The sequence below is a fragment of the Schistocerca americana genome, chromosome 6 (genome assembly GCF_021461395.2).
Source record: "Schistocerca americana isolate TAMUIC-IGC-003095 chromosome 6, iqSchAmer2.1, whole genome shotgun sequence".
In the NCBI taxonomy this organism is placed as follows: Eukaryota; Metazoa; Arthropoda; class Insecta; order Orthoptera; family Acrididae; genus Schistocerca; species Schistocerca americana.
Window position 1 is genome coordinate 382,885,043 of NC_060124.1, and position 476,039 is coordinate 383,361,081.

The window sequence follows — 476,039 nt, forward strand, 5'->3', positions numbered from 1 at the left end:
GTGGCATTATCGATTTGGGCGCTACCTGCCGTATTCTCAGACGCACCGTGTATGTACACTGATCAGCCATAAAATTATGACCACCTACCTAACAGCTGGTGCGTCCACCTTTTTAATGGATAACAGCAGCGACGCATTATGGCTTGAAAGCAATGAGTTCTCGGTAGGTCGCTGGAGGGAACTGGCACCACATCTGCAGAACACAACTCACCTAATTCCCAATTCCCGTAAATTACGAGGAGGGGGGCAACGAGCTCTGACGCCATGTTCAGTCACAGCCCAGATGCGTTCGTTCGTGTTCAGGTCTGACGACTTGAGGGGTGGGGGAGTGTGGGGGGGGGGGGGGGGGGGCACAGCACACCAATTGGGACTCCCCACTGTGTTCTTCGAACTATTCCAACAGACTCCTGATCTTGTGACTTGGCACATTATATTGTTGAAAAATGCCACTTTCGTCGGGAAACGTGACCGCCACGGAGGAGTGTACATGGTCTGCAAGCAGTATACGATACTCTTTGGTAATCGTGGAGCCTTGCAGAAGCTCCATTGGACCCACGGTTGCCCACGTGAGTGGAGCCGCTGCCAGTTTTATCCATACCGCAGTACAGGTGTCAAGGAGCTGTTCCCCTGGAAGACGACGGATTCGCGCCCTCCCATCTGCATGGTGAAGCAGGGATCGGGATTCACCGGACCATGCAAAACTCTGCCACTTCACCAGCGTCCAATTCCGATGGTCACGTGCCCATTTCAGTCGTAAATGCCGATGTCGTGATGTTAACATTGGCACATACATGGGTCGTCGACTGCGGAGGCACATTGTTAGGAGTGTGTTAAGACACACATTTACTGTGCCCATCATTAAAGTCTGACGCTAGTTTCCCTACTGCTCGCCCTGTATCCTGTTTTACCAGTCTGCTCAGCCTACGACGTCCGACATCTGAATGAGAGGTGGCCTCACAACCCCACGACGTCTGGAGGTGGTTTAAGTGTTGAAGACATTCAGCAAAGCACTCCTCGAACAACCGACAAGTCGTGCCGAGCCTCGGGGCCATCACAAACTCAGATAGATCGAGCGTCTTCCCCATTCCACAAACAGATAGCTCGCTCCCTGATACCACATGCGCCGAACATGTGACTGACTAGCAGTCATTCCTCGCTAAATGACGCTGCTATTGCCTGGACGGGTTTATATCGATATCAGGTCGGTGATCATAATGTTCTGGTTGATGCGTGTATACATCTAATGGATGTGAGGGATGTTTTCTGCGGGATCACAGCATGGTATCATCAACGACCAGCAATATCATGCGAAACCCCCAGCAGACTACGTGTGTGGTGAATCGTTTTGCATGTACTCGAATCAGTTATGCAGACTTTTTTTTTCACATGTCATGTTATCTCAAAAACGAGGTTTTGGAAGTAATTAACCGGTTCTTGAGTAGATTAAAATCACTGTGTGCGCATTTTCGTTTGGCACAAAGGAATAAAAAAGTTAAGCGTAGTATCACGTGAATATGGCAATGAGACATTAATGCTGCGTTTTTCTCCCTCAAATAATCAGTAGTTTGATGAGCCAGTGAACAGCATTGTCAGATTAAGAATGATTAGACGTTTTTGATTTCATCGGTGACTTGTGGCAAACAGATCGTTGTGTACTATTCAGCATAAACCGTTCTTCGATCTTCTAAGGCAATCGTCCTGCATGTCCAGTGGAAACAAACAAAACAGGAGATCATCATCTTGGAAGTGCTCAACGAACGAACCACTTTTTCTGGTTTGCGACCATGTTGGAGCATCTAAGTAATTGACTGCTGCTTATTTTTCTTCATTCAAAGGGGTAATAACTGGAAGACCTTGGACACGGCCAACCGATTCGGCTCATATTTGGCATGTCACTTGTGAACAGCGTGAAATGAAAACTCTGAGATACTTTGACACAATACCTTTCCCTCACCCCGCTCCCCCCCCCCCCCTTTCCTTTTTTTTTAGGAAACTATCCATACGTTTCGTGACTTGCAATAGATTCAAAACTGACGGAATCGAAAAGTAATTGAAAACAGAGTTTTTCGTCATCATATGTATTATAATTCATCTGCCCTTGCCGATTCGTTTTATGCAACCCTCACAATCTCTGTATCAGGAATGGTTTTCACAAAGGCACAGTCGTGTAAACAATATAGATTCTCTCTCAGAGCTTTGGGCGACTGTTAGCGAACGGATTCATACTGTAAAAAGTACGAGTGAGGACTGGCCATGAGTTACACCATATTTTGGGACCAACATATACCTTACTCCTGCTATACTTACCGAGCTGCCTCCAATCTTTCTTTGTGTAATTAGCGGCGTAGTCCGTTTATAGTACATAATTGTTCGTGAATGGTTCAAAAAGTTGCTTTACAAAGTGTGTTTCAGCATGGGAAACAACAAAATGAAAAGGAGACATCCAAAGGGGAAGCGTGGATGTAAAATCTTTGCAGTATATAACCTCTGAACCACTTACCATTTACAAAAGATTAAATACTATAAAGGGAATAAATTAAGAGTCATCCAAAACCTGTATGACTACATCACTAATTACAGGAAGAAAGACTGGAGACGGATCAGAATAGCAGAAGTAAGGTATATTCAAAAATACAGTGTAACTCATGGTCAGTCCTCATTTTTATTTTTTACATTATGATTCCGTTTGTTAACAGTTGCCCAGAGCTCCGAGGTTAAATTCATATCGATTAGGTGGTTATAGCCAGTATGGACGCAATTCCTGAAACAGACATAGTTCGGGTTGTGTAAAAAGGATCGGTTAGGGTAGCTGAATCACGCTGTGTATAGGTTCCGAGAACACATATTTTCCTGCAAATCGGGAAAGGAAACTCCGGAGTAACGGGCAAAAACTATGGCTGGGGAGCAGAAGTCTGTGTTCGATTCCCAGAAGCATTCCACAGATTTTGTTTGTTTGTTAGTCTTTCATACAGAAACTGGTAGGAATAGAAGGCTTAGTAGGCAAGAAAATCAGTAAGGAGTAATAACAACGCAGGCAAATATACTTAAAAAAAGGGTTAGTGAAGAATTATGCTCATATAAAGTTTCAACTTCTCTTACGACTGCGTATAAGGATTTTGCATTTTCTCAGTCGACACTAGGGTGTTTTTGAACGTCTCTCAAGTTGAGCGGAATTCACCGGGGACGGACGTTTTTACAGATAAGTGTTCAAGTGGAATCAAATGTACTGCAGGCTTCGATACTGTTAAAGGATGCCACTATCTCGCAGTATTCCACATGGTGCTCCTTATCAATCTTGTGATCTATGGGTCACTCTTGACAGGACGCTCAGCTTCAAAGAACACTTACTGAAATCTGCCACTAAGATGAAGTCAAGAAATAGCATCTTGCAGAAACTTCGTGGCACGGCATGAGGATCCTCAGCTCCAACGTCTGCTTTTGGACTGGTATACCTTGTGGCAGAATATTGCGCGGCAGTCTGGATCAATAGCCCATACACCAGACTTGTCGATACGCCCCTCAGCCACACTATGCGCACCATCACAGGAACTACCGGAAATACTTCAAATTTCTGGCTGCCTATTCTCAGCCATATAACTCCCCAATTTTTGCACCTTGAAGCTGCTCTCAAGCGGGAGTTTACAAAAATGGCTGTGATCCTTACCTCCCTATATATCAGGACATTCCTCGCTCAATAAAAACAGACTTCGCTCCCATTACCCACCTCTACAAGATGTAAAATCTCTGATGGACAACGAAGCTCCAATAGCAGATCGATGAACAGAAATATTGCAGAACAACACTACCCCGGAACATCTGAATATGCCTTGCATCTAGACTAGGTCACCAGAATTTGAAGAACATCGCAAGATCTCCTCAGCACTCTATACAACAAGGACAAATAGCGGAAGATGTGCTGACTCATTATACAAATGTGGATTAACAGCATCGCCCAGCTGTGACTGTGCTGTAGAACGACAAGTTGTTCGGCACATCATACGTGCATTCCCAACTCGATCCTTTCCTGGCGATCTGGTGGAGCTACTGTTAGCAACTAAGGCATCATTTGTTTATGTTCAGCTGTTGGACATAACCAGTGACTTTCGTTGCCTTTTAAATATTGTAAATTTAATCAACATATAATCATGACATCCTATCCTAAGTGATACATATCTGTGTATGTATTGTTAAAAGAATACTTCCTTGTGTGATGTTTTGTTAGCCATATACACTCCTGGAAATTGAAATAAGAACACCGTGAATTCATTGTCCCAAGAAGGGGAAACTTTATTGACACATTCCTGGGGTCAGATACATCACATGATCACACTGACAGAACCACAGGCACATAGACACAGGCAACAGAGCATGCACAATGTCGGCACTAGTACAGTGTATATCCACCTTTCGCAGGAATGCAGGCTGCTATTCTCCCATGGAGACGATCGTAGAGATGCTGGATGTAGTCCTGTGGAACGGCTTGCCATGCCATTTCCACCTGGCGCCTCAGTTGGACCAGCGTTCGTGCTGGACGTGCAGACCGCGTGAGACGACGCTTCATCCAGTCCCAAACATGCTCAATGGGGGACAGATCCGGAGATCTTGCTGGCCAGGGTAGTTCACTTACACCTTCTAGAGCACGTTGGGTGGCACGGGATACATGCGGACGTGCATTGTCCTGTTGGAACAGCAAGTTCCCTTGCCGGTCTAGGAATGGTAGAACGATGGGTTCGATGACGGTTTGGATGTACCGTGCACTATTCAGTGCCCCCTCGATGATCACCAGTGGTGTACGGCCAGTGTAGGAGATCGCTCCCCACACCATGATGCCGGGTGTTGGCCCTGTGTGCCTCGGTCGTATGCAGTCCTGATTGTGGCGCTCACCTGCACGGCGCCAAACACGCATACGACCATCATTGGCACCAAGGCAGAAGCGACTCTCATCGCTGAAGACGACACGTCTCCATTCGTCCCTCCATTCACGCCTGTCGCGACACCACTGGAGGCGGGCTGCACGATGTTGGGGCGTGAGCGGAAGACGGCCTAACGGTGTGCGGGACCGTAGCCCAGCTTCATGGAGACGGTTGCGAATGGTCCTCGCCGATACCCCAGGAGCAACAGTGTCCCTAATTTGCTGGGAAGTGGCGGTGCGGTCCCCTACGGCACTGCGTAGGATCCTACGGTCTTGGGGTGCATCCGTGCGTCGCTGCGGTCCGGTCCCAGGTCGACGGGCACGTGCACCTTCCGCCGACCACTGGCGACAACATCGATGTACTGTGGAGACCTCACGCCCCACGTGTTGAGCAATTCGGCGGTACGTCCACCCGGCCTCCCGCATGCCCACTATACGCCCTCGCTCAAAGTCCGTCAACTGCACATACGGTTCACGTCCACGCTGTCGCGGCATGCTACCAGTGTTAAAGACTGCGATGGAGCTCCGTATGCCACGGCAAACTGGCTGACACTGACGGCGGCGGTGCACAAATGCTGCGCAGCTAGCGCCATTCGACGGCCAACACCGCGGTTCCTGGTGTGTCCGCTGTGCCGCGCGTGTGATCATTGCTTGTACAGCCCTCTCGCAGTGTCCGGAGCAAGTATGGTGGGTCTGACACACCGGTGTCAATGTGTTCTTTTTTCCATTTCCAGGAGTGTATTAAACAAAATAAATCAATCTTGTTGCGCACAGCATCGATGCTTTTGGAACAAAGACCGATTCCATAGCTGAAGGAAGCACGGCCACGGGGAAACTCTGCAGATCAAGTGTAAGCAATCGTTTCTTGAAGTCCTTGATAGCCAAAAGTTGAATGAGACAATTACAAGCATTTTTTCCTTCGGCGCTTCCTGTAAACAAACTACTCGCCGAATTTTTAATCTTCCATTCTTTTTATAATAACAAATGACAAATTGTGAAATAACAGTAATGTCACATCTCAATAGCGCCATCCAGCTATTTGTAAAAAGACAAAGTATAGATACCTATATACTATATGATCAAAACTATCCGGACACCTGGCTGAAAATGACTTACAAGTTCGTGTCGCCCTCCATCGGTAATGCTGGAATTCAGAATGGTGTCGGCCAATCCTTAGCCTTGATGACAGCTTCCACACTCGCAGGCATACTTTCAATCAGGTACTGGAAGGTTTCTTGGGAAATGGCAGCCCATTCTTCACAGAATGCTGCACTGAGGAGAGGTGTCGATGTCGGTCAGTGAGGCCTGACACGAAGTTGGCTTTCCAAAGCATCCCAAAGGTTTTCAATACGATTCAGGTCAGGACTCTGTGCAGGCCAGTCCATTACAGGGATGTTACTGTCGGGTAACACTCCGCCACAGGTCGTGTATTATGTACAGGTGCTCGACCATGTCGAAAGGTGCAATCGCCATCCCCGAATTGCTTTTCAAAAGTGGGAAGTAAGCAGGTGCTTACAACATTAGTGTAGGCCTGTGCTGTGATAGTGACACGCAAAACAACAAGAGGTGCAAGCACCTTCAATGAAAAACACGACCACACCATAACACCAACGCCTCCGAATTTTACTGTTGGAACTATATACGTTGGCAGATGACGTTCACCGGGCATTCGCAATACACACACCCTGTCATCTGATCGCCACATTGTATACCGTGATTCTTCACACAACGTTTTTCCACTGTTGTTTTTCGGGGTGTCCGGATACTTTTGATCACATAGTGTATATACTGAACTGAAAGAAGCAGATACATGCTAAAATCAGAAACTAGTAATGTATACGGGTGTTACAAAAAGGTACGGCCAAACTTTCAGGAAACATTCCTCACACACAAATAAAGAAAAGATGTTATGTAGACATGTGTCCGGAAACGCTTAATTTCCATGTTAGAGCTCATTTTAGTCTCGTCAGTATGTACTGTACTTCCACGATTCACCGCCAGTTGGCCCAATTGAAGGAAGGTAATGTTGACTTCGGTGCTTGTGTTGACATGCGACTCATTACTCTACAGTACTAGCATCAAGCACATCTGTACCTAGCATCAACAGGTTAGTGTTCATCACGAACGTGGTTTTGCAGTCAGTGCAATGTTTACAAATGCGGAGTTGGCAGATGCCCATTTGATGTATGGATTAGCACGGAGCAATAGCCGTGGCGCGGTACGTTTGTATCGAGACAGATTTCCAGAACGAAGGTGTCCCGACAGGAAGACGTTCGAGGCAATTGATCGGCGTCTTAGGGAGCACGGAACATTCCAGCCTATGACTCGCGACTGGGGAAGACCTAGAACGACGAGGACACCTGCAATGGACGAGGCAATTCTTCGTGCAGTTGACGATAACCCTAATGTTAGCGTCAGAGAAGTTGCTACTCTACAAGGTAACGTTGACCACGTCGCTGTATGGAGAGTGCTACGGGAGAACCAGTTGTTTCCGTACCATGTACAGCGTGTGCAGGCACTATCAGCAGCTGATTGGCCTCCACGGGTACAATCCTCATTTCAGTGCAAATGTTCTCTTTACGGATGAGGCTTCATTGCAACGTGATCAAATAGTAAATTTTCACAATCAACATGTGTGGGCCGACGAGAATCCGCACGCAATTGTGCAATCACGTCATCAACACAGATTTTCTGTGAACGTTTGGGCAGGCATTGTTGGTGATGTCTTGATTGGGCCCCATGTTCTTCCACCTACGCTCAACGGAGCACGTTATCATGATTTCATACGGGATATTCTACCTGTGCTGCTAGAACATGTGCCTTTACAAATACGACACAACATGTGGTTCATGCACGATAGAGCTCCTGCACATTTCAGTCGAAGTGTTCGTACGCTTCTCAACAACAGATTCGGTGACCGATGGATTGATAGAGGCGGACCAATTCCATGGCCTACACGCTCTACTGACCTCAACCCTCTTGACCTTCATTTATGGGGCATTTGAAAGCTCTTGTCTACGCAACCCCGGTACCAAATGTAGAGACTCTTCGTGCTCGTATTGTGGACGGCTGTGATACAATACGCCATTCTCCAGGGCTGCATCAGCGCACCAGGGATTCCATGCGACGGAGGGTGGATGCATGTATCCTCGCTAACGGAGGACATTTTGAACATTTCCTGTAACAAAGTGTTTGACGTCACGCTGGTACGTTGTGTTGCTGTGTGTTTCCATTCCATGATTAATGTGATTTGAAGAGAAGTAATAAAATGAGCTCTAACATGGAAAGTAAGCGTTTCCGGACACATGTCCACATAACATATTTTCTTCCTTTGTGTGTGAGGAATGTTTCCTGAAAGTTTGGCCGTACCTTTCTGTAACACCCTGTATATGTTATTTGGACATCTACATCTACGTGATTACTCTGTTATTCACAATAAATTGCCTGGCAGAGGGTTCAATGAACCACCTTCAAGCAGTCTCTCTACCGTTCCACTTTCGAACGGCGCGCAGGAAAAACGAGCACTTAAATTTTTCTGTGCGAGCCCTGATTTCTCTTACTTTATTGTGGTGATCTTTTCTCCCTATGTAGGTGGGTGCCAACAGAATGTTTTCGCAATCGGAGGAGAAAACTGGTGATTGAAATTTCATGAGAAGATCCCGTCGCAACGAAAAACGCCTTTGCTTTAATGATTGCCACTCCAATTCACGTATCATGTATGTGACACTATCTCCCCTGTTTCGCGATAATAGCCCGCAGCTCGTGGTCGTGCGGTAGCGTTCTCGCTTCCCACGCCCGGGTTCCCGGGTTCGATTCCCGGCGGGGTCAGGGATTTTCTCTGCCTCGTGATGGCTGGGTGTTGTGTGATGTCCTTAGGTTAGTTAGGTTTAAGTAGTTCTAAGTTCTAGGGGACTGATGACCATAGATGTTAAGTCCCATAGCGCTCAGAGCCATTTCGCGATAATACAAAACGAGCTGCCCTTCTTTGTAATTTTTCGATGTCATTCGTCAGTGCCACCTGATGCGGATCCCACACCGCACAGCAGTACTCCAGAATAGGGCGGACAAGCGTGGTGTAAGCAGTCTCTTTAGTAGACTTGCTGCACCTTCTAAGTGTTCTGGTTTGCTCCGCCCGCAACATTATCTATGTGATCGTTCCAATTTAGGTTATTTGTAATTGTAATCCCTAGGAACTTAATTGAATTTACAGCTTTCAGATTTGTGTGACTTACCGCGTAATCGAAATTCAGCGGATTTCTTTTAGTACTCATGTGAATAACTTAACACTTTCCTTTATTCAGGGTCAATTACCACTTTTCGCACCATACAGATATATCTTACCTAAATAATTTTGCAATTCGTTTTGGTCATCTGATGACTTTACAAGACGGTAAGAAGACTTTACAAGAAGGTAAGAATAAAGAGGTAGAAAACTAAGTGAAAAACTAAAACGACTCACAGGCTGCCCAGAGTTTGGGAAATGGTCATGCTAGTTCACTACAAAATGAGTGGAACACATTAAAGAAAAACGGAAGAATGAGTTAATGCTAGAGAAACTGTGATAGTTCAAGTAAGATGTAGGGTACAGCTTCCGGTCACGTTTGATAGTGATTGGGGGAATTCTGACGAAACAACGGTACCTAATGGACATCCTGCGTCCTCGCGTGTCACCCCTCATGCAACAGTACCGTGGTGCCATTCTTGTCCGCAAATGGTACGCATTTTTATACAGTAGTAGGGGGAGTACCATGAGGAACGTCCTAAAAATCCCGACTGATTGGGGTTGAGGGTGGGGGTGGAAGAGGCAGCCTGTAAATATCACTGACTGGGTTTTTCTTTAGTCTGGAAAAGGCGGCTACTAGCGCAAATATTTCCTGGCGCAAAATTAAACTATATTACATCTTCTGCAAAAAGGGTCTCATAAATTTTCTCCCTCGGATTGATACACTATGTGATCAAAAGTATCCGGACATCTGGCTGAAAATGACTTTACAAGTTCGTGGCGCCATTCATCGATAATGCTGGAATTCAATATGGAGTTGGCCCATCCTTAGCCTCCACTCCCGCAGGCATACGTTCAGTCTGGTGCTGGAAGGTTTCTTGGGGAATGGCAGCCTATTCTTCATGGAGTTCTGTGCTGCACTGACGAGAGGTATTGATGTCGGTCGGTGAGGCCTGGCACGAAATCGACATTTCAAAACATCCCAAAGGTGTTCTATAGGATTCTGGTCAGGACTTTATGCAGGCCAATCCGTTACATGGATGTTATTGTAGTGTAACCACTCCGCGACATGCCGTGCATTATGAACAGGTGCTCGATCGTGTTGAAATATGCAATCGCCATCCCCGAATTGCTCTTCAACAGTGGGAAGCAATAAGGTGCTTAAAACATCAACGTAGGCCTGTGCTGTGATAGTGCCACGCAAAGCAACAAAGGGGGCAGCCCCTCCATGAAAAACACGACCACACCACAAAACCACCGCCTTCGAATTTTACTGTTGGCACTACACACGCTGGCAGATGAAGTTCACCGGGCATTCGCCATACATACACTCCGCCATCGGATCGCCACATTGTGTACCGTCATTCGTCACTCCACACGACGTTTTTCCACTGTTCAATTGTCCAATGTTTACGCTCCTTACACAAAGCGAGGCAACGTCTAGCATTTACCGGCGTGATGTGTGGCTTATGAGCTGCCGCTCGACCATGAAATCCAAGTTTTCACACCTCCTGCCAAACTGTCATAGTACTTGCAGTGGATGCTGATGCAGTTTGAAATTCCTGTGTGATGGTCTGGATAGATGTCTGTCTATTACACATTACGACCCTCTTCAACCGTCAGCGGTCTCTGTCAGTCAAGAGTCGAGATCGGCCTTTACGCTTTTGTGCTGTACGTGTCCCTTCACGCTTCGACTTCACTATCGCAGCGGAAACAATGGACCAAGGGATGTTTAGGAATGTGGAAATCTCGCGTACAGGCGTATGACACAAAAAATGGTTCCAATGGCTCTGAGCACTATGCGACTTAACTTCTCAGGTCATCAGTCGCCTAGAACTTAGAACTAATTAAACCTAACTAACCTAAGGACATCACACACATCCATGCCCGAGGCAGGATCCGAACCTGCGACCGTAGCGGTCGCTCGGATTCAGACTGTAGCGCCTAGAACCACACGGCCACTCCGGCCGGTGCGTATGACACAAGTGACACCTGATCACCCGACCACGTTCGAAGTCGGTGACTAATGTGATCGCTGATAGGGATTAGCTGGCAGTAGGTGGCAGCAACTAATATGAAAAACGAATGTTTTTGGGGCTGTCCGGATACTTTTGATCACGTAGTGTTGTTTCCGCGTTGCAGGGGTTAGAAATATCCCAGATTATTGAAATAGACTTTTAATGGCACAAAATTCAATGAAGATGTTAAATAAGCGCTCTATGAGTGTAATGGGATGGAAAGGCGTAGTTGGAGATTAGAAGCGTGAAGTTATGGTATGTCATATTTCTATGAGGGTATGTGAGTCGAGTGAGTGTTTGAGGTGTCAGGTGTGTTTCCTCTGGTGTATCGCAGATATATGAAATTTAGTTTTTGTAATGTGTTGTTGGAATAAACCCAAACAAATATTGCTCACCATGTCTTTCATGCGATGGTCAGTGTCAAAGGAAAGTGCCTCCCGTTACAAACAGAAGGATATTTAAAAATGGTTCAAATGGCTCTAAGCACTATGGGACTTAACACACACACACATCCATGCCCGAGGCAGGATTCGGACCTGCCACCGTAGCAGCAGCGCGGTTCCGGACTGAAGTGCCTAGAAATGCTCGGCCACAGTGGCCGGCGCAATGATACTTAAAGAGGAAGTTTACATTCTCATTCGATAGAACGATCCCCGGTTAGTTTAATGTGATATTTTTTCTTTCGATATGCATTAACAGCGACTGTAAAACAGGAAGAATAATCAGTATTCTAGCAGCGAATCGTGTGGAGCCGTGGCTCGCGTTGACTGTTATCGCCACGCAGCAGCGCTGCTCATTAGCTGTTTGAGTACTGTGGTTATTCCTCGTGTTTTCTTGACCCTGTTGATACAGATAGATTAAAAGAATCACGATCCAGACTAATTTGGGACCACTCCAGTAAAATTACGCTTTAAAAACCTTTTTATTTACAACGGGAAACAAACTGACGCTTCCTGTCGGCACTGCACTTCGCATCAAAGACATGATGAGAATAGTATTTTCTTCGGCACTGAGAAAACGAAGTTGCATATATCCGCTAAAACTCCAGTGGAAATACGCCTGACGACTCTTAAAACGGACAATAATACAAACAAGTGTGTCTTAAGTGAAGTAGAAAATGAGAGGGCTGGCAGAGTGGGCCGTAGCAAGAGTATTTCACATGGCAACTCATATCCGCAGCCCTAAGCGTACGGCGCTAGGCGTCGTTGAACAGTATCGCAGCGCCGCCGAGAGGGTGGGCACACAAACTGCCATCCGAGCCGCAACGGTAGCAGGTCTTCAGGGGAACGATTTAATACACAACTGGCCATTAAAATTGCTACACCACGAAGATGACGTGCTACAGACGCGAAATTTAACCGACAGGAAGAAGATGCTGTGATATGCAATTGATAAGCTTTTCAGAGCATTCACGCAAGCTTGGCGCCGGTGGCGATACCAACAATGTGCTGACATGAGGAAAGTTTCCAACCGATTTCTCATACACAAACAGCAGTTGACCGGCGTTGCCTGGTGAAACGTTGTTGTGAAGCCTCGTGTAAGGAGGAGAAATGCGTACCATCACGTTTCCGACTTTGTTCAAGGTCGGATTGTAGCCTATCGCGATTGCGGTTTATCGTATCGCGACATTGCTGCTCGCGTTGATCGAGATCCAATGACTGTTAGCAGAATATGGAATCGATGGTTTCAGGAGTGTAATACGGAACGCCGTGCTGGATCCCAACGGCCTCGTATCACTAGCAGTCGAGATGACAGGCATCTTATCCGCATGGCTGTAACGGATCGTGCAGCCACGTCTCGAGACCTGAGTCAACAGATGGGGATATTTCCAAGGCAACAACCATCTGCACGAACAGTTCGACGACGTTTGCAGCAGCATGGACTATTCGGTTCAGAGACAATGGCTGCGGTTACCCTTGACGCTGTATCCCAGACAGGAGCGCCTGCGATGGTGTACTCAACGACGAACCTGGGTGCAAGAATGGCAAAATGTCATTTTTTCGGATGAATCCAGGTTCTGCTTACAGCATCATGATGGTCGCATTCGTGTTTGGCGACATCGCAGTGAACGTACATTAGAAGCATGTATTCGTCATCGCTATACTGGTGTATCACGCGGCGTGATGGTATGGGGTGCAATTGGTTACACGTCTCGGTCACCTCTTGTTCGCATTGACGGAAATTGAACAGTGGACGTTACATTTCAGATGTGTTACGACCCGTGGCTCTACCCTTTATTCGATCCCTGCGAAACCCTACATTTCAACAGGATAATGCATGACCGCATGTTGCTGGTCCTGTACGGGCCTTTCTGGATACAGAAAATGTTCGACTGCTGCCCTGGCCAGCACATTCTCCAGATCTCTCACCAACTGAAAACGTCTGGTCAATGGCGGCCGAGCAACTGGCTCGTCACAATACGGCAGTCACTACTCTTGATGAACTGTGGTATCGTGTTGAAGCTGCATGGGCAGCTGTACCTGTACACTCCATCCAAGCTCTGTTTGACTCAATGCCCAGGCGTATCAAGGCCGTTATCACGGCCAGAGGTGGTTGTTCTGGGTACTGATCTTCTTAGGATCTATGCACCTAAACTGCGTGAAAATGTAATCACATGTCAGTTCTAGTATAATACATTTGTCGAATGAATACCCGTATATCATCTGCATTTCTTCTTGGTGTAACAATTTTAATGGCCAGTAGTGTACGTCTGGCGGCTCTGAAAACGGACAATAGTATAAACAAGTGTATCTGAAGTGAAATAGAAAATGAGCGGGCTGGTAGAATGGGCCATAACAAGCGTATTTCACATGGCAACGCATATCTGCAGCCCAATGTGTACGGTGCTAGGCGTCGTTGAATAGTATCGCGCTGCCAAGAGGGTAGATACACAATCTGCCATCCGAGCCGTCATGATAGCAGATCTTCGGGGGAACGATTTATTACATTTGTGACATTGAGGTAAATGAGACGTCGGGTTGACGCTTTATGACCTTTATTTGCAAACGATATAGTCGAAATAGTTATGGATGTACCACACGAGACAATACTACAAGTTTTCCTCTTCTTACTAGGATGTGAACGCGTTGCTTTTGGCTGTGCAAATGCCTGCTTGACAGGTATTGCATAGAAGGCAACCTGTGCGCGATGCGGAGTCTGGTTCGCCCTACGTCATTTCGTCATCATACGGGGATACACTTGTGTTCGTTACTGTGTGGAGGTGACAAGAAGTGGAGCGCTATTCCTGGGAGGAAAGGGCAGACATGCTCTGTGCTTAAAGGGCAGCGGATGGAAATGTCACGCTGTCCAATGTTTGTCGTTTCGGCGGTTTCCGAATTGTCCAGAGCCGGACCCACGCACGTTTACTGCCACCCATAGGTCCCTACAAGAGAGAGGTTCACTTGAGGCACGTTTTCCGTTGACACTATCGGGAAACACACCCTCATCAAGTTTGCAGCGTGATCCACGGGAAATAGGTGTAAGGCATTCCACAATTTGGGGTGTGTGGCATGAAGATGATTTGCACTCGTACTGCCTTCAGAAGGTTGACGACCTTAACTCATAGGATTTTCCAAGTCGAACTGAATTCTGCCAGAGGTTTTTGCAAAGGTGTGCCATTAAACCGCACTTACCGAACCGTGTACTTTTTATGGGTAAGGAATGCTTTCCACGAAAGGATATGTTCAACAGCCACAGTCAACACGTGTGAACAAGGGAAAATCTGCACACCGCCCTTGTTCGTGGTCACCAAGATCGCTTCGCTGTCATCATTTGGGCCGCCTTGTTAGCCGATAGTCTGGTCGGTCCATACATGTTCCCCGACGACTGAACGCAAATAGATACATAACCTTTTGACGAGAAACTCTGCCAGAGTTGTTGGAACATGTTACGCTCAACGTGCGACAGTGGATGTGGTACCAACACGATGGTGCACCTACGCACACCGCAAATGGAGTGTGAATGTATTTGGATGAACCCTTTGGTGAGAATTGGATTGTGCGCGTTGTGCTGGTGGCATGGATTGCACGTTCCCCAGACTGGACGGTCACTGATTTTTTCTTCAGGGACCACCTGAAATCTGTTGTCTACGAAACACCCACTGGGACTGATGAAGAGCTGACAGCGCTCATTATGGCAGCCCCCTAACGCAGTTTCCATTTTGTCAGGAGTGTCTGAAAGAGTCACTCCAGCGTCGTCGCACGGCACGCATTCAACCAGGAGAGCGTAATTTCGAGCACTTTGTGTAACTGTCTTCAAATAAAGATTATAAAACTTCACCCCTACTTCTCATTTACCTTGATGCCACGAATAAATAGAAAAACCGAGCGAGGTGGGGCAGTGGTTAGCAAACTGGACTCGCATTCGGGAAGACGACGGTTCAAACTCGCGTTCGGCTATCCTCATTTATGTTTTTCGGTGATTTCCTAAACCGCTTCAGGCAAGTTCCGGGATGGTTTCTTTGAAAGGGCACGGTCAATTTCCTTCCCATCCTCCCTAATCCGATGAGACCGATAACCTCGCTGTTTGGTCCCCTCCCCCAAATCAACCAGCCAACCTACATTAAAAACGTTGCCCTGCAGAGCTGCTACCATGACGGCTCGGATGCCATGTTGTGTACCCTCTTGGCGGCGCGCAACGTTGGTCAACGACACCTAGCGCCGTACGCTAGGGGATGCGGACATGGGTTGCTATGTGAAATATGCTTGTTACGAGTGATTTGAAAATTCATGTTACACACTTCTAGAGGTTTCAGAGGGGACTTAGAAGATAAGGTTTTCATAGGAACGCATGGCCGAAAATGGTTCGTTTTCATCCTACAAGGAAACAAGCTGTAAAGGTTTAACTCCTATTTACTGTGATATTACGGGTACAATAGTTGTTCGGTGAGACGACCACGAAGTTCGGTGCATACAGTGTATCTGCGCAGCAACTTCGCGTAAACTCTGTCCAGCATACATGGTGTATGTTAGCCATGATCCGTGCGACGAGACCTTCCACCTAATGAACGGGATCTCATAAGCAAGACTCTGTTGTCCCACAAGAAAAAGTCCAAAGAGGTAAAATCTGGGGTTATTGGGGGGTCGAGCATGTGGTACACCTCGACCGGTTCAATTGTCCCTGTAGACTATTTTCAGATGCTTTCGGACGCGAACTGCAACATGTAATGCCGCGTCACCATGCTGGAATCACAATTCGTGCGGAATGTCCACTGGCACATCCTCCAAAACCTCCGCCAGCACTTGTTGCAGGAACATCAAGTACCTGGCACCTGCTAAATGGGGAGAAAGGATGTACGGCCGAATCACACGACCATGGCAGGTAGCTGCCCAGTCATTGATGCTGGAGGTTTACTGGAATCTTCGTGTACACGTGGTTTTGGGGGTTTTCTAGACCCCAAATGTAGCTCTTTAACGCGTTCAAAACACCTTCCCTTTCAAAATGCGCTTCGTCGGTGAGCAAAATTCGCCTTGGAAACTAAGTAAAATCCATACAACGGTGTAAAAACCAAGTACAGAAAGAGACACATGGCATAAAATCCGCCGGGAGCATGGCGTGTACCTTCTGAGGGTGATATGGATGGTATTGCTCCTAAATGCAGAACACACCAGACACACGAATGAGACACATGCAAGTCAGATGCAATGGCTCGAATACTCTTCGATAGGTTCTCTTCAACTTGACGAAGCGCTTCCGCTTCAAGTACGACAATGCGCCGCCTTCTGGAACACCACTGTTTGTTCTATCGCTTGTGAATTTCCCATTTTCCTGCAGTCGTTGTTCTATTCTGGCAAACATGAGATGAGATGGAGTCACACGACCTCGAAAGTGCTCGTGGTATAATTGCTGAGGTTCTATTCGATTACGAAGAGCTACACTGTAAATTAACAACATGCAGGTGTGCTCTGCGAACGTGTACTCCAGCATCCTGTTACTGCAGTAGTAGTCACCTTAATGTCAACCGACGCATCGGCAGAAAGCATGAAAACAAGACAGGTGGAAACAGAGGGCATCACGTGACATCGCGTCATCGTACCATTCATGAACGTGGGTAGCCTACTGTTACAGGCGAACTACGTAAGAAACATCTAGTGCGCGAATGACTACTCCTTGTTTTCCATGTAAACTGGAAACGAACCGTTTCCGGACATGGGGTCCTATGTAAAACCTGATCTTTTAAGTCCCATCTACAACCGTATCTGTATGTGTGTGTGTGTGTGTGTGTGAGTGAGAGAGAGAGAGAGAGAGAGAGAGAGAGAGAGAGAGTTTTTATACTTATTACTTGTATTTGTAGTTCCTTCATTATACTTATTACTTGCATTTAAAGTTCTTTCCAGCAACTACACAATGTTGTTGTAACTCCTGATTTGAGGTATCGAATTGGCATGCGTCGTTTACGGCTGATACAATACCACAAAGAACATACTTGCATAGCGCACAGCCAGAGTCAACTAACACACTGAGTGATATTTTGCGGTGTTCAGCGATAGGTCGCCTCGCCAACACTGTGTCTCTTTGCGACCTGGTGATAGGTGACAGGAAGAAACGATTCTCGACACCCACACCTCTCCAACTGTTTGTGACGGCTGCGACCTATCGACTGAGTTGAGTTACAAATAGCAAAAATTTGTACGTTTATTTAAATAGTAATTCTTGAAATACATAACAAATCACAATAACTTGAACAGATCGCTCCTTAGACAATATCAATAAAGAACGTCTCTTTCTCGATAATTAACTTGAACTCAAGCGACCAACAGCTTTAACACTTACAGTTACACCACAAAAGTCTCGAAGCAGAAATAAGGTCAATCACATCAACTGTAAAATCAAGACTCACAAGCAATTTAAAAAAAGATTTTCAGAATCTGAAAGCAACTTGACGACTGTTGAAACACCATCCTAAAAAACCAGAAGATTTTTAAACTAACACAATGTTAAAAATCAAACATTTAAGAGAGCCAGTTCCCTTTGATGATGAAATCTTCCTCAAACCTGGCTACTATTAAATATCCACCTATTTTCATTACATACGCGGAGTGGCTGAATAATTAATCATCATCCATGCTTATAGTTCACATCAAAATCAGCCATTACTCAAAGGTTTAGATGTAACAGTTCACTGTTAGACACAAGACACCACAACATATTGACACCACGTCAACTTAATTTTCGCCTCTTTTGTATCGCTAACATCTTACATATTTCAGAGATATCACCCAAAGCCATAAGGTTTATAACAGCACGTAATAATTTCAGAGGAAAGGAATGAGGAGGTTCTTCGCAGAATCGGAGAGGAAAGGAATATGTGGAGAGCACTGACAAGGAGAAGGGACAGGGTGATAGGACATATGTTAAAACACGAGGAAATGATTTCCATGGTGCTAGAGAGAGCTGTAGAGAGCAAAAATTGTAGAGGAAGACAGAGACTGGAATACATCCAGCTAATAATTGAGGACGTAGTTTGCAAGTGCTACTCTGTGGTGGAGAGATTGGCACAGGAGAGGAATTCGTGGCAGGCTGCATCAAACCAATCAGAAGACTAATGACTCAAAAAAAAAATTCAAATCAGTACCCTCTGGCCGCTGAGAAAATATTCATAAATCAGTTTAGACAACAGCTGATGCCGAATAGTTGCACTCATTGACATGCAACGAAACATTCATTCACTGTGGCATGTAACCAGATTACATCTAAACAGCAAGTTACAAAAGATTCAAGCGAACTAAAGTAGTTCAGTCACTTCGGCTAAGCGAGGGCAGAATAAATTCAATCATCAGCTTACGGCGCCTGATCGCAAATTTGTCTTCCGAGCTCATGCTTAACACATTTACTCGTGGGTCACACATTACTGTATCGTGACTAAAACGTCAAAATTCTCAACCATATCTGCACATTCAACACCAGCGAGGGACACATCCCACAACGCCATGTGTTTATCCTCTGCCTGATATTACATGGGGCTGCTTCAGCTGCTAACGCCCGTCACCTCAATCGCCCCACAGTCACCCGCCCTGAACTCGATTCACAACACGGCTCGTGGCCGTGATCTGTTTCGCCAGAGGGGCCATACACCATCTCTGCAAAGCGACTCATGGACCCATAGTGGTGGCAGTCTTGTTACGTAAACAACAAATGGCAGTGCGATTCTTGGTGCAGCTGGAATCATGGTCTGTGGAGCTGCTGGATATGACAGCTGGAATCAGTTACTAATTATGGAGCTGAGTTCGAATGCTCACCAGTATGTGGCGGGAATGGTGAACCTTGTTGTGATTATCTTCACGGTCAAGTTACCAAATGGCATATTCCAACAGAATAAAGCAAGATTCGACTTTAAAGGTCATATCGAAACCTAAGACCTCCTTAAGAAATGTCCAGTCCCCTGATCTGTCATTGTTAAGGCATGTTTTCAATGCAATGGAATGCCAATGATAGAGGTATACAATAACATTTGTTTATATTTCAGTACCTTTTAAGATTTATTCGCAAAGAAATAGGATAAGGAACTGCTAAGGAATGACGGTATGCACTTGAAGTTCCCTAAGGCTATAGATACAGCAATAAGGAAAAGCTCAGTGGGTAGTACAGTTGGAGGGGAATGGGCGTCTCTAAAAAGGGCGGTCACAGAAGTTGGAAAGAAAAACATAGGTACAAAAAAGGTAATGGCGAAGAACCCATGAGTAACAAAAAAAAAAAAAAAAAAATTACTGCATTTGATCGATGAAAGAAGGAAGTACAAAAATGTTCAGAGAAATTCGGGAATACAGAAATACAAGTCGCTGAGATATGAAATAAATAGGAAGTGCAGGGAAGCTAAAAAGAAATGGCTGCATGAAAAGTGTGAAGAAATCGAAAAGGAAATTATTGCCAAAAGGACTGACTGCATGTAGGAAAGTCAAAACAATCTTCGGTGAAATTAAAAGCAGCGGTGGTAATATTACAGAGTGCAATGGAAATTCCAGTGTTAAATGCAAAGGAGAGAACGGATACGTGGAAAGAATATATTGAAGGCCACTATGAGGGGAAGATTTGTTTGATGTGATAGAAGAAGAAATAGGAGTCGATTTAGAACAGATAGGGGATTCAGTATTAGAATCAGAATTTAGAAAAGATTTGGAGGACTTAAGATAAAATAAGGCAGAAGGGATAGATAACATTCCATCAGAATTTCTAACATCAATGGGATGGTGCCAACAAAACGCTATTCACGTTGATGTGTAGAATGTATGAGTCTGGCGCCGTACCACCTGACTTTCGGAAAAATATCATCTACACAATTCCGAAAACTGCAAGAGCTCAAAAGTGCGAGAATTATCGCACATGAGCTTAACAGCTCATTCATCTAAGTTGCTGAAAAGAATAATATGCAGAAGAAGGGAAAAGAAAATTGAGGATGTGTTATATAAGAATCAGTTTGGCCTTAGAAAAGGCAAAGGCACTAGAGAGGCAATTCTGACGTTTCGGTTGATAATGGAAACAATACTAAAGAAAAATCAAGACATATTCATAGCATTTATCGACCTGGAAAAAGCATTCGACAGTGTAAAATGGTGCAATGTGTTCGGAATTCTGAGAAAAATAGGAGTGCAGTATAGGAATAGTACACAATATGTACAAGAGCCAAGTGGAACTAATAAGACTGGACGACCAAGAACAAATTGCTCGGATTAAAAAGGGCATAAGACAGGGATGTAGTCTCTCGTTCCTACTGTTCGATCCCTACATCGAAGAAGCAATGATGGAAATAAAAGGAAGGTTCAGGAGAGGGATTAAAATTCATGGTGGAAAGGATATCAGTGATACTGTTCGCTAATGACATTGCTATCCTCACTGAAAGCGAAGAAGAATTACATGATCTTCTGAATATGGACTGAGAGTAAATCGAAGAAAGGCGGAAGTAATGAGAAGTAGCAAAAATAAGAGCAGTGGGAGATCTAACATCAGGACTGGTGCTCACGACGTAGATGAAATTAAGGAATTCTGGTATATAGGCAGCTAAAAAACCAGTTGCGGTCGTAGCAAGCAGGACATCAAAAGCAGACGAGCACTGGCAAAAAGGGTATTCCGAGCCAATTGAAGTCTACTAGCATCAAACTCAGGCCTTAATTTGAGGAAGAAACTTCTGAGAATGTACCTTTGTAGCACATTATTGTGTGGTAGTGAAACATGGACAGTTGGGACACCTGAACAGAAAAGAGCTGAAACATTTGAGATGTGATGCTACAGACGAATGTTGAAAATTACGTGGACTGATAAGGTAGGGAATGAGGAGGTTCTCCACAAAATCTGAGAGCAAAGGGATATGTGGAAAACACTGACAAGGATAAGGGACAGTTTGGAAGGACATCTGTTAAGACATCACGGAATAACTTTCATGGTACTAGAGGGAACAGTAGAAGGTAAAAATTGTAGAAGAAGACACAGATTGGAATACATCCAGTAAATAATTGAGGATGTAGGTTGCAAGTGCTACTCTGAGATGGAGGTTTGGCACAGGAGAGGAATTCGTGTTGGGCAGCATCAAACGTCAGAATACTGAGGACCCACAAAAATGATATTTGTCCTACATTGTACACATGCCCTCCAACTTTTATATGCACGTTGGTACAGTTCAAAGTGGGCACCATTTGTAGCTCCATAGGTGTCGAAACAGTACACCACTCCGCCGGCCGCGGCGGCCGAGCGGCTCTAGGCGTTTCAGTCCGGAATCGCGCGACTGCTATGGTCGCAAGTTCGAATCCTGCCTCGGGCATGGATGTGTGTGATGTCCTTAGGTTAGTTAGGTTTAAGTAGTTCTAAGTTCTAGGGGACTGATGACCTCAGATGTTAAGTCCCATAGAGCTCAGAGCCATTTGAACCATTTAGTACTCCAGTCCTTGACACATGTTCATAAGCATGACAGGTGTTACCACCTTTACTGTGGCGCAGATCCGTTGTCTCATATCTGCTGGATCTCCCCTTGGTATGTTAATAATGTCTCTGAAAAACCCCAGGCACTGAAATCAGTGGTGTCGGATCAGGAGACTGAAGGGACCAGGCAATGCGATTTCCTTCCGATTCAATGCTGATGAAAAGTCTCATAGAATTGTGGTAACATCCCCATGATAGTGGAATAGGGCACCATCCTGCTGGAATATGACGTCAGGAGGCATCTGTGGAACTATATTGTTCGTCAACACATCAAGATGTGGTGCCCAGTCACTGGTGTGTGTGTGTGTGTGTGTGTGTGTGTGTGTGTGTGTGTGTGTGTGTATGTGCGCCATGCAACTCGCCACTTTTTATGAAATGGTGAGGATCATACACTCCTGGAAATGGAAAAAAGAACACATTGACACCGGTGTGTCAGACCCACCATACTTGCTCCGGACACTGCGAGAGGGCTGTACAAGCAATGATCACACGCACGGCACAGCGGACACACCAGGAACCGCGGTGTTGGCCGTCGAATGGCGCTAGCTGCGCAGCATTTGTGCACCGCCGCCGTCAGTGTCAGCCAGTTTGCCGTGCCATACGGAGCTCCATCGCAGTCTTTAACACTGGTAGCATGCCGCGACAGCGTGGACGTGAACCGTATGTGCAGTTGACGGACTTTGAGCGAGGGCGTATAATGGGCATGCGGGAGGCCGGGTGGACGTACCGCCGAATTGCTCAACACGTGGGGCGTGAGGTCTCCACAGTACATCGATGTTGTCGCCAGTGGTCGGCGGAAGGTGCACGCGCCCGTCGACCTGGGACCGGACCGCAGCGACGCACGGATGCACGCCAAGACCGTAGGATCCTACGCAGTGCCGTAGGGGACCGCACCGCCACTTCCCAGCAAACTAGGGACACTGTTGCTCCTGGGGTATCGGCGAGGACCATTCGCAACCGTCTCCATGAAGCTGGGCTACGGTCCCGCAAACCGTTAGGCCGTCTTCCGCTCACGCCCCAACATCGTGCAGCCCGCCTCCAGTGGTGTCGCGACAGGCGTGAATGGAGACGTGTCGTCTTCAGCGATGAGAGTCGCTTCTGCCTTGGTGCCAATGATGGTCGTATGCGTGTTTGGCGCCGTGCAGGTGAGCGCCACAATCAGGACTGCATACGACCGAGGCACACAGGGCCAATACCCGGCATCATGGTGTGGGGAGCGATCTCCTACACTGGCCGTACACCACTGGTGATCGTCGAGGGGACACTGAATAGTGCATGGTACATCCAAACCGTCATCGAACCCATCGTTCTACCATTCCTAGACCGGCAAGGGAACTTGCTGTTCCAACAGGACAATGCACGTCCGCATGTATCCCGTGCCACCCAACGTGCTCTAGAAGGTGTAAGTCAACTACCCTGGCCAGCAAGATCTCCGGATCTGTCCCCCATTGAGCATGTTTGGGACTGGATGAAGCGTCGTCACACGCGGTCTGCTCGTCCAGCACGAACGCTGGTCCAACTGAGGCGCCAGGTGGAAATGGCATGGCAAGCCGTTCCACAGGACTACATCCAGCATCTCTACGATCGTCTCCATGGGAGAATAGCAGCCTGCATTGCTGCGAAAGGTGGATATACACTGTACTAGTGCCGACATTGTGCATGCTCTGTTGCCTGTGTCTATGTGCCTGTGGTTCTGTCAGTGTGATCATGTGATGTATCTGACCCCAGGAATGTGTCAATAAAGTTTCCCCTTCCTGGGACAATGAATTCACGGTGTTCTTATTTCAATTTCCAGGAGTGTATCTTGGAGAGAGTCTATATCGATTGCGTATTTACCCAACAACACAAAATGTCTAATTCTTTCGTACAAGGATTTGTTTGTGTATACCTGAAGCCCAGACATCCTTTACTTTCACACCAGACTCCAGCCAGCTAGCTTCATTAACAGAAACAGTATGTGTTTCAGGTATGGGAAGTTCCTCAAGATGGCATTCGAAAGCTGTTTGCTTCCAGGTCACAAAGAATATAACCAATTTTTCTGCCAGTGATGGTCAAATTTCATGTGGATGTTAGTGATAGACGTCCATTCTGGATGAAATGAGGATATGAAGCAATGTTACTGATGAAAGTGTCGCTAAAGCAGAGTTACTAAACACAGTTTTCCGAAATTCCTTCACCAAAGAACAGAGAGTAAATATTCCAGAATTCGAATCAAGAATAACTGCCTAATATGAGGACGTAGATATTCTCGGTGTAGTGAAGCAGCTTGAATCACACAATAAAGGCCCCAGATCCAAATTGTATACCAGTTAGGTTGTTTTCAGATTATGCTGGTACAATAGCTCCATATTTAACAATCTTAGATCATACAACTGCTCGTTAGTCGAAAGATCTGCAGCTAAAAACTGTAAATTTGCACAGGTCGCACTAATGCTCGAGAAAGGAAATAGGTGCAGTCTACTGAATTACTGACCCCTATCACTAACGTCGACTTGCATTAGGATTTTGGAACGTGTACTGTGTTTTAACAATATGAATTACCTCGAAGAAACGATTTATTGACAAATAGCCAAGGCGGATCCAGAAAATATCATTCTTGTGAAACGCAACTAGTTCTTCATTCTCACGAAGTAATGAGTGCTACCGACATGGGATCTCAAAATGGTTCCATTTTTTTTTATTTCCAGAAGACTTATGACACCATTCCTCAGAAGTGACTTCTAAGCAAATTGCATGGCTACAGAATATCTTCTCAATTGTGAGACTAGATTCATGATTTCCTGTCAGAAAGTTCACAGTTCGTAGCAGTTAACAGAAAGTCAGCCGGCCGGAGTGGCCGAGCGGTTAAAGGCGCTACAGTCTGGAACCGCACGACCGCTACGATCGCAGGTTCGAATCCTGCCTCGAGCATGGATGTGTGTGATGTCCTTAGGTTAGTTAGGTTTAAGTAGTTCTAAGTTCTAGGGGACTTATGACCACAGCAGTTGAGTCCGATAGTGCTCAGAGCCATTTTGAACAGAAAGTCATCGAGTAAGACAGACATGATATCCGGCATTCCCCAAGCAAGTGTTATAGGCCCTCTGCTGTTCCTGATCTAGGCAAACGATTCTAGAGACAATCTGAGCAGCGTGTTTAGACATTCGCATATGATACTGTCATTTACCGTCTTGTAAAGTCATCAGATGATCAAAAGCAATTGCAAAATAATTTAGACAAGATATCTGTAATCTGCGAAAAGTTGCAATTGACTCCAAATAACGAAAAGTGGGAAGTCATCCACATGACTATAAGGTATCCGCTAAATTTCGGTTATACGGTAAATCACACAAATCTAAGGGCTATAAATTGAGCTAAGTAATTACGGATTACTGTTACGAACAACTTAAATTAGAACTATCATGTAGCTAGTGTTGCAGGGAAAGCGAAGCAAAAATTACAATTTCTTTGCGGAATTCTTAGAAAGAAACTGCAACAGGTTTACTAAAGAGACTGGCACACTATGCTTGTGCGTCCTCCTTCGGTGTATTGCTGCGCGGTGTGGGATCCGCATCGGATAGAAATGACGGAGGACAAGCAAGAGCTGCTCATTTTGTATTATTGCGAAATAGGGGAGAAACTGCCACGGATATGCTGAGAGAATTGGGATGGCAATCATTAAAACAGGCGTTTTCCGTTGCAGCAGGATTTCGTCATGAAATTTCACTCACCAACTTTCTCCAAAAGAAAAATATTTTGTTGGCACCGAAGAGCACAGGGAGAAATGATCGTCATAATAAAAGAGAGAGCACAGTTTGCACTTATGAAAGATTTAAGTGTTCCTTCTTCCCGTGCGCTGTCATGGATCGACAGGGAACTAACTAGTAGGTCGTTCGATGATTCCTCTGCCAGGCACTTAACTGTGCATTGCAGAGTAATCATATGGATATAGATGTTAATAGCTGTTATGCGATGAAAGTGTCTATAATTCTTCTTAAGTATCAGACTAGTGTTTCGTCGCGTAACACCCTCTATTAGTCAAATGTTATTATTAAATAATTGCTGTTAAACAACATGACGTTGTCTCCTAGGTTACTTGTCATCACTCCTGTCTTTGATTTATGATGGTTTTGCAAAACTTGGAGCTGAGCAGCTTGTCCTTACCATTTACCAGCCATACTATTTTTTTATACTTTGAACTTTCATCATTTCCAGCCAGGAGGTATATATCTGTCAAACTTTTCCCCTTCCACTTCACTCATGTACTGTCATCATCTTTCACTTTTCGTTAATAATGCGTGTATATTTGAAATATTAGCTGACATCGTGGCATTCACCTTAATCTCTTTAGGAAACCGAAAGTCTGGACAGCTTAAGAAGATCTGAACCGTACTCCACATGAACCTTTCTTCTTCTTCTTCTTCCTTCTCTTTACACTGCACTATGTTACGAAATGAATAGGTATTACAAAGTTATCGTAACAATTGTAGTTGACTCCGCACTGGAATGAACAATTTCAAAGAAAATTGTTGTAGCAGACAATATTTGGAATATACGCTGCAGACAATTGGATGTTAGTTGTCGTAGTCATCGATTAATAGTTTGGTACAAGGTACTTAGAACTGGTGAATTGGATAAGCAGCATTAAAAGATCAATAACTACAAAAAGTTTCGACAATTTTAAAGCTTATTTTGTGTAGTTTCAAAACATGTCACGCATGATGACCATCGTCACTTGGATATTGTCATACGCACGGCGGGTAATAAACGACGGCACGCTTGTTTACTATACGACAAACGTGCGCAAGCTTGGAGCCAAGCCCATCACCTCTCGTTGCGTCATGCCAGCCGACAGATGAGTAACGTGATGAGAAACTTCCCGGCAGCGCCGCCAGGGTCGCGGTTGCTCTGCCGCGCTCGCCAGTCGACCTAGCGACATGGCCACAGGCGGCAGTGCGAGAGCGGGTAAGTGCTGCCAACTGCGACAGCTTCGCGCGCCGCTCTGTTTGAATCAGTCGTGTGACTTCACTGTCGTCAGTGCTGAAGTACCAGTGCTATGGTGGTGTTACAATGCGACTAGGATTATGCCTTGTTCTACACGATTGTCGTACACATGTGTAGATAAAAGTTGCAAAGCTGTCGTCGTGTGAAAGATGACAGTGTACACAATACCAGCTACAAATATTAGCCAACATCTCCTTTTTGTGTGACAGCGGTATACAAAAATAGGTTTACGACAGACCATCTAGCTATTTCTTGGTTTTATATTAATAGATTTGTCATCCCGAAATAAGTGTGCGTACTACAGCGAGTCTGATTTGATGTATAACTAATTTGTGAGAGACTTTGCAAGTGACGCTCACCATTGACAACTGCAAAAAATCGCCAGAAATTGAAATTGCAAGCCTAAATAAGCAAAATAAATTAATTAAATAAACAAAAATGACGACCTACAAAAAAGAACAATTGTCGCTAATTGTTTCCAGTTCTTTGCACAACGGAGAACTACGGCTTGATATTAATTCGGAAATGGTTAACGCTATTAATAAGAACTTAAAAATTTGTTTGTTGGTATTACATTAAAATGTGCCGCTTGAGTACTTACAAGAAATTACGAGCGGAGTTTGATTTATAGTTATAAGAAATTACGAACGGATTTTGATTTCTAATTATAACACTTAAGTACAATACCGATACGTACCGTCGCCCTTTAAAAACTAGTCACATGTGCAAAAGTAATTATCTTATTAATAAGATAAGCTTTGTTAAATTCTTTCATACATGCAAAATAGATGTAGAATAGATTACTAATTTCCTTGTCGCTAATAGATTCTCAAACTGTGGTTCGCGGCCTTTGTAATCGGAATTCCTTGTGGTCGTTTAGCAGCATTAAGGGTTACGTCTCGTTACAATTATCGCTAGGGTTCGAAGAGGCGGGGAGGATGCTTCATTTGTGACGAGTCATCGGTGTCAGACTCTTTCGGATCTCTAGACAGTGTACTACTGCTCGGTGATGTATACAAAACCTCTGCACAAAATATGCCATTGATGTCATACAAGAAACATATCAAACCTCCTGGAAATCACATTAAAAATGTTTTTCTGTCTGTGGTATGTCGTTATTTTTCGCGTACTCTTAAACGTTATTGCGGACAATATCATCTTCACAATTACAACTATCGTCATCTCATACTTGATTGCCAGCTATTTTGAAGTTGTTACGAATATTTTAAAACGCCACTTTTTTCTGCGGAATCCCATGTCACAGACAAATTAAACATGTTGCATCCGAAATGTTTTTCTTGGGTGAAACTGTGCGCAAGCTATTAACAACCTGTGTGTTGTGATATCACTTCCAGTGCAGCAGTCGAACCAAGTGAAAAATTACAACCAGGCAATTCGTATATGAATCTGTAACACATTTACTTTAAGAAAGGATACTGTAAAGCTTGCACACTACTGTTGCCAACGACGAAGCATTAAAAGGACAAACATTTAAAAATCAATAACGTCCTCTAATTCTATGTAATTATTTTATAGAAGAACTGTTTAGCTTATCAATGATATTCCCTGAAATCATTCATTCACATATTATTGTAAGGCTAATTTTTACGGTTTCACCTACAGGACGTATCTCGCTCTTTAAAACATGATGATATGTTCCTATAGCCTTTCAACGGCTTTATGGTTGCGAGTCACATAAGAAACACCTGCAATTGTCGTGATTTATTTAGCAACACTTTGCTAACAAATTCGAACTACGTGTAGCTTTCATTTTTTTTCTCCAGTGGATTTTATGTTTATTCATGTGGAAGCACTTCCTACCATACAACACACTTATGTGCCATACAATATAAATCGCTTTTTTCACGAAGTTTAAAATAAATGGCTTCCATTAACTTCAAATGTTAAAGATACATAGTTACTCTCACGCAAAATATCTTCCCAAAAATGGCGAGAAGACTCTGCGTTCAAATACCGTGGCAGCAAGTTGCAGACAAGCGGCAGTTCGCCCGAAAGTTCATGGAACAGAATAGCTTCTCATGTGCATGACTGACTTGAAAAAATTTGTGACCGATAGAAGCCTGAATCTGTTAGTGGACGGGGAATGTTAAACAGAAACAAAACTGACATACCGTAATACCAAGGAAAATCTTCGAGGGGGCTCTATTGTCCACAGAAAAACACATCACTAGATGGCTGAGCGAATGTAGAATGATGTAATAATTCATCATTGTGAACCAAATGACAATTATCTTTTAATATGAAAGAAATCCATGTTAATTTTGCAGAAATAACCCGACAGTGTCAGATTACGTCAGTGGTGAACTTCTGGGGGCGGTAGAATCTCTTAAATATGTAGGACTAACATTACGAAACTGAACGAACCAATAGAATCAGTGCAGTAGCAGGAAAGGCTAATGGAGAACTTGTTGGTAGAAATTTGCATAATGAAGAAGGCTGTTAAGCTATTGCATACAACATTCTAGTGCGACCTGCTCTAAGAGAAAAAAACAAGAAGATTAAATGTCCCGACTAGATAACTGCAGACGTAGTACAAGCTATGATTGGAGAAGGGCCGAGGAAGGAAGAACGGTGGCCATATTTAACGAATAATCCTAGCACTAGCCTGTCACGTTTAGGGAAACTTTGGAAAACCTAATCCGACAGGACAGGATTTGATCCCTTTTCCTCCCAAATACTAATTCACTGTCTTAAATACTGCTCGTTCTCACTCCTCTGCAAGAGTTCTCGGACCCGTCTAATGTCGGTTTGAATATAGTCGTCGGAAGAATTCAGAGACCCACAACTCGGATAGTAATAGGACACTTTTTAACACCACTCCAATCAGTATATTAGTCCAGTACTCAACTGTGGCGCTACCAGGGTGAACAATGTGATTGAAAGAAACTGCAATAAGAAATTAAATTACAGTAGTGTTCCTGACAATCACATAATTTGAACCTGTTTACAATCGACTCATCAACAAATATCTTGATTGTTTGTCGGCGTGTTGTAGTAGATGCGAAGTCATGTATTGCGTACTTGTTCCATCGGCTGGAACTTTGACCTGTAAAATTGACGTCTGTTGATTTGCACTTCACAAAAACATTATAATTCGTGTGAGTACTAAAATGAAATAGACTACAAAAAAAGAAAGAAAAGTGCACCTGATCGAATGATTTTTTCCTCGAAAGTTTACTATGGTGTCAGTTTATCTTTTTTTTTAAAAAAAATTGTTTATGCAAAAAAAGTGACGAAATTCGGTTGTTGTGCAATCATCCAAACATGAAGTACTTCGACATATTTTCTGTACTTTTCGCGTTAGATTCACACCTAACGTTAATTTGTAGCTCATTTGGTGTCAGACAACTAATATAAAGGTTCTGTGTTGGAACTGTGTTGCTGGTAGTAAATGTGGATTTCACTTCTGGCAATAATATAAATGTGTGAAGAATGCGGAGTTGAGCAGTAGTCCTAAAGTGATTGCTGAGACGGTCTTCGTTTGTTTAACGGAATAGTGGGATTCTGAACGTTGGACTACGTGACGTCAGTTGTGAATAAGGCTATACATGTATGGAGATGGTCGATGGTAAATGTTAATTGTGTGAAAATTTAAGGAACGTATGAGAGGAGCCAGGGAAATATATGGGCCAAAGATTTTGGATCATGTATATGAAGTGGAGGAAAGTTAAAGGAGCGAATCGTTTTCGTGCCAGTAGTTGGAAGAGGTATTTGTTTCTTTAGAGGAATAGAGCTTTCTGTTGAAGAAATGGGGAGTAAATAAGGAATGGGAAGAATGTGTTGGGCTCTAAGGGGTACATGTAAGGATTGGCAGAAATATATTTCATCTTGTCAATCTAGTTCTGTATTATCTTGGGATCGAGGAGTCTTGAAGGTGGTGTATCTTATTGTGTGAAGACAATGAATGGGAACTGGTGGAGACGTTTCACAGGGAGCTTCATTAAGTGATGTGCTGCAGAAGCTCGTGCATTTGTGGGATGCTGCAGTTGTCAAACACGGCGGTGCTGATGCCTTACATTAACTGTGAGGAGAAGTGCTATTGGTTAGGTTGAGAAAACAGGTAGATGTGACAGTCGGGGTCTGATGAACTAGGATGTGGTTTTAGGGGCGTAGGTGGTGGTGGTGGTGGTGATGGTGGTGGTGGTGCTGGGGATTCGCATTTCATTGGACGGAGAACCAATTAACAAGCGAAGACGAGGCTGTGATGAGCTCAAATGACTCAACTAGCGAATGACTCCCAGGACGAACGACGATAGTGATGGGTGACAGTGACAGAAGCTGACGGGAAGAAAAAAATACTATCAACCGGACGCCACAGTCTTGAAAGTGGACTAGACGGAAATTACAGCCATGTGATCGACTTACAGGACGACAGCTACTTTAATTCCGCAACTGCGTGCATAATTCGAGCTCCTTAAAGCCTAGAAAAATCGTATGTTCAGATACCACACACTCTGGAATGAAATTGACTGGAATTTACTGCAAAAATGCACATTTCGTTCTGAACGGTCTGTTGTAGGACATCTACATCTGTAATCCGCAACCCATCTTACGGTAAGTGGTAGAGGATACTTCTGATACCACTATCTACCCACCCCACTCCCTACATTGTTCCTTTTTCCATTCGCAAATGACGCGTGAGAAAAATGACTATCGGTAAACCTACGTATTCGCTCTAATTTCACGGATTTCCTCGACGTGGTCGTTTCGCGAGACGTACGTAGGAGGAAGTAATATGTTGCCCTCCTCTTCCTGGAACGTATTCTCTCGGCATTTAAACAGTGAACTTGTCCGTGGCGCGCACCGCCTCTCTTACAGCGTCTGCTACAGGAGTTTGTTTGAGCGTCCCCGTAATGCTCTCCCGCCGGCTGGACGATTCCTTGATGAAACGCGCAGCTCTTCGTTGCGTCTTGTCCATCTGTTCTATTAGTCCAATCCGGTAAGGCTCCAAAACCGATGAGGAACATTGAGGAAACAGTCGAACAAGTGTTTTGTAATCCACTTTTTCGTGAATTAATTATATTTCCTTTAGATTCTTCCAGTGAATCTCAGTCTGGTATCTGCTCATCCAAATGTTTGATGTGCTCATCCCGCATTAGGTCGCTCCAGTTGGTTACCCCTAGGTATTTCAGAGCGGTTACTGTTCCCTGTGATACTTGACCAATAGTGTAATTGTACAGGAGTGGATTTCTTCGCCTATCTATGAGCAACACGTTACATTCGTTTCCGTTAAGGATCAACGAACAGCCTCTGCACCAATCTTCGTTCCTCTGCAGGTCTTCCGGCAGTTCGCCACAGTCTCCTGGTGTTGTTGCCTTCTTATAGACAACCGCATTATCTGCAAACCGCCTCATGGAGCTTCCGACGTTTTTAGGATCTGTTAATTTTTTAGTCTGTTTTTCAATACAATGTCTGTTTATAGACTTGCGAATTGCGTAGACCATGGTGACATGGAATGATTACTTAATTACATTTTCTTAGTCTCTAGCTGCCCAGCTATTCAGCCAACTACATAGTTATTTAATATGTTTTAGAATTAAATAATAATTTCACATGTTTACAGTGAAGTTTCGATACGTCTCTCTCTCGTTCTTAATAAGAATTTTTATAAAAAAAACTCCAGAATTTCAAGATCGTTAATAAAGTATTTATTTAAATGACTGGTTTCAGTAAAATAATGTTACCATCTTAGGATCTTCAACTTAACAGTTAGTATAATCTCCCCCATCTGTGCTTTGTATCGTGTCGTGTCGCAAATGTGTATAAGGATCGTAGGACACGCTGGATGTCAGAATGTCATGATTAAAAGAACTAATCATGACAAGCCGACATCAGCGTGTTCCACGATTCTTACACATACATTTCTAATATGACGCGTGATGACTGGGTGTTGTGTGTTGTCCTTAGGTTAGTTAGGTTTAAGTAGTTCTAAGTTCTAGGGGACTGATGACCATAGATTTTAAGTCCCATAGTGCTCAGAGCCATTTGAACCATCTAATATGACGCGATACAAAACGCAGATGGCGGAGATTGTATGAATCGTAAAGTTGGAGGTCCGAAAATGGTAACAAAGTTAAGTCGCATAGTGCTCAGAGCCATTTGAACCATTTTAAATAAATAGTTTACTAGCGATCTTAGCTGTTTGGAGTATTCCAGAATTGGTTATACTATAGATCGTTCCAGTTCTTGCGACGTTAGGAATGTACACGTATTTTTACTCCAAATAGCATATAAAATCATTTTTTGGTGTAACAAGAGATGTGACAGTGTTGTGCTGATGAAGTTAATAGCTGTTAATTATATGGCACCCGTAGTTATTCAGTGTAGAAAAATAAACAATAGCGCTTAGGTGTTAACACTGTGGACAAATAACCACTTCTGAATAAATGACAGCCGAGGGTTTCTTCTTCTAACAGTTGATTAGTGTGCATCTATGGAGTCAATAAAACAATGTGGTTGCTGTAGCACGGTTTCTTTATATCTTGGAGTGTGGAGATCAATGTTCGTTTCTTGAAAATATTTTGCCATGTTGGAACTGATAATTTTTGTTTTAGTGCTTCAGGAAATATTTATTGCGAGCGGGCAAATGAGAACAGTATACACCTAAACTCTCCGTAAGAATATCCTCCACGTCGGAAATTATGGAACTGTTACTAGATTGTAGAAAGGTGCTTCAACAGACTGAATCTTTCGCATGACAGTGAATGAATCTTTTCGACCGGTAAAAACGATTCTGTCTGCCGGACCGTATTCGAATATAGCCAATATCGAAAAGAACAGATGATAATTTGGTAAAACTGGAAGAAAACTTTGACTTTGTCTCTTCCATCTTCGCAACTTATAAAGCGGGAGTCAGCTGTTCATGTGAATAATGACTTCTTACCACTCAGCTTTCAATAGTGTTTGATGAAAAGTTACCGAAAGAGTAATTAAAGATAATTATATTTGGCGCTTAAGTTACCAAAAGTCGAAATTACAAACTCTTCGTATTGTCGAAGGACGCTATGAAATTTGTACTGACAGTTTCATGTTGCTCTGTAGCTGAAACTGCCTTGAAGGATATCATTGTAATCTGCGCAAGGGAAAAGCGTTGTGTGTCTTATAAAATACAAGAAATTCAGTCTATTGTTGCACTTCTGCCAGTGTAGATAGTAGTGTGGTAATGTAGCACCAATGTTAAAGCCGACTGATCCTCTGTTTTGCAATTTAAAATAAACCACTAGAGTTCCAGAGGATAAATAATTACAAAACAAGGCACCGTTAAAGAAAACATAGAATTATTTGAAAGTCGTGTATTCAAATGGTTCAAATGGCTCTGAGCACTATCGGACTTAACTTCTGAAGTCATCAGTCCTCTAGAACTTATAACTACTTAAACCTAACTAACCTAAGGACATCACACACATCCATGCCCGAGGCAGGATTCGAACCTGCGACCGTAGCAGTCGCGCGGTTCTAGACTGAAGCGCCTAGAACCGCTCGGCCACAACGACTGGCTGTGTATTCAAAGCCCAATCAAATATTTCCTGCCGTAGTTTGCGCAACGGCATTTCATTTCAGCTCTGCAGAATGTTAGGCAAAAGATTTTGCCGTGACATGCATTCAGAATTCAACTGCATCACAAAATCAGGAAATTCATCCCGCCAAAAGAGTCGAATTCGCAAATCGCTAAATGAGGTGACAATGAAGAACAGTTAGAAGAGTTCCGGCGTTTGTCATAAAACCAAAGAGAACCTTGGTAGCTATTTTTATTTCTGGCAGCTTAATTAGCCTTCCTCGAAGTCACTTTTCAGCAGAATGGTAATAGTGAAAGATAAACCATACGCGAGCTGCGCTGCCGACCGGCGTGAATCGGGTGAGTGTTAAAAACAACGAGGTGGCAATTAAATCTAAGCCTTTTCTGCCTGAAGCAAGTGTATTTCCGACAGAATTGGCAGTATTCCGTCGAAATTCGGTGTCACATGGTTTCCGATCATCATCTGAGATTAGGGCCTTTTTAGCTTCAGTAAAGGATGAGCTTGGTTTGCGGGTGTCTATCGTATCCCAGGCAGTTGTGACATGTCAAACACTGGTCAGACTGTCAGGACTGCGGAGACTGTTGTACTGAGCATAAGCGTCACACGCGTTTAGAATAGCCGAGCAAATCAGCTGTTGCTGAACACTGTGCCTTGAACCCGGTCATCCTATGGAATATAATAAGCCGAGATCCTCGTGTGCACTTTCAGTTACTGGAAAAGTGTTGCTAAGGAATCAACTGAGATGAAATTATGTAGCGACGTCAAAAACAGACGAAGGTTTCTGCTAAAATTCTGCTTGAAATTTTGCTCTCTCTCTCTCTCTGGTTAAACATCAAGGAAACAAAGTTAATTGTACTTGCTCTATAGTTGTTCGTTAATACTCACCACGAAAACTTCTGACTTTTATCGCCTTCGCTGGTGGCGCTAGTGTTTACGGTTTGTGTGTGTGTGTGTGTGTGTGTGTGTGTGTATGTGTGTGTGTGTGCGTGTGTGTGCTGTCTTCCCTTCCATAAGCTCCCCATATTGAGCCTAGGACAGCACCCTGTCGTATCTCACCCGACTGCATTCTCGTAAGTTGTGTGTAATTTTTTTTCTAAGATAGTACGTCCAGTGCAAAAGAAGTGATGACCTAGTGAAGGCATGTGCGTGTGTGGAAGTGTGTGTAATAGAATATCGCTGGTAGCTCGATCGACATGTATTGAAGTGTATTTCGCCGTCGAAGAATTTTTTCTTTCTTTTTTCAAAAATCCTGCGTTATTTGAACGCCTCATGTGTAACAAAGAAATAAAGTAAGCACGAATTTGGTTTCAAGTGGTTTCATCCTGTCCGTCACATAGCGATGGTGTATGTAAGAAAGGCTGACACAAGCCATAGAGGCGCATGTCATTTTTATTCCCTTCATTGAAGTCCACTACTGCTGTGTTTTCAGCACCGGTAACCACTTGAAAATGACCTAAGGTCTAAACTGCAATAGTGGATATTGTAATACTTAGGGTGAATCAGCTGCCCCTGTCGCCGTCGTTTTATGCAACCTGCAGTGTTATTTCTGGCCTTCAGAAACCACACGCCAGATTTTCATATTCTCTTGCTCGCTACGCACATACTATTGGTCTTACAGAAAAATGAACAGGGCATTTTTGTAGGAAATTAAATGTAATTATTGGGATACGTGATCTCTGGAGGCCACGGTTTTCGAGATATTAAGAAAAACGTACAAAAGTGACCTTCAAACATACTTCCACCCTATTACTTATCCCTGACCGATCAGGATTTCTTGCATGTTGTTCGTGGAACTGCCTGTTACCACTGTACAAAAATTTCTGACTACACGAACTGTTCTCGATATTCAACGTTTTTTTGTGTCTATTAAGCCACCAACATACTGGGCTACTTCGTCACATGATAAATTTAAACGTGCCTTTGGGGGTAATGTCAGAAAAACGACTTTGTAAATGTTACGTTAAAACAAATTACACTGACAATTCCATCCTAATTTAACCCTTACAAGAACTGAAGTTTCATAGACAGAAGGCCTGATGAATACGCCAGTGTAACTGATTACTTTATGCTGTTAAAATTCACAAAACTATTGAGGAAAAATTTACACAGATGTCAGTTTCACAGTTTGTAAGTGCTCGAGCAAGCCGGTGGCATAATAAGGCCTGTCACAGAACAAAAAATGTCGAATGTGGGAAATAACTCGTGTAGTGGCAGATTTTTGAAAAGTGGTGGAGGGAGTGCTATGAACACCATACTCGACATCCTGACCAATGTGGGCTGAGCGTGGGAGTGGGGGTGCCTTTAAAGGTCACTTTTGTAGATTTTTCTTGAGAAACTCGAAACCTACGGCCTCTAGCGTGAAAGTAATCCAGTACAAAATTTAACTAGGTTAAATTTCCTGATGTCTAATAGTGTAACGAGCGAGAGTGTATGAAATTCGCACGCGTAGAAATAGCATTGCTGGTTGCATAAAATGACGCCGCTACGAGCAATCAAATCACCCTGTATAGACCAGTCAATGGTGAATATGAAGTCATTTAAAAAGAGGCGATAAGCCCACAACAAATGGAACTGTGATGAATACAGGTACCAACTACTGAATAATGTCTTAGTATCGTGACAAATAGCACACTGCCGAAATCAGAAGAATCGGATGGTGTTAGTAAAAGTAATAAACCTTCACTGCTAGTTTAATGAGACTTATAAGGCATACAGAATCAATATATTATGCAAAAAAACACAAGTGCAGTAACAATTTTTTTTTCATCAGTCTACTGACTGGTTTGATGCGGCCCGCCACGAATTCCTTTCCTGTGCTAACCTCTTCATCTCAGAGTAGCACTTGCAACCTACGTCCTCAATTATTTGCTTGACGTATTCCAATCTCTGTCTTCCTCTACAGTTTTTGCCCTCTGCAGCTCCCTCTAGTACCATGGAAGTCATTCCCTCATGTCTTAGCAGATGTCCTATCATCCTGTCCCTTCTCCTTATCAGTGTTTTCCACATATTCCTTTCCTCTCCGATTCTGCGTAGAACCTCCTCATTCCTTACCTTATCAGTCCACCTAATTTTCATCATTCGTCTATAGCACCACATCTCAAATGCTTCGATTCTCTTCTGTTCCGGTTTTCCCCCAGTCCATGTTTCACTACCATACAATGCTGTACTCCAGACGTACATCCTCAGAAATTTCTTACTCAAATTAAGGCCGGTATTTGATATTCGTAGACTTCTCTTGGCCAGAAATGCCATTTTTGCCATAGCGAGTATGCTTTTGGTGTCCTCCTTGCTCCGTTCGTCATTGGTTATTTTACTACCTAGGTAGCAAACTTCATTGACTTCGTGACCATCAATCCTGATGTTAAGTTTCTCGCTGCTCTCATTTCTACTACTTCTCACTACCTTCGTCTTTCTCCGATTTACACTCAAACCATACTGTGTACTCATTAGACTGTTCATTCCGTTCAGCAGATCATTTAAATGTTCTTCACTTTCACTCAGGATAGCAATGTCATCAGCGAATCGTATCATTGATATCCTATCACCTTGTATTTTAATTCCACTCCTGAACCTTTCTTTTATTTCCATCATTGGTTCCTCGATGTACAGATTGAAGAGTAGGGGCGAAACGCTACAGCTTTGTCTTACACCCTTCTTAATACGAGCACTTCGCTCTTGGTCGTCCACTCTTATTATTCCCTCTTGGTTGTTGTACATATTGTATACGACCCGTCTCTCCCTATAGCTTACCCCTACTTTTTTCAGAATCTCGAACAGCTTGCACCGTTTTATATTGTCGAACGCTTTTTCCAGGTCGACAAATCCTATGAAAGTGTCTTGATTTTTCTTTAGCCTTGCTTCCATTATTAGCCGTAACGTCAGAATTGCCTCTCTCGTCCCTTTAGTTTTGCTAAAGCCAAACTGATCGTCACCTAGCGCATTCTCAATTTTCTTTTCCATTCTTCTGTATATTATTCTTGTAAGCAGCTTCGATGCATGAGCTGTTAAGCTGATTGTGCGATAATTCTCGCACTTGTCAGCTCTTGCCGTCTTTAGAATTGTGTGGATGATGCTTTTCCGAAAGTCAGATGGTACATCGCCAGACTCATATATTCTACACACCAACGTGAATAGTCCTTTTTTTGCCACTTTCCCCAATGATTTTAGAAATTCTGATGGAATGTTATCTATCCCTTCTGCCTTATTTGACCGTAAGTCCTCCAAAGCTCTTTTAAATTCCGATTCTAATACAGGATCCCCTATCTCTTCTAAATCGACTCCTGTTTCTTCTTCTATCACATCAGACAAAAACTTCACCCTCATAGAGGCTTTCAATGTATTCTTTCCACCTATCTGCTCTCTCCTCTGCATTTAACAGTGGAATTCCCGTTGCACTCTTAATGTTACCACCGTTGCTTTTAATGTCACCAAAGGTTGTTTCGACTTTCCTGTATGCTGAGTCTGTCCTTCCGACAATCATATCTTTGTCGATGTCTTCACATTTTTCCTGCAGCCATTTCGTCTTAGCTTCCCGGCACTTCCTATTTATTTCATTCCTCAGCGACTTGTATTTCTGTATTCCTGATTTTCCCGGAACATGTTTGTACTTCCTCCTTTCGTCAATCAACTGAAGTATTTCTTCTGTTACCCATGGTTTCTTCGCAGCTCCCTTCTTTGTACCTATGTTTTCCTTCCCAGCTTCTGTGATGGCCCTTTTTAGAGATGTCCATTCCTCTTCAACTGTACTGCCTACTGCGCTATTCCTTATTGCTGTATCTATAGCGTTAGAGAACTTCAAACGTATCTCGTCATTCCTTAGTGCTTCCGTATCCCACTTCTTTGCGTATTGATTCTTCCTGACTAATGTCTTGAACTTCAGCCTACTCTTCATCACTACTATATTGCGATCTGAATCTATATCTGCTCCTGGGTACGCCTTACAATCCAGTATCTGATTTCGGAATCTCTATCTGACCATGATGTAATCTAATTGAAATCTTCCCGTATCTCCCGACCTTTTCCAAGTATACCTCCTCCTCTTGTGATTCTTGAACAGGGTATTCGCTGTTACTAGCTGAAACTTGTTACAGAACTCAATTAGTCTTTCTCCTCTTTCATTCCTTGTCCCAAGCCCATATTCTCCTGTAACCTTTTCTTCTACTCCTTCCCCTACAACTGCATTCCAGTCGCCCATGACTATTAGATTTTCGTCCCCCTTTACATACTGCATTACCCTTTCAATATCCTCATACACTTTCTCTATCTGTTTATCTTCAGCTTGCGACGTGGGCATGTATACCTGAACTATCGTTGTCGGTGTTGGTCTGCTGTCGATTCTGATTAGAACAACCTGGTCACTGAACTGTTCACAGTAACACACCCTCTGCTCTATCTTCCTATTCATAACGAATCCTACACCTGCTATACCATTTTCTGCTGCTGTTGATATTACCCGATACTCATCTGACCAGAAATCCTTGTATTCCTTCCACTTCACTTCACTGACCCCTACTATATCTAGATTGAGCCTTTGCATTTCTCTTTTCAGATTTTCTAGTTTCCCTACCACGTTCAAGCTTCTGACATTCCTCGCCCCGACTCGTAGAACTTTATCCTTTCGTTGATTATTCAATCTTTTTCTCATGGTAACCTCCCCCTTGGCAGTCCCCTCCCGGAGATCCGAATGGGGGACTATTCCGGAATCTTTTGCCATTGGAGAGATCATCATGACACTTCTTCAATTACAGGCCACATGTCCTGTGGATATACGTTACGTGTCTTTAATGCAGTGGTTTCCATTGCCTTCTGCATCCTCATGTCCTTGATCATTGCTGATTCTTCCGCCTTTAGGGGCAATTTCCCACCCATAGGACAAGAGAGTGCCCTGAACCTCTATCCGCTCCTCCGCCCTCTTTGACAAGGCCGTTGGCAGAATGAGGCTGACTTCTTATGCCGGAAGTCTTCGGCCGCCAATGCTGATTATTTATCAAAATTTAGGCAGTGGCGGGGATCGAACCCGGAACCGAAGACGTTTTGATTATGAATCATAGACGCTAACCCTAGACGACGGGTACAAAAATTAAGCGCCGTCTAATAAATAGAAGATTTCAGTAGCGATATTAAGTGTGCATCCATTCACTTGGAAAAGTAGTGGTTAATGCAGTCACAGTCCAATATTTTACCTTATATTCAAAATGAGTAGATATGTCTTAAAGAAAAGCTTGTAATGATGCACAGAAATAATGGAATAACATTTATGCCGGGGCCTTGTAATATCACAGTTCTGTAATAACGTTACAGTGTTACATACAATGATACAATAACATGTATCAATGGTCTTTCAGTCTCGCCATTGAGCTTTGATGATACGCACACTGACCTTATTTGCGTCTTACGCGCAGGTTTATCAAAATTAAGTTTAGATATATAGTTAGTGTTAGCTGGTGAAATATAACCAGTTCCCATTCATTTGTCTATCTTTGTTATGTGCCAGCCTGTAAACAAGTATACCTATGACTATTTTTGGAAAAAGTAATAAAATGGACAAAGTTACAGAAAGAGAGTAACTGAGTAATAGGATGAGGTTCCAGTTTTAAACTTTAAAAAAAAAAAAAATACACCGGTTCTCGTCCGATCACCGAAGTTAAGCAACATCGGGCCCGGTTAGTACTTGGATGGGTGACCGCCTGGGAACACCGGGTGCTGTTGGCTGTATGTTATTTGACTATACTTTTACGTTAATGAAGTGAATAACCGTTGACCAGAGAAAATATTTATGTGCAGTAACATTTTATGCGCTGTGTGATCCATTATTCTTTGCTGCATTCAGTTGTTATTGCTTAACGTGGAGAGATTCTGATGTATTATCTGCCAGACAGAATCTGTATTGGTATAAAACGTATATTTTAAAGTACTACGACTAAATCATTAAATTCCAATAAACGTCCGTCATCAACTGTTATGGTGAAGGCTTTATCATACTGACTAGTACTTATTATTGTTAAAATTACATGAGCTTTCAGAGATATACGGCATGGTATTGGTGCGAGGCGGTCTCCGTCGGCGACGAACATGTAGTTACACGACGAAGTAGTTCTCCAACAACGCAACAAAGCGGCCCACTCGATATCGCGGTGTGCATAGTTCGAGCATAACCAATCAGCAGATATTTCTACGAAAATTAAACACAACAAGATCATTCAGAGACACGAAGATAATTCTCCCGCTCATGACAACGCTAACATTGCGCACTTAACATATTTTTATGACACGTTCAAGAAAATGGTTCAAATGGCTCTGAGCACTATGGGACTTAACTGCTGTGGTCATCAGTCCCCTAGCACTTAGAACTACTTAAACCTAACTAACCTAAGGACATCACACACATCCATGCCCGAGGCAGGATTCGAACCTGCGACCGTAGCGGTCACGCGGTTCCAGACTGTAGCGCCTAGAACCGCACGGACACTCCGGCGACACGTTTAAGAATACGGACTGGGAGATAATAAAGAGTATATTTTGTTTGCAGCTGAAATATTTCTTCTGTACTGCTTAAATATGTATTTGAACGTTGTTGAAAACATGATACCATATTATAATTTTGCATCCCAATGACTTCTTTTAGTGTTAAAGAAAAGCTTAAAATACCTAAGCAATCCATACCTTGCGATACTGTCGGTAACTATATTTTTGTTCAGATATTAGCGAAATATCAATACAGTTTTAGATATTGGTAATAATGACAAATATATCGAGCACTGGAAAACTTGTACGTGTGCAAAAGTTAGCTGCGAAAAGATGAAACATCGCTGAAGTCTTACCTCGTAGTAATTAGATGTGTAGGTACGTAACCATAGATAAAATACCGCTACAATTTCTAAATTCATTGACAGAAGTGGCAGCCAAACGACGATTCAGTTTGGTCTATATAATCAGACTTTCGTAAGTATCATCCACACAATAAGTAGACAGCAAGGGCAGGTAAATGAGAGAGCTATCTCGGAATCATCTTAACATCTGACAAGAATAATATACAAGAGAGTGGAAAAGTTTGGGATCTGTTAGATGAAGATCGGTTTGGCTTTAGGAAGGGCACTAGTGATGCGCTTCTCATGTTATCCTTGGTAATGGAGGGTAGACATAGAAGAAAAAAACGAGTCAGACGTGTAGACATAGAAAAAGCGTTCGACGGCGTAAAATGGTCTAAGATGTTCGAAATTCTCATCAAAATTCGTGAAAGCATTTAGAAAAGGCCTTGTAATATGCAATATGTGCAAGAAACAAAAGGAAAAAGTGAGATGGAACACAAGGAACGAAGTGCTTGGGTTAGAAACGGATAAACAATGACCAAAATAAAAGGAAGGTCAGGAGTGGCATTAAAATTCCTGGGTTTAATGATATCTGTGATAGATTTCCTGACGACAATGCTATTCTCAGTGAAAGGGAAGAAGAACTGCAAGACCAACAATTAGAATGAGTAGTTCAACGGTCTCACATTATCAACAGAGAGTAAACCAAAGAAAGGTAAACGTGGTGATGTGGATCAGAAATGAAATTAGTGACAAAATTAACATCAAAAGTGGAGAACCCGAAGTAGACCAAATGAAGCAACCCTGCTTCTTGGAAACGAAATAACATTTGTCGGACAAAGGAAGGAGAATGTAAGAAACAGACTACCACAGGCAAAGAGGGTATTTATGGCTACATGGACTGTGGAAAAACGGAAAAGAAGATAATCAAAGCGTTTGAGAAGTGGTGCTACAGAAATATGTTGACAATTAAATGAATTGATATGATGAGAAATGAGGAAGTTCTCCACAGACTCGGAGTGTAAACGTTGACGCGAATAAGGTACAAGATGACAGAACACGTTAGGACATTAAGGAATAACTTCCACAGTACCAGAGGGTACAAACCGCAGAGGAAGACAGAGTGTGGAATATACACAGAAAATAACTGAGAACGTTGGCTGCAAGTGCTACTCTGATACGAAGACTTTGGCACAGGAGAAGAATTCACGGTGGGCCTCACCGGACCAGTCAGACCCTCCAAAAAAAGTACCTTCACTTGATGACGAAATGCGCTTTGCCCCTCTGATGTTCCCTACTCTCTTTTGCCCCACATAACTCACATAGTAGTTCACGGCGCAGCACATATTTTATCAGCTGTAACTGGCGCGCATTCTGTTGACAGGTTTATGGCGTTTCGAGAAACGCATAGCTTGTGAGATGAAGTGTGAGGTCTCCGTGCTGCTCCTTCTCGCCTCAACGAGGTGGATTCACAGTTGTGCTGTAACATAACGTGCTGCTTTCTAGAGAGGAACCGTTCATATGTCTTCCTATTTTACGTTGATATGTTCACGTCCACACACGTACTACAACCATCATTCTCGATATACTGTTCTGCGTATTATAATCTTTGCCTAAAGTAAATCTTTTTGGTCTCTTCCCTTTCAGCGCCAAGTAAATCTTAGTTCTGGATGCCGTAGCAAATGCACCGTCAACATTGCCCCATCTTCTGAAAAATGCACACATCAAAAGAAGTTTTGCAACACCCCCGTTCCTAGAACTCCTGAAGATTGACGTTGACTGTGGATATTGAATCACAGACACAGTCCCTTTGACTGTTCAGAGATGTCACTAAACCCGCCCAAAGATGTAAACAGCAATGCATGAGCAGCGCATATTACACGGATGGGGTCCGACAGCCGATCAGTTCCAGTCATTCCACCAGGAAGGAGGTACTCGGCTCGTGTTGTCTGTAGTTCAACCATACCTAGATGGTCAACACCACGGTTCGATCGCGTCCGCATTGTTACTTTGTGCCAGGAACAGCTCTCAACAAGAGAAGAGTCCAGGTGTCTCGGAGTGAACCAAAGCAATGTTGTTCGAACTTGGAGGAGATAAAGAGAGACAGGAACTGTCGATGAGATGCCTCGCTCAGGCAGTCCAAAGGATACTACTGCAGTGGATGACCGCTACCTACGGACTAAGGCTCGGAGGAACCCTGGCATCAACGCCACCATGTTGAATAATGATTTTAGTGCAGCCACAGGACGTCGTGTTACGACTCAAACTGTGCGCAGGTTGCATGATGCGCAACTTCACTCCCGACGTCTATGTCGAGGTCCATCTTTGCAACCACGACACCATGCAGCGCGATACAGATGGGTCCAACAACCGCTCAGAACTGGTATCACGTTCTCTTCACCGATGAGTGACGCATACGCCTTACACCAGACAAATGTCGGAGGCAGCCCGGTCAGGCTGAACGCCTTAGACATACTGTCCAGCGAATGCAGCAAGGTGGAGGTTCCCTGATGTTTTGGGGTGGCATTATGTGGGGCCAACGTACGTCCCTGGCGATCATGGAAGGCGCCATAACGGATGTACGATACGTGAATGCCATCCTGCGAACGATAGTGCAACCATATCGGCAGCATATTGGCAAGGCATTCGTCTTCAGGGACGACAATTCGGGCACCAATCGTGCACGTCTTGTGAATAACTTCCTTCAGGATAACGACATCGCTCGTCTAGAGTGGCCAATATGGTCTCTAGACATGAACCTTATCGAACATGCCTGGGATACATTGAAAAGGGCTGTTTATGGAAGACGTGACCCACCAACCAATCTCAAAGATCTACGCCGAATTGCCGTTTAGGAGTGAGACAATCTGGACCAACAGTAACTTGATGAACTTGTGGATAGTATGCCACGACGAATACAGGCAATGCAAGAGGACGTGCCACTGGGTATAAGAGGTAGCGGTGTGTACAGCAATCAGGACCACCACCTCTCATGGTCTCGCTGTATGGTGGTACAACATGCAATGTGTGGTTTTCATGAGCCATAAAAAGGCCGGAAGTGATGTTTATGTTGATCTCTATTCTAATTTCCTGTACAGGTTTCGGAACCGAGGTAATGCAAAACTTTTTTTGATATGGGTATTATGCTTATCTATCTCGGTAGACCCTCTATTCCATACTACCGTGAGGTGAAGCAGTTATTAACGCATTGAACTCACTTTTGGTTGATTAGGGTTTAAACCCAATCCACGCATCCCGATTTAGGTTTTTTGTTATTCTCCTAAAACGATCACGGCGAATGCCGGTAATTTCGACAGCAGACGTTGCACTTCTATCGTGTTAAGGCCGGTAGCCGTGCTCTATCTTCGAGGTCTCTGCGTTGTTATCTTTCAACAAGATTAGAATGCTGCTGTTGCAACAAGTGACAGCCCTGTGTACTAAATTTTACTTCCTTCATACGTCAAAATAACCTACAAAACTAATCACGTATTTTTCCAGCTATAAAATTTGTCATTTGCTATCCTTTCTCGAGATCCAATTCTAATGGCCAGCAGTGTATATTTTTGACTTTCATTCAATTATGATGTGTTATTATGTTTGTGTGTGAATTTCAAAGTGATGCTTAGCTTGGCAACTTGCTTTAAATGTTCAGAAACGTAAAATTGTGCACTTCAAAAAAACCAAAAAACGTAGTACGCTATGACTACACATCAGTCACAGATAAAATCGATATACTCATCCAAATACCTGGGTGTAACACTTTGTAGGCTCAGGAAATGAACGATCACACAGACTCAGCCGTGGATAAAACAGGTATCACACTTTATAGTCTGCAAAGAAGATTGTTTGCAAATCACTCCCACAACCCAGCCTAGAATATTGCTCAAGTGTGTGGAATCCCTACCAAATAGGTCTAACAGGGGATATTGGACGTACACAGAGAACAGCTCGAATAGTCACAGGTTCTTTTAAATGAACACACCGCCATTTGACTGCATTGTTGTTTATTTAATTTCGACCCACGTTTCGGCTTTTTACGCCATTTTTGATTGAGTATATGTCATGAGCATCTATTGCATCAACACCTTGTAAGATGATGATTTTATATCTGGCGTTTCGTGGGGAGCGAATATTTTTCTTGATTTATGGCCAATTTTGAGCTTGATGTCTTGCAATATATGTTAATCACTTGAACTCGATCACTTAAAAATGGCATAAAAGGCCAAAAGCTGGATAGTAATAAAATAAACAACAATGCAGTCAAATGGCAACGTAAACTATCCTGAGTGTGGTATCACGCGTCAATACCGCTCCATGGGTGTCGCGAAGTTGGTAACGGAACTGCAGGTTTCTGTCTGACGCTGATAGCAGTCGCGCGGAATCTGGCGGACCCAATGGCGCGCACCTGCTGAGCCACACATCCAGCGGCTGTGGATTATGCCGCCGCAATATAGGATGGCCAGTTGCAATCACTCAACCCACTTGCACTTGGATCCTCATCGCTACGAGAACATCGTTTTTGCTTAAAACAGCGAGCCTTCTCCAAGTTGCTGTTGCAGTAGCTGGATATTAATTCTCGCTGCATTATTTGTAATGAGTCTTCGTACACTTGGAGAAACACAAGTTAAGTAAGCATTCTGTTTGTTGTGTTAACTTGTTTGCTAATCATTTTTTCTTCTGTCCAGCTTTCCTACGACAACAGTAGCTGTACCACCTTGTAGCTCAACTCTCATTACCATTATGTACGAGGTCATACACAACACCGAAAAAGTCAGCTAACAGAGTTTCAAGAACCAGCTTTAAATGATGACTCTAGAAATATACTGCAATCGTCTGCATACCACTTCACAGTTGAATGCAGAGTACAGATGTAGATGTAAACTTGATAATGAGCACACGCATGAATTTACTAGTAGTGCTTAATAAACTACTCATTTAAACTAACAGCCCACTGGAAATCATGTTCTCTAAATTTTTTTGAGGCAGTTATGCCCACTCAGACATAGTCATCAACGAAATAGGAAAATAGCCCACAGAACACTGCTCGGAGTGCGTGAAAGAGAGTGCTCAGTGATCAAACTGTTGTGCAGGAAATAAAATCGTCAGCTAGAATAGAAATCTGTATTACCAAATGGTTAACCCGATTGAAGGTTGGCTGTATTTGAGGGCTTCCAGGGACAACAAAAATTTGATTTTCAGTACTTCATATAAGTTTAAAAACTTAAAATACTCTCGTAATCTACTTTTTAAAAAGTGTAATCTTATGATATATGTCCAACACAGACAAATATTACAGTTACAAACTGTGTATATCTCTTGAGGTAGCATAACGCACAGCGCGCAAATTATCCACACTATTTTGATCCAATATTTGGAAATGAGAGCACTTAGCGAATTCCAACAAAATTTAAATATAATTTCAGACGTTTGTGAAATCTTTTCTCGCTGCTATCCCCCAAAAATGATGAAAGTTAAAAAGTTTGTCGCTTACTACATTTCTGCTGTTCCTGTAGTGGATGTTCAGCATCAGGCATGACGTTTTAATTTATTACTTCTTTACCACTGACTCTCTTCGTAACACATTTTGCAGACAGTACCCGCATATATCAGTGAATGTATCTGCAAAATTGTATTATTGTATGATGCGTCGTTCAGGAAATATGGCCTCATACATGTAGAGATGCTTGAGAAAAAAAATAGCTTTCGCTTAAAAAAGGAACTCAAATTACCCGAACTATATTCATCTAGTGTATGATAATGAGAACGATTATCAACTTACAAGAAACTTTAAACATAATCTCAAACATTTTCTAAGCTTTTCCATAAATCTTCTTAACGTTGTTCATTCTCGTACACGGACTGATCAGAAACAATCTGAAAGGTCTGTAAGGGTGTTCCAGGATAGGTTGTGCTGAGAAGTAATTAATAAGAAAAAGCTTCGATTTCTAGCGCCGATTCCGATTCAATTAGCTCTGAAGTTAGCCAACCCAGGTCGCTGAGCGCAAATTTTCTGGCAGGAAAAGTGTTGCCAAACATATTCTTCGTTTTGTTTTCTCAGACTGAACAAACGTACGTAACCTTTGCTCATGTACCTTAATTTTATCACTTCCGAAAAAGGTACATTTTCTGGTAATGAGCAAGTAGTAACTAATAGACGCACAGATATCTGAGCATTACCGCATGTAAGCGCGTGCAAGTACTTCAATTTGCGAGCGCAATTACCTGATTGGCTAACGTCAATGCCAATTAAATCGGAACCTTCGCAACATATGGAATTTTTTTCTTAACAATTATTTCTCAGCGCAAGCTATCCTCCGACACCCTTACAAGCTTTTCAGGCTGTTTCTGACTACCCTGTAGATTCTTAGAACACGGCGCGATCATGAGATCATTTCTGTCTGTTTTTTATAGCCCACCTCATTCGAAATTCACTGATATATGCGGGTACTGTCTGTTTGAAAAAGATGAAAGTAAAAAAAAAATACCGCCGTAAAAATACTCCCTCGACGAGTCGGCCATTATAATTGCGACTCCCGCGTCGCTGGGAACCTTAAGGTGGAATTTCGTCTTCTCTGCAGTCGCTCTTACATTCCCGCTTTAAATTTTATTGTTGTATTGGATGGGTTGCGAGAATGGAGGGACTTGCCATAAAAATTCCTGCGCGTAGCGACTGAGTCGTTAAACGAGGCGCCAGACACCTGTTCAGAATCATTGCCGACCGGCGCGGTATCGCATTGGGAGGTGGGTACTGTCATTCATAACACAAAACTTTTCTCACTTTATAACCTTAGTATAATAATTCTTAGATAATCGATATCAATTTCGGAAGGCTTCTGCAACTGTCTAAAACGCGGCGATAAAAATAACAGGCAACACTTGATAGTATTACTTTCAGGAACGGCTACATTGATAAACACAAGGGTCATGTTGTAATGAAATGAACTTATTTGAATTACAAGTTTTTGGCGCACTAATTATTTATTTAGTCGTGGTGACGCAAGTTACGGCGATTTTTCATTACCAAGCGTACGTGTTAGCTGGTGTATGATGATTCATATGTCATCTTGTCTTTTTGTTATGATACGATCACATTATTTATATGTCTACTTTTATATGCGTGATCTTATAAAATTATTTTTTGACAGATTTTTTGACAGCTTCGGCTTTAGCGATGTTATATGTTTACAATGAATGTTGTAAAGTTATTTTTTGACTGCCTTTTTGGATTCCACTGTAAACATACAGCATCGCTGGAGCCGAAACTGTCAAAAAAGAAGTCAAAAATAACTTTACAAGATCAAGCAAATAAAAAGCAGACATGTAAATAACGTGATCGTATCAGTACAAAAAGCAAACGACATTTACGCTCCAAAACGCCATATGAACCACGTCATACTAAAACGTACACTTGGTAATGACAGATCGTCGAAATGAGTTCTTCGTGTAACTTGTGTCACCACGGACAAATAAATAATTAGCGCAGTAAAAAACTTGTAATTCAAATAAAATATGTCGTTCTTCGACCTCATGCAGGCTGCGGACCCACAAGAAAGGAAACGAACTTAGTAGAAGATGCACTCAAATGTAGGAAAAGCAAACAAAATAATGGGACTGGCTGCGCTCGCTTCAAGCAACTAGATTGAATAAATTTCGCAATTAAGTTTTTGCAATCAGGCTGTGTTTATTAATAGAGCTACGACTAAGTAAACGTATATGCTTTTCTTACGATCGTTGTTGTTGTTGTTTTCCGTCTCAAAAGTGCTCGTCACGCTAGCCTATTCTGTGGAAGTCTCTTCATCTCAGTGTAACTGTCACATCCTGCATCCACTCGAGCCTGCCTTTTGTAGTTAAGCCTTGGTCTTCCCCTACATTATTTTCTCTACATTTTCTTCCAGTGCGAAATTAACTATTCCTTGGTGCCTCAGCATGTGTCCTATCAACCGATGCGTAGTTTTAGTCAAGTCGTACCACACATTTCGATTGAGTATGCCTTCATTAATTATCCACCTAAACTGCAGCATTCTCCTGTAAGATTCTAGCCTCTGATTATGTGAATCGTTTCTCGGGCACGTTTCAGTTCCATACAAGGCTGCATTTCAGACAAGTACCTTCAGAAAGGACTTCCTAACAAATTTGTGTTCGGTGTTCACGTAATTCTCTTTTTCACGAAAACTTTTCTTTCTATTGCCAGGCTGCTTTTGCTATCACGAGCTAGTCAGCTCCTCAAATAGTAGAATTCTTGTAATACTTTCATTGACTCATTTCCTAATGTAATTTCCTCACCACAACCTGATTTAATTCCGTTACATTCCCACAACATGGTTTAGTTTTCTTGAATTTCATCTTAAAATCCCATCCGAAGATATTATCCGTTCCATTCAACCAGTATTTCAGTTTCTTGCCGTACCTGACAGAATTACGAAGTCATCAGCAAACCTCAAAGTCGTTATTTCTTCACCATGAATAACAACGTTTCCAAATTTCTGCATGGCTTGCTTTACGGTTTTCGCAGGGGAAAGATTCAGTAAAGTGTGCTTGTGTGCCGGAGGTGGAAAGGGGGGGGGGGGGGGGGGGGAGGGCTGTTCAACATACAGGGCGGTCGGAAATTCCCGTTACAGACTTCCCGGACTTGTAGAGGGGAATGAGTACATCATATTTTGAATCGGAACCCATGTTCGGAAACGTCATCCAACGAGACCACAGAGCGTCAAAGTTATAGGCGCGGGCTTCTGTAAATGTATGTATACACGGCCTGATTCCGTGACGATGTTACAGACTTTCTAGGATGGTGGAGAACGATAAATATATTAATTTGAAGAAAGGATGCCAGTACCGGAAACAAACGAGTCGAAAGTTGTAAACGAAAACCGTTCTGATAGCTCAGACAGTGGAACACATGTACCGGTTCTTGTGTTGCGAAGACTGTAGGGTTGGTAACTTACAGTTGTGGTAGTGTGGACAAAAACGAAAAAAAAAATTCCAATAAACTTGGGCTCTTACGTGCGTACCTTAACAGCTATGAACACTTGCTCAGTAGAGCAGATGTGTTTCACATTAGCCAGGATGAACGAATGGTCATAGCTCCTCAGGTATGCAATTTAGAGCCCACGTTTATTGGACATTTTTCTCGATTTTGTCCACACTACCACCACTGAAAGTTACCATCCCTACACTCTTCACAACACAGCCGGCTTGAGTGGCCGAGCGGTTCTAGGCGCTACAGGCTGGAACCGCGCAACCGCTACGGTCGCAGGTTCGAATCCTACCTCGGGCATGGATGTGTGTGATATCCTTAGGTTAGTTAGGTTTAAGTAGTTCTAAGTTCTAGGGGACTGATGACCTCAGAAGTTAAGTCCCATAGTACTCAGAGCCATTTGAACCATTTTTTCACAACACAAGAACCGGTATATCTATTCAACTGTCAGAGGTATGAGAACGGTTTTCGTTTATAACTTTCGACTCGTTCGTTTCAGGTACAGGCATCCTGTCTTCAAATTAATATATTAATCGTTCTCCACCATCCTAGAAAGTCTGTAACATCATCACGGAATCAGGCCGTGTATACATACATTTACAGACGCCCGCGCCCATAACTTTGACGCTATGTAGTCTCGTTGGATGACATTTTCGGACATGTGTTCCTATTCAAAATACGATCTACTCACTCCCCTCTACAAGTCCTAGAAGTCTGTAACGGGAATTTCCGACTACCCTGTATATTCAAACAGAAAAAAACCGACGCACCTCGAAGGAACCATCCGAATGGGGCGGAAATCGGTAGATGTTATGTATATGTAAAGGCAAACAAATTATTGCAGTTTCAGAAAAATTGGATAATTAATTCAAGAGATTCACAGACTGAGTAGGTCCACTTCTAGCTACTAGGTAAGTAGTTATTCGGATTGACATTAGTTGATAGAGTTCTTGAATGTTCTGCTGAGGGATATTGTGCCAAATTCCATCCAAGTCTGTCAAAATCCCGAGGGGGCTGGGGACTCTGCCCGCAATACTCCAAAAGTTCTCAGTTGGTGGGAGATCCGGTGACCTTGCTAGCCAAGGTAGGGATTGGCGAGCACAAAGACAAGCAGTAGAAACCTCACAGTGAGCGCACGGGCATTATCTTGCTGAAATGTGAGCCCAGGCTGGCTCGCCATGACAAGCTACAAAACAGGGCATAGCATATTGTCACCGTACCGCTGTACTGTAAGGGTAAGGCGAATGACAAACATAGGGAACCTGATATGAGGAGAAATGGCACCGCAGACTCCTGGTTGTCTGGTCATATGGCGGGCGACAGTTAGGTTGGTATCCCGACATGGTCTGGAGCGTTTCCAAACACGCCTTCGTTTCGAACTGAGCCCTGATGACCAACGGAGACGAGGCTAGAGACGCCCCAGACAATGTTGGGATACCAACCCAACTGTCGCCCACCATATGGCCGGATAACCAGGAGCGATGATCTGCAGTGACATTTCATTTCAGAACAGGACCCATTCGATTTCCTCTGCAGCAGCCTTACAGCACAGCGGCACGTCGACGATATTTACGTCCTATTTGGTTGCCCTTCACGGCAAGCCATCCTGGACTTATATTTCAGCATGACAATGCCCTTCTGCACACGGCGAGAGTTTCTACTGCTTGTCTTCGTGCTTGACAAATTCTACATTGGCCAGAAACGTAGCCGAATCTCTCCCAAGTTGAGAGCATTATCGGAAGGGCTCTCCAACCAGCTCCGGAATTACCCTATCTAACGCGCCAGAATTCGACACTAGATCCCTTAGCAAGTCTCTCAACAATAACTGATTGTGAAAGCGACAGAGGTTGACCTAGGCGTTATTGGCTTAATTTGAAAAGCTCTTTCACCTGAATAAATCATCAAATTTTTATGAAATTGTAATCATTTGTTTGTTTGTACATTTACATCACAGTTACACTACTGGCCATTAAAATTGATGCACCACGAAGATGACGTGCTACAGACGCGGAATTTAACCGACAGGAAGAAGATGCTGTGATATGCAAATGATTAGCTTTTCAGAGCATTCATACAAGGTTGGCGCCGGTTGCGACACCTACAACGTGCTGACATGAGGAAAGTTTCCAACCGATTTCTCATGCACAAACAGCAGTTGACCGGCGTTTCCTGGTGAAACCTTGTTGTGATGCCTCGTGTAAAGAGGAGGAATGCATACCATCACGTTTCCGACTTTTATAAAGGTCGGATTGTAGCCTATCGCGATTGCGGTTTATCGTATCGCGACATTGCTGCTCGCGTTGGTCGAGATCCAATGACTATTAGCAGAATATCGAATAGGTGGGTTCAGGAGGGTAATACGAAACGCCGTGCTGGATCCCAACGCCCTCGTATCACTAGCAGTCGAGATGACAGGCATCTTATCCGCATGGCTGTAACGGATCGTGCAGCCACATCTCGATCCCTGAGTCAACAAATGGGGACGTTTGCAAGACAACAACCATCTGCACGAACAGTTCGACGACGTTTGCAGCAGCAAGGATTATCAGCTCGGAGACCATTGCTGCGGTTACCCTTTACCCTGCAACACAGATAGGAACGCCTGCGATGGTGTACGGAACGACGAACCTGGGTGCACGAATGGAAGAACGTCATTTTTTCGGATGAATCCACGTTTTGTTTACAGCAGCATGATGGTCGCATCCGTGTTTGGAGACATCGCGGTGAACGCACATTGGAAGCGTGTCGTCGTCATCGCCATACTGGCGTATCACCCGACGTGATGGTATGGGGTGCCATTGGTTACACGTCTATGTCACCTCTTGTTCGCATTGACAGCACTTTGAACACTGACCGTTACAGTTCAGATGTGTCACGACCCGCGGCTCTACCCTTCATTCGATCCCTGCGAAACCCTACATTTCAGCAGGAAAATGGACGACCGCATGTTGCAGGTCCTGTACGGGCATTTCTGCATACAGAAAATGTTCGACTGCTGCCCTGGCCAGCACATTCTCCAGATCTCTCAGCAATTGAAAACGTCTAGTCAATGGTGGCCTAGCAACTGGCTCGTCACAATACGCCAGTATGAACTGTGGTATCGTGTTGAAGCTGCATGTGCACCTGTACCTGCACACGCCCAGGCGTATCAAGGCCGTTATTACGGCCAGAGGTGGTTGTTCTGGGTACTGATTTCTCAGGATCTATGCACCCAAATTGCGTGAAAATGTAACCACATGTCAGTTCTAGTATAATATATTTGTCGCATGAATACCCGTTTATCATCTGCATTTCTTCTTGGTGTAACAATTTTAATGGCCAGTAGTGTATTTACTTCCGTCCAGTTAGGAGGTAAGGCGAACTCTAGACTGCGGTTAATTGGTACAATCCTGAAGCGAAGCAGTCCTTCAACAAAGGGAATAGCTTGCAATGTGTTAGTCCGTCCAGTCTTAGAGCATTATTCGTCTGTATGGGACCCTTACCAGTTGGGTCTAATTCAAGAGATTGAGAAAGTCCAAAGAAGAGTGGCAAGATTCGTGACTGGTACATTTATCCATCGTGAGAGAATCTCATAGAAAGTTGGAACTGGGACACACTTGCAGATAGACGGCGCGCTATACGGAAGGGGCTGCTCATATATTATTACCACCAACTTCCAAATCGCGCTATGATCACCATTCAAAGATAAGAGAAATTAGAGCTCGTACTTTGCCATTCAGAAGGTCGTTTTTCCCTCGCGCGATCCGCTAGTGGAACAGACGGGGGGGGGGGGGGGGGGGGCAGAGGTGGTGGCTGGGGGGGTGGGGTGGGGATATGACTTTGGCGCGAATTGTGCCCTCCGCCGCACACCGCTTGGTGGATAGCGGAGTATATATGTAGATTAGGATACATCTATCGTGATGCGTTGTTTTTCTTTCTTTTATTTTCTCTTTTGTCTTAGAGGTATTTGACCGCTATTACGAATGACGAAATGCCCCATTATTGTGAGAGAGGTGAGCTGATTAAGTGCGATTGTGGTAAAACTTCTCACAACTTAAGGACGTAGTTCAAAGTCGAAAACAGTTGCGCAGTATGACATCTGATAGTTCCTTATTAATGTGAACAGTCTTGTTTATGTTGTGTCGAGGTAATAATTATTTTTTTTTTCGAAATAACCTACGGATGTTTCTGCGCAATTTGCGCCGTACTTGAAGGAACTGGTATTTCGTCTCTAATGCTACCTTTGTATTCTAGACATGTATGTTATAAGAAAAATTCCGGAAAGATATGTATAAGCTCACCGGGATCAACTTTTAAGTCACCCCGTTAAAAGAGTACGCTGGTCACCTTAGCTCCGTTTTGAGAGTGTAGAACTGATACGCGGCGGTAATATTTTGACATTCTACTGCTGCCGTATGTAACGGCACTGATGTACAGTGTATGTGCCAGTTGTTTGTACCGAATCAGCGCAATAAGATGGCCCAATCCGAAGACGTGATGCAACGGCTGGAAGTGCTACCGTGTTTCGTCGTGCCCACACACACACTGTGAAAGAAGTTGCCGAATGTATCAGTGTTTCAACGCAAGACTGCCTAACGCGTGTGCAGGGAACGGTGTACCATTCGCAGCCATGTATAGCGGTATAAGAACAGTACCTGTAAAAAGATCCTAAGGAACAAGGGCATTAACCAAGTGATATGATTTATCAATAACAATCGGTTGCTGCTGTCAATGAATGTAGTTGTATCTCAACGACTTTCCTACCAAACATTGCTTAGAGAAGTGCATGCGCCAGGTACCTCCCAAGAGTCCACTGCTGGCAGGAGCACGGGAAAATTAATGAGCCTGATTTTTTTTTGTCTACCAAAGCTTTTTTTCAAACAACAATATCGTGCCCTTCCAAGTACAATAGTTCTCTTCGGCAGCTGTACACAGGAGTCATTTGTTCCCAGTCTTGGTTGTGGCGATGAGAACCTCCAACTGGTAGGGCCTAAAACATGCCGGTCACATTATTTTGAATGTTCTGCAGAGTCCCAAAACGACCTCCTTTTAAGAAATGTCAGGTGAGAAGTGAGGCTGTGAGTGTTGTGTACACAGTTCCGCATAGTCAGCGCGTACACAACTTTCCCAATAGAGCGCACCCCACTAAGCAGAACAGCGCAGGCGCAGCGCTCGTCCGTCTCCGCACTACGAGATGGCGCTGTCTTAGAGACGGACCAAATTTTGCTTCCGCCGATCCGCGTATTAATATGAACGCAGCCAATGAGATTGCTGCTAACATAGAACCTTTTCTCCTCTCAGATCACACTCGCGCAGTGATACCTGAACGCTCGAGGTATTATAATGAGTGTACAGACCTCCGATTAGTTAGTCTGCATTAGTCTGCATTAGTTTGCATTTGTCTGTAGTCATGTTTCAGTCTGCGCCTAATAAGATTATCATATTCCTGTACATAGCCATGAAGATCAATGAATAGACACTTTGTCAAGTATCAGAGATATGTGAGAATAAGAATAACGTGCCAAGACCAAAGGAACTTCAGATTGTCAATTGTAAATAGCATCCAGAATCAAGTTAAGTAATATTTATGCTTATTATTATTTTAATAAATGTGTGTGAAAATTAATCAAGTTCTGTTTAAAGTTGGTCACCGTCAATCTGCTACTCTAAGCGTGCAAGTGGCATTTCTATCGTCTGACCTAACGGGAGAAGATAACGCCACGATAAGACCACGAGACATATTGCTGACACTCGCCTACTTCGTTAGAGCGACAAGTCAAATAATCTGATGGTGTGTGTACCGAAGGTCTTACAGTACACACACCACAGTAAGACATCAGGAACGCCTTTTGAGGTCAAAAATGTCGTGATGGAAAAGACCGTGTGACATAGCGCGTTGTTATGATGCAGCATCCACTTGTCTACAACGTCCAGTCTCACTCGATTCACTCTTCTTGAGCCTTTTGAAGACTTCTCTGTAAAACACTTGGTTTACAGTTTGTCCGTTGCATTGTCTTGATATTCGAGTTGCTCATTCGAGATTTTTTCGGTCGAGCAGATGCCTCAGTGTGCCATTCCTCACTTTGCCCTTTCGTCTCAGGATCGTACTGAAAAATCCAGGATTCGTCACCTGCGATAACACGACTGAACCATTCGTGGTCATCGGCAATCCTCGCAAGAAGATCATCGCACACTTTTCTTCAGTTGACGTGCTGCTCAAATGTGAGATTTTTCGGCAGCATATTGGTGCAAACCTTTCGCATGTGCGAAACTTCGGTCGAAATTTGATGTACGGTGCAAGTGTTTAACAGGTCACCCATCATCATTATTACTGGACGCCGGTCTGATCTCACGAGAGCATGCACACGTTCGACGTTTTCGTTGGTTTTGAAGTCGGAGTTCTCCCTGACCGAGGCTCGTATTCGACGTGTTCCCGGTCTCCCGAAAATGATATCTCCCAGCGAAAAACTTGTCTTGATAAGGAATGTTACCCATAGGACTGTTACAGTTTTTGAAAGGTCACACTCGTGGATTCCCCATGTTTAACACAAAATTTGCTCTAAATTCCGTTGTTCCATTTTCGTAACACACAACAAAAACACAACTCCCTGATGCCTCTGTCAAAGATCAAGTGATGGCTGTACGGAGCTGAAACTCGCACTGAGCATCTGGAAGGGATGAACACGCTGGTCTCAACAAGCAGAACAACATGGTGTTGCTAGATTGCTCGTACTGTTGTCAGTCTCATTACGTTTTTCACACACCTCGTACAATCAGGCCGGAAGTGGTTCTGTTATTTTCTGAGAGTGCTTTTCGTACCATAACTATGATTCTGTTTGACGAACACTCAGGCAGGATATCACAACTCGAGTGGTCGCTAATTCACCTGACCTTAATATCAAAGGAAATGTGTGGAACAACGAGTGAAAGGTAGTAGTCAGCATCAAATGGTTCAAATGGCTCTGAGCACTATGGGACTTAACTTCTGAGGTCATCAGTCTCCTAGAACTTACAACTACTTAAACCTAACTAACCTAAGGAAATCACACACATCCAGGTCCGAGGCAGGATTCGAACCTGCGACAGTAGTGGTCGCGCGGCTCCAGAATGTAGCGCCTAGAACCGCTCGGCCACCCCGGCCGGCAGTAGTCAGCATCCTCGCAGATTGCTAGCTCTACAGGATCTATTCGTCATTGAGTGGCTTCAGATGGATATGGCATCCCTGAAGGAACTTGTTCACTACTTCTTGCCGAAGTGAGGCAGTTATGAAGGCTAAAAGTGTTTCACGGTATTAGCGTGAAGTCTCGTGGGGTTTACTAGTGGTTTGTGCGATGTGCTTAATTTTGTTGGTTAACTGTGGACGCCTTTCAACGCCTCATCCCGAGTTGTGGAAAAACTGCTTGTTTTTAAGTTCATCAGTCAAAGAGCTTTTTGTGGGGAATGGTGGAGCTTATCAACGCAACCCTCACCAAACAGTTCATTTAGAGGAGAAACTCTAAATCGATTTTGAGAGGGAATGGGAATGAAAACAGCTCTGGCTATTGGCCTTAGCCATGAAGGCACCCTATGAGTATATAATTCTGGGTGCATGGATTTGCATTCTTTCCTTCCGATAAAGAATGAGCTGTTGTAACTGGAGAAGATAATTTACAGATAGGTGATAATCGTGCTTTTTTATTAGCTGCAATTTCTCGCATACCTGATAGATTAACTTGTCAAAGCTGTTAATGATTTCACACGATATGACAGGAGGAAGGCTGCTGATAAGTTTTAACGTGGAACTGCTCTTTGAGTACTGATATGATTTTTTTTTTTGTTTTACACGAACCTGATTGCTGATGAACTGACAGAGCTTCCGGCTCAAAGACTCTTCGTGTGGAGCTTTAAAATTTTTTCTAGTTTTCTTCGTTAGTTTTGAGGTACCCCTGCCGTAATAACTTCAATGCTTTTCTTCCCGCCTTTCTGTTTTATTTTCCCAGGCTCTTCCACAATATAGGATTACTATAAAGGATCCATTCGTCTTCAGAGATCTGTATTTTCAAAGGTATTGCGTGCATAAATATGACTGATGCATGAGCAGAGCCGTAAACTCGCCAAGTTTGTATTTTGCACTCTACAGACTTTCTATGAGTGCCCCTCCGGTCACACGACACACGTCCAAGTGGTACTCAACTTCGTTCCATATCTAATGTACCATCATCTAATCAGTGATCTTCGAAGCAGAATTGGTGCATTCTGTCAGCTATTCCAGAGTTCTTGGCAGTGGGGGTACATAAACACGGTCTTTAATGTACTCCCAAAGAACTTAAGTGCTAGGTCAGGCGACCTGGCGGTCCAAGGCAACGCAGGAACATCGTCTTCACCACTACGCCCAGTACAGCGATGCTGAAGTTCGTCGTTTAGTTGCGACGAACGTCGATGTTCCAGTTAGAAGACGAAATTCTCCGAATCAAGAGTCAGCTGCGGAAACAAACATAACAACAATATATCATGGCAAGAGGTATCCGCCATAGCCTTCTCACAGAAGAAAAACTGTCGCTACAGCTTCGTCTGTGACACAGAAAACATTAACCTTCGGCGAATTTCGAAGGTGCACCACAATTTCATGAGGAACTTGTGCCCCGCACTCGCAAATTGTGGTGGTTAACCTTCACAAATAAATTGAAGTTTCTCCATAGCTGAACAGTAGCTTGGAGACGAAATGTGCTTCGTGCACTGTGATGCAAAATTGAAAGCACTGGCAAAAATCTTCGGGTTTTAATTATTGCACGAGCTGCAGTCGGCGCCATTTCAAACGTAACCATCGTCGCAAAATCTTCTACACCGTTTGCTGCGGTGTTTTAACTTCATAGCTTGCGCGTACCGTTACTCTTTTCCGTAATTCATTGTGAACTCGCATATTCCAGCGCGCAAAACCTCCTTCCTTGCTTTGTCGCCATTTCGTCAAGGCACTACGCTTGTAACGCCAACTGGTGGGCACAATGTAAACTCACTGAGTTTACGGTTCTTCTCATGTATCATTCATATTTGCACATGCAATAGTTTCGTAAACATAGAACTCTAAATCAAATAGATCAGTTATAGTAGCCGTGTAGTGTAAGTCTCCACGCGGCAGTCCGATCCACTAATACCGAACGAGATTTCTGTGTGGTCTTGTGGGAATACCATTCATAAATTGAACAACAATGTCGAACAAGAATGGGTAATTAATACCGAGGCAGACAAAGAAAATGCAGTTGTAATGAATTTCGTAATGGATTTCGGAAATAACATAAACCCAGTTAGGCATTTCAAAGAGAAATAAAATGGGTGAATTTTTACCTCTGTCGACTGATAACGTACATATAGCATTTCTGATGTTTATGTTCTTTCGATCATAATTACAGTATTTGAAGGTCGCAGTCGCCGAAACATGTCACTTATGTGATATATAAGAGAATGCAATAAGCAATGTACACAGTATTATACGCAAAAAGTCATAACGATCGACGCTCAGTCACAAATTTATTGCCTTTATTAGCAGCGTCATTCAATGCGTCCAGTGCAACTTTCCACCGATATTCCCATTGAAATGTGCGAATACAACGACGATGGCAACAAATGTCGGACAGTTCACCATTGTTCCTAGAACAGACTGTTTTAAGCTGGTTAGAAGGTCCATTGTCTGTGCCAGTTCGTCTTTGATATCTGCGTGACAGAGATATCCACAGACCTAAGCGTAATGTATGCTGTTATTTGATATACGGCTGTGTTAGCTGAAACACTTGTTCCTACAAATAGCGCTATTACATAGCTCTCTTAAGTTTGCGGGAAGTTTCAGTGCAAATGCTAACAACCGTTATTTTATACACTCCTGAGAACTTTTTGAGTATTGCTGTAAATGGAGTTTTGTAGCACAGGGCCTTTGAAGGTCAAACTGTAAACCACCGGAGTGTCGTAGAGGGTGTTAGAAGGAATAGGTTGAAGATACAAAGAAACCCACGTAGGGAAGCATCAACCGGAGTGACGGAATGTGGAAATCGGCAACTAGCCATCGGCTCGATTTTCTGTTCTATTCGAAGAGTGTGATCTATGAAAGCAAAGTGAAAGCAGACGAGGAATTACTTGGTGGCCTGTAAGTGATAGGATGAATTTAAATGCGTCGAGGTCGGTGTGGCGAAGGAGGGGACGAGGCGAAGGGCGGGGGAGGGGGGGGGGGGAGAGGGGAGATTAGATATATTGCCATTACTGTAATAGTGGATATCAATGTTCAAAAAGGTCAGTGACCATCACACAGGTTCAGTGTCTTAAATTAGCTCGTGATTGCATTAGTACATTATGACACCTTCAGGCCATCGTCACTACTTGTTCATGAACCTGCATGTAAAAAGTTATTGACGGTTTTACTTGCATCTTTTATGGTATATTATGGAGTTATCACAAAAGCAAAATGAGGATAATGGAATGTAGTCGAATTAAGTCGGGTGATGCTGAGGGAATTAGATTAGGAAATGAGACACTTAAAGTTGTAAAGGAGTTTTGCTATTTGGGGAGCAAAATAACTGATGATGATCGAAGTAGAGAGGATATAAAATGTAGACTGGCAATGGCAAGAAAAGCGTTTCTGAAGAAGAGAAATTTGTTAACATCGAGTATAGATTTAAGTGTCAGGAAGCCTTTTCTGAAAGTATTTGTATGGAGTGTAGCCATGTATGGAAGTGAAACATGGACGATAAATAGTTTGGACAAGAAGAGAATAGAAGCTTTCGAAATGTGGTGCTACAGAAGAATGCTGAAGATTAGATGGGTAGATCACATAACTAATGAGGAGGTATTGAATAGAATTGGGGAGGAGTTTGTGGCACAACTTGACAAGAAGAAGGGACCGGTTAGTAGGATATGTTCTGAGGCATCAAGGGATCACAAATTTAGCATTGGAGGGCAGTGTGGAGGGTAAAAATCGTAGAGGGAGACCAAGAGATGAATACACTAAGCGCCGGCCAGTGTGCCTGAGCGGTTCTAGGTGCTTCAGTCTGGAACCGCGCGACCGCTACGGTCGCAGGTTCGAATCCAGCCTCGGGCATGGATGTGTGTGATGTCCTTAGGTTAGTTAGGTTTAAGTAGTTCTAAGTTCTAGGGGACTGATGACCTCAGATGTTGAGTCCCACAGTGCTCAGAGCCATTTGAATCAATACACTAAGCAGATTCAGAAGGATGTAGGTTGCAGTAAGTACTGGGAGATGAAGAAGCTTGCACAGGATAGGGTAGCAAGGAGAGCTGCATCAAACCAGTCTCAGGACTGAAGACCACAACAACAACAATGGAGTTATCAATTTTGTCCTTTTACTGTAGTTTTAATTTTTTTCTGTCGAACTGGCGTTCAACCAGTTGAACCTATTATTCTAACAATAGTGGTTTTCTTTTTGTTTTGTAACAGTTTTTTTATGACATTACGCCCAAAGCGGTCCTTGTAAGCAATACATTAATACGCGACAAAGATGGAATCTATGAATAAAGTGCAAAGATTGGGTTGCCCACTTTTTGTTTCGCTGTCTCCATACTTTAGTAAAGACCATTGTATTTGCCGACGGTAGTGAAAGAAACCGCATTTCTTGTCCCGTCGTACCGGAGAAGCATTATTTCGTGTCTCTGGAGAGCCCAGAACGGAAATGACGTGTCGAGTTGTCAGAACGGCGAAAGGCGTCCGCGTACTTCCCTACCAACTGGCCGCGACTGACTCACGGCGTCAACTGGGCGGCAGCTCCGCTCGGTCTTCGCCGCTTACATCGTCTGTTTCCGTCGAGAGTCGTGTGTTTCCGCCGCGTGGCCACGCCCCATCCTAACTGGCGTCCTCACGCGCCAGCTGGTCTGGCGCCTTCTAATTCGATTAGCGCGCCCACAAAGCGGCGTGTGTAGCAATTAACCGACGACACACACACAGCTGCCACTTTCTGCGTCACGACTGCCCTATATGGGTTACGAGCCGCCACTACGAGCGTCGCAAAAAGCTGTAAGTTTTACGTGGAGCGCCGCAGCGCTCGCTTGCCTTCATCATTCTCTAAAGGCAGCACTTCGCCGCTGCTAGCATAGCCCTTCACGGTAGCTCATTTTGAGATGAACGCAGACTTGCGATGCCAACGGCCTTGCCGCGTTGGTAACACCTGTTCCCATCACATCACCGAAGTTAGCGCTGTCGGGCTTGGGCAGCACTTCGGTAGTCCACCGGCCGGGTCTGCTGAGAGCTGTTGGCAAGCGGGGTGCACTCAGTCTTGTGATGCTAATTGAGAAGCTGCTTGATTGAGAAGTAGCGGCTCCGTTCACGAAAACTGACAACAGCCGACAGAGGATGACAAGGCGGTCGTTGGTACAGTTGGACCTTAGGTTGTGATCACATTGGCACCGACAATGGTCATCAGACGCTGTCACCATAGGTCGCCCGATAACATAGGCCGACAGGTCGGTCATGGTGCTTCCGGTCACATTCGTCAGTTTTTGACGGGTTCGAGAAGGTTAGATTAGATTAGGTTAGAATCTAATACATGTGTGAAGCAGGATAGATTTTAACATCAAAATGGGTACCATGATACTTCTGTGCTAGGATACGAGTACTGCAGTGTGGTGTTTACTATTGAAAAGGTGCCAAATGCATGTAAATGAGATATAGGGCTGTCTTGAAAAGAGCGTGCCGAGTACTGTAAACTTCACTGCACTTTCAACACTTGTCCATTGGATTTGAGAATGGAGGTAACAAGATTTTTGGTCGCAGTATTATTTCAGATCATGTGTAGCTTTTGGTAAAGAAAATCAACTACATTACAGCGTCCTTTAGTGCACTTGCACGAAGCATAGCTCCAAAATTCGGCACAGATTAAATTAAAAAAATTGTAGTATTTGGGGTGCAAGAGTGAAAATATTAGCCATTAACTTAGTATTTATGGCACAGTAAATAGCATCCTACTTATCACACAAAAGCTTTGAAATTGCACTTCTCAGAAAGTGGAAAGATGTAATTGCGGCTCGTCCCGGCGGAGGTTCGAGTCCTCCCTCGGGCATGGGTGTGTGTGTGTTTGTCCTTAGGAAAGTTTAGGTTAAGTAGTGTGTAAGCTTAGGGACTGATGACCTCAGCAGTTAAGTCCCATAAGATTTCGCACACATGTGATTTGATTTAATTGCCAGGCGTCAAACATCAACGTGTCACTTCTAGTTTTACTTGAACCAGAACTGTATCTTTAATGTGGGTGCTTTTTTAATAGAACTAAAGTAACAATTTTATAAGCACTCGAATCTGTTTTGCTTCATTTATTTGAAGTTGTGCAGATATACGTCAATTAACCTTCAATGACTGCCATTCACCTTACGTGTGAAAGATAAACAAAGTTTAGAACAAGATACTCTGAACACCTAAAGCATTGAAAAGTGGAAACACATACACTGTGTGATCAAAAATATCCGGACACCTGACTGAAAATGACTTACAAGTTCGTGGCGCCCTCCATCGGTAATTTTGGAATTCAATATGGTGTTGGCCCACCCTTAGCCTTGATGAAGACTTCCACTCTCGCAGGAATACGTGAATGCTGGAAGGTTTCTTGGGGAATGGCAGCCAATTCTTGACGCAGTGGTGCACCGAGGAGAGATCTCGATGTCGGTCGGTAAGACCTGGTACGAAGTCGGCGTTCCAAAACACGCCAAAGGTGTTCTATAGGAATCAGGTCAAGACTCTGTGCAGGCCAGTCCATTACAGGGATGTTATTGTCGTGTAATCATTCCGCCACAGGCCGTACATTATGAACAGGTGCTCGATCGTGTTGAAAGATTCAGTCGACATCCCCGAATTGCTCTTCAACAGTGGGAAGCATGAAGGTGCTGTGCTGTGATAGTGACACGCAAAACAACAGGGGGTGCAAGCCCCCTCCATGAAAAACGCGACCACACCATAACACCACCGCCTCCGAATTTTACTGTTGGCACTACACAGGCTGGCAGATAACGTTCACCGGGCATTCGGCATACCCTCACCCTGCCATCGGATCGCCACATTATATACCGTGATTCGTCACTCCACACAACATTTTTTCAGTCGTCCAATGTTTACGCTCCTTACAACAAGCGAGGCGTCGTTTGGTATTTACCGCCGTGTGATGTGTGGCTTATGAGCAGCCGCTCGACCATGAAATCCAAGTTATCTCACCTCCCGCCTAACTGTCATAGTACTTGCATTGGATCCTAATGCAGTTTGATATTCCTGTGTGATGGTCTGGATACATGTCTGGCTATTAGACATTACGACCCTCTTCAACTGTCGGCGGACTCTGTCAGTCAACAGACATAGTCGGCCTGCACGCTTTTGCGGTGTACGTGTCCCTTCACGTTTCCACTTCACTATCAGATCGGAAACAGTGGACCTAGGGATGTGTAGGAGTGTGGAAAGCTCGCGTACACACGTGTGTCACAGGTGACACTAAATCACCTGACCACGTTCGAAGTCCGTGAGTTCCTCAGAGCGCCCCATTCTGCTCTCTCAGGGTGTCTAATGACTACTGAGGTCGCTGATATGGAGTACCTGGCAGTAGGTGGCAGGACAATGCACCTAATATGAAAATAAGAACGGCAGTAATAAGTAATAATAATTTTTATACAGTTAGTGTCCACCCACCAAAGCCCAAAAAGATCCCTTACAATACCTTAAAGAGTAGGATCTGCTATTCTTGTTACTTGAACGAATTATGTCTCGAGGCTATAATCAGCACCTTAAATTTCCCGTAAAGATTTTGCCTACTTGCTGTTTCCGATAAACCTGCCGTTCAGTGCATAGAGTCCGAACTGTATTCAGAGTATGATATTTTTCATCCTCAAGACACCACAAGTTTCTGCCTTGACTAAACTTATCAGTTTCTCACAGTCCATATGTAGTGTCGTCTCGGCCATTGTGACAAAAAAATTGAATATCACCGATTGTCCTCCGAAATATTTACGTTCAGGCGATGAGATATGCTGCATTATGACCGCACAGTTAGTGCCGGCCGGCCGAAGTGGCAGTGCGGTTAAAGGCGCTGCAGTCTGGAACCGCAAGACCGCTACGGTCGCAGGCTCGAATCCTGCCTCGGGCATGGATGTTTGTGATGTCCTTAGGTTAGTTAGGTTTAACTAGTTCTAAGTTCTATGGGACTAATGACCTCAGCAGTTAAGTCCCATAGTGCTCAGAGCCATTTGAACCAATTTGAGTTAGTGCCGTAAAGATTTGAAAAGATCGGCTGTCTTCGGCCGATGTCGGTTGTCGGCGCAACCCAGCGTTATCGTTTGCCACTGTGACCGTAGCCTTACGAGGCCTGTTCGACCGGAGTACATTCGTGATACCTGAAGCTCTTCGTATTCATTAAGACTTATCATTTTCTGTGTTTTTCCCATTAGTACGTTTTTAATAATCTGTTGGGAAACAGGACAGGATCTGAAATTCACAACGGCGTAAAAGCTTGCACACTTATGTAAAGTAAATGACACTTCCTATTCAGTTGGTAGTATATCTCTGCTGATTTTTTCCAGCGTAGCCGAATATACACTGATGATCCAAAACATTATGCCGCTGCCCGTTGCGAGAATGAATGCGTTGCGGGCACGTGACGTGGTAAAGAAAGTATGTAAGTGGAACGAAGACGTACGGGGAATCATTATAGCGGCAATATGAGCTGCAAATTGGGTGTTGTGTGATGTCCTTAGGTTAGTTAGGTTTAAGTAGTTCTAAGTTCTAGGGGACTGATGACCATAGATGTTAAGTCCCATAGTGCTCAGAGCCATTTGAACCATTTTGCAAATTGGAAACTCCAAAGTCACGAGCGACTTCGACGAAAGCTAGGTATTTAGGGACCAGCGACTAGCAATGAGCATCTCGGAAACCACAAAGCTGGTCCGCTGTTCTCGTGCTGCTGTCGTGAGCATGTGTGAAAAGTGGTGAAGGAACGGGGAAACCATCTGTAGGCGACAAGGTGTTCGATGTCCACGCCTCTTCTCAGACCGTGGATGCTGGAGGCTGGACGCTCTGTAACGCAGGATAGGTTGCGATTCTGTTGCAGGTCTGATGACACAGCACAGTGCTGGGGTTTCGGAGCACACCGTTTTCAGCGTACATTGTTGAATACGGGGCTCCGACGCAAGCGACCCATACGTATTCCACTGCAGACTCCAGTGACGACTGCAGTGGGTACGGGATCATCGAAATTAGACTGTTTTACGTAAGGCTGCGGCTTTCATGGCCGTTGTCATTGATGGTAAAAACGTTAGGCGACATTGTACATTGGTGAAGTTTGAACAGGAATATTAGGCGAACAAAAAATTCACAAGATTTGATCATCAATGGTGGAATGAATTACTTTCGTTGTTACACCAGGTAGATGTGTCCGGATAAGCCATCATCCAAGAGAACGGGTGGGTCAGTTATTATGCTGTGGGGAGCATACATCTGGTTTTGCACAGGACCTGTTTTGGTAATCGAAAGCATCACGACAGCTGTGGACTGTGTGACCATTATTGCGGCCCAACTGCATCCCTTCAAGGCTGATATCTTGCCAGACAGCGACGACATCTTCCAGCAGGATACCTGTCCTAATCACGAGGTCAGTATCGTGAGGCTGCGGCTTGATGAGCATGATAGTGAACTCAGGTCGGCCACCAAATTGTCGCGAAGGGTAGCCCAGCGGTCTGAGGCTCCCAGTCACGGTTCGCGCGGCTCCTCCCTCGGGCATGGGTGTCTGTGTGTTATCCTTAGCGTAAGTTAGTTTAAGTTAGATTAATTAGAGTATAAGCCTAGGTACCGATAACATTAGCAGTTTGGTCCCATTGAACCTTATCACAAAATTGGCCACCAAATTCAGCTGATCTGAAAGCGGTGGAGCACATCCAGCACGTTATCGGACACCATCTACGCGCCCAAAAACCACTCGCCCGCAGTTTAAGGGAATTTAGTGACGTGTGCATAGACATCTGGTGTCGCATACCTCCGGGGTTGGCGAATCCATGCCACCCAGAATCGCTGCCGTATTCAGTTTCAAAGATGGATCAGTGACAAAGCTTTGTTCGTCTCGTGAGTTTAAATCTAATTCAGTTACTCATGAATGTCCACATTGATTGAATGCTTCAACGAAGTCTGCTCCTGTTTCCATACCTGTTGGTGTGCAACTGAGCTACAGCTCCACCTCTTAACGACCACAGCTTCCCGACCAGAAGTTCCGCAATAACCATTCCCTTTCCTTAAGAATCCTTAAGAAATATTGTTGTGACAGAAACTTAAGTTGCATACACGTCTATTATAGACGGTACAGTTGGTATAGATGGTACAGTTTCACGGGATTCCTCCCCCCCACCCCTCCCTCTTCTTCATCTAAGTTCAAAACTTTACCCCTAAATCGTCTAGGATGATGGCGAAAACCTTCTGGCCTGATGCAGGTCGACAGCTTGCGTGTCCTTTCCTCTATTTATTCTTTCTAAGCATCCCACAGGCTCAATGGACCGCATCCCAAACCTTCTCACCACACAAAAACCAAAGGTCGCCACGGTATTATCCGCGGCCTGAATTATTCAATAGTGCAATACACAGAGTGCAATACATTCTCATACACTGTCTGATCAAACGTATCTGACCACCCATCAGTGGACATTAATATGAGGTATATTCACCCTTCACAACAGTTGGAACTCTGCTGAATACACTTTCCGCCAGGCGCCTGAATCTGAGGAGGGAGGGCAGGCCGTTCTTCCTCAACAGCCGAAACCAGAGAAGATATTGGTGACGGACGGTGGAGTCTGGAGCGAAGTCGACATCCTAGCTCGTCCCGAGGTGTTCTGTCGGGTTCAGGTCGGGGCTTAGGGCACTTTAGTCCATTCCAGGAATCTTATTGTGCACAAGCCATTACCTCCAAGACGCTGCTTAATGACAGGATGCATCGTCATACTGATGGTACAGTTTCACCTGTCGGTATCGTAGGGCTCAAAATGTGTAACAGGCTTGATTGCATCACAAGATCCGCCTTTCGCGGCAGCTGATAGTCGTCAATTCTGCATTACATAGGACTGTCCGAATACTTTGCAGTAGTAAAAGCCGGCCAGATGCAGACTGATCGACGTCGGAAGAAGGGCAACGAATTTTTCTCTTATGGTTCGTTCTCTGCCTAGGCGGGTAGAGAGATCGGATTCAGATTCGACCAGTTGTGGACCCCAAATAGCAGTCGGTCACGTAGTTGAGTAAAGGAGAACATATGACGCAAGGGTACTGCATTACAATCAAGAGAATCCTCCGGAAAACTTGGTCTAGAGTGAGGGATTACAGCTACTTTCGAATTATTTTTGTGACAATATATCGCAAACAAAAATACAAGAGGGTAATGCATGTTTGTACAAAGGCAGTGTAGGGGCATCAGACTACTCCTTAAAGAGAGGCGAAACCCACGTCAAGTGATTTGCACGGCAGTGCAGGTGAATCCATCACTTCAGCATCAGTAATGTCACTTTATATCGGTAACGGAACAACAGTTACACTACTGGCCATTAAAATTGCTACACCACGAAGATGACGTGCTACAGACGCGAAATTTAACCGACAGGAAGAAGATGCTGTTATATGCAAATGATTAGCTTCTCACAGCATTTACACAAGGTTTGCGCCGGTGGCGACACCTACAACGTGCTGACATGAGGAAAGTTTCCAACCGATTTCTCATACACAAACAGCAGTCGACCGGCGTTGCCTGGTGAAACGTTATTGTGATGCCTCGTGTAAGGAGGAGAAATGCGTACCATCACGTCTCCGACTTTGATAAAGGTCGGATTGTAGCCTATCGCCATTGCGGTTTATCGTATCGCGACATTGCTGCTCGCGTTGGTCGAGATCCAATGACTGTTAGCAGAATATGGAATCGATGGGTTCAGGAGGGTAATACGGAACGCCGTGCTGGATCCCAACGGCCTCGTATCACTACCAGTCGAGATGACAGGCATCTTATCCGCATGGCTGCAACAGATCGTGCAGTCACGTCTCGATTCCTGAGTCAATAGATGGGGACGTTTGCAAGACAACAATCATCTGCACGAACACTTCGACGTCGTTTGCAGCAGCATGGACTATCAGCTCGGAGACCATGGCTGCGGTTACCCTTGACGCTGCATCACAGACAGGAGCGCCCGGCATGGTGTACTCCACGACGAACCTGGGTGCACGAATGGCAAAACGTCATTTTTTCGGATGAATCCAGGTTCGGTTTACAGCATGGTCGCATCTGTGTTTGGCGACATCGCGGTGAACGCATATTGGAAGCGTGTATTCGTCATCGCCATACTGGCGTATCACTCGGCGTGATGGTATGGGGTGCCATTGGTTACACGTCTCGGTCACCTCTTGTTCGCATTGACAGCACTTTGAACAGTGGACGTTACATTTCAGATGTATTACGACCCGTGACTCCACCCTTCATTCGATCCCTGCGAAAACCTACATTTCAGCAGGATAATGCACGACCGCATGTTGCAGGTCCTGTACGGGCCTTTCTGGATACAGAAAATGTTCGACTGCTGCCCTGGCCAGCACATTCTCGAGATCTCTCACCAATTGAAAACATCTGGTCAATGGTGGCCGAGCAACTGGCTCGTCACAATGCGGCAGTCACTACTATTGATGAACTGTGGTATCGTGTTGAAGTTGCATGGACAGCTGTACCTGTTCACGCCATCCAAGCTGTGTTTGACTCAATGCCCAGGCGTATCAAGGCCGTTATTACGGCCAGAGGTGGTTGTTCTGGGTATTGATTTGTCAGGATCTATGCACCCAAACTGCGTGAAAATGTAACCGCATGTCAGTTGTAGTATAGTATATTTGTCCAATGAATACCCGTTTTTCATCTGAATTTCTTCTTGGTGTAGTAATTTTAATGGCCAGTAGTGTACAAGGAACTCATCCTGGGATCTTCGTACCAGCAGCCACTAGCGCTAAGGCAGTAGAGGTGCCACGGATCAGGTGAAGGCCCTCAGTAGGGCCACGCTCATTTCAAAATTATGCCAGTGCGGGTGCTGCGATAACTCTCGGCACCATTCCAGAAGTGCAGCTCCTGTTTAAAATTCGCTCTGTGTGGGGAGCATTGCAGATAATAGCCGCGCGAGCTGCTGGATGTGCCGAGATGTAAGTGGCCCACACTTGGTAGGGGAGGAGCGGTGCGTCCCGCCGGTTGGCTGCCAGGTCGCGTAGCCGCCGCTACCTGCCCTCTTTCCGAACACCGCGTGCGTCCAGCGTGGGTGCCAGCCACTGCCTCGCCGGCTACGCACTGTGAATGCGCAATTGTTTTCTTCCACTATGCCGCCACCAGCGGCGGATACGCCCGTGTTATTCCGGAGGGAGAGAAATCCTCTAAGATGCTAGTCTTCGCAGTCGGCCATTTCGTTGCCACACGTGTCATGGAGTACTACTGCTTCTACTCAAGCCATCCGATTGTGTGTGCTGTCCATCTCATAAATGATCAGCGGGAAAAACGATAGTTTTGAAACCTCAGTATGAGCACGAATTTCTCTAGAGAAGTTTACCATCATAGTCACGAGAAATATTTTGCAAATTTGTGGTAAGGTCTTATGGGACCAAACTGATGAGGCCGTCGGTTCCTAAGCCTACACACTACTTAATCTAACTTAAAGTAACTTACGGTAAGGACAACACACACGCCGGCCAGGGTGGCCGAGCGGTTCTAGGCACATCCATTCCCGAGGCAGGATTCGAACCTTCGACCGTAGCAGCAGTGCGGTTCCGGACTGAAGCCCCCAGAACCGCTCCGCCACAACGGCCGGCGCTAAGGGTGAGCCAACACCATATTGAATTCCAGCATTACCGATGGAGGGCGCCACGAACTTGTAAGTCATTATCAGCCATGTCTCCGGATACTTTCGATCACATGGTGTATAGATTTGTGCGGCATTCGGATGTGCTAGTGGCTCGATGTTGGACTTGAATGGAACATGGGGGCAAGCATACTTGTCATCAGCGCTCCGATCGGCAACGTCTGACCACTAAGGGGCATACCGTTGTTATGTACATTAAGCACCAGCATGTGCCATCCGAAAACAAGTAACGTACTCCCTGCAGCCTTGTCCGCCATCCCGCACTACTGGTCGGAGACTCGCAGCAGCCGTACTGGGGCGGTTCCGTCACATGCATTAACACCACAACACAAGCAACTGCGATCAGAGTGGTACCACCACCGGGAAGCATGGCCTGCCAATGAATGGCATCTCACTGTGTTCAGCGATTGATCGCTTTTGGGAAATGCCCTGGATGACTATCGTCGTTTCCATGGTGGTGCCCTGGGGAGAGATCCCAATCTTCCAACGTTTTGAAGAGGCACAGGAGTGTTAGTTCTTGCGTCATGGTGTGGGGAATCGTCGGGTATGACTTCCGGTCATGGTCGGCAGTCACTGAGGGAACTCTGACGGCACGAACATCCTGCGTGGTGTGTTACCTCTCATGCGACAGTATCATGGTGACATTTTTCAAAAAATGATTCTCGTCCACAAGTGGCACGTGTCTCTATGACGTCTGCGTGGTCAGCCACATCTACAGATGTTTCTGCAAGAGAACACACGTGGAATCATCTCGGACGTCAACTCCATTCCTATGCCAGTATCTCTTCCCAACCAAAGCAATGCATGCTTTCGTGCCAGACTCAATGCGACGTCATGCTGGCAAGGGGCTCATACTTGTCTACATACTTGACTATATTCTTTGTAAATTGGGCTCGGTATCACTGAAATAATGTGGCATACCCTCTCAATATAGGATGTTTCATTTCGTTTCGTCATTTTGTTTTGCGTAAGTCACGTCAGGAAGGATGTTTTCAGACGAAGAACAAACGTTAGGAAATGAATAGTGAAGGTGCTACAAGGTCTTGAACGAGCAATTCGTTGGAGACGTATCGGATTTTTTAACAGAACTAAAAATACAATTCTGCAAGCACTCGAATATGTTTTGCTGAATTTATTTGAAGTTGTGTAGATATACGTCAATTAACCTTGAATCACTTTCATTCATCAAACGTGGGAAAGATAAACGAAGGTTAGAACAAGATACCCTGAACACCTAAAGAACTGAAAAGTGGAAACACATACACTGTGTGATCAAAAGTATCCGGACACCTAGTTGAAAATGACTAACAAGATCGTGGCGCCCCCAATCGGTAATGCTGGAATTCAATATGGTGTTGGCTCACCCTTATCCTTGATAACACCTTCTACTCTCGAAGGAATACGTTCAGTCAGATGCTGGAAGACGTATTCGTAAACTGATCAAGACTTGCAACAAAAGCCGCTCTTAAGCATTGCACAGACAGGTGTGCAGTATTCGGCAAGTTCCATTTCCATTAAACTTCCAAAAGAATTGAAAAATTTGGGTTGTAAATCCCAAACATTCAATTCCAAGCTGAAATATTTCGTCGTGGTACATTACTTCTACTCCATACAGGACTTCATCTCAGTAGTTAAGAATTTTTCTCTGCAATCTGTTATTTATTCGTATATTATCTCACAATTTTTTCGTGTTTTTTTTAAATTCTTTTGTTTATAAATTATCTAACCAGCATTCTGTAAACTAAGTACAGACCCGTTCCATAGCCAAGCAGCTGTGACTCGCTTGGTCCTACGGAACCTGACAGATAAACAAACAAAAATAACATTCATGGTCATCTTGAAAAACAATATCCAGTCGTATTTTATGTGCTAACGGCGCAGTTTAACGCTCCTTACAGTACGTGACCTGTTGTTAAAAGTGGAGCTTTACTCGTTACAGGAATTTGAAGACATGCCTTTTATATTAGGTGCAGCTAGATGTAATGCCTGGAAAGTTAACGTCATCTTAACTGGAAATAATTTATCCTCATGGACAGAAACTTAGGATAAACTTGACCATTCAAGGCAAAGACATCTGGCCAAGACTTCGTAATAAGTGTAAGAAGATTCATCAAATAAGCACCGGTCAACTTGCTCGTGATGTGCACATTGTGTGAAGTACTGGCGGATCAGCAATTGCGCCCCTATTATAAACGAATTATTTTAAGCTCTGAGCTTAGGTCTGTCAGACCAATATGTTGTAATGCATGCACTGAGACTGAAGTCTGTACTTCGAACCACCCCTGTGAGTATAAGTTGTCCTGTAAGATTTAAGTTGTTTATGTCGATAAAACCCTAAGTGAAACGCAAGACACCAGGGTTTGGGAAGTGGAGCTTCCTGGTTTTTCTACTTCTGACGTACAATATTTAAACAACATTTACCATTTGGTATTTATTACAACAGAATTTGCTGGACAGGTATTTTCAATTTAGAGAGACGGCATACCAGCGGTCAACCCAGATACCCGCTATCTCACAGGATGAGAAATGCTCACATCAGAGAAGAACTGGAAATGAAAACCTTAATTGAGCAGATAGGACCATGTCACAAGAATGGGGGGTGACAAAGAACCAAAATTAATGTTCACTTACTATGCAGTCGGCAGCACATCTTTAGGGTGACCAAGGAAAACATGGAAAAATCAATAATTTCAACCAAAAGGCTGTAACAGGCAACCAACATCTTAGGATGCATATTTGGAAGCGCATTTTTTGTTGTGAGAGAAGTCCCACTTCTGCCTAAAGCCGAATGAAAGAAGGACGGGACAAGGTCATTAAACCCAGATCACAAGCTCTAATCGGATACGATCACGGAAGGTAAGCGATCGTGGTATCTTCATAGGAACCGTCTCGCCCTTCGTCTGTGATTTGAAGAAATCGAAAACCTATTTCTGGACCCCAGGACGCGGATTTCAATCCATCTCTTCAAGTATCCAGCATGTTAGCTGCTGCGCCCTCTGCATTAAATGGTCACACCTTCATTCACTGGTACGGAGAACATCACGACGTTAGTCCGTTCTGTTTGGCCCTGTGGTTGGGGCACTGTGAATTAAGGCTCAGGTTCGCATCCGTATTTTGTTAACACATCGTGTTTGTTGAAACAGACGTAATTTTGGTGATTCTAAGATACATCACTACTTTTCCCCTGTTATTTCGCCAAAATTGTCGCCCATTGAGAATAGGCCGTGTTGCTCTTCATTAAGCGTCCTCCCAGCCTGTTAAAGGCCACATGTACAAATGTAGAAAGACACGTGAGCGTACGTCACGACGCGATTTGAAAAGCACGTGATGCAATGCTTCGTTCCACTTCTTCCTGTGTCTGCATCTGAAGGAACTCTTGCTGCGTGGAAAGTCAACACGCGAGGGTTCCGTACAAACTTAATTCTGTATATAGATAGTTCACCCATCCCGCGAATGTAGAATCTCTACTATTTTTGCTTGTTGTCGATATGATACTTAACAGACGGACAAACCTACAGGCAGTCGGATTACAAACGACAAAAAATATTTTTTTCCTTTGATACAATCACAGATTAACTACTTTCGGATTTTTTCCTTTATTTGTACTTTTGGCAAATTTCATGATTCTAGGTCAGCTTAGTGTACACTATAGGTTTTGACGAGTGAATTCGCGGGTATCAAAATGCGTGACATGAACGGTCTTTCTTTGGACTGCGTTGAGTTAGAAGCTTAAATCTGTGCAAGGGACCATAGGTATTAGCACGCCATATAAAGGTTAACTTGATACGTCTATCCACTCCTGAGGATAAGGGGGATCAACAAAGGGACAGTATTTTCCATATGATGTAATTACAAATTAACAATTTTCTGATTTTTTTCATTTGCTTGCTTCTTGCCAAATTTATTGATTCTATATCAGCTGGAAGTACCCTATAGGTTTTGAAGAGTGAATTAGTGTCAACATATGTGACATAAGTGGGCGTGTCCTCTGACTGCATTGCCTTAGAAGCTTAAATTTCGTCGAGGAACCGTAAATCTTAGTACGTGAGATAATTTTCAAGTTGATACCTGTATTAGTTCCTGAGGAGGAGGGGTCTTAACGGTAGAATAGGCAGACAGGCAGATGGATGGCAAAGTGATCCTTAAGGGCTCCATTTCTGCCGATTGACGTAGGGAGCTCTAAAAACGTTGAGATAGAAAAAATAAAGTTTCAATTTCCTTCTTGAAAGAAGTTCAATATTACATCGTTACCAGTTATTTGATGTTCAGTGCTGTAAAAAGGTCTCCTCTAACTTTTCCATGCAATACAGTTTACAGTTATAAGCGTCCATTATGATTTTACAAGTTTTTTAACGTCAACTTTGTTCCTATTGTTCATTCTGTCGGTCAATTCTTATTTCTTGGAATTCAGCAATGAACTTTCTTCGTCCGCTGACTACCAGTTTACCTGGATGTACCGGGTGGGCGGATTAAAATTGATCCGGAAAGTACGGTGTTCCAGAGGTCTTTCCCTGAGTACAAACATGCATAAGGCAGAAAATACGACACATAGACACGTATCTTTCATCTTGAAGTACAGATAACACATTTCAAATTCTTGTGTACACACGAACAATTAATAATCTTCGATGTGTGCTTCTTTGGTTATCCGAAGGATTTCCAGGCGACATCCCAATTCCTCTCGCGCGTCGGCCAAAATTTCGTGAGGGGTGGACGTTATGACGTCAGATATTATACTGCGATGTCGTTCACTGTTCGTTGGTAAGCCTGGTCCCTGATATAATTCCAAAAGAAGAAATCCAGTGGTCTTGTGTCCGATGACCGCGGAGGCCAGTTGATGGTACCACCACGCCCCATGCACCTTCTCTCAAAAGCATCCAAACAGACACGAACATCTAAGCCCGAATGAGGTGGCGCACTATGTTGTTGGAAAATTAAGCCCGGAATGCCCTGTATCTGTGCCACAACAAAGAACTGCAACATATTAAGATAGGTATTGGCTGAGGTTGTTGTTTCACTGAAGAAAAATGACCCCATGATTCTTTTGTGCGTAAGACCACACCAGACGTTCAGTTTAGGGCTGTCTCTGACGATCGCACATCATGGGGATTCTTGGAATCCCAGATCCTAGCATTGTCTCGGTTGACGACACCTTTCAAATGAAATGTGGCTTCATCGAGGAAAGGACACATTTCAGATAGTTGTCATTTTTCGCAGTCCCAGTCTCCATTGTAACAGCAAAGTCATAACGAGCACTGTAATCCGTTGGTGGAGGGACAGTACGATTTAGACTCTGTACTCACGGAAAAGAAGTTATTTATCTAGGATGCGGCGCACTGATGTCTCCGGAATCTGCAACACACGTGAGGCTGTGCGGACTGACGTCTTGGGACTTCTCACGAATGTGTCCCTCACTGTCTAAATGTTGTGCGCACTCGGTCTAGGCCTGCCTACCTGCTCTAGGGAGATTTCAGACTCTCCCTGTTCCTTAAACTTCGTGTACATATCTCGCTGCTTTTAGCATCTGGTGGCTGTCTATGGCTTTTTCTCTGGACTGTTTTTGGTGACTGTGTCTCCTGATACCAGAGGACTCACGGAGCTTACACCTGATTTGAGTACATGTTGTTTGCAAATGGTGTCCGATTCCGCTGTAACAAAAATAGTAACAGTAAGTACGTACATTAAAACTTCACCATGTCACATGCAAATCAAGATATAAAGTATAAGTCTATGTGAAAAATTTTACTCCTTATATAAAAAAAGAAAGTTCGTAATCAACGAAAGACTTGTAGGACACCCGGTATTTCATACACCTTAAGATAGGCAACGTAACTTACATCATCTTCATCCAGGGCAGATGATGTTAGTGAGGTTGCCTATCTTAAGGTGGATGAAATATTTTTCGGGCCAGTTTTATCTGATCTCGCCTGTACGTCCCGTCCTCTTCTATCTCATTTTCATTTCGGTGGTCCGCAGCTCGTGATATTGTGTTTAGCGTCCTTGCCTCTGTATCGTAGGGGACCGGGTTCCATTCCCGGCCGGGTCGGAGATTTTCTTCTCTCGGGGACTGGATGTTTGTGTTGTCCTCATCTTTTCATCCCATCTTCAACAAAAAGACGCGGCGAAATGCCGTCACATAGAAAGGCTTGCACCAAACGGCCGCGGCCAATACTGCCATACCATCATTTCATTTCGGTCATAATTACGTCTTCCACTCCAATATGTCCCTTGATCTACTTGGTTTCCCGTCTCTTCTAGGAATTCCTAACACGTATCTCTCCATTGCTCGCTCGGCTACTCTCTGCTTTGAACGGTTCTTTCATTAACTCTCGACGTCTCACTGCCATAATTCAGAACTGGTAAGTCACATTGATTTTAAACATTCCTTTTTGGAGGCCTTTTTAAGGGCGTATTTAGTTTACGAAAGGAGATCCAAGTTATTTTTACTCTTCTCCTTATTTCTTTTCTGTCCATCCAGCATTATCTTCAACTGCTCTCGATAGAAACGCGTTAATTGGTCAAGTCGTAAAGGGTACAGCAGTCACAAATAATCTTTATTGCGGTGTGGCCATCTTCGACACTAGAGGACATATAAAGTACCAATTATAATATGATAACATGTATGTGTTATTAAATGTACAGTTTTATAAGCTTTAAATGTAAGTTAATCATAAAATGCATAATAAGAAATGTAGGTTACGACATTAAAACCATTTATGTATGCACATAGTACCAACTGGGCCAACGGCCTTGCCGCAGTTGTAACACCGGTTCCCGTTAGATGACCGAAGTTAAGCGCTGTCGGGCTGGGCTAACACTTGAGTGGGTGACCATCCGGTCTGCCAAGCGCTGTTGGCAAGCGGGGTGCACTCAGGCCTTTTGAGGCAAACTGAGAAGCTACTTGATTGAGAAGTAGCGGCTCCGGTCTCGGAAACTGACATACGGCCGGGAGAGCGGTGTGCTGACGACATGCCCCTCCATATTCGCATCCACTGATGCCTATGATCTCAGGATGACACGGCGGCCGGTCGGTAGAGTTGGGCCTTCATGGCCTGTTTGGGAGGGAGTTAGAGTTAGATAGTCCCAACTGGACTATTCATGTCAGAGGCTGAGTTCACAATGAGGCCGCTGTTTGCAGTTACCACTCAGCTGGCTTCTTTTTTTTTCTTTTTTTTTTTAAATCTTATGGGACTTAACTGCTAAGGTCATCAGTCCCAAAGCTTACACACTACTTTTTGTGGCGGCGTTCGTAGCGACAAACTATTCGCTGTAGAAACGGCTTACGAAGTCACCGCCACACTTTTAATAGAGGGCCGACCGGTCCGCTGGAACAGTGAACAGAAAGGTGAAAACCCAAACACTCTGATTAAATAAAAGTCGGTACTTATCTTTATTAACGAAGATACAGAAACACAGTAGTGAATCCCGTGTCTACAGAGATCTGTCTAGTTCGAGTCGGAGCGGCTTGGTCAGCTGACGACAAACAACAACTCTGCTGCGATGAACTCACAACTGACTAGCAAGTACACAATTCGGTGGCGAGTATACAACTGAGCGGCGAATACAGAACAGTCGTAGCGCTCGCGACTCCAGCGCTTAAGAAGCCAGAAGCCAGCGGTGGCGCGCGCAGACTTGCGGCGATTTCCTGTCTCGCTGGCGCTGCTTATGCGGACGGCGTCCGGACTTTGATGCTGCCAACCTTTTGGCAGCGGGCTCGGGTGGCATTACTGGCTAGTATATAACATTACTTAACCTAAATTATCCTAAGGACAAACACACACACCCATGCCCGAGGGAGGACTCGAACCTCCGCCGGGATCAGCCGCACAGTCCATGACTGCAACGCCTTAGACCGCTCGGCTAATCCCGCGCAGCCAGCTGGCTTCAGTACACGTCGTACCAACCTACAGCGCACTCTTTAGGTGGATGATGCGTTGTCAAAATGTGTTAACTTTATTTTACGGTTCGTATGTTTTATAATTTTAATTATTATTTTTTATTTTTTTAAAAACTTATGTACATAAAACAAACAAGGTGGTTGTAACTAAAAACTGTGACTAAAATTTTACAGTTACCCATGGCGATAATAGTGTGAACTAACCAGTGACATCGGTTATTGCTGTACACTTTACAAATGAGCGTAGTTTAAAATTACAGAACACCTTGTTCAAAATACATAAGTTACTAAAACTTTTTGTTAAAAAGTGTTACATACTAAGTGCACAAATGTGCTTATAAGTTATCATACCAGCAGGCTATGTCTACAAGACCAGAAATCTTTCTGCTTTAAAATGTCCTCTCTCATAAGTTTCTCTTAAAAATACATTATAATTTACAAAGTTTTGTGTTAAAACTAATAAAATTTCTACTGTATCATGTAATAGTATATTAAATACATTATATTTGTCTCCAGAAACTTTGTACTCTACGAAAATACGGCAGTAATGTTTTAATTAGTGGAACTGTACTCAACAAAAACCATTTCTTGTATCTTAAATTTTCCATTTTCATTCTTTCCTCCGCGACAGTCATTGAAAACTTTGAGGTCTCAGTGAAACTGTTTATCAAATGGCTCTGAGCACTATGGCACTTAAGTTCTGAGGTCATCAGTCCTCTAGAACTTAGAACTACTTAAACCTAACTAACCTAAGGACATCACACACATCCATGCCCGAGGCGGGATTCGAATCTGCGACCGTAGCGGTCGCGCGGTTCCAGACCGTAGCGCCTAGAACCGCTCGGTCACTCCAGCCGGCGAAACAGTTTATCGCTGCATTTGTTACTACACTTGCAGGAAGCCTAAAACAGTAATATAAGCTATGCTGCAGGAATTAATGCAAGTCATCACAATTATAAATGAATCCAAACGCTACATGTGAGATCACAAATAATATTTTCGACATATAAGTTGAGTGAAGTAAATGCAAACTGAATCGCCAACTTCATTATTCGATGGCTGTTTAACAGAAACTCTGTCTCTTGTCTTTCTCATTTCATAACAGTTTTCAGAAAAACGTTATTTTGCCGGTTCACGTTTGAAACATCTCGTTCCATTACCCAAATGGTTTATTGATACAAACAAAACCTTACATGCACTTTGCTTAACTGTGCAGGAACTGAATAGAGAGCACCTTAGAACTGCAGAAGGAAACACGGCTTGGCAGAAAGACCATGCTTCATTTGGTTACGACCCTTTGAAACATTTTCTCCATAGTTTGGTACTTGGCAGAAGTCTAGGTACATGCATCAGAGCAACGAGAACACATCAACACTGAAACCCCTTTTTGTGAAAAAATTGCACTTAGAATGTTAGACATTTTTACTCTTCAATTACTGGAAGAATTCAAAAAACAGTTCGAATTCAGAGTGTTGAAAAGACGCCGACTTCGAATCATAGATGTTCCGCGAACGACTTTAGCGGTAATTGTTTAGATTATTCGCGTGTACCGAAACGGATTTCTTCGATTTATCGGGACATTTTCAAGGGATTAACAACTGGTTCGATATATTGGAAAACTTGCTGGCAGACCCAGAATTGCCTAGACAGTGTCAGTACAATGGACGAAGGTGTTTCGCGCGTCTACAACTCGATTTTGTGAACGTGACCATGGAAACCCCTCGTCATACCTCTATAGACGAGTATTGTTTTTGAAATAGTCGGCACCTACATCCGTTTGCGCTTCGCAGTTGGAAACTGTCAAAAGCGCGGCCAGGTGTCAGGGAATTCCTTAATCTGATTCGACTGTAGAAGTATCTTAGTAATAAAGAATAATGTATTGTAACTTCATGCATAGTGCGGCATTTATTCACGCATCTGTTTATGATGTCATATATCTTGAACTATGTGTCGTACAATGATATATTTCTGTAAGTACATTCAGCAGCATATATGGATACTGTCCGCGAAATATCTTGCGAATAGAGCTGGTAGCAAAGAAGTGACAAATTCAAACGTCATGTATGATGTGGCTGTTTTTCACGTATCTCATTGTTTAGGACGTCATCCTGAACTATGATAGACAGGTGGTTCTTACGCTCACAGCGGTTGTTGCCTGACGGTAGGGGATACGTTTACCACTCTGAAATCGGTGTAGTGGTTTAGAGGAGATGTGGAACATACGCACATACATTTTTATAATATGTATTGATTCGATTTATGAATGTGAGAATTAGCAAGAGTCTAGTGGCGCTTGCATACACAGACTGGGCAGGTTCTCCCAGCTGCCGTACCCACACTTTGGTGTGACGATGCTTTCCCGCTGTGCTGAACAGCTGACGTACTGCGTACGCTCCCCCACATCCTCATCACGCACGGGCGGGCCGCCTGCAACCTGAGCGACTCCTGTTAAAGCAACCACTCCACCATACAACGATGCCTATGTGAATCATTATCAAGTTAACAGACGCAGCGTACTCGCTGTTTAAAAAACAGGTGTTAGATATTCCTACGGAATTGGTCAAAACTAAAAGAAATGTTCGTATATGTCCGGAAACCACTACTCTTTGAGATATGGACCGTTTTGCTTGTGACGAGTAACGTGCAGCAGTATTTGGTGGTATGGACCGTCATACTGCTGAAGTTCGTTGTGCACGTCTGAATTATAGTATGTTCCAAAAACCCGCGCACAAAAATGCGATTTTTCAGAGGATCGTATCTCGAGTTTTATTGATCACAGAGGTAAGGGGTCAAGTGCTTTGGATAGCCCCTGGCCTAGCGACCATTTGCATACCTATCGGAAAAGCGAGCGTATCGTAGCTGTCCTGCACTATAAGGTCAAAATTTAAAGTATCACGTCGAAACTGCACGCTGGACTTCCACTGGATGGCGACAGATGAATCACGTTTTATGCTCCATTGGAGTGACTACGAACATCCTGGAAGAATCTTGGGACGGTCCAGGTCGGAGGAGAGAGCATTTTGATGTGGGAAATGTTTTTGCGGCATTCCCTGGATGACTTCGTCATTCTGGAAGGCACAGTGGATTGGCACAAATATGGATCTACGCTTGGGGACCATGACCACCATTATATGCAGTTTATTTTTACAATGAACTGAATACCCCTAGCTGCATACAGGCGTTGATATACGTCAGCGGGGACGGTTAAAAATGTGTGCCCCGATCGCGACTCGAACCCGGCATCTCCTGCTTGCATGGCGGACGGTCTATCCATCTGAGCCACCGAGGACAGAGAGGACAGTGCGACTGCAGGGACTGGCACGCCTCCGGTGAGACCCACATTTTCAATTTATTGTCCCATGATACTCGTTACTTAAAATGGTTCAAATGGCTCTGAGAACTATGGGACTTAACATCTGAGTTCATCAGTCCCCTAGAACTTAGAGTTACGTTAACCGAACTAACCTAAGGACATCACACACATCCATGCCCGAGGCAGGATTCGAACCTGCGACCGTATCAGTCGTGCGGTTCCAGACTGTAGCGCCTAGAACCGCTCGGCCACACCGGCCGGCATACTCGTTACTCGCGGCTTTTTGCCGATTCCCGTAACAGTTCGGGCACTGTTTGTGCATCCGCACAGAAGAAGATGGTCAAATGGCCGGTCAGCCTTATATATATATATATATATATATATATATATATATATATATATATATATATATATATGGTGTTACAAAAAGCTACGGCCAAATTTTCGTGAAACATTCCTCACACACAAAGAAAGAAAATGTTATATGGACATGTGTCCGGAAACGCTTACTTTCCATGTTAGAGCTCATTTTATTACTTCTCTTCAAATCACATTAATCATGGAATGGAAACACGCAGCAACAGAACGTACCAGCATGACTTCAAACACTTTGTTACAGGAAATGTTCAAAATGTCCTCCGTTAGCGAGGATACATGCATCCACCCTCCGTCGCATGGAATCCCTGATGCGCTGATGCAGCCCTGGAGAATGGCGTATTGTATCACAGCCGTCCACAATACGAGCACGAAGAGTCTCTACGAACACTTCGACTGAAATGTGCAGGAGCTCCATCGTGCACGAACCACATGTTGTGTCGCACTTGTAAAGGCACATGTTCTAGCAGCACAGGTAGAGTATCCCGTATGAAATTATGACAACGTGCTCCATTGAGCGTAGGTGGAAGAAACTAAAATGCGCTCTAACATGGAAAGTAAGCGTTTCCGGACACATGTCCACTTAACATCTTTTCTTTATTTGTGTGTGAGGAATGTTTCCTGAAAGTTTGGCCGTACCTTTTTATATATGAAGATGGTATCTGTTCTTTCGGACGAGCAGATGAATGCGACTGGGTACAGAACACACAGTGTGGTTCTGTCGTTCGAAGAGCACCAGCATACGTTTAGCTACAACTCTGGCCACATAACGCCCCAGATTTAAACCAAGTTGAGAATGTGTGGAACCAACTCGATCGGGCAGCACGCACTACGGATTCTCAACCGAAAAACCCGATGCAGATGGCCACGACATTGGAGCCAGCATGGCTCCACGGCCCTGTCGGTACTTTCCACAACCTCCGTCTCTCTTCCTGCACATCTCGCAGCGATCCGCACTGTAAAATTGGGATACAATGGCTCTGAGCACTATGGGACTTAACTGCTGAGGTCATCAGTCCCCTAGAACTTAGAACTACTTAAACCTAACTAACCTAAGGACATCACACACATCCATGCGCGAGGCAGGATTCGAACCTGCGACCGTAGCGGTCGCACGGTTCCAGACTGTAGCGCCTAGAACCGCGCGGCCAACCCGGCCGGCAAAATTGGGTTGTTTAGACTTTTAACAGGTGGTCACATTAATGAAGCTTGAGAGTATATTTGATCAATTCTGATGTATCTTACGTCGTCAAGGTCCCCTTCCAAGGTGCTTTGCAACGTCTCTTAAAAAAAAAATGCAAAAGTGGTTACGTGATTAGACAGCTCCAAACGTAAGAATTCTCTGGTATAACTTAGCGAACAAGACACGTCCATATATACTGCTTCCGCAACATCCAGAAGGATAGAAAATAACGAAAATATACTGTACATATGCCTATTGGCGTGGTAGGGGTTTTGGGAGTGTACAGCGTGCGAACTGTGTACACAGAGCTGCCGCCTCCAGCAACGCCAACGGCCCTATTCCAGATAGGTATCGAGATCTGGTTTTATTATACCTGACCTGGTTACATGGTAGCATACCTGAGTATGCCATTCCACGCTGCTTCAACCTTATGCTAGGGTTCATCAGTCGTATTTCCAGGGGAGTGATATCGTGCCAGACTTTCGGCAACAAATCATCAGAGGCTTTTACTGGGCGAGGGATCTGGGGAACATGAGCGCTAGGTCAACGTCGAACAACATCTGTATCGAAGTAGGTCAGGACAGCACCGGCAACGTATGGTTTTGCGTTATCTGGTTGAATGATGCCACAAAGACGTCTAAGATAGGGTACGTCCGTTGGTCTTTTGACCCAAGCGTGTTGTATGCGCAATGACGTATCATACCATTGCGCCAGGTGCTGGACCAATATCATTATGACGAATACCACGTGGTGACGTTCGTTCCCCTCGCACCGTTCACTCACGGATATATCTATCACGGTGTTGTTTGCAGACCGGGACCCGTCTCTAAAGACGACGTGCTGCCACTCTGTCCATTGTTGGCGTTGGCCGCACTACCCCCAGCGCATCTCTCTCAGCTGCTTGCCGTGTCAAGAGAAGTCGCGTCAATGCCCGCCGGTCTGCCAGTCTGTGTCACTTCAGAAGTCGCACTCTGCGTCTCGGTACTTGTCTTGCGGCAAACAATCCCATTGTTATACCCAAGGTACGTGACGTGCCTGTGTGATCCTGCGTGGCCGACAGAACAATACGTGTGTGTCATTTGAGTGCTAGCCGCAGGGGACCGTTGAGTTTCTGCATTGTACTGAGTAGTCCCTCTTCTGCCCATCGATTCCTTACTCATGTGTCCCTCGTGGGATTCCACCTAACACGAGTAGCAATCTCACTGAACGATAAACTGCCGTCTCTTTAGGTCACGATCCTGCTAATATCCAATTCTGACACGCACTGGTGGACGTTTCTCCGTCTTACACCTTCTCACAAACCATCAACATTTAAAAGCGATTTCTGAATAATAAAGCTGATGCTTAGCCTTTCCTTATACAGGGTGGTCTGAAACGGTATGAAATGCTTGTAAGAGTTGCAGGGTAGGTTTTGCTGCGAAATTATTGTTAAGATGAAAAAAAATCGATAGATTGCGCCGTTTCCGAGTTCATTAGCACTGACGTTAGGCAATAAGGCCTTTGCGCGCTCACGTTCAGGCGACCTGCCAGAGAGGGTGCCGCCAAATATGTTCTCTGTTTGGTTTCCTAAAACCGAAGAAGAGACGGTAATAAGGACCGAAGCCAAGCTGAAGACTGAGCATTCTCTTGCTATGGCTATGAAAACAACTGACGCTGATTGTATATGGCGGGCTACTTGCTTTGTGCGCGCTACGTTCTAATTGCCTAACTTCAGTGCTAATTAATTTGGGAACGGCGCAATGTATCAATTTTTTTCGTAATAATTATTTCTCAGTGCAACCTACTCTGCAACATCCTTACAAGCTTTTCAGATTGATTGTGACTATCGCTTATATTACACACTCGTCACTACTACAATTAAAAGTTATATATGCAAACCTTTCTCGTCAGATAGTCTGTCTATTAGTGAAAACAATATCAAAGTCCCTTCAGTAGTTCCTGAGATTAGCCTTCACATACAAACACAAAAATGCGGAGGGGGCTTTAATTTGTAACATATCCAGATGTAGGGTCTACAGATACGCTGATATTGATTTTCATAAAAATATGGTAATACTTTAGGAACTTAGAAGGACACAGTCGCTTTCTAAAATAAATTAATACAGAAACATACTCGATAAAATACTAAAATAATTTTATCTCAAAATTTTAATGCAATGACAATAAATAGATAACCGCCAGTCGTCCAGTATCATGTGGTTAACTTTCTGTACTTTTGCGTCTGTGGCTGCAGTTTCCAGACGTCTTTACGTGGATCATCTTCAAGAGGAATACCACCCATTTTGAATTCAGGTGGCCATAACTGTTCAATACGAACTAGCTGACTGTATTTTAGTTGCAATAGAATATACAATCAACACTGATCGTCTGAATGAACTGTCTGTACCAAAATATCCTTTTATTTTGTATTCATAACTGTGGACTTCCGGCTGTTAGGTAGTTACCTAGTCAGTTGTTAATTGTATGTTCCATACATCATATTCACGGTAAATGTTAATTTTTAAGTGAACAAATATAGAACACATATTTTGAAGGACGAAAAAATATATATATGGCTCAATGCTGGCCACTTACAAGTTTTTCTATATAAATTTCTAATTATTTCTCTTCAGATATTCCTCTCTGGTACATAAGTAGGTTTTAAGGAGAAACATCTCTAATCTACGTTTTAAAACACTCTTGCTATCTGCCAGACTTTTGTTTCGGTGGGTACATAGGCAAAGGGTCAAGCTGCCTGTTTAAACCATTTCTGTGCCAAAGTTAAATTCGTCAAAGTGTAACGGAGACTATTTTTCGTTCTAGTGTTGCACTTGTGAATATCTATTACTGTAAAACTGTAAAACTCAGATAGGTTGTTGACAAATTCCACAAGTGAATAACGCACTGTAATGCTGTGGTTAATATTCCTAGCTGCTTAAAGAAATCCCTGAAATATGTACGCGTTTGAATCTCGTACATAATTTTAATTACATTATTTTGTGCAATGAAAACTCTTTGCCTAAGTGATGAGCTACACCACAATATTATCACTTACATTATTCAAAATATGCTAACTTACTGACTTCTGTATACCCAAAGTTGGCAATTATTTCTATGGCAAAAGTAGCCGAAGCTAAATGTTGGAGCTGGTTTATTTCATTTTCATCAAAATTCACAACGAATATCTCAGAATTTTCTCCCCTGTTTATTATTTCTTGTTGATATATGAGGTTAATAGATGTTAGATATTCTTGGCAGTTCAGAAATAAATGAGCTGTGTGTGTTTTTTTTTTTCAAATTTTATGTCTACCGGTAGCCCATTTGTGGAGAAAACAGTAACTTTCACAAAACCATAATTTACTATTTTGTCTATTCATGCCTCTCTGCTGTGGGGTCGTTTTCAAATTGCTCGTCAGTCTAGGGTCCATACTAGTAGGACTGATAGAAGAAACAGACAAGGTCCAAAGAAGAGCAGCGCATTTCTCTACATGTTCATTTGGTAAGCGTGAAAGCGTCACAGATATGCTCAGCCAACTCCAGTGGCAGACGCTGCAAGAGAGGCTTTCTGCGTCACGGTGTGCTTTGCTGTTAAAGTTCCGAAGCTTAAATTCCTAGAAGACTCAACCAATACTTTGCTTCCTCCTAGGTGAGCAAGCAGTGAAGGAAACAAAAGAAAAATTCGGAGTAGGTATTAAAATCCACGGAGAAGAAATAAAAACTTTGAGGTTCGCCGACGACATTGTAATTCTGTCAGAGACAGCAAAGGACTTGGAAGAGCAGTTGAATGGAATGGACAGTGTCTTGAAAGGAGGATATAAAACGAACATCAACAAAAGCAAAACGAGGATAATGGAATGTAGTCGAATTAAGTCGGGTGGTGCTGAGGGAATTAGATTAGGAAATGAGACACTTAAAGTAGTAAAGGGGTTTTGCTATTTGGGGAGCAAAATAACTGATGATGGTCGAAGTAGAGAGGATATAAAATGTAGACTGGCAATGGCAAGGAAAGCGTTTCTGAAGAAGAGAAATTTGTTAACACCGAGTATAGATTTAAGTGTCAGGAAGTCATTTCTGAAAGTATTTGTATGGAGTGTAGCCATGTATGGAAGTGAAACATGGGCGATAAATAGTTTGGACAAGAAGAGAATAGAAGCTTTCGAAATGTGGTGCTACAGAAGAATGCTGAAGATTAGATGGGTAGATCACATAACTAATGAGGAGGTATTGAATAGAATCGGGGAGAAGAGCAGTTTGTGACACAACTTGACAAGAAGGGACCGGTTGGTAGGACATGTTCTGAGGCGTCGATGGATTACTAATTTAGCATTGGAGGGCAGTGTGGAGGGTAAAAATCGTAGAGGGGGACCAAGAGATGAATACACCAAGCAGATTCAGAAGGACTGGGAGATGAAGAAGCTTGCACAGGACAGAGTAGCATGGAGAGCAGCATCAAACCAGTCTCAGGACTGAAGACCACAACAGCGACAATACGCATACCTAGCCATGAAGGTAATATTAGAGATTCGAGCCCACATGGAGGCTGACCGTTCGTCCCAAGAACCAATTGCGACTGGAACCGGAAAAGGGGGGAGGCAACAGAAGCACACAAAGTATCATCCGCCACACATCATAAGATGACTTGCGAAGTCTAGATGTAGGTCTAATTGTACATGCATAACATAAGACATCGAATGGACATACGTGGGTTGCAGTCATGTATTTATCACGTCGAATGATGGCAAAAGACGTAATGAGTTGGCCGACTTTAGCATTAAAGACATGACTGCAGATTTTCCTTGAACAGCACTGAAATAGCAGTTTGACATAATCCAGTACGCTCTTACACTGCTAACTGGTATGCTATCTCTGTGATATTCAAGGAACACTTGGTGTCTTGGCTTTAATTATCAGGTCCAGCCAAACTCATACGATATTTGCTATTTTGTATCTAATGAAAGCTTGACTGTAATATTATAAATTTGTCCATTTGCTAAAATTAGACAACTACAACCGAAACAGCGCTGTAGTGAATGTAAAATAAAAGGGAATTTTTATTCAGCCAAAGACAACCATGGTGGCAGACGGATTCTTTATAAATTTTCATCAGCTTTTGATGAATTTCCTTCTACGAATGATGGCCAAAAAGAAAAAGAAAAGATAAAGCTATTTTGTAGAACTGGTATTCCAGTTGATCCATATGAAAGCAATATACACAATATAGTTATTTTTTAAAAAAACTGTTTGTATAAACTCTTCTGCAGGCCGCAGGTTTTCAGCGTGCTCCCGTAGGGAGATTACGGATTAGTAGCATGAAAGTGTCCACATTAATTCACTTGCGCAGCGAAATGGGGCGCATTGAACAGAGAACGCGTTGTGCAGCTTCCCGTATAGGAACTGACAGAGATGAACGTCTTTGGCGGCTTATTTATTCTGTTGAGTTCATCGCCCTGCCAGGAGTTAGGTCATGGAGACATAACACTTGCCCATATTTGACACGAACTCGGTGAGGGCTAAACAGTGCCACTACGTGAGCGCTATCGTGACGTTGACAGAGAGCGATTTATGGTGAACCTGTTTCAAGACCTTTGTGAACCCGAACTCGCAAACACTGGAGCGAGATGGTGACACAGTAGTTGAGGCAGTGGAGCCACATTAAGGAGATGGGCCGTTGAGATGCCGTCCAGTCATCCTGGTTTAGGTTTTCCGCGGTTTGCCTAAGTCGCTCAAGGCCAAAGCCTTAGAAATGGATGTAATCGATCTCCTTCCCCATTCTTCCTCAGTCCAACCGTGAGCTCTAATGATCTCGCTGCCGACGGGACTTTAAACCCTAATCTTCCTACCTCACTCAGGATTCACGTGGCAAGGCACCTTACAAGACAACGGACTTATTTAGACCTACTCATGCTAGCTGAGATCTCGTTTACTGTCTGACTTTTACAGATACAAAATACATGTTTTTTGCTGTTTTGACTGAATTCCTCACACGATAGAAGTTTTCTGAGAATCTTCTCAAAATGATCAACTCACCACCGATGTAACTTCCGTTGACGCCACAAAATGTTACAGTAGTGCTTTGTTATGTTTTGCCTGCTCGCCAGAGAACATTACCTTTTACCTCAGATTCTACTTGCCCGGCACTGCAATTGTAAGGCTACTGAGAACCAGATTTGCTCCTCGGTAAATTTCTTTTCTTATTTTCAAAGTTAATTCGTTAGACGATAAAGATTTTGAAGTGGTTTTAATTCCAGCGCACAACGTGGTATTAGACTTTCACCTTCTGACGAGAGGAGATCAAGAACCCGATTTGTTTTTGTAAATCTTATTGAATCAATGTAAACGAAATACACTCACCTCATTTTTCTGCACAGACTCCTAATTGTGCTACATATTTTCCCCATCTAATAGGCTACTTTTTGACGTCATCGTCAAAGAATGAAGGGGATGTGAACGCAGCCAATTGTGCACGAGGCCTTCTACTGCTGCGTCGTCATCTAACCGGTGTCCTCCAAGTTTTCTTTCAGACATGGAATACACGGAGGATGTTCGAAAGTTGTCTAATGAATTTCCTCCAGTTTTTCCCTTGTTGAAGCATCATAGTAAGAACTCGTAAGTCGTGCAGAAGAATTGTCATCAGTGACGATGTCTTGAACACTTCCGTAGCCTGGTCCTACCACCGAAGCAGTTTCGGAAAGAGCTTCAGTGCATTAGAAATAGCAGCCATCCAGTTGCAGAATACAAGTTTATTAAACCGTGACCAAGATTGTGAACATGGCTGCGCTACAGCAGCTGTGCTAGCAAGAGCTTCAATGCATTAGAAATAATAGCCAACTAGCTGCAAAATACAAGTTTAATAATCACATGTTCAAAATCTTGAAATTTGTGCCTGCCTAGGTATTCAAAGTTGCATCAAAATATATGGATATTCAGCTGAAAATCGTAAAAACAAATCCTACATCTTCTCAAGAAGACGGTTTTAACCGTCGAAACCATGGTCAAGGTATAGTAAACCTATATTATAATAAATCTGTATTTTGCAACTGGTTGGCTGTTATTTCTAATGCATTGAAGCTCTTGCATGCGCACTTGCTGCAGCGCAGCCATGATCAAAATCTTGAATTTCGAAAAGGTTTATGCGCCGATCTTCTCCAGTGAGGTATTGTACGGCACGAATATTCTCCCGTGTGATGCCCTTTCACACCCGTGTTTATGGGGTACGTTTTCCACAGATACCCGTACCGCCACAAATGTTTTGTTTTATGGTACTTCTTCCTTACACGGCACATGCCGCATCTTCAAAATATCAACAGGATTGGTGCCTTCTTTAGACGTAACCTTGAAGGTTATGCACTGCGTAACGTACGTCTTGCTCGCACACGGCGACCTGACTCGAGCGGTTGCATCACGCCAACTGTGGCATCACAGCGCTATTCCAGACATCTTCACCAATGCCCTGTCAGCCGGCCGGTGTGGCCGTGCGGTTAAAGGCGCTTCAGTCTGGAACCGCGTGACCGCTACGGTCGCAGGTTCGAATCCTGCCTCGGGCATGGATGTGTGTGATGTCCTTAGGTTAGTTAGGTTTAATTAGTTCTAAGTTCTAGGCGACTGATGACCTCAGCAGTTGAGTCGCATAGTGCTCAGAGCCATTTGTCCTGTCGATGTCGCACCCATTTCCGTCCACTACTACAGCCGTTAGATTTAAATTGCGGTTCGTATTTAGTATGTCATCGTATATTAACTGAGCATACAATCAAGTACATAAACACGAGACAGGGTGAAATTGAAGTTGCTTCATATACAGGGTGATCGGAAACTGAAGAGCTTCTAAGGATGTTGCAGGGTAGATACTGCTGAGATAGCTGAGTCGGTGAGTTGGAAAAGGGCCACGTCCACTATTTTGCAAATTACATGTACTGATCTTTATATCTGTACGCGTCGCTTGGTATAACAGGAGTCATATTCCATCGACACAATCGACAGAAGTGCTCATTAGAAGAGTATTGAGTTAGAGATAGGGCCATTTCTATTTAAATAAGCGCATGGTGGACCTATTCCAATAAAAAGGAAGAAACTAGACGATGTACAAAAATTCTACATTACATACCTGACGAGCAGAAACCACTTCATCACAATATCTGCCAGTCGTCAGCGAAGTATGGAAAAGATAAAGATGAAGATAAATCCACCATAGTCTGCTTTGCTGTATTTTGCTTGTGGTTGTATTTTGGTACATTACGAATAAACCTATATCACACTCTTTTACTGCTGTAATGAATATGAATAATACAAACTTGAATAATACAATAATTCCGTCGCAGAAGGAACGCCAGTTGCCTCATCAACGTCATTATGTTCGAAAATGGGTCATCTCCAGTACATTCGACCTCGATTACTAACCTCAGTCGATGGCTAAAGTGTGTTGTAAAAGTGTATACTGTTTCAAAATATACTTTCTGGGACCTGGCCCCTATTCCAGCTCACGGACTCAACTGTCAAGAAAACAATTCGGTACATTCCGCCATTTCCGAGTTAATTAGCATTGAAGTTAGCCAATCAGACGGTTGCGTGCGTAAATTCAAACGGCCCGCCGGTGATGGTGTCGCCAAACTTGTACTTCGTTTGGTTTTCTAAAAGTGATGAGCGATACAGAAACTGGACATGGGATGGTATTAAAGATCGAACCCTAGCCAAAGGCTGAGCAATCTCGTTTGCTTTCTTCTACGCTATGACAACAACTGACACTAAATGTATCAGGCGGGCCGCTTGAATTTGCGCCGCAACTGTCTGATTGGATAACTGCAATGGTAATTAACTTGGAGACCGCGGAATTTATTTCTCAACTCAATCTGCCCTGCAACACCCTTAAAAGCTCTTCAAACTGTTTCTCACAGCCTTGTATAGGTCATGAACATACTGAAGTGTCTGAAATAAATATCTACACATTTTGTAGTCATGAATATAACATCGTCTCATTCAGAATTAAAATTTTACTAAAATTAATGAAAACAAAGATCCAAGTAATTAACAGGTTCGTTGTACATTATCGCTAAAGGATAATGAATACATAAAAGCATTTATAGGCTTTTACAGGCTTGTCAGTTCAAACAACTTACTCTAATCGAAGTTGAGCGAGGTGGCTCAGTGGCTGGACTCGGATCAAATCCGCGTTCAGCCATCCATTTTTAGATTTTTCATGATGGCCGTTGTTCGCTCGTTGCAGATGGTGCGATGGTTCCTTTGAAAAGTCACGGCCGAATTCCTTCATTCTTTACAGAATCCGAGCTTGTGCTCCGTCTCTAAAGACTTTGCTGTTGACAGGACGTTAAACATTTAATCTTCCTTCCTTTTCCGTAATTGAAGTGAGACGTTGCCAATCATTTGCAGTTTTTCGCGTAAAGTTTACACCCCCTTTGTTTTTCATGTTTTACAAGCTCTGGTAAAATATGCTAATTATCACTTCCAATTGAAAAGTAACAGCAATTCGAGGAAGGTAATTCGTTTTGTCGATAGGCGTGTGGCCTTGTATGAACATGTTAATTTCTTCAGCATGATACTGGAAATAAGAAACAGTGGGGTAACAGTTTTTCTTTGAAGTTAAAAACCTCATTATACAACGTTGATCATTCTACCTTTGTCTTAACTCCATGCCGTCGATAGTAACCAAAGTGCGAAAAGGATGTTAAAATGTGTGCAAGTTTTGAATTTGAAAAACGCTAAATGGTTCCGTTGAGGGTGTTTCTTTCGAGACTGAGATAAACTTTTGTGTGTGGTACTTAAAAAGAGCAATGAAATTACTACCCTGGAACAATCAGAATTCAGATCTAACAGAAACTGTACAGACCAAATACATAGCTGGCTGGCTCTGAGCACTATGGGACTTAACATCTATGGTCATCAGTCCCCTAGAACTTAGAACTACTTAAACCTAACTAACCTAAGGACATCACACAACACCCAGTCATCACGAGGCAGAGAAAATCCCCGACCCCGCCGGGAATCGAACCCGGGAACCCGGGCGTGGGAAGCGAGAACGCTACCGCACGACCACGAGATGCGGACAAATACATAGCTTTACCGCACATGTACCAGCTGGGTTCTAACAATGACATTAAACATCAGTGGCTTCTGTTGATCTTACAGCTGCCTATGATACAATATGGACTCCTACACAAACTCGCAGGTGTTATACCGGGGCTTCTCGCCTGCTCTCACTATTCAACCATTAACTTGCGACGGTAATATATTCTAACCACATGACTGATATTCTATAGTCAATGTACAGTATGAGAATTGCCAAGACTACACAACGAGAAAAGAGATGTCAGTGATAGGCCGGAAAGATCATAATTGTGTGGATAAAAGTGGGGCACTAGGGACATTTGAAAACGGATTTTCGGCTTTGCAGTCCAACACCGTGGCCACACAACCACGACGCCGTAATTCATACAATGCGCTCGATGTTGTACGTCTTCAGCTTGAACCTTTCAGTGTCTCTATTTTGCTTCCTTGTTCAGTACACCCTGTTCTTGTTTTCATGCTGAAACAGTGTTCAGTTTGTGACGGGTTGTCCACTGGGCATTTTACCACTAGATCTGAGAAGGGTTCGATGGGAAGTTTCCCTTGTTAGTGTGACTGCGACAATGAACACCAGACCATTCAAGACATTGCAAGAAGCTGTGGCAGACGAGTTTACCTAGAAATCTTTAAAATTTCTTTGGAGTGTCAGAGGCAGTCCTTGAATGAATTGAAAACTTCGTTATTAATTTGTAGATTTAGTTGTTTAGTTGTATTTATTTGCTAAACTTATGCAATTCATGTATGTTAGTTGCAGTTTAGTTGGTATTGTCATACGGTAAACAAATAAATTTAGAGTAAAACCTGCTGCTGCTATACTGGAATCTGAAATGAATTTTATGCTTGCTGCACTGTTCAAGGGATTGCTCCCTGTCCTGCAGCTCGTGAACGTCGTTCTAAGAGCACAGATGCGCCGAGACAATCATTAATAAGGTCACCGGCAGAACAAAGCTCTCCCGTTTGACCCGTCGTCTCGTCTTTTAACATTCATAATGAGAAGGTCGACCGCCAGAGGGGACGCTTAGGTATGCTTTACTATACATGGTGCTCAAAACCTTTAACGAGAACTCATTGGTGGTGGAGGAGCCATTACTGGGTGTTATGAGACGTGCAATGAATATGTTAGTTTTTACTAACAAAAACATCTGACACATAAAGCAACATGTTAGCCTGACGTGTCAAAAATGATGACCACCAGTCCCGTTTCATGCAGTATCACATAATCCACTGACAGAACTGAACTCAGGGCTCGAAATAATTTGTCCGACTGTTTGCATTGCTTATTACAACAAGATGGCATATTTGCTGCTCCGCAACTACTCTTCACACTTCTTCGAAGTGTGCATTTAACGACAAACATGTCGGACAAACTAATAAAGCCGGAAACCAATACATTTTGTGCAGACGTGCCCCAAAACTGGTAAATATTTAAAAGTCAGATTCCTTACACAGGACCGTACTTAGGAGGTAAAGACCACTCCATCAAAGCTGTGTTTGCCCTGCGCCACGGAATATTCTGTTACAACTAACGCGCAGAAATAGCGTTTTATAGCAGTCTTCGAAAAACTATTAAGAATGATCAATAAACTGAAAAAATTGGGTGTCAAATCTATTATTTCCATAATTCAAATCATTAAGGTAATGAACACGATTTATTGACATCGACATGAAAATCAACATTTAAAAAAAATTGGGATTCATGTCCAAACAAAACACACTATTTGTATTTTAAAAAATGTTGTAAATGTAAGCAAATGTGTTTATTAGGTAGATGCAATATAGCGAAAGGAAGCTATCAACCAAGCAAATTTTATCCGTATTTAATTCAAATATATTACTTTCAGAACACACCACAAGCTAAACAAGCAATCAATAAGTTGAATTACATCGTTTGGTGGGGAAAAAATTGAAAAAAATGGGAAAAAATGTTATATGAATCAGTAATACAAAGCATTTATTTAAATGGACCAGAATCATGGGAAATGACAGAAAAAGATAAAACTGAAGCCATGAAAATGAATTTTCTGAGAAGAAGTTGTAGACTTTCAAGGCTGGAGAAGATCCCAAATAAAGAAATCAGGAACGAAATGAAAACTCTCACGTAGAGCGTCGAAGAGATGTAAAAACAGCGTTGAGATTAGGGGACGAACGACGGCCGCAAAAGTACCTCGATACAAGGTAAATGTGCAGAATGAAAAAATGAGTTTGAGGGGGACATGCAACGAAGAAATTTGGAAGAATATTATTTAAGGATCGAGAGGCGTGGAGTCTAGATTGCGCGAAACAGCCCAAAAAAGTCGTAAACAACTCGCAAATATATCTCCACAATAATTATCCTCAAAATCAAAATTTTAAATGATGTTGTTGGCTAATTGGTCTGCGACTTCACGTCATACCAGTGAAAGTACTTACTTCTCTTAAAATATCATCTTTGAGGCTGATTCTCTCCAAAATGTTATCCTCCAGAGCCTTGAGCTTACACTTCATGAATAAAAATTTCATATTGGTGGTCACTACGTTGTCCTGAGACAAAATAAGATTAAATACTTTATTTAAAATACTAGTGTGATTCACCAAAACTTTAGAATAAGCTCAGAGTGAATACTGTTTACATCAGAAAATAACTGCAATTGTCTAGTTATCGGATAACTCGATATTAAACACCTAAAAATAATGAAAACAAGTCTTCTGGAATGTGGAAGTACATGTCATTACTGAACGCAGTCTCTGTACCAAAATAAAAAAATAACATTATGTTGTTTCGCTGAAATAAATGTTCACATATTCGATAGTGTGGCGTACATTAGTATGACACTTCATGTTCTAAACACATTGTGTTCCAGAATTACTAAAAACAAACAGAAATTGCATTTATTTCTCGAAGACATGCTGACACGGCGATGAACCGTTTCTATTTTTTATTTATTTTTATTTTTTATTTTATTAGCAGATCCTGCCATCTACTAGGAACATGCAGAAATGAAAACGAGAGATGCACTGAAAGCACGCAGTGTAAACTATATGCTACAATCAGACACAGTGAGTTTAGTTTTTTCCGTGATACATGAAAAAATAAAATCTGAATGCTGATATATTCTATATAATGCTGAGGAGGGTAAACATATTATCTAACATGCAAGTCCGATGACTGCTTTTGATGAAATTAAGTTATGTGAACGTATTTTTTTTTTTTTTTACCTCTGGTGTTTGTGATCATTTGTGACAGGTAAAACGATCTCAACTGTAGGAGTTTATGAAATGAGATATGCAAGCGCTCGCCTTTTCGCGAAATCTAACTCACTTCGATGTATCAAAGTTTCTAGCAGTTACGTAGGAATGAAAGATTAACACCGCGTAAAAGCAGGTTGTTGTCAGGTCATTCCTCGTCTTTTGTTGTAGAAGCTTTCAACAATTACGTCTTATTAAAAATCGAACATAAATCACCATCGGGAAAATGCTCCTATCGGAGCACAAAAAAGACGAATATGTTCTTGTTCATTAAAGAACTCTGACTGAAAAGTGGGGTACCAGCTGCATTGGCACTCGACTTTATTAGCGCTCTTCCTAACATCTCACTCTCACAAGATTCCCTAACTGTAACTCGGTCACACCAGTAATCCATCGCTGCAAGTCGCTCACCCCAATCCTCTCCCACTTGCCCGAGCTCATCACTCATGCAGGCCAACTCATAGTCATCATCTCTTTGTTTGTCTCTGCCATAGTCTCCCTCTCACAGCTACAGTTTCCTTCGTTCCGTCCTACTACTACAGTCTCCTATCCCTCTCACTGTCTCACTCTTGTTCTTCCTTTCCAATGCTGCTGTCTCTCCTCACTGTTATTCTCTCTTCCGCGTTGTCATTTTCATAGGCCCTGTCTCTCATTGTCATTGGCTCGCATCCATTGTCACTTTCTTCTATTTATACCTCTCCCACTGTCACTAACTCCTTCACTTTTTTCCAGCAGTGCTCTGTCACTGTCAACTACTTTCCACTGGAACGGCGCATCTCTCTTTCTCTCAAACTGCCATTGCCTCTTTCGTTCTTTTTATACCACAACCTCTGTCTACTATCTTCCAATATTTACTACTTTTCCGTCTCTTTCCCAGTGCCAGTATCTCCTTCTCTCTCAGCGTAAAAAGGCGCGAAAATGTTCGCTCGCCAGAATTTCTGGGGCATTTTTTAAAGCTGCTGAGGAACGCAGAATGAGACAGTTGGTACCCCACTTTTCAGTCACAATCTTTTAAACAGGAGCATATTCACCTTTTTTGTACTCCATAGGAGCATTTTTCCGCTGGTTCCCTTACTTTCCCTGCCACAGCAGGGCATTTCACTCGTATGAAAAGAACTTTATGGATCAGTAAAATTTCGATAGTTTACTTATATGAAATTGAAATACGCATAATTATATAATTTTCACCTTAGACTGAAGCCGGCCGGAGTGGCCGTGCGGTTCTAGGCGCTACAGTCAGGAACCGAGTGACCGCTACGGCCGTAGGTTCGAATCCTGCCTCGGGCATGGATGTGTGTGATGTTCTTACGTTAGTTAGGTTTAAGTACTTCTAAGTAGTGCTAAGTTCTAGGCGACTGATGACCTCAGAAGTTAAGTCGCATAGTACTCAGAGCCATTTGAACCATTTTTTTCACCTTGGACTGGATTTTATGTGTACAAAAATTGTTTTTTGTTTACTTACATGTCAAGTTCCGTAGTACCAAATTGAGGGGCAAATCTCCAAGGTAATGGAACGTGTCAGTACATGAAATCACAACATAAAAGTAACAACAGATAAAAATAAATGTTTATGAACCCGGAAAAAGTCAGTCCATAAGTTTAAGTAAACGCAATCAACAATACATTCTACATGTGATTCAATCATTCAATCCTACAACAACATGGGGTTCCCAGAACCCTTCTGATGATAACGGAGAGACTTTACAGCATATTTCTCCGTGCTACGTCACTTTATAAACTACGTTTTCACCTCACACCCGATTTCACATGCGTAGCTTACGTGTGTCCGCAGCTCGTGGTCTCGCGGTAGCGTTCTCGCTTCCCGAGCATGGGGTCTCCCGGGTTCGATTCCCGGCGGGGTCAGGGATTTTCACGTGCCTCGAGATGACAGGGTGTTGTTGTGTCGTCTTCATCATCATCATCATTCATCCCCATCACGGTTGGAGTAAGGCAATGGCAAACCACCTCCACTAGGACCTTGCCTAGTACAGCGGTGCGGGTCTCTCGCATCGTCCGCTACGCTCTTTCAAGGAGTATAGGACTTCATCGTCATCATCATCATTAGCTTACGTATACAAGAAGAGTAACGTTGAACGTCTGTATCTCGGAAACGGATAAAGTTATCAAGAAAGATTTCAAGCTTGTTCGATATCGGGATCTGAAGAATATATCATAAAAATCACAGCCATTTGCCTTTCATAGCCGTTGTGGAATAGGCGGCTCGGTTTTGGTACCTAAAAAACATGTTTTTCGGGTCAGGAATCGCCCATGAACAAAATGGTGTCTTCGTAAGCTCCTTAAGGCACACCATAGACCACAACTAACAAAAAGAAGAAAAAAACTATCGATTACTCCATTTTCCTAAGATGGAGGAATATTTATACTTTGACGCTGAACTGTAAGATAGTTACAGTAAGACAATCCTTCGGTTAAGATCCTATCCCAGCGGCTACAGGTAACACTTGCCCATACCCTATCGCCAATAAAACGCGAGGTACGAGACCCCGGAAAAATTCCTTTTTTATGCGTGGCGTTGTGGAACATATAAGGTAGCGCGTGCTGTCGTATTTGTATCGACCTTTTTTTTTTGCTTAGTTTCGTCACCCTCCTTATCCGTCCGCCTACGATCCGTCCCATTGTCCTGGATTCTCGAAACTTACCGTCGCCTTTGTCAATAAACCCGTGAAGCAGGAACGACTTCGTGAGAGTCTCTCTTAATTTATCTAAGTAATTCGGTGGGCTTTGTTTTCCTGCTCAATTGCCGTCATTCCTTTTTTCCGTGCCTTCCTGCTCCATTCAGTAATACGAGACGCTCGCACCATTCACTCGAAAGATTCTCACAGCTTTTGTCGTCATTGGGGCCTAAGTGCGCACGCTGGCTGTTGTGCCCCAAAGACAGCGGACTCGCTCTGCAACGTTCTACAGAAAGAACAGAATCGTGCGTTTCCTCAGGGTATCACAGGTCGACAACATTGGAGTGAACCGTATAAAAGCCGAAAAGGCACACGTAGTCCGCTGTCTAATGTTGGATCATGCCGAAATGAATGTGCTGCCTAATACTGTGCCTCATGTCTGTAAAGCGGCCTGCGCACGTTCTGTGTGTATATTACTTAACGTCTGGAATGGTGCACAATCACAGTTTCAGCTTGCCTATCTGACAGCTTCTAGAGGCTTTTTCATTGTTTCATATAATTAATCGAATTTAAAATTTTAAAATGAAGTTATAATCCATTCATTATGAAGTATACTGCCGGAAAAAAAATTCAGCACTCTCAACGAATGTGTTCAGTGGCACCTGCGTATAATAAGTGAGTACTGGTGGGTTGCAGTGTTGCAGTGTTAGTGACTCGTTTGTCACCGTCGTTGTCGATCAGACGGCGCTCTGTGCAGCCTGTGTTTTGAGTCTGCAGACGGTAACTGTGCTGTGTTTAGAGGAGATCAACGAAACATTCATTCTAGGGTACAACTGTGTCCCACCGACGAGTGCATACTCCTGGTGAACATCTTCTACCATTTGAACAGGGTCACTTCTAGGCCTCCAGCAAGTTGGATGGACGTTTCGACGGATTGATACGCATGTTGGGCACGATATATCGGTCGCATATCGCTGCTTTCAGCTGTGGTCTGTGGAGCATTCCCACACCCGTAGACCACGTTCTGGAGTCCGCGTAGTACAGGCTCACGCCAAGACAGACGCACTTTGCGAGCAGCGGTGGCAGACCGAACATCGTCCAGGGAAGAACATTTTGTACCTGTCGTGTCACCAGGAGCGATTGGGAGCCAACTGCTTACAGCGGGTCTAAGATCACGTGTGCCTCTGGAGAAGCTACCAAGCCGTCCGCTGTGTCCGGGCGGTTCTAGACGCTTCAGTCCGGAACCACGCTGCTGCTCCGGTCGTAGGTTCGAATCCTGTCTCGGGCATGGATGTGTGTGATGTCCTTCGGTTAGTAAGGTTTAAGTAGTGCTAAGTTCTAGGGGACTGATGACCTCAGATGTTAAGTCCCATATTGCTCACAGCCATTTGAACCATTTGAACAGGCACACTCGTCGTCAAAGTTCCGGGCGAACACGTCTGGCCGCCAGAGGGGAAGTTCATCCCACTCTACACAAAGCACTTCAATACCCCTTCAGATCGCCGTCTACTATCCGATGACAAGTAATGAGCTTCGAGCAACATTTTGTGTCATACCGCAGCACTGGTCAGAGACTAGCAGCATCCGGACTGGGGAATTACTGCCACCTGTGTAGGCTGCCGTTAACACCACAGCACAATGGCGTCGTATTGTGTTCGGCTGTGAATCGCTGTTCAGCACTACCCCGTAGGGCCACCGTCGGAAAGCCATCGCGTATCACTTCATGTCACGTCTGTTAGTGACAGAAGGAAGTCTGTCGGCACAACGGTACGTCAAGGACATTTGCTTCCTCGTGTGTTACCTGTCATGCAAAAGTATCGATGTCCCATTTCTCAAAAGACAACGGTCCTCCACAGATGGCACTTGTGTCTATCAACTGGCTGTGTGATCAGATCTCTTCTCGTTAAAACATGTGTGGGACCAACACGGACGTGTGCGTCCTCCCAGTGCAAGTATCCAGTACATCCAGAAAATCAAGACACGTTCATAGGGTTTGTAGACCTGAAAAAGCGTTGGGCAGCGCGAAATTGAGCAAAAAGTTCGAAATTCTGAGAAAAACAGAAGTAAGCTGTGGGGGAAAAGCCGGTAGTGTACAAGTGTACGACGGCCGCTGTGGCCGAGCGGTTCTAGGCGCTTCAGTCCGGAACTGTGCTGCTGCCATGGTCGCAGGTTCGAATCCTGTCTCGGGCATGGATGTGTGTGATGTCCTTCGGTTAGTTAGGTTTAAGTAGTGCTAAGTTCTAGGGGACTGATGACCTCAGATGTTAAGTCCCATAGTGCTCCGAGCCATTTGAACCATTTTTTTTTTTTTTTTTTTACAAGTGTACAAGAACGAACAGGTAACAACAAGGCTGGAAGACCAAGAACGAAGTGCTGGGTTGAAAAGGGTGTAAGACATCAATGCAGTTCTTAGACCCTGCTCTTCAACCAATACGTATAAGAAGCAATGAAGGAAATAAAAGGAAGTTTCAGTAATGAGATTAAAATTCAGGGTGAAACGATATCAATGATAAGTTTCCCTGATTTCGTTGTTATTCTCATTGAAGATATAGAAGAATCACAGCATCTATTGAATAGGATGACCAGTCTAATGAGTACAGAAAATAGACAGAATAAATCGAAGAAAGACGAAATTAATGAGGAACAGCAGGAATGAAATCAGCTATAAATTTAACATTAATATTGGGGACCACAAAGTAGACGATGTTAAGCAGTTCTGCTACCTTGGAAGAAAAATAACACATGACAGACGGGGGCAATGAAGAAACAAAAAGCAGATTAACACAGTCATAGAGGGAATTCCTGCCCAGCACAATTCCAAAATGGATAAAATAATGACAATTCTGCTTCTATGAAACTTCAGACTTAATCTGGGGAAGAAACTTCTAAGAATGAGCGTTTGGATTACAGTAATGTACGATGGTGAATCATGGGCTGTGGGAAATCAGGAAAAGATAAGGAGTGAGGAGGTTCTTGGGGGGGTTGGGTTATTAGGGTGAGACAGCGAGGTCCTCGGTTTCGTCGGATTAGGCAAGGATGTCGGCCGTGCCCTTTCAAAGGAACCATCCCGGCATTTGCCTGGAGCGATTTAGGGAAATCACGGGACACCTAAATCAGGATGGCCGGACGCGAGATTGAACCGTCGTCCTCCCGAATGCGAGTCCAGTGTGCTACAACTGGGCCACCTCGCAGGTGAGGAAGTTCTCCGCAGAATCGGGGAAGAAATGTAAATTAAAACACGCTGGCAAGAAAGAAGAACGGGATAATAGGACATGTGTTAAGCCATCAGGGAATACTCTCCATGGCACCAGAGGTAGCTATAGAGACTTTAGTATGTCTAACAAATAACTGAGGATTTAGGTGTAAGTGCTGCTCTGCGATGAGATGAAGAGCTTGGCACGGGAGAGGAATTCGTGGCAGGCCACATCAGACCAGTCAATAGATTGACACACACACACACACACACACACACACACACACACACAGACACACACATACACACACGCACAGACGCACGCACGCACACACAAAGGAGACCTCCCTTTAATCGTCCTTCACAGACACCATTCACGACTGTAACGTGTCAATGGAAAACCGACAGTGGTATTAAAAGTACCCTCCGTCACGCACCGTGGCTTGAGGTGCATAGACGTAGGTGTAAAGGCATCTTTCAGTAGGAAACGTTTCGTTGACTACCGGATGTGGCTACGACCTTTTAAAAGCTATTATTTCAGTGTCGATCTCCAACCTTCGTAAAAACCAGTGCCCCGCTCATAACACCTGCGATTAATCACCGTTCATTGATGACTGTGAGGGATCGCGTTACGGCCGTAAGTGGATCCGGGCCAGGCGCGTGGGCGGGCGGCGTCGTTTGAGGCGGCGGGGCAGGCTAACATGTCGGTAATGGGAGACGCGATGGCCCGATAGCGCCAGCAGCTGCAGTCGCCACAGCAACGCCCCGTACCGCGGGAGACGCCCGCTATCCGGTACCAGGCGCGCATGCGCTCAGCTGCTCTACTGTCTAGGGTAGGATAGGGGAGAGCCACGGCAGAGGCACGGCCTACAGTAGTGGAAAGCAGCATAAAGGCGGGGTTCCTCCGGCAGTAGTAATACGATATCTATAGCATACTGTATCGAATTTACTATTCAAGTACTATACACATATAAGAAAAAACAGTCATGGCGGAATTACACTACTGGGCATTAAAATTGCTACACCAAGAAGAAATGCAGATGATAAACGGGTATTCATTGGACAAATATATTGAACTGACATGTGATTACATTTTCACGCAATTTGGGTGCATAGATCCTGAGAAATCAGTACCCAGAACAACCACCTCTGGCCGCAATAACGGCCTTGATACGCGTGGGCATTGAGTCAAACATAGCTTGGATGTCGTGTACAGGTACAGCTGCCCATGCAGCTACAACACGATACCACAGTTCATCAAGAGTAGTGACTGGCGTATTGTGACGAGCCTCTTGCTTGGCCACCGTTACCGGACGTTTTCAGCTGGAGAGAGATCTGGAGAATGTGCTGGCCAGGGCAGCAGTCGAACATTTTCTGTAAAGGCCCGTACAGGACCTGCAACATGCGGTCGTGCATTATCCTGCTGAAATGTAGGGTTTCGCGGGGATCGAATAAAGGGTAGAGCCACGGGTCGTAACACATCCGAAATGTAACGTCCTCTGTTCAAAGTGCCGTCAATGCGAACAAGAGGTGACCGAGACGTGTAACCAATGGCACCCCATACCATCACGCCGGGTGATACGCCAGTATGGCGATGACGAATACACGCTTCCAGTGTGCGTTCACCGCGATGTCGCCAAACACGGATGCGTCCGTCATGATGCTATAAACAGAACCTGGATTCATCCGAAAAAATGACGTTTTGCCATTCGTGCACCCAGGTTCGTCGTTGAGTACACCATCGTAGGCGCTCCTGTCTGTGATGCAGCGTCAAGGGTAACCGCAGCCATAGTCTCCGAGCTGATAGTCCGTGCTGCTGCAAACGTCGTCGAACTGTTTCTGCAGATGGTTGTTGTCTTGCAAACATCCCCATCTCTTGACTGAGGGATCGAGACGTGGCTGCACGATCCGTTACAGCCATGCGGATAAAATGCCTGTCATCTCGACTGCCAGTGATACGAGGTCATTGGGATCCAGCACGGCGTTCCGTATTACCCTCCTGAACCCACCGATTCGCTATTCTGCTAACAGTCACTGGATTTCGATCAACGCGAGCAGCAACGTCGCGATACGATAAACCGCAATCGCGATAGGCTACAATCCGACCTTTATCAAAGTCGGAAACGTGATGGTACGCATTTCTTCTCCTTACACGAGGCATCATAACAACGTTTCACCAGGCAACGCCGGTCAACTGCTGTTTGTGTATCAGAAATCGGTTGGAAACTTTCCTCATGTCAGCACGTTGTAGGTGTCGCCACCGGCGCCAACCTTCTGTGAATTCTGTGAAAAGCTAATCATTTGCATATAACAGCATCTTATTCCTGTCGGTTGAATTTCGCGTCTGTAGCACTCATCTTCGTGGTGTAGCAATTTTAATGTCCAGTAGTGTACATAGTTTTTTTCATAACACGTGTAACAAGGCGTTTGCATTTCCTAAGTGGAAACTGTTATTAGGCACTCACTGTCCTATTGCGTTATTGCATTGTTAGTACTTTGTCCAACCTCTTTTCTTCCTAATCACCTCAAAAATTCTCTTCGTCACTGATTCTGTTAAGGTTTATTGTTCTCGCAGTGAAATTGTCACCCTCTTCTTCCGTATCGCACTTTTCAGCCCACATTGCATTTCATTGCGATAAACGCGCGTTCTAGTCATTATCTTGATGGTGAAGCTGTTTTGTCTGCGTTTGCTTTAACAATAACATGTGTTCTGAGTGGGATCCGCCTTTAGCGAAACACTATTTTGTTTTTGTCCCAGACATGTTTCACTGCAGTTGCAGTATCATCAGTGGTTTTTTATTGTTATGGCTGTTAAACATAAGAAATGTTCTTTACTGTTTAAATACATACAAATATTAGTTTCTAAATCGTAATTACAGGTTTCCTGCTACAGCAGGAAAACCGCACCATGTGGTAGGAAGGTATGAACGTACAATTTTACTGTATGTGCTCCTCAGAAACCTGTAGTTACGATTTAGAAACTAATATTTGTATGTATTTAAACAGTAAAGAACATTCCTGTATTTAACAGTCATAACAATAAAAAAAAACACTGATGGTGCTGCAACTGCAGTGGAACATGTCTGGGACAAAAACAAAATAGTGTTTTGCTGAAGACTGACCCCACTCAGAAACATATGTTACGTATGTTAAAAAATGACGAAATTCCTCCAGCTGTATTAAGGTATTGGTTTTATTGGTGACTAGTTTCGATGTTGTTACAACATCATTTCAGGTCCATGCTTGCTGACAGCAACTGTATGTGTCTAACACTAGTAGTCAGTGGTGAGATAGGCGTGTTCCATGCGGAAGGCAGGTAGTCTATCTCACCACTGACTACTAGTGTTAGACACATACAGTTGCTGTCAGCAAGCATGGACCTGAAATGATGTTGTAACAACATCGAAACTAGTCACCAATAAAACCAATACCTTAATACAGCTGGAGGAATTTCGTCATTTTTTAATATATATTATACTAGCTGACGTCCAGAATCGTCTATTTCTATTATGGATATTCGAACATATGTTACGCGTTTTAATATTTACCAATGGTTTTCCACAGGGTTCATATCGAGGCTACGTGCAAGCCGCGCAAGATATCGATATCTTTATCTTCAACCCACTTATTGGTTGTAGAAGAAACAAGTGCAGATGCATTATCTTGTTGAAACATTAGACTTTCATTCTCGAGGCCCTTGTACATTGTAATCAATTCTGTCTCTAGCATGCCGGCCAGTGTGGCCACGCTGTTAAAGGCGCTTCAGTCTGGAACCGCGCGACCGCTACGGTCGCAGGTTCGAATCCTGCCTCGGGCATGGATGTGTGTGATGTCCTTAGGTTAGTTAGGTTTAAGTAGTTCTAAGTTCTAGGGGACTGATGACCTCCGATGTTAAGTCCCATAGTGCTCAGAGCCATTTGAACAATTTTTTTTTGTCTCTAGCATATCAGTGCAGAAGTTAGAATTCATTGTAGTGTTGAGGCAAGCAATTTACCTTTAGCGAAGAACGCTGCCCAAATCTTAACACTTTCACCACAAAAATTTCTGCTCAATTTTACCTACCATTGTCTTCCTCGGATGGTGCCAATAATACTGAATTTCATCCATCCCATCTAAATTAAACTTCTTCTTATCACTGGGGATTACTTTATCCCATTCTGAATTCTATGACATATGCTTTTGAGCAAACCCCAATCTAGGCTGTTTATGTTTTGGTGTTCGAGCAGGTTTCTGCTGTCATTTCTTGAATGCAAGACGTTTGTCATTTGACATAGTGTGTCGTACACGTCTAGCGTTCCTAGCAGCTGTGAATCAGCGACAAGTTGAGAGGAGTAACGATTTTTGTCTTTGTTTTGCGCAAAGTCAACCGTTTCGATGCATCAAATAATTTTCTACGTAGCCCATATTTTACGGTCTATCCATATCGTGCGTCCAGTCCAACGAAATTATCAATCACTACTTGAACAGTTGAACTTCTTGGTGATTTGACGATTAGAAAGTCCCATTTCTATGTACGCACCGATTGTTGCTTTTTCATCTCGTGGTAACTCTTTTCCACATAGCACTGTCACAATCGTTGTTTATGTACACAACAGGTACTGTCACTATTGGTATCTGTTTCCTGTCTGCAGTAGATCCACGTATGCACCCACACCAACACGGCAAAGAGACGACTGCCTGTATACTGCGTTCTACCCTCTACCACCTGAATCGTTGAAGTCTTGTTATACAGGGTGAGTCACTAACTATTGCCACCAAGAATAATTCCGAAAGTATGATAGGAACTGAAAAGTTTGTGGGACAAAAGTTGAATGGACAACGGGGACCATAATATGACGTTGGTTTTTTGTTGCTAGGTATATTCACTTCAGAGTTATGAAGTTCAACTTTGTTTTTTTTTTTTTAATGGGACGCTATAGTTTGATACTTATATTGATAGCGGCTATTGAGACGAAGCAAATCAAAATGGTTCAAATGGCTCTGAGCACTATGGGACTTAACATCTATGGTCATCTGTCCCCTAGAACTTAGAACTACTTAAACCTAACTAACCTAAGGACATCGCACAACACCCAGGCATCACGAGGCAGAGAAAATCCCTGACCCCGCCGGGAATCGAACCCGGGAACCCGGGCGCGGGAAGCGAGAACGCTACCGCACGACCACGAGCTGCGGACTGAGACGATTCCAATTATGTGTAACAGTAAGGTCTTTGGAGATAAACGAAGGTCAAAAAGGTGGCATGAACGTCCATTTACAGAAGGTGTTCGAAGTGATGACCATTGGTATCAATGCAGGGCTGCAGTCTTCTTATCATGGATTGACTGGTATTCCTTATCACATCGGTACTTTTGCGAAACAGATATATGGTAACCCACATTATTCAATTAGAGATATTTACAGACAGATAAATACTCTCAAACTGCTTGGCAATGATATCACTCCTTAGCTTCTACATTTACATAGATACTCTGCAAGCATTTGGAGGGTCCCTTGTACCACTACTAGTTATTTCCTGTGCTATTCCACACGCAAATAGAACGGGCCCCGGCCTTTCACGTCTTCGTGATCCTTACGCCAAACGAACGTTGGCGGCAGCAGGATTCTTCTGCACTCAGCTTCAAATACCGGTTGTCTAAATGTTCTGTGAAAAGAACGTCGTCTTCACTCCAGGGATTCCAACTTCGTTTGACGAAGCATCTTCGTAATACCCGTGTGCTGATCGAGCCTACCATTAATAAATTCAAGAGCTCGCCTTTGAGTTGCTTCGATGTCTTCCTCTAATCCGACCTGGTGGGAGTTCCAAACGCTCGAGCAGTACTCAAGAATGAGTCGCACTTGTGTTCTATAACGCGGACTCCTTAACATATGAATCACACTTTCATAAAATTCCTTCGAAAAATCAAGTCGGTCATTCGCCTTCCCTCCTACCTTCTTGCATGCCCGTTCCATTTCACATCGCTTTGCAACATCACACGTAGATATTCAGTACCAATGCCGTATTCGAACATCACGAAGCTGTTTTTCCTCCTCATTTGCATTAACTTACATTTCGCTACATTTAGAGCAAGCTACAGTTCACCACATCAATGAGAAATTTGTTCGACGTTAACGTGCAGTAACCACTACTGGCGTCAGGTGGCAGCAGTGTCAGTGGATGGTATATAATGCGTGTCGTGGGGACGTGGAAAACAGTATGGTCATTGTCGTAATACGCAAACAGAGAGATTTATGTGACGGCCTTTGGCTTTCGGGCTGAGGATGGAAGCGTCTCTAAGACGGATTCTGTAAACTGTTTGCGTGCCACCCTGGTTTACGTATACCATGCATGTCAAAATGGCGCTATCCAAAGCAGGCGCCGAGGCGACTCATGCATGACGGGTGCTATATGAGGGGGGTGAAAGACAGCTGCAGAGATCTGTACGAGCGATTGGATGTGCAACTGAAACTTCCTGGCAGATTAAAACTGTGTGCCGGACCAAGACTCGAACTCGGGACCTTTGCCTTTCGTGGGCAAGTGCTCTACCAAATGAGCTACCCAAGCACGACTCACGCCCCGTCCTCACAGCTTTACTTCTGCCAGTACCCCGTCACCTAACTGCCAAACTTCCAGGAGAGCTTCAGTAAAGTTTGGAAGGTAGGAGACGGGGTACTGGCAGAAGTAAAGCTGTGAGGACGGGGCGTGAGTTGTGCTTGGGTATCTCAGTTGGTAGAGCACTTGCCCGCGAAAAGCAAAGGTCTCGAGTTCGAGTCTCGGTCCGGCTCACAGTTTTAATCTGCCAGGAAGTTTCATATCTGCGCACACTCCGCTGCAGAGTGAAAATCTCATTCTGGATTAGAAACTGTTGAGCAACTGATCGCCCAGGTGAACCAAGGGGCTACCAACAGTATCTCCTTAACGACTGTTCAGCGAACGCTGCTGCTTATGGGCCACCGCAGAAGGCCCCTGTTCCATGCGCCCCTGCTGACTACCGTTCATCGATGACGGAGACTGGAATTTCCAACCGGGCGTTCGCTGAATAACGACAGGTGGCCTTCTCAGATGAATCACAAAATGGTTCAAATGGCTCTGAGCACTATGGGACTTGACTTCTGAGGTCATCAGTCCCCTAGAACTTAGAACTACTTAAACCTAACTAACCTAAGGACATCACATGCATTCATGTCCGAGGCAGGATTCGAAACTGCTACCGTAGTGGTCGCGCGGTTTCAGACTGTAGCGCCTAGAACCGCTCGGCCACCCGATGAATCACGTCTTGTGGTCTATTGGACTTATGGCTGTTGGCGTGTATGGCCCTGCAACAAACACCGGAAAGGGCCAGACCGGAGCAGAGAGCTTTATGGTCAGTGGTATATTTTCGTGGCATTCCCTAGGTGATATCATCATTCTGGAATGCGCAATAGATCAAATCGTGGCATTCCCATGCTGATATTGTCATTCTGCAATACACAACTGGTCAAAAAAATGGTTCAAATGGCTCTGAGCACTATGGGACTCAACTGCTGTGGTTATCAGTCCCCTAGAACGTAGAACTACTTAAACCTAACTAACCTAAGGACATCACACACATCCATGCCCGAGGCAGGATTCGAACCTGCGACCGTAGCAGTCGCACACACAACTGGTCAACACAAGTACACATGTATCCTTAGGACCATGTTCACCACTACATGCAGCCGCCCGCGGTGGCCGAGCGGTTCTAGACGCTTCAGTCCATAACCGCGCGACTGCTACGGTCGCAGATTCGAATCCTGCCTCGGGCATGGATGTGTGTGATGTCCTTTGGTTAGTTAGGTTTAAGTCGTTCTAAGTTCTAGGGGACTGATGACCTCAGATGTCAAGTCCCATAGTACTCATAGCCATTTGATCCATTTGAACCACTACATGCAGTCTGTTGTTTCCTCGGTACGATTTCATCTACTAGCTGGACAGTGCAATGTATCAAACAGCTCGCAGTGTACGTGCGTGGTTCAAAGAGCACCAGGATCAGTCTGCCGTACTCCTATAGCCATCAATCTCCTCGGATTTAAGCCCAATGGGGAATCTGTGGGATCACATCGATCGGGCTGTTCGTACCGACAAATTTAACGCAACTGGAGTCGGGATGGCTCCACATCCCTACTGATATCACGCCACAAAAGGTGGTTATTCGGGGTTTTGACAGGGGTCACATTAATGTGACTGGACCACATACTATTTAGATAAACGAACAATATTCCGCAAGTCACTTACAAATGGATACCGCCACCAGTCAGATGATCCACGTGTTCATCTCAGTGTAATTGCGTCATGGCAGTCTGGTATGATAATGGCATTGAAACAGAGGATGACACGCGCAAATCTGAAATACTAAACACCTTTTCCCAAAGCTGTTTCACAGAGGAAGACCGCACTGCAGTTCCTTCTCTAAATCCTCGCACGAATGAAAAATGGCTGACATCTAAATAAGTGTCCAAGGAATAGAAAAGCAACTGAAATCACTGAACAGAGACAAGTCCACTGGACCTGACGGGATACCAATTCGATTCTACACAGAGTACGCGAAAGAACTTGCCCCCCTTCTAACAGCCGTGTACCGCAAGTCTCTAGAGGAGCTGAAGGTTCCAAATGATTGGAAAAGAGCACAGGTAGTTCCAGTTTTCGAGAAGGGTCGTCGAGCAGATGCGCAAAACTATAGGCCTATATATCTGACATCGATCTGTTGTAGAATTTTAGAACATGTTTTTTGCTCGCGTACCATGTCATTTCTCGAAACCCAGTATCTACTCTGTTGGAATCAACATGGATTCCGGAAACAGCGAGCCTGTGAGACCCAACTCGCTTTATTTGTTCATGAGACCCAGAAAATATTAGAGACAGACTCCCAGGTAGATGCCATTTTCCTTGACTTCCGGAGGGTTCCAGACTGTCGTCCGATAAACAAAGTAAGAGCCTATGGAACATCGGACCAGCTGTGTGGTTGGATTGAAGAGTTTTAAGCAAACAGAACACAGCATGTTGTTCTCAATGCAGAGATGTCTACAGACGTTAAATTAACCTCTGGCGTGCCACAGGGGAGTGTTACGGGACCATTGCTTTTCACAGTATATATAAATGACCTAATAGATAGTGTCGGAAGTTCCATGCGGCTTTTCGCGGATGATGCTTTAGTATACAGAGAAGTTGCAGCATTAGAAAATTGCAGCGAAATGCATGCAGATCTGCAGCGGATAGGCACTTGGTGCAGCGAGTGGCAACTGACCCTTAACATAGACAAATGTAACGTACTGCGAAAACATAGAAGGATCCTTTATTGTATGAATATATGATAGCGGAACAAACACAGGTAGCAGTTACTTCTCTAAAATGTGTGGGAGTATGCGTTCGGAACGATTTCAAGTGGAATGATCATATAAAATTAATTGTTGTTAAGGCGGGTGCCAGGTTGAGATTCATTGAGAGAGTCATTAGAAAATGTAGTCCATCAAAATAGCAGGTGGCTTGCGAAACACTCGTTCGACCTATACTTGAGTATTGCTCATCAGTGTGGGATCCGTACCAGGTCGGGTTGATAGAGGAGATAGAGAAGATCCAAAGAACAGCGGCGCGTTTCGTCACAGGGTTATTTGGTAACCGTGATAGCGTTACGGAGATGTTTAGCAAACTCAAGTGGCAGACTCTGCAAGAGAGGCGCTCTGCATCGCGGTGTAGCTTGCAGTCCAGGTTTCGAGAGGGTGCGTTTCTGGATGAGGTATCGAATATATTGCTTTCCCATACTTATACCTCCCGAGGAGATCACGAATGTAAAATTAGAGAGATTCGAGCGCGCACGGAGGCTTTCCGGCAGTCGTTCTTCCCGCAAACCATACGCGACTGAAACAGGCAAGGGAGGTAATGACAGTAGCACGTAAAGAGCACTCCGCCACACACCGTTGGGTAGCTTGCGGAGTATAAGTGTAAATGCAGATGTAAATCATATATGATCCAAAACTAGTTCGTAGATTATCCGGAAGAGGCGCTGCCGCAGCCCTTGTTTATCGTTGCTGATTTTCCTTCCGTCCTGGCTGAAGCTCAGTCCAACTGCGTGCTGCTTGGAGCGGGTCTCACATTTCCTAGGAGTGCCAGCAGCAGTGTCGGGTTGCTGGGCGACACGCCTGCTGTCGCTAGGCCGGAAGCCGCTGCCGCCCCCTCGGTGTGTTTTTGTGGCTAGGCGCTCATTGTGCCGAAACTGTCTGTCGCTTTGTTCTCTGACTCCCGCGGAACACATCCAGCCCTATCTCCCAGCTCGCGCTGCACTGCCTCGCGTCGCTTGGATTTTCCCGGCGACGACAGTAAGTTCCGCAATCAGCAAAGCGCGCTTTTCTATAGCGAAAATGAGCTAAAGTCCTTGCTCCTACTTTTCATCCCCCAGGCATAACGGGACTTATGTAGTCAATTATCTTATGGATTTTTAGTACAATAAACATGTATACATGCGTATAATGTAATATCAACAACAGTAGAAAATGGTATTATGGGGGTAGCATTTTTCATGAATAAGAACGTAGGGCAGAGAGTGAGCTACTGTGAACCGTTCAGCTTCTCGTCATATTCGACAGCAAACCAAAGCTGGCAACGATAGACCAGGGCCGGCCGGGGTGGCCGAGCGGTTCTAGGTGCTACAGGTTGGAGCCGCGCGACCGCTACGGTCGCAGGTTCGAATTCTGCCTCGGGCATGAATGTGTGTGATGTCCTTAGGTTAGTTAGGTTTAAATAGTTCTATGTTCTAGGGGACTGATGACCTTAGAAGTTAAGTTCCATAGCGCTCAGAGCCATTTGAACCATTTTTGATAGACCAGGTCTACGTGCTAGCGTAACAAGAAGTGGATGAAGAGACAGAAAAAGTATATGAGGACACTGAACTGCTAATTCAGTATTTAAGGGGAGGTGAAAATCTAATACTCATGGGGAACGCGGTTGTATTGCAAGGAATAGAAGAAAACGTTACTGGAGAATACGGGCTTGGCAATAGAATGAGAGAGGGGAAAGACAGAGCTCGGCAATGAATTTCAGGTGGTAACAGCGAATACTCTGTTCAAGAATCACAATAGGAGGAGGTATACTTGTAAAAGGCCGGGAGACACGGGAACATTACAGCTGGATTACATTGTAGTCGGACATAAAAATGGTTCAAATGGCTCTAAGCGCTATGGGATTTAACATCTGAGGTCATCAGTCCCCTAGACTTAGAACTACTTAAACCTAAGGACAGCATACACATCCATGCCCGAGGCAGGACACGAAACTGCGACCGTAGCGGTCGCACGGTTCCAGACTGTAGCGCCTAGAACCGTTCGGCCACACCGGCCGACGTAGTCGGACAGATAGTCTAAAATGATAGATCGTAAGGCGTACCCATCTGCAGATATTGTCTCAGATCACAATTTAGGAATGATGAAGAGAAGACTGAATTTTAACAGAATCATCCGAAACAAACAGAACGGAAGCTAGCAGGGTACTGAAATATTGAGGAAGGACGAGACTCGTTTGATATTCACTGAAGATGTGGATACGGAGACAAGGAACATCAGAGCAGGCAGCTCAGTTCAAGAGAAGTGGATATCTCTAAAAATGTCAATCATAGATACTGGATAGACAATTTTAGGTACAAGGAAGGTAACTGCGGAGAAACTTTAAATAATAGATGAAATAGGAAGGTAACTGCGGAGAAACTTTGAATAACAGATGAAATACTTCAGTTCATCGACGAATGAAGGATGTACAAAAGTGTTCAGGGAAAGACAGGAAAACAGCACTATAAATCTCTTAGAAATGAATAGCAAATGCAGGGTGGCCAAGGCAAAACGGCTTTAGTAAAATATGAAGAAATGAAAAAAATAGATCATCGGACGACAGACAGCATATGGAAAAGTCAAGAACTTAAAAGAAAGGGTGGCAACATTAAGACTGCAATGAAAATTCCACTGTTAAATGCGGAGGAGAGAGTGATAGGTGCAAAGAGCTCATTGAAGGCCTTTATGAAGGGGAGAACTTTTTTGAATGTTAGAGGAATAAACTGGACTCGATACAGATGACATACGGGATGCAGTACTAAATCAGAAACTAAAAGAAGTCTGGAACACTTGAGATCAAATAAGGCAGGTGGGATGGATACCGTCCAACGGAATTTCTCAAATCATTGGGGGAAGCGGCAACAGAGCGGCTATTGACAGTGGTGTGTAGAAATTACAGGACTGGCGACGTACCATCAGACTTTCAGAAAAAGATCATCCACACAATTCAGAAGATAGCAAGGGCAGATAAGTGCGAAAACTAGCACACAATCAGCTTAACAACTTATGTACGCTGCTAAGAAGAATAATACAGAGAAGAATGGAAAAGGAAATTGAGGTTCCGTGTAAGGTGGTGCAAGATGTTCGAAATTCTAAGGAAAACAAGAGTAAGCTCTAGCGAAAGATATGTGATGTACAATATGTTCGAGAACAAAGAGGGAACAGTAAAATCGAAATACAAATTCCACCGATTAAAAGGGCGTAAGATAGGAATGCAGTATTTCACCCCTACAGCTCAATCTAAACATCGAAGAAACAATGATGAAGATGAAGGAAAGGTTAAAGAGTGGGATTAAAATTCAGGGTGAAAGGATATCAATGATAAAATTGGCTGATGACTTTGATATCTTCAGTGATTGTGAAAAAGAATTACAGGATCTGTTGAATGGAATGAACAGTCTAATGAGTACAGAATATGGAGAGAGAGTAAACTGGAAAAACGCAAATGTAATAGGATGTAGTAAAAATGAGAAAAGCGAGAAACTTAACATCATAATAGCAGACCGTAAATCAGACGACGTTAAGGAGTTCTGCTGCCTTGGAAGCATAATTACCCAGTGGTGGACGGAGCAAGAAGGACGTCAGAAGCAGACTAGCACAGGCAAAGATGGCACTCCTGGCCAAGAGAAGTCTACTGATACCAACACTGGTCTTAATTTGAAGAAGAAATTTCTGAGAATGTGCGATTGGAGACAGCATTGTAGGTGGTGAGTCATGCGAAGTGGGAAAGCCAGAACAGAAGAGAAGCGAAGGGTTTGAGATGTGGTGCTACAGAAGAAAGCTGAAAATCAGATGGACTGATAAGATAGGGAACGAGGAGTTTCTCCGCAGAATCGGCGAAGAAGGGAATATATGGAAAACACTGAGAAGAAGAAGGGACAGAATGATAGAACATCTGTTAAGATATCAGGGAATAACCTCCATGGTACTAGAGAGAACTGTTGAGGTCAAAAACTGTAGAGCAAGGCAGAGATTGGAATACATCCAGCACATAATTGAGGACATAGGTTGCAAGTGATGCTCTGGGATGCAAAGTTAGAGCAGGAGACAAATTTGTGGCGGGCCGCATCAAACAAGCGAGAAGGTTGATGACTATATATCACGATGGTCTTCTAGTGTGTAGTCGTTTATGCTTGGCATCGTCGATGTATTGATTAACTGGTAAATTTTTATTATCAGCAGTCTTTTCGTACTCGTTCGTGCGATCATTTGTGCGTCGTAGTTCAGGGAGCTGGAATTTGGCTTACTACTAGTACCACCGTGTAGGAGGTTGATAATACAAGGTGTGATTCTGACGGTATTATTATGTAGACGTATTTTTTGTGCTGTGGACTGTTTAGTGAGATTGGGACACAATATTATGGTCAAGAGATAGCATGCGAGCTTTAAGTGCACTAGTAAATAATTTAGGAGGTAACAGTTATAGACTAATTCGAATAAAACATTCCTTATAACATTTTACCAATTCTAATTGGTTACAGAGGTACAGCTGATGACAGAGATAAGTTTTCATTTAGCATTTTGGTGTTTGTTTGTCGATGTTTGTTTTGATGTTGATAAATTGTGCTTGAATTTAGGTACGAGGTCCGTAACTGTGATTGTGTTTCGTTGAGAAATTCTACTGTATCGCTTTACCATTTCACATGTACTCATATATACAAGTACCGAGTATTCCAGTACAGTTTCTGTGTACTTGTTTTGTAAGGGCTGCTTGTGTAGAATATGGTAGACGATGTGTTAACCATGGGGTACCAGATTCAACGGTGTTTCCTCGCGTTTTCACTCAATTGCATGAATCAGGTGCATTTATGTTTCATCTGAACGTGCAAATAAAAGACGCAGACTTTCTGCACACGTCGCTGTTCGACAAACAAACATATGGCAGACATCGCATAATCACGGCCTCTATCGTAATCATTTATTACCGATTCAACACCTACGAAAAGGAAGTGAAGGTAAGTGATTTGAACTTTGTCACTGGCTAATTGCAAATCATTGAGTAATCTTATTTGTACTATTTACTGATGAAGCCACTTTCACTCGTGACCGTATACGCAACTCTGACAACCCACTCTAGTGGTCCGTCGAAAACCCACGAGTCGTTGTGGAGTAACAATTTCAAGAACGCTTCTCTATAAATGTGTGGTGTGGTTTCTACATAATCAGTTGACTGGACATGTTGTGTTACTGCATCATCTTAACATATCCCGGCTGGATGTTCGGTGTAGCGAAGCAGCTTAAAACATGTAGTAAAGGCAAGTCTTTTGTTTAAGATAGCCTATCAATTACATTCCTTTTAGAGTATGCTCATTCAATAGTCCAATACTTAGCAATCATATGCAACCGCTCGCACGACGGAAGATGCGTATCAACAGGATAGTTGCACAGGTCACTCCAATACTCAAAAAAAATAAATGGGAGTAATATGATGAATTATAGACCCATAACACTGACGTCGATTTGCAACAGGATTTTGGAGCATATACTGTATTACCCCGAAGGTAACGGTCTATTGAGACGTAGTCAGCACGGATTCAGATGTTATTGTTTTTCTGAAACACGGCTAGCTCTTTATTCGCACAAAGTAATGAATGCTATCGACAGGGGATTTCAAATTGAGTCCACATTTCTAGATTTGCAGAAGGCTTTTGATAACGTTCCTCACAAGAGACGTCTAATTAAATTGCGTGCCTGGGGAGTATCGCTTCACCTGTGCGACTGATTCGTGATTTCCTGTCAGAAGGGCGACAGTTCATAATAATTAATGGAAATTCGTTTATTTAGAAACGAACAACTTAAATTGGAAAGAACGCATAGATAATGTTGTGGAAAGCCAAATCAAAGGCTGCGTTTTATTGACAGAACACTTAGAAGATGCAGCAGGTCTACTAAAAAGCAGGCTTACACTACGCCTGTTAGTCCTCTGCTAGAGTAATGCTGTGCGTTATGGTATCCTTACGAGTAAGAATTAACGGAGGACATCGAAAAAGTCAAAAGAACGGAAGCTCGTTTCATGCTATCGCGAAATAGGGGATAAAGTGTCACGTATATGATAGCGAGTTGGGGTGGTGATCTTTACACCAAAGGTGTTTCGCGTTACAGCGAGATCTTCTCACGAAATTTCAGTCACCAAATTTCTCCTCCGAATGTGACAATATTTTACTGTCGCCAACCTATATAGGGAGAAATGATCATCGTAATAAATTAAGAGAAATCGGAGCTGGGACGGAAAGATTTTATGTCTTCATTTTTCCTACTCGCTGTTCGAGAATGTGACGGTGGAGAAATGTCTGAAGGTGGTTCGAAAAACCGTCTACCAGGCAAATAAGTGTGAATCGCAGAATAGTGACGTAGACGTAGACGGCTCGTCAGGAACAGTCACGTATGCTGGGTACTAAGATCTTTTTATCACTTTAGAGCCTTATCTGTGGGGATGACTGAAAGACGAGGTCAGTAAAGAAAAAGTAAACACGTGGGATGAATCGATCCTTTAGTTTATGAACAGTGCTGCACTCACGAAACAACGCAAGACCACCTCACACGTGGTATCGTAAAGTGAACTCGTAAGTGCGTCGACGTTGGAGGAAGGTTTGCAAAATAAAAAAAAGTGTTATTGATATTGGCTGTCTTAATAAAATTAATATTTATTCCATTTGTTAGCGATATAATTATTATTTTAATCATTTTTTGGATTTGTGAAAACCGATTTTGAACGTAATCATTTGTCTCTGCTTTTGGTTACATTCTAAAAGCAATATCTATGTAACCAATTAATATTAAACCCATGTTATAGAGAATATTTTATTCGAGTTAGTCTATATTACCACTTCCAAAAATATTTGCTGTTTCTCCTGAAGCTCACTGTATATATGTGTTTGTTTTCCGTGGTTACCTACTGCTCATGTTTCATAACAAACAGCTACCTGCCACAGCGAAGTTAGTGGCGCAATCTTAAGAAACAATACACAATCGTCTGTGATGTGTCGAAGGGGGTGTTTACATTTGTCTACAGGTGATCACTGGTTGTCGCAACAAGAGTCACTTCGCTGGAAGAAATTTATAATCGTGCACAGAAACTTATGAGAAACTGTGTCGTCGAGGGACCTGACCAAGGTTCGCGACAAAGCATTGTTACAGTGTCGAATCGCATGGGAGTAGGTCCAAGCAGTTGACATATCGTCGATGAATTGCATACACATTGTGAGGGCGGGGGTACTGTTGTAGCAGCAATTGCACCACCATCACAAAGAACGTATACAACACCCGTCCTGTCGGTGGACTGTCATCCTTGGCAGTAATGTAGTACCAACCTTCTCACAGTGTGTATTGTTCTCGGGTGAGACGTCTTTCAACCGTGATGGTGTTCTTAAGTTGTCTGGTGTGCAAATCCACGCTCACCTCACATCAGCAGCATCTCTGCTCCGCCAAATCTGTGGACTGCTACTGTACTCCTCAAAATCACTGAGAACACTGGAAGTAAGGAAATCTGTCTGTTGTCTCATTATAACTATTACAGCGGCATTGGCAACACTGAATTGTTAGAATTTAGTGCTAAGTACATTCACTGGGGTTATTGCTGTGTTCAGTACTTCTCTAAAATCAGTTGTTTAAAAATATGCTTTGTGTGGAAAAGTAGAAAGTTGAAGGAAAGTTTTCAAAAGAATCAATTTGCCTTTGATTGCCAAAATAATTTATTTATGAATTCTACAGTTACAATATCGACCACGAGCCGTTTTCAAGTGGAAAACAACAAAAATTTAGTGCTTCAGCATATGTCAAATTCTTCACGCCATTCCACTTCAGAACGGCTAAGGACCGAAATTGCAGTAGTAGATTTTCTAAATAAATAATTTGAACCCAAAGTTAACCATGATGTTTTTTAAAATATTTCATATGACTGTGAATCCCACGCAAGAAAAGCTGATTGTAAGTCACTATGCACAGTAGGCAGTTAAAATAATTACAACTGCTTAGTATTGCTCGAAAAACATGAATAACTAATGTTTAAAGATTGGCAAATTTTATTTCGATGAATTTCTTAGTAGTAAGTTAACTGCATAAACTAAAACCAACCATTTTACCTTTTAAAATGTTTCGTAGACAAATTCTGATTGCCATACTCCCGATGCCGCCTTTAGGCTTACTTCTGGAGACATGAACCACTTATTTAAAGTTGTCTTCTGACAGTTGTCTCCTCATAGCTACGTACCTGATTGACCTAACGTCCTTCATAATCTGTTTAGCACGTATAATTTTGTCTGACTTTGCAATTTTCCCTCTTTCGCGTCTTCTGGCATAAAGTTAAACGCTCAGGGAAGTATTAGCTCTGGAACCGCGCGACCGCTACGGTCGCAGGTTCGAATCCTGCCTCGGGAATGGATGTGTGTGATGTCCTTAGGTTAGTTAGGTTTAAGTAGTTCTAAGTTCTAGGTGACTGATGACCTCAGAAGTTAAGTACCATAGTGCTCAGAGCCTTTTGAACCAAGTATTAGCTCGGGTTCCACTAACATGCCGCCTTCTTTTGGTTCCTTGTCGCCATCCTTCGTCACTTGTTGTTTCCAAATACTCGTTATTTCTTACTTTTCCCCTCCAGTTACTTTATAACATTATTGTTTGGCATCACAGTTACCAGTCGCCCATCGCATCTGTGGGAATCGCAGGCATGGGGATGAGATGCATCAGTTTTTGACGCATCCTACAACGGTTAGTTTGTTTATTTCATAGTTTTGAGCGGTAAAAAGTACGAAATATCTATCTATTTATGAGCCTATAATTAATAATACGACCCTATAAAATAAAAATCTTTGCTGATTCGTGGCATGATGCCACGAGGCGGTAGGTCCGGACTGTTCAGTACTGAGGACCTTGGTTAATTTTTTTTATTTCGTCCGACACAGTTGCACTGATATACAAATTTTGCAGCAGTATATACGGTTTCGGGCTGACACAACCATTCTCAAACCATACAACTTGTTATTAACCGTAAATATTTATAAAATATGGTGCCAAAAGGCACGAATAGCTTCTGTACAGAAAGTTAAATCGTGGCAACAAGTACTCTGACTGATATCAGCCTTTTTGCCTGCTATTGCACCTGACTGACACAAACAAACTGAAAATATCTGATAAAAATTGAAAAAAAAAAATAAACAGAAAAATCGCATTCAACTTCACAAGGTTTTACTATAGTAAATGTTGAAAACCAATCTCAATTTTTTAGTCTTAAAATAGGAGTGACTGTCGCGAAACACGATTTCTTAATGTCATGAAGTCCCTTCCACCTCATGTGTTGTCAGCCCTGTCTATTTAAATAAAATACTTGTTTCATGTGAACGAGGTAGCAATGCAGAAGTGCCACGTTTGAAAGCAGCAGCAGCATATTCCTCAAACAGAGAGCGATTTTTGGAAACAATTGTGTCATAATTACTTCCCCCTACCTTGAAGAGCGCTACAGGGGATGGTCGGGCAGTGTCAGAGAACGGATTGTATCGGACGAGAGCTGTTTTCAAACTCTGGCACTAATGGTAGCACCTGTACCTGTCGCACCACTGCAGTGCGAACTACATTTAGTGTGAACCTGGTGCTTTTATTCCCGTAAGTTAAAAGGAAAGTTCTGAACCAATAAATAAGACAAGGAGTCAGCTTGAGGCAGCATCTGCAACCTCCGTTGCATTGTGTTAATACGGAGACCCTGTAAGTAGGCTGTATAGGTTTCTATGTTGGTAACGCCACGTAGTGCTCTGTATGAAAATCGCTGACTGCGCTGTGTGCAGACTGTGGCTGGTTGGACTCATTATTGGAATATTAATATTCGCTTGTGTAGTGTTGGGCAGTTGGATGTGAACAGCGCGTAGCGTTGGGCTGTTGGAGGTGAGCCGCCAGCAGTGGTGGGTGTGGAGAGAGAGAGATGCCAGAGTTTCGAGAGCGGACGATCTGGACGTGTGTCGGTCAGAAAAAGGAAATTTGTAAGACTGGATATCATGAACTGATATATATATATGAACACTATTAAGGTAAATAAATTGTTTGTTCTCTATCAAAATCTTTCATTTCCTAACTATACCTATCAGTAGTTAGTGCCCTCAGTAATTGGAATCATTTATTTAGCTGACAGTATTGGCGCTCGATGTATTGCAGTAGTTCGAGTAACGAAGATTTTTGTGACGTAAGTGACTCATTAAAGGTATAAGTTATTATTAGTCAGGGCCATTCTTTTGTAGGGATTATTGAAAGTCAGATTGCGTTGCGCTAAAAATATTGTGTGTCAGTTTAGTGATGATCAGAATAAATAAAGAGAGAAATGTCTGAATACGTTGAGTTTTGCTCAGATGTTTTAGTATCAAATAAAGTAGAAGTTTACCAGCACAGTCTTTCTTTACATTCAAAGGGGAAGTTTCATGTGGCGACCCTGCCAGGATTATGAAACTGCCAGCTAAATAAAAGATTCTGACTACTGAAGGCACTAACTACTAATAGGCATAGTTAGCAAATGAAAGAATTTGATAGAGAACAAACAATGTATTTACCTTAATAGTGTTCAGAAGTCGATCATGACATCCAGTCTTACAAATTTCCTTTTTCTGACCGGCACATGTCCAGATCGTCCACTCTCAAAACTGTGCCATCTCCCTCCCCACATCCACCGCTGCTGGCGGCTCCACGTCCAGATCGTCCACTCTCAAAACTCCGTCATCTCTCTCCCCACATCCACTACTGCTGGCGGCTCACCTCCAACAGCCCAACGCTACTTGCTGTTCACATCCAACTGCCCAACACTACACAAGCGAATATTCCAACCAGCACACAGTGCAGTCAGCGCTTTTCATACAGAGCACTACGTGGCGTTACCAACATAAAAACCTAAACAGCCTACTTACAACCCACTGAGGCGTAAATGTCGCTGGTGTTAAGGATAGCTGTTCGTTTTAGAGAAGATCAGATGTCAAATCCCGTATATACGGTGGGATTTGCCAGGCAGCAGAATTGTTAAGTAGTACCGCTAGGAGTGGTTGGCCCTTCAAACTTCATAGGAAACAGGCCACACGGGATTGGCGAGAGTTACTGCAGTATTTTTCGTTGTTGGTTCACAAGCAGGTTGGAACCAAAAGAGTTCGCCAAAGGGTGTGGAGAGCACTGAAATGTAAAGATTTCTTCGTATTCGCGACACGAGACATCTCTTGAGTGCAGCAGCGAAATAGTTACCATCAGATTCACCGGACATCTTGTGCGCCGAATCATCGAGGTTTACACCGATAAGGTAAAACATCGCGACCACGGGCCACATCAGGACTGAATGCCCCTGATGACGATGCTGGGAGGCGATGGTAAGGGAAGTATACAAATGGGTCTGAAACGATTGTTCTCCGCAACTAGGGATATGCACAAACATAAGCGACTGTGATAAACAGCAGATTGTTGTGGCCTGGCGAAGCGAAGCTGGTCTGCTGCTCGCGTGCTACTGTCGTGTGCGTCAATGAAAAACGCTTGAAAAACGACGACACCACAAGTAAGCAACACCGTGCGTCCAAGCCGCATCACAGAAGACGGAGGTCCTAGACTTGCCCGCTTTGTAAAGCGGGGCAGGCAGCCTTCTGTGGCAGAAATGGCGACAGAGTACTCTCTTGATTTAGGCCCAAGTGTTTCAGAACACACCGTTCAGTGCACAGGGTTGGACGTGGTACTCCATAGCAGACGTTCCATACATGTTCCCATGTTGATCGAACGACATCAGTTACGATTGCAATGAGCACAGAACAGACGGGACTGGACCGTGCATCAATGGAAACGTGTCGCCTGTTTGGATGAGTAACGTTTCTTGTTACACCAGGTCGTTGGTCGTGTCTGCATACGCCATAATCTAGGCGAATGGTTGTTCAAAACATGCACCACGCAAAAATAGGGACGGCGGTTGTTGCTTAAACAACCGGTTTTCGGTTATATGGGGTTTTTCCAGGCCAGTTTAACCTGACTATCAAAACCATTCAAAACGGTCGGTTTCTGAAATAATCTATTTTCGGTTTTATATTCCTATTATTCTTATTATTTTTATTCCTATTATTTCCTGCAATAAAAGTAGAAATCGAACTAAGATTGAAAAATTTTTACTCTCTCTGTTTCTAAACACACAGAATCAAAATATTAAACAGGAAAATAGAAGAAAGTTAGTCCGTCCATCGTTAGTTGCTTTTATCTAAAAGTAATAAGTGGTTAAATATCACAAAAATCAGTATTCTCCTTTTAATTCTAATTTTTTGAAACTTGGCTCAAAAATCGCGTTGTATCGGGGATTATATCACTGTTTGGTCATTACGAGTAGACAGTGCTAAAGGGGGAAAACTTATGTTGAAGAACTCTTTTTTTTTCGTACTAATTTGTCTGCTTTCAAGGGCTACAAGCAGATAAAGGCACATGTTGTTGACACAGGCAACAGATCAACTACTTTTTATTTTTATTGCGCACTATGAATGAATTGCTGTTGAGTTTTTAATTTATTATTGTTACCATAATTTCCTTCCTCTTTTGTTATTTCATACAAATGGCAGACAAATATTTATTGCTTCGTCGCTTCGTAAAAAATTTCCAGACTAGGTTTGCTGCCGGCCGGAGTGGCCGAGCGGTTCTAGGCGCTACAGTCTGGAACCGCGCGACTGCTACGGTCGCAGGTTCGAATCCTGCCTCGGGCATGGATGTTTGTGATGTCCTTAGGTTAGTTAGGCTTCAGTAGTTCTAAGTTCTAGTGGACTCATGACCTCAGAAGTTAAGTACCATAGTGCTCAGAGCCATTTGAACCATCTGAACTAGGGTTGCTGCCATTCTGAAATACGATCGACGTTCGGCGACGATAGCGAGAAACTACCGCATAGATCCCACGGGGAAAGTCTTGCACACTGCATGCACACGCGTGCCTTAAAGCCCTGCACACAGCAATAGGGACATGATTGTCTCAGCATGTGTTTGTTCCTGTCGGTATTGTTATTAAAATAGCACTGATCGCATTCCTATTTCCTATAATGACGCAATATTTCATACCAATACAAATTTTACGAATAAAAATTACTCCTTCTTATAAAAAAAACGTTTATTTAGAAACGATACATTTCATCACTTCTGCTGTGGCTAATTGATTTTTCGGTTTTTACTTGGTTTTAACCAACAGATTTCTCCAATCCCTACGGCATATAGATGTAGGCCCGTGGCGGCAGTATTATGCTACGGAGGACATTCAGCAGGTAGTAATCGAAGCCACCAGGGCAGTTGTGGACTAAGCCAACATTATTGCCGACCGCCTGCGTCCCTTGAATGCTTGATGCCTTCTCCGACGGCGATGGTACCTTCCTGTGGAATAACTGTTCTTGTCGCAAGGCCAGAATCGTGCTACGGTTGTTTGAGGAGATACTCAACCTTCGTTGATGTCTTGGCTACCAAATTCGTCTGATCTGAATCCTATCGAACCATCTGGTATGCTATTAGGCGCCATCTCCGTGTTCACAAATCACCGGCCCTTAATTTATGGGTATTGCGTAACTGTGCGGAGACATCTACTGCAACATGCCTCCGGAAATCTAGCGAATACTGGACAGACCCATACTACCCAGAATCGCATTCCAAAGGCATATGCTGCTGAGCAAGTGATTGTAATATTTTAGATCATCAGTGAACAAGACAGCCCGGTGGACACCTGAAGACGTTCATGCTTCGACGCCACCGTAATGAAGAATAATTGTTTAGGTTGGAACAGACTGCCTTATTTCCGAGCTCTTAAGGTTTACGATCGCAACTCCTGGTCGTGTGTGGGTCCTACAAAAGACCATGGCCGATTTTCTTCTTCACCCTTGTTCATTCTTGTTATTTTCCTTCTGTAACTACATTGTCTTCCTTAGGATGCTAAACCGAAATCTTACTTCATTCTTTCACAGCCCTGTATTCGATTTCTTCCAGGAAGTGGAGTGCCTGGCTACGTTACGTCTGGAGTGAACGATGACCCGTGACAGACAGCAGAAATAAACCCACGCGGTTGAAGAGATCTGTCAGCTACAAAAACACACCATCGGCTCCCTCTGAGACTATTTATTATCGTACAGAATCTGGTGGCCTGCTTCCAATATCCCGGAGAAACCTCTACCCTGACATCATAACGAAGCTCTCTATCTCAGAAGAAATGTTATGATGAAAGGCTCACGGCTAGAAAATGTACTGACTGTGTGCTGTTGGAGAAACAGCCTCTCCACTGGTTATTAGAGAATTATAAACAGCCTTGCTAATACACTCCTGGAAATTGAAATAAGAACACCGTGAATTCATTGTCCCAGGAAGGGGAAACTTTATTGACACATTCCTGGGGTCAGATACATCACATGATCACACTGACAGAACCACAGGCACATAGACACAGGCAACAGAGCATGCACAATGTCGGCACTAGTACAGTGTATATCCACCTTTCGCAGCAATGCAGGCTGCTATTCTCCCATGGAGACGATCGTAGAGATGCTGGATGTAGTCCTGTGGAACGGCTTGCCATGCCATTTCCACTTGGCGCCTCAGTTGGACCAGCGTTCGTGCTGGACGTGCAGACCACGTGAGACGACGCTTCATCCAGTCCCAAACATGCTCAATGGGGGACAGATCCGGAGATCTTGCTGGCCAGGGTAGTTGACTTACACCTTCTAGAGCACGTTGGGTGGCACGGGATACATGTGGACGTGCATTGTCCTGTTGGAACAGCAAGTTCCCTTGCCGGTCTAGGAATGGTAGAACGATGGGTTCGATGACGGTTTGGATGTACCGTGCACTATTCAGTGTCCCCTCGACGATCACCAGTGGTGTACGGCCAGTGTAGGAGATCGCTCCCCACACCATGATGCCGGGTGTTGGCCCTGTGTGCCTCGGTCGTATGCAGTCCTGATTGTGGCGCTCACCTGCACGGCGCCAAACACGCATATGACCATCATTGGCACCAAGGCAGAAGCGACTCTCATCGCTGAAGACGACACGTCTCCATTCGTCCCTCCATTCACGCCTGTCGCGACACCACTGGAGGCGGGCTGCACGATGTTGGGGCGTGAGCGGAAGACGGCCTAACGGTGTGCGGGACCGTAGCCCAGCTTCATGGAGGCGGTTGCGAATGGTCCTCGCCGATACCCCAGGAGCAACAGTGTCCCTAATTTGCTGGGAAGTGGCGGTGCGGTCCCCTACGGCACTGCGTAGGATCCTACGGTCTTGGCGTGCATCCGTGCGTCGCTGCGGTCCGGTCCCAGGTCGACGGGCACGTGCACCTTCCGCCGACCACTGGCGACAACATCGATGTACTGTGGAGACCTCACGCCCCACGTGTTGAGCAATTCGGCGGTACGTCCACCCGGCCTCCCGCATGCCCACTATACGCCCTCGCTCAAAGTCCGTCAACTGCACATACGGTTCACGTCCACGCTGTCGCGGCATGCTACCAGTGTTAAAGACTGCGATGGAGCTCCGTATGGCACGGCAAACTGGCTGACACTGACGGCGGCGGTGCACAAATGCTGCGCAGCTAGCGCCATTCGACGGCCAACACCGCGGTTCCTGGTGTGTCCGCTGTGCCGTGCGTGTGATCATTGCTTGTACAGCCCTCTCGCAGTGTCCGGAGCAAGTATGGTGGGTCTGACACACCGGTGTCAATGTGTTCTTTTTTCCATTTCCAGGAGTGTATTTAACTATCAATTTTAGACACAGAATCTATGGAACTAGAGTGTTTATCAAAAATGAAGCAGTGCGAGTCATTTCTCTGATCTGCTCTTTGTGAGCAAATTACTGGGTCTTTCAAAATGAATATCGGGGTTTTGGGGCTTTGTAGCATGTATTATATACATCAGATGGAAGAGCAAATCAAACAGCTTTTCTTACAAGTGTCCAATGTGAGCACCATTCATCACGCGGCACATGTCGAGTCGATGGGCGCATTCTTCCCGAAACTTGTCAGAGTGTCTGGGGGAATCGTTGCAACATCTGCTACAGTCCTGTTTCTTAAGTCGGGTGGATCAGCTGATAGCGAAGGCACACACACATGATCGTGATGTCAGATCGGGTGAACGCGGAAGCCACGCGAAACGTGCTCTTGTGGCCAATCTATCAGTCCGCTACAACGTCGTTCAACAAATCGCGTACTGAAATAGCCAGTGAAGTGGCGCACCATATTGCTGCCAAATAAAGTTCTATGGTTCGGCTTCTTCATGTTGAGGAAAAAGCCACGGTTCTGGCGCGCCAAGATAAGAAATACCAGTTTCAGTTGCTTCACCGGAAAAGGAAGGGCCATTAGCTTTTCATCGGCATATACACAAAAAACGTTCAAATTAGGTGAGTCTCGTTGCAACTGCACTGCCTCGGGGGAGCCCCAGATCCGTTCCTTATGCGTATTCATATTTCCATTTAGATGAAATGTCGATTCATTGCTAAAGACGACACGATTCAGAAAACCTTCACGTTATTCAGTAATATTTTGTTTGCAAAGTTGGCAAGTAAACCGTAGTCTCTAGGCTTTAGGGCTTGTTAACACTGCAAACGGCAAGAACGTAGCTGTAAGCGTCTCCATAAAACTCTCCGCACAGACATCACTGCAGCTACTACTTCGCGATTAGCCTCCCGCACTGATTTCTTGGGACAACAGGTGAAAGTCTCTCTCATCCGTTCTCCACGTCCTTCAGTCACTGTTGATCGCCCCGTGCTCTCCGCTTTACAAAGACCCCATCTACGGATGTTATTATCATGTGGATGATTGCAATGGAACTTAACACGGACTGCACGTTGCACTGTAACAACAGATTCTGTCCTTGGAAACTGGAAAACGCACTGTTCACTAGTCGCCATCTTCACTACCAGCGCTTTCTATTGGAAGACACAGGAAACTGTACATGCACATGCGCACAGGTATATAAACTAAACATGGAATATAACGTCTACTTTTTACGTATAGTTAAAAATTATTTGACCATTACGACATGTAATACGTAACATTAAGCGTGTGTTTGAAGATGACAAGTCATCGAAATTAGCTAATCTCTCGATTTAAGAAAACATCATCTGCATTACAGCCTACTACGGCCCATTTTTTACTTTTCTTAAGCATTTAGACGTTGTGTATCTTCACAGAATCAAAATTTTAAAAACTGAGTTGCTTTTTCATTTGATATATTATTTATAACTGTAACTTGAACGTAATAAATGCTACTGAAATCTCGATATTCATTTTGAAACATTCAATATGTTCTCAGCTAAATGCCCATGTTGCAGCGGCAGCTTAGGCGGCATTGATGGAGTAATAGTAGTTACTTGTTACCAGTCAGCTATGGAAAATTAATTTCACAGCTGACTTGGGAGAATTCTCTGCTGTTCAAGTTGATTGGGAAGGGTTTACACTGCTAAGCATCTTGAACGTAACACAACAGCGATTCTGCGTGTTACGGATTCGACAAGTTCTTGATAGTTTTCCGGATGTAAGTGGTACCAGGCGTCTACGCCCAAGTTACGCATTTCCTATAAAGTACGGATCAGTGATTTGTGAACACAGAACTGACACTGCGATAGCGTGCCGGGTGTGTTCCATTGGGCTCAGATTAGGCGAATTTGTTAAACAAAATGTCGACGTGATGCCACTATCATGTTCCTGAAACAATAATTGTATTGTTGTATTCCATTCAACTATGTCAAAACCTTCCTGTAGGTCTACAAATGCTATGAATATAGGTTTGCCCTTCTTCAAACTGTCTTCCAAGATAAGTCATAGTGCCAGTATAGCCTCGTGTGTGCATACGGCCTACAGGAGTCTATAGCGCTCACTACCCGCCTTGGCACGTCCTGTAACTTTCATTTTTCAAGCTTTCGTTTTCACAGTACTGCAGGGTGCGGCGGGCATGAACATACTCACCGTTCTCTGTTGAATAAAAACAGAGGCGACATCGCAAGACAAGGCCGACCATCATCAACCTGCCATTAACAGCCTTATGTGACTGCTAAGTGATCGGCATGCCAGCACATTAACAAGTAACAGGGGGAACAGGTTTCGAAACTTGCTTCGGCCACCGTTGTTACGGAAACTGAGTCTACAAATTGTGTCCCTTGCTGCCAGCGGTGCCTGCTCTGAGCATAATACGCCACCTGCCATTGCCTTGGCAATTTAATTCTGTCGAATACGATGTTTTTGATCTCACCGGAACTGGGACTGGTGGCTTCCACCTGCGCCGCCACATCATTCCAACAATTTATCGCGAATCAGGTATAGCCCATAAAATGAAGAAGACAGCAGTAGTTTCTTTTATAAATGCTAAGAATGTTGGAATAACATCATACAATTAAGGTTCTACAGAGAGACCGAAAATTAAATCCCTATAACTTCTATAATACTTAACCAATTTCATGAAAGGAATTGTTCCTTACAACGGCAGAATTGTTATGCACTGCTACAATTGAATATAACCACCGCCATTACCTACAGTCTTCCATAAACGCATGTGGACGTTTCAGACACACTTCTGCAGATAATCCAAAAGTACATTTCCAAGAACTTGACGCAATCCATCTAGTTCATCAAGAGTTTTTGGTTTTGTGCGATAAACTTACTCTGTCGCCCAGCCCCGGAGGAATAAATTGCAGGGCGATAGGTCAGGACACCTTGCTGGCCTTTTAAGGGGGCCGCGACTTACTAAATAGCATCCTGGAAAGTGGGGGTGAAGCCATGCGCAGACAGGATATTCGAAGTGAAGTCACTGTAATAGTTCCATCTGACTTCTTAAGTAATAGAACCCAGTACGTTGTCCTCGATGTTGAGTGTTCATCGGAGCTGAGGTATCATCTGGAGTGTTCCAGGGAAGTGTGGTAGGTCCGCTGTTGATTTCTATCTACATAAATGACCTTTTGGATAGGGTGGATATCAATGTGCGGCTGTTTGCTGATGATGCTGTGGTGTACTGGAAGGTGTCGTCGTTGAGTGACTGTAGGAGGATACAAGATGACTTGGACGGGATTTGTGATTGGTGTAAAGAATGGCAGCTAACTCTAAATATAGATAAATGTAAATTAATGGAGATGAATAGGAAAAAGAATCCTGTAATGTTTGAATACTCCATTAGTAGTGTAGCGCTTGACACAGTCATGTCGATTAAATATTTGGGCGTAACATTGCAGAGCGATATGAGGTGGAACAAGCACGTAATGGCAGTTGTGGGGAAGGCGGATAGTCGTCTTCGGTTCATTAGTAGAATTTTGGGAAGATGTGGTTCATCTGTAAAGGAGACCGCTTGTAAAACACTAATACGACCTATTCTTGAGTTCTGCTCGAGCGTTTGGGATCCCTATCAGGTCGGATTGAGGGAGGACATAGAAGCAATTCAGAGGCGGGCTGCTAGATTTGTTACTGGTAGGTTTGATCATCACGCGAGTGTTACGGAAATGCTTCAGGAACTCGGTTGGGAGTCTCTAGAGGAAACGAGGCGGTCTTTTCGTGAATCGTTACTGTGGAAAACTAGAGAACCAGCATTTGTGGCTGACTGCAAAACAATTTTACTGCCGCCAACTTACATTTCGCGGAAAGGCCACAAAGATAAGATAAGAGAGATTAGGGCTCGTACAGAGGCATATAGGCGTTCATATTTCCCTCGTTCTGTTTGGGAGTGGAACAGGGAGAGTAGATGCCAGTTGTGGTACTAGGTACCCTCCGCCACGCACCGTATGGTGGATTGCGGAGTATGTATGTAGATGTAGATGTAGATCTGGGTACAATACTGTGAACGCAATTTTCAAGCAAATATGCATCCATTGCATCCAGAATAAGGTATGGATCCACAACTTTCGTGGATGTCATGGCACACCACACTGTGATGTTTGGGCGATATTGGCTTTGTTCAACAACCACCCTCAGATCGTCTGTTGCCCAATGATAACAGTACCGGTTAACAAACTCCTGATCATGAAACGTAGCCTCATATGACCATAGGATGTTATCGAAAATATCCGACAAGTCTTCATACCAAGCACACTCATTTACCCATATTCAAACCGATGATCATAGTCTTCCGGCGACAATTCCTGTCAGTAATGCGATTTCCATGGACGAAAATTGGTCTTTGCATCTACGAAGGCACGAGACACTTTCACACTTTTCTACCATCTCTGTACTCGTACCACGGATCGCCATACTTCGACCCTGACGCCATGGGAGCCTGTTCACGCAAGGTTAGACAATGTGCCGTGGCCCACCACTGATACGTGCAATGACATAAATGAGATATAATGTAATAAATTCTACCACTGTAAGGAGTAGGATGTTTCTGGAATGAGATTTTCACGCTGCAGCGGAGTGTGCGCTGATACGAAACTTCCTAGCAGATTAAAACTTTGTGCCGGGCCGAGATTCGAACTTGGGACCTTTGTCTTTCGCGGGCATGTTCTCTACCATCTGAGCAGACTCAACCCCCGTCACAGCTTTACTTCTGCCAGTACCTCGTCTCCTACCTTCCAAACTTTACAGAAGCTCTCCTGCGAAACTTGCAGAACTAGCACTCCTGAAAGACAGGATATTGCGGAGACATGGCTTAGCCACAGCCTAGGGGATGTTTCTGGAATCAGATTTTCACTCTGCAGCGGAGTGTGCGCTGATATGAAACTTCCTAGCAGATTAAAACTGTGTGCCGGACCGAGACTCGTACTGGGGACCTTAGCCTTTCGCAGGAGAGCTTCTGTAAAGTTTGGAAGGTAGGAGACGAGGTATTGGCAGAAGTAAAGCTGTGAGGACGCGGTGTGAGTCGTGCTTGGGTAGCTCAGATGTTAGAGCACTTGCCCTCGAAAGGCAAAGGTCCCGAGTTCGAGTCTCTGTCCGGCACACAGTTTTAATCTGACAGGAAGTTTCAGGATGTTTATTTTTCGTCTCATGAAAATCTGTTGAGTATTAAAAACGTTAAAACAATTTTCAACAAGAAGTTACTTCCTGCCCACCCTGCATAAATTTCGAGACAAGCTCAAAATAAAATACACATTGTTGTTAATATTTTATTGTGATAATGCCTTGTTACGCCTGGATGTGCAAACACATACCTCACAACACCGATAGTAGACTCCTGAGAACAGCAACTGGCTTACGTTTCAGAATCGCCATCAACATTTTAAAAGTGTTCCATCTCGATAGCAGGTCTGAATTTGGAGCAGAGTATGTTGTCTGCTGAGACAAATCAAGTAAATGTGGGGAAAGAGGGTTGGGGATTGTTTTCCCTCTTTTGGCTAAAACATGACGCACAAGGTCGCCGAAACGCAGTTACAAAATGTATTCATGCACCATATCAGATCTCGAAGAAGATTTTAGACAACCGCTTTAAAAAAAACACGCCGTGAGTAAACGAAACTTCCAAGTATATAGCTCGATATTTGTGTGAGTAATAGCGCAAATTGTTTCGAGAAACTTAATTATTTTTGAGGTTTCGCTCACAAATAAAATTAATTTCTTCGTGGCCTGCAGAAAATGTACAAACATGCCTCTTCTGCAACAGTGGAAACAGCTTCCTGTTAACATCTTTCTCATGAATCTACGATTCGGTTACGAACTGACGCCTGTGTCATTATTGGTGACGATATGTTTTAAGCACTATCCTTTCCTCTTCCAAAATAAAAGTATTATTTAGTTCCGACAACTTGATTATTTTTATATGGAAACAAAACTGGAACTGCCTTCAGTGCCTGAAATCTTACAACAGAAAATTTTTGTCAACTTATTTGGCTGGCTGAAATATTGAGTTCGCTTAAAAAGAAAACTAATGTCTAACAGTTATTCAGGGCACTGTCAGTAGACCTGGAGCTCTAGCTCTGCAGTAAAAAAAAAAAGAGTATTGCGCATACATAGACAGACAGAAGTCTTGTTATATGTCTACACGATTGCAGAACAGTTACTGGAAGCAGTTACATAAAAAATCTAGAAGCATGCATACGGAGCGATTTGATGTGAAACAACGACGTAAGACTAATCGCAAGTAAGGCAGATGCCAGACAGATTCAGTGGAAGAATCCTTAGGAAATATAATACAGTCTCAAAGGAAGTATCTTACAAAACGCTCATTCGTTCAATACTTGAATATTGTTCGTCACGCCAGGATGCGTACCAGATAGGAGTGATAGAGGAACTACAGAAGAGCGACAGAAGAACAGCACATTTCGTTAAAGCTTCATTTAGTAAGCACGAAAGCGTCATGGAAATGATCAGCCAACTCTAGTGGCAGATGTTGAAAGAGAGGCGTTCTGCATCACGATGTGGTTTACTGTTGAAATTCCGAGAGTCAACCAATATATTTATTCATCCTATATACATCTCGCAAAAAATTATGAAGGTAAAATTAGAGAGATCAGAGCCCACACGAAGGCTGACCAGACTCCACGCGAAGCAGTCGCGGCTGGAGCAGGAAAGGGGGAAGTGACAGTGGTTCAGAAGTACCCTCCACCACGTACCATAAGATGACCAGCAGAACGTAGATATAGATACAGAATCGTATATTATTCTACATCTACATAAATACTCTGCAAGCCACTTTACGGTATGTAGCGGAGGGTACCTTGTTCCACTGCCAGTCATTCCCATTCCTGTTCTATTCGAAAATGGAGCGAGGAAAAACTAACTGTCTGTATACTGCCTTACGATCCCTGATTTCTCCTATCTTGTATTCGCCATCATTACGGGAGATGTATGTTGGTGACTGTAGAATCGTTTCGCAGTCTGTCACAAATGCCAGTTCTCTAAACTTTCTTAATAGTACACTCCTGGAAATGGAAAAAAGAACACATTGACACCGATGTGTCAGACCCACCATACTTGCTCCGGACACTGCGAGAGGGCTGTACAAGCAATGATCACACGCACGGCACAGCGGACACACCAGGAACCGCGGTGTTGGCCGTCGAATGGCGCTAGCTGCGCAGCATTTGTGCACCGCCGCCGTCAGTGTCAGCCAGTTTGCCGTGCCATACGGAGCTCCATCGCAGTCTTTAACACTGGTAGCATGCCGCGACAGCGTGGACGTGATCCGTATGTGCAGTTGACGGACTTTGAGCGAGGGCGTATAGTGGGCATGCGGGAGGCCGGGTGGACGTACCGCCGAATTGCTCAACACGTGGGGCGTGAGGTCTCCACAGTACATCGATGTTGTCGCCAGTGGTCGGCGGAAGGTGCACGTGCCCGTCGACCTGGGACCGGACCGCAGCGACGCACGGATGCACGCCAAGACCGTAGGATCCTACGCAGTGCCGTAGGGGACCGCACCGCCACTTCCCAGCAAATTAGGGACACTGTTGCTCCTGGGGTATCGGCGAGGACCACTCGCAACCGTCTCCATGAAGCTGGGCCACGGTCCCGCACACCGTTAGGTCGTCTTCCGCTCACGCCCCAACATCGTGCAGCCCGCCTCCAGTGGTGTCGCGACAGGCGTGAATGGAGGGACGAATGGAGACGTGTCGTCTTCAGCGATGAGAGTCGCTTCTGCCTTGGTGCCAATGATGGTCGTATGCGTGTTTGGCGCCGTGCAGGTGAGCGACACAATCAGGACTGCATACGACCAAGGCACACAGGGCCAACACCCGGCATCATGGTGTGGGGAGCGATCTCCTACACTGGGCGTACACCACTGGTGATCGTCGAGGGGACACTGAATAGTGCACGGTACATCCAAACCGTCATCGAACCCATCGTTCTACCATTCCTAGACCGGCAAGGGAACTTGCTGTTCCAACAGGACAATGCACGTCCGCATGTATCCCGTGCCACCCAACGTGCTCTAGAATGTGTAAGTCAACTACCCTGGCCAGCAAGATCTCCGGATCTGTCCCCCATTGAGCATGTTTGGGACTGGATGAAGCGTCGTCTCACGCGGTCTGCACGTCCAGCGCGAACGCTGGTCCAACTGAGGCGCCAGGTGGAAATGGGATGGCAAGCCGTTCCACAGGACTACATCCAGCATCTCTACGATCGTCTCCATGGGAGAATAGCAGCCTGCATTGCTGCGAAAGGTGGATATACACTGTACTAGTGCCGACATTGTGCATGCTCTGTTGCCAGTGTCTATGTGCCTGTGGTTCTGTCAGTGTGATCATGTGATGTATCTGACCCCAGGAATGTGTCAATAAAGTTTCCCCTTCCTGGGACAATGAATTCACGGTGTTCTTATTTCAATTTCCAGGAGTGTAGTTTCTGAAATGAATACCTTCTTCCTTCCAGGAATTTTGAGAAGCATTTTGGTAATACTCACGTGTTGATCGAATGTACCATTAATAATTCTAGCACCACGCCTCTGAGTTGCTTCTATGTCTTTCTTTAATCCTACTTGGTGGGAATCCCGAATACTTTAGCAGTTCTGAGGAATGGGTCGCACAAGTGCTCTATATCCAGTCGTTATAGCTGAGCTACTCCCAATAAACTGAAGTCGACCATTTGCCTTCTCTGCGACCGACTTTACGTGTTTGTTCCATTTCATGTCTCTTTGCAACGTTACGCCTAGATATTTGATCGACGTGACTGTGGTGAGCAGCACATACCTAATGCAGCACATTTCTAATACTGTATTCGAAAGTTACAGGATTGTTTTCCCTATTCTACTGCAATTACTTACGTTTTTCAACAAGCTGTCACTCACCACACCAAATAGAAGTTTTGTTCAAGTATCCTCCTACATCTACCAACGACGACACTTTCCCATACACTACAGCGTCATCAGCAGACAGTCGCAGATTGTTGCTAACCCCATTCGTCAAATCGTTTATCTATTCAGGGTCTCTCTCCTAAGAGTCGTCAGACGCATTTTATGTGGTGTTTCAGCACATATTTCCAATTTCCTTTTTGCATTGTGTAGCACGTCTTTCAAGCGGCACCATGTGTCGACAGAAAGAATCGGTTTCTTCCCCGATACAAACAAAATGATTTGTAGAGCGGAATGTTTCGTGCCAGTTCGAAAGAGCGGTACTGGATTAGTCTGCAGCGATATTTGTTTTATCGATATGTATTAACAGCAACAGCACAATACGAAGAATAAACAGCAATCAAGCAGCGACTGGGTAGCGCTCCATGCTTGGTTGGTTACTTAAATGTTCTACAAATCATTTGAACGGCTTTTTGTAGAATTAATGTGGAACGAGTCAATTTATAGGACGTGTATACATGATTACTGTTAACACTAATGAACACATCTTTTTATTCCTACTCATGCAGCTACACATAAAACAAGGTTCTTTTTTGCTGGCTACCAGTTTTTAAATAGATATTCATCAGTGGAACAGAAGGAGCTAATCAGGAGAAATGATTTTAACTTGTATTTAAAACTTGCTTCGCTACCTGTCAGAAATTTTACGTTATTGGGCAAATGCTTAAAAAATTTTATTGATGCATATTTACCTCCTGTTTGACCCACTGAAAGCTTTAACGACGGGTAAAAAAGGTCACTTTCCCTTGTAGTGCTGTAGGTATGTACATCACTATTCTCCTTAAACTGTCACGGATGATTTATGACGAATTTGGTTAGCGAAAATATGTATGATCACGGCGCAGTTAAAATGCCTAGCTCCTTGAAGACATACATACATGACGTCCGTGGGTGAACACCACATATTATTCTTGCTGCTCGCTTTTATGCAATCAATACATTCTTTCTAAGTGATGAGTTACCCCAGAAGATTATTCCATACGTAATTATTGAGTGGAAATGCAAAGTATATCTGGAGGTTGATACGTTTGTTTCCAAGATTATCAATTATGACCAATTATACGAAGCGCAAAAGTGGCTGAACATAATTGTTCGAGAAGCTCAGTAATATGCTTCTTCCAATTCAAGTTTTCATCAATATCTGCACCCAAAAATCTGCAGCATTCTCCACTACTTACTACCTCCTGCTCATGTGCTACATCAATTGTTGATATAATTTAGGGGAAATCCCTTTTCCATGAACCATTTAATAATTCTTTGGAAAATGTAAGTTACGAACTCGTATCTTGCTCTGTCTCTAACGAGATTTTCTTTAAAAACTATTATCCTCGGCAAAAAGTACCAATTTTGCTTGTTGAGTATTAAGTGGAAGGTCATTCACATTTATAAGGAATAGTAGTGGACCCAGAATTCAACCCTGTGGGACCCCCTTTGTGATTTTAAAATTTTATACCTGTCCGATACTGTCTGAATTATTAAGCGTATATCAACACAACTTTTTTCATTCTTTTTGTCAAGTATGATTCAAACCAGCTGCGTGTAAAGCCCTCGATTCGATAAAACTTGAAGTTTTTTTTAAGATTATCATGATATACATAGTCTAAGGCCTTGGAGCGATCACAAAAAATACCAACTGGTGATGTATTATTAGCTGAGATTGGTACTATTTGATGGGCGAATGTATAAATAGCATTATCGGTCGAGCAACCGTTCTGGAATCCAAACTGTGATGTGCTACGTAAATTGTTTCCACTTAAATGTGCGACTACTCTTGAATAATTTACCTTTTCGAGTATTTCAGAAAAAGAGGCCACTAAGGAAACGGGACGATAATTATTTAAGTCTGTCTTGTCGCCTTTCTTATGAAGTGGTTTAATAATTGCATTTTTAACACATTTGGAAAAGTTCCCTGTCCCAGGTATGAATTATGTGTATCACTATGTCACTGGCAGTATTTGTCTGGGCTGACTCTAGCTACATAAATCAAAAATGAAATTGCTCTCACCGTCAAGGAGAACGCACTACCTTGTATCATTTAAAAGATCTTCGAGTTTCTCACATCTCCGTATGATCGGACGTCTGTTAAAAGTCTGCAGTGCGACGCTGAGTGAAACACTTTTCTGAAATTGTTGGTTGAGAGACCCCGGCCTGATTTTCAGCAGTCCAAGTGAAAAAGTTTCTCTTTCCTTCCCGCACAATAGCGCCCTTCCTTCGAAGTGTAAAAATTGTGTCTCACGTGTATTATGTATACGCGTGTAAAGTAGCGTCTTGTTTGTGTTGTTGGTGGTAAGAGAATGGAGGGGGGTAAAACCTGGTGTCGGAGCAACTTCCTTCCCTCGAACAGCACCAGGGGGAGCTTCCAGCTTAACGTCCCCCCATCCGACGTGTGGAAGTCTTGTCAATCGTGTCCTGCGTTCTCATTTAAAGAAGTTCTGCCGAGATGTTTGCAGTTTAATCAACGACATTGGCGAAACAGTCGGTGCGCAGCAATTGTACGAGTACGTCGAAGCGTCCGCTATCTTCCTCAGTTATTAGGGCACGTAAAGACTAAATATCCATGTACATCGAATCCCAAGAGTGTGTAATTACAAGGGACTTTCCGAAAGTAAGTTTCCTGGCTGTTTTTGAGACGGTAGATGGTAGAACAAGTGACACAATAAAACGTCATATGAAACTACGCTCGTTGCTGCTTCAACGACGGAAGGAGAGGGGAATGACACATGCGCAGAGTGCCAAAGAAGAGAGAGTAGCAGCAGACCGGCGTGCCCACCACTGCGACGCGCCAAACAAGCTCGTTTCCGCCAGGGCTTTTGACTGAAGTGTTGTGCTATTGGACGACAATGCAAAACCATACACAGCAAGGCTTACACAGGATCAGATTCGTCGCTTCAGATGGGAGGGATTGGATCGCCCGTCTTACAGTCCGGACTTTCACCTGTTCCCTGCATTGAGAGCCACATTCTAAGGACGTCACATCCAAACCAATGCTGAGGTGAAGCAAGCTGTGCGATAATTCCTTGCACTGCAGGACACCGAATTTCACCAGAGTGGATTCTTCAAACTGATTGCAACCTACGACACTTATCTCAATGTCGGTGGTGACTATGTCGAAAAATAGTGAAAGATGTATAGTTCATGATGCCATGGTGTAGTTGCTTTTGGCCGTTAAGTGTCCATATGAAAAACATTGACAAAACTTACTTTCGGAACGTCTCTCATATTACAGAACCTCTCTGATGTGGGAACACTTGAAGGTCACTGCACGGCAATTCTAGCGACCTTGCCTGTGTCTGCAAGTCATACTGGCTCATAGTGATAAGGCCAACTGTTAACGTCCCACGCAAGACAGCGTGTCTGTCATCAGATACCGTCAGAAGACAAGGAAACTACACAGACGGTGAACAATGAATCCATTACAAACATGTTTTGCCACCTGTGTGCCATAGTCTGTGGACCTCACATTGTTTCGCTAACTTTATTGTACAATTCTTTGTAGCTGCCACCATTATTAATTTAAGCCTATGATTCTATTTTTACGTAACTCCCTGCTTTTAGGCGTGTGTCATAGATTCAAAACTACAGGATAGCTTTCTTTCGTAGACACTTTGAATTAGCCGCGTGTCATTTACTAAGAAACGAATAGATACTTCTTTTGCCCATCAAAGAAAAAGTACTTCTGCCAAAATGCTCTCCTAAGTATCCGTACCGATCATGTACTTGTCACCAAACGAGTTAAAGATGTAAAAAAAAAAAAAAAAAAATACGGATGAAAATCAGGAACTAAATGAAAAAAGTTTACTGTTACCAGTCACAGTAACTGGTAACAGTAAACTTGTTTCATTTAATGTCAATAACAGTCACGGTAAAGCCTAACCTAAAATGTTCGCATTTAAAGTGTGAAACTAAAACAAGAAATCTGGGTAAGTGCGAGCTGGACTCGCGGACTGAGAATTCAGTACGAACTTAATTGTATACCGGGTGATCAAAAAGTCAGTATAAATTTGAAAACTGAATAAATCACGGAATAATGTAGATAGAGAGATTCAAATTGACACACATGCTTGGAATGACATGGTGTTTTATTAGAACCAAATAAATACAAACGTTCAAAAAATGTCCGACAGATGGCGCTTCATTTGATCAGAATAGCAATAATTAGCATAGCAAAGTAAGACAAAGCAAAGATGACGTTCTTTACAGGAAATGCTCAATATGTCCACCATCATTCCTCAACAATAGCTGTAGTCGAGGAATAATGTTGTGAACAGCACAGTAAAGCATGTCCGGAGTTATGGTGAGGCATTGGCGTCGGATGTTGTCTTTCAGCATCCCTAGAGATGTCGGTCGATCACGATACACTTGCGACTTCAGGTAACCCCAAAGCCAATAATCGCACGGACAGAGGTCTGGGGACCTGGGAGGCCAAGCATGACGAAAGTGGCGGCTGAGCACACGATCGTCACCAAACGACGCGCGCAAGAGATCTTTCACGCGTCTGGCAATATAGTATTTTTTTTTTTTTTTTGTTCTAACAAAATCCCATGTTATTCCAAGCATGTGTGTCAAATTTTACCTCTCTATTTACATTATTCCGTGGTTTATTGAGTTTTCAAATTTATACTGGCTTTTTGATCACCCGGTATATGCACTGCTGGAAAAAAAAAATTAGTACACGCGGAAAGATGATATCTATTTTGATCCGATGAAGGCGTGTGCCACCTGGGGGATAGTAGACGTACTGATAATAGTTTTAAACGTCGTCCGCCAGCAGACATCGTAGTGGCATCTACCAGAACGCTTTCTGTGTCTACCGTTTAGCAGGGAATGCTCACAGCCAGAAGGCTCAGTACGATGCATACGTGTGAAGCAAGCGGGAGAGACGCAGCACTGCCACAGAGACGCAGTACTGCTCCCTACAGTGAACTGAGTGAGTTTGAACGGGATCAAATTGTGGACGTCCGAGTGACGGTCCTTTCGGAGAATTGCCACTTAAGCTGGACGTGCTGCGTCAGTTGCGCAACGATGTTGGTAACACTGGTCACGTGAACATTCTCGCATCTGTAGAAGTGGTGCTGGATGTCCACCCAGCACAGACGTCCGACAGGGTCGTCGTGTTGTAAGGCCATCAGTGGCAGATCGCACAGCTACAACAGTATAGATAAGAGGGCTTGTCAGTCCAGACGTGTCAATAAGAACTGTTGCGTTTATTAGCAGTGAGACTACTGGCACGCACACACCCTTCTCCCTATCACGCCTAAGCATCGACATGCGCGGCTCGACTGGTGCCGTCAGAGCCATCACTTGGAAGATGTAATGACGCACCTTGGCCTTCAGCGATGAAAGCAGTTTCTGCCTGCACATGAGTGCTGGTCGTTTGCGCGTACGACATAGACCTGCTGACTGCATTAGTCAAAGACACATTGGTCCCAACCCAGGGGTTATGGTCTGTTCTACAATAATGATTTGGATTGTTTGGGGGAAGAGATCAAACAACGAGGTCATCCGTCTCATCGGATTAGGGTAGGATGGGGAAGGAAGTTGGCCGTGCCCTTTCAAAGGAACCATCCCAGCATTTGCCTGGAGCGAATCAGGGAAATCACGGAAAACCTAAATCACGATGGCCGGACGCGGGATTGAACCGTCGTCCTCCCGAATGCGAGTCCAGTGTGCTACCGCTACGCCACCTCGCTCGGTCCTGTTGTACAATAAGGTACAGCTCTCGTTCACCTTTGGAGTTTCAGTGCGGGACGCTAACTAACGCTCTGAAGTGCACAATGTTATTAGACCCGTTCTTTTGCCGTTCTTGCAACGGGAAGGTGATGGGTTGTCCTGAAAGGATGAAATGATCGTACAGCATTTATTGGTCCCTTCGGGGTTCGGCCGCCGTATTGCAAGTCTCTTTAGTAGACGCCACGTCGGCCATTTGTGTGTCAATGATAATGATGAGGGACACACAACACCCAGTCCCCTGCCGGGAATCGAACCCGGGCCCCTTGCGTGCAACAGCGTGCAACAGCTTTCCTGTCCAGCACGTTCTCCAGACATGTCTCCAATTGAGCACTTATGGGATATGAGGGTAGGAGAAGTGGCTCGTGCGACTCGTTAGCCAACAACCATCACAGAACAGGTCGAGCAGGCGTGGCGTAACGTATCCCAGGACAGTATTCGCCGTCTGTACGACCGGCTGGATGCCATAGTCAGCGCCTACATTGCCGTACTTGGAACGTACATCACGTACAAGTATGGGTGTTTCAGCATGAGTCTATATCTGGCACCTAAGAACCGCTTGTGCTGTTGACCTGCAAACGTAATCGTATCACGTACTCCACTGTTGCAACATAAACCTTGAGTGAATTGGAAACGTGTAAAATGGTGTAATAATCTTTTTCCTCCAGACTCCGATGATATAGTTGCGGTATAGTTGCGGAACAGTTCAGAGAAAATTTGAGTCTCGTAACAAATAAATACCCCACTCTCACGGTTATAGTTGGTGGGGACTTCAACCTTCCCTCGATATGTTGGCAAAAATACTTGTTCAAAACCGGTGGTAGGCAGAAAACATCTTCCGAGATTGTCCTAAATTTTTTCTCCGAAAGTTATTTCGAGCAGTTAGTCCACGAACCCACGCGAATTGTAAATGGGTAGCGGAGGCTGTGTGGCGTGGACTGGGCGGTTTTTTTAGGTTAGAAGGCCTCGGGAAAGTACGGGGTGGGCTGCAATCTCAAAGAGTGCATGGCAAATACAGGACGTGCTTGGATCAAAGAACAGTCGGAATTGTAGTTGTAAATTGTTGTAGTTGTGCTGGGAAAGTCCCTGAGCTTCAATCGCTAATAGAAAGCACAGAAGTTGAAATCGTTATAGGTACAGAAAGCTGGCTAAAGCCTGAAATAAGTTCTGCAGAAATTTTTACGAAGTCTCAGACGGTGTTCAGGAAAGATAGATTAGGCAGAATTGGTGGCGGAGTGTTTGTGTCTGTCAGTAGTGGTTTATCTTGTAGTGAAGTCGAAGTAGATACTCCGTGCGAATTGGTATGGGTGGAGGTTATACTTAACAGCCGAACTAAGTTAATAATTGGCTCCTTATACCAACCCCCAGACTCCGATGATATAGTTGCGGAACAGTTCAGAGAAAATTTGAGTCTCGTAACAAATAAATACCCCACTCATACGGTTATAGTTGGTGGGGACTTCAACCTTCCCTCAATATGTTGGCAAAAATACTTGTTCAAAACCGGTGGTAGGCAGAAAACATCTTCCGAGATTGTCCTAAATGCTTTCTGCGAAAATTATTTCGAGCAGTTAGTCCACGAACCCACGCGAATTGTAAATGGTTGCGAAAACACACTTGACCTCTTAGCTACAAACAATCCAGAGCTGATAGAGAGCATCATGACTGATAGAGGGATTAGTGATCACAAGGCCGTTGTAGCTAGGCTCAATACCGTTTCTTCCAAATCCACCAGAAACAAACGCAAAATAATTTTATTTAAAAAAGCGTATAAAGTGTCACTAGAAGCCTTCCTAAGAGACAATCTCCATTCCTTCCGAACTGACTATGCAAATGTAGACGAGATGTGGCTCAAATTCAAAGATATAGTAGCAACAGTAATTGAGAGATTCATACCTCATAAATTGGTAAGAGATGGAACTGATTCCCCGTGGTACACAAAACAGGTCCGAACGCTGTTGCAGAGGCAACGGAAAAAGCATACGAAGTTCAGAAGAACGCGAAATCCCGAAGATTGGCTAAAATTTACAGACGCGCGAAATTTGGCACGGACTTCAATGCGAGATGCCTTTAATAGGTTCCACAACGAAACATTGTCTCGAAATTTGGTAGAAAATCCGAAGAAATTCTGGTCGTATGTAAAGTACACAAGCGGCAAGACGCAGTTAATACCTTCGCTGCGCAGTGCCGATGGTACTGTTACCGACGACTGTGACGCTAAAGCGGAATTATTTAACGCAGTTTTCCGAAATTCCTTCACCAGGGAAGACGAATGGAATATTCCAGAATTTGAAACACGAACAGCTGCTGGCATGAGTTTCTTAGAAGTAGATACCTTAGGGTTTGCGAAGCAACTCAAATCGGGCAAGTCTTCAGGTCCAGATTGTATACCGATTAGGTTCCTTTCAGATTACGCTGATACAATAGCTCCTACTTAGCAATCATATACAACCGCTCGCTCACCGATAGATCTGTACCTACAGATTGGAAAATTGCGCAGGTCGCACCAGTGTTTAAGAAGGGTAGTAGAGTAATCCATCTAACTACAGACTTGTATCATTGACGTCGGTTTGCAGTAGGGTTTTGGAGCATATACTGTATTCAAACATTATGAATCACCTCGAAGGGAAACGATGTATTGATACGTAATCAGCATGGTTTCAGAAAACATCGTTCTTGTGCAACGCAGCTAGCTCTTTATTCGCACGATGTAATGCCGCTATCGACAGGGGATCTCAAGTTGATTCCGTATTTCTAGATTTCCGGAAAGCTTTTGACACCGTTCCTCACAAGCGACTTCTAATCAAGCTGCGGGCCTATGGGGTATCGTCTCAGTTGTGTGACTGGATTCGTGATTTCCTGTCAGGAAGGTCGCAGTTCGTAGTAATAGACGGCAAATCATCGAGTAAAACTGAAGTGATATCAGGTGTTCCCCAGGGAAGCGTCCTGGGACCTCTTCTGTTCCTGATCTGTATAAATGACCTGGGTGACAATCTGAGCAGTTCTCTTAGGTTGTTCGCAGATGAAGCTGTAACTTACCGTCTAGTAAGGTCATCCGAAGATCAGTATCAGTTGCAAAGCGATTTAGAAAAGATTGCTGTATGGTGTGGCAGGTGGCAGTTGACGCTAAATAACGAAAAGTGTGAGGTGATCCACCTGAGTTCCAAAAGAAATCCGTTGGAATTCGATTACTCGATAAATAGTACAATTCTCAAGGCTGTCAATTCAACTAAATACCTGGGTGTTAAAATTACGAACAACTTCAGTTGGGAAGACCACATAGATAATATTCATTGGCAGGACACTTAGAAGATGCAACAAGTCCACTAAAGAGACAGTTTACACTACACTCGTTCGTCCTCTGTTAGAATATTGCTGCGGGGTGTGGGATCCTTACCAGGTGGGATTGACGGAGGACATCGAAAGGGTGCAAAAAAGGGCAGCTCGTTTTGTATTATCACGTAATAGGGGAGAGAGTGTGGCAGATATGATACGCGAGTTGGGATGGAAGTCATTAAAGCAAAGACGTTTTTCGTCGCGACGAGATCTATTTACGAAATTTCAGTCACCAGCTTTCTCTTCCGAATGCGAAAATATTTTGTTGAGCCCAACCTACATAGGTAGGAATGATCATCAAAATAAAATAAGAGAAATCAGAGCTCGAACAGAAAGGTTTAGGTGTTCGTTTTTCCCGCGCGCTGTTCGGGAGTGGAATGGTAGAGAGATAGTATGATTGTGGTTCGATGAACCCTCTGCCAAGCACTTAAATGTGAATTGCAGAGTAGTCATGTAGATGTAGATGTAGATGAAGGTGGATAGTTCATGCACCCCGAGAACAGGGAATTTCGACGATTTTTGCCTGTTATCGATACTGACACTAACAAGATAACAAAATATGCGACATTCATGATCGTATCTTTTGACTGTGTTGATGTAGAAGTTTAAATTTTTTACATCGCCAAGGAACCATAGACCTTACTACGTGACAAATTTGCCGGCCGGAGTGGCCGAGCGGTTCTAGGCGCTACAGTCTGGAACCGCGCGACTGCTACGGTCGCAGGTTCGGATCCTGCCTCGCGCATGGATGTGTGTGATGTCCTTAGGTTTAAGTAGTTCTAAGTTCTAGGGGACTGATGACCTTAGAAGTTAAGTCCCATAGTGCTCAGAGCCATTTGAACGTGACAAATTTCAATTTGATAAGTCCACCCGTTCCTGAGAAAAACGGTTCTTAACAGTCCGACAGACAGGTCGACAATAGATTGATCTTATGCGGGTTCAGTTTCTACTGACTGAGGTGTGGAATACAACTAATGTAAGCTCGTTTAATATTAAGGGCCTAAAATAATGGCAATCAAAACTGCGTAAGACTTTGCTTGTCTATTCTACCACAGAAGGAAAACGAGCCTAGAGCGTCTGGAATACAGTCACTAGCTGAAATAAAAGAAAGTTTATGTTATTGAAGGTAGAGTTATAGAAACGAATTTTATTTTGGCAATCACTCATAGCAATTAGGACGCCGTCATTCACCAATATAAATACGAAGTCCAAATTTTGGAGTTTCCAGCCGAGTTAATGTTATCATTACAATACAAAATTTGTGCTGATCGCACCTTTATAAAAAGTTGACCAGTTTCGATTCCTCAAGCAAGTTTCAGACCATTAGCATTTCGTTGCAGCGTAGTATAGCATCACATGTACAGTACAGGCACGAACTTAGTGACTAAATCAGTTTCAATACTGGATGTCAAATCAAACACCTTTCATCTGTCTAGTTTCCAAACTTATTTTATTTGACTACCAGTTTCGGCGACATGCACGCCATCTTCAGGCCCCTAACCGACGTGTAGGAAGATTCCACCTCTCTTCTGGTCAAAACAGGGCCAGCAATACTGGCGTTAGTAGATTTCTGCTTGCTATAGCGATCACTTCAACCATCATCTGGAGATCGATAAGGCGCCTGAAGATGGCGTAGTAAACCGCCGAAACTGGTAGCCAAATAAAGTAAGTGTGGGAAGTAGACGGCTGAAAGGTGTTTGATTTGATAACCTGTATCGACCTGCTAAGTCCCGCAGTCATCTCTGAAAAGATGGACATACAGAATTTTAATACTGTTACTCTGCGTTAAGAATGCGCAGTTAAGCGGCTTGTGAAATGCGGACAACGGCAGTGGGCCAGCTGTGACGTGCCGGCCGTGCGGTTTTTCGCACAGAGGATCTGCGCCGAGGCCGCGCGCTCGTCACCGCGTGTGTAACCCTGCTTTCTCGGAGCCGCCCCGCGGTTATCAGCCGAGCTGCGATATGGCTGCGTGGCTGCGGTCGCCGGCCACCGCGGCGCGTCCTCTCGCCAGAAGTCTGCGACTTTCCTCTCGGCACCCACGCGCCGAGCGGCTCTTACGAGAAGTACCGACAGACGCGTCGCCGCGGGCTAAATATAGCCGCGGGCCGTGGGAGCCGCCCCGGGCCAGCGGCGCCTCTCCCGATGGTGTCTGGTGAAGTCCTCTGGCGGTCCACTCCCACCCGCTCATCACTTGCGCTGGCGCGACACAACTCGCGGGAGACCAAAATCGAACGTGCGAAACTATTTCGCTGTTTTGTTTACATGTTAAGAATGAATAGCGCTTACTAGCCTGTTCCTCCGAAAACGGAAGAAGATTATAGTCTGATTTAAAATAGCCGTCGTCTATGGCGCGACAGTCGGATCGTGGATGACAGTGCACAGTACCAATGCTTCCCAAAAAGCTGCGCGCAAAAAATGCAATTTGTCAGGGGTCATATCTCGGCTCCTATTAATCATATAGATAAGCGGTCAAGTGTTTTGGGAAGCCCTTGGCCTAGAGACAATTTGTGTACTTTTCGGAAGACCAGCTATCCTACAGACAGGACCAAAAGATAAACACTTCTTCTTCTCAGGCAAATTGAGAGAATCGGTTGGCCCTTTTGCATCAGGTGTGGTCTAGGGTGGACCTTAGGCATCTTCTAAAAGCACCATTTGTTCATGGGCGGTCCCTGAGAAAACCCCGAAAAACCATTATTTTTGGATGCGAAAAGTACCAATTGTGGGGATGGCCACTTCTATAATTTCTTATCGTTGGAATATCGTAAAAATTTTTACCATTTGTTCTTACGATGATATTCTTGGTCAGGCTTGAAGATTTATTCGATATCATTATCCGTTACCGATATCCAGAGGTTCAGAGCTAACGTACATCTGCTCGTAAAATCAGGTCGGAGGTGTGAATGTAATTTTCACTGACGTAGTGGACACATGTCAAGAGCTATGGGGTCATCGCAACGGTTATGAGGTCACCAAACTATATTTACAGTCGGCATATTTTCGCAAATGGTTAAATGGTTCTGAGCACTATGGGACTGAACATCTGAGGTCATCAGTCCCCTAGACTTAGAACTACTTAAACCTGACTAATCTAAGGACTTCACACACATCCATGCCCGAGGCAGGATTCGAACCTGCAACCGTAGCAGCAGCGCGGTTCCGGATTGAAGCGCCTAGAACCGCTCGGTCGCAAGGGCAAGCTCGTATTTTCGCCAATAAATTTTTATCGTACCTTGTCTCTGTATAATGGGCAGCTCAGGCCTATACGAGTATGATCAACGTGGTACTCCAGTGACAAAAAAATACACTCCTGGAAATGGAAAAAAGAACACATTGACACCGGTGTGTCAGACCCACCATACTTGCTCCGGACACTGCGAGAGGGCTGTACAAGCAATGATCACACGCACGGCACAGCGGACACACCAGGAACCGCGGTGTTGGCCGTCGAATGGCGCTAGCTGCGCAGCATTTGTGCACCGCTGCCGTCAGTGTCAGCCAGTTTGCCGTGCCATACGGAGCTCCATCGCAGTCTTTAACACTGGTAGCATGCCGCGACAGCGTGGACGTGAACCGTATGTGCAGTTGAAGGACTTTGAGTGAGGGCGTATAGTGGGCATGCGGGAGGCCGGGTGGACGTACCGCCGAATTGCTCAACACGTGGGGCGTGAGGTCTCCACAGTACATCGATGTTGTCGCCAGTGGTCGGCGGAAGGTGCACGTGCCCGTCGACCTGGGACCGGACCGCAGCGACGCACGGATGCACGCCAAGACCGTAGGATCCTACGCAGTGCCGTAGGGGACCGCACCGCCACTTCCCAGCAAATTAGGGACACTGTTGCTCCTGGGGTATCGGCGAGGACCATTCGCAACCGTCTCCATGAAGCTGGGCTACGGTCCCGCACACCGTTAGGCCGTCTTCCGCTCACGCCCCAACATCGTGCAGCCCGCCTCCAGTGGTGTCGCGACAGGCGTGAATGGAGGGACGAATGGAGACGTGTCGTCTTCAGCGATGAGAGTCGCTTCTGCCTTGGTGTCAATGATGGTCGTATGCGTGTTTGGCGCCGTGCAGGTGAGCGCCACAATCAGGACTGCATACGACCGAGGCACACAGGGCCAACACCCGGCATCATGGTGTGGGGAGCGATCTCCTACACTGGCCGTACACCACTGGTGATCGTCGAGGGGACACTGAATAGTGCACGGTACATCCAAACCGTCATCGAACCCATCGTTCTACCATTGCTAGACCGGCAAGGAAGTTGCTGTTCCAACAGGACAATGCACGTCCGCATGTATCCCGTGCCACCCAAAGTGCTCTAGAAGGTGTAAGTCAACTACCCTGGCAGGCAAGATCTCCGGATCTGTCCCCCATTGAGCATATTTGGGACTGGATGAAGCGTCGTTTCACGCGGTCTGCACGTCCAGCACGAACGCTGGTCCAACTGAGGCGCCACGTGGAAATGGCATGGCAAGCCGTTCCACAGGACTACATCCAGCATCTCTACGATCGTCTCCATGGGAGAATAGCAGCCTGCATTGCTGCGAAAGGTGGATATACACTGTACTAGTGCCGACATTGTGCATGCTCTGTTGCCTGTGTCTATGTGCCTGTGGTTCTGTCAGTGTGATCATGTGATGTATCTGACCCCAGGAATGTGTCAATAAAGTTTCCCCTTCCTGGGACAATGAATTCACGGTGTTCTTATTTCAATTTCCAGGAGTGTATGCTAAGAAGCATCACTTAACATGTCTTTAGAGAATTAAGAATGACTGCCGAAAATTGTGTGAAACTGGAAACACTTCAAATTCAGTAATATATTTCTAATCACATTTTTACTCTTATAAGATACAAGCCGGGATTAAAATTTTTACTCTTTTAGGATACAAACCACAAGCCGGGCGTATTCGATGAATTGCGATTGATGAGCAAAGCATTCAGAAAAAAATGTAAATGAAACGGTTTTGTGTTAACCTTACATTATGTGTACTTATTTGTTGTACACAGGATGAATCATATAAAACTTGCACCTTAAATATTGCGGAAATAGGAAGTGCTGTTGACGTGCGGTTTTCACAGAATGGATTGAAGTCAGCGGTTCGTATTGTTAAACAATCAACAGGTTGTAATAATACTAAGAAAGTGTACTTTCTGTGCAAACGTACACTTTTTTAAGTAGAACAATACCGATTGACATTAACAACCTAAAAGTAGGATAAATTAGAATGCCTGTGATGCTCGTTGCGGTATTCTAATGCGACTCGTTTACGAGATACCGTAATTTCAAAAGTTTCCTCACCAACACCTGTACAGTACCTATGGTAGCACACATTAAAGAACAACATAAGTGAATTCACTGGTTATGTGATTCTATTAGGTCTACAACTTTGCTTCCACCGTTTTGCAGTACACGGCATTAGTGGAAAGTAGTGGCGCAATCCGTAGGTCGTAACTGTCATACAGTAAGCTTAGGCATTTGAGAATATAACGCCATCAAAATATTAGTCGATTTTTAATTGCTTCTTGAACTTATTCTCGGCTGAATATGTCAACTCACGAGACCAATTCTCGTCATCTGCAGGAGGTTTTAATTTTCTACTTTGATATGAAGAAATCTGCGGCTCAGGCTCATGAAAAGCTGGATAAGACCTATGATGAGACGCGTGTTAGTAACAGAACTTCGCAGAAAATGGTTTCCATGCTTCAAGAACGGTGATATTGACGTTGAAGACCGGCATAGTTGTGAATGAGAGAAAGCTTTCGATGCTACTGCAACCGACGGGAATAACCACAGGAGATCGTTATCGAAAGCAACTGATGTGTTTGAACCGATCACTGAAAGACAGACGGCCACAATACAGCGATAGACATGAAAAGGTGATTTTGCAGTATGACAGTGCTCTACCCCATGTCGCAAAATCCGCCAAAACATACCTGGAAACGTTGAAATGGGAAGTCCTGGCCAACCCGCCGTATTGTCCAGACATTGTTCCCTTTGACTACCAACTTTTTAGTTCAATGGCACACGACCTGGCTGCCCAGCGCTTCCTGTTATATGAACAACTGCAAAACTAGATCTTGTATCTTCTCGAAAAACGCCCAGTTCTTCCGCTTGCTTCGTATGCTGCCAGAAAGATGGGAGAATGTAGTGGCCAGCGATGGCCAATACTTTGAAACGTAAATTTTTTGTAAGATGCTCACAATAAAGCCTCGAACTTTGACAAAAAACGGCGGAAGCAAAGTTGTAGTCCCAGTAGCCAGTAGCGAGAAAACTGACCATTACTGGTTGTGTTCAAAATGACCACCGGCAGCACCAATACATGCTTCCGGTGTGGTATGGAACGACTGCTGTACACGTGCTAGCTTTTGAGTGGAGATGTCCGAGCAGACTGCAGTAATACGTCGTTGCATATCATCTGGTGTATTTGGTAGGTGCTTGTAGACAGCGTCTTTCAGCATTGCCCATAGAAAATTGTCTACAGGCATCAAATATGGGAGATGCGCCGGCCAAGTTATAGGTCCTCTGCGCCCAATCTAGCAATTTGGAAACCATTCCTGAAAACATGGTGTAGTACTTCGTGCACTATGGGCTGGACAGCCATCATGTTGGTACCACGGGTTCCTCCTCGTCAGCAGGGGAACGACTTCTAGCGTCCGTGGAAGATGGTCTGTTAGGAGGCTGCGACACCTGTGTGCTTTGTGTTCCGGCTACGAGAAACGAGCTTATGAGCTGATTGTTCACTACCCCACAACATACGTTTACATTCCATGGAGGCTGACTTTCATCTGACGAAGCTAACGGGGATTGTCAACAAACCAGTAGTGCATGTTTCGACGAGTTACCTGGCCATGATTGGTAAATGTGGCTTCAAATCAAATGGTTCAAATGGCTCTGAGCACTATGGGACTTAACATCTTAGGTCATCAGTCCCCTAGAACTTAGAACTACTTAAACCTAACTAACCTAAGGACATCACACAACACCCAGCCATCACGAGGCAGAGAAAATCCCTGACCCCGCCGGGAATCGAACCCGGGAACCCGGGCGTGGGAAGCGAGAACGCTACCGCGCGACCACGAGATGCGGGCTAAATGTGGCTTCATCACTGAAGAAGATACATGATACACCTGGAGTATCCTGCCTCAATGTCCATGTACAGAAGTTAACACGATTCTCATAATCTTTTCCACGCAGCTCTTGATGGAGAGGGATGTGATTGGGGTGGAGCCTATGTCGATGGAGAATGCGTGTGACGGACACTTGCCTGACGCATGTCACTCCCTCACACGATCGCGCGGGAGTTAACTTGCGCAGAACAGCAACAACACTTATGTTTTCTGTGTTGCGATAAACTTCTTCACTGCTTCTTAATTTCCATACCTCTGTATTTTTTGGTGGCCCAAGTGTTTTTCGAATGATTTTTCTTTCTAGGACTTCAAGTTTGTGTAATTTGTAGTTCAGTACTAAACATTCACTTGCATGAAGACATTCTGGTTTTAAAACTGTGTTGTAGTGCTATGTCTTCAAATTTTTAGACAGACACCTTTGTTGTAGACATTCCTAGTTATTCCATAAGCTCTCTCCATTTTATGTACTCTTTCTTCTACAGCGAATTTTTCTAAGCCATTTTCTTGGATAATTTCTCCAAAGTATTTAAATTTATTTACCCTCTTTATCTGGCCAATATCTGTTCGTTGGCATTCCGGACCATTTATTACATTTGTCATAAATTTTTTTTTTTTTTTTTTTTCTACAGATACTCTTAAACCTGCTTTGTTGGCTATTTCTTCTAAGAGATTGATTTGTATTCCAGCATTTGTTAGGTTTTCAGAAAGAATGGCAAAATCATCCGTAAATGCTAAACAGTGAATTTCAATACCTTTGTTTTTATTTCCCAGTCTGATTGGTGATAGCTTCTCTTCTTTTAGTTTTTGTTTCCATTATCTTACTATTTTCTCTAGTAAGCAGTTAAAGAGGAGTGGAGACGGGCCATCACCTTGCCTTACACCTGTTTTTATTTTGAATGCCTTCGATATTTCATCCCAAAACTTTACTTTTGATTTGGTGTCTGTGAGCGTTTCACGAATATGGTTTGCTAATTTAGATTTGATGCCACATTCTCTGATCACTTTATCTGGGGTCCCCCATCAACCGAGTCAAATACCTTTTTAAAAACTATAAATGTTGCAACTATATCTTTGGAGTTTGTAAGCCTGTGACGAATTATGGACTTTAGTTTGAAAATCTGATCTGAACAAGATCTGCCCTTTCTAAATCCACCCTGATATTGTCCCAAATGGCTGTCAAGTGTTGCTTCTACCTTGTTCAGTAGTATTGTTGAAAATATTTTATAACCCACTGGCAACAAAGATATGCCTCTGTACTTATTTATATTTTGTTTATCACCTTTCTTGTGCAAGGGATAGATGAGAACCACTTTCCAGTCTTCTTGTTATCTTTTCTGTTCCCCATATTTCTTCAAATATGAACTAAAGGTTAGTTGTAATTTTTGGTTGGTGCTATTTAATAAGTTCAGCTGTAATACGGTCTTCTCCACTGGCTTTGTTGTTTTTCAGGGTACTTATTGCTTTTTTAATTTCTTTAGCTGTAGGTGGTGGATCTGCTTCTGTATTTTCATGGATATCTGGAAATTCTAGCTTACTGTTTGGTTCTTCACAGTTCAATAATTTTTCAAAGTACTTTCTTAGTATTTCACAATTCCAGCTGTTGCTTAGTCCTTCTTTACCTTTTTCATCTGTGAAGCAAATACTTGGAGCTTGGGAGCCCTTTAGATGACTTTTAAACATCTGATAGAAATTCCGGGAGTTATTTTTTACAAAGTTGTTTTGTATGTCAAGAAGTTATGATGATGATGATGATCATCATCATTATATTATTATTATTATTATTATTATTATTATCTTTCCTTTCTCAGACCTTAGGTCTGGTTCGGAATGAAAGTGACGCGGACCTTGATCAAGTGTCACTTCCTTTTAACTGTACGGTATATGTTACATTGCGTTTAAGAACTTTCGGGTAATTGAACATGTATCAATAATTACGGATTTCTGAAGTTGTATATATAAGTTTGGATGTAGCTGTATTGCATTGATGTACTGGTGGATATTGCGTGGTATGACTCCTGTAGTTGAAAGTATAATTGGTATAATGTCAACTTTATCCTGATGCCACATGTCCTTGACTTCCTCAGCCAGTTGGATGTATTTTTCAATTTTTACTCCTGTTTTCTTCTGTATATTTGCTGTATTGGGTATGGATATTTCAATTAGTTGTGTTAATTTCTTCTTTTTATTGGTGAGTATGATGTCAGGTTTGTTATGTGGAGTTGTTTTATCTGTTATAATGGTTCTGTTCCAGTATAATTTGTATTCATCATTCTCCAGTACATTTTGTGGTGCATACTTGTATGTGGGAACGTGTTGTTTTATTAGTTTATGTTGTATGGCAAGTTGTTGATGTATTATTTTTGCTACATTGTCATGTCTTCTGGGGTATTCTGTATTTGCTAGTATTGTACATCCGCTTGTGATGTGATCTACTGTTTCTATTTGTTGTTTGCAAAGTCTGCATTTATCTGTTGTGGTATTGGGATCTTTAATAATATGCTTGCTGTAATATCTGGTGTTTATTGTTTGATCCTGTATTGCAATCATGAATCCTTCCGTCTCACTGTATATATTGCCTCTTCTTAGCCATGTGTTGAATGCGTCTTGATCGATGTGTGGCTGTGTTAGATGATACGGGTGCTTGCCATGTAGTGTTTTCTTTTTCCAATTTACTTTATTTGTATCTGTTGATGTTATGTGATCTAAAGGGTTGTAGAGGAGGTTATGAAATTGTAGTGGTGTAGCCGATGTATTTATGTGGGTGATTGCTTTGTGTATTTTGCTAGTTTCTGCTCGTTCTAGAAAGAATTTTCTTAAATTGTCTATCTGTCCATAATGTAGGTTTTTTATGTCGATAAATCCCCTTCCTCCTTCCTTTCTGCTTAATGTGAACCTTTCTGTTGCTGAATGTATGTGATGTATTCTATATTTGTGGCATTGTGATCGTGTAAGTGTATTGAGTGCTTCTAGGTCTGTGTTACTCCATTTCACTACTCCAAATGAGTAGGTCAATATTGGTATGGCGTAAGTATTTACAGCTTTTGTCTTGTTTCTTGCTGTCAATTCTGTTTTCAGTATTTTTGTTAGTCTTTGTCTATATTTTTCTTTTACTTCTTCTTTAATATTTGTATTATCTATTCCTATTTTTTGTCTGTATCCTAGATATTTATAGGCATCTGTTTTTTCCATCGCTTCTATGCAGTCGCTGTGGTTATCTAGTATGTAATCTTCTTGTTTAGTGTGTTTTCCCTTGACTATGCTATTTTTCTTACATTTGTCTGTTCCAAAAGCCATATTTATATCATTGCTGAATACTTCTGTTATCTTTAGTAATTGGTTGAGTTGTTGATTTGTTGCTGCCAGTAGTTTTAGATCATCCATGTATAGCAAATGTGTGATTTTGTGTGGGTATGTTCCAGTAATATTGTATCCATAATTTGTATTATTTAGCATGTTGGATAGTGGGTTCAGGGCAAGGAAGAACCACATAGGACTTAATGAGTCTCCTTGGTATATTCCACGCTTAATCTGTATTATTATTATTATTATTATTATTAATTCTTTGTTTATCGTAAATAATTTGAAGAATATGCTGATAATGGTTAAGCTATTTACCAGTGCATCAGCATTTGCAAAACCTTCTAATTTTGTATGTCAGTTGAACAAAATATATCCCTGAAAAAAAAAGGGACAGGCCAGTCAGTAGAGCACTTACCCACGATAGCCAAAGATACCAGTTTAGAGACCCACTTGGCACACAGTTTTAATCTACCAGGAAATATCAGCTTCAACTATATCAAGCCGTATCACGTGCACTTTTGCATTCCATGGAATACTTTTTGCTTCGTTGATCATCAAAATGCCTTGCTCGGCAACCGATCTTTGCGTAGCTGCGTGTCGCAAAGCATTTGATATGTGTAAGCTTCGGAAGAATGTCAGTGTTGTCAATAATTAACATGACTGATTATTTAACTGTGCGCGCCCGAGACCAGCGCGATCTCATAATCACGAAAGCATTGACAAATGCTGATGGTTGATCGAAGGACCACTACCGACAGATACAGTCCGTGATAACCCCTCACATTCACATACTACGTAGGTAACAGAGAAAACTTGCGACATCTAAAATGAACACAGACCGTCATGAAGATAGCAACAATAAAGAAGAATTCTAGCAACTCTTGGATGAAAGGCTACAAGACAAAATATCCTGAAAGCACTGAAGAACATTGGGTGAGACTGAAGGCTGCAATAATGTCAGCTGTTGAAGAATCAATTGGATACTGCAACACCAAACACCAAGACTGGTTTGACGAAAATGACCAAGAAGTCCAGGCACTACTAAACTATACGAGAAGGGCATATCAGGCTTGTCAGAGTAATCCTAAGTCAGTCCCCAAAAAAAAGTGAATATCAAGAAGCGAAGGCGGTAATTCAGCGGAAAACTCGTGCTCTGGGAAAGATATGGTGGATGATGATTCCCAAGAAAAGCAACATTTAGCAGAAACTGACAACACTCAAACTTTCTTCAGCCTGACGAAAACCATACATATCCCAGTAACCCAAGGTGTAAACCCATTTAAATGTAGGAACGGGTTCACTCTCCTGAAGGACAGCAATTCCATTACCACACGATGGAAGGACCATTCCCACGAACTCTTGAATAGTGACTCAAAACTCAATGAAACAACATTGGTACAATTCCGAAAAAAACTGCAAAACCTCATCTTAACGAAATCCGTTCTCCACAGGAAGTTGAGAGAGCTATTAAGCAACTCAAAAACGACAAAGCCGCCGGATCAGATGGAATCCATGTTGAATTTTTCAAGGAAAGTGGACGTGTCCTCCCTGAACTTATAGTAATCCACATTGTCGAAACATGGAGCATTGAAACCATTCCCGCTGATTTCAGAGATGCACGTATGATATCATTTTCAAAAAAGATCACGGAAGTGACTGCTGTAACTAACCTGAAATATCTCTTCTATCTGCTGCTGTAAAAATACTTGCTCGAATTCTAACCAACCGCCCCTCGGTGAAGACTGTTTGCCTGAAACACAGTTGGATTTCGACCTAATCGCAGTACCACAGGTATGATTTTCTGTGCCAGAAAAATACAGGAGAAGTGCATCGAACAACAACATTCTATGTTCATGGCACTTAAAGATCTTCTCACTACCTTGGACTCAGTCAAGAGAGATGCCTTGTGGAATATCTTCGCTAAAATAGGCTGTCCTGTGAAGCACATTAGCATTAGACTGCTGCACTATGGTATTAATGGCATGGATCTTGCCAATAATAGCCCTGGAAAGAATGTAGAAATCATAGCGGGTCTGAAGCAGGTTGTATGAAAGCTCCAGCTTTGTTTTCAATATTTGTTTGAACCAAACTTCATCTTGACAACGGGAAACTACCAAGGGACATAGAAATTGAATACAGGATTGATAGTGGTTTGTTCACTCTCAGTAGGCTAACGGCCAAGACTAAATTATCCACTACAACCATCATTGCACACCATGCAAAGATGATAATATCGTTCTTGACAACTCCGAAGGAGATCTACAAGCAATTCTAAATGCATTTGATGAAGCGTGTACGAGCACTGGACGAAATCTTAACATCCGGAAGACGCAGATCCTACATCAACCTACACCTAACTATCGCCATACCCCCAACATTCACAGTCCAAGGAGAAGTCGTACAGAACATAGAACACTTCCCACACCTCGTCTGCCATCTTTCAGGAAATGCAAATATTGATGCTGAAATCTAACACTGCCTCAAAAGTGCCAGTACGGCTTTTGGTCGTCTTCGCGTAAGGGTTTTTGATAACCATAATATCAGCATTAAGACCAAGCGCTATGTATACCAAACTAAAGTTATACCATCTCTTACATGGGTGCGAAGCATGGATTATTTAGCGTAGGCACGTACGATGTCTGGAAAAGTACCATCAGCAATGGCTGAGAAGGATCCTAAGGGCGAAATGGCAAGGTCGGCGCACTAACATCAGTGTTCTGGAAGAAGCAAAGTCTACTGGCATTGAAGCCATGATCATTTAAGCATCAACTCCATTGGTCGGGCCACACTGTTCGTACGCATGGATCCCGCGTACCGAAACGTGTATTCCCATCTAAAGGATGTCAAACCAAACAAGGAAGACCACACAAACGATACAAAGATGTATTAAAGAACAACAGGAAAAAATGTCAAATTGAAACTGGTGACTGAGAAACTACTGCACTTAATCGCGCAGTATGGCATCACATGTTCGGGAAGGAATTCTGTAATTCGAGCAACTGAGGCGGAAAACTGAAACTGACAAGCGCAGTACTAGGAAACAACGGGAGCTCCTAAAGATAAGCAACGCTATGCTGCTATTTCCCACTAGAATAATGTGCGGAAAAATCTGCGACTCCAGAATTGGCCTCTACAGTCACTTAAGATCCCACAGAAACTGCGTTTCGAAGAAAACAATCATACTCGTCTGCGAGTGACAGCCCATCATCAATAATTAACTCATAACAAAATTCGTAAAGCCTCTAACTCCTACAAAACTCAGGTAAAAATTCTGAAATTCACGCACTTATTCTATAATCTCTTTTCCGTCCTTCTTTCGACTACTTCCATCGCACAGTGTCAGATACACAAAACGAACACCTATCTCGTTCTCCAACGACTTACTGAGACGTAGCAGGCACTATATTTTGTGCAGTGGAAATGGCGTCATAGTGGGAGCCGTCAGTTCTATGCTCCCATTGGTGTACTGTGGAATTAGCTGCCCAGCCAGCTAATTGTTAAATTCCACCTAGTTTCAGCCGGGCTGTAGGGTGTAATGTCCTGTCGACGGTGAGGTCATTAGAGACCGAGCACAACCTCGGACTGGGGAATAGGGAAAGAAATCGGCCGTACTCTTTCAAAGGGACCCACCCAACATTCGCCCTACACAGCTTAGGGAAATCACAGAAAATGTAAATCTGAACAGTTAGGGGGGGGGGGGGGGGATGAATGAACGAGCCCATATGCCAACATCGACTACAAGGTGTAACGAACACATAAACTAACATAAAGTAAATACAATAAAAATTGTCACACGCGTTTTATTGTCGGGAAGTAAATAATTTTTACTGAACATTCAAATAAGGAAAGGAAATGAGAAACACAGGGTACCCTCCTCCACGGACTGTACGGTGGATTACGGAGTATCTATATGGATGTTGATATAGATGTAGACAAAAACCTAACGACTTTTTCTAGGTGGTGTTAAAACAAAAACGATTTAATCAATGAGATGCTTTATGCTGCTTATTTTCGACAACATTTTTTATATCTAGTTTGGTGTCCGCCAGTTCACATAGTACGTCATACTCCTGACTTAGTCTTCTTCTTTTAATTTCATTGCTGCCACCAGCGAAAACGTTTCTAAACCTCTTTTATGATGGATTTTCAATTTGTTCTCTCCACTGGTTCCAAGAAATTGCACATCTTGACTCGAATTCCACTTTATATAATTATTCCTTCTGTCACTGAAAGTGGTCTCAGAACCCTGGTCTTTACTCCTCGATTTTCAAAAAATCGGTATAGTGGCTTTAATGTACTTTTTTACTGATGAGTGCGACTGTTTGGGATGCAAATGAGATAAACAGAAGAGAGAAAAGAACATCTAAACAGCCCTTGGTTAATCAGACGCCGTTCAAGTTTCCTACGTATTTGAAAATTAAAAGCTTACGGTCGTTGTGTATTATGACGTTTTAATTATGGTTATGAGACATGGGCTTCTGATTCGAAAATTATTAAAAAACAACGAGATATGGAAGTATGCATCTGAGGATTATTAGGAGAAAGAAGAAAAGAAATGTATCACGAAACAGAAAGGAGTGGAAGCCGTAATTACGAGAGTTATGAGTATGAAACAGAGGTGAAGAAGGGGCATTTAGGCAGATGAATAAATGATAGATGGAGCAGGAAAATTCTTGCTGGAATCCAAAACACAAGAAAAGTCCCAGACGTCGACCAACTGGGAAGTATGTAGGTAACTTTAGAAAACATATAGAAGCAAGATCGACACCTGCTGTTGGAGATACTGTGCGTGTAAAAAGGTAGAAGAGGTATTTAGTTTATAAATAAATTAGTTTCGTTACTAACTCACAACTAAACTCCGTTCCACTTTCGCCCCTCAGAAAAATTCCTCCGCAGAGAAAATGACGCACAACTTGGAAACCACTATTTTTTACCGAATCCCTTCCGTAACTCATCTTCTTCGAATTCATCAGGACGAAGTTAAGTTATCAGTACTTAATTAAAATTTTTAGTAATGAAAGAATACGATTTCAGTCCGTCAATCAGTCAGTTGTCAGTGAATTCGTAAGGAGGAGAAGAGCGCCCAAGAAGGTGACCACCATTCACTTGTTCAATAGTAATTGATTTTAGTCCGTGTGTAAAAATGGAAATGATCGTATGGCGTCAGTGACCGGGAGTTCCCAGGCGGGAAGTTCGGCCACCAAGTGCAAGTCTTATTCAGAGCGACGCCACATTGGGCGAGTTGGCGTCGAAAATGGGGATGAAATGATGATGAGGAGGGCACAACACCCAGTTCCTGAGGGGAGAAAATCTCCCACCCCAGCCGGGAATCGAACCCGGGCCCCCGTGCGTGGCATCTCAACGCGCTGATCGTTCAGCTAGTGGGGCGGACAGTCCGTGTGTAACAGGTGTGTTAACACAAACGTTGCGCGAGACTCGGCAAACGCAGAGAGATGACCCTGATGACCTGAAAGATCCGGTCACTATCCTGTAATAATGCCAAATTGACCTCAATATGTCACGAGACGCGGACCCGCCAGTATGTAAGGAGGTGGTGAGTATTGTGCTGTCAGGACAGAAGCAGTAGTGACAGAATGGGTCGGACAGGAGCTCTTATTGACTTCGAACGTGGACCAGACATCGGATTTCTCGAATAACAAAGCCATCCCTTCTAAAGCTACCTAAGTAGGCTGTTGGTGATGTGACTGGGGTGTGAAAGTGATTGAACAACCATAGGTAAACTAAGATCAAGAAGACATTTGCATCACCCCGGTTTCCAGAACTCCTGAAGATAGACGTTGACTGTGGATATTGTACCACAGACGCAGCCCCTTTGACTGTTCAGAGACGCCACTAAACCCGCCTAAAGATGTAAACAACCATGCATGAGCAGCGCCTATTAGACGGAGAGGGTCCGACAGCCGATCAGTTCCAGTAATTCCACCAGGAAGGAGGTACACGGCTCGTATTGTCTGATGTTCAACCATGCCCAGACGGTCAATGCCGCGGTTCTATAGCGTCCGCATTAATACTTCGTGCCAGGAAGGGCTCTCAACAAGGGAAATGCCCAGTCTCACAGTGGACCAAAGCGATCTTAATCGAAGGACATGGAGCAGAAACAGAGAGACAGGAACTGTCGATGTCATGCCTCGCTCAAGCCGCCCGAGGGCTACTACTGCAGTGGATAACCGCTACCTACGGATTATGGCTCGGAGGAACCCTGACAGCAACGTCACCATGTTGAATAATGCTTTTCGTGCAGCCACAGTACTCAGACTGTGCGCAATAGGCTGCATGATGCGAAACTTCACTCCCGACGTCCATGGCGAGGTCCAGCTCTGCAACCACGACACCAAGCAGCGCGGTACAGATGGGCCCAACAACATATCGAATGGACCGCTCAGGATTGGCATCACGTTCCCATCACCGATGAGTGTCGCATATGCCTTCAACTAGACAATCGTCTGAGACATGTTTGGCGGCAACCCGGTCAGGCTGAACGCCTTAGACACACTGTCCAGCGAGTGCAGCAAGATGGAGGTTCCCTGCTTTTTTTCGGGTGGCATTATGTGGGGCCGATGTACGCCGCTGGTGGTTATGGAAGGCGCCGTAACTGCTGTACGATACGTGAAAATCATCCTCCGATCGATAGTGCAACCATATCGGCAGCATATTGGCGAGGCATTCGTCTTCACGGATGACCATTCGCGCCCCCATTGTGGTCATCTTGTGAATGACTTCCACCAGAATAACGACATCGCTCGACTAGAGTGGCCAGCATGTTCTCCAGACATATTTCAAACAAACTGCGGAATCGACCAGAAAATTTGTAGATGAAATAAGCAAACTTACCCCATCGTTCAATAAAAACTTTGTTTTCAATTCCGACCAACTGAGACTTGAAGAGGAAAGGCATATGAAAGAAACCCTGTAAATTAGACGTACCAAGATACTTGTAACAAGATCAACTAACATCAATGTTTTAACGCATTCGTGTACAATTATGCGGATGTTAATTGTGGTGTGCGTACTGTATGACCTACGGTACACACACCTTCAGATTATTTGACCTGTCGCTCTAACGAAATAGGCGAGTGTCAGCAATATGTCTCGTGATCGTATCGTGGCGTGTTTATCTTCTGCCGTTAGGTCAGACGATAGAAATGCCACTTGCACGCTTAGAGTAGCAGATTGACGGTGACAAACTTTAAATAGAACTTGATTAATTTTCACGCATATTTATTAAAATAATAAAAATCATAGACATTAAGTAACTTGATTCTGGATGCTGTTTACAACTGACAATCTGAAGTTCCTTTGGTCTTGGTGCGTTAATCTTATTCTCACATATCTAATACTTGACAAAGTGTCTATACATTTATCTTCATGGCTATGTACAGGAATATGATAATCTTCTTAGGTGCAGACTGAAGCTTGACTGCAGACTAATGCAGACAAATGCAGACTGGTACAGGCTAATGCAGACTGACTAATCGGAGGTCTGTATACTCGTTATAATAAGTCGCGCGTTCAGGTATCACTGCGCGAGTGTGATCCGCGAGGAGAAAAGGTTCTACGTTAGCAGCAATCTCATTGGCTGCAATACATATTAATACGCGGATCGGCGGAAGCAGAATTTGGTCCGTCTTTATGGCAGCGCCATCTCGTAGTGCGGAGGCGGACGAGCGCTGCGCCTGCGCTGTTGTGCTTAGCGGGGCGCGCTCTACTGGGAAAGTTGTGTACGCGCTGACTACGCGGAACTATGTACACAACATTAATCTAGATGGTAAGTTGTCTGGAAAATTATTTATTGTGCTGAGAGAAGTTGTAGGTGCTCTGCTCCCTATGATTGTTTCTCGTGATCTTGTAAGGGCAGTAGGGGATATTTACGTCACAGAAAGCAAGAGTGGAAAAATGGGCGTAAGAGAACCACAGCTATGGTATTAGCACTGCTTATGACCAATAGCTGGTCGAATTAACTTGCTTTTGCTTGATTCCTGGTCGGACTTTAAAAATCATACTGCTTTAGAGCAAACTATCCCTCCAGATATGTGTGTGACATTGCAGATCATACCACATGGAACCGCTGGACTAATTCAGCCTCCGGATGTTTTTTTTCCGTGTCTATAACGCATATTATCGCACTATCTGCAGCTACGCCTTAAAATATAGCCAGTTTCAGGATAAACACCACGACAAATTGTTTCGCATTCAGGCACATGCCATCACATTTCATCAGTTCTCATCACCCCGTTACTCCAATATGATTCTATATGCAATCTTTAAGAGTGGATATTTAGATGAACCGCTTGAGTGGCTTGTAGCTCCTAAGCAATCGCCGTCGATCTTAATGGTGCGAACCTTTGTGATCACTGTGACGCCATTTTTCATTCTGTGTTTATGGTGCGAATTAATGGTTAATTTTGAAATTTCTCGAATGCCATCGATGTCCATTTTGTGGAGTCTAATGCATACATACATCCCACAGAAGGTGATCTCTCCACTCCTGAATACTCAGTTCCTGTTGCCCTCCTGCTGAACATGGTGAGTCATTAGCAGCTAATATTTTTTCTGTCATAACTGTTAACACAACACTTTCAAATCACCCTTACTAAAGATTGAAACTGCAACTTCGCACTCAAGGGGTTCCTGGTGAGTATAAATCTGTTAGGTAGTCGTTTTCTGAAGGCAATTGTCTGAGACGGCCGCTGTGACCGAGCAGTTCTAGGCGCTTCAATCCGGAACCGCGCTACTGCTACGGTCGCAGGTTCGAATCCTGCCTCGGGCAGGGATGTGTGTGATGTCTTTAGGTTAGTTAGGTTTAAGTAGTTCTAAGTTCAAGGGGACTGATGACCGTAGAAGTTAAGTCCCATAGTGCTCAGAGCCATTTGAACAATTTTTTTTTGTCCTTACGTGAGTTAGGTTTAAGTAGCTTTAAGCCTAGGGACTGATGACCTCAGATGTTAAGTTCCATACTGCTCAGAGCCATTTGAACCATTTGAGCAATTGTCTTACGCGTATCCTTGTAACGCACGGAAACGAGGATGATAAGCAGTTCAGACAAGAAACTTTTGAAATTTAGTGCCACAGAAGACTGCTGCACACTAAATCTGTAGATCGAATAACTAATGAGGTGGTACTTAGTCGAATTGTGGCCGTCGTTTCTAAGAATGAAGTAGATTTTAGAACTCAAATGTATGCCAATCCTTCTGGAAACATTGTCATACTAAGGTATTCTATGATAAATCTTATCATTAAGGAATTTACTGCGCATGGGGAAAAGGTAAAGCAACCACCACGTGATCCCCGGACCACAGAAGGATTACAATTCCAAGTCCCTGAAACGCACCTGTTAATTATCTTTCAGAACATCGTTCCTGGGAAAACAGCGATAAAAATTTAAATAAAAGTTTTTAAATAAAAACAGACTAAAATCGCATTTAAGTTGTTAAAATTTATTAACCTGTGCAGTGTTTACCAGCGCTACATAGCGTGCTGCTCCTCGCCACGCTCTCTCCAGCCGTCATGATGGAGTGTTAATGGTCTGAAGATGATCGTGCCGTGATCGAAACTTGTCACCTGATTAATAAATTTTAAATTTTAACAACTTACATGCAATTGTAGACATTTTATTTAAAAAAAAATTTACTCCTATTAATGTTTATGTCAGCCCCATATTTTTTAAAGTGAGCTGTGAACTGAATTACCGTGAACTCACTCACTGAAAAAAAATTTCTAATTAAACACATAATGCGCAGACGCATTTACACCATAGAAACCTTACGGCTCAGTTTCATAATTTTAATAAGTAGTTTATCGGTTTCTAGAAAGATATTCTTTACGCATTGCCTTTAGATGGCAGAATTTTCATCTCATTGCTTTTTGCAGGGTTAGTTTAGTAACACTGTGCGGCCACTTCCCAACCTTCTCGTCAGTACTCACGTCTCGGCCTTTCTGTAACTTTGCGCATGCGCCATTTCCCGCGCGGTCTCATAAGGGCCTCCTGACCTAAAATGTCAGTCTGATGCAATGTTACCCCCCCCCCCCCTCCCTCCCCTTCCTCCTAAGAGCAGTCTGCGGATAAGTTATGTGTTCAAATTTGCTTCTTTCTTATCTGGTTCCTACTTGAAGTTAGGCTACGTTTATTTGAGAGTTTATTCGGTCGTTCTCACGGCACCTACGGTTTTTCCGATTTCTTCCGTTTTTCATAGTTACTGAGATATTCCCTTATTTTACAGGTTGCTTTTCGGGCACAGTCATTTCAGTTTGGACCACCGCTTTACAGCGAGTTACTTGTTTTTATTACTTTGACGATGAATAATGTGACTTAGCTATCAATGTTCTTCCTGTGTACTACAACGTTGTACGCCATAGAAACCTTTTGACTAATTTTGATTGTTTAAATAAGTATTCTTAGCGGCCTTATGATCTCATGACTTCATGATGCACTTTAAGAATGCGAAACCGGTCAGTCATGTCCTTTTGAGTAAAGGAATTTAATAGCCTGAGTAGAAGACTTGTTATTCAACTAAAATAAGAAAACGGTTCGTGGGACATATCCTGAGGCACCGATAAAGCAACAGTTTAGTAATGAAGGACAGTTCGGGGGTAAAAATTGCAGAGGGGACCACGACTTTACTACAATAAGCAGGGTCAAATGATGTGTCAGAAGAAACTTGCACGGGATATACTAGCCTGCAAGGCTGCATCAAATCTGTCTTCGGATTAAAAGATCACAGCAACAACATCAAAACTTTTCCCTTTTGCTGCTCGCGCCATTTCGTAATTAATTTGTCCCTTTAGTCTTTCTGTAACAGAACCTTTGCGCGCTGAGTTGTTATTTATTTTCCTAAACGCGTGTTAGGTACGGAACGCGCCTGGGCGAGGATATCAATGCTTGTTTTGGAAACAGGGCGGCTGTCGCCTGCACGGCTAAATATTTAACTCCGGCGCGTGGCAGGCTGCGCTGCTGCAGTTTTTGTGCGATCCTTCCAGAGGTCCAAAATAGCTCCAGTCTGTGGAAGACGCAGCGGCGCCAGCCACGGCTCCAAGGGGTTACAAAGGCTGGCGTCTGCGGCCAGGGACGTGCGACAGGAAGGCAGCGTCGCCCTGAGGCTCTTGCCTTTCTCTGGGCTCTCTGAGGACTTCATTGAAGTTACACCGAGAATGCAATCCCTTACCTGAGATAAGTAAGAATACGGACTGAGCTCAAACAGTACTGGATGTCCAGTAGAACCGTAGCCAAAATAAAAATTTAACATCTCGAAAACTGCACGGTCCATTCACATTAATGTGACCACCACTTATATTCGAAGTCAACGTGTCATAACCACTCACGGTAGGTGGCAGCACTAACAGCGTAAAGCGTGTTGGGGAGGGGGGGAGGAAGGCGCGGAAAAATGTACAGCCGTTGTCATAATGCGGAAATGAACGATTTATCTTACGTCCCAAAGGGCATGATCATTGTCTTCGGGCCAAGGGTGGAAGAATGTCCGAAACGACTAAGTCTGTAAACTATTCGCGTGTGGCAGTGGTTAAACTACACCATGCATGACAAAATGAGCAACTATTAATCAAATTGCGTGCATATGGAGTACCGTCTCAATTGTGTGACTGGATTCGCGATTTCCTCTCAGAGAGGTCACAGTTCGTAGTGATACACGGCAAATCATCGAGTAGAACAGAAGTGATATCTGGCGTTCCGCAAGGTTGCGTCATTGGCCCTCTGCTCTTCCTGATTTATATAAATGATCTAGGTGATAATCTGAGCAGCCCACTTAGATTGTTTGCAGATGACGCTGTAATTTACCGGCTAGTAAAATCATCAGATGATCAATTCCAATTACAAAATAATCTAGAGAGAATTTCTGTATGGTGCGAAAAGTGGCAATTCTACATCTACATCCATACTCCGCAAGCCACCTGACGGTGTGTGGCGGAGGGTAGCCTGAGTACCTCTATCGGTTCTCCCTTCTATTCCAGTTTCGTATTGTTCGTGGAAAGAAGGATTGTCGGTATGCTTCTGTGTGGGCTCTAATCTCTCTGGTTTTATCCTCATGGTCTCTTCGCTAGATATACGTAGCAGGGAGCAATATACTGCTTGACTCTTCGGTGTAGGTATGTTCTCGAAACTTTATCAAAAGCCCGTACCGAGCTACTGAGCGTCTCTCCTGCAGAGTGTTCCACTGGAGCTTATCTATCATCTCCGTAACGCTTTCGCGATTGCTAAATGATCCTGTAACGAAGCGCGCTGCTCTCCGTTGGATCTTCTCTATTTCTTCTATCAACCCTATCTGGTACGGATCCCACACTGCTAATTGGCACTAAACGAAGAAAAGTACGAGGTCATTCACATGGGTACTAAAAGAAATCCGATAAATTTTGGGTATACGATAAATAGCACAAATGTAAGGGCTGTCAATTCGACTAAATAACTAGGACTTACAATTACGAGCATCTTAAATTGGAAAGACCACATAGATAATGTTGTAGGGAAGGCGAAACAAAGACTGCGCTTTGTCGGCAGAACGCTTAGAAGATGCGACAAACCCACTAAAGAGACAGCCTACATAACACTTGTCCGTCCTCTGCTGGAATACTGCTGCGCGGTATGGGATCCTTAGCAGGTAGGATTGACGGAGGACATCGAAAAAGAGCAGAGAAGGGCAGCTCGTTTCGTGTTATCGCGCAATAGGGGTGAGAGTATCAATGATATGATACGCGAGTTGGGGTGGCAGTCACTGAAACAAAGGCGGTTTTCTTTGCGGCGAGATCTATTTACAAAGTTTCAATGACAACTTTCGCTTCCGATTGCGAAAATATTTTGTTGACACACACCTACGTAGGGAGAAATGATCATCATAATAAAATAAGAGAAATTAGAGCTCGAACGGAAAGATTTAGGTGTTCCTTTTTCCCACGCGCCATTCGGGAGTGGAATGGTAGAGAAGTAGTATGAAAATGGTTCGAGAACCTTCTGCCAGGCACGTAAGTGTGAATTGCAGAGTAACCTTGTAGATGTAGATGTAGAATGGCGCCGAGCCAACTGTGGTGGACCACGGGCCATAGATGAATGGGGTGAACGACGGCTGCGGAAATGTGTACGCGCGAATAGGCGTGCAACTAATTGGGCAACTGACCGCCCAGATGAACCAAGGGGCTACCAGCAGGGTCTTCTCAACGACCGTTTAGCGAACGTTGCTGCGTATGGGTCTCCGCAGCGGCCCGCATCTCGTGGTCGTGCGGTAGCGTTCTCGCTTCCCACGCCCGGGTTCCCGGGTTCGATTCCCGGCGGGGTCAGGGATTTTCTCTGCCTCGTGATGGCTGGGTGTTGTGTGCTGTCCTTAGGTTAGTTAGGTTTAAGTAGTTCTAAGTTCTAGGGGACTGATGACCATAGATGTTAAGTCCCATAGTGCTCAGAGCCATTTTTCTCCGCAGCGGGCGCCTCGTTCATGCATCCATGCTGACTGCTGTTCATCCGCGACAGAGGCTGTAATTTGCATATTAATACCGCAACTGTGCGTCCACTGAGAGGCGACAAGTGGCCTTTCCAGATGAGTCACAATTTTTTCTCCATCGGACAGATGGTAGTCGATATGTACGGCGTGAAACGTCTGAATGCAAACAAGAACGGAGCGTTATGGTCTGGGGAATGGTTTCGTAGCATTCCCTGGGTTATCTCGTCATTCTGGAAGGCACAACGCAAGTATGCATCCATCGTTGGGGAACATGTTCACCCCTACATGCAGTTTGTTTTCCCTCGTCACTATGGCTTCTACCAGCAGGACAATGGAACGTGTCACACAGGTCGCAGTGTACGTGCATAGTTCGAAGGGCTCCAGGATGAGTTTATCGTATTCCCCTAACCACCAAACTCCCCGGATTTAACTCAGTCGAGAATCTGTGGGACCACCTCGATCGCGCTGTTCGCGCTATGGGTCGTACCTACCACAGCTGACGACGGCGCTGGAGTAGGCGAGGCTCCAAATATCTGTCGGTACCTTCAATAATCTCATTGACACTCTCCTTCCACTTGTCGCAGCGGACCTTGCTGCAAAACGTGCTTATTCAGGCTTTCGACAGGTAGTCATATTAATGTGTCTGGACAGCGTAATTTATACACACGTGGCCCCATCACATTACTGCAAACATAATTTCTGGAAGTTTTGTTGTGCATGGTTCACAAGTTTACGCGTATAATTTGTTTTTGTTAGGCGCAGTTTAAATGGAGACTGTGCAAGAGCAGGTTTTGTGTGTTTTGCTGCTCGCAGAGATGCAGTCTGTTTCGTTTGTACAACAACGCTCTAGAACTCGATACAGGTGTCAGCCGCCTACGAGGAAAAGCATTCGATTCTGAAACAATAGACTAAATCTCCTAGAAAGCCACGGGCCTTCGGAAAAAACGTCGACTCCCTTACAAAAGCATTTCAACGAATCCCAAGCCAACCCGTTTGTGCTGATTCTGTGCAATTACAGTTTCCACGTTCAGCAGCCCATGACGTCCTGTACAATACGCTCCGTCTAAGAGCATACAAGACTGAAATGATTCACACAATGAAACGTAATGCCGGCCGAAGTGGCCGTGCGGTTAAAGGCGCTGCAGTCTGGAACCGCAAGACCGCTACGGTCGCAGGTTCGAATCCTGCCTCGGGCATGGATGTTTGTGATGTCCTTAGGTTAGTTCGGTTTAACTAGTTCTAAGTTCTAGGGGACTAATGACCTCAGCAGTTGAGTCCCATAGTGCTCAGAGCCATTTTTTTGAAACGTAATGACAAATTTGTACATATGAACTTCGCAGTAGAAACGCTACAAATGATTGATGAGTCTCACAGCTACACTACGTGATAAAAAGTTTCCGGACACCTGGCTGAAAATGACTTACAAGTTCGTGGCGACCTCCATTGGTAATGTTGTAATTCAGTATGGCGTTGCCCTACATTTAGCCTTGATCAAAGCTTCCACTCTCGCAGGCATACGTTCAGTCAGGTGGTGGAAGGTTTCTTGGGGAATCGCAGCCTATTCTTCACGGAGTGCTGCACTGAGCAGAGGTATCGATGTCGGTCGGTGAGGCCTGGCACGAAGTCGGCGTTCCAAAGCATCCCAAAGGTGTTCTGTAGGATTCAGGTCAGGACTCTGTGCAGACCAGTGCATTACAGAGATTTTACTGTGGTGTAATCACTCCGCCATAGGCTGTGCATTATGAACAGGGTGTCGTTCGTGTTGAAAGATGCACTCGCCATTCCCGAATTGCTCTTCAATAGCAGGAGGCAAGAAGGTGCTTAAAACATCAATGTAGGCCTGTGCTGTGATACTGCGTTGCAAAACTACATGGAGTAGAAGACCCCTCCATGAAAAACATGATCTCACCATAACACCACCGCCTCCAAATTTTACTGTTGACACTACACACGCTGGCAGACGACGTTCACAGGACATCCGGCATACCCACACGCTGCCATCTGATCGCCACATTGTGTACCGTGATTCATCACTCCACACAACGTTTTTCCACTGTCCAATCGTCCAATGCTTATGCTCCTTACACCAAGCGAGGGGTCGTTTGTCACTTACTATCGTCATGTATGGCTTATGAGCAGTCGCTAGGCCATGAAATCCAAGTTTTCTCACCTCCCACCTAACAGTCATAGTAATTGCGGATTCTGATGCTGTTTGGAATTCCTGTGTGATGGTCTGGAAAGATGTCTGCCTATTACACATTACGACCTTCTTCAACTGCCGGTGGTCTCTGTCAGTCAACAGACCAGGTCGGCCTGTACGCTTTTGTGCTGTACGTGTGCCTTCACGTTTCCACTCCACATTGGAAACTGTGGATCTAGCGATGTTTAGGAGTGTAGAAATCCCCCGTACAGTCGTATGACACAGGTGACACCCAATCACCTGACCACGTTCGAAGTCCGTGAGTTCCACAGAGCGCCCCATTCCGCTCTCACACTATGTCTAATGACTACTGAGGTCTCTGATGTGGAGTACCTGTCAGTGTGTGTGTGTGTGGGGGGGAATCACATTGCACCTAATATGAAAAACGTATGTTTTTTGGGGGGGGGGGGGGGGTCCGGATACTTTTGATCACATAGTGTACCTCCAATGTGCGTGTTTCTCTGACGAAGTGACAACATGTAAGCTGTGAACTGGAGAAGGACCCCACTCCGAAAGTCAACGTTAGGGGCGGCTTAACCCGTTAGATTGTGATTGGACTATTCTTCTTCTTAGAAACGACAGCGACTGGAATTACGTAACCGGATATGCAGGAACAGTATGAACTTCCACCAAGATCACATGAATCTTGCTTCCAGCAAGAGGGGAACCAAGAGATGAATACTGTAAGCAGACGCAGAAGAATATAGGTTGCAGTAGTTACTTGGAGATGAAGAGGTTTCCCCAGCATAGAGTAGCATGGAGAGCTGCATCAAACCAATCTTTGGACTGAAGACCACAACACAACACAACACCACTAGCAGCACTTGTGAGGCACGTTATTCATGACTAACAACTGCCTAAAAGAAACAGAAGGCCATATAATGCTGCTTCAGTCAAGAAGCTTTATTTTATCCACTACGCTTTTCGATGATCAACCGTCAGGTGAAAGGCGTCCTTACATGGCTGTCGTTAGTGGAAAGTATTGGAGGTTTTGTGCATCAGCATGTGAAGTGGCCAAGAGGCAGTGATATGCATTCTTGATAACTGAGTGAATTAACCGCGGAACTTACAGATGTAACATAGTAGATGGCTTGAGGCTGTTGAAAGTACACTACTGGCGATTAAAATTGTTACACCACGAAGATGTGCTACAGACGCGAATTTAACCGACAGGAAGAAGATGCTGTGATATGCAAATGATTAGCTATTCAGAGCATTCACACAGGGTTGGCTCCGGTGGCGACACCTACAACGTGCTGTCATGAGGAAAGTTTCCAACCGATTTCTCTTACACAAACAGCAATTGACCGGTGTTGCCTCTTGAAACATTGTTGTGATGCCTCGTGTAAGGAGGAGCAATGCTACCATCACGTTTTCGACTTTGATAAAGATCGGATTTTAGCCTATCGCGATTGCGGTTTATCTTATCGCGACATTGCTGCTCACTTTGGTCGAGATCCAATGACTGGTAGCAGAATATGGAATCCGTGGGTTGAGGAGGATAATACGGAACGCTGTGCTGGCTCCCAACGGCCTCGTATCACTAGCAGTCCAGATGACAGGCATCTTATCCGCATGGCTGTAACGGATCGTGCAGCCACGTCTCGATCCCTGAGTCAACAGATGGGGACGTTTGCAAGACAACAACCATCCGCACGAACAGTTCGACGACGTTTGCAGCAGCGTGGACTATCAGATCAGAGACCACGGCTGCGGTTACCCTTGACGCTGCATCACAGACAGGAGCGCCTGTGATGGTGTACTCAACGACGTACCTGGGTGCACGAATGGCAAAACGTCATTTTTTCGGATGAATCCAAGTTCTGTTTACAGCATCATGATGGTCGCATCCGTGTTTGGCGACATCGCGGTGAAGGCACATTGGAAGCGTGTATTCGTCATCACCATATTGGCGTATCACCCAGCGTCACGGTATGGGGTGTGCCATTGGATACACGTCTCGGTCACCTCTTGTTCGCATTGACGGCACTTTGAACAGTGGATGTTACATTTCAGATGTGTTACGACCCGTGGCTCTACCCTTCATTCGATCCCTGCGGAACCCTACATTTCAGGAGGATAATGCACGACCGCATGTTGCAGGTCCTGCACGGGCCTTTACAGAAAATGTTCGACTGCTGCCCTGGCCAGCACATTCTCCAGATCTCTCACTAACTGAAAACTTCTGGTCAATGGTGGCCAAGCAACTGGCTCGTCACAATACGCCAGTCACTGTGGTATCGTGTTGAAGCTGCATGGGCAGCTGTACCTGTACACGCCAACCAAGCTCTGTTTGACTCAATGCCCAGACGTATCAAGGCCGTTATTACGGCCAGAGATGGTTGTTCTGGGTACTGATTTCTCAGGATCTATGCACCCAAATTGCATGAGGAGGAGGAGGATATTAGTGTTTAACGTCCCGTCGACAACGAGGTCATTAGAGACGGAGCGCAAGCTCGTGTTAGGGAAGGAGGGGGAAGGAAATCGGCCGTGCCCTTTCAAAGGAACCATCCCGGCATTTGCCTGAAGCGATTTAGGGAAATCACGGAAAACCTAAATCAGGATGGCCGGAGACGGGATTGAACGGTCGTCCTCTCGAATGCGAGTCCAGTGTGCTAACCACTGCGCCACCTCGCTCGGTAAATTGCATGAAAATGTAATCACATGTCAGTTGTAGTATAATATATTTTTCCAATGAATACCCGTTTATCATCTGCCTTTCTTCTTGGTGTAGCAATTTTAATGGCCAATAGTGTATTACCCCACTTGCACAGCAAGTACTTTTAATATCTTTAAAGCGTCTACTGTGTTACATCTATAAGTTCTGCGTGCGAAATTCAGCTTGCCCTTTCCTCATACGAAATCTGCGGATCATTGATGAAAAGGCAGATTTTATTTCTAGATCTTCGTAAGGCTTTGGACACAGTGCCCCACTGCATACTGTTAACGAAGGTCGAAGCAGAAGGAATAGGTCCTCAGATATGTGAGTCGCTCGAAGACATGTTAAGTAATAGCACCCAATACGTTGTCCTGGACGGACAAAGACATCGTCAGGAGTGCCCCAGGGTTGGGTCACTGGACCGCTCTTGTTCAGTATATAGGAGGGCGTGATGAAAAAAACGCGTCTGATTTTTTATGTGAAAACTCTAACGCATTTTAAAAAATCAAACGTTATTAACGTTCTACATCTTTATTCTTCATATCTACATATACATTTTTCTGTATTTCTTCCAACGGAAGACCCATTTGTTGATACCGTCGTTGTAGAATGTATGGCTTAGTTGACGGAACTACAATCTTACCTCGGCTTGCACCGCTTCATCACTATGAAAGTGAAGTCCTCATAAGTGTTATTTAAGTTTTGGAAACCGATGAAAATCGGATGGGTTGGTTCAAATGGCTCTGAGCAGTATGGGACTTAACTTCTGAGGTCATCAGTCCCCTAGAACTTAGAACTACTTAAACCTAACTAACCTAAGGACACCCCCACATCCATCCCCGAGGCAGGATTCGAACCTGCGACCGTAGCGGTCGCGCGGTTCCAGACTGTAGCACCTAGAACCGCTCGGCCACCCCGGCCGGCAAAATCAGATGGGGCCAAGTCGGGAATTTACGGAGGACGATAGATGATAGTGGACGCAAGGCGTCGGATTGTTACAGATGTCACAGTGGTTTTGTATGGTCTGGCGTTATCATGCTGAAAGAGAGTGTGCTCCACGGACGCACCGACAGTTACGTTACACACCGCCATTTTAGACACCACATTTCGGAGTCCTCTAGCAGCAGCACGTCCTCGTATCTAAATAAATGATCTGAAGGATAGGGCGAGTAGCAATTTGCGAAACTTTTTGCTGATGACAATGTAATGCTCGGGGAAGGGTCGTCATTGTGTAAGTGTGGGAGGGTACAGAATTCCTATTTCGTGTGATGAATGTCAGTTTGTTCTGAATGTAGATAAATGTAAGTCTATCCAGATGAGTAGCAGAAGCATTCCTGTGACGATCGAACAGATTATTGGTGGTGTACTGCTCGACGCAGTGATGTCGATTAAATATCTAGGCGCGAAGTTGTGAAACGATATGAAATGGAGCGAGCACGTAAGGTAGAGGGGAAGGCGAATGGTAGAGTCCGGTTTATTGGGAGAATTTGAAGAAAGTAGAGCTCCTCTATAAAGGAGACCGTGTCTGGAGCACGAAAGAGTCTTGAATGCTGCTCGAGTGATTGGTACCACCTCTAGGTTTATTCAAACAGTGTATCAGTTTGCCTTTAAACTGTTGCTCATTACTTTACCTGCTGTGTATTCGCAGTCCTAGTGTTCACGCCCAAGTTTTATTGCAACGTACGACCACAGATGGTGAGAAGGAAAACACGAACGATATTTGCGTGCGAATATTCACATGCTGCTGGTAAGTGTGATAAGCCACCAGTCGTAACATCTTCATTGGAGCACTTGCCTGTAGGGGTGGACGTCATCGTCTGGTGAACTGAGTTTACGCCGTCCGCTTACAGATCGTCTCTAATGAGTATTCTGCGACACATGTTCTTCTGGGTTCCTTCACTTCCCAGAATTTGCCTTCCAATATAGCCGTCACTTTCTGAGTGCTGTACCGGCGCTTGTGAAGAGTACCGAGGTGGGAATAGAAGCCACTCTCGACTCGGCGACGATGTATTGGCGGGATGCGGAGGGTCGGCTGTGTGTTTTTTCTCCGGACATCGCTCAGCCTCAAGTGCTGCTGCGTTCTCTGTACGGCGCTGTGTCGAATGATTGAGCACCGACACCAGCGGAGCAACGGGTTCCGGTTTGGCAGGCATGAACACAGGGGCCTACTGCCGCGATGAACGGGACTTTTTGTGCGCAGGGCCCGCACACTACGCGCCGCTGACGCGGACCTCTTACGAAACTATGCCTCAGCACGTCAGCACAGTGAAGAAATCTGCCATAAGGCCGCTGTGTTTTCTCTAGGGCACATTATGCAACATCGTGGGCCAATTTCTAGCAGGTTCCAAAAAGGCGAAAAAATTATAACGCCCTCTTGTTCAACGTACGAGGCGTGATTTTTAAGTAAGTACCCTTTTGAAATTAAAAAAAGACATGCTAAGATATCCCAGTAATTTTATTTTTACATGAAAGCCTGTACCTCAATCTACGCACTGACGCTAATACAGTCTGGTTCTTCGTTGTTTACGTTGTGTGCTGAGTGTTTAAGGTGCCTCCGATAATCGTGAGTCACGCCGACTGTGAAGTACTGGCTGTTATAAGATTTCTTAGTGCTAAAGTCCTAAAAGCGATCGATATTCATCGTGATATCTGTGCAGTTTACGGAGAGAACATTATGAGTGATGGAATGGTAAGAAAGTGGGTGAGAGCATTTAAAGATGGCCGCACAAATGTGCACGATGAACAAACGAGTGGGCGTCCTTCGGTCGTTAATGAAAGTTTGGTGCAGGAAGTGGGCAATAAGGTAAGAGAAAACAGACGCTTTACGATTTCCTCCTTGCGGAATGACTTACCTAATGTTTCTCGTAGTGTTTTGTATGGCATTGCGGCCGAGCACTTGAATTACCGAAAATTGTGCGCACGTTGGGTACCGAAAACGTTGACGGATGTGCACTAAACCAAACGTTTAGAGAGTGCATTGACTATCCCTGAGCGTTACCACAACGACAGTGATGATTTCGTAAGCCAAATTGTTACGGGCGATGAAACATGGGTGGCCTACGTCACACCAGAATCGAAGTCCATGGAAGTTGAGCAAGGGCATCGTTTTGCTGCAAGACAATGCCCGTCTGCAAGTGGCGAATCAGACCAAAGATCTCATCACATCTTTTCGATGGTAAACTCTAGATCATCCTCCGTACAGCCCCGATCTTGCGCCCAGTGGCTTCCTGCACTTGAAGAAATACCTGGGCGGTCAGCATCTTCAAGATGATGACGAAGTCAAAACATTGGTGATGCAGTGGTTAACAAGTCAGGCGGCAGATTTCTATGAGGAGGGTATTCGAAAACTGTTACAACGTTATGACAAAAGCCTCAGTATTGGCGGAAATTATGTAATGGTTCAAATGGCTCTGAGCACTACGGGACTTAACAGCTATGGTCATCAGTCCCCTAGAACTTAGAACTACTTAAACCTAACTAACCTAAGGACATCACACAACACCCAGTCATCACGAAGCAGAGAAAATCCCTGACCCCGCCGGGAATCGAACCCGGGAACCCGGGCGCGAGAAGCGAGAACGCTACCTCACGACCACGAGCTGCGGACGAAATTATGTAGATAAGTAGATTAACGTACAGGCTTACATGTAAAAATAAAATTAGCACGTCTTTTTTTTAAATTTCATAACGGTACTTACTTAAAAAACACAATAAAATTAGCACGTCTTTTTTTAATTTCAGAACGGCACTTACTTAAAAAACACGCCTCGTATATCTGTACCTACGTCTGGACTTCGCAACCCACTTTATGATTTGTGGCGCAGAGCCTTTCGGGTAGCATAATCTTTCCCACTGATCCAACGCGAACGGCGCGTGGAAAGCACAGCTGACGGGAAACGTCCACATAAGGTTATTTTTTCTGATTTTCTGGTCGTGATCATTTCGCGACACATACGGGAGGGGGAAGTGATAAGGGAGGGAAGTGTTATGATGTCTGGCTGTTCTTGGAACTTAAGCTGTACAAATTTCAGTTGTAATCTTCTCCTCGATGCACAACGCCTCTCTCGTTGTGTCACGTTTACTGCACGATTCATTGGCGAAAACCCCCACTTTTCATTGTCTCTTCTCTCTTCCTAGCTCCCTCTCTGTTCCATGTTAATCTAAGCTTGTGGTCTGTAGTCAAGAATAGGTCAACCGAGCGTTTCTTAATCCGCTTCATAGGTTGCTGAAAACATTTACGATTGCGCCACTCCAGACTGTTACTCTTAGTCGCTTTAGTGTTTTTACTGACTGCCAAAAGCGTAATGGATACCTTCCCTTACTTGTACATTATCCATTACATCATTTATTTACAGAGTGATTCACTTAAGGTACTTCCGGAACAGTTTAAGAGAGTCTCTTTTCATTGTTATATTAATTACAGAGATATCAGTATCGACTTAGCTTCTTCAGATAGAGCTATGGTAAGTTTTGCTGCTGGTATCGTAGTTCTAAAAAAGATCAATTCAGTAGCGTTTCACTCTTCACAATCTGATTACTACACGGCCCGATCACATTAACGAGACTACCGCCTCTGTTCGACGCCACCGCGCAATAACCACTCACAGACAGCTTGAAATCTTCCCGTCGAATAAATAAAAGAAATACTGATTAAAATTAATGCGTTTAGGCGATAACCTTCCCGTCTAGAATAAAGTATTAAACTTACTTTCCATCTAATGAAAGACAGAGAATTGAACTTGTTGTGCCTTGCAGCTTTCCTGTCTGACTTGCTGTTGACAATGTGTCTGGTCAGACAGTCTTTAGCGTACACAGTGTTGTACGCCTTGTGCCTTTATTGGTAACAATGGATCAACACACCTCAGTGGTCTCGGTATTCTGGAAGCCGCAATGGATCAACACAAGTATGCCTCTACCCTCGGGAACCACGTCCACCCCTGCATGCAGTTTGTTTTTCCTCGGTGCGATGGCATCTACCAGCAGGACAAACGGCTTGCAGTGTACGCGTATGGTTCGGGAAGCACCAGGACGAGTTCAGGCCACCAAAGTCCCCGGATTTAAAACCAATTTACACTCATGCTCATAAATTAAAGGTAATGCTGATACATGGTGAAACAACGCTCTGGTGGGCAGCTTGCGGTCTTAAATCACCTCGGGGTAAGACCATGCGGTGCATGGTGGCGCTGGCAGCAGTCCATACACGGAGAGGTGTGTTCGTGCATGTCAGAGTACTGTGCAGCGAATAAGTGTACAGACGTTTTCAGACGTGCTAATAGTGACTGCGTGTTAAAAATGACTCAAAGAACGCGTATTGATGACGTTATGAGGGGTAGAATACTAGGGCGACTGGAGGCTGGTGAAACACAGCAGGTCGTAGCATGGGCCCCCGTGTGCCACAAAGTGTGATCTCAAGATTATGGCAACGATTCCAGCAGACAGGAAACGAGTCCAGGAGCTACAGTACTGGACGTCCACAGTGTACAACACCACAAGAAGACCGATATCTCACCATGAGTGGCCGCAGATGGCTATGGAGTTGAAAGTGAGTTTTAAAATTTATTGTAACAACGCATTTTTTTGTTTATGTGATACATTTTAAACTGTTTCCGCCCATTCAGTTCACGTAAGACCGAATGTTACATATTACATTTAGCTCGATTTTAAACCATCGTATCTCGACAACGGATAAAGATTAGTAGATAAAAATTGTTTTGACATTATCCATTTATCTAGTTTTGTGCATAGTTTGAACGGATTCGTACAAGCCGGCCGGTGTGGCCAAGCGGTTAAAGGCGCTACAGTCTGGAACCGCGTGACCGCTACGGTCGCAGGCTCGAATCCTGCCTCGGGCATGGATGTGTGTGATGTCCTTAGGTTAGTTAGGTTTAAGTAGTTCTAAGTTCTAGGGGACTGATGACCTTAGAAGTTAAGTCCCATAGTGCTCAGAGCCATTTGATTCGTACAAGCTTACAGTATAGAAGATGGAACATCCCAGAAAAACGAGTTTTTTGCACGTAATATACAAACGAAGTACGATTTTTTTCAAACGGTTAAAACTTATCTTAGTTCAAGGTCTCAATAACCGGTGGACCAATTTTTAATTATCAATCTCGGTCTAATCTGGAGTTATTTTAGAGTGACAGCTCTTGCACGTAAAGTCCGAACGAGGGTGATTGTTTTTGCGTGAAAAATCCGAACGATGCACTTACAAATGATGTCGTTAACTAAGCATTAATTTAAGTCCAACTAAAATCCCTTGCAAAAGGATTTAATCGATTCGCTCAATTTTCCTGGCCACCAGCTCCGGTTCGTTGCTCAAACCCTGCTTAATATACGGTAACATAGCTACAATATGATAGAAGTTCGAATGGCTATACAAACGGCCGCTGATGCGGGCTAAACCACAAGTTGCTAGCTCAAATAGGAACCGAGCAGGAACCCGCCCCCCACCCAGTCTGCTATTCTGCGCGCGGATTTTTCGTCCATATTTCTTACAGCGCTTCTGTGCCGTAACGATATGTATGAAAAGAAAATGTTCGTTTCCTGATATTCATTCTTGAAGATCAATAAGTGTAAGCATTGTTCAAATGGCTCTGAGCACTATGGGACTTACCATCTGAGGTCATCAGTCCCCTAGAACTTAGAACTACTTATACCTAAATAACCTAAGGACATCACACACATCCTTGCCCGAGGCGGGATTCGAACCTGCGACCGTAGTGGTCGCGTGGTTCCAGACTGAAGCATCTAGAACCGCTCAGCCACAGCTGCCGGCGTAAGCATTGTTGTACCCCAAAAAAGCATGTCGTAGATGAATGAGTGCTTGCTTGTGGACACCGCTGCACTGCCTTAGAAAGCTACGAGTCGAGTGCTGTGCTGTGAACACATCGCACGAACGTCGACGGAGCGGGGCAAGAGCGGAAATTGTTACCCAAGTCCGTGGCGTGTGATTGCGTCAGTGAAGAAGACTTGCTGGGCGGAGAGGATTGACTCGGGACGCCGGTACTTTAGAGAAGGCGGCGCGCCTATCCCATTAGCGATCCCGCCGAGCCGGAGGGTGAGAGCTGCGGCTGATCCCTGCTCATTTGCAGACAAGGCGTGGAGCGAGAGAGCCGGAGGAGGAAGAGAACAAAACGAGTTGCGGCACGGCTTGTGTCGTGTCGCCTGCAGACCCTGCCCCGGGCGCCGGGTCCGCGGCGACCTCAAGGTCTCACTGGCACTCCTCCTCCTCCTCCTCCACAGCTCCAGCCAGTCTGCCGCCTCGCTGGCTGACTGGCCCTTCGCGTTCTGCGGGCCCCTTGACACTGTGTTTGCTTTCCGTGTGTCACGGTGTAAGGCAGCTGGTATCACTTGCCTGTCGAGTGTTTACCGCCGGCGGCTGTGCCAACGAGAGGTTGGAGGGAAGCCAGTAAGGGAGTGCATAGGTGTAGCAGATGTAGACGGGGTCTACTACTTATCTACATCTACATTTATACTCCGCAAGCCGTCCAACGGTGTGTGGCGGAGGGCACTTTACGTGCCACTGTCATTACCTCCCTTTCCTGTTCCAGCCGTGTATGATTCGCGGGATGAACGACTGCCGGAAAGCCTCCACGTGCGCTCGAATCTCTCTAATTTTACATTCGTGATCTCCTCGGGAGGTATAAGTATGGGGAAGCAATATATTCGATACCTCATCTAGAAACGCACCCTCTCGAAACCTAGGTACACCGCGATGCAGAGCGCCTCGCTTGCAGAGTCTGCCACTTGAGTTTGCTAAACATCTCCGTAACGCTTATCAAATAACCCTGTGACGAAACGCACCGCTCTTGTTTGGATCTTCTCTACCTCCTGTCAACCCGGCCTGGTACGGATCCCACACTGATGAGCAATACTCAAATATAGGTCGAACGTGTCTTTTGTAAGCCACCTGCTTTGTTGATGAAATAAATTTTCTAAGGACTCTCCCAATGAATCTCAACCTAGCACCCGCCTTACCAACAATTAATTTTATATGATCATTCCAGCCGGCCGCGGTGGTCTCCCGGTCCTTGGCGCGCAGTCCGGAACCGTGCGACTGCTACGGTCGCAGGTTCGAATCCTGCCTCGGGCATGGATGTGTGTGATGTCCTTAGGTTAGTTAGGTTTAAGTAGTTCTAAGTTCTAAGGGACTGATGACCACAGCTGTTAAGTCCCATAGTGCTCAGAGCCATTTGAACCATTTTTTGATCATTCCGCTTCAAATCGATCCATACGCATACTTTCAGATATTTTACAGAAGTAACTGCTACCAGTGTTTGTTCCGCTATCACATAATCATACAGTAAAGGGCCCGTCCCCGATTAATTTTTGTCCAGAAACAATAAAAAATGTATATACCAAAAGTTGTTGAGCTTCCAGGGGGACACTAACTACCGCTGACGGAAAAAATCTCAGCACCAGGAAGGAGTTGTGCAACATAAACGAAAGTTTAGAATTACATATTAATACCTTCAGTTGCTGACGGGCGTTGATATACATATCAACGGGAACAAGTGAAAATGTGTGCCCCGACCGGGACACGAACCCGGGATCTCCTGCTTACATGGCAGACGCTCTATCCATCGGAGCCACCGAGGGCACGGAGGATAACGTGACTGCAGGGACTACCTCGCGCACGCCACAGGTGAGACCCACATTCTCACCTTATATGTCCACACACTACATTCGTAGTGTCCCTACATTCGTTGTGTCCCTACCCAACACACTCATTACTCCTGGAAGACATTCTTACCAAGTCCCGTAAGAGTTCGGGTAATATGTGTGCATCCGAACGAAAGAGGAAGGTCATGGCCGGTATTGCCAGACACCAGACAAATGGTTCAAATGGCTCTGAGCACTATGGGACTTAACTTCTAAGGTCATTAGTCCCCTAGAACTTAGAACTACTTAAACCTAACTAACCTAAGGACGTCACACACATCCATGCCCGAGGCAGGATTCGAACCTGCGACCGTAGTGGTCGCGCGGTTCCAGACTGTAGCGCCTAGAACCGCTCGGCCACCCTGGCCGGCGGACACCAGACACTATCTCCATATAAGTACCGGCTGATCACAAAGTCAGTATAAATTTGAAAGCTTAATAAACCGCGGAATAATGTAGATAGAGGTAAAAATTGACACACTTGCTTGGAGTGACATGGGGTTTTATTAGAACCAAGGAAAAAAACAAAAAAAAAGTATTGCTAGACGTGTGAAAGATCTCATGCGCGTGTCGTTAGGTGATGATCGTGTGCTCGGCAACCACTTTCGTCATGCTTAGGCTCCCATGTGCGTGCGATTATTGGCTATGGGGTTACCTGAAGTAGCAGGTGTATCGTGATCGACCGACATCTCTAGGGATGCTGAAAGACAACATTCGACGCCAATGCCTCACCATAAATCCGGACATGCTTTACAGTGCTGTTCACAACATTATTCCTCGACTGCAGCTATTGTTGAGGAATTATGGTGGACATATTGAACATTTCCTGTAAAGAACATCATCTTTGCTTTGTCTTACTTTGTTATGCTAATAATTTTTATTCTGATCAGATGAAGCGCCGTTTGTCGGACATTTTTTTGAACTTACGTATTTTTTTGGTTCTAATAAAACCCCATGTCATTCCAAGCATGTGTATCAATTCGTACCTCTCTATCTACATTATTCCGTGATTTATTCAGTTTTCCAATTTATACTGACTTTTTGATCACCCGGTACATAGTTCTGGCAATACCGGCCATGTCCTTCCTCTTCTGTGCGGATGCACACATATTACCCAAACTCTTACGAGACTTGGTAAGAATGTCTTCCACGAGTAATAAGTGTGTTGGGTAGGGACACTACGAATGTAGTGTGTGGACATATGAGGTGAGAATGTGGGTCTCGCAGGAGGCGTGCGTGAGATAGTCCCTGCAGTCGCACTATCCTCCGTGCCCTCGGTGGCTCAGATGGACAGAGCGTAGGCCATGTAAGCAGGAGATCCCGTGTTCGAGTCCCAGTCGGGGCACACATTTTCACTTGTCTCCGTTGATCTATATCAACGCCCGGCAGCAGCTGAAGGTATTAATATATAATTCTAATTTCGTTCTAGACGGCTGCAGGTCCGAAAGAACAGACCCCATATCCATGTAAGTATTAACTGAAGTTGGTAGGCATGTGTACATACGAACGGCCCTAGTGGCGCCACTATGAGGATGCAAATCAGGTTTGTTAAAATACACTCTATAATGGACGTGAGCGTTAGTTTCCTTTGAGATTAGATGTGGTGAGTTGTTAGACAAGAATGCCTTCAAGGCGACAAAGACATCATTATCAACACCTCCTTGAGTTTGAACGTGGTCGTGTAATAGAGCTACGAGAGACTGAGAATTTTTTCTGCGATATTGCAATAATTCAGCCACAGTACATGATTACTGGCAGTGGTTGGCATGAGAGTGTTTGGTCGCAAGAAGATTGGGCTCCAGACGGCCAAGTGGCACTACCGAGAGGGAAGACCTTCGTGTTCGGCGTGTGGCTCTGGCGCATCGTACTGCATCTGAAAAACGAACTGTTACAAATCGGTTACTTCAAGGACAGCTCCGAACCAAATGCCCTATAGCTTGCATCCCGCTGACCTCAAACCACCGCCAATCGCGTCTTCAGTGCTGTCAAGCGAGAGATCATTGGAGGGCAGAGTGAAGGTCTGTTTGGTTTCTTATGAAAGCTGGTTCTGCCTCGGCCTCAGTGATGGCTGTGTATTGATTAGGAGAAGGCCAGTTGGCTCATGGCTCATGAGCACTATAGGACTTATTCTGCTGAGGTCATCAGTCCCTTAGAACTTAGAACTACTTAACCCTAACTAACCTAAGGACATCACACACATCCATTCTCGAGGCAGGATTCTAACCTGCGACCGTAGCGGTCGCGCGGTTCCAGACTGTAGCGCCTAGAACCGCTCGGCCACCCCGGCCGGCAGAAGGCCAGTTGAGGGCCTGTAATCAGCCTGTCGGCGTTCTAGATCTGCCTCCTTGACGCACCGGAAAGAAACTTGGAGTTATGGTCTGGGGAGCACTCTCGTGGTTGACCCGCGCACCCAGACAGCAAATTTGTACGCCAATCTCATGGTTCCATCTGTTGTGCTGTCATCCATAAATAGCATTTCAGGAGGTGTTTTCCAGCAAGATAGCGCTCGCCCACATACCGCTGTTGTACAGAGGATCGATATGGGCCTGCTCGATCACCAGATCTGTCTCGAATCGAGCAACTATGGGACATCATCTGACGACAATTCTAACGTCATCCACAAACAGCATTAACCGTCCCTGTACTGCCCGACCAATTGCAACAGGCATGGAAGCCCATCCCACAACTGATAACTGGCACCTGTTCAACACAATGCGTGCACGTTTGCAAGCTGCATTCAACATTCTGGCGGTTACACTGGTTATTAATGTACCACCATTTCAGATTTGCAATGGCTTATCTTGCGCTTACACTGGCTTGTGATCTTGCAGTGTTAATCGCCTGAATATGTTACCTAGACAGATGTATCGCCAAAATTTCATTACTTACATTAATTATTTTTTTTGGTGCTGCGATTTTTTCCGTCAGTGTAGCATTATTGTTTTTGTGTTACGAAGAAATTCACAGCTGAAAAGAGGCGAGCCATCTAGCCTGTCTCTTTTCATAAATATTCAGATTCAGTGCGAAATTGGTAAACAGTAGAGTATATCGGTGCTGGTTTCTAGTAAAGAGATTTATTCACATAACAGAGGTTAAACAGATTTTCATTTTTCCAATTAACGCTCGTAATAAACTTGAGCTGGCAACTTCTTGTGACTCTGGAGGCGAGGCACGAGCGTCGTGTTGCACCGAGGATAGGCTAACGGCACAAGTGACGACAGTTGGGAGGAAACGACCCCCAAGAGTGTCCTTCTAGGGAATAGCGGCTCAGAGAGCAGTGCAATGACAGTTTACGGCCACTATGCAAAAGCGAAGGCTCCAGCGAGTCGCACCAGCCGGGCGCTGTCCATTGTAACACGAGCCACGAAACAGCTTTCGCATCAGGGAGTGGAACGGCATTATGTGGGAGGTAAGGCGTCCATGCTGTCTCAAAGAGAAGTTGCCCATATGATAAAATCTACCGACCGTCGAAAACTTCTGGAAACAGCCCATCCCGAGTGTGAGTGTGGGAGGAGCTGGGAGAGGGAGGAAACAGCCTCTCATCTGGCTCTTCATCTACCGCACGGACTGTTTAGCGAGGATAGCTATTTTAATAGAAGGCATCAATTGGTCAATTGCTTTTTGACGTCAGATGAACTTAAGACATCGACCGTAGTTTTGTATAAGAAAGGGAGTAAACGAATTCATTGGTGCTGTGTTTTACTTCTCCTCGAAGGAGATTTGTTTAACGAATGACTGCTTGTCGTAATTCTTGGCGGACAGTGGAGAGAAGACAATCTTTGTGCAAGTCGCAAAGAACGATGTGTCGCGGGATGTCATACAACACTTGGATCATGGGACTGGATGGAGAAAAGAACTTCACTCTGGGGTTTCTTACAAAACACTTGGTCGCTGGGCTTGAGTTACTACATTACTTCGTCGTGAGCAGCACTGGATTCACTACCTACTGCAGACTTCACTAACAGATCATCACAAGCGCTGTGCATCTACACAAGCAGCCATGTCAACACTGCTCAGCTCACATGGCAAAGAATATTACGGTGAGCATGAATGCAGCACTGGCATGGTATGGAAATTCGGTTATTAGAATCTTATCGGCCTTTTAAGTTGCGAGTTTTCAGTCTATCAGCGCACGCTAAGATCCCTGGCTTTTTTATAACTTCTTCTAGCAGAGGGTTAGCCACTGTAGTCCATGTGCAGTCGATAGAAATAGTAAAGTTTCTTGGACGAACAAGTGGACAATTCCACGGTGTGGCCATGGGGACGGCCAAAAAGATTGATTCTTCCTGCCGTTCTGTCGCATTTCCACGGCAACCCATGTTAATCGACTTATTGCTAACGGATCGACAAATACACTACTGGCCATTAAAATTGCTACACCACGAAGATGACGTGCTACAGACGCGAAATTTAACCGACAGGAAGAAGATGCTGTAATACGCAAATGATTAGCTTTTCAGAGCATTCACGTAGGGTTGGCGCCGCTGCCGACACCTACAACGTGCTGACACGAGGAAAGTTTCCAACCGATTTCTCACACACAAATAGCAGTTGACCGGCGTTGCCTGGTGAAACGTTTTTGTGATGCCTCGTGTAAGGAGGAGAAATGCATACCATCACGTTTCAGACTTTGATAAAGGTCGGATTGTAGCCTATCGCCATTGCGGTTTATCGTATCGCGACATTGCTGCTCGCGTTGGTCAAGACTCAATGACTGTTGGGAGAATATGGAATCAGTGGGTTTAGGAGGCTAATACGGAACGCCGTGCTGGATCCCAGCGGCCTCGTATCAGTAGCAGTAGAGATGACAGGCATCTTATCCGCATGGCTGTAACGGATCGTGCAGCCACGTCTCGATCCCCGAGTCAACAGATGGGAACGTTTGCAAGACAACAACCATCTGCACGAACAGTTCGACAACATTTGCAGCAGCATGGACTATCGGCTCGGAGACCATGGCTGCAGTTACCCTTGACGCTGCATCACAGACAGGAGCGCCTACGATGGTGTACTCAACGACGAACCTGGGTGCACGAATGGCAAAACGTCATTTTTTTCGGATGAATCCAGGTTCCGTTTACAGCATCATGATGGTCGCATCCGTGTTTGGCGACATAGCGGTGAACGCACATTGGAAGCTTGTATTCGACATCGCCATACTGGCGTATCAACCGGCGTGATGGTATGGTGTGCTATTGGTTATACGTCTCGGTCACCTCTTGTTCGCATTGACGGCACTTTGAACAGTGGACGTTACATTTCAGATGTGTTACGACACGTGGCTCTACCCTCCATTCGATTCCAGCGAAACGCTACATTTCAGAAGGATAATGCACGACCGCATGTTGCAGGTCCTGTACGGGCCTTTCTGGACACAGAAAATATTCGACTGCTGCTCTGGCCAGCACATTCTCCAGATCTCTCACCAATTGAAAACGTCTTATCAATGGTGGCCGAGCAACTGGCTCGTCACAATACACCAGTCACTACTCTTGATGAAGTGTGGTATCGTGTTGAAGCTGCATGGGCAGCTGTACCTCTACACGCCATCCAAGCTCTGTTCGACTCAATGCCCAGGCGTATCAAGGCCGTTATTACGGCCAGAGGTGGTTGTTCTGGGTACTGATTTCTCAGAATCTATGCACCCCAATTGCGTGAAAATGTAATCACAAGTCAGTTCTAGTATAATATAAATGAATACCCGTTTATCATCTGCATTTCTTCTTGATGTAGCAATTTTAATGGCCAGTAGTGTACACTGCACTTCACTGTCATGAGTTGCGGCGGCAGTGAATAGTCAAGTTACCAACTGGCATCAGTTTGGAACGTTTACAGTGCTCCAAAGAGATCAGTGTGTTTTTTAAGCGGGCGACTAATACTTGGCAGGTAAACTTGTAGTCCTTCTTGTCTCCGAAGACGCCAAATCGTTTTAGCTTGTCCTCCAGGGGAATGATCGTAGGAAGGTGATCGAGTAGCAAGGGTATTAACTACTTTTTGCTCGCGTTAAGTCGGGTGACGGGTCTTATTCAATTTGCTATATTTTTCCAGGATCTGTTGGATGTTCTGTATGGGAGAGGCGGGCGGGTCAGGGGAGTTTCGTGTGGCCGCGGCCGCTGTGTTCCTTGACATCCAGGTGACAGTTGCGGGGGTCAGGGGCGCACTCTTTCAAAGGCGACCTCGGATTTCTCTCAGCTGGAGGGAAGGCAACGAGGACTGGATGGAGTCTGCCAACGTGACGCCATAGCGCCTCGGTCAGGGTTGTCGGACTTTCTATCGCCGCGTTTTTAGAACCGCAGCTCGGTGACAGCGGGGTGTCTGCCAAGCCAGCGCCTCACTAGGCACAGTATTTCGCTATGTTAGTTACTCTTTCCACCCCGGAGTTTGTACACTTGTGACTGGTGGTGAGATCCGTAACCGGCAACCGTTGGCAGCCGTGCGGCTTGGTAGGGATCTTAATTTTATTGGGAATTTGTACACAGAACAAAATCATTCGTGGAACTCTATTGTGGACCGCTGGAGAGAGAAGATTTGGAGTAGAGGCCGGAGACTGGTCGGGCTAATGAGTATTCACTGTCTCGGTAGCGTTGATCCGGACCACTGGTCAGTATAACTCTGCTTTAATATTGTCGAAACATCGTCCAGGGTCACTGCTCACCAGGGTAATCATCAGTCCTAATTGCAGACAGCAGTGCAGCCCATCGTTGATAGCTGACTCCACACGAATCGAGCACGGCGACTGGTAAAGCATTTGGCAGCACCGGCAAAGTAGGGAGTCACTCACGTTGACGTCCCCAGCAGCGCGCTTGCCCTCACAGTAACCTCAGCAGATCTAATTCACATCTCGGATTCTCTAGATGATCTCTGTTACTCGATCACTGTAGCACAAGAATTAGCAATCTGTTAGGATAATCAGCCCACTCACAGTAGAGGAAAGAGTACTAAAATCCTTTGATAAGCCCCCCACTTCAATTTTTCCAACAAATTGTACATGGAAACTTGTACTTGTCATGTGTTTGAATAGCCATGTATTGTCATAATATTTGAAGACTGGACTCATTTGTTCTTTAAATGAATAGATCTCATTGGAATACTAAATCTCACTATTATTTCAGTAGTTATAGAACCAGAATACCCTGCATCTAATCACATTTTGGGGAGAGATTATTCAATATATAGTAAATTATCTAATGGGGTCAATCCATGAACTGTCAGTAAAGACGGGGCCAAATATATGCTTTTGCATTGCGTTCAGACATCCTTGCACAGAAAACGGAGAGTGGGACTTCCTGAGGTTGGAGTGTATCTTTACAACATTGATACAGGTTTTATTCAAATCAGGGGACTTGTCTCACCTCACCAGCAGGCACCCTTTCAATCATAGGTACAGGTTACTTCGTCTACGACACTAGCGCTTCGCGGTAACCAATTTTCCCGCAGGTAGGCTGCGAACACCGCATGGCACCACAGTCCGTTGTTAGTATTTTCCCAGACGTTTCAGCTGCAACGTCGAATAAACTAGATACGTTAGGAGCGCCCTAGGAAAAAAGTCTGGTAAACCATTGCGGCATTTAGCACTTGAGACTGGTGTGTCAGTAAATCTTCTCACCAGCTGTGCACAGGCTCAAGCTTTAGCATTACACAGTATCGATGGTGCTTCAACTGACCCCTTTGATATTCTGTTGCTCGTTATCACTGCTGCAACTGGCTACTGCACTGTGCGTATGGTGGAGAGAATGATCTTGAAATGCTCTTTTTCAGACGAAATATGGCTTTATTTATCTAGATAAGAGAATTAGCAGTAGAATCAGCCTTAATGTTCTGAAAGCGGCGTGCAAATAGGAATGTGGTGTGCAGTTAGTACAAAACGAGTTACTTGACCTATCTTTTTCCAGCAAATCATACCACCTGGTAGGTTTGTTTTGCAATATACTGAAATCCTTAGAGCACAAAGAACTAGAAAACATATATACTTATTTCATGCAGGACAATCAAAGAGTGAAAACCTCAAATTCGTCCCTGGCAGTGCTACGAGGTGGTTTTGGTAACAGAAACTATGCTATCATCAAAAAGTCCCGTAAAATACTCAAGACATTGTCTACACTACGTTGTCAGTCGTCTTCAGATGTACTGCTCGGAAAAAGTTCAAAGAATGGTAGTTTTGTTTCTGTTATCGCTAAATACGGAAGAGAGAGTCACGGATATGATAAGCGAGTTGGGGTGGCAATAAAACAAAGCAACTTTCTCTTCCGAACGCGAAAAAATTTGACGCGCTCCTACATACAGCGAAATGACCATAGTAATAGAATGAGACAGATTAAGGCTCACACGGAAAGATTTGAGTGTTCATTTTTCCAGCCAGTATAATTTACTGACAATTATATTGACTGACGATAATGAACGCAGATTCATACGACGACGTTGTGTCATTTACAGGCAACACATTTACTGATAATTTCATCTTACCCACTTGCTATTTGAGAGCGGCACTGCAGAGAAGTAGTCTAACCTTTGCCAAATGCTGAAGTGCGAACTGCAGAGTAATCATGTAGATCTAACACTGCCAATTTACTTACCTCTATCCGTCGCTGGTTAGATTTTGGACGCGACATCAGCGTTTTTAATTTTGCTAACATTTCACCACAGGTACGCTAGCTTTCTTCGCTAAGCTTCCATGCTTATACGGCAGTATGTAGGTCATCTTATCACCCATACGATTATTATGAATTATTACTTTTCAGCTGAGCAATATGACCTGATGGGTGTTACGGTCTGTGCTCCGTTTAGTAAGTTGACAATGAACGAACAGTATTCAAATCAGTGGGCGTTATTGTATACTTAAAAATCTGTATCTTGCATTGCCACTTTCGGGCACGGTCTATGAGTATCCTCAAATGCATCTATAGCAACAAATCGCCCTTGTCTCCTCAAAATATCGGGTTTCATGCGTATTTGTGCGCATCACGGACGTTAACGTTCATTATCTTGTAGTGTATACCTCACCAGAAGTTCTGAGTCACCTCGATATGACATCAAGGTGGGCAGGTATTGTGACTGTTCCTGTACCAATCGGAGGGTCACCCCTGACATTGTTTCTAAACATACACATACTTACCATGAGCGCTACCTACGAAAGTCAATCGTCAATCGCGACGAATGATCGGGTCGGCATCATCGCGTTACGCACACAATGCTTGTCAACCAGGGATGTTGATCGATGTGTGTACTGTAGTCAAAGTGATGTGGTGCGGACATGGAATCTGTTCCACATGACAGGTAGTGTTGAGGACTTACACCACACAGCCCATGCAGGTTCGACAGGTGGCCGATATCTACTATTTTTGAGTCAAAGGAATCATGGACCGAGTGCTCCAGAACTGAATTCGTCGTTCGAAGGGACTACAGGACATCACGTATCGCACCAAACGATTGCTTGGTGCGAATCTAAATAAACGACTACCACAATGAGCACTGCGTCGCACTCATCGACAGCGTGGACTCCGTTACAGATGGGCAAGAAATCATGCAGAATGGACGTCCCAGGATTGGCGTCAGCTGTTGTTTACGGACGGAATCCGGATCAGTTTGCACTCTGATAATCGCAAACAACGTGTCTGGAGAAAACCCTAACTACATCTAACGCCTCAAACACTGTGTTCCACATTTGCAACAAGGTGGTGTGGAAGTGAGATTCTAGAGTGGCGTTATGGGGGCCACCGTACACCTCTCGTGGTTTTTTAGGGCAATATCACTGCTTTCCGATACAGGGACGAGATTCTGCAAAGAATAGTGGAACTGTATCGCCAAAATTTTGGTAACAATTCTATCTTAGTGGATGACCCCTCGCGTGCTTGTCGTGCTGTTCGCTTGAGCACCTCCCTTCCGCATGCCAAGATCACCAGAATGGAGTGGCCTACCTGTTCCCCGGACATGAACCCAACACACATGCATGCGATAGAGTCAAATGTGCTGTTTTTGGACGTCGAGAACGACCACGTTCTCTGCACGACTTACGCAGAATCGCCATTTAAGAGTGGGACAGCAGTTTGGACCAGGGCTGGCTTGACGATCTCGTCGATGGTGTAGCACGACAGATTCAAGTCTGCATTAGTGCAAGGTGCCTGACGCTGCTCAGGAGTCCTGCGAAAAATCCCCGATGGGAAACGATTTTGTCATAACACAAATGTTCTTCCTTTGTTTCTGTTCTTGTTTTGGTGAATTGGACACATTGCGTGCTTCAGATCCAGTTTTTGTTTTCTGAGCCTTTAATTTCGAAATAAAAGGCAATGCAAAACTTGTATTGATTTGTGTATAAATGGCAGTTGTTTATTGGATTGACACACGTATTGCAGCAGTTATTCGGAGATAATGTGACCTGCTCAGGTCAGACTAGCGTGGAGAGCTGCATCAAACCAGCTTTCAGACTGAAGAGCACAACAATAGTCGCCAGTGTGTGGGTGGAAGTTTGCCCATAGCAGTAGGTACGTGGAGTGCCCAATAGCTGGCGCTCGCATGGCTGCAACCCACGTCTGGCAGACCTCTGACGCGCCAGAATCGTGGCCGTGGAGGCAGGGGGTCACACCTCAGTTGAGGCGGAGTGGCAGACTTCGCTCCGTGGAGCGTGCACGGCGCTATGGCTTTCCTTTCGACAGTACGGGCGCATTGTTCCCGGCGATCAATATGTATGAAAATCAGCCGGCTGCGTGACCTGCACGAGGCCGAGGGTCGCCGGGGTGAGGTAGGCGCGTGCCTCATCTCTCGTTATGTACCGAGCACCGCATTGTTCTCAGTGGAATGGGTGCCCAGCCTACCAGTCACCAGGGAAGCACCACAAGTTTTCATTCAGTTGCTCGAACGTTTGTATCACTGGTTGCAGGGAGGACTCAATTATGTATCGATACTGCTGACGTCAAGCTGTTGTACAATTGTGAAACATGTTTATCCTTTCGGATTATGATGTTTCTGGATTATGAAAATCACCTCTATGAAAATCAACATCGACTCCGCAAGCAGAAATCTTGCGAAATACAATTCGCTCTGTTCGACCACGAAATCCAGGCAATGGCGCCCATATTGATATTGTGCTGCATGCTTCTGGAAGGCATTCAGTTCACATCCAAAATGTCATTTAGTGTTCAAAATACGGGCCTACCTACTCTCGGACGAGACTTGTGAATGAATTTAGGGCTTTTTGAGAGACAGAAGTTAATACGTTGCTATTGAAGGACGTGAAGGTGATTTCTGAAGAACCCCAAGATAGTGTTATAGGGGCATTACTGTTTCCAATATATACCAATGATCTAGTGAATAGCGCAGTAAGCTCTTAGCGGGAAGAAATCAACAGATGCAAAAGTAATATCGGGAGTACCACAATGATTTTTTTTTAATCGTCCGTCTTGGCGCGGCCCGCCAATAACTCCTCTCTCTTGCGCCAATCCCTTCATCTCAGAACAGCATCTGCATCTGCCAGAGTTCTGGAAGTGGCGTGCTGAAGCGTGCACCTATCCAAACGGGTTCAAGTGCTCGATTATTTGCTAGATGTATTCAACTCTCCGTCTTCCCCTGCAGACTTCCCCCTTTGCAGTTATCTCTAGCACCGTGGGTGTTATTCCCTTATGCTTTACCACATCTCTTATTATCCTGTTCCTTCTTCTTGTCGTGTTTTCCACACGCTCCTTCCTTGGCCGATTCTACAGAGAACCTCATCGTTCCTTATCTTATCAGTCCACCCGATTTTAGATAGAGTGCTCATACTAACATTCGTGAATATTTCTTTTATATCTCTTGGCATAGTTCTATGGGAGTTGAAGTTCTGGCTGATCATGTAATTAACTGCTGGTAGGATGTTAGAGACGCGCATAGCCTTCTCTGTGGTTTCGTTCTTCATCTTCGTGCCGGCGCTTGTCGTTACGCCGGAACACGTGTCGACCCATTTTACATTCCATATTGACAAAATAACTCACGGTATATGCGTACATCTGTAGATAAGCTGGCTAGGTCACATAAAAAATCATACAGCAGATGAAAAATAACGTTACTGATCACGTAGTACGCATGACGCGTTTTCGAATTATTTACATCTTCAGAAATCCAAGTGCAAAGGTAGCACAAGGACAAGAGCGTTACCATTTGTGTAGGTAAAGTAACATAAGAGACTCTTGTTACGTACGCAACTGATAACGCCCTTGTTCTCGCCCTGCCTGTGCACTTGGATTTATCAAGACGGAAATGATTCCGGAACCCTTCATGCACGCTTTGTGATCAATAAAGTCAATCTTCACCTGCTATATAACGTTTTATGCTACCTAGCCAGCTTAACTATAGATGTACGGAATTACTAGAATGATCACTAGCCACCTACGTGACTTTACGTCACACTTTTAACATGCAGACAGTACCACGAAAACATTCCTCAGACCGTAACGCTCCCTTCTCCGGCCTGGACCCATCCAACGATTGTTGAAGGGTGTTTTCCATCTATTAAAATGGTTCAAATGGCTCTAAGCACTATGGGACTTAACATTTGAGGTCATCAGTCCCCTACTTAAACCTAACTAACCTAAGAACATCACACACATCCATGCCCGAGGCAGAATTCGAACCTGCGACCGTAGAGGCAGCGCAATTCCTGACAGAAGCACCTAGAATCGCTCGGTCACAGCGACCGGCGCCATCTATTCGATGGAGCACAAAACGTCTTTAACCTGAAAGGCTACCTGTCACCACTAACAAGGGAACCTCCCCATCGCACCCCCCTCAGATTTAGTTATAAGTTGGCACAGTGGATAGGCCTTGAAAAACTGAACACAGATCAATCGAGAAGACAGGAAGAAGTTGTGTGGAACTATGAAAAAAATAAGCAAAATATACAAACTGAGTAATCCAAGTGCAAGATAAGCAACATCAAGGATGGTGTGAGCTCAGGAGCGCCGTGGTCCCGTGATTAGCGTGAGCAGCTGCGGAACGAGAGGTCCTTGGAACAAGTCTTCCCTCGAGTGAAAATTGTAATTTTTTATTTTCAGTCAATTATCAAAGTTCAGGCACTCACACATAATCAACTTCGCTCTCCAAAATTCCATGATATGTTCAGATTTGCTTGGACATATGCAGGATTTGACGTGCTACCCACGGAAAAATTTGAAAACGTTAAAAACATGTGTTTTGACAGAGCACAGGGAAAACTGTGCGACTGTGAAACTGTTGCATTCAATTGTTGCAGTTTATGTGACAAACTCTTATGTTTTCATCATTTTTGTGGGAGTGATTAACACATCCACAAGAAAACCTAAATCGGACAAGGTAGAAGAATCTTTTTACCCATTCGCCAAGTGTACAAGTTAGGTGGGTCGACAACATATTCCTGTCATGTGACGCACATGCCGTCACCAGTGTCGTATAGAATACATCGGACGTGGTTTCCTGTGGAGGAATCGGTTGACCTATGACCTTGCGATCAATTGTTTTCGGTTCCCATTGGAGAGGCACATCCTTTCGTCTATTAATCGCACGGTTTTGCGGTGCGGTCGCAAAACACAGACACTAAACTTATTACAGTGAACAGAGACGTCAATGAACGAGCGCACAGATCATAACTTTGCGAAAATAAGGAAAGTAAACTTTTCACTCGAGGGAAGACTTGAACCAAGAACCTCTCGTTCCGCAGCTGCTCACGCTAACCACGGGACCACGGCGCTACTGCGCTCACATTATCCTTGATGTTGCATATCTTGCGCATGGACTACTCAGTCTGTATATTTTGCTTATTTTTTTCATAGTTCCACACAACTTCTTCCTGTCTTCTCCATTGATGTGTGTTCAGTTTTTCAAGGCCTATCCACTGTGCCTACTTATAACTAAATCTGATGGGGGTGCGATGGGGAGGTTCCCTTGTAAGTGGACGTCAGGTTGCGGTACTAATGTGCAAATTCCAGACGTCGTCGCCTGTGAACGGCAGTCAGCATGGGTGGATGAACCAGGCGCCTGCTGCGAAAGCCCGTACGCGGCAACAGTCGTTGAGGTGACACTGTCGGTAGCCTCTTGGTTCATCTGGGAGGTCAGCTGTTCAACAATTCCACTTCTGGTCGCCCGTACAAATGTTCACAGCCGTCGTTCACCCTTAACATCTACGGCCTATGATGCATCAGAGTTGCCTCGGCGCTGGTTCTCGATAAGGCCATTTTGCCATGCACGGTATACTTTAAGCACGGCGCATGCGAACAGTTTACAAACTGACCCGTTTCGGTACTGCTTCCACCCTGAGCCCGAAATCAAGTGATGATGCCCTTTTGGACTTGAGGCAAACCGATCCGTTGCCCATAACGACAACGACAGCACTGTTTTTCACGTCCTTCGCCTCCCCCCCCCCTCCCCCCCACCCTGCCTGGACACGCTTTATACACCCTGCACTGTTAGTGTTGCCACCTGCTATCTGTGAGCTCTTACTGTACGTTGATGTCGAACATAGGCGGTGGTCACATTAATGTGACATCGTTCTTGTGCAACGCAACTAGCTCTTTATTCGCACGAAGTAATGGCCGCTATCGACAGGGGATCTCAAGTTGATTCCGTATGTCTAGATTTCCAGAAAATTTTTGACACCGTTCCTCACAAGCGACTTCTAATCAAGCTGCGGGCCTAAGGGGTATCGTCTCAGTTGTGCGACTGGATTCGTGATTTCCTGTCAGGAAGGTCGCAGTTCGTAGTAATAGACGGCAAGTCGTCGAGTAAAACTGAAGTGATATCAGGTGTTCCCCAGGGAAGCGTCCTGGAACCTCTGCTGTTCCTGATCTGTATAAATGACCTGGGTGACAATCTGAGCAGTTCTCTTACGTTGTTCGCAGATGATGCTGTAATTTACCCTCTAATAAGGTCATCCGAAGACCAGTATCAGTTGCAGAGCGATTTAGAAAACATTGCTGTATGGTGTGGCAGGTGGCAGTTGACGCTAAATAACGAAAAGTGTGAGGTGATCCACATGAGTTCCAAAAGAAATCCGTTGGAATTCGATTACTCGATAAATAGTAAAATTCTCAGGGCTGTCAATTCAACTAAGTACCTGGGTGTAAAAATTACGAACAACTTCCGTTGGGAAGACCACATAGATAATATTGTGGGGAAGGCGAGCCAAAGGTTGCGTTTCATTGGCAGGACTTTTAGAAGATGCAACAAGTCCACTAAAGAGACAGCTTACACTACACTCGTTCGTCCTCTGTTAGAATATTGCTTCGCGGTGTGGGATCCTTACCAGGCGGGATTGAAGGAGGACATCGAAAGGGTGCAAAAAAGGGCAGCTCGATTTGTATTATCACTTAATAGGGGAGAGAGTGTAGCAGATATGATACGCGAGTTGGGATGGAAGTCATTAAAGCAAAGACGTTTTTCGTCGCGGCGAGATGTATTTACGAAATTTCAGTCACCAACTTTCTCTTCCGAATGCGAAAATATTTTGTTGAGCCCAATCTACATAGGTAGGAATGATCATCAAAATAAAATAAGAGAAATCAGACCTCGAACAGAAAGATTTAGGTGTTCGTTTTTCCCGCGCGCTGTTCGGGAGTGGAATGGTAGGGAGATAGTACGATTTTGGTTCGATGAACGCTCTGCCAAGCACTTAAATGTCAATTGAAGAGTAATCATGTATATGTAAATGTAGATGTAGTATACTGACGAAGCGTTGGCACCTACTGCGTCGGCAGCATCGGGAATGGAATGGTAGGGAGATTGTATGATTGTGGTTCGATGAACGCTCTGCCAAGCACCTAAATGTCAATTGAAGAGTAATCATGTAGATGTAGATGTAGTATACTGACGGAGCGTTGGCACCTACTGCGTCGGCAGCATCGCTTGTGGATGCTTGGCGCACTCCGTCACCTGCGCCAAGGTCCCGCACCCAGCGTACGCGCTGGCCGGCGGAGGGTCTCCAGAGGTTACCTCACCTGCCGCAGCCTCCTGGACAGCCGCCAGGAAGAGGCTGTTGATATTCCAGGCAGCCAGGTACCCGCCGGGCCCCGTCCGGCGATGGAATGCGGCCTTGCGACACGTCGCGGCACTTCTTACCTGCCGGACACTCTCGCATCTCTTTCAGCGTTTTTTGGGATGCTGAGGAATGATGTCACCGCATTTGAAACTAACGAACCGACCACACCTCGCCTGACGTAATCGCGTGGCCCGACGGGTTTTTTCATTGACCCTTCTTCCTAGCAAGGCCGCGAGGGTTTACGAGGCTGCTGCTGGCGTCCCCCGCCCCCCTCCCCTCCACCCACGAAGAACAACGTTTCGGCCACCTCAGTTCTTATATGCTTTCTAGAAACTCGTAACCCGACCATTTAGATATGAGTCAGTACTAATTGGTCGAAAATATTCAAGTTTTCAATGGAAGTGACAACTGACCCTTCTTGTTGTTGTGGTCTTCAGTCCTGAGACTGGTTTGATGCAGCTCTCCATGCTACTCTATCCTGTGCGAGCTTCTTCATCTCCAAGTACCTACTGCAACGTACATCCCTCTGAATCTGCTTAGTATATTCATCTCTTGGTCTCCCTCTACGATTTTTACCCTCCAAGCTGCCCTCCAATACTAAACTGGTGATACCTTGATGCCTCAGAACATGTCCTATCAACCGATCCCTTCTTCTAGTCAAGTTGTGCCACAAACTCCTCTTCTCCCCAATTCTATTCAATACCTCCTCATTAGTTATGTGATCTACCCATCTAATCTTCAGCATTTTTCTGTAGCACCACATCTCGAAAGCTTCTATTCTCTTCTTGTCCAAACTATGTATCGTCCATGTTTCACTTCCATACATGGCTACACTCCATACAAATACTTTCAGAAACGATTTCCTGACACTTAAATCTGTAATCGACGTTAACAAATTTCTCTTCTTTAGAAACACTTTCCTTGCCATTGCCAGTCTACATTTTATATCCTCTCTACTTCGACCATCATCAGTTATTTTGCTCCCCAAATAGCAAAACTCCTTTACTACTTTAAGTGTCTCATTTCCTAATCTAATTCCCTCAGCATCATCCGACTTAATTTGACTACATTCCATTACCCTCGTTTTGCTTTTGTTGGCTCTGAGCACTATGGGACTTAACTGCTGTGGTCATCAGTCCCATAGAACTTAGAACTACTTAAACCTAACTAACCTAAGGACATCACACATATCCATGCCCGAGGCAGGATTCGAAACTGCGACCGTAGCAGTCACGCGGTTCCAGACTGCAGCGCCTAGAACCGATCGGCACTCCGGCCGGCTTGCTTTTGTTGCTATTCATCTTATATCCTCCTTTCAAGACACTATCCATTCCGTTCAACTGCTCTTCCAAGTCCCTTGCTGTCTCTGACGGAATTACAATGTCATCGGCGAACCTCAAAGTTTTCATTTCTTCTCCATGGATTTTAATACCTACGAATTTTTCTTTTGTTTCATTCACTGTTTTAACATAGACAAATTTAATGTATTGCGAATACATGGAAAGAAGGATAATTATATGATAGCGGAACAAACTGTAAAATATCTGGGAGTATGCGTACGGAACGATTTGAAGTGGAATGATCATATAAAATTAATTGTTGGTAAGGCGGGTGCCAGGTTGAGATTCATTGGGAGAGTCCTTATAAAATGTAGTCCATCAACAAAGGAGGTGGCTTACAAAACACTCGTTCGACCTATACTTGAGTATTGCTCATCATTGTGGGATCTGTACCAGGTCGGTTTGACAGAGGCGATAGAGAAGATCCAAGGAAGAGCGGCGCGCTTCGTCACAGGGTTGTTTGGTAAGCGTGATAGCGTTACGGAAATGTTTAGCAAACTCCAGTGGCAGACTCTGCAAGAGAGGCGCTCTGCATCGCCATGTAGCTTGCTGTCCAGGGTTCGAGAGGGTGCGTTTCTGGATGAGGTATCGAATATATTGCTTCCCCCTACTTATACCTCCCGAGGAGATCACGAATGTAAAATTAGAAGGATTCGAGCGCGCACGGAGGCTTTCCGGCTGTCGTTCTTCCCGCGAACCATACGCGACTGGAACAGGAAAGAGAGATAATGACAGTGGCACGTAAAGTGCCCTCCGCCACACACCGTTGGGTGGCTTGCGGAGTATAAATGTAGATGTAGATGTAGAAGTGCACAAATAACTATCGCCAGTCACATTTATTAACGATGTCACTCTACATTTCAGAGGACTTCATCTTTTGGTGAATTTATTTAGAAGTAACTTTTGAATATTTTCTGGCCAGTCTGTTGTACTGCCTGATAGGAGACTTTGCTTAGCTTATATTATCTAGACGTGTTTGTCATATTTTAACACACTCACCTGATTCCTTACAAGCCTCAAGTTTTACCCCCTCCCCACTAGCAAGTACATCCCTCATCACAGACCGTCATAACGAAGACCGGCTACCTAACGAAAAAAGTGAAGCATGCAGGGGTATGGATAGCGGTTATCACTGAAACAACCTGTTTTCGGTTAAATCATCATTTTAACGCCAATTTAACGAGGCTATCAAAACCGCTCAAAATAAGCGGTTTCTGAAATAACCGGTTTTCGGTTTTTTATTCCTAACACTTCCTGTACCAAATGAATAAATCGCACAAAGACTGAAAAATTTTGACTGCTTAAGTTTCCAGATACGAAGGTCGAAAAACACGGAGTGGTTGACTACAGCAAAAAAAGTCGAAAAATATTCTCCTACTGATTATAATTTTTTGAAACTCTGCTAAAAAAGCGTCTTGTTGTATTCGGACCGTACGAATAATCAGTGCAACAGGGTAATAACTGGGGTTGAAGAATTTTATTTTTCCCGTTAATTTGTCCATTTTCAAGGGTTACAAGTAAATAAAGTCATGTTATGTAGGTAGATAAATGCACCAGATCAGCTGCCTCCTATTTTTAACGTAAATTATGAATGAACTGTTAAGTCTTACGTTTTCTGCTTGAACGAGTATTATGTCACAAGTTGGTTGTGGCTCCACCTGTTTTTAATCTTTTAAGGTTCAAATGGTTCAAATGGCTTTGAGCACTATGCGACTTAACTTCTGAGGTCATCAGTCGCCTAGAACTTAGAACTACTTAAACCTAACTAAGCTAAGGACATCACACACATCCATGCCCGAGACAGGATTCGAACCTGCGACCGTAGGGGTCGCTCGGGTCCAGACTGTAGCGCCTAGAACCGCATGAATCTTTTAAGGCAAATGGAGCATTGGACCTCATTGATTTCACACTTCGTAAAATAGTTCCAGCCTAGGGATGGAGCCATTCTGTAATACAACTAATGTCCGACGATGACAGTGAGAAACTACCATACAGAGAAGGTGAGGCACGTCTTGCACACTGTATGCACCCAATAGGACACGCCACATCGTAACTGGTACGTTACTGTCTCAGCAATGCTGTACCGACTCTTATGTCATGTGTTCGTCGCTCGTTGTACTGTTATTAAAATAGCACTGATTGCTTTTCCCATTTTCTATAATAACGCAATACTTTAGAGCAATACAGATGTTACGAATAAAAATTACTCGTTTCTTAAAAAAAGGTTTATACAAAACGAAAAATGTCGCCTTTGCTGCTACTGCTAATTTACGTTTCTAACAAACAAAAACACTTGTTATAACTGAGACAAAACAAGTACTGAAAAATGCCGTTTATTCAGAACTAAAATGCCGGTATCGGTTTTAATGGGTCGACTTTTCCCTTCCCTTCTAGGAAGGTATATGATTTTATTTGAGTGATTACAAAATCGAGTCAAATTTACAAAGATATCTGAATGATGGGAAAACTGGCCGTTGACCAGTAATAACGAAAAGTGTGAAGTCATCCACATGAGTGCTAAACGGTACTCGTTAAACTTTGGTTACACGATAAATCAGTCTCCTCTAAAAGCCGTAAATTCAATTAAATACCTAGGCATTACAATTACGAACAACTTAAATTGGAAGGAACACATAGAAAATGTTGTGGGGAAAGCTAACCAAAGACTGCGTTTTATTGGCAGGACACTTAGAAAATGTAACAGACCTACTAAGGAGACTGCGTACACTACGCTTGTGCGTCCTCTTTTAGAATACTGCTGCACGGTGTGGGATCCTTACCAGATAGGACTGACGGAGTACATCGAAAAAATTCAAAGAAAGGCAGCACGTTTTGTATTATCGCGAGATATGGGACAGAGTGTTACAGAAATGATACAAGATTTGGGATGGACATCATTAAAAGAAAGGCGTTTTTCGTTTTCGTTGCGACGGAATCTTCTCACGGAATTACAGTCACCAACTTTCTCCTCCGAATGCGAAAATATTTTGTTGACACCGACCTACATAGGGAGGAACGATCACCACGGTAAAATAAGGGAAATCAGAGCTATACGAGATTGGAATAATAGAGAAATGTGAAGGTGGTTCGATGAACCCTCTGCCAGGCACTTGAATGTGATTTGCAGAGTATCCACGCAGATGTAGATGTAGATCTTGGGAGTATGAGTGCATTTATCAGCATGATGTTGCACCTCTTCTAGCTTGGATGCATGCACCGATTCGTTTGGGAAATAGTCTTACAACCCTTGTACACTCCCCTGAGGCAAGCTGGCCTGCAGCTGTTGTAAATGGACGTTGATACCATGTGTTCTGGCACCGGGACGGGGTTGGGTCGGAGTGGGTCCGACATGTGTTCTGTCGGTGACAGTTCTGGGAATCTTGAGGGCCACAGGAGTACCTCTTCTTGCAGACAGTTCTTGAAGACATTTGCCATGTGTCGATGAGTATCTCCCTCCACGATACTGTCGCATTACAGATAACGCACGAGGACGCAGGAAGTCCGCGACGTAACGTGTTCCCTAGCCGCTACCAGCCGTGAATCATGCCCGATAGCTCTCCACACCATGACGCTACGAGCAACCCCGCTATGCCTCTCCAAAACATTAGAAGAACAGGAACTCTCCCCAGGTTTTTTCCTTACTCACCGGCGATGGTCATTCGGGGCAGTGCAGTACCGTGATTCATCGATGAACGCAGTGTAATGACATTCATCAGCAGTCCACGCTTCCCGGTGACGTGACCATTCCGAATGCAAACGTCTGTGTTGTATTGTTAAAGGCAGCCTACGCATGGGACGTTAGTTCCCTAGTACAGCTGCTGGTAGCCTCCATCCAGTGGTTCAGTATGACACATAATGTTCCAGGAAGTGCATCAGATGTCAGATCCAGACGTGAAGGGATTACAATCTGCTTGGTGCACAATGTTGCTATCCTCCCTTGTGGTCGGACGTGGTCGACCGAAACTTTGACACTGTCTAAGCCTGCCCTCAGGCGTCCTCATGCAACCAAACAACAGGTCACTGCGACATCTGAAGGCTCCATAAATATACATGTTGCAGGATTCGACCAGCCGTCCATGTGGTGAGCCATAATGAGGCCCGTTTCAAAGATTGTTACGTACTGATAACACTGTATCACAAGACTACGCCGCATCTCCATGTCGCTGACAGTGACCATTCGACAACTGATGCAATTGAGAACAACATCAGACATTAACAATGCAATCTAATTGCCGCTCTACCTGTCACCGAGAACTGCGGTTCCAACATCCACTATGTGATCAAAAGTATCCAGATAACCCAAAAAACATATGTTTTTCATATTACGTGCATTTTACTGCCACCAACTGCCAGGTACTCCATATCGGCGACCTCAGTACTTATTAGACATCATGAGAGAGCTCCGCGCAACTCACGGTCTTCGAACGTAGTCAGGTGATTGGGTGTCACTTGTGTCATACGTTTTCCAATATTTTCTTAAATTTCTCCGGGAAAATGCAGGGATGGTTCCTCTGAAAGGAACGACAGATCTCCTTTCCCACCCTTGAAACATTTCGAGCTTGTGATCCATCTCTAGCGACATCCATATCGACGAAACGTTGAACCCTAATCTGCCTTCCCATTTTTTTTTCGGGTGTTAGTGTGATTGCTTACACATAAACTCCATCAGTCCATATGTAAATGATTGGTGTTGCATTTTTCTGTTACAGGTAGAACGGCCATCGGATTGCATTAATGTCGTTCGTTTTTGGTTTTGTTACTAGGCCTTCTAGGATATATAAGGGACGTGAACAGCGTCAGGTGTTCACTGTGTAAGACATAGATACCGTGTACACGTATGAAACAGCGTTATCAGCACCTGAGAGAGTCTGTAAGTGACCAGTCGGTCGAATAGGGTAATATACACTATGTGATCAAAACTATCCGAACACCCTCAAAAACATACATTTTTCATATCAGGTGCATTGTCCTGCCACCTACTGCCAGGTACTCCATATCGGCGACCTCAGTAGTCATTATACATCGTGAGAGAGGAGAATGGGGCGCTCCGCGGAACTCACGGACTTCGAACGTGGTCAGATGATTGGGTGTCACTTGTGCCATAAGTCTTTACGCCAGATTTGCGCACTCCTAGACATTCCTAGGTCCACCGTTTCCGAGGTGATTGTCAAGTGGAAACGTGAAGGGATACGTACAGCACAAAAGCGGACAGGCCGACCTCGTTCGTTAACTGACAGAGACTGCAGACAAATGAAGAGGGTCGTAATATATAACAGAGCAGACGTCTATACAGACCATCACACAGGAACTACAAACTGCATCAGGCTCCACTGGCAGTACTATGAGAGTTAGGCACAAAGTGGGAAAACTTGGATTTCATGGTCGAACGGCTGCTCACAAGCCACACATCACGCCAGTAAATGCCAAACGACGCCTCGCTTGGCGTAAGGGGCGTAAAATTGGACGATTGGACAGTGGAATAACGTTGTGAGGAGTGATAAATCACGGTACGCAATGTGGCGATCCGCTGGCAGGGTGTGGGTATGCCGAATGCCCGGTGAACGTCGTCTGCCAGCGTGTGTAATGCCACAGTAAAATTCGGAGGCGGTGGTGTTATGCTGTGGTCGTGTTTTTCATGGAGGGGGCTTCCACCCCTTGTTGTTTTGTGTGGCACTATCACAGCACAGGCCTACATTGATGGTTTAAGAACCGTCTTGCTTCCCACTGTTGAAGAGGAATTCGGTGATGGCGATTGCATCTTTCAACACGATCGACCACCTGTTCTTAATGCACGGCCTGTGGTGGAGTGGCTACACGAGAATAACATTCATGTAAAGGACTGGCCTGCACGAGGTCCTGACCTGAATCCTTTAGACCACCTTTGGGATGTTTTGAAACGCCGACTTCGTGCCAGGCCCTACCGACCGACATCGATACTCAGTGCATCACTCCGTGAAGAATGATCTGCCATTGCCCAAGAAACCTTCGAGCACCTGACTGTACGTATGCCTGCGATGGTGGAAGCTGTCATCAAGGCTAAGAGTGGGCCAACACCATATTGAATTCCAGCACTACCGATGGAGGGCGCCAAGGATTTGTAAGTCATTTTCAGCCAGGTGTCCGGATACTTTTGATGACATATTGTATCTGCTGATGGTGTGCGAGCACAAAATTAAGTTTACATCCGACCGTCTCTTTCTGGGTATTTCACTTTTCGTGTCAGACAGTATGTGGCTGCACCATTGCCTAACAGTCAAAAAAATGGTTCAAATGGCTCTGAGCACTATGGGACTCAACATCTTAGGTCATAAGTCCCCTAGAACTTAGAACTACTTAAACCTAACTAGCCTAAGGACATCACACACACCCATACCCGAGGCAGGATTCGAACCTGCGACCGTAGCAGTCCCGCGGTTCCGGCATGCAGCGCCAGAACCGCTAGACCACCGCGGCCGGCCCCTAACAGTCACATATTCAATATATAGGAGTATACATATGGAGAAACTGGAAGTTCAAGGGCCACATAATACTTATCGTACGAAGGACAGATGCCAGGTAGAGATTCATTGGAAGAAGCCTCAGAAAACGTAGCGTAGTACATGAGCGAAGGAAGTAGCTTACAACATCCTCGTTCGACTTTAGTATTGCTCCTCAGTCTGGACGGCCTGCTGGAAAGCAATGCCAGCGAATTTTTTACGTGAAATCTCTTAAAGCTTTTCAAGTAAAATAAACGTTATTGACATCTACATCTATTGCGGCTTGAGAGATCCGAATTGTAGCGTGTAACACGGTGGCATCTAGGTGACTATGCCGGTGCTTGAGAAACAGAATGCTCTACTCGAGTTTCGAATTCGAGGAGTTCATCCGCATAATTTCAGTATGACAATGTCAGACCACACACGAGCGCTTCGACATCTGCAACAATCTGATGCCTCAAAGTTCACTGTCGTCGATTATCCTCCATATAGTCCCGACTTCGCCTCATCCGATTTTCATCTGTTTCCAGAACTGAAAGAACGTCTTCGAGAGCTTCACATTAATAGTGATGAAGCGGTGCAACCAGAGATGAGTTTGTGGCTCCGTCAACGAAACCAAACATTCTACAGTGACGATATCTGCAAAATGGCCTCTCGTTGGAAGAAATGTATTCGTTGCGAGGGTCACTAGGCTGCGAAATAAATATGTAGACATGAGGAATAAAGATGGAGAATGTTATTAACGTTTGTTGTATTTAAAAAGCTTTAACAATTTTCACGCAAAAATTCAGAGGCATTACTTTTCAGCACGCGCTCGTATATTGGATTGATGGATGAAATAGACAAGATCCAAAGAAGAGCAGTGCACTTCGTTGCAGGATCGTTTAGTAAGTGGGAAACTCTCGATAGGATACTCAACCGCCTCCATTGGCAGGCGTTACAAGAGAGGCGATATGAGACATGATGCGGTTTACTGTTAAAATTCCTAGAAGAATCATACAACACATCGCTTTGTCCTACGTATATTTCGAAAGTAGAACATAAAGGCAAGATTACAGAGATTCGAGATCGCACCGAGGCCTACCAGCAATCATTCTTACTGTGAACCATTCGCGACTGACACAGGACAGGTAGGAGATGACAGTGGAACACGAAGTACCCTATGCCAGACTCAATAAGTTTACTTGCGGAACATAGATGTAGACGCAGAAATTTCTTGCCTGTATTACATTTATTTCTTGTGAACCTCAGTGTCGATATCTGCTCTTTGTACAACTAATTTTATGTGGTCGTTTCGCCTTAGGTTATTCCGGACGGACCATTCTGATTTAGTTTCTCCCTTGATTAACTTGCAAAATCCCACTGCTGCCGTAAAATGTGGTGAATAGAAATAGTTTTTAACTTTAGAAGAATAAGTCGATAATTTTGAAATGAAATATGAAAATCATCTACATCTACATGATTACTCTGCAATTTATAACTAAGTACCTGTCAGAGGTTTCAGCGACCCACCTTTAAGCTAATTCTCTACCGTTCCACTTTCGAACAGCGCGCGGGAAAAACAAACACTTAAATCTTTCCATGGAGGCTCTGATTTATCTTATTTTATTATGAAGATCATTTCTCCGTATTTAAGTGGGCGCAAACAAATATTTTCACACTCTGAGGAAACAGTTGGTGAGAGGGTTGATGAGAGGGTCCCGTCGCAGAAAAAAACAACTTTGTTTTAATGACTGCCGCCACATTTCGTCTATCATATCCGTGGCACTCTCCCCGCTATTTCGGGATAATAGAAAACGAGCTGCCCTTCTCTGAATTTTTCGATGTATTTCGTCAATCCTATCTAATTCGGATCCCACACCGCACAGCAATACTCCAGAAGAGGACAGACAAGCGTACTATAAGCATTCTCTTTAGTAAACTTGTTACTCGAGTTTACAGCTTTTAGATATGTGTGGCTTATTGTGTAACTGAAATTTAGCGGATTCTTTTTAGTGCTCATGTGGATAACTTCACAGTTTTCATTATTTAGGATCAACTGCCAATTTTTCGGCATACAGATATCTTGTCTAAATCATTTTGCAATTCGTTCTGATCATCTAATAACATTACATAACAGTGGCAGCATCACCTGCAAACAATCTAAGAGAACTGCTCAGATTGTCTCCTAAATCGTTTATGTAGATCGGAAATAACAGAGGGCCTAGAATATTTCCTCGGGGAAGATATTACTTCCGTTTTACTCGATTACTTTCCGTCAGTTATTACGAACTGGGACCTTTCTGACAGGAAGCCACGAATCCAGTCACACAACTGAGACGATCCTCCATAGGCACACAATTTAATCAGAAGTCGCTTATGAAGAACGATGTCAAAACCATTCTGAAAATCTAAAAATATGGAATCAACTTGAGGTACCCTGTCGATAGCACTCATTACTTCGTGAGAATAAAGACTTGTTTGTGTTTCATAAGAACGATATTTTCTGAATCGTGTTGACTATTTGTCGATAGATCGTTTCCTTCGAAGTTCAAAAAAATGGCTCTGAGCACTATGGGACTTAACTTCTGATGTCATCAGTCCCCTAGAACTTAGAACTACTTAAACCTAAGTAACCTAAGGACATCACACACACCCATGCCCGAGGCAGGATTCGAACCTGCGACCGTAGCGGTCGCGCGGTTCCAGACTGTAGCGCCTAGAACCGCTCGGCCACCACGACCAGCTCCTTCGAAGTGATTCACAATGTTCGAGCACAGTATATGTTCCAAAATCCTACTAAAAATCGACGTTAGTGGTATGGACCTGTAATTCAGCGGATTGCTCCTATTTCCAGTCACAGAGTACGGGTCTTTCTACGAGCGAACGGTTCTATATGATTTCTAGGTACGGAGCTACTGTATCAGCATACTCGGAAAGCAACCTGCAACCTGACTGGTCTGCAATCTGGACTCAAAGCCTGGCCTTTCGTAAGTGTTTCAAGCTTCTTCGCTGCACCAAGAAGAGTAAGTTACTCAAGTTGGCAGTCGTTCTTGATTCGAGCTCTGGAATATTTTCTTCGTCTTCTTTTGTGAAGGAATTTCGGAAAACTGTGTTTATTAACTCTGCTTTAGTGAAGCTGTCGTCAATAACATCACCATTTGTATCGCACACTGAAAATACAGACCGGTTCTTTCCACTGGTGTACTTTATATACGACTAGAATCTCTTGGGGTTTCTGCCAGATTTCGAGACAGTTTTTCCTTGTGTAAACTATTAAAGGAACTTGTACTGGATTTCGCGTTAAATTTCGAGCTTCTGTAAAACTTGCCCAATCCTGGGAATTTTGCGTTCTCTTAAATTAGACATACTTTTTTCGTTGCTTCTGCAAGAGTGTTTTAACCTGTTTTGTGTACCGCGGGAGATCAGTGCCATCTCTTATTAATTTATAAGCTACATCTGGTCTGTGCTTACATAGACTGGAAGGAATGGAGACTGTCTCTTAGGAAGATGTCAAGCGTATTTTTATCTGCCTTTATAAATAGATGTATTTAGCACTTATTTTTGTAGGCTTGGATATTACTGTATTCAGTCTAGCTACAACAACCTTGTGGTCACTGTTCCCTGTAGCTGTCATGATGGTCCTTATTTGGTCAAGATTTTTTTGTTGCTAAGAGGTCAAGTATGTTTTCGCAACCATTTGCACTTCGAGTAGGCTCCTGAACTAGTTGTTCAAAATAATTTTCTGAGAAGTCATTCAGTATGATTTCGAAAGGCATTTTGTGCCTACCACTGATACTGCGCCCGTATTGACTCCAATATATCGAGGACAGAATGAAGTCACCACCAACATTAATTGCGAATTTGCATTGGTACTTACAAATAAAGTTCGAAATAAGCGAATTCAGCACCACATCCGATGTTTGTATCAGGGTAAACAAATCATCAACTGACTTTGAAATTCTTATTTTCCATGTTACATTGGTTCACTACCAACTTAGACAAACAAATCTTTGTTTGCTATTCCCATTTGTCTTCCAACTCGATGGCACAGAACTGTGTTGGAAGTTTCTTCACTCATTTTTTCTTATCACCCCATTTTACGATACAGGTGAGATCTATTTCGTCCCCGTCATCTCTCCCTGGTTCGCGCCTCTAATGACTTATCTACAGGCTGTTCCATTAATTTTGAGGCATTTGGCACTGCTGTGCACGGAACGTAATGGAAATGTGGGCTGTTAGAAAGTCAGGTAAAGAAGTAGCTTCCTGCACGCCAAAGTCGCTCTATATTGGGCGTCGACGACGCGTGGTCAAGGTCACGCATACATCTGGGCGTCACCAAGGTCTTCGGCGTTCGATCAGCACGTCGCATCGGAAGCGATGACGCGGTATCTGCTGATCTCGCCTCGAGACTCACGTCACGTGGCCAGCACAGGAGGCAACGTCACATCCCCCTGTGTCACCACGCCGCAAATAGCCGTTGTTTCCCCCCTTCCCGAGAGCAAACGTCGTGGCTAAACCTCAAACGGACGTCTGGGGCGATAAGTCCTGCTTTGTCACGGGCCGCGGATGTTAGTCAGCGGTGAGGCATATCAACAAACTGGGCGGAAGTTCTACGCAAGCGGCCGTTGCCTCCAAATGTTCTGTAGAACGCACTGACCGCCAAGGAAACTATGTTCGTCATCCTCTGGGCCACATAATCGAGCGATGTGGCGCAATGGTTACGACGCTGGATCATCTCTCATTCTAGACCGTTATTTCCCAGCCTTTCTTAGACCGTTTCTCCTGAGAGCAACCAGATTTTAGCTAATAACACCTCCGCCCCCCTCCCCACCGCCTTCGATCGCTGTTCCCCCGCCTGAACATCAACTTCAGCGCCTAACTAAACTTTACAATGAAAATAGAATTTTCTTTGAACACTTCTATGTTTCAAATGATGGAAGATGAATGATATCTAGTTTTTTTGCGGTGGGGGTGGGGTTATTTGTCCAGAAGCTAATCAGTCAACGAGACAAAGCGTACTGCTTACGTCAGGCTTGTTTTGTTTGCGTTCTTATCCAGTGTTCATAATAAAACATGCTTCATGCCCACACAGTTCCTTGTTCGTAGTTTCACTGTTATCATAGTCAAATTCTACTTTCAAAAAATGGTTCAAATGGCTCTGAGCACTATGGGACTTAACATCTGAGGTCATCAGTCCCCTAGAACTTAGAACTACTTAAACCTAACTAACCTAAGGACATCACACACATCCATGCCCAGGCAGGATTCGAACCTGCGACCGTAGCGGTCGCGCGGTTCCAGACTGAAGCGCCTAGAACCACTCGGCCACAGCGGCCGGCTGTTGTGTCGTGCTGTCAGTTAGTTCATGTGTTTCAAACTGAATAATGAAGCAATTTCTGATCTATTACAGGAACTATGTATAACTTAGAAAATACATTTTTATGAGACATTTGGCGTTTGTTACGTAAATATATCATTTTCACTACCATCGATGTATGGTACAAAACACAAATTATGTATGTAGTGAGTAGACTGTGCGAGGAATCCGTAATCTCCTCCACGCAGTGTCACGCATTAGTGCTAGTAAAAGAGAAAAGTATTTTTCATAGCTTATACTGTATAAGCAATATTGGAGTCTAACAAAATTGTGATAATAGTAGTGATCTTTTAAAAATAATTTAGTTTCATGACTGAAACACAATCGAACCCTTTTCGTTTTCACCCTTCAGAAAATTTTATTTTTTTCTTTCAGGATGTAATTGTCCGCAGGAGGTCTGTAACCGCCGGGTGAGAGAGTGACGGTTTGAATAACCAACTGACCCTCCAGGCTCACGTTTCCAGTTGTTTCCCTAAATTGCCTAAGATTCCGTTGAAATTACACGTCTGATTGCCTTCTCGTTCCTTCCGCTATCCGAATTAATGTTCCTTCTCAATTCATCTCGTCGTCTAAGGGACTTCAAACGTTGACCTTCCTTCCTTCTGTGCCGCATTACCTCCTACAGTGTGCGCTAAATAAAACTGGGCTGGAAAACATTTCATTCGCCTTAAGATATGCAACGTACCTTGCATCATCCGGCCAAGTTGTAGGATGTAACTTGTGTGTCTGTTATAAGTTGGATGAAATATTTTCCAGATCAGTTTTACTTTTGCCAGCTTTGTACTGTCTTTAGCAGACTCCTTAGTTATTCCTACGGGTTAGTACAAATCATATGTCATTTCAGCTTCTGATTTACTTACCAAGCTTTGGGATGGTTATTGGCATATATTTACACGAATACTGAACTTAAAGAACACCATGTTCCCCGTTGGCTGTGGAGATTATTTATTTCACAATTCCAGTTTCCCTTAATGTCACTATCAACTGGTACTGCAAAAAATAAAGCACAGATTGTATACCAGGAGTAACAGATATAAGTGCAGCTATTTTTATGTGTGATACCCTAATATCTACACACAGCAGTGTGTTGGTTGTATTTTCTCTGCACCAGTCTTCCCACAAACAATTCACAAACTAATGCTTCCCGCACTGTCGTGGTTGCACCACTAAGTGTACTCCACCTGTCAGTGCAGACTAACCGTTTCGCGCGCACGCGTCCGCACTTCAACACCTGACACGCCGCCGAGGGGAAAATAAGCATCAATAGCTTGTTCTAGCCACATGTACTTGGAGGTACTATCCAACCTAAAAACATACGACTTGTAATAGCTATAATTATTGGTCTGAAAATGACATAAATACTGATGTAATGTTGTCCAGTACACTGTCCTCACTCACCCGTAGAAACATCTGCACTTGTACTCGTTACAGCCTACATTACAAAGGTAAATAGTGTTTATTCCATTTTCACACCTAAGACGTTGATTCATTGTCCATGACTTTTTGCCTACTATTTACCCAGCCTACGTACCCAGAATTACAGGTTTCCTCAGGATTGAAACGATACTGCATGAAGAAATCCGCTAGAGATATGTGAAATATGCGTGCGAGGCAAAAAATTTGTTCCATGTAAATTTAGAAATTTGTGGTAAGTACTATGGGACCAAACTGCTGAGGTCATCGGTCCCTACTTAATCTATCGTAAACTAACTTACACTGAGGACAACACACACACACCCATGCCCAAGGGAGGACTCGAACCTCCGACGGGGCCAGCCGCGCGAAACGTGGCAAGTAGCCTTAAACCGCACGGCTAGCCCGCGCGGCTTGTTCCATACAAATAAAGTCATATGCCTTTGTTGACTGTGAGATTCCAAGAGATAGGTTCGTCGTTTGATTGGAAAAGTTTCAAAAATGGCTCCAAACACTGTGGGACTTAACATCTGAGGTCATCAGTCACCTAGACTTAGGACTACTTAAACCTAACTAACCTAAGGACATCACACACATCCATGCCCGAGGCAGGATTCGAACCTTCAACCGTAGCAGCAGCGCGGTTCCGGGCTGAAGCGCCTAGAACCACTCGGCCACACGGCCGGCGGAAAAGTTTCGTTTCTGGTCCTGCAATGACACTTTTCTTTTGCGAAGTGTTAAAGTTGCGCCTAAAGTATTTCAGTGAAATGTACGTGACTGTGATGTGCGTGAGTGGAGATGAAACGTCATATTTCATGTTGTGGCGCATAGAGGGTGGTCAGAAGCAGTCTGAAAAGCTCGTAAGAGAGTCGCAGGGCAGGCTGTACTGAGAAATAATTGTTAAAAAAAAACGATCCGTGCGCCGTTTCCGAGATAATCAGCACTGGGATTAGCCAGTCAGACCGCTGTGCGCGCATTTTCAAGCGGGCCACTGTCGCCGAACGTGGTCTTCGTTTGGTCTCCTAAGATCTAACAAGAGAGCGATACAAAAACTGCGACGGTAATATGGATCGAGCCCGAGCCAAAGGCAGGACGGTCTCCGGCGATATCTTCTACGCACTGTGAACAATTGACACAAATCGTATCTGGCCGACCGCTTGAATTTGCGCACGTAACAGCCTGATTGACTAACTTCAATGCTAATTAGCTCGGACACAGCACAACGTACCGAATTTTTTCCTTAACACTTATTACTCAACACAACCAACCCCGCAACATCCTTACAAGCTTCTGAGACTGTTTCTGAGTTACCACAATAGCAGATAAAAGCAAAGTTCCGCGTTCTTCTCCTGATGGGTCAGTCGGGCCGACCGGCCGCCGTGTCATCTTCTGTCGAAGGCGTCACTCGAGCGGTGTGGGGTCAGCTTACCGCTCTTACAGCCGTTGCCGGCTTTCTTGGCCTTGGAGCCGCTTCTTCTCACTGATGCAGCTCCTCCATTGGCATCATGAGACTGAGTGGAATCTGCTCTAGTCCTGCAACCAAGGAAAAATCCTTGGCAGTACAGGGAATAAAAACCGGGTCATCCGCATACCAGCCAGACAACAACGTGACCGCGTTTCTTTTCTCTGTCTGACTATTTCTTCTTTATTTCTCGTCAGCGGCTTTATGCGAATGTCACATGACACTTCTCAGATTCCATCGACTAGAACTTGCAATCTTGCCTTTTCCTACTAAGCTATTATTCTTTCGTTTGAACTTTACATTTTCTTTAATTGCAGTTCAGACAAAGAAGGATCAGCTAGGCGAGCAATGTCAAGATAGTACTTCAAAAAATTTTATAAGTTTTGTTAAAGGTGTGTCGGATTTGTTGTTAGCAATCAATGGCACTGCATCACCTAAATTAAAATCGGCTTATTTCTTTCTAAGCAGGGCAGTAAAATAAATGATCTCCGTTTAGCAAATCAAGTAGCACAGGGTTAACAATCTGAAACTTACGTGATTATGTAAACTAAGAACTGGTTTCATTTCTCAGATATCGGACTTTGTAAGCACTAAGCTAGAATATCTGAAAATGGAAATGCTATAGCTCGATCTACATATAGTGGGGGTCAGTGAAGTGAAATGGCAACAAGACAAGCATTTCTGGTCAGATGAGTATAGAGTAATATCAACAGCGGCAGAAAATACTATGACGGGAGTAGGATTCGTTATGAATAGAAAGGTATGGTACAGAATGAGTTTCTGTGAACAGTTCAGTGATAGGGTCGTTCTCATCAGAATCGACAGCAAACCAACACCGACAATGGTAGTTCACGTGTACATGCCGACGTCACAAGCCGAAGATGAAGAGATAGAAAAGTATATGAGATACTGAAAATCGGTAATTCAGTACGTGAAGGGAGGTGAAAATGAATAGTCATGGGCGATTGGAATGTGGTTGCAGGAGAAGGAGTAGAAAAAGATACTGGACAATATGGTCTTGGTACTAGGAATGAGAGGGTTGAAAGGCTAACAGAGTTTTGCGACAAATTTCAGTTACCAATAGCGAGTATTCTGCTCAAGAATCACAAGAGGATGAGGTACATTTGGAAAAGGCCGGAAGTTACGGAAAGATTTCAGTCAGATTACATCATGGCCAGGCAGAGGTTCCGAAATCAGATACTGGACTGTAAGGCGCCCCAGGAGCAGATATAGACAGATCACAACATATTAGTGATGAAAAGTAAGCTGAAGTTTGAGAGGCTAGTCAGGAAGAATTAATGCATGAAGAATTGGGATCCGGAAGTAGTAATGAATGAAAAGATACGTTTGAATTTCTCCAAATCTGTAGAGACTGACATAAGGAAGAGCTCAGTAAGCAGTTCAGTTGAAGAGGAATGGGCATCTCTAAAAAGGGCAATCACAGAAGTTGGAAAGAAAAACCTCGGTACAAAGAAGGTCACTGCGAAGAAACCGTGCATAACAGAGGAAATACTTCTGTGGATCGATGAAAGAAGGAAGTACAAAAATATTCAAGGAAATTCAGGAATACAGAAAACCCAAGTCGCTTAGGAATGAAATAAATAGGATGTGCAGGGAAGCTAAGACGAAATGACTGCATGAAAAATGTGAAAAAATCGCAAAACAAATGATTGTCGGAAGGACTGACGCAGCGTATAGGAAAAACATATCAATCTTCGCTGAAATTAAACGCAAGGGCCGTAACATTAAGAGTGCAACGGGAATACCACTGTGAAATGCAGAGGAGGGGGCGGATAGGTGGAATGAATACATTGAAGGCATGACGGGAAAAACCTGTCGGATGACGTGACAGAAGAAGAAACAGGAGTCGATATGGAGGCGATAGGGGATCCAGTATTAAAATCAGAATTTAAAAGAGCTCTGGAAGACTTAAAATCAAATAAGACAGAAGGGTTAGATAACAATCCATCACAATTTCTGAAATATTGGGGGGGACTGGCAACAAAACGATTATTCACATTGGCGTGTAGAAAGTATGAGACTGGCGATATACCATCCGATTTTCGGAAAAAAATATCGGCCACACAATTCCGAAGGTTGCAAGAGCCGACAAGTGCGAGTATTATCCCAAAATCAGCTTAACAGCTCATGTATCCATGTTGCTAACAAAAATAATATACAGAAGAATGGAAAAGAAAATGATGATCAGTTTGGCTTTAGGGAAAATAAAGGCACCAGAGAGGCAATTCTGACGTTGCGGTTGATCATGGAAGCAAGACGAAAGAAAAATCAACTCGCATTCATAGGATCTGTCGACATGGAAAAAACTTTCGACAATGTAATAATGTGCAAAATGTTCGAAACCGTGAGAAAAATGGGGTAAACTATGGGGAAAGAACAAGAACAAGAACCAAGAGGGAACAATAAGAGTGGGAAGCCAAGAACAAAGTTCTCGGATTAAAAGGGTTCGCACAGGGATGTAGTTTTTCGCTGCTTCTGTTCAATCTACACATCGAAGAGGCAATGACGAAAATAAAAGGAAGATTCGATACTGGGATTAAATTTCAAGGTGAAAGGATATCAATAATACGATTCGCTGATGACATTGCTGTTCTCACTGAAAGTGGAGGAGAATTACAGGTTCCGCTGAATGGAATTAACAGTCTAATGAGTAAAAAATATGGGTTGAGAGTTAATCGTAGAAAGGGAAGTAACAGAAATGAGAACAGCGAGGAACGTAATATCAGGACTGGCGCTCAATGAAGTTTTAGAACTCTGCTACCTAGGCAGCAAAATAAGCCTTGACGGACGGGGCAAGGAGGTCATAAAAAGCAAACAAGCACTGTCAATAACAGCATTCCTGGCTAAGAGGAATCTGCTAGTATCAAACATAGGCCTTAACTTGAGGAAGAAACGTTTGGAGCGCAGCATTGTATGGTACTGAAACATGGACTGTCGGAAAAAAAAAACAAAAAAGAAGAGAATCAAAGGATTTGAGATGTGATGCTACAGGAGAATGTTGATAATTTGGTAAAGCGATAAGGTAAGGAATGACGAGGTTCTCAGGAGAATCTGAAAGGAAAGGAATATACGGAAAACACTGACAAGAAGAAGGGACAGGATGGTAGGACATCAGGTGAGACATTAGGGAATAACTTCTATGGTACAGGAGGAAGTCGTAGAGGGTAAAAATTGTAGAGGAAGACAGAGATTGGAACACTTCCAGCAAATAAATGAGGATGTAGGTTGCAAGAGCTACTCCGAGATGAAAACGTTAGCACAGGAGAGAGATTCGTGGCGGGACGCATCAAACCAGTCAGGGGAGTGATGACTCAAAATGAAAAGTTCACTAAGATGCATGTAATTTTTGTTAATAAGAAATCGCAAAGACGTTTGCTAAACCACATCGGCGAATTACTATACAAATTAGTAGGCAGTTCTCAATAAATGAAATTGTTTCAGATCATACAGTATTTCACTACGAAACGGCATTCATTACTATCAGTATTAACATACGTATAATCAGAACGAATTCAAAATTAATCGTTGTTAAAACAAAAAACAAAGAGAGGCCGCTTATATCAAATAAAAACAGAGATTAATCGGATAATTTCAAAGTTCACATACTAATTTTTATTTTCATTTATATTCACATCTTTCTAAACAAAAAACCTAGATATAATAATACTAATTCATACTATCTTCCTTTCTTTTAGCTGCAGGCTCGTATTGTTAGTGGAACCACAATTTTCCAAATAAGTTTAACGTCACTTTCCATCTCATTTCTTGGTCATTTACATCAAAGAGTCGTCATAAACATCGCTCAGTTTTTATTATTACAGAAGGTGGCCAGTCCCCTGACTAAAGACGCTGAGCTACCGTGCCGGCAAATGCTCGAAACACCATCTTTTACTTCGTTACTTGCTGCGGTTGTCCCTTCTTGGACTATCGTTAAGTCAGCGAAGAACTTGGAGTTAATGAACTGGAACACCAGGTTCTTCTGGAATGACAAACAGTTCTCACCGATGGGTGTAGCATACCATTGTCCCGACTAGGCCGGCGCTAAACACAGAACGTGTTCACTGGCCCATTTGTGTGGTAATGAGGGTCTGCGGGCTCCGTACTCACCTCCTGTTTGCTAGGCGCGGCAGGCTGCGTAGACAGGAGTGGCCATTGAGTGGAACTACACGAGTTCGAGGTCTCATGCTGCGGAATAGAGTTTCTTGTCGCTGCCTCCAGAGACGATTCTCAGGGTCGCCGAGGAAAACCGTTAGTTACTCACGGTCGTAGACTTCCGCCATATCTGCTGTCCCCGCAATATCGTCTCACAAGGAAGTTCGGTAAAAGCGGTGGACCAGCTGCGAAAGTATGTGTCCTTTGACTCAAGGGGAGCAGGTAATAACAGAGTGAGTTTTACTGCGAAATAAAGTAAGACAATAACAAACTGTACAAAACCTGACGTGCCCTCATTTGGCGATAAATGAAAAGATGTAACGCACCCTGGGACCTTGCCGAAAATGATCGTTGTGATGGCCCAGGTGTTTTGATGTGGGTAAGCGTAATGTTGCACGGACTTACTGACCTCCAAATTTTTCTACACTGTACATTTACCATTCAACTTTATTGTGACACTGTACTCCTTCCCCATGTACGTCGTCTTTTCATGCGTGAAATAGGCCCTGACTTCAGCTTAGTGGATGCCAATGTTCAGCCCCATCGAAGGGCACAGGTGGAGGAGCTCTTGGAACGAGAGGATAATCGGCCAATTAACTGTCTAAGAATTTTTAATATGTTGCAGCCCTGTCAGCAACTGTGATAAATAAATTAATTAATATATCAAAAATCCGCCTCAGTTGCGAAATGTTACTGGTCTTTACGCTGGTTTCGGCTAGAGTAATTTAGCCTTCTTCAGAAGCATAAAATAAACTAAAACATGCCAGAGTAAGGCACGGTCAAACAAAAAAAGCTTAAGTACCGTGGTACCATGTCAAGCTGAGGAACAGCCCCGCCCAACTTCGTGCAAAGAGGTCGGTTAGCCGCGGACGCTACGTTGGAACGTAGTGTCCGCGGCTAACCGATCGACTGGCACTAGGTGGCAGCACAATGCACCTAATATGAAAGTCGTATGGTTTTGGGGATGTCCGGACACTTTTGATCACATAGTATATGTACAAGTTTGAAACGTCAGTCATGTATATATGCAGATTAGGAGGTACACGAAGTGGGCTGAGGAGTGAATGGGAATTTGAATTGAGGAGAGAGGCATGCTAGGTTGGTCCTTCTAGTTGTGCAGGGTGGCAAAGTGATTAGCTCATCTGCCTAGTGAGCAGAAGACCTTGGTTCGGATCTCGGCCTTAGTGCAAATTTTCATTTGTTGCATCGATCTGCATTTATACACTTTAAATTAATCCTTTGAGAATCCACAATGATGAGTAGTTAGTCGAGCCTTGAGAAGATCTCTAGAACCATAGAGTTCCATCTGATAAAACTGTTCATCTGACTGTCAGAACTTTAAGTTAAAGTTCATAACTTTCCACAATTGATGAACGATACGTCAGAACATAGCTTATATAAATTCTTAAGAGTAATTATTGCACCAAAAAATTATGTAGTTAATTTCATTCAAAACTGAATACACTGTTCAAATTTAAACTGAAAAAGCCGGCCGGTGTGACCGTGCGGTTCTAGGCGCTTCAGTCTGGAACCACATGACCACTACGGTCGCAGGTTCGAATCCTGCTTCGGGCATGGATGTGTGTGATGTCCTTAGGTTCGTTAGGTTTAAGTAGTTCTAAGTTCTAGGGGACTGATGACCACAGATGTTAAGTCCCATAGTGCTCAGAGCCATTTGAACCATTTTTTAAACTGAAAAAGCAGTCACTGCCAAATAATACCAAGTCAGCCAGCACCAAATTACTAATTGCAAGGCATGAGCATTGTAACTCAAGAAACTATATTGTCCGCAATAATTTATAGATACTACGCTTCTTGCGTCCCTGGCTAACTTTTAAGTGTTTTCAATTAAAGCAAATACAATGTTCAGTCATTTGAAACCTTGGCCCGGCGAGTACTTCGATCAGTATGCAGTACTAACAAAGAAATTAAAAATGCTGCATTGGCCCCAGCACTCCATGACTGCTGGCCTGTAGCCCCAATGCTGCTGCTGCTCATGTAACCTTAGCAGGGTATTTTTATCTTCTCTACCTCCTCAGGATGCAATGTGGCATTATTATAAAAACCTTTCTGCAACATATTTATAAAAATAAAACAAATGGAGCTTTTTACTGGTAACTGTCTACGGCATTTGTTGACGATTGTTGTCAATCCTGACCAACGCATAGACCCTACATTATTTGGCTGTAGATCTTCATATGTTTCTGCTATCTTTGACAGATAGTCTGTAATATGTGCCTCTTTAAGCTGAACTTACTAGTTGTTAACAGCTAAAAGTTACCTACTATTTCGTTTTTATGATACAAAGGAGCAAGTTTTTACTGGACATGGAGCTATAACCAGTTTGAATTCAATGTACTTTTCATTCTTCGAATATAACCATTTCCAGTCAATGATCGATTCAGGTGTACCAAAGGACCAATTCCGCTTCATGTAAACACAGCCCACACTATTATGGAGCCACCGCCAGCTTGCGCAGTTCCTTGTTGACAGCATGGGTCCATGGCTTCGTAGGGTCTTCGCCACACTCGAACCCTACGATCAGCTCTCACCAAGTGTAATCGAGACTCATCTGAAAGGCCACCGTATCCCAGTCATCTAGGGTCCAACCGACATGGTCACGCGCCCAGGAGAGCCCGGGACTCATCTGACGAGGCCGCGGTTTCCCAGTCATCTAGGGTCCACCCGACATGGTCACGAGCCCAGGAGAGCCCGGGACTCATCTGACGAGGCCGCGGTTTCCCAGTCATCTAGGGTCCAACCGACATGGTCACGAGCCCAGGAGAGCCCGAGACTCATCTGACGAGGCCACCGTTTCCCAGTCATCTAGGGTCCAACCGACATGGTCACGAGCCCAGGAGAGCCTGGGACTCATCTGACGAGGCCGCGGTTTCCCAGTCATCTAGGGTCCAACCGACATGGTCACGAGCCCAGGAGAGCCCGGGACTCATCTGACGAGGCCACCGTTTCCCAGTCATCTAGGGTCCAACCGACATGGTCACGAGCCCAGGAGAGCCGCTGAAGGCGATGTCGTGCTGTTAGCAAAGGTACGAGTATTTGGGTCGGTCGTCCGCTGCCATAGACCACACTGTCCTAATGGATACGTTCGTCGTACGTCCCACATTGATTGCTGCTGTTATTTCACGCAGTGTTCCGTGTCAGTCAGCACTGACAACACTATGCAAACAAAGCTGCTCTTGGTCGTTAAATGAAGGCCGTTGGCCATTGCGTTGTATGTGGTGAGAGGTAATGCCTGAAATTTGGTTTCCTCGGCATGTTCATGATACTGTGGATCTCGGTATATTGATTCCCCTAACCATTTCCGAAATGGAATGTCCCATGAGTCCAGCTCCAACTACCATTCCGCGTTCAAGGCCTGTTAATTCCCGACATGCGGTCGTAATCACGTCAAAAACCTTTTCGCAAGAATCACCTGAGTATAAATGACAGCTCCGCCAATGCACTGACCTTTTATGCCTTGTGTACGCGATACTGCCTCCATGTGTATATGTGCATACGGCTATCCTATGACTTTTGTCACCTCAGTTTATATGTCGCTGTATGGTGAACGGCAGAGTATTTCATTCCTGTGTCATAACAAACGTCCCCCAGCCACGACCCTCCTGAAATTACCGTAACGACCCATCAACATCGACGTCATTAGGGGTGGAGCAATAGCGTAATTGCTTTCTCGAAGAAAGTTTATTGAAAAATGAAGAAAACATAGAAATCCTTACAGTACCTTGAAAAACGCGGAGCTCTGGAGACTAGAAAGAAAATATCTTGCCAGAAAATGACACCTCAGTCGGTCACATTGTAGTTGTGGAAGGAACGACCATATTTTTCATTAATCTCCAGAGTAAACGATAGAGTACAACAGGCGAGTATGTCTGGAGACCAGGTAATTTCCAACCAAAATGGACAGAGACTTGAGAGTTCTGAAGATACTCGCAAAGTAAACATTAGTCTGGAAAGATTTTGAAAGTAACATGAGTTTTTTTATATGAGAAAAGGAGGCGCGTCTCAGGAGTAACGAAGTTTGGTGGGACGAAGAACCTGAAACGGCCAGTCAAAGGACACACTTACAGCGAAATTTGCCGTATTCTGCGGGACAGAAGAAACTTAGATATAGTTCTACTAGGCGGGTCTTTGTTACTATGCCCGAAGCGGTACACTTCAACCTAAATAAAGATGACTGTATAGGAACTTTAACCTCACGTCCTCCAGTACACCATCATAAAAAGTACGTTACATCAGCCGGGTTACCAGACCTACACATGCGTTTGAGCATATCGCCTGGAAACTTTCGTCAAGTGGTAGAAGAAATTATGTTTTAGTGTTTGTGACCATACGAAACCGTGAAATTTTGTCCATCAACGAAAGAATAAATACTTGAGGTAGCTTGTCTACGAGGGGTAGTGACAAACCTTCAATTGTCAGAAATTTTTGTTCATAACTATTTACGGCTGCCAAGTATTTGAAGAATAGTACTTTGAGCCTCCAGCATTACGTAAACGCCTTTAATCTCAACCTGTTGCAGTTTTATCAACCTTCATCACGGAGGACTGTAAAACAAAACAAAAAAGAAAAAAATATGTAGCGTACACAGACAAGCTTTTTAGAATAAGTGAACACATGCGTGAAGAACAATCGTCTGGAAAGTAATTGCAAAGCTGTACATCGACGGATCAAAAATAATAAAATTCAAACAGGATAGAGCACCATAATAGCGTGCATAAACTCAATAACCTTGAAAACACTATGAACCATAAAAATGCAATAGTCTACAGTAGATGACTCTTAGCTGTTAACAACTTGTATGTTCAGGCTTACAAAGACGTATATGACAGACTAACTGTCAAAAAACAATACCGTTAAAAACTACAAAGCATACAAAGAATTTCAGCCAAAGAGTGTAGAATCTATGCTCTAGTCCAGGTTGGCAATAAACGTCAGTATTGTCGACAAAGAGCGTCGATATAGTATAGAAGTCTATACTGACATTCTTTCTTGTCATAATTTAGTTACTTAGAAAAAGTAAGTTTTGTGGCTCAACACCTTGTTAGGGAGGGGCCACGCCACTTCATTTTTGTTCCTCTAGCGGTCTCTACAGTACCTTGTCGTGGGTATTTCAATGTGTATCGCAACTGCAGACAGTTATAAAATTAATTCAAGTGAAAGTGGTCCTGCGGAATGAGGATAGGACAGCAGAGGCGGGAATCTTATATCGCTGTTCTAGGAAACGTCCTACTGGTGGTGGTTGCCATTGCCTTCCTCCGACCTGTTATTAAGTGTCAAGTTTGTATCTGTGTCCTGTGGATGGCTGTCATGAGTGCTTGTACGGTGTAGAGTTGGGTGTGTGTGTTATGGACGAAGAGAAGGGAAACATATTTCTCTTCATGCCACATTAAAATTTGCTTCTTTTGCCAAAAAGCAGCTCAGTTTACACAATACCACTTCACTAAAATGTTTTGCAGACGTGATTCCGACAGAATTTTGAAACAACGGCTTATTAAGTTTATTAAGTGAAGAACTGAGGAAAAATAAGGTTGTATCACACACAAAAGCACATCCTCAGTAAAAAAAAAAACACAGAATTTCTCATTTCGCTAGCTATCGATGGCCCTTAAAAATTACATTGTTTCACCGAAGAAGTCTGTAGTTAGTAGAATAACACTGTAGATAATGAAGTTTTGCGCAATAACCATACGGCAAAGTACTCTTTTCATGCGTGCTATTATTTTTCGTTTCAGTATCTCAAACATTTTAAGAAATATTTTAGTCTGGCTTTATCGCTGACGTGGAACGATCGCAAATCAGCGTGCTATGTCAGATCAATTTTCTCGAGATTGGTGACAGATATTGTCCTGCACCCAAGTCTAAAGAAATATTCAGTATGTTAGCTAAATTTCATACGCAGTAACATGTTATGTAAACTGCACCAAACGCAAAATCATAGAGACCTCAATTTTTCATTGCAATTCTTTTCTAAAATCGTTTGAGAAACATCGCAGGGCGTGCGCTTCGATTCTGTCATCGCCGACCAGCTGAAAGGGCCTCCCCATCCGAACGAACAAATGAACTCGCCCAAGCGCTTCGGACGAAAATTGGTCGCTGTGCTTCGGCCAAGGAACAAGCTCCTCCTCCTTCCCCATCCATCCTGCTCTTAAAACTAGATCTTATGTGTGGGTGGTACCTTTCTTGTTCTGTTCATTATAGGGAGTGGATCGTCATGAAACACAGGGATCAGCCAGAGCTCCGAGACACAATAGAAATACGCGTAGTTACATTTAACCTGCCATAATACAATATTTAAACAAGTATGTGGTGTCACCGCCAGACACCACACTTGCTAGGTGGTAGCCTTTAAATCGGCCGCAGTCCGTTAGTATACGGCGGACCCGCGTGTCGCCACTGTCAGCAATTGCAGACCGAGCGCCACCACACGACAGGTCTAGAGAGACGTACTAGCACTCGCCCCAGTTGTACAGCCGACTTTGCTAGCGAAGCTACACTGACCGATACGCTCTCATTTGCCGAGACGATAGTTAGTATAGCCTTCAGCTACGTCATTTGCTACGACCTAGCAAGGCGCCGTATTCAATTGATATTTATTATGTGAAGCATGGCTAAGCAGGGATGGCTAGAGGACAAATGTAAGGATGTAGAGGCCTATCTCACTAGGGGTAAGATAGATACCGCCTACAGGAAAATTAAAGAGACCTTTGGAGAAAAGAGAACGACTTGTATGAATATCAAGACCTCAGATGGAAACCCAGTTCTGAGCAAAGAAGGGAAAGCAGAAAGGTGGAAGGAGTATATAGAGGGTCTATACAAGGGCGATGTACTTGAGGACAATATTATGGAAATGGAAGAGGATGTAGATGAAGATGAAATGGGAGATATGATACTGCGTGAAGAGTTTGACAGAGCACTGAAAGACCTGTTTCGAAACAAGGCCCCCGAAGTAGACAATATTCCATTGGAACTACTGACGGCCGTGGGAGAGCCAGTCCTGACAAGATCTGGTGAGCAAGATGTATGAAACAGGCGAAATACCCTCAGACTTCAAGAAGAATATAATAATTCCAATCCCAAAGAAAGCAGGTGTTGACAGATGTGAAAATTACCGAACTATCAGTTTAATAAGTCACAGCTGCAAAATACTAACACGAATTCTTTACAGACGAATGGAGAAACTAGTAGAAGCCAACCTCGGGGAAGATCAGTTTGGATTCCGTAGAAACACTGGAACACGTGAGGCAATACTGACCTTACGACTTATCTTAGAAGAAGTTTCTAGCATTTGTAGACTTAGAGAAAGCTTTTGACAATGTTGACTGGAATACTCTCTTTCAAATTCTAAAGGTGGCAGGGGTAAAATACAGGGAGCGAAAGGCTATTTACAATTTGTACAGAAACCAGAAGGCAGTTATAAGAGTCGAGGGACATGAAAGGGAAGCAGTGGTTGGGAAGGGAGTAAGACAGGGTTGTAGCCTCTCCCCGATGTTGTTCAATCTGTATATTGAGCAAGCAGTAAAGGAAACAAAAGAAAAATTCGGAGTAGGTATTAAAATTCATGGAGAAGAAATAAAAACTTTGAGGTTCGCCGATGACATTGTAATTCTGTCAGAGACAGCAAAGGACTTGGAAGAGCAGTTGAATGGAATGGACAGTGTCTTGAAAGGAGGATATAAGATGAACATCAACAAAAGCAAAACAAGGATAATGGAATGTAGTCTAATTAAGTCGGGTGATGCTGAGGGAATTAGATTAGGAAATGAGGCACTTAAAGTAGTACAGGAGTTTTTCTATTTGGGGAGCAAAATAACTGATGATGGTCGAAGTAGAGAGGATGTAAAATGTAGACTGGCAATGGCAAGGAAAGCGTTTCTGAAGAAGAGAAATTTGTTAACATCCAGTATTGATTTAAGTGTCAGGATGTCATTTCTGAAAGTATTCGTATGGAGTGTAGCCATGTATGGAAGTGAAAGATGGACGATAAATAGTTTGGACAAGAAGAGAATAGAAGCTTTCGAAATGTGGTGCTACAGAAGAATGCTGAAGATTAGATGGGTAGATCACATAACTAATGAGGAAGTATTGAATAGAATTGGGGAGAAGAGAAGTTTGTGGCACAACTTGACCAGAAGAAGGGATCGGTTGGTAGGACATGTTCTGAGGCATCAAGGGATCACCAATTTAGTATTGGAGGGCAGTGTGGAGGGTAAAAATCGTAGAGGGAGACCAAGAGATGAATACTCTAAGCAGATTCAGAAGGATGTAGGTTGCAGTAGGTACTGGGAGATGAAAAAGCTTGCACAGCATGGAGGGCTGCATCAGACCAGTCTCAGGACTGAAGACCACAACAACAACAACATCATGTATCATCAAGAGAGATGTTCTACAATTGTGGATTAAAGTTAAGTATTACATCATCTACGTACTTTATTTGCAATTCTCAAGATATTGTCCTGTTCCAGACCTCACGCCAGTCAGCGTGTAATTAAACGCGTGCATTTCGGCCTCCTCTAGAAACACAGTGTTGGCTCTTCTGCCAACACTACAAAATAAACTCCTCCTATGTAACAAGTCTACCTCACTTGTATATTACTATTGATGTGTGATGTCCTAGTGTCTGTTAATAAACGAGAATTACTATAATGATGCCGGCACATAGCCCACACCCTCGAATAGCACCAAAGGGGCTACCGAGCTTAAATGCCTCTTCCGACGGGCGGATCGCCATCAACAGTGACTCTTGCTCTCACTGCATAGAGGTCTGGAATTTATTCCAATACATTTCATTCATTTGCCGGCCAAATACTGGCAGTGAAAATTTTCCACCACAAGGTAACGAGAGAAACATATACGTCGTTTATCTCCCATATGCTGCGTTTTACCCTGTGCTGCACCCACAATGGTTCCGTTTAGCGCTGTAGGTCTTCGGCGGTGACTGCACGGGTGGATGGGTCGCGGCGAGCGGCAATCGACACACCGCGGCACTCCCAGCCTCATGACGTCACGGCCAAGGTTAGCCGGCGCCAGGCGCCCCACTTGCTTCCACAAACAATGCCGCTCCTAATGACACCATCCTGCGCCCGCTGCTCTGTCTCGGGATCCACTTGTCTGTCACTTTGCTACGCATTCGGCGCCAGCAGCTTTCAGGCTCCACTAAAGCGCCTGTTTGGACTTTCATGTTCAAATCTACCAATGCAGAAAACGAAGACTTCCACTTTGATCTGGGGATGCCTTTAATGGTTAAGTTGTAGTCTCGTTATTCCCCTTATGGAAACACTAAATTCGGAAGGACAGGAACACATTGTAAAGAATTATTTACTGCTTACGGTATAGAAACACATCGGAGATGATGACTTTATGTCAGCATGGCAATTCACTCTGTCATAAAATAGCATCTGTGAGGCAAAGGCCGGCCGCTGTGGACGAGTGGTTCTAGGCGCTTCAGTCCGGAACTGCGCTGCTGCTACGGTCGCAGGTTCGAATCCTGTCTCGGGCGTGGATGTGTGCGATGTCCTTAGGTTAGTTAGGTTTAAGTAGTTCTAGGAGACTGATGACCTCAGATGTTAAGTCCCATAGTGCTTCGAGCCATTTAAAACATATTAGGCAACGGTTTATAAACAGTAACGTTCCTGAAACGGACTGGTGTGCCCAGAGTTCCAACTTGAACACCTTGTACCACTTAGGAGATGAGCTACAAGGTGGACTTTGCTGTAGACCCCCAGAGTCCAACATCGCAACACCAGAAATCTGCAGCGAAACCAAGACTGAGGCAGGACTGGCAGTTGACCCTGAACATAAATAAAAGCTACATACGGCTCATAAATAGGCTTCCTGTTTGACTGGACTACGCTGTTGGCTATAAATCTTCGGAAACAGTAACAACCTTAATACAACTTAATGCAACGGCCACTTAAAAAAGTTGTAGAACAATCAAACTGAGATTCATGGGGAGAGCTGTAATGAAATGTAATTATGTAATTCATCCTCGAAAAAATAACTTACAAAACACGTACTCGAGCAGTTCTTGGTTACTGATCTTAAGTGGGGGCGTGGCGGTGGAGGGGGGGGGGGGGGGAGGAGGGTGGAGAAGCTCCAAAACGAAGAGTGGCACGCTAGAATGCCTGTCTGTTCAGGAAAGTCGTTGAAATTTATAAATATGGTAATGGCTTTTAGCAAGAAACAAGGAAACCTCAAGATAATTGGTTCTGGATTCCCGTGCCGCAATGAACGATCGTTGAAAGTAACAGTGGAGCAGCTACACACATATTGATCAAAGAAACGCCCTCTCGGAGTTCTGTGCTAAGAGTACAGACTGTATAATCTTCGGCCACGGATCGACTCTAGTTCGTCACCAGCAATGGTGGGTGGATCTATGAGACTGTCAGCCATTCGTGCTGGCGAAACGTTAGGCAAGTCGTTAAAGAAACGTCGAGCGAAAATCCCGATACGAAAGCCAAATAGGCAGTGTCTCAAATTCTGTCGATATATTTCTGTCGAGCGGAATGGATTTAAGCAGAGCACCAGCGATGTGGTACACCAGAATTGACAAATGACGCATCATAGTGATTTTGTTCACAGATGTAGTACAGCAGCTGGAGAATTTTTCAACATAGATAAAAAGTTAGTCGTCAGCTGCACAAGAAAACCTTTATTTGGTTCACTTTACTGGTTTCAACAGTTTAAAATGTCATCTTCAGAAAAGAAAAACTTTAACTGGTAAGCCAACGTCAAAATAAGAATCGGACGGCATTTCTACAAAAGATCAGGAAAAAATACATATGTAAAGCAAGTATGTTAAAACAAATGTAAAAAGATTGAACAGCAGCACTAAAACAGGTTCGTTAAAACAAAAGTAAAATAGTTAAGCTTGAGATTGATTCTGCAACGAAGGTATGTTATGGCTCTCAAACTTAACTATTTTAGATTTCTTTTAACAAACCTGTTTTACTTCTGTTGTTCAGTCTTCGTACATTCGTTTTGCTTTATATACGTGTTTTTTGCCAATCCTCTGTAGAAAACTACTATCCGGTTCTTATTTATGTGTTGGCTTACCAATGGTCTGAGCCTATTTGAATTCTGAAGATCATAGCTTAAACTTTCAAAACATATAATGTGAACGAAATAAAGGTTTTCCTTTGCAGATGGCGGCTGACTTTGTTGACATTTCATAATCTATAAATCAGGCAAAGACATCTATTTATTGGTCGGCACATTTTTGTTCTAAGAACTGGACAGGATAGCCGGCCGGTGGGACCGAGCGGTTCTAGGCGCTTCAGTCCATAACCGCGCGACCGCTACGGTCGCAGGTTCGAATCCTGCCTCGGGTATGGATGTGTGTGATGTCCTTAGGTTAGTTAGGTTTAAGTAGTTCTAAGTTCTAGGGGACTGATGACCTCAGATGTTAAGTCCCATAGTGCTCAGAGACATTTGAACCATTTTTGAACCTGGACAGGATAGTCATCTTCCTTGTTCCGAGAACATTCCTAAAACTAGTGTTTCACTGATATTTGCTTCTGTTTTCCTCCATAGCCTGCTGTAAAGTATTCTGTGGAGAATTTTCTCAGTGTGTCGGACTACTCTGTAGTCTTCCATTTGCATTCCCAACGTTTCAATAGAGACTGGCAGTAGAAGAAGCAGCGACGAAAATAAAAGAAAACTTCAGGAGAGGGATTAAAATTCTGGGTGATAGGGTACAATTTATAAGATTGGATGGTAACATTACTACTGCCAGTGAAAGTGAGGAAGAATTACATGACCTTCTGCATGGAATGGTCTGATGAGCACAAAGTATGGAGTGGGCATAAGGGAAAGAAAGAAGAAACTAAGCAGGAATAAAAGAAATGAAATTAATGATAAACTTCGAGCACGTCCTGTGTCACAATTTTATTAGGTCACTGAAATCAATAGCTCACTTGTTAAAAATTATATTTACTGACGAGTTTCGACGTAACCCAATACCAGTACAACTGCCAAATGAAATGTAATTGCCATGGAAGTACAAGCACAGAATATACATGACTTCTCTTAGTGTCTCGTATATGCTGTGCTTTTACTATCATGGGAATTATGTTTCATCTGGATTATGTTCTGATCAAGGGCTCTATCCGAACCTTGCCATCAGGGAATATTTTTTCACAAGTGATCTGTTCATTTTTAGCAACGTAATAAAGCAGTGATACATGGTGTGCTCACTTTATAAATGGAACAGCATACGTGTGGTTTAAGTCATATCTACACAACAGGAAGCAAAAAGTCTCTTTATATGCTTCAAGTGATTCAAAGGAGTTTGCCACTTCATCTAACTGTGGTGAAATTACATTAGGTGTTCCACAAGGTTAGATCATGGGTTCTTGATATATGTGAATGACCTCCCTTCTTGTGTGAAACAAGATGCTGAACTGACACTCTTTGCTGATGATACAAGCATAATTATTAATCCAGTAAAAGAAAGTCCGATAAAAAATGATACAAATAAAGTCTTTGGAAAAGTTATTCATTGGTTTTCTGCGAATGGGCTTGTTCTGAACTTTGAAAAAACACAGTACATCCAATTTTCTGCTGCAAAAAGAATAATTCCTTCAATAAACATAACACATCAAAAGAAGTCAGTAGCCAGCGTAGAGCATACTAAGTTTTTGGGTGTACATATACAGGGTGTTACAAAAAGGCACGGCCAAACTTTTAGGAAACATTCCTCACACACAAATAAAGAAAAGATGTTATGTGGACCTGTGTCCGGAAACGCTCAATTTCCATGTTAGAGCTCATTTTACTTTCCTCAGTATGTACTGTACTTCCTCGATTCCCGCCAGTTGGCCCAATTGAAGGAAGGTAATGTTGACTTCGGTGCTTGTGTTAACATGCGACTCATTGCTCTACATTACTAGCATCAAGCACATCAGTACGTAGCATCAGCAGGTTAGTGTTCATCACGAACATGGTTTTGCAGTCAGTGCAATGATTACAAATGCAGAGTTGGCAGATGCCCATTTGATGAATGGATTAGCACGGGGCAATAGCCGTGGCGCGGTACGTTTGTATCGAGACAGATTTCCAGAACGAAGGTGTCCCGACAGGAAGACGTTCGAGGCAAGTGATCGGCGTCTTACAGAGCACGGAACATTCCAGCCTATGACTCGCGGCTGGGGAAGACCTAGAACGACGAGGACACCTGCAATGGACCGTAGTGATCGCGCGGTTCCAGACTGTAGCGCCTAGAACCGCTCGGCCACCAAAGCCGGCTGAGGATGTACGTTTTGGATCATTGTATGGGAGTGAATTATGGACTGTAGGACACTCTGAAAAGGTAATCGAAGAATTTGAAATTTAATACTTTAGAAGGATGCTGAACATTAGGTGGACTGATAAGAAATGGGGAGATCCTCCACGTAATCAGTGGGGAAAGGAATATGTGGAAAATCCTGATAAGACGATGGGACAGAATGATCGGACATGTGCTAAGACATCAGAGTATAACTTCCGGGGTACTCAAGAATGCTGTGGAGGGCAAGAATTCTAAGGGAAGACGGTGACTGGGCTATATACACTGACGGAAAAAAATTCGTGACACCAATAAATAATTACTTTAGGGTAATGAAATTTCAGGAATACGTTTGTAAAGTATTTAATTATTACAAATTATTTATGAGTAAAGGAGACGACTCACCGGACGGCAGAAGCTCTGCCACAGAAAAGGACGGAGCTTTGCTAGCTTTCGGAATGAACTTCCTTTTTCAAGCTTCTAGGAAAATCATGCGCACAAACACACACACACTCATTCAAATGCACACCCTTCTCCCCCTGCATTGTGCTCAGTCGACTTTTGTTTGTGTACCTATCGGCAACGCAACACTTCTGCCTTTCGGTCAGTCGTCTCCTTTATTCCTAAATAATTCGTAATTCCCAACCAGAACTTTCCGTACATTAACACACTTAAGTGACTAACATTACAAGAACTCAGGTTAATATAAGCGCCAAATACGTCATTGGGAATTTGAGATGCTGGTACATTCAAATGGTTCAAATGGCTCTGAGCACTATGGGACTCAACTGCTGAGGTCATTAGTCCCCTAGAACTTAGAACTAGTTAAACCTAACTAATCTAAGGACATCACAAACATCCATGCCCGAGGCAGGATTCGAAACTGCGACCGTAGCGGTCTTGCGGTTCCAGACTGCAGCGCCTTTAACCGCACGGCCACTTCGGCCGGCTGCTGGTACATTAATCAGCAGTGTAACGGCCTGAATGTGGAGTGAAAGCATGTAAACATACATACATTGTGTCTTAACAGTTGCGGTACGTCAGTTTGTGGGATAGAGTTCCATGCCTGTTGCACTTGGTCGGTCAGTATAGGGATGGTTAATGCTGCTTATGGATGACGCTGGAGTTGTCGTTCGACACTTGCGTGTTTGGAGACAAATCTGGTGATTGAGCGGGCCTAGGCAACACGTCAACACCCTGTATGGGATGTTGAGTTACAACAGCGGTATTTGGGGGAGCATTGTTCTGTTGGAAAACACCCCCTGGAATACTGTTCATGCATGGCAGCACCATAGGTCGAATCACCAGACTGACGTACAATTTTGTTTGTAGCGACGGTGCGTGGAAGCAGGACCACTCTCATGGTTATCCCACGCACCACAAGAGTGCTCCAGCTGTCTTATGAAATCGCAACCCCGACCATAACTCCAAGTGTAGGTCTACTCGTCTAGCACGCAGACTGATTAGTTGCAGGCCTTCAACTGGTCTCCTTCTATCCACAACACGGCAATCACTGGCACTGAGGTAGAACCAGCTTTCATCAGGAAACACACTGCTGTCCAATGATCTCTCACCTGACACCACTGGGACAGCAAGTGCACGCTGTCTCGCTCGGAGCTGTCCTTGAAGTACCCGATTTATAACAGTTCGTTGTGTCATTGTATTGCCAACTGCTGCTCAGATTTGCTGCTGTGGATGCTGTACGAAGCGTCTGAACCATACAACGAACACGAGGGTCTTGCCTCTCGGTAGTGACCACTGCTGACAGCAATCATGTTCAGTGGCTGCATTCCTATGAAACCTTTGTGCAGAATCGCAGAAGGAACATCCAGCTTCTCGTAGCCCTATTACACGACTTTGTTCAAATTCAGAGAGATGCTGATAATGGCGTCTTTGTCACCTTAAAGACGTTCTTGGCTAACAGCAATTCACCACGTCCAGTCTCAAAGGTAACTAACGCTTACGTCTATTGCAGCGTGTATTTAAAGCAAAACTAATTTGCGTCCTCATAGTGGCGCTAGCAGCGCTACTTTTATGCAGCCGGCGCGAAATCTGAATAGACATCGTTTTCATGTGTAGAAACACACCTAACAACTTTCGTTTATGTCGCACTACTCCTTCTTCGTGTTGAGATTTCTTTCCGTCAGTGTACTCTACATAATTGCCGACATTGAGTTGATGTGTTATTCAGAGGTGAAGAGGTTGGCACAGGAGAGGAATTCGTGGCAGGGCCCATCATACGGCCAGCGGAGGTGGCCGAGCGGTTCTAGGCGCTACAGTCTGGAACCGCACGACGGCTACGGTCGCAGGTTCGAATCTTGCCTCGGGCATGGATGTGTGTGATGTCCTTAGGTTAGTTAGGTTTAAGTAATTCCAAGTTCTAGGGGACTGATGACCTCAGAAGTTAAGTCCCATAGTACTCAGAACCATTTGAACCCATCATACGTCAGAAGACTGATGATCCCTCCACATCCCCTCCCCAGCCCCCCCCCCCCCCCCCCCCTCCAACCAGAAAAGGCTAAAGATTTGCAGTTTTCTAGATATTTCCATGTGGAATCCCGTCTACATACTCTTTTTCCGACATGTCCATGGAAGCAGGCACCATTTTAACGCCTCGCCGTTCAACTATTCAGGTACGCCTTTGGGGCCCGCCTGTTGGAACAGTTTGTCGGCGGGTTCCGCATCCGCCTCAGCGAGAACACTGGTCCTTATCTCCTGGCGACGTTTGTTTCTGATTGTCAGAGACGAGACCCCATCCGCCGGCACAAGATAAGGCAGAGAAACACCGCCTTTGAGTATGCCGACGCCCTCTCGGTTGTAAAGTCACACCTGTGCGGTCACGAATCCTCTTTGAACGACGGCATGAGGAAGAAACTCGTCAGCTAACCACAAGTATACACTCTTCCGTCTAGCAGTCAGATACTCGCCGGATATTTCTGATGTGGAGCTTGCCTTTTTCGTTTTGACATCTAAGAACCACATTAACTCGGATCACCTTCTTTCCTCCTAGTATCTATACTTGTCCAATATTGTTTGATTATAGTAATTTGTTACATTTTTCACTCCACTCCCTGATCGTCCTGGGTCTAATTCTGGGCTAGAAACGTATGACAGCCTCAGTATGTTGCCTGAAAGGTGCTCTTTTGTAAATCTCTGTTTCGTGTATTCTCACGCTTTCCAGGTCACTTTGAACTTCATTTATATAGCGTAGCCGGCCGCGGTGGTCTAGCAGTTCTAGGCGCTCAGTCCGGAACCGCGCGACTGCTACGGTCGCAGGTTCGAATCCTGCCTCGGCATGGATGTGTGTGATGTCGTTAGGTTAGTTAGGTTTAAGTAGTTCTAAGTTCTAGGGGACTGATGACCTCTGATGTTGAGTCCCATAGTGCTCAGAGCCATTTGAACCATTTTTTTTATATAGCGTATTTTCCAAAGAAAGCATGTGCTGACAAGTGTAAAAATCACCGAACTATCAGTTTAATAAGTCATTCTTTAGGGGAGAATTGAAAAACTGGTTGAAGCCGATCTCGCGGAGATCAACCTAGATTCCGGAGAAATGTAGGAACACGCGAGGCAGTACTGACTCTACGACTTCTCATAGAAGATAGGTTAAGGAAAGGCACTCCTACGTTTATAGCATTTGTAGACTTAGAGAAATCTTTTAATAATGATGATTGGAATACTCTCTTTGAAATTATGAGGGTATCAGGTGTGCAACTTGTACAGGAACCAGATGGCAGTTATAAGAGTCGAGGGGTATCAAAGGGAAGCAGTGGCTGAGAAGGGAGTGAGAGAGGATTGTAGGCAGTCCCCGATGTTATTCAGTCTGCTCATTGAGCAAGCAGTAACGGAAATAAAAGAAAAATTTAGAGTAGGAATTAAAATCCAGGGAAGAGAAGCAAAAACTTTGAGGTTTGCCGATGAAATTGTATTGTAACTCTGTAAGAGGCAACAAAGACCTTGGAGGAGCAGTTGAATGGAATGGACAGTGTCTTGAAAGGAGGATGTAAGAGGAAAATCAACCAAAGCAAAACGAAGATAATGGAATACAGTCTAATAAAATCAGGTGATGTTGAGGGAATTAGATTAGGAAATGAGACATTTAAAGTAGATGAGTTTTGCTAGTTGGGCAGCAAAATAACTGATGATGGTCGAAGTAGAGACGATATAAAATGTAGACCGGCAATGACAATAAAAGCGTTTCTGAAGAAGAGAGTTTGATCACCATCGAGTATCGATTTAAGTGTCATGAAATCTTTTCTGAAACTATTTGTATATTGAGTATAGCCTTGTATGGAAGTGAAACCTGGACGATAAACAGTTAAGACAAGAAAGGAATAGAAGCCTTTGAAATATAGTGCTACTGAGAATGCTGAAGATTAGATGGGTAGATCATGTAAATAATGAGGAGGTACTGAACAGAATTGGAGAGAAAAGAAATTTGTGGCACAACGTGACTAGAAGAAGGCATCGATTGGTAGGAAACATTCTGAGATATCAAGGGATCACCAGTTTAGTATTGGAGGAACGTTTTGGATGAATCGTAGAGGGAGACCAAGAGATGAATACAGTAAGTAGATTCAAAAGGATGTAGGTTGCAGTAGTTACTCAGAAATGAAGAGGCGTGCACAAGATACAGTAGCATGAACAGCTGCATCAAACCAGTCCTCGGACTGAAGACCACAACAACTACAGCGTAATTTGGTTGTATTGTTCACAAGAAACTTCAGTATTTGATGTCAACCTCCCCTGGTACACCAAAGAATATAATTTTTGTTTATCTGATGGCGCCGAGGTCCTATCTGGCTTAGTTCTTAGTTCGCTCGTCTTCTATACTAACTGCCTCCTGTACTTCGAGGTCCCAATATTCTTCATTCCAGAAGTTCTAGTAATCCTGTAACAACAAGGTTCCGATTTTCTGTTGAGTACATGGCTTCACGGCGAATCACTGCTAGGAAACATCTTAATTTTGAATTTATCGAAAGACTATTATTATTGTAAATGTTTGTAGACACTTTGTAAGTTAAATTAATCTTTTTTATTTGTACTCCCATAGTTTCTTGTTACGGCAAGCCAGTTTGTGTCCATTCACCTAGGCATTTCTTCTACAACTACATCATACACCACATGCCTCCTAACGGTGCGTGGTGGAGGGTACTTCTGGAACCACTAACTACTCCCCATTTCCCTGTACCACTCTTGAATGGTGCGTGAGATGAATGATTGTCGTTAAGCCACTGTATTAGCACTAATTCCTCACATTTTCTCGCCATGGTCATTTCGCGGGATTTATGTAGGAGGAAGTAATGTTGTCCGACTCTTCGTAGAAAGTTCTCTCCTAAAATTTGAACAGTAAACCTCTCCATGGCGCACAATCCCTCTCTTGTAAAGTCTGTCACTGGAGTTTTTTGAGCATCTCTGTAACTGTTTCAGGCCGACTAAACGATCCCATGACGAAACATACCACTCTTCGTTGGATCTTCTCTATCTCTTCTATCAACCCACCCGGTAAGGATCCCAGATAGATGAACGAAACTTAAGAATCGGTCGAACAAACGCCATGTAAGCCACTTCCTTCGTGAATGAGTTATATTTCCTTAAGATTCTTCCTATGAATCTGTCTGGCATCTACTTTTCCTGCTATTATTTTATAGTGGTCATTCCACTTAAAGTCTCTCTGGTTAGTAACTTCCAGACATTTTACTGTAGATACTATTTCTAGCTATTTGTTATCAACAGTGTAGTTGTGCAGTAGCGGATTTTTTTTTTTTCCGTGCGCAATATGTTACATTTACTTACGTTTAGGGTCTACCGCCAGAGTCTGCATCATTCATTATACCAAAAGGAAAATACATAAGAGGAGCAGACAGGAATGGTGAATAACATTAGCGTCGATACGGGCAGCAAATAGAGAAATCTGCTGACAAAAGTCACTGTGACATAGGGCACATTGTTATCCTGACAAACATGAGTCGAAAGTCGTGTACGGAGGGGAATAGTTAGATCTGTAACTGACGTTAGTCGTACTGCAAAGTGCTATTGAATGTTCGGTATATTTGTAGTCATGATCTGGTTTACACTGTCGGAAGGTCTGTGAAATTGTTCGTGGATGATGTCATAGTACATAACGATTAAACTGAACGGCCACAGCCGGCCTCTGTGGCCGAGAGGTTCTAGGGGCTTCAGTCCGGAACCGCGCTGCTGCTACTGTTGCAGGTTCGAATCCTGCCTCGGGCATGGATGTGTGTGATGTCCTTAGGTTACTTAGGTTTAAGTAGTTCTAAGTCTACGGGACTGATGACCTCAAATGTTAAGTCCCATAGTGCTTAGAGGCATTTGAACCGTTTGAACGGCCACATTAAACTTGTCGTAGGAAAAGACGACAGACTGAGATTCGTTAGAAGAATCCTAAGGAGAACTAATTCGTCTATGAAAGAGGCAGAGTGAGACAAACACCGTTCAAACGGTTCAAATGGCTCTGAGCACTATGGGACTTAACATCTGAGGTCATCAGTACCCTAGAACTTCGAACTACTTAAACCTAACTAGCCTAAGGACATCACACACATCCATGCCCGAGCCAGGATTCGAACCTGCGACTGTAGCGATCGCGCAGCTCCAAACTGAAGCGCCTAGAACCGCTCGGCCACATCGGTCGGCAAACACCGTTCAACCGATTCTTAAGTACTTATTGTCGATCTGGGATTCTTACTAGGTCGGGAAAATCAAAAGAAGAGGTATACAATTCCTCGCGAGTTTGCAAAGTTAGCACAAGAGGGCGACGGAGATGTTTATCAAACTACAGTGGAATTTGCTACAAGTCAGCCGTTATGCATCACGAAGAGTTTACCGCTATGTTCCGAGAATGAAGTTCTAAGATGTGATGAGTAACACATTACCTATTTCTACATATATATATCGCGAAATATCAGTAAAATCTGGAAAGTTGATCACGTACGGATTTACTGAAAGCCATTATTTTCTTATTCCGTTTGCGAACTGAATACGGAAAGAGGGAAACGACATTATTATGCAAAATATTTTAATTGTCTGTACTGCGAGTTTCCCACATGTTTCGTTTTAGGCGCGGCTTGCGGAATCACAGCTAGTCTTAAGTCACGCTTTCACTTGTCAGTTACGGACGGTATGATGGACTTTTATATTTCACTTTCAATTAAGTTGTGTTTGTAACGAATTCACTATGGAAAAGCGTCTAGAGAAGTACACGTAGGTCAGCCACCCTCAGAAAGAAAAAATGGCTCTAAGCACTAAGGGACTTAACATCTGAGGTCATCAGTCACCTAGACTTAGAACTACTTAAACCTAACTAACCTAAGGACATCACACACATCCATGCCCGAGGCAGGATTCGAATCTGCGATTGTAGCAGCAGCGCGGTTCCGGACTGAAGCGTCTAGAAACGCTCGGCCACCCTCAGAAAGTGTGGGAAGATTAACACAGGACACAAAATTATTTGGAAATTTTAAGAATTACGCTGTATTCGAGTCAACATTTCATGACTTTTAGAGATGAACACCACATCGATTTTGAGGTCATCAGAGACAGAGGCAAGGATCGAGGAAGGAATTCGCCAGTGGCCGTGGTTGAGGAACCATCACGGCATTTGCATCTTACGACCTAGAGAAAACACATATTCTTCTATCAAGGTGGTACTCCATCTCCAGTGACCTCAGTGTGGACGAAATGTTTAATCCGTCCTCTTCTCATTGACTTACACTCCTGGAAATGGAAAAAAGAACACATTGACACCGGTGTGTCAGACCCACCATACTTGCTCCGGACACTGCGAGAGGGCTGTACAAGCAATGATCACACGCACGGCACAGCGGACACACCAGGAACCGCGGTGTTGGCCGTCGAATGACGCTAGCTGCGCAGCATTTGTGCACCGCCGCCGTCAGTGTCAGCCAGTTTGCCGTGGCATACGGAGCTCCATCGCAGTCTTTAACACTGGTAGCATGCCGCGACAGCGTGGACGTGAACCGTATGTGCAGTTGACGGACTTTGAGCGAGGGCGTATAGTGGGCATGCGGGAGGCCGGGTGGACGTACCGCCGAATTGCTCAACACGTGGGGCGTGAGGTCTCCACAGTACATCGATGTTGTCGCCAGTGGTCGGCGGAAGTTGCACGTGCCCGTCGACCTGGGACCGGACCGCAGCGACGCACGGATGCACGCCAAGACCGTAGGATCCTACGCAGTGCCGTAGGGGACCGCACCGCCACTTCCCAGCAAATTAGGGACACTGTTGCTCCTGGGGTATCGGCGAGGACCATTCGCAACCGTCTCCATGAAGATGGGCTACGGTCCCGCACACCGTTAGGCCGTCTTCCGCTCACGCCCCAACATCGTGCAGCCCGCCTCCAGTGGTGTCGCGACAGGCGTGAATGGAGGGACGAATGGAGACGTGTCGTCTTCAGCGATGAGAGTCGCTTCTGCCTTGGTGCCAATGATGGTCGTATGCGTGTTTGGCGCCGTGCAGGTGAGCGCCACAATCAGGACTGCATACGACCGAGGCACACAGGGCCAACACCCGGCATCATGGTGTGGGGAGCGATCTCCTACACTGGCCGTACACCACTGGTGATCGTCGAGGGGACACTGAATAGTGCACGGTACATCCAAACCGTCATCGAACCCATCGTTCTACCATTCCTAGACCGGCCAGGGAACTTGCTGTTCCAACAGGACAATGCACGTCCGCATGTATCCAGTGCCACCCAACGTGCTCTAGAAGGTGTAAGTCAACTACCCTGGCCAGCAAGATCTCCGGATCTGTCCCCCAATTGAGCATGTTTGGGACTGGATGAAGCGTCGTCTCACGCGGTCTGCACGTCCAGCACGAACGCTGGTCCAACTGAGGCGCCAGGTGGAAATGGCATGGCAAGCCGTTCCACAGGACTACATCCAGCATCTCTGCGATCGTCTCCATGGGAGAATAGCAGCCTGCATTGCTGCGAAAGGTGGATATACACTGTACTAGTGCCGACATTGTGCATGCTCTGTTGCCTGTGTCTATGTGCCTGTGGTTCTGTCAGTGTCATCATGTGATGTATCTGACCCCAGGAATGTGTCAATAAAGTTTCCCCTTCCTGGGACAATGAATTCACGGTGTTCTTATTTCAATTTCCAGGAGTGTATATATTGGGGACAGAAGTGCGTTCCTTAAGCAATACGCTGATTGGCGCCTCATTTACGTAATAATTCACAGAACTTTATAGTGATTTGCAGATTCATCACTAAATACCGATACCTTAAGATTTTATAAAAAGAATACGAAGTGCTTGGTACCTGCTGATCATTATTGAAGAGTAATGAGTATCATGCGTTTAATGTAGGGGAACACTTATCTGTTATTACGTACATGCATTGCTGTAACCCAAACAGCATGCTTTGGACGACGGAATACTTGCTTGTGGACACTGCTACAACTGCCTTAGAACGACACGACAGGACAGACATGCGAGACAAGTCTTCAGTGGTCGTCCTTGAGAGTGAAATCATTGATTAACTTGGAAAATACGCCACGGAGACGGGAATGTGGAATGTCGTGTTGCTGTAAACAGATACAGCTAACAGGAGAATGTGTCGCAGTGTTGTAAGAAAGGCAGGGCACAGTCGTTCTTAACTGGGTCATTAAATGTTAGAAATGTAGATAGTAAGACGAATATATTTAATAGCGTCTTACGACAAATTGTGTTTTTAAAGCACTTGGAGCTGGATACTGAGTCTGTAATCGATGTTTCGGCTTCCAGGCGTCTCTTCAACTGAATGGGTAATTTCCACCCATGGTGATGAAACAGTGATAACCCAGTTCCACCGAAATGAAATCTCATGTATATCGTAATATCTGTCGTGGTAATGTGTCTTACACGCAGTTTACCTGCGAAGGTAAGGCAGATTTTGCCCTGGATTTTACAGGACGTTCGCAGAGCTTTGTTACTCTTTGATACGGTGGGAGAAGTTCTGTGTAAAGGTGCCAAGTACTATGATTGTCCAGAGGGTAAAGAAACAACTGCTATCGGTAACACCGTTGTTGCGGTTTTTGTGGTCTTCAGTCCGAAGACTGGTTTCATGCATCTCTCCATGCTACTCGATCCTGTGCAAGCTTCTTCATCTCTGAGTAACTGCTGAAACCGACGTCCTTCTGAATCTGCTTACTATATTCATCTCTTGGTCTCCCTTTACGATTTTTACCTTCACGCTTCCCTCTAATACTAAACTTGTGATCCATTGATGTCTCAGAATGTGCCCTATCAGTCGATGTCATCTTCTACTCAGGTTGTGCCTCAAATTTACTTTTTCCCCAGTTCTATTCAGTACCACCTCATCAGTTAAGTATCTATCTTTCTGACCTTCAGCATTCTTCTGTAGCACCACATTTCAAAAACTTCTATTTTCTTCTTGTCTAAACTATTTATCGTCCATGTTTCACTTGCTTACATGGCTACATTCCATACAAATATTTCAGAAGAGACATCCTAACACTTAAATCTAAATCCAATGTTAACAAATTACTTTTCCTCCGAAACACTGTTATTGCCATTGCCAGGCTATACTTTGTATCCTCTCTACTTCGACGATCATCAGTTATTTTCCTGCCCAAATAAGAAAACCCTTCTACCACTTTAAGTGTTTCGTTTCCTATTCCAATTCCCTCAGCATCGCCTGATTTGATTCGACTACACCCCATTATCTTTGTTTTGCTTTTATTGACATTCATCTTGTAACGACCTTTTAAGACTCTGTCCATTCCATTCAGCTGCTCTTCCAAGTCGTTTGTTGCCTCTGACACAATTACAATGTCATCGGCAAACCCTAAAATTTTTATTATTACTCACTGTCATCGGTTGTCCTCCATACTGTCCCGACATGGCCCCGTCCGATTTCATCTGTTTCCGAAACTTAAAGAGCGTCTTCGAGGACGTCTCTTTGATAGTGATGAAGCAGAGCTGAAATCGCGGCGCCGCATGTCAAACATGCTACAGTGACGGTATCAACCAAGTGGTCTCTCGTTGGCAGAAATGTGTTCGTTGGCAGGGTGACTACGATGAGAAATAAATATGTAGACATGAAAAATGAATCTGTAGAATGTTAATACTAATCTTTTAATATAAAATGTTTGAAGAGCTCTCACTTAAAAAAAAAAAAAAAAGAACGAAATCATTACTTTTTCAGCACCTCCTCTCAAAACTGTCCCGGAATTTTTTTATGGGTATTACGACAGGTAACCAAATATACATCTTCCGTACCTGGGGTGTATAATTTAAGTTTCCTTACTTATCTTGAGATATACCAAATACATCGATGTGCAGAATTCAAGGACGAAATTTACGTTCACATGACGTGTCACAGCCAGGTGACATAGCTTAATGAAACTTGGACCATGAATATAAAGAATTTCCATAGTATAGTACATAAGCTAACTGAAAAAATAAGCTAATGAGCTGAACTGAAATGGTATTTTTATTTAAAGACAATAATTACAGAGAAGCCACCGCGATTCATAATGGTCTCCTGGCCATTACAAAAGGCAGGACGTCGTTGTTAATAGGGTTTCTGATCGCCACGGGCCACACTGATTGCTCTGTAACGTGCTCGCATGCGGTCCGAAAGGTTTCGTTAGGAGTTGCTGTGTTAGGGCATTCGATTTCTCCACCAGCAAGGTTGACAACCGCCGGTTGGTCTTTGGTGCATTTGGACGTGCCGCAATATATCTCGTCAACGCACCTCACACATACTCGGGATTTAAGGCGGGGGACGGACAGGCCAAATTGTTCGTTGAATAACCTCTCGTTCCAAGAGCTCCTGCATCTGCGCTGGTCGATACAGTCGCTCGCTGCCATCGATAAAAATGGAGTCTGAAAAGACAGGCAGGGGCAACGCGTTGACCGGTGAGTGTCCCATGTTCATGGATGTATGGGTCAGTATGCGCCCTTGCAACATTATGCCTCCTCTCACCATAACATATCGACCACGAAAACGATCATGTTCAATAACGCTGGACGTAAACTCGTACGTCAAGCGGTGGGAACATGTAATGCACTCAGGAATATTGTCGATCCCAACTGTGCTTTTGCTATAAACTACCCTTCTGCCTTATAACTAACAACTAGCAATAGACAGCAGGTTTTTAACTAAGTGAATACCTGCAGGGACGTGACGCCAACGGAGGTCAGCTAAGGACCTTTGAAGCCCACCGCAGACTCTTCCTTCAGGAGAAATTGATTGTAAGTAAAGAATCTTAAAACGTTTACCGTTATCGGATACAAAAATGTATGGAACAAAGGCGATGGGCCTGCTAACACCGACGGGAGAAAAAGCCCTTGATGTTTTAATAAATCAGGAAGCACCTGATGATGAAAACGAGCAACGTTGTCGAAATAAGTTGTCCAGAAGACACACAAATCCAGCAGCTTACCCATGAGAACATTATACATCCTCAACGCTGGCAAAACATGAGATCTTAGATCTCGAAATACGTTATCTTCCTAGCATAATTACCGACACAGAAACTACTCCACACACACACACACACACACACACACACACACACACACACACACACACCAATGAGTTATACGAGACGTATGCAAATAAATAAGATCTTCGATAAGCGGTACTCCACAGATACCAACAATTTAAAGTAATGTTGGAAACAGCCGGCCGGAGTGGCCGAGCGGTTCTAGGCGCTACAGTCTGGAGCCGCGCGACCGCTACGGTCGCAGGTTCGAAATGCTGCCTCGGGCATGGATGTGTGTGATGTCCTTGGGTTAGTTAGGTTTAAGTAGTTCTTAGTTCTTGGGGACTGATGACCTCAGAAGTTAAGTCCCATAGTGCTCAGAGCCATTTGAATCATTTTTTTGAATGTTGGAAACACCGACCACTGCCAAGAGGAATCTCCGTGATTTTGTTGCTGGTTTCGATGATAAATGATCCATTGTGGGCACCTGATTATTACAAGACCGAAACAGACTTATTTAAACATGAAAAATCGCAACAGACAATAAAGTGCATTAGCTAATAGGTTATACTTACGGAAACAATTAGAATCCGTATACATTATGACGTCCGAATCCATCACTCAGTGTCTTATTAATTATTGTAATCTGATTTATGGATTCTTCCGTTACTTCTTGGAAGAACAGTTCCATATTTAAGGTTGAATAGCAAGTACACTGTTTTTATTCTACTGATATTTATTTCTAGATAGTTTTCGGTTTATTGGGACATCTGCATGAAATAACTGACTGGAATTTGCAAGGGACACTAGTTTTTAGGTAACCAAACATTACAAGCAAAGATACAATGCACCTGCACAGAATTTTGTGCACCAAACTTGTTTTTTTATCGTTTAAATTACACTTTACGCAACAGACAAAACTAAGCGTAATAAATATTTAAACTACACAGCCTTACAGTATTACAGATTATGTGATTATAATGCTAATGTTTGTGAGGACATCGTTTGACAAACTGTGAAACTGAGCGCTCTTCGTTTATGCTGTGCGCCAAACATGCTTTTTAACATTGTGAATTACACTTTACGCAATTGACAATTTAAACAAAATAATTAAAAGACACACTATTACAATATTACAGGTTATATGGCTATGGTGGCATATTTTGTGAGGTCGTTACATTGGTTGGGAACTGTCTAACTGAGCACTAGTCAACATGTTGTGCAACAAACATGCTTTACGTTGTAAATTACGGTTTACGCAATGCTCGATATTAAACACAGACCACGATTAAAATACACATTGTTACAAGTCATATTGTTGTAATTCTGAAGTTTGTGAGGTAAGCAAGGTAAGGAATATGAATTTCTAGTATCATTTAATTTTGTGTAGCAGTGTGTGTCATGATAGTCTTTGGTATGTGTCCTGTTGACTGCGTAATGTGAACCTTAAAAGTGGTGATGTGCTCAGCTGTAAACGATCATTTATAGCTAGCTAGGGATCTTTAGCTAAGTGTTTGTTTACCTCAAGTAAGTTCAACGTTAAAAAACAAGTTTGGTGCACAACATTCTGTGCATGTGGATTGTATCTTTGCTTACAATGTTTAATTAGCTAAGAACTAGTGTCCCTTGCAGACGCTTGTCAGTTGTTTCCTGAGCTTGGCCCAGTAACCCGAAAACTAGTTAGAAATAAACAAATATCGTAGAACAAAATCAGTGTACCCGTTATTCAACGTTAAATAATTATTATAAGATTAAATTTGATTAAAAAATCTTTGATATCGACAACAGTATTTCTAGTCAAACATACCTTCAGATTACGTGAGTGATGTAATTAATTCCCGGTCCATAATAAAAGACAAAACCTTTAAAACAATCTTCTATACGAAAAATAGCAAAGGTGAACATGTTGCATAACTACAAGTACACCACACATTTCTATTTATATTTCTATTTCAATATCCAACTCCAGCCCCAAGCGCTTAAAATGACACGCAAGACTTCTTTAACGCGGAACGATCTTGTTGGTATTACAGCACTGTTCTGTCTAGAAGTAAACGACCGTGTGCTTGGGGGCTGAGAACAGCACTCATTCATGGACTGTGATGTAGAAGATCTTGAAATGGCAACTTGACAGAGAGATAGGAACAAGGCGCCTAACATAACATATTCATAACCCAGCTGCTGTGATAATTCTCCCTCTCTCTCTCTCTCTCTCTCTCTCTCTCTATCTATCTATCTATCTCCGTGTGTGCGTATGTGAGTGATTGTGAGTGAGTGAGTGTGTGTGTGTGTGTGTGTGTGTGTGTGTGTGTGAGAGAGAGAGAGAGAGAGTGAGAGAGAGAGTGAGGGGGGGAGGGGCAGACGGGAGGGACAGAATTTCTGTCCACTAATAGACTAAACACGATTTACTAAGGAATGTAAGGTACAAGGTTATGTAAGGAGTACGCGCACAAAGCGTCTTTGCAAGATTCGAAACAAAAACAGCTAAACCAAGAATGAGGTTCCTCTGGCGTGCTTAGAAAGAATGCATTAAGCTCGATTGTCAATACAAGGACGCGGTAACTGCGCATAGCGATCATGAAAGTCAAATTTCAAAGAAAGTAAATGAATAATGTGCGTGCTCTGACTATAAACAATGAGGTGAAGCCGGCGGAATTTCTCGGTAAAGGGCAAGCAGTGCATCTCGCAGCAACTGCGTGTAGTCTGCGCCAGAAATCCTATTAGGATGGTATCGATAGGAGGAATCCGAGCTTTTAAAATGTAGTGAGAAACCTACTGGATCAGCTGGTTGAACAACGGAGTTGATAACTTGACATGCAGCTAACCATAAAAATGGATCACTGCAACATTTGTTTATTTGGCTACTTTGAAGAGTCGACAGATATTTCACAATCATCTGCAGAGTTTTCTAGAAAAGTGAATCCCGTACGCTGGCATTTATGAAACTGTAATCCATCTTCAAGTTAATGGATACTACCATGCTGTTTTGTAGTACTATTTCATATTTTTCTATGAAAACCAAAGACAGCGGATATTTTACAGTCTTAATTTGTTTTGGGTACCTATTTTCTACTCAAAGTCCGTCGCCAAACAATAACTGACTGCCGTCTTCAAAGAGCATAGAATTCTGGTGAAAACGCGGAAGAAGGTTTTACAAATGATGAGCGTGATGTATGCTAAATGTCATCTTTGACAGTGCAGTTGTAAGATGGCTGAAAATAGATAAGGTAAAGAGTAAAAAAAATCTGAAGAGAACATTCGAGAAAACATACGAGAGAGAGAAAGAGAGAGGATAACGGGTGAAGGTAAGGGTAGAATGTAAACAAAAATAAAGCATGCCATCCCCAGATCTACACTTGGAACTGTAATGAGTACTATAAAAAAGATTTATAGAAGTAAGTATGATGAATACACACCATTACACATGTAAAATCAGCCGACCATGTGGTAATATTGAGTCTCAATGTTTTCTGTAATATTGCCATCAGCTTTATTTTCTATTTAGCATACATGTTTTTCAGTTGTGTTATACCAAGACAGTCAAAGATGAAATTTACTCTATTTTGGCATTACACTCTCCACCTGTAATACATTATTCAAAGACGATCACCAGTATTGTATTCCCTTTGATGACGACAGTCACCTATTACCTATTGTCCGGTTCACAAAATATATTACTGTAGAATATCCACAATTTGTGTTCTGTTCTCAGTAATAAGTGTTTTAATACAGCCTGAGACAGTCTCTTACAACTAACCTTTTTGTGCTGGTACATATTAACCAACAAAATAAACAGTTCGCAGATTATTGACAATTCACACATCATATATGGTTACCAGTTGCTTTATGTTAAAGGTAGATTTCCGATTTGACTCAAAACATTTGCTAGCACCTATAAAACTTGTAGTTCCGATAGAAATGGCGTTACTGAAGTCAGTGGGGAACAATTCCATTTTAGATATCCCAAGAATATTTATGAAACCGTGCCGCCCATTAATGTGACCGAAGAAGGCATGGTTATTGTCCTCTTCAGAACACGCAAAGAGCGGGGATAGTGTACGAGCGATGCAATGCAGGTGTTTCTTAACCCTCTGAGTACCAGTGGTTTCTTCCTTTCGGATGAAACCGCCGATGCTATTGCAAGATAGACATCTAATGGTACAATAAGGTACTTCTACGAAGATAGTGCAATTTAGCAATTACTTACAGTATTCAGAGCAACAATCAGCACGGAGATCGAGCTACATGATTGAAGGAAATTGTAACATGCGTTTTTTTTTCTGTGCTGGTGGAACTGAAATCATTGACAATGTAAGTAACCATATCTAAAGTTATTGTTACGTAAATTTCAGTTTATACTACTGCTGCTTTTTCGAAATAAAACAACTGGAGAAGTGTGTATTTTTAATATAAATTTATTAAATTTTAGGCCAATTTTTTGTTATTTATAAATATAATTTCTTTTATGCATTATGAGTTCATGGAAGTTTCGACATGTGCTATTGTATTTAGGAAAAATGCGAAATTGCTTTCAAATTTAATTCATGAAATGATGAGTGGTTGAAAACTGCGTCCAAGTGGTTACAGACTGAATCTACAACTTTCAAACAGTTAACTGTTTACTTTTTGCCAATATCTTCTTGTATTCGTTGCTTACTTCGATAATAAAAGTAAATTTTATGAAAAATTTTAAAATTAAATTCGCCGTATGTTTTTCGGACTCAAACGGCTAAAACAGTTCTGCAGTGATAGAAGTTAACCTCCTTGACCATCGGTAATCGTCATTACAGCGACGTACTGAATGCGAGTGGTAATTATCTGTGCGTAAGGTATTCGATTAATTCTGGAGAAGTCCTTCCAATCCTGGTTCCATAATCCCCTGGCTGAAGATCTGACTCTTCGTAACATATCAGTAGGTTCAAATAGCTCTGAGCACTAGGGGACTTAACATCTGAGGTCATCAGTCCCCTAGAACTTAGAACTACTTAAACCTAACTAACCCAAGGACATCACACACGTCCATTCCCGAGGCAGGAGTCGAACCTGAGACCTTAGCGGTCGCGCGGTTCCAGACTGAAGCGCCTAGAACCACTCGGCCACACCGGCCAGCTAACATATCAGTAGCTGGGATTCCGAAATAATTAATTTCTCCATAGTGAGTGACATATTCACTCATTTAGGTCCCCTTAATATCATTGCAATAGATAATCACTTATGTGGAAAAAGTATTTCGATAAGATTTATTCTCCCGCTCGACGATTTCAGCCACCTATTTTTGGCCTTCTATTACTCCAGCGGCACAAGGAAGAGCTGTAAACAATAATGACTGTTCTCAGTCACACAATTTTGTACTTCATATAATCCAAACACTACCAACGAGTAATAGCTTTGTTACTTTACAAATGCTTAGAATTTTCCAAACGTTTCACCGGTACTGCGCTCTCGTAATACTTCAGCAAATTCCCGAGCTTTCCGAGGTGAAGCTCTAGTAGGTTGCTATCACGTCAGCTTCGAGGAATACAACGGTGAGCCGTCGTCGTGACCTGCTGCCAGCTATTACCTATACTTCGAGGTGATAGAAAGCTGTCCCGTCGGCCAACACACCGTGGTTTGGCAACACTAACAACCCGTGTCCGGCACACCTCAATTACGCTCAGCTGCTACTTCCCGTGTGTTTCATATGTTACATACGAAATTTCTTTCTGCAGGCTACCGACAATTTCTTCGCCGTTTCTTACTATGACACACATGTTTGATGAAATCTCACAAGATGTGACTTCAAATTTACATTGATTTCCACTGAAAGTACAATACCAGGAAGGATAGAAAGTAACGAAAATTTTGTAGCTGTGCGTACAAAGTATAGTACACTGTTTGACAATATATTGGTAAGGAACACGACATTATTGAACAGGAATAATCACAGGCGATGATGGACGACATGATACACGGTACATACGTAACTGGGGTGGAACGGTATATTCATAACGAAAAATGGTACAGATTTCACACAACATAAAGGTCGATATCTGACTCTCGGTAAGGAATATACCCTCCTGACACAGTTATACAAATTTGCACCTGTCATTCATGCTGGCTATCAAACTGCTGAGCACTCCTTTGGGGATACTGTCCCATTCGATATTGTCCCCCTTCTCTCTCTAAACTGTTCAGGTCCGGGGAATACTCAGACCATGCCATAAGTTCAGTATCTGCACTTTTCAGTGTATCAGACACCTCAACGGTCGTGTGTGGTCCGACATTGTTGTCCATAAATAGAAAGTCGAGATCTACCGCTCCCCTGAACAGACATGATACAGAGTATTGTCCCTGGAATACTATTGTACTGTAACGGTACCTCGCACAAAGATATGCAGCAGTTTTCGACTATTGTGCATAATCCCTGCCCAACCATAACGCCTAGGCTGCACCGAAGGCGCCCATGAACATTCTGTGGTGTGTAACACGTTTCCGTCTCTCTCCACACTAACTGGTAGCCTGAATCACTTGCCACAGTGAAGCGGCATTCGTTGGAGAACATCACTCTGGACCACTGTCGCTGATCCCAATCAACATGCTCCCTACACCGAAGAACTCTTTCTCGACAATTGCGTGGTTGGTGTGAGGTGCATTTGACAGACTTCCGAGCGTACAAACTAGCCCGATGTAATCGACGCGAAATTATTCTGGGAGACATATGTGCACTGGTAGCGGTTGCAAAGTCTGCAGCGAACTGCTTAGGAGTGGGATGTCTGTTTCTTTTCCTCACTAGGACTACATATTGATCTACTTGCGGATTGGTGGTCTGTGTCCGACCACCGGCATGCTTTCGCATAGCATTTCAACCTTCAAAAATATGTTCAAATGTGTGTACACACACACCCATGCCCGAGGGAGGACTCGAACCTCCACCGGGACCATTCAACCTTCAGCGGCCTTCTTCAATCGCGAGATAACACTTTTGGACATACACATTAACGTGGCCAGAGAAGTGACATTGGCCGCTTTCGAGGTGTCCAACTGCTCGTCCACAATCGTAAGCACTCAAGTGATGCCCTGCAGACATGCCGTACCACAGGGAATGTCGCACTAATCGGTTCCACAACCACCTTCGACAAACACTGTAATGCTTGAACTGTCGAATGCATACGGAGCGTTCGTGCACAGGCTTCACTGTAGTTAACACTTCCCGCTCTCTGTCTTTCCTTTTACCGTCATTGGCCAGGCGTTGCTTAGCAATTGTCAGCTGTTCCGTATCAAATGACAGCTGTTTCTTAGCAAGTATCAGTTGTTCCTAAGCAATTGTCAAGCAGTGTAGGAAGAAAACATGGTCAAAATTGTAGATGGTTTGGGATGTGAAACTTAACAGACAGACCGGCAACTATTGCTCTAACACAGCTGAGGATCAAGTACAACTGGCCTTGGATGACAGATGCGCGTACGCCAGTCCAAGCTGCCTCAACTCTCAGCCAGAGTTCACGAATCGTTGTGGTTGGCCAGTCTGTCGGTAACCCATGATGAGATCTTTTCACTGGCTGAGGGATGTGGGAATGTGCCGACCAGTGAAACAGACGAATACCGTCCACCCTCCGTAGGTCAGAACAGCATGGATAACATGCGATCTTACGTTATCTTGTTGAAAGATAACATCACGCAGACCTCGAAGATGGGGAGCAGCTTCAAGATTTAAAGCGCCTGAAATGTGACAGTTACTGTGTAAATTGGCAGCTGTGCGAACCATGTTCGATCGTTATCGTACCCCTTATGACGACGATGAATGCAATAGAGCAACATTCGTTCGTTCTTCTCGGAACCTCCACACACGATTACGTCCATCGTGATACTGTACACAGAGTCGAGACAAGCCTGTAACGGCGATACGGTCCCACTCCCTTGTCCAGTGTCGTTGTTGGGCGCACTGTCGGCCCGTCTTTCTATCCTGCCGCGTCAAGGTAAATCGCAATAATGAGCCCATGCTGACAGCCTGTGGTGCTCCTGACGACGTCACTATGTCCTTAAGGATATTAGTAATGCTGCAAACAAATCCATTTCCTGACTGAGGGTATGCCGCGCGGGGTAGCCGCGCGGTCTCAGGCGCCGTGTATGGTTCGCGTGGCTCCTTCCGTCGGAGGTTCGAGTGCTCCCTCGGGCATGGGTGTGTGTTAGTCCTTAGCGTAAGTTGGTTTAAGTTACATTACGTAGTGTGTAAGCTTAGAGACCGATGACCTCAGCAGTTTGGTTCCATAGGATCTTACCACAAATTTCCAAAACCTGGGGGTATATGTAGTGTGCGCATGATCCTGCATCTCCAAGCGTACTCTTTGTCTGTCCTCTAGGGTGCTAATCACGAGGGACCTTTTTTAGTATTCTGTACCTCGATCGTTAAAAACAGAAGCCATAAAGGGTCTCTTTGTTCTCCGTCTGTCTGTCCGACTGTTAAGACCACTTTTTCTCATCAACGGGTACATATATCAAGTCGAAATTTATGTCACATACTAAAGTCTGCAGCATCTTGGTAGTGTACCCTGTAGGTCAATGCAGTCGAAAGATACAGCCATCTATTTACACTTGCAGATTCTCTCAACAAAACCTATAGGGAACTTACCATTGACCTAGAATCATGAAAGTTGGCAAGAAGTAGGGTTTCAAAATCCAAGTAAAGGAAAAGCTGAAAATCGTTAATTTGTAATTATTCCACACGAAACACTTTTTTGCCATTACAAGTGTACAACGCATTTGCAATCCGTTAAATATCTCAGGAAGGAGTTTGATATGGCTTTCAGTAATAGGTAGAACGATTCACAAGGAAGTTTTATGTAGATAATCTACAAATGTTTCGTACTTACTTACTGGCTGAGCTACGACGAATTGAATTCCTCTACCACTGTGGAAACAATGCTTTGCCATATAGCAACGGTAGGCTTAAGGCCGCCCAACAATCGCACCACGGAACCGCTGCCATCTCAAGTCCTTTGCGAACTGCTCATTCTTCATATAAACATTCCCTCACGGTCTGTGCCCACGACACATACAGCATCTGTCATGTTTCAGAGCAAAGTAGTACTAATAACTGATACAGGATTGCACTTCCATTGTTTGGAAACCTCGTAAAATATCCGTTGATGCGTTCCACCGAACAGGTCCACATTTGCGTAATAACAATATCCGTATGGCCGGCTATGCTGCCTTCTTCTCTGGTGACTTACGTCAAATTGTACCAGCAATAGCAACAGGGACTACAGCGGACGAAGTCAACGCACTTGCAATTTCGAGTTAGCATAGCACATTAATACAACTCCAGAATTAACAAAGTAAATGAAAACTTACAATAGCTAATGCGAAACGACACAAAAGCTTTTAACTTAAAATAAAAACATTCTCGAAATTCTTGGAATCCCTAGGACCGATACCTTGCCAGTATCGATATCGATAAGAGGCAAAAATCGTCAAAATTCTTGATTTCCGGGTTATATGAACTATCCAAATACATAGTTACGTTCATACGGAACGCTCAGAGCGCGAGTCCTCTCACACCTGCTTGGTTTTGTTTTATGTGATCATTCCTCTTTAGGTCGCTCCAGATGGTTATTCCAAGGTATTTGACGGTAGTTACTGTTTACGGAATTTGTCATCAACGGTGCAACGATACAGTAGTGGATTTCTTCCCCTACTTATGCTCAGTGTGTTCGATTTATTTACGGTCAGGGTGAACTGCCAGAGCCTGCACCAGTCATCAGTTCCTTACAGACTTCCTACAATTCACTACAGTATCCTGACGCTGCTACCTTCTTATAGACAATCACATCACCTGCAATCAGCGTGTGGAGCTACCGACTCACTAGATATTGTTAACAGTAACTTCCTTGTAGTCGTCGACTTTTCTCCGTGACGTGTTCAGTTCTGTCTGCAAGGACGTCCCGAATCCAGTCACAAATCTGGTCCAATACTCGGTAAGCTCGTACTTTATTCGCTAAACGACAGTGCGAAACTGTATCGAATACCTTCCGAAGGAACACGGCGTCAACATATCATACACTTCCCTAAAAGTTCCAGAGAGAAAGTAAAATAAGTTCTGTACATTGTTATACTGTGTCCTTCTAAATAATAACTGTAACAAAGGAAGGAAGGATGGCGGTAAGATTGGAGTTTTAACGCCCCATCAACAGCTGGATCATTAGAGACGGGGTAGAAGCTCGGATTGCAAAAGGATAGGAAACGAATTCGGCGGTTCCCTTCCCGAAGAAAACATCCGAGCATTTGCCTGGATCGATTTAGGGAAATCGCGGAAAAGCTAACTCCGAATGGCCGGAAGGGGATTTGAACCGCCGTCCTCCAGAATGCGAGCTCAGTGTGCTAACCGTTGCGCCACCTCGGTAATGTTTACAGTTAGTTGGTAAATATAATATAGCGTAGTACTCCATTCAATCACTTACCGAACATACATAAACCTTGAAAACGGTTATTTTGTATGCTTAATTCTTAAGTGGTTTACCTTTTGAGTGGGTCACCTTTTTTACCTCTCAAAATTGACTTGAGTCGAATTGTGAACCTTCTAGTTATTGTGAACAAAATAAAGTTAGGATCTAATTTAGTTTCCAGATGGCAAATCTATGTACAACCTCTCCACTCCTTGTCTTCACTTGTTCCGTGTTCATTCTATTATGTCCATTATCGAATTTCTCCCTGGTTTTCCTCTACGGTTTTGACCTTGTGTTCTTCCGACTAGTGAAGCTTTTCCTAGTGCCTCTTCTGCTGTCATGATGTGCCCAAATTACCTTAATTTCATCTGCAGTGTTTTGTCTTCCAGCAATAAATACAAGGACTATTTTTTTAAGATCCGATCGCTCGCAAAATGGTAACCAGAGTGAAAATAAAATATATTTCATCTGCAGTACTTAGGTACACCTTCCAGGTACTTCTCTACGTAGTCAACCATCGTACTTAGACAGCTGTCGTAGCGTTGTACCAATTTTCCAATACCATCTTCATAGAAGGCAGCTGCCTGGGTTTTCGGCCAGTTCTGTACACTGGTCTGAAGCTCTATATACTGGTCTGTGTCCTCATAGCCAGCTGTTCATAGGAGCAAAGAGATGAAAATCAGAGAGCGCGAAGTACGGGCAATATGGTGGACGATGAAACACTTCCCACAGAAAACTGTTTCGACCGTCTTTGTCCCAGATGCAGTGCGTGGCCGAGCATTCTCATGAAGGAGAACATTGCCTGATGACAATATTCCACTGTGCTTGCTCTGAGTTGCCTTCCGTAGACGATTTTCTCGAATTGCCCGATCCACTCGCTAAACAAGATAGTCGGTTAGCAAACGGTTCCTTGCTTGATCACCTGCATCTTGAACGTCTGTACGTTCTGCTTCAAGGTTCCTGCATCACTGCCACAGTATGCTGCCATGCTTGCCAGTTGTTGTATGTGAACTGCATAAAAACAGACGGAACTCCTCAGCGTGAAGCAATCGAATTACAGAATGCACTTCACACTTGGCGGTGACAAAAGTCATGGGATAGTGATATGCACATATACATACGGCGGTAGTATCGTGAACACAAGGCACAAAAGGGCAGTGCATTGGCAAAGTTGTCATTCGTACTGACTTGACTCATGTGAAGAGGTATCCGACGTGATTATGGCCGCACGACGGAAATTAATAGACTTTGAACGCGGAATGGTAGTTGGAGCTAGACTCATAAGACATTTCATTTCGGAAATCGTTAGGGAATTCAGTATTTCTATATCCACAGCGTCAAGTGTGTACCGTGACAATCAAAGTTCAAGCATTAACTCTCACGACGGACAAAGCAGTGGATGGCGGCCTTCACTTAACGACCGAGAGCAGCGGCGTTTGTGTAGAGTTGACAGTGGTAACAGACAAACAGCATCGCATGTAATAACCGCAGAAATCAATGTGGGATGCACCACGAACGTATCCGTTAGGGCAGTGTGACGAAATTTAGCGTTAATGGGCTATGGCAGCAGACGACCTTCGTGAGTGCCTTTGTGAACAACACGACATCACCTGCAGCGCCTGTCTTGGGCTCGTGACGATATTGGTTGGACCCTAGGCGACTGGAAAAGACTGGCCTGCTCAGATGAGTCCAGATTTCAGGTGGTAAAAGCTGATGGTAGGGTTCAGGTGTGGCGGAGACCCCACGGAACTATGGACCCAGTCTAGAATGAGATTTTCACTCTGCAGCGGAGTGTGTGCTGATATGAAACTTCCTGGCAGATTCAAACTGTGTGCCGGACCGAGACCCTAACTCGGGACCCTTGCGATTCGCGGGCAAGTTCGAGTCTCTGTCCGGCACACAGTTTTAATCTGCCAGGAAGTTTCATGGACTCAGCCTGTCAACAAGGCACTGCGCAAGCCGGTGGTGACTCCATAATGGCGTGGACTAGTGTGTCCTCTGATTCAACTGAACAAATCAGTAATTGAAAACAGTTATGTTCGACTACTTGGAGATCATTTAAAGTCATTCATGGACCTCATGTTCCCAAACAATGATGGAATTTTTGTGGATGAAAGTGCGCCCCGTCACCGAGCCACAATTGTCCGCGATTGGTTTGAAGGACGTTCTGGAGAATTGGAGCGAATGACTTGGCCACCCAAATCACCCGACATGAATACCGTCGAACATTTATGGGATATAATCGAGAGGTTAGTTCGTGCACAATCCTGTAGCGGCAACACTTACGCAACTACGGACGGCTGCCGCGGACTCCCAACGACTTGTTGAGTCCATGCCACGTCCAGTTGCTGCACTAACTCGGGTAAAAGGATGCCCGACAGAATACTAGGAGGTATCCCATGGCTTTTGTCACCTCAGTGTCTTGTTCTAGGCATCCGTACGTGCTCACTGTGCGCTCAGAATTGAAAATTTTGACTTAATAGACGAAAATACTAGAGACACGGCGCACTGCGTCTGTGCAAAGTTTCATCGAATTTTCGTTGTGGTTCTGATTCCAGCACCGATCGAACCCTGAAAAAAAAAAACCATCCCTGATATCAAATAGTTCGAATGGCTCTAAGCACTATGGGACTTAACATCTGAGGTCATCAGTTCCCTAGGCTTAGAATTACGTAAACCTAACTAACCTAAGGACAACACACACATCCATGCCCGAGGCAGGATTCGAACCTGCGACCGCAGCAGCAGCGCGCTTCCGGACTGAAGCACCTAGAACCGCTCGGCCACAGCGGCCGGCCCTGGTATCAACATCGACAACTTCATGTCTCCTCTGCTGTGAGAGAAGTACGTGAGTCGTGCTAGGATAGCAGCCTTACGCCAAGTGTATGATTGCTTAGCCCTTTTATAGCAGTGATATCCTCTGTTGCGTCACTGGGGCTCAGTCCACCGCCTTAAAAGAACGAGGCCAGCAACCACACGCGGCAGTCAGTTACAACTTCGCAATGGCCGAGGAACACTCAGCTGAAAACTTGTGGATGTAGAACCACTTATCTCTTGTTGCTTCAATTTGTGCAACGCTTTTGGGAGACGGTGTTTAGTACCGCTTCAGTTTGTTTGGTGCGCCCAGTTGCTGGAGCTAGTGCCGAGAGCCAGAGCCCTGTTTGGAGCCGTTCATTTACTCCTCCCCTGCCAACCCCACACCTCTCTCCTTTTACGTCACCGGCACACAGCGCGCGTGCCGTGTATGTGAGAGTGTTCGCCGCGCCCCGGTTAATCGCCGGCGCCAGTATCCGGTTCTGGCCGCGCCCCGATCGATCCCCCAGCTCCACTCCATAGGCGTCCAGCGGCGAGGCGCTCCCTCTGGAGGAACTGGCCCGGCCCTGCCCAAGGCCTGCCAGTAATCTGGCGCCAGCAAGGACGCGCGGCTAGCCTCCAATTTGGGAATACTCATCTCCTGTGTGAACGACCGCGCCGGCGGCGGGCGATCGTCTGTCGTAATCGCCGGTGTGTCTCCACAGCAGCAATTGTCCTCGAAACAATGCCTGCGGCGCCCTTGTATGAGGAAAGCCACACATCAGATACACCGTGTATCTCGTACCCGAAATACACGTAGCACTAACTAATGAACAAACTGACTAATCGCCGGGGTACGATCATAAAGAATATCTTCCTATACAGAGAGTTTCAGATGAGTTTTTTTTTTTTTTAACTTATAAATTAGCATGTGAAAGGAGTATCTATTTACATATGGAAACGTAACGAACATTACTCTTTCTGTGGAGTCATGAACATACAGGGTTTGGAAAAAAAATTTGGAAACACTAAAAACGCAACACATTACCATGCCTAATACGGTGTAAGAAAACAGTTGGTATTCAAAACAGCTTACAGTCGCCTTTAAATGCATAAATACTGGTCTTGTATGGTTTCTTAGGGAATTTTGTACCATTCTTCCCGCAAAGTAATAGCAACTTAACAAAGATGGGGGTTAATAGCGATCAAGCAACGCTCTTTCCGAAGGAGACTCCAAAGGTTCTATAATATTGAGATCCAATGAGAGGCTGACACCAGTGACTGCACCAGTTTCTCGCAATCTGACATGAAGATCGTGGTGTGTTGCAGCTAAAATACTCATCTGCATATCCTAACTTCTCGTTGGTTTTCGTCTATTACCGCAGCGACTTCTCGAAATGCGAGGAGCGCTCAGTAAGTAATACAACACTATTTCTCGGTCAGTTGTGGAATGTGTTGTTTAACATCGTGGAATATTCCAGTTTCAGTCCTTATACACTCCTGGAAATGGAAAAAAGAACACATTGACACCGGTGTGTCAGACCCACCATACTTGCTCCGGAGACTGCGAGAGGGCTGTACAAGCAATGATCACACGCACGGCACAGCGGACACACCAGGAACCGCGGTGTTGGCCGTCGAATGGCGCTAGCTGCGCAGCATTTGTGCACCGCCGCCGTCAGTGTCAGCCAGTTTGCCGTGGCATACGGAGCTCCATCGCAGTCTTTAACACTGGTAGCATGCCGCGACAGCGTGGACGTGAACCGTATGTGCAGTTGACGGACTTTGAGCGAGGGCGTATAGTGGGCATGCGGGAGGCCGGGTGGACGTACCGCCGAATTGCTCAACACGTGGGGCGTGAGGTCTCCACAGTACATCGATGTTGTCGCCAGTGGTCGGCGGAAGGTGCACGTGCCCGTCGACCTGGGACCGGACCGCAGCGACGCACGGATGCACGCCAAGACCGTAGGATCCTACGCAATGCCGTAGGGGACCGCACCGCCACTTCCCAGCAAATTAGGGACACTGTTGCTCCTGGGGTATCGGCGAGGACCATTCGCAACCGTCTCCATGAAGCTGGGCTACGGTCCCGCACACCGTTAGGCCGTCTTCCGCTCACGCCCCAACATCGTGCAGCCCGCCTCCAGTGGTGTCACGACAGGCGTGAATGGAGGGACGAATGGAGACGTGTCGTCTTCAGCGATGAGAGTCGCTTCTGCCTTGGTGCCAATGATGGTCGTATGCGTGTTTGGCGCCGTGCAGGTGAGCGCCACAATCAGGACTGCATACGACCGAGGCACACAGGGCCAACACCCGGCATCATGGTGTGGGGAGCGATCTCCTACGCTGGCCGTACACCACTGGTGATCGTCGAGGGGACACTGAATAGTGCACGGTACATCCAAACCGTCATCGAACCCATCGTTCTACCATTCCTAGACCGGCAAGGGAACTTGCTGTTCCAACAGGACAATGCACGTCCGCATGTATCCCGTGCCACCCAACGTGCTCTAGAAGGTGTAAGTCAACTACCCTGGCCAGCAAGATCTCCGGATCTGTCCCCCATTGGGCATGTTTGGGACTGGATGAAGCGTCGTCTCACGCGGTCTGCACGTCCAGCACGAACGCTGGTCCAACTGAGGCGCCAGGTGGAAATGGCATGGCAAGCCGTTCCACAGGACTACATCCAGCATCTCTACGATCGTCTCCATGGGAGAATAGCAGCCTGCATTGCTGCGAAAGGTGGATATACACTGTACTAGTGCCGACATTGTGCATGCTCTGTTGCCTGTGTCTATGTGCCTGTGGTTCTGTCAGTGTGACCATGTGATGTATCTGACCCCAGGAATGTGTCAATAAAGTTTCCCCTTCCTGGGACAATGAATTCACGGTGTTCTTATTTCAATTTCCAGGAGTGTAGTTTTATAAAGTTCCGATAGGTGACGACACTATACGTAGCCTTCAAAATGGCGTCTTCAACTAAGATGCGTTCCAAGCAGAGAGCTGTCTTCGAGTTCGTTTAGAAGGAAAACCAGAGCATCACAGATATTCGTAGGCGCTTGCGGAATGTCTACGGAGACCTAGCAATGAAAGAAAAGCACGGTGAGTCGTTGGGCGAGGCGTCTGTCATCGTCGCCACAAGGTCAGGAAATTTTGCAAAAACAGACATAATGTCTGATGGGATAGCAACAATCAGTGATTGTATAATGTTACTTATAATCCGTCTAGATTGTAAAACTTTTTTATTCATATGACCGGTTTCGGTTCATTCAGAACCATCTTCAGATTTGTAACGATAATGACACTAATTTTACTATTTCACAAAAGCAAATCTTTTTCATCCTATCTAATCAACATCAAATGTACCAGAAAGTATCTGATATTTCAGTTACAGGAGTAATCCACCCAAATCCAGCAACTTTCACATGCTGCGTCACATAAAATTGGTTGGCAGAATGCACGTCATTTATATTTATAACACTATTATCGACAGGTGGCGTCTGGTACATTTGTTACATTCCATTTGCACATGTTTTATTCAGTAGATTTTTTGATTAACTTTTATCTCCAAAAATACTTAATTAAAATCTGTAGGTGTCAAGGTTAAAATCTGTACTTATCAAAATTAAAAAAACAGTAAAATTATCATTTTTAAACGATCTAAAAAACATAGGGCGATTTCTATATCTATGGCGCTGGTGTAGACTTGTTTTCCCCTACGGTCTGCTACCGTGGTTTCGGCCATTTCGGTGTTGTGTCGCGATCCGCTCAGTTGTCTGATGTCCAGGCCGAGGGATGAGAGATGGTGCGTGATGGGTTCAAAATGGCTCTGAGCATTATGCGACTTAACTTCTGAGGTCATCAGTCGCCTAGAACTTAGAACTAATTAAACCTAACTAACCTAAGGACATCACACACATCCATGCCCGAGGCAGGATTCGAACCTGCGACCGTAGCGGTCGCTCGGTTCCAGACTGTAGCGCCTAGAACCGCACGGCCACTCCGGCCAGCCGGTGCGTGATGGGGAAGCTGGAAGATGCGTGCAGCGCCTGGCGTCATTGACGGGGCCCTCCTGCGCGGCCCTCTTGCTCACGGCGATGGACATCAGACAACTGAGTGGATCGAGGCACAACACCGAAATGGCGGGAACCACGGTAGCAGACCGTAGAGGAAAACAAGTCTACACCAGCGCCATAGATATATAAATCGCCCTATGTTTTTTAGATCGTTTAAAAATGATAGTTTTACTGTTTTTTTAATTTTGGTAAGTACAGATTTTAACCTTGACATCTACAGATTTTAATTAAGTATTTTTGGAGATAAAAGTTATTCAAAAAAATCTACTGAATACAACATGTGCAAATGGAATGTAACAAATGTACCAGACGCCACCTGTCGATAATAGTGTTATAAATATAAATGACTTGCATTCTACCAACCAATTTTATGTGACGCAGCATGTGAAAGTTGCTGGATTTGGACGGGTTACTCCTGTAACTGAAATATCAGGTACGTTCTGGTACATTTGATATTGATTAGATAGGATGAAAAACATTTGCTTTCGTGAAATAGTAAATTAGTGTCATTATCGTTACAGATCTGAAGATGGTTCTGAATGAACCGAGACCGGTCATATGAATAACAAAAATTTTGCAATCAAGACAGATTATAAGTAACAAGATCGGCAAAATCTGTCCAGTCTCCCGTATGCCAGGCGGCTGCACACTGCTGTGACTCCTGTAATGTTGAAACGTGCGGACACTCTCATTCGATGTAATCAGCAGATCACAATAAAACACCTCGCTGCTCAACTGGAAGTCTCTGTTGATAGTGCTGACACGCTCGTTCATCAGTTGTGGTACTCAGAAGTGTGTGCTCACTGGCTTCCTCAGCCATCCTACAGTCTGGATTTCGCTCCATCTGTTTGACCCAATGAAGGATGCACTCCATGGGGAGGCGTACGTGGATGATTGGAAAGTTACCAATGCAGCAGGACTTTGGTTCCGACGTCGACCAATAAAGCGGTACCATGTCTGCCTATAGACCTTCCCAGTAAGGTGTCGTAAGGCCCTCCCCTCGTACGAATATTATGTTGAAGAATACAATTGTGTAGCTAAAAGACTGGGGATTAATATGGTGCATTAGAATCCTGAATAAAACCAACCTGCTTTCAGAAAAAAAAGTGTTGCATCACTTATTGAGGGCCCCTGGTACTTGTTTCTCGAAGTCGTTGTTCAGTATGCAATAACGTAATGGCTGATGGAGCTTTTCCATCAGGATATCACACGACCCAAGCAAAAAAAAAAAAAAAATATTCAAATGTGTGTGAAATCTTACGGGACTTAACTGCTAAGGTCATCAGTCAATCAGCTTACACACTACTTGTAGTGGACTGGCGAGACAGCCAATCCACTATGACCGGTAGCCGAAAGGCACGCGTTTAAGCTCACGCAGGCTGGCGTGAGGTCTGGAACAGGTCAGAGAAATAAGACTAGCAAAACAGGAGGTAACTGGTAGAATACTTAACTTTAATCCATATTAGGTGTACATCGCTCTTGACGGTACATTAATAACTATCTCAATATAAACTGGTAATGGCGCCTTGCTAGGTCGTAGCAAATGACGTAGCTGAAGGCTATGCTAACTATCGTCTCGGCAGATGAGAGAGCGTATTTGTCAGTGAACCTTTCCTAGCAAAGTCGGCTGTACAACTGGGGCGAGTGCTAGGAAGTCTCTCTAGACCGGCCGTGTGGCGGCGCTCGGTCTGCAATCACTGACAGTGGCGACACGCGGGTCCGACGTATACTACCGGACCGCGGCCGATTTAAATGCTACCACCTAGCAAGTGTGGTGTCTGGCGGTGACATCACACTACTTAACCTAAATTATCCGAAGGACAAACACACACACCCATGCCTGAGGGAGGACTCGAACCTCCGCCGGGACCAGCCGCACAGTCCATGACTGCAGCGCCGAAGACCGTGCGGCTAATCCTGCGCGGCATGCAACACAACCCATGGATGCTTCATTATCACCATGTCGCCATTCGCCGAGTGTCAGCAGCATGCCAATATACCGGTACTCGTCAGATGTCTTTCTTTCTTTTGCCTGTGCTGTTTTTCCTGCGGATATGCAGGGTCGGCATGGTTAATCGAATGTGGCAATGTTAGTTGAAGGGTGGCCAGATGCCCTTCCTGCCGCCACCCCGTACCCCCCGGGAAGGAATCAGTGTACATCAACTGTCTGTGACTAGTGTAATGCATGGAATAGTGCGGAACTGTTCAGATGTCTGCGAGCCGTGTAACTGAGGCGGGACGTGGGGACCAGCCCGATATTAACCTAGGGGGATGTGGAAAACCTCCTAAAAACCACATCCAGGCTGGCCGGCACACCGGCCCTCGTCGTCAAACCGCCGGACGTATTCGATCTGGGGCCGGGGCGCCCACCCGAGTCCAGGAAGCAGCGCATTAGCGCGCTCGGCTAACCTAGCGGGTTATCGTCAGATGTCTACGCCATGTTTAATCCATGTAAATATCCGTGGCAGCCTGAACATAGTTTGTTTTGCATTCCGATATTCAGTGTATACGGCAGTGTAACGATACGTTCTGTAATTCAAGAGAATATCACTTTAAAGAGCACATCGAGGTAACTTGTTGCTCCGTCTCATCAGCAACTTTACATCCCGACAGCAGATCGTCCAGAAAATGCATTGAGTTGTGCATTTAGCTAAAAGGGGATCTCCTTTGACCATTTCACTTAAATGAACATCCAGCCATCAGGACATCCATCTGAAAACAGCCAGTTACATGCAGAATGTTGTATTTACCCTTAAAACTTTGAACATTTCTAGCTTCCTGACTGAAACTGATAGAAATTTGGTTCAAATTGATTTCAACAGAGTTAGTTTAAATGCATCAGCTACATGATGAAAAAGATAATGGTCTATTTAAAAAATTATAACTCATTGCTGTAACACTCTGGAAAATAACTAAATAAGCTGTGTTCCTAATTCTGTAGAAACAGTGACGTTTCTTACGTTCACCCAGCCAAATAAACGTTCCTTTCAACGAATATTTTTTAAATTACCATATACACGTGATTGGCTCGGTGACTATTTGCGCAGCACTTTACACAGGACGATGAATTTTCCACAGAAACGAAAGTTGTGTAAGGTGTTCCCCAAGGAAGCATAAAAGAACGTCTAAAGTTGGCAATATACACAAGTGAATGATCGAATAGAGTCAGCAGCCATGTCAAATTGTTCGCGTCGTTACTGTTGCCTACAGGAGAGTATCATCAATAGACGAGCGTAAATACAAGTGTAACGAATGGGAGCTGTCTTTAAATGATGACAAATGCAAGCTAATGACCATGAAAAAAGATCAAAGAGAGAACCCAGACGCTTCCAATTACAAGAGTATTGGTGAACATCTGGAGCCAGTCACGCCATTTAAATATTCATGGGAAAGGGGGGGGGAGGTGAGGGGAGGGGGGGGAGGAGCTAAGAAGCACCGAGCGACATGGCGCAGTCGCTAGTACACTGGACTCGTACTTGGGAGGACGACGGTATCAAACCCGCGTCCGGCCGACACCTAATTTAGTTTTTCCGTGATTCCGCTGGGATGATTCCTTTGAAAGGGAACGGCGCTTTGCTTTCCCCATCCTTGCCACGATCCGAGCTTGTGCTCCGTCTCTAATAACCACAATGTCGATGGGACGTTAAATCCAGTCTTCATTCCTTCCTTCCTTTTCAGGCAGGCAGCATTGTAAAACAGGACACGTATAATCTGTAGTAGACTGGGCGAATGGAAACTTAGATTTGTTGGGAGGGTTCTGGTAATGTGGAATCTATTTGTAAAGGATATAGCATATAAGGCGCTAGTTCAAATGGTTCAAATGGCTCTGAGCACTACGGGACTTAACATCTGTGGTCATCAGTCCCCTAGAACTTAGAACTACTTAAACCTAACTAACCTAAGGACATCACACACATCCATGCCCGAGGCAGGATTCGAACCTGCGACCGTAGCGGTCACGCGGTTCCAGACTGAAGCGCCTAGAACCGCACGGCCACACCAGCCGGCTAAGGCGCTAGTGCTGTCATCTCTAGAGCACTGCTCCAGATCTTGGCGTCCTTACCTGGTAGACACGACAGCAGACAAAGAAAGAATCAAGACCCACTGCTAGGATCGTAATAGCTCGGTACAACCCGTACAAGGGCGTAACAAGGATTGTCAGAGAATTTTTTTCTTCTTCTTCAGTCTTCTCACTGGTTTGATACGGCCCGCCACGAATTCCTCTCTTGAGTCCATGTCTGCATTTCAGACTATTTCTTGCACGCTACGTCCTAAAGTATTTGTTGGATGTATTACAATCTCTTTCTTCCTCCACAGTTTTTAGCCTCTATAGTTCCCTCCGGTAACGTGAAAGTTCTCCCTTGATTTCTTAACACATGCCCTATCATCTTGTCCCTTCTTCTTCTCAATGATTTCCATATGTTCCTCCGTTAGCGGATTCTGCGGAGAACCTCCTCATTCCTTACCTTGTCAAGACCACCTAATTTTCAACATTCTTCTGCCGCAGTACATCCAAAACGCTTACATTCATTCCTTTCGTGGTTTTCACGCGGTCAGTGATTTCCTATCATAAAATGCCGTGCTCCAAACGTACATTCTCATCGTCATGAAGCTTCTTCAGCGACAGGCCACATATCAGAAGTCTTCGGCCGCCATTGCTAATGATTTTTACCAAAAATTTAAGCGATGGCTGTGTTCGGATCTGGAACCCAGGATGTTTTAATTAGTAGGCAAATAACTGTTTGGAATAAAACTGAGGACTTCTCACGAAACCGTGTTAGATAAATTCAGAGAACCGATAACGGAAAAAGAATTAGCGACAATTGTATCACCACCACCGTCATATTTCCTGGTTATGGATCGTAAGATTAAAATAAGAGAGATAAGGGCGTACATAATGGCATAACAGACAGTAATTACTCCCTTCGCTCAATCCGTGACTGGATTAGGAAAGAAAATCGCTAGTACTGGTACGAATTATTCTTCGCCGTGCACCGAACCATAGACTACGGAGTATACAAGCTTGTACCTGTAAATTATGCTTCACTGACCGAACAACTTGTCTTCCGTCCATACGTAGCTTGTGTATGTTGTAGGTATTTATGAGCTCTAGCACCACAATCCATCCCCATTGTCCTTGATCCTGTGGTGCGCATGAAAGTGAGCGCATGATGTTGATCAAGTTTCGCTCATTTAAACAACTCAATGAGTATGTTGTAGAGGAGATGGCTATAACCCTACGATTCTTTCCATGTTGATTTGGCTTTCCGCGTGTTTCGTAGGAGGATGACGGCTTTAATCGTAAATGGAGCATTGCTTACATGGGCGCCAATGGTCGTGGCGACTTTTTCTTTTCGCTACAGTATCCTCTTTTTTGAGGCACTTAACAGAAAGTATTTTGGAGCTGAAACGTGACCACCTATATATCTCTACTTCGAAAACCAACTGATGGTGTGTGGCGGAATATACTTCAGGGAAGGCTATGATTTACCCCATTTTCTGCTCTGCGCGCGGAAGGTGAACTCCGTGACGAACGATGTTAAGTCTCCTTTTCTGTTTTTTGTCATCAGTGTTGATGAGACCCGCCACGGATTTCTCTCTTGTGTCAGAGTCTTCATCTCATAGTAGCACTTGCAACTTATATCCTCAATTATTTGCTGGATGTATTCCAATCTCTGTTTTCCTCTACTTTTTAACCCTCTACGGCTACCTCTTGTACAATGGAAGTTATTCCCTGATGTCTTAACAGATGTCCTATCATCCTGTCCCTTCTTCTTGTCAGTGTTTTCCGTATATTCCTTTTCTCGCCAATTCCCCGTAAAACTTCCTCATTCTTTACCTAATCGGTTTATCAAGTTTTGAACACTCTCCCATAGCACTACATCTCAAAAGCTTTGATTCTCTTCACTTCCCGTTTTCCCACAGTCCGTATTTCGCTAACATCAATGCTGTGCTACAAACGTACATTCTCAGAAATTTCTTCATCAAATTAAGGCCTATGTTTGATGCTAGTAGACTTATATCAGCTAGGAATGCTCTTTTTGCCAGGGCTAGCCTGCTTTTTATGTTCTCCTTTCTCCGTCCGTCAAGACTGGTTTTGCTGCAAAGGTAGTAGACAGTTCATTCCATTTAGCGGATCACGTAATTCTTCTTCACTTTCACTGAAGATAGCAAAGTCATCAGTGAATCTTATCGTTGATATCCTTTCACTTTGAATTTTAATTCCATTCTTGAGCCTTTCTTTTATTTCTGTCATTACTTCTTTGATGTACAGACTGAACAGTAGGAGTGGAAGACTATATTCCTGTCTTACACCCTTTTTAATCCGAGCACTTCGTTCTTGGTCTTCCACTCTTATTGTTCCCTCATGACTCTCGTACATCTTGGTATTACCCGTCTTTCCTTATAGCTTACCCCTGTTTTCCTCAGGATTTCGGACATCTTGCACCATTTGCATTGTCGAACGCTTTTTCTGGGTTGACAAATCCTTCGAACGTGACCTTATCTTTCTTCAGTCTTGCTTCCATTATCAACGGAAACGTCAGAATTACCTCTCTGATGCCTTTACCTTTCCTAAAGCCAAACTGTTCTTCATCTAACACATTCTCAATTTTTTCCCATTCTTCTGTATATCATTCTTGTCACAAACTCGGATACATGAGCTGCTAAGCTGATTGTGCAATAATTCTCGTACTTGTTGGCTCTTTCAGTCTTCGGAATTGTGTGGGTGCTGTTTTCCCGAAAGTCAGGCGCTATATAGCCAGACTCATAAATTCTACACACCAACGTGAAAAGTCGTTTTGTTACCTTTTCCCCCAATGACTGTAGAAATTCTCATGGAATTTTCTCTATCCGTTCTGTCTTATACGATCTCAAGTCTCCCGAACCTCTTTTAAATGTTGATTCTAATATTGTATTCCGTATCTCTTCTATGTCGACCCCTGTGTCTTCTTCTATCACGCCATCAGACATATCTTCCCCCTCGTAGAGGTCTTCAATATACTTTCTCCTCTTATCTGCTCTTTCCTCCGCATTTAATAGTGGAATTCGCATTGCACTCTTAATGTTACCACCCTTGCTTTTATTTCCTTGATCGTTTTTGTACTTTCTTCTTTTATCGATTAGCTGAAGTATTTCTTCTGTTACCCAAGGTTTCTTCACAGCTGCCTTCTTTGTACCTATGTTTTTCTTCCATTTTCTATACTGCCCTTCTTAGAGATGTGCATTCCTCTTCAACTGAACTGCCTACTGAGCTATTCATTATCGCAGTATCTATGCCTTCAAGGAACTTCACGCGTACCTCTTCATTCCTTAGCACTTCCGCATTGATTCTTCCTTACTAGTCTCTTAAACGACAGCCTTCTCTTCATCACTACTAAATTTGATCTGAGTCTATTTTGCTCCTGGGTACGTCTTACAATCCAGTGTCTGTTTCCGGAATCTCTGCCTGATCGTAGTGTAATCTACCTATAATCTTCTTGTATCTCCCGATCTTTTCTAAGTACGCCTCCTCCTATTGCTATTCTTGAACAGAGTATTCACTATTATCATTTGAAATTTATTGCAGAACTCGATTAGTCTTTCTCCTCTCTCATTCCTAGTACCGAGCCCATATTCTCCCCTACAACTGCATTCCAATCCCCCATGACTATTAGATTTTCGCTTACCTCTACGTACTGAATTACCCGTTTGGTATCCTCATATACTTTCTCAATCTCTTCTTCTTCGGCTTGCGACCCCGGCATGTATACCTGAAGTATCGCGAGTTACTGTAAACAGCTCAGTGACAGTTGTTCTCATCAGAATCGACAGCAAACCAACAACAACAAAACTAACTCTTCTCAAAATGCGTCTCTGTTCTTCGGATATTCTCTGTCTCTATCCTACTTGGCAAGGATCCCAAACTGACAAGCAATGCTCAAGAATCGGGGGGGGGGGGGGGGGGGGGGGGGGGGTTGTTTGGGGAAGGAGACTAGACAGCGAGGTCATCGGTCTCATCGGATTAGGGAAGGATGGGGAACGAAGTCGGCCGTGCCCTTTCAGAGGAACCATCCCGGCATTTGCCTGGAGTGATTGAGGGAAATCACGGAAAACCTAAATCAGGATGGCCGGACGTGGGATTGAACCGTCGTCCTCCAGAATGCGAGTCCAGTGTCTAACCACTGCGCCACCTCGCTCGGTCAAGAATCGGTCGAGCAAGGATTTTGTAAGCTAAATTTTTCGTGGGTGAAATGCATTTTCTTCTTCCTGTGAATCTGTGTCTTGCATTTGATTTTACTACAATTTGTTTTACGTCACCGTTTTATAAGGCCGCACCGGACAGACTCCTAGATATTTTGCGGCTGTTTCCACTTCCCGTGATTTGTGACCAATAGCGTAATCGAGCAGTATATGTCTTTCCGCCAATTGATACATTACATTTACTTACGTTGAGTACCTGTTCTTAATTTCTGCCGCAAGTGTTGATGCACTGCAAGTATCTTGCATTTCCTACGTTTTATGGGTTTGGGACTTTCCGGAATAAAGCAGCAGCATCTGAGAACATCCTCAGGGAGCTTTCTGTGGTATCCACTGGATCATTTATAAACATTTTCAACAATAAAGCTTCTCTAGCACTCCCATGAGATACTTGCGAAATTACATTTACCTTCAACGACTTCACCTCCTGTAAAACTAGTAGCCTCGCTGTTGTGATAATACAGAAGAAACTTTTGTAGCTCTGCTGTGTTTAGAAGATACTGATTACGAAGACCACTCAATAAGGTTAGTTCTACTGCTCGATCTGAAGTGTGAAACCGTCTGAGTTCACTGAAATATTACTCGCAGTTTCCACGTCTAGCAAAAAGTACTGCAGTTACTCGAACACTGTTATACAAATTACGCATAAAAGTGACATGAGGGGCTATTTGCTCAAAGTATCCCCCAAAGCTCGCGCCCGCATGCAAAGCAAGCAGAGCTGGAGAGAGTATATTTATGTACACCTACAGGAGAGAGTGTGTCAGTGTTTAAGGGGAAGGTCTGTCTTCTTTTACGAGCAGAGGATTCCCTTTCGTTGCGCTACCCGGTGAAACGTGGCCGGATGTTTTAAAAATGTGAGGTCACTGTTTTGAAGCCAGGTTCACTGGTCTACCAGGATCTGGGCAAAAGGGCGCTGCGCTGTAAATAACACGATTCCATCCGCCTGACGGTACCGTGACAAGATCGCCATTGTTTACAGTCTATCTAAAAGAGTCACAACGGACCTCCAGTTTCACTCGCAGTTCGGTCTCCCCGGAATGTCTGGCAGAAACGCAAAGGTTACGCAGTCTGGTTTTAGAAGGTTGTGCTCAAGGTCAATATGAAATCGCAGTTGTTTTGGAAAACTGTAGTACATACTTTCATATCATATTTGACTTGACTGGACATATTATAAGTTTTTCTGTCTATATGTGAAGGCTAATGTCAGGAACTACTGTAGTGATTTTGATGCAGTTATCAGAAATAGATAGACTGCTTCACAGCGAAAATTTGTGCGTGACACTATTACACGGCCCAGTCAAATTAATATGACAACCGCCTATGCTCGACGTCGACTTGCGATAACCAGTCACATATGGTAGGTGCAGCACTAGCAATGCAGGCTGTATAAAGCATGTTTTAGGAACGTGGAAAACAGTGCAGTCGTTGTTGTGACGTGGAAACGGATCCGTTTATCTGACATCCAGAGGGAAATGATCATTGGCTTTAGGGGCAAAGGTGGAAGCATTTCCGAAACAGCTGGGGTCCGTAAACTGTTCGTGTACCGCCGTGGTTACAGTATGGAGTTTATGGCAAACACTTTTGAAAATCGGCACGGATGTAACTGTGGTGCACCACGGGCTGGGGCGTCGTGTATGCGCTAGTAGACAGTCAACTGTTAAGCAGCTGACCGGCCAGATGAACCAGGAGGCTACCAGCAGTGTCTTCAGCGAACGTTGCCGCGTATGGCCCTCAGTAGCAGGCGCCTGGCTCGTGCATCCATGCTGACTGCTGTTCATCAGCGAAGGCCGCAGTTTGCACTCCAGTACGGCAACTGGACGTCCATTGAGTCACATTTTATGCGCCTTCGGACAGATGGTCATTGGCGTGTACGACGTGAAATGTCTGAAAGCAAACACCGTCCAACAATCGTCGGAAAGGCCCAGGCCGGAGAGAATCCCCCGTGTGATCTCATCATTCTGGAACGCACAGTGTATCAACACAAATATGCATCTATCCTTGGGGGGCCATTCCTATATCCAGCTTCTTTTTATTCTGCACGATGGCATCTACCAGCAGGACAATGCAATGTGCATTGGTGCACGTGCATGGTTCGAAGAGCACTAGGATGAGTTTACCATATTCCCAGGTCACCTGACATACTCAGTCGAGAATCTATGGTACCACCTTCATCGAGCTGTTCGCGCCATGAATCCTCGCCCGAGAAACCTAATGCAGGTGGCCACAGCACTGTAGTCGGCATGGTTCCACATCCCTTCAAACTCTTTTCCTACACGTCTCGCAGAGGTCCGCGCTGCAAAAGGTGGTTATTCAGGCTTTTGACTGGTGGTCACGTCAATGTCACTGGACAAACAAATGTTCCACGCGTAGATAATTAGCGCTACCCGTGCGAAGCCAGCGTCTCTAGTATATCCATAAGTATAGGGGTGGAATTGCCCTGTAGCAAAAATAGTGGTACTACCAGTACAGAGCCATTAAAAGAAGAATGAAACGATTTCATGAGTCTACTAACCAAAAGTATTATAAAATTCCAACCAAGATATTGGTATCGTCCATTTGTGGCCTTCATTTGTTTGTCCCACGGGCGCTCGATACAGAAACAGGTGTTGCCCGTTTCCCTTTCAGGTTTAATGTTTAATAATGAAGTGATCTTTCACACGGGCCATCAGAATGTATCGATTACAGAAATGAATGTCAATCATAATTAACTTTTCTGCGTCACTGTCTGTTTATTATCTCTGCTATATACGAATCGTATCAGGGCTGAACCCGATTTTCAAGGTAAATACATATAACTGAAAAAGGTCATATTTTTGAAATAGTTATTTATTTTATGAATCGAGTTTCGAACTTTTTAGGCTCATCTTCAGATGATGTACAGGAAGTTACGAAGCTGTATCAAAGTGTAGTGCTGGGTACTGGCTCTGTGACAAGAAGACGAACATGCATTAACGCATTGACGGGACTATTTTTTATGCGCCGATTTGACCCACGGTCCAAACTCGATGACGCTGTGCCCACTCCAATCGTATTGACGAAGTCATTGGGTCCACATGGGAACACGTAGTTGTCGCCTGCTGCGGAACCCCCTGTTCAACAATGTGGACTGAACATACTGTTCAGTGTGCTCCGAAACACTTGTACCTGCACAGGGATTGTACTTCGTCGTCTGACCTGCCGCTCATCGGCGCCTATCCCGCTTTACAGGCCACATTCGGTGATGAAACCTGGAGGTACAACACACTGTCGCCTACTCGTGCTTTCAGCGTCCTCCCCCCATTTCGCTGTTTCGCGGATGCTCGCCCCCAGGCGTCGGGCCCTAGCAATCCGCCTTTTGTCAAAGTCGCTTACGTCAGTGGATTTCCATAACCGCAACACGTATCGTTGCTACAATAATTTCCATTCATCTATGCTACGCAGTACGGTTTCCTTACAATGTCATGTGCTAGGCGGCATTCAGTATAGCGTGGGCGAGAGTCATATTGTTTTGGCTGACCAGTGAATGCTTCAGTCCTCACATACATGTAACATAACTCAAAACAAAACAGCCTTTTATTTCGAGAACGACGTATAGGGCTATATTTGGCGAAAATAATAGTTCAATGCGAATTTACGATGCGTACCTCCTTGTTTCATTGAATCTCTGTCCTCTACATAGAGGGAAACACACGCGCACTTTCATATCACTAAAACCGACATTACTCCAGGGATTTCAAGACACTCACGCCTTCTCAAAACTTTCTGTTCCCAAATTCAAATAGTTACTTTTTACGAATATGAATATTATTTGTTTCTCTCGGGTAAATTACAAGAATAACAATTTATGATGCAGAGGGTCGTATAAATGGGAAAACAGTGTTCAGTGAGGATAAATACAGGCAAGCCAAAGCAATAAATTGGTAAACATAACGATTACATCAAAATATCATTGGAAAGAAAAATTTTGGAAAAGTACAATGTCATAGGTGTGCGTGTGTATTCCTAAGGTCATCTGCTGAGGCCATCGGTCCCTAGATTTACACACTACTTAAACTAACTTATGCTAAGAACAACACACACACCCATGCTCCAGAGAGGACTCGGACATCCAGCGGGAGCGGCCGCGCAATCTGCCACATGGTGCCTCAAACCGCGTGCCAACTCCCCGCGGCCATCTTATAGGTACTTAGGATTATGCGACAGACAATGGAACCTCTGTGGAGGAAAAAGGAGTAGAATATCTATGGATAAAAGAACTTCCGAAAATGTGAAAGATCCCTTGAAAGCAAAAAGAACTCCGACAGAATTAGAAAAGAGACTCGTCCAGTGCATTTTCTGGACTATAGTATTAGATGGCAGTAACATTGGACACTCAGAAAGAAACATAAAAGAAATATTTGGTTAGTTTTGAGATATGGTTGTGGAGAAAAATGTTAAAAGTGTAATGGTGTGATAATGATCAGTGATGAAGCCCACTATCTGGTCGAAAATTTGTGGACTCCTGTTAATATACAGGGTGGTCAAAAAGTCAGCATAAATTTGAAAACTTAATAAACTACGGAATAAAGTAGATAGAGAGGTATAAATTGACACACATGCTTGGAATGACATGGGGTTTTATTAGAACAAAAAAAAAAGTATTGCTAGACGTGTGAAAGATCTCTTGCGCGCGTCGTTTGGTGATGATCGTGTGCTCAGCCGCCACTTTCGTCATGCTTGGCCTCTCAGGTCCCCAGACCTCAGTCCGTGCGATTATTGGCTTTGGGGTTACCTGAAGCCGCAAGTGTATCGTGATCGACCGACATCTCTAGGGATGCTGAAAGACAACATCCGACGCCAATGCCTCACCATAACTTCGGACATGCTTTACAGTGCTGTTCACAACATTATTCCTTGACTACAGCTATTGTTGAGGAATGATGGTGGACATATTGAGCATTTCCTGTAAAGAATATCATCTTTGCTTTGTCTTACTTCGTTATGCTAATTATTGCTATTCTGATCATATGAAGCGCCATCTGTCGGACATTTTTTGAACTTTCGTATTTTTTTGGTTCTAATAAAACCCCATGTCATTCCAAGCATGTGTGACAATTTGTACCTCTCTATCTACATTATTCCGTGATTTACTCAGTTTTCAAATTTATACTGACTTTTGATCACCTGGTACATTAACTGGGTTTGTGCCGCCCCTTCGCCTTTATGACAGCTTGAAGTCTGCTGGGGGACAGTTTCAGTGAGGTTTCTCCATGTCCGTAGAGTGCAGGCAGCCCAGTCTTCCTGAAAAGATGAAACCAATGAAGTTAGTGATACTGAACCCTCGGGCCCGGAACGAAGTCGACGATATAACTCATCCTAAAGTTACTCCACTTGGTACAAGTCGGGTTTCTGGCAGGCCAGAAATTTTATTGTCCACAAACCATTACCTCATAGACGTTGATTTATGAAAGGTTGCATTGTACTGTAAACTGTGTTCGTATCCTTACATATTTAACGTTTTCTTAAGGGCAATAACGGGCTCACACTGTAACTAAGACCGGAACACTACCACATCCGTACTTCACTGTTGGTACTACACACAAAGGCGGGTAACGTTCTTCAGTTATTCGCCAAATCCAAATGTTTCCATCGGATTGTCACAGGTTACAGCGTGATTCACCACTCTAAATCACTGTTTTCCAGTCATCAACTGTCCAGTGGTGTCACAACTCACACCACCTAAAGCGTTACTTAGCGCTAACTACAAAACTGTGTGACTTACGTGGAGCTGTTCGACCGTTTTACTCCGTTCTTTTTAACTCCCTAGGAAAAGTCACTGTGCTACTTGCACCCATGGTAGCACTCTGGAATTCAAGAGCGATTCCTTCCGCTCACTTCATGCTATTTTAATTTTTTTTACAATCGTCCTTCGCAGTGCTCGACGGTCCCTTCAATCAGTACATGAGGTCTGGCTGGTCTTGGTTTAGCTATGATCGTGTCTTCGTTTTTCCACTTCATTATCTCACCAGTCGACTTGGGTAGCTTTAGAAGGGTTGACATGTGCGTGGTGGAGTTGTTACCGATGTGACATCCACTGACAAGTCCACGTTCGAAGTGATTAAGTTCTCCTGACCGACCAATACTGCTGTCACTGGTCCTCTACTGACAATACGGTACTCACCTCCTCGTTTCGTACGGTAGGTCCACCTTTCATGACTGGTCAGTTCGGCATTATACAGGGAAGTCCGGATAATTTAGACAGATAACGTTTTTCTAAGAAGAAAGAACATTAACTGAAATGATGGACAAAGGAACATATCTTGGCTGTGACAGGTATTGCGAAGAAATTGCCTACAGCGGAGCGTCATTTAAGCAAAGATTGCAGGGGACTAGGGAAGAGGAAGAAGATATGGACGAAGTTATTAGCAGATTAAGGAAGTAACACAGGACAGAAGAAAGTCAAGAGCGTCTGATTGTAAGATACATATATCAAAGAAGAAGAAGGAGATATAATAAGAAAACTTAATAGCGGTGGCTTGTTTGTTTCAAGTTACTTGCTGTATGGGCTGTGATTTTTGATATTTTGTGTCTAAACCAGCAAGGCAAAACAGGTGCCACTACTTCCACCACAACAAATGGATTTAGTGCTCCCGTACTCACACTGAGCCGTGAACACTTCCCAGTTGAACATGATTACTACTGTTATCAGTACCATGCGTGCAATGGTCGTGCCAGGCGCGCGATTTTGAATCTTTTTACTATCGTTAGTGGCGCGAGACGTGCACGACCTTATAGCAACCGTTATAGTTCTGCATTATTCTGTTACACTAGGGGTGAGTTCACATAAGGAAAGAGAGAGAATGTAAGATTAACGGACTCATTTATTAAACAGGTGAGAATCGAACATTAATACAACCAAATGGGGGTGGGGGGGAAGACAGATTCGAGTAAAGGAAGGGGTTGCAGCCGTGCAACAACCACCACCAGGAATTATCCAAAGACTGAGAAGAATCGCTCGGTAGCCTCCCGTACTCAAGCAATAAAACTCGCAAGACGCGAAACTATTCACAATGACCTATCAGGTTCCCTCTGGGCCGCAGGGCGCGAATTTACAGTGCACGTCGGCGCTCATGCTTACCGAACTTCATCTCCTGGAAGCGGCACCTCCGGTCTCCGGCACAGTCACGTCAGAACTGAGCTACCGCCCCTTTGTCCACTATCCACCCGCGGAGGGCGGTTGGCGCCTACCCGCGAAAAACGGGCTCGCACCTCAACTGGCCAATCATAGGGCCGGAATTTCACAGGGAGGCGACCTCGCGACGTTAAAATCGAGAAGAAATAGCAGTTACAAGGTTGGTAAGGCAGGTTGGGGAACTGAGAACAGAAGAAACTTTGGCCACTACTGAATGTTTAAACGACACCACGTGCTACCCTGGCTGCTAGGAAGGCTGCTGCCCTCGCCCATAAATAAAGAAAATTTCTAGCGCCAAGCTCCTCTCACAGATCAGTGTGAGACAAACTGTAAAAATCGTCAAATAAATCAGGCAACCCATAGAAATTATTAATATTACCTGAATTATTATTTTACCGAGTACCAGAATGCTGGGATTAGAAATATGAAATACGAGCACTGAATGGTGAATGCAGTGCACGTCTTTCAAACTACAGGGTGTTTCAAAAATAACCGGTATATTTGAAACGGCAATAAAAACTAAACGAGCAGCGATAGAAATACACCGTTTGTTGCAATATGCTTGGGACAACAGTACTTTTTCAGGCAGACAAACTTACGAAATTACAGTAGTTACAATTTTCAACAACAGATGGCGCTGCAGTCTGGGAAACTCTATAGTACGATATTTTCCACATATCCACCATGCGTAGCAATAATATGGCGTAGTCTCTGAATGAAATTACCCGAAAGCTTTGACAACGTGTCTGTCGGAATGGCTTCATATGCAGATGAGATGTACTGCTTCAGCTGTTCAATTGTTTCTGGATTCTGGCGGTACACCTGGTCTTTCAAGTGTCCCCACAGAAAGAAGTCACAGGGGTTCATGTCTGGCGAATAGGGAGGCCAATCCACGCCGCCTCCTGTATGTTTCGGATAGCCCAAAGCAATCACACGATCATCGAAATATTCATTCAGGAAATTGAAGACGTCAGCCGTGCCATGTGGCCGGGCACCATCTTGCATAAACCACGAGGTGTTCGCAGTGTCGTCTAAGGCAGTTTGTACCACCACAAATTCACGAAGAATGTCCAGATAGCGTGATGCAGTAATCGTTTCGGATCTGAAAAATGGGCCAATGATTCCTTTGGAAGAAATGGCGGCCCAGACCAGTACTTTTTAAGGATGCAGGGACGATGGGACTGCAACATGGGGCTTTTCGGTTCCCCATATGCGCCAGTTCTGTTTATTGACGAAGCCGTCCAGGTAAAAATAAGCTTCGTCAGTAAACCAAATGCTGCCCACATGCATATCGCCGTCATCAATCCTGTGCACTATATCGTTAGCGAATGTCTCTCGTGCAGCAATGGTAGTGGCGCTGAGGGGTTGCCGCGTTTGAATTTTGTATGGATAGAGGTGTAAACTCTGGCGCATGAGACGATACGTGGACGTTGGCGTCATTTGGACCGCAGCTGCAACACGGCGAACGGAAACCCGAGGCTGCTGTTGGATCACCTGCTGCACTAGCTGCGCGTTGCCCTCTGTGGTTGCCGTACGCGGTCGCCCTACCTTTCCAGCACGTTCATCCGTCACGTTCCCAGTCCGTTGAAATTTTTCAAACAGATCCTTTATTGTATCGCTTTTCGGTCCTTTGGTTACATTAAACCTCCGTTGAAAACTTCATCTTGTTGCAACAACACTGTGTTCTAGGCGGTGGAATTCCAACACCAGAAAAATCCTCTGTTCTAAGGAATAAACCATGTTGTCTACAGCACACTTGCACGTTGTGAACAGCACACGCTTACAGCAGAAAGACGACGTACAGAATGACGCACCCACAGACTGCGTTGTCTTCTATATCTTTCACATCACTTGCAGCGCCATCTGTTGTTGAAAATTGTAACTACTGTAATTTCGAAAGTTTGTCCGCCTGAAAATATATTGTTGTCCCAAGCATATTGCAACAAACGGTGTATTTCTATCGCTGCTCGTTTAGTTTTTATTGCCGTTTCAAATACACCGGTCATTTTTGAAACACCCTGTATTTGTTTATAAGAATCCACAAACTGAGTACAGTATGATACAATGTTTCTTAATTTATTAATGTCTCAACAGAAGTATTTTGGAACACCAACGTGGCGTTCTACCAATATGACTGTTATTGACAATTACCCTCAGAGCAGCTTTCTGGGCAAAATACTGTTGGCGAGGTCCTTGGCCAGATTGTAGCCCAACTCTAAACTAATTTCTGTTTTCTATCGTTCATTTCCTGAATGTGCACTTGCACTGTCTCTAGGTAGCGGCCGCATCTCTCAGCCTTAATATTCTTTCTGACGCAGCAGGCAAGCATGAGTAATCATTTTCCGCGGATTCGCCTAGCGGGTCACTACAAATTAACCTATGTACTTGACTACCACGTGGGAGAAAATAGCTTACCAAGTGAAACGAAAGGTCAACGTAAGCCACGACTTCCAGAGAGCGTGCAAGGATTGCGAAAGCAATCAAATTTATTCGCTTCCTTGAAAATTTTTTGGCGACTGGATTATGTCTCCCAAATTGTAAGGGCAATGGGCCGCCGGTTATTAATTTAGGAACACCTCTGACTTACAGTAGCCAATAACGAGCAAGTAACAGCAAGGATAAAGTGAAATACAGCCATTCAGTTGCAGAAATGAAAGGTTTGTTCAAATCTTTGACATATGTTTCCAGGACTGCTCTGCAGTCCTCCTTGGTTATACTGGTTACATAATGTTGTGGAGGTTCCTTAAAACTGCAGCCATAAGGTACTAATGAAAGATAAAATTCACCTCCATAATAGTAGAAACATATAAATCATACTGCTCGTCAGTAGACAGTACTTCACAAATGTAACTACTTACGGAAAGACGTTTTTAAAGACTTCGAAACCTAGGTCAATGGGTTTGAATAAACCTCTCATTCCAGCACTTGGTCAGCTGTATTTGACTTTCTCATCACGGAGACTCCTTTCTAGAGTTGCTGAATACAGCCATATTCAAGATTTTAAACGGGCAAGTAGTCTCATGCGAAAACCAACTCGCGCTTTTCTCGCGTAACATCCAGGGCAGTTAGGTAGTTACAGTTTTTCTTGACTTGCGAAAAGCATTTGATCCAATACCCAACCTATGGTTATTATCGAAAGTATGGTTGTATGGGCTATCAAGCGAAATTTGTGACTGGACTGAGAATTTCTTGGTCGGGAGGCCACAACTTGCTATCTTGTACTGTCTGTTCAAAAATGGTTCAAATGACTCTAAGCACTATGGGACTTAACATCTGAGATCATCAGTCCCCTAGAACTTAGAACTACTTAAACCTAACTAACCTAAGCACATCACACACATCCACACGCGAGGCAGGATTCGAACCTGCGACCGTAGAGGTCGCGCGGTTGCAGACTTAAGCGCCTAGAACCGCTCGTCCACAGCGGCCGGCCTTGTACTGTCTGTCCTCGACATGTTGTACATCAGTGGCCTTGCAGACTATTGTGCTGGTCGAAATAACACTCGTCAACACAGTGGTGGGGTCTTAGATTTACATCTGGAGGAAGCTGAGTTCATACTACAACACACACAAAATATTAGATCACTTTATTATAACTGAACGACATGAAATACTTAACACTGAAACGATCCACGACGACAGGAATTTCATGTGTATTTGTTACTGTCTCTGAGCATTGGCATGTCACCTGATGCTCTAATAGATAATAGTCTCTTCTCTCGTAGCAGTATTGACTATAAACTTTGCTAGATTGTTCTATCTAAAAACAACTCTATCCTCTTCGGCGGTGATTGCAGACTGCACTGAGCGGTACTCCGTTCTGACGTCAGCAAGCTTGCTGGCGGGGCCAATGATATATTCGGGCTCTGCAACGAACGAGACTCACAAGAAAGACAGGCCGTGGCGCTTACGTCACAGCAGGTGACACTGTAGGTCTTAAGAGCACATGCAGCCGTCTCCGGCAGGGAGCGAGTAACTATTTCAGACGAGTTATATAATTCTTGACCGCGTGTTTAAATACATGCAAGTTCTCGAGAGCACATGACATCTTTAAGACCTTTAGTGGGTACCTTTCAATTACAAACTGATTTCTCGTGAGCCCTGCACGAAGCCGAGCGTTCGCGAAGTGTGGCCGACAAGCCGACTAGTGTGACGTCACACGTTCGTTGCAGTGTCCGTATATCTCGTTGGCCGCGACGGCGAAGTCGTGACGTTACACAAGTCAGATTGTCCGCCCGCTTCTCGCACCCTCGACTCCGCGCAGAGCCTACAAGAAATCAGTATTTTATTGAAAGGTCGTAAAGGTCTTAATTTTGTCATGTGCTATCGACAGCTTGCCTGCATTTGAACACGCAGTCAAGAATTATTAAACTGTCTGAAATAGTCACTCGCTTCGCGTCGCAGACGCCTGCTGGCGCTCGTAAGAACTGCAGTGTTACGTGCTGTGACGTAAGCGTTGCGACCTGTCTTTCTTGTGAGCCTCGGCACGCGGCAGCGGTCGGATATGGAACTCTTGAAGACGTGTCTACACCGACTTCGCTCGGTCGTCGCAGCGTCTGGCAACGACTACGCTTACTTGCGGTTCCGTCGGGAGGCACTACTTTGCTTTGTGGCCTCGTTCTTCGGACGACATCACACAGACTATATTAACAGTAACCTAAGAGTTTCAGTCGATGATGCAGTTATTTATAATGAAATACTGTCTGAAGAAAGCTGCACAAAGATTGTCAGAGTTGATAAAACTTGCAACAACTGGCAACTTGCATTAAATTACAGTAATGTAAAATTTTGTACTATACAAAACGCAGACGGCTGCTTTATCAGTTTGTTACATCTGGAATAAGTCAACTTATGCAAATACCTGGCTATCATTTACTCTAGAGAAGCTGCACGGTCATCAGTGGTATCTGTTCTTTCGAGAACTGTTACTATCTTCACATATATAGTTAAAGGCTACCCAGCCATTGACCTCCGTCTGTGCGAATGCGCACAGGTTGCCCGAACTCTTACGGGAATCGTCAGCTTAGTGTGCGCGAGTAATGAGTGGATGGGCAAATATCTATTAGGTACATTACGTATGTAAATTGTGGACAGTTGGGAATGTGGGTCACACGGAATGTGTGCAAGGGATAAGTCCCTGCAGTCGCGCTATTCATTTGTGTCCTGCGTGGCTCAGATGGATAAAGCGTCTGCCACGAAAGCAGGAGATCCCGGTCGGGGCACACATTTTCAGCTGTCCACATCGAGGTATATCAACAACGCCTGTCGGCAGCTGAGGGTTTCAATTAATTATCATTTATTCAAGAGAAGCTGCACGTTCATCAACGGTATCTGTTCTTTAGGGAACAGTTACTATCTTCATATATTAAGTAGAAAGTTCACGTAGGTTAAGTAGTACATAGGAGGAAAACTTCGAGTAATTTATAGTATACTGGGTAAATGCAACTAGTCTACAAAGGAGATTACTTAGAAAAATTTTGTACGACCCATCCTAGGATACTGTTCACGTGTGTGATCCCATACCAGATAGGACTAACAGCTAATGCCGAACTTATACAAAACATGACAGCTACACTAGCTACAGGTTTTTTTCAGCCATGGGAGAGCGTCACGGGGTTGGTCAATACATATGAACTGACAGATGATTTAAGGTAGACCTAAACTATCCGGCGAAATCCTACATACAAAATTTCAAGAACCTGCATTAAGTGAGGAAATACACCTACAACCTCCTACGTATTGCTCCAATAGTGAACGGGAAGACAGGGTCAGATTCATTACAGCGCGCACAGAGGCGTCTAACAATCATTCTTCGAATCCTGCCTCGGGCATGGATGTGTGTGATGTCCTTGGGTTAGTTAGGTTTAAGTAGTTCTAAGTTATAGAGGACTGATGATCTCAGAAGTTAAGTCCCATAGTGCTCAGAGCAATTTGAACCATTTGAAGAATCATTCTTCCCGTGCTCCACATGCGAATTCAACTGGAAAAAGCCCTGATAAGTGATTAATAGCAACTATCGTGTGTGGTGCTCCTCACAGAAGTTTGCAGAAAACAGGCGGAGAACATGAAATAGAGGTAACTGCAATTTCAGAGAGATGCCACTCCTCTTGTACCACTCAGTGAAGTATCATGGCGCGGTGTCACATTTGGCCAGTGTATATTGCTGGTAACTGCAACAGTTCTAGACGACCTCCAATCATGTGCTCAAATGCTCAGTATTCGTCGGATGTGGTGATAGCAATGACTCAGGGTGTAGTGGTGTGGGGGGGGGGGGGGGGGGCGCATTTGATGAACGCAGATTAACGCGAGAAAAGTGAGCACTTACAGGCTTCTATCACAAGGGAACATCACTCTAATGGAACAGGCTTACCAATGGAACGGGGAGTATGAACTGCTGGATGCGTCCTTCAATGTTCAGTAGAGCTATGACACAAATTCTGAACTACATGTATTCGTTGCTATTGGGCAGTCTACGCGTACCAGAATGTTATTTATTACTGCCGTTCTGGTTCGTCTGGAGTACTGTTAACAGTAATCAATCAATGCGCAAGTGTTTGCTTATAGGCAGCTTCTGGTAAAGACCGACAAAAAATGGATTTTTGACACAATTTTCGTCCCTGGAGAATACGAGTACAGATTATGTCTTCAAAACTATTTTTTTTTATATTGAAAGTATTTTAGATGTTTGAGCTCTTGAATAGAACCATACGCCGACCGAAGCACAGCCAGCTGTAGGCGCTCGATGTATTAATTGCCGAAGAGGTTCGACTAGTATACGAATATATGTCCAATGAGCCCGCCCGGTTAGCCGGCGGTTTAATGCACGGCTTTCCGGGCGGGAAGGAGCGCCTGGTCCCCAGCACGAATCCGCCCGGCGGATTTGTGTCGAGGTCCGGTGAACCGGCCAGCCTGTGGATGGTTTTTAGGCTGGTTCCCCTTATTCCGCCTCAGCTACACTATGTCGGCGATTGCTGCGCAAACAATTTCTCTACGTACGCGTACATCACCATTACTCTACCACGCAAACATATGGGTTACACTCGTCTGGTGTGAGAGGTTCCCTGGGGAGATGGGGTGTAGGGGGCGAACCGCACAATAACCCTGAAAGAGTGATGCGGTGTGGGGCGGTGGAGGGGTGAAGTGGACTGCAATAGTCGTCGTGGGGTTGTGGACCACTGCGGCTGCGGCGGGGACGGGGCCCCTCCGTCGTTTCTAGGCCTCCGGTTAACATACAATACAATATGTCCAATGAAGATTTGCTTAAAGGATGCAGCGGTGCCAATACGCAAAATGACAACGAGAGCTTCCACGCGTGCATTTGGAAATAGGTACCGAAATACGCTTCATTGTGGAGCAAAAACTGCTCAAATAGCAGCATATACAGCTGTAGGTATAGTCAAGGAGGGTTTTTAATCTATTCTGAAGACCATCAACGTGTTAGGAATTATAAGAGGGACGAACAGCAAAAACTTCGCGGAAGTACCTGACGGGAAACGTTTGGCCGCCGCGGAGTAAGGAATGTCACAGCCTGTTAAAAGAAATTCGAAATTAGAGCATGCTGAGGAAGAGGAACGGCGCTTCTATGGTCCTGGCACCGCAGATTAACCGTAAGTTTTGGACACCATCGCTAGTTTAACCGGTTCATTTGATTTTCTATAACTGAAAGATAATTAAATTTCAGGATCTTTAACGAAAGTATATTTTAAATTCGAATTGTAAATGTCTATTTTTTAACATTTGAATATAGAAAAACATGCCGAGTAAATGATATGTTTTTCAAATAGCTTCCATTTTTTTAACTATTTTTCAAAACTCCGTGATGGCTCGCCAAATTCATTCCAATTAATTTTTTTTTAATTTTTATGTGCCCCGGAAACAGCCACAAGTCTGTACAACGCTAAGCGCAAACCAGGACCCGCCGCGTGGCGCATGCTTTGACAAGGGCTGCAGCCCTCATGTTTAATTTTGTTATGGAATAATTTCTTTCAAATTTGAATGTATTTATAGTAAAGTAGTAAAATTCCATTTTAATAAAAACTGCGTGCAGATACAGATCAGTGTGCGGCAGACAGCTGCCACCACCCTTCACAGAGGAATGGGGTACTTAAAACTCTAGTACATAGGGCGCGCACTATCTCTGGCGCAGAGAGTCTACCCCAGGAATTGGAACATCTGAGAACTGTATTTCGAAAAAATGGGTACTCAGAGTGGCAGATTCAACGTGCTCTCCGCCCAATCACTGCAGCACAACCTGTTGAGATGGATGAAGTCACGAGGGTGGAGGTAGGCACTGCATTTATTCCATACGCAGGCGCACTCTCGGGGAAAATCGCCCGCATTCTGAAGAAACACCGGGTCGGAACTGTATTTTGTCCTCCAAATAAAACTCGTGCACTGGTGGGGAGCGCCAAAGATGACCTGGGTTTGAGGAAGGCCGGCGTGTACCAGATTCCGTGTCAATGTGGCAAGTCGTATATTGGTCAGACGATGCGTACCGTCGAGGATCGATGCCGTGAACACCAGAGGCACACTCGACTGATGTATCCGAGCAAGTCGGCGGTCGCTGAACATTGTTTGTCGGAAAATCACCCCATGGAGTATGACCACCTGAGGATTCTGGTATAGACGTCGAGATACTGGGACAGCGTTGTTAGAGAGGCCATCGAAATTCGCACCAATGACGACCTCATAAACCGTGACTGTGACTATAATCTTAGCAAGGCTTGGGAACCAGCGATCGGGTTAATCAAGAGTAAATCGAGCAAACGTATAGTTGTGACGGCCACGGCGGACAGAGCCATCACACCGACGTCATCTCAGACGCCGTCGCAATCTGTTCCACCGCGCGACCGTGGCGCGGGGCGCGGACGGCGGAGGGAGCGCGCCGCGGGCGGAGGGTATTTAAATCGGCCGCCGCCGCGACCGAACCCAGTTCCCTCTGAGCAGCCATAGCGTACGGATCTCCGTGCCGGCACGTTCACAGGAGCTCAGTCCGTCAGTTCACCTGATGATGGCGACATGTATGATCGCCAAAATATTGTGCCCGCTGGACACTACAGACCAGCAGCATACCCGTGGATATTTTGATTTTATTTATTTATTTATTTATTTTTTGTTGTTGACCGTACCAGCCTCGACTTTTCAGTCATTATGAATAGCCCCTAATGTTTGTTGCCTGATGACTGCATCAGAGTACGGTACGGGTGCACATATCCTCCAGTGCCCTGTTAGATAACCGTATGACGAACTGTTACAAAATGAAGGCAACTAATATTCGAAAGGCTTCATTAAAATTTATTCGCGGTGTGGAAGACTACGTACTTTTATCATTCGACCAGTACCTCTTTTAAGGTGCATGAATTATTTTCAAGGCTGAGAACTGGACATTTTCAACTGCTCCTCCACAATGTTTAATTACATTCTTGATTAATAATATATCACAATTTGAGAAGAGTAGTGATGGAGACAGTTTCCATAATACAAGAAAAATTATTTAATGAAAATTAGTTTTTAATATACCACGTTGTAAATTGGATCAACAATTATAAAACGATTTCTCCCAGCCGCACAAAGATTCCTTACCCCAAATAGCCAGTCGTGAAAATTTGTAAATTTTCGATAGCTATGAAAATTCTTGTAAGATTTAAACCCAAAACATGGGTCGCATGCGATACGTAATTGATGTGCAAATAGTTCACTTCCTTACTGTTATCTATTGCACGTGACCCACGTTTTCCGTTTTAAGCCTTACAAGTATTTTCACAGCTATTAAAAATTCAAAACCACAAATTTTCAGGATTACCTCGATGGAGTTAGGAATGTGTATGGGGCTAAAAGAAATGTTTCATACTTTTTAGTCCAATTTAAAAAGTAATATATTAAAAGTTTATATTTATTGAAATAGTTATTTTCTACCTTTCTGACATGTGTGTGTGAAATTTCTCAACCAATTTCAGACAATTTGATCAGGTTACAACAGAGATGTGGTAAATTTCAGGTTTACTTTGTTTCTCTTGACTTGAGTCAACCAATATATTGCTTCCTCCTCCGTATATCCTTCGAAAAGACAGTGAAGATAAACATTGACAGAGATTCGAGCCACACAGAGGCTTACAAGCAACCGTTCTTCCCGCGAACCGTACGCGACTGGAACACGAAAAGGGGGAAATGGCAGTTTTACACGAAGTAACTTTCGCGACACACCAGAAAACAAAAGCTAGTTAATACTGAATTCTCATCCACTTCTGAACTATTTTGATAGTTTCAGGTCTCTAACTCGTCGGGAAGTTAGTTTAAAATCAGTTTTGATAGTTTAAGTTCTCTAGCTCATCGGGAAATTAGTTTAAAATCAATTGCAAACAGACTACAAAGCGACCTCATAAAAATGTGGTAATAATTACGTGTAGTGCTCATTACTACAGATGTCAGAGGTTCAGAAACTAGTTCAGTATGCACTCACAAAAATACACTCCTGGAAATGGAAAAAAGAACACATTGACACCGGTGTGTCAGACCCACCATACTTGCTGCGGACACTGCGAGAGGGCTGTACAAGCAATGATCACACGCACGGCACAGCGGACACACCAGGAACCGCGGTGTTGGCCGCCGAATGGCGCTAGCTGCGCAGCATTTGTGCACCGCCGCCGTCAGTGTCAGCCAGTTTGCCGTGGCATACGGAGCTCCATCGCAGTCTTTAACACTGGTAGCACGCCGCGACAGCGTGGACGTGAACCGTATGTGCAGTTGACGGACTTTGAGCGAGGGCGTATAGTGGGCATGCGGGAGGCCGGGTGGACGTACCGCCGAATTGCTCAACACGTGGGGCGTGAGGTCTCCACAGTACATCGATGTTGTCGCCAGTGGTCGGCGGAAGGTGCACGTGCCCGTCGACCTGGGACCGGACCGCAGCGACGCACGGATGCACGCCAAGACCGTAGGATCCTACGCAGTGCCGTAGGGGACCGCACCGCCACTTCCCAGCAAATTAGGGACACTGTTGCTCCTGGGGTATCGGCGAGAACCATTCGCAACCGTCTCCATGAAGCTGGGCTACGGTCCCGCACACCGTTGGGCCGTCTTCCGCTCACGCCCCAACATCGTGCAGCCCGCCTCCAGTGGTGTCGCGACAGGCGTGAATGGAGGGACGAATGGAGACGTGTCGTCTTCAGCGATGAGAGTCGCTTCTGCCTTGGTGCCAATGATGGTCGTATGCGTGTTTGGCGCCGTGCAGGTGAGCGCCACAATCGGGACTGCATACGACCGAGGCACACAGGGCCAACACCCGGCATCATGGTGTGGGGAGCGATCTCCTACACTGGCCGTACACCACTGGTGATCGTCGAGGGGACACTGAATAGTGCACGGTACATCCAAACCGTCATCGAACCCATCGTTCTACCATTCCTAGACCGGCAAGGGAACTTGCTGTTCCAACAGGACAATGCACGCCCGCATGTATCCCGTGCCACCCAACGTGCTCTAGAAGGTGTAAGTCAACTATCCTGGCCAGCAAGATCTCCGGATCTGTCCCCCATTCAGCATGTTTGGGACTGGATGAAGCGTCGTCTCACGCGGTCTGCACGTCCAGCACGAACGCTGGTCCAACTGAGGTGCCAGGTGGAAATGGCATGGCAAGCCGTTCCACAGGACTACATCCAGCATCTCTACCATCGTCTCCATGGGAGAATAGCAGCCTGCATTGCTGCGAAAGGTGGATATACACTGTACTAGTGCCGACATTGTGCATGCTCTGTTGCCTGTGTCTATGTGCCTGTGGTTCTGTCAGTGTGATCATGTGATGTATCTGACCCCGGGAATGTGTCAATAAAGTTTCCCCTTCCTGGGACAATGAATTCACGGTGTTCTCATTTCAATTTCCAGGAGTGTATTTCATCATGTTCTCATTGATATGAAACATCTGTAAGCAGGAAAGAAAATTTTTAATATAGCCTAAAGACTTTTTTTCTGGACAGCTCCAATTCCGTAGACGATTATTTCTTAAGAATTTGTAGTTTGTGTAGCCAAGGCAAAGTTTTTTTAAGTGTATCGCTAGTCATATGCGTAGTACTGAAGAGTAATATATTCGTTTCAATTAAAATGAAGTTAGTAAGGTATTTAGTAATCTAAGTAGCCATAGTCACGAACAAGTCATGTGTACATAATATTAGGAAAAACTCCGCTAACAGCTAGTAAAATTGCTGTTTATTAAAAAAACGATTGGTTTCGCGGCCTAAAGCAGCATCATCAGGGGCAACAGCGTTCAAATATCATAGGCATACCCGTCTAGTCAAAGTTTACTATTCAGAGAATATCGTCGATACTACGGCGAGCGTAAGGGCATCCTCCATTCTTAAAAATGTACCTGTGTCAGCGGGACGGCAGAGCAGCTCGGTGCAGGGAAAAGCAAAAGCGACCCGTACGAACGGCATAGAGAGACTCATACAGACACAATAATGCGGCAGGGGACTTAAATGGCACGCAGGTGACGCCATACACTACCTGATATGTTCCAAAACGCCGCGCATAAAAACGGGATTGGGTAGCCCTTGGGCTAGGAACCATTTATATACCCAACAGAAGGATCGTGTTGCTGTAACAATCCTACAGTATAGGTTCAAAGATTGAATATTACACGCTTTCTTGAGCTTGGGGAAATGGAGCAAATCGGTTGACCTTTTTGCATTATATATGGCCTATACAGAGGCCAAAGGGCTTATGAGGCGCAATTTAGTCCATGTGTAGTTTCTGAGAAAACCCGAAAAACATAGTTTTGGGTACCAAAACCGAATCGCAGAATCCAAGATGGCTATGCACAGCAAATTGCTGACATTCTTACTATATATTCCTAAGATCCCGATCTTGAATAAACTTGAAAATTGTCGTCGTACTTCTATGCATTTCCGATATACAGAAGTTCATAGTTACCCTACTTGTACACGTAAAATACACATCTAAAATCCAGTGTCAGGCGAAAACGTAGTTCACAAAATAACGTACCACGGAGAAGTATGGTGCAAAGTGTCTCTGTCATCACGAAGAGTTTTGCAGACTCTTACTGTAATACTGAAGCACACGAAAAATCGCTGCGCACATAAAATCCGGCTTGAGACGTAAAAATACTTGTGTGTTATTTCTACTTCATATAAGTAAAGTATCAAAATTTTACTGACCCATGAAGTTATTTTCATGTGAGTGGCAAAACCAGCTGTGGCAGGAAAAGAAGGGAACCAGGGGTAAAATGCCGCTATCGGAGCACAAAAAATGCGAATATGCCTGACTGAAAAGTAAAGTACCAGCTGCCTCATTATTCCTTCCTCAGCACTTTTATTTTTTCCAAAAATTTTGGCATGCAAACATACTTGCAGTTAACTTTCTGAAAGAGAAGGAAACGATAGCAGGAGGAAAGAGACCGAAAAGTAATAAATACTGAATGATAGGAGACGTCGGTTGTGTTATGGAGAGAGTGAAAGAAACATTGGCAGTGTGTGAGAAAAGGAGAGACACAGTAGTAGTAGAAGATAGTCGACAGTGACAGAGCAGTACCCACAGAAGAAGAAATGGAGACAGTGCCAGTGGGAGAGGAATAAAGAGAAGGAGGAAGTGAAGAGGGTGATTGGCGGTGGTCACAAGAGACAGAATCTAAGCGAGTGCCGACGAGGAAGAGATTGTCAGTTACAGTGACAACAGCAGTGGGATGGAATGAACGAGGTAGTTGTAATAAGACAGGACAAGAGGGAGACAATGACAGTAAGAGGAGACCAGTAATAATAGGACAGAACGAAGGAGACAGTAGCCCTGAGTCAGGAGACAGTGACAGACAGACACAAAGAGATAATGACCATGAGTCGGGCTGAATGAGTGAGTGAGAATGGGCAAGTGGGAGTGGATGGGTGTGAGCGACTTACAGCGATGGACTAGTGGGTGTGAGCGAGCTACGATTAGAAGAGCTTGTGGGAGTGAGTTGTGAGCTGTACGTTAAAAAGAGTGCGAATATGTTTGCATGCCAAAATTTTTGGGAAAATTTTTAAAGGTGCAGAGGAAGATAGAATGAGGTAGCCGGTACCACACTTTTCACTTAGTCTGTTAAACAGGAGTGTATTCAGCTATATTGTGCTCTGATATGAGCATTTTTTCGCTGGTTTATAACATCTATTGGCTATTCCTAGGAGTCCCGCCGTTCAGCGGTAGATGGCAATGGTATCGTTTACACAGTGCCAGGGGACTTAAATTCATCATAGTTCAGCGAGTTTGCGTGAAACATTTGTAAATTATACAGGTAAATCTTTCTCGTGAATCACTCCATCTATTAATGAAAACATATCAGAATTCGTGTGGTAGTTTCTCGAGCATGCAGACAGAAACAGCGAGGAGGTTCTTTAATTTATATTTGTATAGAAGAAGAAGAAGAAGAAGAAGAAGAAGAAGAAGAGGGAGATAAATATGTACAATAAGTAAAATTTCGTTATTTACTAATCTTATGGTGATGTTTTTAATGGCCAAAGCATAGTTGACTGGTGGCTTACACAATCGTTCCACTTGCAAATACTGATTGCGCCAACAATCAGACCCGTCGCAGGTTCGAGTCTTCCCTTAGGCATTGGTGGGTATGTGTTGTCCTTAGTGTAAGTTAGTTTAAGTTAGATTAAGTAGTGTGTAAGCCAAGGGACCGATGACATCAGCAGTTTGGTCCAATAGAACTTACCACAAATTTCCAGTTTTCAACAATCAGACTCTGGACGACCCTGATACCTCTAATTAACCACGCAGCAGCAATTTTAAAATGTGTTGTGTGTTGTGAGATGGTTGAGCAGTATGTGTTGCTCTGTGACCACAGGTGAGCCGTGCCCGACGTCGCTGTTCCGCCTGCTGAAGCGCACGCCGTCTCTGGGCAGCCCCTCCCAGCCGCCGCCGCAGCCGCCCCCGAGACTGCCGCCGCTCACTGATGGAGGAGACGAGCACAGCTGCTCACAAGTCATGCTCAGCAGGGAACCCGCAGGTCAGTCGCCATTGCGCACAAGCAACGCCTGTTTGTTAACACCACGCCATCTTCAGAACTCGGTGGTGTTTGAGACGAGCCCAGCTAGACTGCCACTATCTGGTGACTTTGCGGCTCGATTACGAAGTGAGGAAATGTCATACAACAATTCCGTAGGTCCGCGGTTCAATCCTCGTCTATCCCACGAAAAATGACAACGGTTCACATTATAACTTAAACAGTAACTATCCTTATAAGTGGATGGTTAAGTCAGTTCAAAGGTTGGGATGTTAGGCTGTAGCCGATGGTGAAACTCATATAGGGACATGCGATAACACGACCTTGGTTCGCTGCCAGGCCACTTGGAGCGCTGCAAGTTTATCAGTCCACCAGCTCGCTTTCTTATTGGATGATTCTTCTAAGTCTTCATGTTTGTTTTCGTTTCGAAGTCAACAGAAGTTGGTGTCATCACATTGCGCTTCTTATCACGACTTCTCCCGTGTACTGCACACTTCGAACTGCGTTGTAAAAATGTTGCTCGTATTCTGATTGCGTTTCGGTCTCACCCGTAATATTGGACGGTTCAAATTATTCCATTTTTTTTCTTTTCATATTAAACAGAAGCTGCTCTCCTTGCATAGTGTTCTTTGGACTTAGGTGTACTTGTTACTACTTACGAATCTGTGTGAGAACTGTTCCATTTAAATGCATTGCAAGTATATTAATGTTGAAACTTCCTGGCAGATTAAAACTGTGTGCTGGACGGAGACTCGAACTCGGTACTTTTGACTCGGTACTTTTGCCAGTGCTCTACCAACTGAGCTACCCAAGCACGACTCACGCCCCATCCTCACAGCTTTACTTCTGCCAGTATCTCGTCTCCTACCTTCCAACCTTTGCAGAAGCTCTCCTGCGAACCTTGCAGAACTAGCACTCCTGAAAGAAGTGTGTGTGTGTTGGGGTTTATGGGCGCTCAACATCGAGGTCATCAGCGCCCTGACACACAGTAAAAGGAACGAATGTGGAGAGACCCAATAAAACTGAAAAACACACTCAAAGCAGGAAAAGAGGGAAAATACGACCTGAGAAGGTAAAACCTAAGGTAAGGGATAACATAGCGACAAGAATGACATAGGAAACCGTCAGTGTCTGGCCACTTACATAAAATATGGGCGAGCTTGTCACACAAAGGATATTGCGGAGACAAGCCTTAGCCACAGCCCAGGGGATGTTTCCAGAATGAGATTTTCAGTCTGCAGCGAAGTGTGCGCTGATATGAAGCTTTCTGGCAGATTAAAACTGTGTGCCGGACCGAGACTCGAACTCGGGACCTTTGTCTTTCGCGGGCAAGTCTTGTACCAACTGAGCTACCCAAGCACGACTCACGACTCGTCCTCAGGTTCGCAGGAGAGCTTCTGTAAAGTTTGGGAGGTAGGACACGAGGTACTGGCAGAAGTAGAGCTGTGATGACGGGGCGTGAGTCGTGCTTCGGTAGCTCAGTTGGTAGAGCACTGGCCCGCGAATAGAAAAGTCCCGAGTTCGCGTCTCGGTCCGGCACACAGATTTAATCTTCCAGGAAGTTTCATATCAGCGCACACTCCGCTGCAGAGTGAAAATCTCATTCTAGATATATTAATTTTGTTTGCGTCCATTCTCCGTACCTCCTCGCATTCAATGGAGAACTCCATGTAAGCAGGTTTTGACAGAACTACTATTCAAGTTTATTACATCTTGTCATGGGATGAGGATATAAATCTGCTTCGATACGTTTCGTTTTTTGCTGCTGAGTGCCAAGTGTTTCAGAATGGTTTGCAGAGTATGGGTGTACAGTAGATGTAGATGAGTACCACTATGCTTTGTAGTCTTAGTGACTACACTACTCTTTCTTGTATATGCTAAAAATGCGGCGGTAGTTACGCAAATGTGTTCGTACTTCATTAACAGGCAACCCATACATTTTACCTGAAGTCAACTAAAATTTGGATGGCATCCATTAAATGCGAGACTATGAAAACCGGATAAGAACAAAATTAAGGTAGAATACGAGAAATATACCTACAATGCATCTAAATCGAGCATATCACACACGGATACGTAAGCAGTAAGAAAAAGACACGAAATGACGGAGTACCATGCAACGAAATCAGATTATGTTTTATATGAAACAAAAACAAATGTGGAATCAATCATTTGCCCCACCCATTATTATTGATACGAGCAAAAATCATACAGAACACTAACATTACATTTACAATGCAATTCAAAGAGTACAATATCCACAAGAAGGTCGTTATCAGGAGCGTAATTTCCACCCGCTAACGGCCACACGGTCGAAGTTGCACTACTGGGATTTACAAATAAATAATTTTACAGTGAAAAGGCGACCACGATGTTACTTATTATCAGCTCTAGCGAGGGGATTTTAATCTTAGTTTTTGATTGAGATTTCTCCAATATATTATTTTTCAAAGTAAGAAAACCGTTTGCAGTTACGCACTTCCACATCAGACTACCAGGTCCACCTGTAAAGTATAAATGAAAAATATTAACATCTAGTACACTTATTTCACAAGAATACGGATTCTTGCGTCATATTTCCCGTGTTCGAAGTTCACTGCCAGACCACTACCAATGCTATTGTCGGTCTCTGTTTCCGTATCGTAATAGGTGTCTTGCCCTATTGATATTTCGGTGTTCTGTGGACCACACCACCTCCACCACTTTGTCGAATAAAGCAATGTGGTATTCAAAACTACCTTTGGGTTTGTGACAGCTTTGCATCAGCAAGGGAACAAGATAAAAAGAACCGAATAACTGTTTGTTGTTTGAGCAAGAACAAGTAATACATTGTTCACAGTCTTAGGAAATTTAGGTATATGCACAGCCAGCTGCGATATACTCTGGATTTAACGATGGAACGGGTCTGAGTGCCTCAACTGATCACATTATGCTTGTCTGCCGTCTCGGACGTGGAGGGATAGCTGTTTTATTGCAATAGATTGTTGAACCAAACGGAGATCTACCTGTTGTCGTTGTTGTCTTCAGTCCTGAGACTGGTTTGATGCAGCTCTCCATGCTACTCTATTCTGCGCAAGCTTCTTCATCTCCCAATACTTACTGCAACCTACATCCTTCTGAATCTGCTTAGTGTATTCATCTCTTGGTCTCCCTTTACGATTTTTACCCTCCGCGCTGCCCTCCAATGCTAAATTGGTGATCCCTTGATGCCTCAGAACATATCCTACCAACCGGTCCCGTCTTCTTGTCATGTTGTGCCACAAACTCCTCTTCTCCCCAATTCTATTCAATACCTCCTCATTAGTTATGTGATCTACCCATCTAATCTTCGGCATTCTTCTGTAGCACCACATTTCGAAAGCTTCTATTCTCTTCTTGTCCAAACTATTTATCGTCCATGTCTCACTTCCATACGTGGCTACATTCCATACAAATACTTTCAGAAACGACTTCCTGACACTTAAATCTATACTTGATGTTAACAAATTTCTCTTCTTCAGAAACGCTTTCCTTGCCATTGCCAGTCTACATTTTATATCCTCTCTACTTCGACCATCATCAGTTATTTTGCTCCCTAAATAGCAAAACTCCTTTACTACTTTAAGTGTCTCATTTCCTAATCTAATTCCCTCAGCATCACCCGACTTAATTCGACTACATTCCATTATCCTCGTTTTCCTTTTGTTGATGTTCATCTTGTATCCTCCTTTCAAGACGCTGTCCATTCCGTTAAATTGCTCCTCCAAGTCCTTTGCTGTCTGTGACAGAATTACAATGTCATCGGCGAACCTCAACGTTTTTATTTCTTCTCCATGGACTTTAACACCTACTCCGAATTTTTCTTTTGTTTCCTTTACTGCTTGCTCAATATACAAATTGAATAACATCGGGTACAGGCTACAACCATGTCTCACTCCCTTCCCAAACGCTGCTTCCCTTTCATGCCCCTCGACTCTTATAACTGCCATCTGGTTTCTGTACAAATTGTAAATAGCCTTTCCCTCACTATATTTTACCCCTGCCACCTTTAGAATTTGAAAGAGAGTATTCCAATCAACATTGTCAAAAGCTTTCTTTAAGTCTGCAAATGCTAGAAACGTAGGTTTGCCTTTCCTTAATCTATTTTCTAAGATAAGTCGTAGGGTCAGTATTGCCTCCCGTGTTCCAACATTTCTGCGGAATCCAAACTGATCTTCGCCGAGGTCGGCTTCTACCAGTTTTTCCATTCGTCTGTAAAGAATTCGCGTTAGTATTTTGCAGCTGTGACTTATTAAACTGATAGTTCGGTAATTTTCACATCTGTCAACACCTGCTTTCTTTGGGATTGGAATTATTATAGTCTTCTTGAAGTCTGGGGGTATTTCGCCTGTCTCATACATCTTGTTCACAGATGGTAGAGTTTTGTCAGGACTGGCTCTCTCAAGGCCGTCAGTAGTTCCAGTGGAATGTTTTCTACTCCGGGGGCCTTGTTTCGACTCAGGTCTTTCAGTGTTCTGTCAAACTCTTCACGCAGTATCGTATCTCCCATTTCATCTTCATCTACATCCTCTTCCATTTCCATAATATTGTCCTCAGGTACATCGCCCTTGTATAGACCCTCTATATACTCCTTCCACCTTTCTGCTTTCCCTTCTTTGCTTAGAACTGTGTTTCCATCTGAGCTCTTGATATTCATACAAGTGGCTCTCTTTTCTCCAAAGGGGAGATCTACCTACGTATAGTTAAATACACAGTTGGCATTTACTTATACCCCATTCGTCGCTCTGAACTGTGCGTTAGAAAACAGGTTTCACTCCTGCTTCACAGACCGTAGTAAACATAGTGATCCAATTTACTCAAATCAAAGATATGTAGACTTTTTGCCTGTGTGGCTATGAAGTCCGTAATCATTGTACAGCCTGTCAGGTTCCATCTCAGCAGAACGTAACAAACCTTTTTGCAATAATAATAATAACAATAATAATAATAATAAGCAGCTAAATCAGTTCGTAGTGAGACAGTGGAGGTGCTATTAATTTTAAATTTCGTACTTTCGAAGAACCTGAGGAAAAAAAAATGGTTCAAATGGCTCTGAGCACTATGGGAGTTAACTGCTGTGGTCATCAGTCCCCTAGAACTTAGAACTACTTAAACCTAACTAACCTAAGGACATCACACAACACCCAGCCATCACGAGGCAGAGAAAATCCCTGACCCCGCCGGGAATCGAACCCGGGAACCCGGGCGCGGGAAGCGAGAACGTTACCACACGAAACTGCCTGGCAGAGGGTTCAATGAACGACCTTTAAGCTGCCTCTCTACCGTTCCACTTTCGAACGGCATGCGGAAAAAGAACGAGCACTTAACTTTTTCAGTGGGAGCCCTGATTTCTCTTATTTTATCGTAATGATAATTTCTTCCCTATGTTGGTGGGTGCCGACAGAACGTTTTCGCAATCGGAAGAGAAAACTGTTGATTGAAATTTCATGAGAATATCCTGTCACAACGAAAAACACCTTTGTTTTGAAGATTGCCACTCCAATTCACGTATCATGGCTGTGGCACTATCTCCCCTATTTCGCTATAATACAAAACGAGCTGCCCTTCTTAAAACTTTTTCGATGTCATCCGTCAGTTACACCTGCTGCAGATCCCACACCGCGGAGCAATACTCCAAAATATGGCGGACAAGCGTGGTGTAAGCAGTCCCTTTAGTAGACCTGTTGCACCTTCAAAGTGTTCTGCCAATGAATCGCAGTCTTTGGTTTGCTCTAGCCACAACATTATCTATGTGATCGTTCCAATTTAGGTTACTTGTAATTGTAATCCCTAAGTATTTAGTTGAATTTACAGCCTTCAGATTTGCGTCACTTAACACGTAATCGAAATTTAGCGGATTTCTTTTAGTACTCATGAGAGTAACTTCACACTTTTCTTTATCCAGGGTCAATTGCCCCTTTTCACACCACACAGATATCTTATCTAAATAATTTTTTCAATTCGTTTTGGTCATCTGATGATTTTACAAGTCGGTAAATCCAATTTAAATATCAAGCCATCACGCCAAAAAGGGTCAATAGCCTTTTCTGTATCTAGCAATACACCTCCAGTGTTCTCTTCTTGAGTAACTTGGACGTGGTAGTGGCTCGCTCAGTTTAGTGGCTCCTGCATACAGCGACAGCTAGGGCACCGGCGTAAATCACAATCGACGGGAAGTCGATATCTCTACGGAATTTGTTCTGCCTAGCGAGGTCATTTCCTGGTCACTGCTGCTGCTCAGCGTGCATGCAATGCTTTACTTCTCCCAGCAGTCTGGTGGACTTCCTCACGGACGGTCCCCGTCTCTTTGCTTTCACTCGAGGACTGTTTTCGCGCCCACCTTCCATCATTTCATCGTGAGCATGTCTGGCCCATTTCTGTTTCAGTGCCTTTGCTTGTTGTATTACGTAACTGACATAATCTATTCTTTTGCGCTCTCCTAAGATTACGGCTAGAGTTGAACATTCAAGTCTCTGCTTGGAATTCTCAGTTTTCCGTTGGTGAATGCACTTACTTTACATATTTCGCAGTTGCAACACAGTGGGCGACAAGTCTTCCTTTCACGTCCACTGGCATTTTGGACCTGTAGGCAATCGTATGTTTTACAAACGTACGCCATTCTAATTTTATACAGTGTAAAATGTCAGATTTAACGTAGCCTCTGTTGCTGAATATCTCATCAAGGTATGAGCGTTTTCATTAAGCCAAACAATTTGTTTTATTAAAGCAAAATATTTTAGTTGTCCTACATTTATGAGTAAATAAAATAATATAGCGTACTGCTAGTACGAGCAATTGATGGTGTTTTTCTTGAAGAAGTCCCTACTCTTATTACCGATGTGAGTGGTTCTTCACAGAGAAAAATTAAAAGCTTCTTCAACTCCTGTAGTCCAATAGTCCTCAGTTGCATGTAACATTACGATATTTTGGTATTTATTACTTTGGAACCTTGTAATCACAACAGAATAAAACACGATTTTGGTACCATACGCTTTTCGTCTTTATTGTTTGCAAAGCATCTTTAGAGGCCTGTAATAGTACATATTTTTCTTTATAAAGTTTTACATTTAGAAGAGTTCCGGCAATTTTTGTTTTTCTGTGAGAGTCACAGATTTCGTGTTTGTTGATCTATGTGCTGTGTTCTTGTTCCTTTGTTATAGCGGTTCGTTTTCTGATAACTGCCATTTGAAATTTCGTATTTACACTTCATAGCGTTAAGAATTGAACACTTGTTTAGAAGTACTTTTTGAATGGTTTTGCCAACTGTTGATTGTTATTGCCAATTATTGAATGTATTTTTGTTGTATGTGTGATCTCTCTCTCTCTCTCTCTCTCTCTCTCTCTCTCTCTCTCTCTGTGTGTGTGTGTGTGTGTGTGTGTGTGTGTGTGTGTGTGTGTGTGTGTGTGTGTGTGAGGGAGGAGAGGGAGAGGGAGAGAGAATGTATTTGTTTTAATGTTGCAGCCTGTACAAATGGAATGCTTTTATCTTACCTTTCCACTTATTAAGTTTAGTAGAGAGTCTATATTGATGTGTGTCTGCTCGTTTATTACATGTTTGATCCCACTTTCTGGATGTGTTAGTTTCCCTGCATTTGTGTAAGGCATTTGTTGTGTTTGTTTATTCTGATTATTTTCATGTCTTGTTCCATGTTTGTAGGATCGTGGTTGTGGTGTTTTAAGTATTCTGCAAATGTGAAATGGCTTGTCTCATACTTCAAACATCTAGTGTGTTCTTTGTACAGTGTTTTAAAATTCCTGTGTGTCATTCCTATGTATAATGCATCACAACTTTGACTTTCAAGTATGTAATTACTAATCTCTGGAATTTGCCCCTCTTGCATGTTGGATGGGCCAAGTTTGGCTAGAGGGCTTGTACAATTTTATATGCTATGTGGAGGCCCTGTTCCTTTAGTATGGTCGCCACGCAGTGTGTTAATTAAATTTAAATTTGTAGTAAGTTCCTATGGGACCAAACTGCTGAGGTCATCGGTACCTAGGCTTACACACTAATTAATATAACTCAGACTAACTTACGCTAAGGACAACACACACACACACACACACACACACACACACACACACACACACACACACACACATGCCCGAGGGAGGACTCTAACCTCCGACGGAGGGAACCGCGCGATCCGTGGCAAGGTGCCTTATCCCGCGCTGCTGCCCCTCGCGACAGTCTATTAATGAACGTATGTCGGCAACTGAAGATGCATTGCAAATAATAAAGGCGAAACGCGTACAGCACCAAAATTGTGTTTTATTTAGTTGTGTTTAGACGGTCTCAAAGTAATAAATATCATCATACCGGAAAATTAAAAGAATGCAGTATATTTATTTCTGTTTCTCACATTATTGTATCCACCCGCTTTCGCAAGGTGCAAAGTACGAGCATCTGCGTCATCACGTAGCGACTTTGGAAGAACGGGTGTACTGACATATCTGCAACATCTGTCAGATTTCGTGCGGACTTATAAGCTCACTGGAGTCCGTTGTGAAAGCCTTCCTTCAAGAGATAAATCCAATTCCTTTGATGTTTCCTCCAGCCCCATAAAAAATGTTGAACACGTTAGACTAGCTGTTTCTGCGCTGAGAGCAGATGAGCCAACTAAATATTTTTTGCTCTTACGTTTCCACTTCAGCAAAATTTCCGAAACTTTTACTAGTAGGTTTAATGAATCAGAAGGAGAGCGTAAAGCTATGTACCGTACTCAAACTGAAACCTGGAACTTTTCTCACTAGAGGATTGTAGATATTTCTGTTCGCAGACTGGTACAGTCATTTAAATATAGAAATTTTTATTTTTAATCGGAATGCACAACGTTTGAAACTACGTTTACAGGTGCTCGTCTAATTTGTTCTTGTAGATGGGGATAGTGAGAAAATGCTGTTGCATCCGCAAAAAAAAAGAAAGAAAGCACTTGGAACTAAAAAAATGTGTGCAACTGTTAATGCAAATTCTCTGTGACTTTAGCCTGTTTCAGGTTAGAGAGTTTTCCTGCCACCTACTTGGGTGACATTCTCCAGGAACCTGTTCATTCTGAACGGGGCCGATTAATTTTTGTATCGAGAAAAGTGTTTCGAAGATATCAACTTCCTCATTCAGTCATCCAGATTTACGTATTCCTTGAGTTCCTTAAATCAGTGTAGTTTAGCATCGGGAGAGTTCCCTCGATGTTGTCGTGCCGGATCTTGCCATCTTTTTACCCCCATTAAGCTAAAATTCCCTGTCTAAGGACGACGCCGTAGAAAACCTTTTATAATCGAAACAAATTCTTTTTAAATAATTTTTCAATTTTTTACTAACTATCACACTTATTTTTATATGTTCAAGATTGGTCAGTTTCGATACTCGGTAACCATCTTCAAATACAATACTACACATTAAATCTCTATAAACCCCCGTCCAGGAATACATTTTGGAAACTGTAACGCTGTCGGAGAAGAAGTTTGTGATTGATACAATGGTTTAACAATCTAAATGCTCAACGCAGCATGATGTTTACAGGATCTGCAAGTTACCGGTGATGACTGAGACAAGTTAAGAATGAGCTAATAACAGTGATTGTATCAGGCAATAAAACTGTTAAAACATTACCAGTCATGAAATTTTCTATTGACAGTGCATTAAACTTCTCTCAAAATCAATTTAATGCGTCTATGTGCAATGGAATTTACATTGAAGCAGTGCGCATTATTAATTGTATCTTTTAAATAAGACTGCAGCTTCAAGTGGACGAAACCTTCACTCGCCCGTCCATGCTGAGTGTCTGGCTTGACCCTTACAAGTGTTCACCGAGAAGCGTGAACTGTTGTGCTATTTCTCTTGTTGGCGACTCTATTGAGTGAGGTGGAGCACAGTCCCTTCAGAGCATGTTTGTCCTTGCGACATGCCCGAGCTGCTGGGTGCAGCTTCCTCTCTCCATCCCCGACACCCTCTTACGAAACTATCAATGCAAAAGTGCATGATTAATAAGTGTCAATACATTCCAACGATTTGAAAAGCAGATGGGTTTAAGAACGGACAGATCGCTTTTCACAAAAAAGCGACGGGTAAAATTAGGGTATTTAACCAACTTTCGTAAACACTTTCAAAGCTTTTGACATTGCAAACTATGACCAGAAATAGCACGTAGTCATAAAATTAATGATAATTTATGCAGAGTGTCAAAAACTACTTTAGGGAGATGAGAAAGAATGAAACAAACTTTAACAAATACGGAGGGTAATGCAGTTGTTTGGGCGCTGATGACCCGCAGTTGAGCGCCCCACAAACCAAACATCATCAATACAGCTGCCACTACCTTTGACGTTTTATGTAACGGACACTGCGTCTCTATCAGGAACGGTGTCCAGACAGGCGACAGCCACCTAATCGATATAAGTTACTCTCAGAGCTGCGAGGGGGGGGGGGGGGGGGGATGTGGAGTGAACACTATTTAGCTCGTCACTTATTCTATCCATTCCATTTTCTGATATACGTTGATCCACAGTTGGGACTATATGGGCTATTTAGCCCCGGCCCATGTATAAGCTTTCTCGTATTCGTATGCGCATGCGCATTCAAGTAACTTGCCTTGTCTTGCGCGTGTGCATAGGTAGCGGGTCTGGCTTTTAAGTGAGCGACCATTTGTAGCTGCAATTTATGGCGGATCATGGCCCATCGAACATAGGCCGGTGTGAGGTAGAACGTACACTATTAAGTTAAGTAATGGTTTTGACTTTGTACATATGTACTGTTTGTGTTTCCTTTTCTTTTCCGCTTATAAATGTATAACTATGGTGTTCTTTTAATCATTGACAAAGGTCTTCTTAGGCACTTGTGGGTTTTATTGTTGTTCTGAAAAAGGTGTAGTTATCTACGCCGAAACCTGGGTTAACACTAGGTGCTTTTTTCGCAATCGAGGCGGGTTTTTAGTTTTTAAATATATTTTAAATGTTTAATTTTACGCTCACGATGCCTTGGTTTTCCGGGGAACGCAATATGACTTACAATGGCTTTACCGTTTAGGTTATCTGCGTAAAGAGAGGCAGTGATAGCGATGAAGATACTGGCACGAAACTAGCGATGTTTGAAAACATTTGAGTATATGCGGTTCTTTACTGTGCGAGCTGAAGAACAAGACCAGACAGGAAGCGAGAATCAAGTTATGAGTGTACGTGATAGCGAGTGCTGGTTTGCAACAAAAACAACATTGAGTAGAACACACGGGGCACAAGAAAAACTCTTGAGACGATCAAGAAGATATTCTAGAGAGGGCAATGTATGAAACGAAGTTGAATATGAAAACAACAGAAAGTGATGAAACTATATAGCACACCTGGAAACGTGAACATGCGCGATGGGTCGACAGCACAACATGTCCGAAACTGGAGTTAAATTATAAACGAAATGGAAGAAGAGACATAGATAGGTCAGAAATTAGATGGAAAGATAATTTGTAGAGATGGAACAGGCTCCAAGCGTAGTACACGAAGTGTAGAAAAGAGGAAGAGAAAGAGGAAGAAGAAACTGTTTGCATATTGTATTCCTGAGACATAATTAATGGACTTGTCTTGTATTCGCCTCGCAGATGAGAAAACCGCCGAAGAACCACATGGAAGTGGACTAGTGCAGCAGTCCTGTGCTCACTTCACTGACTAGTCGAGTAGTTGTGTGACTGGATCAACCCCATCACTAGAGCTAGTGCTCTGTGCACTACCCCATGCAAAAATTTAATGATGGAACAGGAATTTTTTCCTTCCTTTGGCTGGCGCTGTCCGACTTTGCAGGACCAACTCGTAATGGTCCTAACACTTGTTTTCGAGCCAGGACGGCCTTCTTAACACAATATATTCACCTTAGCGGCAGCAAGGTAGTCTATTTCATCTGTTTGCAAATTAGGTCAGCTCCGCCGTTTATGTTGTAACTGTTCGTGTGTTGTGCTGCTGAAGACATGAGCAGGCAAAGAGATATTTGGCTGTAAAATATAAAATTCTCTCACTTCATCGGCGAGAGAAGATCCTTGACAGCTAACAACATTGTTGCCAGCATCCAAACGTAAAGGACAAAAGGCTGTTGGCAACACTGACTTAAAACCATATTTACCTACAGCTGCAGCAAGCCCCACTTTTAACTGCCAGGGATCTTTTCCGGCCGGACGTACTGCAGAGGGTGCTGAGAAACTGCTGATCGGTATACTAGACTGTACTCATCAATCACGCGTGCGAACTGAAACAACACTACTGGCCATTAAAATTGCTACACCAAGAAGAAATGCAGATGATGAACTGGTATTCATTGGACAAATATATTATACTACAACTGACATGTGATTACATTTTCACGCAATTTGGGTGCATAGATCCTGAGAAATCAGTACCCAGAACAAACACCTCTGGCCGTAATAACGCCCTTGATACGCCTGGGCATTGAGTCAAACAGAGCTTGGATGGCGTGTACAGGTACAGCTGCCCATGCAGTTTCAAGACGATACCACAGTTCATCAAGAGTAGTGACTGGCGTATTGTGACGAGCCACTTGCTCGGCCACCATTGACCAGACGTTTTCAATTGCTGAGAGATCTGGAGAATGTGCTGGCCAGGGCAGCAGTCGAACATTTTCTGTATCCAGTAAGGCCCGTACAGGACCTGCAACATGCGGTCGTTCATAATCCTGCTGAAATGTAGGGTTTCGCAGGGATCGAATGAAGGGTAGAGCCACGGGTCGTAACACATCTGAAATGTAACGTCCATGGTTCAAAGTGCCGTCAGTGCGAACAAGAGGTGACCGAGACGTGTAAACAGTGGCACCCCATACCATCAAGCCGGGTGATACGCCAGTATAGCGATGACGAATACACACTTCTAAGGTGCGTTCACCGCGATGTCGCCAATCACGGGTGCGACCATCATGATACTGTAAACAGAACCTCGATTCATGCGAAAAAATGACGTTTTGCCATTCGTGTGTCCAGGTTCGTTGTTGAGTACACCATCGCAGGCGCTCCTGTCTGTGATGCAGCGTCAAGGGTAACCGCAGCCATGGTCTCCGTGCTGATAGTCCATGCTGCTGCAAACGTCGTCGAACTGTTCGTGCAGATGGTTGTTGTCTTGCAAACGACACCATCTGTTGACTCAGGGATCGAGACGTGGCTGCATGATCCGTTACAACCATGCGGATAAGATGCCTGTCATCTCGACTGCTAGTGATACGAGGCCGTTGGGATCCAGCAAGTCGTTCCATATTACCCTCCAGAACCCACCGATTCCATATTCTTCTAACAGTCATTGGATCTCGACCAACGCGAGCAGCCATGTCGCGATACGATAAATCGCAACCGAGATAGGCTACAATCCGACCTTTATCAAAGTCGGAAACGTGATGGTACGCATTTCTCCTCCTTACACGAGGTATCACAACAACGTTTCACCAGGGAACGCCGGTCAACTGCTGTTTTTGTATGAGAAATCGGTTGGAAACTTTCCTCATGTCAGCACATTGTAGGTGTCGCCACCGGCGCCAGCCTTGTGTGAATGCTCTGAAAAGCTAATCATTTGCATATCACAGCATCTTCTTCCTGTCGGTTGAATTTCGCGTCTGTAGCACGTCATCTTCGTGGTGTAGCAATGGCCGGTAGTGTAGATACCTCCCTGCCATCATACGCGCTACACTGTCCGAGCACGTCACAGGTTTTCATGGCAGGAAAGCGCTCAGAACGGTTAAAAAGAAAGCAAAGATGTCCATAGACAGAATTTTACTTTGTAATCGACTACAAATTTTCCCTGTACGTCGTCGGGCGCGGCGATGCAGACAAATGGTGGTGCCGTGGCGCAGCTACTAAGACGCCCAGTAGACAGGGGTGCAGACGCCCCTGCGCCGCCTCTCGGCGCAGAACAGGGGGCGCAGCATCCCGCACAGCCACCAAACGCAGAACAGCCACAGCAACACCGCCACCAGGCCCGGCACGCAGCGGAGAAGCGCCCTCTGCCACGTCCAACGACGCTGCCTGCGGATTGATGCTTAACTTAGGGCGCACGATGGCATTGTCGGTAGCTCCCAACCAGAACTAATGAAACATAATAAAAATGGTTCAAATGGCTCTGAGCACTATGGGACTTGACATCTGAGGTATAACGATATGTTTACGAAATGTGTATACATAAACATACAGTTATAAATGTCCCCGTTCGTAGTCGCTAATTATAACAATATGTTTACTTTTGTGCTGTAACATACAGCTATAATGAGCGGTGGAAATATATTTGTGAACGCCGACCGTGTGCGGTTGTTTCTTGTTGGATCGTCTGATCAGTCGGAAGTTGCATTGCAGCGGAGAGTAAATGCCTATTCAAAATATAATTATTTTTGGATAGCTCAACATGAATTTCCTAAGGGACCGTAGTTTATCATGCATTTACCAGTAGAATATGGCGCGGAGAAAATATTTCGCCGCATGCAACTTCCGTCCGATTTCGACGAAAAAATTCGTGACTGTGAACTCTCTAATTGGCAGAAACATAAAGAAAATTAAAAAACTTTATGAAGGAGTGAAACATAGATTCTATACTAAATAAATAGTCCAACACCAGTTCCATTTAACTCTGAATTTATGGCAATTAATAGATGAACTTACACTGCAATGAAGGATTTGACATGGATGCCGTTTTGACTGGCACTTCTCTTCTCGTAATGAAAATAATTCCTTGGACGTTTTCACATACACGTCGCACAATAAATCTACTGCTATGCAGTACTGCACTTTTAGTATTGCACTTTTACTTTACACTAAAATAATTTTATTTTTAACTACAATAATACGGCGGCAAGACTTGCGCGTCCGACACAAGTTACAAGAGACAAGAGAAAATGAGTAACTGAGTAACTGTTCATCGAGAATATCTCGTACATCAAAAGAATCTGTAAAAGTGTTCATCTTCTGTCCGTTTTTCGCGCCGCGGTTTTCAAAGTCAGTAACTCAGTGCATCTCTGACGGCGCTTCGACAATAAACACGTTACGTCACAGGTGGTTCACCTTTTACATTCTCACAACACTATTTGCTAACTGTAGCTGTTGCCGAGCGACTACTCGATTAGTGAATTACAGAGGTCATCAGTCCCCTAGAACTTAGAACTACCTACACCTAACCAACCTAAGGACATCACACACATCCATGCCCGAGGCAGGATTCGAACCTGCGACCGTAGCGGTCGCGTCGTTCCAGACTGAAGCGCGTAGAACCGCTCGGCCACTGCGAAAACATAATAAATGTTGAAGAAATTGTGGACAAAAAACTAGGAATGATTTTCGAATGGGAAGATCTCGCACAGAACAGATTTATACCTTAAAATCAGTAATTCCCCACAAAATGTACTGACGAAAAAAAATCGCAGTACCAAAAAGTAATTAATGTGGAGTGATGAAATTTCGAGGATACATTTGTCTGGGTAACACATTTACGTGTGTAACATTGCAAGATCACAGGTTAATGGGAACGCGAGATAAGCCATAGCAAATGTGAAATGCTGGTACATTAATAACCGGACTAACCGCCAGAATGTTGAATGCAACCATGCAGACACGCTTGCCTTGTGTTGTACAGGTTTTTATTTCAAGTGTCCGAAGTACTCCTCCAATAAATTTAACTTAGATATTGTATTTCTTTAGGTCTCTCAAATTATCTTTACTAATTTAACAATTGAAAGAAAAACAGCCTCGGTCACTATTTTTAACAAATTAACCTGATTTCAACACTGCTAGGAGTGTCTTCCTCAGAATTGAAAACAAAGAATCGTCTATATTCTATAACGTGGTCACAGAATTATGACAGTCCGTTTTGCAACCTGCACCACGAAAGTAACGAGCAGCCGTTAGTGGCTCGCCATCACAGTTTTCTATATCTTAAATATCTTTGTGACTAATGTCCTTTTGGCATAGTTATTATTTTATAAATGACACGTAAGTACTGCCAGTCTGTCACGATGATTCCGTACTTTTACCCTATCATACGTTTTTAGTCATAATTCTGTGACCATGTTATAGAATATATACCATTCTTTGTTTTAAATTCTGAGGAAGACACTCCTAGCAGTGTTGAAACCAGGTTAATTTGTTAAAAATAGTGACCGAGGGCTGTTTTTCTTTCAATTGTAACTATTCACGGTCTCTGATCGTGCAGCCATGTACAAAATTCTGCGTTACTGATTTAACTTTACCGCCAAATTCTGTTGCTTTAACACCAATTTCTCTATTTTATCTCTTGTTCCTCCGTCTATTGAATCAAATATTTTCTTCGTATCAATGGATGATACTATTATGTGTTCGCTGGTCAAAACACAAAGGGGAAAAAATCGCTACACTAAGAAGGAGTTGTGCGACATAAACCAAAGTCGATAGGCGTGCCAATTCAAATTTCGCGCCATTTGCATAAGAGTGGTGCTAGTAGCGCCATTATGAGGATTCAAATCAGGTTTTGCTTTTTAATACACTCTGTAACAGTCGTGAGCGTTAGTTACGTTTGAGATTGTACGTGGTGAGTTGGTGTTACTAAGGATTCCTTTAAGTCGACTAAGACGGCATTATCAGCACCTCATTGAGTTTGAACGAGAGCGTGTAATAGGGCTACAAGAAGCTGGTTGTTCCTTCTGCGATACTGCAGAAAGACTTGGCAGGAATGTAGCCACTGTACGTGAGTACTGGCAGTGGTTGGTTGATTGGTTTTGGGGTTTGATGGGGGCTAAACATCGAGGTCATCAGTCCCCTGTTCCAAACAGACATACTTGTAAAAGGCCTATACAGTAAAAGCGTAACCTCTGCACCCAGAGGGAAGGAGCACCAAGGGGTACAGAGCTAAAATGAACATCGCAATAACACAAAATAGTGGACACTTAAAAGGAGCAGAGCAAATAGTTGACTAGAGTAAAACAGACTACAGTGGTTGATGGATCAGGTAAAAGGTCAACCACTCAACGACAAACGAAGAACCTCCAGCTGGAAAGCGTTGATAGAGGTACCAACACAGCTTGTTACCATAAAAGACACTATTTTGGTATCCACCTCACAATTAAAAGTCGCTGGAGTGGGTGTAGCCTGAGAAATCATGCGAGAGCGCCCACACTAGAGTGAATGATAAAACCCAGCTGCACGGATAAAACGTAAAACTGAGTCAGCTTTAGAGGCATCGTCACCTAGAATTAAAGGAAGTGCAGCTGGTAAATTAAAGGACTGCCGCAAGGGGGCTAAAAGGGAGCAGTCCATCAGAAGATGGACCACCGTCAGCCCTGCATCACAGCGACACTTGGGCGGGTTCTCACGGCGAAGGAGACAGCTGTGGGTCAACTGCGCATGTCGAATTCGGAGACGGCAGAGAACAACTGAGTCCCTAGGCGTGCTCCTCAAGGATGAGTTCCATACGGCCGTGGACGACTTTACCATGCGGAGCTTATTTGGCGTGTTCAAGACAGACCATTCAGAGCTCCAGACATCGCGGACCTTGCGATGTAGGGCTGACCGGAGGTCTCTTTCCACGAGACCAAGCTCCAGGGGTGGTGAAGTGGTGGCCTGCTTGGCCAACCGATCGACACGTTCGTTTCCTGCAATGATGATGTGGCCCGGGGTCCACACAAACGTCGCTGAACTGACAGTGGTGGTCACGAGAGTGTACGGTCATAAGAAGCCCGGTCTCCGGACGACCATGTGGCACCACCGACAGGGTTTGGCGCATCGTATTGCATCTGCAGCTGCAATTTGAGCAGCAGTTGCCACAACAGTGATACAGCGAACTGTTACAGATAGGTTACTTGAAGAACAATTCCGAAACAGACGCTCTATAGCGTGCATTCCACTAACCCCAAACCACTGCCATTTGCGACTTCAATGGAGCCAAGCGAGAGCTCGTTGGAGGGCAGAGTGGAGGCCTGTTGTGTCTCCTGATGAAAGCTGGTTCTGCCTCAGTGCCAGAGATGGCCGTGTGTTAGGAGGACGCCAGTCGAGAGCCTGCAACCAACCTGACTGCGTACTAGGCAAACTGGATCTATATCTGGATTTATGATCTGGAGTGCAATTCCGTACGACAGCAGGAGCACTCTCGTGGTTATCCCACGCATCCTGACTGGCAAACTATACGTCAGTCTGGTGATTCAACTTGTTGTGCTATCATTCATGAACAGCCTTGCTGAGGGTATTTTCCAACAGGATAACGCTTGCCCACATACTGCTGTTGGAACCCAACGTGCTCTACACGTTTTTCTTGGCCTGCTCGATCACCAGACCTGTCCTCAATCGAGCACATGTGGGGGGTATGGGACCCCATCATATCATGGATTATTCATGTGGTGGTGTTATCGAAACTTACAGCTCTGATGCTGCTCCATTATTTGAAACGAAACTACTTGTTTTGTTTACCCCTATAGTTTTATAACCACTCTTTTTATCTCGTTGGTATAGCTGACACTTTACTGAAACTGATCTAATGTGGGAATGGTATATCTTTCATGCTTATTACTTCTCCGTTTTTGTACTAGTGTAAAACTGATAATGGAGCACGTTCATCTCATAGCTACTTTTCCGTTCTTACGTAGTACCAAGATATGCAGACATTGCGGTTTAGCTTTACCGTATACGTGACTCAGTGATTAGTATGTCATTAACTTTTCTGCGTTACTTTATCTTGAAATATGTGTAGTCCTGAAGTCTGTTTATACAGTATCAATGTCTTCTAAAGAAAAATGGTATCTGCTTGTTCTTTCAAACCTGTGGATGGTTTTGCGAAAAACCGAAACTAATAATAAAATTTAATGTTCTGTATTGATTGCAATCTAGCAATTAAAATATTTTGTATAATTTGTTAAAGAAATTTTCTATAATAGTTAAGATACATTTTCCCTTTTGCTGCTAATGTCAGGAATTAGTAAGATTATTTTTGTTTGTGTTGATCAACTGTCACTCCTTGCACAAAAAGGCAGTGCCCCCCAAGTGTTCCTGTATTTCACTAGAAGTTCCTATTTGTGTGACTTTCCTAACACAATGAGTGACAGGAAAGTGAGCACGAGGGAAGTGGAGGAAGAAACTGAGTGAAATTTCACGGACTGAGAGGGGGTGTGATGTTATTTCAGTGATTATACTATATAGTCAAATTAACAAAGAACACGATAGTGTGAGTCCAATTGTCATTATGACATTTCGCCGCTTCTGCCGCGGATGCTTGCATGATTCGGTTGGAAAGGGCGTCATAAAGACGTTACATTCTCTCCTGAGCCAACCTCGCTCACAACTGTTGTAACTGGCTTTTGATATTCTAGATATTACCTCTGGAACGGAGGTGACTTATGAACTGGTCCCACACATCTATTGAGGACAGATCTGTGGACCTTCTAGCCACAGGGGTACCTTAGTTCATATTAACAAGTGCTATGTCTGGACGAGCACTGAAGTATTGAATAATATCACCACGGCACTGTCGCATGATAGGTAATAGTTGAGCTGTTCCACCAGTTCCTTCAAACGTTACCAGTCGGGACCTGAAGACACAGTCAATGGTTCCTCACATCATGACGCCGGGAGTAACACCGTTGTGCCTCTCCGAAACATTGGTAGAGTTGGGCCTCTCCCCAGGTTTACGCCATACTCGCCTACGATGGTCATCCGGTGTTGTGGGGAACCGAAATTCATCGCTAAACACAATGCGACGCCACTCATCACCAGTGCATGCTGCCTGGTCGTAGCCCCACTCCAAATGCAGCCGTTTGTGTTGCTGTTTAATGGAAGCCTCTAGATGGGACGGTAATTTCCTAGTCCAGACGCCGCTAATCTTTGGCCAGTGGTGGGGGATGTCATAGCACTTATATCGAGTCCATTACTTGTCCTCGGATGGCAGGTGCTCATGTCAAGGGCTTAGGTGCGTTTGGTGTGCAGTATGGTGATCTTCCATTGTAGTGGTCAGGCGTGGTCGACTGGAACCTTGATTACAGTCATGCCTTCCGTCATGTCCCCATGCTGTCCAACATCGAGCCATGATGACATCCGAAAGCCGCCCAGTCTTTATATTGCACTGTTCGACCAGCCTGCCAAATGGAGACCTGCAGGGAGCCCCTTTCAAACTGTGTCAGGTGCTGACAACGCTGTCTCACATGAGTATGTGGCCTTTCGCTGTCCCTCACTGTGATCATTCAGCATCTGGCGCTGTCCATGCCCCTCATACTGTATAGTCTACAAGGCCCGGTAACCTCACTAAACGCGAACATTACTAATGCAATCTGGTGGCCGTTCTACCTTACACAGAGTATTGCAATACTAATAATTTAGATACTCACCGATGGCGTGTATTGGTACGAATTTACATTGACATTCGAACATGTCTTCTGAGTGCTGAACTCTTTTTGTCAGGCAGTAAATAATATCAACCGTCAACTGTCTCATCGAGCATCCGACATCATCTACTAAGTTCTCCACCAACTGGAGCACGATCAAAGTCACTTGCGCATCTGACACTCTTTACTCACTGAGACTGTTTTATGTCTTCCCACATTGTTAATAACATATTCAGTATTCCCGAATCACTGCAGATTTTGTGATTTTTCGTTTATTTTACGAAAACCAAATCAGTTGTGGCGAAATTTGTTGGATGCATTTAATGAACGTCTTGCGCACCTCAGTTTCATCACTTGTCTCAATGTTGAGTATATTACCGGCAATGAACCGGGGTGGGGAGGGGTTTGGGGTAGGGCGAGATTGTAAAGACCAGTGATAAGAAGCTTCCAGACGTACATCAGTGCACACGTTCTTCTTAGGAGCTCAATTTCTCGAAATGGGACTGAGGAGCGAACACTTCGGCGTCAGAAGCTCTGGCTTGAGCAGGGCGTCCTGATCAGGATCACTCAAAAGTGTTAGAGGTAAGCAGAGCGAGGACTAACTACTGTAGCTTACTGTACGGTTGGAGATGTCTTTCCAGCGGCCTTCTTCTTCCTGGACAGCGGGCGGTCACAGAGGCAGGTCCAGTCCTCCAGCGCTGCTTTGCAGCAGACTGGAACGGATGGCACCGCGGCTGGACAAACTGAAAAAAAAAAAAAAAAAATCACACACACACAGGCTCCAGAGTAAGTCCCCTCCTCCCACTGATTATCCCCATATAGTTTGTTATCTCATTGACTTACATGCTTGCATTAATGTGACCGATATTAATTTTTTACCGGAGTGTTAGAGGAAAATTCCGCGTGATGTGCTAAGCACTCCAAAACATTACTTACTTCTGATAGATTTTTGGAAGTAAAGCACTGCCAGCATAGTTTCAAAAATGTCATTTTACGGTGTTTGATAATCGCAGTAGTACTAACAATGCACGTACAGATGGTTACAAGCGGAGAGGATGGTTGGCTGCTCTGTAACATTTGTTAGCACTGTCCTCTCGATTCACCTTCACAGTTTATTTGTAGTGTACAGTGCAGAGTTGCTATACGTAATCCTAACGGCGCTGGATCATAAGAGACATTTTTTCAACTGCTCCAAATCCGTTATTGCCCTCTTACTGTTCCGACAGCCGTGCTTCGCATCGTACATCACACAGATAGATCCTTTCTCCTTCCGAAAAAAAAAAAAAACACTGTTCTGGGCTCAGGAATTTTCTATCTCACTCGGCGTAGGTAGATCACAGATTATGATCACTTGTAGCGGCGGTGACAGGGACCAGAGAAACGAATATCCCCTTCCTGTGGGAGATGATGATGGATTTCACAAAGCGAACGGCTAACCAGACGCAAGGAGAAAGCGTGGCGAAATCATCCTTTCAGATAAAATTCCGAAAATGTTTTTATAAATGGCATTTCACCATTAATTGTGCCCATTTTCTCCGAGTTTTTCAAAACTAATGGTGTAGGGAATCGTCGATGGCAAGACTGGTGAAGTGAAACAGACTGTGTATCAACGTGGATGCATCAAAGAAAAAATGGAGAGAGCTTGACCGTCAAACGAGATGTCAACGTGTGTTAATCTACGTACAAGGGGCGTTCAATAAGTAATGCAACACATGTTTTTCTGAAAGCAGGCTGGCTTTATTGAGGATTCCAATACACCATATTCCTCACTCTTTTGGTTACAAATGCCTACTTTTCAACATAATATCCGTCCAATGAGACGAACTTACGCCTACTTATTGTTTGCCTGCATGGTACGAGTCTACTAGTCGATGTCGGAGCCAAAATCTTGCTGCACCAATAATCCCCCCATCATCTACGTACTGCTTCCTGTGGAGTCCATCTTTCGTTGGGTGAAAGAGATGGGAGTCGGACGGTGCGATATCCGGGATGTTGGGTCGATGAAACTATGTGACTTCCTCTAGTGTGTGCACTTTTGGATGAGGCCTTGCAATGTCACGGAGAAGGAGGAATTCCTTTTTCATTTTTGTGGCGACGAACCCGCTGAAATCGTTTCCTCAGTCTCCTGAGGATAGCACAATACACCTCAGAGTATATCGTTAAACCATGATTGCGGACATCAAATAGAATAACCCCTCCAGAGTCCCAGAAGGCCATCGCCAAGAATTTATCGGCTGAGGGTGCGGCTTTGAATTTTTTCTTCGGAGAAGAGGTGGTGTGCCGCCACCCCATGTATTGCTGTTTTGTTTCCGGTTGGAAGTGATGAACCCCATCTTTCATCGCCTGTGACGATGTTCGACAAGAAATTGTCACGATCAGCCTCGTAACCCACAAGCAATTCCGCACAGAAGTTCCTTCGTTGTTCTTATTGGTCTTCTATTAGGCGGCTAGGAACCCAATGGGCACACACCTTTGAGTACTCCAGTTGTGCATCGACATGTTTGACTGTCATTCGTCCATCATCTCAAGTGCTGGTATCTGCACGTTCCAACATTGTAGGAGTCATATCTGCGTGCGGCTGACCTCCACGCGGGACATCGAACAGGCTTTCGCGGCTTTCTAGCGACGATGGCAGACCCCTCGCCCAACGGATCACCGTGCTTTTTTTCATTGTCAGGTTTCCGTAGTCATTCTGCAAGCACTTATCAATATCTGCGATGCTCTGGTTTTCTTCCAAAAGAAATTCAAATGCAGCTCTCTGCTTGAAACGCACCTCCCTCACGAACGCCGTTTTGAAGATTACGTATAGCGCCGCCATCCATCGGAACTTCGTGAAACTTTAGTGGCTGATGCGGAAAAGAAATTCTGCATTTTTAGGACCAAAATTGATCGACAAAAGAAGTGTTATGTTTCTTACTGAACGGCCCTCGCAGAATGTAAGAAAGTGAATTATAAGAAAAGGATGATGTGTCAGGTTGAGAGCCATATTGACTGCTATTCGAGTATGACTCTTTGTTAAAACTTAGGAACAGTTTTTTCAGAGACCACTACCAGTCACAACGTTTCCTTAAGTCGGATAAATTATTTAGTACTGCAACATGTTTCAAGGTATGACATCATCAGACAGTCAATACAAAATTACACTACAGGCTATTAAAGCTGCTACACCACTAAGATGACGTGCTACAGACGGGAACTTTAACCTACAGGAAGAAGATGCTGTGATACGCAAATGATTAGCTTTTCAGAGCATTCACACAAGGTTGGCACCGGTGGCGACACCTACAAAGTGCTGACATGAGGAAAGTTTCCAGCCGATTTCTCATACACTAACAGCAGTTGACCGGCGTTGCCTGGTGAAACGTTGTTGTGATGCCTCGTGTAAGGAGGAGAAATGCGTACCATCACGTTTCCGACTTTGATAAAGGTCGGATTGTAGCCTATTGCGATTGCGGTTTTGTCGTATCGCGACATTGCTGCTCGTGTTGGTCGAGATCCAATGACTGTTAGCAGAATATGGAATCGGTGGGTTCAGGACGGTATTAAGGAACGCCGTGCTGGATCCAAACGGCCTCGTATCACTAGCAGTCGAGATGACAGGCATTTTATTGATTGGCGACTCCATGTTGTCTTGTGCACTACGACCAGTTAACAGGTATACTTGAAAAAAGAGGCAGCATTGGTCGTATATTTTTTACTATTGCAAAATCGATTTTCTGTCACTGAGTGACCATCTTCAGTGCTATATTGTATAACTTAAATTGGGATGCACTGTTGTCACTAAGCTTACGGCAATCACAAACTGTGATTGCCGTAAGCTTAGTGACAACAGTGCATCCCAATTTAAGTTATACAATATAGCACTGAAGATGGTCACTCAGTGACAGAAAATCGATTTTGCAATAGTAAAAAATATACGACCAATGCTGTCTCTTTTTTGAAGTATGACAGGCATTTTATCCGCATGACTGTAACGGGTCGAGCAGCCACGTCTCGATCCCTGAGTCATCAGATGGGGACGTTTGCAAGACAACAACCATCTGCACGAACAGTTTGACGACGTTTGCAGCAGCATGGACAATCAGCTCGGAGACCATGGCTGCGGTTACCCTTAACGCTGCATCACAGACAGGAGCGCCTGCGTTGGTGTGCTCAACGACGAGCCTGGGTGCACGAATGGCAAAACGTCATTTTTTCGGACGAAACCAGGTTCTTTTTACGGTATCATGATGGTCGCATCCGTGTTTGGTGACATCGCACATTGCAAGCGTGTATTCGTCATCGCCATACTGGCGTATCATCCGGCGTGACGGTATGGGGTGCCATTGGTTACACGTCTCGGTCACCTCTTGTTCGCACTGACGGCACTTTGAACAGTGGACGTTACATTTCAGGTGTGTTACGACCCGTGGCTCTACCCTTCATTCGATCCCTGCGAAACCCTACATTTCAGCAGGATAATGCACGACCGCATGTCGCAGGTCCTGTACGCGCCTTTGTGGATAAAGAAAATATTCGACTACTGCCCTGGCCAGCACATTCTCCAGATCTCTCACCAATTGAAGACGTCTGGTCAATGGTGGCCGAGCAGCTGGTTCGTCACGATACGCCAGTCACTACTCTTGATGAACTGTGGTATCGTGTTGAAGCTGCATGGGCAGCTGTACCTGTACACGCCATCCAATCTCTGTTTGACCCAATGCATAGGCGTATTAAGGCCGTTATTACGGTCAGAGGTGGTTATTCTGGGTACTGATTTCTCATGCTCTATGCGCCCAGACTGCGTGAAAATGTACTCACATGTCAGTCCTAGTATAATATATTTGTCCAATGAATACGCGTTTATCATCTGCATTTCTTCTTGGTGTAACAATTTTAATGGCCAGTAGTGTATTTAAAGTAAGCTAAATACGCAAAGATGTCGAAGTAGCTGTAATTTTTCTTGGCATATGCTGAGGCCTGCTGTATTCATATGAAACGGCTGTCTCTTGGTATGTGGTAGCGGTCTCTGAAAAAATCAATCCACAAAACATGTGACAGGTACTTGCCTTCTCGGCGGCTCTTGATGTTGCCGTCCTTTGCAGGTGGAAGCGTCTCCTCCCCTCCTAGACACTCACAGTACAGTTCGACTTCCGGGTCCCGTTTCTTCACAGCATCTCCTCTAGCGGTCGCCTTCGCTCGTGGTTCGCCACAGTAGCATGTGCTCTCGCCTTGGGTTGTGTCCCTCGCTACTGCTGGCAGCGCGTTATCGACGTCCTCGTGGCTGGGGCAAGGGCACTCTTCCGAGCCACTGCCGTCCCCCATCCGTGCGTGCAGTGCTGCCTTGCGTTCGGCTCTGCATCGACAGCAACAGAGGTCGCTCGACGACGCTACCTGGTCGCCGACTGACCTCACGCCAGACACACATTCACACGGCCTGCTTTCGACAGAAGGTTTCAAAGATGTACTGGACGCGTGGTCTCCACTAACGCAATAGCAGTCAGCTTCGGAGTGATGTTCCTCCGTCCCCTTTCTGCTGCTTCTCCTCCGCGGTTGCGAAGATTGCTCGGAATCGTTACTGACAGTACGACTTGCGCTGCTCTTCCTGCCAGAATGGCGGGGACTCGCAAGGAAGGCTCCTATTCCGTTACTACCACCGCCTTCATCGTCGTCTTCGTCGTCACGGCGGCGGCTCGACCACCTTCGCCGCTCCACCGGGTCGCCCTCCTCTATCTGGCTACTGCGGGAGCTCGATCTTTTCGTATCTCCTTCCGAGCCGGACTCCTCGGCATTACTCACCCGGCCAGTCGGTCTGCGGCTTTCTGCCCTGCTTTCTCTCGCCTCTGGAAGCTCCCTGTGTGTGCTGCCACGAGAGCTTCTCCGCTGTGAATGACGAGGCGCATCATCAACACTGTGCCTCGAACTCGTCCATTCGTCCGCTTCAGTATCGACGCTAGAACTTCGGCTTTTGCCCCTGGGCCAACCTGTTGGTCTCCTGGTGCTAATACTCTTAAGTGGAGCTGGCTCCCCATCCTCGTGGTACACAGACCTAGCAGCAGAACTTCTTCTGCTTTCAGACTGGCGAGGTGCTTCACTGGCTCTCCTTACAGTACTTTTGCGTTCACCAGATCCACTGCTGTGTCTGGGACGTGTCCCCTCCTCTGATTCATAATCTTCAGAGTCAACGCTAGAGCTGTGGCTGCCGCTTCTGGCTTCCATCGACCAGCTTGCAGCTGGCTCCTCATCCTCATCGTACACGACGCCTGCAGCACTACTGCGCTTCCTGCCGAAAACAGAACTGTCTGCCCTCCCTGATGTCGACCGTCTGGTACTCCGCCTCTGTGATGGACGAGGTGCCAGCCGGGACTCACGGTAAGTAGATTTCGGAGCCGTACTGAAGCTCTTGCCGAAGATCGAGCCAAATTTCTGACTCAGTCCAGTCTTTCGAGGAGCTTGTGACTGCCGTTGTTCACTTTTCCTGCCACCGACAGCAGAAGCACGGGTTCCACTCATCCTACTTTCAACTGGAAGACCTGAAGTAGACCCCTTAAACCACCTGATGGTTCTCCTCGCCTGTCTGTCCTCGGCGTCTTCACCCATTCGAGTGCTTCTCCGTTGATCTCGTCGCATGATACTTTTTTTGGGTCTGGCCTCAGTCGTTCTTCTGGAAGCGCTCGCCCTTGGCCCTTCTTCAAATTCCTCCACCAGGCTATGGACCTTACTCCCTCTTGCACTGTGGCGCACCCCAGAGGCCCGCCGATCCTGGCTACCGCTGGCTTCTGTCTCTAAATCATCAGTATCTGTCACCTCCCGGGCACTACGCGTCGCCCTGCGCAACATGGACTTGGCTGTTGCCCTCCTTTCGACCGGATCCTTGGCGCTCTCCTCCAAGGCGGCGTTGATTACGGCGAGCTTCTCGCCCTCGGACAGTGCACTGGCTCTGAGGATCGACTCCACCTCGGCTCGAGTCTCGTCTCTGTCTATCGGCTTATTTTGCAGCACATCGTCCACCTCCTCCCACACTTGTTCAAGAGGATCTTCCAACACCTCTTCTTCGTCACTTTCCTCTGTACCACTTTCGTCGTCACTAGGTGATGAAGAGCCTGACAATGAAGAGCTTGCCGACGAAGATTCGAGGGATTCTTCATCATCATGGTCTCCAGCTGCTGGTGGTCCGATCGGTAAAGTCCTCGCTCTGCCCCTTAAATAGAAGAAGTCTGCGTTAGAGTAACAAACTGAATGGTTCAAATGGCTCTGAGCACTATGGGACTTAACTTCTGAGGTCATCAGTCCCCTAGAACTTAGAACTACTTAAAACTAACTAATCTAAGGATAGCACACACATCCATGTCCGAGGCAGGATTCGAACTTGCGACCGTAGCGGTTACGCGGTTCCAGACTGTAGCGCCTAGAACTATTCGGCCACTTCGGCCGGCCATAAGAGTAACAGAAAAATTCCTATAAACTTATGAAGCTCTAACAAAAAGTACGCTCTGAAATAAATGTGTGTGTCACTAAAAGTGGCAGATTTATCAGCCAGATTTTAGGAGTGGGAAATTTGAGGTCAAAATATTTTTTTACGTTTTACGGAAATTTAAAAGATTTAAGTTTATATAACTAAATGTTATCACGTCCACACAAACGCTTCAATATGTAATATATTTCACCACTGAGATACATTTTTCTACAGTTTGCGTAATCGCGTATGGTTGCGGCGTTGGAACGAGGGCCATGACCGTTCGTTAAGCGTGCCTGGCTGAATTGACTGTACGAGCGCAGCGCGGTCACTGCGGAAGCCGAAGCAGGGTCGTGCTGTTGCAAGCATATGCCGTGTGGTGGCACTGAGCTCGAGAGGGATAGACGTAGACCGTCGATACAAATCCGAAAGTCCGGACCCGTATTTATTTCAAAAGACAAGTCGCCTCGGCTGATTGCGTCTTGCAATTTCTAATTCTATCTGGTCACGATACCTTGACGATGCGCTAAGTGGTTGCTGGGAAGAACGGCCTTGCCTCCACATTTAAGATGAAGAGAGAGGTGCCGTGGCGCGCACAGCCACGCAAATACAACGAGCTGCTACCGCTGCAGAATAAGCCGCACCTGCAACGTAGTTCCGGCGCGTTCCGCCAGCCGGCACATGTGGCGTTTCCCGCCAAACATGAAAGCAGCCGCGGAATACGCACGCGCGCGACCCCTTTTTCCGACGCGGATGGTAATACGATGACGTCACAATCCGCCAATCGGGTATCGTCAACGGCCGCCAATCCTCACGACAGAATCCGCGGAGGAAGACTAGAGCCTTCGGGTTAAGTAGCCGCGAGGATTGGAAACAGGCGTCTGTCGAACCGCCGCGGACCGCCTCCAGGAGGAAACATCGTCGCAGCCAGATCGACCAGATGCCCGTCTTCAATACGCCAGTCTTCCGACCCAAAAGCGGCGCCCGTCTAACTCCTCGGCATCCGTTGGAGAGCATCGAGAGAGAACTACCAAGGAACGTAAAATCAGTTCAGTTATAAAAGTCAATTTTATTAAGATTGTATATTCGTGTTTTCATACTAAATTTTTGGGCAGGAGAAAAGCCTTTTTATTTTCCAAAGAAGGTTATCTGTTGTAAAATTAAGTGGTGTCCTGGCTACACCGAATAAAACAAATTTTATTATCACGTGGGTGTTGATCACTGTACATAACAAGAGGAGTGGTAATGGGAGGCAGCGCCTGCCGCTTGCAGAAGTGTTAGTACCATTACCCGTAACAACGTGTACAGTACCACTTCGCGTTTACGGGCACCTTAACAAAGGCAGCATTCGGAGACAAATGAAAATGTTGCAACTAATGCCCATTTTCTCTGCTTGTACCAGCACAAGCGCAATCGTCAAGTTATCGTGGAAATATAAACGAATATTTCCCTGGCACATTTTTCTGGTAGTGTACTGTATTTTTCAAAGTTTTTCGTAGAATTGTATGTACAATTTCATAAAATAACATCACCGATGTTTACAAAATTATAGTAGGTTAGTAGTCATAATATGAATAAATCATCCGTAACGAATCAGTAAAACGTACATAAATAGCGGAAGCTAGGAAGCAAACAATTTTCTATTTTTTGTTATATCATACTTAACTAAATTTCTTGTACTTATGTTAGGTAATAAGTCAATGTCTGTAGTCTGAACAAAGGATATTGCTCATTACGTACGAGAAATAAAACTTCCAATGTAATCTTTTTTATTTCAGTTCTTGGATAAAATAAATTGTTAGATTGAGTGACGGGAGAAAGCGACTTAGTGGAACAGAGTCCGTAAAACGATAAAAATTAACATTCTTTTTTTAAAACTGGAAGTGGACGTAGTGTTGAAAAACTGAGAGTTTCAACAACATGCACCGACATCGTACAGCCTGGAAAACATAAAACGGATTTGAACTCTGAAGCCCAACAACAACAGTCTTCTGTTGAACAATCTACTTTTGAAAAAACGGTTACTTATGTTTTTGACGAAGAGGCGATAACAATAGAAGATGCGTCTCAGAATCGGACGTTGAGATGTGTGAGGAAGTCTGCCAGTTTATCTCTTCCATGTGGCCAGATAACTCAAACTCAACAGCCAGAAATTTGACGAAGAGACCACCAACCTTTTCAGACATGTTCTGACATCAACTTACTTCTTATTTGACGGTGAATACTACGAGCAGACAGAAGGAGTAGCCATGGGGAGTCCACTCTCACCCATTGTCGCAAATATGTACATGGAACATTTCGAGGAGGAAGCTCTTGAATCAGCACATCTAAAACCCACCTGTTTCTTTAGATATGTGGATGATACCTTCGTTATCTGGCCACATGGAAGACATGAACTGGCAGACTTCCTCACACATCTCAACTCCAGACACGAGAATATTAAGTTCACCATGGAGATCGAAACGGATGGAATGCTCCCTTTCCTAGATGTTTTGATTAGAAGACGAGCTGACGCCACTTTGAGCCACAGCGTGTATAGGAAGAAGACGCACACCGATTTGTACCTGCATGCAGATAGCTGCCACTACCTGGCACAAAAGAATGGCGTGTTCAAAACTCTTGTACACAGAGCTCAGACCATCTCCGACAGGGACAGTCTCCAACAAGAATTGGACCATCTGAAGACCGTGTTTCGGAGGAACGGTTACAAGGAAGGGCAAATTCGGAAGGCTCTACATCCCACACCTGCAGCACCGGCGGAAACTGAGGATGAACCTTAGGAGGAGGCGGCCTTGGCTATTATTCCGTTTTGTGGGGCCTTATCCGAAAAAATTGGAGGCATTTTACGTAAACACCAAGTGAAAACATCTTCCGTCCTCCAAGCAAAACCAAGAGCCTTCTTGGTAGTGTCAACGACAACCTTGGTCTACGTAAATCAGGGGTTTACCAGATACCTTGCCAATGCGGTAGTGTATACATAGGGCAAACCATTCGTGCAACTGAGGACCGATGCCGAGAACATCAACGGCACACTGGACTGCCACAGCCCAGTAAGTCGGCAATCGCTGAGCATTGCCCGTCGGAACTCCACGGCGTGGATTATGACCAAACCAAAGTACTGATACAGACTTCCAAATACTGGGACTGTGTCATCAAAGAAGCCATAGAGATCAGAGTAAGGGAGCCACAACTAAATCGTGACAGCGGTTACATCCTTAGCAAGGCGTGGGAACCCGCGATCACCCGGATTAAGAAGACAATGGATATTTCCCAGAGAGTACCGACTTCGGGGGAAGAGGGAAGAATAACGAGAGCGGTGCCGGCAGACCCTCCCTGAACGAGAAGACATGGGACGCAGCGCCCAGACGGCGGGAGAATGGACGCTGTACCGGGACCGCGCGGGGCGCGGACCGCGCCGGCTCATAGGAAGCGCCTGAGGGAGGAGCGGGAGGGGGATTGTCCTATATATACATGGCGCCGGCCCACCGCCGATCAGTACATTGGCGCACCTGATGATGGCAACGTGGTCGATTGGCAAAATATTGTTTCCTATGCACATTCATACCAGGCTGTACACCCGAGATTTATTTCGTCAAAATTCAGATGTTTCACATCCTGCCATCTTCCCACCATAAGGAATGAATTTGTACAAGCAGCCATTTACACCACAATTTGAAGCCAAATCTGACAGGTTTTCCTTGGATCAACATCTTGCAGGAATGTCTCCCAAAATAAGGGTCCTTTTCCTCGTCAATAGACACATTACATGAAAATATTCCAAACTGAAGATATTTTTCATTGATTTTATCAAAGATTGGTTTCACTTTAGAAAACTTGTCATTTTTACCCAGTCTGTCATTCTCAGACAAATGAATGTTTTGTTTGATTGACAAGAATTTATTGCGACTCATGCAACTTCTTACTATTGGTAATATTTTGTCTTCTTTCGACCAGTACACTTTCGTTGCAGGTAATGTGTGATATCGTGAAAGAATCACTATTCTTATAAATTGCTTCAGCAATGGAACAGTTATTTTAAATGAGTGGCGATTATTATCTTGGGCATATTTATTTTTGTATTAAGTAATTTTTGAAAACACTTCTGAGTCAAAGCAAAGTGAAAAACTTTCATAAGGCGATAGACCCTCTACTCTATTCATTATGTCTTCTGTCTTGGTTAACTGCTCTGTTATCGATGAAGAAGTGTAAGTTGGTTGAACCTTCTTCCAGTTCGGAACATCTTCATTTCTTTTCGGTATATTCACACAAATTCGTTTTCTTTTCTTAGCAGGTGCACTGGGTTCTGACCTTACAGTTGAATTCATTTTGTCATTGAATGAAACTGACTTACTAGTAGCGAATATTTAATCAGAGTTACTGTTCCACCTGTAAACACATTGAAACTGCAATCAAACGGAATGAAAATCTTTCAAACAAAGGCTAACAGTAATAAACAGTTCGGTCAACAATGGAATACCGATATATTATTATGGTAGATGATCAGCCGTATTTCACAAATATACGGGGCGGTCCCAAAATTGCGTAACGCATTATTATTCTAAATAACAAAAAAATAGTTCGTATTTTAACTGACGTCTCTAAACGGTAATATAGTTACGATAACAGAAGTCTGAAAGAAGTTCACTGTATAAAATTCGTTTAAAAATCATCACGTGCTAATTAGGAAAGAAAATGAAAACTTTCCCAACGAAATACACCAACTTATCTGGAAGATTGAAAATTCACAGCGGTCAGCATAATGGTCAGTGATCTAATTAAAATGCCTAAACCAGTTTTCTCAGATGGCCTCTTACTGTTGTAATAAAGAAATTCGAAATATGTGCAACTTATTTTATGTAAAAAAAATTACGAATGAAATGTTGCGTTAGCGCTACTTTGGGCCTTAATGGACGGGAGCACATTCGCCTTTTTTGTGCTCCGGTGGTTGTTCTATAAAAAGCATTGCAGTCCAAACACTTTCGCTTCAATCTAAAATCGGCAAAAATCAGAAACCTTCGGTCAAATAGCGTATCTGCTCCAGCACCCACTGGCTGACCTCTGAGAGTCTACTATACTGTAGCCAAGCAGCAGCAAGCATTCCATTGCTAAATACGAATTAACTATGTGGGCGGCACCTGTGTTCACCAAGAGCACTGTTGCCACATTAACCATATTAGCGGTAGATGTCTGTTTGGCAGTAGGGATCTCTATAGGATGTGAAATGACACAGTGGAAACGACACAGCGACAGTGACACTTTGACAATAGAGTACGTTTATAATCGTGGGACGAGGAAACATTTACTGCCCCGCTGCCAGGCCATAGACATCATATTATACGGTTTGCACAGCACTCGAGCTCTGACCGGTATGAACCAACTGAACGTGCGCGGCTCGTGTTCATCCCGTTTATTGTTTGTTATCTTCTCTCACCGTACTGCCGCCTCGTTTTCTTATTCCATTTACTGGCGTCACTATCTTCCTGCCTTACCTACCCGTGAGTGGCAGCATCAGCGCTTATCGATAAGGGCACTGTACTATCTCTGGAGCGACCGACAGTATTTCCAGGTCGTCGTATGTCTGAAAGTCAGTTGGAGACGCACGAGGATTGCAGTTGGGCACGGAGCAGCATCGGGGACAGAGCGCCAATGAGGTGCTGACAGACAGTACTTGCTGATCACTGCGGACACACATGCACTGTCCGACGGAAGGAGACTGGAGCGGGAACGACAGTTGGTAGGTCGTACAGTCGGTCGTCTCACCGGCCGACGTGTATTCGGTCTTTTGACCGTTTCCATGTGTGAGGCAGTCGGTCGGTCGGGGCAGAGCAGCGAGGAAGTCTCCGTGGTGCGTCGTCAGGCTAGAGCCGCTGGCGGCGTGCACGCACGGCTGGAGTTGTGAGGCACTTCTTGCGAGGGTTACGAAGTTCGTCGCCCACCGATCCTGGACACTAAGGTTGAGTGCTCACTTAACCTACTATCAAACCTCAACTGCTATCACATCTCTTCGTTTGATCCTGATTGTCACTTTCTGGGAGATTCCCGCGAGCAACAACGTGTGTGCATTGAAGTCGACTAGAGTTGCAGCTGCTTTTTTATGTGGTGTTTAACTTAATTTAGTTCATTCCTTCATTAATGAAGTGTACCAGCGGTATCTTCTGCCTTGTGGCCGTTGTCGTTCCGGTTACCTGCCCTGGGTGTTGACGTAATTGTTGGCAGTGCAGTTTCCTCGTCATGTTGATGCTGTCCAGCACGGTGTGTAGTTCGACAGCTGAGGTGTTGTTGGTAGTTTTGGGCGCTTATTCTGACTTGACTGGATTGGGCACCAGTATCCAGAACGTTGTGCTATTGACATCTTGTTGTCGTTTTGCTGGTCGGGTGGAGAAGAAATGATCTTGTTGGTTGGTTCGGTTTGGTTGCCTTTCGATTAAGAGGTTGTCGGTCTGGCTGCCTGTCTCACCTAAACGTGCATTAGTGTTACCATCCCAGGCCGATCCTTGGAACCTTCAGAGCGCCGCTCCTTGTGTTTTAGATAGTGATTTCCTTTCTAGTATTAAGTACTCTGCATGGTCTTCAGCCGAATTTTAGCTTATTAAAATTGCAAAGCTTTTCTTCTTAGGCCTTAAGCCGTAAAAAAAATTGTTTCTTGTTTGATATGTGGCCTTCAGCTAAGTTTCCCGGCTTAAATTAAAAATTGGAAATTTCTTTGTCTGGGCTTTAAGGCGTGAGATTGTTTGAGTTTCGTATGTGGCCTTCTGCCGAGTTTTATGTGAAGCACTTTAGGAGAAATCCTTTAGCCTATTTTAGTTGAAATTTATAAACTCTTCCCTTTAGGCCTTAAGCTGTAAAATTGTTTTCTGCGTGGTGTGTGGCCTTCAGCCGAGTTTCAATCTCTCTTAAATTAAAAATTCTAAATCCTTGTCTTGCCCTTAAGTCATAAGATCGTTATTCTTTAGTATGAGGCCTTCAGCCGAGTTTTACATGAAATATTTTAAGCTAATGCCTTCAGCCTTTTCAAACTGAAAGCTCTTCTTCCTAGGCCTTAAGCCGTTAAATTGTTTTGTTAATATGCGGCCTTCAGCCGAGTTTTCAGCCTATCTAGATTAGACTTTGAAAATCATTGTCTCGGCCTTAAGCCATAACACTGCTCCTGATTGTGCGAGGCCTTCAGCCGAGTTGTATGGGAAAAATTTAAGCTGAGGGTTTCAGCCTATTTATATTGAAGATAAAAAAAATTTTCTAAAGAAGTGAAACCTCCAGAAGAACTCTTCTACCTCAATTCCTTGCTTAGGCATTGTACCTTGGATTTTCGATGTGGCCTTCAGCCGATCTAAATTAAATCAAAGGAGGTCTTTCGTTAAAACCTTGAGAGTTTTGATTCTTGGTTGTTTGATTGTCTGTTTTAAGAAATAAAGTTTATATGTTGAATGCATCTGACAGTAACTTATTTTGGCCCCTTTCCTCAAATACCGGATGATCAAAAAGTCAGTATAAATTTGAAAACTTAATAAACCACGGAATAATGTAGATAGAGAGGTAAAAATTGACACACATGCTTGGAATGACATGGGGTTTTATTAGAACAAAAAAAAGTTCACAAAATGTCCGACAGATGGCACTGGACAGCATAACGTCAGTGACTGCGCATGACAATCCCGTATAAAAGGAGCTGTAATGAGAGAGAGAGAGAGAATCAGATGCGCCAGCAGTCGCAACATATTTACGTTACCTGAAAACGCGATTTTAGTGAAGCTGTATTATCAGAATGGGGAATCCGCTAGTTCAGCGTTACGATCCTATCGCCATAAGAAGGGGATTCGAACGGGTAAAGGTCCGTTGACAAATGCAGCTGTGGCGAGAATGATTTCGAAGTTCGAAGCCACGGGTTGTTTACACGATAGACCCCGTAGTGGCCCACCGAGCACAAGGCGTAATGTTGCTGAGACAGTTCAGGAAGAAATGGGGACTGTAGCGGGTTCGTCTATGCACGGGGAAGTCAGCGTTCGTACAGTCGCACGTCGCACCGGCATTCCGTACATTACTGTTTGGTTGGCACTTAGGCATACCCTCCGATGCTATCCGTACAAAATCCGTCGGCATCACGAAGTGGTACCTGGCGATTTAGTGAAGCGGAGGGCATCTGCGGTGTGGGCGTTTCAAAAGATGGCGGAAGATTACGATTAGTTGAGAACCGTGTTGTGGACCGACGAAGCTCATTTCACGCTCAGAGAGTCTGTCAACGCCCACAACTTCAGAATTTGGGCTACCGAAAATCCTAGAACTGTCGTGGAAACTCCATTGCACGACGATAAAGTCACGGTATGGGTTAGATTTACCACATCTACCGTTATCGGGTCTTTTTTTCTTCGAGGAAATGAGTGATTCTGGTTTTGTAACTGCTATCGTGACGGGTGAGAGGTACGCCGATATGTTACAGAACCGCATCATCACCAGCCTGGCTGATAAACATCTGCTCGAACGTGCGATGTTTATGCAGGATGGCGCTCCACACCATATTGCTAGACGCGTGAAAGGTCTCCTGCGCGCGCCATTTGGTGATGATCGTGTGCTCAGCCGCCACTTTCGTCATGCTTGGCCTCCCAGGTCCCCAGACCTCAGTCCGTGCGATTATTGGCTTTGGGGTTACCTGAAGTCGCAAGTGTATCGTGATCGACCGACATCTCTAGGAATGCTGAAAGACAACGTCCGACGCCAATGCCTCACCATAACTCCGGACATGCTTTACACTGCTGTTCACAACATTATTCCTCGACTACAGCTATTGTTGAGGAATGATGGTGGACATATTGAGCATTTCCTGTAAAGAATATCATCTTTGCTTTGTCTTACTTCGTTATGCTAATTATTGCTATTCTGATCATATGAAGCGCCATCTGTCGGACATTTTTTGAACTTTTGCATTTTTTTAGTTCCAATAAAACCCCATGTCAGTCCTAGCATGTGTGTCAATTTGCACCTCTCTATCAACATTATTCCGTGATTTATTCAGTTTTCAAATTTATACTGACTTTTTTATCACCCAGTATAACCTCATCCGCTCTGTCCTGCTAGCCCAAGGTTTTCACCGACGTATTCCGCGAATCATCAGCCGAAGTGAAAACTAATCATGCTTTAAGCGTCCAGTGCCGGCGTTCATGCGTCCAAGCTAATCTGTGTGTACTGTGACTAGCGGTGAGCAAAGGTACACGTGTCAGTGACTGACTGCTGCTTCATGTAACGAGGAATTCTATCTAGACGGTGTACTGCTCGCCAGTTCTTGCAGTCCAGTACTGAACTGGCGATCAATTTGTTGCACCGTCGACGGCGGCTGCTGTTATCAACACGCTATAGTCCCCGGCACTTGCAGCCAAATAAGCAAATATCAGCCGTTCTGCACATGTGTTCGACTGTTACGCCTGTGGGTTATAGGCGGTCTGACGACATACCAGTCACTTGTCATGCCGAACTATCAGTGTATTTTGGATGAATGGCAGTGTCTGTCGTAACGATTGAAATCCTTTATTTTACAGATCGACTTCGGTCACTGTGCGACCATCTTCAGTGCAAACTATTCGACCCTTGTAGGCCCGTATCATAACAGCACAACATTTTCTATGGCGTGTAACATGTACTGTGATGATTATTTTCAACAAATACTTCACTCTTACTTTGAAATTACGGAAGAACCTATCTTGTGACCTTAGCAGTTGCCGATCCAACATACAGTGCGCTTCTGTATGTTACACCTCATAGAAAATGTTGTGTTATTATGATGAGCCCACAAGGTTCGAATAGTTTGCACTGAATATGGTCACACGGTGACCGAAATCGATCTGTAAAATGAAAGATTTCAATCTTTAAGACTGCTGCTTCCATTTCTCCAAAACATACAGACAATAATTCGATCGCGGTGCACACGGTTCCCAATGGAATTTGACATCAATGTCGCACTATTCCATTCGCCAGGAGACCACTGCGCTATTTCTCCACCACAGCTCTTGTCCCTAATTCAGTTGCTCATGAGTGTACTGTACTTTGCATTCTTCAAAGTTTTAGTCACGATTCCGAAGCGTACTTCCTCGAGCGTATTTAATCTCAAGTCAACAATTGCAGCACCCATCCCATACGCTGTTTCTTCGTATACAGAAACTGATTTGGGATATTGTGCAGTCTGTCGTACGCGTTGCCTACCACGCTAAAAACAACAGATTTTAATGTATCATACTCACAATCGTCATTATCTTCATCAGTTTACAACCTTGGGGCAGGTCTGTTCGTAAAAGCATCACAATCTTAATGCATCCACATCACCATCCCAACCACCACTACCACCAATATCATCATCATTTTGAACAGTTTCCAGCCTTGGACCAGGTCTGTTGGAAACACAAACCTCTTCACCGTCTTCTTACTTCCCATTTTTTCTCTTCCTCCACCGCATTATGTTCTTTCCCCTTCTCTCTTTACTTTCCTATACTCTCTTAAACTAACTGCACCTGTCCCTCCTCTCAGTATTATTCCTTGAAACTTAAGGTCGAACGCCATCCCTCCTTCCAACTTCCTGTCTATCTGTAACACTCCAACCCTGATCATTCCATTTTTTCCTATTGGCGTTCCTCTTCTAGTAGGCCCCTCATTCTTTCATTTCTTCACCTATCTAGTAGTACCAATCCAATTTTACTCAAGAACTTCACTTTCCATGCTTGTTTTCTGGATATTCCCTTTCCTTCGTTGCTCATTTTCTGCCGCATATTGTAAAACAATGGCCTTTTGTTTCGATAGGACAACTGTCGATAATTTATTCAGAAAAATGCACAATTAGATGTAATTTCTCCAGAAAAATATTCGATATGATGTTCGCAACGTTACGTCTCTGCATACAGGGTGATTCAGGAAAAAGAGAAATTTAAAAATTAAATATTGTTATGAAACAAACTATTTTCAAAAATATTATTTATGTCGATAGTAAACAGATGGAATTTAAGTATTGACACAGTAATTTTATTTCTTGGGGATGACATCTTGTAGGTGCGTTCTATTTTTGTACAAACTTCCCTGCTGTCTCTTAGATAAATTGTGCATGGTTCGAAGTAATATTTTAACAGGAATTTCAGCAATTGCATCACGGATCTTAGCTAATTCTTCTGTTGTAGTAGGACAACTGTGATAGACTTTCCTTTTAAGGTGACCTCAAAAGAAGAAAATCTCACGTTTACAGATCAGGAGATGTGGGAGGTCATGGAGAACAACCGTTTCTCGAAATTATAGGTTGCCAGACAACTGGCGTACACGTTCCATGAATCTTCGTGCTGTACGCAACGTTCATGCGTCCTGCTGAAACCAGCCGTTGTCAGTGACGGGTGGACGTCCGTAGATTTTGCGCAACAAAGATTTCATGAATGGCGACGTACCGATCCAATGTGACAGTACGCGAAACCGACTCTCATCGACAAAAAAAGGCCTATAATGTCGTATGATGACACAGACCACCACACGGTATCTTTGTTGCTGTCCAGTGGGCATTGGTGTAGGTGAGTCCAATAACGTGAATTTTGTTTACTGACAAATTCATTAAGACTGAAATGAGCTTCATTCGACGTCCTAAGTTGTTAACAATCTCATTGTCCTCCGTTATCTTCTCCACCATTCGTTTACAGAGCTGTCGTCACATTAGGTGATCGTTGGGTTACAGTTCATTGGTAAAGTGCATCTTGTATAGATGGTAATGTAAGTGCTGTACCAATATTCTGCGGATACTTGAACTGTGCAACTGCTAAAACGATGCATGACGACAGGTTGAACGACGTGAGCCTCTTATGGCAGCAGGTCGAAACAGCTTCGATATTGTCTGGCGAACGAAAGGTTTACACACGGCCTGGAGGTTTCTTTTTCGTTGCTGAACCCGTTTTTTTCACAATTGTGTGTCCATTTGTTAATTGCATTTGATCATGGAACGCAATCGCGGCGTCTGAAAAAAATGTTCAAATGTCTGTGAAATCTTATGGGACTTAACTGCTAAGGTCATCAGTACCTAAGCTTACACACTACTTAACCTTAACCTAAATTATCCTAAGGACAAACAAACACACACACACACACACACACACACACACACACACACACACACACACACACACACACACACTCATGCCCGAGGGAGGACTCGAACCTTCGCCGGGACCAGCCGCACAGTCTATGACTGCAGCGCCTGTGCCGGCCGCGGTGGTCTAGCGGTTCTAGGCGCTCAGTCAGGAACCGCGCGAATGCTACGGTCGCAGGTTCGAATCCTGCTTCGGGCATGGATGTGTGTGATGTCCTTAGGTTAGTTAGGTTTAATTAGTTCTAAGTTCTAGGTGACTGATGACCTCAGAAGTTAAGTCGCATAGTGCTCAGAGCCATTTGAACCATTTTGAATCCCGCGCGGCGTGGCGTCTGAAATTGAAGTGCGGCGAAATTCTGTATGTACAGCCTCTGCACTGTCTTTGTTTTTGTAACAAGTTTTGATGGCAAAAGCATGTTAATAAAGTAAATAAAAAGTTTCTGTTTTGAAACTTTTCACTACTTTACTGAAAACGAAAATTTATATGTACAGATAGTAAAAACAATTTTGTCAGGTATTTATCGAAAAAAAAACGCACTGACCACGCAGTAACTTCAACGAAATAAGTCTGGGTAGAAAAGAGGAAAAATCTGTGTTTGCTCAAGGTGGAACCTATCCGAAAACAAATTTATGGTTATTGCTATAGACTGTGTGCAATCCAAACAAAGGTAAATTGTAATATTAACAGCCTCCTCTAACTTTTAAAGACAAAGACATGTTACTAAAACACTATCCAGGAACCTAGTCCCTGTTACAGCATTTTTCAATATTTGGCGTGATTATTGACCGAATTTAAAAATTTAAAATTCTGTCATACTCTGCTCATTAAAAGGTATAGCTTTGCGATAAATGTTCAGCAGTATATGACGAGTAATAAAATTAGAAATTGTGTGTTTGTCTTGAGGAAGCGTAACTGACGGCGTGCAAGTACGCGGACTTCATTCATCCAGGGTTTGAGAATGATAGCACTTGGCGACTTGCAACAAACGTTACACATTAATTTCCAACGGAGCCAGGTGGAGCAGTGGTTAGCACACTGGACTCGCATTCGGGTGGACGACAGTTCAAACCCGCGTGCGGCCATCCAGATTTAGGTTTTCCATTATTTCTCTATGAAGTGGCTTCAGGTAAATGGGAGGATAGTTTCTTTGAAAGGACAAGGCCGATTTCCTTCCCCATCTTTCCCTAATCCGAGCTTGCGTTCCGTCTCTAATGACTCGTTGTCCACGGGACGTTAAACACTAACCTCCTCCTCCTCTTCCTCCTCCTCCTCCACATAACTTCAAACTTGTATGTAACTTTTTCTAGCCGACAACCTCCACAAAATAATGAAAGGAAGAAGCTTTATCTCTTACTGTATTTTCGCCCTTCATGCAGCAAAACTTCAGCATCTGTCACGATGTTTTAATTTATTACTTCTTCACTACTTATTCTATACGTAACGCACTCTTCTGACAGTATCCACGAATAAAGCTTCATTTACCCGCAAAATTATATCGTTGTACGACACGTGGGTCAGGAGATCTATCGCTTGCGCCTTTGGCCCGCATTTAGTGCGGGGTTGGCGTGGTTACATCGGATTTATCGTGTTAATTTGAAGGGGTGGCCGGATGCCCTTCCTGCCGCCACCCCGTACCCCCCGGGAAAGAATCAGAGTATCCCATATGTCTGCGTCAAGCGTAAATCATGGCAAAGTGCGGATGTGTTTCAAAAGTCTGAGTCGTGTAACTGAGGCGGGACGTGGGGACCAGCCCGGTATTCACCTAGGAGGATGTGGAAAACCGCCTAAAAACCATATTCAGGTTGGCCGGCACACCGGCCCTCGTCGTTAATCCGGCGGGCGGATTCGATCCGGGGCCGGCGCGCCTACCCGAGTCCAGGAACACGTAGATCAGGAGGTATGACGTTACAAATATTAAGGTGCGTGAAAAACTAGCATTTGCTAAAAACGGAGCGCACATTACCCAGTTTATATTCATCCAGTGTTTCATAATGACAGCACTTTGAGGTTTCCAACAACCTTTAAGAATAATTTCAAGCCTTTCCTCAACTTTTTTCATGCTTACTTGCTTAAAGGCAAACATTTAACTCATTAACACATTTGTAAAGTAATAAGATGTTTGAAGCTGTTTCATAAATGTGAAAAACTGGATTTTCCTTGTTTAGTATGTGTCCAGCATATGTTAACAGATCTGCTACTGTTCATCGTATTTGTATCATGTAACAAGCGTTGTGGGCAATATGTATATGGACATGACCTTTTGGACAACATACTGAGTGTTTTTAAATTTTTAGCTATGACAAACGCTTATAACGTGCTGAGTTTTATCCACTTGACATCTTGTGCATGAGGTTCAGCGTAAAATGAGCGTGACAAATGTTTAATGCCTGAAGATGACAGCTAAGACTGTTGAAACCGGTTGTCTCGAATAAAAAAAAATATATTTTGTGCGATCTTGGCTTTTAAATGGTTTTAACTATTAAAGCAGACCGCCATTCAATACCCTCATAATGAGAATATTTGATTAGACGTGTGAGTTCGATTCCTTAAAGAACCATAGATTTAGGTGCGTGGCTAAGAGGCCAGAAGAAAGTCGTCCATAAAAATCAATTATCTGTATGAATCACAGGAAGCAATTGCGACAGTGAACAAGTGATGGTGTGTGTGTGTAAGAGAGATGGTCTGTGAGAGGAGAGAACGCGGAGGCTGGCCCCAGCGCCGTGGAGGGCCTTCTTCAGCTCTGCAGCATTCCAGAGCATTAAGCAGAGTGAAGGCGCCGAGTGTGGGACGCACAACGGGCGCGTTGTAGCCTCAGATGCCATCGCGCAGAGAAACCCGGCTCTCCGATCACTGTGCTTCTAGGGGCCTGGCTGGTTGACTGCCTCATCCTGTTGACGCTGCAAAGGGCAAGTGTGTCGCCGTTGCGGTCAGCCTCTCTCGCGACGGCACCTCTTTTGAGATACACGTACACTGTGGGGCCAGAAATCACAGTACACTTCCTGTCGTCCGCTTCGAAAACGCTAGACGTGCAATGTCTGTCCAAAAGTTTCAACAATAATTTTTTAAAGAGGTTTATTACTTTTTAACGAACGGAGTTAAAATCTTTAAAGTACCTTCTGTTCGAACCTATGCATCGCTGCCACCACTTCGTCCTGCCCGCATAAGCCTCCTGGAAGGCATCAACAGGAACATGCATAGAGCGGTGCATAGAAGCCCCTTTAGCCCTTCCAGTGACACGTCATTCAGGATTGTACCCGAAAATTCAAATCTAGTCGTCTGTCACTCTCTACCTAAAAAATTGGGGTAACATCCGCGGCGTTCCAGCAACGCGCGACACTTTGCTACACTGATTCCTTCTATTTAACTGACGCCACTTTTGAGATCATATTTGTGCACACCCTTCCATCTGTCCATAGGCCCTGGCGGTCCTTTCGGTGCCGACCGACCGCCGTGTCATTGGATATAGTATGGAGGAGCGAGAGGTCATCCCACTGCCTTCATGGCCATTGTCAATTTTCGTGACCTGAAGTTAGGGGAGCCGTATTTCAAGGAGACCTTTTTACTGACCTTATTTTATCGTAGGTGACTTTACCTTATTATATTCTGTAAATCATATTTATTTATTTTCATGACTAAAAAAAGGGTCTTTGTCTCTAGTTTACAATGCTTAAGACAGCCCCTGATTCTGATGCTTTGACGATTGGGTTGTTAATCTTGCATCCTCTTTAAAATTTAGTTACTCTCTATGACACTTATAATAATATATTTTGAGTCGCTATTCTACGAGGGGCGTTTGAAAAATAAAAACTACTTACGTGTTTGGACCATTTTTATTTTTCGACATAGTCTCCTTTTAGACTTATACACTTCGTCCAACACTGTTCTAATTTATTGATCCCTTCCGAATAATAGGAATTGTCCAAGTCTGCAAAATAGCTATTGGTTGCTGCAGTCACACCTTGGTTTGAATAAAATCTTTGTCCCGCCAGCCATTTCTTCAAATTGGAGAACAAATAGTAGTCCGAGGGATCAAAGTCGGGAGAATGGAGGGGTTGTGAAACGAGTTGGAATCCTATTTCCATTAATTTAGCGACCACAACTGCTGAGGTGTGTGCTGGTGCATTGTCGTGATGGAAAAGGACTTTTTTGCGATCCAATCGCCGGCGTTTTTCTTGCAACTCGGTTTTCAAACGGTCCAATAACGATGAACAATATGCACCTGTAATTGTTTTACCCTTTTCCAGGTAGTCGATGAGGACAGTCGCCATAACCATTCCGTCCGAAGGAATGGTCTTCGCCTTTTTTGGTTCGGATTCCCCCTTGGTAACCCATTGTTTAGATTGTTGTTTGGTCTCAGGAATATAGTAATGTATCCATGTTTCATCCACAGTGACGAAAGTACGCTTACAGTCATACGGATTCATCCTGAACAGCTGCAAACGATCCTTGTAACACTTCACACGATTCCGCTTTTGGTCAAGCGTGAGCAATCGCGGAATGCATCTTGCGGATAGCTTTCTCATGACCAAATATTTATGCAAAATATTATGTACCCATTCATTCGAGATGCCCGCAGCACTAGCAATCTCATGCACATTAACTCTTCTGTCATCCATCACCATGTCATGGATTTTATGAATGATTTCTGGAGTCGTAACCTCCACAGGGCGTCCACAACGTCCAGCATCACTTGTGCCCATATGGCCACTCCGAAAATTCTGAAACCACTTATAAATTGTTCTGATAGAAGGTGCAGAGTCACCGTAATGTTTATCAGGCTTCTCTTTAGTCTCCTGAGGTGTTTTGCATTTCTTAAAGTAATGTTTAATCACCATACGAAATTCTTTTTCGTCCATTTTTTGACAATCACTCGACGTCCTTGATTCACACGAATGCCAAACACAAAGAAATAAACCAATACGGCTGAAAGTTGGTGTGTGTTCTTACCAAAGACGCTACTAACTAAACATGACCTCGATACACGCCGGTGGTGCCATCTCTCGGACTTTGCACGGACTTTTCAAACGTCCCTCGTACATGTCATCATTTTCCTGATTTTTCTGCTTTATATAGGGGTTTCTCAACCTACTTTTGGTTTTATATGATTGAAATGGTCTGGATGAATGCACCTTAATTTTTTAGCTTTATGTACTTCTTGTATTTCGTAAATGTGCTTTACGCCGGTCTGCGCGCCACCTGAGTACCTCATGTCGCAGTATACGCGGCGTTTGATCTGTCACAGTAATATTTGTGTGGACAACAAACGGATATTCTGCTGTGTGCGGCCCATACGTCGTGTATTTTGTAAGCGTGGCCCTATTTTGTACTCCTATGGCGGAATCAGAGAGTGTGCTCAAGGTAACATGCGATAGTCTTTGAAATTTTTCCGTCGCCTTCTGGATGATGTACTCACTGTTTTCTTTCGTTTTAACTAGGTGTACTTTACATTTTATATGTTTTATGATGTATGGATTACCTATCTAGTTACTGTTGCGTCTAATTTCCATTTGCTATGGCTTTATGATGGATGGGCTATATATCCAGCTACTTTTATGTAAGTTTCTATTACTTTTAGTTCATTTCATGTGAGCAGTCGTAGAAGATAGAATCATGCCCCTTCTTGTAGTTGGCCGGCCGATGTGGTCGAGCGGTTCTAGGCCCTTCAGTCTGGCACCGCGTGACCGCTACGGTCTCAGGTTCGAATCCTGCCTCGGACATGGATGTGTGCGCTGTCCTTAGGTTAGTTAGGTTTAAGTAGCTCTAAGTTCTAGCGGACTGATGACCTCAGATGTTAAGCCCCATAGTGCTCAGAGCCATTTGAACCATTTTTTCTTCTGGTTGTTTATAATTGATTGGTTTCCTGTTTGTATAAACAGTCTAATGTTGTCCCAAAAGGGTGAAACGCCTGATTGATATTAAATAACTTCGCAACGAAGACTGTTTTTATTCTGAAAGAAACTTACCTCATACTTCCTGCAAAATACGAGCACGATCAGGAAACGATGATGGAGCTCGATAGCGATCACACACTCTTCTTTCCAAAGTAGACCACAAAGGGTCAATAATACTGAGATGTGGTGACTGTGTGGCCAGGAGAGAAGCGATAATTCATCCTCCTGCTCACAAAACTAGTCATGGACGATGAGATCAGAGGCCCTCTCGTCTTGCAACACAGCATTACCACAGGGGAACAAACAATGTATCATGGGATGGACACGATCAGCCAAACTGATCGCACAAGCCTTGGCAGTAACGCGATCTTGTAGGGCAGACACAGGGCCCGTGGAATATCACGATGCGGCTGCTCACATCATCACCGAACCCCGGCCATGTTTCACTCTTGGGACGTAAATTCGATACAATGTGCGACAAGACACATCCGACCAAATGACTAAATGACTTAATTTCACTGTTCCATAGTCCAGGTTTTATGGCTTCGACATCACGTTCTGCTGTTACGGGCATTTGCATCACTGATGTACTGATTTGGAATCCCAGCTCGTGCTGCAATTCTCTGCCTATGGAGCTCCCTTTGTGTTGTTTTGGTGCCGACGGAATCGCGAGTGTGACATTCATTGCCGAAGAAACCTTTACAGGTGTCGTCCACTTATTTTTCGTCACAATCCCCTTCAATGACTGTCCGTCACGATCACTCAGCACATACCTCCCTCTGCGATGTGACTTAGCAGATGATGTTTTTCCTCTTTCCCTGCGTACGGTATAAATCTTCGCTCCCTGAAACACCAAACACTGCGGCTGCCTTGGTTACGGAAACACGCGCCATACGAGCACCAACAATTTGCCCACGTTCCAATTCACTTAGCTCCGACATAAAGCACTTAACAGCTACACAGAACATGGTTCTGACCACCAGTAACACTCGCAACGCTTTGAAGACCTTGAAAAGATGCCGTATGTGGTCTAATATAACAGCGTAACCTGCACATTTCGCTAGCGTATGCATTTATGCTCAACCTTGAATATTTCGCGGTGTTGACATATTTTTGTCCAACCCATGTACACTGAAATGCGGACCCGAGGCATGGTACAGCTTGGTACTTTTCACATTCGCAAAACATTGCCAAAACTGAAAGAAGCGGCAACTGATTGAAAAAAATGACTACTGACTTAATCCCCGATCTTTGTATTTCAAGTCGCACTTGTAGACACTTACCAAGTTAGTCACGGAGCGATACTTGATGCATTTACAGAGATTCACCTTGAGGTAACGGTAACGTCTGATATAGTAAGATTGAAATTTGTCTCCATTCTTTCTGATTCATGAGGAACAGCCTAACATCTACGTATATATGCACTGTACAGCACATGATGGAGGGCACTGTGTATCACTATAAAGGATTTTCTGTCCTGTTCCGTCTGCATACTGAGCCAGGGAAATATGGCTGTCTGTATCCATCATTACGCGTTCCAGTCTCTCTAATCTTCCCATCACAACATTTGCGAGATATGCAAAAGTTCCTACAAAAAATGGTTCAAATGGCTCTGAGCACTACGCGAGCACTGAGGTCATCAGTCGCCTAGAACTTAGAACTAATTAAACCTAACGAACCGAAGGACATCACACACATCCATGCCCGAGGCAGGGCTCGAACCTGCGACCGTACGGTCGCTCGGTTCCAGACTGTAGCGCGTAGAACCGCACGGCCACTCCGGCCGGCAAAAGTTCCTACAAAATAGTTACACTGTCTTTTTCGACAACCGGATCCTTAATATAGCCAATACGGTTTCGCGAGAATACTTTTACGTTCTTCCAGACTTTCCCGTTCATTTATCTTGAAAGGGTCTGTAACACCTTCGTATGGACTACACGCCTACAAACCTGTCTCTGAGTTGGTTCAGCGTCTACCTCGATGTCTACTCGATGAGCACTTCAAATGCTGGGGCAGTACTCCAGAACTGGTCCAACTAGCATCTCGTACGTGTTCTCCTTGGCAGGTGCATTCCACCTGCCCAGAACCGCTTCAACTAATACTCGCCTACACTACTACCGATTTCTCGTGTTTTTCTTGTTTATACCACCTCTTAGTATTATCGCCAAATACAATTGCGGACAAAAACCGCAACACCAAGAAAGAGTTACGTGACGTAAATGAAAGTTGGTAGGCTATTAGCGCCACTATGAGGATGCCGGGGCCCGAGATTCGATTACCGGCCGGGTTGGAGATTTTCTGTGCCAGGGGACTGGCTTTTTGTGTTGTCCTCATCATTTCATCATCATCATCATCATTTCCAACAGTGGCTAGATTGCACGGTGAAAAAATTGGACTGTGTACCAACTGGGACTTCCTACGGGCGCTGACGACCGCGCATTTGAGCGCCCCACAAACCATCATCACTGTGAGGATGCACATCAGGTTTGCTTTAAATACACGCTTTAACATTCGTGAGTGTTAGTTACCTTTGAGATTGGAAGTGCTGAGTTGATGTTAATCAAGAATGCCTTTAAGGCGACAAACACGCCAATATCAGCACCTGACAGATTTCGCGAGATCGTTTCATAGGGTTACGAGAAGCTGGTTCTTACTCCTGCGATATTGCAAAAATGGTTCAAATGGCTCTGGGTACTATGGGATTTAACATCTGTGGTCATCAGTCCCCTATAACTCAGAACTACTTAAACCTAGCTAACCTAAGTACATCACACACATCCATGCCCGAGGCAGGATTCGAACCTGCGACCGTAGCGGTCACGCGGTTCCAGACTGAAGCGCCTAGAACTGCACGGCCATGCGATATTGCAGAAATACCAGACAGGAATGTAGCCACTGTACATGTTTGCCGGCAGGCGGAGGTCTCGAGAATATACGGTTCCCAAGAGGACCGGCCTCCGGAGAGCGACGTGGCTCTACCGTGAGGGAAGACCAACCTGTTCGGCGTATGGCTACGGCGCATCATTCTGCATCTGCAGCAGTAATCTGAGCAGCAGTTGGTACACGGTGACACGCACGTAACGAACTGTTGCAAATCGGTTACTCCAAGGACAGCTCCGAGCCAGACGCCCTGTTATGTGCATTCCACTGAACCCAAACCACCGCCATTCGCGACTTCCGTGGTGCCAAGCGAGAACTCATTGGAAGGCAGCGTGGAAGTTTGTTGTGTTTTCTGATGAAAGCTCGTTTTCCTTCGATGCCGGTTATGGCCTTGTGTTGATTAGGAGCAGGCCAGTTGAGGACCTGCAACCAACCTGTCAGCATGCTAGATACACTGGACCAACACCTGAAGCTATAGTCTGGGGTGTGATTTCATATGACAGCAGGTGTACTATCGTGGTTATCGCACGCACTCTGACTGCAAATTTGTATGCCAGTCTGATGATTCAACCTGTTGTGCTGACATTCAAGAACAGCACTCCAGCGGGTGATTTCCAACAGCATAACGCTGTTGTAACCTAACATACTCTACACAATGTCGACATCTCGTCTTGGCCTGCTCGATCACCAGATCTGTTCAAATGGTTCAAATGGCTCTGAGCACTATGGGACTTAACAGCTATGGTCATCAGTCCCCTAGAACTTAGAACTACTTAAACCTAACTAACCTAAGGACATCACACACATCCATGCCCAAGGCAGGATTCGAACCTGCGACCGTAGCAGTCGCACGGTTCCGGACTGCGCGCCTAGAACCGCGAGACCACCGCGGCCGGCACACCAGATCTGTCTCCAATCGAGACATACGATAAATCGCACAAATCTAAGGGCTGTCAATTCGACTAAATACCTAGAAATTACAATTACGAACAACTTAAATTGCAAAGACTACGCAGCTCGTTTCGTGTTATCGCGCAATAGTAGTGAGAGTGTCACTCATAAGAGAGGCGAGTTGGGATGGCAGTCACTGAAACAAAGGCGGTTTTCTTTGCGGCGAGATCTATTTACGAAATGTCAATCACCAACTTTCTCTTCCGAATGCGCAGATATTTTGTTGACACCCAGCTACGTAGGGAGAAATGATCCTCATAATAAAATAAGAGAAATCGGAGCTCGAACGGAAAGATTTAGATGTTCCTTTTTCCCATGCGCCATTCGAGAGTGGAATAGTAGAGAAGTAGTATGAAAATGGTTCGATGAACCCTCTGCCAGGGACTTAAGTGTGAATTGCGAAGTAATCATGTAGATGCAGATGTAGATTGGACAACAGCTCCAGTGTCAACCAGAAACAACATTAACTGTCCCTGTATTGACCGTGTTGTGACTTGGCAAGACAGCCAAGCCACTTGGAGATAGCCGAAAGGCACGCGTTTAAGCTCACGCAGGCTGGCGTGAGGTTTGGAACAGTTAAGGGAATTTATAGTAGCAAAGAACGTAAGTAACTATTGGAATACTTAACTTTAATTCATAATTGGTGAACATCGGTCTGACGGTACATGCATCACAAGATAAATAGCAAATGATAATGGCGCCTTGCTAGGTCGTAGCAAATGACGTAGCTGAAGGCTATGCTAACTATCGTCTCGGGAAATGAGAGCGTAATTTGTCAGTGAACCATCGCTAGCAAAGTCGGCTGTACAACTGGGGCGAGTGCTAGGACGTCTCTCTAGACCTGCCGTGTGGCGGCGCTCGGTCTGCAATCACTGATAGTGGCGACACGCGGGTCCGACGTATACTAGCGGACCGCGGCCGATTTAAAGGCTACCACCGAGCAAGTGTGGTGTCTGGCGGTGACACCACAGACCGACCATGTGCAAGAGGCATGGAATTCCATCCCACAAACCGACATCCGTCACTGCACTCCACGAAGGATGCACGTTTACATGCTTTCATTCAATATTCTGGAGGTTAATGCACCAGTATTTCGCATTTGCAATGGCTTATCTCACGCTTACATTAACCTGTGATGCAGCAATGTTAGATACCTAAATATGTTACCTAGAAAAATGTATTCCAGAAATTTCATTGTCCTACATTATTATTTTTTCATGTTGCGATTTTTTTCCGTCAGTGTGTGTAATCGGTGTAAAATGGTCCAACGTGTATTACTGATCTTGAAATCCGACATCGCTTTCTCTTTTTGCGGGTATTACCTTGCATTGATCCACATCGGAAGAGAGCTACCATTCTCTGAACCTGCAATTGCTCACGATCGTCTAGCGAAGGAACTTCCCTGAAAACATCAACCTAGTCGGCTAACAATCTGATAGTCTTGCGAACATTATCACTTTTATTTTTCCTGTATTATTATTTCGTCCTCCTCGCCCCATATGGCCGCAGCGGGTGAGGTGGGGGGGAATTGGGGTGACGGACTCTCAGCATACAACATTCCGCTCTTCAGCCATAAGCTTTTTTAAAAATATAAACAAAAATGGAACGAATGTGATTAAAAGGTGAAAAACAAATAGATTGTTTTAATATGTATAAAGTGAAGTGAGTACGTAGTAAGTGAAAGGGACGGGAAAGGCCCACCATGTTTTCATAACGAGATTCGGAAAATGCTGAGGAAACAGAGGCTGTTGGACGCTCGGTTCAAAAGAGAAGGCGCAAATGACGGATAGTCTTGCAAACATCACTTTTATTTTTTCTGTATTATTATTTCGTCCTCCTCGCCCCATATGGCCGCAGGGGAGGCTCATTGTGCATACGGAAAGGGACAGAAAATCGTTTATACTGATGCACAGTGACCTCCATCATGTGCTGTACAGTGCATTTATATGTAGGTTTAAGGCTGTTCCTCATGAAGTAGAAAGAATGGAGAGAAATTCCGCTCTTAGCATATCAGACGTTACCATTACCTCAAGGTGAATCTCTGTAAATGTATCAAGTATCGCTCCGTGACTAACTTGGTAAGTGTCTACAATGTTAGCAGAGATTCGTGCGTCTGAGGAAAGATCTATGCGCGAAGAATGCAACTACTACCATCGGCATACCGTAGCAAAAGATCTGGCAGAGAGCCGGAGTACATTTTGATCCTATGTAAAATAGCTAAGTGGCTGTAAGGGTTCCATCCAGCTTCTTGTTGAGCATTCTGGTGAGGCAGCTGAAGACAGCAAAACGAAAGCTGAAGTTTTAAATTTCACGTTCAAGAAATCGTTCACGCGAGAGAATCGTAAATATATACCTCATTTGACAATCGAACCCACTGCCTTCAGCTGAAATCGCTTATCACTTTCTATGAAGTAGCATTTGACCAAGACGTTGACTTTTATAATCTGTATATAGCACCCCTGCATCCATAAAGCGAAATTTCACGTCATTTTCTCCATCTCTAAACACTATAGTCTAGTATAATGAAGCAAAGCCGTTATTTATTCGCATAACATTTTACGTTTTTTGAATTGGTATGATGTCTTTGCTATACAGTGATTCTTGCATTATTTTCAGGAAACCATTTGACAAAATGATTATTTTTCCTGTTTTCATTGTTTGATACTGTGCTGGCTGCTGACACCAGCCGACCCGCAGCCTGAATCTGGAAGTCTCATTCTCTGATGTGGTATTCGCATACTCGACGTCACTTCCCGAGAAGACGTTGGAATCGAGAACTTGTCAGTTCTCGGATTACCCAATACTTGGTGCGCGTACCCATAAAAATATAGGACACCTAATTTACAGCAACAGTCCAAATGGGAACATAGGGGTATAACAGCGCTCCCCGCTCCTGTTCGCATTATACTCGTAATCACTGCAAGGATAACCAATACTCAAAACAGAATAATCTTAATCCTATGGATGGAAAATAGCATCCACGACGCAATAAAAAATCCCACTGTTCTCTCCAACAGGGAGAATGAAATGTGAAAAAAAGGGATACCTCATTATTGTAGCGACTACCGCCCACCACTCGACTAGTTGAACTGTCACTCATAAAATTATTGTAATCGAAGTATAGTCATCTGAAGAAGGAACTAGTTGACGCTGCCGAAAATTCGTTTCAGCCAGGGAGGACAGCCGAGAAAAAATTTAAATTACTTTTTTTTCTTCGGAATTTCACCAACTATGGACCGCGTAGAAATTAAGGCTTTTTGACCTTTCTTTTCCTCTCTTCCCAGAAGCTCTTCATGCTTTCACTTATTTTCTTTCTCTCCTCCTCGGAAATGTAATGTGTGGACTTCTTCGTTAGTGGTTTCTCTTTAAACCATGCGGCTTTTCGCGGATGATGCTGCAGTATACAGAGAAGTTGCAGCATTAGAAAATTGTAGTGAAATGCAGGAAGATCTGCAGCGGATAGGCACTTGGTGCAGGGAGTGGCAACTGACCCTTACAAATGTAATGTATTGCGAATACATAGAAAGAAGGATCCTTTATTGTATGATTATATGATAGCGGAACAAACACTGGTAGCAGTTACTTCTGTAAAATATCTGGGAGTATGCGTGCGGAACGATTTGAAGTGGAATGATCATATAAAATTAATTGTTGGTAAGGCGGGTACCAGGTTGAGATTCATTGGGAGAGTGCTTAGAAAATGTAGTCCATCAACAAAGGAGGTGGCTTACAAAACACTCGTTCGACCTATACTTGAGTATTGCTCATCAGTGTGGGATCCGTACCAGATCGGTACGACGGAGGAGATAGAGAAGATCCAAAGAAGAGCGGCGCGTTTCGTCACAGGGTTATTTGGTAACCGTGATAGCGTTACGGAGATGTTTAATAAACTCAAGTGGCAGACTCTGCAAGAGAGGCGCTCTGCATCGCGGTGTAGCTTGCTCGCCAAGTTTCGAGAGAGTGCGTTTCTGGATGAGGTATCGAATATATTGCTTCCCCCTACTTATACCTCCCGAGGAGATCACGAATGTAAAATTAGAGAGATTAGAGCGCGCACAGAGGCTTTCAGACAGTCGTTCTTCCCGCGAACCATACGCGACTGGAACAGGAAAGGCAGTGGCACGTAAAGTGCCCTCCGCCACACACCGTTGGGTGGCTTGCGGAGTATAAATGTAGATGTAGATGTAAACGATTTTATACTGTTGACTTTGCTTCTGAATTCTTCTCAACTTTGGATCATCTCTAATAAAATACCAGTTTCTTATATATCTCTTCTGATCTGTTCTACACAGTTAGAGATGGTTTTTAATTAGGTGATGTAATTGGAGATATTTTAACTCGGTGGGTTTTCGTCCGTTCTTGTTGGGCGTCCATAAAATTTCTACCGTCGTTTCCGTATTGTGTACGTTAATTTTTAGCTGTGCTTGTACAGCTACTCGCTTTTTCTATTCTTCCAGGTTTCACCAATTGTCTTCTGAGGTCCCAGAATTTTCCTGTTGATCTTCCTTTCCTTCGTTTCAAGTTCTTACAACTGCCCCTTTTTATTTAGCATAATAGAGTCCGAAGCGTAGAGCCCTTCTGGCAGTACATCTGAATTATAGTGTGATTTTGGCCTTGTAGGATATCGCTCTTTTGTTATACCTGTTCTGTGTTAGGTTGTAAGCAAAATATAATTTTTTAGCTCTTCCTTTGAACGACTCTTTATCCAGTCCATTGGATTGGATGCATTTTCCTAAGTATTTGAATTTATCTTACCTTCTAATTTTTCTATATTTCACCTCCAAGAATTTCTCCACTTGGTGCTGTGTTCTGCATATTCCAGCGTTTTTATGCAAGACCTCCCGCACTTTTTGCCCGTCTTTGTGGTTTCTGGCTACAACAGCAAAGTCATCGGCAGACTTCTTCCCAGGTTCTCATTATTTCCTCCAGAACGACATTGTAGAGAGCTGGGAATAATCCGTCTCTTTGCTTCATAGGGCTCAGAGATTTCTCCAAAACAGTTGACTTTCGAGAAGGTGTCTGTCAGGGTTTGTTTTATTTACGATTTCCCTCGTTCTTCTATCAATTCCGAATTCCTGTGAAACTTTAAATAAAGCTTGTCTGTAAACTTGAAGTCGACAAAAATCATAATGCGTTTTGGCTTCTTATTGCTCTGGCTCTCACAGTGCTCTTGAGGTTGAATACATTTACATATTCGTCTGGAAATTGTCCGATCGTTGAAATGACACTCCCATCAATATCTGTCGAGTGAAAACTATACGCTTTGGAAGCTTCTACGGAGGCAGTTAATTCAGTTATGTATGCGGCGTATATGATCAGCAGTGAACCGCGAACTGTTAGCAGAGGTATTAAATTTTGAACCTACAAAATGGTGGAAGAAGTGTAAGCCGTATCATCATCCTTCGATCATTTTTCACTTGAGTCCCATTACAAACAAAATCAACGAATGGCGCTTAAAAACCACGGCTAGTATCTCTTCAAATGCGATCGGTATTTGATGTTCTTGACGCAGAAGCTGTCCTAATCACCAGTGTCGGATATCTTGTTTCTGCAGGAGGCAGGAAACGAGTGGGGAGAGATTTTTCAGAACGGCTCCTGTGAACGGGCCGCCACCTGGGCTGCGCTGTTTTGCGCCTGCCCACCCCAAACACAGCCCCAGACAGCTGCCGTGCCCCTCCACTGAATATACGGCACTACGCGGCTGGCAGAGGAAGTCGTAACACGGTGCCCTTCCCAAAGGAGGTGTGATCTACTGGATACATGTGTTGCGACTCCCCGCAGGTTTTTTCGAAGCTGTTTGCTAAGAGAAAAGAATAAGAGTGGAGAAAAATTTCCGATGTTCAGCGACAGAAAACGTACTCGCTAGTGGTCTCAAGAGAAGATATATTTCGAAAAGATTACGAGATACGACTACGTAATGGCGATTCGAGAAAGATTTTGGAAACTTATGCTGAGCAGCAAAATGTATCCAACTGCAGATATTGGGTCAGATTGTAAATCAGTAATGAGCAATGCAGAGCTGAAAGCTAATTGAGTACACAAATGATATACTACGAACATATTCGCATATTGCGAATGCCGACTGACGTCAGCTGTTCGTGACAGATGAAAATTTGTGCCGGGCCGGGTATCGAACCCGGATTTCCTGCTTATTGCGAGCAGTTGCCTTAAACTTCGGCTACCCGAGAACGCCTCCGGGACCGACTTAAACTTCCAATCTCCCGGACTCGACTACCCTTACGCTCGCACATTTCGTGAATCCTGCAGGGAGAAACAAATATTTTACCGTAATTTTAATCCGTCGAAGCGTGGATACATCATTAATTGTTACAATGTCAGTGTTTATATACCGTGTATGTTTCCTCATATTACAAAGTCCTTGAAGCATGCATATATGCACGTTTGAAGGACATTGTAAAGTGAAGAAACAGACACTGTGTAACTGCAAATACTGAAACCATCCATGATGCAAAAGTTATACCTTTCTAGGAAGCAGAACATGGCAAATACACTCTCCTCTGCAGAGTGAAAATCTCATTCTGGAAACATCCCCAGGCTGTGGCTAAGCCATGTCTCCGCAATATCCTTTCTTCCACGAGTGCTATTTCTGAAAGGTATGCAGGAGACCTTATGTGAAATTTGGAAGGTAGGAGACGAGGTACTGGCGGAATTAAAGCTGTGAGGACGGGTCGTGAGTCGTGCTTGGGTAGCTCAGTTGGCGGAGAACTGGCCGCAAAAGGCAAAGGTCCCGGTCCGGCACACAGTTTTAATCTGCCAGGAAGTTTCATATCAGCGCAAACTCCTCTGCAGAGTGAAAATCTCATTCCAGCTAATGTCTTGTTTTTGTGTTGCTGCACTGAAGACGTGTCGCTTTATGTGCTGCTGTGAGGAACTGCCTTTTGCGAGGTGCCTCACGCCAAACGTACAATGTAAGCTCACCTGACAAAAAATTGTCACCCCAATGCGCATGAGCAGATGAATCGTTAAAACTATACAGATGGTGCAGCGATCGAGTCACGCCCTCAACCTGGGGTCTACTGCCTCTCCGTGACAATAAGGCAGTAGCGAACAGTGAAACATTTATGTTTCAAAATGACATTATACGTAAACGTGGGTAAACGTAAGGATATTATAGAGTGGCAGGAAGGGGCAATAATGTTTGGCCGTGCCCATGACCGTACAGTGTGTGAAGTTACTGGATTTGTTGGTGTTCCGCAGCGGACTGTTCAACGCGTCTACTATCAGTGGTGTGTCACACGTAGCCACGAAATATGACGTCAGAACTCTGGTCGGAGAAAGACACTGACTAAAGGGACTGGAGACGCGTTTCACGGCTTGCGAATTAAAACCGCTTCCAAACCCGACAGCAATTCTTGCACACAATGAATGAAGGCCCATCCACACCTGTTAGCCAGAGAACGTTGCGACGGGAACTCCGAGCAGTGAACATCTGGAGTCGGTCGCTTCGTAAAAGGCCATTGCTCACACAGGCATATAAAGTTACGCGTCTTAAACGGTGTAGACATAATCGCCCATGGACAGCAGCTGACTGGCGGAAGTAATGACGCCAGAGTTATCACGTATTTGCCTGTATTCAAATGACCCACGCCGTCCAGTGCACCGAAGGCCAAAAGAAGCATTTCATCTGGAATGTGTGCAAGGCTGACTTCAAGCCAGAGGTGGGTTTACGATGTTTCGGGGGCGTTGTTCCTGTCATGAATTGGGTCTGCTCACTGTGGTGACCACTAACAAGCAGCAGTATGTCTATTTAAACGTTCTGATTTATCAGGTGATGCCTTTCAGTCAACATCTGGAGGCTGCCCGCTGTGGCCCAGCGGCTCTAGGCGCTTCAGTCTGGAACCGCGCGACCGCTACGGTCGCAGGTTCGAAACCTGCCTCGGGCATGGATGTGTTTTCTGTCCTTAGGTTAGTTAGGTTTAAGTAATTCTAAGTTCTAGGGGTCTGATGACCTCTGATGTCAAGCCCCATAGTGCTGAGAGCCATCTGAACCAACATCAGCATGGTGAGTATGCTATTGACACCCCTGTTTTTCAAGACGACTACAGCAGAGTTTACCGGATTGGATGAATATGTAATTTATGTTCTGAACACTCCTCTAGCCTATTACATCTCGACTGGCCTGCTAAATCACCTGGAACTCCAAAGAAAATCTGTGGGGTATGTTGGAACAATAGGTAAAACGCTGACGTAAGCATCCCCACAATTTGGCGGTATTACTCGAACAAATCCTCAGCGAGTGGCTTAACTTGGATGTGACGTACCCGCACAGCCAAGCAGACTCACCGCCTGACTGAAACCAGGCGGTTATCAAGTCCAGGAGAGCAATTACACGGTATTAAATGCCACTTGTAATGATTTCGCAAGGGATGCCTAATTTTTTTGTCTGGTGATCTTATCCTATTCCCTTTGCAATATTCACTCAGAAATTTGTCGATATGGACCTGCATTCACAGACAGCAACCACTGCTTTAGAGTTCGCGTGGCATTCTTTCTGATCTCTGTCGGTTAGGGTCATTTTACGACCGCTTTTCTTACGCTGTGTTACAAGGCTGCGAGTGGTACACGATTCCTAGTAGACCCGTTGAAAAGAAATGATCGTGTGTCATTACAGGTCGGGAAACACTGTCTGGGGTTCTTCGGCCGCCTGGAGCCAGTATTTCAATTTGGCGCCACTTTGGCTACTTGTCCGTCGATGAAGATGAAACTGGATGCTTAGGACAGCAAAATAGCCGGTCCTCGAGCAAAGGAAATCTCCGACATGGGCAGGAATCGAAACCAGGACGCTGTGATCTAGAGGCAGTGGCGGCCACCACTACACCGTGAGCGGTGGAAGTTGACCCGTTGGACAGACTGGTTTGATACACCGACAGATCAGGAACTTCATTCACTGTCTGCTGAAGGGTTCGTCCAATTACGGTTGCTCCTTCTCTCCATTGTCATGTCTTCACGTCAACCCATACTACTGTGCCGACTGCATTCAACAGACTGGCACTCACACCCTATTTCGTCCTTATGACTTTCTTCAGCTTTCGACGGTAACATGACCGCTAGTTCTGCATCTTGTGACTAATGTGCTCTTTTAAGCTACTGATGTAAAATTTTGTTCAGTGAGCATATATGACAATTACAGCCAATGCTGTTGACTCTTCACTCTGAAGGTTGGTTTGATGCAAAAAAAAAAAAAAAAAAAAAAAAAATGGTTCAAATGGCTCTAAGCACTATGGGACTTAACATCTGAGGTCATCAGTCCCCTAGAACTTAGAACTACTTAAACCTAACTAACCTAAGGACATCACACACATCCATGCCCGAGGCAGGAATCTAACCTGCGACCGTAGCGGTCGCGCGGTTCCAGACTGAAGCGCCTTGAACCGCTCGGCCACACCGGCCGGCTGGTTTGATGCAGCTTCCCCTATTAGTGTATTCTGTGTCAATCTCTTCGCCTCTGCATAACTAGTGCAACTTACATCCATTTGAATCTGCTTACTGTGGTCAAGCCTACAATGTTTTTGTACCACATTGACAGCTGGGACAAACCTTTCCTCCTTATCCCAGGGAACACAGATTATAGCTTATAAAAAGAAACGGACATGAATCTGTTAACGCGTCGCAGAAATGGCACGGAAGTCGATGGTGAGCCGCTAGAAGGATCAGGTACAGCTTCTTCGCTCATTTTTCTCGATAATAATAACCACTACGCGAAACACTGCACATGAATGAACACCATTTCCACAATGGCTACTTTATCGCTACGGCATACAGTACTGATATATAGCTAAGGTTGACAGTGGAGTAATCCACTAAATTACAGGCCCATATCGTTAACGTCGATATGCAGCAGGATTTTGGAACATATATTGTGTTCGAACATTATGCATTACCTCGAAGAAAACGGCCTATTGGCACACAGTCAACATGGGTTTAGAAAACTTCGTTCATGTGAAACACAACGAGCTCTTTATTCACACGAAGTATTGAGTGATAATGACAAGGGATTTCAGATCGATTCCGTATTTCTGGATTTCCGGAAGGCTTTTGACACTGTACCACCACAAGCCGGCTCGTTGTGAAATTGCGTGCTTATGGGATATCGTCTCAGTTATGTGACTGGTTTTGTGATTTCCTGTCAGAGAGATCACAGTTCGTAGTAACTGACGGAAAGTCATCGAGTAAAACAGAAGTGATTTCTGGGGTTCGCCAAGGTGGTGTTACAGGCCCTTTGCTGTTCCTTACCTATACAAACGATTTGGGAGACAACCTGAGCAGCCATATTCGGTTGTTTGCAGATGACGCTCTCGTTTATCGACTAATAAAGTCATCAGAAGACCAAAACAAACTACAAAACGATTTAGAAAAGATATCCGAATGGTGCGAAAATTGGCAGTTGACCCTAAATAATGAAAAGTGTAAGGTCATCTACATGAGTGCTGAAAGGAACTCGTTAAACTTTGGTTACACGATAAATCAGTCTAATCTAAAAGCCTTAATTTCAACTAAACATCTAGGTATTACAATTACGAAGAACTTAAATTGGAAGGAACACAGCCGGCCGCGGTGGTCTCGCGGTTCCAGGCGCGCAGTCCGGAACCGCGCGACTGCTACGGTCGCAGGTTCGAATCCTGCCTCGGGCATGGATGTGTGTGATGTCCTTAGGTTAGTTAGGTTTACGTAGTTCTAAGTTCTAGGGGACTGATGACCACAGCTGTTTAGTCCCATAGTGCTCAGAGCCATTTGAACCATTTTTGAAGGAACACAGATAATGTGGAGAAGGACAACCAAAGACTGCGTTTTCTTGGCAGGACACTTAGAAAATGTAACAGATCTACTAAGGAGACTGCCTACAGTACGCTTGTCCGTCCTCTTTTAGAATACTGCTGCGCGGTGTGGGATCCTTACCAGATAGGACTGATGGAGTACATGGAAAAAGTTCAAAGAAAGGCAGCACGTTTTGTATTATCGCGAAGTGTGGGAGAGAATGTCACAGAAATGATACAGGATTTGGGCTGGACATCGTTGAAAGAAAAGCGTTTTTCGTTGCGACGGAATCTTCTCTCGAAATTCAGATCGCCAACTTTCTCCTCCGAATGCGAAAATATTTTGTTGACACCGACCTACATAGGGAGGAACGATCACCACGATAAAACAACGAAAATCAGAGCTCGTACGGAAAGATATAGGTGTTCATTCTTTCCGCGCGCTATACGGGATTAGAATAACAGAATTGTGAAAGGTGGTTAGATGAACCCTCTGCCAGGCACTTAAATGTTATCTGCAGAGTATCTGTGTAGATGTGGCTGTAGATAGAATGATCAAAAACATTCCGCAGTGGGCCAAAGTCAGCCGAATTTCACCGATCATAATAGTGTCATCTTAAAGTGTGCGATTAGTACGTATAACTGAGGGCAGCGAGAGGTAACACTTCTAGTGTGAGAGAACAGTTGACACGTCATTACTGAGCGCTGTGGCTCAGTGGTTGGCATGTTGGACTCGCATGTGGGAGGACGAAGGTTCATATCCGCGTCCGATCATCCAGATTTAGGTTTTCTGTGCTTTCCCTAAATCGCTCCAGGCAAATGCCGGGATTGAGTTCCTCTGAAACTCTACGGCCGATTTGCTTCCTCATCCTTGAATCGTTCCGAGATTGCACTCCGTCTCTAGTGACCTCAATGTTAACGAGTCGTCCTACATCTACATCTACACACACACTCCGCATGCCACCGTACGGTGCGCGGCGTAGATACTTTGTACCACTATTAGTCATTTCCCTTCTTGTTCCACTCGGAAACAAGGCGACGGAAAAATGACCCATTACACTGAGGAGCCTAAACATTATGACCACTGTCCACCGCAAGGTTGGATGCCTCCTGGTGGCCTGGTGATGCAGTAAGGAAAGAATGTAAGCGGAAGAGAAACGAATGGGCAGTCATTATAGCGAACATACGGGCCGCAACAGTGGAATAAGTGGTTTTGACAGAAGGCACATTGTTATGGCCCTGCGGCGGTGAAACCTGGTAATTAAGGAAGGCAGGATTGTGTTACGATTGTGGACGGGGCCCGAATCAATTACTATTGGTTTGCTTTGCAATTTCACTCATTTATTTTAATAAATAATTTTTGGCAACGAGCCAATGAGGTTGCAATCAGACTTTTAAGGCACGTAATCACAATCACGGCTGAAGGCCTTTAACGCGAAAAATGGAAATTATTTAATATTTAACAAATGCATAAAATACAGACAGCCAATAATTTTGAAGACAAGCGAATGTGGTCGCAATAAGAACTTTAACGCAAGTAACCACAATCACAGCTGAAGGCCTTTAACATCAAAATGGCAATTATAAAAAAATTAACAAATATACTGTGAAACGGCGAATGGTATAGCAAAAGTTAGTTTAAAAAACAAACAACAGATCACCAAACAGATGAAACAAATGATTGTAATTTAATAATACAATAATAAAATAAAACACAAGGGTCAACGACAGACGGTGCTCCAGGAATCGACCTCTGAGTAGGTCACACCAAAAACACTTTTGCGAGTGAAGAGAAAGGCAGCCAAGAGTTTCATTCAGATCACAAGATGGTAACTCTGACTAGAGGCAGTCTAACAAGCGACTAATGATAATCTTGGTGAGGGTTCCTGATTTCTAACAAACCAAATGCAAAGATGTAAAATTACGCCAAAGCCGGAACTGGCGGTCTGGGCTCCGCCCGCAGAATACTGTGCTTAGAGTGCCCGGAACAAGAAGGAATGACTACTACTAAGGTAGAAGAACGCCACCCAACCTACGACCAAGAAGCTGTCAAACTTACACGCCTCACCGGACAGCAGCTGCAAGGCAAGGAAATGTACACTGCTGTTACATACACTAACCCCCAGGGCAGGTAACTGGGGCGTTAGCGGCCACAAGACAGAAAAATACCGCTGGTTGAACTTAACAGTGTAAGAGGCTGAAAATAGTAAATAGTAAATAGAGGCTCAGGAAGGTTAATCAGATCCGCCTTCCCCAGGTCCTCCACTCGCTGCTTTTCGCCTCTGCGACACTACGAGCAGCAACTCGAACCCAAGTCACTGGAGAATCGCGAGATTTCACAATGCTGGAGGTTTCTCTGCGCGAATTGCAATGAACTCAACTTAAACATGCAGCATCCAGTTTCGACAAGGTCGTGTACCCTCGTGACCACAGCCCATCGACCCGGCAGTCCATACACGCCGCCAGCGGTCTCGGCGTGTTGCCGCTCTGCCTGGACCTCTTTACTCCTGCGTCCCCAACCGAACTCCACACTCTCACCACACGGAAGAAGCACGAGGTCGCCCCAAAGATAGGGCAGCAGAACTACATAGCGATAAACGCCGGTGCTGCCACTAGCGGACAGGCAACGCTTACGAAACCGAGTGGCGCCAGTGAACACGAGAAGAAAACAAACAACGAAACCATGCGAACTAAACGATACGGTCTGGCAGAAACCTACACACGGCACCAACGCGAGCCACAGCACGGCCCAGGCTGGTAACGAGAATCACTGAAACGGCGAAGCTGGTCGCCTGTTGATGTACTACTGTCGTGAGAACATATGGAAAGTGGCTGAAGGATAGTGAAACAACGAGTTGGCCGTATGGTATTGGACGACGACTCATCATCACAAAACATAGAGGTCGAAGGATCCCGCACTGTGTAATCCAGGATAGGCAGCGATTTGTGGCAGATCTGAGGACAGTGTGCAATGCTGGTGCAAGCACAGGTGTTTCGGAACACCACTGTGTTTTCATCGTGGATCAACAGAAACGTGTCGCCTGTTGAATGAATCGCATTTCTTGTTACACCAGGTCAACGACTGGGTCCTTACACGCCATCATCTAGGCAAATGGCTGCTGTGCAAACATGCACCGCGCCAGAGATGCAGGCCGGTGAGGGCCGAATTATGCTACAGAATACAATGAGTTGGGTTTCCATAGGATCTGTGGTGGTGATCGAAGGCATCTTGACAGCAGTGAACTGCGTGAGAGTTATTGCGGACCACCTGCATCGCTTCATGCTTGAAGTCTCCCCCTATGGCGATGACATCTCCCAGCAGGGTAACTATCAGTGTTGCAAGGTCAGAATCGTGCGTCAGTGGTTTGAGAGTCATTATAGTGAACTCACATTATATCTTGGCCAGCAAATTTGCCTGATCTGTAACCAATGGAACACACATCGGGCGCCAGCTGCGTACCCGAAACCACCATCCTGTAATTTGGGGGAATTGGTTGACCTGTGAGTAGACATCTGTTGCCACATACTTCTAGAATTCTGCTAAGGACTTGTAGAATCTATGCCAAGCGCTAACGCTGCTGTACTGTGTTTGGAAAATGGAACAACACGCTATTAAACAGCTGAACATAATGTTTTGGCTCGACGGTGGATATGCCTTTGTCCGAGCCGTTTCTCATATTTTAACATTGTTGTTCTCATGCGAAGTGTACGTTGGCGGCCGTAGCATCGTTCAGCAGTCATCTTTAAATCCCACTTCTCTAAATTCTCTCAGTAGTGTTCCTCGAAAAGAACGTCGCCTTCCACCCAGGGATTCCCATTTGGGCTCCCGATGCGTCTCCTTTTCACTTGTGCGCAGTTCGAAACTACCGGTAACAAGCTTACCAGCCCACTTGTGAATTACTTCAATGCCGCCCTATAATCCAATCTGATGTGGATCCCAAACACTCGAACAGCAATCAAGAATGGGTCGCACTAGTGTCCTACATGTAATCTCCTTTACAGTTGAACGACATTTTCCCAAAATTCTCCCAATAAACTGAAGTCGACCATTCGACTACACCGCTTAAATACTCGTTCCATTTCATATCACTTCGCAGCGTTACGCCTAAATATTTCACTGATCTCACTGTGTCAAGCAGCACACTATTAATGCTGTACTCGAACATTATGGATTCATTTTCCATAGTCAGCTGCATTTACTTACTTTTTTCTACATTTAGAACTAGCTGCCATTCATCATGTCAACTAGAAACTTTGTCTAAGTCATCTTGTATCCACCTACAGTCACTCAACGACGACATCTTCCCATAAACACAGCATCATGAGCAAACAGCCATAGATTACTGCTCACCCTGTACGTCAGATCAGTTATGTACACAGTTATCCTGTCACACTTCCATGAGGCATTCCTGACGATACATTTGCCTCTGATGAACATTAGATCCTAATCGTCCATCCTTGCTTTTTGGCACACCATTAACACACAATAAGAACAGTAATGGACCCAGTACTGGTTCTTGTGGCATCCCTGATGATACATTACTTCATTTTCTTCTTGTTACTCCGATGATTAAACATTGTATTTTTTTATTTATTATTTTCTTGTAGCTATAAGTCTTCTGACTGGTTTGATGCACCATGAATGCCTCTCCTGTGCAGACTCTTCATCTCAGAGTAGCACTTGCAACTTACGTCCTCAATTATTTACTGGATGTATTCCAATCTCTGTCTGCCTCCACAGTTTTTGCCCCTACAGCTCCCTGTAGTGCCATGGAACTCATTCCCTGATATCTTAACACATGTCCTGCCATCCTGTCCATTCTCCTTGTCAGTGTTTCCCACATACTCTTTCCCTCTCCGATTCTACGCAGAATCTCCTCATTCCGTACGTTATCAGTCCATCTAATTTTCAACATTCGTCTGTAGCACCACATTTCAAACTCTTCAGTTCTCTTCTTTTCCAGTTTTTCTACAGTCCATGTTTCATTACCATATAATGCCGTGCTCCAAACCTACATTCTCAGATATTTCTATCTCAAATTAAGGCCTATGTTATATCAGTAGATTCCTCTTGGCCAGGAATGTTCTTTTTGTCAGTGCGATTGTGCATTTGATGTCCTCCTTGCTCCTTCCGTCATTGGTTATTTTTCTGCCTAGGTAGTAGAATTCCTTAACTTCAACTACTTCGTAACCATCAATTATAATGTTAAATTTCACACTATTCGTATTTCTGTTACTTCTTACTACATTTCTCTTTCTCCAATTTACTCCCAGACCATATTCTGTACTCATTGCACAGTTCATTCTGTTCAGAAGATAATGTAATTCTTCGTCACTTTCAGTCAGGATAGCAATGTCAGCGAATCGTATCATTGATATCCTTTCACCTTGAAATTTTATTGCACTCCTGAACCTTTCTCTTATGTCCATCATTGCTTCCTAGATGTACAGATTGAACAGTAGGGGTGAAAGACTACATCTCTCTCTTACATCCTTTTTAATCCGAACATTTCGTTCTTGATCGTCCACTCTTGGCTCTTGTACATATTGTATATTACCCGTCTATCCCTATATCGTACCTCTATTTTTCTCAGAACTTCGAATGTCTTGGACCATTTTATACTGTAGAACGCTTTTTACAGATCGACAAATCCTATGAACGTGTCTTGATTTTTCGTCATTCTTGCTTCCATTATCAACCGTAACGTCAGAATTGCCTCTCTTGGCATTTGTCTTTGCTAAGGCCAAACTGATCGTCATTTAACACATCCTGAATTTTGTTTTCCTTTCTTCTGTATATTATTCTTGCCAGCAACTTGGATGCATGAGCTGTTAAGCTGATTGTGCTATAATTTTTGCACTTATCGGCTCTTGCAGTCTTTGGAATTGTGTGGATGATATTTTTTCGAAAGTCAGATGGTATGTTGCCAGACTGATAAATTCTACACATCAGCGTGAATAGTAGTTTTGTTGCCACTACCCCCAATGATTTTAGAAATTCTAATGGAATGTTATCTATCCCTTCAGCCCCATTTGATTTTAAGTCCTCCAAAGCTCTCTTAAAATTTGATTCTAACACTGAATCCCCTATCTCTTTCAAATCGACTCCTGTTTCTTCTTCTATCACATTAGACAAATCTTTTCCCTCATAAAGGTCTTCAATGTACTCTTTCCACCTATACGCTCTCTCCTCTGTATTTAATAGTGGAATTCCCGTTGCACTCTTAATGTTCTCGCCCTTGCTTTTAATTTCACCTTTGGATGTTTCGACTGTCTTATATGTGGACTCAGTCCTTCCGACGTCATGTCTTTTTCGATTTCTTCACATTTTTCATGCAACCAGTTCGTCTGAGCTTCCTTGCACTTCCTATTTATTTCATTCCTTAGCGACTTCTATCATCGATCAACTGAAGTAGTTCTTGTGTTATCCATGGTTTCTACGCAGTTACCTCTTTGTAGCTATGTTTTTCTCTACAACTTCTGTTATTGTTCTTTTTAGATATGACCATTCCTCTTTAACTGTACTGCGTAATGAGCTATTCATTATTGCTGTATCTATAGCCTTAGAGAACGTCAAGCGTATTTTGTCATTCCTTAGTACTTCAGTATCCCACTTCTTTGCATATTGATTCTACCTGAATAATTTCTTAAACTTCAGCCTATTCTTCATCATCACTACGACATGTTGATCTGAGTTTATATCTGCTCCTTAGTACGCCTTACAATCCAGAATCCGATTTCGGAATCTCTGTCTGACCATGATGTAATCTAACTTAAATCTTCTCGTATCACCCGGCTTCTCCTTACGTGATTCTTGAACAGAGTATTCGCTACCACTAGCTGAAATTTGTTTTAGAACTCAACTAGTCTTTCTACTCTCTTAATCCTTGTTGCAAGCCCATGTGCTCCTGTAATCTTTTCATCTGCTCCTTCCCGTACAACTGCATTCCAGTCCCCCGTGATTGTTAGATTTTAATCTCCCTTTACGTACTGTATTACCCTTTACATATTCTCATAGACTTTCTCTGTCTCATCATCTCCAATTTGCGGCGTTGGCATATACACCCGAACTATCGTTGGTGTTGGTTTGCTGTCGATTCTGATAACAACAACTCTATCACTGAACTCTTCACAGTAACTCACTCTCTGCCCTACCTTGCTGTTCATAGCGAATGCTACTCCCGTTGTACCATATTCTGCAGCTGTTGATATTGCCTATACTCATCTGACCAGAAATACTTGTTTTCTTTCCATTTCACTTCACTAACCCCTACTATACCTAAATTGGGCCCTAGCATTTCCCCGGCCGCGGTGGCCGTGCGGTTCTAGGTGCTGCAGTATGGAACCGCGGGACGGCTACGGTCGCAGGTTCGAATCCTGCCTCGAGCATGGATGTGTGTGATGTCCTTAGGTTAGTTGGGTTTAAGTAGTTCTAAGTTCTAGGGGAGTGATGACCTAAGATGTTAAGTCCCATAGTGCTTTTTTTTTTTTTTTTTTAGCATTTCCCTTTTTCAGATTTTCTAGCTTCCCAAACGCGTTCAAGTTTCTGACATTCCACGCCCCGACTCTTAGAACGTTATCCTTTCGTTGGTTATTCAACGTTTTTCTTATGGTCACCCCCTTGGCAGCCCACTCCCGGAGATCCGAATGGGGGACTATTCCGGAATCTTTTGCCACTGGAGAGATCGTCATGACACATTTTTAATTACAGGCCACATGTCCTGTGCATACACGTGCCTTTAATGCAGTGGTTTCCTTTAGCTTCTGCATCCTCATGCCGTTGATCATTGCTGATTCTTCCGCCTTCAGGGGCTTTTTCCCACCATAAGTACGAGAGAGTGTTCTGAACCTCTGTAGGCTCCTCCGCTTTGACAGGGCAGTTGGAAGAATGTGGGTGGCTTCTTATGCCAGAAGTCTTCGGCCGCCAATGCTGATTATTAATCAAAATTTAAGCAGTGGCTGGTTTCTAACCCGAAACCGAAGACTTTTTGATTGTTAATCAAAGGCGCTATCCACTTTTTTCCAGTTTTTTCCTTACAAAACTCGAACACTAACCTTTTTTTTTTTTTTTTTACGGGGATGAACGGACCCGGTCAGTTTCAGGCCGGGTGGAGACAAGGTGTGCAGGGTTTGAAACCCAAGACCTGGCCACGATGCCTTCCCCCAACCTGTCACTGTGCTGGTCCATCGCATGGACATGGTACTAGGTTGCTTTTTTTAATTTCACGTTTTTTATTCATTTTTTATTTTCTTAAACTTTTTCTTTATTTTTGTTGTTATGTGTTTCATGAAAAGAAAATTTGAGAGAAAAAATCCACAATTCTGGGTCTCAAAAAGAAACTTTTTCTCTAGGAAGAACACAATGAAAAAAGGCTCCAGAGAAAAAAAAGCTGTCCAATTCCTTGACGGTTAAAGGGAAGGTGCAACATCTTGGCAAACAGAGCATGATAACGTGAAAGGCTCTGCCAATTCCAATAAGCGTTCACCATATATTGACGAAAAACAAGGGGGTCGGGGACGTTATCACACCTGACTACATAGAGGGCATAGTGTCCGAGGAGCCAAACGATCGAATTAGTCTTGGTCCGAGGGAAAACGGAGAAGTCGGGACACAGAAGTAGTTCAACCGAGAAATCTGGTGAGGAAAGCCAGTTTTGGGCGAATCCAGTGCCAGTGTTCTCGTCCACAAGAGACAAACCTGTGTGGTAATGTATCAGGTTGATGACATGTGTCACAAAGACCAGTCGGACTATGACGAATGCGATGGAGGCGTTCGTCGGTCGGGATCAGATTGTGAATGACCCTACACCACGATGACGCAACTTCCATCCGGAGGATAGGAAGACTTACGTGAAACCACACTGCTTTCCAGGATATCATTGGCGCCGCCATTTCAACTAGGGAGAGGGATGATTGTACTCCCCAACGAGAAAGCAAGGGTCTGGTGGTAAGGTGTGTCACTGATAAAATGTCACCTCCCAGAAGACTGATTATAGAAGACTGATTATACTATAAAACGTGCCGCAGTTTAGAGTTGATTCAGCCAACATTGGCAGGCGGTGTCAGACCCGCCAGAGAAGACACGTAAATAAGCAAGATGTAATAGAATGAATAGAATGAGTTGCTCGAGTACATGTTAAAATGGTACGCCGTGTAAACAATACTGAAGCCTTCATTTTGACATTGGGAAGTCCCAAACCTCCAAGGGGACGGGGCCTTGCAACCACTTCCTACTGAAGTCGAAAAATATGTCTTTTACATAGAAAACGACCGGACATTTGCATCACTTTGAGCGCCATCATCACGGGGAGCGGGAATATTTGTGCAACGCAGTGCACTTTGCTGAAAATGTAGGCATCTAAGCTCCGCACTTTGTGAAGAAGACTAAATGAACGGCGTTCGTGCTTACGAATTGCTACTCGTACTTGTATTCGGTTCGTCCCTTCCCACCAATTGAGTGCAGCCATTTTCATCGCACAGCGATCCATGGTAATTCCCAACGATTTATGGCGAGCAACAACCATTGTCCATGGAATTACATCTTGAAAACCCTGCAGTGGTAATAGGGTACATTTCCGTTCATTAATGCGGGCCCCAGAGAGAGGGCATAAGGAATCCAATATGTCCTTGAACAAGGATATATCACCGACATGACGTAGCAATACCATAACATCATCCGCATACCCTCGTCCGAGAAGGCCAGCGACTTAGTTGATCAGCAATACGACAATCAAAGGTTCTAAGAAAAAGACAAAAAGCGACATGGAGAGGGGTCTACCCTGCGGTAAGCCCCGTCGGATGGTGATCTGGGGAGTAAGTTGTCCGTTCACAACCACAGATGCGTGAATGCCAGTAAAAAGATTCGATAATACTCGACAAGCAGTATGACGGAGACCAGAGGCATAAGTCGCTGGAGCCACCGAGAGACGTCCCGTCATTCGACTGCAGAAGATAGAATAGTGCGCCCAGGCACACAGCTTTGGTGGGCAGCAAGAATTTTCTCTAACAGTATCAACAAACGGTTATTAACCGCCAGGGCTACAGTTTTGTGATTGAAATTAAGTACTGTGATCGGACGGAAATTATCGATGTCTGGACGTCCGGTTGTCTTCGGAACTAGAACGATTTTACCAACCTTGAAGGAGTCAGAAATCCAATCCCCCCCCCCCCCCCCCCGGATAACCTCATTTACCAGCGACGTAATGGTATCACCTATAAGAGGCCAAAAATCTACACAAAATTCCTTTGGAATACCGACGAGTCCTGGCGATTCTTGCGATGGTGAATCAGCAATAAGGCGATATATATCATCGGTAGTGAAGTCACTTGGAAAGCCATCATTTAATACTGGAGTAACCACGCAATCAAGGAGAGGAGTAAACCCATCAGGGGCAATCGTATCAGTTGTGGGATGATTATAAAGATCGGTCAAGTAATTATAGATAGCTGTGGAAGTTTCACGTTATGATTTCAGTATGTAACCATCGGTGTGAGCAATGAACTTGAAATATGCTCGTTTTCGACACGTCCGCAACCGGATAAGGTGATATAAGAAGGTCAGTTCATCCTGTAGGATTTTGATCGCACCCTGAGTCCTTCCAGTTGTTGCCTCTGTAAGTGAAGAAGTTTCGCCTTAACATGGTGGACATCCGTAATCTGTGAGGGAGCTTGACGGGATCCGTCATAAAGTTGACTCAAGACGGAATAATAAAATTAACGTTTTCCGGAGCAAAGGTTTGGCATGCCCCGACCACCATTCCATAAGAGAAGGATAACGGTCCAGCAAACGCAAGCTACGGGTCCAACCGTCTCTAACGATAATCTCGAGGGAAGAATCCTTAAAAAGGGAGGTGTTAATCGTCCAGGGGAGGTGATACAGTTTTACTGGTTGCGGCACATGATTTGAAGTTACAACTACGGCGCATTGATCAGTGGAACAAGTGGGTATGACGCCTATCGTTAACAGCTGTCCACATAAAGAATCAGAAAGATAGAAGTGATCGAGGCTGCTGCTGGAAGTAGCTGTAAAACGTGTATATCTGTCTAGAATGGTATACTGACAGATCCACGCATCGCATATCTGCGAAGAGCGCACCAAGTCGAATAGTTCCTTACTGAAATTAAAATTAGGGATCTTATTCTCAGGACGGAACCCAAATAAAATCGCCTAGCAGACGTTTCTGCGAAGTTTCACGAAATAGATCAACAATATCCTCTTTATAAAAACGCCCATGATCTGTGGAATGGCCAGATCCTGAAGGAGCAAAAAGAAGAATTAAAGTAAGGTCACAAAAATTGCATCCTCTTCCTCGGCCAAGTAGAAAAGCCAGGAATAGAAAAATGGTCAAATAAGACCTCTTGCAAAAATGTCACGTCTCCACTCGAATCGTAAATAAATTGTTGCAGCGCCGCAACTCTAAGCTCGGAACTAATTCCGCTTACATTCAGGGTAAGACAGGTATAGGCCTGCATGTATTTATTACAAGACTAGGCAGTTTATTGCTTGCAAATGACCTTTAACAGTCCATGGCAGAGTCAACGGATGAATCTGAATGTGAAGAGGTGGATCCCTATATTCCACCCTCTTTCTACACTCCTGGAAATGGAAAAAAGAACACATTGACACCGGTGTGTCAGACCCACCATACTTGCTCCGGACACTGCGAGAGGGCTGTACAAGCAATGATCACATGCACGGCACAGCAGACACACCAGGAACCGCGGTGTTGGCCGTCGAATGGCGCTAGCTGCGCAGCATTTGTGCCCCGCCGCCGTCAGTGTCAGCCAGTTTGCCGTGGCAGACGGAGCTCCATCGCAGTCTTTAACACTGGTAGCATGCCGCGACAGCGTGGACGTGAACCGTATGTGCAGTTTACGGACTTTGAGCGAGGGCGTATAGTGGGCATGCGGGAGGCCGGGTGGACGTACCGCCGAATTGCTCAACACGTGGGGCGTGAGGTCTCCACAGTACATCAATGTTGTCGCCAGTGGTCGGCGGAAGGTGCACGTGCCCGTCGACCTGGGACCGGACCGCAGCGACGCACGGATGCACGCCAAGACCGTAGGATCCTACGCAGTGCCGTAGGGGACCGCACCGCCACTTCCCAGCAAATTAGGGACACTGTTGCTCCTGGGGTATCGGCGAGGACCATTCGCAACCGTCTCCATGAAGCTGGGCTACGGTCCCGCACACCGTTAGGCCGTCTTCCGCTCACGCCCCAACATCGTGCAGCCCGCCTCCAGTGGTGTCGCGACAGGCGTGAATGGAGGGACGAATGGAGACGTGTCGTCTTCAGCGATGAGATTCGCTTCTGCCTTGGTGCCAATGATGGTCGTATGCGTGTTTGGCGCCGTGCAAGTGAGCGCCACAATCAGGACTGCATACGACCGAGGCACACAGGGCCAACACCCGGCATCATGGTGTGGGGAGCGATCTCCTACACTGTCCGTACACCACTGGTGATCGTCGAGGGGACACTGAATAGTGCACGGTACATCCAAACCGTCATCGAACCCATCGTTCTACCATTCCTAGACCGGCAAGGGATCTTGCTGTTCCAACAGGACAATGCACGTCCGCATGTATCCCGTGCCACCCAACGTGCTCTAGAAGGTGTAAGTCAACTACCCTGGCCAGCAAGATCTCCGGATCTGTCCCCCATTGAGCATGTTTGGGACTGGATGAAGCGTCGTCTCACGCGGTCTGCACGTCCAGCACGAACGCTGGTCCAACTGAGGCGCCAGGTGGAAATGGCATGGCAAGCCGTTCCACAGGACTACATCCAGCATCTCTACGATCGTCTCCATGGGAGAATAGCAGCCTGCATTGCTGCGAAGGTGGATATACACTGTACTAGTGCCGACATTGTGCATGCTCTGTTGCCGGTGTCTATCTGCCTGTGGTTCTGTCAGTGTGATCATGTGATGTATCTGACCCCAGGAATGTGTCAATAAAGTTTCCCCTTCCTGGAACAATGAATTCACGGTGTTCTTATTTCAATTTCCAGGAGTGTATTTTCTCTTTTTTCGCGATGACGCGCGCTGAGGTTGAAAGTATTTTGTTGCGGCTGTGCGGGAAGGCGACTGCCACAAGGGGAAACTTGGGGGCGTTCCTGTGGAAATTCGGCATCAGGTACAGGAGATACACCCCAATCTTCCACAATTGGGTGGTGCGGCTCCTGGGAATCAACAGAAATGGAAACTGACGATACGTCTTTTACCGCCACCACATGTCGTACTGGAACAGTTGTACCGAACTGGTTCTGATCAGCAGCGGTCTGTGGAATGCTTTCCCCACACGGGGGCACAGAAGAAGGGTGGGAATAAGTTACAGACACAAGGATGTCTGGTAGGACTGAAGGTAGAGTACGGAGTCCCAGAGTTCTCGACCTCAGGAGTTACATCTGAGCCTGGACGCTTTCGAATCTTAAACAGCAACCGACATGTTATCATCCGGTCTGAACTAGGGGAAGGAAGAGGCCTCCACCAACGGAATCTTTGCAGTCGAGAGGAGAAGGGAAAAGGAATGCTTGGTTAGGCACAATGGCTGTCACTTGGGGAACCAGGTCCGCTCAAGTTAGCTTTTTAAGTTGTTCATAAGTCTATTTTAAGACCGTGACACGACACTGACAATTTGTACGGAGATGTCCACTCTCATTACATATAAAATAAGTCCCTTCTTGTCCTGTGTAAACTATATGTAGGCGGTATACACATATCTGCAAATGAGAGGTAATATTTTGTTTGACGATGATGTCCACGGATCGAACTCCATTACAGACTCGTAAACTATGTTGAGCGGACCACCGTTCCCGCCGCATCTTCCGTATATCTCTAAACAGAAACAGGACGGTCTTGAGGAAACTGTCTTCAGCTTTGGGCGGAAGGTTAAACACCTAACATTTGTATATTCTACCTCCGCGTTCGTCAGAATAACCATTCTATTAGAGTCATCGCGATGAGCGAAAGGGACTCCTTGTCCATGTCAAAGAAGAAGCCTGTCAACCTGAAGCGGGTGTATAAACCTGAAGCAAAACGTATACGATTCTGAATCGAAGTAAGCCGTGTTAACGTGTTCTGAAGTGATCTTGATCGTATCTACACTGAAGAGCCAAAGAAACTGGTACACATGCCTAATATCGAGTAGGGCCCCCGCGAGCACGAAGAAACGACGTGCCATGGGCTCGACTTATGTCCGAAGTAGTGCTGGAGGGAACTGACACCATGAAACCTGCAGCGTATCCATAAATCTGTAAGAGTTTGAGGAGGGAGATTTCTTCAGAACAGCACAGTGCAAGGCATCCCAGATGTGCTCAATAACGTTCGTGTCTGAGGAGTTTGATGGCCAGCGGAAGTGTTTAAACTCAGAAGAGTATTCCTGTAGCCACTCTGTAGCAATTCAGGACGTGTGGGGTGTCACATTGTGCTTTGGAATTGCCTAAGTCCGTTGGAATGCACAATGGCCATGAATGGATGCAGGTGAACAGACAGGATGCTTACGTACGTGTCACCTGTCACAGTCGTATCTAGATATATCAGGGGTCCCATATCACTCCAACTGCACACGCCCCACATCATTACAGCGCCTGCATCAGCTTGAACAGCCCCTGATGACATGCAGGGTTCGTGGATTCACGACGTTGTCTCCATACCCGTACACGTCCATCCACTCGATGCAATTTGAAACGAGACTCGTTCGACCAGGTAACATGTTTCCAGCCATCAACAGTCCAATGTCGGTGTTGACGGGCCCAGGCGAGGCGAAAAGCTTTGTATGGTGCAGTGATCAAGGGTACACGAGTGGGGCTTCGGCTCCAAAAGCCCATATCCATGATGTTTCGTTGAACTGTTTTCACGCTGACGATTATTGATGGCTCAGCAATTTGCGGAAGGGTTACACTTCTGTCATGTTGAACTATTCTCTTCAGTCGCCGTTGATCCTGTTCTTACAGGAGCTTTCTCCGGCAGCAGCGATGTCGGAGATTTGATGTTTTACCGGAATCCAGATATTCACGGTACACTCGTGAAATGGTCGTACGGGAAAATCCCCACTGCATCCCTATCTCGGAGATGGCTCGTGGGCCGACTGTAACATCACGTTAAAACTCACTTAAATCTTGATAATCTGCCATTGTAGCAGCAGTAACCGATCTAACAACTGCGCTAGACACTTGTCTTATATAGGCTTCTCTGACCGCAACGCTGTATTCTGCATATCTCTGTATTGGAATATGCATGTCTACAACAGTTTCTATGGCGCTTCAGTGTACAAGCCACTCACGTATTTCTAACGAACTCGGCTGCACATGACGCGTGGACCTGTTACAGCTGGCGGTACTGTGATGATGATGGAGACGGTTTTAAGGGCGCACGACGACAAGGTCTTCAGCGTCCACTCAGTAACAGATTGAGACAGGTGTCACGAAAAGACTCAGAACAGTAAGATTAAACAGAACATAAGACACAGGAAACAAGCTTGGAAAACTATGTGCCTACCCACACCGAAGCGTGGGACGAAGCATGCCGTCAGTAGTGAAACATGGACAACTCAGGAAGAAATTGGTAGAGGGAGCTAAAGCCATATAGCAGGTGGTAGTGGCTGGCTGACCGCAAGGAGAAGGGGAGGAGCCAGCCACTGTGCAAAACACTAAAACCTCCAGCCTAAAAGTTTAGGCCAGAGTCCAGAAACATCACAAAACTTTAAAACCCTAGACACGTCTCATCATCAGCTAAAACACAGGGCAGATCCCTATCAACTTGTGCTTCTGTCCTTGCATCACGATATGAAATGCAGTCTGTTAAAATGTGCCGGACAGAGATGGGCACACCACAAGCATCACAAATCGGGGCATCCTCCCGCCGTAATAGAAAGGTATGTGTGAGAGGACAGTGCCCAATCCGAAGACGCGTGAGGGTCACTTCTTCCCGCCTGAGCACCCGGCAGGAGGAACGCCACGGCCGAGTTGTTGACTTCACCAACCGCAGTTTATTGGCAGTCACCGCCAGCCATTCTTCCTCCCACAACTCCATGCACTTCTTGTGGAGTGCAGAAATGATGATGATGATGTCGTGTGACGAGGGCCTCCCGTCGGGTAGACCGCTCGCCTGGTGCAAGTCTTTCGATTTGAAGCCACTTCGGCGACTTGCGCGTCGATGGGGATGAAATGATGATGATTAGGACAACACAACACCCAGTCCCTGAGCGGAGAAAATCTCCGACCCAGCCGGGAATCGAACCCGGGCCCTTAGGACAGTGCAGAAATGACAGACTGCAAGGGAATAGGACACTGGACCACATCTGCTCTCTGCAGGCCTCCTTGAGAGCCCGAGCGGCCTGATCATTGCCCCATATTCCTACATGACCAGGCACCCAGCAGAAGGACACCTCCTTACCCCGACGTTGGAGCAAGTACAGTTCGTCATATATCAGCTGTGCGTGGAATTTTCCTGGGAGACATGAACGATATCACGGCGCAAGATAACGCGGCGTCAAATGAAGTCACAAACACGAGACACCGAGAGACAAACGACGACGTGACGCTCACGACGACTCACTCGACACTGAGGATAAACGAGGAAGCTGTCGCAGCGCAACGATAGGGACAGAAACTGGCGGAACCTTCTAGCGCAGCGCGCGAAGCGGGAGTGACGCTAGAATGTGTAGGCCACGAGTGGTGTAAGTCGGGAGGAGTTGTACTGTACCTGAGGGCACGGCGCTCGCTGCCGGTGGAGGAGACGGTGGTGTGGGGCGTGGAGTCGGGGTCCCAGCAGGCGGCGATGGAGAAGCGCGACCCGCTGGTGGGCTCGACCGCCTCCACGGACACGCGCAGCGTGGCCTCCTGCCAGCGGCGCAGCTGCGCCTGGCGCTGCTCGCGCGTCGGCTCGGCCGCCGCCTGCCCCTCTCGCGTCCAGGGCGCGGGATCCGGACCCGAGGCGGCGTACTCGGGCTGCGCGCCCGGCCGGTTGCGGCCCGCCATCGCACGGATCTCGCCCGGCGACGGGTTCCTGTCCCAACCAGCGCAGCCGTCACACGGGCCCAACACACTCGCTCAACGGACTTCTGAAACAAGAATCTTATACGACGGTGGTTTCATAACTCTGGCAAATCTCCAAAAAAGCATAGGGTACATTTTGTTGCGCCTTCGTGGTTGGTAAGCTCGATTATTCCAAGGATCGTATACAGAGTTTCGACAATGTGCAGCTTACAGTTCATTGTTGGCACTCGTCTGGACTGGTCAGTGTGTCGACTGCAATTGGAAACAGAGTTTACTGCTGTTACACTAATGGCCATTAAAACTGCTACATCAGGAAGAAATGCAGATGATAAACGGGTATTCATTAGACAAATATATGATACTAGAACTGACATTGATTACATTTTCACGCAATTTGCCTGCATAGATCCTGAGAAACCAGTACCCAGAACCGCCGCCTCTGGCCGTAATAACGGCCTTGAAACACCTGAGTCAAACAGAGCTCGGATGGCGTGTACAGGTACAGCTGCCCATGCAGCTTCAACACGATACCACAGTTCATCAAGAGTAGTGACTGGCGTATTGTGACGAGCCAGTTACTCGGCCACCATTGACCAGACGTTTTCAATTGGTGAGAGATCTGGAGAATGTGCAGGCCAAGGCAGCAGTCGAACATTTTCTGTATCCAGAAAGGCCCGCACAGGACCTGCAACATGCGGTCGTGCATTATCCTACTGAAATGTAGGGTTTCGCAGCGATCGAATGAAGCGTAGAGCCACGGGTCTGAAATGTAATGTCCACTGTTCAAAGTGCCGTCAATGCGAACAAGAGGTGACCGAGACGTGTAACCAATGGCACCCTGTACCATCACCCCGGGTGATACGCCAGTATGGCGATGACGAATACACGCTTCCAATATGCGTTCACCGCGATGTCTCCAAACACGGATCCAACCATCATGATGCTGTAAACAGAACCTGGATTCAACCGAAAAAATTACGTTTTGCCATTCGTGCACCCAGGTTCGTTGTTGAGTACACCATAGCAGGCGCTCCTGTCTGTGATGCAGCGTTAAGGGTAACCGCAGCCATGGTCTCAGAGGTGATAGTCCATGCTGCTGCAAACGTCGTCGAAATGTTCGTGCAGATGGTTATTGTGTTGCAAACGTCCCCATCTGATGACTCAGGGATCGAGACGTGGCTGCACGATCCGTTACAGCCATGCGGATAAGATGCCTGTCATCTCGACTGCTAGTGACACTAGGCCGTCGGGATCCAGCACGGCGTTCCGTATTACTCTCCTGAATCCACCGATTCCATATTCTGCTAACAGTCATTGGATGTCGACCAACGCGAGCAGCAATGTCGCGATACGATAAACCGCAATCGCGATAGGCTACACTCCGACCTTTACCAGAGTCGGAAACGTGATGGCACGTATTTCTCCTCTTTACACGAGGCTTCACAACAACGTTTCACCAGGCAACGCCGGTCAACTGCTGTTTGTGTATGAGAAATCGGTTGGAAACTTTCCTCGTGTCAGCACGTTGTAGGTGTCACCACCGGCGCCAACCTTGTGTGAATGCTCTGAAAAGCTAATCATTTGCATATCACAGCATCTTCTTCCTGTAGGTTAAATTTCGCGTCTGTAACACGTCATTTTTGTGGTGTAGCAATTTTAATGGCCAGTAGTGTATTAAAGATTTTAATTTGAAGGGTTGGACTGCCACGCAGATCACAACAGAATTGGATGAACTTCACACGGGCTTTGCGTCATCATCATAGACAATTTAATTTTGGTTTAGTGAATTTAAACGTGGTCGGACAAGCACCGAAGACGAAGCATGCTCCAGCCGTCCAAGTGAGGTCACCACAAAAGCAACTACTGGCACCGCGGTTGTTTACGGTGGACCAAAAGCGCAACCGGAACAACATTTCAACACAACGTCTGGCGATGTTTAACCACAGTCCGCAAGACTGTCTGCCCCGATTTTTAACTGTTGATGAAACCTCGATGATCCATTTTTACATACCAGAATGAAAACGGAAGTCATAAGAATTGACAAAGGCTGGTGAAAGTGCACCGAAGAAAAATTGGAAATTTGTGGTAAGTTCCTATGGGATCAAACTGCCGAAGTTAGCGGTCCCTAGGCTTTCACACTATTTCATTTAACTTAAACTAACTTACGCTAAGGACAACACACACACACACCCATGCCCGAGGGAGGACTCGAACCTACGGCGGGGGGAAGCCGCGCGAACTGTGGCAAGGGGCCCTAGACCACACGACTACCCCACGCTGCTGCACCGAAAAAGAGACAGACTATTTTGTCAGCCCGTAACGTGAGGACCACTGTCTTTTTTTTTCAATGAACAATTCTCTTAGATTGCTTGGAAAAGGCACAACCATAACTGAACCGTATTATGTTTTACTGCTGGGTCGTTTGAAATTTACGTTGGCTGGCTGAAAAATGACCAATGTTGACACGGCAAACGGGACTCGTTCACCAGAATAATGCTCCATCTACGCATCAGCGATAACAATGGCAAAGTGCATGAACTGAGCTTTGATTCCTCATCCACCTGTTTCACCACACTTAGCCCCAAGTGACTTCTCCCTTTCCTCTTTTCCTCTAATTCGAAAATTGGCTTGCTTGAAATAAATTTTCATAAAATGTGAAAGTGATAGTTGCAGTCAATGAGTATTTTGCAGAGTTTGACAGATCCTTTTTATCCAATGGGTTGAAAAAATTGGACCAAGTGTATATCCATCGAAGGAGAAGTAAGGGAGTTGTTTATGAAATAAAGATTTTTTCTTGCTTTTTTACCAGATTTATCAAACAACACTCGTATCCATACATATTATAAAAATGTATGTCTGTGTATGTTCCACATCTCCTCCTAAACTACCGGACCAATTGAAACCAAACACATATCATTTACTGTCTGGAAATCATCGAAAGGTGGAGTTGGCGGCGGGGGTGACAAAGCAGTGTAGCCCACGACGCGGGAATACTTGACGCATCTAGGAGTTGAGAATTGGAGCACAAAGAAACTTACAACAAACTTTCTACATAGTTTCAGACCTTCACCAAACATTTTTTCGCTAACAACCCATGCAATATGATGAAAGGAAAAAATTTCATCGCTTCAAATGGCTCTGAGCACTATGGGACTCAACTGCTGTGGTCATAAGTCCCCTAGAACTTAGAACTACTTAAACCTAACTAACCTAAGGACATCACACACATCCATGCCCGAGGCAGGATTCGAACCTGCGACCGTAGCGGTCGTGCGGTTCCAGACTGTAGCGCCTTTAACCGCTCGGCCACTCCGGCCGGCGAAAATTTCATCGCCTACTACATTTTCCCTGTTCGTGCAATAAAACTGTCGCATCTTGCATGATGTTCCAAATTATTACTTCTTTGCTAGTAGCTCCATTAGCAACACATTTCGCAGACAGTAGCCCCATATACCACTGGATGTACCAGCACAGTTATATAATTGTATGATACAAAGTTCAGGGGATAGGACGTCATAAACATTGAGCTGCATGAAAACGAAACTGCAGAGCGAAATTCGCTAGAGATACAGGTAAAAATATATGTACATATACGTGTGAAATATATGTGACAACTGCGTGCACGGGCAAAGCCACCAATAAGAAGCTCATTCTAAGCTCCTGGAACGATTTCAACCAAATTTGATACACATATTAGTTACGATCTGGAAAGAAATACTGTGATGGTAAGAACCACCAGCCTCCTATCGAAATGGGCCTGATAACGTGGAGAGAGAAGGAGAGGACGGAGGAGATGGACAGCCAGAGAGAAGGAAGAAAGAGATTGACACAGGTAGGGGGAGGAGCAAATGTTCAAAGAGAGAAGGATATGGACAGGGAGAGGGGAGAGGATCAGATGGAAAGAGAAAGGAAACACGAAAAATGGTCAGAAGGAAGTGGAGATGAACAGCGGGAGGGGTGAGGAGGAGAGGACAGAGGGGGGGGGGGGGGGGGGGAGGAAGGAGGGGAACGGATGAAGTGGAAGAGCTGGACAAAGATATTTGATCAAATATTCATCATATTTCTTTCACAAAGACATTTTACGTGGTTTAGAAAGGGGTATCACACTATTCTCAACTATTTCTTTATAGTTCCTTCAGAATGGCGTGATATCAACTGAGAAATTACTAATTTAATGCTGTTGTTTCATGGTCCCCAGTCACTAAACGATACAGTGATTTTTCCGACACAAATACAAAATGTAATTAAACTAGTATCCTTCCTCTTGTTAATTTTAACATTTAATAAAAACATATTATATAATAACATACGATAATAAAAGCTGAGTGTAATGTAATGCGTATAGTTTACTGGAGCCGAATCGTACCATCGGAGTCCTTTAAGACCAGAAATAAATAGTGACCTGACGTGTTTAAGTTCAAAAGGAACTGGTTATGGTTACGGTATATCTGTATGCTTGCCAAACACTTTCTGAGGCTTTACGTCGATTGTCATTTGTTGCACAGATTTCTTTACGAATTTCGAACTCATTTTAATAATTCAAAACTAGGCAGTGGTTTTACATTCTTGTACATTATTCTTACAAAAGACCTTTCGATCTTGTCCTTGTTTCTATGCTTTACTGCGACATTCAGTTCTCTAGCACGTCCGCCTTCACGTGTATGTCTTAACACACGTGCAGCACATGTTCCATTAGATTTAGCACAAAACTCAGTTCCTATTCACTTTCAGCTAACACTGCTGCATCATTAACGAATCGTATTGTGTTAATTTTCTGTCCTTGACAAACAATATAAGTTCTTTAATTCCCTTTTGAAAGAGCAAATAAACATCAGTGGTTACCGCGAATTTGCTTACATGTTTCCTGGTTTTGACTTATTATACAAATATGTAAGTGCAGACTATTGTAATTCGCTATTGTAATTCATTTCCATCTCCCTTCCAAAAAAAAGAAAAAACTTTTTGTTTCAAACCAGATTAGAAAACACCTATTCATATTGATAGCGCCGCAATAATCTCGGACATACTACCTCCTCTCCTTTGCATTTTGAATTTGCTTCTCCACCCCGTATACACGACACGGTATGGTTTCACACTGTGTATATACATGTCAGCCGCTTGCAGTAAACACGCTTTCTTTGATCAAATATATTGTGGCCCTATGTTTGATCAAATAAATTTGACGAAAGACAATATTTGACAAAAGTTCCCTATTACACCAAGTCAAATATATTTGACAAAGTAGCTTTGTCAAAGAAATTTGACAGTCAAATACCGGCCTATGACAGGAACATTAATTATTGCTGCAGATAGGCGTCGACTAGTCGTCAAGTAATGTGTGACCGTAACGTTTGGAATGTTTTTTAATTGCTACAAATGATTCGTCAAATTATATAAGTATATTTTCCGTTTATGATAAGTAAGATTATATTTGATTCTAAAATACAGGGTGTTCGGAAATTTCCGTTAAAATTCCTAGGACTTGTAGGTAGAGGGGAATGAGTGCATAATTTTTTGAATAGGATCCCTTGTCCGATTTCAGTTCAGATGTGTAACGCGACCACGTCTGCTGAGGAAAAGAGGAAAGTGTCAGAGCTGCTTGTTCTGGTGTGCAAAAGCTGTAGGATGACGTGCTCTACATCAGACTGTCACCTGATGTCACTTAACGCCTGTGTTGTTGAGAGGTTCCTGTGGAGACAGAGAAAGATCTTCTGGCACGAGTTCTGGCCGCTACAGTAGAAACTGAAGAGACACCAGCTGGTATGCGGAGTGTGCACCACAACTGGCTTCGCAGGTAAAAAGTCTGTGACTCGTTGGCGGTCGCCACATCGAGCCGGTGTTGTAATGCACCAGTACTGTTCTGCACGTACATTGTGCTGCGTTATTTTTTGTTTTGGAATAATGTAAGCACGTAATGTTTAAGTGTTAATACAAACAAATGTCCTTAAGTGATAAATGGATGGTTTTCTATGTTTCCTTTCGAACTGTTGCTTAATAATTACACTGCGTCATACCTAACTCAGTTCCTCAAGCAGAAGTGGATGAGTTGAACACCTTAACTGAAACCGTCGTAGAACGGAAACGATACGTTTCTGGACATGGGTTCCTATTAAAAATACTATTATGTACTCATTCCCCTATACAAGTCCTAAAACTTTGTAATGGGAATTTCCGAACACCCTGTGTAAGTACTTATATGAAGGAAACCAACACGTCCGCAGCTCGTGGTCGTGCGGTAGCGTTCTCGCTTCCCGCGCCCGGGTTCCCGGGTTCGATTCCCGGCGGGATCAGGGATTTTCTCTGCCTCGTGATGACTGGGTGTTATGTGATGTCCTTAGGTTAGTTAGGTTTAAGTAGTTCTAAGTTCTAGGGGACTGATGACCATGGCTCAGAGCCATTTTTGAAACCAACACACCGGTACCCGGAATCAAGGTTTTTCAGATGTTTGTATTCTGTCTCTTCTCAAATAATTTTATTCGTTCACTAAATTACTTCCCAAGATAAATATTCCGGATACTAAACACAAACAAATGACTTTCATATTCATATGGTCTATGTATGGTTTGTGAAACCTATTCTCCGGCGGTGGAGTAGTTCCTTCCAGCAACAGTTGGCACAGGAAGTGCTCGTAACATGCCTCCAAAGTTGGGGTTGCCCTCAGAGGATAGTTCCCTCCTCCAGTCTTCCACTGATTCGGAAATGTCTTGTTCTGTAAGAGACTGCATTAGCCGGATGGGTATAAAATCGTACGAATGGTTATAAATAATATACAAGCACTATTTTACCTTGACTGCTATCAAACTTCTGAATGAAGCTTAGTGGACCCAATCCAGGGCACAAGAAACGCTCTCACAAGTGTGAGGGATTTTAGTCAGTGTGCAATACGTTCTGTAGACAGCAGACAAATAGGTCACCTCCTGAATAATCTTCCATTTTTATCAGTAAACTTCCATGTGCTGAGAGTTTTGTGTTACACAGACGACGTTTGCTCAGGAATTCTACATGCTGTCATATGACAAGAGCTAGTCATACATCCCGAATATTTTTGAGTGTTGCTGTGGGTGCATAAACTACATTCGGTACCAACAATAAGGATTGGGAGCCTCTATGTTTCAGTATGAAAGAAGATAAACACAACACTGAAAGAGTCAAACAGTTCATCAGCTTACAACAGTTTTACGGACGTCACAGTATCATTTTCGCAAAAATTTCATGTACTTTGGGTCTGATTGTGGCCAATCTTAGTGATTAAAAAACGCTGAGTGTAGCATCACTAAAAAACCCATTGATGATTTTTTTTTATATTACGATGTTGGGCTAGTTTGTGCTGGAAGTTCTTTGTACTAGAAGGAGCACCAAATTTCAGATGTTCTCCAACGTAGACTGTTATGATCTGCAAACGCTTCCGAAGCGATATGAGGGCGTTGTGACAGCTGGGCAAAACAGAAGTTTGGAAGCAGTTACTGCACTGGTGAAAGGTCCACTGAACTGCCAACGGAACTATAGGACGTCATAAAGCATTGAAAGGACGTCATTTAAATTCCACTGTTTTGTTACATGCTGTCTTGTGGATAATACATGGATGACTAGCAATTATAAGGAGTTCACATGCAGATCAAGCTGGTTTGGTAGATTTTGCATTGGTGATATTCCACGCTGGAGAACATTGGAGATTTCAAGAACTTCTGGATTATTTCAGAAAACATTGTGCAGAGTTCTTTCTACAGACAAGCTACACATGACTCCATGTTGCAAAAGAAGTATCAAGTAAGGTATTAAGAACAGTTGCAGTGCCTGCTGCTTATGGAGGAGGCACGTTTCGTTTCCTTGACCTCTGTTATCCCACTACATCAATTTACACGGTCTGATAAAACCGTGAAGCACCCAGAAGATATGGTCGGATGTCAATATAACTTAGTACTAAAAAATGTTCAAATGTGTGTGAATTCCTATGGAACCAAACTGCTGAGGTCTTCGGTCACTTATGCTGAGAACAACGGGCACACGCGCCCCCGCGCGCGCCCTTGAAAAAACTCGAACCCCCGGCGGGAGGGGCCGCGCAATCCGTGACATAGCGCCTCTAACCACGTGGCCACTCCGCGCGGCTAACTTGGTACTCGTTCATATCATCGGCAGTTGTGAAAATGATTAGAGTTGCAATTCTCTGTGACACCTAGGACGGCCACCAGAGTGTATTAGTGCTGTTCGTGTCTGGTGTGTTATACAGGCCTGGTATGGTGTATACAGGGTGGTCCACTTAAACATTCCAACGCAAATATCTGTGGAACTACAATATATATATTGAAAAACAACTTTCACGGGTATGAACGTAAGGCAGGGGCTCATGAAAGTAAATATTACGAGACATTCTCAGACGAAAGCAAATATTTTCAACGCAAACCTCTGTTTCTTTAAATGGACATTCCGCATTACTTCTTACGCAATCAAAAATATGAAAAATTGCCAAAATAATGGCACTGATTGGATCGCAATGCGTCGGTTATATCCAGAGAAATTGCACAGCGAAGTTGACTCTTGAAATACACGAAACTCGCCGCAATTGCACATTCTGACACGCAGGCGTGGACCCAATGTTGCTCATAATCGTGTTGTGATTGACGTACCAGGATGTAACAAACGTTGTATCTGTTGCTATCTACACCGTTATTAAGTGAACTTAAAAATAATACAGATGTCCAGTCGCATAAGAACCATTTAACCCTCTGTTAGATCTTTGGTCAGCCATTAATTACATTTACCCTTGCTGGTGACATTCGAGTTTTCTAGTACTTTAGTAAAGATCAAAAAAGCACGAACGAGTAAACCCTTTGAGAAGAAAATTAAGATGATGATGCGCCCTGTTTAGGACAGTCTCTGCCTCAGGGTCCCTGGAATTTATGGTTCAAATGGCTCTGAGCACTATGGGACTTAACTTCTGAGGTCATCAGTCCCCTAGAACTTAGAACCATTTAAACCTAACTAACCTAAGGACATCACACACATCCATGCCCGAGGCAGGATTCGAACCTGTGACCGTAGCGGTCGCACGGCTCCAGACTATAGCGCATAGAACCGCTCGGCCACTGCGGCCGGCCCCCTGGAATTTATAATATCCCCTATGAGTGTGGAAGCAATTATATAGGTCAGACCATTCGTACCGTTTCAGACTACTGTGCAGAACACCAACAGCATATTAAAAATAGAGAACTAGAGAAATCAGCAATTGTGGAGCACAGCGTCACTACGAAACATAAAATACTGTTTGATGAAAGAAAAATTTTGTCCCATGCCTCCACATACTGGGATTCTGTCATTAAGGAGTCTGTTGAAATAAGAATGAGCGATGAGAACTTTAACCATGAAAGCGGATATTACCTGAGCGGTGCATGGAAACGAGCACTCGATGCAGAGAAGCAGCAGAGACATTCCTTGCAGTGTTTACGTTTCCACGGAAGCGGTGGCGCCACCAGTGCAGACACTGACACCGTCTGCGACAGCAGTACACAATCGCCGAACAATCAGAAGCCGAACAATCAGAAGCCATCCTCCGGCTATATAAGGCCACCATAGCAGCAGCGAAGACAGTCAGCTGCTCCCTACGATGGCGATGGAGGCTATCGTCTAAAGCTCGAGATTTTATCCCGAACTGACGCGGCAAGAAAACCGAGAATGTTTTACATATGAGTAAGCCCTTTCCTTATTCTTCATTATCTGTGACTAGACATCTGTACTGCTTCCAGTCAACATTAGTAACAACGCAAATAGCAATAAGTATAGCGTTTGTTGCAACGTTGTACATCAATCACATTGCCACTATGAGCAACGTGGTTCACACTTGCATCTCAAGATGTGGAAAAGCGGCGTGTTTCATTTACATCAAGCGTCGACTTCGCTCTGAACTCTCTTTGGATGTAATTGACGTATTGCAATGCAACCAACGCCATTCTCTCTGGGAATTTTCATACTATTGATTGCGTAAGAAATAATACAGTGTCAACTTTTAAAAAAATCAACATAGGTTTGCGTTGAAAATTATAGTCGCTTACGTTTTAGAATGTGTCATAGTATTTAATTTGATGAGCTCCTGCCTTCCATATATACCCATGAAAGTCATCTATTGTGATTCCAGAGATATTTGTACTGAACTGTTTATGTGGGCCACCCTATATAAGGGGCGTGAAGAGCGTCGTATGTCGAGTGATCACTGTGAAGGATAAGGAGATGCAGCAAAAAAATGGTTCAAATGGCTCGAAGAACTATGGGATTAACATCTGAGGTCATCAGTCCCGTAGACTTAGAACTACTTAAACCTAACTAACCTAAGGACATCACAATCATCCTTGCCCGAGGCAGGATCCAAACCTGTGACTGTAGCAGCAACGCGGATCTGGACTGAAGTGCCTAGAACTGCTCGGCCGGCTGAGATGCAGCATACTTGTCCATTTGACCAGCTGGTCGAATCATGTAAAAGGGCAGGCGCACTTGTCAGCAAGGTTCCGTTCTGTCACTTCTAACTCCCACAAGAGATGATCATCGTGTTGTGCACCAAGCATGTCATAACCCCATCACATGTGCACCCGCCATCCCTAAACAAGCCATCCCGGATCATTGGTCAGAGAGTAGCGGCCGGCCGGTGTGGCCGAGCGGTTATAGGCGCTACAGTCTGGAACCGCGCGACCACTACAGTCGCAGGTTCGAATCCTGCCTCGGGTATGGATGTGTGTGATGTCCTTAGGTTAGTTAGGTTTAAGTAGTTCTTAGTTCTAGGGGACTGATGACCTCAGATGTTGAGTCGCATAGTGCTCAGAGCCATTTGAACCATTTTTTTCGGAGAGTAGCTGTAGTTGGACTAGTGAAGTCCCTACTCCCCCACAAAAGTCGACGTTAACACCACCTGACAGAAAGCTGCATCCAAAAATGTGCTGTGACCAGGGAGCATGGACTGCTTATTGCATTGTGTTCATGTCACATCATGGTTCTGGACTACACACATGACCATCATTGGCGAGTATGGTAGGGACCTGGGAACTAGTCCCACTCTTTCAATGTTTGGAGAGACAACAGTATCACTCTTGGTGTCGTGTTGTAGTGAGCAAACTGGTATGACATCAGGTCACAGCTGATGGTGATTAAGGGGACTCTGATGACACAACAATGCTCATCCACACATGGCACACATATCTATGAATTGCCTGTGTGATTTTGAGGTGGGCCAATAAGATCCCCTTATCCGTCTGTGATAGTCAATGTGTGGATCCAATTCGAACAATTACTCCATCCCACCATCCCAGTGCCACTATCCAGGATATCAATGATCAGTTACGACAGTTGTGGGCCAGCTTGCATCAACAATTCCCACCTGAATCAGCACATGAACCCATGTCGGAGGGGGTGCAACTGGTAAGTGGGCTCATACTACCAAGTTATTCGTAAATTTGACTCGATTTTGTAATCATTAAAATAACATCACATGTCCTCTCAACTTCCTCTCAACCCATTAAGTGTCATTTTATTTCCTCCACACATTGTCAATGATTCACTTTTTTTGTTAGGCAGTGTACATGCAGTGTGAGGTTTAACACCTTCACTTTGTGAACCACCTCCAAAATTTGTTGAAGTTCAATTCGGTAACAGAATGCAACATCATTGTACTACAGGCCGACTGGTACTCATTCTCGGGAAATTGTCCATTTAAACTTGAGTGTTCTTGTTGCGCAATCTCTGTGTGTAAAGAGACAGACTAATTAAAAGGCCTCGAGCTTTCGGAGTCAGAGCGACATAGTCAAGAGAAGCGAACTGCAGCATACTAACGCAGGGCGCGCTCGGTCCTGGCTGCCGCGGCGCCTGGATCGGCGGCGCGCTACGTCGGACCAGCGCCTGCGCAGTCGCAGAAACGAGTCCCGCCAATCAGGGGGTGTCCGAGGCGGACTGCCCGTCCAGTAGCGCCGGCTGCCGTCCTCCGCCTGCCGAGACAAGTGTGCAGCTGTAGCCACCACAATAACTGCGAGACATCATACAAATATGACCGTCAGCTACTGCAGACTTCTCAAAGCAAAGTACAAGGGGCACCCAGAATGTTAACTGAAGCAAAATGTAATAGTCTGAAACGTCCCCTTAGAAAAATTAAGAATGACGTGCTAGTCAACCTCTTACGTTATGTCATTTTCAAACAGCTGAGCAGAACTGAATGTACTCAGATATTTCTCTCTTTACTCATTCTGATCATGACTAAACTGACACACAATATTTTTACCGCAAAGCAATCTGACTTTCAATAATCCCTACAAAAGAATGGCTCTGACTAACAATAACCTATACCTTTCATGAATCACTTACCTCACAAAAATTTTCGTTACTCGAACTACTGCAATACAGCGAGCGCCAATACTGCCAGCTAAAAAAAGATTCTAACTACTGAAGGCACTAACTACTGATAGGCATAGTTAGCAAATGAAAGATTTTGACAGAGATCAAACAATGTATTCACCTTAATAATGTTCAAAAGTCATCATATATATATATCTATCAATTCATGACATCCATCTTTACAAATTTCCTTTTTCTGACCGACACATGTCCAGATGGCCCACTCTCAAAACTCCGGCATCTTTCTCCCCACATCCACCACTGCTGGCGGCTCACCTCCAACTGCACAACGCTACGCGCTGTTCACATCCAACTGCCCAACACTACACAAGCGAATATCACAACAATGAGTCCAACCAGCCACAGACTGCGCACAGCACAGTCAGTGATTTTCATACAGAGCGCTACTTGGCGTCACCAACATAAAAACCTAAACAGCCTGCTTACAAGTCTAGTCTAGAGAACTATTAGAAAAATAATTAAAAACGCATTAATTCAGGAAAAATTCAAACCATCTGGCACAAAAATTGGGTTTGTTGTAACAACGACATTGTAAAAACTACCACTACCAAACAGCCTTGCAGGTCAGTTCAATCATCTGCACATAAAAAAAAAACTGCATGTCCGACAGTGGATGCCGTGAGACTAAATGACGTGTCGAAAAAATTCGACCATGGTGGAGGGCTATTGGTAGACTGAAGGCAGGGCAAAAGTACAAAAATAGCTGTATTGCTGAATAGCGTGGTTCTAATTCACTTTTCTCCAGTAAACGAAAATTTTGGGGAAACAAAAAATTTGATTAGACTATTTAATAATAGTTCCCGAAATCTAGCTTTTAGTTCGTGAATCTACTCCTATGTTCGAAAACAGAAGTAACGGAAAGAATAATCCTGGTCACAAGGAAGCGAGTTAAGTCTCCTTGCTACAAAATCACTGGATTTTTCTGTATATTATCGTTAAAAATCAATTGTAGTTTTTATATTTTCAGCGTAAAAAATAACACACCATTCACATCATCTCAAGCAATGTTTAAGTTACTAGATTTAGGAAAAAAAAGATTTGTGTTAGTCTGAAAATATCGAAGAGAAGTTGTAAACTTCATACCAAGAGTTTGAAAAATCATTATTTACGGGAAACAGTATTTACTTGGACTAGAAGGAAAACAGGTTTAATAATGTGGGTTGATAATGTCCACGAGTTATCCCTAATTTACTTAAAAGATTATTCGCGTCATCAAACGTTTCATGCTTAAATATTCCGCCGGGTGGCCCCAAATAAACTGAAAGAGTTTTGAAACTGTTTTGAAATATACTCTTCATACTGTTCTTCTTTCTGGTGATCACAATGGACAGCAACAATCTATAAGATTTAGTAAGTTTGACCGACGATGAAAAAGATTTGTGCAGTGCACTAATGTTTGATATTTGCTATTATCCAATGAAAAGATCAGAACTGCGATCACGTCTAAAAGACTTTGTAGTTTTGCTACTGTCATCAAAAGTTATTGTACAGCACTATTGATCAATGGGGCAAATGATCTCCTGACAGACGACTCCCATATAATCTTGCAAACTGAGAGCAGAAGCATTTTGATTCGTTAAGAAGCCAGTCACCTTTATTGTAGAGTTGGAACCTGAAAGCATTTATTCAATGGAACACGGAGTAGTCTGTGAAACAAGGGGCAGAATTACATACAGTGAACGAGCGTAAACAGACTGCAAGTGTTACAGGAATTTCCATAAAGCAGTCGGCGCCCATTAATCAACAAACGTATGCACAAAGACCGCATTATAGTCAAGATCATTCACTGGAAATGTTCGATACACAAGGAAAGCCAAGTGTCTAGGTGGCTGTATATCTACTGTTGGCTCTGGAGTTGTGGTCCAGAATGTGATTGTCCTTCACTTTTGATATTGCTTCCCGTGACGCTTCCGTGAAGCAATATTTGTGGAGACACACTTGATGCGTTACTCGCTGTGTCCATTCGGGTTGAATGTCGAAACCCACCAAACATCTGTCAAAGGTACGCTTTCAGAATGTATGGTGCCATATCTTTACATGGACGCACAGATTTCCGAATTGTGAGCTGTAACCCATCAATTCATCTCTGGTTGAAATCGAAGAGTTGCGGAGCTGTCAGAGACAAGGGTGTCGTTAGGGAAGTGTGTGGGACCGCTGTTGTTCTCTGATGACTTACTTTACTTTTTCGTGTCCGGAAACTACAATTTGTTTGCCCAGTATTGGGGAATGTCCAGTGCTTCTTCTTTAGCCAGCCATAAATCGTCGCGGGTGCATCTTTTGGGGGCAGGCAGGACATTGTAGGAGATGTTCCATGTCCTGTCGAGTGCCGCAGTCGCATTTGTCGTCATTTTCGTCCAACAAACCCCATTTGATCAGATTAGATTTCACAGGAGCCACCCCAGTTCTGATGCGGTTAAGCATTCTCCAGGTTTTCCAATCACCAGAAACGCCGCTTGGTGGGTCCTCTCTTAGTGGATAGTAGATTGGGGGGGCTCCTCTAAGGCGCAACTTAGGAAACGGCGTCTGGATTTGAGTCTGCTGGGGCCACGCTCTAGGCCAAATATTGAGTGACGGGCATCAAAGGTTTGTTTTAGCTTCTCAGTATGTTCATGGCCTTTCCTACGTGAGTCAGGGTTTGTGAAATCTGCGGCCCTGTGAAGATTTTCTATGGGGGTAGGTTTCATGCAACCTGTCACTATCCTGCATGTTTCATTCAAGCTAATATCTACCTTTTTTGTGTGGGCGGATCTGCACCATACCGGGCAGGCATATTCGGCAGTTGAGAAGCACAAAGCTTGGACTGAAGTTCTGACCACGGTAGGTTTGGCACCCCATTTGCTGTTGGACAGCTTTCTTATTAGGGAATTTCGTGCTTCTACTTTTTTGCGTGTTTTTTCGCAATGATATTTGTATGTCAATGTTCTGTCCAGCACGACGCCAAGGTAGGTGGGAGTATCTGTGTGTTCTAGTAGTGTCCCATCCCAGGTAACATTGAGCCTGTACTTTGCCTGCCTCGAGTTCAGATGGAATGCACTCACTTGAATTTTGGAGGGATTGGGTTTTAGAGAATTCTTTTTGTAGTAGGCTGACATTATAGAAAGGGCGGTTTCTAGTTTCTCCTCTATGGCTTCAAACCTCCTGCCTTGGACTGTTATTGCCAGGTCGTCAGCATATACAAAAGTTTTGGTTTTGTCTGGAGTTGGTTGGTCATTTGTATATATGTTGAATAGGATTGGCGCCAACACGCTCCCTTGGGCGAGCCCATTTTTCTGATTCCGCCATTGACTCTTTTTCCCCTGAAGCATTACGAAGAACTGTCTATTTTGGAGCAGGGATTCGATTATCTTGACTAGGTGGTAGTCTTTCAGGGTCTCGTAGGTTTTATGCAGTAGTGTCCGGTGATCTACTGTATCATAGGCGGAACTTAGGTCGACTAGTGCCAGCCCGGTGATTAGTTTATTCTCAAACCCATCCTCGATATGTTCCGTCAATACCAGAATTTGACTGGTACAGGACTTTCCAGGTCTAAAACCTGCTTGGTGCGGAATTAGCTTCGAGTCAACGATCTTCTCTATTCTGTTGAGGATCAATCTTTCATAGAGCTTAAACAGGTGGCAGAGAAGGGTTATGGGTCGATAGCTCTTCGGAGACTCTGGGTCCTTCCCGGGTTTAAGGAGAGCCACCACTTTTGACTTCCTCTGCTGATGAATCTGTGGTGTGCAGGAAGGTCTCGTCATTGAGTGGTTGCAGGAGGGTGCAAGATGACTTAACCAAAATTTCAAGTTGGTGTGATGAATGACAGCTAGCTCTAAATGAAGAAAAATGCAGCTTAATGCAATGGGTAAGAAAAACAATCCCACAGTGTTCGAATACAGCATTAGTAGGGTGCTGGTTGGCACAGTCAGACCGATTAAATATCTAGGTGTAACCTTACAAAGTGATAAAAAAAACGGAATGAGCATGTAACGATTGTAGTACGGAAACAGTGGTCGCCTTCCGCTTATTGGGAGAATTGTAGGAAAGTTTGGTTCATCTGTAATGGAGATTGCGTATAGGACATTATGGTCGAGACGGCATGAAAAGGTCCCTGATGGCTAGTAGTGCTGTTTCAACTGCAAAGCGCAGACGGCTGCAGGCGAAAAAATTAGTCGGCTATAGCGCTGTGACAACGCTGTGGCGTTGCCGTAGAGTCGTTCACAAAATCGGATTACATTATTGTTGAGGTAGGCTCGCGAAGCTGCCGCGCCCAGCCCATTGCAACTGTCAGCGACCAGCTTAGGCTGACTCAACTTTAGTGCGATCCATTCTTGAGTACAGCTGCATCGTTTGGGATTAAAGGAAGACATCTAAGCAATTCAGATGCAGGCAGCTAAATTTGTTACCGGTAGTTTCGATCAACACGCAAGTATTATGGAGATGCTTCGGGAACTCAAATGGGAATTCCTGGAGGGAAGGCGACGTTCCTTTCGAGGAACGCTGTTGAGAAAATCCAGAGAACTGGCATTTGAAGCTGACTATAGAACTGTTTTACTGCCACTAACATACATTTCACGTAAGGACCACGAAGATAGGATAGAATTTATGGCTCGTACCGAGGCATATAGGTAGTCGTTTCCCTCGCTCTGTTCGCGAGTGGGACAGTAAAGGAAATGAGTAGTAGTGATAAAAGGCACCTTGCGAAGTGCGTAGACGTAGACACGATTATTTTCTAGCCCAAACTCGAGAGGATTGACGAGGATGGTCTGCAGGTAAGTGGACTGGAAGAGAAGGATCTGCAGACGACGCTGGAGGAAGCTGCGTCGTCCCGCCTTTGTCTCCAGGCCCAGGGCGACGTTATTCCGGGGTTCAGGGCCGCAACCCTCGCTATTTATACCGTTACTGCACGCGTGTCCCACGTGTCACAGCACGCCTCTCGTGCCAGGCATGGCGTCACACTTTAGATCTGCACTAACTTGATAGCATCCTCAAGCCGTACCACCGATCGAGGACAACGATTAAGTTTATCTGCCTGGCAGTGGAAGGCTGTGATTTTCTGACGGGCGACGGGCTGGGCGAAAGACGTAGAGCAAATTCCTTCGGCATTTCGAAAATCATTGGCGGAAACGGCAATCAAACGACTGTTCATATTGCTAAAGGGTATAAATATTTCGGATGTTGTCGTATTTTTTATTGTCTTTTTGTATATGTTAATACATTTAATAGTGCCTGATCTCTCCCTAAGAAAATTTATACTAAATTTGCAGAGATGTGTTATGAACAGAAGATGATCTGTATAGATTGAAAGCGGTTACCACTAATAAATTATTTTAGATTTTACGATCAAGACTGGTTTCTCCATCATAACTATTCTAAATATGTCATCAAAAATGATGGGATTTGTTAAGATATCAGGGAGTAACTTCCATGCTATTCGAGGAAGCTGTAGAGGGCCAAAAGTATAGCAGAGGGCAGAAATACCAAATAATTGTGGACGTGCGGAGCAAATACTGTCTGGGATGAAGAGGAGGCTGGCACAGGACATGAATTTGGGGCGGGCTGTATCAGAACAGTGAGAACGCTGTTTAAAAAAAAAAAAAAAAAAAAAAAAAAAAAAAAAAAAAAAAAAAAAACCACTTGTTTTCTTACATAACCCCCTGCAAATCAATGTACTGCGTCCATCATTTCTCAAGTCAGTAGAAACCTCCATGGTAGAGTGTAAACTGCTGCTGCAAGGCACATCTACATCTATACTACGCAAGCCACCTTACGGTGTGTGGAGGAGCGCATTCTGGTAGCGCTGTTGTTTACCGCTGTGGGTTCAAATGGCTCTGAGCACTATGGGACTTAACTTCTGAGGTCATCAGTCCCATAGAACTTAGAACTACTTAAACCTAACCAACCTAAGGACACCACACACATCCATGCCCGAGGCAGGATTCGAACCTGCGACCGTAGCGGTCGCGCGGTTCCAGACTGTAGCGCCTAGAACCGCTCGGCCGCTACCCCGTAACGTTTAGGAATGATTCGTGCGAAGAACAGCAGCAGGTAAACTTCTATACGATCTCTATCTTGTCTAATTATCTCGTCATATACACTTCCCGAGACGTTTGTGGGAGAAATTAATATTTTGCCGAGACTCTTGCTGGAACGAACGCTTTAGAAATTTCAATAGTAAACCTCTGTGTGGTACACAATGCCACTCTTGTAGCGTCTGTCACATAGTTTGTTGTTGAGCACCTCCGTAACGCTGTGCTTTTCTCTATCTGTTCTATTAACCCGACTTGGTTAGGGAGCCAGATTGTCGGTCGAACAACTGTTTTGTGTGACATTTATTTTATTGATGAATGACGTTTCCTATAAGTTCTCAGCGAATGTCAGTCTGACATCTGTTTTTTGTATTATCGGTATTTTTTGTGTTAATTCACTTTAGGGTGTTCCGGGAGGTTACTTCTAGGTAGTTTACAGTAGCCGCTGTTTCCAGTTGCGATAACTCTGAGGAAGAGGAGGAAATGGGATGTTGGAAGCTGGGTTAGGAATAGTCTTCTGTGGGGAGTTGCTGTGCTGTGAAGTTATTCCGCAATCAACGGCAATAAATACCATTTGTCCTTTACACAAGCAATTCTAACTTCTTTGCCTGCTTGATGGAATGGTTCGTATCCTGTACTTCTGCATCTACATCTACATCCATACTCCGCAAGCCACCTGACGGTGTGTGGCGGAGGGTACCTTGAGTACCTCTATCGGTTCTCCCTTCTATTCCAGTCTCGTATTGTTCGTTGAAAGGATTGTCGGTATGCCTCTGTGTGGGCTCTAATCTCTCTGATTTTATCCTCATGGTCTCTTCGGGTGATAGAAGATTTAGTATTTACCGACGTCCTCAAGGGTTAGGTTATCTCCATCCTTCTTCGGTTACTCCACACATGAAGTCGTGTTTATAAGATAGTAACAAATAAAACGAATTTATTGATGCATTAAAGATGTCACTTAGCAGTGCGCAAAGTGTGTCTTAAAATTAACTCGTACATTGGATCGTACGCAATCAGCAAGTCAAAAACCTTGTCATACTGCAAGCTCAAAATTATACTTTAAGAAAGCTTTGTGAAATATGGGCAGCAGTTGACAATGAGAGATGTTGGATGATTACACACGACGGTGGAACCAACGACGGAATTGTGTTCGTTATATGTCATCGTTACATTACCTGTAGGGATATACTCACCGACACCGGGAAACATGGATATGTACTTGATATGCAGCGGAATGTGCACATAATTGCAAAATTTCAGTTACGGGTTCTGCGGCCTTTCCGTTGTGTACTGCTGTTGGTAACGGTTCCTGTGATGAATGATGAGAAGTGAACACGAGAAATCATTAATTGGATGTGGGTAGACTGTCACACTGTTGTTCGTGATTTCATATGCTTCGTAATGAAATTAGCTGGTATTTCACTCGCGACAATTTAATCATTCAACGAATGAGCCGTGGACACCGCAAGTGCACTTTGACATACTTAAGTTTAAATTACGTTCCTGAGTCTCAGTCTAATTTACCTAACCACCATCGCGAAAATCGCGACATGTTCTGGAAAAGACACCAAACGTATTGTGAGATATATGTGTAAATTGCATTTCTCAATTTTACTTCAATTTGCTGAATAAACTATTTATTCCTATGTACACGGTCCAGTTACATTACTGTGATCACCGCCTATGATCAACGTCAGCGTGCAATAACCAACCGCTGACGACAGGTGGCTGCGCTATCAGCGGACGGTATATAAAACATGTCGGGGGACGCGGAAAATGCAGTCGTTGTAATGCGGAAACGGAGTGATTTATCTCACGTCCAAAAAGGCTTGACCATTGGCTTTCAGGCCAAGAATCGAAGCATTCCCGAACGATTAAGTTTGTAATCCGTTCGCATGCCGCCGTGGTTAAGTATATCGAGTATGGCAAAATGACGCTACCCAAAACTGACGCCAAGAACGTTGTGATCAACTACGGGCCATAGATGGCGGGGGTGAACGACGGCTGAGATCTGTACGACCTAACAGACACGCAATTTTTTTAAAGGACATCACGTTCGGCATTAATTGTAGAAAGTATTTATTTCACAATTGCAATTTTGGCCTTTGAGCCATTTTCAAGTGGTTGTTGTTGTTGTCGTCTTCAGTCCTGAGACTGGTTTGATGCAGCTCTCCATGCTACTCTATCCTGTGCAAGCTTCTTCATCTCCCAGTACCTACTGCAACCTACATCCTTCTGAATCTGTTTAGTGTATTCATCTCTTGGTCTCCCTCTACGATTTTTACCCTCCACGTTGCCCTCCAATACTAAACTGATGATCCCTCGATGTCTCAGAACATGTCCTACCAACCGATCCCTTCTTCTAGTCAAGTTGTGCCACAAACTTCTCTTCTCCCCAATCCTATTCAATACCTCCTCATTAGTTACGTGACCTACCCACCTTATCTTCAGCATTCTTCTGTAGCACCACATTTCTAAAGCTTCTATTCTCTTCTTGTCCAAACTAGTTATCGTCCATGTTTCACTTCCATACATGGCTACACTCCATACAAATACTTTCAGAAACGACTTCCTGACACTTAAATCTATACTCGATGTTAACAAATTTCTCTTCTTCAGAAACGATTTCCTTGCCATTGCCAGTCTACATTTTATATCCTCTCTACTTCGACCATCATCAGTTATTTTACTCCCTAAATAGCAAAACTCCTTTACTACTTTAAGTGTCTCATTTCCTAATCTAATTCCCTCAGCATCACCCGATTTAATTTGACTACATTCCATTATCCTCGTTTTGCTTTTGTTGATGTTCATCTTATATCCTCATTTCAAGACACTGTCCATTCCGTTCAACTGCTCTTCCAAGTCCTTTGCTGTCTCTGACAGAATTGCAATGTCATCGGCGAACCTCAAAGTTTTTACTTCTTCTCCACGAATTTCAATACCTACTCCGAATTTTTCTTTTGTTTCCTTTACTGCTTGCTCAATATACAGATTCAAGTGGTACTGCAAAAAATATGGTTCAGCACGTCCTCTGTAGTAAACAGTGAGTATGGTGTCCTTTAAAAAATTCTACATGACTGTGAACACCGACCATGGTAAGCTAATCAGGCGTGCAACTATTGAGCAACTGACTACCCTGATGAACCAAGGGGCAACCAACAGTATCTCCTCGACGCCCGTTCACCGAAAATTACTGCGTATGGACATCCGCAGCAGGCGCGTGATTCACGCACTAGTGCTGAATGCTCTTCATCGGCGATGTATGCTGGATTTTGCACGCCGGTACCGCAACCAGATGGCCATTGAGTTGCGACAGATGGCCTTTGCAGATGAATAACGTGTTATGCTTCATTATTAGACAGATCGCTGTTGGCGTGTATGGCCCTGTAACAATCGTCGTAAGGCTCCAGGTCGGAGCAGAGAGCGTTATGATCTACGGAATGTTTTCGTAGCATTCCCTGGATGTTCTAGTCATTCTGGAAGGCTCGATGGTTTAACAAAAGTATGCATCAGCCCTTGGGGGCCATGCGAAACAGGAGAATTTCATTGACTGTTCTGTAGTGTTCCCTGATCATGTTACCAGGATTCGCCTCCCTGATGAATGTACTGTTTTCGCAGCGGAGCTCCACGCGATCCTGAAGGCACTGGAGCGGATGAATCGTGTTCGGGGCAATCGATTTCTCCTCTGCTCCGATTCTCTTAGTGCCTTACAATCATTGCAGAATCTATACCCAACTGCAGAGATGGTCCAGCTGATATATGACCAACTGTACTTGCTCCAACGGTGGGGTACGGAGGTGTTCCTCTGCTGGGTGTCTGGTCATGTAGAAACATGGGACAATGAACAGGCCGATAGGGCTGCCCAGGAGGCCTGCAGAGAGCAGGATGTGGTCCAGTGTCCTGCTCCCTTGCAGTCTGTCATTTCTGCATTCCACAAGAAGTGCATGGAGTTGTGGGAGGAAGAATGGCTGGCGGTGACGATCAATAAACTGCGGTTGGTGAAATCAACTCGGCCGTGGCGTACCTCCTGCAGGGTGCTCAGGCGGGAAGAAGTGACCCTCACGCGTCTTCGGATTGGGCACTGTCTTCTCACACATCTCTGTCCGCCACCTTTTAACAGACTGCCGTGATGCAAGGTCAGAAGCACAAGTTGATGGGGATCTGCCCTGTGTTTTAGCTAATGATGAGACGTGTGTGTCTAGGGTTTTAAAGTTTTGTGATGTGTCTGGACTCTGACCTATACTTTTAGGCTGGCGGTTTTAGTGTATCGCACAGTGGCTGGCTCCTCTTTTTCCTTGCGGTCAGCCAGCCACTACCGTCTACTATATTGTTTTAGCTCCATGAACCACTTTCTTCCTGGGTTGTCCATGTTTTACTGCTGGAGGCATGCTTCGTCCCACGCTTCGGTGTGGGTAGGCACATATTTTTCCAAGCTAGTTTCCTGTGTCTTATGTTCTGTTTTATCTTCTTGTTCTGAGTCTTTTCTTGACACCCGTCTCAATCTGTTACTGAGCGGGCGCTGAAGACCTTGCCGTCGTGCGCCCTTAAAACCCTCTCCATCCATCCACATGTCCACCCCGACATGCAGTTGGTTTCTTCCTCGGCACGATGGTATCAAATGGTTCAAATGGCTCTGAGCACTATGGGACTTAATATCTATGATCATCAGTCCCCTAGAACTTAGAACTACTTAAACCTAACTAACCTAAGGACAGCACACAGCACCCAGTCATCACGAGGCAGAGAAAATCCCTGACCCCGCCGGGAATCGAACCCGGGCGTGGGAAGCGAGAACGCTACCGCACGACCACGATGGTATCTATTACCAGGAAAATGCAACGTGTCACGCAGCTCACAGTGTACGTACGTGGTTCGAAGAGCACGATGTGTTTACCGTACTCCCCTGGCCACCAGACTCCCCGGATTTAAACCGAATCGAGAATCTGTTGGGCCATCTCGGAGAAACCTAGCGCGGCTGGCCACGGCACTGGAGCTTTCAGTACCTTCTGGAACCTCACTGACATTCTAGCACGTCCGCACTGCAAGAGGTGGTTATCCACGCTTCTGATTTATGTCACATTAATGTGACTGGACTGTGAATGTGGGATTTCGAGCCGGCCGCGGTGGTCTCGCGGTTCTAGGCGCGCAGTCCGGAACCGTGCGACTGCTACGGTCGCAGGTTCGAATCCTGCCTCGGGCATGGATGTGTGTGATGTCCTTAGGTTAGTCAGGTTTAAGTAGTTCGAAGTTCCAGGGGACTGATGATCACAGAAGTTGAGTCCCATAGTGCTCAGAGCCATTTGAACCATTTGGGATTTCGATCAGCTTTCTAAATTATATACTGTCGTGCAACTTTTTAAGAGTACACTACTGTTTGCGTCTGGGATCAACAATGAGACTGATAGGACGTTCTAGCGTGCATTGGGTGTTGTGAGTACTAGTACGTGTGAGATTAAGTTCCTGTTTCGACGCGTGTATGGAAGGTTGGTAATAGGCCGCACTGGTTATCCTGCGAGCGTCACAGATCTTTCCTGAATCTGTCAGACAATATCCTACCACCAGTTAACCCTTTGGCTATCACCTTTTTCAATATTATCAAACTAATTATTAATTAATGATAATTTTAATTAACGTCATAGTCATAAGTGACAATATGAAAATAATATTTTCCGTTGTTTCATTTTAGAACACGGGAAGGGGTAGACGTACTGGATTTTCTATAAGTACCTACGGAGCTCAAACAAACGATAGCCAAAAACTTCAAGATACCGAAAACACACACACATCAATGGAGAGAGCGTCTCTTCAAGTTTGTAACTGATATTGCAGGTGCTCACTATGAGTTTCATTTGTGATGTGGCAAACGCAGTACGCGCGTGCAATCTGTTGACAAGATGTATCTGGGAAGGAATGACAGCAATTCGCTATGCTTATCTTGCAGTTGTGTTGCCTATCTGCAGGTGCGAACTAATGCGATGCAACAATACGGCGGTGTGACTTGACAATGAAACTTAGAGGAGAGCACAACCTACAGGTGCAATCTGTAATTGCAACAATTCTGCAACCGTTAGCAGGCTTTCCTTTATCAGAGAGACGCTGATAAATAACAAAAACATGCAGCAAATTCTCACTGCCTAGCTGATAACCTATCGTGGGCAACAGACGTCCCGATGGTAGTCGTAGGGTTAAAATTTGTGAGCTCGCTCCATACGTAGCCTACATATTAAAAGGAGGATCAGAATTGTACACAGCAAATGGATAATAGAGTAGGAGATTACAATGTGGGTCAATGAAGCTTGTAAAAATCATTGCAGCTCATTTCACTCATGGCACTTTCAGCTGAGCCCATTAAGTCTCAAACTAAGCATCAGCCCGGAAGTCACTACAAATACCGAAAAAAAAATTATCCTATACACCACTTAATAAACTCAGTGCACATCGAGAAGTTCGCGTTTTTTTTTTTTTTTTTTTTTTTTTTACTAAATAATTTGCGACAAGACGAGAATAGAAGCTTTCGAAATGTGGTGCTACAGAAGAATGCTGAAGATTAGATGGGTAGATCACATAACTAATCAGGAGGTATTGAATAGAATTGGGGAGAAGAGGAGTTTGTGGCACAACTTGACTAGAAGAAGGGATCGGTTGGTAGGACATGTTCTGAGGCATCAAGGGATCACCAATTTAGTATTGGAGGGCAGCGTGGAGAGTAAAAATCGTAGAGGGAGACCAAGAGATGAATGCACTAAGCAGATTCAGAAGGATATAGGCTGCAGTACGTACTGGGAGATGAAGAAGCTTGCACAGGATAGAGTAGCATGGAGAGCTGCATCAAACCAGTCTCTGGACTGAAGATTACAACAACAACAATTTGCAACAAATCAAATTTACATAATATCTTATGTACAAGAGGCGCTACATCTGCCCCATTTTGAAGTTATTTCGTAGATTATCCAGAAGAGGCGTTACCATAGCCCTTGTTTATTGTTGCCAATGTTCCTTACGTAATTTTCAAGACTACTTGCAAGCGATATATATCGAACGTACGACTGTCAAAGCGCCAGATATCGATTTTGATCACACCTTTGATAACAACGACAAAAGATGGACGATATCGTCTTTATTTACAGTGTTGACAAAAACAACGACAAAAGATGAATGTCTTCCAATGATGGAATTAAATGTAATTAAACTTTCTTTACACGTCATCCAAACCCCTGGATATTTCTGCCTGTTGTGTACGCAGCCATGGGCAGTCCTTTCTCGCAGTAGCCAGGGTATATTCTACGTACATCTGTCAAGAAAATTGGGAAAGTCTCGCAAGGAAGCAGTTTGCCACGTAACCGCCAGTTGCGGAAGTACTGGTACTGAAATATGCACAGTTCGTCTCTGTCTTCCAGTCAGCGTTCTCTTTTAATAGAGGATTTCTGAGATATTCTGCGTATGAACCTACAGATTTCCCAAAGTCACACTTTCCAATGAATGGCTGACAAATTTGTGATCAAATCCTTCTTTCTTCTGCTTTAAGACTTACAGCCGTCGGTAATGACTTTCATTCCTGGCAAGATGAAATGCTTAACAAGGAACACTAAAGTTTCGTTTATACCTCGAATACACTCTCACTATGAAGTACTTTCGAGCCTCCCTTCCAATGCCACCAAACACCAAACCTGTTCAAAAGTCGTCGTTTCCTGTACTTGCGAGTTGTGATGTGCAATCTATCTACTTCTACAACCTTGTTTTCTCCACCTACGGGAGCTCTATCATTCTTCACAGTCAAACAAAACGCTCATGACAAAAAACCATAGTAATCGCAAAACGGTTAGAGGATATTCTAGTTTCTGTAGCAGTAATTTCCAGTATATAATTTTAACCCAGCAAGACACTAAAATAATAATCTACTGTACTGTTAATTTACACGTATCGAACCACGTGTTTTATTCTAATCATAGATCTTTAGTGACATTTGATCAATATAAGTGTAGTGCGAAGTCAATATCGCTCGTTTTTGTAACCAGCTTCGCACACATCTGCCCATGTCAATCCAAGCAATTCTTACAACAGTGATTTGGCAATAGATCATATCCCCAACAGAACTGTAAACAACTGTCCACGGTGCTCATCTCGTAATTAACTCACGCCATGTAAAGTAGTACGAATCGACACCGAATCGACTCCACTCATCTCTAGAACACTACTGACATCAGATGATCTGTTGTTGACGGTCGAGTATCATAAACAGTTACGAAACTCCAGCAATTCTTTTGCAACCGTTACTGCAGCGATGCCAAGTGGCTGGTACATATAAACACACTGCGAAACGACTGCGCATTGTATATATGGAATGCAGAAGCACATTCAAAACGCAAATGAGGTCGTATTTCGGAATTTACTGTGCCACTGTAAATTGCAGTAGCAACAAAGTACCTGGTTGTTATTGTATAAAATGTGTCTGAATATCGCAAAGAAGCTTCTGAAAAGAATTACAATCAACGCGAAGCGTCACAATCTAGAAAAGACGTGCCAAGCTCTCGGATATACTTGTAATCAGTCCCTTTTGAACTTAAACACATTGTCACAATTCATTTAACATAACGATTACGACTCTGCTACTGAGAACCAAGTATACCTGTTTTACATTACACTGAGATTTTATTTTGATATGTTGACGTTGACAGGAGATAGGGTATTACCTTAACTACATTTTCTCTTTCGGGTGGAAAAGTCGCCGCCACGTTGTGTAACTTCTGAAAATTGAAGCGATCAAGCGATGCTAGCGCTACAAGCCCGACTGTTCGTCGTAGACTGTGGTCGACGCTGTAAACAAAATCGATATCTGCCGGCTCGACAGTCGCGAGTGCGATGTATATGCTTGCAAGTGATCTTGGAAATTACTCCGGATTAATGTGGTAGTGAAGTTTAGGCTGAGAGCAGATGAAAGAGGTGATCACACGGAGCAAGTCAGTACTCACGTCGTCAGCTGCGTCATCGTGCTCACAGCCGCAGGAGACGGTGCGTCTGCCCCGCGGCCTACGCCGACGCCTGCGCGCCCCATCTCCCTCGCGGTCCCCACAGCAGCCGCATAGCGGCGAACCCGAGCGCGACCGCCGGCCTACACCAGCTGGCATCTTCGCCGCGCCCGACCGCGACCCGCTTGTTTACTTCCAAAGAGCTTACATCGCAGTTGCCGCCATTACTCAAAACAGGTGAACGCGCCCGCAGATCACAGACATACATTACCTAAGAACCATGGAGCTTATTCTTACCTCCATGCTAAGAAGCTACTGATATATACAGACGGCGTACCATGTGGCGTAAGCACCCATCTCTGCCTAGGGCTGTGTATGAACTCGACTCGAACTGTTCGAACAGTTTACGTCACAATTCGGGAGATCTCGGGTTCTGTTCGATCTTTTGATCGACCTGCAATCCAGTGGCTTTTGTGGTACTATCACAACGACCAGTCTTAGTGTTTTTAATGCACTATCGATTTTAATAATAAAAATAACTGAAAAACCCGTGCTGAAATATCTTCTAAGGCATAGATTATGCGTAACAACGACAACTAATAAATAAATAAAAGTTTACAGTCATGATTCTGTCCAATTCTCGAGCTTTCGCTCGTTGCACGATATAGTCTGATGGTACGACCTCCAAGACGGGTCTTGCCGCTGTAATTAATTCTCGCAATAAAAGTTACAGTCACTTTATTACGATACATTTCTTTTTTTTTTCATTTAATTCGTGATTAATTGTCTTGATTATTTCACCTGAATTCTGCCTTCTTGTTTTCAAACTGATTAACATCTGCTACCTGTTATTCTTCTGAACACAGATTGAATTGCTCATTTGGAACCTACTCGATAATTCTTTATCAACTGTCATAAACAAATAAAATATTATACTGAGTTGAGTCAAGTAATACTTTTAGAGGACGACATTTTCGGCTTTGTCTATTTTCTTTACTTAAAAATCAGTGTAAACGTTTATATATCCATACTTATCACTACTGTTTGAGAACTCGTAAATTTGTTCAAACCCAATAGCAGCTTGTGCAGCGGTAGGACTTAATGCTATTTTGCTCCAGTGTTTCAAGAAATTGTCAAGTATTAAATAGATCCATAGTTTTTTGTTGTGGCTAGCTAATAGTTTCTTGCATATCCCTTCCACTCACGCCGCGCGTGTCAAATGTCATGTGATTGTTCAAAAAAGCTCGATAGTGTATCAAGCGCTTCGGCGATCGGGAAATCATGAGCCTGTTCGAACTCAAGTGTCATTTTCCAAGCCCTATCTCTGTCGCATTGAGGCACAGTCGTCGACAAACAGTCGCGAAACAGTGTAGAGGGCAAGAAAACGCAACCCTCTGATACCTGCAGCTGCCTGCGGCGATGCTAGCGCTCCAAGCGGCTGGCATGTATTAATAGAAGAATGGCATGATACCAACTGAAAACTGCTATTTTTAGTACTGTTAACTCTCTGTTCCGCAGTCACTAAACGCAATGGAGATTTTTCCAACACGAATAGGAAAATGGACTTAAACTAATATCCCAGCTCCTACTAATGTGAACATGTAATAATAAAATCTGAGTGCTATCTATATACATTATAAAAGGCAAAGTCCCGATTGACTGACTCGTCATTGCACAACCCAAACTGCTATGGATAGAAACTTCAAATTGCGACGGAATGTTGATCGTGTACTGAAGAAATCGTTTAGTAATATTTGAAATTCTATCCCTAAGATGGTGAAGCAGGGGGATGAAAAGTTTTTTGAAAAATGTTGCTATTAAAACAATTTTGAAGCTAGAACTACGGAAATCGGTATTTGGTTTCTTGGTCAGAAATAAAGAAATAAGTGTTTCAGTATTTCGGGAAATTCAACCACTACTGCGTACCTAGGAGACTCATATCGCAATTTAGTAGTTAATAGGTTAAAGTGTAAGAGATTAGTCAGGAAAAATCGATGCGCAAAGAAGTGGGATACGAAAGTACTAAGGAATGAGGAGAAATGCTTGAAGTTCTCTGGGGCTATGGATTCTATGATAAGGAATAGCTCAGTAAGCGGGTCAGCTGAAGAGAACTGAAAATCTCTTAAAAGGGAAGTCACAGAAGTTGGAGAGAAAAACATAGGTACAAAGAAGGTAACTGCGAAGAAACCATGGGTAACACAAGAAATACTTCAGTTGATCGATGGATGAAGGAAGTACAAAAATATTCTGGGATATTCACGAATATAGAAATACAGGTAACTTCGAAGTGAAATAAATGCAAGAATACAAGTCACTTAGGAAAGAAACAGACAGGGAGTGCAGGGAAGCTACAGCGAAATGGTTGCAGGAAAAATATGAAGAAATCGGAAATGAAATGATTGTCGGCAGGACTGACTCAGCATATAGAAAACTCAAACGAACCTTCGGTGAAATTAGAAACAAGGGTGGCAACATTAAGAGTGCAATGGAAATTCCACTGTTAAATGCAGAGGAGAGAGAGATATATATAGAAAGAAAGAGAAAGAGAGAGCATATAGATGGAAGGATTACGCTGAAGATCTCTATGAGCGGGAAGACTTGTTTGGTGACGTGATAGAAGAAAAGTCAGGAGTCGATATAGAAGAGTTAGGGAATCCACCATTAGAATCAATATTCAAAAGTGCTTTGAAAGAGTTGCGTTTGAACAAGACGGAAGGGATAGACAACATTCCATGAGAATTTCTAAAATCATTGGGAGAAATAGTAATAAAACGACTGCTCACGTTGGTGTGTAGATCTATGAGTCTGATGATATACCATCAGACTTTCGGAAAAACATCATCCCCACAATTCTGCAGTTCTGACGTTGCGTTTGATAATGGAAGCAAGACTGAAGAAAAATCAAGACACATTCATAATATTTATCGACCTGGAAAAAGCGTTCGACAATATAAAATGATGCAAGATGTTCGAAATTCTCAGAAAAATAGGGGTAAGCTATAGGGATAGGCGGGTAATACACGATACGTACAAGAACCAAGAGGAAATAATAAGAGTGTTAGACGAAGAACGAAGAGCTTGGATTAAAAAGGGTGTAAGACAGGGATTTAGTCTTTAGCCCCTATTGTTCTGTCTGTACATCGAAGAAGCAATTATGCAAATAAAAGAAATCTTCAAGAGTAGAATTTAAATACAAGGCGTGTCACAGAAGAATGTTGACAATTAGGTGGACAGTTAAGGTAACGAATGATGAGTTCCTCTGGAGAATCAGAGACTAAAGGAATGTATGGCAAACATTAACAAGAAGATGGGACATAATAGAAGGAGATCTATTAAGACATCAGGAAATAATTTACATGGTACTGCAAGGAGCTGTAGAAGGTAAAAGCTCCAGAGGAAAACAGTGATTGGAACACACTCTGCAAATAATTGAGGCATAGATTGCAAGTGTTACTCCGAGATGAAGAGGTTGGCAGTGGAAAGTAATTTCTGGCGGGCCGCATAAAACCTGTCAGAAGACTGATGATTCAAAAGGGGGGTAAAATAGAGGATGAAAGTCGTTTTTGAAAACAGATCATTATTAAAGAACTTCTAAAGCAATTTTAAAGCAACATCTTTGAAAACTAGCTCTTGACTTCTCGGTTACAAACAAAAAAAGTGTCTCAATGTTTTTCGAAATTCAACCTGCTAAGAGATTGAATTGGGGGTGAAACGTGTTATGAATTTATTTCATTATGTAAGCATCTTCAAATCTAAATCTATAAATATTGTATTTGGCTTCTTCGTTAGAAATTTAAAAAATACTTGTTATATTGTTTTTGGAAATTCAACCCATATGGGGGTGAAATATTTCATTATTAAAACATTTGAAGCTACACCTATGAAAATTTGTATTTGGCTTCTCTGCTAGAAATAAATAAATACATGTTTCACTGTTTTTGGAAATTCAATCCCTAAGAGGATGAAATAGGGGACCAGTTTCTTAAAGAAAATATTTTGTTACGTTAAAGAAAAGTTTGAAGCTAAATCTACAAAAATTGGTATTTCACTTCCCGCTTGGATAAAAATAAATATGTGTTGCGAGACGAAAGTTTCTCTGTAAATATCACCACAAGAACGTACAAGGCCTGATTAACAAAGACCCTGCACTCTAGCTACCAAAATCGCTTTTTGATCAGAAATACAGTCGGTAGAAACCATTGCTCTATGGGCGAAATTGGCCTGAGGAATTCATGAGGTGTTGCAATTAGTGAACAACAAAAATATTCGATTAAAGAAAAACAAACAAATAAAGTCTGTGCAGAGTTAAGCAGTGGGCACTAAACTAGTCTAATACAACAGTGGTCAAGTGATAATCGAACCACCTAAACTTCTTTTAAGACGAAGAATGAATTGTAATCTGATGTGGTCTCGTTCCTTCCTGATGCTTTGTGCAGACTGTAGTTCGTTTCACGAGAAACTTTACGGATTTTTGATTCATTTAATACATTCAAAAGTTGGACATTAACCGCTATTTATTTTCAGGAAAGAGCTTGTGGCCTTGTCCTTGCTTCTATGCCTTGAATGTACCTAACACATTTATCTGTTATGCATGACAGGTATCAAAACGTATATGTCCGTTCGAGATCTCTTTCCCAGCTGTAACATTTAGTCCTCCAGCACCCAGTACGTTCACCTCTGACGCATTCTTCGTGTTTATGTGATACCTTAACCTACGGCTTGCATATATTCCGATAAATTTGGTACAAAACCCAATCCCTGTTCACTTTCGCCTACTACTGTCACACCACCAGTTACATATATTATGCATGTTTTCTGTCCTTGAAAGACAATAACAGTTGTATATTTCCCCCATTTCCACTTCAATGGACAAGAGAACATCAGTGGTGACAATGAATGTCCTTGCCCTACAGCTTTCTTGGTTTTCACGCCTTAAGCATGTCCGTCCAGTCTGACTACTCTAATTCGCCTTGAAAAAAAGAGACTTGGTTTCCATCTCTCTCTGTTATCGATACTACACTGCCTTAAAAAGGAAAAACGTTTTACTTCATTCCACATTATAAAACTCCTTACAGTCAACTGCGGTAGCTTTGTACCACTTTTTCCATTTTGTGAAAATGCACGACAATATAAATTACACACCACAACAGACATGTAACACTTTACGGCTACAGTTTCTGAGTCCTTGGAAAAGTGAAAATGTATACTAACTACACCCTCCTAGAGTAAAATTTTAATTTTAATGCTGGTACGAAGTTACACAGTTATTCAGGGTAACTTTAGAACAGTCTTAAAAAACAAAGATTTTTTTCCTTTGTCTAATGCTCAAGGTAAATTTAGATCGTGCCAGAAGGAAATCTTGTGTTAATAAGCAGTAAAGATAAAGTGTGCTAATTCGGCACTGACGGTTTGCTTTGAAATATGATGATATTTGTATTGATCTGGTGTTGTTCAACTTAATCACTGTCGCCAGAAGCTCTCGACATGGTCAACAGAATTAACTGATAGTCACAAGCCAAAGAGATTTTAAGAAGTTTTAAAGATAACTGAAATTCGAACTAGAAATCACAGAGGTTATACAACTGTCACTTCCGTACAAAATAATGCATGTAGGTGGAGCAGTAGCCATTTGAAGCATAAGTGGTAAGTGGCACAAAGACACCATAACTGGTAAAAAGCTGCCCTGATTGAGTGTGCTGTATTTATAGCGCCACAATGAACTTCGAAATACGACCACATTTGCAATCTGAATGGGCTTCTCTATGCCAGTATAAAATCCTCTCACAGTGTGTCATACTTGCCAGTCACTTGCCGACGCTGCAGTAACGAAGTTGCAGAAAAATTGGGATTTCGTGACTCATCATCATGGACTCTGGTTGAGGTTAGGAACCAACATCTCAAGGATTTAGTCTAAGAACTGATCGGTCTGCTGTATAATATTATATACTGATCAGCCAAAACATGGATAAATTGTAGAGTCCGATTCCACTCGTCGGCTTTGAGCAATGAAGTCATACCTAAGGCAGAGACGCTACGTATAGGCAATCTATGAAAGCAACGGATCACACTCGTAAACAAACGAATGTAGCATACGATAACATTACAATCACATTCACGCAGTTATTCACTTAGTCATGAATTATATCGAAACAAATTGAAGATAACGAAAACAATAAGGACAAGAATTAGAAACAAATTTTCATATCTGATTAGAAGTATTCTCGTAATGTATGCGACTAGAAAAGCACAGAGAATCTGTAGGTTGCATTACAGTAAAGTGCATGGAGAACTCATACTGTTATAAAATACCGTTAATTTTATATTAATTACTGTATCTAACGGGAGAAGGGCAGGAAAGTAGGGGTTTTGGGCGGAGAGACACTAAAATATATCAGAAAAACGGGAAAATTAAATGAATGACAACAAATACTTAACAGTAGCATAAAATATAGAGAAACCGACGCACTAAATTCTAAAAGACAAGCCAGTACATGACAAACGAATATCTACAAAAAATAAAGAATATTGGAATCGATAACTAGAATTAAAACTATGTAGGTAAATTTCAGTTACAGAATCCAATCACTCTGTGATTCATATGTAAATTATTTTTGCAGTTGTATGCACTGAAACATAATACCATTTCTACGTTTGTAATTGCTCTCTAAAACTGCTGCGGTGTGTAGCAAAAATTGGAACCGGTAACTAGAACTGACCTATATAGGGCAGTACTAGTTACGGATGCCAGTGTTAGTAACTTTCAGCAGTAGTTCAGAGAGCAATTAACAAATGCAGAAATAATATAATAATAGACATGTGACGAGGGCCTCCCGTCGGATAGACCGCTCGCTTGGTGCAAGTCTTTCGATTTGACGCCACTTCGGCGACTTGCGCGTCGATGGGGTTGAAATGATGATGATTAGGACAACACAACACCCAATCCCTGAGCGGAGAAAATCTCCGACCCAGCCGGGAATCGAACCCGGGCCCTTAGGATTGACAGTCCGTCGCGCTGACTACTCTTTTTTTTCCATTTTGTTCGATGTAGATCGTTGCGTTTGGTTTAGGCGGATGTCACAAGACATCCGTTCAAGTTGATCGTTGATTCCTTGACTCAGTTTTTTTATAACAGAGAGCACGCAGCCCTCTGATCGAACATGCTGAGCTACCGTGCCGGCTATTCCACTCAGCTAACGGTGGCGGACAATGCAGAAATCATAGTAGCCTACATTCGAGTGTACACATTTGCTGAAAAACGATCTGATTAATGAATCATTGAATGGCTGGAATCGGTAACTAAAAGTGGCCTAGGACAATTCTAGTTACCGATTCCAACTTTTCGATGGTTCATAATTTTGGACATTTTTGCAATAAATCTGTGGACTATGTTTTTGTAGGGTTTCTAGGTTGCTTATTGATCTGAGAACTACTACGAGAAACTATTAAGTATTGTAGTCGCAGCTTCCAAATTTTTCTCTTTTTCATAGTAATGGAGACACTAATACCATAAGTAGAAATCCTGTAACATTTTGCTTGGAACCGGTAACTGGAATTAACCCATATAAGTCAGTTGCAGTTACCGATTCGAGTATTTATTATATCCTACCTTTTGTCAGTTTTCGTTATTTGTGTCCCCTTCCCGTTACACTTAACAATTGGTATTAAAAGTTAACGGTTATCATACTTCACCATTCGCTATACTGTACTAGATTTAAAGGTTGTCTGTGGTTTTTTTACTCTCATGAACTACGATAATAATTTATTTCAGACATGCATATTTCTCTTTTTCCATTCTTATTTACTTTCGTTACATTTAATTCTTGTCGGTATAATTTGAGGCTAAGTAATTAACCACGCGAACTGTGTGATTTTATCGTATACTACATTCGTTTGTTTACGATTATGATCTGTTGCCTTCAAAGACTGCCTTTATGTAGCGTCTCTGCCTTAGGTGTGACGTCATTGCTCAAAGCTGACGACTGGAATCAGACACTAGAATTGACCCCAAAACATTATTACCATTTGCTTAATAACTAGTTTGTCCGTCTTTGGAGCGAAATACATCACTGATTCTGCGTATCACGGACCCGACAGTTTGTTGGTGGGTTTGTGGAGGTACAAGGCATTACATGTGTACCCACAGGTCGTGTACTTCGCTTAAATAACGGGTCGCTGATTTGAGTACACGGTGATGACGCCCGATAGCCACCCAGACGTGTTCAATAGGATTTACCTCAGATGTCTCTGAGACATCAACGAGAGTTTACTATAGTGCTCCTCAAACCACTGTTGCACGGTTCTGGCCCCGAGCCACGCAAAATATATTATAGTGCTGAAAGATGACGTAATCGGCAAGGAGGACGTCAAGCATGAAGGGATGGAGGTGATTCGCAGCTATCAGATCGTCGATTACTGCCACAAGCCTCATGCAAGCCCTGAAGAATGTCTTCCATAGCATAATACTGCTCCCACCAACCTACATCCGTGGCGCGCTAAATGTTTCGAGCCGCAGTTCGCCTCGATGATGGCATTTGTGGAGACGACCTTCGACCTATAGTGTAGCAAAAGTGTGATTCACCCGAAGAGCCGACACGTTTCCAGTGATCGACGGTCGAATCCTGATGGTCCCGTGTCCACTGCAATCGTAACTGACGATGTCGTTGGGTCAACATGAAAACACGTCGGGGAGATCTGCTGTGGATCTCCATATTCATCAATATACGATGAAGGTGTGTTCTGAAACACTTGTGCGTGCACCAGCATTGTGCTGTTTCGGCAGAGATGCCACAGAGCACCATGTATCCTACTTTACAGTGAAGACAAGACTCCGAAACCCACGTTCTGTGAAGAATTGTGGACGTCCAACCATTCAGCGCCTAGGGATAGCTTGACTGTCCTACCTCTTTCCGTAGATACTCACGACGCTAGGCACATGAACATTCGACCAGCTTCGCCGTTTTCGAGATACTCGTTCACAGGCTCTTCGTAGAACATTTCAATGAATATCCTCATCTGCAGTCCACCGTCCGTGTCTGCTCCGCATACATATATTACCGCGTCACGTGCGTGCATCGCCATCAAGCGGCATCCAACGTCGCGGCGTGTACTGGTTATAATATTTTGGCTTATCAGTGTATGCAGTAAATGGAGCAGGCAAAAGGGAATACAAACGTCTCAAAAATGAGATCGACAGGAAGTGCAAAATGGCTAAGCAGGGATGGCTAGCGGACTAATGTAAGGATATAGAGGCTTGTCTCACTAGGGGTAAGATAGATACTGCCTACAGGAAAATTAAAGAGACCTTTGGAGAGAAGAGAACCACTTGTATGAATATCAAGAGCTCAGATGGCAACCCAGTTCTAAGCAAAGGAGGGAAGGCAGAAAGGTGGAAGGAGTACATAGAGGGTTTATACAAGGGAAATGTACTTGAGGACAATATTATGGAAATGGAAGAGGATGTAGATGAAGACGAAATGGGAGATAAGATACTGCGTGAAGAGTTTGACAGAGCACTGAAAGACCTGAGTCGAAACAAGGCCCTGGGAGTAGACAACATTCCATTAGAACTACTGATGGCCTTGGGAGAGCCAGTCCTGACAGAACTCTACCATCTGGTGAGCAAGATGTATGAGACAGGCGAAATACCCTCAGACTTCAAGAAGAATATAGTAATTCCAATCCCAAAGAAAGCAGGTGTTGACATATGTGAAAATTACCGAACTATCAGTTTAATAAGTCACAGCTGCAAAATACTAACGCGAATTCTTTACAGACGAATGGAAAAACTGGTAGAAGCGGACCTCGGGGAAGATCAGTTTGGATTCCGTAGAAATGTTGGAACACGTGAGGCAATACTAACCTTACGACTTGTCTTAGAAGAAAGATTAAGAAAAGGCAAACCTACGTTTCTAGCATTTGTAGACTTAGAGAAAGCTTTTGACAATGTTAACTGGAATACTGTCTTACAAATTCTGAAGGTGGCAGGGGTAAAATACAGGGAGTGAAAGGCTATTTACAATTTGTACAGAAACCAGATGGCAGTTATAAGAGTCGAGGGACATGAAAGGGAAGCAGTGGTTGGGAAAGGAGTGAGACAGGGTTGTAGCCTCTCCCTGATGTTATTCAATCTGTATATTGATGCAAGCAGTAAAGGAAACAAAAGAAAAATTCGGAGTAGGTATTAAAATTCATGGAGAAGAAGTAAAAACTTTGAGGTTCGCCGATGACATTGTAATTCTGTCAGAGACAGCAAAGGACTTGGAAGAGCTGTTGAGCGGAATGGACAGTGTCTTGAAAGGAGGATATAAGATGACCATCAACAAAAGCAAAACGAGGATAATGGAATGTAGTCAAATTAAATCGGGTGATGCTGAGGGAATTAGATTAGGAAATGAGACACCTAAAGTAGTAAAGGAGTTTTGCTATTTAGGGAGTAAAATAACTGATGATGGTCGAAGTAGAGAGGATATAAACTGTAGACTGGCAATGGCAAGGAAAGCGTTTCTGAAGAAGAGAAATTTGTTAACATCGAGTATAGATTTAAGTGTCAGGAAGTCGTTTCTGAAAGTATTTGTATGGAGTGTAGCCGTGTATGGAAGTGAAACATGGACGATAACTAGTTTGAACAAGAAGAGAATAGAAGCTTTCGAAATGTGGTGCTACAGAAGAATGCTGAAGATAAGGTGGGTAGATCACGTAACTAATGAGGAGGTATTGAATAGAATTGGGGAGAAGAGAAGTTTGTGGCACAACTTGACTAGAAGAAGGGATCGGTTGTTAGGACATGTTTTGAGGCATCAAGGGATCACAAATTTAGCATTGGAGGGCCGCGTGGAGGGTAAAAATCGTAGAGGGAGACCAAGAGATGAATACACTAAGCAGATTCAGAAGGATGTAGGTTGCAGTAGGTACTGGGAGATGAAGAAGCTTGCACAGGATAGAACAGCATGGAGAGCTGCATCAAACCAGTCTCAGGACTGAAGACCACAACAAAACAAACAACATCAGTGTATGTTTAGCAGTACTACTATCTGCTGAACATTTAATATTAATAAGATTTTTCCGACACGCTGTATTTGCAGCTCTTCCTTGGTGCAGTTTTTATAAGCTTTCAAATTACGTTTCACTCACTGAATTCTCCCTTTTGCTGCGCTGTGCGACATTTGGTTCTGCATTTCCAAACGACTAGAAGGCAAAACATCAGTTTGGCAGGATGCATTTAGTTTTCAATTGGTTCCTGGAAAGCACGAGTGAGATGATTCTTTTATGCTACCACAAGAAATGACATCCGATTGTATGTATCAGGTCATACTGATCAGGTGCGAATAAAGGCGTCTTATAGTTTATTTTCCGAAGCGGATGACGCTTTTTCAGCATTTCTCCGAACTTATGTTCCCTCTTTTTTGTTCTTTGGGTGCTAAATGCGGAGGTAAATAATACAATGAAGATCATGGCAAAGCTTATGGCTTCAGTTTCCTTCTGATACGATACCGAAACTGGCAAAATTTTCAGGCGAAAACTGTTTCCTGGATGGCTTTGTGAGGTCATTCGCCTTATAATTCTTCCTTAAACTCAGGGTTCTGAACTTGCCTTCGTACTTCGTCAGTGCAAAAACTGTTGCCACTGTCGGTATTACCTAAAAAGAAATTACGAAATTTGTATCGTGAACAGTAAAAAAACAGGCATTGAATATTTCATAAATTTTCTACACATTCTTTCGATACAGCTACTTGTATTTAACCATTGTCATTAAATGCGAAAGAAAACCTAACCCTGTAAAAATGGACCTCGGACTAGACGGCATAAATTCTGGGGAAAAGAAGAAGAAAAAGTTCATTAAATACGTCAAATTTATGCTCAAACTCCCTCAAAGAGAAGATATGTGTAAAAATGGTATAACGTCTTAGCTTCGTCCTGTAGGTCATTCATCTCGAAAACCTTCTAAACACTTTTGAATTTCAAAACTATGGTACCTGTGCAATGAAATATTACTTTGTTTCACGTATTTCCGGCGCAAGCAAACGCTGCCCAAGACTTCAACATTATAATTTAAAAAACCTTTACTAACACTACTATACTATGTTCGGCTCGGCAGCTGAGTGCTCATTGCGGGGGAATGCCATGCGGGGGGCCCGGGTTCGATTCCTAGCTGGGTTAAAGAGTTTCTCCACTCATGGACTGGGTGTTGTGTTCTGGCGCCACCTCAAAAGACTTGCATCAGGCAACTGGTCTACCCAACAGGAGGCCCTAGCCACACGACTTCCAACACTACCATACTAAAGAAAATCGATGTTTACTCATAAAGCAGCTGCAAAAGAATTCCATTGCCAGGTCATCAAGATGTTGCTTTCAATATAATCATGTCCTGTGCGATCTGTATCATCTATGGTCTAAGGCCAGTACCACAGATAATAGCAGCTCGAGGTACTGTGGTTAGTGTTGCTGGCTCTTGATCAAGGAGCCTCAAATTCGAATCCCAGGCAGGTCGAGGTTTTTTCCTCTCAGGACTGTGTGTGTGTTTGTGTGTGGGTGTTTTTGTCCTCATTATTATTTCATCGTCATCGATTCACAAGTCGCTAAAGTGGCATCAAACAAAAAGAAGAGTTGCTGAACTATCCAGATGAGAACTCCCTGACAGGCATGTGGTATACACACTCATTTATGGGCAGTACACATCAGAAAATCTGGAGGTCAGATACAACCACCTAGGAGGAATATCTATGGCGCAAGCATTGAGATATGGCGAACAGAATTTCAGCCGCCAACATTCCAAGTAGTATTCAGAAGTTAGCAAAATATATTTATTTTCAGAAGTTTCGTATCAGCACACACTCTAATACAAAGTGATAATTGCATTCTGGAAACTTCCAACAGATTGTGCTTAAGCCATGTCAAGGCAATATCCTTTCTTCCAGGAGTGCTAGTCTCACAAATTCCACTGGAGAGCTTCTGCGAATTTTGGAAGGTAGGAGACAGAGGTACTGGTGAAAGTAAACCTGTGCTCAGTTAGATCAGCTGGTAGAGCACTTGACTGCGAAAGGCAAAGGTCCCAAGCTCAAGTTTTGTGTGCTAGGGCGACGTAGTTGTTTGCGCATTTGCCTAGTGGGCAGGAGGCCCAGGTTCAAATCATGGCCTTGGTACAAATAAGCCAGCACACTAGCTTAAGGTGTTCGGTCAGAGGTTGGCTGCCCTCTGTAATAAAACAATGAACTTTAAGTGGTGTCTTATGATGTCTGCCCAGACCAGATAATGATAATAATTGTGAACAAAACAAAAAAAACGTTAGCTCAGTTGGTAGAGCACTTATCCACGAAATGCAAAGGCCCCAAGTTCAAGTGTCACGTCGGCACACAGTTTTAATCTGCCAGGAAGTTTCACACCATGTCTCGATATTTGTCAATGCATAAGGTGTCTCTTACTAGAATGGTAACTGTAATTTGACCTTTGTAGTACCATACCTGCTTATGAAAATAGCTTTTCCTCCCTTGACATATTTCTATTTACTTCCTTAGCTGCAACAGTTATTCACAGTTGCTGTTACTAATGGCCGGCCGGAGTGGCAATGCGGTTCTAGGCGCTACAGTCTGGAACTGAGCGACCACAGGTTCGAATCCTGCCTCGGGCATGGATGTGTGTGATGTCCTTACATTAGTTAGGTTTAATTAGTCCTAAGTTCTAGGCGACTAATGACCTCAGAAGTTAAGTCGCGTAGTGCTCAGAGCCATTTGAATTTGTTACTAATGAATAAACAAGTAAAACAGGGCAAATAATTGTAATATTAATGTTTTGTGCTTAGCACCAAATATAAAGAAAAAGCATTATGCAGAAGCTACGTGACAGTTCCAGTTTGAAGTTCATGACATACACAGTACAACACTATGCTCCCTCCATAAATATTTCTATTCCATGGAAACAAACCATTACAACATAAATATTTTCTGAATGGTTTATTTTCAGTGGCATTGAGTCCTCTTCACCAATAATTCAGGGTTTATCTGACTCCAAATGATTGGTGAAAATAGTATGAGGGCAGCAAAGTGTCAATAAATGTCTGTGATATGTGGGCACATAGGTTTAGCAAGGAGGTGGGTCAGTCCCATTCTGTGCCAGTATCATGTACAGATGTTGAACCCTTCTATGGCTAGTGAACTTAATTTGAGACCTGTTTAGTATCATAACAGCATCCTCCAACCTTTTGTCTGGACCTAGAGACAAAATGTTGGTGATAAAAGGTTCATCTTGCAAGATGATAATGCCTAAACATACAGTACCCACCTGATGAAAACCTTTCTACAGGAGGTAGGAATAAAATGAATTGAGTGCCATATGGAATCTGTTGGTGTGAAGCCAGTTCAGCCAATGACCAGTTGAAAATGGTAGTCTGTTGTTGCAGGAGTCCTCCCACACACTGGATGACTTAAGGAGTGCCAGCATCAGAAAACGTGGCAAGTCTGAGCAGCATCTTCTCTACCACCTAGTGAGCAGCTTGCTGTTCATTGCTTGTCTGTGAATTTTTGGCCAAAACCAGTACCATGTTGTTATGATGCTCCACCCTCCATATTCACCAAACATGGCTCCATGTGACTTTTTTCTTTTTCCAAAAACAAAAAAATCCTTTAAGGGCATTTATTTTACAATCATAAATGAGTTTAAAGAAACATCACTAAGAAAACTAAAAGCTATCCCAAAGATCAGATTTCAGAAGTAGTTCAAAGATTAGAAAAAAATCTGGCATGAGTGTATAATATCTAATGAGGACAATTTTAAAGGGGATAACACTGATGTACATTAATAAATAAAATTCCCCATAAAAAATTAAAATTCCCGTAATTATTTGGAAACACCTCCTATTGCAAAAATTATATTTTTTCTTTTAGTTTCATAAGGCTTATTCTTTCATTTTCTGCTCCCCTTGAATATAAGACTACACACATCCACAAACTCGCAGGTGGAGCAAAATTTTTGCTGAGCATAATGAGAAATAAATTTTCAGATATATATAATATGTGTGTGTTCAAGGACTGTCTGAACAAGTATTTTATTGATATGTGTTGTGCAAGTAAATTTTTGTGGTAACAGTAATAATATGTTGAAATAGCTCATAGGTGAAGTTCTGTATGTTAGTGTGCAACAGGCCCTGTATTTCAGCAAATAACCACATTGCCACCATCAGCTATACTGTAGAACTGACGGATGGGGGGCTTGAAACACATTTTTATCTCCTACCCCTGTTGCACTGATTGGCTGCTGCATCAGCTATCTGCACCTACCATCCCTACCCTCACTCCTACCACCATACAGTGTGCTGTCCTAGGTTCACGCCCAGGTGCACAGAGTGGCAGCAGCTCTGTTGTTCCTCCACCTGCCACTGATGCTGATCGTATGTCTAATATCTCATTTCTCTTCTTTACCATTCCCATATCCATTATCACAATTTATCAGTGGATCCATTACTTGAATCTCGATAGATATCTAATCACATAGCCCAGAAATTGGAAATCTATGTCAGAACCTTGGTGTGGTCATAATCCATACCATGTGATTCCATCAGTCAATTTTCTGCAATTGCTGGCATGGCATGGGACACTGCTATTAGAATGGTCAAGAAGTGAAATGAGATATCATACACTAAACTGATTTTGGGGGCAGGTAGAGGAACAGCAAGCAGCTGCCAGTATATACACCTCGGTGCAAACCTAGAATGGAACACTGTGTTGTCAGGAGGAAGAGAAAGGGGGAGGGGGGGGGGGGGGTCTGATGGAGGAGCTGATTAGAAGGAGAGGGGGAGGAGATAAAAATGAAGTGTGACACTGGCCCTCCATAAGTCAGTTCATCAGTGCACCTGATGATGGCAATCTGGTCGTTCACCAAAATATTTTGCCCTTTGGCACTGTATCTGACTGTTCACCTGTGAACTATTTCCACACGAAGTGCACCAGAAGAATCTGAAGAATTACAACAGTATTAACACAGTCCACAACTAGAACAAGGTCATTGTTACATAGATTTATGGAATACATAGACAGAAAAAATGAAATGAAAATAAATGTGTTGATTTTAGTTAGGTTTGAATTTATGTCCTCCTCTGCAAGGAGAAAAATCTGAAGGAATCTCAGTGTAGAAATAAAATTTTCATAATGCCTAATCAAAACAGCAAATTTCTTATAGATGTTCTGCAAAAAAACAATTGTTGTTTCAGTGCATTTTCTTGAACATGACAAAATATCATGTTGTGGAATGAGTAATATGATGTAATGTTACCTAAGCTGCCCTGTAAAAGATGTAATATTTCAAAGCATTCTTCATTTAAGCTTAATTATACAATGTGTGTTTCTTTTTTTCCAACAGCTGTTTTTCCTGAAGTTCACTTTATCGAAAGCTGCAAAAAAAGACTGCCAGATCTGCATGAAGATGATGTGATAGAAGAACAGGCTGTTGGACATGATTTTATTCTGTACCAAGGTGGGTAATACTGTTTAGTGTACTTAAGAGCGCATTAGATTGTGAAGATGAAGTTATATGTGACTGGATTTGTTATACTCAATGTCTAACCCTTTCATTCATGTTTCCACAGCCCTGTTCCATGAGGTGAGGAGTATTGTACCTCAGTGGGAAGTTCCTACAAATGGAAACAGTATATATTACATGTTAATTGGTTTCAAAACTCGGGACCACAGTCTTTCCCAAGTGAGTCATATACATAATCTTACATTTATGAATAAATTTGTATTTATCCACAGAAATAGTCAAAGCTTGTGTAAATATTCTGAGCAAGGAAATTCCAGATTTGAGTCCATGAAAAAACTACAAAAACTGGAACTTGTCTAACTTGAAGGGGGAAACCAGATGGCGCTATGGTTGGCCCACTAGATGGCACTGCCATAGGTCAAACTGATATCAACTGCATTTTTTTAAATAGGAACCCCCATTTTTTATTATATATTCATGTTGTACGTAAAGAAATATGAATGTTTTAGTTGGACCACTTTTTTTACTTTATGATAGATGGCGCTGTAATAATCACAAACATATGGCTCACAATTTTAGACACTCAATTGGTAACAGGTAGGTTTCTTAAATTAAAATACAGAACGTAGGTACGTTTGAACATTTTATTTCAGTTGTTCCAATGTGATACATGTACCTTTGTGAACTTATCATTTCTGAGAACGCATGCTGTTACAGCGTGATTACCTGTAAATACCACATTAATGCAATAAATGCTCAAACTGATGTCTGTCAACCTCAATGCATTTGGCAATACGTGTGACGACATTCCTCTCAACAGTGAGTAGTTTGCTTTCCGTAATGTTTGCACATGCATTGACAATGCACTGACGTATGTTGTCAGGCATTGTCAGTGGATCATGATAGCAAATATCCTTCAACTTTCCCCACAGAAAGCAATCTGGGGACGTCAGATCCGGTGAATGTGCGGGCCATGGTATGGTGCTTCGACAACCAATCCACCTGTCATGAAATATGCTGTTCAATACCTCTTCAACTGCACACGAGCTATGTGCTCGACAGTATGGTATGGGTGTAATCGATGTTGATGTACCATTCTCAATACTACGTATTTGAGATTCCTGATTCTCACGCAGTTTGTCTGCTACTGATGTGTGGATTAACCACGACAGCAACTAAAACACCTATTTGGGCATCATCATTTGTTGCAGGTCGAGGTTGACGTTTCACATGTGACTGAACACTTCCTGTTTCCTTAAATAACGTAATTATCTGGCAGACGGTCCGGACACTTGGATGATGTCGTCCAGGATACCATGCAGCATACATAGCACACGCCTGTTGGGCATTTTGATCACAATAGCCATACATCCCTCCCCCCATGAACCATGGACCTTGCTGTGGGTGGGGAGGCTTGCGTGCCTCAGTGATGCAGCTAGCCGTACCGTAGGTGCAACCACAACGGAGGGGTATCTGTTGAGAGGCCAGACAAACGTGTGGATCCTGAAGAGGGGCAGCAGCCTTTTCAGTAGTTGCAAGGGCAACAGTCTCGATGATTGACTGATCTGGCCTTGTAACAATAACCAAAACGGCCTTGCTGTGCTGGTACTGCGAACGGCTGAAAGCAAGGGGAAACTATGGCCGTAATTTTTCCCGAGGGCATGCAGTTTTACTGTGTGATTAAATGATGATGGCGTCCTCTTGGGTAAAATATTCCAGAGGTAAAATAGTCCCCCATTTGGATCTCCGGGCGGGGAATATTCAAGAGGATGTCGTTATCAGCAGAAAGAAAACTGGCGTTCTACGGATCGGAGCGTGGAATGTCAGATCACTTAATCAGGCAGGTAGGTTAGAAAATTTAAAAAGGGAAATGGATAGGTTAAAGTTAGATATAGTGGGAATTAGTGAAGTTCAGTGGCAGGAGGAACAAGACTTCTGGTCAGGTGACTACAGGGTTATAAACACAAAATCAAATAGGGGTAATGCAGGAGGAGGTTTAATAATGAATAGGAAAATAGGAATGCGGGCAAGCTACTACAAACAGTATAGTGAACGCATTATTGTGGCCAAGATAGATACGAAGCCCACACCTACTACACTAGTACAAGTTTATCTGCCAACTAGCTCTGCAGATGATGACGAAATTGAAGAAATGTATGATGAAATGAAATAAATTATTCAGATAGTGAAGGGTGACGAAAATTTAATAGTCATGGGTGACTGGAATTCTGTAGTAGGGAAAGGGAGAGAAGGAAACGTAGTAGGTGAATATGGATTGGGGCTAAGAAATGAAAGAGGAAGCCGCCTGTTTGAATTTTGCACAGAACACAACTTAATCATAGCTAACACTTGGTTTAAGAATCATGAAAGAAGGATGCATACATGGAAGAACCCTGGAGATACTAAAAAGTATCAGATAGATTATATAATGGTAAGACAGAGATTTAGGAACCAGGTTTTAAATTGTAAGACATTTCCAGGGGCAGATGTGGACTCTGACCACAATCTATTGGTTATGACCTGTAGATTCTGAAGAAATAGCAAAAAGGTGGGAATTTAAGGAGATGGGACCTGGATAAACTGAAAGAACCAGAGGTTCTACAGAGTTTCAGGGAGAGCATAAGGGAACAATTGACAGGAATGGGGGAAAGAAATACAGTAGAAGAAGAATGGGTAGCTTTGAGGGATGAAGTAGTGAAGGCAGCAGAGGATCCAGTAGGTAAAAAGACGAGGGCTAGTAGAAATCCTTGGGTAACAGAAGAAATATTGAATTTAATTGATGAAGGGAGAAAATATAAAAATGCAGTAAATGAAGCAGGCAAAAGGGAATACAAACGTCTCAAAAATGAGATCGACAGGAAGTGCAAAATGGCTAAGCAGGGATGGCTAGAGGACAAATGTAAGGATGCAGAGGCCTATCTCACTAGGGGTAAGATAGATACTGCCTATAGGAAAATTAAAGAAACCTTTGGAGATAAGAGAACCACACGTACGAACATCAAGAGCTCAGATGGAAACCCAGTTCTAAGCAAAGAAGGGAAAGCACAAAGGTGGAAGGAGTATATAGAGGGTCTATACAAAGGCGATGTACTTGAGGACAATATTATGGAAATGGAAGAGGATGTAGATGAAGATGAATTGGGAGATACAATACTGCGTGAAGAGTTTGACAGAGCACTGAAAGACCTGAGTCGAAACAAGGCCCCCGGAGTAGACAACATTCCATTGGAACTACTGACGGCCTTGGGAGAGCCAGTCCTGACAAAAATCTACCATCTGGTGAGCAAGATGTATGAAACAGGCGAAATACCGTCAGACTTCAAGAAGAATATAATAATTCCAATCCCAAAGAAAGCAGGTGTTGACAGATGTGAAAATTACCAAACAATCAGTTTAATAAGCCACACCTGCAAAATACTAACACAAATTCTTTACAGACGAATGGAAAAACTAGTAGAAGCCGACCTCGGGGAAGATCAGTTTGGATTCTGTAGAAATACTGGAACACGTGAGGCAATACTGACCCTACGACTTATCTTAGAAGCTAGATTAAGGAAAGGCAAACCTACATTTCTAGCATTTGTAGACTTAGAGAAAGCTTTTGACAATGTTGACTGGAATACTCTCTTTCAAATTCTAAAGGTGGCAGGGGTAAAGTACAAGGAGTGAAAGGCTATTTACAATTTGTACAGAAACCAGGTGGCAGTTATAAGACTCGAGGGACATGAAAGGGAAGCAGTGGTTGGGAAGGGAATAAGACAGGGCTGTAGCCTCTCCCCGATGTTATTCAATCTGTATATTGAGCAAGCAGTAAAGGAAACAAAAGAAAAATTTGGAGTAGGTATTAAAATCCATGGAGAAGAAATAAAAACTTAGAGGTTCGCCGATGACATTGAAATTCTGTCAGAGACAGCAAAGGACTTGGAAGAGCAGTTGAATGGAATGGACAGTGTCTTGAAAGGAGGATATAAGATGACCATCAACAAAAGCAAAACGAGGATAATGGAATGTAGTCGAATTAAGTCGGGTGATGCTGAGGGAATTAGATTAGGAAATGAGACACTTAAAGTAGTAAAGGAGTTTTGCTATTTGGGGAGCAAAATAACTGATGATGCTCGAAGTAGAGAGGATATAAAATGTAGGCTGGCAATGGCAAGGAAAGCATTTCTGAAGAAGAGAAATTTGTTAACATCGAGCATTGATTTAAGTGTCAGGAAGTCATTTCTGAAAGTATTTGTATTGAGCATAGCCATGTATGGAAGTGAAACATGGACAATAAATAGTTTGGACAAGAAGAGAATAGAAGCTTTTGAAATGTGGTGCTACAGAAGAATGCTGAAGATTAGATGGGTAGATCACATAACTAATGAGGAAGTATTGAATAGGATTGGGGAGAAGAGAAGTTTGTGGCACAACTTGATCAGAAGAAGGAATCGGTTGGTAGGACATGTTCTGAGGCATCAAGGGATCACCAATTTAGTATTGGAGGGCAGCGTGGAGGGTAAAAATCGTAGAGGGAGACCAAGAGATGAATACACTAAGCAGATTCAGAAGGATGTAGGTTGCAGTAGGTACTGGGAGATGAAGAAGCTTGCACAGGATAGAGTAGCATGGAGAGCTGCATCAAACCAGTCTCAGGACTGAAGACCACAACAACGCTAACAGCCATACATCAACACGATATCGACCTTTTCCACAATTGGTAAATGGTCTGTTTTTACATGGCTAATGTATCATGAAGCAAATACAGTCCGCAATGGCAGAATGTTACGTGATACCATGTACTTTTACGTTTGTGACTATTACAGCATCATCTATCACAAAGCGAAAAAAGTGATCCAACTAAAACATTCATATTTCTTTATGTACTACACGAATATGTTATAAAAAATGGGGGTTCCTATTTTTAAAAAATGCAGTTGATATCCGTTTGACCTACGGCAGCACCATCTAGTGGGCCAACTATAGCGCCATCTGGTTTCCCCCTTCAAAATAGACGAGTTTCGTTCTTTGTAGTTTTTTTCGTTTGATGCTTATTTCATGATATATTTGGCCCGGTCACTATCAATGGACCACCCTGTATATAAAGGTGAGCAGATACACAGAAAAATGAGTATTTTTTTGAGGTTAGTACTACTGCCTGGAGTCTTTCAAGACCAAAGAAGTTCATGAGAGCAGATTTCTGAAACGTTTTATGCATACTTTATGATTTAAGAATTTATTATTTTTTTACTGGTGGAGGCCTATTCCATTTTGCTAATACTGAGAGTTGATAGGTATGGACCATGTGCTTTTACTTGACAGCATTCAAAGAAAAGGAGCATGTCACAAACTTCAGTTATTATTCTTCTCATCATTTATTTGAAGAGGGTTTGGAAACAAAATTGTAAATAGGGCAAGCCTCACTTGTATTCTGGTCATTTCTTCTAAATGTGAATTTTACGTGTGTTGCTCTGTCACCATATCTGGTAAAAATATTGGCACAGTCTAGTGTAAAATATGCATACTACTCTTCATACCGTTATAGTCTAGCTCCATGATGACAATTACACTGAGCAGCTTACATTTAAGAACAAATGATACTCAAAATACACAATAACTCAACAAATTCTGCTGCGTGAGGTCCACAGATATACTGGAAACACACCGTAATTATTTTTGTACCCCACTCAATGAAAACACAAATTGTTCTTTATATTCAAGACAGTTATCTTCTGCTACATGGTGCTCAGAGCAAAGTTCACTTGGCCGCGGAAAGTGTACAGATGATAAAAGCTGGATGACAGCAATGCGTAACTTCATCTAAGAAGTTGCAAGCCATTAAATTCCAGAATGGATGCCAAGTTCATTATAAGCAAAAAACAAATTGTCCCAGTCAGGCCAAAATTGAAATCTAAGTCCAAAGCAAAGTAGCCAATAAAGTAGTATAATGGGGTGTAAAGGACTGGTTCATGTAAGTATGCAAACAGCCTTTCAGTCATGATGCACACTTCTTTACAGTAGCAGAGAACCAATGGACTTGCCCATCTCAGTTGTGCTTCATGGCGACTTCAGCTGCCACACAACTTACTGACTATGCTCTGCTTCCTAACAGAGCATACAACCAATTTATATTAGCATCAGGTGTATGATATGATGTAAGCATTTGGGCTCATGAATTGCAATTTGTGAATCTAGCTTCATTAGCTGGAACAGTTCAGTGAGGAGCTCTACTAAAATTATAGGGCACCTGCTGTATAAGACTGAATGATACATTGTTAGTAACTCTGGGAACCTGCTCACTGGAATTTAATCTGAAATCACAAAAAGGGGAGTGCTTTATTGGTAAAAGAATTGCACTTAAATGGAAGTATGAAAGATACTTGCAACTGAGGCCAATATAAAAAAGTTAAAACAATATTGCTTATTACAACTATGGGAAAATGAATGGCACTCTTCTTCCTGAACAAGCAGGAAATATATGAATTTCTACATAATATCAGGGAGAGCCTAAAACTGAGATTCCTTCACCCACTGAGTGGACTAATACATTACCTTACTGGTCATGGGCTATATGTTACACATCTGCACAAAATCAAAAAAGAGATGAATGATAGTTGCAGCAGCAACAGTGTGGGAACTCCAGAGCACACATTGTGGGACTGTGTGCCCTACAAAGATGCACCAGATAATGGCCGTAAGGTTGCTGGATTCCAAATCGGCACTGAACAATAAAGATGATGTGACTTACCAAACGAAAGTGCTGGCACGTCGATAGACACACAAACAAACACAAACATACACACAAAATTCAAGCTTTCGCAACCAATGGTTGCTTCATCAGGAAAGAGGGAAGGAGAGGGAAAGACGAAAGGATGTGGGCTTTAAGGGAGAGGGTAAGGAGTCATTCCAATCCCGGGAGCGGAAAGACTTACCTTAGGGGGAAAAAAAGGACAGGTATACACTCGCGCACACACCCATATCCAACCGCACATACACAGACACAAGCAGACATTTGTAAAGGCAAAGAGTTTCGGCAGAGATGTCAGTCGAGGCAGAAGTACAGAGGCAAAGATGTTGTTGAAAGACAGGTGAGGTATGAGTGGCGGCAACTTGAAATTAGCGGAGGTTGAGGCCTGGCGGATAACGAGAAGAGAGGATATACTGAAGGGCAAGTTCCCATCTCCGGAGTTCTGACAGGTTGGTATTAGTGGGAAGTATCCAGATATAATCATATGACCTGTGTTAACTTCCCAGGTAACTGTAACTGTCAAGAATAAATAAATACAAGGGACAATCACAAAGTTTCCATTTGAGGGCATTTCTTCAGTATATATGCAAAATAGTATGATCCCAATGTGTATATACAAGTACCAGCATGTAAGCAAGTGATTAACATGGTATTCATGTCTTTCCGAGTTGCATGTGATAAATGCAGAAGCACAGACTGTGGAAATCTTATTACCCAATGTCAGGGCCGGCCTTAGCCCTTTATTGTGTAAATAGCGAACCTGGCAGTGCTTTGCAACACGGTATTTGACTGTTTTCTAGAAATCGTCTTAAGTGGTTAATGGCGTCATCTTATGATCATAACATGGTTTTTTCCATCGTAAATTTGAGTATTTTATTTTTTTAAATGGAAATGAAATCCAAATAATCTGAAAGCCCGCTAAGACGCTCCATGCGAGTCTTGTGTAGCCTGTGACGTCAGTCCAGCATGCTGCTGTCGCTGCCGTAACAGTCAGTATAGCAGTGATACATTGTTTGGGCATTCACGTTTTGGGAAATTGTCTAAAAATATTGCGTAGTACTGCACTGTACATCTACAAAAACTCCTGAAAATTGTTTTTGCGTGTTCCAAACAAAGAAAAGATGCGTAAAATGTGGTTGAAACAGGCTCGTATATCCCAAATATTTCTTTTCTTTTCTGAAGCACCCCTGTACTAAAGCGAACAAAACAAAACAAAAATTATTCAAATTGGTCAAGCCATTTCTTTGTTTTGGTGAGACTAACACACAACAATTGATTTTTATATATAGGAGGTAATATGTATAACGAAAAAACACTAATTTTGAATTGGGTACCATATTTTTATTGAATTTAATATAACTGTAAGCCATAAACCTATATTTTCTGTCAGTCATCTGAACACAAAACATATTACGCCTAATGAAAAACAATTATAAACAACTAAAATTTTACTTTTTTCGCTTTTCTGTCGGCAAAGTCTCTGATCAGATTAGCAAAGTCCAGGTTTTCTGCAACTTCATTTTCAATGGACAGTGAGGCCAAACTGGTTAGTCTTGTTTGAGACATTGTAGACCGCAAGTACGTTTTTATCAACTTCAGTTTGGAAAAACTGCGTTCGCCGCTTGTGACAGTCACTGGTATTGTTAGCAAAATACGTAACGTTATCCAGATGTTGGGATATAACTCTTGAAGATTATGCTTTTTTATGAAGTTTAAGGCTTCAATAGGCGTTGCCTGGCTGTCTTCGAGATAGTGTTGCAGGCCTAAAATTTCGTCGCACAGCAAATTTCCATCAATATCTGACTTCATGTTGACAGTTAACTTTTCTTGTAATTTATAACAGCGTTGTATTAGTTCTTCTTTATTTTGATTTTTTTTTAATGTCACACAAGAAACTCCACGTCGCAGAAAATTCTTGCATCTGTTCAAATCTTTCTTTCATGGATATGTGCACGGTGTCCAACAGTGCATTGAAAAACTCTACTTTAAACTTATTTTTTGGGTCAGTTATTTGATCATCAACAGCCTCTTCACCCGGCCTGCGTTTAATATGTCTTAATCGCATTTGTGGTTTAAATGATGGCTGCGTATCAAGATCCGAAGCCAGTTCAGTTGCTGTTACAATAGCTTGTTCAAAACCTGTTTGTCTATATGTTTCCAAATAAGAGCAACATTTGTCAAGGATTCCCATAAACTCGACAAAGTTGATTGTGGGTGACTGACTTGCTTTACTCACAACGTTAGTTTGAAACAGAACATCATACCATGTCACGAGAGAAACAATGAAGCTCAAGTCTTTTAATTGTCCTCCTAGTGTTGTCGCTTCGTGTGACACCGCAGCATCCCTTTGTTCAGTAGCATCGGCCAAGGAAACCAAAGCGTCATGCATTTCGCATAATTGATAACGGACCGCTTTGACGCTATCAATTCGAGCTTCCCAGCGTGTGTCACTTATATTTTTCAGGGTGTATATCTTCAAATGGTCGGTCAAAATTTTCCATTTATTTACCGATCCAGCAAATAGATTAAACATTTTTTGTAACAGTCCGAACAGTGTCACGGATTTTACTGATGATTTTGCCGCATCACACAATACCAAATTATAACTATGGCATCCACATGGCACAAAAAAAGCTAGTGGATTTAACTTCTTAATTCTGTTCTGGACGCCTTTATTTTTCCCCTTCATGTTCGCGCCGTTATCGTAGCCCTGTCCTCTGTAGTCATTAATATTAAGGTCAAGATCACTCAATGTTTTTAAAATGCTTTCTGTGAGACCTTCACAGGTTGTATCATCTATTTGCAGAAATGAGATGAAATGTTCTTTTACACTTGCGCCATCCTCTGTTATGTCGGCGCATCTTAAAGTTATCGAAAGTTGTTCTTTGTGGCTTATATCTGGAGTACAGTCAGCTATGATTGCATAATACTTTGAACTCTTTATGCGGGATACGATTGTAGACATAACGTGTGATGCCATGAGTTCTATTAATTCATTTTGTATATTTTTGCCGCAATAATGGTCAGCCAAATCACCACTCAATGCCAGTCTGACGTGCTCTTCCATGATTGGATCAAAATTTGCCAATAACTGTACAAGACCTAAGAATTTTCCATTATTTGGGGTAAATAATTTATCTGATAACCCTCTGAATGCCGTATTATTTTCAGCCAAATACAAAGTAATGTGCATCAATCTTTGAAGCACATTGCTCCATCGTAAACTTTCTTTAGAAATTAGCTTTTGTTCTTCCTTGTCAATAGTTAATCCAGCTTTAAACCTGATTTCAGATTCAGTCCATTGAGTAAATGCTTTTTTATGGTTAGGACTATTTTCATGCAGTTTCAGAGCTTCACTTAAATGTTTCCAATTTCTGAAACCCACAGTGGTAGTCAAATTAGTAGTTGATTTTAAATCAAACAGTCGACAACAAAAGCAAAAGACACTGTCGTTTGATACAGAATAAACTAGCCACCATCGTCTGATAGTTTCTTCGTTTGATAGTTTTCTTGTGTAATGAGTTGAAGAGAAATGACGCCCATTTTCATCTTTTGGAAAGTTATTTAGACATACTTGTGAGGGTCCACATATTATAATGCGATCTATATCTCTAGCATTAAGTACTTTTGGCCACGTACCTACATCAGAAAATTGTATTCTTTTATTGCAAGAACGTTGATACTTTCATCAACCACAGATGTCATGTGTTGATTTTGACTTGGAGAAATATCAGAGGATTCATGCAAAGATGTACTGCGCTGGTCAATTTGATCACCTTCAATAAGTGATTGTACACTCCTGGAAATTGAAATAAGAACACCGTGAATTCATTGTCCCAGGAAGGGGAAACTTTATTGACACATTCCTGGGGTCAGATACATCACATGATCACACTGACAGAACCACAGGCACATAGACACAGGCAACAGAGCATGCACAATGTCGGCACTAGTACAGTGTATATCCACCTTTCGCAGCAATGCAGGCTGCTATTCTCCCATGGAGACGATCGTAGAGATGCTGGATGTAGTCCTGTGGAACGGCTTGCCATGCCATTTCCACCTGCCGCCTCAGTTGGACCAGCGTTCGTGCTGGACGTGCAGACCGCGTGAGACGACGCTTCATCCAGTCCCAAACATGCTCAATGGGGGACAGATCCGGAGATCTTGCTGGCCAGGGCAGTTGACTTACACCTTCTAGAGCATGTTGGGTGGCACGGGATACATGCGGACATGCATTGTCCTGTTGGAACAGCAAGTTCCCTTGCCGGTCTAGGAATGGTAGAACGATGGGTTCGATGACGGTTTGGATGTACCGTGCACTATTCAGTGTCCCCTCGACGATCACCAGTGGTGTACGGCCAGTGTAGGAGATCGCTCCCCACACCATGATGCCGGGTGTTGGCCCTGTGTGCCTCGATTGTATGCAGTCCTGATTGTGGCGCTCACCTGCACGGCGCCAAACACGCATACGACCATCATTGACACCAAGGCAGAAGCGACTCTCATCGCTGAAGACGACACGTCTCCATTCGTCCCTCCATTCACGCCTGTCGCGACACCACTGGAGGCGGGCTGCACGATGTTGGGGCGTGAGCGGAAGACGGCCTAACGGTGTGCGGGACCGAAGCCCAGCTTCATGGAGACGGTTGCGAATGGTCCTCGCCGATACCCCAGGAGCAACAGTGTCCCTAATTTGCTGGGAAGTGGCGGTGCGGTCCCCTACGGCACTGCGTAGGATCCTACGGTCTTGGCGTGCATCCGTGCGTCGCTGCGGTCCGGTCCCAGGTCGACGGGCACGTGCACCTTCCGCCGACCACTGGCGACAACATCGATGTACTGTGGAGACCTCACGCCCCACGTGTTGAGCAATTCGGCGGTACGTCCACCCGGCCTCCCGCATGCCCACTATACGCCCTCGCTCAAAGTCCGTCAACTGCACATACGGCTCACGTCCACGCTGTCGCGGCATGCTACCAGTGTTAAAGACTGCGATGGAGCTCCGTATGCCACGGCAAACTGGCTGACACTGACGGCGGCGGTGCACAAATGCTGCGCAGCTAGCGCCATTCGACGGCCAACACCGCGGTTCCTGGTGTGTCCGCTGTGCCGTGCGTGTGATCATTGCTTGTACAGCCCTCTCGCAGTGTTCGGAGCAAGTATGGTGGGTCTGACACACCGGTGTCAATGTGTTCTTTTTTCCATTTCCAGGAGTGTATATTTTTTGTGTATAATTGTTCACAGTCTGAAGAAATATTTGCTGATACATGGTCTTTTGATTCAATATCTGAAGTATTTGCCTTAGAATTTCCTTGAAGGTACTTATAAATATTCATGTGCTTTTTAGTTTCTTCAAGAGCTTTTTCTTTTTCAGCTTTTCTTTTCTGATTTTCTGAACCAGAAAGCTTTTTTTTAATCATTTCCTTCTCTTCTGGCATGATTTAATAATTTGACAAATTATTGCTTGGACACTGCTCTATTTCGCGACCACAATATTCGATCTATAACAAATAAATAAATTCACCTATCAGTAGACGTAACTAGAAAAAAACCTGAACTGAAAGATAAAAATGTTTTTCGCACTTACCAGAAAATTAAAATGTTGACACAGTCACGACACTCGTTTCACTCACAATTATTCAGCCACGAAAGCATGACCGCTGCCTCCGACTCTTACTGACAATTACTGACATGCGGGTGCAAATCGTAGCGCTGCCAACATATGCAGTCTAACAAACATTGTGTGGCGCTGTATTATTTCAGTAAGTTAGGGGAGAATTCTCTATAAATAAAGTGCACGCATTGCATGATCTATTAATTAATGTACATGAATCATTAAGTCACAAATGTTCGATATAAATACATTCGTATTAATTAAATCATAATTTAATGTATATTTCACAGTCTGTATTTTCTTTTATTTGGAGCGACCGGTAGTTTCTGTTGTGAACGAGAGATGGTGCGGCTGCATGGGCTCTTCCTTGTTGCAGTTCTTGAAACAAATAAGAAAGGCGCTTTGGTAGAGCCCGTGCTAGCCCGCGTCAAACATGGATGGTTGCAGACAATACGAAGATTGCATTCAGCATGATTTCTCTTCTGCTACCCCGAATTCATCGCGCATTCGTGAGATTAGTGACGTATATTGAATGAGACTGAATAATATTTTAGTTTCGCGAAATGGGTGATTGTAAATTGTAATTTTCTTTTTTTTTTTTACATGGCCCTGGCGCCCTGGGCGACCGCCCGGGTCGCCCCACCCTAAAGCCGGCGCTGCCCAATGTATCCAAAGAGAGCCAGCATGCTATTATTCCTTTCTTGGCTGCCTAAGGACAAACACTGGTTAATATCCATCAGGGATTCATGATAATGCACATCCTTGAATCGCAAATGTCGTAACACACAAGCCATGTCAACCCAAGTGGGAGACACTCCACCACCTGCTCTATAGTCTGACCTCTGCCCCATGCGATTATCATGCCTTCAGCCTGCCCGATGTATTTCAGGCAATTGTGAACTCTTCACACAGCAGGATGCAATGTTTCACCAAACATGTATCTTGAAACTAGTCTCTCAGAGCAGTGATTGCTTCAATGCTCACAGCAATTTTATCTGATTGAAATACCAGTTCAGGACTTTATGGTCTTTGAATGGAAACTTTCTGGTCACCTGTTGTAAGTACTGAGGTGACTAATTGAGTCCTCTGCCATATCGCTGATCGTGGTTGGAATGCCATCACTATAGCTGGAGAATAATTATGAAGCTAAAATAATCATGCTATTTGTATGGAAAATATTTCTTAGTGTTCAATTTTTTTCATAAGTCTCAAGAGCAGAGCAAATAAGGCTGAAGTGAAACTCTTGTGATGTTTGTGGCTGCCCTGACAGCCATAATCAGTGACATTATATGCAGTGGATTACAGCACATGTTGGCTTTACCAGTACCTGAATCTGCTGTTGTTCCTAGAGAGAAACTGTTGCAGGGTTTATTGAAGGGAAACCTTTCCAGCCATCCCTTAGTCACAAACACTCCACTTGTGTGCTTCATATCAGTTAAGTCTGCTGTGCATACATTGTTCACCAATCACCAAGTGTTATAATGGTTAATACATAGTATTTAGAAATAATAGAGTTCAAATGCCCATTTGGCTAATATGACTTAGTTCTTCTGTCACTTTCTAGAATTACTTCATTAAATACCAGATCATTCCAGTTATCAAGATCATAGCAAATTTCATTTCTCATCCTTACATTTCTCAGCACTATGCTGCATCTCTAACCTCACTGTTGACAAGTTGTTAAATTCTGGTCATCTTCCTTTTCCTTGGCAATCCAATATTGTACTCCAATAATCACTGCTTTACTAGATGTCCTGCACATTTGGAGAGATACCATTATCATAGAGACTTACACTATGTGCTCAAAAGTATTTGGACACCCCCAAAAACATACGTTTTTCATATTAGGTGTATTGTGCTGCCACCTACTGCCAGGTACTCCATATCAGCGACCTCAGTAGTCATTAGACATTGTGAGAGAGCAGAATGGGGTGCTACGCGGAACTCATGGATGTCAAATGTGGTCAGGTGATTGGGTGTCACTTGTACAGGGTTATTACAAATGATTGAAGCGATTTCACAGCTCTACAATAACTTTATTATTTGAGATATTTTCACAATGCTTTCCACACACATACAAAAACTCAAAAAGTTTTTTTAGGCATTCACAAATGTTCAATATGTGCCCCTTTAGTGATTCGGCAGACACCAAGCTGATAATCAAGTTCCTTCCACACTCGGCGCAGCATGTCCCCATCAATGAGTTCGAAAGCATCGTTGATGCGAGCTCGCAGTTCTGGCACGTTTCTTGGTAGAGGAGGTTTAAACACTGAATCTTTCACATAACCCCACAGAAAGAAATCGCATGGGGTTAAGTTGGGAGAGCGTGGAGGCCATGACATGAATTGCTGATCATGATCTCCACCACGACCGATCCATCGGTTTTCCAATCTCCTGTTTAAGAAATGCTTCTGCTTTAGCCTTTTCTGTAAGATTTTCCAAACTGTCGGCTGTGGTACGTTTAGCTCCCTGCTTGCTTTATTCGTCGACTTCCGCGGCTACGCGTGAAATTTGCCCGCACGCGTTCAACCGTTTCTTTGCTCACTGCAGGCCGACCCGTTCATTTCCCCTTACAGAGGCATCCAGAAGCTTTAAACTGCGCATACCATCACCGAATGGAGTTAGCAGTTGGTGGATCTTTGTTGAACTTCGTCATGAAGTGTCATTGCACTGTTATGACTGACTGATGTGAGTGCATTTCAAGCACGACATACGCTTTCTCGGCTCCTGTCGCCATTTTGTCTCACTGCGCTCTCGAGCGCTCTGGCAGCAGAAACCTGAAGTGCGGCTTCAGCCGAACAAAACTTTATGAGTTTTTCTACGTATCTGTAGTGTGTCGTGACCATATGTCAATGAATGGAGCTACAGTGAATTTATGAAATTGCTTCAATCATTTGTAATAGCCCTGTATCATACGTCTGTATGTGAGATTTTCACACTCCTAAACATCCCTAGGTCCACTGTTTCCGATGTGATAGTGAAGTGGAAACATGAAGGGACACGTACAGCACAGTAGCGCACAGGTATGTTGACTGACAGAGACTGCTGACAGTTGAAGAGAGTCATAATGTGTAATAGGCAGACATCTATCCAGACCATCACACAGGAATTCCAAACTGCATCAGGATCCACTGCAAGTGCTATGAGAGTTAGTTGGGAGGTGAGAAAACTTGGATTTCATGGTCAAGTGGCTGCACATAAGCCACACATCACACTGGTAAATGCCAAACAACACCTCACTTGGTGTAAGGAGCATAAACATTGGATGATTGAACAGTGGAAAAACATTGTGTGAAGTGATGAATCACAGTACACAGTCTGGCAATCTGATGGCAGGGTGTGGGTATGGTGAATGTCCAGTGAACATTATCTGCCAGCGTGTGAAGTCCCAACAGTAAAATTCGGAGGCAGTGGTGTCATGGTGTGGTTGTGTTTTTTCATGGAGGGGGCTTGCACATCTTGTTGTTTTACATGGCTTTATCATAGCACAGGCCTACATTGATGTTTTAAGCACCTTCTTGCTTCCCACTGCTGAAGAGCAATTTGAGAATGGCAATTGCATCTTTCAACACAATCAAGCACCTGTTCATAATGCACAGCCTGTGGCAGAGTGGTTACATGACAATAACATTCCTGTAATGGACTGGCCTGCACAGCATCCTGACCTGAATCCTATAGAACACCTTTGGGATGTTTTCCAATGCCGACTTCATGTCAGGCCTCACCAACCGATGCTGATACCTCTTCTCAGTACAAAATTCCATGAAGAATGGACTGCCATTCCTCAAGAAACCTTCCAGCACCTGACTGAATGTATGCCTGCAAGAGTGCAAGCTGTCATCAAGGCTAAGGAGGGCCAACACCATACTGTATTCCAGAATTACCAATGGAGGGCGCCACAAACTTGTAAGTCGTTTTCAGTGAGGTGTCTGGATACTTTTGATCATGAAGTACATTTGAGTAACTGTGATACCATATGGGACCATACATAAGTCAGTGTATTCTTTGTGAAAAATGCTGCACCAAATGCCACACCTGCATAGCATACTGATTGTTTTCTATGGTACTGATTGATGGTGATATGCATGGTACTTTTTACAGAGAAAGGTGAACTCATCTGCAAAGTGATCTGTCAGTCACGACTCCCAACTATCACACTCTTTTCTGTGGTGCTGCTTAATAACGTCACTTCCACTGACCTACTGAAATACATATCACCTTCTTGAAAGCATCCATAAATTCTTTTTGTTGATGCAAGTTATCCGGTGGTAGTTATAATGTCTGAAAATCATTGGTGTGATGCTGTTAATTTATATCCTTCTGCATTCATTTGAATGTATTGATTATTATTATTACTTCACTTGCTTTTTTATTAAATTTCACTGACTAGACATAATAAGGCTAATATCTTTACAGAAAGACAAAGTTAACATAAGAGCATGACAACAATAGAAATATTAATCTTTCTATTTCTGTATTATCACTGTTGGATTATGGTAACAAAGATGAGTTTCATCGTTATCAATGCAAAAAGTTTCTATGTGCATCAAACAGATGGACACACAAACATTGCAACAGTATTTTGGCAGTCTTTTCTGTAATATGCAGGAACTACACTTTTTCCTCTTGACCTCATTCTCATTTTCTTCATTTCTGCTTTCTTCTTCTGCTTCTTCTTTACATGTTGGCTTATAACATTTTGACATCTGTTGAAGATGCATGTGAATTCTTGAGGTTTCTAAACTTCTTTGAATGAAATGATGTGAAACTAATGCATGAGATAATTGTTTCAGAAATCACTATCTTGTGACATAACTTTCATTGTTGCGAAAATAAATTCCACATGGATTGATCACACTCATCTTGATCATTGCAAAAAATATAACCACTAACCAATAGTGTACATTTCCAGCAAAGCTGTACCGTTATCCATATTGTTGACTTCATCTTTGGTGCCATTGCCGAGAGTTGGATGATTATCAAATCTTAAGGCACTGCATGATGAATTCAAAATTTTTGATGTTCATTACAATTTAAAATTTTTCAGTACTGTCTCCACCAGTTCTCGACAAGACCTCTAAGCTCGTATTTTAGTTTTGTTAATGCCAGCTAAAAACAAAACAATGAAGATGGCATTAAATTCAATAGCATCTGTTGGTTTTATATCTCTTTCATGCTAAATTAAGCTTCAGCATTCTCTGTGTGCTGGTTTTCAAACAGAACTATAATGAACAAAATGTCATCAGATAGGAGGCAATTCCAGGATTCCAAAGGAATTCTCACTGTTTTCATCACATCTTTACATCCAGGTAACTTATGAATCATGTTATAGTCCCTGAAAAGCACTATCTGTGGTGGTGAAAACTTATTTATTTTGTCCCTTTGTAATTTCCAATCCAGTAATGATTGTTTTCCTCGAGTACTTCCTCATCAATATCAGTGAAATCTTCCTCACTTTCTGAATCTTACTGCTGAATTTAAATTTTGTCAACACAATCTATGTCCACTGCATATACAAGATTCTCTTGAACTTCATTATTACCCTTTTTATACAGCATCTTTTACGTTTCTTCAACATATTTCGGGTTGATGATATTACACTTCTTACTGTGGCTACCATAATCCATTATAGCCCACATGAAACAAAAAACATCCCATGAAGTAACACAATGAGATGTTGTGTACAAATTATTCAGACAGCCTTCACAAATTATTAAATGATCCAAAAAGAAAATAAATGTATTTTACATTTTAATGTAACTTTCTACTACTTGTGAAGTTTTGTTGATAACCAAACAAAAGTGCTATTGGAATGAAATGTGCATGGACACAGAATATCAAATTGAGCAATCAGTGCATATTTTGACAGTAGAGCAGTCACTGTGATACTGAAGCACACAACAATGAAAATGGTTCAGAGAAGGAAAGCTACTGGGGAGGGGGCATCCTGTTGTCAAAGATTTTTATAAGCTGCTCAAGAATAAAGTAAAAATAAATCAAAATTGTTAGACATTGAATCCAATACACTGGCAATATTTATGACAGAGAAACGATTTCCTATTTCCAGATACTTTCATAGGAAACACTGACTTCACACATGAATTTAAAAAGAAATGTTTAATCTGTAACTTGCCTGCATTTTTTGAATTATTCAACCACACACAATAAAACTTGGATAACAGGAGAACTAATGTTCACAATACACACACACATTTAGGGTTCCTCCAAACCCTTGATCAGGAGAGAAAATATGCAACAAACAAACCATTGTTACTAAATAGATATGAAACTCATTGCTGCTGTTAGTAGAAGATAGTACTACTCTGTCTCAAAAACTATTAATGTTATGTTTCATTTTACTTTCATTATAATGAAAATACATTTGAAAGTACTGTGAAATTTCTATAGTGTGTATAGTAACAACTGCAAGTTTCTCCTATTCCTTCTCCTTATGTTGCTTGATATACAGTGAACAGCATCTGTATGTGATAATTATTCAAGAAACTGTTCACTGCAAAGCAACAAGTGACATTATTCATTCTTTCAATGCAAGAAAACAATCCTGGTAAGAATATATATTCAATATGTAATAATTAATCTGTCATTTTTTTCTTTAAAAGCTAATAATCAGAAAGACTTTTTGTTTTGTTTCTACATGTTAACTTCTAATTTATTTGGTTCAATGAATCTTCCTTTGTTCAAGGTTATGGAAGACTCCTGGAGAGAATGGACATCAGCTCGTTACATCTACCTTAACTTACCAGATGAACTTGGACTGACACGGATCTCTCTCTATAGACAGAAAATCCCTTGGTCAATAAACATATTTTCATATATTGTTCTAGTAGAGTGCCAAAATGTTTCAAGCAAGGATGATCAGGTATGGATTCTGACTATCCTAAGTACCAATACTATCACAACACAATAATTTTGTTTATAGTGTGTGTGAAAGTAACAAAAAGTCATTTATTTGACAACAGAAGGATTTTTAGTAATAAATAATGTTGTTTTTGAGATAAATGCTGAAAAAAGACATATTATCAGTGTTTTCTTTCAGAATAAGTTACTGGTAACTGCCACCAAAATCTGTAAACTGCCATGAAGAGCACACTCAATTGTACTTGTGTTGTACCATTAGATGTTTTTTTCATAGATAGAGACACATGAAAATAATTACTGCTTTGTATGCAGGTTAATCAATTAGCAAACCAAGTTTTATATATTCTTGCTATTCTTGTAGGAATAAACTCAGTGTACTACTTGAAATAATTATAGCTCACTCCATTTGGATTATACCTTTATTGTCAACTGAACACACAAAATCCACATATGGATACTGCCATTATTTAGACACTCAATAGAGAATTATATATACAACATTCACAGAGTTTAGTGCCAAGATGTGATTTCATTATGTTCACTATTGACAATATTATTTATTACTATTTACACATCTGAAATTTTTTGACCTTAGACCATTATCAGGTGGTAGGTGCTGAAGCACAGCAGTTGTCAACATTAATTTAAAAAAAGGCATGTGAGGCTCTATATCGCATGTCAGCATTCACTACATACACCACCGGTATGTGACAAATGCTGATATGATCCATAGGAGCTCTCATCTGCTTTAGTCAGTGTGTTAATGTTGACAACTGTTGTTTTCAGCCTGTTATCACTTCATAATGACTCCAGGTCAAAACTGCAATCAGGGGTATTGTAGTAAATAATACAAATTATTGTAAACAGGTTGTCATTTTAAAAATTGTACAAGACAATGATCCTAAACGAAATACAGCCTTGTACAAATATTTGCGTTATTTCAGATTTGTACACTGCTCATTATTCCACATATTTACACTACATAAATTTATATTTTAATATAAGCACCATGCTGACCATATATGATCTCCAAGTCACAGACAGTATGGGCTCAGAATAACACTCTTGATGTGTTGCTCAGCTGATTTCAAACTTTGGATACAGTAACTCTTTCAGCATATTACTTTCTTCAGAGAATTTGGAAGACAAATTTCAGGAGGAGTGGTAACAATAATGTTGTGTAGGAGGGCATTCTGCTAAAAGTCTATGATTTCTCAGTCATTTTGTGATGACTTATTGTGTGCAGGCAATCAGGTCCCTTGAGTCAAGATGCAGAATATGCTCACCAACTGGGTGCTGGATTACCCAAAGCAGATAACTTTTGTGTGGACATTAATATCGTCAACAGGCTTAGTAGTGGTCTACCTATATGAAAAGATGTGCACTAAATACTTTTTCAGATGTATAGAGGTCAAGATGTGGTCCTAAGGTGGCAAGTGAATTGGCTGCTTTCAAGACAGTTTAGAGTGCTGTTTCCTTGCCAGGACATGGGCTGCAGAGCTGTTGGTGTCTGAAATCTTATTTAGAATCATCAGTAAAACATTCCTGTTTAAAAAAGTCTTCTATTCATGTCAATTACAGGGACATAATTGCAGCTGGAGAGAAGGTTATTGTCCTCTGTGACATAGGTGGCCATAGCTCTTGGCTTCCCATTATCAGTGGTTTGCACACCAGGCAGGCATCAGCCATGAGTGGTGATGGCTGCCACCATTAGTGCAGCTGCAGAGGCCTGATACAAGTGGTGTACCATCAGTGAAAGATCACAAAGACGGCCCCAGACAGCTTGGACGCCATCTGTCGACGACGTTTAAGCCGAGGTGCCCAGTGTGACTGAAGGCGATGGCTTGCGCACACCCTGACAGTGTTCAGCAACAGTGTGGGCCCACACAGGCTGAATAACAGTGACAGTGCATCTGGGCAGCCAGCTGGCTTATTCTTGAAATCACAGTCCCAGGGAGGTAGCAATCAGTAGTAGGAAGTCACCAAGTGGGTGACCCAGTGGTGTGGAGGTACCAAGATGACTGTATGCAGACTTTCAGCTCAGTTAGGGGCCTGCAACTACTCATGGCAAAGTCCACAGAAGGTGGCTGGGTTCTTTACCTTGTAGTGCAAGTGGCCTCTATCTTGTAATCATCAGCTGTCACACACTGTTTTGCATGGCATATCATACACACCTGTATGCAGCTGGATACAATGCGCATCTGAGAGTGAGGGTCTAACTTAGGAGGTACAAATGGGAGAGCCAGACTGGCTAGTAGTCCTCCCATGCCAGCACTTGAGCCCAGAAGTCATAACAGGCTAGAGTGCCCTACCATAGCCATTAGGCAAAAACGACTTCATTTGTCTTGGTTTTTTTTTTTTTTTTTTTTTTTGCTTGGGCAGTGCTTCCAGATGGCCTGCCACTGCCATAAGGTGTCCCGACTTTGTCTTTTAGAGGCAGTGGCTGTCATATGCTGCAGTGTCAGCATGCTGAATGAGTACCCTTGCACTCTGAAAATACTTTCTTTCCCCATAGTGGCTGGCCTTCAGGCTGATGGACACTTTGCCCTCTGTGACATCATTTTACTGATTTGATGCTGGGCAGTTCATTACACCATGCTTATCCATCGCGCAACATTCCTCACTCCTCTGAAAAAATCTAGCCTCCAGATTGGTTCATTTTTATATTTCTGGACAAAAGAGATCTCAACACAACATTCTCCACTACTCATTATTCCAATTTAATTTAAAGCACATAGTTCTATTAAACCAAATGCTATATCCTATGATTAACCCAGTCTATTGGTAGCTAGCATAATGGGAGCTCCTTAGACTGAGTGGTTCTCCACTTAAAGTAGATGCAGGTCTTGCAAAGCAGAATCAGAGCCACAGCGGTACCAGAAACTGAATCAGTCACGGTTATGATTTTATTGCTTTGTTTATCATGGTACAGCCTTACATGGCACAGGTTCTGCTCAGCACTAATTCAATCTTTGTGCATGGCTTTGAGCACTAAATACATCATCCATCAAACAGAGAAGGTCAGGCTTCAAGGCGTTATTCAGGTCGGTTCATTTCTGAGTGGGAAACAAGTCTAATGGTTGTTCAGGCTAGTACAGCAACAACTCAACAACTGTGTCACATTCATTATAGTGGTCCCAGTGGTAGCAGCTTGGCCTATTGTATCACAGGTTGTACCATTAACCCACTACCTCACAGTTCCAATCTCATGATTCCCTTGGGTCAACCCTGTTTGTAACAATTTATAATCACTTCTTCCAGTGCAAATATGGATTAAATCTAGTGCATATCAACACTTTGGAACTAAGGGTGTGGTGTCAGGACAGCCCTTTAGCATCCTACAGCACCCATTTTACCTAGGAATAACTGTACCTCAAATATTTTTGTGTCAGACTGGACCATCCTCATTGGGCATATACACACGTCAAAAAAAAATTTGCATCACCTCGGTTCTGAGAGTTCCGGAACCTGTACGGAAAATTGGAATAGAGATCAACATAAACATCATTTCTGCCCTTTTTATTGCTCATGAAAACCACACATTGCATGTTGTACCACCATACAGTGAGAACTTCAGAGGTGGTGGTCCAGATTGTTGTACATACTGGTACCTCTAATACCCAGTAGCACGTCCTCTTGCATTGATGCATGCCTGTATTTGTCATGGGATACTATCTGTAAGTCCATCAAGGCACTGTTGGTCCAGATTGTCCCACTCCTCAATGGCGATTCAGTGTAGATCCTTCATAGTGGTTGGTGGGTCACCTCAGTCATAAACAGCCCTTTTTAATCTATCCCAGGCATGTTCAATACGGTTCATGTCTGGAGAACATGCTGGCCACAGTAGTTGAGTGATGTTGTTATCCTGGAGGAATACATTCACAAGATGTGCATGATGGGGGCATGAATTGTCATCCAGAAAGATTAATGCCTCTCGAGTATGCTGCCGAAATGGTTGCACTGTCAGTTGGAGGATGGCAGTCACATATCGTACAGCCATTACAGCACCTTCCATGACCACCAGCAGTGTCTGCACCTTGCTGGACAGTGTGTCTAAGGCGTTCAGCCTGACCAGGTTGTCTCTAAACATGTATCCAATGATTGTCTGGTTGAAGGCATATGCGACACTCATCAGTGAAGAGAATGTGTTGCCCAGTCCCGAGCGGTCCATTCGGCATGTTGTTGGGTCCATCTGTACTGTGCTGCCTGGTGTCATGGTTACAAAGATGGACCTCACCATGGATGTCCTGCACATCATGCAGCCTATTGTGCACAGTTTGAGTCATAACACGACATCCTGTGGCTGCACAAAAGGCATTATTCAATATGGTGGCATTGTTGTCAGGGTTCCTCTAAGCCATAATCCAGATGTAGTGGTCATCCACTGCAGTAGTTGCCCTTGCGTGGCCTGAGCAAGGCATGTCATCGACAGTTCCTGTCTCTCTGTATCTCCTCCATGTCCAAACAACATGCTTTGGTTCACTAAAAGATGTCTGGACACTTCCCTTGTTGAGAGCCCTTCCTGGCACACAGTAACAATGCTGACGTGATTGAACCATGGTATTGACCATCTAGGCATGGTTGAACTACAGACAACACGAGCCGTGTACCTCCTTTCTGGTGGAATGACTGGAACTGATCGGCTGTTGGACCCCCTCCGTCTAATAGGTGCCACTCATGCATTGTTATTTACATCTTTGCGCAGGTTTACTCACATCTCTGAACAGTCAAAGGGACTGTGTCTGTGATACAATGTCCACAGTCAACATCTATCTTCAGGAATTCTTGGAACTGGGGTGATGTAAAACTTTTTTTGATGTGTGTAGTAACTCTTTCCCTGTGGCATTGGTATAACCCATCCTCAACATCAACGTGTAGCTTCCCCCTCTACCTAGGGACCAACATTACTTCTTGGATCTTTACTTGTACATATTTCCTCAAAACTTTCCATTTTACTGGATTGGAATAGGCTGTAAGACGTTTGTAACATGCGTCAACATTTGCCACTGAAAACTGTAGCAGTATCTATCTGGAATATAGAGTTGTGTTCTATTGATGATAATTTTTACTGTTGCCATACTATAGAATAACGACAAGCTCTGCTCTGTTCATTTCACTACATGCTGCAGGCCAGTTGTTAGTTCTTCCTGGAGCTTCTATCACTGGTTGTGAACTGTCCTGGAGTAGTAGTGTAGGACTCAGTTGTCTATGTAATGCATGGTGTAGTGTTTCCTGTAAGGCAATCACTTCTACTCTTGCATTCCCAATGCTATCAACTAAGTCTCATTACTACTATCCTAACACCCAGCAGGTCTGTATCATGTTTAAATGCTGATTTACTGTACCCATGACTGTTTTCATGTACCCAGTTACCTCTGTAGTCAAGAATTATTTAACACATTATTTCCCAGGCTTGTTGATTTTGTGGTCTGCCATTCCCTGGCTGCTCTGTTATTACTATTTCTCTGAATGTTGTCAGTGCCTATAATTAAGGAAAGGATAGATTGCTTCTGACCATAAAGATGACATGTTGAGTCACAGACTGGCACAATGAAAAGACTGTTAGATGCTGAGCTTTTAGCTAAAGCCTTCTTCAGAAAACAGAAGAAAACACACACGTACATTTACACAATCTCACACACACTTGACCGCTATCATCTCCAGGTGCTCTGGCCAGATTATAACAGTCTTTTTGTTGTGCTTGTCTGCTATTCAACAGTTCATCTTTACATTGAGCATCAATCTATTCCATTCATAATTGTTGATATTCCAGCCTGGACTTTCCATTATTGTTGGTACCTGCCATTCCAAATACTGTCCTTAACAGTTTCTCACCTGTGACTAGCCCCCACTTCCTTGACATCACCATGCATATGGTGCTAGGTCTATCACTTGGCACAACGGCTCTCATAGCTGTTCATATGACACATGTAACCCTTGATACTCTCCTCATATCTCTTCTAATATTGCTTTCCATTCAGCCCCGAGATGCAATCTGGTGAACATCTCCTCCAGCCTCCATACCTCATTCCTTACTTCCCAAGCATTTTAAGTCAACCTCAGTATCCAATGATGGCTGGTTAGTATAACATCCTCCTGCCTGGACAAGATTACTCCTCCCTCGAATTGCTGTGTCCGTGGCATGTTGACCACTTCTCCATTGAATAGGTGTAGCACCACCACAATTATTGCACGAGTCATGATTGCCCTTGGTGGTAACACTACCTGAGGGCAAGGAATCCATATCATTCTCCCCCCCCCCCCCCCTCTTAAAAGATCAGACACACATTTTCCATATACCAATAATGATATGACTGACCCTAGTGCATTGTTGCATTTACACACCATATTATCTAACACCCCCCCCCCCCCCTCTCCCCATGAACCATGGACCTTGCCGTTGGTGGGGAGGCTTGCGTGCCTCAGCGATACAGATAGCCATACCGTAGGTGCAACCACAACGAAGGGGTATCTGTTGAGAGGCCAGACAAATGTGTGGTTCCTAAAGAGGGGCAGCAGCCTTTTCAGTAGTTGCAGGGGCAACAGTCTGGATGATTGACTGATCTGGCCTTGTAACACTAACCAAAACAGCCTTGCTGTGCTGGTACTGCGAACGGCTGAAAGCAAGGGGAAATTATAGCCGTAATTTTTACCGAGGGCATGCAGCTTTACTGTATGGTTAAACGATGATGGCATTCTCTTGGGTAAAATATTCCAGAGGTAAAATAGACCCCCATTCAGATCTCCGGGCGGGGACTACTCAAGCAGATGACATTATCAGAAGAAAGAAAACTGGCATTCTACGGATTGGAGCGTGGAATGTCAGATCCCTTAATCGGGCAGGTAGGTTAGAAAATTTAAAAAGGGAAATGGATAGGTTAAAGTTAGATATAGTGGGAATTAGTGAAGTTTGGTGGCAGGAGGAACAAAACTTCAGGTCAGGTGACTATAGGGTTACAAACATGAAATCAAATAGGGGTAATGCAGGAGTAGGTTTAATAATGAATAGGAAAATAGGAATGCGAGTAAGCTACTACACACAGCATAGTGATTGCATTATTGTGGCCAAGATAGATACGAAGCCCACCCCTACCACAGTAGTACAAGTTTATATGCCAACTAGCTCTGCAGATGATGAAGAAATTGAAGAAATGTATGACGAAATAAAAGAAATTATTCAGATAGTGAAGGGAGACAAAAATTTAATAGTCATGGGTGACTGGAATTCATCAGTAGGAAAAGAGAGAGAAGGAAACATAGTAGGTGACTATGGATTGGGGGTAAGAAAGGAAAGAGGAAGCCGCCTGGTAGAATTTTGCATAGAGCACAACTTAATCATACCTAAGACTTGGTTCAAGAATCTTAAAAGAAGGTTGTATACATGGAAGAAGCCTGGAGATAGTGACAGGTTTCAGATAGATTATATAATGGTAAGACAGAGATTTAGGAACCAGGTTTTAAATTGTAAGACATTTCCACGGGGAGATGTGGACTCTGACCACAATCTATTGGTTATGAACTGTAGATTAAAACTGAAGAAACTACAAAAAGATGGTAATTTAAGGAGATGGGATATGGATAAACTGACTAAACCAGAGGTCGTACAAAGTTTCAGGGAGAGCATAAGGGAACAATTGACAGGAATGGGGGAAAGAAATACAGTAGAAGAAGAATGGGTAGCTTTGAGGGATGAAGTAGTGAAGGCAGCAGAGGATCATGTGGGTATAAAGACGAGGGCTAGTAGAAATCCTTGGGTAACAGAAGAAATATTGAATTTAATTGATGAAAGGAGAAAATATAAAAATGCAGTAAATGAAGCAGGCTAAAAGGAATACAAATGTCTCAAAAATGAGATCGACAGGAAGTGCAAAATGGCTAAGCAGGGATGGCTAGAGGACAAATGTGTGGATATAGAGGCTTATCTCACTAGGAACCTTTCCAGAAAAGAGAGCCACTTGTATGAATATCAAGAGCTCAGATGGAAACACAGTATGGAGTGTAGCCATGTATGGAAGTGAAACATGGACGATAAATAGTTTAGACAAGAAGAGAATAGAAGCTTTCGAAATGTGGTGCTACAGAAGAATGCTGAAGATTAGATGGGTAGATCACATAACTAATGAGGAAGTATTGAATAGGACTGGGGAGAAGAGAAGTTTGTGGCACCACTTGACTAGAAGAAGGGCTCGGTTGGTAGGACATGTTCTGAGGCATCAAGGGATCACCAATTTAGTATTGGAGGGCAGCCTGGAGGATAAAAATCGTAGAGGGAGACCAAGAGATGAATATACCAAGGAGATTCAGAAGGATGTAGGTTGCAGTAGGTACTGGGAGATGAAGAAGTTTGCACAGGATAGAATAGCATGGAGAGCTGCATCAAACCAGTCTCAGGACTGAAGACCACAACAACAACAACAACATTATCTACCAACCCTACTACCAAAAAACATATCAACCAATGAAAATATAAATTTTTATATCCTAGCAAGATATAACTATAAATAAGAGAATGTTAAGAACTTATCACAATTTGTTACAAAGCTCTTCTTATATTACAGAAATTTTGTCACTTATTGATGTGACCTGATTGCATAAGGCACCTTGCATCCATTCTACCTGCGAGTTTCTGTTTCCTTTCTTCCCTTTTAGCCCTTTACCTTCTTCACCGTTTATGGTTCTGACACCTTTGGTAAAGCATGTGGAGTGCTCTTAAAAGGTTTTGATGCATCTCATGTGGACAATGGTAGATCATGTCCAAAACGGTAATGTTACATTTCGGTATGGTCCTGGATAGTGTGTAAGAAATTTATTTGTCTTGTCTTTCAGTGTATAGGGACTTGGTAACACTACCCATCAGTCAACCCTGTATTCCAGCAACTTTAATAGTATGTCATCCCATTTTCTTTTGCTGCTTGAGTGGCGTAGTATTCACCATTTGTACTCACTTCTGTACATTTTAACGATTTCACAAATTTTCATACTGACTCTCTATTTTTTGTGATTTTAGATGTAATAATTCTGAAAGGCACCAGCTTCTTCCATCTGCAAACTGCCTTGAACAGTGAGAGCCCAATGCTATCTTGCACTTTTGAATCACATGTAGACACAACATAGGGTAGGTAAACATCCTAGCCAAAGATGGTTCAAATTGTTCTGAGCACTATGGGACTTAACATCTATGGTCATCAGTCCCCTAGAACTTAGAACTACTTAAACCTAAGGACATCACACAACACCCAGTCATCACGAGGCAGAGAAAATCCCAGACCCCGCTGGGAATCGATCCCGGGAACCCGGGCGCGGGAAGCAAGAACGCTACCGCACGACGACAAGCTGCGGACACATCCTAGTCGTTTTGGTGGCTATTTACATAATAATAACTTTCTAGTTATACAATAGCTTAATATTTTAATGATCGTATGGTGAACCGATTCAGCCCTCCCATTTGCTTGCAGTTGCAGGGGACTAGTTCTTAGTTCCCTTATTTGTAACAAGTGACATATTTGCTTTATCACTTCAGACTGAAGTTGGTGCCTTGATCCATAACTGCTGTGTCTCAGATGTGAACCTTGAATAACCAGTTATTCATCATTGCTTGTGCAACAGTACCTGCTTGATGATTTTGAATGGCAATCATCATGACGTAATATCAGAATTGGTCTATGATAAATAACATGTAGCGCTTACCCACTGTTGTTTGGTTAGATGGAACCAAGATATTCATTCTCTCCACTTCAAATGTCTTGGATGCCTCTGTTAATGTTCGAGATGGGACCTATTGATGAATCAAATCAGCACATTGTGCACATTACATGTAGTTCTTCACATAATGGTCAATGTCCTTTACCAAGATCGTTCAGCTATGCCACAATCTGTTGTCCTTTGTCCTCCACACCCTAATAGCTTGTGATTGTGAGCTGCTTTTAATTCTCCTGCTTTTATTACTGAAAGTACCAAGCCGTTTGGCCCAAGTTTCACGTCCTACATTGTAGTCCATGACGCATAGTGAGCTGTGGCTGTGTTTTGGATAACTAACAGTCCATCAGTGGTCTTTGCCTTCTGGCATTATTCAATGCTCTGGCCCAGAGCTTGCAAGGCCCTATCTTTCTGCTTAATCCACCAGTGTTGCCTTTTTCTTGCCCAGTTTGTAAACTATCTCAAAATCAAAATGTGTGTGAAATCTTATAGGACTTAACTGTTAAGGTCATCAGTCCCTAAGCTTACACACTACTTAACCTAAATTATCCTAAGGACAAACACACCCATGCCTGAGGGAGGACTCGAACCTCTGCCAGGACCAGCCGCACAGTCCATGACTGTAGCGCCCTAGACCGCTCGGCTAATCCCGCGCGGCTATCTCAAAATCAAATTTCTCAATTTCAGTGGTCATTGAGTCAACCTGTTCAAAGAATCCTTCAACCCTAATAGCCACTTTAATGTCACATGTTCAGTTATGACTCTGAATTTCCTGCCATACAGTTAACTGAGAAAGTAAGTGGCACCATATATTAAACTGAACAGTTCTTTGTCTGTGGTCGAGTAATTTTGCTCATTTTATTTAATTGTCATGATTCATGCACTATGGGGTGCTCTTTCCTGTTTACTCTCTGACTTAAACAGCGTCCTGTCAATTGACTGCTCATGTCATAGGACAGGATTAATTCTTCTTCATAGCAGAACTAGCTTCCTTTAATTTCTCAAATGCGGCTTGACATTCAGCTGTCCACAGGAATGTTACACCTTTCCTTAATAAAAAAAAAATGTGTCTGTGTTCTTGGAATGTCAGCAATTTGACAAATTCTATGTAGTAATTTGATAATCCTAAAAGTGACTGTAGCTGTTTCATGGTTTATGGTGGTGCGAAGTCACACACTACACATGTCGGTTGTAGGTCAGTCTTCACATTGTCTTAGCTGATCATATGGCCTAGATATTTCACTTCTGTTAACACAAAGTAGCTTTTAAACACTTCTTCTAGTCATTGTGTGTGCTCCTTCAGATCCTTATAAAGAACAATGTCATCTTAGGAGACCATACACTGATGCAGCTTCAACCCTCTCAACATTCCATGTAACAATTGCTGAAATGTCATCGGTGCATTTTTAAGCACAAATGACATCTGTTGATATTCATAAAGTCACCAGGGGCTACTAAATCCAGTCTTTTGCCAGTTCATTGGTTCTACTTCCAGCTGGTGGAAACCACTTTTTGAAATCCTTCATGGAAAAGCACTTTCATTGACTCAAGTTACCTAATGTTTCCACTATATTCAGTACAAGATACGCATCTGTAGCTGTTCCAGCAATTAAATAATGACAATCACAACATGACCTGTATTTTATCATCCTGTCCATTGATGTATTGGACACAGTGACAACCAGTGCTCCCCAGAGACTATTACTCTCTTCAGTAATGCCATACTTCAACTGTTGATTCCCCCTCTCCCCCAGAGGGCCTGCAGCTCTTTTGTGGGTATACATGTGGTATGTACAGACCCTGAGCTACTGCAGCCTTTCTTCTCTCCCGGGCTGCATTGCCTTCCCCATATACACTCCTTCCCATTTTAGCTCCTCCCCTCCTTCCTTCCCCCCCTCCCTACCCCCCCCTCCCTCCCCCCCCCCCCCACACCTTTCTCTCTGTCTTTCCCTTTATGATGACCTGGCTGTTCTCTTGGTTCTGCTATTCCCTTTTTCTCCTGTCACATGTTCTCTATTTTTTATTGGCTGTTTCTAGTCCTCCTTGGGGTTTGATCTCCCTTTCTAAATTGTTTCCATACTGAAAACCATTTTAATGTTCCTGACATGGGCTCCTCTGCACCCCTCCTCGCCCTTCCCTTCCCCACCATAGACCTCCTCCTCTCGCTGTGTCACCAGCACATACAGCTAGTCTGTGTAATAGGGCAGTTATGTACCCATCTGGCTGACCCCCCTGACAACACTGATATCACACTTCTGGTGCCTGCACTGTCACTGCCTCGTGTATGCCTAGGAGGGTCGCTCATCTTTTTGGGACATCAGAAATCCTGGTAATGACTGCCATGCCAGAAGGCCCTTGCTGTGGCTGGGTGGTGCTCATGGGGTGGGCAGTACAAGGGAAGATACTTTGTATAAGAAACTGTTAAGCTCCATACTTCTGGCTGCTCTTATGCAACTGTCTCTTCAGGTGGCAATGGTTCTCTTTCTGCATCTACTTTTGATTCCTTGGCCTTGTGGGCCAGGCCCACCAGCGTGGAGGTGAAACCCTTTCCTACTACTTGGTTTAGTCCAGGACATGTGGAAACACTCTTGCCACTACCAAATCTGCTCTTTTTTGTAGAACATATTGAAGATAATTTTGTTGAAGTTGACTCACTCGGTAAGATGTGATCTGATTCTCTATTGATTAAAACCTCTTCTGCCACTCTATCAGCTTCCCTTTGTGCTTTCAAGCACTTAAGAGACATCCCAGTGAGGATCACTCCTCACTAGTCCGTAAATGTGACCCAGGGCATTATTCTCCATAGGGATATCATTCTTCAATCTGACAAGGAACTCAGGAGTAATCTGACACAGCTTGGTGCTCGTAACATTCAGTGAGTCCAGAGAGGTCGAAAGGACAATCACATTGATACCAGCACTTTTGTTCTGATTTTTTAGGGGGTTCCCTTCTGAAAAAAGTCAAAGTTATGGTTTACTGTTGCGACATGAAGTCCTATTTCTCACCTTCCATGTGCTGTTTCCAGTGTCTCTGTCTTGATCATATGTCTTCATGATGTGAAGTGAACCCTATTTGCAATTATTTCAGCTGATCTCTCCATGTGAGGAGTCCTTGCATCTCTCAAGTTCATGAACTATTCCAGCCCACATTCTCCTCGCTTGCCGTTGTTCAATTCATAAAAAGGAAAGAAAGCTCAGGAATTCAGAACTTGTGATTGTCTACCATGAGGCCTGACAGTAGTTTGACCATCTCCACCTGGTGTTTTCCATGTCTACCTTTGCTTCTGTTACATCCTTTTCTCCTTTTCCTTACCTTAGTCCAGTCCCTCTTCCCTTCCCTCCTCCCAGGCTCTTCTCATTCCCTTACCTCATAGAACTGCTCCTTCTCCTCAGCTGGAAAGGAAACTCTGTTTTCCAGTACCCACTGGGGATGGGACTCTCTCTGCAAGCCCCTCCCCAGCATCCCCAGGACAAGAAGCCTGTTGCTTCAAGTTGAATGCAGGACTTGTGCTCTGTGGATCTCAAGGCCATTCTCTGTGGATCCTGATATGGCTGCGGTTTGCTCTATTCCTGACCACACTTCCTCTTTCCCTCTGAAGGAGAAGAAGAAGATGCATAAATCTTGGGATGAGTTCCCATTCAATGGAGAGTTCTTGACAATTTGGGCAACAGCAATCATTTTCCAGTTGTGATCATTTCACCAGCATCACTCGCCTGGACATTCTCCCAGGTTGGCCACTACTAATGCAGACTGGGATGCCTTCTCTTCAGATACCATCCCATGCACTCCACCACATGATGGCATTGATGAGTCCATATGAACTGTGACCAATGCCACCCTTTCGACAGCTGCTACAGTGATTCATTCTTGCTAAGATTCTCCCCAATGGAAGACTGTCCATGGTGTACCCCTAAAATCACTGCCGCCATTAAAAACCACCATTGTGCCCTCAAACACTGCAAATGGTATCCATCTCTTCCCCACCTCCTGGCCTTTAAATGGCTTTGTGCACAGGCCCATTATCAAATGCCAGAACAGATTTGTTGGGAATGATACTTCACTGGCTGCATACTCTCTCTTCACAGGTATGGGCAAAGATCAGTCACCTTTTTGGCCACTGACCTCCTGCAGGTCTCCCAGTAATTTCCCTGAATGGTGTTATCCTCGCCAGCCCAGCCTCTACCGCTAAGCGGTTTGCTTGGCATTTTGCCCTGGCCTCAACGTCAGTTCATTATCTGCCAATGTTGCATCTCCTCAAACTCCATCTGGGATGATTCCCTTTACCGTTTGTTCCTCACTGCCTGGAGCCTTTCAACGCTCCATTTAGCAAGTAGGAATTCGTTGGCAACCTTGCTCTCTGCTAGTCCACCGGTGTACAACCAAATGTTTCAACACTTACTAGTTGCTAGCCAATGTCATATACTTGGCTATTCTAACCATCTGTGGAGTGTGGGGGAATTCTGTACCCAATGACGGGAAAGTGTCATTATTCCAGTTTTGAAATCAGGTAAATGGAAATTAGCGTTTGGCGTCACTGGCCGGGAGGCCTCTTACGGAGCAGGTTCAGCCGCCTTGGTGCAGGTCTTATTACATTTGATGCTACATTGGGTGACCTGCATGCCAGATGGGGATGAAATGATGAAGACAACACAACACCCAGTCCCTGAGTGGAGAAAATCCCTGACCCAGCTGGGAATCGAACCCAGGCCCGTATGACTGCAATCTGTCACACTGACCACTCAGCTATCAGGGCTGACTTTGAAATCAGATGTACCACCTCTTCAGATGAACAGCTATCATCCACTCGGTTTAACCAATGTCCTCTGGAAGTTACTTGAACATATGTTGTTTTAGAGGCTGCATTGGATCCTTGAATCCTAGGGCATTCTGGCTTCAACCCAGGGTGGTTTTCACCAAGGCTGCTCTGCTGCATATAATTTAGTCCACTTGGAATCTGCAATCCAAATGGCTTTTACATGGCATCAACACATTGTTACAGTCTTATTCAATATGATTAAAGCTTATGATACCATATGGCACCACCACATCCTTGCCACCTTATATGAGTGGGATTTCCATAGCCTGATTCCAATTTTTGTCTGGAACTTTCTTTCATGTCACACTTTTCAGATACAGGATGGTGCCTCCCATAGCACCTCCTATCTGTAGGAGAGTAGGGTTCTGGAGGGTTCTGTTTGGAATGTAGACTACTTCTGAAACCTGAAATGTACTGAGATTGAGAAGAACTGGGAGTGGAGGACATCAGGATGAGTCATGCCTTTCAGACCTTGTGAGAGGTCAAGACAGAGCAGTGGGCGAGAGATGCATGAGTGGACACAGAGAAGGGTGGTAGAGGGGAAAGCTGGAGTTCCGAGAAAATGGCCTGCATGTGGCTGGCAATCTTAACCCCAGACCTGGACTGCCATTATGGGAGGTGGATCTTCATATCTGGAAAGAGGAGACAGTGGTTTGGGTGCTCCAGAGAGCAGCAGACCCATAATGCATAAGTGATCAACTGTTGTTGGCACAGACTCTGCAATGTTGGAACCCCTGCCTCCAGAAGGAGGCATATCAGGGGGCTAGTCTGAAAGGTACCAGTTGCCAGTCATACCCTACAATGGTGTATCAGGTCCAGCATCTGTAATATGGAATTTGATGTTGAGCTGTATGCAAGACTCCCGTAATCTGTGTAGAGCTGTATTAGAGTAGATTGGTCCACATCCCAGTTGGTGCTGCTGGGGCATTGAAGAGCATTGAGGTGTGACCAACATGTGTGCTTTAGTTGATGAAGAAGGCTAAGCCATGTCAACTGGACATCAAAGACCAGTCCAAAGCAGCGATGAGAGTCCACTACACTGACGGACTTGCCATCATAGTACAGATCCAGATGGGGATGGGCCATATGTTGATGACAGAAGTGCATAACACAGGTTTTGACAGCCAAAAGAGAAAGCCATGAATTAGAGCCCAAGACTGCATCTGGCAAATACTTCATGCAGCCTGCATTCAGCAATGCCCGTCATGGACTAACAAAAATAAATGCAAAAATCAGCAGCATACAAAGAGGGGGACACCATAGCCCCCACAGCCACTGCCAGACACTTGACAGCCATGAGAAAGAGAGGGACACTCCAAACAGAACCCTCCAGAACCCTACTCTCCTACAGATAGGAGGTGCTATGGGAGGCACCATCCTGTATCTGAAAAGTGTGACATGAAAGAAAGTTCCAGACAAAAATTAGCATTAGGCTATGGAAATCCCTCTCATATAAGGTGGCAAGGATGTGGTGGTGTCATATGGTTTCATAAGCTTTATGCACATTGAATAAGACTCCAACAATGTGTTTATGCCATGCAAAAGCCATTTGGATTGCAGATTCCAAGTGGACTAAATTATATGCAGCAGAGCAGCCTTGGCAAAAACCACCCTGGGTTGAAGCTAAAAGGTCCCAGGATTCAAGGATCCAATACAGCCTTCAGCACATGTTTAGGTAACTTGCAGAGGACATCAGTTAAATTGATTGGATGATAGCTATTCATCTGAAGAGGTGGTTTACCTGATTTGAAATCTGGAATAATGATGCTTTCTCATCACTGGGAAGGGAATCCCCCCCCCCCCCCTTCCACACACACACACACACACACACACACACACACACACACACTCCACAGATGGTTTGCAGCTTTGACAGTGTATGTGTGGTGAGTAAACTTGTTATTTTTCTGGGCCTTTTCTGTTCCTGTGCAGGAACATTGTGGGGTGAATTGTCATAGAAGTCCGCAAGGGTAGTTTATGAGAGCAGAATAATCTGCTGATGTGTCACATTTTAGAGGTGCCCAGCTCAATTGTAGGTGATACCTAGTGCCTGTCCCCAGCAGTGGTCAGCAACAATGTGAGTCTGCACAGGTTGGAGAACAGCTACAGGGTAGCTGGGCAGCTAGCCTGCCCAGGCTCAATCTCCCAGTCTACCAGACAGGTAGCTGTCTGCAATAGATAGTCACCCTGCAGTACAGAGGCACAAAGTTGACCACATGCAGACTTTAGCTCAGGAAGGAGTCTGCAGCTACTGGTGGCAAAGTGCACAGATGGCGGCTGACTGCTTCAACTTTGCAAGTGGCCTCCATCTTGTAGCCATCATCTGGTGTCGACTGCTTCAGTGACATACTGTATGCACCTATATACTGGTGGATATAACGAAAGTTAGTGGGCAAGGGTCTAAATTTGGGGGTATGTATGAGATTCAGGCTGGCTAATGTTATCTCTATGGCAGCACTATAGCCCAGAAATCACAACAGGCTGGAGCACCCACTTATAACCATTAGCCAGTAATGACTTAATTTGTCTTGGTTTTCTCGTCTGCGCAGCGCTTTCTTATTCCCTGATGCTGCTGTAAGGTGCCCAACTACAGCTTTCAGAGACCATGGCTAACACATTCTGCTGTGTGAGCATACTGTGAGTGCCCTTGCACCCTTGCACTCTGAATATGTCTTCTTGCTCCATAGCAGCAGGCCTTTAGGTTGACATAGTTCTGCTGAAAGTATCATCTGTGGTTGAAATTCAACCAATTGAAGCAGTGGACCTGCTCTGTGATAAAAAAAATGTCATCTACTTTCAAGTGGTACAATTCATGCAAAACTGTGGAATTTTAGCATTTAGCAAATGCTGCATTGTAGCTACAAGTATTCATGGAATAATTATTTGATTTCTCTTTAACTGCTTGATTATTTGAAGTGGGACCTTGGTACTGTGCACTGAAAAAAAAATTGTGTTAATGGAGGAAAATTAACTTATGACAACACTACTGAATGTCATTGCTTTACATAAAGTAACCTCAGATGCAAAATGATTTGAATTACAAAATCTGGGCTGTAAATTCATTGAACTCCAATTCCATCTTTCAGAATTGGAGTTACATTCAATGCAAATTTATATGTATCTTCCAAACAACAAAAGGATTATCATTATCAATGTCCACATTGTCCCTAAATTATGTATCTCTGTTCATCTTTCAGTCTGATCCATCAGTGTTCTTCTCTGAGATGTCGCATAAAACAAATATAGTTTTGTAGCTATTGAAAATTAGGAACACTTCACTTTAGTGGTGATGGTGCCAACTGAACACAAAGGTAGTTATGTTCACTCTTTGATGAAAATAAGGGAAAAAATGATGCTAATAAATGATGTTTGTTGCCCCCAATGACTTCGTTACTAAATTTTGCTTTCCACTGCTGACAACATCAGTAAAGTAGCAGGTGTGGCATTGTAGCTGCTCGTTATCATGTGTTCCTGCAAATTAAGTATCTGTAACATTTAAACATGAATGTCCCAAGAATGAGATCTCACAAAACATTGTTCTTTTGTGTGTCATTTGTACCATAGCACCTGATCAGTGTGTATGGTAGAAGTTGGTAGCAACGTGAGAGACAATGGAAAATGTTTCTCTTTCCTCATTTGTGTATGTCTACTTCCTTTTACCTCTTGTAATGGCTATGTACACACATGATTTTTGTTTGTGCACAACTATGGAAGTACCTTTTGAATTGTATAAGTTTCATTGGCCTTCTTGTATCATTAATTTTAAAAATCAGAACTTCATTTTTTAATGTACTTGTATTAATATTATGATTGCTCAGTAAAACAGATGCATTATCAATATGAACATCCACATTACTCTTCCTTTTTCTGTGTAGGAATGGTGTCTGTCTAGCTCTGTGCCTTTCACTCTGAACTGTTAGTATTCTCCCTCCAGTCATAACCTAAAACAAACATAGTTATCATATAATAAGGGAAGTCAGAAGTCATAGTTATTCAAAAAGAAGAAATTAAAAATTAGGAACTTACTTCAAAAATTTCCTGCAATGGTGGCACATGATTACAAAGTTACTCTTACAGACTTCGTTACTACAGTATCTTGATTACCACTGCTGACAAAATCATCAACCTAGTAGTTGCCGCATTGTAGTTGTGTGGCACTTGTATGTTACTGCAAATGAACCAAATAAGCATGAACATCCCTAAAATGTGATTCCACAAAACATTGTTACTTCCCTGTGTCATTTCTACTGTAAAACCTGGTCGGTACACAGGGCAGAAGTTGGCAACACCTCAGTTGTTGATGTTCACATATTGGAGATTTTAATGCGTGATAGAGAAGATATCACCAGAGCTATGAATATAGAAACGTCAACTTCCTTTCACCACTCTTAATGGCTACATACACACATGATTTTGTCTTTCTGCACCTCTATAACAAAGTACCTTTTGAGTTATGTAAGTTTCATAGCCTCCTTGTATAATTAAAACTGGCACTTCAACTTTTGTGTTCATCTATTAATATTATGATTTGATGCTAGGCAGTTCGTTACACCATACTAGTTTGTGACACAAAAGATGGTAAAAAAACACGTGTGAAAATGAAGTCTTTCATGATATCACTGATACTGTGTCAATTCAGGATAAAACTTCGAGCTTTTGATTATTTCCTCCATCATCTTTATCAGGAGTGACTGACTATCTAACTTGTTGCTGTGGTGGACACCACAGCAGGTAATCATCAAAAGCTGTGTTTACACATGATGCTTTGCCTTTGATGTTGTGGGATTTACCACTGATCTGTCTCCTTGTAATTTTAGTTTTATGAAGGGAGTTTTCCGTTTGATACAGTGATGAAAGAACATGTTCTGCTCCATACTGAATCATTCTCATGCTTCTGTAGATGTGGAATATGAGGAGTGCAGCAGTATGTTATTATATTCCTTATTGAAAACTAATTCTCAAAGTTTCTAAAACAGCATTTCATGAGTCCATTTGCATATTCCCACTATGCTACAGTTCAAAGTTCTGTTCTTTGTGAGGTGCATACTTATGGTTACAGGTTGACATTAAAAACTATGTTCTGGGCTATAACATGGATACTTGCGATTCATGGACAGTCAGTATCAGTTGCAGCACCCAAGTAAGCCTGAAGGATAAAACCCTCACTGCTACACCTATTTTCCAATGGATCCTTGTTCTGCAGCATTTTCAAAAAACCACTCTGGAGAAAGAAAGGAATGGAGACTTGCTTGTGGCAAGTGAGGCATGTTAGGATGTTGGAAATGTTAGTGCCCTGCACTGGAAAGACTATCCATAAGATATTTTTAACTTGTCACCTGTAATAAATACCATATTCCCATCTGAAACCCTCTCATATGAATTGCAAAAGTTAACAATATTATGAAAAGGATGGATTGCTACTCACCATAAAGCTGACATGTTGAGTTGCAGATAGGTGCAATGAACAGACTGTTGCACATTGAGACTTCAACCGCAGCCCTCTTCAGAAAAGGAAACACACATAGATCCACATAAGCAAGCACACCTCATGGAAGCATGACTACTATCTCTGGCTGCTTCAGCCAGAATGCAACTGTCACTTTGTTTTCATGTCTGCTTGCCCTAGTGAGAATGCAGCTGTTGCTTTGCTTTGTTGTGCTTGTGTGAATGTGTGTGTGCATTTTCTTTTCTGAAGTAGGCTTTGGCAGGAAGCTCAATGTGTCATCATTATAGTGAGTAGCAATCTATTCTTTACATAATAGTGTTGATATTCTGGCCTCTACTGTCCACTGTTTAACTGCAGTTATTTATCATACTGATTTTGTCTGTACCCTTTAAATGCAGCATACATAACAAGCCTACAGGGTATCCTGTAGTTAGGACATCATTATTCTAGGCTATTGACAGTTATTAAAAAATGACATTTTAAACAGAGATTTTACTTTATGCATCATATAAAAATTATCTTGTAAACAATCCCTCATCCACACAACTAATCTATCCCTCTCAACCTAAGATTTGAGTGATCTGCAACTCCTCATCCCCTCTTTCTCAACCTTCTGCAATAAAACACTTTTCTTTCCCTGATGAATAACGTACAGACACAAAACACAGAAATATTTTTTTGTGCTTTTAGAATGCCTAATAATGTACATGCCATCTAAATATAATTGTCAAAAGCAAATGAGAATGTTCCATAATTTTCCAGTGATATCTTTGAATGCAAAGAGATACCTGAATGAAGTATTTAAATATTGACTATTCCATTTATTGCTTCCTTTAACACTGAAGTAAATGTAAGTTTTGTTACAGACAGTACTCTCTGATTTTGCACAAAGACTAAGAGCTGAGAGAATTACTGGCTACATATCTGTATATTGTTGTGAGAGGCACAAATTGCTTCCGAATGGGACAGCACATCATCCACTGACAAATGGAATCACTAATGGCTTCAGTGAACATGAACCACCGATGTGTCACAGGTATTTATTCCTTCTCCTAATATCAGGCCTCAGTTTTAAAATTAACACTAACAACCCAGCCCAGAAACACCTATGGCCAGATGACTTGAGTGGAATAGCATATTTTGTTTTGGAGACCAGGAACAAAATTAAGAGAAAAACATTAAGTAAGAGAATATCATCACTCTCATATAACTTACGCGATGTAAACAGTGCATGCTAGGAAAGTCGTCTGGAGGCATGATGTTGTGTGTTCCATACTGAATTGGCCTTTGGAGTGATGTCTCAGGGCAATGATGGGAACTTGTCACGATGTAATTAATATGTTTCTAATCAATTTAAATACTGTACACAAACCTTGGGTGTATGTGTAAAAGAAATAAGACAAAATATACATGACATACATGTTTAGCTCACATAACAGCACTCCTCTTGTGTTCCATTGTTGAGATTCCTTGCTGGAAGTCCTTGCCATTATCTATTTATGGCAGACTTCTTCACTGTGCCATGCAAAGAATTCTGTCCACATCTAGATTTGATTTAAGAAAGTCATAAGGCTGAAAGTTGTGTCATCTGTTGAACTGCTGAAAGAACATCCAGTATGTAAATGAAGCAAAGTTGCTGAGGTACTTTTTCAGAAAATGTTTTACTTGAAGTACAAAATATAAAACAACACATATTTTGAATTCACATGTTTTTCACTATGCAGCTGTTATCAAATGGTTGCTGGGAAGTTTTTAGTCAAAAGCATTTTACTATTTCAAGTTGTCAATGGTCACATTTATTACACACTTCAGAGTTGAATGAATCATTATCCATTGTTCAAGGAATTTGCAGAAAATTAAGAATGCAAATTGAGGGATACAGAAATTGACAGTCTGAAATTGTCGTCATATTTTGAAATGTGTCCTCCAATCACCTGCAGATGCATTTCTAAATCTTATGTACTCATTTGAAAGAAATTTATGAATTCCATTCATACAGATTGTGGCCATGTCTCTATGATCTTTAGAAGCCCTAAATCACTTTCTCACAAGTGAAGATTCATTCAACAGGCTTCTGTGTAATATGAAATTGTCCATTGTCCTGTCACATTAACATGACAACCTGTCAAAAGCCTGATAATCACCTTATACTGAGTGTTCTGCTGCAAGATGAGCGGGAAGAGAGACAGTGAGGTTCTGGAAGGAACCAACAGGGATGTGGAGCCATGCCGACTCCAGTGCCGTGGCAAGCTGCACTAGGTTTCTCGATTGAGGATTCATGGCACCAACAGCCCATTTGAGGTGGCCTCACAGGTCCTCGACTGAATTTAAATCCGGGGAGTTTGGTGGCCAGGGAAGTATGGTAAACTCATCCTTGTGCTCTCTGAACCACACACACGCTGTGAGTTGTGTGAGACATTGTATTGTCCTGCTGGTACACACTTCGTGCTGAGGAAAAAAAAACTGAAAACAGAGTTTGACATGGTCTCCCATGATAGGCGCATACTTGCATTGATCCATTGTGCCTTCCAAAATGATGTGATTACCCAGGGAATGCCATGAAAACATTCCACAGACTATACCTCCCTTTCATCTGGCCTGGACTCTTCCAGTGAATGTTGTAGGGTGTTCGTTGTCACACATTTCATGCCATTACACACTAACAGCCTTCTGTCATCTGGAAAGTGCACCTTTCACCAGTTGCAGTGTTAACATGCACGACATCACTGAATGGTTGTTGAGGAGGCACTGTTGATAGCTCCTTGGTTAATCTGGGTGGTCAGTTGCACAACAGTTGCATGTGTGTTTGCTCGTGCACTCCTCTGCAGTCATCACTCACCCCTTTCATCTACAGCCCGTGGTGCACCAAAGTTGCCTCGGTGTCAGTTTTGGATGCAGCCATTTTGTCTATACTTTAACCATGACAGCATGAAAACAGCTTACAAATTCAGCTGCTTTAGATGTTTCCATCCTTGGCCTGAAAGCCAATGATCATATCCTTCTAGACTGCCCTCTTTCTGCATTATGACAATGACTCAACTGTTTTCTACGGTCCCCCAACATGATTAATATACACTTCACTGCTAGAGCTGCTACCTGTCAGCTGTACGTGGTTTCGATACACTGACATTGAACATAGGCAGTGGTCACATGAATTTGTCTGGAGTGTGTATCTTATGCCCCAACACACAGAGAATAATCATGTACACATATTCATTTGACTCGAAAACTAGGTGAAACTGGCATAATTTTCACAAGTTAACTTTATTTCATCACAATTCAGACAGTTTGTTCAAATTATATACAAAAGTCTTCCTTGTGAATCTGTGTACCCATTAGTGAAAACAAGATCAAAACCACTACAGCAGTTCGTGGGTTTAGCCTGCACATAGAGGTGGATGCAACTATAACTACTTGCACAAAATAAAAGATAAATGTGAATTCATATACCGTAAACTGGAATGCATAAGGGAAAATGTACTGAAGATGTAATGAAAAACCCTGAGTGTAATACAAACACAAAAAATGGATGTGAAAAGACAGCTAGTGAGTGGGTAGAGAAATGGCACAACAGAAAGTTCACCTAAGTGCATGCATAGACAATCCTGTAAATCTAGCTGTACTGTAGGACAGGAAGACAGATAGATCTAGAGGGTAATCGAGGTGGGCAGGCAATGACGAGGTAGGCAGCCAATGAAGTGGTAACAGTTTTGGGGGACATTGTTCAGGAACTAGTTGCGACTGGGGCCAAGAGGTCTGTTGGATGAAAGAATGTGTAGGAAGATGCACATGAGAAAAGGTGAGATCAATATAATTACAAAGATATTTATTGCTCTCTGCACATTCCTCTGTCTTTCTCCTTATGGAGATGAAGATGAAATGGGAGAGATGAGTTATATCTGCTTAGTCTTTGTAATTAACAAGATGCAATAATGATTTGTTCTGCAATCGCATAAGCAATGACATTGCAGTTGAGCAATCTATTTGGGCATTTAATATATGATTATATATTTCAAAAAACATTGTGCATATTCAGCATGGTGCTGAAAAAAGATTGAATAAAAGTGCAAAAGGTAAATGATATCCTATATTTATCATTTTTTCTACGTAATTATTCAAAAGACCTTTTATGCTCTAGAGCAAAAATCTACATCACCAGGACTGGTAAGTGAGATTAATACACAAACTTACTTCAGTTGGACAGGGATAGTACAACATGAGGACTTCGGTACATTGAATGTCTGAAAGCACTGAAATATTCTTAGAAATAAATACATCATCATGGGACTGAATGACATACACCTGAATAAAAATCTACCAACTACACCTTAGTCCATACTTCATAATTAGCTTATTTATTTTACAGACTCATATTTTGCAGTTAATGATACTCAGTTTCTATATAGAAATTATCGTTAGTGGCAAAACATCAAAATCCAAATTCCAGATGTCTTATAAACTTTGATTATAAATCTGTCATGTTTTTTTTACAGATCCATATAACAGCAATAAAAATCTGCACAGACCTGGATAACTACCACTTTATGGATGATGTAAATGTTAGTCTTTTCTTTTAAGATTCAAATGTCCATCCAAATTTAGATTTCCTAAATCAATAATGGCAAAATGAAGGATAGTTCTTTTGGAAAGAACACAACTTATTTCCTTCCCTAGCCCTTTTATTTTAAAGCTAAGCATCCATCTCCAATGACCTTAGTGTTGATGAGTTGTTAGACTCTACTTTTATTTCCTTCTTTTCCTTACAAAATTTATTGCTCCATGTAATTTATATTCTGAAACAAGTTATTCCTTAGCATGATTGACTGTGTGAATGACACAAACTAATGGAATGTTGAACAGCTTTGCTTCAATTTTCCATACACTATGATCAGCACTGGTTCACCATGTCTGCTTCAGATACTCTAGTACTGTTTTCACTTACTTGGATTGCAGCATCCTATATCGGAATGCATGTTACTATATAACTTTCCTTAATGTACATAAGTCTTGCTGAAAGTAGTGTAACAGAATCATCAAAGTCATTATAACATCTAAAGATATACTCCCTGAATGATGATCTCCTCACATTTGACTTGAGTGACACTCAGTTATAAGGTCATTAAGATCTTTAATGCTTACTTCCACTTTTGTAAACTTTAAAAAGTCAAAATTCTCTTTCAGTGTACAATGCTGCCGCATTGTTCATATGAAGTCAACTTCACTATTAGTCTTCTGTCTACAGCCTAGACCTTCTTTTCAGTGGTGTCTTTTTATTCCTATAACAATTTGTCTGTTTGTGCCTCACAACTATTTATTTTTTAATGAAAGGAAACTCACTTTGCTCAAATGTAACTGGTTTGTGGACTAAATTTATTCATCTTAAATTGCAGGTACACCACATCAAAACTTTACTGAAATAACTCTGTGGCAATGGCAACAACAACAAAAAATGCAGTGGACAGAATCTCAACAATAACGGTTGCAAAGGAAATTTGTAGAAAAGTATTTCCTTAAATGACCGTATTTCGAAGACTGCCAGTTCAGATGGACTTTTATTTTTTTCCCCACATGTCAACTATATATGACAATGTGAATTTGTTATCATGCTTCTTTTACAACTGCATATATATGTTGCACAGTGCTTTTAGTGATAAATGTGTAACTGTTAAACTGTGTCAAAAATTATACTGGATGAAAAGATAACTGAAAATGAGCTAGCAGGATTATGTAGGAAGCAGATGTTAAATTAGTGATAATACGGAGCTTCAGAAGCCAAGTTTTCTTTAGCAGATGATGTGAAAACTTGCAACATTATTGAATCAAATAATACAAACTATTAAAACATACATAATTTTTTTCAGTAACCAGTTGCAGTGACTGCTGAACTGGGCAATGCCATCATCATCTTAAGAATGTCAGATGATAACAACGTGTTCATAAGACTGATGAGCAGCCAGCACTTCTCTGAGTGGTCATTATGGCTGAAACCTTACAAATTCCCCACTAAAGAGTATTCAGCTGGTCTGAAAAGACCGAGAAATTTCTTTTACAGTTCTCTCTACTGCAGAAAATTCCACAAGAGTAATATTTGACCCTTAAACTCCAAACAAACTGAAAAATAAATTTAAGGTGGTATACAATAACCGAAGTGAATATCAATAAAATTTTGTTAATAATGTCATACTGATCACAGTATTTCAGATGGATTTAAAACTTGCAGAGATGTATGCTCACTGAACTGTACAAATATTCCTTGACTGTTTCCGATAGTTAAATTAGATGTGTGAAATGTAATTCACTTCATGGAAACATAAAGAAGTGCCATTGCTTAATGAATTCTACCTGTGATTTGAATGTTTATCAACAGTTGTATTAATTGTAGTTCTTTTCTTTTGAGAAAATGATTCATGAAACACGCATTATCATTCCAAGTGACAGGTTTTGTTGTTTAGGCTCTTTATATATGTTTCTTATCTATCATACATATCACAGAGTATATGCAAAAGTGTGATGCACCTGATATACTTGAAGTCACTGCAGGACTGTAATATATGAAATTTATAAACTTCTCACAATAATCAATGTTCTAATCACAGTAGCTGCTCCTGGCGTTACATGAGTAATGACTTTGTCATATTACATCAGAAACTGTACAAAAGTGTTGTGTGAAGCCCTCCACTGGGGGTAGATGTGCAGACAATGATAACTGCAGCTTTTTCAATTAGCTGTTTATTCATTTGTGTTCTGCTATCTTTATATAATATTTAAATTAACTATTATAATTACGTGAGTACAATACAAGACTGTAAATACAATGAATCAATGTTTGAAATGCTCATATTTTTAATGTGTTTAAAAATATCTGAAATAAAGTTTTGATTTTTCATCAATTAGTACAAAATTTACTCACATATTTCACAAAGCTACTTGTAAACCAACCTAACTCCTATGAGGTGATATTATTGAAAGAGCTTGAGAATTGGGTAAAATGGTGGCTTGTATAGACACGTCAAATTCATGTAAAAAAAATTGAAAATTATACTGGTAAAAACAGCGTGTGCACAATTTGTTAGTGATCAAATCAGAAAGTTAAATGATCATACCAGTAGTCTTTAACTAACAACTAATGTTTTAATGAGTGAGATGGAAAAACTTTCATCTGAAAAGTGCAGGCCATCACAAAAATCGTGTATACTTTTGCATGATAGCCAAACTGTTCCAAATATGAATACACAAAAACGAATGTCTAGAAAGTATGAACCGTTATCACTACGAACATTGTGTAAATTTACAGATGATAGCCAAACTCTTCCAAATAAGTGTACTGCAATTACTACTGAAACAAGTATTAGTGATAAACATAAAAGTCTGATGGCAACAAAGTTCATACACAATGCAGTGGTGGAGCAAACGAAACAACAACGAGACACAGCGACAATAGAACCAATAATCAGTTGCAAAAAGAGGTTCAACGTTCTTTTCTTAACAGACAACCACAGCAGAAATCTGGCAAGTATTTTATAAGACAATAACAAAGATTTCCAAGCAATGGGAGTTGTAAAACCAGGCGCAAGTATGAAAAATGTAACCGATGTTGACCTGCAGGAAAATATAAAACATGAAAATGAATATGTCGTGTGCATAGCTGGTGCCAATGATGCCGCAAAAAACGGGGCATGAAATTGCTTAGCGAGTCTGGAAAATTTCCTAGAAACTAACAAATCTTGAAAAACAATAGTTGCAATGCTACCTCACAGGCATAATTTGTGTGTCAACAAGGAGATATGAATAACGAAAATCAAAATCGAACAGACGTGTGCTTCATTTGGAAAACGTAGAATAGTGGATATGGGTAAAATGGACAAATGCCTACCTACCAAACATGAGATGCATCTAAATTTCGAAGGGAATAAACTTTTATGGGAGAAAATAAGCAAAATTATCATAGGGAAAGGTGACTTAAACAAAATTATCAGTCACATAGGAGATAGGGATGCATATTTAGAGTAAAATATAGCAATTTAATCCTTACATACCAGAATGTTCAGTATATAACAAAAAAACAGAGCACTTGGGCATATACATAAATGAATTGAAACCACATTTCTTCATAGGGAGTGAATTAGGTTGCAAGGAAGAGGAAGCTTATGGATACAGGCTAAGAAATTACAAACTCATAAACTTGTACTGTAAAAGGACACACAAAGGAGGAAGGGTAGGCATTTACAGCAGAAATGATATAGCATATGAAAAAGTTGCAGCAATAAATTTATACCTAGGGAACAATAGCCTGATTATAGCAGCTCTTTATAGGTCACCTGGAAGCAGTACTGAAAAATTTTTCAGTTGCCTGAAGGACTTTTTGGGCAGATGGATATTGTTGTTAAAATTAAGCAGGGAAGAATAAGATGGGCAGGACATGTACAGAGAATGCCAGAAACTTGGAGTGTCAAGAAAGTTTTCATGGGAAAACCAGACGGGAGAAGGAGAAGAGGTAGACCCAGAATAAGGTGGCTGGACGATATGGAAGAAGATCTAAAGGTGATGGGAATAAGAAATTGGAGAAGGAAGGTGATGGACAGAGAAGAATGGAGGCAGATCATACAGGACGTCAAGGTTCTTCAAGGACTGTAGAGCCAACCAAGAAGAAGAAGAAAGGATGACCTGCTGGAGAAGATATCAGCATATAAAAAACATGTGCTGTTTGTTGGAGACATCAACATAGACTCTTTAAATAACAGCAATAATTATTTGCATTATGTTGACTTACTTCAATGTTATAACTATTATCACATGAATTCAGAAACTACAAACATTACTGTAGAAACAGACACGCATTGACCACATTCTCACAAACATAACAAAGGATAACATAAACATAATCACTGTAGAAAACTACATCTCTGACCACAGAGCCCTTACTGTGGAAATTGATGCAGGGAATTTAGATATAACTAAAAGTGATACATTTATGTATAAAAGAAAATTTAATTACAATAAAGTTAAGATGGCATTAATGGGAACAAGTGTACAATGCAAAAAATGTGAATGATGAATAGGAAAATTTCAATAAGTTATTCAATAAAACATTAGATGAAAAATATCCTTTAGTAAAACAAGTAAACAAAGCTATTCATCACAAAGCTGAGAATTTAGCTCCAGAAATCATTGAACTGAGAGAGAACATGAAAGACTGTTACATACTCTTTAGAGATACTAAATTACAATACTATTTAACAAAATACAAACTGCTCAGAAAAAATACAGAGATTCCTTGACAACCTTAAAGCTCAGAAATATGCCTATCAAATAAGCTGCTCAACCTGTGTTAGTAAAACAGCCTGGAAAATAATGTTAAAGAATTTGGGAAACAGTACTCTCATGAACACACCAGCATAACATTGAAAAAAATGAAAATGTAACAAATGACCCAAAAGAAGTGTGTGAGAAATTCATACAGATGTTTAATACAGTTGGCACAAATAAAACACATGACTGGGCACCCAATTTAAATGTTACAAAAACTATCCACTCTTTTTTCATCCATGGCATTACTGAAAGGGACCTCCTAGCAATCACATCAAATTTCACACTAAAATGTCTTGTGCCTGGGATGACATTTCACCTAAGCTACTAATGGAATGAACAGGAGAATTAGTGAAGCCTGTGACACATCTAATAAATATCTCCCTCTGCCATGGAGAATTCTCTGATCTTTTGAAAATCACTGAAATCTCGCCAGTATACAAGAAGGGAATAAAAACTGACATGAAAATCTACAGGCTAATATCATTAACTTCAGAGCTTGAGAAATATTAGGTTACAGTACACTTGTTCGCCCACTGCTTGAATACTGCTCAGCAGTGTGGGATCCATACCAGATATGGTTGATAGAAGAGATAGAAAAGATCCAATGGAGAGCAGCACGCTTCGTTACAGGATCATTTAGTAATCGCGAAAGCGTTACGGAGATGATAGATAAACTCCAGTGGAAGACTCTGCAGGAGAGACGCTCAGTAGCTCGGTACGGGCTTTTGTTAAAGTTTCGAGAACATACCTTCACCGAAGAGTCAAGCAGTATATTGCTCCCTCCTATGTATATCTCATGAAGAGACCATGAGGATAAAATCAGAGAGCTTAGAGCCCACACAGAAGCATACCGACAATCCTTCTTTCCACGAACAATACGAGACTGGAATAGAAGGGAGAACCGATAGAGGTACTCAAGGTATGCTCCGCCACACACTGTCAGGTGGCTTGTGGAGTATGGATGTACATGTAGATGAAAGTAATATTAAATCAATTTGAGGCCTATTTCATAAAACATAATCTATTTAACAATCTACAACATTGTTTTAGTAAAGAAAGATCTACTGTAACAGCAGTAGCAATTTTTATGCATGAAATATTAAAGAAGCTAGATGAAGGAGACAAGGTAACAGCCAGAGACAAGGTAACAGCCAGAGACAAGGTAACAAACACATTCCTCGATATGAGTAAAGCTTTTGATACTGTGAATCAAACAATTCTATTGCATAAATTAGAAGCATATGGGCTGAGAGGAGTAGCCTTACAATTACCTACCTCCTATTTGAAAGACAGGAAAATGTGTCAAACTAACCTATAAAAGGAATGAACAGTTGCTAACAACCAAAATCAACCCATAAGATATTTCAATGTAGTGTGCCCCAAGGAGGTATATTGGGACATTTCTGTTTCTTGTGTACCCAAGGATGCAAACTATGCTGATGATACATCTTTTGTCAGCTGGGGCCATGACATACAAACTACTATAAACAGTAGTGAAATCAATTATAATTTTATGTCAGGTTATCTTACTGCAAATAAGCAACTTGTAAATAAACAGAAGACAGTGACACTGCAATTTATGCTTAGCTATAGTCAGAACATAAATAGAACTCTATCCAAACCTCCATTGGTCCTTAGATATGCAAACAAACACAAATTTTTGAGCATCATTATTGACAAACACCTGTCATGGAAAAAACATATAGAACATATTTGTAAGAAAATAAGTACACATGTGTATCTACTGGAAAGGGTCTCAGCCATCCTGAACCATAATAGCGTGAGAAAAATATACTTCGTAGTGATACATCCACATCTTCGGTATGTTTTTGAGATATGGAGTGGGGTGCCAGCTGTCTAGACAGACAGGCTCTTCAGATTACAGGAAAAGGCAGTAAGATTGGCAGCCAAGGTAAACAGGTGAGAGCCTTGTACAGAAATCTTCAGAAAATATAAAATGCTTGCCATCTACTGTATGTACATCCTGCAGGTAATAATGTTTGTGAAACAAAATTCAGAATATAATGTAATATAAAGTAATAATGTAATAAGCAGTAATGTGTGTGTGTACAATACATGGGGAAGGGAAAATTTTCACACAATTGCAAGTAAAGAAAAAAGGCTGCAGACCATAGTCCACATACAATAGCAACCATCTTTTATAACAGACTTCCACTGACCTCAAGACAGCTAATTTAAACATTTTAAAGAATAAATTTAAGCACTTATTTTACTCAGTAGAAGAGTTCAAGTTGTAATTTCCCTTTATAAAACAGTGCATATATCATAAGTTTGTTTATGTAACACAAAAATGATAATTTCTGATCTTCATGCATTTATATTTCAAGTATATGTAGCGCACAAGTTTGTGTTTTTGTAACATAGTTTCTGACCTTTACTATTGATATCAATCTAAATATTAGTTGTTCCAGTTTACCGCACTGTATTCACCTATTTCGACAATCTCCTGACAAATGATCAGGGTAGTAAGTACTATATTAAGATGTTTTATGTTTTTATGTTATGTTTTCTTACATGGTCCACACCCATGAGAATCATCTCTTTTTTTGGGTCTATGGAACAAAAACTGAATCTAATCTAATCTGTAGGTAAACCAAACCTTTGCATATGTGAACTAAAATCTCTGACACTGTCTGAAAATGATTGTTATGTGGACAGCAAACAAACAAATAAACTACTGGAGTTCTGTGACCCACTTCATACAACAGTAAGGTATGTCCATGGCTATTTTTTATATTCATCAAAGTCTTTGTCAGAGACAGTGAAACAGGACTGGTAAGTCCTGGGTGGACTACAAACAACATAAGAACTAAAGATTCTTATCATATTATTGAGGCATTGAGCAAATGACTGGTACATAAACAAGACTGAAATTGTGGATGGAATTAAGGCCAGATAGCTGGAGGGGGAGGCAGTAAGAGAGTGGTGTGTCAGAATAAGGAGCACTCATGATGGGGTGAGAAGCCTTTCTTAGAAGATCACAAGCAATGTGGGGTCTTCCACCTTTAAGTTCTCTGGTTTTCAAATCTCATCTGATGCAGTCCCCAGCAATCAGTCTTTCCTTCTCATCCTGTACCCGCAGTTCTGGGTGACTTTCCCAAGATATATCCCTATTCCTAGTCCTCTCCAGTCCTTTTCCTTCACCCTTCTTCCTTCCCCTTCAACCCTTCTGCCTAAAGAAGGAGCCACTGTCTCTGAAAGCTTGCCTATTACAACAGTCTTTTATGTGTGTGTTCTGCCGCTGTTTCGTGAGTAGATTTTTTATCTATCCAATTAAATAATTTTGTCAATAATTGATTGTTTTTGTTGCTACAGTTAATTCATTTATTGGTTTCGAAGCGAGTAATGAAGCAATTTCCAGACTACTGCAGGTACTACCTACAACTTGGAGAAGACATTTTCTTGAGATATTTAGTATTTATTACATATATGTCTGGCATCTTATCATCAGCAATGTACAGGACAAAGCACAACATGTGTGTGTAGTGGGTGGACTATGTGAGGAACCTGTAACTCCACCACATTAATCTTACTAACTGCAAAAAAGTAATTATTGATAACTTACACAATCTATATTAGGGTCTTACAAAATTGGGGCAATACTAATGATCTTTTGAAAATAATTTAGTTTCATGACTGAAACTGTTATAACCTTTAATCACTAATAAATTGCGTGGATATACAAAAGTAGAAACACTAGCGGGTTACATGTTACTAACTCCGTATCTGTCATTCGACTGCCGTGCCGTGACATGCGGCCGGTGCCATTCATAGTCAGGTGGCGCTCCCGCGCTCGGCCGAGCTGCGGAGCGCCTCTGAATTTGTGATAATAAGCAACCTTGCCTAGAAACGCCTGAAGTTCTTTGACCGTAGACGGCCGGGGTAGAGCGGTAATGGCCGCAACGTGCTGTCGTAGAGGACGTATACCCTCACGGGACAAGTGGAAACCAAGATACACAACGGAGGGTTGGAAGAACTGTGACTTGTCCAGATTGCACTTCAACCCAGCTGAATGCAGAACCCGAAACAGTGAACGCAAATTGCGAAGGTGCTCCTCAGTGGAGGCCCCCGTGACAACGATGTCATCCAGGTAGTTGATGCAGCCGGGAACGGAAGCCGTGAGCTGTTCCAAAAACCGCTGAAAAATGGCCGGCGCGTTTGGTAAATAACTCCTCAGGACGGGGAAGAGGATAAGTGTCAATGAGGCTTTGAGCGTTGACAGTGGCTTTAAAATCACCACACAATCGCAGACTCCCGTTTGGTTTAGAAACCACCACGATGGGCAATGCCCATTCGCTGGAGGTAACAGGAAGGAGAATCCCCGAAGCTGTTAACCTGTCTATCTCAGCTTTGACAGGTGCACGCAACGCCATCAGAATAGGGCGTGCCCGGAAAAACTTAGGGCGAGCCGTAGGTTTAAGAGTAATGTGGGCTTCAAAATCCTTGGCATGACCCAGACCAGCAGAGAACACGGACGAGAATTCAGAACACAAGCCATCCAGCTGTTGATATGGAATGTCCTCAGATATGAGGTGCACATCATCATCAATGGAGAACCCGAACAACTGGAAAGCATCATAACCGAACAGGTTTTCAGTGCCCGCATGATCCACCACATAAAACGTGAGGGGCCTAACAACAGACTTGTAGGCAGTGGAAGCATCAAACTGGCCAACGATAGGAATTTTCTGCTTATTATAAGTTCGTAGATTTCGCGTAACTGGAGACAAGGGAGGGGAGCCCAACTCCAAATACGTGCGAGAATTAATGAGAGTTACTGCAGAGCCAGTGTCCACTTGCATGCGAATGTCTTTATCCAGAACACGAACAGTAACAAACAACTTATTCGTTTGAGAAAGCACACAGTTAACATCCATGTCCGATGCCTCGTCCTCGTCGACAGGAACTTTAGGGGACTGACACACAGAAGCAATGTGGCCTTTTTTCCTACATGAATTACACGTGGCCCAACGTTTTGGACACGCGGCTCTGTCATGCTGTACGAAACAACGTGGACAAGAAGGAAGGGCGGAACGAACCTGCTTCTGTGGTTGCTGTTTTCGCTGCGAGCGTGGCGGCCCAACGCGACGTTGTTGACGCGAGTGCACCGCCGCCACATCGTCGTTTCCCTGTGAAACAGGCAAATTGTCCGCGTCGAAAGTGGTCTGCACAGTGCCTACATCACACCACGCGTCTATTTGCGCACCAGCAGCGTGAGACACTTCAAACGATTGAGCGATGCTGAGAACTTCCGACAACGACGGGTTTGGCAATTGTAAGGCACGTTGCCGAACTTCTTTATCAGGAGCAAGCCGTAAAATAGCATCCCTAACCATTGAATCAGCGTAAGACTCATGATGAGTGTCCGTGACAAACTGACATTTCCGACTCAGACCGTGTAGTTCCGCCGCCCAAGTGCGGTAAGAATGATGGGGCTGTTTACGACACCGGTAGAACGCCACGCGGGCGGCAACGACATGGGTGTTTTTTCGGTAATAGTTAGACAATAAGTCACACATTTCTTGGAAGGACAGAGAGGCAGGTTCCCGCAGAGGGGCTAACTGAGATAGCAGCTGATAGATCCGTGGGGAAATCCAAGAGAGAAATAACGACTTACACATAGGAGCGTCGACAATGCTGAAAGCCAAGAAGTGTTGCCGCAAACGCTTCTCATAATCCTCCCAGTCTTCAGCGGCCTCGTCATAAGGAGGGAACGGAGGCGGAGAAGAGGAAGACAGACGATGAGTAAGCGACGTCGACAACGCCTGAATAGCAGCCGTCAGCTGTGTTTGATGTTCAATAAGCGCTTGCATAAGCTGTTCCATGTCTGCCCCGACACGAACACACAATTCCACAATGCAGGAAAAAAAATATCCGACCTCGTCGCCAAAAAGTGTTATAACCTTTAATCACTAATAAATTGCGTGGATATACAAAAGTAGAAACACTAGCGGGTTACATGTTACTAACTCCGTATCTGTCATTCGACTGCTGTGCCGTGACATGCGGCCGGCGCCGTTCATAGTCAGGTGGCGCTCCCGCGCTCGGCCGAGCTGCGGAGCGCCTCTATCGCCGTTTTCGCGTACTAACGTAGCAGCACTTTTGAATGTCGTGGCACTGTCACAACAGAAACAGAATCAACTCATTTAATTTTTACCCCTCACAAAATTTCCTTTTACCCCTCAGGGGGTAATTACTCCTAGGTTGGGAACCACTGTTTTAGAAGCTTGCTGCACTAAAAGAAGTCACTGCTTGGCATTAAGTGGTAGATCATCAACCTCAACAAGAGAATCAGAATAGGGCTGGTCCTAAAAGCTCTGGAGGCCAGTCAAATTCCTTCACGTTTCACCTAGTATGTACAGCATGGACCCGCAATCAAGCTCTCATGAAGGCTCTGTGTAACTGGAGCAGATGGATTAGGTATACTCCCCATGTACTTGAAAATATTTAGTACTTTCATGTCCTTAAGGTGCGACAACAAGGTCAACTTAACATAAAATGCAAAGCCTAGAACATTAGTGTGTTTTTAAAATTAAGGACAGTCTCCCTCAATCTCAATTTGGAGCGAAGTTAAAGGCAGGACATGAACAGTTAAAAGAACAGACTCCTCAGTTGCAAAGCTAAAACCTTTCTTCTCTACCCATTCCTCGAACCTTCTAATTATCAGCTGCAACTGATGAGTAGTTACAGCAAGGTGGAGGGGGAACATAAACTTCTCAGTCTTACACAAACAATTAACACTTGAGAGGACTTCTATCCATTGACATTGTATTATGAATATCTATGGTAAAGGCAGCAGCCAGTACCCACTCTTAAAAAAATACTTTGGGGAATATTATTCTCTAGTGGCGAAAGAGATGGCTCTGATTTAGTATTTAAAATAACATGGGAGGAGGAAGGACTGTAAGAAGACATCCTTAGAAGCCACATTCATGAAGCTGTCTGAGGATGTTATATATCAATGCAGTTTTATAGGCATTCTGGGCATTAAAAAATATGTGTAAATTATGGTGGCTGAGCAGGAAAACCTGCTATATAGCTGCTTCCTAGAGGGACAGGTAATTAAAGGTGGAGTTATACCTTTTGAGCTCACAATGAAAGTGCCTAGGGAGCTTTCTGGATGCTAAGATTCAGACAAGGTGGGAGCTGATCATCAGCTTCAAGGGTTATCCTACGCAGCTGATGTGAGCAACACTATGATAACCTCATGAACAGGTACAGTTCTTCCCAAATTTCAAGATGAGTATTAAAATGGTATGCCTTCATGAGTCAGGAACTTGTCCTGATGCCCAGATGAAGTTGAAAAGGTCAAAAAGGATTTATCTCCCTATGAGGATTTGCAACATTCTGTAATGGGTCCTGTCATGACAAGGTGATAGGTCACAAGCCACAGACACTATACAATCCAGCTTCCACAATGAAAGAGACAGGTATGGTCTTCATCTGTCATAGAACTGAAGTTGCAACTGTCTCTCTGAGCAGCCACTCAGACTGACCCCTGAGGGACTTGATTCCCTGAGGCAGACCTAGATATTCATGAATATTCATAATCTGATGCATCACACACGACCAAGTTTCAGGCATCATCAGCCACAACAGCCACAAGCAACTGTTGCCAAATACTGATCTGCACTTGTCTCATATGTTGGTAAATGTTCCGGACAACAACATATGAACTTGTCCATGGAGTCTCTGGCAACCACTATGAGAGGCACCAGTTCTGCTGGCAGCAAAGCATGCTTCCACAACCACAGCACTGTGACTGTGGGCACTACTTTCCTACTTGATGCCATGGATCCACTAGAAGGCTGAATCCATGTGTAGTGACAGTATTCAGGCCACTGCACAACCACTGAATGGCAATTCAGTCTTAGCTATTGAACCAGTCATTGCTTCAAGTTCTCCAAGCCAGGTGCCAGTCGCAGTAGTGATTCATCAGTCAGAGCTCTCTCTAAAGAAACATCAATGAACAGTCACTTTTCTGTGTTTACTGTCTAATCCTTTCCAAGCATAGGGCAGTGACTTTATTTCTTCGCACTTTGGCCTTACACAAACTATGTGCATATTGTCTGCCTTTGCCAAGACTAATTGTGTTATTAACTCCAGAACATTCCAAGTGCATTTGGAGTTAAAACTTTTGTTACTCACTTTGGCATTCAGCAGCTTAACAGTTTCAAGATTAAGCTCAAACACAGCTCAGGCCACATCTTTATCTTAACAAGTCTGTGCCCGAGAGTAGGTTGGGCCACGATTTTCTCTACACACAAGCTTTCTCTTGTTCAAAAACTGGACTCATTTCACATATGAACAATGTATGGATGTCTTGCTACTTGTCTCTTGACTGGTGCTGCCTTCTGTTCTCAATATACAGAATTAATTTGGAAGAAATAGCTGCTGTTGTGAAGGTCTGAGCCAATATGATTGCATTGGCATAAATTCATGTCTGTCCTCATTAAGAGTTCGGAGATTGCTGTAATTCTACTACAAATACATCACATTTGTTGAGAGAGCAACAAAGAAATTTTGGCAGGTCGAGAGGAAGAAATTGCTCAGTAACTCACCTCACACTTTTTGCTTGGGAGGATAAGTATACTTCCTGTGATTTTCATTTTAAAATTTGTTAACTATGAAAGAAGTAAATTAAATTTGATAACCAAATCTTGAAGCTTGGTCCTTTTTTTAGTATGTATTATTCTCAAAGATACATCAAGTACATATGTACCAGTAACACTTTAAATAATGATAAATGGCTGGTTGCTAAGGCTGAATATTCTTCTAAGTGGCTGATCTCCAAAATGTTAATTATTACTTGCTCTCCTTGTTGGGACTCAGAGTCCCAATTAAACTTTCATTTGTATGTAACTTCAACTCTGGGAATGAGACTTGCACTTATAAATATTTAATAAACTTGTTCTAAATTGCTACCTGGGCAGTGTTCTCAGTGTGCCTGAACTGGCACACAACATATCAAAGGTCACATGGTCTGATAGTTTTATGCCAGATATTTCAGACCTGGGGTTCTTCGTCTTTTGTTTGTATTTTAGAGACGTTATTAACACATTTTTGCCAGAATTTTTTGTTTTTACTTTCCTGCATTCCTTGAGAGTGCATTGTTGTTCTAACTTATATGTTTTGCTGCCACTGTTATTGAAACCTGGTAGTCAAGGAAGGCAGGACTCAGTTACGATTGTGGATGGGGCCGTAATCAGTTACTATTGGTTCCCTTTTGCAATTACACACATTTATTTTGAAACGGTAATTCCAGACTCAGCAATAAATAAAGATATCACATATTATTAATGAAGTAATAAACAACTGTTTAGTTAATAGTGCTTTCAGTGCGTTACAATTTACCAAATTTGCATAAAATACAGACACAGCAAATAATGTTTTAAAAACAAGCCAGTGTGATTCCAATTAGAATTGTAAGGCAAGTAACCATGGTCACGGCTGAAGGCCTTTAATGCCAAGAATGGCAATAAAAAAAATTAACAAACATACTGTAAAACAGCAAAGCAATAGCAAAGTTACATATTACATAGTGGGGCGATCACTCTGTTGTAGAAATAATTCAAAACTGTTAAGGACAAAAAACTGCCATTTCTAGATGTGCTGGTCACAAAGGATGGCGAAAACCTGGGACACAACATGTATCGAAAACTGACACACACGGATCGATACTTGCACAAACTATCAAACCACCACCTGAGCCAGAAAAGAGGCATGATTCATACACTCCTCACATAAGCAGGATGAATATGTGAGCCACAGCATCTCAGATGCGAAATTCAACACCTGGAAAGTGTTCTGAGGAGCAATGGGTACTCCACAAATTATATTAGAAGTGTAACAGAGCCAAACGCTCGGTAAAGTAAGAAATCAGAAAAAGAAATGTCGGGTACAGCCTTTCTGCCATACATTCCCAGACTGATGGACAGAATCAGCCATATATTGCGCAAACATAGCGTAAGGACGATTTTTAATCTGACAAGGAAGATCAAAGAGTGTCTTAGATCGGCAAAGGAGTAAAAGTACCCACTTGAAATGTCGGGAATATACCGCATACCATGCACATGCAGAAAAGTTTACGTCAGAATGATTGGATGATCAATCAACACCAGGATCAAAGAACATAAGCGACATTGCAGGTTGGGACAGGTGAAGAAATCGGCCGTGGCAGAGCACGCACTGAGTGAGACCGACCCCATAATAAAATTCACTGACACTGAAGTTCTGGCTGTAGAGCAGCACTATCACACCCACTTGTTCAGAGAAGCTGTAGAACTACAAAAACATGCGAATAGCATCAACAAGAAAGAGGAAAGTCTTAAGGTAAATGGATCCCGGCTTCCCATACTGCAGCGAATGACCGTCACAGGTATCAAGAGGAGAACAGCTCTGGAAATGACCATGGAGAAGCCCTCAGGTGTTGGCGTGCCATGTACATATAGTCTGCAGCTGCGAGCTCAGCTCCAGTTCATCACCGACAATGGGGGGTGAAGCTTTGACAATGCCAACCACTTGTGCTGGCAAAACATTGTACAATCATCCGATGAACATCGGCCGAAGAACGTGAGACAGAAACCAATAGGCAGTTTGTCAATAATTCAAAAGCCAAGACCGCTTAAATACTGTATTTAAGCAGTTTTGACTTTTGAATTATTTCTGCAATTAGCAAAGGTTAATTTAAAAAGACAGGCAACTGTTCACCAAACGGGTGAGACAAAATGATGGTAAATTTGGTAGCACAGCCATTTAAACCTGCTGTAATGCTGAGAATGACAATAATATTTAAAAAAATTTTTTTAAAAAAACATACAGTGAAAAAGCAAATACAAAGGTAAATGTTAATTTAAAAGGACAAGCAACTGATCATCAAACAGGTATGACAAAATTATGGTAAGTAGCACAATCATTTAAACCTGCTGTAATGACAAGAATGGCAATTAATAAGAAATTTAGAAACATACAATAAAACAACAAATACAATAATAAAACACAAGGGCCAGTCATAGGCAGTGCACCAGGAATCGATCTCTGAGTAAGTCTGCCAAAAAACATTTTTGCGAGCAATGAGGTATGCAGCCAAGAGTTTCATTCACTTCACGAGATGGTAACTCAGACTAGTGGCAGTCTAACGAATGACTAATGATAATCTTGCTGAGGCTACCTGGTGTCCAATAAACCAAATGCAAATATGTAAAAATACGCCAAAGCCAGAACTGGTGGTCTGGACTCCACCTGCTGAATACTGCATCTAGAGCACCCGGAACAAGAAAGGAATCACTACCACCAAAGTAGAAGAATCGCCAACCAACCTACAATCAAGAAAGCTGTCAAAACTACACGATTCACCAGACAGCAGCGGCAAGGCGAGGAAATGTATACTACCATTACATACACTAACCCCCCAGGGCGGGTAACTGGGGCAGTAGCGGCCATGAGGAAGGAAACTACTGCTGGTTGAACTCAACAAATAGTAATAAACTGGATGCAATAAATAGTAACTAGAAGTCTAGGAAAGCTAATCAGATCCGCCTTCACCAAGCACTCCACTCGCTGATCTTTGCCTCGGCAGGCGACTGATGACCTCAGAAGTTAAGTCGCATAGTGCTCAGAGCCATTTTTTTGCCTCGGCAACATTACGAGCAGCAACATGAAGCCAAGTCACTGGAGAATCACAAAATCTCACAATGGTGGAGGTTTCTCTACTTCAATCCAAATGCACTCAACTTAAAGCTTGCAGGATCCGGTTTACGACAAGGTCGTGCTACCTTGTGACAACAGGCCCTCAATCGGGCAGTCCATGTGCGCCGCCAGTGGTCCTAGCGTTTTCTCGCACTGTGCGGACCTGGCTCCTCCTGAGCCCCCTACCGAAATGCACACTGACACGACTCGGAAGAACAACAACATCACCCCAAAGATAGGGCTACAGTTACTACATATCGATAACCACTGCTGCTGCCACTAGTGGACAGGCAATGCTCGAGAAACCAAGTGATGTCAGTCAACACGAGAAGAAGACAAACAACCACAACCATCTCAACTAAACGATACAGTCTGGCCTCCAACAGAGGACGGAAACCTACAAACAGCACCAACGCGAGCCGCAGCACGGCTCAGTTGTACATGTACATATTTACTTAGCCTGTGGTGCAAATTTGCAGTTACATTTACAGCTGCAAGTTATGCTTTCATCAGCT

At 43.7% G+C, this 476,039-nt stretch overlaps 1 protein-coding gene across 2 annotated transcripts; it reads left to right on the plus strand.

The window, feature by feature from the left end:
• Window positions 1-26,932: 26,932 nt before the first annotated feature.
• LOC124619428 lies at window positions 26,933-460,940 on the plus strand. Of its 2 annotated transcripts, none has more exons than XM_047145803.1 (7): window positions 26,933-27,001; window positions 294,001-294,162; window positions 415,206-415,319; window positions 415,432-415,544; window positions 434,373-434,549; window positions 455,373-455,542; window positions 459,897-460,940. In XM_047145803.1, exons 1-7 carry the CDS (start codon window positions 26,974-26,976, stop codon window positions 459,919-459,921), a joined length of 789 nt encoding a protein of 262 aa, XP_047001759.1. In that variant the 5' UTR covers window positions 26,933-26,973; the 3' UTR covers window positions 459,922-460,940. The 2 variants fall into 2 exon arrangements, with proteins under 2 accessions (XP_047001759.1, XP_047001760.1); XM_047145804.1 differs by having other exon boundaries at window positions 460,368-460,940.
• Window positions 460,941-476,039: the final 15,099 nt, after the last annotated feature.

Coding starts and splice junctions, on each gene's coding strand:
- LOC124619428 (XM_047145803.1), top strand. CDS start 26,974: ATGGCCACAGGCGGCAGTGCGAGAGCGG. Junction 415,320..415,431: donor TGATTTTATTCTGTACCAAG/GTGGGTAATACT, acceptor ATGTTTCCACAG/CCCTGTTCCATGAGGTGAGG. Junction 415,545..434,372: donor GGGACCACAGTCTTTCCCAA/GTGAGTCATATA, acceptor CCTTTGTTCAAG/GTTATGGAAGACTCCTGGAG.